The sequence below is a fragment of the Diprion similis genome, chromosome 6, assembly GCF_021155765.1.
Source record: "Diprion similis isolate iyDipSimi1 chromosome 6, iyDipSimi1.1, whole genome shotgun sequence".
Lineage (NCBI taxonomy): Eukaryota > Metazoa > Arthropoda > Insecta > Hymenoptera > Diprionidae > Diprion > Diprion similis.
Window position 1 is genome coordinate 19916391 of NC_060110.1, and position 469165 is coordinate 20385555.

Genomic DNA, 469165 nt, shown 5'->3' on the forward strand with positions numbered 1-469165 from the left:
TGAGAATGTCGCACTGACTTGAATGCGAACCAGTGAAACAATGTACCTGGCAAGCGGAAAGACAAACGGCTATTGAAAAACAATAGCTGGCAAAATAGACAATGGACCCAGGGGCGTGAGTTGTGGCGACTCCAGAGGGAGGAAGTTCGGTTGGCCTATACCTACAGGACAACGAAGTCTCCACAGTCGACGGAGTTGAGTGGGTCCGTCTTTTCCCATGGTGTTGTAATATGCATGCCTACATCCCCCATGGCAGTACCTTCGGCGGGGCATTTTTCTCTTCCACGCATCCCCCCAACAGATCACAGCCCCTTTCCCCGGTTCGAAATATATACAGGTTATCTGCTCTCCTGAGTTTTCCTGGGTTTCAGCTCGACGTAGTTTGTATTATACGCGAACGAGTACCACATTATGAAACGTAAAACATAGAGTAATTCGGTGGCTTGTTTGCACTGGTCCACTGGCTTTCATGCGGTTGGCTACTTTGGTCTGCATTATACATCGCCTGCAGCTCTTGAGCAATTTCTATTCAAACTAGTAGAAACTCAAGCGCGATGGACTACGTGCCGTAAATATAGGGTGTATCGTAGTGCCGGTGTTCATTTCTGTGCATTCCCAAACTAGCTACACCACTTCTTTTAATTTGTAGCTAGCAAACGACAGCAAACTATGTAGTGCTTTATTCTTGAGGTGATTGAGAGTATCGAATAGCGTATGATGCACAGCAATTGCTGATCATTTTCTCATTAGACTCCGTCCTAGATATCCGTGTCGAACGTGTTATTCAATCGTTTCGAACCTACGGACGCTAGCAAAATGTAATTTGAGGATGAAGTCAGCTGCAAGCTCTGGTCGCGTCCATTCAGCGAAAGTGGAGACGGGCTTTCAGGGGCTTCGCGAAGTAAAAGCCCAAAACTGGCTGCGAACCAGTGGTTACGTATGGCAGACGGCTTCGTGAGACAGAAGGTGGCGTCAAAAGGAGACTGGGATCTACGCGAAGCAGAGTTAACGGGTAATTAGTGATCCCTGTATTCACGGGGTCCTTATGATGCTAATACGAACCTAATGCTCAACAGCCCCGTGCAGAGGAGAGTTGCCTTTACGGGAAACTCGGCGACGATGACTCGCCTTAAGCCGACGCAGTTGATCCTTGTTGAACCCATTTGAAGCAGGTCTCGTAGCTTCGTACATGGTGCAGGTACCTAGCTGAAATAGAGCCAAATTCATAGGCTAACAACGAGGAGTTTCAGCCGCAATATGGCTTCTCAGTATCAGACATTCCCGTGTGCATGGTCCGTTCAAAAATCGTTGGAAAATTCAAATATCTGGGGTCAAGAGGCTGCGCAGTATTAATAATCAGCTCGTTCTGCCTGCCTGCTCCATTTGCGTTCCCACTGCTATATTCATACCCTATGTATGTACATAGCTCGGCTAAGTACATGAGCGCATTATATAAAACAGCACCGAGTAGGGTGAAGGATTATTATCGCGTCTCTGGCTCGGTCTCTTTCTACTTTGCTCCCTTCTGCGACGGAGGTATAAGGTAATTCCCGGAGGGTTCTGCGGGCTTTGCCCTTGGTCCAACTTTACCCGCCTTGACGTATCTACATACCTGTACACTGCAGTGCCTGCTTCTCTTTGACGATGGAGGGACAGGACGCGTGTATTAATCTTGGTCTTGTAGACTAAGTTTCTCTATCAGTATCTGCGAGAGGAGAGCGGATAAGTCTTCGACTTACAGTATAGATTAGGTGGGACTAGTCAGCAGGAACAAAGTTATCTTGATCAGGTTCTATGTGTATACACGAACGCATGGATTGATAAATTGCTCCTCAAATTTTTTATTATTCTGAAAATTTCTGAGAGGAGCACGACTTTAAAACAATTCCAACGATTTGCACTCTAACTTTAATTAGTTAAGGGGGTCGTCGAGTTTGAAAGTTGTTTTTTTTTTAACAGATTTTTTGAGTATTTTTTTTTTTTAAGATAAGCCATTCTATTCAACTACCAAAGCCATCATGATTATCCTAGTTTACGCGATACTTATAGCTATAATGAAAATGCTTTAAAATTTTGAGCAGGACCGATATAGCGCTTTTTGAGATACCATGTCTACACTTTCTTTTACATAAGTTTCTATCGGGCAGTATACATTAGGTTATATTCAATATTATTTTTTAAAAATTCACAGTTCGTTTAAATGTCGATAAATATAATGTGAAAATTATGAGAAATTTTATTTCAATCGTTTGTATTAAAAGAAAATACCCAACACACATTTAAGGAAACATCCTTCACACTAGACGGCAATGGTAATATAAATCTGCAAGTGATCTAGCACACGGAGAACACAATCGTATAATCGCGCGCAGTGTACAGTGGTATAAAAAAAGTCATCGACCCTTCTGTTTTAAGGACTTTGGTGGTAATTTTGTGGGTCAAACTTTGAACCGATTTACATTGTATCTTATCTCGATTGAGAGAAAAGTCGAAAACCGAGGGCTTGAATTTCGAAGCGCCATTACAGACGAAGCGAAGGTACAAGAGGGATCCTTTATGGGATATAGAATCGCGGGAAGATTGCGCGTTGAAACTTTGGGTTTGACGCGACGGCTTAATGCCGGAGGCTTTTGGGCCCAGGTTGATACGGTCAAACCGCACGATGGCCGCCAAAGCAGAGCAAAGTGTTCGTCATTAGATCACGTTAAACGTCGATGAAAACCCTTTTCCCATCGATTCGACCGGTTCCACGATGTCACCCATTTTGCGACCTATATCCCGAGCAAAGAGAATGTAATGATTTACGAACAAGCTTTGCTACTCCTCCTCTACCGTGTATTCGGCAAAAGCTTCCATGAATTTATCTAGACAGACGCCTCAAGCCGCAACCAATCAAGCTGCATTTTATCCAGCTACCAGGGCGAAAATTGGTCGCAGATTTTCTTTTTCGTTTTGCAACTGCCATTTGTCGCTGATCGATTCAGTCCGAAATTACCTGCATGTAAAAGTTTCTATAGTGAAAACGGCGAGGCTTCACAACCTAATATCATCTCGTTATACGATGTTTGATTAGGTAATGACAGAAGCTCTACATGGCGTGAAATACAGCGTATCTGATTACTTGTTCTTTGGTGGTTAATATAATTTGTCGTGGGAAACAGTGGTAAGAATTGGACCGTTCGGTTCACCGCAGTCAGTTTCCTGCATCAGCATAAATTTCATCCACACCCATTTTACGCTGTTCGTTGGTTTGCAAACTTCGACGAAAGTTGGGTATCGATTTTCAGCAAACTCTCAATTTCCCTCTCTCGCAGCAAATCAGTTATTGTTCGTACATCACAATACGAATTTCCGTATCATAGAAGCAAATTTTCTCACCGTCCCTCCCGTTTTATCCTCCCGTTTTAAATCAAGTTATGTGGTGCAACAGCAGCTAATGGAAAGCAGACTAAAGAACTCTTGATGGGTTTCGATTGTACTTCAGGAGTTTCGATTGAAAAGGAAGATTCGAATTCTTCCTGCAGCCAGGAGCGATGGATATATACAGCAAGATTTATCATAGATATTTTCACGGTGTCTTGGTTATTCCCTGTACCAACCGATTTCAACCACCCTCAAACGACTGCAAGAGTATATTTTACAGCTAACTGTCTGGACGAATTTAACAAGCCCAGCGTGAAACCGTTCTCGCCGACTGTCTGCAGCAAAGCGGATTTCTTCCCACCCTTCGTAAAAAGTTTTTCCGGAATGAGAAAAATGCGCGTCTTTCCATTACGTCTAATTTGTTTTCTATTTTCACAGTCGACACGTTTTCGTTTCTTTTTTGCGATGGTAAAACGCCAGCCGTAACGCGTGTCTACGGTGTATTACATTTATTTATTCACTCGTGGAAGTACCGATATTGATTATTGGTATTTGTATAATAAAGGCTTCCTTGAGAATTGTTAGCAATCTCTTCTAAGGCTTGTATATTTATAAAATTCGAACGCCAATAAATACGTCGGCGAAAGATAGACTCTGTGAATTCTAAATCCTTGCGAGGAAACACGAATCTTCTGGTCTAGATTCAAATTCCACCTGAATACATACATACATACATACATACATACATACAGATATATATGTGTTCATGATCTGCATGCGAAATTTGTGTATAAACCCATTGCGTAAGTATTTCCTTCGCGATATCTTAGCCCGTTGATCGTTAAACCCTCTTGGTAGGGAGTTGCGAGGATGTTGTGTAATACGGATAAGCCATTCGTTATACAGGCAGTATTATAAACCGGAATAGATTATCGATCTTGAAGCGCTGTGAATTTTCTTGACAAATTCCACTCTAAAAAATATTCCAGGGTCTCGATTCAGTTCCCATTTAGGAGATGTATGCAGAGTGTTTTCGGGTCTCCCTTCCAACGTGTTTTCGATCGTCCTGTTTTACCAACGACTGGGTTATTTACGGATCAGTGATACAAACTGCGAGATTATCGGTATCGATCGATCGTTATAAATCGCTCCAGCCTGCCAAGATTATTCAAATTTCAAACCGTGGAGCAGGATCGCTGCCTGTGATTTATACATTAACGGAAATTATTTTTACCAGACGAGTTTGAACATTCTTAACTGAACGTAAATTTTATACTTAATCTCCGATCCAATCTGCCGTGCAGCGCTGAAACGGGGAATAAGATTTTCACAAAACGCGCATGAAAATTGTCGACTTTCTCGATCTGCATCAAAATCGCATACTTTTCTCTACCGCAGTAGCCGCTCATTTCAGATGCACCAAAAACCAGGATGCGGACTTGCAGGTTCTTCGGTAGACAACCAAAGGTTCGTGGCGAACGACTCGGCGAGCAAGAAGTCTAATTTATATACGAGTTTTCGCTACACAACTGCATCCTCGGGCTTTTTCGCGAAGAACGATCCTTGGTATACGACTCGCGCCTTCAACTGGTACAATTTTCCTACGACGCAGAAAGTCGTAGAAAACTTTTCCACGGGTTTTCGAATTAGAAAACTCCCGAGCGAAGTATAAGTGCGAGTATCACGCATTGCTTGGGGGGGAAATCCTGCCCTGCAGTGTAAATTACAAGAATCTGTGATACATGCGACGTGCAATAACTTCAGACTCCTGTCGGCCTGCATGTACATACGTACATTCGACGAGCATTAGTAAGTGCGGGTTTCACTGTGCGCCGGATGCTCGCAGTGCATTGCAGCACACGGTTACATGCAGGCGTATAACACATAAGTAGCGCGAAGCTCTTGACGGCTGAAGCTTGGATAGTTTTGGCCAAAAGCCAAGAGAGATCGCAGATTTTCCGCCTCGGCTGTAATTTCAACTTTACTTGGCGAAATGCTCGAATGCAGTTACTTTCAAAGGGCGAGCCTTGGGGCAATTATCTCTGAGACGGAGCCGTTAATAGGAAGTCGGCATGTGCAGGTCTCGTTTCAAAGAGTTGCAGCTATCGGCCGTTTCCAATTTAACCATTTTTACTCGGACTGGAGGAATAAAAATAAAGTACGGAACACAAGGAGGAAGCCATTTTCCCATCACCTTTAAATTGAAACCAGGTATTAAATTCTTGTCACTTTACATCAACCTTCTCGATAGTCTGTCAATATATTGCTGTACCTACTAGCCGTCGTGCAGGAATGGACATTCTCCTTAAAGTGATTGGCCATTTCAGGATTTATCTCATGTACTCACGTATACAGCTTTCATGTCAAATGCGGACTCTTCTCCTTCCTCGAAGTCTCAGAGTTTCTTGAAGATCATGATACAATCTTAAGTATTTGCAATTAGGGGAAAATTCGAGCATATTTCTTTTAAGGGTTTATATACCTACCTACTTAATTTCTTATTGAAAAAAAGTTTTTCATAATTTAACCGGGATATTTTTCAAGTGAAAATACCTTGAATTCAGCAGTCTGTACAAAGTAACGACTTCTTCGAATAATTTTCTCGCAAACATTACGTTGAAGAGAATTTTAAAGGGGAAAAAATTTCAAGCTCCAATCCTCCATTATACACACTCTTCTTCCTAGTGCGTCTGTAATTTGCTACTCCAAAGTAACGGCCCTAAGATTCAAATGAAAATAAGAAACCGATTGGGACAATCGCCTTTCCTCGATATTTTTCGCACGGGTTTGCAGATTTTTCGGGGTTCGATCACATCCCCGGTCGCGTTCCAAGCTCTTCATCGAACGAGCATCAAGTGATGCCCCGATTCGGCTTTTCCCCGTGATTCTCCAATCTTCGGAAAATTTCCCCATACAAATGATTGAGTGTATGGAATAAACGAACGAGCCGAAGTTTGATTTTATGCTTCGATCAATCAGGATAGTAATAATCGTAAATTCCGAGGTAAATTCTTCGAGACTGCTACTTTGTCGTATCACACCAAAAGTCCTCCGGTATCCGTACGAAAACCTTATTGTAAATCCGCGCAAAAGCATCCATCGTAATAAATGGCACGGTAGTGTTTTCGGGGGTAGTTTATGGGGCCTTTATATTTGCATGTTAATATTCAGAGTGACATGTGTGTGTGTGAGTAATACTGGCATGTAACGCGCAAGCTTTCCGCAAGGTTCTGCATACATACCGAGACTGGAGAGGGTCATTTTGACGGCGGGGAAAATCGGGGTTGAATTCCAAGCCCCGTATGGCATCCATCGAGCAAGTACCATCTCACTGGTCTGAATTGGTCGGACCAATTCGCGTTGCGAGCTCGAGAAACGGAAGGCCCTTTGCCGCATCCGGGTATACATACCACGTTCCATTTGTACGCAACTTGACCGCTTACATCGAGGGTCACAAAGGCAGGCGCTGCGTCGCAAAGAGGCCAAAGTTGAAGAGAGAGAGAGAGAGAGAGAGATGAAAACAGCCGAAGCGTAGATCACGCGATGAGGCGTAATGCGGGATGCGATTCTTCAGCCTTTCCCAAGTCTTCCGGGTCCCCTTTGAAAAAGTGAGGAGAGAACCCGAAAAATGTAGAAAAAGAAAAAAGAAAACATATGAATTCAACAAAATGCACGGAGCTCTTCATCTCTATCCCTTCTCCCCTTCATTTGATGGGAAAAAAAGTATGTAAATTTAAAAGTTGTTATTTTTTTTCTTTACTTTTCTCTCTCATCTCTTTGTACGGAAGGACCACTCGTGAAATTTATGGTAATTGCGAGAGAATATATATATATATATATACGCTCGACGAGCACTGAGGATAAGTGTGTGTTTAAAAAATGAACGCAGTCGATTTTCTGAATTTCTAACGTTTACGGAGGCTGAATTATTTCCGACAGTTTGGCCAGCCGCGTCTATACGTGCTATAATATTCTACCCACTTGCGTAAACGTCGTGCATATCACGTAGGGCATGGTGTACCATGAGTGGTGCATAATAGATATATAATACGAACCCCTGCAGCCCACATGTAGGACGATAATTTATGCGTTACGCACTCCGCGGCGTTCTATGTCGAGGCACCGAAGCTCGTTACGCCGAGCAGAATCTTGGTGTTACAGTACATTATACCTGACGTAGGTACCTCGCTGTAGATTCGCGTGTAGGATTGATATTTCAGTGGAGTAGAATCGCTAGTCACTGTGACTATTTAATACGACATGGAGATGCAGCTATGATATAACTTATTAGTACTGCACTGAAAATAGAGTCGCTTAGCATGAGTAGAGTGGAAGAAAATGGATGGTCGTGATGAAGAAATTCTCAAGTGTATTCGGAAAGTTTTTTTTCATGAAAAAAGTGTTCGGTGAAAGAGTTCAGTGCGGATACTCGACTGGCGAATAAGTATCAAGGACGAAACGAGTATACGTCGGGTACATGTAACTTCTGACGAAACGACACGGATCCAAGGAATTCGAGAAATATCTACTCTGGTAATTGGGTTGACTTCAAATACCGCCAACGGCCTAATGCTGAGATCGGGAAAATGGTTCGGAGAATCGTTAGTGAAATATATATAAAGGCCCGGGTAAATATTGGAGTTTCATTTTGAGATTGAGGTTGAACTCGTTTGCCACGGAGAGACGGGTTTCAACTAACTCGTTAACTTCGGCCGTTGAAGGTTCCTTGAAATTTTCATTCATATTTCATACGCAGTCGTTCCTGCTTAGTTCTTAAACGGTACAGTCGCTATCTCGACGGTTGATAAAGAAAAATAAATTAAAGAAGAAAAAAAAAAAGAAAAAAATACGCGAGCCTTGTATAACTCTGGGGAAAAAATGTCACCGTTTCAATCCGGCATCCCCTATAACCTCACCCTGCATCAAATTACAACCCAGAAAGCCCGTCACGCCGAGCAGATACAAATATGGAATCCAAACGTAATTTGCAATGTAATTTCGCAGCCCAGATACGCCTAAATGAATTACACGTCCCTGAGCACATGACATATTCTGAAATGTAAAAAATTCTGGAAAAGATCGGCACCACGCCGCATATATTTACCCGACGTCAAATCCTCTGTCGTGTCTTTTTTACTCGGTTTCACGTAAGCTTCGTCTGGTCAATTTTTCATTCTCATTTGAATGTTCGTTTTATCACGAGCGTAGATAAGGAAAGAGCGTGACCGCTTCGTTCCACTGCGACTCTGAAGGGTTTAATTCGAAGTGATCAAGTGTCTGGTGCAAAAGCCCAGCTCGGTCCAAGATGCGCGGTAGGCTCTCCACAACTCTATCGCGGATCTAATCAACACTGTCGAGATCTAATAACAGTACCGTTGCGGAGAATGCACAGGTCAGATCGAGGCAGACGGGCAAGGGTAAACAGCCGAGGCCCCCTAACCCGACCAACAGGGTTTTCCATTATTCGGCCAAGCTCCTGAGCGACCGGCAGTTCGACCCCAAGCCGCTATTGTGGTTCTAATTAAAACGGTCAACATCTAATCATTGTACTTCTGAGGGGAATGGGTATGAAGGACTATTCGTGGCTGCCCTGGGTCAGACCTAGTTACTAACTAGATAGAAGTGGAAGGCCGAACAGCCAAATCACAGATGCTCCGGATGTGCATTTCGGAGTCCTTTATCGTCTTGCTTTGGTCGATCGGTGAAGAACGTTCCACGCGAGAGGCAACTTAAGTTGGGTCTACGTATGACTTTGGTACTTCCAAGTGACTTCGGATGACTTCTCGCGATTTCATGACTTCACGCGACTTCAAGAGGCATTTGGATACCTTGACTTAATGACTTCGGGAACTTCAATCGACTTCAAATTACTTCAGAAGACTTTTTTGCGGTGTAGTACACGTGCCTCCAGAAATACGTTAAACGCAAAAAATTCTCAACCACGTAAATTATTGGCGAATACACAGCAGACTCCGGAAATTATATGTTCGTACGAAACGTTGTTCGAAAAGTGTTAAAAAGTCCAATTCCAGAAGGCGTAGTGTCAAATTTCCGGCGCCATTCGTATCACCGGGTCTTGACCCAATCAGGGTACTCGCCGATTAAAATCGCGGGGGATTCGGGAATGGGAAACAATCGGCAATAGTGTCGAGAGCATGGCTGGCTTCGTGAAGGGATGGACAAAGGCTGATGGGGTGAACGGGTATCTGCGGTATATGTATAAGTATGGGGTTTAGCCTCGAGCTTAACCAATTTAAGCGAGGTCTCTATGTAAATTGTGCGAAAACACGCCCGGCCGAGGAAATGTTGCCTTTGTAATGACATCGGGTATTTGAAGCTGCTAGTCACGACCGCGTTCCACGTTGGAATACTCTCGATCGCTAAGATCTATCCAGCTGCACGACCTACACCAGATCTACGTAGCAGTTACGTTCAAAAGCGTCATTTCAAGACTTCGATGAAATTTCTGCATCGCTCTAATCGCCTCTAACGTTAAACAAACTACGCTAGAAAAGGATTTAAGTCACTGCATGTGCAAAGTGAAGACCTGATTCGAATCTATAGCTCCGATAATTTATCGTCCCGAGTTGATGATTAGCTTTCGACGCGTGTTCATTTTTATATTTTGTTTGAAAGCAAGATGTTTTCTCGCTTCCGCATAAGCAAATTGTTGTACATATATACTGGAAAAAGAATCCTTGCAAAGATGATAACTGAATTCTATACCAAAGTGTCCATTGTCCGACATCCGTGGTTCAAACGGCTCAAAAGTTGTAAATCTCGGCATTAAATATAGTTTCACGTAAAAATTCAATTTCAGAAGTATTTAATCGCTGAACTCATGACGTCACAAAACAAGTTCAAACCACAATTTTGGAGAGAGTCTCAGTGGGTGAATTCTGAATTTTTTGAACGGCAGTTCTCTCTTGAATGATTTCAGCACAAAGTCGGTATCGTTAAATGTAGATGAGTGCCGACACTTGCGTGAAACGTGCGTGGAACATATTCGGATCAGATAAAAAACTCCTCGAAAATCAACAGGTGAGGTAGTCAAATATCGAATGAAACGGACCTAGCCTCGAGCCCTAAGTACACAGAGAAATAGCAGCTCATTTCCATATCTTCTCTGATACACATTTCGCGGGTAATCAGTTACAGTAACTATTTACTTTGCGAGGGAACGTGTAGCATCGTCCATGCTGGATCAAATATGTTCACACATCGAGACAAATGATTTACATAATTCAAATGGAATTTCTAAGTTCGCGTGAATGTCGCGTATTCATTCCAGCCTGATTTCGCTGGTATGACAGACATGTTTCAGCGAGGTCCGACAAGATTGACACGGTTTTTAATTAAAACCCCAAATAATTTTATTCAGATCTAATTGCAAGACAGAGTTGGCAGTGTTCAAACTATACCGAAGTTAGGAGAATTTAATGTAAGGCGAAATGGGTAGGTACAAACGAAGAAAGCGTGGAACCGTCATTTAAACTCAGCGAAATAAGTTATTCGGACTACCATTTCAAGGGAGTATTTATTCACGGCAAATAAAACTTTGCCTTTCCTCCCCGTCTCATTTAAATTAAATACATTTCAAGTCGAGTTTATATATTTCATCGTAATGAATCTAAATTCTCTTCACCCGAATTAGTCATAATGAATATAATTATGTTTCAAGTACAGTGAAGCAAAAATGATACCTTTTGAAATAAGCTCACGGTATACAGTCCAATATTCGTGTGTTATTTATCGCGGATCCGCAATATCCGTCGCAGAAAGAACGCTAATGTATTCAATATTCATGACTGTCGGTATAGCGAATGGTAAAAAATTTTCATGATCGAGGAAAATGGGGTAACTTTTGCTCTGCAAGGTATGCGAAAGGAAGAAAATTCCCAAGGTAAAAAAATCAAATGCCCAAGGGTATAACGAAACGTTCGCCCGAATTTGCATCCAACAAGTTCTTTCGCTCAACTTGAGTCGTAGGCCTCTTTGCCTTTTTCACCGTAAAGTTGAACCGGCCATTCGGTCAGCCTAGTTTGTTCATGGGTATTCCCTCGGTGGCCATTCCGTTAGCAAACCCGCCGGATACTTCAAACAAAGTGAAAATTATGCAGATTACTTGTCGAACGCGAATGGCCCGAGTGCATTAGAGAAATACCATTTAATGTCCCGTATATCACAGTTCGCTTTGGCCAAACCAGGAATTTGGTTGGTGTAAGTAGATTTGGGCCGAGCTTTGCCGGTTCTGGTCGAAATTAGAGCCGTTGAAAAGCTCGATAGATTAAATAGAGGGAATGATGGATTTATTCGCGGGGTGATAGTGAAGTTCCCGTTTCATAATCAGCGCGATATTTTCTTTGCGTTACGAGCTTTCCGCACTTTTTTTACACATGTAATAATTTCCACGGAAATTCCTAACTTTCGTTATGTCTGGGTGTTCAATTAATTATCACAGTTAACGTTGGCCAAACGGCAGAGCATTTATCTAGATGAGATAGTAACGGGTGAGACTCATTATAATTTACAGCAGTGTTGACGATGTTTGCGCGGTAATTGTCAACCCCGAGGCATAAAATAGCCGTATAACTGATTATCTTCACTTAAATTAGCAGTTTCGACCAGCTTTCCTTGCCTGCGGATTTTATTGTATCTTAAATTTCCTCTTGTGTAACGATTTCCTAAAAATTTTACACTTATTTCTATAGACGCGTAGATCATACGGAGATGATCTACACACTAGAGTACGAAACTCATGATCAGCCGGATAGAACACCGTGTCTGATAGGTCTCCCCATTGACGTTCGTTATTTTTATTAATTTTTTTTCTATTATCAATTTTTTTTATTTCCTTTCTCTGCACGCGGAGTCACCGAAGTGCAATCCTCTGACAGGTATTTCACACCATCGCGAACACAGAACGTATTATTTCGCGTTGAAATACTTTGCGATGGCGTTTTTCTAGCTTTTGCTGTTCAACCAACACTCTTCGGTTGATTTGTTCAAAGGGTAAAAAAAAAAAAATTTTCTCTCACATTGGCAGTATAATATTATTCAAACACGGCATAGAATCCACCGACTACAGTGACAGTGATTTTACATAATCACAAAATTGAGACAAAGTACTACGGGATTTTCTGACCTCATTAAAAATCGGCTCATTCCTGTGTCAGTGAACCGTCTTCATTGATTGCATCGCACCAAATCGCAGCTGGCCAAATACAACTGTGGCCCAAAACCCCAGGAGACGAACCGTCGAAGAAAGTTTCATACTTGGTGAAACAGGACATGAATCATTCTGCAGGGTCTCGTTAATCTCACTTTGTTTAACTTGTTTCCGAAATTGGTTAGGTCACGACACTGAATTCCCTTCCGACTCTGCAGTGTGGGTACGCGATGGTAGTATAGGTCAAGCAGAAGTGTTGGGAGACTAGATCCGCAGGTCGTCGATTGCGCAGAAACTAACGGCGGAGTTTCAAGGCCTGGGGATTTGCAGTGTCTGACATACTCGGAGGCTGCCTAGTGTGGTCAACGAAATGTAACTCACCTACCCCGGTGGTCTCCAGTGTAAACTTTGTTTGACGGAGACCGCGCAGGAAACTGGGGCTGGCTAAGTCTATTTGCCTGCTTGTTTTCAGCAAGCGTACGAACCCCGAGCACTTCTAACGTGAAATAACATGCGTAATGTTGATTTGCGGTGCTGAGATTCCCGCTTGCGTTCCCTGCACGAGAGGACAAGAGATCTTCGACTCCTCAATTAACTTGTTATTTGAATTCTCGTGATTTTTGTAATTGAGCATTCTTCTCAGCATGTATAAGGTGAGTATTTCAGCGTTGGTGAGATAAATTAGTACCTAAGAAACCCTGTTTTTAACCCCAAGGGTGTACTCCATAACGTATAATCTAAGATCTATGTATTTATCGTGCTCTTGCCAATTTTTCTATCCAAATAAAACTCAGGCTGCCCAATTTATACAACCTATATTACACCGGTAGACATAAGGAAGACATTTGTGCAAGTTTCATGTGATTCGGTCCGTTGGTTCTTGAGTTTATCGGTAACAAACATACTTAACAAATAAAAGCTTTCGTGTAATAGTGTAGATGGATACTTGGAACCAGAGTCTGTCTTTCCTCTTCTCGGCCCACCTCTGCACAGTTAGGGGATGGAACGACGGGAAAGTTTGTCGAGGTTTTTGTACTTTATCAATGAAATTTCGTAACTTTGTGGAAATATTCATCGTCGCACTCTTTCGATGTCAATAACAACCGTACATTGTGCTTTTCGTAAGAATTTATATTTTAATTGAAAAAGAAGGAAGAAAGGTAAACAGAGATAAAAGTTTTGCCATTTCCCGTGATGAAATGTCAACTAATCTCACCGCAGGAGAGAGTGGCGTTTGCATTAAAACATTGCAGAAAGAGTTGTACAATACTTTCAGCAATTAGCTAATTGATGCTTCACGGAGCTTGTACAAGGAACGGCTGCAGGAAAAGTTTCCACATTTATTTCCGAACCGATAAAATATCGCGAGGTAAAGTCTGCCTGAGAAGTATAATAATGCTCGTACTATACAATATGAGGCATTACACCTCAAACCGACCAACTTGTGACCCTCATGATCTGCGCGATTTTTTTTATTTTCAAGTATAGTGTGGAGTTTATAAAAAAAAATATCTTTCATCGAAAGATATTCGGTGGGCAAGCTTTTGGTTAAGAAGCTACAGGCGAAATAAGTAATTAAAAAGTGAGGAAAAACGATTAAAATATGAAATTTTATTTTTTCAATTTATGCGTTAATGTTTAATTCGATTTCTTTCGACTTTTAATCACCGGTTTCACCTGTAGCTCTAAATCAAAAGCTTCCCCGTTTCTATCTCAGTCTCAAAATTTTCGTTTACCAACAAACAATTTATGAAAAAAAATTGGAAACCAATTGATTGAGGACTATTCATTCGAAAATTGAGTTTCCGTATTTTTGCAAGCACTAAAAATAAAACCCGTGGTGCAAAAAATTCGGTAGAAGTGGTTTTTTTTTTGTAAACTCCACACCATACTTGAAAATAAAAAAAACCCGCTGATGGTGAGGGACAATCGTAGGTTGCTTTGGGGTAGAATGCCCCGAAATTATAGCTTTGGAGCTTTTCACTGAGAAATAGCTTGCAGGTGAAACCCGGCAAGGTATGATAATTAGTACATACCGTTTGTTAAAATCTGTGACCAAGCCAAAGTGCGAGTTAATCACCGTGAATTCCAGAGTCCAATAGAAGATCCTCCCTCGCCCCAACATCGCAATGACAGCAATACTATACAGGTAAATAAAAATTAACTGCGACAAGGGTCATAGAGTAATTGGATTTAGTGGTTTACGGGGGCGTTGAGGAGGTCGAGGAAGGTCGAGGGCCTTGAGGGCGATATGAGGGCGCTGCGAGACGCCAAGCGAAGCGGAAGCTCTTTGCCGGATTTGCGGAATGGCTGCAGGGTGGCTCTCGCAAAGGCGTCCGACACCATCGACTTTCTCTTTTGTGCGACATGTAAGGTTGTTGCCAGTTGTTGACCCGCTAATTGCGAGTGCACGCCAGTGCTGTCGAGAAGAACGCGATGCGTGGAAACTCTCTGAAATTTCAACAGGTTTAACACCGAATTCCATCCCTCTTTTCGGAGTCTCTTTGACGGTACATTCATTGCGGAGTTATTTATTTACCGAAAAATTTTACCCGTAGCGCAAATATATATGCAACGTACCTACTTTCCTTCGACCAATAATCCCAACAAAGAATTATAATATAATTTATTATTCACAAATGCACATGTTATTTATTTATTCGAAAGTATTGACGGAATTTCAACGCTCTAGACTAACTGAATAAGCGAATGTATAAGACCAGGTCAGATTTACTTCGTCGTTTATGCACCCGTTTATTCGTTCAAATGCAATGTTTTACAAGCTACGGCAATTTCACCTTGGCTGTAAATTCGCGAATCGTTAATGACGTTGTGGGATTTTGACTTCTTTTTTTTAAGCAATATAAAGGATACAAAGGCACTAATCCTTCCACATATGACATAATATTCTCTTCTTAACCAGTCCAGATTGAATAATGACTGCAGAGGGTAATCCGAGCAAGAGAATTGTTGAGTGATTGTTTAAATGGAGGAGAAGAAGAAAAAGAAGAAGAAGACTTACTGAGGAGTAAACGGCGTAATATTCGTGTTAAATAAACACTGCATCCTCCCTGCATACACAATACACATCATTATTGTTTGTTTAAGGATCAAGGGTAAAACGTGCATTCAACACCCATTCTGTCATGCGCTAAGTAAACATTTAATTCGGTTTTGCGCTGAGTCGCGGGTAGGGATTTGCTTTCGCGTTGTAAAATCACAACTCTGTTAAGCTTGAAGTCTTTGAAAGCTCGTGTGTGAGGTGATTTAAGACCAGAAGGACACCATCTGTTTCGAAATATTAATCAGGTGGTGTGTCTCGTCGAAGATACAGCGACTCGAGATCACGTCGTTAAAATTCAAGTAACACTAACATAAATTTTCAACTGCAAGCTATACCCGTGAGACTGTTTCAGGGGGTTCGGAACTTGAGGGTCGAATAACTACGGACGGAACGGGACTCGATCGATTATAACGCCTGGCTCACGATCAGAAATAAGGGGGAAATTATCGGAATACATACGCGATGCTGTTGAAATTCCGCATTTGAAAAGCTCTGAAAGTGCCAAATTCATAATTTCTTTACTGTGATACTTGAAGTAAAGAAATCAAGCTTTCACAAAACATCAAAGTTTCGAATGATCCGAAAACCGATGCTCATGGTTCAGAAAGTGCGAGGTTCCGAAAACGCGAAAATGAGAAAATTTAAAAATCTGAAACATTGAAATTCCGAATGATCGAAGATTTTCAGTTCCGTAAATTTCTGGCTTGGTGTAAATTTCATAACTTTGATCTTCCTTTGTTTTGGGTTTTCGATATTTTTATGTTCGGAATCCTGGTAATTCTGATTTTTTCCACCCACTCGTCGAGTAAACTGCGCTGTGTGAGTATATTTTATTTTTCAGATTTTTCTTCTATCGGAATTTTGCTTTACCGTAACTTGAATTTTTACCATTTTGCATTTCGGAAATTTGGAGGCGTCGGGTTTCCCACTATTCGAAACTTTGTTGTTTCGTAAAGGTTTCGACTTCTTTCCTTCAAGTTTCGTCACCAAATAATTCGGAATTGAGCGCTTTCGGAACTTTTCAAATTCGAAACTTCAACCTTGCCCCATGGGTACTTACGCGGAGGCATCCTTGGGCAAAAGCTCGTCGCAGACTTACTTTGAGAGGTTCCTCGAGAAGGACACTTCCCTCGTATATCGCAGGAGCGACGGGAAACTGTGCGATCAAGTATTTAGATCGTATCACAACCCGCTCAGCACCGTTCGCGCATGTAGGGGTAATTTGACGTCGTGCAAACGGTGGGAACGTGATAATCTTGCTTACAATTAGTACGGTGTATAACATTAATCACACCGCAGGGGCGGAACTAACTGAATTTGGCTGTACATAGAACCTTCGCCTTCTCACCGTGACTATATTCTTATTACTAACACACGCAGAGCAAGCAATGGATAGTCTGATGTCACCAATGGTATATACATAATAATTTTTGTGAAAGTGAGTCGAGATGAAATTATTACACAGCATCTCGTTCAATATTTACGGAATTTTTATTTTTACTTCACTATAGAGATAATTGTTTTTGAGAATGTTATAAAAATGTGGATGCCTCGTGGGGTAACTGTATTTTTCTCTGAATGCATTTTAGCGACTGATTCAATCCAGGACAGGTTCGATTTCACGTTTCTCTATATTCGCATAGTATTTTCCGTCGTTGGAAAATAATGGTTTCACATTTCACAGTCGCGGACGGAAAGCATCCGGGATTGTGGGAAAAAGGTGATCGGTTCGATACCTACGGAGGATTCGAATTCCATAGGGACAGAGTACGATCTCGATGTTGTTCGGCGTAGACGGGTGTGAACTGATATAAGAAACCTGGTGAAAATGAATGACGGTGGGGGTAAGAATATAGAACGATCGTAATATAGAAGGTTAACAATATCAATTTTCCATGGACGAGAATTTTTTTTTTTCTTTTTCTTTTTCTTCATTTCAAAACGCACAAAAAATTTTAATATAAAAAACCTTGAATGACTAAGAATATAGCAAGTCTAAACACAGAGCTGGTCAAAATTCAAAAGCTTTATTCCAAATATTTTGATTACCTCGATTTTAACTTTTCTATATTTGTGTTTTCTATGTTTTGGCTTTTTAAATTTTGAAATCCTGTGTAACGTGATTTTTCGTGTCTTTGGAAATTCGATATTGTGATTTGTGACCCTTATGTTATCAATTCCTTTTTCATTTTTGTCCCACCCGATGAAATTCTGAGTGAAAACAAAAGACAGAGGGTGAGGCTACACGGAGCGAAGTAAAGTGAAAATAAGCATTTCGCTACAGCTCAATATCTAAGTGTTTTCGTCTCTGCAAATGACAATGGGTATCATTTCCTTTTGTCTTTAATGCTTCTTAATAATTTCCAAAGTAGAGTATTAAAAAACTTTATCCTCACTCGAAAGTATCACGAAGGGCATTAAAGCTGCTATTTTAGAAGCTAAATAAATTGCCTATCTCTCGCCGGTTTTTCTCTTTACCCTTGTTTTTGTTCCTACTTTTTCTGGAAAAGTACACAGCGTCGACGCGCAGCGCGGTTTCTTGTACAATAGCGCCTTAATTAATTCTCATGAGGGGCAGAAGGGGGGAATCCCCGTCGCGTTATCCCTCCAGCACGTCTCACTATAACCATAAATTGTGCTCTCCACATCCGCAGATGCGGTCCTTTTGTTCCCATGCCCGTACAAAAGTGGAAATCGCTCGCCAACAAATGTGTACAGCTACCTATATATGTAATAATATGTATACGTATATACAATATAAGATTGGAGAATTGTTGCAATCGCCCGAATGTATTTAATTTATAGATGTGTTCGAGGTGAGCAAGTCGGCCGCTTGTCATTGTAAGTGAGAGCGAGAGGGTGGAGAAAACGATAGGATTTATAAGAAATTATTATTGAAAATGAGAAAAAATACGGAGGAATTATGTGCGAGAGATAGGGAATTATTGGAAAGCTTAGACGTTTCAAACTATGCTTTGTTAAAGTTTTACGTCTGCATTTTCCCGTAGAATAATATTGCAATAATTTTTCGTTATTTCTCGAGTGCGTGGGTAAGGGTTTGTGGACTGGCAATTTCTGTCAGTTATACGAATTTTAATATTCCATATTAAAAGCATTTTTTTTAATGGCTCGTAAACTTTGCGCTGCTTTGAGCTTTTCGCAGCTTATTATTCATGACCCGATCGTGAAAGACAATTAATGATTGAAGGGGTGGAGTGCGAATGAAACGACGGTCGCACAATTTGCGAATAAAAATTTGTACCGTCCCTGTAATCGTTGTATTTATCAATCCGTCGTACATCGGTAGTCAAAAATCGGTCTATGAGCTTTCCAATTCGCTGGTAACGAGGTCCTTTCGCTTCGCAAGCACGTTGATGGACAGCGGAATTTATATATATATATATACGCTCTCCTACAAATGCCTATCGACATAATTCGCCTCGAGAAGAATGAATTCAAAAAAGAGATAACAGGGAACAAATTACTGCGGGCTTAACCTGCTGTGAGAATGGCGGTGGAGATAATTCTATGTATTCTGCCACCCGTTTTAACCTATATAATCCCGATCCCAACCTCTGGAAATTTTTCTCCAACCACCAGCTGCGTGTCCTTTCTTCTAATTCTTTACTTCGCGTGTATCTATATCGTTTTGTTCTGCTGCTGCTGCATTTGAACAGCCTTTTTTAAGTCTGTTGATTGAAGACCTGCGGAGAATTTGTTTCAACCATATTTTCTGAATTCTTTCACTGCTGCGGTAAAACTGTCAACGATGGATCAAATTGTGACGAAGAAATACGAGCTTTTATGGTGCGGAAGGGAAGACGACGGCTTTTCATTGCCTATCGCAGCGAATAAAAGTCCTGAGATGTACTGAATACGAAAAACACGCGAAAATGTCAAACGTCACTGAACTCCAACAGCGTAAAAAAAAATCCCTCCAAAAACTTGGGGAGGTTTTTTGACAGTCATTTTTGATCATTCGCGTTCCGTGAAAGCATCAACATTTATTTTTAATTGTACGAATCCATGGTGTGGGGTCAGTTCAAATTATCAGCTATTCGACTGGTGTTGAAAATTCGTGAACGATACTCTTGCAGTAAAGTCGCGAAGGCGAAAAAGAATTGCTTCAAAAAATTTGAATTAAGTTCTTCTGGTGGCCTGTTTTCTGCAGGTGCGAAAACTTTTGGCGCCATATTTTGTCGGCCAAACCACTCTGTTTGCAATTTTACAAAAGACAAAATTGCAAATCTGCTTATATCGGTATGTCCAAGTGGAGAGTTAGAAAAGAATACGAGGATAAGTTATTCCTGCGTGCTTCCGAAAGTGGTTTTCTCGCGAAAAGTTCTGCGCTACACAACACCGAGGTAAAATTGAAACTTGATCTCTGCTGTGGTATTTTTATACTTCAATTTTCCCCGGGTGTCTGCCTACCTTGAAAATTACTCAGTTTATAACGGTGAAGAAAATTTGCTGCCAGTTTTTATACAGGTCTTGCCCAAAAACGGGATTAATTAAAACCTCTCCTCGCAATTCTTTGTCCTATATATTCAGCCACCCCCCCCCCCCCCCTACCCACCCCCATTCCCGACGGTGGTATAAGCAGGATTTGCACGATGAAAAAGGGTCCAATCGTGAAAATTGATTACACGAACACATCTCGAATATTCGTTTTGCACGCGATGAAGGCGCGTATAAACGGAAAAGAGGAAATCATTTTGTACTCGCAATTTCCTATGTATGCCTGGTAGAAAGTGAACGAAGTACGAAGAGATTTGAAAATTTTGTTTTCTTTGGAAAAGTCTGCGAGTGTCAGAATTAAATCTGCTTTATTATTCGCAAAAAATTGCAATTAATTCTCGTCCTTGAACGTATATGGCTCGCAATTTTTTCTGACGCCTCAGTAGAGCTGAGTTTGGATTTTTATTTAAACAGAAGAGAGAAAATTAATGCAACTCCATCACAGTGTCAAACAAATTTTGACTGTCACACCTGAGGGTGCGGGAACTGTCGAAAGCAATGAAATAACAGGTAAGCGGTACTTTTAAGCTCTGCTAATTTCACGCTGGTGAATAGGTATATAAATATAATAGCGCAAGGTCTTCTAGCCAAGTAGACACAACTCGTGAAATCCAAGACGACCGCCTGCCGAGGGAGGAAATTAATGGATATCGATTAAAGGAAAATCAGCATCTCCGTCTTGGTCCGAGCTTTTGAGCGAGTTTCTGTTTCGTACTTGCGAGACGGAGGCTGAGTGGAATAATTTAACAATGATTAAATCGATGTTCGTGGTTTCCGTGAAACAAAAATTACGAATTTTTCGGCGGCACCGTCTCACTTGTGAATTCATACAGGTTGTAATAATTAACGAATGTCACACGTGTCGCTTCTTCAAAGAGTGTCACGTGACGTCATTTAACATCAGGTATGCATTGCCCGGGGCTCGGTTAATGCCTATGAATATTAGATCGCATAACCAAGTTCATTCTCGTTATGCGAGGTACTTCGTATACCTATAAGTGCAATCAGGGTGTGTTTCGAGCTCCCGTATAACGCCCGGCATGAGGCATATAGACATTATCACTCCGCTTCGCTGATAACGAGATATTGTGCCCATCGTCTAGTTTTAATTCACTATTAACTAAGAGTCCGTTCCATGCTGGGTAAGAATGGAAAAATTGGAAAAATTCCACACTATATACATATATGTTTGTGTTCGTATTTATCATCGGCTAGCTGTTCATATGTTCGTATTCGTACAAAGTAAAACAGCATTACGATTTTCTGTACAGCAAAAATAGAAATACTTGACGATTCGGTCGAAACTTTATAACCGTTCGATGCTCTGATGAAAGCAACACCTTGCGTTTGATCCTCGCCCTAGCTTTTGCTCAGTTTACCCGAAATTGCGGATATGAAATATTTTCTAATTGAGAAAGAATTAGACTTGTCTCTGGATTAAAATATCGATGAATTAAACTTGGTTGCAATTTGTCGTCCGAGGAATGGTTTTATAGCTGTAAGCGTGTTCAAAAGGTGAAATCTGTTATCCTCATAAAAATGCGATCCTTTATCACAAAGTATGCCTACAGCTACGAAAGGCCATAAAAAATTTCCCAAGGGCTGACAGCCCGCGGTTAGGCTCGTAAAATCATTCAAAAAATCATCAGTGCGCTGCTTTAACGACGTTGAGGGAGCTTTGCGTCGTTAAATGGTGGTAAAATTTGACCAAGTCTTGACTGGAATTCAGATGAACCACGGTATATGGAAATCCTGCCGAGATTCTTATATGAGAAACGAATTACTGTAATATTATTACGTTTTGTGTGCTTTTGTCAGAGAATTTTAAGTTCATCCTGAAGGAAAAAAAAATGTTTGCTGGTTATTGAAACGAGCTTTGCAAGCTACCGTAAATTCTCCTCACTAATGCAATTCAATTTCCCATGCAATCCATTACTCGCACTAACTGTACATCTGAAATTCAAAAAATATAAACACCTTTTTCTCTTTACTTTACTATATATTTAGTCTTACACGGTAACAACATCCGCGCAATCACCCTCGACGGATGCTTAATGAAAAAAACACGCGTTGTCACTCAGACATAGCATTGAAAACTGAAAAGCTCTGCGCCACCAGTGACTCGTCACTGGCTTGAAATGTTGCAAAAATTTTACCTGAAAACACGATTTTGAAACAACGTCGAAAGTCACAATTCCCGAAGGGATGAATATGCATTATCATTCACGCAGTGACTGGGAAAAATTAAAATTTCAGAAACCAAATGATCCTCCTTAATAAAAAGCAGCTCTGAATAGAAACGTTAAAACGTTCCATAAAATTTAGCACACATTTATTTATTATATTTATACATTTTCTATTTTATATACCTAAAAGGGAATGACTTTTTTGCCGAGAGAATTTTTCGCCGATGGCGACGGCACTTGCCATCGATTAAATTACGGCACGTGTATGTGCATTAAGCCGGGACCCAACTCGGCTGGTGAAGATGTCGCGATAACCTTATCGGAAGGATTTACGCCGATGAAGAGATGCGATTTAATTTCCGCGGCTATTCAATTTCTCGCCAACTGATGACACGCTCCACGTATCGCTAGGCTAACGACTTTCGTGTAAACTTAGCTACATGGACGGCACGTCTGAGACAATCTAGTCTCACGGCTTGTGCTAATTGTAAGCTCCGGGAACATGAAGGCGCAGCCATTTCGGCGCCTGCACTGAAAACAAATTAATTTGCTACGCCGCTAACTCGGGCATCGGCTGGACTGACAGGGCAAAATTGGATACCCGGACCTGACCCAACAAACCACGGCAAATGATCCGATGGATCGGAAGGCTTAATTATACTTTAACAAATCGCCGCTGCCCGCGATCCCTGAATTTGAAGAGCGGAAAATGCCGGTGAATTTGATTGAGGGGTGTGAATGACGTAACGGGATGTTCGATTTTATCCTTGCATGGTTAGGGAGCGAAGTTTTTTTTTATGGTTATAGAGCTGGAGACGATTTTCGATTTTCACATATACGATTTTGCAAGCTTTCAGAAGTAATCTGGTAATCCGGAAAGACATTCGACAGCTGTTTATAAACACTGATGTTTTTCTTGAGGATTGTAAATTCTGATGGTTTATAAAAAGTCAGCGATTTATATTTGCGAGTCGAACATCAAAAACCACATTTGTGTAAGTAAACCACGAGTGTAAAATTTATGACGTAAAACGCATATTTTTTTTTTTAAACCGCCATAAATTGCTAAGTTTTTCGAAATTTAAAATTCAGTTTCGACAGACTATAACAATAACTTTATTTTACAAGAATTTTCTGAAATTTCGCAGATCTATCAACATTCACCGGAGACATGATGTCGACTGTGGAGCAATTTTTTTTTCTTAGAGTTGTGGATCACATGATTTTTTATAAAGTAATTTTTGTAAGAATAAAATAAAATAAATTTTTTTGTCAAGTTTAAATACCAATAAACAATGTGTATCTACTATTTATTTTTATGAATTTCTATTGCTATCCCTACTAAAATTTTTTTTCTTCCAGCGCATTCAGTCGCTGCTAGACGTATGTAAGGCCTTAAGGAGTTATCTTAATTTGGCGTCACAAGTTACTCTTCTCTTAAAAAAAACATGCCATTTTCATTCGAGTGTGGGAATCACCGAAGGACATATATTGAGTAAAATCCATTTGGTCGAAGTCAATTAGAATCGAAGGAGCATACTCAAAAAAGAACCTGTGCACTACACGAAATGTGGTTCTGATGTTGAAACAGTAAACATAAAATGCTTGAATTTTTTAAAATCTCGGGAATTCGTATAATACTCGAAGAGAAAAATACGTATTTCCATCCTGTAATAATCAGCTTTCGACACATAATAGTTTCCTCAAGGGAAACCGGTATTTCACTTTCAGTTTCCTCTCGCTCTCTTTGGCAACGATAAAATAGAGCCGAACGATCCGGCGGTTCAGCGAGTTCACGAGTGACCAGACGAGCGGATTTGATCCATTTAATGCAGGTGAATAGCGCTCGGCGGGTATTTGTTAGCTGGATTGGCCTCAGCGGGTTGCGATTTCGTCGGCAAAGGGTCAATACCTAATACGATTCCCATGGAGCCGGAAATCTCAGTGGCCATATGACTCGTACGTCTTCGAAGCATCATTCCGTTCAAAGTCCTTCATTGATCCTTTTTCACTGGCCATGATCGTCCACGTCTCAATTGCAAACCTGCGATTCAACTTCGCGATTCGACGATATAACGAGTTCGACTTAATGCTCATCCAGGCACCTCATAAAAAGTTTATTTAGGTCAAAAGAAAGATTCTATAGAAAGATGAGCGCTTTACGTTATTTGGAAGATCGCGTTCATTTGATTTTTCCCTTTTTTAACATTTATTTGAATTTTCGAAGAAACACGTTTTAGGATTTCAATCATTATCTCGTTCCTGACATTTATATTCAATTCGAAGATCACGATCTATAACACAAGGATATACCAACCGGGAATCTTATTTTCCAGAATTAAAAGTTCATATTAAATTATAACCAATTAACTTATAAAATTTAACTAGTAATGAAAAGATCGCCAGATCGATTTCTCAAACATTAATTGGAGACTTGATATTACGAGTGTGGGTCTTCTTAGTAAATTCATATTACGATTGATATAAGCAACAAAAACAATATTTTTTTCACGATTCTTAATAAATTTATAAAAATGTATAAAAGTGAAAAATAAACTGAGCGCGATCTTCCACATAACGTAGAACGCTCATCTTTTGGTAAATAACAAATTATTTTTTTCTGAAACACTCTGGTATGCATGTATAATACCATTTACAGAGTCTTGTTCAAATGAAACGCATTATATATGGCGAGCTAACGATAAATGCAAATTGACGCGCATTTACATAGTTCAAAGTTCAAATTAATTCCCCACCGAATCAAAGAGCGCTCCGAGCTTGCATGCATGTGCATTCGTATGTACATTATTATTTAGATTGCATATATGAGATGTGTGGCAGGTGATGAAATGTGATGTCTATACGTATACCTCATATACGAGTAAAGTTATATGCCTCACCGGTCTCGAGCAATAGTTAAATCTGTTTTGATACGCTCTGTTTCGTGATTTGAAAAAAAAGAAACGTTCTCGGGAGATCCGATTTGTCAGTTAATTATCGGCGCTGTCTTCGCTACCGTATTTCGCTTGTTCTGTGAATTTTGTTCTCATTTTTTCTCTCAACTTACCAATAACCTGATAAATATCACGCCAGACGCCAAATCACGTGTCTTAAATCACAAAAACAATTTCGCTTCAATTTTATCGAAGATTTGTCAGTTAGACACTTGGTGACGTTTAATTTCGATGCAAGTATAATTTGTGTAAATACATATCTATGCAGTGATTTGATTTCTGTTGTTACATTTCAGCGCTGGTTGTATGTCAATTTAGCATGCATTCCAATTATTTGATCCTCCGTTTCGCATCGGAATTTCTTTACATCTTTCGTCAATTATAATTCGCATGTCACATCACGGAATAACAGCTTTTGGCAATTATTGGGCGATATCCAGAGTTGGCATACAACGTTTATGTCTCTCTCTTATTTCTCCACTTCCTCGTAGAAAATTGAATTGTTAAGGATGAAGAGGCGCCATTGCACGTATCGTCAGAATCAATGTGTTCTCACAGAAATCTATATTTATATCCATTAAAGTGATAACGGTTTAACTTTTTTTAGGCCATCTTTGTAGATATCTATGGTGAATAAAATAAGCCGAAAACATTAGAATTGGACCAAACATACCTGAGATCAATTACTTTGGTCACTTTAATCATAAAGCCTTTCTCAAATTTGCTCAGTTTCATTTCTGTTACACGTAGTAAGAGTGCTTAATCATTCGTGTCCGTTATCACAGTTATGAATTGCGTTACTGAGGATTTTGCATTCATCCTTAAGCTTATAACCATTGCAATATTTTCATACAATTTAGCAGTTCCCATGAAAGGAAATGAACATTAAAAAATTATTGAAATCTGAAGTATTCCCGACGCAGTAAAAATTTGCGAGGGAGTAATAAAGGGTGTATTTTCCACGTTGCGAAAAGCCGAGTGAAGTAAAAGCCGGGTTCAAACTGTTGTCCGTAACCACACTTGCATCCTCTTCGAATAACAAACAGCCGAGAGAGAGAAGATTGATTATACCAAACCGTACCTATCCAAAGCCTGGGCAACTTCCGGAGGTTCGCAGTTAATATTTTCCCTCAAATAAACCGGTGAGGAACATGAGCGTACCGTTTAGTTCTGATCTGGTTTGGAACTGTGCAGAGAGATCAGTTTCGGTGAACGTATCGTTCCGACCCTCCAAATCTGTTTGTATCCACTCTAGCCCAACGTGGTGTTTCCAATATACTTTTAAACGTCACCTATACGTTTTGTATGCCCACCTACGCCTGCACGGCTAGAAAGCTTCTCCAGCGTGTCGGGATTTTGTTGGGAGGATATAAATACAAAACACCATAGATACATGGAATTTCAATTTTGTTCCATTCGCAGGGGTCAACCGTAGTTTTCAGCTGCTGTATATCGCGACAACCCGAAACCTGACTGACGATCGTCAGTACGAAGATGAACATTTTTTTTGGGGCGATATCGGAAGGTGAAAAAAAATTCTACCCTCTTTGGCATCGTCCGACATTTTCTTGGACCTTCAACCCGTATTTTTGACTTACCATTCTCTTTTCCACTCGTAAATCGGCATTTTACTTGATCGTATGTTTTAGAATTTTTCTCATACTTCACACAAAAAATGGGCTTCGAAATGGGTTAGTCTTAGATTTTTATTACAGCACACATATATGTGTGACTCGAGATGAGAATTTTTTGACGAATCATACCGGAGCATATATACTCTATACGCGTTTGATTTTTATTTTTCAACTACCCTTATGCCATGGGATCGACGGACGTGGCAACGCGTGGATTTTTATTAGATTTTCCTGAAGCTTAGGAAGATTTTTCTCCAGATCTCGTACGCGGTGTGAGCAAAGCGATTTGGGGTGAAGGGCGAATTTGGCCCGTCTTCTGCTCTCCTCTTTTCGTTTACTTATCCCCAGTCCAACCTGCTTTTTTCTTTCTCTTATTTATTTATTTCACTTTGCTTTCTTACGTTTCGTTATTTCACTCCTTTTACTTCTATTTCTATTTTTATTTTTATCTTTTTTATCTCAAGACAAATGCTCCCCCTAAGTAGCACATCTGTTGAGTTTCCATTCCTCCTCGACGCCCCGTTTTCCACCCATTCCCGTCTCTTCCCTTTCCTTCGACGAGTGCCTACAATCTTTTATTCAGAAGAAAACCCGGCCACCCCGACTGGCCTCTCTCCATTTTGTATTGCTTTTTTCCGAACATTTATTTACACGCAATCTAACGTCGGGGATATTTTTTGCTCGAGTACACTAGCTCAGCAGGCATCTTATATTTCCAGCCACTTCGGCTGGCACAAATAAGTGAAACCATCTTGGCGAATGAAATCCATGTCGGTTACTGATGCTGTTCTTAAAAGCCGGAGGCTGAGGAGAACGAAAGACCTTCCAAATCGGGGAATTATAAATCTCAATCGATTTTGAAGAGAAGCGGAAGCGGTTTGTTACTCAAATTGACGTTTTCACTCCAGCCGAGGCGGAAGAAATGTGGCTTTTAAGATGCCTTCGGATCGGGGATGTAAGGGGGTAAAAAACGCGTTAAGCCAGACCTGAGAGGGTCAATTTTCCTTACGTGGAAACCTCGCTAAAAATGCGCCGTGTTGAGCCGCTAACATCGCGTGAGATAGTCCGGCAAAAATTACTGCTAAGGGATGAAACGTTTCGTGGAAACGCCTGATGAGATCCGAAGCCAAGGGTCTGGCAATCGATAGATTTTCAAATATTAACGAATGCCCGAGTATTTATGGTATTCCGCGGTATTCAAGGTGTCGGGAAAACGGAGAAAAACGCGGTTCCACACCTCGAATCGGATTCTTTTGAGGCTGGAAAAATTCCGTCTTCTAAAATCCGAATTCATGATATATTCATGACTCGGACGACCAAATATGGGAATGAATGAAAAGATTGGCGGGTAATGTTTTTGCTTATTTTTCCCCTCCCCTTTCGTTGTGCAAAATCCATCATAAAGTTTGGAGCTTCGGTTATACAGAGTGGAACTTTGATAGTTTATAATAGTTTCCATCGAAGTGTTGCAGGAGAGCGAGTTTTAAGTAGCTCGATAACAAAGTTCTCTGGGTGAAAATAGGGTAATGCAGGTAACGGGCGTCGGGGAGGATGAAAAAGACAGAAGTATGAGAAAATAAGAACGCTTCGAGACGTCGTCGCTGAATAATCTGCGGGATGTGTTCCAGACTCAGACTATACTTCTTATAACTTCCGAGAAGTTATGATAAACGTTGAATATCTCGACGGTATAATATAGTGTCAAATTTGAAACTTTAACTAACGAATTCAGTGCCATCTATTCTCTAAGCGTAATGATCAATTGCCTTTCTATGATCAGTTGCCAATCGAAAAATGTCAAATTTTTTATTTGCGAGGTGGTAATGAAGCCCAAAGAGAGAGGTGATCGTCGGTCTCAACTTCTCGAGCAACCGGATGCCTCAGGGTGACAGATGTTGCGGGGTGTTTATTTCGGGGACTTTCCATCAGAGCGTGCTTGAAGTCACGTTCTTCTTGATTCACTACACCTTAGACTTAAGCTTGGTAATTTATAACCGGAAGTGTTTTACACTCGCGATACACGCCGTCGGGAAATACGGTCGAGCAACAAGTGTTGAATGTAAGCCGAGCTTTAGGCGACACTTCCAGCATGGAATTTACTGTCTTCCACCGGGCTTATCTGCGACGGCACTTATTGCTCTCGTTAAGTACCCGATGCCGTATCCATAACGCGGCTAAAACGAGCCAACCTATCAGCTCTGCGGAGGTGTTCGTTTCATGGGAATTTCAAACTTGGAAATTTGTGGCTGATATGGTGGATTTTTAGTTCATCGTTTCATCGAAGTCCCGATTATTCTGCCGCGATCAAAACTAAGCTGAAAACTCGTATTGTAGGAAAAACAAGCGGCTTGAACTTCTCGTTCTCACACTGCAGGTTTCAAATTTATAGAGAGAAAAATAAGAATAATATTCAATTCGAATTTTAAACTACAACTTCAGATCGGTAATTAACGGTTTTAAGGGGGGAATAAAGTGAAATTTTGATAATATTGAATTTTTGATTTTTGAAATGACTAGAAAAGATGTAATCAAAAATTTCTCCCAACGAAATTTAGATTACGGTAGTATGTGTCCTGGAAAAAAATTTCAATCTTCTGTGATGAATGTGTATGCGCAAGGAACTTTTGGCAGAAAATTTCCAACGTACCGCTCCCGAAAGTTCCTTGCGCATATAGGTACTTTCATCACAGAAGATTGAAATTTTTTTTCTCAGGACACATACTACTATAATCTAGATTTTGTTGAAAGAAATTTTTGATCACATCTTTTTTAGTCATTTAAAAAACAAAAAACTTCATATCAACGAAATTTCAGCGAAGCCCCCCGTTAAAGCTACTAGATAATATATTAAATGAAAACATGACGTTTTTGCATTTTTAACCACTATAGTGGATCCACCATTACAAATTTTGGAAGTCTGCCCTTGGATTCTTTATCGGTGACCCAAAAAACCTCTTCCTACCAATTTCTACCAAAATTGGAATATATTTAAATTTTTTCCACCATATTGAATCGCCATTTTAAATTTCGCAATCTGACTTCAGATGCGTGATCAGCCACTCAACAAACCGACGAGTACCAATTTCCATTAAAATCCAAATGTGTTATTTTTTTTCAGCTTGTTGAATAAGTCAAATTAAATTTTTTGAAATCTGACCTTAGATTCGTGATGGGCAACCCAAATAACTTCACGGTAACAATTTCCATTCAAATCCAATCATCCATTCTCAAGATATCATTATTTTTACTTGATTTTTTGGAATTCTGTTATTTGAATAATTGGAAAAGGACTAAAACGATCAAAGTCAAAATCTCATCAGTTCTATGTTTGAAAAAGCAGCGTCGATTGAGACCAAAATCATCGAAATTTGATTAGTTATTCCCAAGGTATCATCCGACAAAAAAATTGAACACATACATACAAACGTACATAAATAGGTACATATATGTATAAACACACCAGACGTCAATCCGAAAATGGTCGGGGGTGATTCTCTAGACCTTGAAACATCGAGATCTAGTGAAAACTCAATTTTCTTATGTCCGGGGTGATTACAATAATAATAAGTTCCTTTTTTTCTGAAAATAGAAAAACAGGAAGTTTAAAATGCACAAATTTTTGTCTAATCATGGTTAAAAAGGCGAACCGATAAAGCTGGAAATCCGATGAACGAACCTGAGGCAGATTATACTCTCGCGAACGGAAAGGGAAATATTTATTAAAAAAGTATTAAAAAAGAAAGCACCGTTGTTAATCGAGAGAGCTCTTTTAATGCCCCGCAACGGCTTATCAGGAAAATCTCGTTATCATCATTCGTAACCATCGTATACGCATTAGATTATTTGCTGCGAAAAGCTCGTCCAGTTTGGTTTGTTATGCTGAAAAAAATCGGTTGAAAACGTGGAGCGCAAATCTCGAACTGCCGATTCCATTTGGCGAATATATCTCGAGGCGAATTACGATCGGTAATTTACGAGTTAACTCGTAGACTAAGGTGCCGACTAATTGCCAGAAAATTGTCTGTCTGCGGTTCCACCGAATTGCCCAGTTTTACCACCACCTTAATTATTCACTCCCTTGCCCTTATATCGCCTAACTTGGTTAATCGTTTGTTTTACGTAGATACATTGCGTTTATACTTGTTCTTCTTCATAAAATGAAAGATGCAATAAACGTTTACTTTGTGACCGTATATTATGACGACGGATGTATCTACTCTAGACACAACTAATACGATGTTTTGGATAAACAACTTAACCAGCTCTTTTGCCTTGATGAAAAAGGAACCTTTCAGTTCGGAATGATAACAGGAAAGATTAATCTGAAAAACTTATTCGACCATTCATTTTAATAGATGACTTTAAAACACGTCGAGTATAAAATTCAATGAAAGGTAAATAAAATGTCCAAAAAAAAATTGAAGTTTGCAGAAGTTTATACTTACAAACGCATTTTCCCAGCAGTAAGTAGTATAAATATCGATGGTTGAAAAGGATGTTAATTTATTCAAACTGAGTTAAGAGTAACGTAATATCGGAAGTTAAATGATCTTCTCAACTCAAGCCCAGAAAAGCTAAGCTTCCTTATTTATAATAGAGACAAAGAGAGAGAGAGAGAGAGAGAGAGAACTTGGACAAGCCTAAACTGAATAAAGGAGTTTTTACTAAAGAAATATGTAGTAGCCGGCGCCTACGCATCCGGTCAGTTAAATTATACACGCGCAGTTGGGTTCGCAAGTTCTTATACACGAGTGCCAATTAGAGACAACCCAACTTTTTATCGTTACGGCTTTGGGTTAGATTTCTCAAGAGCGAGAGGGCGTCCCTCGAGCTTTAGGCGTGAAAGAGGATTATAGCCAGGGGGAGCTGATATTTTTTCTTCCTCTGCACCTTCAGAGGGCCCCGAGACTCGCAAATTTTGTGAAAAATTCAACACCAACGTCGTCTTCGATCTGGCGAATTGCGGCGTCGAGGAAACCGAAAATATACACGAGGAGAAATCTCTAACTTTGCTTACTCCGTGGTCCTCGACTACATGATTTCACCTTTCACCATAACTAGTTCTGGGTATACAAAGAAAATCAATTAGTATGAATGTATCGATTACGGTCATTAGTACCTGTAATTTCTGCGATTATTCCGACTCTGGAGCAACAATAAATTGGCTTAAGGCCTTATTCGACTGAAAAAATGTAGTAAACTAAGCAGAAAATGTAGTATCGACAACTTATATAATCGCACTAAAATAATTACTTCGTATCACACTTTCTTGCGCTTCGAATATTACTAAAAGTTTGTTATTGTAACGATAACCAATTTACTAGAATTTTCTAGTAACTGTAAAAAATGAAATTTTTCTCAACGTACTAGGATTTCCATTCGTTGGTCTAAAAGGGGACGCTACACAGATAATGAAGCTATCCGGCTATTAACTCCACTTTAAAACAGTAGGTACCGCGGCTTGGTGGTCTCCTGGTTTTATGGGAGCACATAATCAACCCCGATTAGGAAAAGGCGCTTCGGAACTCGAGAAGAATTTTGTGCATTAATATTTATACATACCTATAAAAATCCCGATAAATCCAGAGCGAATGTACAACGTTATTTGCATTGCAGGACAGGCAAGCAAGTAACGAGGAGAAAACTTTCGCCTCTCTTCACCGGCCAACGCTGTGGAACATTACCTGAATTCCATGGGGTATTTCCTTTTATGAACTGCGTCCATCGAACGCGCATTGCCATTGCCTCGTTTTTCCCCATCAACGTTTGTTTTCATACTCCGGAGCGCGAATGAGTCTGTATAATTATTATCCATTCGTGACTTGGCACACGCGTTTCGACGTTTTGTCGTCATTACGCGACATCACGTGACATTGATAAAAAAGAATAGATGAACACGGAAGAATAATCTCATTGTCAGATACTGTTCGATGTGTCTTAATAATTCCAGACGTACTTGCAGCGCTGATTAATTATTATACGTATACTTGTGAATACGTTAAATGCAATTGCATTTCTCAGATCAAGTTTTTGACTCAGACTGTCGCTCTTTGTTTGCAACCTGATCTTTGACGCTGCTACTATACTTCCAGAACACAACACTCAGGGCATCGGACTACCAGTGTCAGAAATTCAAAGGAAAGACGCTCGTTTCATAAGACGAACTTATTGCTGCAGAGTGTCAAAGCCTAGAGAAGGTTGCGATTCTTGAAACGGAAACTCCGAGGCGAGGATGCAGGTTGCATGTATAAAGATCATCCGTGAGCACTATAGCAGCGACGGAGAATGCAGTTTGGCAAATTCTCACTCTTGCTTAAGCTCCGCAAAGTTCCGAAGGCCCTCCAAGCCCCCTTCTTCTCACTGCAGTTCTATTCACTTCCGTTTGCCAGAACTTTGTCCGAGGCATTGCGCGACAATATGCCCGTGAATTGTTATCGCAGAAGGGAAGTGCATTTCGCGAATTCCGATTCTTCATCCTTGCCCCAACTCTAAGCTGGATTAATTTCTGAGTAGGAGTATGATTTTCACGGGGTGAAAATCACTTCGTTGTTTCAATTGGCAATCCATGTCGGTCGCGACATGGGATAATCGTAAAATATTGATGGGCCTGACATCGTCGAGTCACACTGCGGTTAACTGGCTTTATCGTTAACTAGATATTTGCATGGTAACTGATGTTCAATAGTAAACTAACCTTGTAACCAAGGCAAGCAGAGCGCTTCAGGTGAGGTGAGACCACAACGTCGAAGGTTGGCAAACCGGCTCCAGGGTTGCGAAACGAACACATGAGCTCGCCTTGGGTGAATTCGGGTTGTTCCCGTGTTTACCCAGGATACACTCTCCACCGTTAATCCAGGTGCGTTTCAGGGGTTGCGTTTGAATATTAAGAACTTCTTCCCACGCTGTCCGCTACTAACAATGAGTAAGATTAATATTTCAGACCACATAGCCGTCGGTTACCTTTTAATGAAAGGAGAGAGGCTCGGTCGATTCATCCAAACGAAGAAACGGTTTTTTTCGAAATTCATTCAAAACTCGTTAAATTTTTTACATTTCTAAAGTCTCGCTTTGTTCAATGGTGGACCAAAATCCGGGGAAAATAACTCATCTATAATCACCCCTTAGAGTCGTCTTCTAAACCGAACAAGCACGAGGGGTGAAGGAGAATTTTCTCGGCGAAGAAAGTCCAAACTGTTCCGTTTTTTCAATTTCTACTAACCGCCCGCGAGCCCATCGGATGTATCCAGAAAGCGGATCTATAGGTATAAGCGCCTTTCCGCGTCGCCGAACTTTCGCCTCGGTGAGAATCCGCAACTGACGTATCTGCTTAATGCCTCCGGTGTCACGTATTGTGTCGTTCTCGTCGCCGAAGGGTTGCGCCCCTGAGATTCCACAGTCTCGACACGGGCCTGCATCCAGTCCTTTTCACACCCTCTCTTTCCTCCCCTTTCAATCAACTGCTCTGCGTCTTACATTACAGTCACATACATCTTTCTCGTGTCGCTGGGCTCTCTAGTTCCTGAGTTCCAAGAGATCGTATCGACGAAGATCGTAAGGGTCATCAAAAACGCATCATCGTTTCGGAAAGTAGGTAAATCTAAGCTTCCATACTGCTTACGAGAGATAAGATTTGCCGCGTGGGCATGCATGCTTGTGCAGCTATAATACGCGGATTAGATAAGTTCCATTTCTGCAAAGAGTCTGTAAAGCGGCGCTGCACACACATCACAGGCGTTACGATAAGGGCGGCTAAAGCTCGACCATTCGAATCTACAGTAGATCGTTAGTCAATTAATCGACGCTATAATTACAGACAAATTTCGGATAATTTATCGAGGATCACTTCGCGCTTGCAAATTCTCGGAGTTTGGCTCAATCGTATCTGGATGATGTGCTCTACACGAACCTTGCCCCAATAATCAAAAAGAAAAAAAATCGCTCATGCAGGCAGATTTCTTCGCTCGAGATTCGCGCTCAAATTCAGAGATACACTTGAGCCGACAAGGGACGAGAGCAAACGCTTGCGAAACCTTCGGGTGTAGTGTAAGTGCTCTTAGGTTGATATATATCGTAAGTGTGCCTAAGTTTCGTGCAGCAAAATGGTTCGGAGTTAACCGCCTGATTCAACAAATTGTCGGAAGTTTATCTCGACGCAGCCGAGTCGCTGCTGGTCCTCGACCCGCACGAGTGATCCTTGAGAAAGGATGTTCCTTCGCATTGCGTTTACCGGTGCAAATCAACTACAAACGCCGATTACTCGAGACTCCAGAATCCCTGAGTTTTAGTTATTGTAGATGTACTTGTTACTCAGCTGTGAGTCGATTTGACGACGGAGCAATTTACACTTTTTTTTCAGAAATATCGATGCCTGAACAAATCTAAAAATTTTAATTATATTGTGGCGTCGAACAATTCCGAAAGTGAAACTTGGGCACAAACGAATTAAGTGACCAAAAATGCTCGATTCAACTGTTCAGCAAATGATGATTTATTAAAAATTGAGTCACGTGCGGTTTTTCTTTTCAAGTAACATACAACGACTAGGAAGATAATTTCAGACGCAGGTTTACTCGGCTGGTTACTTTATTGTACATCCCACGAATGTTCTATGTCCATTATATACCCATTCTTGTCGAAGTTGTATTGGATAGGAAAACCCAGCTAGGCGTAGGGTATATGAAATTTCTTTCAAAGTATATGTATATACATAAACATATATATATATATATATATATATATATATAAATATATATATATTGAATGAATGCAATAAGTTTTGCAGAGATGCGGTGGCGCGGACAATTGCAAAAGTTCGAAGCAGTTTAATCGAGGTGAAAGATTTATGTATTGCTTCGATAATACCAGAATGTTACCTACGACTATATACATATATGCGTACATACATTTCCAATACACTGCCATGATATATCGCGTAGCAGCAGCAGCAGCATCAGCAGCGAATTTATTCATGAATAATTTTCGTTCCAAGTTTCTCCGCGAAATAACGTAATAAGAACAGCCCTTCTCTCTCCCTCTCTCTCTCTCAAGTTTTAGTAAACAACGACTTTATTCGCGATTCTCGATCATCTCTATCGTCGTTGAATCTCGATTCTGAGTTTGGAGATCTGTGGCTGCAAGCTTCCATCCTGGTGAACGTGTAACTGGGCTGGGTTCGCGAGAGGTAATTATTCAGCCTGAAACCAGCCGATTGTTTAATTAGTCATTGGAGCCGACGGGACGTCACGTTTAATAGCGACGTGTGCTAGTCGACGAGCGTGTGCAGTCGTAAACTCAATTTCGCCGAGCTGTTCAGCGTTACCGAGTTACCTACAGTTTCAAGAGAGACTTAAATTTCCATGTAATAATGGCGTTATAACGCGCAAGGAAATCCGACCAATCGAAGTCCGATGCATTAATTATCCGAGTCGATTTCATCAGGACGGAAGTATTCCGCGTTGTTTAATTCAGATTTTCACGTGCAGTCTATCCGAGCGATATTAAATTTCTTTCCACCGCATACAGGCATTAAAATCCTTTTACGATCCAGGAGGCTGCGATCTCTCTGATTTATATTTATTTTTATCCGTCAAAAGTTATACGTCAACCGAGCGTAGTTCTGTTCGCACTAAACTGGAGAAAAAAGAATAAGTGAACAAATGAAAAAAAAAAAAAACATTCCTTTATTGTGTCGCGGTTTCTCGTTCGGGCAAAACTACCTCGTTGATCTCTGTCGAAATGGGCAGAAAAACAAGTTTTTTGTTTTATTTTTTTTTTTTGTTTGTCCCTCTTTCCCCGGCAAAAATCGTGATATTTTCATATTTCGGCTCGGTTCATATAGCACAACGCTTATTGCGTTTCATAAATCAGCCAACTTAACGGCTCTTGCAAACGAAGAAGGCTTATAACACAACGCAGAACTTGCAAGCACGAGAGAAAATGTTCGTCCTAAAAGCGACTTGAATTTCTATCTTCTTATTACGGCTGCAATTAGAAACATTTACTTGATTTTCCAATGACTGCAAGTTTGTGCTCTACAGGTTCGTTGAAGAGCGGCGTTCTGGGTACGAATGTATAGTTTGAATGGGAAATCAGGAGATTAGCGAGCCATTCCTGGAGGGCGGTAGACCGGCAGCGGCAAACAGTTGGCGTTGAAAATAGTTGGCATTCCGCACTTGGTAATTAGTTAACTTGAGGTGTAATTGCCTCGACACGTCGACCCCGCCTCTTTACTTTGCTCGCATCGCCGACTCTGCAGTTGGTTTGTCAAGTTGGAAACTCCTTTCGGTTTGTACCCGAAGTTATTACCTGCACCGTACATCACATTCTATCACCGTACATCACTGCTATAAGTATGATATATAATTGCGATAAGGTGGTCCTTTACAGAGTTGTTTCTAAATTTCTATGCTCGCCGGGACTTGAGCGCTTTTCAATCGATGGAAAAAAATTCTCTGAAAATTTGAACTCTCTATATCAACTCCAAGATGGTCAGCTGTGTGCTCGATGTAGGTATCTTATGGAAATAACATATGGGAAAAAATTTTATTGCTCTTTCAAATTTTATAAGTCGTTGATGATACGCAAAATTTGTAAATGATAGCATCCATACCTTAATTAACGTTCAAGATGTAATTTATATAAAATTATCAATTTGTCTATATTGTAGCTACGAAATAAACAACTGTATCATAAAATATTTTACATTGTATTTTTCATTTATGTCGTTTTACTCTTCAACCATTGATACAATTTCAAAAAGAAAAAAAAGTTTTTCCCACGTCATTTCCATAAGATACTTCCATCACAAAAAGAACTATCTTAGAGTTCATGATGTAGAGAGCTCAAAGTCTCGGAAAATTTTTTTTATTAATTTGAAAGCGTTTAAACACCTGAACGCATAAAAGTTCATAAAAAAATCCTAATGAAGATGTATGATTTTATTCTCATGAAAAATCCACCGTTCATCTATAAGTCTTCACCACAGTTTCCGACGTTTATGTGGTTTTCCTTCTCCTGCTGACCGTTCAGCGATCCATTCACGCGTTAATTGCTTTCGCTTTGAAGCCATCTGGACCTCGTTTAGTTTGATATGCGCTGTTGGATTCGACCTGCTTCGAGCGAATTCTGGTTTTGGTTACAGCTAGTTCCGGCTATCGAACCCGACAGGAACGTAGGTACGCCAACTCGGTAAGTGGATTCTGGTCAGGCATTTCATAAAGGAAATTCCGTTGTGGTTCTGGAACCCAGCGCTTCCCGCTTAACGAATTCTGCTGCAGGAATCACGTGGATTAAATTTTACAGATAGTGCAGAAAAATTGACAAGCAGAACAAGGCGGGTGCAGGAATTTGATGAAGGAATCTCCGATTTTCTGTAAAATGTGTCTAATTGATTGAGAAAAAATTAACGCTGGCATCTTTGCAGTGTAGATCAACTTTTGCGTCTAGACATTCCTGGAAGCTGCTCAACTTTCCCTTGAAGTTTATCCGTTTAATTTCGAATCCTATATAGCCGCACACTTTACCATGTCATTGTAAACTCTGCAAAAGAAGCATCAGTATGCACACGTCACGTTGCACGCGGGACGCTCTGTTCTTCGGTAAAGGGAGAATAAATTTATAATACAAAAAGTTTTGACGATCACTTATAAAGAAGTTGGTCAACTCTTACGAAGCAGGATTAATCCGAGGAGGAGTCGAAAAAATTGAAACGTACGTATAACGCGAACGGCGATTCGCATTTCCAAATTTATTTCTCGGCAGTTCCAGAAGTACAAATACCTGCACCTACCGTTTACAGTGCTTCTCGCTCTATGGTGAAAACAGGAACGAAGTATTCCATAACTTTCGAGCACGTGCCGAGAGTTTCATGGTCGAAATTCTGGTCCAGTAGTTCGGGCAGCTGGATTATTATTATTATATGGTCTTACATATCTCAAAAATCTGCCAATTTCATTTGAAAAACATCACCAACCACCCGGAGATTTCGATCAGGATCAGGTCAGTCTCGAGGATTAAGAAAAAGTGAACTTGTTTCCATGTTTCCAAATCAATTTTCATCACGAGACTAAAAAATTCTTGGAAAAAATCGAAGACCTCGAAGAATCCGTGTCGGTAGAAGTTTCCGGATACAACTGCCTCAATCACATCCCTCTTGCATGTGATGAATGTACGATTGCTCACTGGCGAATCCGTGGTTCGTTATATTTCGCTCGTAACCAGACGTGCGATAGGCGATGCTGGGATGTTCAAGGGTTTATGTTATGACTGGGAGTAAAATTCGTAGGTGGGCGAAGGGCGGCTCCGGTAATCGTGGGAAAACTTTGGGCATCCAGATAGGACGAGCTATCAGTTGCAAGATGGGAAGATCAGGCTGGAAGTCCTTTCCCACCGACCCAGGTCGAGGGTTTTCTGACTTGCCTGGAATTGCAAATGGACGAGATATGATGATATGATCGGGAAACTCAGGCATAACGAGGCGAATAGGGTAACGAATCGGAGACTTTTACGCGAGGAAAGAGTTTCGTCTTGAGAAGGAGTTTTCCTCGTCCAGGTACGATTACACGTCGGCGAATCAACGATGAGCTGGGATAATTGAGAGAGAAAATATGGTAAGTTGTAATTAATGTGAAAATCTTGGAGTTGAAAAAATTTTATTCGCCACATTCGCTGTCACGTAATATTTCAATATATTATAGGAATGTGAAATTCGTGGTTTGGTGCATGTACATAAAAATTTCTTTTTTGTTTTCTCGATTTTTAAATCGAATATTACACTGTGAAAATGTTAATTTTAATGTGCATGTTTGTGTAAAAAATCTACACACGTATAATATCTGTACCTATTGATCGGAAATATGAAAAGGTGCAGACTTTTAGTTATACACAATTAATACGTGTACAAACTGTGGCTGATTTTGCAACACAGACACGCGTTATATTGTAATAATTATGCATGAAAACATGTCGCAGGAAATCAGGTAATAAACTTCACTAAAACAATTTGACATTTTAATTTGCGTATATTTTAAGTAATTTTACACGAAAGATATTTTTGTTAGATTATACATTTATTATTATATATTAGCGTTTATAATTGTTATGTTATTGAAAATTTCATTAACATATTTACGGTTAGTTCATTTATATATTTAATGTGCAAGCGAGCCTACAACATTAAAGACGTAATTTTAAACATCCGTTTGCCAGTGCGCGACGCTGATCTTAAGGCGAAACTAAAGTCTTTATATTTATAGCTTCTGACCAACTGCAATTTGTGTTCTAGATGACATTTTGGTTGTTAATCAAAAACGGAGACAGGAAAATATTATCCTTTCTGCAGTGAGAGAAGATAGTAAATTGTTTTCATCGAAATATCGATAATACTCCATACACAAAAACGTCATCTCGAGTGCTTCAATATGAACTGCAAGAATCAATTTTTGTCTCGCATTTTTTGGAAAATTTTCAGTCTCATTGTCAGTTACCGATGATTCGGAATTTCGCGACTTGATTTTATTATCGCCTGGAGAATGGCACGCGCACAGCAGGATGAAATTTTAAGAATAAGAATTTTAAAGATTATAAATTTTTCCTAGGCTACCTCAAATTTTCATTTCAATATCAGATTAATCCTTCTTAATAATCTGCTAAATAGTAGAAAATTTGAAACAGCCAATACGTCATATTTTTTAATATAATATTATATTTCTAACGTTTTAAAAAACAGATGTTTTTCTTTATGTTGTTCTTGTTCATTTTGTTATTATGTGAATAAATTTTCTATTTTAATTTTCTATTTTATCTTTGTATATATATATATATATATATATGTATATAACATATATATGTATATAATATTCTATTTATTAAGGAATCAGAAAAATTCACGAATAACAGACACAGCACGTAGTTCCTTTTTCTTCATTAAATTATTCTTTCTGTATAATATTACTGTTTATGTTTCTCCCTTGTTTCCGTTTCTTCCCCTTTTTCCTCAAGCGCTGGTGTAATATAATCTCATGAGATACATTCAACGATAGATTATGTAATATAATATGTAACTACATAGTACGTTGTCTAAAAACTTTTCTTTTATATTTCTCATATTAATATTTATCTCGTCTAACAGTTAATTAGTACTCGGTTAATTTCATGCCAGCAGTGCGGCTTATTCCTCGCGTTCGTCAAACGTTTGAATTATTAATCATTACCCCAATTGTCTAAAATTCTTTATTTCTCACTAGTTAAATGGTAACATATGATATATCAAACTCGATCATTTCATCAGACTAAAGTACAACGAATCAATAAACTTTACATCAATACGTGAAAAAGAATAGTACACTTAGAAAATTCGTTGCTCCTTTGGACTACGTTCCTGCATTCGTTACAGCGATAAAAACAACGGTTAAATTCCCGATGACTTTTTATACCACAAATAAGTGGTAAAATCAATATTTCCTATAATTATGAACGCAGAATTCGTCAACTTGCCCCATAAAATATTAAATTCCGTGTAATTATCAACCGCCCGCCGTTCACTCTTAGGACGCTTGACGTAATCGCGATGGAGGCTACTAATTAATATTTCATAAATTAAATATAATATTCCAAAGCGAAGTAAGCGAATACCGTACAACAAGCTGCCTGGTGGCACAAATTCAACTTGAAACACCGACTTTATTTTCTAATAGTTACTTCGATATGTACGTGCAGTGTGAGATGTGTTGATGTTTTTTTTTTTTTTTTTTTAACTTTTTCTTCTTCTTCTATTCTCTCTAATGGTAAAACCGAAACGAACAACTCACGTATTTATAGTTATTGAGTCGCACGATTGATTGTGAAATTCTGACGATGAGTAACGCGAATTACGCTTTATAATGTATCTACGTACTTATATAATGTATTACGTATAAAAAGCGCCAAAATTTGAGTGAAAAAAAAATTGTAACAAATTATTTATAGATAGATGAAATAAGAGAACAAAGAAATTGATCATATTTTTGGCTTTACCGATAAAATATTAATTTTTCTTTTTCTTTTTTTTTTTTTTTTTTTTTTTTGTTTGTTTCTCTGCCAAAACGGAATAAGGGCACATTTATTGTACACAGAGCGAAACAATGTTCAGCATTGTACTTTTCCTAATATCGTCATGTAATTGTGTGTATATTATATTATACATATAATTCTATGTATTATCACTAATTAGTAATTACATTAGGTAATGACTTCTTCATCTTTTCTCATGTTTTTATTTCTCTCTTTTTGTTAATGTTCATTTACCTCCTCACGTTCTCTTTTTATCCGACCCTCTTTATAAGAATCTTAAATTTTTTACTGAATCCAATTTGTGAACCGAACGCTATACGTGTAGGTGAGAAATAAAATATACAATAATATAACTATGTACAGCAAGTTTTTTCATAATTATTTTTCAAATATGAATAAAACCGCGGGCTGATTTTTATCGAGAAACAACAAAATATTAAAATTTATTACGGTTAGTCTGAAGGAGAAACAATATTTTTGTAAATACCTGATTTCACTAACCTTTTTTCTATGACACTTTATCTATATATTTCAATTGATGTCGCAGGATCTTGAACTACATTTATCTCGACTAGAAAAACGTTGATAAGATTACGACCACGTGGACAAATGAAGTTTGCATAAATCATCAGAAGCATCAAAGTTCACGTTATATACCTTGAGCGTCCATGTCGGATTTTCAAAATTCTGTTTCATGTCGTTCGGGTGAAAAACGGCTTTCGTGTACCTATGGGGTTTCACATTATGAGCACTACGTAAACCTGAAAGCTGATTCCTCTCTAGGTATAATGGCGTTTGATTGCGAGTTTGTTTCTTTGAAAAGCATTGTATAATAAGGTATACACAGAAGACGTATAAGGTATAATTTATCCAGCAATGGTGCTCGTGTTGCACTGGTTGCACATCGAGTAGTTATATTATAGGTACATAATGTAAATTTTATAATAACAAGTTACAAAGCCCTGAACAATTCGTACATAATTTAAGAATAATAATATAATATAATATAACGATTCAGAATAACAACTAATACAAGAGGATCGATGAATTGCGAATGCAATTATATGCTATGCCTACATGCCTATGCATATATATATATATATATACACAATACACATATATGCTTAGATGCACGTGTGCCAAGTATGCTTTTTGATAGTATACGGTGTATATTCATAGAACGTATTTTTCAAGCTGAATCTCGCTTTTTTTAAGAAATTCAAATTTACCTATTATACACAAATAGTTAGTTATTTTTACCATTAGATTTATCCATTCGAGATTACGTTTACTATTAATTATGAACGACACACTTGGCATGTAAATGAGAAAAAGATGGCGGGTGAGCTGCGATCGTTTGGGTGAAAATCGAGAACAGCTGTGAGAGGAATTACAGAGATGTGAGAGCAGGTGAAAAATGTAACGGAGAAATAAATCATCTTATAATACATGGTAATAAAAGTGAAATAAATGGGAGAGAGGAGTATCTACATCCTTAGCAAAAGAGGGTGCTGATTGGTCCGTGCGAAATGCGCCGTGTTTTGTTAGAGTTTTGTCTTGAATATATTATATATATATATATTATATATATATATATATATGTATATATATATATATATATATATATATATGTATATAATAATAATAAGCAATCACTTTACACTTATAAACTTTGCTTCAATTTCTTTTATACATATTACAACACACGGCACTATTTAGTGTGTGCAAGATAATTTATTCTTTTCGTAACGTTGTGTGCATTAATTTAATTCCAAAAGCATTAATTTGCATTAATATGAATACAAGTATATCATATTATTTGTGGTACCGGAAAACGCAGACAGAGATAGATATAGGTACATAGTATTAGGTATGATCGCTTACCTATTCAATCGCTTAGATGTAGTTTTTTTTTTGTTTTTTATTTATTATATAGTACTTATATTTGACTCGATAATAATTAATGCGTTGTTATTTTTCCTCTCATTTTCCTTCTTCCTCTTCCTCAATTCGGTATTCTGCTTCTTCTTCTTATTCTTCTTCTTCTTCTTCTTACTTTTTGGCATTGGCGTACGATCACTTCGCCGCTATAAACTCTGCAGGCCAAGTAATTATACTATGCGAATATTTTGGACCTGTTGAAAACAGAAGTTTAAACGAGGTTGACTCCCGCCATAAAATCCTCCCGCAGGATGGGAACCACCGTCGCCCCAGCGGCGGCCCTCCTGAAACAGTGGTTTAGAAGAAAAACCTCCTGGTTATTATAAATCGGAAACAACACTTGTTACAACATCACATATCATTGCGCTGTATGCGTGGCCAATGACACAATTGCAATCGAAAGATCAGCGTGAAAGACAGTTTTTTTCTCGATAAAAACGATACGAAAAAAAAAGATACGCTTTTGCGGGGTAGTATAATTAAATATACATAAACAAAAGCAGAAAAGTTTCCAGAATTTTACGATAGAAGTTTGGAGTGTGATGATGTATATAAAATTAGTGAAAAAAGGTAAAATTTTAGGCTGTCAAAAAATTAGAACTCTCGCGTCATTCCACGTGCAGGTCTCAACTCACAATGTGATTTAGCCAAATCGTACATACAATGTCACCACGTGTGGTCCCAGAGCCCTAAGAGCATTTTTTGTACTGAGGATTCGAATCTTTTATTTCTCTAATATTTCATTTTAATTTTTTTCACATCGCGGTAACTCGACACTCTCTCGCATTTCGACAGTGAGCGTTCTACTGAAACCGGAAGCGAAGCTCGAACAGACAGCCTCTGGACTTTCGTGTTATCAAAGGCACGATCGTATACCAAATGATTTATTTCACCAAATAGTCCCTCGGTAGTTTGAGACCTTGAATTATTACCCAGCGTCGCTAAAAAGTTGTTTGTAGTAGTGGAAAAGAAGTTCGCTAATTTGCAAGGCACGAGCTTTTTCAACGGCATGACGTTTTTAGCAATGCTAATGGCTTCCAGCGATCGTTGGAAAAAAGGACGGGTCATTTGGTTTGTGAGAAGGATCCGACCGTGCATGAAAATGGTGAAAGTGCACGGGCTCCTAAGAAATTTTTGTTTTACGAAGATGAATTAATAAACAAATGTCCCAAGGAGAACCCACGTCAGGAGTCGAAACGTCGACGCAAAAAAATTGACGGTTTTTTTTTTTTGTGACAAATACCTCCATATCCAAGATTCTCGTACTCATAAAATTAAGGTCAAAATCATTTCCACATAAGTGCATGAAAATCTCAGTGGTTGTCCACCGCTATCCAGTCCAGACACAAGGACGTCAAGTTTGAGGTAACGACTAACATTTCAGCGTGACGTACACCGTTCGCCATCGTCGCACTGAGCGTGATTTGGCGACATTCGATGTCAGTCAATTTTGAATGTGCCGGTGAATATCCGAGAGCGTTGAGGGACACTCAATTGACCATTCTATTGGATAATTCGAACGAGCTACAGGTATGGTATGAATACACGGAGAGTATTCTGCAACGGCGCGAGCTGCGGGCGTAAAATTACACCGAGATATCGTCACCCTTGGAACAAACACCCTGCATGAATCATCGTACCTACGTGCAGTTCGCATTGGTACCTACTCACTTGTTGAGTCATGAATATTCAGGTCATGCACCCCGGCAATTCGCTGTGGGCAAGTAATTGGTGAGCACCCATTGCACATGTGACTCCTGACCTGAGCCAAAGAACCTGCATCACACACACACACTAGGGTGCTGTAATTGCGCGAAAAATCATTCGAAAGGTTCCAAATTGTATGGTGGCGCTATGGGACTTGGTAACGACGTGATCAAGAGGCTCGCGTCTAGGTGCTAATGTCGTCCGATTAGCGCCGGTAATTGAATCTCGGGATTTTCGAATGACGTAAGAATGGCATTATGGGAATCCTGCTTTCCGGAATTAAGCCTGTCCCTTTCACCTCGAAATGCCTGAGAGTTCTATGCCTCGGGACGTAAAGCCGATTTTATCGCCTCGTGAAGAAACGGTCATTTCTCGTCACCAGGTCATCACTTTCGTCCGCAGCGGTCAGACACCGGGTCAATGCCAGGGTAAGCCTATAATCAAATCCCCCAATTTTGTAAGGTCTAAGTATTCAAGTGCGAATAGCTTTCGACCTGGTATGGCTGCTCTGTCGTCTAGACTGGTTATTGCATCAAAAGACTCCCAGGTCGATCCTTTCACTAGACTATTTCTATTTTCATACACTTAGGTGTACTTTTGAGCGATTTGAGAGGCTGGATAGGTTCGCGTCGAAGGAGATGAATTATTTATCATAGAACTCGAGCGACCGAAAGAAGTTATTTTTAAAATATCGGATTCCTGAATCGGTCGTGCCAATGTGTACTTGGATACAGAATTGATATGAATTAAAAAGTCGATCGTTGGTATGACGAAACTGCACAAGAAAAATGGTCCTTCTTTCACTGGTATTGGCAACGATTCAATCGAGGGGAAAAAATCGTCAACGTGATCATAACTGGCGTCGTAAATGTTCCACGAAGATTTTCCCATGATTCAATCAACTAATATAGTCCAAGATAGTAAACATCGAGCGTCTACTGCTGTTTGAAATCTGTTCTTTATTCACATCGTCCGAAGTCGAAACAAGAGGGAGAGACGGATGGGCAGCTGGGTATAATCCAATTTTAAAATCCCCTTACATTTGAAGAAGCTGCAAGCTTCTTATAACCATTGTTCCAATTATCATTGAAAGTACGATTTCACCCTCTGAAATATTAATTATTCACATCTGTTTGAAATTTCCTACTCAAAGAAGAACCTGCAGAGTCAGCGGTGTAAGGTTGTACCAACACAGATCAATTCTCCGAGAATACTTTACGTGAAATACCTGATCCCAGATGCTGCGGGAGGTTGAATAAGAGCTCAAACTTGAAGGAATTATCTGTCCAAAGTTTCCGTGCTTATGCCAAGGTTGTCGACTTGAATCTGAAACGTACCCTCGCCCATATCTGCACATCTCCGAATAAATGTCAAACGGACGATTTCTTGATTTCAGGATAAAACGTTTCGAGTCACAGAGAAACAAGACTTCAACTCATGTATCCAACAGAACGAATTTGTAAAGCCTACAAAGTCAGGTTTCATCCCTATCAATTTCTTGCCGGAGGTTTTGTCAATAGCAGATTTCGGTTCTATGGTCAAGATGTTCGCATGTTACTTTGATCTGAAAGATGAAAGAAATGTGACCCTAAATTTCCACATTGATACCTGCTACCTGACCTGAGAAACGTGAGTTTTTTACACAAATCGATCACTTTCAAATTTCGGTTGTACTTTGAGAGCAATTTTATAACAGGATTTGATTTCTAGCTGCGAATTCGAACACTTCAATAAACAACCTAGCTCACAAAGGCGTTGAAACATGTGTGAAAAAGATAAAACGAACCCCAGATAGAAAAGGTGATAAAGTGCGGTTGAAAGGGCGATGAAGCAATTTGGAAGGGCTCAGATTGCCGGAGGATCAAGGAGGTGCGTGTGTTAATCCTTCGAGTACACGGAAGGCTGAGAGTTTCGCATATTATAGCTATGAGCTCCTTACAAAGGGAATAGACGAGCTAAGCTGCTTGTACTTTTTTGCGGCCAGAGTGTCGAGCTAGCGGGCCACGTTGCGTTAATAAAAGAGCAAAATAACAGAAACGAGAAGGGAGGATAAAAAGAGAAGTAGGAAAAGAGTGTTGTGCGAGGAAATAAGAGGGCGAAGAAATTCTCCCGGAGCTACCGGCCGTCTGTCAGCGTGCGGAAATGAATTATTGCACACAGCTCGGGTCGTCGACGAAGAAGAGGAGTCGGTTTTATTCATTTTATAGACGAAGGCAAGGCGAGAGGTGAGAAGACTCTCTGTTCTCTGCATTTATAGCTCGCTTTACGAGCCGCCTAGTCATCCATACGTATTGGATCAGGCAGGGAAGGCGACGTCAGGCAGTAACATATCGATGACGCAAATATCTATGCTTATATATCCCCGATCGTTAAACTACTGGATTAGGTGTAAAATACTCTGAAACGATCCTCCAAGTTTCCTATTATATATCCTACCGAGTTCCCGAAGAGAATTTCCAACATCTGTCATTGTGATTCGTTTCATCAATATTTTACGACCCGGCCTGCAACGAATCCGGGCTGTTAAACTCTCTGTAAAGATTAGCTGAGGGATAAAATAGGCGCGAGGTAAAATTACGTCATTCTCGTTCACTCTAAATCAGCATCACTCACGAGTGTCAATTTTTTTTTTTTTTTTCTTCAATGAGATTTATATGAATATTCATTTTGAGAAAAAACAGGGGTGTTCTATGACTGAAAGGGTTAACGTTAACGCGTACTTCAAACCAATGGGTAAATACTTCTTATTTTTTCGAAGTATTTCTTTGCCCTAGAAGAGTAGTTTTGAAAACGGAGGGTGATCTCGACTCCGTTGATAATTTCCACGTGGTACGTATAAATTATGATGTCGAAACTGCGAGTTTGGAACTAGCTCCTCGGTTCTTTTCACAGCCTAACCAAACTCCGGCTGGAAATATCTCGCAACGATCGCTGGGTAGCTATTATTGCTATTATCAACGGAAGTTTACGGTCAGTTTCAGCGACTCAACTGCGAATGGAAATTTCAATTACAAATGGTCGAGCAACACAGCCTGAGTTTGCTCGATAAAGGAGATAAATGGGGTATTTAATTGACCCGCTCTTCCTTCTTCGTTTCTTTCTTTTACTTCTTTTGCATTCGCGGATACGATCAGGATTTAGGAGCTTCCAGTTGATAGATAGCGAACCCCTTTCGCCAGCTTATTCTCACCCTCGGCAAAACCAATATCTTGCTTATTGTCGCAGATTTCGCTATTTCGCGTTGCTGTTATTAATCACGTTTCGTCGCCCTTGGCTAGATTTGATCATCAATTTCTACTCCCCATCACCCCGCAGTTATTTTCTCATAATCACGAGCCACTAATTTGAAATTGAATATTCGCAAGCTTGTGGTTTGCGCGTAAATTACGGCTGTATAATAATAAAAGTCAGCGAAGTTTCTGACCTCGTCAATAATTCATGCGCGCAATAGTTAGGGCGAATTTTTCACGAGGGACGCGATTTGTTCCACGGTTAAATTACGGCTGGAACGCTCGATTCGAACGGTGTGGAACCTTATTCGCGGATTGACCCTGCGAACAAATAACGCGAAATACGTGAAATGGAATGATTTCTGCGGCCGTATCTACTACGGCCGTAATCCACGGTCGCAGGTGGAGGAACGGAGAGCAATTTCAATTTTATCTCGGCGCACTTCGCGCGTGGCTCGGCTCTCGAAGCCTCTTAAGTAGAATCAAGTAGGTACCTACTTGCCCTTACAGCTCCAATTTCACAGGTTTTACAGGCTGATAGACCTGCAGTTTTACTACCTCAACGGGATTCACGTCCCCTGGAGGTAATCACTCTACGTACCCGATCAATGATTGAAAATTCCCATCGAACCCGATCCGCTCCTTTCGCTCGTTTCAATTGATCAATCCATCTCCGCCATTTGTTTGTCTTTATCTCGCCACCGACTGTGATATCCAATAAAAGAATTTTCACCCCTCTGTGCCTCTGAGCCGCTGTATTTTCAACGCGAAGCTTCCGGTCTTCCGACACTTCGCTTTATGATAATAAGCAAAAGTCAATTTGCTCCCCCGTCGTTACGGACTTGCAGCGTCGGGATGAGATTGGTATAAATATTATATATACTCGTATATATGTATATATATATAATGTAAAGAATTATTACAGTAAACAGATGAAAGAAGAATGAGAGTATTGCATAAGGAAAAAATATGAATCCTCGAGGGTTGTGGAGGGGCTGGAATATTGGCGTTCCAAAATCTGCCTCTCTGGTTATTTTGCACTTTATCCGAATCGTTTCGTGCTTCATTTATCCGCTCGTTCGCCTTCCACGTTCATTTAGCGGGAATTAACTGCTGCACAGGTGCTTCAGTTCCGCAGAGCAACAAAGAGTGGAAGAAAAGTAGACACCAATTAACGTGGGCGGAGATCTCTTTCTCTTTGTTACTCTTCCTCTCTTTCTCGTTAGGTATTTCAAATTCCTCGTTTCGCTAATTAGTGCGCGCGTAGATTACAGAAGAGAATTTTTCAACTAGATTAACGTCGTAATTACTCGACAATTTTGACCCTCTTTATTGATTTCATTCTCACCCTTTAAACCGGTTCAACTTCTGTCACTGGTTTCACTTCGTTTCAGACCCAGCTGGGCTAACGAGCTGAAAAAGTTTCTCGTGTTATTATTATACACACTGCGAGCTGCGTATGCGAGAGTCGAGTTTCGGGCTTGTGGGAGAAAGGCGAAAAAAAATGTGGAAAAAAAAACGGGAAAAAAAAAACGGAAATCGCACTCAACTTTGTGGAAAAGTTTGCCAAGTTGTAAAGAAAAAGATCCGTGCGTTCACCGGTACCGACACCCCTCGCTTCTGAAGCAGCTTTTATTTGCGAAAAGGGATGTAGGCGACTTGCATAATTACGGGGCTTTGGGGCGTGGCGATTAACTATAATTTAATTAAAATTCTGTCTACTGAGATTACTAATTAAACTTGAGATTGTTTCGTTGAAACCTTTATTTCTTTCTTTTTTATTATTCTCACCGGGATAAGTGGGCACTGCAAGTTTTCAGAACAAAAAAAAATAAATAAAAAATAAGAAGCAAAAAACGCAATAATCTCGGGTAACAAAAGGAAACACGCACTGGAGTGAATTTAAATTTTTAATACGGCACCTGTATGTATATATATATATATGGAAGTTGTAAATTCTTTTTCTACATTTAAATTTCTCGTTTTAAAGTAGATCTATAAAATGCTCGTCATGCAGACGACGCAGAGCTTTACCGTGCTTTTGACAGTATTACTAGTCACTCTGCGAATCCATTTACGATCGCACCTCTTATTGCAGTGAACGAATTTGAATCAGTTTATACTGCGAGTGACGAACCTTGAAAGTCTATGTCTTCATTTTTTCTCTCTTTTGAGCCACAGAAGAACGAGGGAGTTCGAAAATTGTACCAACGTTTACGCGAATTACCATACACGACGAACCGTGTGAACTTTTTCGCCATACGACATTTCCGCTGGAATGATTTGTGGATATGTCAAAATTGCACGGGTGTACGTGTAACTTTTAACTGGGTATGTGTAGATCCGAAGCCAGCTGTAATTCGACGTTATACTACGTTGTCTGTCAAAATCTAATAAGAAATTAGAATTATTCAAAATGAGATGTATCTGCGATCGGGAATTAACGAAACTTTTATTCACCGTGCGTAAATCTCCAAAATATGCGAAGATGTTGTTGAAAATTTGGTTGAATCAATTATTCTTAACATCACTTTGAAAGTTAAAAATATACCGCGTCAAATTGCGTAGAATATTCTGAGTACCTGTATAAAAAAAATTGCAAAAATGTGGACAAACGTCGTTACCGAGAAGTTATTCTTGTTTGTAATTCCTGTGTTAGAGAAACAGAAAAAAAAAATACAAAAGAAAGAAAGAAAGAAATGTGAGTGAACTAATTTATTTTGAATAATTTTCAATATTAAAACTGATCGTAAGCAGCGCGGGCACAGAAAGAGTAAAAATGATTCAAAGTCTGACCAAACTGTGTCTTTACTACTTGAGGGACATCTTGATTGAAAAATCCACGTTGCGTTGGCCCCTAGTTTTCATATCCCCAAGATGTGCGGAATTTTGGACTGTACATAATGAAGAAAAAAAAGCCAACAACAAAGAAAAAAAAAAACAAACAAACTGTCGACGAAATTAGATTTCCATTAATGGATTATTAATCCAGTATTTGCGAAAAAAAGTAACACATTGGTTGAAAATTGTGCACGATTGGAATACAATTGCATGGTTGTTTGTCGGGCTTTGTGTTAAATTGAACGATCAATGTTGTTGGATCCGTCCGTATTGATCGTTGATAAATCTGCGGGGTGACGGTCTGTTTTCACTCATCAGCACAGGACAGAGATACATGTTTGTTAAACAATTGATTGGTTTGCCCACGTATTCGGTACCTACTGCACGCGTATTACGTCTGGTTCCGCAGTATTCGGAGCAGGCTGATGATCAGTGCTGGTAGCCAGCCGGTCTGAATTAGGTACCCACCTTGGGTTCAATCGAATCCCGGGAAATCCTGGAGTCGGGAAATTGGTATCGAAGGGGTGGACCGAACCACCCTCGCAATTAAAAGAGTACACCCTCGGTGAAGAATGCACCCCAATTATAATTGACTAGAGGTATGTAACGGGTATCGGATAGTTTTTGATTTTTTTTTTTTTGCTCCATTCCATCGGCAAGAATTTCGGCATAGTTCCTATAGATAGACGGTGATAAATTTGCGACTAAGGAAAGCACTAATTATCGAGAAGCGGGTCTCGCACGCGTCGTCAGCTCATCGTCAGTCGCTCGATGCACGTCGAGCACTGTTGCTGTGGCTTTTGGCGCTGAGCTTGTAGCGGCGGGGTTCCTGCGGCGCGACGCAATTAACATGACGTAATTAATAATTAATCTGCAGTTGGGCGATGGCGCGTTCCTCGGGCTTGCATGGAAGAGAGAGAGAGAGAGAGAGAGAGATAGAGAGAGAGTGAAGGAGAAGGCCGCAAGGTATATATTCTGCACGATGCGATGGAAGAGGCTGCGGGCTGCAGCCGCGATGCGATATTGCAGGTCCGCTTTGCCGCTTTGCAGGAGGGCAAAATTATCCGACGAAACGAAACGCGGATCCGTGCGGTTCGTTCGAGAGGGACTTGAAAGCTTATCGAATTAAATGACGCCCCTGAAGTTCCGCCATCGCACACACTGCACGCTGAACACACGCATGCGACAGATATAAGCTCGGCTACTTCCCGCAGGATGGGAATATTCAGCAACGGTGAGGCACGGCGGTTCAGAGGTCATCGATGGATCGATTGATCGCTGTGCAGGCGCGTGTATACCGTTAAGTTGATTTTCCAGCCACCATACGATATAGATCAAACGTAGATCGTCAAAGCTGCAGCTTCATCGTTGGAGAGGAGAGCAGTCAGCGTTGTCACAAACTGCCTGGCAATTGAGTCGACGAGGGAAGATGAAGGGGAAAAACTGACCCCCTTTTGAACAAAAAAATTCACTGCAGCGACAAAACACCGAAAACCAGTAAAAAAAAAAAAACACACACAAAAAAAAAGACGGCGGGCTTTTACCCCGGTCTTGTAAAAAGGAAATGGCCAAGCTTTTTCGGCGCGAAGAAATAAATTCAAACGTCTATGCAGCCTGATCTCTTGGAAAAGTGGTCGTTTTTCTGACTGCAATCATTTGTCGGTTCCTGTTTTGAACCCCGCGTAGCTCTGAAGCTTCTGCAATTTGTCAACGCTTCATGGAGAATATACTATTGAAAAGTTTGGATCGATTCACACATTTTGTAAGAATTTTTTTTGCCACATTTTATTAATTTTCTAGCCGGCTAGCTTCGAGAATAGAAACGAGATAGAGTCTATGCAGTTGGATCTTCAATTTCCCGGTCTATGATTGTTCGGGAGATTAATTTCCTATTCCTTTCACTGCGGATGGTACGGATAGAAGTCTCTGGAAGGTATAATGTCCAGTCTCATTGTCAGGCAATATATATGCTTTATATATATAAAAAACATCGAGAATTGATGAATTTAAGTTTGTGCAAGTTTGATAATCCAATCTCAATTCCATTAAAGGAAGGAAAATTGAAGGAAATTATACTAATGCGATAAAAAGATCGCTTCGCAATAATTACAGAATCGGATATCGGGCTGACTGATTAATTCTTTCATCAACTGGCATGCTTCCGTTGTACACGATTGCATTGCCCTGCAAATTAGTGGTTAATTTTGACCTTGAAAGATGTGAATTTTTGTCACAAAGAATGTAAAAACACAGTTTTTCACTGCAAGGTGTTTATCGACGGTAGGCGAAATTCTCTGCTACACACTTGATGCAGATTAAATCGGACGGAAATGGTTGTGATTTGTGCGGCGACAGTCGAAACGCCGATGCTAGTCCGCAGGGGCTGAAAGTGAGAATGGAAGCCCTTGAGGGAAATTCACGGTCGTGTTTACCGTCTTGGTCGTTTGAAAAATGCTTAAAAGTTTGTCGGAGCGGATCGTTCGCCGAGTTTGAATTCTCAAAGTTTCCAAATCGTCGAGGGTTATATGTGTTTGTTCACGCTTAGCAACAATTCCGTCGGTGCGAGTGAAGTATTTCGTCATTTTACATCCTCGGCGATGGAGCAAGAAGTTTGGAATAAAAAATAAGCGTATTTTGCGGTCGAGCATGAGAGAAATGTGTGGCGTTTTTCGAATAAGGGGGAAAATAAAGATGTCACTTTTGGGAAAAACATTTTTTCGGGAAGAAGTCGTAGGGAATTTAATGGGGAATAATAAATGGCCCCGATTTCCACGCGCTGCTTAGCACCGTCGGCGTTTCCAACATCGAACCTTAAAATACACACTCGATTGAACGCCAAAAGAAAGATTGATTTATCGGTCACGCGGCTCCGGTAACCATTGGTATTTACAACTTTGGCCAATTCTAAAGCGGCTCGATCCAACGGACACAATAGCAGAACTCACGGTTGTACTAAATCGGCGAAATTCGGAGCATTGATTTCCTTGAAATTTCCTCGGTTTGTCTACTGCCGTTTTCCTTCCCTCTCAGCTTCCTCTCCGCGGATGATTGCCTGCTCAGAACTCCTAAACAAATTATTTCCACCGATAGATTTGACTATTAGCCTAAATCCATGGCTTTGCAAACGCTCTTCGCACACACTGAACGAAGACTAACCACTTCGTTCGCTCGCAAAGAACCAAAGATTTATACACTGAGACCGGTAGTTAGAAACAATAGCTTCAGGGTGAGTAAATATACTATGAATTATACGAGCTCCGAGAAATGGTGAGAATACCAGAGTTTGGTCACAAAAAAGAGTTATTTGTTCATTCGTCGCGGTGAATCGTGATGGCCAATAAACTAAAATGAGTCTTAGAGAGCTAGAATTTTTGGTGATACGTATCTCGGTGTGAAAAGTCGACTACCTCGTGTTAAGTAATTAAAACTACCATACACAGGAGTCTTTACAATTTTTTACTATCAGGAGCTTATTCGGAAAATTTAACGTTGCAAAGGGTAATAATATTATGAAATATTATTAACGGGCAGCAATCATCGTAATGAAGGGAGCTTGCGATAAATTGAGTAGACTTTAAGCGCGTCTCTTACACCGGTGAACAAAACTACCTTATAAATAAAAAAGCTTTTGTTACTGTTCAAAAATTACGGCTGCAAAGACTGATATCATACATCCAGAATCCAGTCAACGGATTGATTTATAGCATCTCGGATGCCCGTTTTTCAATCAAACAAAAGGGTTATCGGACTCGATGTTGAGTTCTGAAATTCAGTTTTACGTTCCTAATTTTCGTTTGTGTAGACAGAATAATTTATGATCCAAAGCCCTGGATTTTCTGGCTGTATGATAATTAAAAAAATAATCGACTGCGACGCACTGGGACGGTGAACCACGCTCACGGCTGTGAGAAAGAATTAGTGCGTTCACAAATCACTGACTGCAGCTTCGATAATTTATTATTTTAGCCGTAGAATTACTTCGGGGTTTCCTGCGAGCTTCTGGCACTGATCCAAAGGCAGGTGGTCAAGGGATCTGTGCGTCAGATCATCGTCTCATCTCGTCGCTTGAACGGCGTGATGATTTGATTCTTATGTGAATCCAAGACCGGCGGAAGCTGCCAAGACGTCTCATCTAATATTTTATTCCCCGTTATTCTACAAGGAATTACCCCCCCTTCGGGGTGATTACTATATGCAATGCACCCTCTCCGAGGCTCCAGGTTCTAGACTCATCTCTGGAGCAGCTGTGTACTCTTTCATCTTATCTTCATCAAGACGAGCTGCTCCGAGTCAACGTTTATTAGCTTACCCCTTGAAGTCTAGAATAAGCGCGCATAAATTGCAATCCTTATCCTATGCAGCTCGTGTCACGTCGCAGCGTGTACTCGAAGATTCATATCCGGATATTGCAGGGCTCAGACTGAAACGGATTCAGCCGGTTGTACACTTAAATATCACAGGATTTTTTTGTCAGGATTATTTTATCGAAATAGCGCAGAAGTCGCGGGCGTTAAATGAGGATTTTGCACAGAAAAATCAACTTGGGGATGCTTTTATTCGGAATCTACAAGGATCTATGTTGGATAGGAAGTATTTGTACCTACGTGGTGAAAACTAACGAGTTTTCATGTGGCTCAGGTGACGGTGGGACAATAAGCTGCCAATTATTGATTCTGAAAGTTTCAATCGGAAGCTGTGGGGGAGAAAGAAAATGACTGAAAAGGAGCTACAAGCTCAACTCGATAAGTCGGGAAATTCGAACAGGATTCTTTTGAATTACGTACAATTATGCTTTGCAGAAACTTGTAGAGTTTTAATCAATATCGACGAGGTGATTTTTTGTCTCCTCGTTTTTACTCGTTTTGCGAAAAAAAGAATTCAATGGCAAGGAAGGTATAAAAAGTACCCCCAAAGTAATCGATTTTTCAGAGTAAATCTTACGGGTGGTTTTTACGCCAAGAAAGGACGAATTGATACGCGTTCAACATTTGTTTATCACGTGTTTTGCGATGCACCACAACACATCACAAACCTACGTAAAACCTACAAGGTTTTCTATTTGTGAAAAAAAGAGTTTATGAATCTGAAATTTAAGAGTTTTCTGAAATCGACAAAAATTTGTGCTCAGTACCAATTTCACGTTGTTAAAAACAAAGTCTAAAAATTGATTCTAAAATTTGTTATATATCTCTATAAAAGGTGGTAAACCTTCGTAATTGAGTTTCGTGGTTGATAATTGAAATCGTGGTGAGAGATTTGCGATTCGTGCAGAATAGCGGGATACAGACAATTCGTCAATGATTTGAATCCTGTATTCGGGTCCAGGGCTGAATTGCATAGAAATTGAAATGATTCAGGGAATCCGTGGGTGCTGCCATGCCTTCCTAAAATAAATGGCGGTTGTGTTTGAATTGAAACTGAAACCTTAAAAACTAGAACCATGCCGTTAAAGCTGCGCATGATTTTCACGTCGAGAAGAACCTGGTGCAGAAGACCCGCGACAAGGAATATATGCCCGTTGACGGATGCCCAGACTTCTGTTCGAACAACGTCAAACTGGTACTCGGCGAGGAGTCGGAGTCGTTGGCACAGGGCAGAATAAGCGATGACTATTTCATTACGGTGCACAAAATGTCACGAAAACGGGTGCAAAGCTCATCTCTAAGATCGTCATCACTCGAAATTCATTAACGCTGCACCCCCTGTTCTTGGCATTATTTCAGGTCACGATGGTCCAAGGAGTTTCTGGCACTGACAGACTTTGTGTCACACTAGAATTTGGTTCAAAATTTCACAAAGGTGTTAAAGAGGCATGTTCCAGTGATCCATTCTCCGGTGTTTACGTGGAAGTTCTGCGACATATTGGATCCGTTAAAAAGTACCGCTGCTACGACTATCACAAGAAATTCTTCGACTTCACTAGACTCCTCAGAGACATCGGGGCAGCTAATAATTTTTGTGAAATCGGTATTAACGAACAAGTTTGGCCCCCTAGTTGCCGTATGTCCAATTCTTCAAACCGCAACATTGGAGCGAATGCCAGAGGATCGATTATCCTGCCTCAACCCTCCGCGCACAATCCCAGTGGCGTGGATCCGACTCTGCAATAATGGACTGAAATATCGAGGGCGTTGAAGAACGAGCGAATCTATTCAATGATCGATGTTGCTCACCTTGGCTTGACAAATGGTAGTTGAGGATGATAGACACTCGAGGAAAGACGTCAGAATTTTCGAGTCAAATGACACTGTTTCTGCTTCACAGGCGACAAAGAACAAAACTCTGCTTCCGAAAGGATATTCGTCCGCGATGGTCGCCAGTTTACAATAACACATATCTTTTCAAAGAGCCTGGGATTAGGACTAGAGGACTATGACAAACGAGATAAACTTCGCTCGCAAAGCGTTTAAGGGACACCTACACAAAGTCGGCATGGAACTAAACTGGGATCCCGTTACCAATCAGGTCGGCGTGTATTGTGTCAATGGATTGACTCTAGAATAGGTAATTCTCCATTACATTTCAACTGCTGAATAAAGAAACGTGGTGAGACGTACTTTGTCAAGTTCAACTTGAGTCAGAGATCCCAAATCAGGGCGCCTATGACAGATTCGGTCATTATAGTTGGTGATTACATAATTTTCCAAACGTGAGAAAATAACAGAATATTCCATACCTTATTCTCGTGCATATTAGCCTGCGGGAGCAAAAATTGTACCAATTTTTCTCGTTGTCACAGCTACTCTATCGCAAGGCGTACCTAAACTCGTTTAAGTCTTGAAAGCCCTTTACGGCATTGCAGCTGTAGCGGGCGTCAGAGGCACGCATATCTCTGAGAATTATAGAAATGGTTTTGGGGAGGATTAAAGGTACGCAGAGGCGTAAATCGCGATGCGAACTTGCTTTGCGTGAGTGTTATGCCTGTAGTAGAGGGTGAAATAGCCCGCCACGCAACCCGCGTTGTTGAACAACGGAATCCCTCCGCCCACCAAATGCGCATGTGTGTATTATAAGTGTACATCTCGAGCCAACCGCGTCCCGAAATGACCGACGTAGTTTACGAGGGTTAACTACGCCCTTCGTGGACAATTAAATTTCCCTCGAATCCCTCTGACGAGGTATTTCAATCGCGTTTGGTTCCAATTACAACGGTTATTGTACAAGCCTGCAGTCTTCCGATTGTGCCTTGATTTCCCGTAAAGGTCGAGCTTCTGCCAGCTTCCCATTGCACGGGTTAAACGCTGTATAATACCGAATCTTGCTTTCAGATCTGAATCGAATTTCAATTCATTTATTACTGCGAGGGTCTGGGAACGAAGTGTACCCAGATGATGGTCTCATTCATTCGTTTCAACATACCAGGCTTGTTTGAGCTTGCAGTATTAGCCAGAGAAGCTAAGACGTGTCCTTCGTTTCTGTGGCTAGTTTCAAGTGCATTTAAGCATTCGGTCGCGAAACCTGAACGTCACATGAATTTCATGACGCGGGGTGGCATGTAAGACCCGAGATCCCGAGGGCTCTTGAACCACTTTGGCACCGGAGCGTCAAAGATGAGCCGTTCGGACAAGTGCCCGCGGGGACACAGGACCGTTTGCCACACCGTTTACCGGACATATTTATTCATCTTTGAATGGGACCGTGGCTACCGATGGCTTCCGACTTTACGCCCTGTGAGATCCGGCGACGTGTTGACTAAATTGCGGTTTCGATCACACGCCGTCCCTTCTTCGTACCTTTTATCGTCCGTGGGTCATTCCCGGGCTGTCCGAGAGGGTCGTCGAGTATAAGCTCTCCGCGACGAATGTCCGAAAGATTTTTTCTCCAAGACATACCCCTGCGACATCTCGGGATAACATTGTCTGCGGATTACGTTCAGAACCCTGTTTCACTCCGGTTGATGTCGGCGACACTTGGAAGAGGAATAAACACCTTGACGAGTCATTGCACATGAGGGACTTTATCGCCGCGTCACTGAGGTTTCGTATTATATGTATAATATTTTATTCTTTACCGACGGTTACCCTGACACACCTTTTTTTAATCATACCAGTACTGTACCAGCTTCTTTTTACAGCACTCAAAAGTCAAACGTTCAAGTATGTAAGTAGCGAAGATTCTGGCGTTTGACTGCCGGCAGAAGTTCGATTATACGCGGACTGTTCGATGTTCTTATTACTCGAGGGTAAATTGTTGAATTATGGAATTGAGGATGCTGTGAAAGCTCGAGATTTTCCGCGAAGCGATTAGGACCGACTTCTCATTCGAGTAGCCGTCTTATATCTGGCGAAAACCATTCAGCGAATCAGCAGCGCAGCGTCTTCTTTGCTGGCTCTGCAAAAGCGCCAGCATGGTTTACATGGAGCCTGGAGGCTGCAGGAAGCGGTGGATAAGACCGTAGATGAAATTGAAGGAACCACGGTTTTGATCACCGGACTCAATTCCGTGGAGGCTACCTTTTTTTAGATTAAAGCGACAGAGATGGGCACGGGTGGAGGAAGAGGAGAAATGGGAGAAACGAGAGAGTGCAAAAGTGGAAAAGAGAGAGACGAAAGAGGGGGCGAAAGATCTTCCCGAAGATTGATAGATGATATAAGGTATGAGCATTGCGAATGGCGTAGGTAGGTGGAAGAGAGAAACATTAAGATGTGTAAGATTGATCGGAGAAACGTGTAACTTGAAATATTAGCCAAAAGCATGATGCGAGATGTGGGCTTTAACCGAATAATCGTACCCTTATTTTTCACCTTCCAATATACGTGTGCACGTACAATCTGTTTTCGAACTGAGCCTATCAATCTCAGGCATCGAAAGTTCGGGGTGAAGGTTTCTGTCATTGCGGTGGCAGCGGGACTCGAATCAATAACCCAGCGAAACGTCCTGAGTGGAAGAGAAAATCTGACTTTTCGTTCGCTTCGTTTCTTTTCCACCGAAGTTTTAATCGTTTTTTGTGCCTCGCTAAAGAGTTTCCCAATTTTTCAGCACTTCGGTAGGTATATTATTACACCGAACCAGTCGAGCGATGAGCGAGAAGAAGAAAAACGTAGGAACCCTTGAAGATTTCGTCACAGGAAAATCTCGAGGGGCTGCTGGGACTTGGCCAAAAAATGAGTTTCGGAATTGGTTGATTCACTATTCAACGTAAATATTCCCTGCGACTGGCACTTCGCACGGAGGAAATGTGACAGCTTGACTCTCTTCGAGAATCCTGTAGTCTTGCTGACACTCGTGTGTACGAGGAGTTTTATTGTCTGGGTTCGAGTAGTTACTTCTCCAAATAGTGTCAGGTTTGAGTGGCCCAAAACTTGCCACTCGGCAACTTCCATCCTTGGCCAAATGCCACAGTCGTCTGGCAAAGTGTACAATAATACGAAGAAAATCGAGGGAATTCTTGGACCTTCGAATCTCCTTACCGAGCCTGCGAAACATGACAGGCTGCTGCTTGTTTATTGAGACACGGGACGTCTGAATCCAATCGATCAATTCAAAGCTCTCAGAAGCGAATGTAAACTTTGATAAAAATCATTTTCATTCAAGTCCGCGCGCTTCGGTCTCTCTCCAATATTTCGAGATTGTAATCATTTATCGGCAATGAGACTTGAACGTGCGAAGAGAAAAAATAAAAAAATAAAAACATTCCGTCCGACATCTAGATCCCAATTCAGTTGCTAATTTGTTCCCTTTATTTTGAATATTTTCTCATATCTTCTTCTTCTTTTTCATTTAAAGTTTTCATATTAAAATAACGAAAGGAACGTTCTGGGTAACTATTCACCGCCATTGAGATGCTATTTTGAAACTAAAAGGAGCTCATTTAGCCGGAGCCTGATAACGAGTCTTTTCACAGATGTACGAGTGCACCTCATTAACAAATAACGTTAATTAAAAAAGTCTCCATCCCCCTCGTCTCTTTGAGCCTCGCGAAATTCCCTTTGCGCGTGTGATATACAAAATTAATGCGTAAAACTCGTGCCAGAACAACACCGAGGAATTGTTTACCCGCACCGAGATACGCCGTGCTTTGACTGAATGAGATTTTCGTCCGTCTCTGATGATTCTCAATGTCGTGCGAAGTGACAGATGAAAAGGATGAAAAAAGGTCGATTGAATTTTCGAAACTAAAGTGCCGCGTGCAGGGAAAAAAGCGAAGAACTCTGAGGGAGTAATTTCTCCTCTCGGAATGCGAATTGGAAGACCAAATTGGAAACGTATATCTTGACCTAAGCGTCGTCAGGTTTCTGTGACTATGGCAGCCAACCCTCGCGTGACGTCGGGATAAAGCAAACTCTCGAATTCACATGACCCTAAGATTGTCGTAGTAAAAGGCCCGGAAAGCCCTTCGGTCGCTTCCATTCTTCTCTCAACGTTATATCGATCCTCGTTCCAACAATTAAGCCTGCCCGCCAGACTCACGGATGTCCACCTAAATCTGAATTTGTCGAGGGATTTTAACCACTGGGGGTGAAAAGAACGCGGGAATTTCCATTCAAATCGGACGGTTTTCGCCCCCCATAAATCCTCCCCTGATATACATATCTACATAGGTATATATACATATACATATGTAACAGCGGCTCTCTTCGAATATGTGCCGAAAAACAATGACGTGTATTCAATCAATTGCGTAATTGTTAGTCAAGGTCCACCAAATGACTGCGTAAAATTTTGGTCGAGGTATGTTTGAATCTATAAGCGTAGGTCTTGAACCGAGGTGTTCTTCTTAGCGAATATGCAGCGCTCACGCTGACGTGACGAGAATTTTCGAGCACCCTGCATATATAATACCCGTGCCGAAATGTAAACGCTGTGGTTTGCGCTCCGGGTCAAAGGAAAGCACGAGCTCTCGTCCTGAATGGTGCTCGAAACGTCAGGGTGCCCGAGTGTTGAAGTCGATCATTATTTTCCACGGCTTTATCGCTGGTCACCGGGGCCGTCAACGAATTAGATCGGTGAAAAAACATGAACCGATTTCGGAGCAGCTCGTCTTCGTCCCTCATTTCCTCAACAGGACTAAATAAAAGCTGTTTGCGAAAAGAACGGTGTCTATTGGAGATTCTCAGAAAAACATCGAAGAAGAAGAAAAAGAAGAAGAAGAAACCCTCCCGTTTCTTCGGCTTTTATTCGCGGCTTCGCAGGCAACTACGAAGATGACTAGGACCCCGAATCACTCGAGTAAAAACCGAGAGCCGTGAGATGCGAGGACGACACTTGGACGAGGCTCCAAGCTCGTTACCGCCACGCGCTTTGCAGTCACCGGCTGGGGTGACTGAACCTCGAACTTTGTCATAATTAAGCCTCCTTGCCAACCGGAGTGATGTATTGTTCATACTCCGTCCCCACAACTGAGATACTACCTATATCTATACTTCTCACCGCTTTCTACTTCACGCATCAGACATGCTATACTTCCAGGCTCCACGGACGCCCCTTTAAGGACTCGCGTTTCAATAACCACGGAACCTACGGTATACTGGCTTGTGAGTAGTAATTAGATGCACAGGAATTAAAGATAGAAACTCGTCGGTTTCCGAGGGTTGGTATGAAGCTCACAATCGTTCTAGTGCAAGGTATATCACTTGAGCTATATGTGCTACATCAATCGAACGATTTTTAAAGAATCAGGCTGCAAAATTGGTGACTTTAATGTAAAGATGGATTTTAACAACAGCACCGAGTAAGTAGATCGATATTTTTTTCAGTGCAGGTTAACCGTTAATTGGCGCACTGGGTATGGGATACTCAGAAGTGAAGTCATATTTTAACAATTTTCAAAGAATCATTCTTCATTCTTTTTGTTCTATAAAGTATATTCTGTTTTTTAATCATTCTGCAAACACTGTCTTCTTCTACACCGTCTGAGTTTTCGATTGAAAAAAAAAACATTACATCGATTAATTCGATCGTAAGATATAAATGATTAAAGACACACGGGCATGACATAGTCATGTGCTCCTGAATCAGGAAGCCTCTTGACGGTCAAAATTGCCACCCCTCGAACATCGTCCTAAAGAAGTCTTCCAAAACTCGTGTGTCATGGGCAACGGCATACCAGACGGCGAAAAAAAATGTGGTGAAATAAAGCATTGGTACTCACTGCGCGTGAAGGAGGCCATGTATCGCCGGGGGTATGACTTGGTGCTGGGTATGTGGCGGCAGGATAGACTGTCGCTGGGAAGCCGTGGTGTGAGGAGAGGCCGCCTGGGCGGCGGCCAACTGGAGCTGGGACACTTGGGGCCCAACCGGGGCCTGAGTCCCGGGCTGCAAAGCGCCGGCTGGAAGCTGGAGCGCGGCTTGAATGAGCGGTGCCGGAGGCTGAGGGTGCGTCGGGTGCGCAGGGTGTGCCGCCCCCACAATTGAGGGTGGTGGCGGAAGCGGCTCTTTGTTTTGGGCCGCACGAGCCCGCGCCAAAAGCGACATCACGGTCCGCTTCGTCGGTGACATTGTTGGACGACCTCCAGGTAGCAGTGGTCGCTTCCGGCCCCCTGCCAACACATGGACCCGTACTCTAATATACTAGACACGTGGTTAGATGGTTAGATCAAGGCTTCCATGCGAGTGGGTTGTTGGGGTGTTGTGGAAAGGAGCGGGAACTGATCTCTCAACGCTGTTCGAGCCACAAACATGCCGGCCATGGCTCCATGGGACAGAATCGATGAAGAGTACTTAACTGTGGGTGGTTCGCCATGGTAGCCGTAACTCGAATTATTCAAACTCAGAGGGGATGCAGGTATGTCGTTTGAAGTGCAAGCAGCGAAGGACGAGGAGCGTTTCTACAAAGTGCGTGGTTATGGGCATGGTTATGGTCAGAGGGACCCTTTCGTATTACTGGCTTTCACGCGGTGATATTCATATTCGTTTCAGATGATAATTTTTGCTGCAGTTATTGTGTATACACTGCTGGCCAAGTTGTGTATACTTTGTGATCCGAGTTATGATTCGTAGCAGTTTTCAAGAAGCGAGGAACGGAATAGAGAATTGAGGAAATTTTCAAAGCGGCTGGATGAACCTTCGACATCGTTCTGAATTCCAGTTCTCTGAAGGAGTTAATAATCCGAGACCGATGTTGAAAATTTATTCGTACAAGAAACGCGATAAGGCTGGGAAGGAGTCGCTGCTCTTGAAGTGGTCCTCAGATGAGCTGATTCTCGTTATGTTACAGCACGAAGAAGGAAATTTTAGAAATATTTCCTGATGATCCTCGTAAGCCAGATTAACGTATTCCTCGTCAGATCTTATTTCTGTTTGGTTTCAAATGAGCGAGTAAATTTTCAAGACTCAAGTAATTTCAATTTTGAAAATATCTAAGTCGAATAGTTGGTGAAACAAGATGAGGAACAAGAAGCAACGACTGACGCGTTACTTTAATAAGCCACCGCTTGTCTCGTTATGGACGCCGAGTCGTGTTCGGATAATGATCAAGTCCGTCGAAAGGATTTCCTTCGCGGTTTCTCTACCTTTAAAGCATCTTATTCGCTGAATCTTTTATCCGAGAGATTTCACGAAACAGAACTGACTTTCTATTATTCATGAGAAATCCACCGATCTGGCTTTTGTGGTCAGAGTCAGGATAGAATTTATTTTCTAATTGCATGAAGAGTTTAGAAATTCGTTGAAGGTAAAACGTGGCGACAGTGATAAACCGATTTGCCAACAATTGGCGCGAAAACAAGTTTGCAAACAATTTCAGCAACTGATATAATCGACTCGCGACTAATTCTCGGGATCAGGACTCGCGTTTGTGTTCACCTAGCGTTGATGTTACGGTCTGAAGAACGGTACCCTGGGTTTTGAGGGTCGCTGGATTCGGCGGCGACGGTGTTGGTCTTGGAGTCGAGTCTTGGCCCTCGATGGACGCCGCCGTGGTCGCCGCGGTTGGAGAGTTCGCCGCGTCCGAGCTGAGTTCAGGGCTGGAAGGTGCCTCTGCAGCCTGCGAGCCCTCACGTCCCTGTGTGCTTAGGATCTGCATCTCCCACATTTGTTCCTGCCTGATGTCGTCGTTGTAATCCTAAAACCCAAAGACACACGAAGAGCTTAACAACTATCTTTGTCAGTTTAGCCTGATTCTCTCCTTTTCTTCTTCTTCTTCTACTTCTTATTCTTATTCTTATTTTTATTCTTCTTATTCTCAACAGCTTTACCCGCTGAACTGGTGCAGAACCTCACAAACGAGTAGCGAGCTAAGCCGCTTACAGAAAGGAGTTTTTTTTCCTACCTTTTTCGACCCTATATTACCGCGCCTGTCTCCTTGCGACGCAGAAGACGAATTTCTCTTCTCCGATTCTATCCTTCTATTTGTTTTTCGATCAACATTTTTCCCACCCTTCTAGTTCAGACTTTTTTCATGAGCCCAAATTTGACTCTATGAGATTATTGCTGGTATCGTGGGCATAAACTGGATGAAAAAATTATTGTTTTATTTCAAACTCTGCTTGTGAATTTAGCCGGTCGATTATATTATAGAATAAAAATTGGATTTCACCGTCGCGTCGGCGGCTCTTAAGAAACGACCCGATGGTATATACGAAATAAATTCCGATACCTTCAAGCCTGGCGGGGGATTCAATCAGTTATGGCGAGTCTTTAATTAATTAAAAAATCCTCTTTTAGGCGGCCGTTCAACCAGGGGGTGAAGATAAATTACGTTAATTTCGTTAGCTGATGGTAAAACGAGTGGCAAAAAAACGGGAGTGCAACGAATTCCATTATCCCTTATGAATCTTCGTTTACGAATTCTTACGCGTCAGAAATTTCGAGGCTTTTCCTTTTCTCGAAATTAAACGCGAGAGTTTCAAGATTCGTTCTATCTTAGGGTCAACAATGTATTGAAGTAGATATCACACGAGTATTAGACCGAGAATAAAATCGACGAGTAAACCTAAAGAACACAAAATCTCGCGAAACAGAAGTCGAAGGCCTAGTTTAGTAAGGGTTGAAATACGAGGACTTTGTTTTACGCATGAAAGAAAATGAGGTAAGAAAAAAAAAAAAAAAAAACAAACACATGTACGTACATATATCGCTGGCGCAGAAAATACTTGCGATCCCCGTATTATCCACGATTCGTAGAATCTGGCACGGAAGCCCAGTTGAGCAAAAAAATCCATACGCTTACAGGTAAATCCCTCGATTGGTAAATTTACCCTTTTCAACGGAAGCCCGACGTGCGTTTCTCGTTCGGATAAAAAACATGTCGGCATTGAAAATATATCTCTGAATACCAGCAGCTGGTATCCGAGCGATCTGAGCTAGTTGAGAAAAAAAATCACTTCAAATTTGATACCGAGAAATGATTATTCACTCAATGTATCGGTAATAAGTTATATCTCTACGGGTATAAAAATTACCGTTGCAGGAAAGTTAACGCACAGTAAAAAAAAAAAAAAAAAAGTTGTAGATACAGTATTACGTGAAAAATGAATTTTTTTTTTTTTTCAAATTCATCTCAAGTAATACGATTTAATCACTGCATGGTCAAGAGTTTAATTTTTATAATTAGCTACGTAAGGGGTGGATTTGTACTTCGGAGGCAAATCTCTCTCTCTCTTTTCTCTAGAGTTTTGTTTTATGTATGTGATTGCAGTTTTGCCGGTCTATCTAGGACCGAGTATCCTTACACTTTAATAAACACTCACTCGCTCACTCACACTCCCTCTATCTTCGGTTTTCTCGGTGCTTTCCTGCAGACCGTCGGCCCAGCCACCTCCTGGTCTCCAGGGAGGCTGCAGACCGCGCATCAAGAGGGAGGCTGCACAATTTTCAGACAATGAAATCAAGAGCCGTGCCTCTGATAAAGGCTGGGCGGGGTGATCGAACGACGTCGCACGGCCCTGCGGTGTGGTGGAGTGAGGGTGGGTCGAGGGATGATTACCGCCATCTCGCCACGACTCGAATGGGGAAGCCCCGAGGCTTTTGCCGGCACAGATACGATCAGTGATTATAAATGGACCGGATGGGCAAGATGTTCCTTTTACAATCAGATCTTCGATATGTCGCCGCCGCGGAAGTCGCTAACCTTGCGTTAGACGAGCTGGTGAGCTTTCATGAGCTTTGAAATAGTTTTCGTTGACTTGCGACAAGAAATGATCAAATTTAAAAAAATAACAAGTTACTTTCAAGTTAGCCATGTTTCCTGAAATTTTATCATTTCAATCAAGTCTTGTTCGAGGATATAATCTCATAATGTGAATTCTTTTCTTCTTTACAAAGTGGAGAAAAAAAATTACCTCACGGAGTTAAGAACATTTTCATTTGCTGATAGGTACGAATTGATTGTCACCTGTCAATGGGATTTTATACAGAAATAAAATCGTCAGTTAAGAGGAATGTGAAGAAATTTCAAGCTTCATGGACAAATATTTATTTAAAGCAGTCAACAACTGTTGGAGACAAGTGAATATTTGGTGAGTTCAACGTATATTAAAAAGTGAAATCGAATAAATATTTAATTGATAGCCCGTTAATGTATTTATTTCGTTATATTAACCGAAATTTTCTCATGTCAACCGGATAATATTTAATTTCTTAGTAACAACTAACCGAAATAAGGTATTTCTGCAGAATAAAAACCAAAGCTCAGAATGTTTTGGAATATAAAAAGGTCCGTAAACCAGAATTTCGCTCAGCAATCGCTCCTATCAATCTCATCTTTCCAATTTTCAAATTACTTCGAACCGACAGCGATTTCAATATTGCCGAATGACGTCGTCAACTTTTTGATTAAGTTGATGTTGAACACTAATAATTATTTCTCACAAGTATTTAGACAGAATACTTGATTTAATTAATTAGCGTATAAGGTAATTCTGGTTTAGGAGTACAAGTGTAACGTCATACGATATGCCCGCATTAAATACACGTGCATCAAATTCACTTATGTAATGCGAGAATTTAACAACGGTACATTGTTATTCGGCTGACGATGAGCGAAATGTCGGTGCGCCAGCTTCATACTGAAACTTCTCTCGGTCTACCATAAAGACGCGAATTCCGAATAACTTGGCTCTTTTAATGGTGCTCAACGCACATTGCATGTACATCGCACAGTGCCGAGCGTACTGCAAAGTAAGGGTTGAAAATCAATAACTTGACCGACGAAGACTAACCCGGTTTGAATGCGAATTTGAAATTCCTGCAAAAAGTTGAAGAGAAAAAATAAACGTCTTTTTAGAAGAAATGTGCCAATTTTCGTCAGTGATCATGGAAACACAAGAATTTCAAGACTTCAGTTCGAGTGCAACCGATTCCATTGATCCATTTCAGTGCCCATCGCGCAGCGGGTGGTTCATTAGTTCGACGTCACCTTTTCAAGCGTCATACAGAGGACGTCAAAGTCAGAAATACACAAGCGATGAAAATAACGTTATATCCCCACGTCTATACACGGCAAGTCGGCCAAGTGCCAACTCCCAGACCGTTACTCCTGGCCCGTCAATACAGGGACAACAAGGATTTGGCGTATCCTTTCTCGGCCGGGGCTCATTAGTGCTACAGATGGTATAATCGAAAGGGAGGACCAAGAGGAGGCATCGATCCGGTGGTAATTAAGCCGAGGAGCTTTCGTCGATTCGTCTTTCAAAATGCTTGAACAGCTTTCTGTTTGTTTCTGTTTGTTTCGTCGATAATATAATCGTCGTGAATTGCACCCCCAAATCTTCAGCTCCATCTTCTCTACACACATAATTAACTTGATTACCGTAAAACCAAAAATAATGCAAGTAATTGTTGCGTTCCCAGGTGCAACCCCCGCCGATTTCAGGGGGAAATCAAAGAAAAGGCAGGGGAAAAATAAAATTAGGGGGCTGAAGCTACGATTCCGAGAAAAATCATTCCGCGGGGTTCCGTCGTATAAGCTGAGCTGGTAATAGTCGCGTCGCGTATCGCGAGAATTTGAAGCGAGATTATTTTCAGGAGGCGAACCTCGCCGTTCCGGGACAATTAACTCTCATTTCTCATCTCGAGGCGGCCCACCCCCAGCCTCTCGACCTCCCGTCGGCCCGAAGGGAGCTAAGCGCTCTTCCAGACTTCCCTGCAAGGCTGCAGAGATCCTGCAGGTTATAACCAGGCCGATCTTTTGGATCTTCTTGATTACACTGTAATTGCATCTGACTCACTCGCTCTGCTCCTATACATTTATGTCTACTTCATCGCCGACGTTTTTACGCCGTCATATTATCACCCCTTCACACTACTCTGTAGGTATTTTTGAAAAGGCGCATCGTTATGACAGATTCATGTACGGTGTGTGTGATCGATGATCGATGTGTATCGGCGATGATGTAATCATTTCATGTATTTTTTTTTTTTTTTTTTCTGAGCGGATCTGCGTGGTTAGATTTTTTTCTCCTTCAGCAAACGTCGCGTCGTCATATCACACGTTTTTATATTTTGGTGCGAGTTTCAGTGAGAGGCTGAAGAAATTCGTAAACTTGACAAATAGGTAGCTGATAAAATCTTTGCTGAGTTGACTATATTTGTAAACTGGTGCGAGATAAACGGCCCGGCAAATTTAAACATTTTTCACTTCACTTTTTTTTTTTTCCTCTTCAAGCGAGTGAACAACGAGTTCACAATCAACGCCGTACGCTAACGCTTCTCTGTGAAACGCCTCTTTGAAAGAGATATAAGCTTGAATTTTTAATGTAAATCCATCCTCTTCCTCAGAAAAGGATTATTTCTATGAATTTTTCATCTCACGCAAACTCGCGGACTGCCCGAGGGCCGTAACTTGTTGCAAAGATAACAACGATTCGCTCTGAGAGCATGGTGGGCAAAAGTTTCACTTTAAATTAAAAATTAAACATGGGTTATTAAAGAATTTCGATACTTTAGAACTTGGGAAGTAATAATATTACAGATTATTTTCAGCCTCGGGGTTAATATTAAGAATCGAGAATATTGGTCTGAAAACATAATCGCAATATCTTTCGTGCCTGTGAATCGAAAAATTCTATAACTCTTCCAAGATTGTTAAAATACCAAATTTGGTCCGTAATGGTTAGATTAATTGAACCTTGCAGCATAAAATATCCCACCGGAAATTCACTCAGGACATAAATTGGTAATGGAAGAACCGACTCGTCTTCACTACAAATTTTCCTTTCGCATCTAAAGGTTTACTTTGTCACTATCTACATGAAATATTTCAAACAGACGCTTAGGTATAATAATTGGTCAATATTGAGATACCCTGAGGATGTTCCAAAAAAATTTCCTCCTATATATTCCATCGCACGTTTTATCTGGTTTGTTTGCAAAACACTGGCCAAAAAGGACACCCGAGGTCACCTCAAGTCGGCTCATTTGCAGTATGAATCCTCGGTTAATTAACGACCATGCTCCGAAGATAAAATGTTGGCTTAGGACGACAGGCTGTATATATACGTGTTTGATTTGCCTCTCGCAATTAGAAAATACAGCCCGTTTTAAGCTCCGAGGAGAAGTAAATCTGCAAACATTGCATGCACGATCGATATTAACGCTTCGGTATATTAAAATCAGCGTTGATAGAGTCTATTGATTTAAATAAAGGGTTCCGATCAATCGTTCTGAAACGATTATGCTAATGAGTAGCTAAAAAACGGTTGTAATTATTCAGTTGGGAATAACATTTGTCTGCTGAAAGTATCGAGGATCGATTTCAAAATGTTCAACTATACCTAACTGACGAAATGTGAAGAAAAAGAAAAATCTAGTATTTCAGTTGATCGCGAGGTGTTTATCGGATCGAAGCGTACAGTGACCCGACAGCGTTCCATTTCCATGTATGTGTATAATCGACGCGTCGCGAACAGCGGCGGGTAATTTTGTGCCTTCAGTGTCGGAATGCCGTAGTTTTTTTTTTTTTTTTTTCTGTTTTTTGCTGACAATAGTTTACCACGAATCGCGAGAGGCCTTTGTTATGTCGAGGAAAAACTGCAGAGTCGTGTGTCGCGTGGAAAAATTCACCCGAATCGACCTGCCAAACGCAGAATGAGCCATGCGAGTTGCGGAACCGTGACTGCATTCAGATTTCTGCAGATATCAGCCTTCGGGTGGTGAAAAAGCGGAGAGATACGGGAGTGAATTTCGCTTGAAGTAAAAATGAATAAATCGAGATAATAACTAGGTGGATATAAGCTATATTCTTGGCAACTGTTGGAATAAAGCTATAATCGCGTGTGATGCCTCGCCGAATTATCGACAACGAAAATGCCATTGGCAGTGCCTTTAAATTTTGCGTTGTCATGTCGAAATAACGTGACGCAATCGAGCGAAGTGCCTGATAATTGTAGCTGCGTTCAGGTCAATAGAGAACAATTTTTTTCATTTACAATTTTAATCAATGGTGGAAATTTTGCACTGAGTTTAAAATGCGAATCGCTGGTTGAAGTGATCCGATTGACGATCGAATAATCCGTCATTATCGCAAATTGATTGACGTAACTGACGTAGAGTCTCGCTCGGTGATTGGAATTTAATAATTTCGGAACAGTTTGATAATTCGTTTCTATGTCACCCATTTCGAAATATGTATGACGATATTTGACGGATTATCGGAAGTCAGGGGCGACCGGAAAATTAATGAAAAACGACGTTTCGGAGGCGCAACGCGATTCGGTGGAGGATATTTTCGCCTTTTCTGTTCACTGAAAATTCGTTTGAAAAGCATTTGATCATTGTAACACTGGCATTCGGTTCGATGGCTGAATTCTCCTCACGTATGGGTGTACAAAACCTTTTATTTCGACAATTTGAAAAGGGTGTGTGACACAGAGGCAGGAATACACTTCCCTTTCGAAAAATGCGTCGAGTGTGAAAAAAAAAAAAATTACGGAAATGTCGAAACACCAAGGGTCTCCAACAACGTGATACATATTTCGAACAAATAAACTGTAACAATGAAATAACGGATTCGCGTTTCGGGAAGCGCTGAAATAATGTGAAATCGATCAATAACTGTGAAAACCTGCACGTGAAACGGCGATGCTAGCCACTGAGGAAAAAGATTATTTTTTTTTTTTCACAATGATTATACACGCCGACCGGATGTTTCGTTCCTCGTAATGAAAAAGTGGTCGCAATTACAGGGGTTGAGCAAATACCGCAACTTGGCAATTAATTCCAAAGTGTGCAGCGGCATAGCGGTATAGTTTGAAAATGTATTACCTGCCTTCGTTATTTTATTACAGAGTCATATAATATTCATTACGATATAATTAGAAAATATGTGCCAAGCCTCAACCTTTGAAATTCAATTAAGAGAAAATATGATTGCAGGTTCTTTCTTGATATAACTTCATTATTGAACGAACTGGAATTTCATTAAGACCCTCAAGATTTTCATCGATCTCATAATTGCCGCGAAGTTATCATTATTACGACAATAATGGTTACACTCGTATCAGCTACAGCCATTATTCAATATCTGAAATCTTGTCAATATTTAGGCAGATGTATGGCACGGATATAATTATCATAACGAGTTGAAATCAAAGCAATTCTTCTCACACAATTCAATCCTTATATTCGTATAATTTCTACAGCGACTAAGCGTGCAATCGTTTCAATCGCAACCGAGGCTCGAGGATTTAATGACATTAAATTTTGCATGAAATCTGTTTGAATTCGAATTCGAGACTAAAGAATTTTCCCGTTTCATGCTTACGAAGAATAGGCCTAAAAAAAATAAAAAAATCTCTCTTGTCCCGCCGTGGGACTTTCCCCCAGGAACCCCTTTGGAATCGTGCGACTTTCAATTGTTTCCCGGTTCTTTGAAAAACATCTGCTGCAGTTCTTTCCCGGGGCGGTATAACAAACTCGATAATTCCCAACGGTATGCTGGAAAAAACAGAAAACGAGACGAACTCGGAACCCGGAATTTGCGAATCCCTGTTTCAATCCCAACTTCTCAACCCAGTTGAATTACACTGTGAACTCGGAAAACACTACAGTCAAGCCTGAGAAATGAAACATGAGCGGATTATAAATTAAAACGTAACCGTGGACTGTGTGTGCGACTCGAGCCAATCCGCTTCGCGGATCACAGAATTCTGCACGGGGTGTGCAAAATCTAAAAACATGGACTCTTGAGCCTGTAACCCATTGGAATGGTTGCTGCTTTTGTCAAAATTCAGTTCCAGTTTGTTGCAAATTACGCCTTTACCTTTCAAATTTAATAAAAAAATAGAAATCTTTCTTTCTCAGAGCTTTCAAAGCCCACCTTTGTCAAAAACTAATTTATAATTTCAATCTTGAAGAATTTTCACCAAGACTCCAACTTAATATACTTCTCCAACTTAACAAGATCGATGGACGATGGTTTGATTAGGATTAAATGTTTTTGTCCGAATATCGAGACATTTCTTCTTCTTTTTTTACACGAAATGAAGAAAACGAGGTCAGATTTGAGGTCACGAGCTTAATTATGGTAGGCTGTAATAATTAGTTTCTCGAACATTTTCGTTCAGAAGTGTGCCAATTTAGTTTTGGAAAGTCCCTCCGCAAAAGATCGGTATCTGCAGACTCATTGAGAAGATAATGGAAAAAGTCGTGACACAGTGAAGTTTCTCCGAATCGTCGTAAAAAGTACCTACCAAGTTTGATAACTCGGTAACTACTGTTGGAGTTTCTTAAAATTGCAACTACCATATACGTATATATATATATATATATACAGTTAAGAGAAGGGAGAAAACACGGAAATATAATAACCAAAAAAATCAACGAAGGAACTGAGAACTGTAAAAACGAGGTAAGTCATAAATAAAGCGTGAAAATGAAACTCGGAGTAATGATTTCAAAAGTGAGTGAGTAATTTTTGTCAGTATCGAAAGGCTTGGAAAAAAATGTTTTGCGCAAATTGGACAAGTTTTTCAACCAGTTTTTCTTACCGCAAACTTGTTTCTGACAAATTTATTCAACTGGCACTGAAACTCGTTTCCAGCGATCGTTGAAGCGTGCATAAAATTCCGATCTTGAAAAGAAAATGATAATATCTGACAAAGTATAGCATAAAACGGTTACTCATAAACAACCGATAATATTTGAGGCCCAATTTTGAGACGCGTAAAAAATATAAAGCGCAATTTGCTAACCTCGAAGAACTTCTGAACTCGTTGGGAACTAGTTCAACAGAAGCATCACGCAAAAGCGATATTCTCGTGTGAAAATCAGCCTCGTGGGACATCGGCTACTCTTCTGGGCAAATACACACCTTTGAAGTACACTTTGAACTCGACCCACAGGACGAGCTTCAACCAAGAGGTAGAAAGAGCGAATAGCAATGGCGAGCAGCATTGCGGCAGCTTTTCTTGAAGATGATTAAACGGTGAACGTAGGTGTGCAGATATCACGCACGCATTTGCTCTCGGCATGCTTTCGTTTCAACCCAACCTTTGATATCCATTACAATCCTCGAGAAAACTACGAGCCATAAAGCTTGGCCTGTACTTTCACCGCCTTTATACGCGTTATGTCATGCGGGACTCGCTGTACTTACTGAAGCGTATATCGTATTATACCGGGGTAAAAGCGCAGAGTAGGTACGGGCATAAAAGAAGCATCGGAAAGGTATGTCACGTAGGCACTTCGATCCGACTTATGTTATGTTACGTCGCAATCATCCGGATGCTCGTATCAAACCTCATAACGACGTATTGGCAACGGACAAGATTTCGGAATAGCAAATTTCCTCATCTTTGTGACGGAAGAGTGAAGAGCACGTTATTGCAGAGCAAGAGTATATAATAAGATCACTTCACGGGAAATAAGTATTCAATTGTCTGTCTGCGTCGAATAAAACGCAAAAAAAAAAAAAAAAAAAAAAACTAAAAGTGGATTGGAAAGCTTTTTTTTGTATTTTACATCTAATTATAATTTTGCAATGCCTCGTGATATTACATAATTGAGAGAAATTTGTCTGCGAACATCTGCGGGGAAATTAAAACGGAAAAAAATAACGGCGATGAAGCTTAGATGCACCGGTTGTGAGATGAGAGCTGTTCAGTGCCGCAGATGCAGGCGGTAAAGTTGAGGCTTCGGGCTGCTGGATGCGGTGAACTTTGGACCAAATCGTCTTTTTCGCGATATCGAGTTCGCAGTTTTCCCAGTTTGACGTTAGAAAAATAAGACCGTAAGTTACGAGTCCTTCGTGCGATGTAAAGGAATCTCCACGAGAGCTTTCAAGTATAAGTTACCAGAGTCGAAATTTAGCCACTATATTTGACCTTACCAAGATTTATATAAAAATTTAAGTGCAAACCCTACATAGAAGCTCGAACTCTTAAAAATTGAATTTGAACTTTGACACTCTCAGTAGACGATTGAGCCTATTATGACGTTATTTAATCTACAGCTCCTTTAATGGATCTGTAATTGCGACATTCAAGTGTTCGCAATGAATAATCCAAAGACTATTTCGGCATAATTTTGACAAGTTTCAACATATAACATTTGAAAATTAGGTATTGCATTTCAAATGTATTTTTCAACGCTCTTACGAATACAAAAACCATTTCAACTGATTGAACGCATGTGTAAACCAATTCCTATTTATTGTGATTTTAATTTGATGTCATACATATTGATCGTATTTTTCGTATTTCAACCACAATCAATCTAAATAGATGGACTTTATCAGCGTGGTAGGATTTTGAGCGTTAAGGAGAGTTTCAAGCAGGCAGGTTCGCCGGCAGGACTCCGGTAACGCTACCTCTGGAGGGTCAAAGGAGATCCCAAACAGTCCCTACTTTGAGCCTAAACTCGGTAAATCCAGAAATTTCGGACATTTTTAACGTCAAAGTAGAATTTGATATTAGGTCTGATTTTAGACCATAAACAATTTTAGACTATTTTAGATCTGATGTCGGAGCTCCTATATATGTAGGTTTTAAAATGAGGGCTAAATTTCGACTCGAGTATAACATATTGGTACAAGTAACGCGCTCGATGCTGCAGCCAGCGGGATGCTGCGACGAAGATAAGACGCCACCCTCGAGTTTGAGGTCCGAAGCTCCGGGACGGCCTCGATTAAATTAGCCGGGGAATTAAGCTTTGAGGGAACGCCGAGTAATCGACGGCCTTTGATCTTTTCACCTCCAACAAGCAGCTTCTCCAGCTACGCGATTGAATTTAGGTACGAGTATTTAGGGTGCGTATGCTTATAATTACCCGAAGCGTAATTCAAAATCGTGTATTCCTCAGTGTGGATATATGTATAATGTATATACACAACGTGCATGTATAAGATATAACGAGTACGAAGTGTCTGAAAAGCTATTACAAGTTCGGTGAGCTTTTGAACCGCAAAACCGCGCCGAGTCTCCCGCAGTTCCTCCCGGAAGCTTGAGGCGAATCGTTCATGATCTCTGGTAAACAAACCTGCTCAGACGCGTACACACGTGCATATATTACAATCCGAAACTCGGGTTTACACGCTTTATGACAGTCTCACCTGTATGTACCGTAACCCTTATTGGCAAGTTAATGGATCTACGGTCTCCCTCTCCAACCATATTTTTGCTTCCTTAAACGCATGCCACCGAAGAAAAAAATTCCCAGGAATACAGGGTTGGAAAAAAAAGTTGTAAAAATATTTTCAGCTATTTATTTATCGTATTATATGTATAATACTCCCAGAGTACCGCAACGTGATATTTTCGCAGCACACTAGATGTAGAGAACGTAACTTAAAATGAAACGGCGAGTGTTTTTCCATTGAAATAAATGTGGGACGTAACAACCCCGGTGGGATAAGGTATGAATAACTCCACCGTTTCGGATTAATACTGTAATTAATGCGGTCTGGCTGTGTGTATAGGTGATAAGAGCGGGGGTGGGATCTGGTATGAAAATAGGGGGTGCGGAATTCTTGCACCGATTTTTTCGCGTCCCGTATTCACCTGGTACATTCCTTGTGGCTCTTGGCGTTACGGAATAAGAGATGAGAGCCTGCAACAGCGTCGAGTTGTCATTGCGTCTATAAACACGACGTCTCAGCGTTGCGAATTCATTTTCCCGGGTCCCTTGGCACGGGGCTTGTAATTATATGAAACCCGTCGCAGCCCAACTGGCAAGTATATAGTGTTGACAGTGCAAATATGAACCGCCGCTCACCGCTAACTGTAAACCGGTCTTTATTCTGGCTCTTCATTCCGTTCCGTCGGGGTCTCAACCACCCCTTGCATTCCCTCACAATTAGTCGAGGTGAAAACCTACCCGGAAAATAAAGGGAAGAGAGACGAGAGAGGCGGAGAGTTATGTAAAAGAACGCACACCTCGCGGAAAGGACCGCTGTCAACACCCTGAATGTCATCACCCACGTCTAAGCTGTCAACGATAGACTCGCCTGCGGCTAAACCGCGTGAGAATTTGCGTTAATTCGCTTTTCGAGTGTGAAATAAACCGGAAATTTGCATATACCTGAACTGTTTGAGATCGAATATCGGGATCTCAATTGCCGAAGAAGACCGATAGCTACCAACTGGTCGCGGAAAATGAACGAGATTTGGACGAAAAGGGCAAAGCTAAATAAGAATAAGAAAACTGTCTATAGCGAGTTTTTAAATTACATTCTGCCTGTTGTATCCTTATTGAAAACGAAAGATAATAATTTTGCTTAGATTTTTAACTCTCTGATCCAATTATTTTACGAGTTATCGAAAAATATACCACATTTGCAATTTTTTACTTTTTATATGATTTGAATATTTATGTATTTTTTTCTCTCAAATAATTATCGACGCAAAATATCAGACCAATCTAGTTTTTCAAATATTTCAGATTATACGTTGATTTACAACAAAAGAAAAGAAAATTGAAAACAACCTTTAAAACTTCTATCCAAAAAACTGGTTTTCATTGTCTATTTACTCTCCACTTTTTTTTCTTCAATTCAATCGATTTAATGTAACATTGTAAAAAAAAAAGCAAAAGCCGTAACAAAATTGAATTTTTCATAGATTTAGGCTGTCATTGCTGCCCATTTTCTGTTACGTAGTTATGAATTGTTGCAAATTTTCAAGTTGCGAAATCAAGATGTTGGATATGCACAAAGAACTGTATTCCGTACGATCATCATCATTCGTACTATATTTCGTTACAACTGTCTTGAAAATTTGTTATCGGTGTAAGATTAAATTGACGTTAAGGTTTTTTTAGCTAAAAATTATGTAGAAATCGACTGCGTGTCAAGTTATAACCAGACTAAATAGTTTATACTCGTATAAAATCGATATTCGATCCATCGTAAAACTTTCTATCGATCGATCGAATTTTCCTCAGTGCGCGTATGTTAATAATAATACCGAGTCGTCGCGTTATAGCGGTTCGGTGAACTGACACGAGCACCCCGATCGAACGAAGGTAGGTGTTAACTGACTGAATATCCTGCTCTCTGGAACTCGAGGGGTGATTCGAAATTGTCGAGGCAAGAACCCGAGATACTTCGTCCTTTATATCGGAACCGAGGTAGGAACGCGGTTTACGGGCGTCGAATTTCCTGCCGACGTCGTCGTTAAAGTAACGCATAAGGCAAGTCAAGTCAAGGCAACGCGTAGCGAAGGGCAAGGCTTTACGCAGCGCAATCTTCCCCCCTTGCGACACGGCTACACGTCTATGTACCAACCCCATCTCGAGTCGTTTCACTCAGGGAGATATCTAGACGCGTTGGGTTTCAAACGACTCTATAGCGAGAGATACGCGCGGTCGGATCTCCGTTTCGGTCGGTACCTACCTACAAGATTTATGTACATATGTATCTGCACCCTTCCACGTTGCTACAATTTGCTGTGCGAACTTGGAGACACTTGGCGAGGAAGAGGAGGGGGGGTCACGACTCGGCTGCTCGACATTTCGAAATTCAAAGCGTTCGAAACACGCGTGTAATCACTGCACGAATGATATAATTGATATCATTGAGAGTTTAAGATGTAACATGGGTGAAAAGATTTTGTTACACCGTTGCAAAGGGTGGAATTAACCCTTTGTGATCCGGTAGTCGTCACAAATAAAAGGCGAATAAAAGCTTTCATGACAATGTGTTGAGAGATGAATAAGGCTGCTGTGTCAGACAATATTATTATAAAAATAGTCTTGCTTCTGACGTCTAACCGTTTTTATTGTTTGATTTATTTGTGCTTGTTTGATCACTACCATATTATTTTCAGAGTAACTCAGTATACTCTGTATTTGACAACTACCATAATGTTGTCATGTAATAGGTCACGCGTCGTTATAACAATGATTATACAACAATTTCGTGGTCTTTAATGTCGATGCGTAAGATATGAAAATCAAATTCTCTGTATAATCAACAGTATTAAATATCATCCCCACCATATACTTATCAGCTTGTCACAATTTTTCCACCATTCCATGGTAAAGTTGGGACATATTTTATATTATTCACTCGTTTTCGAGCACTTTTCCAAAAAGAGGGAATCACGAATTGGGGACAATAAAATAAAAAGCAAACATTCTATAATAAATAAATTCGTAATCCGAAAAATATGGTAGACTGCGAACATAACGAGTCAGGTTCGTCACAGTAGCAAAAAAAACCACAGGGTTAATATACTGAACACATGAAGTGGGTTCAATACACGCTCAGTGAACAAACGGTTTACAAAATATCGGAAAAACGTCATACAAAAGCAGCGTTATATTTGCGTAGCGATATCTCGGAACGGCGGCCACAAAATGGGACAGTGACAAATACCTCATAAACTAGTGTTTAACGGGATGCGAGAAACGACGGTAGGAATAACTGTCCATACTTCAGGCAGACGCGCCGTCGTTTATTGCAAATTTAGCAGGTGCGTGTGCTAGAATATTATATATATAATGTATCTCTACGTCACCGAGAGAATTAATCGTCAAGGATTTCGCAGCCTTACAACCAGGCTCGATTTCTGCGGTCAGGACGATTAGAAAGATCGACTATTCAAGATCAGAGACGAATTCGGTGGATCGAGATCTTCGAGTCGTGTGTTATTTTCTTTTCGCGAAATTTTACCCGCCGCATTTCGCGGGTCTCCGTTTAATGGAAGCTTGTGCTGCGCACCTGGAACCAAACTCAAGCACCGTAGATGATAAATAATCATCCTAATCCTTCCGCACCGCTTCTGTTCATATTTTAGCCGGTTCCGTTCCGTTCCGTTCTATTCCTAAAATGTATAGATATATAATGTTTGTGTATACATCACCCCGCAAGAACAAGCATCATACACAGTCAGCCGCAATGCTGACGCAGCATGAAAACTCTCTCTCTCTCTCCCTCCCTCCTTCTCCCTTTGTCGAGCGTTTGTAGAAAGAGAGGATCCGTGTACGTGCGTAATGGATTACTGTGCGGAAGTTGCGCGAACCATATGCGAACCGCAAGAATACCCACCTGAAAATTCGGGAGAACCGGAACCTCGGAGGGAAATCATCCCGTGGCTTCTCGGCTCACCGACAGCAGCTGGTACGCTTCTCTTCCACTAAAATTCCAATCTCATTTCGAAACATTCGCTAAGATTAGACTTCGCTCTGCTTAGCGGATTCTTTGCCCTATAAATCGGATTTGATTCGAAACATTATACCGCGGTTTCCGAACTTAAAGAAAGTGTCACTCCGTGCAGGAGATTTTAAAGGCCGTCGAACGAAATGACTATTTCTGTTAATATCATACCGCGTGCGTGAATAAACGATGTACGTACTATGCATAATTGTAGCGAAATACGAATTAGTCCCGCGGGATTACGTATCGCATGCCGGACGCATTGCGAGCTGTGTAAACGTATGTAAATTGAGCCACAACGGCAGCACTCGGCATGGTAGCTGTGTAATAAAACATCAGTCTGCAGGATTCCCCAGGTTTAACTGCAGATTAAAAATGAATATTCAGAAAAAGATTTTATTTATCGTCTGCCGGACGGTTTCAGGTTCGTCCGGGGGGGGGGGGGGGGAGGCGCAGGGCTTGCACTGTACGTCTGTTCACGTTTTTGCGTAGGTGTTACAAGTGTGTAGTCCGCGAGTCCTCAAAGCTGTCGGTGTGCGTGCAGGGTGCGATATAAAGCATGCTTGAACCCCTCGGGTATTCGAAATGCGACGAGAGACGTGTGACCATAATTTCGAAATGCGAGATTCTTCGATAAATTTTTCGCGACGGTCAATAAATTACGCCGACGTATATCGTACGGTGCGTTAGGCGTGCCTACGCAGTCCCTGAATGACAAAATTTCAACCCTTCGGAATTTCATAAATTTTTCCACGTTGATTACACGTTGCACGATTGAAGGTTTTGCTCCAGCATGGCGACTCCGCGCCTCGTCACAGAGTGAAATCGAACACCATCAATCGTCGGAAGCCCGGTGAATTCGCGACGCGAGTTAGCTTTATAGGTATTATTTCGCAACGTGGCGATCCCCATGGCGACGTGGTTCGATTTAATTATATGTCTACATGTGTGTTCGTGTGCGTGTGATCCGCTGCCACTTCAGCATTACACTCTTTCCGCAGTTCCGCAATTTTCTAGAAACATGTTATTACACCTGGTGGGTCAGGTTGAAACTTATATAGTAGAGTGCAGGTGACGCCCGGCGGATATTAAATTTAGCTAAAATGATTGTGGAGGAAATAAATAGGAATATTTTTACGCTTTTTCGCGAATTGTACATCGTACATGTCCCACGTGACATCCCTGATAGCACGTCTACATTTTTCATATTTCCGGTTCCCACTTTGCAGTCTTCTAGGAATTCTCCGCAAAGGCCACAAAGCGAACCCCTCGGGGTCAGGAAAAACCTCCGATATTTCAATTTTTTCACTTCTCGACAGGATGAGTGTAAAAGGTGTTCGTATTTTGCTGTGCTAATTACCCCTGAAAGCTGTTTCTTCTGTTGTAAAAGTTGCGATGTACAACCCCTGGGGAGTCGACGGTCAACTTTCCGGGTGAATCAACTCGGCTTCTAAAGTCATTGACGCCATGGTAAAACGTGATTTCAGATTTCAGGGTTCAGAGGTAACATTTCGTCTCTCGTTTAGGCGGAGAGGCACTCTTGACGAGACTTTTGACTGTTACGAGAAGCATTTAACGACGTGATTGCCGCGAGTAAATCGAGGTACCTCATCCGGATGAATTTTGAGGAAATTGGTATTCATGCCTTCAATCGCGAAGGGGAAAAAGAAATATCACGTACCTAATGGATGAGAAATAGCAGGTGGAAAATGCAGCCGAAACGTGGATAAGATCCGAGTGGCTATGAAATTTACGAACCTCCCAAAGCGGTGATTACCTACGCTCGCTGGAATACGATGTACGAGTACGATTGCCTCCCGTATGCTCTGCAATTTTCGTGTGCAGGTAATAATAAAACTGGGGTGGTCGTATAATGAAACTGCCAGCTTGGCGGTTTTGAGAAACGACGCGTGGATAACCGGCTCATCGTCGGAATGCCGGAAGCGGCGGTGGAGGACTTCGAGTATTATCGAGCTAAAACAGGAAGAATTTGCGGGCAAGTGACGATTCAAGGTCGGAGAACACTCACCGGAACCAAAAATCGGCGAACTTCAGCCAGCGCGTAAGCGATCCTCGCGTGAGCTTCGGCGGGTGTTGCGTACGCCGAGATCTCGACGTGAAGGTCCTCCATTAGGTGTGAGAATTTAGCGTCGCCACTGAGTCGCAGCTCCTCCTCCTGGAAGAAGATGAACAGAAATCGTGTACAGGATACACACATGCTACCAACTTTTCCAAAGTTTCAAGAAATGTTGAGTATAAATGCCTCTGAGCGAGAAGTTCCTGCCGCCTTAAAATATGGACAATACAGGTGTATACATATACATATACATATTGCATGTATAAAACACGGATTCGTTATAAGACGGATTGAAAAGTTGCCGCAGGATGTCGACCGATATATTGCAAAACTTTTCCGCACATTGCCGGAAGTTATTTGCGGTGACCATGCAGCTGATATTCGTAAATTTAAAACACGCTATACGTCATTGCATCGGATTCGTCTCGTAGAATCCCGTCAGAATTTGGCGACTTCTCTGTGTACCCGCGCAAAAATGCATCTCTTTTACGGTGTACGAAATTTTTGCACACGTTCAGGTTGCACGGTGAGTTTACAGAATGTGTGGAAATCGTTTCGTGTATAGTTATATCTTTCATGCGTTATTCAACGGTACGGAAACGCCGTTCCTTAAGGACCGACGGATTTACGGCAGCAGTTTAAATATCTTTTTTCTTCCGGTATATAAGAATAAATCACGCCGAGTCCTGAATTCTTGGTTACACACGAACCGCGTAGCTTTGCTTTTCATCCCTTATATTCGCTCTCATTGGTACCACTGAAAGCGACCAGGAAAGGTCGGCAGAATTGGAGTGGAAAAAAATGTCCGGCTGTCCGATTGCTTGAAGAAAAGACGTTCTATAACGCATAAACGGTAACGGCAGACTGCTGGTCAACAAAACCGTTCGTAAAAGTGAGAACATTTTCCGGGTGAAAGAAATTTATGACGCAGGGGTTGATCCGAGGCTTTCGAAGTCAAGTTTTTCTTTCGATATCTCGGGACGTCAAGTTGACGCGACAGTTTGCGTTACGGATGGCAAAGAGTGGATGCCTCGAATCAGTTAACGACTTGGCAGAGAGAGGCTGTGTATGCGGGTAACAGCGTTTTATTCTCCCCGGTTTTAGGACCCCTAACGATAAGTTTTGTTTACAACTTTTATCTGAATCTATAAAACCGGACCTTCACTGTGAGCTTGTATTTTTTTTATTATTCTTCTTTCTTTTTTTTTTCTTTTTTTGTTCCCACAAACACATCCTCCACACGGTTATTTTTGGTCTCTACGCTCAGTGAGTTAGCTTCTAAATCTTGACGTCTGCAGTCCAATTCCTGGGTGTAGGTATAAGGTATACCTTTTTTCGTCCCATTTCGTACAAGATTATTACTCGTTTATGAAAATGGGTATCGCGATACAAAGAATGCGAGAGACGGAGAAATAAAAAGAGAAAAAGAGCTCAACCAGTCACTGGCAAGGGGTGAATAACAGGGTGACATTTCTCACTCCGTTTATCAAGCGAGCTAACAATTTGCGCGAACGCTTTCAGGCTAATCTTCTTGGCGGGTGAAAAATTTAGAATTCCATTCCGCGAATGCTATTTTCTTTCCTGACAGAAGTTGAAGAAAAATAATCATTCTGTAACTGCACGTTACAGCAGCTATATAACTTTGGTTGCGAAACTATGATTTGCAATTGTTTTCCCAGTGGAAATCAGGCGCATATTGCTCTTCTTATTCCGTATTTCCATCCATGTTTTCCCAACCGCAGACGCGAAAATTGTTCACTGCATTTTGTGTGTAAATCTGTTGAATTGTTAACCCCGTTGTAGTGTTTTTGCTGAAAAACACGTACGTGTAACGAAAGAGCGAGCTGATTTAATCCGCAGGAATTTACGTGGATGCCGCGATAAAAATTCAACGCGGGTAAAATCAGAAACGAGAGGCGCGCTTGCCTTGGATTCGCATCCTGACGAAAAGAGAAAAAGAAAGTAAAAGAAAGTAAAAGGAAAATGAAAAAAATCCTGTTTTCGAACCGGCTTATACGGAACACGGAGAGAGCGAAGCGTCATTTAACGTGTCACGCACCTTTACAATTACTGCACAGTATATACCGAAAATGCATGCACTAGTCCTGCCATGTGTGGCCCCGTTCACAAGGGTTGGTAATTTATAAAGCTGACGTCCTGCCGCGGACTGCAGGAGCCGAGCCATCAATTCGCACGTTTAGCTTGTCGTGAACCTCGCTGCAGTCAGTCTAGTTCTTTCGGGATCGATTCGAATCTGCAGCAGCATCAACGCGCTCTTCTACAGTCGTTAAAGCAGCGAACCAGTGGATGCAGCATCCGTGATCTATGGATCCCGGTGGCAGAGTCGCGACTCAAAACGCGATCAATTCCTGTTATCAGTTGGTTCAGAGCGAGGTTCATCCATCGTTCGAGGTCGACGTGCCTTCATCCGTGGCTTTCGGCGTTACCTAAGTCGCTCCGGACGCGGTACGTTCCTTGGGCCGTCGTTTTATAGACGATCGCGTTCGCGCCTTCAACAATGGGTTAACAATGAGGCATTGTCGACAGTCTCACCGGTGACAAAGCGGTAAAGTGACTGTGAAATAAAATTTTCACCTTCACGACTGGCGAGTGTCCTGATGGATTTCCTCGTTTATTCGAAATTCCGTGGATCCCTTTGTTTAAACTCGCCGACTTTGTCGTCAATCCAAACCTGCAGTTCACCGCTCCTCACAAATTTTCTTCACCCTTCGAAATCGTCCCCTTCACCGCCCACCTCTCTCTGGTTTCCTGCGAATCCCAACCATGCAGATCAGCGTGAAAATTCAACGCCCCCTCGGACGCTCAGAGATATTCGCCCTGGGCGTCGAGACGCCTCGACGCGCGAATCTTCCGAAGCGAAAACCGCTCGGAACTTATGATGTTCGCTAATTTCCACCTGTCATTGTGCGTCTAATCGCGTTTTAATTATTCCTACCCTGGGTAGCGCGTTAAACTTATTATACACAAAGTCTGCCGATTATAATCAGACCCACAACTGTTTCCACTCTTCACGTGGTTTCGATCGAATGAATAATTCGTCAGAAACGAGTGTTAAAGTGAATAAGAAAAAAGCATTTCCAATTCGGGCAAAGATTCAAGTGTCAGATCGAACACTTAAACTGATCTTCACAGATCCGGATTGTCAAGAATCAAGTATTGTATTCCACCAATCGCACTTCCGCCGCATTAGTTGCATACCTGATAGTTAACTGTGATCCATTCCTTGCGGTAATAACCATACACGATCCGGAGACCATGGGTTTGCCAGCGTGTTAAGTGCTATAGACACAGTTAATTCCGCAAGACTGCGTTGCCACAATTGTAAGGTAGCGGCAATCCAGCAATCAGCTACACCAGTTGTCCATTAATTTGCCACAGCTATTGTTATTGATCCTGATTTAGGCAAATTGTTGCTATTGAAGCCACGTCTTACCAACTAAACAAATTATTGAATAGATGATACCGCCAAGCTATTCGAATTAAACCACCATGAAGAGTACGCTATAGTACTATACCAATATGGCTTCTCTCTTCCTTCTTTTGGTTTACAGTAATCGATGACGTTATACTCGGCTAAACTCATTACGATCATTTCCACATGATTAACTGTTGTAATTAGCTAAGGACTTTGAACTAAAATCCAGATCGAAGCTACGTGAAGATATTAAATCACGTGTATCGCCTTTTATTTATAAAGTTAGACACAAATGAACACGAAGTCGTGCCATGTTTCTGTGAATGGAGAAAATTATCGCGTTTCCAGGTGTAAGAGCGATCAGCTTCCAGTAGAGCTTTTGGATCTCAAGTTTTGCGGTGAAATTCATTTGCGCAAGGGGAAACTAAAGCTAATGGTGACATAAATTAGGCGACACATGCAGCGGCAGCGCGATGACGACCCTTAAGAGGGCACGGAAGACGAGTTTGCTCCTTGCGAAATGACGCGATAATCTCGACTTAATCTCCCGACGACGTGAGTCAGCGGACGACTAGGTGCAGCTGGAGAGATTTCGGATAACGAAGAGATGAGCGGTTAAAGTCCCGGAGAAAATTGCCGCGCTCCATCCATACGATCTGCGCGAGGGAAGAATTTGGCGATTACATTTGAATAATCAGAATCAGGTGAGACGCGATGCGGCGACTTTGGAAAAATTATCCCAATTAAAGGTAAACCTACAGCGCTGCTGGGCGAATTATCCACGCTTAGATAGCTGCTGGAAGAGGATTGGGAGGAAGCAGGCGGGTCCTGGTGGATACGCGATGTATCCGGGTTTCATTGCTTACCCGCTCTGAAGCCTTAATTCCACGAGGGAAAATCTCCAGGGATCATATCGAGTCTTCCTGCAAAATGCGGTGTGATTAACCGTCGGTTTATACCCTTCTCCTGCTTGGTTGTATAATGTACTTGCAGAGGGGAATTGTTCGAGGTAATACAGAACGGATTGCTCTCGTCTCTCAACCGCGTAAAAAGCCAGTTAATGAAGAACGAACGTTTCCAGTTTTTGCCAATGAAAAATATTTCGCCCCGAGGATGACGCGTCGTCGTCGAAAAAAGAACAAGGTTTTTGTTTGTTGCTCTATTTTTTTTTTTTTTTTTTTTTCTTCCTTTTTCTCAAATCTGTATTTATTACACCAAGCTCAAATCTCTGTGACGGGAATTCCTATAGTTCTTTGCAAATGCGAGCTGCCTATTTGGAAAATTTATTAGTCTTTTATGGGCCGTGATTCAACATTTGCAAATGTATGTAAAAGAGAATTCAGCTTTCGAATACTTTTTGCCCCAGCCAAATACGAATTGGAATAATTAATGGTCATCAGAAAAATAAAAAAAGATTCTGGATAATATCCAGACTAGAAATTTTTTCCTTGTCTCGACGAAATACTGTTGAATAAAAAAAACAAAAAAAAAAAAAAACTTTCATGAATGTTTCATTTTATCCGCGGAATTACGATTTTCGATAAAAACAACAGCACGGAAAATAGAAAAATATTCCAATCAAATACCAACAATCCATTTAGCTGTGGTTTGTTTGTTCATAGCAAAATTGGAGAAATAAAAAAATATCCTACGCAATACTTATACGTATTCAATATTTATGAGAGAAACTTAATGTGTTGAAAGGTTAAACGAGGTTTTTACCAAAAAATGACCGAGAACGAGAAAGCGAGAGAAAATTCAGAGACTAGCAAGTACCTACAGGCAATGCATCGGGAGAATCAATTCTCCTCAGAGCCGTTACTTCCTGGCTCATTGCCTTTCTAATGAGACTGCAGCCGGCTGAGTAGTCTCTGCTCGATTCGCAATCGCTGTTAGATTTGTTATATATGCCGATTTCCTATGTGGCTCTATTTTCCGAAACGGTCGTTCTAAAGGTTGAGATAAAAGGTTTGGTGCCAGCGGTGGGCGAACAGAAATAACACATTCCGAGCCGTACGAATCACAATATAATCCGGAAATTACGAGAGGATTTCTGTACGTGTATAATATTTTTTATTCCGACCCGACCCCATCACCTGCAAACCGTGATTACACTCAAATGTGAATGGCATTTGCACATGTATAATTTGTTAATGTTTTTCCGAGTTTCCCGTGGGAAATTCAAAGTCTTGCAGGTTTGTTGGAATATATGCACGTTCGTGTATACGTTCGACGTACAGCGTTGCAATTATTGTATAACGTTGAATTCGTTAATAAAAGGGGGATGGAATGGAAATCTGGACTGAAACATCCCTGTCAGTGTCGCATCGCGGTGTATATTCCCAATACTAGATTTTCATCATCGATGCACTGCGCATCGGGTGTAATCAATTTGAGTGCAACGTATCGGTACGCCGTTAAAACTGTTACTATAACCACGTTTTTTGTAGCTCACAAATTTCATCAACAGAGCACAACTGCCATGCCGAACTCGTTTTAATCGTAAAATACGTATAATAATCCGAGGTATAATAATGACGTGACATATTCGTATAAATATGGGGAAAAGAACGTGAAATTCAAGCGTTATTATTATCATGCCATAACGAAACTTTTCTAGGGGATGATATACCCGAGCTGAATTTTTCTCGTGGCATAAAAGTGACTCAATTTTTAAATACCTCGCGAATGGGATTGAAATAAAAGTGGCTAGAGTGGGTAGATGTTTTCACAAGGCAATACCGGCTCGCTGGAATTTAGCAAAGTAGAAAGGAGATATCAAAGGTGCGGTGTAGTATTTCATGTACCTGGTGCAGCAGGTCTTATTCCTAGCAAGTATTCCTTCGCGATGATGAAATAATCGCGATGCGGATACCAGGGTGCATATTTTTCAAGGGAAGCATTAAAAATTTAGTATAAAAAGGAAACGAAGAAGATATATGTACATCTGCTTATAAAGCTGGCGTCATGACGAGGCTCGTCGAGAGGAGGAAACGCAGAGGGACGCCGTCGCTGCGGGGTTTTTAGTTATTCCGTGAAATTCGCGGTGCAGGTGGGGAATAAATTTTCTACGAGAAAACTGATGAATCGATTTGAAATGTATCATATGTACGACTTACACGTATTACGGCTGGTCGAGCTTTCGCGCACGCCTTTTATAGTTTTATACGAGCGCTTTCAAGTCCTACAATATGATCGTTTATGAAGATAAATTTCCCTAAATAACTCGCGCTTTGCAGGGTTGATTTTTTTCTCGGTCAAATATCATCACGCCTTTGCTAAGAAGGGAGGAATTCACGGGCCGATTCAGGTCGGGGTATAAAAGGAGGGTGAAAATTGAGCACTATACCTATACGCCGTTAAGAAATTTGCATGCATAAATTCGGAGGAAAAAATCCACTCCTCTCATAATGGCTATTAATTGCGGGAGCACGAGCGTAAGGCAAGGCTTCTACGAATTTATTAAACAACCCCCGGGTCGAAGGTCGTCCGGCGTCCCGAGTGCTCGTCTCTTCCATCCACGGGCCGAGTATTTAACCCGAAATGAGGTGGGATCAAATTACCGGAATACATATATTTCGGCAAGGTAAGATTACAGCGGAGCATGACTGCGAGGATTTCATCGGAGGAATAAGGGAGCGTCTATGGGAGGAAGAAGTTTATAAGAAATAAAAATTTGTAAGGTTGCGGAAAAGTGTATATGAGAAATATTTCCCAATTTCTTTGAAGACCGAACCAGACTCCTGAGATCCGCTTTTGCATTACGTGGTTAATTAAAATTTAACGACTTTGATACCTGCAGGAGAATTTGTAAGAAAATTGATCGAGATTTCCCGATCTCCGAAAATCGCTCGGGTAACAGCCGTTTTGTCCGAATTCGGGAGATCTTTAATTATTAACAAATCTGCCTGGACAAGGGTATGAATAATTGTCTGACTCGATTGCGAAGTTGCTTACAAATCCGACTGCCAGCCGGACATTTTGGTTCTGTCGCACAGTTGCGCCCCGTAACTCTTTGGGCTAAACGGTTTTAGCCACGAAGTGATTAATATTCGCACAGCGAGGCTGCCATTCCTTTCAAAGACTTTGCAAAGGGTCTGATTCAAGCCGTACGTTTGAGGTACAGTCGAGGAACCAACCCACTTGAGGTAATCGGCAAGTTCGCGTGCAAGTCCCGAAATCACTGTACTGGGAGCAGAAGAGAAAAAGGAAAAGAAAAAAAAGAGAGAGAGAGAGAGAGAGAGTATGAGAGAGGGGGAGAGGAGGGGGACCGGGCATTGAAGATAACAATGACTTTTTACACGGTGCTAAAAAGATCCCGGTTTTCAAGCGACCCGTTTTAGCGTCACTTCACCTTTCTTTGTTTCATTTTTTAAGCCCTCTCGATGCCCCCCGTGGGTCGGCGGTTCCTTCAAATTTGCAATCGACAATGCCCTCTGAAAATTTCTCACCTTTCACCCCCGGATTCAACCCTGCATAAAGACCTGTAATAAAAAATTTCGCACGTGTGCAGCAACCGATTCTCAATGGTTGAAAATTGTCTGCGATAGTTGTTTGCTTTGTCCCGGTTCCTGCACAGCTACCAGATAGCAAATAAATGCTTCTGTGACAATATGCCGTGACACAGGCACACACACACACACGCACACGCAAGCATACAAGAGTGCCTGAGAACGGTGGTCTGTATCACCGTACAATTCGAAATCCCATGACAAATGCGATCCGCCGGTTTCACCGGCTTCGCCGGGCAAACAGCATGCCTAATGTATAAACCATAGCCTGCCTATCTGTAGGCTGGCTGCTTGTTCGATCGGCGGAGTTCAGGAACAGTGCAAACTTTGATATGTTCTCGTGATGCAGGTCTAAATTAACTAAGTTTGGTTTGATTTCAGAATATTCATTCCACGGAACACGACGAATATTATATGATATTATAGGCAGGGATGTCTGCCTGCTTCGGCCCGTTGGAATTGAAAATTTATTCAGCAGAAAAACAGAGAAGTCTCGTCGTACACCCTTGGAGGGTAAATCCTACGAAGTTCTGGTCATGCGATAAGGGAAACGAGGAAATTCATCGGTCAGATCACGGCGACATTCGTAATCCTGTTCAAAGCTCCGAAAAGCGAATGACGAAATTCAGAGAGATGAAAAATTATTCGGAATCAACGGTTCAGTGACTCGGAATGTAAATTATGTTATGGACCAGTGAAATTCTCATTCAACAGAACCTAAACTGATCGAAATATTGGATTCTCCACGTGCCAAAGCGTGCTTTCTACTCTTGTTTTTCACGATACTAACGTTTTGATTTCCACTTTTTTCCTACATGCTCTTCGAGTAGAATGTACCTAACTGTGATTCTAAATTTATCCAGATCCATCAACTTTAACGAGAGAGGGCGCGGTTGCGACTGCCTTCGAGCTGATCTTACTAGTCGCGTTTTAACGAACCGCGAGATAATATCAAAAGCGTAAGCCGGCAGGTGCTGTCCGTAGCAATTGCGTTTGATTATAAATAATTTATTATTTTGACCGCGTTACGTCTCCACATTTAGAATTATTTACGATAGTGCATGCAGCATTAATTTCTCGTTGGTTCAAAATCGCTCTCTTAGTCATTTGTAATTTAACCATTATGTGTTGCAATGAAACCAAGAAAAAACTACGAACAGTGTCGAATTCCACGGTGTCGATATTTCTCAGCTGCCTGCTTTTGCAGCTTTCGCAAAGTGACTTTTGTAAAAGGAAACAAAAAAAACAAGAGAAAAACCCGGGGTCAATGGACGCGAAGATTGCACCAGAAGGTCGACCAAAAATGGTTAATGTTCCCGAGAAAGATCGTGTCCTGTGAACCGCGGACTTCGGGAATCAATAAAAGAGTCACGCTTTCTGGTAACGAGTCGAGCCAATAACGAGAGAAGCACCGTAACTTCCGGTCCCCCCCCCCTCCCCGACCCCCTCAAACTAAGTGAAAATCTATGAGAAATAAGAACCAGCCTTTGGTATTGAAAGATATACGCGTGCTTTGTGAACATGAGGCGAGGAAACGGTGAAAAGAATCTGGGATTGGATCAGCTTGCGAAATGACGAGGAAAGCAAATCGTTTGAGAGAGTTTCAGACTTTGCGTTATAGAACCTGTAAAAGCGAATGAAGCTGCTTTAGTTTAGAGGGGAAAGTAAAGGGGAAGAAAAATAAAAAATAAATGAAAAAAGAAACGAACTTTGAATCACCCCTTCGGTGCTTTTTACCCTCAATTTCGGCTGACGTCTCGCTGTATTACTTTTGCAATTTCCTCGATGTCACCGCGCGTATCGACAGAGGAATCAATATCAATGGCCGCGTTTCTATTTGATTGCTAGACTCCTCGCACGTGTCGGACGCAGCCGCTGTCTGGGTCTACGGTGATAATGGCGACGAAAAATCTATTAGCCATGACCACCGAGGCGACCGTGCATTCGGCAAACAACGAGGCTGCGAGAGCACAGACGAGAATCGAAGGGATGATCGCCGACCTGAGCCGCAATGCCACCGACGCTTTTCGCTGAATCGATTATGTCCTGAACGACTCTTTGACCGCCGTAAGTCCGCAGAATCAATTGGTTTTCACCGCGGAATCCGTCATGCGCAGCTGGCGATTCTAATAGTCCATTTATAGAGTGACCAAGATTTTACTGATGAATAATTTAGCAGATCGATGAGTCGAGAATCGATGCCTTTTCGCTTATTTCGTTAGAGGATAGTCGCACATTTAGGATTTATAAAATTCACGTATTCGCAAGGTCTACGAAGATTTTCGTGAAAATGCAAGAAAAGGAAAAACCGGAATTATAAACTGGAGACAAGATGTCAACTTTTTGTTTCAAACTACTTTAAAGTAGCTGAAGTCGTGGTACATAAATATAATCTATTGAATTCTATGACTTAATTTGTTTTGAAGACTATTCTCCACAATCTTACCAACGATATGACATTTATTTTCTATCATGTTGGTGTTTGTTGTAAGTATTTGACTTTCCAAGACTGTACTGATACCGATTTTGATTGAAGCAATTTTAAACTTTCGATTGAAAGAAAATCCATTGAAGTGAATTTGTGAAAAACAGTTTACTCAAACAAGGTAAAACTATACCCTATCGAACGAATCTACTTGTTTTACAACTATTTCAAAGAAATTTCGAAATGAAAACTCAATATCTGATTTCCTGTTCATGATTTCGTTATATTTATTTCTTAAATTTTCAGTATACACGAATTCTCAATGTCCGACTATCTTGTAACGTCGTCAAGATAAAAGTATCGAATTTTGAATTTGGAAGAACAAAAACACAACGTGTCGATTCATTCAGTTTCGACTTCAAATCAATCCAGCCTTTCCTCACAATTTTCAGCCAATTTCAGATCCCGTTCGAATTCACTGGTACCTTAACACATAAAAATTTTCTAGTTCCAGGCGAGGATCGGCCGCCTCGACGTCAGCGGCAGCGATTTGATTATAAACGAGTGCAGATCGCGAAGCATTTCCGTGGAGTCGGTCGCAGCCGACATTCTGGCGAAGGCCAATTCCTGCGTCAGCGACACGGTAGAATCAATCGGAAGACAATTGGACGAGACGTATTCCTTGATTGAATCAATACTATCCAGGATTAACTCCGATCAGATCCTGGCAAGGACGTGCGTCGCTGAATACGAGAAGACCGAAATGGCGCTTCGGATTGCGATCGTGATCGCGCTTTGCGTTAATCAGGTAACAATTTGGATGACAATGAGTGAGATTGGGATGAAAAATTGGGGTGTACAATTCTGATAGCTTCGGTAGAAATATTTGGCAGCGAGTTGATTGGATATTCTGAAAATGTTTTTTAAAACAAAGAGAAAACAACAGTTTAGCAATATTTTGTAGAATATCGATATAGCCAGCGTTATTCTAGATCCGACAATAGTGCCTGATTACACATTCAGTGCTAATGATAATCCGGTTGAATAATTGTAACGAGTTTGTTAATAATAAATTCACCTCGTTCGTTGCACAATTATTACCTTAATTATACAGAATATGCAATCAGCGTTAATCCAATATCGACAACACTCGTTTGCTTTTATATTAACGAATAGATTCGATGTCTCCAAACGGCGTTTTCCAGGCCAACGAACGGATCCTGTCCACCGTTAAAGAGGAACTTTTAACCCCGAGTGATCCAGCGTTTCTGGACGATTTGCAAAACGATGCTTTGAACCAGCTGACGAGTTGCGACATCCGTGGACACGCTTCGTTGTTCGCAACCCGGACCGACGTTCTCTACGATGAAATAAAGACCCGCGTTTTCAACTCACTGCAATCGATCTCAAGCATGCGCTGAAAAATTTGTGACCAAGTCGATGTAGACGTTGTTAATCTCACGATGATACAATTTCAAACATGCATTGTTACCATGATTAAAGAGATGTCTGATGAAAGAGTTAAAATTTTATCCCAATTCTACGCGCCGGTGAACAACCTGTAGGGTTCGGATTACGATACCACTTTTTTCATATCTGCACCCTTCCGCATGTCATGAAGAAACGCGGGCTGCTCGGTTTTCGCAGAAAAAAATCAGGGGGAGTTGTTGAGGATAAAGCGGTTCGTCAAGCTTGACTTCGGATTGATAATGATGATGATGATGATGATGTTGGCAGAGATTTCCGGATCGCATTATGCGCCAAGGTTTCGAATTTTATTTAGTGGTTTGTTTTTCTTGTTGTTTTTTCACAACGTAACAAACTCGCCACGAGTACCGAGCATGCAATTTTCTGTAAAAATTTTGAAATGCACGTGTTGTCTCCAGGGGCGAGTTTTCCTAGCCGTCAGAGTAGCGCTGCACCATATCTCGGAAGAGGAATTGAATTTGTTGAGAAAGGAGGGCTGGATGCAAAATTCCAGATCCTGTTTGAAACGTCAATTTCCTCGAAATTTGCAACAAGGCGCATCGGTTTTCCATTTTTATAATCGGTATGAATTCTTCTCCCTTGTGATTTGATTGAAGCGAGTTCGCCCGGCTGCTCGCGAAATATGAAAATATACATTTTTCCCGTCAAAGTAAAACAAAATAGATAAGAGAAAGAAAAAAAAAAAAACGAAGAAAAAAAAATTTTAAGAGGTTCTTCCACATGCCGGTTACGCGTGCCTTTTACCGAGGGAAACGATACGAGAGATATGAATGGATGGGAAATAAGAGGCTGCGAAGATACGAGCACAAAGAAGTTCCGTACATTTTATCACTTTACTCAATTCAATCGGAACCGTGACATTGACCCGTGCTTCGAAAAATTTTAAGCCCCAACTGGTTTAAAAGAAATATCAAAGAGATGGTACATATCACCAAAAATTCTCACACGATAAATAGACGAACTGAGATCCAATATCTTAGTCATGTTTAAAATTTTGGCGTTTATAACTTGACTTACATAGTTCTATCAACTGATCACATGACCGGCTGAAAATCTGATATTTCTTGATTTTTAATCATTTCTTTCAATGATGGCGTGACAACAACATCTAAGCCTAAAGGTTGTTAAAATTTTGTAAGTAATCCATATCCATCTCTCCTTTTTGCGATAATTTAGAGTCTTATATTACATTTGCGGTTTCTTCTATACATGTAAATTATAATTTAAACTCAAAAGTCACAAAATGTTTTTGCCCGAATCTATAATTTTAAGGATCATGTGTTTTATCACACCATGTTCATATTTAACTGTTCATACTGTCGTGTCAAAAAACATGACATGACATAAGCAAATGTTAAGCATTTTGTTTTAGTTTATAGCCTAGAGATGGTCGGCAGGGCGCGATCAAAACGTCGTTTTTTAATTTGAAAATATATTTTTGATCAACACTCGAAGAACCTCTACAATTATTAATCTTCTTTTTTTTTAAATTTTGAAGGGAAAAATACTAACGAAAAAAATTACGAACTCTGAGCTTTTTCACCAAAATTCAATTGTCTTCTAGTACGTGTAGAGCGCGAAAGCTGTCGAGGGGATTGACCTGGATCTAAAGTTGTGTGAATAACGTTACGTTCAATTTAGTAGATTACGAACTGCTGCTGCTGCTGCTGCTGCTGCTGCGGTGTTTCAAATTATAGCTAACTCAAGGGGTTAGATAATTAGATCCTGGTGCCCTCGCACTTTGGGAAGCAATATCGCATATGTTTGCATCAATACAAGAATGATAAACCATCACGCGTTTCTGTGCTTCCCGTATTATACTTGCGAATTCATTCACATTGGAAGTATTGCAGCCTTGTACCGATGATCAAGCAATAAAACTGATGAAAAATAGAATGGAAATAAGCAAGTCGAACGTAGCAGAAAAAGCTATAAACTTTAGTCAAGGGAACACTTGTCTTGAGAAATTTCTTTCTGACCTCCTCGAGAAGTAGTGCAGAAGAAAGGGGGAACCTAGGGAAGGTGAAGGGAAATATTGTGTAGCAATATCGTCGAGAAAGTTTGTAAGGTTTACCGAAGAAACGATTAGTTTGTACTTACGTACCTGGAAAAGTTCGCGAGAACACAAGTGCAAGTGCGATATTTTAATTAAAATCAGGGGATCTTAACGATTTTATATCTTTGCCGCGGCAATTCACTAGCGACGTTAAAGCAGATCACGAATATACACCTTTCATAATGATGTAAGCCGATTTCCGCCTCGTTTCCTTGTCACTCTGCGCGCGTTTTAAGTTCGAAAAGTTCTGCTGGTGCTTGGGTGTAATAATTTTTCCTGAGTGTTCAACTATTCTTTACCCGGTTCATTATTGTAATTCTATTTAATAGTTTGCAACTTTTTCTTCACTTCACCGGCTAACTCTGAATAGCGTGAAATATTATACGCTTCAGGTATCTTAAATGGATAATTTTTCGAACACAGTTGAGTTTAGAGTTACGAGCAGCTTGCAACTTCGGCACAGCTTAATATTGCTAAGACTGGAATACGGTACAATCCTTGACTTGAAAAAAGCTTCTGCTGGGACGCAATTCGTTTTTGTTTTCCCATAATCCAACGTTTGAAAAGTAACGCGACCGCTGAACTGAAATTTGAATAAATATTCTGCCTGAATAACATATACATACAAAAGATGGGGAATAAAAATGTTTATTGCTCGAGAAGCATAATGGTCGTACAACTAATGAACCGTAGGACTATATCAATTCAGATTCTCAGTTTCAGAAGAATGTCGACGTAGCGGAAGAATAATATCGTTAAATAAAACTAGTTCAACGGTGAAATGGACAGGAAAAGTTTTTACGATACGGAATTAATTTTTTTTTTCTTCCTTCAGTTTTTAAGTAATTGTGAATGTATAGGGGGAAGGTAGCTTTTCCCCAATTAATCGTCCGCGAACAGGCAGATTGACGAAAGCTTTTACCCATCGCTAAATTCTCTAGAAAACGAGAGCAGCTCAACTAAAAGACAAAAAAAAAAAAACAACGCATCGAAAAAGATGGAAGAAGATAAAAAAAGGGGGATATTTTTCTCGACAAAGCTCGTCAGTCTAACCTCGATTAAAAACGATAAAAAAAAAATTAAGAATGCAAGCAGCTGTGAATTATATACATGGTAAAAAGCTGAAAAAAATTCTACAACTCTCCGTCAACTGGGCTCAATTTAAGACCTGATCGTACGCGTGAATAATGAAGCGTGTGTACCAAGTACCAGAGATGTAAGCCAACGGTGTTCGTTTCGTATATCTCGCAATTTTTCACCCGGCTCTTCCCTCGTCTCGTCGATATTCTCCTTCGGGTGTTCTACCATGGTTCGATGATCCGATGATGAGGTGCTAGAGCACAATGCACAAGTTCCATGCAAGGATTGCACAATGCGCACCTGGAGGCGTTTCCACAATACAAGGAAACCTAAACTGACGTAACGTACAACGTTGCTCTCGATAATAACGCATTATTAGTTCGTCGTCATGGAAACACGAGCGACTCGTGCTAATTAAATGCCGATTCCATCGCTTGGATTAAAAAGTATCGACCCGGAATGCGAACGTATTTCCAGCGCGGGTACCTACTTCCGTTCTTCGCATCGAATGCCGGGTAGGTTTATAACCAATGAATGGTGAAATCGATCAACGACGTGTGTATATTGCACCCAATTAGTCCCAAGTTCAACCCCGTCAGTCGATTTTCTTTATGAACTCGGAAACTGGCAAAGAAAACTTTCTTTACCTTCTCAAAGGAAACGTGTCTCAAAAAGTCCGGTGATAAATATCGTCTCTTATATGCTCCATGGCGTTTATTGGAGCGTAATTTATCCGCAAATTGAATGGTTTCGCTACATCTTTCAGTCTGCGCAATAAAGGCGCGGCTACTCTTGGGTCCGGATCTCTCGTTCACTCTTAAACTTTTCGAATTTCCCTTGTGAAAACGTTGGAAACGCAACTCGGCTCCGCCATGTTGGGCGAGGATATATACTGGTAAAAATTTTCAGCGGCATCAAAGCGCGTTATGAAGTTACCAAAATTACATTACACCCGGCCAACTTTTCCACAATTCATTACGCTCGAGCATCGCGATGTCTGAGTTATCGAGCCAGAGGGTGCAGTAATCCACTCCTCTCTCGTGAATCAGGAGTTATATCGCAAAATCCGCAACGGCCGTCGATCAGGATTATCGTTAATTCAGATCAGGCTCTCCTGCACCTTGTGCAAGGCTTTACGTGAATTCCCTGCACCGTCGGAGGAGTGAATTTGCAGGTGCATTATTTAAATTCAAGAAACGTCGTTGTTCGACGCCTTCGAATTGCAGCTTGAAATCAAACAAGGTAAAAGCATTGATCTAAATCGACGACACCGAGTTCCCGCGCAATTTCACCGAAGGATCGCAACAATCTAGTGCAGTCAGCGATTAACTGCAGTAATTCGGTTCGCAGGATTCCCAAAGACGGAACTGCATCTCCATTCCAGTCATATGTATGCACGCGTTGCACGTAGGTACACTGTATGCAGCTGTATTCGTGCAAGTATTTGCGATGCTTGTTCACAGCGGTGTCGCGACACGCTGGAACGATTGCTTTGCCTCTACAGCCTGCAGGACATTGGTCGGTTATTTATTAGCTCCGAGGGAAGATGGGCTGTTACCGCAGAGCAGGTACATCTCGCGCCCCGGGAATCGCCCCGTTCGCTTTGTAACTTCCAATCCCAGATTGCTAATTGCAGTTTCTAGCGAACATGGTATACATACAGGTTTGTACTGGGGTGGGGTTGTTACGCGAACAATGTTCGAAGGTCTGGTACCACCAGCGATTCGTTTCGCACCCGAAAACGCGTGTTTCGTGAAAATTTCGTTTCACGCGTCACGACATATCGCGTGATTTTTCATAAGAGTTAAAAAAAAGTGCACACGTTATGGGGTAAGAGATCTGTCAACCCTCACGGGAGAAAAATTGGCAGATATTAAGAAGCTTTCATTCGCACGAGCTTTCTGCCGTTAAGAATATTCAGAAGTGGAAAAAAGCTGCTTCTACATTCACGCGGTCACGCATTTTTTTCCTTGTTCTGTTTTTTTTTTTTTTTTGATCATCCTCTTCTTTTCACGGTCGAACAGAAGCGAAAGATAACCCAGCGAATTCTCGCTGACAAATGCAAAGTGTCTACTCTACTGCTTGGGGATGTACTTTTGACAATGAATGGCTCTCACCTTTTGTCTGTCCTTCATCGAACCGCGTCCCAAAACAGCCATTTTACACATCGTGTCTTCCTGTAGTCGCTTCAGAGAATTTCCCTTAGGCCCCAAGAGTTTTCCCACGAAGTTGAACTGCAACAGACGTAATCGTAAGAATTATGGTATAAATTGGATTTTTTTTTGTCTTTTTTTGCGCATGCTGTACGACTCAATATTGCTAGTCATATAACTATAAACTACTCCGTTGCCCCTTGAGCTCAATGCGGCACAGTTGTAATTTACAAATCTCGTTCGCTCACAGGTTTGGTTAAAACTTATGATTCAGCAGGCAAACGCAATTATTCCCAGATCCGTCCGGTGCTTTTCGCTGCAGAAGACTCGAGTTGCAACTCCGATGTGAATTAAAAATGCATCGCGGCTAGCTTTGAGGGACTATATATATACTAAACTCAATCCTATGCTTGTATATATAAGTATAAAAATAAAGGTAGCTGATATCAAAAGGTAATAATTTAATTATAGTAAAAAACAAGCCAGGAAAATAGCTTTTCTGCACTACTTTTCATCAACATGAAAAATCCCAAACCAATGTCACCATAAAAAGGCCAAATGAAAAATCCAAAACTGAAAAAATTTGGCAGCCAAATAAAAAGTAAAAAGAGAAGGTAAACAAAAGAAAAAACATTCTGAAAAGTAAAAAATGTATTCAATTTTTTAAAAATAAATATATGAATCGGAAAAAACATGACACGTTTGTTTAGAGAAAGCAATAAGGAAGAAAAACTTTAGGCTTGTCGGTAAAAAATTGAATATCGATTTATTTTTGGAAGAACCGGAAGTTCAAATTAAACGGGACACGACAGTTTTCACGCCCATCGATTGGTTGTAAACGCAGGTACTACTGATTAAAAAAATGAACAAATTTGAAAATTCCGCATTTTCACATCTATAGAGCAAGTGTAATCCAATGATTTAATAATTCTTGACTCAAAGAATATTTCGACCCAAGAGTCAAGTCCTATATTAACCAACAAAGTTTTTCAATTACGATCCTCAAATTTTCCTCAACACACATAAACCCTCAAACCATAAATTCCTGAAAGATCCACAAGCAGCGCTAACATTTTCCTTAAAATTCTGTTCTGGAACAGCATACAGTGTACACATCTTAATACTGGCGCCCTGCACGTAACATACGAGTATCTACTTATACACGTGAGTAAAATCCTACAGGCAAACTTTCCCCAAGGGTAACTTGAGCCACAAATCAGCAGCGGCAGTGCCAAGGCGTTTCTGTATGACACATCGCGTAATGCTTATAGCGCAGCACCTACCACGGGCAGCTCTAATTAAACGGATCTGCGCTTCCGTTCCGGTCTCTGGATGCCCTGCACCCCCCTGCCCACCCTCTGAAACTCGTGTGGGTATGAAGTTGGTATAACGGGCGGTGCCGGCAGACGGTAGCCTCTGAATCTGAGGTGGAGTAATACGATCCACTTTAAGCCCTTCCTGCAATAGGCATGCCGGCGGTAAAGGGAAGGGCGGCGATATAGGCAAGATGGTGCAGGCTATCGCAAACTTTGTTTTAATCAAGGTGTAATATTATATTTTCATTGTCTGAGGGGTTCGATCGCCGGAGCTCCCCCCCCCCCCCCCCGAACTTTGTCTAATTGCCGAGGAGGGAGGAACCACCCGAACTCGCTTTATGAGTTCACGGTTACCTAAACTCTGTGCGATTTTCAAAGATCAACGTTGAAACCGTGATTTTGGTTCAACGATTCGGGTGATTAGCCGGGCGGATAAGCTGATATTTTTTTTAAATTTTGAATCAAAACGCGAACAGTGTCGAATTACGCAGACAATCAGTATCCCGTCACCGAATCTCAATTTCATCCCGAGCGTTGCAGATTGGGTCTTTCGTCCACGTGGCGCGATGATTTGCATATTCCGTCTCTGAGGTTAATCGAGCTCGAAGCTTGCGCTGCCCATTCACGCGACAGTTGATCGACCACGAGCATGAGCTTCGTCGGAATGGATCAAATTAGGCCAAATCCAGTCGCCTGAAAATTTCACTTCGCGAGACGCGGTGGTTTGCACAAAATTGCAAACTTTTCAGAAACTCCGGCTTCAAATCGAAGAAGGCCGCCTTCGAGGAACGAGAAAAATTGTTTTCTTGAGCAGGGTGTATAACCTTGTTCTGAATGCGATTTTATACACCGTCGCGTTAACTCCGCGCAGAGCGCCGGGCAATCTTCTTCGTCGTCGAAACCCAGTCTGGGATAAAGTGAAACCCTGGCTCAACCTTAAGAGAGGAGATTGCATAATGGGCTCGCTAATAAGCAGCTCATACACAGCGCCAGCTCTGCCACGTCAGCATTTACTCCTGGCTATGCAAATAGTCGGTGAAAGACGAGAAAAAGTTGGCACTCTCGCAAAAGAAGTTATTTTTTCCCTTCTTACTTTTTAATAAACCGAGTTTTGGTAGGAAGATACGTTTCACGTTTCTTTCTATATTTTCAACGCGTCAGACTTTCGTTGGTAGACATTTTCTTACTTTAAACACGTGCAATTGTCCAAATTACTTTACAAAGTAATAATAGTGAAATACACGAGTATAAATTAGCTAGAAATATGTATGAGATATCGCTATCGCTTTATTTTGTGATTGTAATACCTTGAGAAATCGATCACAACTCCAAGTTCACCTTTCAAATTCAGTCTGATATGCGATTTGCTTTGTTATAACATGCAATGTTCGACTTTGATTGGACGAACTGGATTGTTTTAACTGTATCAACAGTTGCGGATATCAGATAACGTTTGCATTAAATAAACGTCAAGCAGTTAGCTAGGCCACAATACACCCCCGTTTGTTAATTTATTATGAAATATAATATATATTTGGGTATGTATCTATATGCAGCAACATAAATTTTCCTCCTGGTTGAATAAACCGTATTGGTTACGCTACTCGATGCAAATTACGCCAACAATTAATGTACGCTGTTATAAATATGACTAGACAAATACCTGTGTTGTTATCCGTTATTCAGTATTCGAACGATTGTTTGAATATTAATCAGTTCGTTAGAATGACAGGTACGTCCAAATTTAAAGAGAACCGATTCGGTTCGCATGATAATCGCGAAACGACAGGAGATACAAACGTTGATCATTGAGGGATGCAGCTGTTTGTCAGCGGGGTGATAATCGCTGATAATAAGTCATGGTTCGTACAACAGCTGGTATCGCTGTTTCACTACACATATTACAATTTAGTATTCGCACGTACGAATGGGTGAAAAAAGCTCAGCTATCGGATTCGTTCGCTACACGGTGTAACAAACTGAACAACCCTTCGTCCCACTTCCATAAAAGGTAAAACAGATACGAGGCAGGTTGAATTCCAAAGAGTATATTATATATATATATATCCCTTCGAGACTGATAAGGAAATTTGTTTCCTCTTTTCAGTTCGGTCCTTTTTCAGCCATAGACCCGCATGAAATCATCTCTATGAGTTCTGCTCGCCCTGAAGGCCGCTCCAGTTTCTAGATTTTAGTATCTCTTCGTCGCCCATGACGGCGTGGCATCAGAGGTAGCTAAACGTGTCTCCGGACGTGACTCGATCAGGATATTTTACCTTCACGGTAAATAGGAGGTAAAGTCACCCGACTGGGCGAGGTTCCACAGGCAACTAAGTAAAACATGCAGGGTGAGAGAAGGCAGTTCCTGCAGGAAGGCGTTAATGGGCGGAAGGTGTATGGTAGTCGGTGGCTATAACGATAGGCTTTCCAGGAATTCTCAGTGTCGCAGAAACGTGCCGATAGGTCCCTTTACCGTAAAACTTTACGCTGCATGTGTATACTTTGTCTGGTAACAACGATGGTCATGGGCTGCAGTCAAGGCTTATGGCACACCTGCGATAAAGTGTAATGCCTGTGAAGCGAACCAACCCCGTTAAACAACCCTTGTTAAGGTCTGCTAAATTACTACTCGCTCGTAACGATCATGGAGTCCAAGTTTCTTGCAAATATCTTTCAGATCTCAAACTGTATGAGCCTTTCGCTTTGACTCACCCTCCGTTACGTCAAATTTTGCATTCGAAATACGAAACCAGGTGAAGTTTGAAGGTGGTGCTCAATTTTAACAGGCTGCATATGCAGGAACTTCAAATCTTTTGCGGGTACTTGACGGAGAGACATAAATGAAAAGCGTGTGCCCAATTCACTGAACGAGAGTTCAGCTCACGTGCTGTTTAAACTACTTTAGTCTTGGTGTCGGCAGTTACACTGCAAATTATTTGCTCCGCAGTACCCTTTACTCGCTGATATATTATATTCAAGGTCTTCTTGGATCGTTGATTGCATATTACGTGTAGAAAACTCAAATGGAGATAATCCAGAGAACTTGACAGTGTCCGTAAACCAACATCATGGCCTCGTAAAGGAACCATTCCAACAGTACCTTCAGAGTGACTGTCATACTAGTAATAATTCACACTGTCAGCGGTAGTAACAGCCCGCTTGACACTTAGTCTTTCTAAAACGGTGGCAAAACCAGTCTGCTACAGGCTACTCGAAATGCATGTAAAGTTTCGAGTTTGCAAGGTTCTTACAGTCGTTTCTTCAGCCCTAAATCTCAAGCACATAGACTTCCATGTCACTAGCAGTTTAAGATGCAGAAATGTGCAGTGTTTCCGGGCTACTTTTAATTGCCTTAACTCCAGGAAGCGTAGTTAGACTATAGAACAATAATTGAGCAGCTTCAGCCCTCTTCATGCATGATTAAAGGCTCAGAGGTAGAAGAATCCTCGGTGTTGGCACTCGGCAGTTTCGAAGTAAGCGCGCTGCTGCATAGCAGCCCTTCTTCTTATTCTCGCGTGACAATTTATAGCGAGGTGTATATTCTGTTCGGAAGTGCATTTCCTTGAATTCTCCAGCGCTGGTTTATGGGGTTTAGATCCACCTTCCATCACACCGTGCACGGTCTTTCGCCTGGGTGATACTGCGCCGTTGCAAACGGCGAGGATAAGGATTGGCATGCTTCGATGAGCACCTTTTCCTGAGATCACCATAAAAGCCTCGCACTCGAACCCACTGAATTATTCCTCTGGGTTTCTGAATGTCAATTTCCTCATAAAATCCACGATATCAAACAACGCCAGGATTTTCGCGGGTAATCCGCGTATCAACTTCGTCGGCAGTGAGTTCAAGTTTTCATTCGTTGAATCATCAAATTGGACTCTCACAATTCCATGGTGCAGCAGGTAACCTGAGAAACCTGATATATGGCGGCATAGCTGTGTTGTGTTTGGAAGGAATAGAATGTGTGCTTCGAGGAATAGAATTCGCGGTCTGCTTCTTGGAGTGAGAAAAGGAATAACAAAGTTCTGACAGATGGTTACTCAGGAAATTTCAATTCAAATCATGTCAAATTGGGTAAGCAGCTTTCATCAAATTGTTACATCCCTTGTTCCTTCTTGTTTCAAAGGACAAGACATACTACGTGACGTTCCAATTCACTTTACCTTCTCAACCGTTAATCTGTAACAACCAACTTCGCAAACCATAACTTACAGACAATACTCTACTACTAATGAATTTGATAATTCGACGACGGTACGGTTTCTCATACCACAACGAAAACGGGGTTCACTCATGTTTACCCTTTCCAAATGCGACAAGAAGGAAATCAGAATGACTGTGCTGCGCTTTGTCAAGCCCCCCTCTCCTTCTCTCTCTCTCTCTCTCTACCCTCCATCTTTTTGGAATGAAATTGCGAAAACAAACGAAGAATAAATGGCGTCCATGTATTTTGCTTCCGCGCAAACAATGTAATTTCTCTACGAAAGTACGGTTGACCCAGAATTCGTTTCGAAAACGACTGCTTATGCAGCCAGGTTTAGTTATCGCGGGTGCATATTGCGGCAAGTGGCACACTTTTGGGTATAATATATCCCGCGGGATCCGTAGGAGCAAATGATTTCTCCCTTCACCGCGGTTACGAGGGCAGGGGAGTCGCACGTCGAACGAATCCCCCAGGACTTGTGCCGCCAGGAGTAGCAAACGGAATGGGCTGGTGTATCTAAATTTTGAATGCAAGCGATCCATCCACGTCGAACCCATATCAGTTGCTTTCTCGAAGGGTCGATATATTCGCGGAGCAACACCGTGGTGCCACCCCCATCCTCCCTCCCCCTCATGCATACATCCTTTTGCTTCCAGTGCCTCAGCTGTTGTTCTCCGGAGACTTGGGTAAATTTTGATTCCCGAAAGGCATAAGTATCGGATGACGAAGCGGGCATTTACCCAATCGTAAGTCTCGTCGAGGCTGTCGCAAACCTTACATCGAGATCTGACGATCGTCAAATGAGATAATTTATGCGGTAAGTCGGAATGAGGCTGAATGAGACGCTAATGGAATTGCTTCCAACTCTCGACTTGAGTACCGAGAGGAATGCAGAGTTTTCTATGGCTGGAGCCTGATCAAAGAGAACGAAGGCGAGTGGCCCCTGATCTTCGGAATGCCTGGAATGTACTTTGAACAACGACTCGCCGTAGTGAGAGTCGATTACGGAGTGATTCGCAAAGTTTTATTTGAAAGTGAAACCGTGAATTTGAACGCGTTGAGTTCAGTTAGGCTAAATATCCCGGTACTATCGGCTCCAAGACACCTTAGACACCAACTCTTGGAAGTCAGGGGAATTTCTTCAAGTTGACGCGTTTCATTTGTCAAAGGGGAACTAGCGGACAACCTGAATTCCTCAGAGCCCAAGAATGGAGATACCTATTAAGAATAGTGATAGATCTGTTTTAACACACGGAGATTTGAGCAACGAAGAAAATTTTTATTAGACACCAGTGAGATTAACTACCATATCGTATATAAGTCCATCGAAAGAGCGCGAGAGAGAATGGAATGGAATAGAATATATATATATATATATATATATATATATATATATATATATATATATATATATAATAATGTCCAGAGAGGTTGGACAGCGAGTAGAGTACACACATGTAGAACAGAGAGTAAAATGCGAAGCGAAAAACGAAATAGTAATGGAGTAAACAAGTACAATATAAGTAGTGAGAAAGAAATTGTCTCATGAATAAAATAAAAATATAATAAAGAGAGACAGAGAGAGAGAGAGATATTGGAATCAGCAAACAACTCGTGCCAAGTTTACCAGAAGTTCCATGACCCTCTGATATTGTTGTGCCGTAACTGAATTGAGCATCTTGAGAAAATTTGATTTATCGACGGTGCCAAGTTAGGCGATTGAATTTATGTGTTCTTCAATTTCTCGAAATTCAATTTAACCGTCCGAAATTTCGCCGCCAAGGTAAGGCTCCTCGTCCTGTCGTATCCTGAAACCAGGATGACTCCAGCTCTCTTAATCTTGACGGGTCCATGGCTCCTCCTCCCTTGAGACCAGTAGCCTTCGACCTCCGTCAGACTCGGCGCGGAGTCTAAGTGTCGCGCTAAGGAACCACGGTTCTATCGCCACTTAACGACCCGGATAATGCGTCGCCCTGTTTAACGGAGGCGTCAAACGACCCCGCAACTTCCCTGGGAAATCTAAGTGATATTTGGTTAGGGGAGAGACCATATAAACGGCCCAATCTGTCTTGGCACCTTATACGCTTCCGGGGCACTCTTTACCCTCAGTCCATTGACGCCTCATCATGGTTTCGAGGAAATCACAAGTTTGCCGAATGCTGAGATGCAGAGACAGGGGGGAGATGGCCTCGGTGACGTTGGGTTGAAAATCAAGAGACTGGAATGAAGACGGCGACGTGTTTTCTCGCCAATTGCACAGAGGTGAATCAACTTTCAACGACCATAAAGACCTTGGCTCAGCATTTCAGCTCGTTCCTGCTGTGCAACATTCATCCGACGGTAGGCATTACTATTCGCCCAATTTTCCTCGCCGTGGTGTTTCCCCGAGACGAGGCGAAGCTATTACTACCGAAGGTCCGACCATGATGCCCGCGAGGTTGGAGAAGACGGATTGATCCATCCCCTCGTTGTCTGCTTCTCTCTCTCTCTCTCTCGCACTCCCGTTCTGACTATCTGCACTCTCTACCCTTCCGTACCGGTAGTTGCGCTCATTCCTCTCAGTCTACTTCGGGAATGCTTCCCAGACCAAGTTGCTCGACGCCAAGGGGCTGACCCAGCAACTCGCATCTTAATTAACTCATTCTTATTTGTTGCACAGTGCGGGAAGCGTTCCACTCCGGCTCTTTACCTCCTGCCATGAGCTGGTTTCATCTCAAAGCCTGACTCCGTGTCCTACCTAACTTGTTTTTTTTCCTCCCTCTCTCTCTCTCTCTCGTCTTCTACTTCACTCCACGACCTTAATCAACTACGCTCTCGTTATGACTGCGTTAACAAACAAACTAACAGAGATAATTGAATTCAAAATAACTCAAAGGAAAACCGTAGAACATCGCTCGCGCCATTTTATTGCGACAACTGCGTTATGAAACTTTCTAATTCTTCAACAACTTCACTTTTTCAAATATTTCAACGACCCGAGTATTTTCTACTCTTTCAAAGTCACACGTTTCAAGAGTGAAACTTGACCATCGGCAAGCAGTAATTTGGTCGGGGTTTATAATTTACTTATAATTTATTTTCCAATGACTAAAAACGAACATAATAAGAAATTAACTTCAACCGAACTTCACTTCTTGTCTATTAGAATTCTTATAACGCATACTTGTTCCTCGACAAGAGAGAAGATATTCCAAACTTGTAACATTATACGCAACCATTTATCAAGTTGAAAGTTGGCGCCTTTGGTAAAAGGTCTGGAGTAACGGGTTGCCTTATCCAAAAGTGGTCACAACTTCTTATCCCCTGACTTCACTTCGACTGGCTTCCGGCGATACCTTTGAGTATGCAGATAATATTAGCAGAACCATGTCGAACAATCCAAGCATTATCTTTAACCTACTGTCGTATTATTTAAGCGTTAAAAAGTTGCTGTACCTCTTGGGAATTATTGTGCTTGACGTCTTCAGACATCGATACTTCGATAACTTGGTCCCATTTACGGAGTTCTCGAGTTTACAATTATTGGAAAAGGGCTTCCAGAAATTACTTCTGATCGTAAGACAAAAGTTTGTGCTCCTCAAAAATAGCGAAGAGATTACTGATGTTCAACCCCATTAACGACTCAAACGTACAGAGATTTAAACTCAGCAGACGATGATTTGAAAGAAACTCAAGAGGTTTAAAGGTAGTTCATTACAAGAGAAAAAGGTTTATCAAACAATCCGAAAAATAATTGAAGGGGATCATAACTGTACCAAGACTCCAAATGAACCGACTTAATAATTCAACCCTGGGTATGGCGTGCTTGAGAAAGCGATGAAAAATCTCAAAAATCTATCAGTAGTCTCCACATCGACGTGGAAAACTGATGCAATATAGTATATAAGTATACAGCTGCATTTGTGGTTATCCGAGCGAGTTATTAAGCAGCTTTAGCTCTGCTCATCGCGTTATATATGAATGGTCTACATGCTTATAAGCACGTAAATACGTGTGTCTACCGAAGCGCAAGAGCCGGCATCGAAATACCAAGCCGTTGACGCCAGTTTATACTGTATCTCTGCTCTCTGCGTTGGAATTGATTGATCGTAGAGAGGTTTGCCCGACCGCGTGTTGTAGAATCCGCATATGTTTCGAGAAATAACCCGGAGGAGAATTCATGAGATCCATTTCATTAGAAGATTGCTTTCGGGGAGCGTAGTTTGGTTCGTTTAACACGTGCGCCATTCCGACACCGCTCTTCGACGTTCTGAGGGACCGATTTCCCCTCCCACAAGTGCGCTGGGAGAGCTTTCGAAGCAAAATACGTAGTTAACGACACCAGCAACGATTCGAAGTGACTTTCATTCGACGAATTTTCGTGTAATAAATATTTACGGATCGGGGGTGGAAGAAGCAAATGAAACAACAGCTGGGCATGGAACGGTGGGAAGATGGGAATTGGGACGAGGTACGAAACTCACCTTTGGATGATCCCTGACGGGGACTTGAACTCTGACTGAAACTTTAATTGGCTTGTCCCTTGTGATGTCCACCATCCTTCTCTCGCCCCCGTCCCCGCCTCCGCCGCCCCCGCCACGAACGCCGCCCCTGCCGCCGCCGTTGGAGTCTGTAACAAAGTGAAAAAGAAGTCAATCGATGCTTAATAAATCGCGATAATTTGAGGTTTCGTATTGCGAAACCTTCGGTGAAGTCAGAATTATGAGGATTTACCGATGAAGTTGCCAAGCCAAAGTATCGTTACGAAAATCTGTGAACTTTGGGTGTCTGCCAAAATCAGAAAACGTTATGCCCATATTTAACCCGACAATAACGTGCGTTGGTCGAAGTTTTTCCTTCGCGCAATCTTTCAATTGACACCAATTGTGTAAATATATATACGGAACCCACTTATTATAAAGTTACGGAAATTTTCACTTTCTTGAATAACCCAGCACGGTAGGAATATTGGAAAAAAGAAACGAACAAATCACGCAACTTTCTCCAAGATTTGAATACTGAATCGAAAAAGTTTCCAATCGTTAACCTTTCCGCGCAACAACAAAATCCACTCGAGAGATTCATCGCCTCGAGTTTACAAATTCTGCGTGTAATTGCAGCAGTCACGGTCGGTTTCCTTACGTGGTATTTCAGCCTTGCCGCTTCAAAAGGGCAAATTCGTTTTAGCACGCAAGCCTCAACCTCCAACCCATGCACGAGAGCTTTACAAGCCGGGTAAAGTTTCGCGTCTTCAAGAGGAGGTCGTGCATCGTCGAGGGATCGGCTTAGTTAGATTGCTAATCAATTTTCGAAGCGGGAAAGTGATTTGAATGAACCGACGTATTTCACGGATAATGTATTACTATTTTGAATTCAGTTTTTTCTGTACTTTCTATTTTCCGCACCAGCAGCTACCTGCGTCTACATTAAAGGTCTCTCCTGCTCAATAGAAGCCGATATTCTCTGACCTTTACTTGATATTTCACGACTCGAGGAGAAGGAGATGCGAGTATTGCGCGCAGGGCTGTAACTGGCGTGTTCGTGAGCTTGCATCAATTCAAGCTCTCTTCCGAAGAACTGCATAAACAGAGCAGGTGGGCGGTTTTTGGTGTCCGCAGACTGCAGAATGCAGTGCAAGGTGCTCAGGAGTGAAATGCCAACTTTGCAGAAGATTCATGGCACGGTGAGTACTTCGGAAAAGTTAAAACGACAAAGTTTTAAACGAGCACGATAAACATGCAGCTTTCCCACCTTACAGCGCCAGCTTGTATCGAAGCTTTTAGTATATACCTATATACCGTTCTTCTCTGGTTTACAACGTATGGGAATAAAAGAAAATGTAAAATGTGAAGTAAAAAATAAGTGTAATGAAACAAACAAATAACAAATAAAAAACGCAGTATATGTGAAATGAAGAATAAAATAAACGAGATAATAAACCCAGGATATTCTCTGAATTATATTGTCATGCAATGAAAGCAGGGAACTTCTGGTTGTTACTCGTGGACGGCCCGTAGGTATAATAACGCATCGTTATATCACCGTTGAAAAAAAAAAACCAAATAAATCGCCACCATTTACAACCCTCAGAATTTTTCACGTCTGGCGTTCGTTAAAGTATGTCGTTACAAAACTTATTCTTAAGTCGCGTCAGCGCAAAACTTATTGTTAACGTTCATTGAAATTCCTTCTAATGACGACAGAACGTGAATGTAAATTTTTTGAAATTGCAATATTTCGAATGCATATAAGAGGAATATTTCCTACTGTGAAATATGACGCGTAGATATTCGCACGACAATCCGGCATCGCTCGTGTGCAGTAAGTGAAAATTTCCCGCGAATTTCACGAGCTTCGTTCGTCTTATCAACGATTTTCCGGCTCTTCCGGCTCGTCAAAAGGACTCAACGTCCCCGCGGACGTTTATTGGACGGAATAAGACAAATGCGTTTGGCCACCGGATACGCTCTGCAGAGTATATTTATATCTTGATGTTACCTATACGTGTACACGGGGTGATTTATGAGTTTCATTGCGAAGCAGCAACACCTTACTAAATCCACGTTTGTTGCCCTCACGGTGGTAAATTATTCAGCGTTGAAGTGGAAAAAGTGAAGTAGAGAAAAAGCGAGAAAGAATAAATAAATAAAAAATGAAACAAAAAATAAAAAGAGATAAAAAAAAAATAAAAAAAAAAATTCTTTTGGAGATTTGGCATTTGGAAGTAAAAAATTTTATCGCAAAAAATGCTACCCAATCCGCCCGAATGTGCCAAAGAAAAGACGGATAACATGCAAATGGGTTCTGAAATACGCCAGAAGCTTGAATATCAGGATTATGTTTATCCCACTCGGAGAGATCCAATCGTGACTCTCGTTTATAAAACAGAGTTGCCACGCCTTGGAGATACGTTTGTTCAGTTCGGTGCCAGGCAGAACAACACGAGATACCTTCCAGACGTCGCGACTAAAAACTAGAGTGCGCCTCGATCTTAGATCTGATTTAGTGCTTCTGAAATCTAGAATCCAGACCTAGGCACGTAGCAGACAAAGACGTAGAACCTTAGCTGAATCAATGTCACTTGAGAAGATGTTTCGGCCTACTTCTTGCTCCCGCACCACGGACAAGAAGATTTACCACGTCGAAATATATTCCGCAGCCTTTGAGCCGAGGTCAAGGAGCCTTACACAATCAGTCATGGGTCGTTAGAGCCTGAAGACTTGCTTTGTCATGTACCTAATTGAAATCCCGAAATGTATGGAAACAAGATTACGGAAGTTAGTGAGAAACAAAAACAATAATTCAATCGAGGTTTGGCATGGTTTCAAAAACAACCGAGTATTTCTGAGTTAAACAAAAAACGAATGAAAGTACTCAAATTACTACAGACAAGCTCGCAGAGTGAAATAACCGCAGCGGCCGAATTGTGCTCCAAATCATGGGGGGTATAGCTGGATCCATGAATTACTACAGCTTATACCGTTGATTGAATTCACCGAGGGAAGACTATAACGATATTCGATCGTTAATTTATGCCGGCTACAACGCGCATTGTTTCCAATAAGTGTCAGTGGCGTGCATCGCCTCCCGATTTTAGCACGTCCCGTCGATCAAAGCATATATATATATATATACATATGTTGCCCTCCTGTTCGATGCTGATCGAGCCTTTATCCTCGTGTGTTCAAATTTTCATTCCCCACGTATTTACGTGTACAACTCCAATAGCAAAGGGACGCATTTATCGATCTCCGGGGAACTAATGAGCGCGCAGTCTATTGATGTAGGAATAGATGTGGAAGTACGGGGGCAGATGGATGGGAAACGACGAGGAGCTGAGAACGTAACTTTGATTGGAGAGAAAGAGAGAGAGAGAGAGAGAGAGAGAGTGACTTTGGAATCAGAACACGTCGATAATGTAGAATATCATGAATTATGCATGAGAGCGTGATACTCTATGGATATCCCATGCATTTCTTGATATTATACATACATTCTCATACAAGTAGAGCTCTGTAGCTGGTCACGAGTTACAGCCGGAGTTTATATATATACGGTACGAAATATCGAAATTTTTGTCTGTATTTCAGGATTGAATTTCGTTATCATTCAAACAACCGTCGTCAGTGTTTTCCGGCAGAGAAAAAACTCGATCAAAGCTACACGTGCCGGGTTGCGTGACCCATTCTTGCCGTGTCATTTCGTTCAAAGAGTTCTCGAAACCTAATCCAACGCAAGGTGAAAAACTGTCAGTGACAGGAACAGCTCTACCAAACCGCGTTCCCTGGAAACTCGAGACACCGAAGCGATCTCATTTCCTGTCGAGCAGGCGAAGATCCTCCGCGAAATCAACATTCAAAGCCACCACGAATCTACCGGGCTAATAAATTTAGATCTCAAGAAGGCTTTCCTCGCGCACGCTTCCAGTGGTTAAAGTGTTTCGCTTCGGGGTTAATTACCATAAACTCTAGGTCACCGCCTACCTTCTTCTCTACTCCATACCGGTGCTGCTGTTCCCGCATCCTCCACCCTCGGGATCCTCCTCGGCTCAAATACCGGAGCGTACATGTCGAGGGTGACGATCGCGCAAACACACCGTATTAGGATCCACGGGGGCGACAGGATACGAACTCCGAGGCAGGGAGAGCCTGCTAGATAGTTCCGCAGGAGGAAAGCCTGGCGAAGACCCAACGACGAGAAAACAAACGGGTTTGCCGAGGAGCGAGGGTTTAGTTACGGATTTAGTGCCTGTCGGATAAAAATGGGCGAAACTAGCGGAACTACAGTTGGCAACAAATAATTGTGTTTACTCCACGAACCAGCAGCCACCGATATGTATTCGAAAATATCCAGTTTCACGTAGACGACGTTTCATTTATGGAAGAAAGACTGCCGTTACAGAATACATCGAGAATCTTTCAAATTCAAAGGTTTTGTCGTTTTGGATTATAATGTGGACACAGCCAACGAGATCCTAATTATTTCGTTTTCTTACCCATCACATCCCTCTGCTCATTACAACCCTTTGTATGGTGACAGTGGTGGGCCTCCATTTGAAGTTGGAATTTTTTTTGAGAAATCCGCATTGTATTTCTCCAAGAGCAAGTTGAATGGGTTACATAAATTTCAGGGCCCTTTCCAACAGGCTGTGCTTTCTATCTCGTGCTTGCGTTGGCGGTGGAACGAGCCGTAATTTTGAGGTAACTTAACTGCACAGAGGGTGAAGCTCGCGGCGTGTTGTCAGCCTGCTGTCTGACGGATCAAAGCACCGAACTTTATTGGAAAGATTTGACGTGGTCTTGACGTGAGAGGCCCAAATTTCAACATCGATGGCCAACGAAGCTTGCAGAGCATTTAACGTGAAACAAGGTACTCCAGTATTGGAATATATATTTTCGTTTACAGCGGATCAGATGAATCGATGCCAGATTTGGGACTGCGAAGAGGTGAGGCGCATTATATTATATGATATTCGCGATAAGTCGCAGGATGTCACTGTGGATAGGCAGGATTGATATTGGATGTTTCAGCGTTTCGCCGAATGCGGCTCTGCATCGTATCGAGAATCTGTACCGTTAGGATCACTTTATCGAAACGCGTGCCCGATGTGTAAAATTTTCAACATGTCAAACACTACTCCAGGTTATCCTCCTCTACCTGGTCCCTGCTCAAACTAAGTTTGACGTTGGAATGATTTGCGAGCTCGACGATTTATCATATCTGATTTTTCCCTGATGCAGTCCGTCCCTTGTCCGGGCCAAAATCGCTGGATTATAATCGGGATGACTACGTGTATATATAATACATATATGTATAAGAGCGCATGCGCAAAGGATATGGGGAAAAAACCAGGACCTTACGCGCTGTTCGTCAAAATTTAGACACGCACAGGTTGTACGTGACAACGGTCACCGTTCGATCCAGGTCGAGAACTGTAACAAATTCAGGACCTTTTCCGCACGAAACTCTTGAATTTAGTACGTAGACACACACTCGCACGAGCTACAATAAAGATATCTACATATTGCGTCTGGATACCCTACATGTTTGTGTATACTTGGGGTGCAGCAACGACAACAAAAGCTCCCCTAAATTGTTGCGACAAGCGTGAGTGTAAGCGGAAAAGCACGCAAGCACTCAAAGGTGGGAGTTTGCGTTAACTTAACGATAATGACGTAATAAACATACTACACACTTACACAGTTATTTGCTGTGAAAATATTACTGCTTCGAATCAACAAAGTGATCTGCAATGATAAAAAGAATTTCACCATTCCGCGGATCAACCTTCGATTTTTACGCAATATAAGAACAGTTTTCAGGTAGAACGAAGTTCATATAAGTCCGATTAGAATTGAAACCAATCACAGATGTGAGTGTATGAATTATAAACAAGCGTATTACAGGAGAGTTCCGAAGTACTTAAACACACGCGTGACTGGTCCTCGAGCTGAGCTTGATCATTAAAAGTTGAAGCTAATTACAGAGAGATTTTTAACGACACAAGAGGAGCTGGATTGTTGGTGCGAAGGTAGAAACGTGGAATGACGGTGGGCGTCGTGACGACTGGCCAGGATGTGCGACCTGGAATATTACTCGACGGTTTATACACGGGAGATTGTGTTGCCCTGGGAACCGTTATCTCACGCTTCGTCGTTCCTCACCCACAGCGAAGCCCTTAGCTTTACGCTCTCGAGTTCTGTCGCCCCAGTAAGTACATCGAGTTCTGCACGGCGCCGAGAGGAAAGCTTAGAAACGATACCGTCGTTTTGCACTCAGAAAATTCTCTCTCAGGTGCTCCGTTCTTCTACCAACTTCTGACTGCTCGGTGCTCCTGGAGATGACGCTTAACGCCCAAAGTGGGCATCGGTTACATAATGTCTAACGATTATCTACGAAGACATCACTCCCAGGAGCACCTTGCGCAACGTATTCATACCATTATGCATTAGAGATAGAGTTCCAAATAACTCGCGAGTGGGACGATGATTAACCCAAATAGACCGCAATGGGTCTGAGTTCTGATACTCGTGTTGTATGGAAATTGATACTCGACTTTCACTGGATGATACTGAGTTGACTGGTAATTGTTTAACTAAATTGATTTAATTTTCAACTTTATAATTTCAATCATAATATTTGACAAGTTTTTCAGAAGGATTTCGGTCACTCGATATTTTGTCAAGATTTTCTTGGTTCACACAAGTGAAGAGTTGGGTACCCAAGATAACCGCTCTGTCAGCAGTTGTATTTTATTCATCACTTTTCAAAGTGAAATCATGTTGTAGGTTCTCTTGAGAACATCATACACAGATGCATCGATTTCTCTTTGGGCGATGATCTCCAAACTGGTTATCTGCGTTATTCAATTGTGTGCATATTCTGCTCAAACAACATTTTGCCCAGAGACAAATACGTGTCGAATGAATAATGCAGTGGTTGACTAATCCGTTCATCCCCTTTCGATTTGAATTTGTCACGAATTCTGTGTTGCCGTTAGAAATTCATGCCTCCCTCCCATCGGATATTTCACTCTCCTCCGGTTTTATAATTACCACAATATCAATTCCTATCGTAACAGGAATGCTTCGTTTCCTACAAATGAGTAATTTCGCACTAGTATACCATTGGATTAAGAATTTACTTGATGATGGTTATAAAGACGTGCCAATATATTCATAACCAATACTAGAAAATCTCAATGGAACGAAATTGGTTCATGCTAATTGACGATAAAACCATATTCGAGGCGTAGAATCTCGTCGAAAAAAGGATTCTCATGAACCGATCGTCGGCTCAGTGAAACGCCGAAAGCGTGGAAAGTAAGCAAAACGAGAAAAAGTGCCAATTATAGCAACCGTCGCTATAATTTTCAACGATACAGATACTGGAGCTCATTGACGGGTCATGGTCTGTGGTATTTTCTAACACAGATCTCCAAACGCATTCACGTAATCAAGTCATAATAGTTTTCTGCAGCGTTCACTGGATTTCATTCTGGACATCTATTTTTCTCCGTGTGGTCCGAACTGACGCATCAAATACTTACTTCGTTCAAACGGCGCGTCCAAACGTCATAAAGTTGAAATAAACGTTTGAAAATTTTTTGTAGAATTTACTTTCAGATGAAATTAAGGCTCAGACCGTACCTACTTGTGTCACATTCAAAGGTGGTACTGGTACTCGTACCAATCGATATTCGATGGAGTGCCGAGGTTGAAAATGTTTTTCATAGCCGAGTAAAGGCGTGGGCGAACGCATCTCGCGTTGGCGGTACAATTTTCTTCCACTCGGAAAATCAACCATTGCCAACTTAGGCTGGCTGGAAATACTCTATAGGAACAGAATATATGGGAAGATAAGTCGGAAAATTCTTGCTCCTTCTTTGCTCGTAAGTATAAGATATAAACCAGACATCTGCATGTACTTCGAAGTACTTTCCAATCTAAATTGCCTTTTCTTTTTTTCTTTTTTGCTGCATCTTTAGCTGTCGCAAATAAAATGATCAAAGACGACGTGCGTGCAAAGACTCAACACGATATCGTTTTCCGAATCGAAGGTATAAGCAGCACAGCACGAGTTTATTTTGAAATGGAAAAATAGCGAGTGTTGACTCGGCAGCAGCTTTTCTGCATATCGACGAACGAGGATGCGGCTTGAATTTTTCTTATGCATCCCGAGAATCCGTCGCTGCAAGGCAGTCAAGCCAGTTCTGTGAGTTAAGCTTGAAGAAAACTGCTGCTGCCAAATACCAACCCGTTAGGTAGCCAAGACTCAAGGCTGCCTAGAAATTGAAGCTTATCCTGCATTTCTATCCTGCTTGACGCAAGTCGCAAATTAGGCAAATACTTAAATCTTTCGACACAGTGGCGTCGAACCAGACAATGAACTAGAGAACATTTTCAGGAGGGTGCAAGGACTCCGAGATTCGCTGACACGCGTTTGAATTCACCCATTTAAGGATTTCCGAGGGTTTCTGCCGCTGTCGCGGAATTAATAGAACTTAAGGTGAATTCAGAGTTCGTACAAAGCTGTTGCGTGCATAGCGAAATTCTACGAGGTCGAAGTTCGTAATGTTAATATAACGACGGATATTCAAGAAAAAAACGTTACCTCGCAACTTCAGGATTGTTTGAAATTCAGTAATCTACAATTAAAGCAAAACGAATGTCATATTGTGCACACTAAACTTTCTCAAAATCATTCTAAAATGCCAAATTAACGAGTTTCATCGCGATGCTTCAAGACGTTAACGTTACTAACTTCAATACTGTGAAATTCTTTGGTTGAACAGATGTCAGTGAAAATGGTGAGAAAAATTAGACGTCATATACCGAAGAATTTGCAATATATGACTGCTCGCAGCTGCCGTCTGTCAAGAGAAATTAGCTCAGACCTTCACTGCCTAGAAGTTACAGGATTACTTTTTTTATTTATTCCTGCGCTCGTTTTCTTCTCACCTCTGGAAAACACTACGAAGATGTTAGTAGCCGGGCAAAAAGTAGGTACTTAGCAAGAACGAAGGTGTAAACACAAGCCGCAAAAGTTTTGCGTAGACATTTAGGCGGCCATCAAAGTTCGCAAATCCTTTATATCCGTGCAGAAACTTCAGACATGTGTATACCGTAAACAATTCTCCACTCTGCGAACTCTCGTTCCAGCCTCCGACGATCCTGTCATGTCCTTCAGGTCTCGCCGTCGACCCGTCAACCGTTTTCAAAACGGCGATAGATCCTCGAAGATTATTCACCGGAGTCAGTTTAACCACTGGGGAACAGCTTGCGTATTTGACCAAGCCAAAAGTAAACTATGCGACTTCAGATCTGGACCACTAACTCACTTCACGAAGCGATGGCGTACAGTTTATTGGAGTGCGAAGTGCGGCTTGAAACTTATTTCTTGACGCAAACTATCGCCGTTTTGATTTAATTATTGGATAATATATCTCGCTTTTATCAGGACGAAGAAGACTTTATCGGTAGCCTGATGGATGATTTACATGGTGTTGCTTGTTTGGTGAAGAGTGTAGACTATAAAGTTTCAAGGGCTATAATAATCAGTCACTCTACCACCACGTGCCACGTGAAAATCTAGAAAGATGCTGAATTACATATAAATAAAACAATTCTGGCTAGGTTTATACTTGAGGCCGTTCAGTGATTCAATCAAGTTCACGTGCCAGCATGACGAATACTCGAAATAACGGTATGATTGACTTTGAACATATGGCATTCCTAACACAAGCGTTGACACCCTCGGCAATACGTATCTCAAGCATCGACTGACTTTTACCGCGAAATGAAAGACTACGACGAAAAACGATCGTGTTACAACGTTTTGCTTGTATTTCAGGGTTTATGATCTTGGAGGTCCTTATTTCTGGTAAAGAAACCCGGTGAGAAACACTTCTCTCAAATGTAAAATTTTCCGCTTCATTGTAAACGAAGCTGCTCCCGAGGCTTGATAGGTCAGAGGAAAAGAACCTTTGATTTGGATAATCATCTTCACACAGTCGCGTTTTCAGAAAATTATTCAACGATCAAACATCATGTCAGCGTAACAAGAACCAGACAGCAAATGAGGCAGAAGAAAGCAGCTGTCAGTGTCGCGTTTTGGAAGTACTTATACAAGCTTTACGGAACTTCTCGTGCTGATTGACGTGTACCAAGAAGGAAATATCATCGCGGATGCGTGCAAGGACCCTTTGCACATCCTGCACAATTTGGAGAAAATTGCATGAAAAGTATTTAAAACGTAATTTTGATCATATTTCGGTATAATCTTGGATCTTGTTGTAATATTATATCATTGGGGCCTCGAGTAGCCTTCACTTGCGATATTAAGCACGTCGTTACCTGAGCTTTGGGCGAAAAATTTACGCATCGTGGAAATCGTCGTGTCAAAATTAACGCTGCTCGAATTCGACGTTCTTCGGGGTTGTTGATGAGACCAGGAAATGACGTGTTCCTTTCTGTAAAACAACACTCGGCAACGTTGGATCTGTTGCTAGATTACGTCGACCATTGCGTAAATTGACACTGGATTTTTTTTACAGTGTATCCAACCATAAAGGGCACTGTGACTGTAGATGTAACTCTTTGAAATTGAATCCAACCATAGGCTGGTTGTTGGCGCATCAATTTTCCCTCGAAAAAGCATATGAGGCTTCAAAAGTTCCCGGCGAATGTTTTGGCCAGCCAAATTTACCCTCATCCGCGTTTCGGAGTCAGTACAGGAAAAGTTTTTCTTTACCATTTGAAAACTCGAACACCGGGTTTTATTTTTCGACGTGACACTGATCGGATTACTTTTGACATGCGAATACACGGACTATAAACCGCTTTTCGAAAGGTTCCCAACTTTTCTGACCGTTTTCACCGTTCCGACGTAATCACTTTACGACGCATCGTGTAAACTCTCCGATATATCGCGTCAAACAACTACCTCGAATATAGAAACGAGCGGATAACTGGTATATGGATAGAAATTCACTCCAATTTTTACGTTATGAAAGTACATCTCGCTTAGGTAGCGAAAAAGTTGATCCATGCAGGATGAAATACATCCAGCCGAAAACCTTCGAGTTTGTTTTTTCTTAATTCTATCTTGGCCCGATTGAATTCAGATTTTTCATATAGTTTTCTCATAGTTTGGTTTATGCAGCAATGACGCAATTCTTGTTGTTATTTAATTCGGAGCTAAGTTTGTTATGACGATTTCGCTGACAATTTGACATTTCTAAAGCCCATTATCACAAGTAGAGGTGTTGCGGAGAGTGCCGTTGAGGTGTGACTGAAATCTGAATTTTGCACAAGCCACATCGTCGTTTTAATCGATATTAGAGTTCACGAATCTGCAAGCAGCTCCTATAGTTTCATCCCTCCAACATGCTTATATATATATATAATATCTATGCCTTCGAGTCCCAAAGGCTGAAAAGTTTCACAACGCATGATATATATATAGATATTGTGTATACTTAGACCATCTTTTCTGCGAAAGCGAGTTTTCATTAGGGTGAAACCATAAATAGATCGGGAAAATTGAATCAAATCCAAGTCAAACGCGGTGACTCATGCCGAATGAAAATTGCTTTGAGGTAAATTGCTATGAAGACTTATGACTAATAAATAGGAATTTGACTCTGAAGAAGTTTGAAAATTAGCTTCTTGAGGGAAATTTTTTTTTCTTAGCTGAATATTACAAAAATAATGGTAACTTAAAAATTTGAAAACCAAAAAAAAAAAAAAGAGAGAGAAAAAAGTGAATTTGAGTAATCGAAGTATAATAGCGCGGACGTAACGCAGTGTTTATATATGCGGTAAGTCAAGAATAAATAGCGTCGGGAACGATCTGTCTTTTACAAAGTAAACCAAGACAATTCTTGGCTGGCGCTTATCTCGGACATCTGTTGGCTCGATTTTCGTCCACCACAGACGGTACAGCGAGCCGCGATTTGTTCCCATTGCTATTTACGTCCCGCCCGTGTAACCCCTTGACCGTGTCGATTCCGAAATTAAAACAAACGGCCTAAAATCGGCGAACAAAACCAGCGGAATTCGGACAAAGACTCGAACGTCTCGAGCATTTGACTTAGTATATCTATACTTTTATGTTCAACTTTGAAGTGTACATAAATTTCAACATTTTATATAAATTTTGCTAGGATTTGTCGCAATACATGTAAGCTGCTGACCGCGATAAGTTCACGAAACACCGCCGCAGCCGCACTTCTATAAATTTGTGAAAGCCCGTGCGGGGGATTCGTAAACTTTGTCCTGAAAAGATGCATTTAATCATCTTCCCATTCCCCGGCTACCGACCTGGATCTACGACCGTCGTCTTAACCCGGGAAACCTCGAACCGTCGGCGCAGCGCCTTTTCCTTCATACGGGAAAAGCTGTCTAGAGTTCGAGGCGCCTCACGACGTGTGTATACGACATCGTGCTGGTGACATACACCGAGGCATGATCATGAAATGGCGCATTTTAGTATACGGGGACACCCACGATCATCTACAACTCTCCGCAACTTTCTTTCTTTCTACTTTTTCTGACAATGAACCGGAATAGCAAAAATCCGCAACAATTTTGCGTATCCTCCTCCCTCCAGAGTAAGCTTGGACACTTTACATGCATCGCGTCAACGTGCTTTCAGATTGGTGTATTAAAAGTGGATTTTGTTGTTGTTTCTTTTCTGATTTTCTACCGAGCTAATTAAGTTACCCAGTTGAGGGTAAAATGGATTACAGACTGATCGTGAGATTCAATTTTCTCAAGGTTTGAATCATTTTTCTTGGGGTAAGATAAAAAAATTTCTAATTATCTCAGTCTTAAACATTTAAAACATTTTGCAACAGCAAAACAGCAGCATTACATATCACAGCAAATCAGCTACTCGCATGTATCTATGGTCTAAATAAATATACGAGATTGATAAAAAAAACGCGGTAAGATTAGAAGCCGGGCAGTTTCATTGGCATATCTCTCGTTCTACGTACCTAATACTATTACCGGCAGATCGATACCGTCGGAAGGAAGGTCATTTGTTTCGATAAGCCCCCGCGATCTCGAACCACCACATAAAAAGAACGCCGGGATCAGGATTCATTCGATCGGGCAGATGCACCGTGGCCACTCCTGAACTCTGAACTAGGCACACGTAGTTGGGTAATCTGGAATTTCGACGAGGTAACTCGATACTATCTTACCGATTCCCAGTTTTTTCTACAGGTTCACCGAATCTTTATACGATCTTTTGAGTGGATTGAAAATCCGCAGTTGAGATAGATTTTTTTTTCTCGTATTTTATGACGTGTATCGAGTAGAAATACAAATTTTTGTTAGAATGGAATGAAAGATGCTTATTTCCACTCAAAGATTGACAAATTATGTATCAGAAGAGAGGAAGAATCTGGTCGGTCAATAAAGAGAACATAATCGTCTCGATATTTGTTCTGAAGCCCAGAAAAATAATCGATACAGTATTTTTGAAATCGGATCACAATAATATCGAAATTCAGTTCCGGTCACGAGTAAACCTCCTTGAATTCTCAAACTTTTGTATACTTAGGATAGCGGATATATGCGTACAAGATGTGATAGTATAAGTTGTGTAACGTAGATGGAGGGTGTTGGCTGTATTGGCTGAATCAATATTGTTCAGAAATAACATGATATTCGTGTTGGCGAAAAGCTTTTGACAAGTGCCAGTCAATCACTCGATCATTCGCTCCAACATCATCCGTCTGTGCCAGGCAGCATGAATATTCTTTCAAACACAACATAAAAACAGAAATTTGTCTCTCGTGTCTCGAAGACATTCATGCGTGCTCGAGTGCGGAGATCAAAGTGAAAAATTTTCAACGAACGTAACACCGGAAACGTTGATGAAAAATGAGAAGCAATTTAACTTGCTCTGGGAAATACGTCACCACGATAAAGTTTACTTTGAAAAAAAGAAGGAAAAAATGGAACAACTCTTTCTTCCGAAATTTTTAGCCCAGTCTGTACTTAGAGAATGTTTCTTTTTCGTTTTTTCAATCCCCTGATTCTCGCCAGTTGAGATTCTGGTTCGACTTTGATGTTATATACGTGTACATAATCAAGTGCGTTGCCAGATGTCAAGTAATTCCTCTAATGATCACACGCGAATGTACGTACCGTAAATTGTCAACTCAAGTTAAACAATCAGCTCCACTTCTTTCATGCCTCAAGTGCAACCGCGGATTGACTCGAGTGAATTAGAGGACTGAACAAACAGCTGCTTAATCAGCCTGCAAATCAATTTCGGCATCAACGTTCATTTCATGATTACACTTGGCACGATCCTCTTGCAAAATGGCTACGGCAATGATTTACGTCGGATGTATAAGATAGGTAGGTACACGTCAGCTTAACAATGCAGGCTGTTAGTCTAATTAGTCCAACACGCCCATCGGAGTCGAAGTGTCCGATTGTAACGTCGATTCAATTGGTCATTTGTTAGAAACAGACGTAACATTGCAGAGATCCAAGGCGGTGCATTTGCGCGTAATGATTTGGAACAAGTTGTAAAAAAAAAATCTTTCATTCGCCGAAGTGTCTTGAAGCAGGAAGAAGATTGCAAGTCCACTTTGTCTGATTGTTGCTCTTAATTCGAGTTGGCACGGCTGGCACGGCTGACGAGTTCTTGACCGTGAAAACTCAACGCTGCCGGGAAACGATTGGAAAGTGTGCAGCTGTCTAATGATATTAGCGAGTTGTTGATCCTTCCCAAAATGCTCCCCCAACAAAAGGCCTCGAATATAATTTCTCTGGATCACTGTGGTTCACTGTGTTTAATGGGTCTGTCCAACTCGTCTAGATTCGCAATTATTCAAAAAAACTTCGAATGCCTCTGGCAAAGTCGACTCGTCGAATCAAGTCACGTCGTGCGAGGTCGATACTGTTAGTATACTGTATTCCATCGAATCCGTAACGAAATGGATGTTATATATGTCCGGCATATGTAGCTGCCGTGCGGCAAAGAGATCGAGAGAGAGAAAAAGATAGATGAGAAAGGGGGAAAGAGAGAGTGGTTGGATGACGAGATGAATTAAGCGCACATATCCAGACTTCGCATGATGCCTTGAATCTTAAACAATTGCTTTGAATATCAAAGACCTGGTGCACGTGATTAAATCTATTTTAATTGATCAGGTTTCTATAGCAAGCAGCTTTAACGAAGCAGCATGGAAGCAGAGCCCGCAAGATTTTTTAAAAAGATAAAAAACCGCTATTAGGATCCTCCGACGTTCATCTCTCGGCAGATGCACGTCGTGTTTGACGTTTATTCTTACACATCCAGGTGTACATATACATACATCGTGCATGATCTCCACGAAGCATGAGATGGAAAAGGAAGAGAAGAGTCGGGGGGGGGAGGGGGTGGCAGGTGGCTGTGATCACTTATTGGATGACTGCCATTTACCTCCTTACCCACGTGGTGATGGAGGCTTGGAATTTTTACGGTCTGTTAACAAGATGTTGCAGCAATAATAATTATTTTCTCGCTGGTGGAAATTCTGGAATGCTTGATACTGATATACGGCGTTTAACTAGTTCCGCAGGAATCACGCCTAATGAACTTGTCGTCAAGTCAGAGCGCAGTTATGACTGTCACAGCTTATTTTGGCCATTCTCATCGTTTCTTTAATAACCAATCCAAGCTTCTGGTAATATTTTAAATTTACGGTACATTTTTATCTAGAATTTACAATACTCGAGGCGAGTCTTATACGATATCCATTTCCCTTTGTCCCTCTGGAATATTGCTCACGGATATATCTACTGTAATAGTAACGGATTACTGTCGAGATCGTTACATAAGGTAGAAAGATAAGAAGAGAAACGAATCCAGAGTTCTTCTCAGACAAGTTTGCCGTCTGCATTCAATTATGCGTCGATCGATTCCATCGTCTGTCACCAAACTGTCAAACTTTTATCCTCTCATTGATTGATACTTACACTTTCTTCACACTTTGTCTACATTGAAATGCTTGTCGGAATTTTTCTTTCGTATTTCATTTTATTCTCCTTGATTGGTTAGACATCGAGAAACGAGACTCACTGCGAATTGGAATATTTAACTTCTTTTTATTCTTTCGAATCGATTACACTCGGCCGAGCCTTCGCGTAGGTTTCGATGCGTACAAAGTAGACCGTTGCTTAACGATTTTCGTCATTTATCACTGACGTAACATGCTTTGGTGTAGAATACTGTACGTTCCTGCCTCGAACAAACTATTAATTATTTAAGAACCCTTAGTAGCCCGAATACTAATTTGGGGCGGAGCTTTATCGACACTTGGTTGTTGGTGGGACGAAGATATTAAGGTACGGCGAACTTCTCCGACTTGGATGAGAAGACGAGGTCACCCGCCTGCCTCTCGGCGTGGGGTTGAGTGACTTTATAACCCTAAGGTTGTTGGTTGATTTTGCAACCCGCAGAATTACGTGTACCTACGATGCATTACGTCACGTTGCGCAATTATGTATATAAACTACTCGCGCCATCCGGTTTTTGCAAATTTCAAATTTACTTTCACTTCGTTCACTCCTTTTTTCGTATCTGTATACCTCCTTCTCGTAATTTACATAATCGCCAACCACGTGTCTTAAAGCTGCAGTGCAAAAATAACACCGTGATGGTAGCGAAGAGAGTTGCTGCTCGTATAAACGTCGGAGATAAGAGCGAGAGAATAGAAAAAAAGAATCTTTCGAGGAAATCATTCAACGGTGATTCGATCACACCCACCCCTATATCCGATACATTTATACGATATTCAGGCCCCTGTATTCTCCGCTTCGTTGACCATCTCGGTAACACGTAAGAGGTTACGAAGGGGGATAACAACCTTCCCGCAGGTTCGGTAACGAACGAATGCGTATTTTTGCGTTCTATAGAAACGTCGGAGTTAGGATGCAGGAGAAGAATGGAGGAAGGGGGTCATGAATAGGGCATGAACACGGATTTCACGCGGCAAAAAAGAAACGGGCTAGTTTTAATTAGCAGGGAGGGAAAAAAAAAAAGGAAAAACAGTTAGGGGAGAGACTTAACGGGCTTGTTTTCCCCGAGACGGTTCGTTCGGAACCCGGACAGTGCATGCAGGGTAGAGCTGGTCCGGGAAAATATGGAGCAAAAACTGCCGCGTCCTAATTTCATAAAGAACGGAAGAAGCGAGGTGGAAAATTTTATGAAAGTACCCAACGACGCCCAAGACCAGCACCGCAACCGCACCCTGGCTTAAAACATTTCGTTTCGTAAATACGTACCTGTATTGCCCGCGAGGCGTTGCCCTTAAATTTGCATTTACATTCCCGTGTTAACCGTTGACTTTTGGGCAAAAAGCGCGGTCTAAATTAAAGGTGATGTAAGGAAGAGGGGGAGGAATAAGGAAGGAAGAACGGAGTGACGTCGTGCCAAGGAGAGCAACCCTCTCAGTACCGTACATCTTTTATACCATCTATTCTCTTCCCCTATCTGCATAAAGGAAAAGCTCTCCCTCCCTCCCTCGTTTTATCTTCATCTCCCTCCTGATAGATCCCATTATCTTTACAGACTTGTTCTCTACACGCGTGACAGCCTCTCGTCACCCCGGATTGGTACATTCGCATTCCGTCCTGCCATTAGCTCACCTCTTCTCTTCTCTTCACCCCCTGGAAGCATTCCTCGAGCCGAGTTTACGTGGGTATCGTAAGAAGTGATATGTTCTGTACAAGATCTTACTCGCACTCGCACTCGTCTGTTTCCTTTTCACGTTCTGTATACAGTATACACAGTGTGTATACAGGCTTCACTCTGCGGATCGTCATAATTGATGGAGTCAGCGGAGAGGAAAATCAGATGAACTAAACACGACGGGGTAGATTTACGACTCAAGGTTAATGATATCCTGGCGGTGTATTTATTTTTCATGCAAGGGCAGTCCCGAGGGTACTGAACGCGGCTAATTTCATTTCGCTGGCTTGAACCTGGCTTGCCAAGACACACGCGGAGCTTTCGATTAGTTTTTCTTTCTCGGTAATCGAGTATGCTGTCGATTTTCCAAATCAATTCGTTAGAAAATCTCCAGATTCTCTAGCTTTCTCCCACAGATTTTCGTGGAAAAAGATTTATTCTGAACACTTGGCTTAAGTAATGGACATCAGTGCCGAGTGTAGTTGAAAATGTATTCGGAAACTGCCTTCGTAGGGTGCTGTAAACAACGAGGCGTTAAATATTTGCCTGAAATTGACACGAGTCGAGAAAAGGGGAGAAGTAGAAAAAGTGAATGAGTTAAAATGCGTCCGAAAAAACTTGAATGGCCGATCAGCGTGTCCCGACCATTGCAACAGACACAAATCACCCCCGCAACTTCATCTGTGTTGGACAGCTGCCACTCACCTGTCCCATTAACACGCTGTTCTCTCACACATTTTTTCCTGTTTCACGTGAGCCACTGCCATCATTTGAATTTGTGATTGTTAGATAGTTTGCACGATTTTTCCAATCGCTAATTCCAGTCTGATTCAATTGTGAAATTTTCCCCAAGGATTTTCTTTAGAATTGAAAAGGCAGTTCCACCTTTTGAAAGATTGTTATTACTATACATACATATATATATATATATATATATATATATATACAAGCCTCTCAAGCAATGCAAATTGAAACAGCCGGCAATGGATTCATTATGCACGTGACCAGTGTGCTGAATATCCATTTATTTCGATCCTCCGGCGGTTGAAAACTGAGAGCTGCAGTACTCTAAATGTAAAGTTTGACTGCATAATTAGATTCTTCAGAGAAACAGCCATTTTTTTTCTCGAGTCAGTAAATGTGGTCCGAAAATCTCATCGGTCTAACAAAATTAACAATTGGTCATTTTAATTGCTCGACGAATTAATTTCTGCGAAATTAAGATGTGATTCTAATTCCTTCAATATACGAAGCGACTAACTTTGAGCCGCCATGTTACGGGTTCTGTAGAACAAGCGAACGGGAAGGCAGCTGGACGGAGATGATTGTCAAAGTACATCCCTCACACCCTCATCTCGAACCTAACCAAACGTGACCTTGGAGACAAGCCCAGCCTCGCTAATCCATAACTTCCTCCAACATCTAACAGGAATAGACAGTTGTGTCCATTGTTCATTCGGATGTGACTTATACCGGGTGTGACCTGAACGCAAACTCGGAAAATTTATGCATCGAAAAGTTGGCGTAGATGTCCTGCAATGATTGACGTTGCCATTGAGAGCAATTCACGTTACTATGAGACATTGATTACATTGATTACGCCAAGTTAGATAATGGTAGAATCTAATTTCTGGCTTGGCCAATCGGAATGATCACTTTTCTCATTTTGTTGAAATCTTGAAGTCCCATGACTTAAAGTAGCCTTTTTGCTGCTATAATATAATCAAACTAATCAGCGATCAACGAATTTCACTTTCTGCCACAAGATAATAATTCTTGGGCGTTAAAATGGTCGCGTTACGTTTCAATATCACGTTGAAATCAGGTCAGGATACCCGGTGTGCGACTACAACCACTGGCTATCAAAATAATTATCACCCTGCGGGTAGAAGGTCGCCTGTAGGACCAGTTTCTCGTCTAGGAAACCTCGGTGAAATCTTGCCCGAAGCGACCCCAATCTCACCTACCCATGCAAACCCGACCTTCATGGTTTACGCGAAAAAGCCTTTAGCTCGAATTTCGCACCTCAACGGATACGCGGTACTTTGACGAGTAGGTGGGTACATAAAAACGGTGCCATTAATTATGAGGATAAAACCTGCAAGGCGCGCATAAAACGACAAACAACAGAAAAATAAAAGAAAACTAGTGCAGCTAGGTTGGTGTGCCGGCGCGGCGGTGCGGAAGAACCGTGCTGATTTGGCAGTCGAGTGCTTTGCCATGAACGGTGTGAATAATTGCACCGAGTCGTTGACGACGGGACGTAGAAACGGGAAAAAAGAAGAGGAGGAGAGAAATGCAAAGAAAGAATTCAACTCCGCGGTATAAAATCTCTTCATTGTGCTCGCAGTTTGCCGGTTTGCTTGCATAGCTTCTGCATGCTGTGCCAGATGACCGAGTCAGAAGAGGAAAAGTCCGCGGTTTCAATGCCGCGGTAGATAAGTGTTTCCAACGCTGCGAGCAAATGTATGTATACGAAACGATCCATCAGGCTCTTCCGAATCTTCCTGCTGGTGTGTAAGTATAGTTATACCTTTTCCAGCCGCAGTTCCTCTCGGAATTCATGCATGCTACTGATGCTACACCGCCGAGGAATTTTTCTTTACGGTCTCTGCGCGACCACCAAAGACTGCGTGACACTCGTATCTTATAATATATAGGTATGCATATAAAGCTTGTTCTCATCTACCACGTAGGATGCAGATATGTAAGCTCTCGTAAAAATCGGATCACTTCTTCGAGTCGGGAGTCTCTTTCATTGCGAAAATACCGTGCTGAAAGAAAATGGTATTATGCATGCATGAGCACTGCTTTACCGACATGAGCTTTGAAATAATTCAATTTCGGATGAAAAGTTGAAGCTAAATTGTGAAGCGGAAAATTTCTCGGGTTGTCGTCTGCAAGTTTTTGGAAACCGATGATGCACAAATCAAATCAATTCAAATGCAGGGTATTTATATTTGCGGGTGAAGTTGAGCTGAAGTAAGGGATTCGGTGATCGCTGCGGGATAAATGCAGTGGCAAAGGGGGTTTCAGACGTGGTTTGGGTCTCTGCGTTTTCACACCCGACCTTCTAATTACCGTCGAATCATCGAGTTGTAGAAATCTAGCGTGAAAATCGGTCGAATCTCTAGAAGCGGTGAGGCGATAGCCACGAGTTTCAATCTTCGTTTGAACCGTACGCGACTCTCAGTTAGCAAATGGTTTCTCCGCACGAGATCCTGCGGTCTGTCTGAGGCAACAAGGGTAAATTCGGGGTTTCAAGACTCGGGGAGATCCCGCAGGATTAATTGATGCTTCTCGAGGGATGTAAGAAGTTCACCGAGTCCTTTCGTTACGCTGTAAATAGGCCGAACCAAATCGCGATGAAAGCTCTTCGCTCTCTCGTTAATTCTCCTCCTCGCTCTCCTTTCAATTAAAAAAAAGTAATACCTGTTCATCGGCGAGCCTTGCGTCGTCGGAAATCAGCTAAATCGATTGGTAATCCAATTCAATTCTGTGATAATCAAACATTTAAGACCGCTTCATCGTTTGTCATTAGTATAATAAATTTGTAAATCAAGCCCAGCATTCGTATCGTGAAATTTATTAACAGAACAAAACAGCTGGATGAAGATAGCTAATGACAATTCCTTGTCCAAGGATAACGGACAAAAAAATTAAGGAAAGTAACGGAGAAAAAAAAAAAACAATTTAACATAGAGCAAGTAATTTCCTTTCGCTCGGACTCAAAGGAGCTGAAAAAGATTCGGGCGAAAATTTATTTTCGGGGATTTCGGGGTAAAAATTAGTTTCGCAACTTTCACTATTTTCCGGCTTCGTTAACGACTCGCTCTGCCTACCCGGGGGCTTCAGGAAGTCGGCGTGACCTCGACGACGAGCTCCAATTTCCTACCGCCGCGATGGCCACCGGATTGAGACTTTCCCCTCACGGATATTGAGCATCCAGAGTCGAGGAGGAGCCAGGACACCTACGTCTATCGCAAGGTCCTAAGGTGCTGCCAGTCTTAAAGGCAACGTGTTGCATGCTCCGTTCTCCGATCTTCGACACGCTGCAGAGGTTTTCGCCCGATACTTGGAACGTTTGTAGACCCCATAGAACTGGCGATAAAGAATTCCCATTCCCTCACGAATAACGAAGGTCGAAAATCCCCGCATCTTTTTCTCTGGCTTCCGGTGTACAAGTTACAGCAGCGTTAAATTACACAAGGATTCTCCCAAGCGTCGACCTGCGATCGCGTATATTTTTTGCCCCAACTTTTTCCACTCTTTCAATTCTCCCGTTTACGAAAAAGCATATTTGTCGTGTCACCCACGTAAATGCGAACTGCGTGAGGGTGACTTTCGCATTCACGCAAAGTAAAGTCGGGCAGAAAAAGCACACCGAGAAGATTAATTGTTCTAATGTTTCCAAATTTTGTACAGTTTCTTCGTGAAGTTGGTTGGACTTGAACCCTGAAGTCCCGCGATACTTCGGTGAAATTTTAAAGAATTCTTCAACTTGACGACTGGTTTTTCTGATTTTCGTTCGTTCAACTGTAAGTCTGACCCGTTGAAGACAAAGCGCGTTTATCCCATCGGGAATTCTTTCTTACCTATATTGCGGGATCGTACGTAAAAGAAAGGACACCGACGAAACAGACTTATATACGGAAGCCAAAAAATGGCTCGCATCAGATCCCTCGTCCCGCGTCACATTTATCTTCGACATGAATTGACCCGATTCGTCTTCTCGTACGTGTCGAAGGCCGCGAGGAAAAGTACGAGTGCCGATAATACTGGTATATATATCGTTACGGGGTCTCTAAGCGAATGGATCGAACTTGGAACTAACACTGAAGAGACCGGGAGTAACTTTGATCAACGGAACACGGAGTCTTAGGGTATCGAAACTAATTGTTGGATGACCAAGGGTGGTGCTTATAACTTTGGGGTCCAACCCCGTCTCCCCCTCGTCCCGAGGGAAAGTTATTACAGCAGTTGCTACATTACTGCGATTCGAAAGCCCCTCAGTCTCTGTGTTTTGCCTTCTCGCCCTTTAAAATCTACCGCGCTAAAATATTCTCGTCCTTACTTTTTTTGCTACTCACTTTATACATCAGACCGTAAAGTGCGAGCTGCGTATACCCGAATTGTGTTTCACCCTGTTCTCGAGGAAATTATATTTCTACAAAGTTGAATACGCCTCGTGAACATTTATACACATTATATGTATAGGTATACGCATTCTCATATACAGACGCAAACATTCCCGTCTCAAAGTTTTTCGCTTATATGTATATTATAACTGTTATTTCACCGATGTTCTCTTATTATCTTTTCAACCGAGAAATTTTCGTTTTTCCACATAATTTGTCGAGTCCGCCGTCGCTGCCACACTGGAATGAAAAAAGAAAAAAAAAACTCGTCCTTTCGCGTTTTTAGACACGTCCGTTGGGTCTACGCATTCCTCCGAAAAATGCCGTAATCCGCAACCCTTAGATTCGCATTGGCGGTAAAACACGGATGTAATCTACAGGATAATGGTTTTACAACTGTCGCGCAGGGCGATTGTACCCCGTCGAGAGTTGTTCCATCGATGGGTTACGCAAGTTCGTCCATAATCGACAGGACAATCCCTCTCATCGTATTAGTTTTTGCAATAATTATCCGTGGGAGGAAAAAATTTCCGCAAATTCGTATCGTTTATACCTACTCTCGCTACTTTGATGAATGGGACGTTTTGATGGAGAGCCTGAAACGAAACTCAGACGTAACCCTTATAACGCAACGTACACGACTCCGGGTATTTTATTCCTGATGGATCGCTCGATTAAAAGACCGATTTTTATTAGGAAGTCCGGGTTCCGCAGTCTTGCGTAATGCGAAGTCACGCGCGGTTTTGTGAGTTCGATTTAATGGAGCACTTGAGGCGTGTGCAATGAAGTTGCCTCGCGATACCGATTTGCGAATAAATGGTGCAAGCGCGAAAAGCGAGCGTCCTTTTATTTTTTTTATTTTTCTTTATTTTTTAACTCTCACTTCAATTCCCCTCCGTTTTATCCCGTCAAATGAAACGAGCCGAAAGACAGATGCGGATGCAAACGGGCCGCGCGAGACGCGACACACATTATAGGTAAATGCCGCGGTAATCGGGGCGAGAAATGCAAGGGTAGTTAATTATAGAAAGCCGGGTAATTTTCGCTTGAGCAATCGCGCGCAATGAGTTTATGACTCTGAAGTACGTACGTCGGCCGTTTTGGCGGACGGCCAAGCTCCGCGTTCTCGGTCAAAAACGGTTGACCAGCCGAATTAAATCGAGCCTGAGAATCATGTTTGTGAGAGGTGTTTTTTAGGGATTACCTATCCCGATAAATATTCGCGATTTATCCCCCGCGAGCTCGCAATTATCGGCATTGACACTGCAGGCGATGGCGTACATCGAACGGAAGCTCGATATTTCTTCTTTCTTCCGGACACACGAGCTGCTGAACGAATAACAAGGACACGAAGGGACGCGAATATCGAATAAAAGATATTCCTCGTAAAAAACACAAAGGGTAAAACCCGCTGCGCCTCCCTATTTACTCGAGGCTTCGAAGGGCGCGCGATGCGAGTGGCTTTGCGGGGTTTCCGCATGCAAAACTCATGGCGAATTATTTCTGAGACCCTCCCTTTCATTTGTTCTTGAAATATTTTTTTACCGATCAATAAAGCTCATCGTTCGCTTTCAGAGTTTAGGAATTTTCGTACCCGTGTAGACATGAGGAAAGTCGTCGACGACGAGCTGAGCGAAAACTTCTAACCAGGCAGATATCAGGGCGAAATACGAAGCACGAATTTCACGCGTGCTTTTAAATTTTTAAGCAGTGAAAGTCTGCCGGATTCAGGGAGCTTGCTTTGACGTATAAAAATTAATTAGCGTATCACAGCCAAGTGAAAACTTGATTGAATCAGTTGTATTGAAATTCTATACACAAAGATTTTTTTATCATTCGCTTGCAGAATCATGGTACAAATTTTGTCGAGTAAAAATCCGACGTGAATTGCGTCAGAAAAATATTCAACTTTAATTATGAAGCCGTTAAAATTATTTCCAGACGTTAATGTGTCATGCAAGATTGACATTTTTTAATAAAAACGTTTGTCGATTCTCATCAAAACTTACATATTTGACTCAAATATTTTTTTACTCGCGATGAGTAAGAATTTAGATGTATAACGTGAAATTTGTCTGTCTCTATCTTGTATTAATTCCAATTATCATTTTTCTGGATATAACCAGAAAAAAAATTATACTACTGATAAGACGTCTTGTTATACACACTTCTAAATGGATCAAATATAAAAAAAAATTATTCGTGTCAATTTCTACGTTCACCTGTAAAACAACGCCACCACGTCACTGGATAGAAAAAAATCTTGACAAGTCACGGATTATGAGAAACAGCATTAACAGTAGCGTGATTATTCAACGAGGCAAATACGATTAAAAGGGAAATAAAACTAAAATCCTGTATAAAATAAAGCAGCCTTGGATAGTATAGAATTCAGTGGGCTAGCCAAGGCGATTTCGATGTGCTTTGAGGAAGACCAGGATAAATTAAATTCTGATGCACATTCACAATGCAGCCCCGTGCTTCAGCGATTCGCTCAAGTCTGTGTGAATGCGGCTACGTGCACATTGGAAGCGTAAATATAGGCAAGGTAAGTAAGTAAACAGCCGGTTAGAAATAGGTTCGAATCCTACTCGCGTTTAGATAAATCGTTAAACAGACACAAACAGGGATCGAGTGCAAGTGAGGTAAGTAAGCATAATCCGTGTTTCTAGCGTAAACTTTGCACTTGTACTGGATTTAGAGGAATATCGGATCCCGAGTTACCGAATGAAATGAGCGATACGTGACCGAAGAACCAGGGTGTCTAGCCTCTCCTCCCTTCGTCGAGGCAAACACATTTCTGGAAATGCACCCTCGAACTAATAGTAAAAGCCACGTGGATATCGCGATGAATTTACGTCACGTTGGTATTCGGCGAAAGCTTTATGGCAGGAACCATACGTATATAGGTTCTGTTGTTTCGATGGGATAAGCAAAAAGCATCTTCTCATCTTCGAGGGAGTTTAAAGTACAGAAATGATCACTGATCCGCGGATTTATTGGTGTGAATTTTTTTACAATTGTGCCAAAAAACATCGAAGCGATTTTCGAGTTTCATTATTGTTATAAATAATAACACTTAATTTTTGACTAGTTTGAAACTGTTGACACGTGCGAACGTCGATTCAAAACCTACGTGAGAGGTAATTTTTCAATGATTTCGTTTCATCTCTATTTCAACGACAGCCACTTTCTAAACTCAATAACTGCAATTACATAGTAAATGCCACTCACACGCTTTCGCAGACGAACAAAAAACTCGGTCGACTTTTGAATGAAAACATATTTGTGGGATAGCAATCGAAAATTTTTCGGTAATTCTAGGTAGCTGGATTTTTCAGGTATAATACTTGTTGGATTACCACGCTGTTAAAAATTCTCCGGTTTAATTTTCAAGTTCAGTTTCAAGTCCGTATGAAAATGTGCAAAAAATTTATTCGTAACTTTGCTAAACTTTCACGTACTCTGAACCACTTGACTCAACTTCACATGTAACGCTGCAAATGCATACATTTGATTGTATCGTGGACAAGAAATTTTGACGAGAAAATAATCGTTTTTTACACTAGATCTGATAGAGTCAAATTGTACAATTTTATAAAATATTATTCAAACTTGAAAATATTAAAAAACTATTCGCGAACATTAACCAAGTTTTTTCACACATCACTGCTTTTCGAAATTGTCAGCACGAATCGGTAATCGGTTGGCTAAAGTATGCAAGCGTCGACGGAATCCTAAATTTTCTCACCACTGAAGTGATAACATAAAAAACCGACGCACGCACCCTGAGCAGCATCTAGCAACGCGAATTCACGAGGATCGTTGTTTTCCCTTCTTTTGCAGCCTTGACGGTAAAGGTGGAGGAAATTCGGAAGAGAATAAAGAATGGAAGAAAAAAAATAAAACAGAACAGAAAAAAAGGGTAAACGAAAAAACCTCTACGTATGTACCTACGTGACTAAAAGCGTTTGTCATTGGTTCTCTGCCGACAAATTTCCGGCTCCGCAGGGTTAAAACTACAAAGAAAATAAATTCGCCTTAGCAAAAGGCTGTGTGTGTCCGCGTACGTGGAGTGAAATGCAAATTGCCGTTAAAAAAAAACTAGCTAATTGTCTAACATTGCATTTCACATTTGGAATCGACTAATAATAAAAGGTTGAAGGAACAAAAGTTGAAGTTTTCAAAACTAAAAATCGTCGAAGGGTTTTCGTCTAAATTCATATCAGCTGTTTTCTCGAGTACTATAAATTCTGATCTTCACAATTTGAACCTGGGTTCCTTAAACCATACGTCAAGCGTTTATTTCTGCAGAAAAATGGCGCTATGCACCCCCCAGTGTTCTGGTTATTAATTTAGTATATTGCACGGCCTGGTTTTTTACGCTTAAACAGTAAAAATGAAACCCCGAATTTTTGGAAACCGTTAAAATTGACATTGACTCGAGAAAAAATTGTCATTTTAAGGAATCACGAGAAAGAGTAAAAACAAGGTTGAAAAACGCGATAAGCATTAGAGCGCCAGAGGCGTGACATATCTATCGACGCGTCGCCGGAGTAGCAAAGAAAGCGCAGGTAACGCAAAACTTTTCCTCTACCGATGTCAGGACGGTTATTTACGTAGTTGCCAAACAGTTTGAGGCCAGTAAATCTTTCTAGTAGGTGCTTTCAAGTTCCACCACTGCCTGATACTGCGACCCCCGCAAGTGAATTGAATCCGTCGAAGACGCTGGCGTCGCGGCGTCGGTCGTCTCGAAAACTCCCAGGTTTTCGAGAGTGTCATTTTATCTTGTTTCGTTTCATTTTATTTTACACCCCCCCCCCCCTCCACCCCTTCCACTCTCTGTTTGGTGTTTCTTTTTAGCCCGGCGTGCCTCCCTCGAATCCCTTTCTTTCTCTCTGCAGCTTTCGCCTCGTCTTTGCGATTCTCACGCGCTGGTCGTCGTCTTCATGCACCGTTTCCTTTCACTTCGTCCGTGATAATTTAACAAACGGTTGTAAACCCTTTTGTACAAACAAAACTAAGACGGAAATGAGTGCCTAAAATTTTCCGACGACCTTAAGCCCCCGGATCTTTTCTCGTAATTCCGTCAGGTGGTTCCCGTAAAAGAATTCCAACAAATTTCAAACCTCTTTTTGCGGTGTGGGCTTCTCAAAAATTGATACAAGCTGATTCTATCTAAAGATATATTCGGCTGAGATCCTAATTAATATTCCTTATTTCTCAAAGTCTCGCCAACTTCTTGGCAGTAATCGCATTTCAAGGGTGCTATACAATTATTCTCGTCATTTAAATTAACGAGATATATAATTATAATATCACATCCTATTCTCAAGTCTCGAATGTACGTAGGTACATGTTACAGCTGCGATATCGTCTTCTCGATGTAATTATAACAGGGTATGAAAGCAATTTTCAGAGGTCGTTATTATCTGTACACCGTTTCCCCACTTCACGAATGAAATAACTTTTTTGGAACGCATAAGACTTTCGTGAGATAAGATTTAAAATGAGGCTAAAGTTAGTAGCGTTATTGTAATGATTAAAGTTTCGGAGAAATCGTTATTTCACTATTGCAGGAATCTCTGAAATTCGGTAAATCATACTAAAACAAAACGTATTCATAATTTGAAACTGCAACTGCAACAATTTTTCCTTACGTTAACGTTACCAACTTCTACCTCATGTTTTAAACCGAGAAGAAAGAACCTTTATTCACCGAGGAATTTTCGAGGCAACGCTTGTAAAATTGAAAAATAAAAGAAAAAAATTGTGGATAACGGCTCACCAGATTCCAATACCACGGAATTTCTGAATTCAATAGAGATATGGAAATCCAACAAATTAACAAACAGGGAAACATGGCAATTAAAAGTTGCGAACTACAATGTAGGAACCGAATTCAATTAATAATTTCTGAGATAAGCGATCCTCCGAGCCACGATAATCGATCGATCAATGTAATATATCGGCCAGCTCTATGGCGGAAAACAGCATTTATTATTCAGCGAAGTTTTCCGAACTGTTCTGGTCTATTCCCAAGAGAAATTCATCGGTATTTCTTCGGGTCAATTTTCGTGATCGTCGGAGAGTTGTTATTTACGTTGGTGCGTATGAGGTTTATGTATCTAAGCGTATCTCTAGGTGATATATATGTATGTACAAGAGTATATATACACGGTGCGTTTCTTGTTTGGGAAGAAGTTTTTCTCTTAATTACAGATTCTGGCCGCACAGTTTGCCAACTATCTCTCAGATTCTCGGATTCTTCGGTGATAAAGTACACGGGCACCAGCTTATATAACTTATCCACCTCCCGACCGGCTCACGCCATTTTTTTTTTTTTTTTCTCTTCATACTCCTGACTTTTCTCAGAAGAACAAACTTTGCTCTCAGTTTTTATACTCTCGGTATCTTGTCCCGGAGTTGCGGAAAAATTTATCGCGACAAGTGCTTGGTGACTTAAAAACCCAATTTCATCCCTCTTCTCCCTCAACCTCAACACCAGTTTTTTCACCGAGTCGGACAGACGGACCTTCATACTCAAACGTCTGCCGTCACACTAGTCCAATCAAAGTTCGAAATTTCGGAATCTTTTGTGCGGTTAATTCAATTCCTACAAAACGGGTGTCCCAGAATTTTCGCCAAAGTTTTTTGCACCGATTCGCTGGGACCAAATCTCCGACGCGGTACAGTGCAAAAGTGTGTCACAATTTGCAAAAACGTCGAGCGTGAATATAAACATGCATTTGGAAGGTAGCTATAACGTTATTTTTACCCGAATGCACAGGCTTGTGAGATTGCTTTTGGAATTCGATTGAAAATTCGCCTAATAAAAATAATTACTTTTCGAAGCTTACCCGCACTTCCCGATAGTCGCAGATTCGTCGGTAACAAGCCTGAAGGATGTTCGACTGCATTTTCCACCATCGGCTTTTCTATCCGCCTCACGAATCGCGCCTTTTCCATTTTTCGCGTAGTGACGTCGTGTCGTCACGTACCTACGTCTTGGAACTCGATATTTTTGACTGGCGCATTTTCTCGCTCAGCTGCCGCAGCTTGACGTACGTCCTGAATTTTCACAATTCAGTAACACTTTCTTCCCGCGATTGACGAGGTTCAAAAGTATTTGCAACAGGTTCGTAATACGGAGAATTGCTGCTCTTTTCCGCAAATTTTCTCAAGCATATCGAAAACATGGCGGATCATTAAAACGTGGATGCGCAAGGCATTGTCTTAGGTGAACCGTTGATTTCGACTGGACCAAATCTGAGTCCTGGAACGACTGTGCATGCAAGGAGCTCGCATAGGATTAGCAAGATTTTGCGAGGAAAAGTTCTCCGCCGGTAAAAGAAGTGGCTCAATTTTATCCTACATTAGTATTCCGCAAGCCACCCACCCTCGAAACTCTCTCCTTAATTCCGTGCAATATTCCTACGAATTCCAATCTTCACCGAACAAACCGAAAGAATTTGCATCGCCCCGTTTCATCGGCAAACTTTTTTCCATGATATACCTATCTAGGTATCCGAAAGTTCTTTGTTTCATCTCTGTCTGTTCTCTATTTCTCACTGAGAAGAATTCACCCCTTGCAATTTCCTTACCACTATACTCTTATATACTTATATACCTACGCTGCACAGTAGTATTTACGTAATAGAGAAGTTTTCTCGTTTGACATTACATTGGAATAAAAAAAGATCGCGGTTGAATTCACCGCGTTGCTGACTTTTAAGCCGGATGAAAAAAAAAGAAACAGTTTGCTTAATAATCTCCCCGTTTCGTTCTTGCTTTGAAAAAAGGGTGCAACGTCGTCGTGAAAGTATAACGGAGAAGTAAAAACCCGTCGAGTGTTTCAACTGGGTTTGGATGTCGGGGAAAATAGGAAGGTGGGAAAACTTTTTTAATCGGATTTGAAATTGCGTCAGGAAAACCGGGTGATTCGGCTTGTCCGTTGTTTGTCAAATGCAGAATTTTCCACACCAGAAAATCATTCAATGCTGTCTCCGACAGGCTTGTTTTTATTCGCGGTCTCCTCCCACGAAACCCAGGCTTACACCTCGCGCTTTTCTCCTCGTTGATTTATTCATATTTTAATTCAATGTGAATTCGATCCTCCTCCGAACTGCAGGCTCGAAACATCCCTCGATGAATTCTTCTTCCATTGTACACCGCGTATTGTATTCTAAATGGAGATTAAGCCCCGCACGTTTACGGCCCTGGGAGAATAAAGCCGGAGATCTTCCCGTCGGTATGCATTGACAAAAATTACCTTGAAATTCGCGAGGAAAATTTGCTCCGATAATTCTGTTTTTCTTCCCCCTCCAAATAAATTTTAACAGATGGTTATTATATATTTCCTCGTAGTTGACGTTGACGCAATTTGTAATAAAAAAAAATTTAAGGAAAAAATATTTATGCCTGAGTCGTGACTGGAAAACATAATGCCGCATCCTTCGATATTACTCCCCCCCCCCCCCCCCCCCCCGGATTTTGGTCATTTTTCAGTGACAACCGAGGAAATTCTCGCCATGATAAAACTGTTTTTTCACCAGCCATCGCGAAGTGATAAATTAAAACAAACCAAAGCTGCCGCCGCCGCCGCCGCCTCGCGGAACCAATCAATTTCCACGGACACTGGCTCTTGGAATGTTTTCAAAAGAGTATAATTAGTGATTGCACAACACGCACGTAGACGGGCGGAGATAATCGAAATCAAATGTTTTAAAATAAATATCTCGCGAAGTTTTGTAAGCTGGTTATTTTTACACCTTCAACTTCCAGCTCGATAGATGCTTCACATCTGTAACATGTGCGGTGTATATGGTGCGAAATTTTATTCCACGTGCTAATCTAGTCGCGTTTTCTCATCCACTACAGAAACTTGGAGTGTATCGGTTATACAGATAATACCTAGGACGAAAGTGGTTTGAATAAATCAAATGGTCAACGGCGTATTAAAATTTTATTTCGCTTTGACCATAAGTTTTGTAGATCAAAGGCAAACACGATTGAACTTAATTTTTCACACGGTAAAAGTTAAGATAAAACATAAAAAGGGAAATGGATATAAATAAATATAACGCGTATACATTATATATAGGTATGTATAGCCTCTCGTATCAAAGAGCGGGTATTTTATTTCTCGGAATATCGCATGGGCGTTGGTTCGAAATCGAATCACGACGGAATAAGATACAGACACAAAGCTCACGGATACAATGAATAACAAAAAAAAAAAAGTGAAAAATTGAAACGAGAGAGAGAGAAAAGGAGAAAGAAAAAAATTGAAAAAGAGGGAAAAATACCGAATCCCGTGTGACAAAGCTGCCAATATAGGCGTCGACAGCCTTTTACGGGCTCACAATTTCTGTTACCAGGGGCATAAGAAGTCCTCATTTATCCAGCACTGGCATCTCCTCGATTCTGAATAACCCACGCAAAGAGATACCGAGAAATAATTTACGGATGAATAGGCGATCGTGTTTCGTCTTCGGAGATTGAAAGCCTGATGGAGAAATAATCAATTCGAGCTCGGAGAATTCTCAACGCTGATTTTCCTTTACTTTGGTCCACACTTGAAATAAATTACGATTTTATTACCTACTTACTCGAGAGTACATCTTGTAAGTTTTAATCGACGCGAAGCAGTTCAACGGATTTAATTTTTCACGGTACCCACAAGGTGGAAATCGTGCAGATATACTCATTCGTCAGCAAGGCGAAAATATTTTCATTCCAGTTTTCACATTATACTCGATAACTCGATGAAACGATAATACATAATTAATTTTGAACTCATACAAAGTTGTTCAGTTAGGTACATAAATTCCCTTTGTTTCCATCCCTGCAACCGTCACGTGATCCAAACTTAAAAAATAATCACTCGTTGATTTTAGATTTTGAAAATTGACAAAACGTAGTAGGAATATCTTCTGTATTTTATTTAATTGACATATATTTATTTATTTCAAACACCTAGGAAACAGGATCGTTGATCAAACGTCGGTGAACTCTATCGCCACGGCGAAAAAATTAACGAAACACTTTCGAAGGCTGTAGTTAAAGTCTGGCCAATTACGAGTACCCGTTGCGAGCAATTTCCTTGTCGCCGCGAATCGTCATTTCCGGTACATGCACTGCTTCCACCGACGGAGTTACAAAACTTTATTTCCAAGTAATTAGACAGTAGCTAGTACAAAGTTAGCCAGTGGGCTTTACATCGTGGGCATACAGTGCTCGTCGATGCATTACTCGTAAACAGTCCTGGAAACTTCCACAAAAATTTCACCCGCAGGGCCTGCAGGGATCGAGGCAGGCAGCCTGGGTCCAGATTACATTTTCGATCCTCTCCTCTTGCGCATATCCTATTCCATGTAATCAATACGTTTACCTATATCTATTATGAGTAAGGATAAGGGTGGCACAAAAAATCCAACTATTTTTTTTTTTTTTTGAGTCTCGTGTGACAAAATGTTGGTTTATGATGTTTTAAGAGCCCACTCCAAAGGACAGCTCAAAAAAAAAATTTTTAAGAGATCGCTCCAAATTTAAAAAAATGTCAAAAATCGTAAAAAAATTAAATTAAAAAAATTGTATTTTCAGTATTTTGTTTGACTTTAAATTCATGTCGTGGTGTATTGTTATCGATTCTTTCAAAATTCAAATTTTGAACTGACACTTTCGGAAACTTATTTTTTTTTGTCTATAAAATTATACCGTAACGAGAGAAAAAAAAAAATCGATTTTTGACGATTTCTGACGTTTTAAAAAATGTGGAACGACCTCTTAAAAATTTCTTTTGAACTGTCCTTTGGAGCGGGCTCTTAAAACATAAAAAACTAACATTTTGTCACACGAGACTCAAAAAAAAAAAAAAAATTGTCGGTTTTTTTGCGCCACCCTAATGTATATGTATATATATGCTTTCGGGCATGTACAGAATGCGCAACTTTATCCACATCGCGCGTGTATCCTTTCAGGCGACGTACTGATTGCAAGCTTCTTCACCACCGAATGAAATTCAGATGGAAGTTCACCAATTTTCCATACATATCTGGATGCATAAACAGCCTCGCAGTGAGTTTCGCGAGTCTCTCAGCCTTTGCTGAGAACCGTCAGAAAATCCAGCCTGCTGCCTCTGGGTTTGCAGCGATGCGAAAAAGTCGAATCGCAATGATATATATAGTCTTGTCGAGTTTTTAATTAAAAATATCGAAGAAACACCGGCTCGAGAAAGTTGCGGATTCATTTTGGCGAGAGAGAAAGAACTTGAACGAGTCAATACTGGAGATTAAAATTGATCGCTACATTATAGGTATCTCGCCGCTGCGTAGAATATACAAGGAAAATCAGAACGATGTCGGAAATGAAGATAAAAAAAAAATCGCTGAATTTTACTTCAGCTACTAATGAAAAAGGAGGTAAACGTATCGACGACGTACAAACTGCAGATATAGAAGTCATTAGGAATCGCTATTGTGAGTGTAGCATATGCGACTTAATGAATTAATTCTGCACATGAATTACTCTTTTTTTTACTGATTTAACGGCAGAATGCAAGATCCAAGATAAACTCAAAGAAAGGTATTAATGATTGCAAAGGCAGAATTGACTCAAGAGACGAACAATTTCGCATTTGGCTGGCGAATTCTATGAAAGATTCTATGAAATAATTACCATAACTGAGAATTAATTACGTAGAGCCACCGTAGCAGGAAATGGAATAGAAGAGGGTTATAAAATCAAAGAAAAAAAAAGTAACGCGTTGTTCTGATTCACTGACCCTTGACCTGTAGACGCGAGTTGCGTACACATGGTGAGTACACCAATTAAGAAGTATATTATATTTTCACCGGTGAAAATGGAGGGGAAATTTTTTTCGTAATTGGGTTATACCTCCAGGGAATTTTATAATAACGTATTATTTCATTACTCCGACTTATGACCAGTCTTTCAAATAACAGCTTTTTAATCCGAGATTTTTTTTCTCTTCACTTTCAGCAGTAAATTTGCTGAGAAGGATCAACGGACGACAAAACATCATCAGTTGGGATTACTTCTCACGCCCGGATCAGACCGGCACCCGATCATCTGCACGTTAAATTTAGACAAAAAGCGGCTGCTGAGAAGGGTGCGAACGATGAAAGAAAGCCGTGGAGAAATTCCTCGGTTCACCCAAAATCCCACAAGCAAAAGAATGCGGAGCTCAGAAAAGCGTCAAGGGTCGAATCAAGATGAATGTTTCAAACTCGGCGATGGAGATTCGTGCGAGATGTTACTAATGCTCCTTGGGCCTGCCTTTAGGGAGTGGGAAGAGCTGGACTAGGATCAGACCGGCGACACTAAAGCTGCCCCAAGACTGGGAGTATTAAATCCCTCGGGATATCCTGGTTGGGACCGAGCAATCTCTGGAATGTCCAAATTCCGGAAACAGCCGACACTTTTACGACGATTATTGACGATTTTCTTCCTCGATTGGTTCGACAGCGGTAAAATAATCTATGATCGAATGATCGATACGTGAGAATAATTCTGGTGTGTCCGAAATTCAGAAGAGAATTAAGTAACAGGCCAGAGCAAAGGATCAACAATTGAGAGAAGTGAGTTACCTTTTTTTCTATTTTTAAATTCATTGTAAAACAGATCTGTAATGTGAACAGAAAATTCTTTACGTCAAATCCCAAAAGCGAAATTCCGATTCCATCCGGCGAAGTTGAAATCTAGGAATTGGAATTGCGGAGTTGCCTCGGTGGTCTGACTGACCACATCTGAGAACAGAGCGGCAGAAAGTTTATTCGAGTGGCCTGCCAGAACAGAATGGAATGGGATGGGATTCTTATAAGGGTGACGCGATGGGGGGAAATCGTCTGGCATGCCTCTCGAATCTATCGGAGCACGATGATAAAGGGTGTGTTTCCTTTTACCCGAGAAGGTACAATTCAGACTTTGATCGGAAACACTTCATTCCACCGGACGTCTGACCTCCAGAGGAGGAATTTTCCCGCCTCCATCTCGATTGCTGGACCAGCGGAACCCGTTCGCCTACTACAGATTGATGAGAAAGGTTGTCGATAACTGTTTTCCCTATCACTCTCGCATCGCGAGGTAAAGCCAACCATTTTCACTGTGTAAAAAATATGCGGGGTTTCGTCGATTACGTGTCTCTCCGAAATTTAACTCAACCAAAAATCCAAGACTCGACTTTATAATTAATAGCTACGCAGGAACAAATTTTCTACCGGCAAAATTACGTCGCCGTTATTCAGCGCAGTTGTTAAAAGTTCCACAAAGCAAAGTGGATGCAGCGCGATGATCATATAGCTTTCTCCAGGATGAGCCAGCGTTCACCGCGATTCCGCTTAATTTACGACCATGCAATTTCGCACGTGCGCAATAAACATCCTTCAATGAACTTGTTTCACGATTTTGCGGAGATCCTGTAGCAGCATCAATTTATCTTTGTACTTTACGTCATTCTTTTGAGTCTGTCACTCACAAACTTTATGCCAGGCAGATCCGTAATTTTTCTTTTACGCTTATATAATCAAAACAACACTCGAGCCTTGATTCGTGATTTGACTATATATCGAAAGACGCAGTTCAACGATCTGAAAGGATGATGACTCGACAGTTGTCGTATTTAATTATAAAGGTTCTTCTTCGCCGCGTTTTCCTTCCTACATTTCAGCAAAATAATGAGATCTAAGTCGACGAGTATTACGCGCCTCCATAAACGTTCAATCAGCTTAAAACGATCAGCTGGTTGATCTCTCGGACGTGAAATTGCTCAGCCATTTCATCACACATAGAACCCCGTAACAAGGGAACTCGTAACTGGTTCTACAAAGTAGGGTCCATACTCCAGACAGGAAATAAAAACAGTCGAGCGTAAAATAAATCAGTCGTTCGTGTCGAACCCGAAGTATGGAGGCTAGAAAGAAAAGCGGGTCTGAATAAGTAAGATACGATCGTAAAGAAAGACCTCGAGTTTCGCGCTGTGTCGCTGGAAATAAATGGACATGCAAAGAGGAGACGTCTTCTCCCTCTGACCGACAAATCGTGATACATCAGGCGTGGAAATTCAGGCGACAGGATCGCTCCATAAAGGATATAAATATCAAGCTACACTGGCAGCACGTGTTTGGCCAAGATAAATATGGCCATGATAGTCGCGAGGCAGGTGAAGGGTTGACAAAAACTGTAAAGGGGTTGATCAAATGAATTTTGCGGTATTGACAAGTGATGATTTTACAATTTTTCCAGAGGATGTTGAATCAACGCATTTTACTATCTTGTACATTTGGCAAAACTAGAGGATAGATATGAAGTTGTCGGCTGATGAAAGGCAGTTTGGACTCGCGGAGGGTTAGGGGGCGGAACATCAGCGTCCACCATTTGCGTTGGGGGGAAATTGGTATTCTATCGATCACAAGCTGGTTGACTTGAATCTCGTAATTGATTGCGGCTTGTAATAAAGTCAACAGTGATACGTCATGCGAGACAGGCTGAAGGTAAATCATGACAGAGAAAAAGAGATTCGTCAACGATTCATGTACCGCGGGGTTGTCCTTAGCAACGCGGTTACCAGGGTAAACAACAGAGGGCACCGACTGCAGGGAATCCTGGGAGTAAATTCAACCTGATGCTTGGACCTCACCGCGGGAAGAAACACATATGCGCTATTTATTTAACCATACGTGTAATTTGATATTCAATTTTTTTACGGATAAAGGATTTTCTGTTTCAATATCACATCGACGATAATTTAACTCGAAAGCTGAATTTTTTTTATTCGCAACACTCGATTCATCATTCGTTGAAATTCAAGTTTTTATTATTATCGTTGAAATTCTGATGTAATTTATAAAGAAAAGGAAAAAAAAAGAAGCTTTGAGGAGCGAGATTTTTACGATAGAAAAGAAACAACACATCCGAGTTCTGGAAGAGGGGATAGAGTTCAGCTTTACAACCGTCGCTTGCTAATTGCGGGAAGCTTTCATTTCCATAAAGATCGAATAAAGTCATCCTCGAAATGGCGATGGCTTGAGAAGACCGTTGCGGCCTCTTCAAGATGTCGTTGTCACAATTCCCCCATCCTGACTTCAGCCCGAGGAACAAAATGTACTTACGTCGCCGTGGAATTTTTACGATCGACATAAAACATTCTATTTTCGGGGTGAATTTAAATTGCGCATTCCGAATAAATCACTGCATTAATTTCGTAGGAAATTTAGAAACACCGTATATATATATACACATATCGCGTCGTAAATCTGATTTCCTTGATCATTGGCGGTAGTTATATCAATAATTCTCACTTTAATTACTAACATTCTAAGCACTGACAGGTTCTCGTGCAACTGATCGACTTCCGGCTCGAAGTCCGAAGCTTTTGCCTCAGGAGGTTCGCGTCTATGATGAACAGCTTAGTTAGATGAGGGTTAATTATACTGGTGATTACGTTACGTTGGGCCAGAATTAATTAATGATCAAATGCTCCCAATGCTGACCGCGTCAATGCTTGGAATACATACCCGTGGTATATATGCACTGTACATACAGGAGGGAAATATTAGTTCACTGTTTGTGTTTGCAATCAGGGTTTCTGGGGGAGAGAGAGGATGTTTATAGTTCTAATCGCTCAATTCCATCGCGAGAATTATTGCAACAGAGTAGGTATAACAATGTAATTACCTATATTACACGGATATACGTTACATCATCGATGTGGTTGTTTAAAAAATCGCAGCTTTAGTTTCCCTCGTCAAAAGTGGCAAAATCGACAGAGAATCGATTCGATTTCAAAACAGAAGGCTGGAAAAACGCAGCGGTTGCGTCTCTGAGTGTATTTTGGAAGCCTCGAGCGATGAGGCGGTGGATTTGGTATAAAAACGAGAACCGAAGGGTCGCAAAGACAACAAGAGCAGTGGTGGTGAAAACGGGGCTTTCGATACTGCAGCCATAGTCAGTGCACTAAAATTAACCGGCCAATTTTGCGTTACGAGTCGCAGGGTGATTCCATCTAGCGACTATAGCCGAGCCGTTTCGAATCCTGGAAACAGGGCCAGTCCGCAGCTGGGGAAAAGAGCCGGCATCCCGTTTCCGGTATGAGGGACACGTCGCAAACACACCGGGAGTCCGCCATCGCGACCTGTAACCGAGCGCCATTCGCCGTTTCGAAACTGAGTTTATCTCGTACTGCGGTTTGGATCCAATCACTGCCCTCCGGCTCACGCATCTGCAAGTGTCACAAAACCGCAACCGCAAATGCCGACGAGAACGCTGGCGAACCGATTGCGGCGAGCTGGGGACCATTAGCGCAAATAAGTTGGCCGGTTTTCGCTCTCCCGACGTGCATCGTTTCGCCTTCCGGTCTATATTCGCCATGTTTATCGCATCCCTTGTAATAGCGAAACTTTTTGAGCTCCGATTTTCTACCTCTGATCGCTGTTCGAAGGTAAGTAAGGTTAAGTAACAAGCGTGGTTCACTGACCAAATGTTTTTCATTAAAAACGGAGTACGAACCTAATTTATTCTTGATCAGACGTCCCGTTTTAGTTTTTTTTTTTTTAAAGCGACGAGAAATTTTAGGTTCTCCACTTTACACCTGGGTACATCATCCTTATACGACTCGGATGATTTCTACCTTACTCAAGTACTCAGAGCTGATTGCCTCGAGCCATTAGCTCGGCCCGTTCCTGACTATTTAGCTTTACGTCGAGAAAGCTTTTATTCTACGTCATTAATCTTCCCGTGGATTAATGCTGTGAACACCATAGAGTCTCTGGAGTTTTCAAGACGCTGCTGGGTTCATTATTTATTTGTTTGCCGAGGTGTCCACTTTTGGGAACGAAGTATACAGAAGCCGATCAACTTCGTCATCACAGTTTAAAAGCGATGGTTCGGTTTCACTCGACTTATACTTGACCCTGTTTCGCGGGAAAATTCGATTCCGAAAGGCAGAAGAGGGTGGAAATTCGCGAATAAGCGCCAATTTGATTATCGATTTTTCACAGAACCGGAGGCTCAATACGAAAAATCGCGAAATTGGGTCTGAGCTGAGACCCGGCCGGGGATTGAGCTTAGCCGTTTGAGTATCAGACTGTTCACAGCTGGTGAACAATCACTAATGCCCATAAATATTCAGATCTTCAGTGCGGAATAAATCGAGTCCCTTTTCATTTAATTTTCCACAGAATTCAGGAAGATATCGTCGTGGAGGATTTGCAGGTGATTGAGACCGAAAGAAATCCGTTAAACCAATTCCCAAGGAGCATCTTTTCCGGAGAATTTCTTACACCGTCTTGGAAACAGAAAATAACGCATCGAGTTCCAAAGCCCAACGTATCGTGGGCTTCGAAAACTAATATTTCACTTTTATTTAGCCTCTCCAGAATTCTCGAGAACAGACGCAGGCGTGTGTGTCATAATCTTCAAACTTTCTTGGATGTTCTCCTACGATTTTTCAAGGTGCTTCTGTTTGCCGTTGGTGTGACATTGAAAGGCGAGCAAACATCCACTATATTTCAGAATAACGTTATTCTTCATTTTTCGTCTACACTTTCCTGTTTACATTACATTCAATCATACTCCCACCCCTACGTCCGTATCCAACAAATATGAAAAAAGCTAATGTTTAGTAAAAATTTTCAAGTCTTGAGGGTAATTCTTCGGCCACTAAAAGGACTGCAATAGCTCTGCTGTGGATATTTTATCATCGATTGAACCAGCCAGCCATTCAGCTGGTTAAACATCCCGGTTTCGTCGTGCAGGCAGCTGAAGCTCAATTGACAGAAACGTCGATAATATTCAAAGACAACTTCCCCTGCCTCTTCCATTCGCCCAGAAGATAACGTCTCTCCCTCCCTCTCCCTCCCTCCCTCCCTCTCTCTCTCTCTCTTTCTCTTTCTCTTTCTCTACAACTCTCTATTCCTCGCTCGCTCGGACACGTCGGGCAAATATCAACGCGAGTATAACACACCTCGGATCTAGTCACACGTCCGTTTTTCCTCACACATCTAGACAAATATTCGCAATAATCCCTGGGATGTAGGAATTATGCATTAATTTATTGACACCGACCTGCCCGGCAACCAGCCGGAATAAACCGGACCGCCAATATCGTTTTGGACAGAATGATTCCATCATTCATTCCAGCGCTGTTGTAACACCTACGATATACGTCATCTCGCATCCAAACACCGCGTCGACTGTGAGGAAGTGAAAATAAAATTGCTGTTTCATTTTCACGGGGAAATAATGCGCCTGTAGGTGGTTTATAAAAATTGCGGAAAAAATTATTTTTACTTATTTTGCACTCGGGACCGCCGAAAGACCCACGCGTATGGACTTTGATTTCATCCCCACCTTCGTTTCCGGGTACAGGCATCAACTCGCGTCAATCATTTTCAAATTTTCTGGGTCAGAGATTTTACTCGCATCAGTGCGACTGGCTGTTTTCACGACGAGGGTGTTGAGCCCAAAGGCGTTGCGTGTTAATACATATATGAGGCATTCCACACCAATTTGACCTGGATTTTACTCTTGACTTCTTAGAGTTGGCATTTTTTCAACGTTTTTTTTTTTTTTTTGAAAAAAGCTTGAAAAGTATTAAGACGGAAAAATCGGTCCACTTTGGATCCACTTTTAAAATTTTTTATATCTGACGCAGGATATTTCAAATTTTTAATTTTGGTCGGTCGATGAAATCGTTTCTAAAAATTTTTGATAGTTCACATCGCGTCGAAAAAACATTAGTACCTTTTAAAGTGAGAACAACCGTAGAAAAAATCGCGCGCCAAATCTGAGAGGTTAAGGGTGAGACCCAGGTCGAATAGGCATTTTACTATACTTCACACGAGATTCTCACGCTGGTTTGTTGATGAATTCCAGGCTACGATTTGTACTCATTAGTTTTTATAATTTACAGATATTTTATTATCCATTAACATTTCGATATTTAATGATTGGGTATCTGAATTTAGTTGAAAATTAAACTGAAAATGTATCAAGTGTATAATTCGTGACGTGTTCGCTGCGGATAATTGACGTTGATCCAGATTCCAGTTTGCTTCTAACTGATTCTAGATTTTTTTAACCAAGTGGCACGCAGGCCTTGCTTACATATACGGAGAGGCAAAAAAGGGAAAAGTTTTGACTTCTATTGGTTCGCCCTTTTCTAGGGGAGAGACGATTGTCTTCGTTCACATGAAGAGTCTTCAGTTTCCGATTCAATCTTCGTGGTATTGAATCAGATAGCTTAGCGAGGACTGCAGAGTCTGTTTTCTCTAATCATCGTATAATTTGACAAATCATGGTTCGGTGCTCGTTCTCAATTCACTCGTTGCCTTTGCCACTCAGATCATCGAAACCTGAAGCCCTTAGAGCTCCAGGGATAAGCTTGTTTCAGCGAAAGTCTCGCGAGCTCGTCAATTTCTAATTCTCTATCCTTCAACGCTGCTTCACTAGTCGCAGAGAAATTTTGTCGAGAAATTTTGTCGAAGAGTTTGTTCCGCAGTTATAACTGTGTGAACTGCATAGAGACGTCAGCGACAGCTTATCCCTCGGATATTCGAGCCTGAAAGTTTCGCTTGCTGAAGTTCTTGATGCACTGTAAATTTTCAACCCGCCACCTCTCTATATAGCGTCAATATTTACCCGCGATCAAGCCGTGAGCAACTATTAATTAGTTGTTAACTAGTGATTATCAGAGAATCTGCAGAGTGGAAGCTCACAAGTGCTGCTACAGTCTTTATTGTTCGAGAAGAAAAGTAGATGGAAGGTTGAAAAATTCCAAAACGAAAACTCGACGAACGGACATTCCATCAAGTATTCTCTTGGTCACAGGGATTCTCTAATCCACGGACAGACTGGCACATGCGAGGGGGGAAAAATATTCTCTGGAAAGTAAAAAGGCTGTCCAATAAAGGTGCGGCAGAATTTTTAGCAAAGCAGAAAATGTAAAGTCGAGATTTATTTCCAAACGATACTGATTGCGTCGATTGTAAACCTTGTTGAATTTCAAACCAAACTCGTGAAGAGAATAAGTGCTTTGTGCTTTTGCGGTGTAAGGGAAAATTTTTGGTTGCTCGTGGAATTATCGTTCACCTGCAGGGCAACCACGTCCCTACATTTTCGGTATAAGCCGGATTCAAATCCGAACGAATTTATCTCATCGCATCTTCCTCCTCCTTTTTCCATAGCGTTTTGCCCGGGGATAATTAAGGAGGCTGCAAGCTTAATTCGTAACAATTTATAAGAGAAGTGGCGGTAATCCCTCCGGGTAACAGAGGCTGCTAATTACGTCTGCCTGTCGCATATATATTGGATGAGGTTCGGTTGGTGCCGCCACAAAACACATGCTATGTATGGGAACGGTGTTTGCTCATTGTTAGGGTGACCACATGTAATGCGAAAGCTGTATTTACCAGATGTCGCAATACAGAGCTTTGTGCCGTCATTGGAGGTGCAGGTGATGCTCGCCAACACGACTGAGTAGTCCTGCAGTCTGCAGGAGCCCGCTGTGCAAGCTCGGAGCTTTCGCTGCGACAAACAGACCAAACAGAGAGCGATTCGCCAGCCGCGGGATTATCATTTGTTAACAAAACTCATACTTGCCGCCCTCGAAAGTCAAACTGTTACATCAAAAGCAGTTGGCGGAGTTCCAGGTGACTCGAGGAACTCGGGGTAAAGTGTGCCGCCTTTGACTCTCGCCTTCTCCCGGCTCTGCACCACCTCTTGTTGTGTCTCATAAATAAATTATTCTCGCCCACCCGCCGATTCCACTGCACATTCATTTTCGGTGTTTATATCACTGGGTATTCTCAATTTGGTTCGAGGAGACGATCGTTTCGCGAAAGAAAAATAATTCCCCGAGAGCAGAACCAGTTCGATGCACGTAATGGATATTATATCAAGCCTGATCCATTGATGGATACGTTTTTTAGTCAAGGACCGGCACTCGAGCTTCGAATCTCGAGACTCGAACCTCTCCGATAATGTAAATAACACAATATGGCTTGCTCGTTTTTCATTTCTCGAGAAATGAACAATCCGTCAAGTTCATCTCTTGAAGTCGAGACTCTCGCAATATTGGGCAAAATAGGATCATGACAAAAATCGCTGAGTCCATTTTATCGGAAGCTCTTCCAGCTGATTTGAGCGTTCTTTGGTTTCAAAGTTTGTAAAGAACTTTTCTAAGAACCAGTTGACTGACGTGAGGAATTTGCGAAGAGTTGGTGAAAGGCCAGTTTCAGAAATACGATTTCACTGTACAAGCAGACTCGCTCAAAAACTTAGACATTGTAAAGATGTCATATAAACTTATTTCTATGTGAAATAAAATAATCTCTGATTATAGATTGCCGACAAATTGTGACCGTTGTTTGTGGAATAATAAGATCGATTCTCTACCATAGCGGAAAACTTAATCCCGCCTGATCTAATCCGACCCCAATATTGTCTGCAAAAGGATTGAATTCGTGGTATAAAACCATCCCAGCATTTTCCCATGTATTAAGGGATTTAATTTCCTCCGAAGGTATAATATCATTGGGGCTTTAGGGAGACTAATGTTTTAAGTAACTGTAAGTCCCTGATTTCGAAACGAAAGCATTGCTCGGAGAATAGTGTCGTTGCCGCAGGCATTGAAGGACTGTTGAAAAGCTCTGAAACGAGGCTTGCAAGTCTGTTCTACTTTGGGATGAAGAGTCTTTGACTGGCGTTCGCGTCTTTGATGCCAAACCAGAGAGATCCAGCCGCCCACTTGATCACTTCCGGCTGAATCCCTGCGGACCGTTGGTTTTTTCCCTTCGTATATACGAATCTGCGAGTTGGTACAGAAAAACTAATAAAGATGTCCCGCCGACGTATCGAACGTGCTTTTCAATCAAACCAGCGCATCTCGCGCCTCGATTTCGCTATTTTTCACCCTCAAATATACCGAGAGAAAGAGAAAAGGAGACAGAGAAACACCTGCTGCTGCCTGCCACACGTTCGACTCGTTCATTTGCCTTATTCTAATTTTATTCCCTCGACTGTTCGTTCGGATCGAAAGGACGACGAACGCGATTTTCAATTCAACTCAACGACGCGATGCCGGAATTTTGCCTTTCGCTTTGCTATAGATTCTTCCTTCCGTGTCCGCTGATCATTGGAAAGATTAATAAACGGATAAATCTTTGTTCATTCGGATTACAAGTGAGAGTCTGATTTGTCAGTTCTGAACTCGACGCTTAATTGTTGCAGTGATAATTAGCGAAGGGTTTTTGAAACGCTGTTGCTCTCCTCTCACTTTCGTTAATAGAAATTCCACTCATCGCTCGCTCTTTTACCGCAGATAGTAAATTCAGACTCCCTTCTGCAGGCTTGTGTGCTCACAGCAAATAAGCAGAGAAAAATGAGATACCCTCAGTCAGTCGAGCTCGCAGCTTTTCGGCTGCATGAAAATATTTGGTGAATGTGTTTTTTGTATCAATTTACGGTGATAAATTTACCCAAAGAATTGTTGAAATACTCGGTTGATCTTCGGGTCGATCCTAGCTCTGTATCGCTCGGCATTTCGAGCATACGTGAGTTGATTGCGACGCGTGGTTTCGTGCTGTTGAATTCAGGGTCATTGCGAAATTTCGCATTTCAAATTCCCCGACATCCTAAGCTTTCTTGGAGCGGATCTTAATTTTCTCTATTCACGCGGCATCTGTTTCAACCCACGGTATTTTCATCAAACATATTAATATCAAAATCTTTAATTGTATTGATTATGCCGTGAAATACTTTCAATACAAGGACTTGAAGTGTGCTCCTGCATAAAAAAAACTTGATATCAATCATACGGTACTTGAGCTGAAAAATTAGCATCAATTAAACCGACTTCAGCAGCGGAATTTTCACAATGGAGAGATAATAAAGAAAGAAAACAATGGAATAAATCAAACTTAATAAATGAGTGAAGCTGGCTGGAGAATCTGAATAAAAGTCCCAGAAATGAACCTCGCCTTCTCTCTGCCTCGATTTTTATTTTCTCTCTCCTTTATGTTTAAGGTAAATTGACTCATTTGCAATTATGAATAAAAATTCAGTCATCCAGGCCGTGCAAGCGAAAAAAAGAAGATAATAATAACAATGGCAATGATTTTCCTGGGACCTTTGAACGTCGGAAGTAAGCAACGAATCGCGCATCTTGTTCAGACATCCGTTCCGTATATCTCGTGAAACAGACCAGCGCATCCGTTCACGGTTCCATGTTTAGAGTATCGGATACGGCTTGACACGGGAAATCGATCGACGACGTCAAGAAAGCCCGCCGCGAATATATGAAGCGAATATTCGCTGTACCGTACGCGTCTTTCTTCCTTTCAATTTTTCTCCCTCAAACAAAACCGTGAGGCCGACTGTATCTTTCTCTCCGTCTCGCCTGGTCCCTCTTCTCAAATCTCACCTCTTCTCTCTTTACAGCCCAAAGTCTGGATTCCGTAACTCCGAGGTTTAGGTAGACGCCTCTCCATGGCATGGAGCGACTCCGAAGAATACATTCGACCCTTCACTCAACAGCCGGGTTCTTCTTCGCTAAGGCTTGAAAAGATCCGGGGAATATTTTCCTCCGCGAACTTTTTCTCTGTGTGCGTATACGTATTGATGGAAGACGTGGAAGGGGGGCGGCTCCTTTTCCTCTTCAAACAAATTCGCAAAATCAGATTTCATACCATTTATTCCCTCTCCCTCTATTCTCCACCTTCCTCATTTCCCTCCACTCACATTTTCCATCCTGAAAAAAATGTGTACCCAAAATATCGGTCACCTTTTGCCAATTGCACGTGAATTTTTCCACGCGATTTCATCATATATATGCACTTGGCACCGTCATCGCTGACAGTGAGAGACGCGCATTCTCTGATATAACCAGATCAAACGTTGACAGAAGCGGCATGCAAAACCTATATGTATATATATATACATAATACGTGTACAAAACGTTACCGAATTGCCGAGTCCATCTGCTTCCCGCACAAAGTGAGACTGCAGAGTTATCCGCGTATACTTTGACAGAATTCAGCGTTCCCGATGCGTGCAATCTCATTTGCAGAATGCATATCACCGGATAACCCGGGCGAATGAGCACAAATTTCAAACGAGTCGAAATTAATTGAAACGTATACGGCAGGCGATAGAGAAACGCAACGAATCGAGATATGTGAGTCGACGTAGTCCGGGACGTTCGCACCGCCGGAAGTGACAACGCTGGGATCGCGAATCCCGCAGGACGCGTCGAGTTGTTCCCAGTTAGCCACGGAGAGAGTTCCCTTCGGTGTTGGCTAGTTGGAAACTGGATTACTCCGGTGGTCGGAGTTGAAAATGTATTTTAGGAAAGTTTCTACACAGTCGCATTGCACAATTGAAAAGCACCTGCGGGGCTCGAGCGGCGGAACAGTCGAGCTTTCGAGTCGACTTCTTACATAACCGGGGACTGAAACTCGAGTGTCCAGCTCCGGTGGTAGATATCGTCTCATCAAATAATTGCTTCCCAGCGAGGGCGGAGAGAAGAAGCCTCGAGTTTTGCACTCGAAAGAAAGAAAGAGCAATTTAAATATTCAAAGGATTATTCGGATTCACGATAAAACGTTATACCTGTAATAAGAAGCACTCGGTTAGAGAGCACTTCACTCCCCGAACTGCTTCACCAAAACACTTTTAATTTAGCCGATGGTGGATTACAGGACACTCTGAACGGGTACCGTATATATATATACCTACGGATAATCGTGCAATCGTTACGAGTTCTTTGAGTAAAGTTTGAAACGCAATTAAATTGGCTAACTGAGCTTGCGAAGAAGGAATCAATAAAGCTTAATTATAATACAATACCGCGGGTATTTCATTTGCAAGAAATATTACGATTGCTGCCTCAGTTGCGTAGCGAAAGCCTTTTGCCCTCAATCCTCTGTGAACTATAGATTCCGTGCAAATTACATGCAAATTTTTCTGGACTAGCAGAATAAGACGAATAACCTTTTCGACGAGATGCTGTTTTGCGATTTAAATTTAATACTTGCTGGTTTTTATATTCTGTGATTTCGATTAACCAATGATTCATGTTTTTCTAAATCCGATTATATGGCTTTCCCGACACTTTTGTTCAACTTTTATCTCAATTCCGACATTCTCCGATTAAGCGTGTGTATTGATTTTGGAAAAGGGTCGTAAAGTGTAGAGCTTAAAACCGGATCAAGGTGTTTGTTTGCTCTCGGGTCTTCGAAAAACAATCCGGCCAAGCCAGTTTTGAGATTTGGTAATTTACGAAGGCGGGTTTCGGGAGATTAGGAGAGGAGATTATACGTGCTGTCGAAAGACGGGCCAGCGATTACGTGTAGAAAATAAAAACAAACGATTCTCGTCTGGCACGTTTCATCGTCTTTTTAGTAAGACGAATTGATGACACGTGTGCAACGGGAGATGCTTTCACTTGTACGAGTCGTTTCGGAAGAGCTTTCGAGACCTGCGCCGGCAATAACAGCGTTACTTTTCCAGTCTCGCGTGGAGGAGCGAACGTGTCGTGCATGTGGGCCATGGGTAGAAATAGACTTAACCTACTCGAATTTCGATTCAATTTCCACTACGCGCCCCCTTCCAAAATCCACGAATCACGTATTTTTCATTCAAAAACAGAATTCCACCAATGCTGCTGCAGTAGCAGTAGCAGCAGTCTTTATGATCTCGACACGCGAACGCAAAGTGCTGGTGCAAATTTCACGCGATTTACGCAAGTGTGCAGAGAGACTTGCTCAAAGAGACGACGACTGCGGATTTTTTGCAACGACTAAGCTGCTGCATGCTTCTCCGGTAGCTTGCAAATAAAATACCAGCGAATTTCATCCGACATATTTTAATTGCGAGCGTATAATAATTCAAAGCGCCACGATTACAAGGCTGGTGAATGTTACAGGTCAAAGTCTTGTTCCCGGAGAAAATTTCACCCTGATTTATAGCTCGTTCGAACACCGCAGCCTCGAAACTTTGGCCGCAATTTTACCTACGGTGAAAAACGTTACACGCAAATGGAATCATCGACCCGGTAGCGTGCAGGTACGTATCTAAATTGACGGGGGTGAGCACTCCCCGCCTGTAATTAAGGCCTGCCTTAATTAGCAAGGAAGCTCCGGAAACTCGTGGGTACGAGTCAACCTGTCACATCATCAGCAATGATCCCCATTCCGTGGATTCGGCGTAGGTACTTGCAATGTTTATGTAAGGTAACAGCTAAACTGACAATGAGCTTTCAATTTAATGAGCTTTTTCGAACGTAGACCCTTTTCAATTATCTCCAGACTTGAATAGGCATGCTCGCGCTTATCTCTGTCAATTTCACTCGTTATTTATTCATCTTCCCGCCACTTGTTACAAGTATATATACATACGCTGCGCACCCTGAGCGTAGAAACACCATCGCACCTTCATTTGAATTTTTCAAATATCTTTAAAAAAGAAAGGAAAAAGGGGAATAAATTCACGTCGAAATCCAAAAATAAAACGCAAAGGCACACGCGGACTTTAGTGAAATCAAATTCTGGAGATGGTTTCAGGTCGAATTCATGGTCATGATTTATTCCCGGGCGTCGAATCGTGTACTGTGCGCTAATCTTGGGATGAAAAATCATCAGGTTTTAAAACGAATTAATAGGAAACGCTGAATTTGTATCAGAATTAAACTTCTATTTTTTGTAAATTCAATAGCACTGATCTCATTACAGTTTTGATATTCGAAAAACTGTCACGAGCTAATAAGTTCACGTTAATTTGCAGCAAATAAATTGCAAATGGATGATACGTGCAAAAATAATCAAACTATGTAATGCTTGAAACGAATGCTTAAACAACAATCTTGCCTACAATTTATGTAAAAAAAGTTGAAGTTGCGCGCAATTTAAGTCCCTGAAATTATAAGGGTCTGGCAGAAATCCCTGAGGTCCGATTCCCTCAACGGTGTAATTAAAGTGACATCTGCAAAAGAAGAACGAGAAGAGATGCGACGTTATAAAAGTTGGAAGCACCTGAGACTGACGCGAAGGAAGCCAAGTTGAAGAGCAGTAAAAAGGAATACGATACAGATTCATCATATGCAAGAATAATATTTTCAAGTAAACTTATTACGAGATCGGAGCATCTCCCCCTCCGAGTATAATTCGAACGTACTGCGTGTACAAGAGGGTGAATATAGATATACTTTAATCTAATAAACTGTGCGATCCAATCTCTTCTTCGTAGTCACGGTTGATTGAATTTTTTCAGTTAATCGGAGGCAATTTAAAAATGTCAAGCGAATGCGATTTTAAAACAGTCACTTTGTCCGATTGACTGGTACTGACAATGAGACAGATCGAACAACATGTCTAGAAGTTTAGAATCGCCGTTTTATTCTGACGTATGATCGTATACATACATGTATAATCCCTTAAGGATAATGATAATTTGTGTAATGATCGTGGAATAACAACGCGTTTCCTACTCAGTTTCCGTATTATAACTTTTCTTTCCTTTTAATTAATTCTTTTTCTTTATCTCACTGCAGAATCAACCGCAACGTATTGAAAATAACCCGACGGAGTTTCTCAATTATCGAGAGAGAGACGAGGAGGCGGAGACGATTTTATTTCGACTCAACGAGTGCAGGACAAATCGATAATAAACGAGTGGTGGTTGCAAAGAGGAAGGTATAAGGACGAAGGACCGAGAGGGTTGAGGATCAAGAGTCAAAAGATCCGACAAGTTTTCTCGGAACCCCTCCGAGAGACTGCCTTAATTTAAACTCTTCTCATCCTTCACCGTTCTCCAACCGTCATCGTATATCCATAACATTAAATTTGGCTTAAAACGAGGACCCCCCCGCAAACGTCTCACCGTCAACGAACAGACCGGAATTTCCCTTCGACGGATATAATGGAGAGAGGACTTGGCATCGACGCTTTTTCGGTTGAAGATGACACGGGTATTCGCTTGGAATAAATCCAATTGACGTGATTGATATAAAACTACTTAGGTACCTACCTACCTACCTACCTACCTACCTACCGTTTTATCCATCACCCTGGGTTCAATTTTCGCGTCAGCTCCGATTTCCGGTAAAATGGTTACTCTGACCCAGTCAGTCCTCGGTCCGGACCGAAACTCCCCCTTTTCCCCTTTCTTCACCCTCGCAGCTTGAAGAGCGTTATTCTTTATTTTCTACTTCTCGCGATAAAACTTGACATTTATTTACACAAGTCCATTCCAAGATCATGACAATTCACTGCTCTAGACCATTCATCACCCAAGCATCGCGCCTTTATTTCGAACTATATTTTCTACCAATTATTCCATTTTCCTCTTTGATATCTCTGGAAAAAATGTGAAAGATCTTTACTACGAAGATAAAACTGCACTTTAATCGGGAAATACGGATCTCCTTTGACACTAAGTCACAACCGACGATCTTCAGGTACATCTACGTGAGAATTAATTGCAACGAGCTTATGAAACGAGGGCTTGGAAGCTGCGCGAAAGTTGTACGTATGTGTGTTTGAGGTGCGAGGCGGGTAGGTAAAGTAATTTTCCCAGTTTTCATTTGCCTTTCGTTGATTCGGCCGCATTTTAAATCGGAGTTACAGCTAACGACACACACACATATATATATATATATATATATATGTACTTTTTTTTTACGTTACCTGAAAGCTTCGTTAGACCGACGGAAGCTCGGCCGGTTTACGCGTTGACCTGAATTAATATTTCACCGGAAACAACAACGTTGCCTTAATAACTTTTCAGGACTCTCACCAGGGTCAGTTATATCTGTAGGTATATTATGTTGCTTTTTCAGAAATATACTTTTACATTTGGTATTCCTAACACGTTAGTGATTGTGAAATAAAGTTTTCACATGAAAATTTCACCAGTAGTGTACAATTGCACTCAAGACAGTTTCTGCAACAATTTATAGCTTATCGGTTCTCGCGAGATTTTAAGTTATTTAAAAGAAAAATTAAGGAATCAGGTATATATTAATTAAACATCATACAGAGGTTATCGTACCTTCCGTTTGATCTTCTGACTTTCATAGAAAATTGAACAAAGAAATATAGCGACAAAATTTTAGTTACATAATCCTGGGGATATTTCGTTTCAAGATTATTCATAAAACTACTCTCGCAATGAAAACGCGCTGCGTTAAAACGATCGAGTTACCGGAGATAAAAAAAACGATCAATTTCAAATGAAGTTGGGACAGAAAGTTATTCCAGACTCCATTCCACATCGGGTATGAATAACGTTCCGAAACTTCGTTGGAAACTCGGTTACACGTCCATCGATAAATGATTTTCCGGGCTTTAGGTGCTTACAAAGATTTTCCGTGAGGATCGAGGCAGATGCCCATCAATTACGCCTCACTCCGCAAGCTTCGATGCCTGCAAGCTCAGCTGAGAATTCGGAACGACGCCGTCCAAATTCGATGTCAATTGGCCCCTGCATGACCGGCGAAATATTTATCGCATCTGCACGGAGACAGCCGACTATAAAATCCCGGCCTGCTTCGGAGGAAGCTTTAATCATTGGGCCAATTGAGCCTCGGGACGAGACGAGATTGGCCGAATTCCGCTGTTATACGCAGGCAAAGTCAACGAGCTTACCGTGCTTCGCGTAAGTCGTGTAGTGCGGATGATGCCCGTGCTGGGTTCCCCCAATTTCCGTTTCCTCCTCGCCGAGGTCCATCTTCATGCGGCTACGGGATACGATCACTGGACAATCCTCTGGGGGAGGAAATGCTGGCGCCTTTCGGGATGCAAGTCTCTGCTTTTAAGCACACTTCTTTTTCGCCGCAAATTAATCTCGGCGCACACTCAACTCGTTATACGGCAAAACCACTCAGTGCACTGTGCAAACTTTTTGGAGCTCTCCTTCGTTTTTTATATTTTGTTATTTTCCTTTTCCTAACCGGTAAAATTCACCGAAGTTTCGAGAAATCCTTGCGTTACTCGATGCTTTATCATTTAGAACGAAAATTTTTATTTTATGTGGCTCAATTCAGACGCAATGAATTTTCCTTGCAAATTCTTCTTCCACACACTCGGTTCACGGACGATTTTTTCAAATATTCCTCACGTATAATTTCTCTTTCTTCTCTTTCACTGTGTAATTAATTTTTATATTTTTAATAACTACTGGATTGTCATCGCGTACAGCACACGGCGGTAATTATGGCGACAATTATAACCGGCTAATATTATACGTTACAGATATATTAGATTATACCTCTATTCATTCGATATCTATCGATATTTTATAACAAGTTGTAAAAATTTGAACCCTTTTTCTTAACAGCTTTTCCCTCGTAAATTTGAGTTTTTTTTTTGTTTTTTTTTTTTTTTTGTTTTACTTTTCTTATTCTTTTCTCCCGTATTTGGTTTTCTTTTTATCACTGGTGCGATTGAAAAGAGAGAAAAACAAAAACACAAACACCCTCCGTTTTATCGAACGCACTTACGGTTATCGGACCGTTGAAAAGTTATTACGGTGGTGCAGGGAAGAGGGGCTGAGGGGAAGAGATCGGATAAAAACTTGCTCGTCACGATTGTAGAAGCAGAGAGAAAAACTAGATATATTTGGTGAACTTGTATAATGTGAGCGAACTTGACGAGGCAGAGGCGAGAAAAAAAAAATAATGTAGAAATTGTCGCTTTTTTATATGAAAAAAAAAAAAAAATGAAAAATAAATTCTTCGTATATTATTGGTCGTAAAATAAATGCCGGCAATCTTAATAACGCAGGTACAGCAGTGGAGGATAAATTTCCGTCAACATGCGTCGCGACGCCTGTACGTCGTTGCAGGCCTCGGAGGGATAACGCTGATTCGGCGCAACGATTTAACGGCGTCGTGTCCGATGTTGAACCAAGAGCGCCGAGCTTTCGGTCGAGACTGAAGCGTCGCGGCGCCCGGCGTCCCCTGCTCGAATCAACGGCGCCACTATCGTCTTTTTGACGATGTATACACACGCACACGCAGTCTCGCCGTCGAGGGTGTAACGGCAGGAGGAGGCGTTGATGACCGCAGGTGAGAAGCGGAATTCTCCTCCGATGCGCCGGTGGAATTTTCCCCCTTTTCCTTTCACCCAAATCTGCATTCGCGAATTCCGCCGCTGCTGGCCGAGCTTTATTTTTCCATGGACTGTAATTTTTCAGGTATTACAGGCGCGGTTTTTCTCAGGCCGAGCTTCGGAAGTGTTTATTATCGTTCGAAAGCTCAAGACCTGCCGCAGCCTTGAATTCGTCGGTTTCCTTCCGACGCCATTACTGTGCAGCAATGTTATTCCCTGATATATCCGGTAATTGCGAGCTGTTCAAACATCGTAAATTTGCCCGGCCTCTCATAACGTTCGGGTTATTTCTCACTGTGAAATTACTGCAATCATTGTCAAACAACGGATCGACGATGAGCAGCATGGATCCATGGTTTTTTCATTTTTAATGGAACTTGAAGTCCGATCGCTTTGTTCATAGGTACACACGTAATACAGTCGAGACTGAATTCCCATCGACAACACACCTTCGTTTTGACGATAGGCCAACGCTTCGTTTCAACGCACTTGTAACGTCAACTCTCAGTGACACTGACGTGGAGTATAATTGTTATTGAAGGTCTGCTGCAGCGGGTATCGACGATTTTTCAACGGGGTTCCGTTGAGAAATTGTTTCCAATCACCAATCAACGCGCTAAATTGAATTGAGGGATGATTTAAAGCTCCGGATTTCCGATATCACGTTTCGCGAGAATTTTATACCTAATCCAAATACCAGTTATTCCTCCTCGTCTTTATACAAGCGTTTCTTCATTCTTTCGCCTTTGGTACTTGCGAAAAGCCCGCAAGCTACGGTTTGTCACAGAGCCGAGGATCGCACCTCCTTACTCCTGTTGAAAGTTGAAAACTTGCAGGATGTGCAGAAATCAAGTCGGTACTTTTTGCTTCTACATTCTGCTGTACTCGAACTATTCAGAGTGTCCTTATAGCGCTAGTTACACAGTTTCAAATAGTTTTACGTAAACGGCGCCCCTCAACGCTCTTTGAAAAATGAATTTTGTACGTCTTTTCTTAGCTTGGTGAAAACGAATGACGATGCAAGGCATGCTGATTAAATTGGTTGGCAAAATTGGTATAAAATTGACAGAAATTAAGTATCATCGAGGAGATATTCAAATTTGAGTGCGAAGTGAAATCTGACGGAGCGAAACAGAATGAAATCAGATTTAGAATTTCGCAGAGAAGATCAGTAACATTGCTGCGGGTAAATTGCAGCGTTGTGAAAATCGGATGAAAAACGATGGAATTCCATTTTCCAATGTTTCCACCCTTCAGATTGAACCTAAAGCCATTGCGCGGTTCAACCGACGGCGCCACATTTTGGAACGAAAGGCTCGGGCTCTTCATTCACCTACGGCTATAAACTTTTTTTTTGTTTTTGATTTCGTGTTTACAAACGCGTCAATTTTATCGGGAATGATTTTGCTTGCTCGCAGATAAAAGAGTTGGTACAAAGTACATTGGCCCGAGGATTTTTGTTACCGGAAAAGCGAGGAGGGGGGCTACTTTATTATAGTCCAAGGCGTTAAAAGGGCGCTAATGAGCGTTAAAGTGGAAAGGAAAGTTACGGGGAGGAATTCGCGTCGTCGTCGTCGTCGTTTCGCATTTAATTTTCCTCCCCCCCCCCCCCCCCCCGCCGGCGCGCATTCTTGTCCGTAATCGCGTAATGGAGCTGAAAACATCCAGGAACCACCACAAGATGGTAATTAACCGATGATTTCTGGCGAAAGTATTCCCCTTAGGCCACATTGTTGCCTGCCGTTTATTGCTCCCCGGTTGATAAATATTTATCAAACGAATATAACGAACCTGCGGGGAGATAATTTTGCCGCAGCTTTAAGCTTCCGCGCGAACGCTTTCGTTTGTAACAATGGCAAAAAATAAAAGCCCCAACGTAACGAGCGACGCCACGACTCGCAACACGTAGCCGTAGCCATATAACGCGTCCATGCTGCGGTAATACCGCGAGGTATTTCAGCCCTCCGCTATCGTATTTCGAACAATGGAGAGGGGCGAACAACTTGTAAGTCCCTTAATACTGGAAGGCTTTTAAAGTGAGCCGGTGGTGGAAAGTTTTGAATAATCAGCACCGCTGAACTTAACATCTGCGAGAGATTCGTCGCATTACGCCGAGTACGACGAAGATTAACTTCCGTCCAATGACGTTTAATTGAATTTCAAATCGACCTCTTTCACGCGTGGGATTTCTGTGTCGGGTTATCTGACCTTTTTTCAAATTTAAAACTGGAGTGGAACTTGTTTTTATAACAACTGAAAAAATCTCGGTGTAAGCCGTGCACATTCGTAAAACGTTGAGTCAACTTCGAAAATCCGGTTTCATAAAATTTCAGACCATATCGTGAGAAATATTGAATTCTTACCTCACGCTGTAAACTTTGAAAACTTCGTGTGATATCCGTGAAACATAAAACAAATTAAAACAAACACACACTCTTCTTGCGGGAGAGGAATAAAAAAAGGGATGAAATTCCACGAGGGCTTATTTAAAGCTGAATAGCGAATCTTTCCTGTGTTTCGAAATGTGACAGAAAATATATGTCCCCGAAATACCCTGAGGGAACTGCATCTTAATCATTACGAGGTTTGTTCTGATTTTCGTTCCGCTTTCATCCCCTTCCTCGCGGCTCATTTATAATCCTGATTAAATTTCGCCTCTCATTTCTTTCGCGTATAAACTCCCTGCACAGTGACTCGCCGTACCTTCTTCCCGAAGGATCCCCTCAGTGTTTTTCGCCACATTAGTCGGGGAAGCTGGCCGAATCCTGGCCCCATTTTGACGGGATTCAGCGCGTGACGCGGGGTCAAAGGAGAAAAATGTCACGGTTCGGGGTTTCGAGGGTCGGAAGGAGAAAGAATACCGAACGGAGGCTGCGCCATGAAAGAAGGTCGAGGGTTTCGAATCAAAAATTAGGCCGAAGCATCGGACCGCCGATGAAATATTTCAGGCTGACGATTGCGTGTGTAAGGAGACCCAGGCTCACGAAAGCTCTTCGAACCCTCGATCCCAGTAACTTCCGGTGAAAGCGAAGTTCGAAGAAGCCTTTTTCTGCGGAGGTGAAAGTTGGAAGATAATCGGCAATCAACCAGCGCGCCTGTTTTCACCCGAGTGAGATGTCATAATTTCGGTAAACAACCGAACCGCCCTCACCCCTCCGTCAAATATCTACACTGCACGCCACCAGTTGAGTGCCATAATTATAGCAGAAGGAGCAATATGACGCGCGACATGAAACGTTATATGAACGTCCGCCAAGGGCAGGGTAGGATAAGAGCCGGGTTATTAAATGCGGCGAAGCTAATGCGCGTCGCTTTACTCCCTCGCCTCTCTTCTCCTCCTCCTCCTCCTCCTCCTCCTCCATTTTCACCCTGCGTGAGAGACGATCATCGACCTGCAGATGCCCTCAAGGTCGGCGATTGCAGCTGACGGAATGAAATGATCGAGGAATGAGCGGCTGCTTTGCAAAATCTCACCCCTGATTTCGTTGATTTAATTCCCTTCGTTCTTTGCATATAATTATTATAATTATTCTAGTTCCAGGAGGGGTGAACAATTTCGGATTCGAAACACCGTCGGAATTCGATGTTCTCTACCTTTTCAGAAAGGGCTTTGAAAGAACCTTGCACGGGTGAATTTTTCAACGCTGCCGTATTTCGAGGGTATTTTTTAATAACGCTGCCTACTACTGGCAGCTGGTTTACTATCGTCGTTTCAGCTTTAATTCGGGTCTGTTGAACCTTCGGTTTCGCGATTCTATGCAGTCGGAATGAACCGGGCTCTTCTTCCAAGCCGCAGATGGCGGATTCCATAAAAAGCGGCCGTAGAATACGCCGGAAATACGATAATCACGTACCGCAATTGCTTTACCTGTAAATCGGGTCGTTTTCACGAATCTAAAAATAGCTGCACAAAAGTCAGTTCAAGAGTGTCGAAATTTTACAAAAAAGAGAAAGAAAAAAAAAAAAAAAAAACGCTGATCAGTGACCCGAAACCCGCGGCGTAAGTGAATCAAAAAACGCAGACGCAATCCTTTCCCCGAGTTCTTCTTGACGATAAATTGGCATCGATTCAAATCGTCGCTCCAGACCGCGTCATGTCCTTCTTCTCTTTAATTCTCTCTCCTTATCCTCTTTGCGAAGGGTTGGAGGGAGGAGCCCTCAGCGACCGAAAGTAAATCCTGTTTATTGAGGGCTCTGAGCTTTTCTTTCTCTTCTCCTCCCTCTTTTCCTCCGCAGCATCGAGGTCCCTGGTTGAAAAAAAAATACATATCCTCTTCTCGAACCTTCTGTCGGATAATATTTTTCCGCGCCAAAAAATTCTTACGTACTACAGTAGGCGTACCTTTTTCCCGCAGGAGAATTTCTCGCCTCCATCGGTCGGCGTGGAATTATCTCGCCCAGCCTGTCATGCAAGACCTCTGAGGAATCTTTATCCATCCATCTGTTCGTTCATACGCTCAGACTCTCAGCGGCGAGAGTTATCCCTAATTTGTAGCGGAAAACTCGGGGGATCCTTAGAGCCTTCTCACTTTTTAACAGGATTTTCCCCCTTTTTCACTCCATTCAGCTTCCTCTCAGACCGTCGTTTGTTCCAGTCGACTTTATTCAAACAACCGGATCCCAACCTTTTTCTTTCCTGCTTAAAAACTAAAACGTTCTCTCAGACTCACCGTCCTGCAGGATAATCGTACTCGGATTAAATATACCTTAGGGTGAAAAAATTAATCATTGCATCTTGCGCAAGACTCGGAACTGTGCAAAACCGTTCACTAATTAATTTCAACTGGGAAGTTAATTCCAACCGCGTATTCAAATACCAAAACCACTACGTTCTTTTCATTCCTTGAATGATACCAGTTCTCGACCAATTTCCAAATATCTTCCAACGGTATCTCGATTTTTCACCGTTTCACAAAAATTCATCCAGATCCATCCATCATTAGCGTAAGTTGAATATATAACATTGCTCAGTATTTTTTTTAACGCTCCTTCTCTCTTCAGATGACTGTACTTTCCATTCATTCCAAAAAAATCGCAGGAAAATATTATAAAGCGTGAATTTCCGGAATATCGAGTCAAAATTTGCGGGCTTCAATGTAAGCCAGAATATAACATGACATCGTAGTTCGGGAGTGGCTGCAGCGGAGGTCAAAGTACCTACCCTGCACCTTCGACCAGAACAAAGCAGTTAGTTTCCCGGTGTACAACGCGGTTGCTACTGACGAGGCTACTTAGCAGCAGGAGTTTTCCCTTTTGGCCTTCCCCAACAATTGTCTTCCGCACTGTTGACAACTACGTCGTTAGGCGAGTAGACACAGGAAGAGAAGAATGGCACTGAGTCGAAGCTTCACCCCGTTTCCAAGCCGGACTTTCAGTCCTTGTCCTCGCGACTCACAGCATCTGCAGCAGTGAAGCGAACTTTGGCGAGGATTCTCGTTCAGCCTGAAATCGGATTGAGCTGCCGGCTTTTATTCTCCCCGGAAAAACGCGGCATTGTGAAATTTTTGCACAAGAACCGGGAATGCGGTTCTTACCTAAGAAATTGTCGTCTGACAATTCTTTCTGATGCACCACGGCCATCCGACTCGGGGATATTTCTATATAATGTCATCCGAATCCTTCGCGGTCTTATTTTCTTTCGCTTATTGTTTTCCGTGTCGTCGGGTCTTCGACGCTGCAGACCGTATTCATCAATTCGCATTCAACGACGTCCAGCGGTTCGGAATGTCGAGGCGTCGGTCACGTCAGGCGTGAGAATTTTATCAACCACGGATGTTCCTCGCCACCTGACGTAATGCTTCCCACTTTAATCGTGACGCTCTCTTTGCTCGATTACAGTCTGAAATATATGACGTTGCTCATAATTGCAGTTTACCCACAGTTAAAGAGCACTTTAAACACACTTGCTTCCTGCACGCTGTCTGATACCTACCGCCTGCAGTTTCTGAGTTCACCTTGCAGAAGTTGAACGGAACATGCACGGAAATGCGAAATTTTCACCTTGGAGTAAAAATTATCACAGTACACAAACAAATGATTCTTTCATCAATGGATAATCCGATTGTTTCATCAATCGGTAACTCGATTTCTTTCATCGGTCGATAACTCGATTCTCTCATTGATCGGTAACTCGATTTCTTTCATCGGTCGATAACTCGATTCTCTCATTGATCGGTTACTCGATTTCTTTCATCGGTCGATAACTCGATTCTCTCATTGATCGGTAACTCGATTCGTGTATCGATCTTTAACTCAATTCTTTCATCGATCGGTAACCCAATTCGACGTCAGATCGGAACGTTGAATTTCTCGATAATGTTGTCAGGAGGTTTATAATAACTGGCCTTTCACTAATTATTCATCGATTTGAAATGGAGAACGAATTCGTCAAGCTCGCTCACGCTAGAAGATTAGTCTAGACTCACACGGTTTTAGTTTCAATGGCCACTCCGAATGTGTGATTAAAGCTTTAATTCCGACTTCTCACCATCAGATGAACCGAGTTGAACGTGATTCTCCGGTTTCGACTGGCTGATTGGGGGCTGGAAGTGAAATAAATGCCGGATACGTGTGTCCATCGAACGACTGCGCCTTACAATCGGGAATTTATGATTCCAGCGCGTGACCGATCGGCAACTCCATCGATAATGTCACCCTCTCGTAATTTCGCGAGGGTTAGGCGTAGTGCAAACCGTCTCTGCAGACTCGAGCTGGTTATTCATCACCCGAAACGGGTACCGGATACGTGATCTATTTCAAAACGCCATTAATTCCGCCACCTGCAGACCTTCACACCGAAGTTGGCGCATTAATTAAGACACGAGATATCGTTAGGCCGCGAATTCGTTAACAATTCTCAACTTGAGAATTAACGCTTGACGTGAGAAGGACTTCTTGCGTGATCAGGAGTTGTTTCTTGGTTTATAATAACTTGGACGATTATTATTGTTTCGCATTATCGTTGAGGGAACGACGAATTTTTGCCAGATGACGAGATCCGACGCCTTCCGATTGTTTCGACAGAAACGAGAAATGGAAGTTCGGAAAGTGAACGAAAACACAAAGTCGAGTTCAGAGTATAAGTATCGTGCGACCCGGTATTTTTCTACCCTTATAGCGATCCCCGCAGCAACTTGTCGTGACGAAAGCCTCGGATGACGATCTTCGACCTACAATCAGAGAAACTTCTGACAGTTTTTGAGCACTTGCAATAATGTTGCAATATTCACTGCACGGCTAATAAATTCGCGGAATCTATTAGTCATTAGAGCCCGAAGTTAACACGAAGATCTACATATTTTATTGCGAGAAAAAATTGCACGATCTTCTTGCGCATCGCAGAGGTGTCGATTAAATTGAACAATCCTGGCACGTCGAGATTAGCCTTTACGTGTGTTCCAGCTTATTGGTGGAGTAATTAATCTCCGAAAGCTGCTGGCTCTGCTCGTCGCTGGTATAACAAGTGTCACTGTGTCTGCTGCTAATTACACCTAATTTATGCAAAAAATATGTCATGTCGGACGTTTTAATCGGGCGTGATTGCGCAGTTTGGTTGTTGTCTTTCTCTTCTACCAGCTTGAAAATAGAAAAATTAACGGTGTGTAAATAACCTCCCGAGTCAATTGCACTCATTAATTCCTTGATATCTTTTTTCCTTTTGAAGAAAATTAAAGAATATTGCACTCGCAAGGTGGTGGAATATCCGTAGTCCTTCAAAGTATCCGTATAAATAATTGAGACACAGTATGAAGACTTGAAAAATTTACAACCATGATTGACCATTAATTTCCATTTTCCAACAACTAGAACGAGAATATGTAAAATACAATATTGTGCAATTTTTAAATATTTTCGGACGTTTGTAGTTGTTTAGAGTAAATTGTGATAATCCTAGAGCCAAATTAATCGGATCAAAACGAAACTTGGCTGCCCTTATCGCGTGAGAGAAAGGGCCAAAAAAAGCCTGATTTAAGCGTTTAATGTTCAAGGGTGGCGGTTCAGTTTCCTCTGCACGCTGCACTAACGTAGAGGCCCACCGACATCCGTTTCGTCGCCGAGACTCGTTACGAGAATAAATGCGTATATGTGCACGCGTGTGAGCGGCGGCGGCGGAAAAAGCTGCTGTTCATAAACCAGTTTTAGCACATAATTAGCGAATCCCATTCCGTGCCGGGGAGGGAGTTTGGAGATAGGGGATAATTAGAGAGCGGCCGATGGTTGCGTGGTTATCGCGATATTCGCTGGGCGAGGCGCGGAGGATGGCGATAACGAGGCGGGGGAAAGGGAGGGAGGCAGAGGCGGGCCGATTGACGGCATTTTTCAAACTTTGCGAGGACCGCGTCCCCCGGCTTATGCGATGTAAAACAGTCGGTTAAACCCCGGAAGTCGATCGATCAATGCGTCTTTAATCTTCAGGCGAGCGTGCTTTCAGCTTGTATCCGCACGCAGTCTCGACGCCGTGCATTTTTATCCCTAAAAAACTGATCGCGATACGCGTTGAGAAACTTTTCATAACTAATAGCGCGAGACGCGTTTTGAATTTCCCTTACAAATTAACGTCGACAAAGTTTTTACCTTCCTGTCTTTTTTATACCTACCTTATACCGTATAAAAAATTATGCCTTCCAAAAGGGTATCGACAGACTGAGTGAAAAATTACTCGAACATCCTGCGGAAAATTTCCGGTGTTGGAACGTTATAAAAAAAACGAAAAATGTAGCGTGGCAATATGCATACCCAAATGAACTGTGTAAACTTTTCTCGCACACGTATATAATATTCATCATGAGCTGCTGCAACCTGCTGATCGAATACTCGTCTGAAACGCGTCAGCATTCCCAGGATCTCCTGTATGTTTGATGAATTTGTCACGTGCTTCAGGATTCAGTTGGAATAGTTTTTTTCTTTTTCATTTCTTTGCTCCTTTTTTTCTTTTCTTTCCCACATTAATTATTTTCACCAACGTAATCCGTACACACGCCAAAATTTTACTAAAATATTCACAAATTCGCTAGGTTCCAAGTTTAATAAATTCAGTTTAAAAATTTCAAAACAATTAACTTTCCATGAATATTTTATGGAGAGTATTGATTCTAGGATCTAGGTTGCTCATCCCCTAATCCGTATTCTAAAAAGTTTTAGTGATCTGTTTTACCTACGTATTACGAAACGGAAACAGAGAACGGAGTTTAGAAAAAGGGGTATTCAAGTAATCAAACTGGATGTAATATGAGCATAGGTAAATCATTGTAGGCTGAAATCGAACAGTTTAAATGCCGGGTATCAAACATTTCCATATACGAATTTTCGAACCCACAGTTCATTCCCATCTGATGCCCCGCAGGGAGACGAGGAGATTAAAAGTTGCATTACTTTTTGAAAGTTTCTAGCCAAATCTTGTTCTGCTCATGCAAATTACTTTCATTCAAAACTTGATTGTTGAAATCTGTTCTGTTTTCTTCTTGCACCGCGCGAAACTTGAGGAAAACCAATTTGCAGAGGGTTTGTAAGATTCTTACTTTTTCTATATCTAGTGATATCTCGTGAAAAATGAAAACCATGAGATTTGAAATAAAATGCAGCGTGTCTTGAAAGCCCTGGTGAGTAGGGTACAAAGAGGCTCGTACAGACTTGAATCTCGTTTTTATAAGCTCGTTTAAAAACTGTCCAAAAGTTAATCAGCGGATTCCCCTGCAGCCGGAATAACTCTTAAGTGCAGTGATGAAGCGTCAGAAAACATACAAAATATCAGTATCACCGAGAATTTCTTCGCAGGTGAAAAAATCGGAGGAGCTATTTCATCTCGATAAACAAGCCCGCGGATTTCCGTGGAGAGTATGACATTATACAGCCGTTGTATACCTGCGATATACTGTACACGTACCGGATTATGAGGTAATTGATTTATGTCACCCGGAGTTATACACGCAAGTCACACAAAACTCGCTGCCAAAGCTAAATCTAATTTGTCGTCTGAGAAAGCTTCTATATTCTGACTTTTAACTTCGCGAGTAAATCTTTGCTCAGTAAACCGCGCAAGTTTCCGGACTTTCTTGGTTAATTCTTTATCGCTCAAAGGCAAAATTCCATCGCAACTAGGTGTACATACACCTCTCCCATAGTGGTTGGCAAACAGAATTACACCCCATCCCGTTTACCCAGAAATTGTCGCAATTTTCTTTTCTCCGATTTCCTCGAGGGACGTTGGCGTCATTTCGCGCTTTTCAATACGTCTTCGATTCGCTGCACGAGCATCCGTTATGCACGCTTCGTACACGCGTGCGTCAACGTTTTTTGCTCCTCCGTCTTCGTAAGACTGACACGATTGATTTACCCGCTCTCTCTTATTTGCTTGCCAATTTTTTTCCCCATTCTACAGTCAGATATTTCGCTACGGTAGAAAAATTGCCCGAGTGACTCGAAGATTCACTCAAGGATTACACCGAGCTTCTCCTTCGCTTTGAGGACAAACGGGGTGATTCATGTGTCGGGTGGATTTGGGCGATGGTAATACCGGGTAACAAATGTACTGACGTTCAGTATCGCGAGAGGAGAGAGAAAGAGAAAGAGAAAATACGGGATGTAGCGAAGTTAGCTCTGCCAAAATGATATTAATTATTAGCTACTGTAAACGAAACGCTTTTCCCGGTGGTAAACGTCAGACAATTATAATATACAACAAAACGCGACGTTTTCATGTTCACCGAATTTATAAACTCTGGTCGCGTGCCTAGCTGCTGATATTATCCAGGTTCCAGCTGCCGCGAAATCTCGTATTGAAAGAGAATTGCATTTTTCTATTCGCGTATGAAAACGTGACGTGAATTGAAAACGCTTCTAAACTCCGTCGGAATCGGGAGAGAATCGAAAATTAAAAATCCGTGCATTCGGAAATTGTGAGAATTTATCGTGAGTATGTTTTTTTTTTTTTTTTTATTACACTTCTTTCCGGTGCAGGCCATGCAAGTTAAGCGCACAGATTTTACAATGCTGCAGGTTGAGATTCTTCACTTCGCGAAAGCCAAAGATAACGACCACGAATGATACCCGAATGACAATGGAAACGCTCTCATTGTTCAGCGGAAAACGGAAATCAGCTTTTACTACCCTTACTGCGCGTGTATAATAAAATTCGTAACGAAACGAAAAATAAAACAACGAGCATAAAAATCGAAGAATCTCCTTACGTTTCAACTACTTGAGCTACGAATACAAAAGCAATTCCATCCTGAGAGATTTTTAGCGAAACTTTCATTGTGGGTTCAAAGCGCACGACATAGAATGACTTGGACTTCTACTGATCCGCGTTTCTTGCTTTTACAATTATCAAGTTTTTTTGTCGAGCAAAAAAGAAGTTTACCGCCCATTTCTGCGAGCTGTAAAACGGTTATTTAAATTACAAGAATCTTGGAGAAGAATTGACTGCAAAGTTCACAGCCGTATTGTATCAAGGCTACTCGAGATGTGTTGGAATTTTCAAGACTTAAAATGGTTCAGTATTTTATATATAACCTGTATAATCGAAGAGATTGCGAGAATTTTCATTACTCTAAACCTTTTGTGGGAAAAAATAGGTTCCGTTGAAACCTGCAAGCACGGAATTGAATTTCTTTATCCCACCACGACTATTACAGCCGGACCAGCTAATCCAAAACTTTGCAGCCGTTCCATCGAACCTCGTTAAGTAATCCCAGTAAAAATAAACCACATATCCATCGGTGGTGAAAAAGAAGGGAATTTCTCTCCCACTCTGAGAAATAACTCTTTATTTTCTTTACATTTCCCGCGCTCTTGTTTTTCGAAGGATTTTCGTCACTTTCCTCCGCGATCTGCTCTCTGGACGATCCTTCGACACATCTTCAGGTAAATAGTTCGGATGCAGTTATTAGGGGCGTCGCTAAAGTGCCGAGAAAATAAGCAAGGGTGATATATTATGGTGTATGACTACGAGTTTCGCGTCAGAAGGTGGTAAGGATTTCGGCACAAGGATTGCAGAAGAAGCAGGATCCCCGTCGAACGAATATTCGCTGGTGATATAACGGAATACGGCCAGCCAGATCCAATGACCAAATATTTGCGGGTCCACCACGAATTGTTCCGAAGTCCGCGCGTGGATGTCGACCCTAATTGCGTACTGCAAACTACGTGAGGGTATTTCTTGATCAAGTAATCCCACCCCCGAAATATCAGACGCGATATGATGGCCGTCCAGCTACGCGTCACGGCGCCCTTTATTCAATATGCCCACTTCCACGGCGATGGATTAAGTCCGCGTTTTATGACCCCCCCCCCCCCCCCCCCCCCCAAGCCATACTTTACGCCGCGTGTATTACGTTTCTGGCATGCTAACGGCGCCGCGCCTCGAGGCTGCACTTGGAGAACACACGAAATGGGCGAAATGGAACATATTCCTGGACGGATGGAAATGGTCCCCGTTTCAGTGCAGCATTTCGCCGTGGCGGCTGCGGCCGTATTAAATCTAGAAGGTGCGATTTTCGATAAACTTTTAGAGCCACTTCGCTTCTCGATATGGCGTCGATACTTTCAATCTCTCTCTTTCTCTCTCTCTCTCTCTCTCTCTCTGCCTGCAGCGTGAAGCAATTTATACGTATTTCGTCTCGAAGAGAGCTCTTCCACCATCTACACGAGTGTTGATACCGTATTTTTAAAACACTGGTGGCTTTCCGGAGCTCCTGAAATGAATTCATAATCGCACAATCGACCGGAAGCGAATTTTAAGCTGATATAAAAAATTTATGTTGCAGAAACAACGCTCGCACGGCGATGAAAACGCGCGGAATAGAAACGAGCCCGTGGTGACAGTTAATTTTAACGCGTCATTCCAGAGAGCCTGCGTGGAGGCATAAAACTGTAATTGTTTTTGGGTTTTTATCACTTTTGTATTGCTCGAACCTGCGGGCAATTACCAACGCATTGGTATACTTGAATTCGTTAAACTTATGGCGGAAAATGAATTTCAACCAAAGATCGTTTCTGCGCAATTTACCTATGGTCGAACTGATTTAACATTTGTCGTTAATTCCTGCCCGGTTTTAAAGAATCGACGGTGCCTAAAGGTAGGAAGTATATTAAAGCCTGAACTGAAGTCGCGGAATCTCGAGGGCAGAAAGGAGCCGACCTCCATTTCCTAAATCACTCGTTATTGTACATAACCTGCATTCACGTCACAAGCACGGGGACCATTAATCAAAATTGACCATCGTCGAGGACAAGGGTGAAGAGGGCTTTGTCAAGCGGCGCTCGTGATGGCTCCGAGAGCGTTGTTTACAGCACACACACACACACACACACCCTGACAAATACGCTTGCGTGCCTATACGCGAGCCCTAAAAGCGGGGTAAACAAGCTGTACACACAGTTTTATGTCCCAGCATCCAAACATAACTTGTTCAACAAATCCGGGATGGACCGGAACCCCGAAAAATCGTTGGCGACATCTGGCACGGGGATTAAAAGAGTCGGGCGCTAAAAATTTTCCACCCCTTCTCCGTAGTACTGGAAGCAAATAATCGCCTTCCTTACGCGAATGCTTTTCTTCCTCCGGAGAGCATCCAAACGGATTCATTAGCGAGCTGGACCTGTAGCTCGTTTCATCTGCAAAGTGGGAAGAGAAGAGCAGCCTGACAAAGGAAAAGAGTCCTGCGTTTCAGGAATAGTAGCTGTACGCGGTGTGAGAGAGTTTGCTAAAGATAATGAGAACGAACCCGGTTTAATCCGGACTCCGATTAATTAATCCTTCCGGAATAAAATCAGGTTGAAGAAATTTGTGCCGCAGTCAAAATGAATCGAATCGACCGATTTTTACGACTCGGCAGGCATTTTGCTGACTGCAGTTTATCCGTGTCGCAGATGAAAATGATGGAAGCGTAGGGATTCGCATGGAACTCTAAAATACAGTTTACGGCTCAATTCAGGACTGAGTTGATGAAGTCAACCCCGTTTTATTTCCACCCACCAGCCGGAGGGTGAGGGGAGGTGATCAAATAAATATACATCAATTAGGTCTTCCAGATGCTTCCGCGATTGAAAAGGAGAATAAGGTTGACTCGTCCCTGCAGCAGTAGAAACTTTTCACGACTTCCATCCAGAACTGTTGCAAACTTAATGTGCCTTTCTCTGGTCTCGTAAAGTCAGGAGAGAAATTGCCAGGCTCGTTCACCGTGAAGGCAAGTTGTTTTATAGGCACACTGTCCCTCCAAACTTATGCGCAGTAGGTAAAACCCTCCCTTGTGTTTACCAGGAACAAGTACTGCACGTGGGCACAATGTACACCTATGTCCACAGGCACGCTCCACGCACGCATCCTTGACGAGAAAACTTGACCCTCTTAACTTGAGCCACGCGGAATTCTCCCCCTCCCCCTCGTTCTCTCTCTCTTTCTTTCTTTCTTCACTCCCACTCTGAATCTCAACCGTTTTGTTCCCAGCAGCAAAGCTGCAGGCTAATCTGCAGCTGCGAACCTTTACAGTAGTCTCAAATAAACTATAGATCACCCGAATCGTCGAGTGACGGTATTGATTAGCTCCTACAAGTGAGTAAATCCTGCGCTATGATAAGAGGGTCTCTCTTTTCTAGTTCAAATGAACTGACAATTATTCGCAATTTCGGAAAGTCAAAAATTTCTAGTCTGAGAGTGTATGGCGGTACAAACTATCTATTGAAAGACTATAGTAACGAATGATAAAGTTGGATCAGGTTGATGTGGCAAAATTTATCCACCGAAGGCGAACAACGACTCGTCGACGTTTAACCTTTGAGAATTATGCGAGGGATGGTAAAGGGGATGAAAGGAGTAAAACCCGAGGCTGATTCAAATGTCAGCCAAAAGTCTCGCTAACGATAATTCGTAACGACGTTTTGTTCCTCGTCCCAAATCATGGCAGCGATGTTTTCCCGCACGAGTGAGCATAAGTACACCTGACGAGGTTCATGGCGTCGTTGAAAGCCCGGAATCATTCGAAGTTCGACGTGCATCAGAATGCAGACGTCCAACTTATTGATACTTTATAAAATGCGAGAAGTCTGTTAAACGATAGAACAATGAAGAAAGCTGTCAACTTTCACCGTTTCCAAGTTACTTTGAACGTCATCCGAACCTTTGTATTCAGCATCAACCCCTTCGACTGTACACCCCCAAACAAAAGACGACGGCCTGTCTCCTTATCAGATATTCGTTACTGTCTGGCTATTCTGTGGTTACAAATGCGCTCATCAACAGGATATATATATATGGGGCATTCCAAGTGAAATTGAGGAGTCATTTGCCTCATGTCATCAGATCCTTGCGTAACTTTTTTTTCGCATTGTTTCCACTTCAAAAGAAGCCTAATTTTTTCAAACAATTTTCTCGCTACTCCTTTAGATGGCGCAACGGTCGTTTTTGTGTAAAAAAGGGATAACTAAAAAACGCCATTTCAAAATTCTACAATTTTTTCCACAGATTCTGGGTAAAAAATAAGTCATATCTATCGTAACTAGAAAGTGGGCTGCGACTGCCTTATATTTTTTTTTTAATTTTTTTTAATTTTCAAGATATACCGAAAAAATAAAAAAATAAAATCCCAATAGTCCTTACAGAAGCGGAAAAAAAGAGAAAAATAAAACATATCTTGGATAATTTTGATATTTTGCATATTTTTCAAAATAAATGAGAAAAAATCTATTTTTCTCAATAAAAAAGATCAAAAGGTAAAAAGATTTTTCTAATGTATTTTTGAAAAATATGCAAAATATCAAAATTATCCGACATATGCTATGTTTTTTTCTTTTTTTCCGCTTTTATAAAGACTGTTAGGATTTGATTTTTTTTTATTTTTCTTATTTTGGAAATTCAAAAAAAAAAATATTTGGCAGCCGCAGCCCACTTTCTAATAACGATAGATGTTACTTATTTTTGACCCAGAATTTGTGGAAAAAATTGCAGAATTTTAAAAATGGCGTTTTTTTAGTTATCCCTTTTTTACGCAGAAGCAATCGTCGCGTCATGTCATCTGAAGGTGTAGCGAGAAAATTCTTTAAAAAAATTAGGCTTCTTTTGAAGTGGAATCAATGCGGAAAAAAAAGTTATGCAAGGATCTGATGACGTGAGGCAAATGACTCCTCGATTTCACTTGGAATGCCCCATATATATGTGAGTACACAATAGTGGGTCACGGTCTTCATCCTGTATAAAATTTCCACGTGCGGACAATCACACGTGCCGAAATACCACCAACACCAGTAGGCGATGTGTGCATATTCTCCGGGTGTTCAAAAACGGCGTGAAACTTTGCAGCGACGCTTCAAGGGTTTGAGGGGAAGGGTTACAACTTGAACAGTCTAAGGTCATATCTGTTTTTAAGTTTTTAAAAGTTTTTTTTTAAGAGCAATTTGAGTTTAAGAGCTAAATCAAGTTAATTGATCTAATTTTATTCTATTAAGTGTATATTTAATATAGTAGAAATAAATTAATTGAAGCTTTATTGATTTTTTTAAAAATTACCAAAACAGTGGCTTCTGAAAGTTTTTTCGTCGAGTTTGAAGGAAAAAAGCGCTTGTTTGTTGGTAACATAAAATAGAAGTTTTTGAATAAAACCTAAATCCTTTGATTAAATACTAGTTTTTGATCCTCTCAATGAGCTTTGTAAATTTCATCAAAATCCGTCCACTGGTTTTTGAGTTACAGCTGTCACCGACTTCGAAAACGTAGTTTCGAGAAAAACGCGTTTAAATTTAAAAAAAACTGCAAAATTCGAAAATTTAAAAAAATGAATCACTCAAAGTATGACTTTAGGCCAAATTTTGTAAAAACAACTTACGTTTTACAATGGCCCAAAATATTTAAAAAAAAAACAATATATAGAAAAAAAAAATTGTTCAAACAATTGAATGCTCGGGTTTTCGGAAAAAACTAAATATAGGATATCTCGAAAATTGTTTGTCGGATTGACTTGAAATTTACAGATAATATTTCTGAGACATTATACGCCAAGAGAATGCAGAAAAAATTTGTTTTTGTGATAATTCTAACTACCCCTAATTCCGTAAGTGAGGCGTCCATACCGACGGGTCGAGATGAAGATACTCACCCCGAGGACCGAAGGACTCCGTTGGCTTTAAGCCTGCAGCTCCGGTGGGCGAAACCCGCTGTGATAACGGGGGTCACCGTTCACCTTCCCATGCATTATTCATTCCGGAGGAAGCCGACCGGAGGAGAAAAAACAATCCATCTGCGTCCGTTTGCCTGATCCTTAAAAAGTCGGATGAAGCGAGCCTCGAGGAAGAAGATCCAAGAATCCGCACTGGAAGTATCCTGTTTTTCGGGAATTAATTTGTATCAAACGGGACGGAAACAGCAATGCTTACATCTGGAATAGAATTTTCACAAACAAGAAGATAACGTTTCTCTTCCTACTCTTTTATTCTTCCTCTCGTATGCTTGAAAACTCGCGTTTTTCTCTCTCGGTTGGGTGGACCGGTTTTCCGGTCACCTGTACGACATCTTTATCATTTGCCAGCAACTGAAATTGAAGTACTGCAATTTCTTAAACTGCGTGAAAATAATTAATAAGTTTCGATTCTGCCAGATTTAGGTTTACGCTTTACTCGATATTTTCATGATTTTTAATCCCAAAGGGTAAATTTATAATTTATCACCTCCATGCAAACTCATAAGTCTCTATTAGAACACATAAATTTTCATTTTTCATCATGCATATGGATCTCATGGAATTACACATTGTATAATCGTAACAAATGTTCACACAGCAAGCATCAAAGTGTATCTTTGATTAATTTGATCGAATTCCGTGATCAACCCGAAATAAACAAATCATCACCTCTTACGATTAACCTCTTGTTTTTATTTTTTTCACTAATTCTGTGCTACCGGAAAATCTTGGACGTATTTGAAAACTCAGGTTCGAAGCTTGTTGCTGACGTAACACCAACGACTCGAGGTTCTGATTTGCGAAATTTCTTTTCTCATCTCGTCCGATTAACCAATAATCGACGTTTCAGATCCCGACGATTACGTAGCGCAATAACGCTGACGTAACTAACGAAAAAAAAAATAAAAATATATTAATGAATCAATCGCGAGAATAATCAAGTCTTGAATCGCGAATTAAACAAACTTGTACGAAATCGTGTTGGAGGAATTATCTACCAAAGAGGCATCTCGATCCTGTCAAAGGTGATGCCGAAAGGCATATATATACATAACCCAACGATAACACAATTCTGAATGATATAAGCGTCTGCGAGGGTTTTAGGGCCGGCGGCCGGTTATCATCATCATCATCATTATCGCAACATTATTTTCATTATCTCTCGCGTGCGTGTAATCGGGAAAAAAGTTGGGATAACAGGGGGAGACGATAGAGTGCGTAAAACGTGGAGTAAAAACAGTCGTTAACATCGGCGAGAGGTTGGCCATCCCTTTTTATCCTCTTCCGTGGGGTCGGTCCGAGCCAACGAAGTCTTCTCACGGCGTGTGTATCGATATACCCGGTATTTTGAATGAAAATTGATTTCCACGAGCCACTGCACACATCGATGGGCGATGATGGATGGAGAGGGAAAAACACGGGATAAAATATACCGACATAAATTTAATCCAGGAGAAGCTGTTGTTCGGCCGCAGGTATCTGCGGCATATTATACTCCGCTAGGTATTCGCGTATGAATATGGCCTCCATGTGCGAATGTGCATAAATTTCAAGCCTCACACTGCGAACCCGGAGCTCAATTCCGACGTCTATCAAACCGGAAGCTTAGATTGAGTTATCGTTGAAAGCCAAACAAAAAGTTGGAACAAAATGTAACTCCGTGAGAGTATAGCTGCGGAATTGTGGAAGGGTGGGATCAGAATTAACCCGGATTTAATCTCCGATTTGAATCGACGGTTTCAGCTTTCAATATTAATATAAGAGAAGAAGAGAGTGTTGGCGAGAGAAGATGGGACGAGTTTGAAGGTAATCGCATTTGTCGTTTTTTTTTTCATTCTCTTATCAAACCGTTTACTTTTTTTTCTTCTAACCTCGTTAGTCCCACTTTGTATTAGAACTTTGTGTATTAGGGGGTGGCCGGGATTACCGTTGGAGTAACCTTGACTGTTAACGAGTGAGATAAAAACAGGGACAAGGGTGGTAGGATAAGGGCGTAACTTTGGAAAAGTTTTTACTCGCTTTAATTAAGGGCAGACAAGTTCAGAGGTATCACCCTGAACCGCGCCTGAATTAAACTATGACAATATCTGTGACGTTGAGATGAAGAAGAGAAGACACAAGAACTCCCCCCCCCCGCCCCTCCAAAAGAAAAAACAAAAACACACAAGAGCAGGAACGGAACGTCAGGAATTAAATGATAGCTCGCGCTTCCAGAATTGTCGAGGATCAAATTTATTCCAAGCTCTCCTCTTCTCTTGCTATATAACATATATGTATATTATATATATTATATACATATATACTATATGTATATATGCACATATATATCTTAAGTTCTAATTCGAGTTTAAACGAGCACTGAATAATTAGAGACGGCTTCTATCGTCGTAAATAACGAACTCAATCCATGCCGTGTCCTCGTCAATTACCTAATTAATTAGCCATCAACGGGATTTAATCCGATATTTAATTACCGGAATTCGTGTAGCGGTAACGCGATGAAACGTACAACGAGTACACGGTGTGTATAAGGTATATTACTTTCTCAAAGTTTCGACGAGGCTCGACGAATCCGCGAAGCCAAAAGATCTCCCTCAACAGTTTGAAAGATGCGATCATCTCATCCGAACACTTTCTTGTGTGTATGATAATATAATCATATCGGAAGTTTGAACGGGTGTTGAATATAATTAGAAACAACTTCTTGAGCGATGACTCGGTAATTTGATCGGACGTTTTCCCCCTTCTTCTTCTTCTTCTTCTTCTTCTTCTTCTTCGCTCCTTAATTTCAGGTGCATAGTTAGTGAAGACTGATGAGAATTGATCGAAATTCGAATTGACGGATCTTAGAATTAATCCGACAATTTGATCGGACGAGAACAAAAATTTTATATCTCGTCTTTGAGGATCGCCGGTGTCAATGTGAATTACTTTCAACGAACTCGTTTCTTCCACAATGCAAGTGTTCGGTCAAGTCCGACCTGCAAAACTATCCGCGAAATGCGAACAAAAGTATTCCGACAACTCGGTCGCGAGTTCGAGAAAACTTTTGCAAAATGACTTGGATGCGAAATCGGTGCGGATGGGAGCTTCTTTCGCTCCTTTGCACACACGGAGGAGAGCTAAAAGGAACTAGTAGATTAGCAGATCGTGTTTTCTATGGAGGAGAGAAGAAGAAAAGGGTAGGAGACAAGAGTGTACTCCGGGTAATCCAGCGAAGTAGGTTTTCGCGGAGGTGTTCAAGGCACTCCAAACTAGGTACGGACAGAAGATGGGCTCCGGTCTATTGTTAGCAGGAAGTAGAACCGTCTTTCGTTTGCAATTTTAACGTCACCGTACTCTGAGAGTTTCGCGTCAGTTTGCGGATAAATTCACCGAGAGAAAACATTCCCGCACTATTTTATCGCGTTATTATCTGACTAGCAATACCTATAACTATATGTGTAAGATCGATCTATTTCATTTATTATTCAGGGGTTAAATCCTCAGAATTGGCATTTAGAAAACCGACAAGTTTCAAGTTAAGAAAATAAAAAGAGAACCCTCTAAACATTTCCAAAAATGTAATCGCAAAATTTTCCATCGTCGCCATCACGAAAAACAATGAGGAATGTACTTTGAAATTCAATGTTTGTGAATGGAGAGTTAATAAGCGTTCCGCGAAATGAGCTTCGGAGAAAATCAGAGATTCTTTGATCTTTGGAATGACAGGAAGAGGACAGTATAAGGCAGACTCTGAGATAAGAGACAAAAAAAAAGAAAAGTATAATTACGCGGATAATTATCGTAGAAGTATAAAACTGTGTTCTGGAATTTCCTGCCTAGTACTCGAATGCAAGATCGAGTAAATGGCGTGCCAAGCGTATATATATATATATATATATATATATATATATATCGGATCTTTGACCTCCTCGATACATCGCTCGGTTCACCTTGGTCCAAGATAAGGCTCCTCGGCGGAATATCGAAGCCGGGAGTTTCCGTCGACCTAATTCTAATCTATATTTAACCCTCCCCGCCGTGAACAATGGGCTCGGTCAGTACGTAGAGATCAGTAATTCGGCGATCAAGGGCTTACCAAAACGTCGGATAATCACTTCAACGGAGAGAATAGTGCGAGCGTAATTAAGCCGTCGCGTCAGCGTAAACAACGCTGCGGAATTAACCCTGCGAATCCTGTTGCAGGAGCGGCTTAAAAATCCTCGTTCGGTTTTTTAAATCCCCGGGTTGTTTTTTATTCAAATTCCGTTCCATGTCGATCCTTGCGACTAATTATGCGCATAACGGCACGTGCTTGACGGGATTTTCAATATTCACGAGGAGACGATATACGGCGGATAATTATTAATCTCCTGACTACGTTGTAAGCTGCTTCCTCCCTTATTTTTCCTCTCCTCCCCCCCCCCCTCCCCACCCGCGGCAATATCTTGCTTAATTTTTATTCGCAAATTACAGCTTCATTAACCCGCAACTTGCTCGTGACGCGCAGCGTAGATTAATTGCTTTTTAATTCCACCCAACTAGACCGTGAAAACGCGACTTTTTATAGCCAGTAAACAGCTGCTGAACGTGCATTGCGATTATCCGTTACGATAACTGCACCCTCCGTCTCGCAGCCGAGACAATTTAACCGTAGTTCACGCAACCGAGTCATCTGTAAGGGGTGGATGGGGCAAAGTGGACATCTTCCAATTTTTGATATCTCAAAAAATTTGGGGACAACGTGGGCCCCTTGAAATTTTTTTTGAGTAACAAGGGATAAAATTAACCATTTGAACTTTTTATTAAAAATAAATTATTCGGAAATTATTTACTCGAGTTATTGCACAGCTCATAACGCGAAACGTTTGAAGTTGTGCTTTACTCTCAAATCGTCAAAGTCAAATAATTTTCTGAACTTGAATTTATGATAACTTTTTCTCGAGAAAACTAGATAATAATCGAACATAATTGTTCATATGAAAAACTGAATATTTTATTCTGGTTTTAGGCATTATTTTCTTAAGGGGCCCACTTTACCTCACCCTCTCCTACACTTACTTTCAAGTAATATAAATGAAACGGTGGTTCGGTAGTGAATTAAGCGCAACTATACAGACAACACGGAAACGAGTGCTTAATTCTCGTTACGTTGCATTTGCCCCGTATGCATGGTCGAGCTTTCTCTCGGGGTGGAGGCGAGGGATCGATAACAACCCCAAACGTTCCGATTCCGTATTCCAGGTTGTGCAGCGAGGACCGCGTAGGCAACGATTATGTGCATATATGTATATTCAATTCGAACGCTTTCTGGCCGCAAGCTCTCTTCGCATTCCAACTCCGTCGCTCGCTTCTTTGCTCCAGCTGCTTTGCCCGCTTTTTCCATTTTTTAATCACTTTAATGCACCGTTCATTCTTCTCGGCAATTTTTCATTGTTACTCAGCTGCTCTACGGAGTCCCCATCAATATTCCGCCCAACATCCTAACCGCCTCCATCGCGGTTTTCTACCACCCCGTAATCATCATTGTGTCGACTGTTTCTTCTCGTTAAGGCTCGTGTTCACCCTGAAAGACGTTATTTTTTCAACAAACGGGGTGTCTTAATGGAATTTTCTCGTAGCCCGGATACGCAAGAAATAAGGTCAGCCAGGACGCGGTTTAAGGGAAAATCTATCGATTGACGGGGTGATTAAGGCTGAGTACGTGATTTTCCCCGGGGGGGTGAAGTCTTCCTTTGTTAAGAAAATAATTAGCAAACTTAAGACGCAGAAGTGCAGAGCAACAATACATTGATCGTGAATAAACCTCGACATTTACGTGTATACTATACGCGATGATCTATAAATCTTTCGGAGTTCTGCAAACATGTCATGCCACTTTGCAACCGGTTGACGTAATGCCAATAGTAACAAATTCGGTAACTAGGCTGCCACTGCACATTCGACAGCCCCCGTCATACTTTCATTCGCAATGCATTGCGATTATACCAGACTGTCAAATCGAAGTGCTTCCAATTTGTTTCGTACTAAAAACTGAAATGGTCCCGCGTGACTATCGTGTCGAATCGACCAACGTGTGGTCTGCGGTGAAAACGGTCGTTGCTGTGAAATGAGGCCACCAACCATTCCCTGCAGTTTCGAGGAACAAGGAGTCACAGAGGACACGAAAAACCTAATTTACTTGAGGCTAGTTGACGTTTAACTCGAACTACTCGGAGCAGCGACTCTGTCGGAGAAAATGTTTTAAAAGGTAAACCAGCGATGCCTTCAATCCCACCTCCCGGTTTTCCGTCGAGCAAATTCTGCAGTAATAGGTGAGACGAAAACGGCGAATGCCATTTCGCGAAAACGTGTAGGTGGCTTATTTCTCCGAACGCTTCAAATGCTGCTGCTGCTGGTCGACAAAAGCGTCAGGCTATTTGGACAGAAGACAGGTGACAAAGGACCAACGGAGAACGACAGTATATATAACAAAAAGCGGAGAGAGCTTACCTTTTGTCCTTTCTCAAGTGACACGTATGCTCAGTGGGGGAAAAAGCCCGCCTTATCGCATCGAGCCTTACAGATAAACGCCCAGAGACGTACTGCGTGGTACTAAATAAAACAATTTCATCTTGCGAAATTCCCAGAGCTACGTGTACGACATGATCGTTTGGCATTCATCTCCAGGATGAATTCTGGAACTTTTACGATGTGGAATCCTCGTTGGAATTAGAACAAAGGGTGCGGACAAAAATTGCGGAGAAACATTCAAGAAGAAAACCCCAATTTTCCATAGAAAATTTCCAAAACGTTTCTAATGCTGGGCAATCTGCATAAAATGGATTTGACAAGGGACTCCTGTGAATGGAACGACGATTTCACGGCATGCGAAGGACGCTCGTGGGTTAACGGGCTCGTTTCCGAGGCACGTCTAGGTCATATAATTAGTAGGTAGACAGTTGCAATGTCACCTGTCCGCATTCACCCGGCGGCTAAGTGTTTTACGGTGCAGGCGTGTTTGGAGTTGGGAAAAACGGACGAACTAATTAAGCGAGTCGAGCAAACTGAGGTGGCTCCACAACTTTCCTCGAGAGTGTGCATAACGAAGATCAGTAAACGATAGTCTACGAGCACTTTTACCAAGCCAAGTTAGCGAGCAGCTAGAGGCTATCGAAGCGTGCACTACGTGTCTGGTATAACCAGCATGCATCCTCAATAATTGATCTCCGTCTAGCTGAATTGAAGGCATCGGTAAGAGCAAGAGAACATATGAAATCCAGGAGCAACGGAGGTTCACTGAAACTTTACCTTATTGGAAGGGTTGAACTGACTTCGAGGTTTCTCGATGTCGGATCTGAAAATACACCGCATGTCAAACTCTCCTGAAGGCTGCACCGGAGCGTTTCACCCCGGTAGAAACAACGCCCGACTATGATTATAACCACACGTGAAGCAGCGATCCTTGCATGGATAGAAAGCTGCGAAAACTCCTGCACTGGCTGTTCTATTCGCGTCGTGGAACCCGAGGTATTTCCATTTTAATCGACAGATTTTTCCGGAAAGCTGTTTAGGAAGTTTTCATTCCAGACTGGAATAACAACCCTGATGCCGTTAGAAGTAAAAGCAGCTAGGCGGCTGGGGTGTATTACGTACGGATAGAGCACTCGGTGTTTGCATAAAAATGAGCACAACCTGGCATCACCCCGACTTTAGGGCTCGGTTTACGGAAATATAACCTCTTCAGACTGGCAAAGCTGTTGCTAGAGACTCATGGCTTACTATAAATCACCCGAGGAGAAAAAAATTCTCGGCATATTTTCGGAATAACTTTAGAGGATGAACTTCTCGAGTAGACTTTATATATTCAACGCTATTTCATCGCTCTAGAAGCTTGCTTATCACTAGCACCAATAGTTTTATAAACACGATCAGCAAGTATCTTAATTTGCTTCACTCACAAACTGTCGGAGTTCAAATGTGCGACAGTTACCGTTCTCGTTCGCGGACTTGGTCATGGTTTGGGAATGTTTTGTGGGAATTGGTCAGGATGGAGAAGACACAAGGAGCAGAGAGGAGGACCTGGAGTAAACCTGTCCAATAGCTCGCTGCGATTTGAAAGTTCGTAATTGCTTTGTGGAATGTTCAAAGGGTTTGGTTCACGGTTGTGCCTCTGCACCAAATCAGGGAAGGTGGCGTTGGTCAGAAACTAGTGTGTGATTCCAGCTCGTGGCACCAGCTGGACCGCATCGTCGAATTCTCTTTAATTCCGTCGCTGCGAGTGCTTATTGCATCGAGTCAAGCGGAGGGTTAAACGCGTTTTGAATTCTTAAAGGTACCCGGCACTGGAACGGTTCTTCTTCAGCTAACGGTGTCCGCGCCCCAAGAGAATCTCTCGGATTTATAGCCCTGGGACCGTTTTGGGTCCTAGCCAAGTGGATCTGCCCGAAGTATAGACACTAAAGAACGACATGGATGGAATCGAAGAGGATTATCAAGACCCCGAGGTAACAAATTCTCCGTAATTGAACGTTGAAACCTCCAAGAGCAAAGTACACCTGGAAAACAGTCCTGATCGGATCTCTCGCGTGTCCATGCTGCAACGTCCAATCCCGCAGGCTTAACCAGCGCAGTGATCCTTCCAAACCGGAGATCCAGAGCAAGCAACACTTTCGGATAGTAAGGCTCGGAACCCGTCGAGTGGATTCGCGGATTTTCATTGCGGCTGGACACGTCGATGATCGATACAAATGACGCCATGTCACTTGTAGTCTAAGGAGAGGAGCTGCAGGTTCACATGGTTGTGCCCATGGTGGATGAATTTTACATGGTCGTAGACGGTTATATACCATGCAGGTCGTTCGTCAGAGGAGTCGTGCTCTCGCGGGACGGTCGTGAACGCCGCTGCGACAAGACGCGAATGTAATTTTTAAGCCCAACTGCAAGGAGTGAAATTTACAACATCCGCATGGAGGATAACGGAGAAGTGGAGTGGCGAAGGTGCCGTGCCTTTCATGAATCATCATCGTCTGGGAGGGAAGAGAAATTATTGCCTTCCTTCTCCGGTTACGTCCGGCATCCGTCCTCTCACGTGAACCGCCGGTCTCGAAACCGCGGTTCTTTGTTTCCGCGACCCCTGCTGTTCGCGCGGATCAACTTCCGGGTAAATAATTGACGCAATCACGCTGGCGCACGGTTCTTGCACCGACTCAAGATGAATAGAGAGAAAATGCGAGCTATTGTTATTTTTCCACCCTCTCCATCCCTCGTTTGTTGCCTTTTTTCCGCCGCTCCCATTACTCTCGTCGTCGATCTGATTTTCTCCCCTCCCCTCCCCCCCCCCCCCCCCTTCTACCTCAATCTTCATGAATTCCGAGGTGAAAGTAAATTGAGTTGAGCTGTTTCCGGGAGTTGGATAAACTCGTGACGGACCGATAAATATCTCGGTACCTTTTTTTTTTTTTTTTTCAAACTATCAGTCAACTATTACCAACTTTCTCAGTCTAGATCTAGTTAACTCTAGCGATTCCTACAAGCAAGGTCATAAGCGCATTGACGGGCTTGTGGCATTATCACTGGATACCGAAGACCCAAAAGCTGGCCGATGCGTGTGTAGGATTATCCCTTGGCAGCTCTGGTAGCACGGATCAAACAGTATCGTCCTTTGACTCTCGATGATACACGCTGAATAATACAGCCACAGAGCTACACAGGAAACTCGCAAAAATCACGGCCTCCGTCCGCTTCCGCTCTTGAAGCCATCCCGGTTAAATCCGGCTTCTGGATCACGCATTGATCGCCCATTGACCTCCATATATTCAGCTATACCATGGCTATCGGACTGATTGTGAGGCTCCTAGTTGAACAGTTCTCTATGGCTGCAGGAGAAAATCAATGGGGTGAATTCTCGTCTACAGCCAAATCACTCTGCACCAACCGACATATGTCGAACAGTTTTCTCCTTTATTTTACCTCGCGTATCGACGAGCTTCAGTCGTCTTTGACGCTAAAAACCAGCTCGACGTTCTACTCGGGACTAACAATAAGAGTGAGGTACCTTCACCCGCAGCTCTGTAAGCGTTAGTAATCCTTATACCTACTTCCGGTTTATGAATCATAAAACCAAACGTGACGCGAATCCATGATGCGCGGTGTTTCTACTAAAAAATGTAGAATGCATGAATAAAAAATGGCGCATCGTATCAAGTGATTGAAGAACTCGTCGAAAAAAGTCGAAGAGCACTTTCGAGTTGCTCACGATCATCTCCGGACACCGGGATACAACAAGCGCTTCTGAGGATGACTGGATGACTTTCGCTACGTCAAATACCATCTGCACACGACTGACCGAATGGCTGGCATTCATTGAACGGTTCGTCAGCCTGCATGATTTCTTGGGGGATTTCGCCCCCGTTTCAACGGCATTCCGCATCTCTGGATCTCGAGTATCCAGGAAGAGCATAGCTCGTTCGAGGACTTACCACATCCCGTGAACCATCCACCGCAGTGAATTGCATCGGAGTTCCTTTCCGGCCGCAACTGAGTTCGGCTGCATACGAGGGATGCTCAATTTTTCATACCGCAAACGTGGCTATGCTTCAGGATGCGAGAATGTGCAGCAGGTTGCGAGTGACTACAACATTTAGAAGGACAACCCACCAGCCGCCTTGTTGCTTGTCCGGATGGCGAGGATCGATGAAATATTGAACACAGCCGAGCCCTCGTGCATCTCGTAAATATTATCAAACGACGCTAAATTCCTTGACAGTTCCTTCATCCAGGTGCACCGAGTTGTCAGTTTTCTCAGATTGATAGTCATAGTCCAAGTTTGTACGTGTACCGACAACGCGGCTTATGAACAACGTGGACGTACAGACGAGAGAGAATCTTCGCAAAGTATAAACTAAATGCTAAAGAGGACGAGCGCATCAGGCAGGAGAATTGAGAAAGTTGTTCTCATAGGCGAGGCGACGAGCATTTATTCGCTTTAATTACGCATTGAAAAGTTGAATTTTTCAAAAGAGATTTTTGGATTTTGCTGCGTAATTTTCTGGCGTATAATGATGAAAAGCAGTGATGAACTTCACGAGTCTAGCGAGTTCTCTTTAGGATGTAATCACTTATAATTTTTCAGGACCTGGTGAACGAGGATTTTTCACACATGAAAATGGGGGAACTTGATCAAACAGCATGTTCGACTATACCTGACGGTTCTAATTTCTCAAACAGTACATTGATTGATAATTTTTTCTCTACTTACACCCCGATCGAATTATAGAAAAATTATCGAAACGTAGTGCATGGACTTCTAGTCTACGTCGCTTCGGATCCTCTAATTAAGTTTAAAAATCTTGATTGTCACTTTAATAATAATCGATTAATGGACAACTCCAGGAAATGTTTCCGATCGAAGGTCCCAAATTCCCAGTTTCAACGAGATAAATTTTCGAGAATGTGGTTTGAACAGATTGAAAAACGAAATCCGCGCATCGATGGGGGTGGAGGGTGGACATATCGAGGCCTGCAGACCTTCTGCAAAAGTGGGAACAATTCCGGCGGACCGTGTCCTAAAGCGCCAAGGGTCCTTTAGTCCTTGTAAACAGTCCGAGGGAGTCTGACGGAGTCCGATATACACACACACATACATTTGTATGTATATACCTAATGTATTAGGGTGGTCTTTAAAAAAATTCACGCTCCAACTTGTAAGATCTTGAGTTCACTTTGAACAAAAAAGATCCTGAAAGTTTCAATGTTTTGCAGATTTTTAAAATAACTTTGTTAAATTTTTTTATTCTTTTGATTTTCGTTCTTATTCGATTCATTTTTTTTAATATTGTGATTTGTTGAATTTTTATTCCAGTTTTCCCCAAAAAATTTTATTCAATAATTTTTCGGCTATGTTTTTTTATACGTCATGTTGTTTGTTCCATCATGAAAAATTGACAATGTTTGAATAAAAAGTATTTTTTATTCCGGATTGATTCGTTTGCCGTTTGATTCTTTTTTTGTTTTCTTTCAATCGTTATAAAATTCAAAAAAGTCGGGGTCCGAGAAAAAATGAAATCTTATTTTATAAGGAAAACCAATAAGAAACTAAAAAAAAAATAAGAAAAAAGTATTTTGAAAATCTGCCGGCACCCTTTAATAGTGACATAAAGCATCGGAACGTTGAGGATTTTTTTTTCCAAGGTGAACTCAAGATTTTTCAAGTTGGAGCATGAAATTTTTTTATAACGGCCACCCTAGTATGTATGTATGAACGCAACGTGGCAATGTATACTTATATATGTCTGATACGAGAGAATGATGAAGGAAGAAGGTGGATGCTGGCGTTCGTTGGGACCCATAAAACGGAAACGGGTTCGAGTCGAGTCGAGTCGAGTATCGAGTCTGCAGGTTTGCTTCAAAACATGCCGTAAAGGGAAAAATTCACCTCCGCTACTCTTGCCGATTGGGTTTAAATATTTGTCAGAGAAATCCAGGCGGATTAATGAACGGATCACCTTCTCTCCCCATTCCAAAAAATCGATGTACCTGTGGTTGGATCGAGTGTCGGGTTCCACTGTCCTGGGCGATGGGTGCGAGGACCTTTGCAGGGTGCATCTGCATTCCGTAAATTTCTTTGTCACCGCGTATAAATTATGCTGTTAATATTGCACCACCCCTTGTCTAGTAACCCTGCGCTTTTGCCGAAAGCTCGCAGCGGTCAATGCGATCAAACTTTTAGGGGCGGCTGCCCGGTTTTCCATTTCCGTGTTAATCTTTCCCGCGCAATAAGACCGGATACGAGTTCCTATGAACACCTGCCCAGGTTAGTGGGTCGCACGTTTCTCATCATCCCTGTGATTGCGAGCCCTGAATGTATTACGGCTTTGACAAATGTCAAAACTGTCGTTCTTTTCACTCAATTCAAGATTTAACCCCTTGACCCGTAACTTTACTCTGCTTGTACTGTAGGTAGTGAAAGTTTCTTTTCTGAAGAACTTATAGAGCGTTGATATTTTATTATTATTTTTCTATCGCGATCATTGTAAATAAATTAACTGAAAAAAACGAGAAGTTTCATCAGTATACAGTTGATAATCGCACATTTGGTCTGAAAAGTTGAGTATTTTGAAAAATAATCACATATCTGCTGGAGTCGTCAGATTAAATTAATTTCTTTCTTCTTCAAAGATTTTCGAGCATTATTTAGGGACATCAAGCATCGTCGAATACTTTGCTGGATCATCTAAGAATGAGTTTTTCAAATGAGGAAAAATTTATAGACATCAACGATCAATGATAAAATAATATTCGGAGGTTGATGTAATTTTTTGTATACCCGCTAGAACCGGAAGCTTGACATTTTTACGCTCCCACGGATTAATTTCCCTGATGTAAAACGAGCTCTTGACGCGGCGTCCTTTTAATTTTATATCTTCCTCTCGCCAGCGAGGAGGAAAATTTTTTCCCAGTACTTTCCTCTCGACGTTGGTCGAGGTAGCTGTTATATATTGTATACGTATAAGCCAGGCATGTACGCAGATCCCTGAAGAAGGTGAGACGTGACACAAATTCTCCGTTAGACTGAATAAACGCTCTTAACTCAACCGCGAGGTTAATTTTTTCCGGGCCAAAAATCCCCGAATTTCATTCCCCGCACTTTGTCCTTGCAATCCTCGGCTCTATCGAAATCCTAACTTATATCGCGTGAAAGTACGACGTCGAACCTCGACATTTGTACGAACGCTCTAGGAATGGTTTTATTCGCGAAAATATCCTGTCAGCTATGAGATATGAGTGATTCCACGTCTGGTGATCACTCTTTGTCATTTTTTTTCTCTCAGCCGTTTTCGGAGGAATGAAAACGGCGAAAACTAGTCGAGTTCTGGCAGGATGGAACGTCTTTTAATTCAACAACGTGATGCTCGATCCTCCTGCAGCCACCTCGTCGTTCTCTGCAGAATCCCACTCGCAATCAGGGTAATGCGATAAAAATGAAGACCGAACTGATCACGAAGCAGAAACAATTCGCTATAGAATTATTTATTCTCTCCTGCATCGGTGAATCCGTTCATATTACTCGTGTTATGATTATAACGTAGGTATAATATATTAATGAAACGAGTATGAACAAATATCGGCGATGCAAAAATATTCAATACAAAAATGTGCTTCTCTACTGATTATTAATTTAACTATATGAACAGCAAGGCAAAGCTTCAAGCTAAAATAATCCCGCCCTTTAATATCGACTTTTTTAAAAATGTTTTTAAAAGTGGTCGAACACACACTTGACGTGAAAAGATGGTTGGACAATAAATAAACAAATAACAAACAAATAAAAACAAACTGACCTCAATAAATCGACGTGTACTTAAAGGTTTTTTACACCTTTTACGCGACTGACAATTTAAATCTGCAGAAGCTTAGGGAAAATTATTTGGGCACATAAAATTACTGCAATATTGCAATGATAGATGCTGGCGAGGTTGTTACTTCGTAAGAGAAACGCCGGTTTTATCACCGCTGTAAACGCGACAAAGAGCTTCGGAATGCTCGGAAAGCTTCTCGGGGAAGCAGCTAGCTGGAATAATTGTTGTAATTAATTTAAGTCGTCTACAATTTGTGCGATATTCGCGTTGTTTAAGTTAATGGGCGATGCATATTGCTTATATCTATTCATTCCTGCAGCGAGATCGACTAATTAGCTAACACGAGCGAGAAGCTCGCATTCTGTGGCACAAGTACTCAGTTTTTGAGTTTACACGCCATTTTGTCTGGTCGGATTTGCGATTTCTTCATAATTCAGGAAACGCTGAAAGGCTTCGGAATTCCAGGGCTCGGCGCGTTTGCGGTTTTGCAGTTTGTTCACGGCCGCGAATCGCGGGGAAAACAGCGAGAAGACCGAGGCTAGCAATCCTTACCCCGCAGGGTAATTCCATGTTCTGAGCTTTCATAGGCGGCGCCGGCAGGCCCCCGCCACCCTGGATGATACACGTCAGACCCCGCGTCCCATTTCGCTTCGCATGACTGCGGAATACCCTGTATTTTACTCCTACACGTGATGCCTAAGTCTTCGAAGTTGGATAAAGCAAAGGATTCGAATCGGGAGAAGCGACCCAACAACAATATAAAATATAAAATAAAATAACAATCATTCTATTAGATTATTGTCTTTATTTTCTATTTCTGTTATTTTTTATATTATTTTTATTTTTATTTTTTGTAGAATCAAACAGTAAAATTAGAAGAAACGCTCAATTAGTTGAATTCTGCACTGAATTAGAAACGCAAGTGATGTAACAAAGAAGCTTAATTAAAGTTATTATAAACTTCAACTTTGAATGGCATAGTGTTCACAGGAATTATAATTATTTATTTTCGAACTAGACTCTGTGAGTTACGAATTAAAGGTGTGGACTAAAATTCAATGAATTTGGTACGTTTTCTATAATTTTATCGAATTCCAACAGGTTTTTAATTTATAACGAGCATGTAAGTAAGTAATCGTTGAGAATTTAGTTCCGAGTAAACAAGTGCAGTCATCGTGCAATTATTGGCCATATTGCAAATTCCAAAGGTTCATAATAAAGAAAAATAAATAAAAAATAAACAAATCCAGCATCCTTCAGCCGTATAAATAGTCGATGATTATTTTAAACATAGGTACCTTCTTCTGTGATCATCAGCCATTTAAAGTCCGCTTGAAAAGCAAAGGCGAAAGCTAAGGTGACCGACCCGCTTAACCCTTTTAGTGGCACATTTTTCTACTAACCAAATTCAGAAAATTATAGATAATTTGTAGGTTTGCTGGTTCACTGATTACGATTCTTCTGTCAGAATCACGAAATTGATAATGCTCTCAAAATACTTTTTTTGAAAAGACAAGCATAACAAAAATTCTTAAAAAAATATATAATATAAAACTGTGTATGGAGAATACGTAAAAAACATTTCAGAGCCTCAACAGCTGACATTACAAAAATTGATTTAATAAAACCAAAAAAAAAAAAGAAGAGTTTTATCACGTTAATTGTTCATAACAAACGTACGAATAAATAAATAATCGCAATTTTGCATGAAATTTCAATGACTTAGGCACCCAAAAGTCTAAAAAGTGTTTATTTTCATACAAAAAGTGCGAAAATATAATACAAATATGAAGAAAACTGAGACCAAACAGGTGGGACGTACGAGTCCGTCTGCCCCTTAAAAGATTAATATACATAGATAATATACATTATACGTAATACTATACCGATCCATCCGCAATGAGAGGTCAGGTGTGTTTTATCGTCGTTTACTGCAATCGTGTTGAAGTGTTGTTGCGTGGGTCGTCAAAAGTAGGGAGGAGAGAAAAAGGAGTCGCGCGTTATATTTCAGCAGCCCTTATATTTTCTATTACGACGAGCGTTATTGGTGATTGAAGCATTTTTGATGCAGGGTATACGACGCGGCGGGGGCGGGGGAGCCACGGATGCTGCGACGTGCAGAAATATCTCATATCCACTCATTTTTCAACATCCGTATGCCGCTACGGCAGTGAAGAGATGGATATATTTCCCCGGAAGAAATAACCCCGGAGGCTCTAGTCCGCAGCTGCTTCCAGCGTTTACTCCTAATCCTCTATTTTATCCGGGAGAAGAGGTATAAGGTATGAGGTATATCCTTTACACGGACTTGTGTATGTGCGGCTCGATGTCCCCCATGAAGGCGAGATTGCTGCACGAATTTTCTCAAGAACATCTATATATATATATATATACATTGTATACTATATATGCATGCGCAGCACGATACAGTTTCGACTTGTATGTACGTATGGAAAAGTTTACCCGACTTAATCCCAATGCGAATCCTGATAAAGGATCTGCAAACGTCACCCTCCATCCAGTGCAATTCCAGTAGAACCCGTGCAATCTTCTTTGAATAAGTCGAAGACAAAAAATTGAATTGAAAGAAAAAAAAATAAAAGAGAGATTATTGGAAGACAGAAAGAAATTTGGTCCACCAAAACGTGCAGGTATAATAACTCAGAGAATTTGACACCCCAGAGGAAGAGAAAGATAAGGAATAAGAGACGTGGAGGACGAAGTAGAGGAAGAAGAAGAGGCCTTTGCGCGACTCTGGAATGTCCTCGGGAATACCGCATGTGGTAAGAAATCTCGGTAAGATTTGTTCGAGACGCGGCGGGGGATATGGATTTAATTTAAAAGTGAAAATGGGATGCCCAAGAATCGGATTTACTGCGGCATCCGGTCCAATTTATAACTAGCTACTTTGTAGAAAAGGCGGTATGTAGCTGGTAGTGTAAAGTAGAGCGACGGTTATTTTACCGGAAATTTCTCTCTGAGGAATGAAAGGCGTAGGACCGCAAGCTGACGCTTCCATGATTCCAGTTTGCCGAATCATTTTCCCTTTACTCGGTTCAATTGCAGATTCAAACTTGAGCAAGATTTTACACCTCCAAGATCTGCTGCTGCTGCTGCTGTTACCGGTGCAGACACTCAAACTTTGCCATGTGTGCTTTGACGTTTAATGCAGCTGCAGGTGTTGATGCAGTAAAAATCTTTCCCAAGTACCCAATACCGAAGGTTAATGATTAGGGTATATTTAATTAAGCTCGTGACCCGTGGATTCGTCGAGGGTTGATTCTGCAGCTGTGAACCGTTACACTGGGAAACGGGAAAAATTAAACACTACCAATTAACCGACGAGAGTAATTGGACGCGAGGGAGGATTGTACAATGTTTTTCAATAATAGGCCACTCGCTTTTTCACGCGTAGTTTGTACAATGTATTCCACACGTATGTTGCGATATCGCAGTCATGATTTCTGTTTTATATCCAATTGACCCGCAACGTTTGAATCATTGTTTTATCACGACCGTCATTGGATTGCCTGAATTAGTACGTTTTTTCTCCCCCGCCCTACGTTTGGTTTGTTACAGAATGAAAAAATTAAAATAAAAATACAACGATATTCAATATGCGATTATTCACTATGGAATTATTTGAATCGATGAGACCTTGCTTACGATTCTTGAGAAAAGTTTCGTTGGCTGACCAATTTTTTTAATTGTGAATTCAAAATATCATTGACGTTGAGTAGATACCGGTGAAATTTTTTCATCCAACTTTCGCACGATATTAAATAATAATTAGGCTTCAGTGTTATTTCTGTCTGGTGTTTCGTAGAAAATCCATCCTGCTTTAATGAAAAATAATTTTGCGTTGATCTGTAATTTCGAGTCAAATTACGACGATACCTTTCAATGTAATCCAAACTCGTCATTTCCATGTAGTATATTTCCTGGATCTGTGCGGCGTTCGTTACAGCCCTGCAGATAGAATATACTGTATATCAATGTAGCAGACACTCATTCGCCGAAGTAATTAGCCAGATGAGCTACGCCTGAAGGGAGACTACACGTCACTGCACAGGCCAAGGTGTACCATGACGAATCCTGAATTTAGAAGCTAACAATAAGATTGGAAGCTTAAACTATCCTCACTCTACTTCTTCTTGTCGACAAACCAGAGACACAATACGTGACATTTTTTCATGACAGAAAACAAGTTAGACGGAAGTCCAATAAATTAATGAACAGTAGCATACATTGAAACTTAAATGCAGTATTTCAATGGCTAAGGAGATTCGGCTCGGGAAGTGGATTTTCCGGGTAAGTGTGGATAAGATACTTAAATTCTAAGGGTCCGTTGAATTTCGCGCCTGAGTGATCATTGAAAAGAGGCCAGGAATTTGTATACCTCCACAAATGTTCCTCAACACACGCAGATCACCTTCTCATCCATTAACTCGGCACAAAAATGAGGAATATTATCCTGAAATAATCGCCGAGAGAAGTGCCGAATAAAAAGGGCAAATCGAAGGTTCCGCGGGAAGTTGGAAGTGCAGAAGCGTCTGACAAAGCATTTTCATCTGGATCAGATAATCGTCGGAAAATCAATGGAGCTTTTGAGACAAGAAGTTTTTCCGAGTATTCTCGGTTGTGATAATAAACGAATAGACGCATCGGTGAAGTATTTAGTCTCAAATACGCCACTTCGTGCTTTTGTAAAGCACATAAGTCAAAATTACTTTGAGTTTTTGATCGAGCTTGCGTGATTCCTTCCACTCGCTGCGTCAAGGACATTGATATGAAGGGTCACAGGACCAAAGAAGGGTTTCTCCGAGGCGGTCCTGCAAGCTTGTTGAAAGTCGCTCGATATCCAAGCCGTCAAATTATCAAGAACCCGGCGACACTTCGACGAGGTTGTAGTTACATGTGTAGGTGAGTCCACCTACGCGCAGTTGCCAACTTATACTCAAAAGCTCTGAGGCACGAGTATCCTGAGTGTATTTATCAGTTCGCTGGCAACGCAAGGTAATTGAGAGCTTTTTAACTTATGCCTGTCGGCATAGTTGTTGTCTTTTTCATCGACGCGATCAGTCCACTTCTCCACGGACACTGATGTGCTTAACTCCGATGTAATCGTATACTTGCGAACTGATTTTCAAAATCAAGCAAGTCATTGACTGGATGCCGTAATCAAATGATATGATTATGTCAAACGTTGAGTCATCCTGAATGTAGGATAAATCGCTGAATAAATACGGTTCTATCATTTTAAACCATGCGTCGGAATGTCCTTTGCCGATGTTGGTTTTGCATTATATTCAAGTAGCAAGAATGACTTTATAACGATAATATCTCCTATTACCTATAATTGTGAAAAATGACTTTGCAAAATTCATATAATGATTCTATTCTGTAGATCTGATTTTGCAATCGCAACCAAACTCTTTTGTACAGACAAACTAAAAAGTATTTTTATCCGCGTAACGAAACAACTGAAAATAATTTTTATTCTTGAATTAACACGAATTTTGTCCAACTATAGTACCAATTTATACTGACCCTATAAAATGAAACTGATTCTTAAAACTAAATCTCTAAACTAACGTATATAATAATATTGCATGCATGTACGATTTCCAGCACTATTATTTTCATTTCGTTTCACTTCATTTTTTTCTATTGTTTCTCAATTTTATCAATTTCCTTCCGCATCTAAGCAAACAATAATAAACAAATCGCACCTTAGTACTAAGTTTTTTAATAGTGCACAATACAAAACGGCTTATATTACATATATACATCAAATCTAACTTTTGCATATTCGCGAGCATGAAACCTATATAATAATCTTACATAACAATAATAAGAAAAAAGAAGTTTTATTTTTTTAATTCTGGAGAACAGTGTAATAAATATAACTACTGTACAACGAATAACAAAAGGTTTCAAAATTTTCTTCACCAGTGCCATCAGCAACTCGTCATTACACGCGTACGTGAAACATCGAAGGCGGCAGCGCAGCGGGTGTCGAGCGTATTTGCCTAGGGGGGGGGAGACGATGGGCGTTTGACGACGACGACGGGGTCGGCGAGGGGGGGGGGGGGGGGGGGGGGGGGGGGAGGGGGCAGCCGTCGCCGTCGGCATCGGCGTGCGTCGACGGTGGCGCCTCTATCGTCGGCGTGACGAAGCTCGATCCGTGCGTCTGCGCATCCGCGTTCGGCGTGTCCGCCATTGTGCCGTCCACACAGTTCGTCGCCCGAATCACCGTGCCGTGCGTCCCTGGCAATATCGCCGTATTATCGTGTTTAAACTGTCCCTAAAAGCCGACAAAATAAGTAAAATATCTGTAATAATGGCCGACAGATCGAGCAATGGTGAATATAAGTATCAGCGGGAGGACAGCAGCGAGAGCAAGCCGAGGATACCGCTCGAGAAGGAGCGCGAGGAGAAGGATCACCAGGCCGACAAGGCTGGGGAATACGTCAGGGAACTCCTGCAGGAGAAGTTGGAGCTCGATGGGTCCAAGTGGCCCAACGCCCATCGCCTCATCGATCAAGGTCAGTCTTCATCCTCTATCGTGATTATAAACCCTCGCACCTTTCACCTGCCGGGCTTTATCGAACTTATGTTTTTCTCACGGTTAATACGACCGCTGCTCCCGACGCCATCTTGTTAGCCCAATGTGTGTGGATATGTGTGTACATATGGACGTGTGTAGTACACAAATCCCTTTCTTTTATTTCTTCGCGTCACTGCGAGGATTCGCGCGTTCATTTGTTCGTTTGTTCATTCATTCATTCATTCATTCATTCATTCATTCGCCTTGGATTATCTCGCTCGCTTTTTACAATGTTGGTTTAAAACCTTCGTCGAGGGTAAGGAGGGAATTCTGACTTATCATTGGAGGGATCCGTCCTTTTAATTATTATTCGCATTTTTATCCCGCGATGTAGATCGATGCCAGAAATTCTTTGCTCTCCGCTTTCTCATCGTCAGCTGATTTCAGCAACGAAGTACGTTTGGTATCGGTTTGAAGTTAGGCACGACGTTAACTTCATGAAACGTTTATGCACAATTTATTTCGTCTGTTTTTTTTCTAGGATAGAAAAAAAAGAATAATCACTGCAGGGGTTTGCAATTGAGTTTTCAAAATTGTACGGTTTAGTTTGTTGTTGTCTGGTTACTCAATTTCTTCATACCGTACTCGACTCTCGACGAAATAATAACGGAGTTAACTGGAAGTACTTCGAGTTACGTTAACTTTAATGATTTTAAGCCTTCGTGGCGAAGTAATTGATCGACCGACTCCGTTTAGTTGCGCTGTCATCCGTAAACCAAATTCATATAGCAGATTTCTATTTTGACATTATTATTATTTGTCTCTTGAGAAATTTGTACGTATTTTGCGTAGGGCCTGCGAGAGATTTGTTTCTCTTTACTGCAAAAAGAAGTTAATTGACATTCCAAATTCTATAATAAAAACAGGTGCTGCAGGCGCAGTATAAAATATCCAAATATTTTATTCCTAGGTATGTCATATATGTTATAATAGACTGTTTGTCTATTTTTATTATACTTACCACCGACTCCATAAAATAGTTTATCGATTCAGAGGGTAAATTAATTAATTATCGAGATGATTATTGTCGATTTTACATACATAATATATTCTACTATGCATTTATGAACTTTGAAACTTGTGTGTGAATTCAATTGCATATTTTCCATCTTGACTTGCAAAAAGAGTTACAGTTTACTTTCGCCAAAGAAATGCAAAAATTAATATTTCTCTGCAATACCATTGAATTGCAAGAAATTATATAATGTTATTCATTCACTTTGTCGTCACGTGTATATCTTCAATTTTGACTTTTGCTCATAATACTACACGGTAATATGCATTTACATAACCACTAAACGCGCCAATTAAAGTTACGTGTTATTCTCCCCGTGTGCAATAGATTCCCATGCTTAATTGAAAATTATATCATTGCCCTTGTATAGAAGAGCGATTGACGAGAGAGTAAGAAGCGGTTTGGTGCATGACAATTACTTGTTTTCTATCGCGTAAAATATTTTCACCCAGCACCATCGTGCGATTCGATTCAATCCAAACCCCTATAAAGCATCAGGACACGACCGCAATTCAATTTTGAGCATTTTCACGCCTTGAAAATAATTTTGCATTATAGTAAAAAGTACGCGACTTTTTTTCCTTCCATCTTTATCGTTTTACTAATACTTTTTTTTTTTTTTTGTGCCACGGTTTTTTTTCCATTGAATTGGGCTTAAATTCTACACCCTACGTGTATTATATACATATATATGTATAAAACATATGTATTATGTATAGGGCCAATGTTTTAGTCATGAGTTTGCTTCGCCGAGACACGCAAACGACGACGAGGAGGTAGAGGAGGAGGAGGAGGAGGAGGAGAGGCTCAACTTCTTCGTGTGATTAAAAAATTTTTTCTCTCACTCTCTCGCTCTCTGTTTTACCATCGTTTACAGCAAAGAAAATTTAGGCAAATTAATACAGCCCGTAAAAAAAATGAATAAAAAAAAAAAAGTTTCAATTTCAAAATGGGTCCATCGAAATGCCGCGACTTTTATACTTTTTATAATAATATACTTCGTATATATATGTACATATATTATGTACACAGGTTAGTATACATAAAATTTTCTCACCGTTTTATTGAATCCTAAAAAAAAATGTGTAGGCATCGCGTAATAAATAATATATAGAAAAAAAAAACAAATATGTAAAAAAAATTCATTCACCGAAATTGGTGTTAAATTTTTAACCGTGTGAATAATTTTCTATTTACATTACTTGTATTGTTGAAACAACGTCGTATTTGACAAAAATTTGGTAATCGCACGTGTAATATTACGACGAACCGTGGCGGGTAAATTTTTCTCTATGAATTTTCAATTTTCGTGTATTTTCTTCCACCTCCGCTGCTATGGAGTACCTATATAATTCTCTGACTTCACGCCCATTGCGCAAAGTGAAGAAGCACGCGAGAATTCAAGAGCCGCTGTGCACGTGCTGCTTTTTAAATATATTATACGAAGCAAGCAAGTCAGGGCAAAGCCTTACGCCTAGATATGAGTATACATATACGTTAGACGTACGAGTATACTATACATACATACAACACGTACCTAACGTACGTGTGTGAATTGTGCTTGTACGTCCGAATTATAACGCTGGATTCTACGTATTTAAAAGGGCTTATACTGCACGAACGACGACGACGAGGTAGAGGAACGTGGGCGACACTGTTTATAAATGCCGTCGCGTCGTGTCTTCTTCTGGTGTTACCTTCGTTTGCAAAAGCAAGCAGCAGAAGAATGAATAAACTCTCTTCTTGCTCCTTTTATCGTATATGGATATACATATATACAATAGACAATAGACGTGTAGAACGTATGTGTTTACCTTTTACATAACATACACATATACATATATACATATATTATAGACACATTTTCCCAACGACAACAAGTGAACGGCGACGGTTGTGTTCTTCTGAAATTACAAAACTGAGAGATGAGATGTGGGTGACACGTATTTGTTTTCACCTTTCTCTTATATACTTATACGGATTAAACTGTGCGAAAAGAAAATAATAATAATAATAATAATAATAGAATGAAAAATATGAAGAAAAATGAAACGACATGTAGCGGAAAAATATGATATTCTTGCGAAAGAGGATTCTTTATGATTTCGTAATTTTACAAGGCTGAAGTTAGTAAACGTTAATATACCGAAACGTTGAAATAAAAGTTACTATTTTGTGCACCTTTAGAACATCTGAAGACACTGAATTTAAGAAATTTAACTTTGGTGATGCTGTACTAACAGTTTTACCAATTTTCAAGTAATCCGAAAGTTGCAAAATGATGATTTTTTTCCAAAAATGAATCATTGATTGCGTATTTGTGGTTTTCTTTCGTTTTATCTTTTTCGCTCTAATCTAGCTGCTCGCACGATCTAGTCGTCTCATAAATTTCTATATTGCTTTTTATTACCGCCGTACACAGCCAAAACAGTCATCATCTGTACCTGTTGAAGAGTTTCATTATAATCCGGCGACGCGGCGCAGCCCCGTTACGGAGGATCCTCTCGGAAAATTGTTACGAGAATTACTCTGCTGCACTAATGAAGGAAAACAATTGCTAATTTGATGCCTCGAAATACTGCCCTATATCCACCTGTAATAATTCTGCTGGAATAGCCGCTGTAGAGAAATTTACCTGACTTTGTTACGCCTAACGCTGGATAAGATCCACTCTAAGTAAATGGTTTGTTTATCTGTTTATTTTAATTTTTTTTTTCTTTCTTAAATATTCTTTTAATTATTATCCTTTCGTCACTTTCATTTTTTACACTTTCTTTCACTTTTAATTATTTTATACAGACGGACACGTACACCAGTTACTTTATATTTTTATTTGCAAAATTGGCGATATTGTGTCGCGAATACGTTTCATCTCAATTCTTGTCCATAGACTTACGTTTTAGTATTAATTAGTGTAGGTAATAAAAACCTGGAACAGTTACTGGATGTATTATTAATTATGCATTTTTGAAATTTTTTTCACGTTGAGATTTATCTACGTAGATATCGATCGATTTAACGAATGATGTTACGGTAGGTTGAAAATTTTACACTCCTTTATATATATATTTTGATGATTTTACAGTGATGGGAGAGGAAATTATTGTGATATAAATCTTGACTGTTAAACAAAGTCGTAATTATTTTATCACACAAATCATCAGTGGAGAGTGAATTGGATTATTTGAATTTTGGTGTAGTTGGTGAACGTGAAATTATTGGTAGTAATAAAACGAGTATCTATCGATCAGGGTACATATTTCAATTTGGCAATTTTAGTTTTACCTTAGGTACCGATTAATGCGCGGGTTTTGATCTCACAGATTATCAAGATCAAGGCTAGCTAATTTTGATTTTTCGCGTCGTCCTTGCGATCATCCGTCAGTATTTGAATCATGAATGATTTAAACACGATTCACCGCGCTTTCGTCGTATATAATCAACACGTCGAATCGGACGGCTGCGTCGACATGATAACAATATTATATATATATATATGTATATATAATATATATACATATATAAGTTAACGCAACGTGTGTAAGTGTCACATTGAAACTGGGAATTTCACCACCCACAACCGAGGAGTCCTCGATACCCGAAGCTTTTGCACGTAAGCTTATATAAGCCCAGGTCTTATTATCAATATGGCAGGGAGAGGAGGGGGATGAACCCCTGCGGTTTACTTGCAAATACCACGGACGTAATCTAAGTTTCTTGGAGATGACCCTGCGAATAATTAACCAAACAATTATTAGTTACACATGAAACATGAAGGTCCTCGTGCTGTGTGTACTCTAGAAATGTGTTTGCAGAACAAGTACAGGGAAAATTTGTATATTTATATATATATATACATTTTTTTTTATAAAGGCTGCAGGGATAAAGTGGCTACTTAAAAGATCTTTTTTCATATCGAATATTCTCACATTGTGTGCAGCATTAGGTTTCCCTTTAGATAGAAAAACAACCTAAAAACAAATGTTAGTATGACTGATATTTGGTTCGGGTATCGAGCCGGGTTTAGTTTTTCTTTGTTTTTTCTCTCTCCCTCTCTTTCTTTTAACGTTCTTTGGAGTAGGATTCGTGTAGATAATTCTGTAAAGTCAGCCAGGCGCGAAGAAGGGCGAAAGAGACTCGTTAATCTGGAGTCGAAGACTATACATTGTAAGTAGACGGGCTAAAGCGACTAAGAATCCCCCCCAAGGGGGCTCTGGAAAAGGGTTTCTTGATTCGGAAACACGGATGATCAGCGACTCGCGACTACCTTCTCCTTTGGGCGCGACAAACGAACATGAAGACAAAGACGAAGATGTGATCCTGCAATGAACCGTGCGAACGAAACCTTCCTCCATTCGTCAGGTTCAACGAGAAGATTATTCGTCCCTTTACTTCGTGATCAAATAGCAAAGGGTTACAAAGGGTACTTGAGCGATATCTTAACGGAGACACGTTAGTGAAACTCTAAACTTTTTTTTGATTTGCTTGAAACTTGAACTCATAATAAAGCTTCTTAAAACAAGTGGTTTTCACTCGGTTTCAATCAGTTTTGTTCCACAGGTGTTCAGTTATTATTTAAGAAAACCTTAAAAAGTAGTGTTTTTCGAAAAGCTTAATTCTTGCGTCACAATTCTCAACGTAAAAATATGAAAAAATTCTACAGCCCTTGGAGGAGAGTAGAGATGACAAGTTAGCATGGTAATTGCAATTCGACAAGTTACCACGTAATTGTTCCAATAATTGGTAATTAATCATTTTTGTGAATTCTTGTGAAAATTGTCAATTACCGATTCTTTTTCCTTCTCCTCCTCCAATTTTGCTTCTTCTTCTTCCAGTCTCGTCAACATCGGTGAACATGTTTCGTATCCCTATCGACGTTTCTTCCTTTTCTTTTTTTTTTTTCTTTTTCTTATTCTTCTTCTTGTATCAATTTCCGCTTCGCAATCTTAACTATTAAAAAAAAAAAAAAATTCTCATTCACTTATCGATTATATATTCCATTTTTCTGCACACGATTATCACACCGCATTGTCTCTAACTCCCGTTTATCGGAATAGTGTCTTCTCGTCCTTTAATCTTGATCAATTTTCTACGATCAGGCGGTCTCATATTCATCGCAGATCTCTGAACGGGACGTCAGTTTTGCGATGAAATTTTAATTTAGGAACACCGTAGTAAAAACCGTTCCTCCCTGTTGTTCTTCTTTCTCCGATCTTCTTTCGTCATCTTTTTTTATTTTTTTCACCTCCATTAATTTTGGCTTTCATGTAGAGGCATTTAAGTACTTCCATTCTACGATTTGATGGTTATAGACACGTAACGTGTTTCGGAATATGTATAATGCGGTTTTATTGAGCACACTTTTATACTTCTAGTAAATTACATTAATGGAGTTCAAATCACGTTTATATTATATATGGTAATCAATTTTATTACTAGTTTGATATACAAACCTACACTTGAAGAATTAGTAGAAAGAAGATGCGAAGAAGAAATTACGTGAAACTAAATAATGGAATATTCCAATTTCTCCTGATGAAAGTAATTATTATACATAACGAATTTCATCGAAACGATTCATTTATTTTTTTCAATCGAAATTGAGTAATAAAATAATAATATTATAAATTCTGTAATAAGTATAAGAGCTTATTTTGATGAAGTAAATCAATGAATTTTCTGTCATCTGCTAAAAATTCTGTAGCATTTTGTGGTATACATATATATATATATATACAAGTCTTTGCGAGTAAGGCTCTTATACTCTAGTACTATAATAATTATCGAGAAAATGGGTAATTTTACCTCTCGAACCGCTCGAGGCTTTCGACCCATGTTTGAAAATCCATTTTAATTTTCCGAGGCTGCACGACTAATGCTGCATAAATGCATGCACCTACGGCAGTCGCGCATTTATACTGTAAGCGAGAGTATACATATTATATGTACGTATATATACGTGTGTGTGTGTGTGTATATATATATATGCATGTGATAATGATAATGATAATTTGCACTTTGATCTACCCTGCATGAATTTCTCGGTTCGCCGAGTGCTTCGTGATAGGCGCTTGTATTTTATAAGAAAAAAATATCCGATATGTCTGGAATATATCAGGTAAGAGATGAAATGTAATTTGCAGAATAAAATAAAGTCGTTACAAGTGCAAATATCTTTGGCGAATAAGTAAAGAGAAAAAATGAAACTGCAGAATTGTTGTGTATATTGATAATACGGTTGGATTATAATGACGATTACCTAACATCACTGACTGATCGATCGATTGATTTACGCTGAAATCCTCTGCATTTACAAACAGGAATTTGGTGATCTGCACTTGCGTAATTCGCAATCATTGCGTTGGACTGTATAATGCGAAATGTATAAATTATCATATCGGATATCTGAATCATTGCATAAATGACGGACAATATTTGGGTTCATGTGACCGTTTTCGTTTTCGCATTCGGGAAAAAGTAATTATCATTTTACCGATTATTGGGTATAAATTTTCGCAAAACAATTGCGTAACAGCAACCTACTATATGGAGATGGTGATTCGGTAACGAGATTATGAAAAGGTATAAGAGGAGAGGAATCGCGTACGCGTGTTTTGCTGCTATTTGCAAAATATTTCGCACGTAGGTACAGGATCACGCAATCTGCTGGGCGAGGCAGCCTGAGTCTGGGGTGGCATTATATACGAACCGAGAAAGTCGAGTGTATATGAGGCATTCCGACCTAAACCGACCTATCTCTGACCTTCATCATAGGCAATTTGTCACATTCTTAACGATAGTGCAGAGTGTAGAAAAAAACAATATTTCTTACCGAATTGTAGACTTTTTGAACCACGGGTTTGATTTTATCGATCCCAAAAACACGAAAACTATATTATCGAATCGATAGCTCTGATAGATTGGCTTTCAATTTTTCCCATTGATATGCTTTATTAAGAAATAAAGATTTTGAGATCAAGACGAATGTAAGACCAAGATGGTGAGGAAAAACGAATTACAATATGTATTTGCATTTTTCAAATTTTTATTCAATTCCAATTCTTATTTTTCATTCCGGCCACTCGTACTACATCGTTTTTATTATTATCAGTGACTATCGCGATATGTAGTTAATTATTTTTGCAATCCCGAATTGTCTATTTATTTCAAGGCCTTATTGTTTAACTGAAAAAAATGCAGTTGGCCAAATAAACAAATTCAACGTTACGATATCCACAACATGTAGTATGTCGACAACTTGAATTGTAAAATCATACTGAATACTTACTCGTAACCAGATACTTATTTTCTTGTACAACTCGAACAACATTCGAACCGTTATTGCAACGATATCCATTTTACTAGAATTCTAGTAACCGTGAGAAATGAAATTTTTCACAGTGTGTGCATTTGCTTTCGGTGCATCGTACTGCTGGTTGATCTCTGATAATCTGCGTCAGGGGAAATTATTTTGGCGATAGGTTCATTTTCGTAGCGTTAGGTCATGTCGTAGTGCATTTAAACGGGTCCATTCGACTCTATAACTCGGACATGCTGCATTCTCTCAGATGTTTGTAACTGCTCGTTCAGTAAAAATATTACTTCTTCGATGCCCCGAGGTATTTGCAGTTGTTTTTTTCATCGATATAACGAAAATATATGGAATAAATAAATATTTTTTTAGAGCGTTAAATAACAGTCGAGGGAAATGAATTATTCAAAATAATGTTAGAACACTTTACTTATATTGAGAAACAAACGTTTCAGACGATAATTCAACTCCATGAATCCAGGGATTATGATGAACAATTGTTTTAAATTTCAACGATACAATTCCTTTTTTTTTATTACTTTTTATTCTATTATAAATAACCGACATCTTCGCGCCAAATCTTTTGATTCAGTGTAATCGATAGGCGTAAATCGAGCACCTATGTGTGTACCCACGACGCGTCATTACAGATTTTGCTCGCTTCTTACGTCGTGGTAGCGAGTTTCGAGCAGTTTAATGGTTCAATGCAGTGCTGGCCCTACTCGAGGCTGTTATCACCTCCTCAAAGCTAGGATAGGAGGGCGTTCGTGTTCATGTACGACCGACGTAAATGCCCGTGTGCAGTTTCAAGATAATATCCTGGTATGCGTACATATATTACACTGTTCGCGAAACGTGTCATTCGCAGTTACGCTGCTGCCGCAACGCTCATAATATGTAATTTAAAGGCACGTCTATAATCTATATGTAGGTATAACAATATTGTTATTATTATTATTATTATTATTATTATCATCATTGTACCGTTTTGCTCGTATATATGTATATTACTATCGCAATAATTAAGCGCACCAGGCTTATCTCAGATTTCATGATCCCAAAATACCCTTAAATCCTGGAGTTATCCTGAAAAACAAAAATTGCTACTTAGGGGTTGGTGGAAAAGTCTTGGAATATTTTGATTTGGAAGTTGATGTATGCATTTTTTTTTTTTTTTTATTAATAATCACGACGTTTCGCGGCCTTGAAGGCATTAAACTTTGAACTGGTGTATAAATTTTTTGAAATCAACGCTTAACCAACTCATCAAATTCATAAGAAAATCAAATTAAGATCGGTAGTATTGGGGTTTAAGTTCCCGTTTGCAGCAGACACCCTGTACATTTCTAGTTTGTTATATAAGATAGATTTAACGGCGACGCACAGACTAATTGCTCAAATTTTATAACTCTTTCTATAATAGGTTTGTTTCTTGATTCTCCGTTGCAAGACTCAATGTCTCTCGTAGCGTCCGGACGAGCTCAAACCCCCCCCCCCCCCCCCCCCCCCCCCCCCATGATATTACATGAGGGGACGAGTAATTTGGTTTATTTATTATATAACCTCATGGAGTTGCGTGTCTGACGTAATTGCACCGTCACGCGAATGACGATGCTGACAATGAATTCGTCGCCGCGTAGATCCAACGTAAGTTGGTAGTAATAACAACACGAGTTATGGTTATATATGGAATAGTTTGAAACGGTTTAATTGTCGTGAAAAAACGATTTGTTTAAATGAATATGAAACGTGTATGAAAGTAGTAATAATAATAATAACAGCAACAACAACAATAGCATGGGTAATTGCCAGAGAAGTTTTGAACAATTTTTTTTCTTCTTCTTTTTCATCTCCACCATTTACGTCTGGGATGTTTCGCGATACGCGAATTAAAATTGTTTTGCTTTCTTGGTCCCTTTTTCTTTCTTTCTTTCTTTCTTCTTTTTCGTTGGTAAGTTGGCATGTATACATATACACACACTCGTGATTACACCTACACAAAATACCTGCCTCCGGCGGTGCTGTTGTTGCCGCAGAAACGGTTGGGCGTCTAATAACACGAGGATAAACGCGAGATGAAATGTGAATTACATTTTACGTTTCGCGTATTATTGTTTGTGTTAGACAGAAATGAAAAAAAATTGAGGTACGTGTGTGATTATGTTGTGTGTAACTCGAGTCACGTTATATCATATATATTTATATACATTATACATATGTAGTGTAGTTTTATTTCTAAATTGTAAGTAAGTATAATTATTTGACGATTGAATTAAGATGGATAAAGAAAAAAAAAAAAAAACAACAACACATATTACTGTAATACAACACACGTGATTGAAGATGACGACTGATTAGTGTAATTGTAAATTTCAATTTCGTTTATGTATATATATAAATTACTAAAATTCCTTCATTGATAATAATTAATTCCTCCTTGAATATTTATAATCAAAGTTTCATACGTAAATGAATAAACCGAACGAATTAGCGTATAAATATAAAACGTTTATCTCGTCTCCTGACGCGTACATAATTTTCATTTTGTTTTTCTGCGTTCCATTCCGTTTTTCGCGAGGCGATTCTTATCGTTTGAAGAGAATTGCGCGAGAGATACTCGAGAGAGAGGTGAGGGTGGGTGGCATGGCATGGCATGGCATGGGTTTGCGAATGGGCTCGTCGTCGTTCCACGCACGCGAAGAAGTGCTGACCGAGTGTCCGTACCCTCCATAATCGTATATCATAGAACAAAGGTACCTGCAAACGGCTTTATATAATGGAGAAATTCTTTCGCTTAGGACTTTGATGCACGGCTACTCGGTGAAAAGAAATTTGATTCTTATTTTTACAACTATTTATGGTACAGATGAAATACGAAAATGTCCTTTTTTTTTTTTTTTTTTTTTTGCGAATTTCATAATCGAAATTATTTCTTCTCGGAAATTCATTATCAGCAAAGGTCAATTCGTTATAATTATCCGTAATTTTATATGATAATATTCTCTTCGAGTCGTTATTATCATCGTATGAAAGGCAAAGAAGAAGAAAAAAAAAAGTAAAATAATAACAAAATAAAAAATGCCACTGAAATATAATCAAATTATAAATAGATTTTTTCTTTCTGTGTTCTGTTTCGTGTAAAATTTTTTTTTCACGCATTCACTTTACTCTCGTGTAGCCTTTTTTTTTTTGTTTTTGTTTTTGTTTTTTGCAACCACTTCTGGCCTGCAGAGACGTAATCGCGAAACGATATAAGAGATAAAATTTACTGTCCCTCGGTATAAAAGTTGCAGGGTTAAATCTAGAACACCATTCTAGCTCGACGAAAGAAGAGACACGCTTCTCGTTATCTCGGTGCTTGAAAGTTTTCCCTTTAAATATTTAAAAGTCTCCGCGCCGTTGTTCTTATATCGCCCGCCTGATCGTTTAAGGTACTACTTATATATAGTTACTATAATATTGTCGGTTCACAGATTTTTTTAAAAAAATTGATCAAAACGCGTCCCCTGCAGGTTTCTCATGATTTTCTCATCCCTCATACATTATTCTATCGTTTTTATATATTCGGTTTATATATATATATATATATATATATATACTATATATTATTCCAGAGGGAAATTTTTGATTGGATTCGTCGTTGCATACTTCTCCGGTGACCACCAGACCTATTATCTATACTCGTCTGTAATATACATATAGATCTGTATATTCGTATGTGCGAGATTATATATGTATATAGTCGACGAATCGGCTGCGCTTCTCAAGAATTCTCATATGTGAACTGCAATCGTCATAATGGAAAATACCGTCGAGTTTATACGGTTAGGTGGTTTAACTGAAAATTGCGCTAGTGAAATAGCGAAATTTGAAAATAAAGTTAACGACGGGTGGTATTCATGTTAATGTAGAAAAACTGAACTTTCATAATCGTTGGGTAATTGTCTCGCTTTTTATATTGTTATAAAATTGTCTCGCCATATAAAATTAGACTACGTATGGCGCTAAAAGATTTATCCAAAGTGGTTGTAATTATTTTATTACTATCGTGCAGAGAAAGATCTATAATATAGATGAATTTGAATCTACGAAACCTTTATTAAAATATCAACTTGTTCAAATTTTGATGGAAAAAAAATAATAGATACTCACTACAAAAAAAAACTTACTATAATAGAAAAAGATTGTTTAACATGTCTAATAATATTCGAATATAAAATGTACACTTTTTTTTTTTTAAATATTAATTCATTCATGATACATTTTTATTTCTAATTTGTGTATTTCTTCATTATCAAGAATATGCGGGGACGGATATTTTTAGAGAAGTTTAGAAGAAATTACAAAAGTTGCATTCGACCAAATCTGTCTCTCAAAGTAGTTGGATCATATCTCTCGATCGCTTTCCCACCCCGACCCTCGTCGTCATTGTCCCCGTGTTCTTGCAGCTGTCTCTCGGATATTACAATTAGGCGTCGTGTACAAAGCACACATGCTTGAAGACGATGACATGTACGTCCTTGCAGGAAGTGCGTTAATGCGACGCACCATCGTTAGTTTATGGATTGATTAATTGATTGATCGATGATGGATCGATCGATTGATCGACGGGGGTCCAGTGCTAATAATTATTCTTTGAGAATAATTGAAAAAAAATTGAGCTTGTCGCTTCGTATAATAACGACACACTTTTATTTTATTTTATTATTTTCATTTTATTTCGCTTTGGTTATTTTCTTATCTCGATCAGATTTTATTATAACTGATTTTACCTCAAGGGATCGTTGAATTTTTATATTCTATATTTTATATATATATATATATATATATATATATATATATATATATATAAAATATGGGTTATAGATATATAATGTAGGTATGTTTATGTAGGTACGACAATTCGAGGGAATTGAGTTTTAGCTTCGGATACATGATAATATACGATAATTTAATACTGTTTCATGCAGAAAAGTCAGGCTGAATTAATATCTGATTTGAAAATCTGTCATCATAACTACATATATCAATAAATTAATTAAACTGTGGGACAAAAAAATGACAGTCAATAATTGAGCTGCTACACGCAACTGACAAAATTGAAAAAAAAGAAAAAAACAAAAGACTTTCCTCCCTTAAAAAGTTAGATACGGGCTACGACTTTTTTTTACCATTTTCCTTTGTTTCTTTTCCTTCACGCAATCGTCTGCAATCTAATATTATACGTGGTAAATGGACGTATAATGGCGCAAACGATGTTATATATCATTCAACACGTGATATTATAATAAAGCTCGCTTCTTCACGTTTTTATTTTCTGTATTACAATTGTACTTAATTTTTCTTCTTCGAAAGAACGTCTAGTTCTGATAACTCCTCGTATATCATACACGAGTAAATGAGCTTTTGTATCCCAACTTCTTCTTCTTCTTCTTCTTCTTGTTAACCAAGCCTTTTGTATTTATTTTTTATTTTTTCACTTTTGTCAGTTATCGTGGAGTATTACGATTCCGAGAGAAGAACAGAAACTAACTTCCTCGTGCTTTTTGTCATCCGACACGCGTAAGTTTGCGAGAGAAAGTGGGACAGAAAAAAAGCTTAATTCAATTAAACATAAAAATTCTGTCTACTATCTTCAGGTATACATTTCGAAAAATCAACGGAAACATATAAAAAAACCGGCCAAGAACTTTTCGACATGATTGATTTAGTAGGAAAATTTTTCCGAAATCATATATTCGTGCATGTATACCAACCGCAACGTAGTTTCTGAAGAATATCTGAAGAATCTGCCTGCAAGCAAATTATTATAAAAAAAAAAATAATTTTCAATTACGTATTGAGTGTGAACCCGTTTTGTTCATCACATAAAATGAAATGAAATAAGCATTTTTTACCTAAAAAACTGTAGATTCTTATTTTGTTCGAGATATTGTTGCATAATTTTTTAAAAAGAGGCAAAATCTGGCTAAAATCACTCGATGAAAGTTCGCATCCGGAACTGGGAGGAAAATAAATTCCGTGATTCAGGAAATTCAACGGTAGGGTCATTCATCTTTTTTTTTCCTCCTTATAAGCTTAATTTTATCACTGTATTATACGGATTTGAGTGAGTATTTTACTTCCAACAGCTTTACGGCGTGGTACAGGATGATCGTAATTCTTATAAGGATGGCAATTAGTAATTTATCGCGTGTAAAAAATTGCGGTGGTTCGTGATCGGGGTCGTATGTTATTTTACTACTTCGAGTGTCGCCCTCCAACGCCTACTTTCTTATTACACCCTCTCTCTGTATAGAAAGATCAAATCTTTACAACCCCGTTGCTGACGTATATATATATAAGTAATATCGATGGTTCCCAAAGTTGTTCTGATTTTCCACACGGATTGACCGACGTATATTTCATCTACTTTTCAAAATATGAAACTTTTATCATCGTCTAACAACAACAATGACAGTCACATACATATATATATATATATATATAATAGACATTTTTTGTATCGAATTTTATGTGTATGTTGAACAATGTTGTCAAAAACTGACCATCTTGTCAAGATATTAATTATACAAAATTTTGAAGAAGGCAATTTTTAATTAAAAACTTACACTTCGCAAGATAGATTTTTTTTATTTCTCTTCCGTCTCTGTTCCACAAGTTTAGGTAAGTTTTTCTTTTTTTTTTCTGTTTTTTTCCTTCTCTCAGAACTCTAGAAATACGTGCTTCTCGTACAGAAAGTTCGATTGACTCGTGCGTCTGTCTCATACCTTTTCACACTTGATGTGTTCGGTGTTTCGTGTTTCCCTCTCTTTCAACTACATTCTCTTATATCTATTGTACAAGCTTGGCAAGCAATCCAATCCGTATCGTTCTCTTGTAAATTCGTCTTCTCAAGTTCTGCAATTGATCCATAGTTTCAGACTAAATCAATTCAATCAATTTCCCTCCAAGGATTCTCTATTATACTGTATATGTGTATAGCATAGTATTTTATATGTATATGACTGCAAATATGTCAAAAGTTATTTCTATACAATATCTATTTAATGAATTGCTCTCGAGCATCTGGTGAGGCATGAAAAAAGAAAGAAACAAATATATAAATAAAAAAAAAACATCAACACGTGAATTCTCTTATATGTTTTTGAGAAAAAACTGAAAAGCAATTACAACCGCTTGTCGAATAGTTATTTGAAAAAAAAAAAAAAAAAAAAAAAAATTTGTTAATATTAACTCGTGATGCAGGGAATCAAGTTCGTCGCCTAGGTGTCGAAAGCTCGGGCGTCTCCATCGATCGGCATCCTCGCCTCGCACAGTAGTCTCTGATGATTACGCGCTTCATTTAAAGCTCGTTAATAATCTGCGGCCAAGTGTCGCCCGATAATCTGTAAACCAGCCTCGAAAATTATTTATCCTCTTACAGGCGTGTACGACGCGTCAATATACCTATAGTTTATACGCATGTACATTAGACTGTATATATATATATATATATATATATATATATATATATATATATATATATATATATATATATATATATATATAAGAAAATCGATTTATTTTTCAAAATTTAAGTCGAAAATATTATTCCAAATGACGAAAAAAATATGCTGTCCAAGTTTCACATCTTTTCGTAACTTTTGAACGAGTCTTTCTCATTATCTTCTCAAGAGTCATCTTTTTTTCGTAATTTCGAACAATATTTTCGACTTGATTTTTGAAAAAGAAAAAAAAAAAAAAAAGGGTCAGTTTTTTACTTATACAGTCCAATATACATGATATACTTATGCAATGTAATGTAATGTAGATACGCATTTTATATCGATCAATTCGATTCCGATATCTTCATCGCGTTTACTGATGCAGCAAGAAACTTTTCCGGAAGAAACTCTGCGCCGCCAAACCTTCAAAAGTTTGTAACGAACTACCTACAACGTAATGCAGCGGATATATCGACACTTTTTCGATCAAACTTTGAACTTTATTTTTATCGCTAACGACCTCGCGATCTTCTGTTTAAACTTCGAATACTGTGTATATCAATCTCATCCATTTCATATATTATGTATATTTAGCGTAAAGGATTTTCGTGCCTCCTTAACCAAGGCTTATGGCAACGTGTTACAAAGATGACGAATTTACGCCCAGGATTGTGTTTTGCGCGTAACTTCAGACGTTCATGTCAGACGGGTATCCGATCCTTGATCCTCCACGAAGGCACCCATAATTATTCAGCACGGAGTCAAGGAGATTAAATTCCTTTGAAATTCAATACAACGTTGTAATTGTATTGATGTATATACATACTTCACCGCGTACGTACAGGGCTTTTGAGAAAATTAATAACCTTTATTTTGAAACATCTTTGCGATTATAAATTAGGATTTTTAACATATCGGACTTGAATTTAAAACAAAAAAAACTAAGAAGAAATTTTTAATTTAAAAAAAAAAAAAAAAAAAAAAAAAAAGAAGCTTCTCATTATATTAATAGAAAATGATATTTCGACGCTCGTTTTGTGGCATTAAATTCCGCATTATTCACGGCTACTTTGTAGCTAGAGAGATTTGTGCAGCGGTTAGAAATGACGCGTGTAGGTATGTTTTATTGTTAGTTCAAAGTACCTTCCACGCATTATACCGCACACGTTGCACGCGAGCAGCTGAAAACTGAAACGCGATATCAAGTATCCAATAATTTTCACTTTGTGTTGCTGCGGTGACAACTACAAATGTTAATTCAACCAAATCGCACTCTCGTTTAATCCAAATCCCCCTCCTCTTCCCCGGACTACGCTGCGTTTTACCATTTCGATACAATTTATTGGCGTATCGGATATCTCCTCATTTCTCGGTCGTTCAATTTGAAATGTGACGCTGAATTATTTCTTTATCAGTATATTATGGAAAGAAGAAGAAAAATAAGAAGACGAAGACTAAGAAGAAGAGAAAAAATTAATTATTACAAACAAATTGATCCGATCCTTGAAAATTTCATCGATCGATTCTAATTGATTTCTCAAGCAACTGTATAATTTACACACCTTATAATTATATTCAAATTTGCTCATCAATTTTATTCAAGCTGACGTTTACATTCAATAAGAAGAAGAAAAAAAAAGAGAAAAAAAAACACGTTTGCCCAGTTTTTGAAAGTATAATTTTTTTCCCAAGTGTCGTGTTACAGGTGTTAACAAACAGTTATATATATATATATATATGTATGTATGGCTTTTTTCCCATCTTATGTTTTCGTTACACCTGTACATCATAGGCTAATCTTCCTCTATATCTCCTCGAAGCGAAAATTTGTGAACATCATTTACGATTACAACGTATATTACCTGAAGCATTCAAGATCGTTTCAAGGCTCAAAGCATATCCAGTGCGCATATCGTAGTAATTTATCCCGTTTAATGGCTCGGTATATTATGCGAGGAGATTTAGTTTCTTCCTTCTTTGAAGCTTCACTTGGTTCAATTAACCGTCAGCGCTGTGGGGGTCAAAAGCGTACGCCAAAGTAGAAGATTTAGATTCTAAACCATGTTTATCTCGCCAAGTTTCTATTAACGATAATTAACTAAAGACCGGGCTGTTGGAGATGAGAGACTGACTGATCGTCGATAAGCAAGACGAGAGCTGGCTAGTCACGTTTCAAGATGAAAATTATTTAAAACGAATTTTGAATACATTATTCGTTATTTAAATATGTTGAAAAATTTTAGGTATCTACATATCGTGATGAAGTTGTTCGGTGAAATTAACCTGTAATAATAATAACAACAACAACAATAATAATAACAACAATAATAATTCTTTAGAAAAAGTTCTGGAAATATTCTGGAATTTTATGTAAAGATGTTTCCTAAAAATTCTTATGTTTGTAACAGCAACAATTTTTTCTTACAGTTGAATACGTTTCTTCTGAATATTCATTGGCTGGAGAAACATGTTCGGTAAAAAACGTTAAATACATAAATAAGTATTATATGCTGGTAGGTAGAAAAAATAACTTTAAACAAACACGCGCGTAGAATTTTTTTCACATTTTTGTATCGGTAGGGCACATAAAATTGCTTTAAAAAAAATATAGGTATTCTAGAAAAATGCTTGTATTATGCTGAAATTTCATACAGACAGATCTACGTAATCGATGTCAGTGGACACCTCTAGGTTATACCTTCGATGAATGCTTTCTTGACGAAGACGCGAATTTTGACTTTGAAATTCGTTGAATTTTGAAGGCGTTGTTTTTTTTTTTTTTTTTTTTTTTTTTTTTACTTCGTTTTTTCTTCGTCTTCGCCGTTGCTCTTTGAACCCAACGCGACGCCAGAGAGACGGGCGGCTTGTTTCAAACTTGAATATGTAGCTACCGTAGGAATATTCTATACTTACCTGTGCAAATGTAAGCTCGAAGGATAAAGCTGGGGTTTCGAGGAATGATAAATCTATCTAAGGCGCGACGAGCAGGCTGAAATCCATATTCACGAGGCTCACGAAGAAGGCACCATTTCACTCTATCTCCTTTCTCTCTAACCACCCTTTGCTTCACTTCACTATTAATTCCTCCCGAGATTCCTCCCTTAACATATTCACATTCACGAATATAATTGTAATTAATGAAGTCTAATTTTTTTTTTTCAAAATATAGTTTCTCTATCTCTGTGTCTCATTCAAAATTCATTATATAAATTTATATATATATATATATATATATATATAATAGCAATAAGAATTAGACACTTTTGGTATAGATTGTAGGTACATAGTTTGCATTTTTTTTTTTTTTTTTTTTTTTATTACCTACTTCGGAAATGAAACGGGTGATGGAGATTTTATGACGTCAGTGAATATTTATTCGAAATTGGAATTGCGATAAATTGATCAGTACGGATTGATCGTCAATTAAAACGATATTTGAAATGACTGGCACTTGTCAGAGTTACTCTGAATACTCCAACACACATCCATCCTTTCATCCATCCATCCATGATTTGTATACACGTAACACACTATTTCTGACTTTTATTTCCGAAATATCACACCGATATCAAATATCACAGTTTAGTAGGTATTGTTAACATACGAGTTGCAAAAGAAGCAATGCAAAATTCATCTCCTTTATTCAACACGCTCACAAGCACACGCGGGAAATATTAAATCTGTACGATTACATGTGTAACGTACATTCTTGTAATGTCGTGGAACGTACATTTATCAGTTGTGAGAAATGCAAAATAGTCTTGCATCTTCAATTATTACTGATATAATAATTTATACATAACGTTTATTTAAATAGTTATTATGCAGGAATATTTTTTCAGTATAGGTATTACATATATGTATAATAATAATTTAAACGATATATACTCTGGCATTGGATCAACAGCTGCGAATTTTGCTGACATGTGAAATACGCACACACATACGCAGAAACCGCATGGCAGAAGCCGTTTAAATTGTGAGAGAAAAATCGCCGGCATTGCGATGCGGGATTATTTTTGTCAGATGGTGGATTTTGACGGGGGAAGAAAGAGGGGAGAGGAGAGGCGGGAAGAGGCATCGAGACGTCGGGCGTCATTAGAACATGAATTAATAACACTCAAGACGCGAGGGGATCTCGTTAATTTCATCCTCATCTCGCACCCTCTAATTCTTTTTTCTCCTAATTCATTTCCCAGTCGAATCGTGTTGGCTCTTGATCCAAATCCCTGTTATATTATTTCTTGTCTTGTTTTTCCTTTTTTTTTTTTTTTCTTCTTCCCGATTCTCTTTCTTCGCTTTCATTTTACTCTCACTCACTCATCTCGAAACGCTGTACAGCTTCAGGTATAGCAATGAATGAATCATTGTACGAATATATGTATATAACACGCGATTTGTTTCACGTGTGGTGAGGCAACACCTTATAGAACTTTTTTAAAAGTTTCTATGGTAAAAAAAAAAAAAAAAAAAAAAAAAATAATAATTTATCATGGCGTGGGTATAATAAGATTTTGAATTATATTAAATTCATTGTGTTTTTCACGGTGACTAAAATACGCGAGGCGTCACGACGGAAACTTTATTGTTCTTAACGAAGAGATAAAATTGACTTGGCCTGACGGCGGCGTTCCACCTGCGCACATAACGCTGCAAAGAATCTATTTTCAAAACTTGAAGGAATATCGTACCCGTGTCGTTTGTTCGACTTGTTATTTTCCCTCAGGCTGATCGTCGCGAAATGAGGTTAATATAAAACGTCACCGAAGCTCGGACGCTTCATAGTCATAACCGCATCCGATTTACGGGGGGAAACAACCTTCTTAAAACTTCATATAACTTTTATTTATTGGTAAACGTCGGCTCTGGATACCTATCAACTTAAATTTCAGTGATTGATCAGCTTGTTTGTGCAGTCGTGGTATCGTATTTTAGAATTTCACAAACGTACGACGTTCCTCTACCATTTTTTTTTTCTGCATTTCTACTTCTTTATAATTCATTATTATATGCATGAACATTTTTATGTGGATCGAGAGAATTTTCAGTGCAAGGAAGAATAAGATTTTACAGAAACTCGTATGCTGGCCACTTAAGTTTATTATTATATTCACATAATATTGTAATTTAATTCGTAGATCAGATATTGCACTACGATTAAAAATCATCAGATATCAATTTATAACGAATTATTTATCTCTGTTGTAGACCTTTGAACCTATGAAAATCCTAAACCTGTTTAAAGATGAAAAACGAAATTTTTACCAAAGTCTGTAGTTTCATTATTCTACTCAACTCAATCTGTAACAATTCATTCATTCATTCATTCATTCGTTCATTCATTCATTCCGAATTCCTTACGATATGTACTGCTGTATATTACAAGACACGTGAATGCAAGAGGAAAAAATAAGAAGCACTGTATAAGCTGTTGTGTTCAGGACTTGCCCCCTCCCCCCCTTCCCCCTTCCCACCCAATCATCGATTTGTTATCTCAAAACAACGGGTGTAATTATTATGTATGACGGCAAGTTTTTTCGGATACGTATTTCGATTTCGATCAAGTCGACTCCTCGTGCAGATAATTTTCTCGAGAGAGAAAAGAGCAGAGTTCGGAGACCCGTTTATTGGAAACGGTCCAGCAATAATTGTTTACAGTGGATCCGATCTCGCTGTCAGCCTACGTCAAAGAATACCCTGTTTATTGTTTTTTCCGTATCCTCCCTCTTTCTCTCTGCACACACCCCTCTATCTACGTTCCTCTCCTCTTATCTCACCCTGTTCTCTCTCTCTCTCTCACTCTATATATACATATATGTATATATGTATATTACTATACACACGTGTCCAACTTGTTATATCTCCCCGCGGGTATAATGTATAGGTACATATGTGTCTATATGTGTATTGTATATGTATGTATGTATGTATGTATGTACTCGGGCGCAGAACATTCATTTTTATAGAACAGATCCCATGCGTCGGTTCTTTTCTCCACCCGCCCATCTTATTATATCCGAAAGCTTAAGTTAGGGTTGTTTTGGCCGATTTCGCGAAGCCCGCATAACCTGTGTGCGGACGAAGATACAGTTATACACATATATGTATGAATGTATATCGTATATATAGTAAAGAAGAAAATCTCTACCTTTCACGGTGTTTTTCTTCTTCCTTTACAAGCTTAGGTTTTATACACCGTTTTATTTCATTTCTCATTTTTTTTTTTATCGCGTACTTCTTTTCAAGCAGGATAGTAAAATTCTGAGGGATTTGTGAAGATTTTTCTTTTTCTCTCGTTTTTTAAAAAGAATTTTTTTTTTTTTTTTACTTTAGTTTTCATCCGATGATTTGCAAATATGAAAGAAAATTAATGAAAATCATCAAAAGCTAGTTTTAAATAACGCGTTGACTGCAGGACTTTGGGCCAGATGCGTAGACATAATTTTTCTAATGTTTGCGTAACGTTGAATTTGTAGATTGAAATTTGTGGTCGAGGCAAAGTCTGGTCTGCGAGCTCACAATCAGTGTAAACGTAACTCGATTGCGAATCGGTCTCGTTGATCAATAAAACAATTAGCGACTCGTCGTTGCTACGCAGCTAACGTTACGATTATTATATCTGAAAATAATCTTCACGTTTAGTTACAATATTTCTACTCAAATAAGCCACCAAGAAATTATGAAAATTAATGAATATTTTTTTTTTTTTTTTAATCTTGTTCATCCCGACTACGAACAGCGAGAATGAACGGGTGAATGAATTTCTAGCGAATCATTTCGTTCAGAGAATAGAATAATAGTAGATAATACTGTAATAATAATATTGTTATGATTAAAGAATGGCAAGCAGGAGATTAGAATGAATTAATGGTTAGAAAAATGTCTTGTTTGTTTGTTTAATTTACTTTTGTATAACAACGTTATTTCATTCCTAGTCATATATTTATGTATATATATATATGTACGTTGGAGGGAAACAAACGTGACGTTAAAGTGTCGCTTACACACACGTGCCACTATTTGGCAAGTAATAGTATCTATATAATAGACTATAGAGCTTTGGGATTTTGGTTAATGGGAACTGGCCTGATTCCGTAGCGACACGTCGCGTCTCGTCGCGTCGCGACGCCGTCCGTCTCTCACGAATGTCGCCTGTAATATATACACAAAGCTATATTTGTCGCCGGCTAAGATTCACTGCTTGCATCCATCAAACGAATCCGACCATCCCGATCTCCGCTCACAATTAGTGTCTCGTAAAATCTAAAATCGTACCTATCTCATTTCCTTCGTCTAATATTCGCGTTGGTTCCAGACGCGTTATTGTGCTAGTTTAGAAAAATCAAACCGTAAAATTGAGGAATTCAAACGAAGAAGGAAAACAAATATATCTACATTGCTCAGTCAATTTGATTTTATAACATGGAATTTGGGCGAAAAATTGGAGATGCTCGAATCAAAAACAAGGCTTCGAAATCTATTGATTGAAAGATCAGCCGGATTTTGAGTGAAATCTCTCTTTCTAGATTCAATTGACCACACATATATATGTGAATGGTAAAATTTTTTATAAACTATGCGTTGTCAACACTTTGAACAAGTCATGCACGTACTTTCTTTTTTTTTTCTTTCAAAATTTGAACCATATCGAACGATGTTGAGGTTAAACTTACAGTAGGAAAAAAATTGACTCTGATGTACCTAATTTTCGACTTCATTTTGTGACGCATATCCTGTGTAGACGGTCGCGTTTCTTGAAGTTTGATTTACAACCCACAGACACGAAGTCATTCATCTTCTCCAGGCGAATGAAAAAAGAATAAACGCGAGTAAGTTTTAATGGCAATATATAGATATTTAGATGAAATGATACGAATGCAGGCAGTATTTCGCATGTAAGATCGGTGAATTATGACCGTCGGGTTGTAATATGATAAAGAATGATTTTCGAAAGAAAAAAAGGAAAAGAAAAAGAAAATGGAAGAAATTATGAAAGACAGAAAAAGATGAGATACAAAAAAAGCGTCTAGTACAAATTGTCGGTGTCAGGTGTCATACTCGCGCTCTTGTTTCTTCTAAGTTCTATGTCTGAATATTTTTGCCACCAATTTTTCACAGCATGTGATAAAGAGGTCGCAGCGTCCTTCCAGAGTTCGCTGTTCGCTAAAAACTTTGTACTATAGATTAAAGGATTACTTAACTGATCTTAATTTGTCCAATTCTAACAGTCGAAACAATTTTCATCGATAAGATAGAACGGAGCAATAATAGTAAATACCTGCCTGAAACACTTGGTGCAATATTGAAAAGTGGCGAGATTCAGGGACGAAGTAAAACCAAAAGTATATCCCGTCAGGCCTTGGATGTAGGAATATTCAGCTTCGGGGGAAAGTCAAGCTCTTTACGGTTGTAGTAAATTTAAAAATGATGACAGGAATGGGTTTGCAAAGCTCCCTGGCATTCGTTGTCGTCGTCGTCGTCGTCGTCGTCGTCGTCGTCATGTGGCGGACGTGAAGTACGGACGCGGTGCTATTTTCAAGTTACTAAAAATATCGGAGACACTCTGCCCCCTGCAGTGTATACGCGAGTGTATTTTTCTTCTTATTCTTATTCTTATATTCTTATTTCTCATCTCAACCTTTCTCTATATTTTCAATTTTTTCTGTCATCTTTCTCACGACGTACGAGTATATATACCATATATATATATATATATATATATATATATATACCGTATTATTCATTTATCTTTCCTCGAAAAAAAAAAAAACCCGCTGCGATGACCAGATAACAGAAAAGTGGAATATTATGTAAATCGTGTACGTCGTGATCATTAATAGTATCGAAATCTTTTTTCTTCTTCTTTCCCGTAACATATCGCAGGGATGATATATTCGATGCTGCGAACAGTTTTGTGATCTCAAAAAAAAAAAACAGGGAGCTTCGTCATATTTTATCACATGTTAGGGACTATACGTACATATCCGGAAAAGAAAAAAAAAAAAAAAAAACAGTTTCTAGACAGAACAATTTTTCTGTCTGCGAGGTACTTCGCCTGCGACACCCAACGACGTGCCTACATTGATGATTTGTCTATCTCGAAACATGCGTTGTACGTACTTCTTTCATCATTCTATACACTGACTCACTGAACATCAAGCGGTCACCACACAATTTAAAATTTTTGTAAACTGTTGAAACAAAGTTAATTCGGATAAATAGGAAATAATTCCTGTTCCATTTAATAACATCGCAACTTGTACAATATCGAAGCTTAATGAAGTAACTTTGATCAGCAATCCCTCCGCCCCAATATAACGCCATCAGCCGTTAGTAGTTTAACGTTCTTTTTAACAGCTTCTTCCTTGGTGTAAGCTTATAATAACCTCTACCGAATAAATTCGGCGGGAGCACCTCGGGTCGTAAAAATGATCGTAAAATTTGTGGGAAGGTAAATTTTATGCACTTCTTTAACGTGTACATCGGTTCTCAGTCTCGAATATATGGGTTGTTTTTCATCGGGCACGTCTCAACCAATCTCCTTGTAGGATCCAATAACATCTTTGCCAAAACAATCACCAAAAACTTCGCCCCCGATCTTTGTGGGTCATTATATAATATATTGTACGACCTTAGTTTGTGGGGTTGTTTCCTGGAGGCTGCAGGTGGCTGGTGGCTTACCACAATATCTATCAGTACCTACCAACGTTTTGTCGACGATTCACGCCCTTTCAGACCGTCCGAATCATTCTTTATCATCACTGAACCCTTCGTGTATTGGCACACTTTCTACCTGATTGTTTAAACTTATTGCAGGTGACACAGTGGGTTCCCTATTTCCTTAAAAGTACTCTATTTTCTTTTTTTCTTCGTCTATAAGTTTCTCTGAAACCGAAGGTTTTCCCAAAGTGTAACCTAAAACAGTAAAGTCAATTTTCCTCTAAAACTTATCTGTTTTTACCGATTAGTTACTTTGTTTTTCATAAACTAAAATGGAATGATAAAATTAATTTGATTCTCGACAACAGTGTTTGTACTTCCAACTACATAGAGGTAAAAACAGAAATACATTGATCTGAAAATACTCTTATATTTCACAAAACCATCATTTTTATATGATTCAATCGAGTGTTATTATCTATGGAATACGTACGCTCATCCAAAATTATTTTGTTACTACATTCGGTTGAAAATATGAACATCGTTCTGGAGCATCAAATCGATTTTTTTTGAGTCCATTTTAGTTTTTAAAAATGAAACGGTTAAAAATATCGACAATTTAATATTATCCAAAAATCTTTGCACATACAAGGGTTTGTTTTCTCTGTAATATGAACTTATTGTTGATGTGCAATCGAAAAAAATTCAAAATCTAATTTTGCTCTATTTGGTTTCGACTATGAAAAAATTTTTGAGCTCTAATACCCCCTTATTTTCGCAAAGCTTTCTCTTATTTCCCTTAACATTAAGTACGTGGCTTGATCACTGTAGGTAAATCCTATTATTTTAATACAGTGAGAATGTAGATCGCAGGGTAAGGCGTCACGGTTTGAGAAAGATTAAACGAGCCTCCGTGCGACTGATATACCTGCAGCTAACCTAAACTTTGAGAATTTTCAAAAAGAGAGAAAGTTAGAGATTGAAAGGAAATTTTCGTCGTTCGTCACCTCCTGCGAGGAGATAATATTATTATTCCCTCCGTATTATCGGCTTCGACAAGTTTCATTCAAAAGTTTCCTTGCTTTCAAGATTGTACCGTTTTATCTCTCTTCTTTAGCTCTTACAGGCGCATTCAAAGTATATACCAAAGATGAGGAGGACGATGATCTTGGCGATGCGAACGCGCATCGAAAGTACAACCCTTTAATAACGATTGAACGATGATTATGAAGTTAGAGTGCTCGGGCCAATTTATGGGCTGGAAATAGTTTGGGTAATTGCTGTGATAATTCAACCCCCAAGCTTGTACACAAGAGTTGGACAGAGATGCGCGGTATTATTATATATATATATATATATATATATATATATATATATATATATTTCATATTATACCAGAATGCATCTATAGAATTGTGACGCAAAGTACAGGTGATCTCTTCACAACAAGTGGGTTTGCTCGTAAATCATATTTCAAACGCGAGTTTGCAGAGATTTCATTTCGCGGTTGAAAATTGATGCTAGCAAAATGGTTATTACATTTGTCACCATACGACCGCTATCCATCTTCTACGCCCTGCGTAATATTCAATGAAACGTTCAGCCGCACGGTGAACTAACTCTGCAAGCTGTCCAGCTGCTTTGCATGGGAGCTGTCTGACTTATATTCTACGAACTCATCTATTCCAACAACCGGGTTAATGTAGGTACCTAGACCTACACATGCTACGCCACACAGCTGCGAAGAAGAAGGAGAAAGAAGAAGAAGAAGACCAAGACGTTCGCATTATGCAACAATGTTCCTTGGCATCGTTCCCTCGCAACTTTGAAGTACCTATATATGTATATGATGTATAATTATGTACACGTATGACGTTATGCGAGTTTGTTATGACGTCGATACCTTTTTGGATGATGGTCTTCCGTTGGATCGGTGATCTTTCGGTCTTTATTCTAATTCGTTCGTTTGCCCCGTTTCATCAGATTTCAAACAGTGGTCATCGTATTATCATCGACTTTTGTGTGAATGGATTTCGCGAGAATCGTGTCGGCCAAATTCTAGCTACAACAAACAAACAAACAAACAAACAAGAATCGTTCTACGGTTCGTGGTGTCTGATAAACCTGTGCCAAGAAAGAGCCAAGGGCTCTTCTTCTCAAGGGGAAGAAATCGGACGGACAAGTGCGCGTCTCTTGTCTCGGAAATTCCTGCAGCAGCTGCTGTTGCTATAATGTCACAGAGCTAAGACGGAACGACAAGGTGCTGCTGCTGCTGCTGCTGCTGCTGTTACTGCTACTGCATCTAGTTACCCTCATTCTATTTCAGATTCGAGCTGACCGTGACACTAGACGTGTTAATCGATCTAACCGTTTATCCGTTCCTCCATTGCTAATTGTTTGGTTTTTTGGTGCGTCTTCATTGGATTTCAAATGATACACACAAGTTTATTCCTTACATAAATATCGTTTGGTTCTTTCGAAACTTCATCATCGCTTCACTGCTTTATTATACTTACTGTCAGAAAGTACGAAATGTTTCAGAGTTTAGAAATGCGTATAAATCGGATAATTACGAGGTGAAAAATTATCTTTGGTACCACCTACGTGTTTTGCCACAATGTTGGAACCTCCACGAAAGTCAAACAACGTATCAAACACAATTAATTTGGTGAAGCTGGGTCTTTTTCAACTCTGGCAATCATCGTGGCGACATTAGGTACCTACCAGCTCTCAGGGTTATTAAATATCATCCCGTTAAATTGGTATTATTACGCTACTAGGCGGCAGAAAGCTGCTTACGGTTCTAAATATAATACAGAACTGGAATAGCTGCAGTATAAGTTGGTAGACTCAACATCGACTTACCACACCGCGTCTGTTTCATTCGCCTAGCAAGAAGACCTGTCGTATTATAAAGACCACTTGACTCCCAGATCTTCTCCACTTACCCCTTCTTATGTGCTCTTTTTCATTCACTTCGACGACGTTGTGCGATATGCATACACATTTTTTCCGTCTTTCACACCGCTTTTATCTACCCTCTTTTCGCCTGTTCTCTTCTCTTCTCTTCTCTTCTCTCAATTTTCAAACTGAACACTCTTGTCTCACGATCTCTAAACGTGAACTCGCAATCAGTCGTTCTTTTTCCTCTTGAGGGTGGGGATCGAGAAAAGGGCTGCTGCTGCTGCTGCTTGCCACATCGCTTCTTCTCCTCTCATGAATATAACTATATTTTTGCCCGATTGGTCGATCTTTGCGCAGCGGGGGCTCTCTGGGTTACTTTAGAAGGGGAGGTTGTTAACTCTGCTCCGACGTAAGTGTGCCAACAAATAACACCCTTAAGGCTTATGTCTTCGTTGGTATATAACGACGGTTATGTTCCATGAAATACCTTTCGCCAAAGTTACGCTTATACGACATCCTCGGTTATGTACCGAAAATTAATTCAAGATATACGGAATATGTCTGCGTTAATATATGTGGATTCGAGTGGATATCGATTTCATGATATTGGATGCTTTAAATAACAATCTTATGAGCACGTTATACCGTGTCCGTGCTTTTCTTTCAAAGTTTTGGAAATCTGATGAAATCCGTATTTCGTTGAAATTTTCTAAGTGTGAAGTATCTTTAAACTTGTAGGTATATATACCTGTCGTCAGAAGGCTGGATACGAGAATTCAATTTACGAATCTTTTTCGAATTTCAGAAAATTCGACCGTCATAGAACGGGGAAAGAAAACGATCGGTTCTCTATATTCGTAATCAACTAATTAACGATTCAAAAACTAAAAGTAGAAAAATAGAAATGGCCTCTTCGTAACACTTGGAACGTAAGTAAAGATATTGCCAATTTCTGGAGCGTGGGTGGAGTAATATAACATGTAAGACGGCTGCTAGAATTATACCGTGTAAAATGAAGCTCAGCAGCGGTTTCGCTGCCAGATATAAAAGTCGTTTAACAAACGTTCTGGGAATGATTAAGAGCGCCTTCTCGAATAATTTATACACTGCACACTGGCTGAAATATATACGGTGCGTATTTGAATGACAAACCGTTCTAGTTAAACGTCCGGTAACTAGATTCACCCTAGCCCCGTTTTCTCGTAACGCGCGGGCTGCTGCGGTAACTATTCTTGACTCCGTGTTTAGGATCTTTTAATAGTTAACCCAGATACGAGAAAGCCCGATCTAATTATTACATCCGGAAACATCTGGCCGCTCTCAAGTCGCGGCAGCAGTAGCCGAGCAGTTGTGACTCAGTTTCTCACAATCAGTCGCAATCGCATGATGCACTTTCCTCGTCCTGCGTCCTGCAGATGCATTGCAATTTATTGCAGCCACTAGAGACGAGTTAAGAATCTACATCTGTTCATCCTTACGGTCAACCGAAATCAAACACAGAACAAAACTCTCTTCCTCTATTTCTCTCCTTGGATCTACGTGCGCAACTGCGATCTGGACAATGTCCAAATCGATGTACCGCCATTGATCAATGGATTCGATAATTGTACCGAACAGCTAAGGTGGAACGATATCTTTGAAGAGAATGCGCTTCTTCCAATATCAAGGATTTTTCTGCAATTCTGTTTTGAATTTTTCTTTATCAATTTGAAATTTCCTCTACGGAAAGAATTTATGATCTACGTACTCAAGTTACATTAGCCAGGCGTCGTATATTGAAGTTTCACAACTATCGCGTTACCGAGTACTTGCAGTTTACTACCTACGTGTGAAGCAGATGGCGAAAACTGCAGAAACAACTTTCATACACTTTCTCAGACGATCATCTAGTCTGCGACCACTGCGATCCAATTTTCCGTTCAACAAACCGTCTGTAAGTCTGGTCGGATAAAGGTGTTCAAGTTCATACTCTCTGTGGCAAAGTTCTTTGAAGGATCAAAAGTTCACGAGGATTGTAAAAGCACGAACAACCGTACAGCACAATCGCAATCCAGTACGAGGAAAGAGAAAAATCGCACCAGCTGGTATAATCGTTGAAAAAGTATAATAAAAATGAGAAAACCGTGATGGTTATGGATTGCGATTTAGACTTTGTTTCATATTTTGTTTCACCTTCTCCATTTATTCTTTGATCGTAACTAGTTCTTTGGAATTGTACTCTCCGGCGTGGTATTAAATTAAAACAGGTGACTGTGTATATTCGGCTAAATCTACATTTTATATTCGCAAAAGCTAGATTTTATTCAATTACAATGCGACGAGTACCGACTCTGTACACTGAAACTTTTTTCATAACCTGCAGATAATATCGTCGTACGCGTGTGACGCGGGTGTGGATACTCATGGATAGATACCTACCTAGTCTTGTTTGCAGAACATCACAGTACAAGTATTTTCATCTATTTGTCTCTCTGGATACTTTTACTGGATATATTGTGATAATCTTCTACGACATTGACGTTAAAAAGTTACGGTGCATAGGTATAAGCATGTCTCGTTAAATTTTGAATAAATTAAACGCGATAGTGGAAATTCCGCTTTGTCTACACCGCCAAGATTGATTGTCATTGTGTTTCGTACGTTTGTTCGTTCGCGTACTGTTTGTTGGCGGCACGGCGGGGCGAGTATGTTTCATCGTCCTATAATAAAATGGGTTGATGAAGGCTGATGTTGGATGCTGCGACGGTTTTTGACGTATGTGTACACGGTTGTATCCATGCTAAGTTGGAATGCGGTTATGCATCTCGCGAGAGACAAGAACCAGGAAACTAGAGTCTCCACTTGAAAGAGGCGACGGACACGGAATTAATTACGAAGCTCGTACGTCAACTCGTACGTAGAGAAAAGCTCCCGTCAACCGTAAAGACCCGTCGAGTTCATTCGAAATTCCTATACAGCACGAACGGCCAGCACTCCTCGGATCTATGATAACTTATTATTATTATTATTATTATTATTATTATTTTATTCACCTACGTAATATCATCTACATGCACTTCGTTGTTCCTGCCGACCTATCCAACTTTCCTCTCGCTTTACGGCTTCAACGTTGTGTCCTTTACCCCATTTTATTCACCCTGCACCCTGCGTTCGCGGGTCAGCGCACGCGATTTATGCAGGAATTTCGGGGTGGCCATACACCTGGAAAACCTGGATATGTGAGGGAAATTATTTCCCCAAAAAATTTTTGGCCATCTCAAATTTTGAACACTATGTACACGATTTCACTTTCGGGATTATTCAGAGGACGTAATAAACTTATTTTTTAACCTGTTTTAATTTCTCGGCACCGATGCAACCGTCTTTTTGTTATCTTCATATTTTTTTTTTTTTTTTTTTTTTTTTTTTTTATTCACAACTGATTTTCAACATTTTTACTAATCCAGCTAAACCATTTCGTTTCGAAACACTTATCTCGAGAGCGATTCGGCGTTCGGTTAGACCTCATCACTGCAAATATTATCGATGGTTTCATACGGCAGGTATGGTGAATCCACGTTGATTCGCTCAGACTTGAAGGCTGTATCAATCTTGTCGCGTGTTAGATTCTCGTCTTGTTCTCCGGCAAACAGGCGCAACTAGTTTTGCCCATCCATTTACTTGCATGACAGCGAGACATTGAGGATGATGACTACAGCATTACAACCTGACTCTCATACCCGCCGACCATCGTAGAATTATAAGATGCACAGGGAAAGGGCTGGGCGGTAATAACTGTTGAACGTTTCATCAACGTCGGCAGCGGTCCTCCGACGTCTATATTCAGACAAAGCAGAACGTTGCGCGTAACGAACATCGTACAAAATTTATCGCAAATTCGCGACAGCTTGGTATTTTCCATGGAGTGTACATACAGGGGAAAAAGTAAATATTTCACATACACAGTACCTATATATATATATATATATATATATACATATATACGTAGGTACATATGTAGAATGTGGGAAGGAGGGCGACGGAGAGTGTCACACGAAACGTTTAACATTTTGCCCAAAGGGAAAAGGGAGAAGGGAGAAGGGATTACCCTTTGGTGAAGATATCCGTCCCTCTTTCCCTTTTTCCCCTCCCTACGTAGGTAGTAGGTAGGCAGAGTGTTTTCGTTACTCGAAATTTGTAATTTAAATTCCAACTCGTCATTGTCTCGCGATGCGCTCGGATGATCCTTTCCAATTTATTCTCTGACTTTTGGAGAAGTCTTTGTTTCGAAACTCTTTCCTGATCGATGTTGGTACAGCTTCGTCCAATCGAGGGGTTAATCACTCTCGAAGCAAGGAGCAAGGTTTTTTCTGTTTATATACACGGATTAAACAAAGAGTCCCGTAATTACTTGTAATCGTTAACCAAGTCGTGCGGAAAACGAGCACGGAACTTGATCCAGCTTGGGCAACGACATTCCACCCACACTTCTGCGTACCTAACTACCTTCGTTGTTGTTATATACAGAGAGAAAAAGTATCGAGACTGACATCAAATCGCGCGTCTTCTCAGAAAACCATTGAATACGAGAACCCCAGGTAATTAGGCGTCCTCCTCTCTACACAGAATACCACGTGTATGTGAAATCCATTAATTATCTCTCCACCCCTAATCACATCTAGCACGAATTACTTAGGTTCCAGCCTATACTTATTCTCCTGCTTGAGATAGAGAATAAGAAGAAGAATATTCTTGGTAAATTACTTGTCCTGATCAGCTGGCTACTGTTTCTATTTTTTTTTTACTCTTACCTGCCTTACAGCAACGTACCTACGTGGAGGATCGATTTCGACAGGTTATCTATTACCTTATAACTTCGCAATAGATTTTTTTTCAACCCAATTCTCTTTCGAGATAGGAATGTCGAAGATGTCAAAGCATCCCGAGTCTGTTTTTAATAGATATTGCCTTTCTGTCAGTTTTTTTTTTTTTTTTTTTTTTTTTTTTTTCTCTCTCTCTCCACCTCTCAGTTTTTCATCAATTTTTTTCTTCTATCGCGGACAAAAATCAAATCCTAGATAAGAAACACAGCGTCGAGAAAGCTGTCGCGGTTTTTTAACCGACGAACATCCTTGCGAGACCTAAAAATAAACTGTATAGCTAGTCTCGATGTGATTCTTGTTCGACGTGTCGTTGATTTAAGAATATTGTCAAAATTCCACCAGCCACAATACCTACCGTGTATTTCGTATTGCATATTCGACACCATTTTATTTTATCTACCATGTGTACAAAGAAAGTCGACCTCGGCAATAAATTAGCCCTTTCGACGGGCGACGACGACGTATATATCTATTGACGTGACGGTACCGCGTATAATCTTGGCCTTTCGGGGGGTGAATTCAACGATACATTTATGGCAGCACGTTATGGTGAAAAGAGTTTTCAGTTCCACAGGTTGTTCCTCTTTCCCGTATATTTCCTGCAGCAGCACCAGCTACAGTATCGTCCACCTCATATACAACTCTAATCTTTGTTACCCGAGGCTTTTTAGCCAGCATGAAAGCCCGAGGTCATGAGGGATTACACACGGAGTATGGAATAGAGAGAAGATCTCTGTCCTCTGTCGTAGAATATATGCGTCGCAGATAGCGCGGTTGCGCTATTCCGCTGTTCAGTTCGGTGAAAAGAAGAGGCAGTGAGGAGGAAGAGAGGAGGTAGAATGAAGGGAGAAAAGAGGGAGAGAGGAATATACACGACCAGGGCCTGCGGACCCTCGTATTTCAAATTCGGGAGCCAATAAAACACTCGAGCAACTATCATTATTCTCGATTTCAAGCCTTCGGCCTTCCCCCGATCTCGGGGCGACCCCAGCCACCCCGTAACGCCGATATCTTCTGTGCCCCCAGTGGCCCCGACGTCCACGTCTCGACGAGCCCCAGGAAACGCGAAACCCGGAACATATTTATCAATAATTCAGAAGACAATAGGGACTCACGAACAGTGTGTGCAATGCAGACGGGCGGCCTGTGACCGCGTATATCTCGGCATCACCTTCCTATCGGCTACATCCACTTCGGATGCCCCCCACCGGAAGTCCGATAGCCAACGTTGGTCGACCGACGGCTCATGAGAATCTATAGTCCGTGCGAAAATCTACCCTGAAATCTCTCCGCAGACTCGATGTGGTTGGGGTAGGTTTACACCTACAACCTTTCGAGCAGTTCTTTCTCTTTCTCCTCTTCGTGCTGTGCTGTGTCAAACTTACGACCCGATATCGTACGGCGAAAAGCATCCTAAGAAAAACGATTCCGTTGTTAGGTATCTTTTTTATGCGGAATCGATGGGTAAATATTTCTTACGGTTGTTTATAGCACGTCAAACATGTTTGAGAAACTCGTTTCGCAACAGACCAGGAGAGAAGGTGAAACACTGTGTTTTGTATTCGAGTCAACATACTATTTCAAATCGTTGTTCAGCGTTGATTTCGGCTTTTTGGAACAGTTTTTTAATCACGTTTTAGACTTAGTACTGCGATTTCGTGTTTATACGTGTATTTTTTTTTACTGTGATTTAATTGACTAATTAATTATTACACGTGTGGTATAGCTGTGGGATTGAAATTTTTTTTTCTAAACTTCTTCAAACAGTTCGTAAAGACGAATCTCGCATAAATATCTATATCTATATATCTATATATATATATATATATATATAAATGCCTAAGATGGGCGTCGTGGAAAAGTTTGACTCGAGATTTTACATTTATATTATTTTGAACCGTCATATGCGTGACAAATTGCTTCTGGAAAGCAGCAGGTACTAGGTATACATACAACGAAAATCTCACCTCGGAGAGATAACAAGATATGGAAAAAAAAAAGAAGAGAAGAATTGTTTCAAGTCTAAACTCGTGCTGGGGAAAAAGGTTCGAAACATCGTTTTGAGGGAAGGAGAAACTTTGTTTTTTGCGGAGATTTTCTTTAGATATGTGTATGTTTATACGTGTACAATCTGAGATATTTTTCTTTACACCTTGTTAGGAACATTTTGTGTCCCGAGAACCTCCGACGAGTTTCTGTATTCTGGCCCCCCGTGCCTAAAGAGAATTTTACATCCTGTACGATATTCGCGCGATCGAGAAGCGTTCGCTGATATGATCAAAAGAATGTTGAACTTTTTCATCCTTATTTAACTTTTCTAACAAAATTTCGGTGCTCGAAATTTTATGACTTGGGAGAAATTCTTCGGTCACAAGTTTCGCGTCCTGAGAAACTGAATTTGTTCTTTTTTTTTTGTCTTCTCTTGTTGCTCTTGCTTTTTATCGGCTTAAACGAGACAATTTTAAGTTGACGACATTTTGGCTGCTCGGATGATTTCATTTAACGATATAATTCACGATATTGTGACTGAAAAATAAGCCATTATGTCAAAGCCTGTCGAATCGCGTTATACGTAAGGCGTTGTACTTTTATACCTACTTAGTGTCAGAATTTATATGACCAAGGAGAAAAAAAGAAGAAGAAGAAGAAGAGCACCAGCTGCTGATAAGATTTATTCCATAAGCCTGACATTTTTCGGTCGGTCGATCAAACGTCTAAAAGTCGGGGCTTTCAGTTTTTTCTCCTTCATCGGATCGGGTTATCTCGTTACTCATGACGTTCTCCCAATTTTTGATCTAAGTCGATTAATGACTATCCGGAGTCTTTTCACCCATGATGATATAAGTATCATAGAAAAAATTCGACGCTACGCATTCTTCGTGGCAGGTTCTACGCTATTGAATGTTGAATGCCGAGTGCAGAAGCAAACGTTGAATCAAAATCAAAATCAAAATGTGAGGGGGGGAGGAGGGGGGGGGGATTATAGATCTGTGAATTTGAGGGTGGTGAAAAATTTGTTTTCTCCAATTTCCTGCAATGAATTACATGCGATTTCAATTTTTTCCAACTTTCGACCATGCTGTAAGGTATCTATAAGCCATTCTGACGTGCCAGACGCTCTCATACCTACTACCTATAAAAGTTGCATCACCTACAGTGTTTGCCTTGGCCAGCTAAAGTCGAGGATGAGAAGGCGGCGAACGAAACGACGGGAAGCGAAGCGGGTGGCGTCGGATGGTTGATAATACAGCAAAGATATCAGGAACACAATGCAATCCCAAGGTGCGGCGGAGGAGGAAAGAAGGGAAGGAGAAGGAGAAGGAGAAGGAGAAGAGAAGCGGGTCGAATCTTGGCTCGGCCTCACGTTCGCTGCAAAACACGAGCCTTTCAAAAAGTTTTATCGAGGATGCTACCAACGGGGGTGAACCACCATCACCATCACCATCACCATCACCATCACTACCTAGATATCCTGACGTACGTCTGCAGGGTATCCTCTTCGCTAAAGCGAACCTTTTGTGCCTGATCAACCATTGTCGTGTTGCACGGATAGTACTCGAGGCTGTTGGTTGGTCACTTTTTAGCCTTCTTTCTCTGATCCCCCGGCAGAATGTGCCGTGCAGTATCACCGAATACACTTCATACCGATGCCCACCATCCGCCGGTGGGTCAGAATCCCGCAATTCGATTTTTATACTTGGAAACGATGCCAAGGAATCTCTTCGCTTCGTACGTAACGCGGTTTTGAAGTCCGTACCTTTTTTTTTTTTTTTTTTTTTCTACATTTTTTATTATCCCCGGTCACGTGACCGTCGTGAGAATTTTTCACTCGTCAATTCAGTTTTAAAAACATTAAGCAGGTCTCGTCTAGGTTTTATCCCGATCTTACACATGCCGATCATCCATGATTTTCTCTCTGCGATCGTCATGATTCGGCTTGAATTTATCGGTGTAATAATTCGATTCGAAAATATTTCATGCACCGAATCATTTGGATCATTACATGCCTCGTATTGCATAATTTCATACGGCGAAAGCTAAAAGTTTTGAAAAATATTTTTGGAATTTTTGGTGTGAAATTTGATATTGGCAGCATGTATATAGAAAATTAAATATATATATATATATATATATATATATATATATATACACACGTTATCTGGGTGAACTGAGCGAGAGAGAGAGAAAGAAGGAGATATTCGGTGTCGTCCGGTTTAACCGACTATAAATCTACGTCGAACGAAACAAACGACCAGCCAAGGGAACAAACTCGAAAGATAAACAGGTAAACCGCACGAACGAGACGCGGGAAAATTGTCGACATTTTATATCTACTAGACCTGCCGCCTGTAAGGCGCTCTCGTTTCTATGGTATACATGTATAACGTACAACGGATTTGCACCGAGAAAAGCTGTGAACCGTGTAAGATCACCGCGTATCGATAGCCAGCCATAGATCTCTTGGGAATAAAGATTTCTTGGGATTTTTTTGTTGCAGAAATTCAAAAGACACAAGCTATCGGGAAACCCTTGAGAGACCCGAAGTACGTTGATATTTATCGAGAAAAACCGATAAGAGTAGCGGTCAAGGTCCTGGTGCCTGTTCGTGAGCATCCAAAGGTAAGAATATTCTATTAATTCTCTATCAAATCCCTGATCACATACTTTTCCAACTCTCGGAATATCCTTTTTTTCCAATTTTCAACATTCGAGGTACGCGTGAATTGACGATTTTATTCAACAAGTCGACTAATCCTGATGTACTTAAACTTTATCTATGTAGGCATGTGAAATGTATAGATATATATTATTATGTATCGTAGACAAGGATGAAAATCGCGCATCTTCGGAAATGGCGACTAAATTATCACCGAAAACGAGGGGCTCGCTCGCGATTCGCACTCGCGCTTATGAGAATATTTCTTTTTATCTTGATTTTTCTTCTCATCTTTATCTCTGCAGGATTATTTCCGACTCGGTGTTATTATTCCGCGTTGAAATTAAGGATTAACTCGTCTCGAAGAGTTCGTTAAACCTCTCGTCGGTAACGAGATTGGCTGAGAAGGAAATATTACTCCAGGGTTTTGTATACTCGTAAGAAAATTGCGACTTTATGCACAGGCAATAAGAAGTTACGCTGAAAAAGTCTTGAATATCACAGTATACTTTTATTGTTATCATTATCATTATTATTATTATTGTTATTAGCGTAATATCCTTCCACGTCGTCGGATGGAATGAAAAAAAATTGTTCGTTGAATTGAAGCTTGAAATTTTCTTGCCTTCTTTTCTTGTCTCGATTCCGAATGATATACCAAATCATTGAGCAACGATGAAACTTCGTTAAAAATATTATTTCATACGAAGCACGAGCTGAAATCGCGATAAAAAAAATGCCTTTCCAAACCGCAAAGGTGGAATGATTGCAATTGATTTATCGATCGATCTTTTCATATGAATTATTCCTTTTCGTATACGTAAATTACTGTATTGATCGATTCCCCCTCCCCCCGGATTTCCCGCGGCTGTTTTCTTCTTCTCCCCTTCTTCTGCCTTTGATCGCTCCAAGCCGTTACTGTGCCTCTCGCATGACTGAATCGCTCGCCTCGCTCTTGCCGAGCTTTTAGACGTTAACAATATCGGACGGTATACAATTGTGTATATATGTATATACATATATCTGATTTGACCGATCGACACACGTGTGGAATTGTTGTCTATTGTTGCCCCATAACTTCCTGGATACGTGTTTAAAGATTCTTCGCGAAGTTTCACTCTCTTCACGCACGAGCGTTTGCAGTTTTATTTTTTTTCTGTCGTAATTACGAGCCTCTTTATGTATGGAAATGTTATCAAATTTGAGAGAACGTTTTACTTTGCGAAAATATGGAATAATCTTTGATGAATAGATTTTGAAAAACTACGTTATCATAACACTATTATAATCCGTGTTTGATTAATTTTTTAAAAGTAAATAATCTACGTGTTACGGCTATCCAAAAGTTATCATTCGTTATTCTGCTCGTTACGTGCAATGCAGAGTTTGTTCATTTATTTTTTTCTCTTTTGTATGGAAAAGTTGATTCGTCCTTTTGGTTTCCATATCTGGTGTGCAACCTGTTATAGTCGAGAATTATTATTAAGTAAATACCAACGTGTACGTACTCACGTAAATCGAGACTAGCGGAAATTTTCATCCAATTATATGTTTTGTTATTATAATACCTGATACTATAATGGGATGAAAGCTGCAGGAGCTTGCAAGTTCTATATTGTAAAAATATTTTTCCGTACATTTTGTTCAGTCGATTTATATCGAGCTTTTATTAATATTACTATTACCTCAAAAAACCGGAAGTTAATACTTTGTTAGATAAGGTTGGTAAACGCGTGTTTAACATGTCAACGAATTGCATTTCAAATTTTACACTCAATGATTACTTGTCGTATTAATATTGCACTAAAAGTAAATTTTGTCAAAAATATTCATTAATTTATCTCTTACTCGCAAGTAATGATGAGCTGCAACTGTTCCGATGTCTCATAATAAAATATCAAGTTAATTCTCTTGCCAATTGCGGATCTTTCATATTATTTCATTCATACGTACAGAGGTAGATAGAAATGGAGAGAGGAGGGAGAGAGACAGAGAGAGAGAGAGAGAGAGAGAGAGAGAGAGAGAGAGCAAACGCGTTCAATTCCGCGACTTCGCATGCATCAGATTTGATCACACGCTTCGCTTCGTCCACTCGTTCGCAATTCACATTATATTATTCGGTCCGTAAATTGAAAATCTCCTCTCATATGCATAAATCTACATAGCATTTAACACCGCGGAGACAGACTTCTATATAAGTTATGCACCGGTTATACGTCGACATTTTAATTACACCGTCTACCGCACGTATGACGTCCAAGGTGCGCGTATCGTGAGAGTAAAAGATCGGTTTAACAAATATAGGTATTAAAAGGACGACCGTGAAAAGGGGATTTCTATAATCTCCTGGATCCCGCTTAATTATCTTTAATTTGGATGACCGTTAGTTCTCACTTTTGATCTCTTGGATCGAATCGATCGACGATCCTTGATTGAACTCTGAAACGTGAATTTTATTTCTCGTCTTATCTTTTCACCAAGGAATCGAGAGGAGAGCAGTTGATACATAGGCTCGTATTCCGATCACGTGATGAATCCAATAATTATTTCTACGTGACTCTCCTGCTTCTATATTGTTGCTACTCGGATTATTGTTGGATCGGTTGGTCTGGTGATTATAGTATAGTATAGTATACCTACCCATTCGTATATTGCCTGTCCGTTCGCGTAGCGTTTAGGTACTAATATACTGGTTTTCTTCGTGATCCCAGACAATCAGTGGGTGCCTATCGGTGCTGCTATACTACTATACTAGACTTTCCGCGTAGGTATTTGCTCGCGGGAAATGAATCTTTGGCGAATGAAACGAGAGGGAATATTGATAGCTAATAATATGGTTATGATTGTCCTAATAACGAAGGAGATATTTCCAATAGTTGTATGAAGTAGTTTTCTCACCTGTGATCGTGAAAATTACTTGAATCTTCTCAATTCGCAGATATGAAATCAGCGCGGCGACGAAATTTTACGTGACATGAAATTGGTTCGCCATTTCATGTATGTATGACGAAATCTTAAAACAAAACAATTATAGTCTTCCTCTGAGGTTGTTGCTCTCACTAATTCTGACTTACATCCGTATTGTGAAAGATCTTGGCGTCTGATCTGCAGAAGAAGAAAATTGTACGAGGAATGAAACCGAAAGATTTCAAGCTTTCGTCTCAATCATACTTTGTAGGAGCAACAGAAGCAGCAGCAGCGGTAGCGAAAGATTTTGATCCGGTATTATAGCGTCGAATGTTCTGGAACAAGGAGCTATATATAAGCGATGATGGATAGGTGGTCAGGAAGCAACGTAGGTATATAGTAATAGGTACACATGTATAGCGATATGAGTATAAACGAACGGAAGCTTTTCCCAAATTCCTTCAAATACTGCAATCAGCAATAAATCAGAAACGTTTTCGACGAAGTGGCAAGGGTCTTTATGTGTCTACAGGTATCTATCTATCTATCTATCTATCTATCTATTTGTGTGTGTGTGTGTGTGTGTAGAGATGCGTATAGGTAACACAGAGATAAAACCCTGCAAGCTCTGCACGATGTAATCTGGCCGATACAACAGCCGGAAATAGGTGGGCGAGCATGGCGAAGGTAACCTTCCACTATCTTCTTCTCGCCAATTTATGATTAACACTATTCGCATCCTTTTCTTAATGCGGCGAGTTTACTGTAAGATCCAAAGATCCAAATTTCATTCTATGTTGTATATATCTACCGTGCAACGCATGCAGCACAACTATAGCAATCATAACGAATTTCCTGTATTTTTTATTTCATTATCGACCCTTTCGTTTTACTTTGTACTAACGACGACCTCGTGGAGGGGAGGAATATTGAAAGATAGAAAGTATTTATAAAATTTGATTTTACGATCTGTAAGGTAAAACGCAACGTACATACACGCATTTATTAGATTTAACGCGAGCGCGAGGATTTATAATAAGGTTAGTGTTTGTGCGGAGGAATACACTCAAGCAGCGTGTATCCAATTCTGTTTCCGAATGGAGGATTGAATTCGGATCTTCGTTGTCTTCGCTCGTCGTCCCAGGATGCATATGTATATGTATATATATTACCTGTAAGTTTATCCTGGGCATATATGTACATTGTATACGTTTGTACAGATGGAAAGTAAGTAAATATTCCAACGGAGCACTCTGCGAAGAAGAGTCGTCTCCTCGCGGTTTCTGAAAGCGTCAACTTCTATTTTCACACGGTTTTGCGTAATGGATGCAAGCTGCCTGCCTGCCTGCCTGCTGCGGATATATATGCATACACGCGGGTGAGATTTCATTTCCCCCTTTCTTCAGACGCGTATCTACTGTAATTTAATACACCCATGTCGAAATACATCCACCTTTGCGAGTTACACGAAACCGTCGTTTCACTTCAGTCAATTTATTTCCAAACCCTCCCCCACTTACGCGTATATAGACCTCGCTGTATAAACAATATCGTTATAATAAAGGCTGACTATTTCATACTTCGGGTTATGGTTGAAAGAGATTTCTCGATGCTCTTCGCGATGAAAATATTATAGCATCGTCTTAACTGTGCAGAGGAGATACGATGTGATGGATATTATATTGATACTCTTTTCACATTAAAATCACACCGTTTCAGGTCGAGCTCAAATCTTGGAAGGTTCAATGGGTATTGCGAATGGCCGATATATCGAAATTTCAAACATGTGAAGATAAAATAACTAAAGATGAATTTTTCGAAATATTGAGTCACTGGTTAGTAGTCATTCTAATCAGTGATACTTTTGAAAATCAAAATTTCGAACAATTCATCTTTCGTTATTTTTTCGAATATTGATCCTTCCAATTTTTAATCCCAATCCTTTACAATTAGTTGAATGGTTATTAGGTAGCAATGAATTAGTATTCTGGACAGAATTTGTACAGAATTTTCCGTAGAATAAAAAAATCACTCGAAATATTAAAATGATGGAATTTCCCAGATCTTAAAAGATTCGTGCGTCACCGTAAGTGTTTCACTATTGAATTTTAACGTATAATCGCACAGATATTTTAGGGCTTATACGTACCCGATAATTGGTTATTAAATAATGAAATTTATTTACCGATGAAACACCGTGGCCGTATATTATATATTATAACCATCAGTATGAAAGTTATGCCCGTTATTATAGGCGTGTAAACAGATTTCCAGTTGATGTTCTCTTTCCCAAGGGGGAAGGGAAAGGATTTCACTAAAGCGAATGCGTATTAAGACCGCGGTGTGTGGGTATAATATACATTATATATTCCTATAAACGTGAGGTACGAGCTATAAAAAAAATAAACCACGTTGTAATTAAACTTGTTGAAAAGTTGAACGTAACCGCGAAAAGCACACAAAAGCTATAGAAAAGAAAAGATGATGTGAAGTAGAAATGGTACATTATGATTATATACTCAAACGTTTATTTAGATTAAAATGAAAATTAAAGAAAAGAAACCGGATATTCATCTTCGTATCATTATTTGATTTTTATATAGATTCCATGTCAATTAAAACGATAAATTATTCGATAATAAAAGACTTTAACACAAATTCTTGTGAAGTGTTTAGTCGTGCGAATTTTATTGTAAGCTTTTGTAGATAAGGTTCTTTAATATAAGTATACCTGAGCTGTAGTCGTCACAGAACTGCACGAATACGAACAATGAAAGAAGACGCGCCTAATAAGATTTCAAAGACTTATTATTAAACCGAAGTAATTATAGGCAGAAGGGAAAGGGAGAGTAGAAATAATTGAAACAACTAATGACGCATTTTACTTTGAGCGGTTTTCTCCGCGTTGGATGGACGACTGAGGGTGAAATCACATCCCGAGTCGGGCAGTCCTGAATTTACGTGTTTAAATAAACGTATATATACTATATATAAGGATATCTGTAATGCAGGCTCTGACAGAGAGCCGGTTTTCTTGACAAAAGATCTTGATTACCGCGAAAGATAATTCCGTATCGCTGTCGAGCTGACGGCATTAATTAGCAGGCAAGATGAATTCAATCTTTCTTGAAAATCTTGATTAATTATAAGTTTAACTCGGACGACAGGGGGAATCGACGCTATAGTAGGTGCTATGCGCATTCTAAAGCAGGCAATGCAGAATTTTGCAAACCTTTTCATATCGTCTAATTATTATTTTATTATAACATCAAATATAACTAAGATGTTCGTACGTTGTATAATGTTATACAATCGTTATACAATCTGTAAACGTTGTGATCTTATATCGAAAGGAGCCGTGGCGGTTATCCTCGTTCAACCCTCTGTGGTATGAATATTTTAATACTAATTCGACTGGATGAAGAATCATTTCTCGTCTTTGAAGACGCCGCTGCTTATTCAACTTCGCCTTAAACTGTGAAACGCAAAACTCTTCCTTGTCTTCCGTTATAATTAATCATTCTTATACACGTACACGTAGATTCCTCTCGCGCCAAAATTTTTTATACATATACCCGATCTCGGCGTTAAATCGAACGTAAGTCGTACAATTTGAGTGAATAATTTTACACAGTTTCGACGATCGAAATAGAATTTTATCAAAGCAATTATAAGGGAAATTATAACTTGTGGTAGAATTTATACAGGTATTATTATGTAACACGAATAATTCATTTTTTTTACACGTAAACAATGATCGTTTGGGATTAATTAATAACTAGTTTTCTATATCGTGACTGTGGTAGTTTTTATACTTCCGGCTTTTTGACGAAAAAAAAAACAGAAGTATACTATCCAATTTAACCAGATCACGAAAATTTACGACCGTTTGTGTTCAAAATTCCTTGACTCTGGACGTTTTAACGTATAAATCAATTCTAGTGTACTAGATCGTATTTCAAATAAACGAGATTGCGTTTTCGAATTACGTTTGCAAATGCTACAGAAATTTTGTATTATTTCTATGCAAAAAGGAATTTTCGACGGCCTTTTTATCGATTTACCTGATTTTTAAATAAATAGTTGTTATTAAATTTGAATATCATGCAGCTAGCTAATCCGTATTACCGTTATAATTTCTGCACTAAGTGCTTATTAACGATGAATATCTATGCAAATGAAATATATTATCGCAAAATTATGGCATATAATCTACCGTTTTTCGAATTCGATTATAAACTTCAGAGCTGATTGTCAGTGAATTAATCTCTTTTATAGAAAGTTTTATGGAAATTGAATATTTATAACAATAATAGCCGAAATACCTGTGCTGTAAATAAAATCAGTATTTCAATATTTCATTTATAATATAAATATTGGTTAATCGATTTGACGAGGAAGCATAATAATTACTTTCACATCTGCAGTAATAATTAAAATAGCATAAACTAAAAGTCATTTCGAAAATGTTATTCGTGTCCTGTGAACGAAATTAGATCTGCGGTGATAAATTGCTTCCCTGAAAGAATATATAGACAATTCTGCTTTTTCACCGGCAAAGTGCAGAGCAACGATGAATCACGTGTCGAAGATCATTTGTTCGGGAAATATTTTTCCAATAAACATATATATCGCAACCCCGTTCACGCCCTGACAGGGAAACTGAAGGTGAAAAATACGTCAGCCTCCAACAACTCGCCTGCCCAGTCAGTTTAAGTGAAACAAGCAACGCTGCGGTCAGCCATTCGTTACCAATTTCTCTTCGCTTTTCCCACTTCGCAACTTGTTCCTGAGTGCAGGATTATCACACGGCCACTTCGCATTCCAACTTTTGACGTACTCGTTCGAACTACAAATTTCTATACCTTAATCATTATTCTATAACATTTTTCGTTCCAAAATTATTAACGATTCGTTAAAAGATAAAAACGGGAGTTATCCAATAGTTATATATATATGTAGAAGAGCGGAATGAAATAAACGGCTAGACTGACAAAAAAGAGAAAGAAAGAAGAAAATAAAAATATTTTAAGAGTAGAAAAAAATTGTAATCGCATTAATAATGCCGCGTAGAAGCGACTGCAAAGTAGGGGTGAAAAGCGAATGGGGAGGAGAATGATTTAAAAAAAACAAAAAACGGAAAAAAAGGGAAAGAAAACCAAGCCGTGAACAACATAATTAAAAAATTCCAGAACTGACGGACGGACGGATGGATTGCAGGCGGATAACCGAGCGACAAAGAAATAAAAATGAGAGGGAACCGGAATTTTAATGAAGTTTACCCCCATCAGTTATATATTTTTCTCTCTTGGTCCCGCGTTCACTTCCGCTTGTGCAGCTCGCCTTCCACCCCCCCGGGACTGAACACTTAACCCTGCACTAACTCACTCGCACCCTTCGCGCGCAGCTTTCTCTCTTCTACTTGCGTTTCGTCGCATACGTGCGATCTTCCGAATTTTCCCTATTCTTCAACCCCCTTCACCGCACTCTTCTTGTTCTCGCATTGATTTTTTTTTCCCCACTGACAATCAGCGAGCCTCGAGTTTTCGTCGTCGACTCGAATTACGGGCGTTTGCCTGCGCCGATTGCGTGCTGCCGACGTATTCGAGTTATTTATATTATTTTCCGACGAAATTTGTCACCCCTTCGTTTTCTTCCCCGGCTGACAAAAAATCCGAAATTGCTTTTCACCCATTCGGAGGGTTATCGGGCGGGGGATAACGCACCCTGATTCAGTTTCGAAATGAAGAAAAAAGGAGGGAAAGAAAAAAATTACATTCGCGTTCGATGAAAGGTACGGAAATTATTATACGAGAATCGATTATGAGCGTGAAAGTCCGTGAGGAATACGAAAAAACTAACGAATCTGACGAAATTATTACGATTCAAAGTTTAGCGCTTAGATATTTTTTTGTCCCTCGACTTGTTCACTCATACTCCAGTGTCATATATACATATATATATAAACACAGACGACTAGCGGCTGAATTTACGTAGGGATGTATGTTGGAAGGTGGAAGGAAGGTTCCCAAGTATGATCAAATGCGAAACCCTAAAGTTGGAACTTTCTAATCTGTAGCTACGAATTTATAGGGAGGATCGTGTTATTAGTTAATCTACCCTGAGAGTGCTTCGCTGTAGGGATCTGGTGAACTGTAATTGTGTGTAGAAACTCTCCGAGGGTCGAAAGATATGTTTAGAGATAATATACTTGTCGTCAGTCTCTCGTATTAGGTACATCTGATTTTGAGTAATCTATAATTTCTAAACATAAAAGTTGATTGAAGAGTTTCTCTCGGAAGGTTTATCGGTAAGGTGCGATTCAAGTATGTAATGAAAATTTCGAGAATCTATTGAGAACGTGACTCTGAGGAGTATGTGTGGAATGTAAACCAATGTTGGAAAAATCTGTGACATGATCCGTCGTGACGGTTGTGGCAAACGAGTATCAACGCCGTCGTCCCGTCAAATAGACAATATATGGTAGATACCTAGAGCAAAAGCTCTTGTCCAGAGTTTTGTCAACACGGGGTGTCACATGTCTTCACAATATATGAAGGTATTATACGTCGAAGAGAAAATTCCTTCAGAGATGGGATTTTTAAATTGAGGTCCGTCGCTAATATAAACCCCGAGCAGCGTGAAACACGTGCTTTCTAAAATCATTCGCCCGTGTGCCTCTAACTCTGGTTATATCATTCATGTATTTTCTTCTTCCTTTATTTTTCATTTTTATTTTTTCTCCACGTTCATATTTTTCTCTCCTCCTTTTCTCCACTCTTAACTTTACATTATGCATTCACTTGCTTGACATTTCATTTTTCATACCCTCTCTGTTCTTTATCCGATATAAAATCGTAAAATGGTAAGAAGATTACACTTACACCCCTCCCCCTCCCCCTCCCCCGTTGCACTGCACCTTGTATAATATACAACCCCCAACCCCATCCAACCCACCATAAAATATATTTTAGGCGACAGTTCGTGGTGCGTTATCCGTTCGTGATAAAATCTTCTGAGATTTATACAGCTTGGTATAAATTCACCTTGTTTCCCTTTTGTAATATGTGCTTGTATATTTCAACTATTAGCTGTGCAAACAGGTATATACATATATCTATATATCTTTTGTTTTTTGCACCCGTTACAAATGTTCGTAGAGTCTCAAGAAAAAAACAACTGCAAGATTTAATTTACGAAGATTCGTATGTTTGAAAATTTGAAAATTTTGGTGTAAAAATTTTACTTTATTTATGCCATGAGAATTATTTTTTTCACCTCGATTATTTATTAGATATTTATTAGATATGCAATTATACAGTCAGCCTGGTATTTCTTCAACAATAATAGTAGTAATATCAAGATTTATTTGTGAAAGCTTCTGTGCGTAGGCTGTCGCATTTAAAACAACATTGTGTACTGTTTAGAATATTCAACGGACCCATTGCATTGTTAATTAACGGATTGTTAGGCCGAGTTGTATCGTTGAATAAATGATCAGTCGAGCTTTCACCAGCTACCGTCGCAAATGTCCGCGTATAACTCTCTCTGTCTCCTTTGTTTCATTTACTCCTGCCTAATTTGGACGTCATCCATATTCTTTTTCCTCACACAGCGTGTGCAATTCTCTCTCTCGAGAAAACATCAATTTACTGATCAATTTACAAAGGACCGAGTAAGAACTTTTCAATAAAAATTCAGAGGATTAAGGTCGCGTAGCAGTTCGAAGTAAGAGAATAATTTGAAAAAGAAAATTTTAGATTATTACGCCTGAGATCGTCAGGGATGAACGATAATCGAGCTAGCAGCTGGCATGGAATGCTCTGTATAAATATTCCTGGAATATTTAAATGTATATATATATATATATCCTACACTGCAGGCAAGCGCAGTAGAAGAAAGAAGAGAAAGGTAGTCGAATGGGAGGTCGTATTTTAGCTGAAATCTCTTTTTGATGCATTATTTATTTACTTCACAATGAGGCCTCTCGTCCCTTTTCTCCCTTTGCCATTGCTTCGCTACTCCGTCGTCGTCTTCCAACTTTCTTCCACTTCCTCGGGGGGAAATTTCCCTTTGTTTCCCTTTCTTTTTCCTTTTCTCTCTCTCTCTCTCTCTCTCTCTCTCTCTCTCTCTCTCTTCCCCCTCGTCTTGCTCGTCCAGCTTTTCCTTTCTCTCTTCCCCCTTTTCCTTACCCAGTTTCTTCGCCGCTCACTGTTGACCCACAAAACAATAAACCGAGATCCGGAAAAACGCGGCGGACGCGACGTGCGGTAACCGGTTACTGTTTCTTCCTTCCCTGAGGGTAGGTTATACGCGAATGTCAAGAGACCTGAAGGAGGAATAAAAGCTCACGTACACTCGCTCAGAAATTGCTTACCTACCTCCGAATTATTTAGTTACACTCTCTGCGTTCCTTTGCTCTCATTACCTGTATAATTTCTTTTCTTTCTATTCTCATTTTTGTTTACCTTCAATGTTCATTTCGTTTTATTCTACCTCCTTGTTTCTTCTGAAATTTATATCCTGCTCGTTGGAGAAGAATAATACAGGTGAATTTTCTCAAAAAAAAAAAATACAGCACACGATGGATATATATATATATATATATATATCTTGTACGAACAGACATCGAAATTGTTATTCCCTAAGAAAGAGAGAAAGAAATCTCGAGTGTCGAAGGTTTAATTTTTTTATTTTTTCTTCCTTTCTTTGCGTCGTCCTCTAATAACATTTTATCCCGCAATCGTTACTAAACTTTATTTAGTATCGTGATCAAATGATATATCGTAGATCTAAAACGTTAATCAGTTTCTTGCGCTTTATTGCAGTTCAACTTTGTCGGGAAATTGCTGGGCCCCAAAGGAAACTCGATGAAACGTTTACAGGAGGAAACAATGTGCAAGATGGCGGTTTTGGGACGTGGCTCAATGAAGGACAGACAAAAGGTAAATCTTTTTTTTTTTTCTTTCTAATTTTAATTTTAATTTTTTTCAACATCGAATCAAATCGCGATGTCATATCGAAGATGCAGTTCTGAAAGTCAAGCCTGAACAAATGACGCGTGTTTTTCCTTACTTTTTCAACTTTTCACGACATCGACACAAGTATATAACAATCGGCTGACAGTTTTATTGGTCTGCGTATAATCTCCGCGTTTTGCGAAGGACTTTTCTCTACTTAAACCCTGAGAGATGAATTACGAGCTTGAAGGACTTTAATTTCACGGCTACGAGTCCGAAAGTCCGCAAGAATTGCTCAAGAGAGAGAGAGAGAGAGTGAGAGAGAAAGAGAGAGACGGATAACAGTAGATATAATAGGTGGACAGAAAAGGAGGAGGAGGAGGAGAAGGAAGAGAGAAACAAGGTTATATTCCGTGTGTAATCAGAGTATGGTGGAAACGATGCCGCATATCTTTCGTCACCGAAACTAAGTAGCAGTTCTGCGCTGTGTCTTGTCTTGGAAAACTTTGATCACTGCAGCTTGTATCTCGAGTCTTATACAGGCATCGTATAACTTGGCAAATATCACAGAGACTGATTTACTCGGAAACGGGGAGGTTGGTGAGTCGAAAATTATTCATTTTTTACTCATTTTATCACGTGCTAGCCGCACCTTCGGTCAGCCAGTTAAAAAATTCACGCGTATTGCTATAAAGTATAACGATTTTTTCGAAAATGCGAGGAAAAACAATACCAAAATCATGTGGAAATTTTTTTTCAAACGAATAAAAGAAATTGTCGAAAATCTAATAGATTCTTTCGATTTTATATCGTGATTGGTTATTTTATTGAAAATAATATTCTTTACCGTTTTACCAAGATACTACCTATTATTCTATATTTCAAAATTGCAGTAGTTTAATTGATTTTGATTCCAAAACAGCAATATTAAATTTACTATTGAATAATAGTTTTCTCAACAAAGTAAGCCATCGTAGCGTGAGATTACAAAACCATTTTAAGTGAAAGATCGCGTTGTTTAAGCCTTTGTTTACGAACTTTTTGTTGGTTTTTTTTTTCGTTAATTTGTGAGGAAATCTTCGTACATCTTACGAATGTACAGATTTGAGGAATTCTCAATCCTTTCCCATCTCGTAACCGAATTAACGAAACGGCATTGAATTTCTACTCATCAATCTCCTTGAATAAAAGTCTCATACTTGGGCAAGCAAGCGACTACAGAATGCTGCAGGAGGAGGGCGCGAAGTAAAAATAATCAGTATATACATCATTTGGTATGCGGGAATATTATTCAATCAATTTTTCTTCAGACGGCGATCAAGAAAACCTGAATGCGATGCGAATTCAATTTGAGAACAGAATTAGCAACCAATCAATTTCACCTTTGAAAAATTCAAATATTTTATATTTTCACAAGCTTTCAATTTCGTCTCGAAAATTGTTAAAATTAAATTTTCTTTGGTCAGATTGGCAATCAATTATCACTTTCAATTAAACGGATTCTGCATAGAAAACAAAACGAACTTGATTTCAATTATTATCAGCTGTGTTTTAAAATACTCATCGTTCAATATCAGCAACACTTTTGATACGAGTGAAATCGATCTCTGCACTATATTTTCTTACAAAATAATTCATCTCGAACGTTTGTTTGAATCTGATTCAAGACATATATACATATTATATATATATATATACATGTATATATGTATATATTTTTTTTTTTTTTAAATAACAGTACATCAATCAACAGATCTCGAATCAAATATGAAAAACGAAAAAGAAACATACAAATCGAAAGAAAATAGACGGTGGGTAGGTATTAAAAATGAGCTCACAATCTATCATATATCTTTCTCGATATTTCTCATCTGTTTAAAACGCTCGTTTCTAAATCTTTGGTTTATCTACGTTCTATGCACTTGCGTAAAGTTTTCGTCGTATTCTTACGAATACTTGCGTATTCGTTTCCGTCTTTGTTTAAACATTTTTCCTAGCCCTAATTCGAATGCCCTTCACTTATTCCAAAGGCATTTGAATCTGTCCCCCGTCGGAGTTCTGACCCCGTTTCAACTGATTTCAAAATACTCGAATACCCTTCTCTCAATCCGATAACCGACCAACCTATCCCCAATTTATTTTCCTTTATTTCTTCATTCGTGGATCGAAACCACACCCTTATCGCTATCCGGTGAACCTACCCTGAGCTAACGTGTACGGAATATATCGAATCCCGTACATAATCGCTAAGGAATGGAGAGAAGTTTGACAAAACGTAGAAACGTAATCTGCAGAGAACCAGTAAAAGTTGAGGAATTTGATTGAAAGTTGGAAATTTTTGGCGTTAGTATTTTTGAAAATACTTGTTGAAAAAGTTGAAAATTTCTTAAATTAAAGTCGTCGACGAAGTTCTGTAAAAATATAACCAGGCATTATATACAATACAATACATATTTATATATAATACAGGTAGATGCTCGAAATTTGTAGACTCTCTTGCAATAACTCAGTCCTACCAGGCAATGCTAACTTTTCCTTGATACGTACAATTTGTGAATAGCTACTGTCCGAGTGAAATGGGTAAAGCAGCAGCGCAATGGATTTCATTCCGTCACGACAAATAATAGAACCGGTAATAACAGTTCTTCTCCTGAATATGCATGCATTCGTAAGTTTGATCAAGGAATCGATACAGAGTCAGCAATTGTCAAATCAAAGCTTGCGGAATTTTGAAATTTATGCAAATATATTGGACTAACGAGGGAGAACTGGAATTGAATCGAGTAATAAATGGAAGAATGAAGATAAAATTGACGAAGGGTTTCAGGAATCGACATTCTGCATTTGCCAATTTATTTGCTTGCGAAATTGCCAATATTGGAGTGATAAGATTGAAACTTAATCAGTGTAATTTACCTGGGTGTGGATGAATATTTTTTTTTATCACTCAATGAAAATGAATACATATCATTTATAGATTATATTTCCATCGAATCACTACTCCAACGTTTTATTTTTTTTTTTTTTAAACACTTTCTTCTATTTTAGTTTTTAGTTCTCTTTTTACACGAAACGCCATACTTTTTGGCACATAACGAACGCTATATTCTTAATCTCGATTAACGATAATTAATTAAAACGAACGAAGAATGATTTATTCAGATACCAGAGATTCTTTTTTATTTTCGTGTTTCATGAAAATGATTGTAAATTACTTGAATGATTCAACCACAGATGCTGAACAACGAACCACATTATGTCCCCTGATATTTGAAACTCATTTATACTTCCTTGAGTCAGTTTGTGAATGCCATTTTCTTGATGAATTCGCCATGATCAAAGTGCGTGATATGAATTTGATTATACTGTTAATTCATATCTATATATATATATATATATATATATATATATATATATATATATATATATATATTATTCAGAGAACAGTGAATGAGATGAGAACAGCTGTGTAGATTCCCAGAAAACGCTTATAAATTCTTGCGCATTATAACAAGTCTGGCTGCTGAAACGCCAGCTTTGTTTTGAAATTTTTTTTTAATTTTTTTTTATCAAGTTTAATTGAATCAAACCCTTCTGTCATCCCTTCTGTCATCGCCCAGTTTATCCTACACACTACCTACTGACTACCTAACCCGCAAGTCAACTTAACTCAACTCTCTCTCTCTCTCTCTCTCTCTCTCTCTCTCTCTGTCTCTCCTTCTCTTCCCTAATATTTGTCTGTAACAAACTTTGAGAATTTAATAAGCCTAGAAACTCAAGAACGGGGATTCTCTCCGTGCTTCTCTACCCATACATATGTAAACGTATAGCCATTATACATATACATATATCCTCTCACTCTATGGTGTATACACACATATATATATATATATATATATATAATGCGGAAACACATGATGTATAACTATGTTACACGGGGATCTATGGCAATGTACCTTCGTCTAATATCGCGCAGAGCCTATTCGAAAATAATTATCGGAAACTCAAACTCGAAACTCTACAAGTCTACACCCTATGGTTTCTGCATGACAGAGACGCACCCTTCTGTGCTGATCCGTTAATTAATAATTAGTCAAATACACGCCTGCGGTCTGAGATAACTTTGTTTTCAAAACAGCGACAAAAATTATTCGCAAAAATAACAATGCGAAAAATGAAATAACTTTTCACACAATTATTGTTATTATACATTGTCAGAGCCAGACTCGGGGTGTTTGATAAAAATCCGGGAGGTCCTGACCGTTTAATCATTTACGGAGTCCTTCCTAATTGGTTTTTTTTATTATTATTATTATTATTATTATTTACTTCTTTTCTATTCGTCTCTTTCGTTTATTATTACTAACCTCAATTTAAAGTACAGACTATCCTACCGTCGGTTAAGGAGAGACGTTTAATATCTCTCTGTCAATGTTTGAACTCGAAATACGACTGGAATGATATAGTTTACTCATAGTAGGTATAATACTACTTGACATAGATCGGCGAAGCTACGCGAAGCTATCTTGAAAACCTTGAAAAATTCGCAAGTAGATTTTCGTATATACGTATAACGGTCGTCAACATTTTTCTCGATCAAGCAATATATTATGTAGGCACGTCAATATTTAAATAGACGATTACAAATATTTTGGAGAGATCCGCGATTATGTTTTTTCTTTTCGAATTAGCTGTGAAATTCGCGAGTACCTGATCAGATTTATTGGGTCGGTTTAGATGTTATGAAATACGGATATTTAAAAGAGGGGATGTAAAATTTCAACGGAACTAATTGTTGAAATAGAAATCGCTGCCATTGATGTTTGTAGATACCACATCGTAGAAAAATGCATTTTTACTGTTGAAAACGATGATAAAGTCGCGAAAACTCGAATTTAGAGCTTCGAGTTGGGTAGAGATGAGAAAATTTCTTTTAATTTAAGGCAGCGATCAGAATTTGAATACAGATTTACCGTCGTCGCTAGAGCAGTAACGTGTTGTAAAACTGCCTTTTAAATTCTATGTTTTGATAGAATGTTTTTACGGAGAGCAAAATTCGTCCCACATTTTTTCTTTGGCGACAAATTGCATTTCATCTAAAATGGAATAAAGTTAGACTTCAAGGGTGTGTAACTCGTCCAGACTGCATGGTATGGTGATGCGAATTCTTTCTCAAATAGTACCACTAATAACCACTAAAACCTCGTGGTTGCAGATTTTTTTTTGTAAACTATTACTCTTACAATAAAATATATACTATGAATGTGTCCGAAACACGTGTATTTTAAATGGGGAAAATCCACGCTCTTGGGGCGCACGGGTTAGAGTTTTAAGATAAAAATCTGAAAAAAGTAGGGAATTATTTTTGAATTTTGAGACAACTCATATCCCTACACGCAGCATGCGTATGTATTATAAACGTTTTGTTTTTGCCTGAAATTAGCATGAAAATGAAGGAGGAAACACAATGAAGGCAACGATCTTTGATCAAAATCCACGGAGTTTTAAATTTCGGTGTGAAAATTGAATTGTGGTTGCAGTTAGCGAGGTAATCTCGCGGAGAGAAATCTTTGCTTCCCTAATTTTTTTTCCCACTTTACACCCTCTTTGATCTCTTCTGTTACACGTATAGGTACGTATCGTATTTTAAATTCTTCCCGCGACTTTTGAGGGGTTTTTGATCGAGGGGGACGACGGTGGTAACGATTTGATTCAGCGGGCAGGATGCTGTGTAATAAGATTGATGAAATTTTCTCTCTGCAGGCTGTATTATGTACCTGTTTGAAAGTGATCCGGAAATTGTGGGAGATGAACCTCTTACCGAGCAAAATATAAATTGTGTAATAAGAGGATACGAAATTCACGTGGCGTTTATATAAGAAGGGGAAAATGAAAATCGTTAAACGCGATTTTGACGCTCTGGCGATGATATCACACCTGCAAAAGTTTCGCGCTTTCGCTTCTTCTTCTTTTTCCTCCTCTTTGAATCACCTCAATCTTCACGTTGCGTATATTCTAATCTCTGCGAATCGTCGGTGCTCGGTTAATCTACATTTTATCTCAGTTATGCCCCGTAGCACCGAATTCTACTGTTTTACGGGCCTTTATCTAACTGCACCCTCCTTTGACTTTTACTTTATTTCCAGTTTACCAAATGCTTACGAACTTCGTAGGTATTTTTCCTATTTTATCACCGATTTAACGCCTCTCACTTTATTCAACGCGCTGAATAATCTTTCACAGATTTTTTTCACCGCAACTATTTCACGCTGTTAACCATTACAGGAATTTGAAAAGCGAGACGCTATTTTTGGCACAAGTATTACAAATCGAACATCGCACGTGTGGACAGTGACAGAAATATCTGAAAAATTTTATTTCTGTTTTTCTTCTACCCTCCGTGAGCGAAAGATTAGTGTGTTTTTCGCGGGCAACTGTGGGCCAAAATACAGTTCGATTTACGGCCAAACTTTAGCGGCTTCTGTCTGTTTTCCCATTACTTGTAGCTGCTAATCCAACCCTTCCCTTCCATTTTAACTGCTGTGTGCTTTTAACCGCGCTTATACGAAATTCACGCTCCTCGCGATGAATCATCCGTGAATTAGAACCGTGGAGAACTCTTTGATATACAGGATGTGAGTGACAAAAAATAAAGTGAAATAAGTGAAAATAACCGAAATAAATGAAAATTAATAGAATTATGGCTTTGGCAGCAATTCAACGATTCCGTAGGAAAAATAAGTGTCGCCACATGCGCGTAGTCACTCATCAATATTAATTATCGTCTTGCCTACTTCAAAATCTCTATAATTAACTCAGAAACTATGCTGAATTTTTTACAGTTGATTCAACACTATTTTTGTCAGGTTTTTTCAATGAATATTGAAAAATTCTATGTGTAGTATTTTTTTTTGTTTTTGGATCCCTAGTTCCTTCGCCATTTCTCCATTCTTTCAAATGTATTTTCCAACACGAAACGGAGGAGATAGTGAGTTCTGAAAATTGATTTTTTGACCTTTATAAGTAATTTTTTGGTGGTCTTTTCTTGGTTCCTTTTTCCCTCCTTTTTTTTATTCCCAAAATTATTATCCTTTGGAATTTCGATTTTCGACGGTATAAATTCTCCAACGTCTCTTATATATATAATATATTAGAGATGCTGATCATTCCTTGTATACCGAATCGTTCTCTCAGGGTTCAAAAATTTATCGAAATCGTCAAGCTAGGAGAGAATTCACATAATTATTTCAGCAATTTGGACAAATCATCGTCAAAATTGGTTTTTACTCGATTGACACCCGTTTACTTGATTAATTTATGATACCCGTTTACTTGATTAACGTCTAATTGATACCCGTATACGTAAATACTGCACCTACTTTGCGGAAATTCCTAATTCTCTGATATAACCCTGCAGTGTGTAATTAGCGCTGCTCCTTGCGAATTCCTCCGAGTTTCCTCAATCCAAACGCAAATTGATCCGTATCTACTTTCAGCCGAGCCTTCAGCCCATTCTATTCCTCTAAACTGGGTATATTCTGCAGGCTACTCCGTCTTCTAATCTTCCTAAGCTCGAGCCAAGTTTACGCCACCTGATGATTAGACTGAAAAGGAAAGAACCAACTCCCCTGATCAATGGAGAGATAAATAAACGTTGACTGAGTTCAAATTCTCTCCAGCTCGATATCCAGAGGGGACCGAAAGCCCTCGACATTTTCAAACTAAATTTCTATACTTCGTATCAATTCTAATAATCTTTTTCTCTTCGTTCAGGAAATTCATGCAACATTTTGACAAAATGGCAATTCTGAACTTTCTTACACCGCGATTATTAGAAATAATAATTCAGTTTCACGTTTGACGATTCTATCTATTCTACACATATTTATACGATATAAATATGTCGTCAAGAGGAATTGAATAAAATTTTTAACACTTATAATAATATTCCGTTTTTTCTTTTTTCTTTTTTTTTTTTTTCAACAAACAGGAGGAGGAATGTCGCCAATCGCTGGACCCGAAATACGCCCATCTCTCGGACGATCTTCACGTTGAAATTGCTGCTCTCGCACCCCCAGCGGAAGCTCACGCTCGCATTGCTTTCGCCCTAGCCGAAGTCCGGAAGTACCTTATCCCTGACAACAACGACAACATCCGGCAGGAACAGATGCGCGAAATGGAGTTAACCATGGCCGACGATCCGTCTGCCGGCGAAGAGAGGCGACCTTCGGCCAGGGGCGGTGGAATCCTCAGGCCCAGCAGCCGACCGACGGTCCCAAGGTCATCCAGGGGTCAGTTCTAATTCTCTCTCTTATCCAGATATTTTACGAGTTTGGAAACTGGCTTTGAAAAATCGGGGCACATTTTTTTCTTTCTTCAAAGAAGATTGCTCTCGCTGAACGGACCTAAGAAAATTCAAATATTCAATTCTTTCGATCAAAATGTTCAACTTTCGAATAATATTTCAGCAGCCATTCTGCCGCCGCCGTCGAGCCGGGGGCCGATAACGCGACCAGTGCCGGCGAAGACCAAGGTCTTTTCGATACTGGATCGTGCCAGAGTTGCGATGGACCAGAGTTACGGGTAAATATCGAACATTATCTCGCCTCGATTCGTCCTTACTTCATTTTAATGATAATTATCTTACTCAAAGTATAAGGAAGAACCTCTTCCCGTAGGTACGAGGCGCCCACTCCACCGCCTAGCAGCCGGGTCGCGTCTCATCACGATTACGACTATCATCCCTCGTCTTCATCGAGCAGCCGTTACGCCGATCGACATTACACCTCATCCTCCGCGTAAGTTTCTCACTTGAGTATTTAATTACAGCTCCGATGAAATTTTCTCTTCGTTAATTTTCAGCTTGTTTTTAGAGGCTCGACGATTATATAACCCGCCTAATTTCAATAGCTAAAAAATATAGGCCTGAAATAGAATTTTTAGAATAGAAATTAAATTCCGATTAACGGAGATTTATTTTTTTTCAAACTTTCGCTCAATTATCAAAGACTTTTTATAATATATTGTGAATTGACGTGAATTCCTTTTGATCTCAGGGATGATCTGTATCCTTCTTCGAGATATACAACGTATGAATACGAGGACGACGCTGTGCCCCATTCATCGCATGATTATTACGAATCGTCGGAGTATCCAGGTACGTGAGATTCGCTATGAATATCATTTAAACTTATTACTTTTCTTTCATATATTTTAAAGAACAACATGACTCGATTAATGGACGAATAGGGAGAAATTTTTTGTAATTTTTTTTTTTTTTTTTTTTTTTCCTCCAGCCACGAAGCGCATTTAAACTGCCGTCAAATAGTCCAGAGTTTGTACGTAAAATATTTGTTCTGACGAAATTTCATTCCAATTATACGATTTTTTACGTTACGTAACGTGATTAAGCTTAAAAATGTGAATGTTAAATATTTTGGTAATAAAAGTTTAACTAGATATTCTAAAATCTAGGTGTGATATGCTGGCCATAAAATTAAAAAAAAAAAAAAAAAAAATCAACAGAAAACACAAAAAAAATAACGAAAGAATCAAATTTTATAATCAAATCTTCGGATGTTAATATATTCAATTGCCATTCATTGAAGTGTGTGACAAAATGAAAATAATTGATTGAAATATCATATTGTCGTCGTATCACGTGACGATTGTCGTAAATATATTAACGATTCACGCAATGACTGTGGCAGAATAAAGAAATATTTGAATTCTTAGTGAAAATATTTGACGATAATAAAATAAATCTTATTACCGAATTCAATCATAAATTCTCCCTGCAATTTATAGAATACATCAAAAAATAATTCAATGCTTAAACCAAAAGAAGAAACAAAATAGTATGTCAATTCTATTTCCGATGGCTTTGCATTACTAGCATGACGTTGTACGTTTATTTTATTTTATTTTCAACTATTGACAAATTCAAATTTTTGCTCTCTCACTTTTTAATGATGTTATTAGTTTTTAGCGGCACAAAAGTTGTCAGAAATGACTATTCTTTTACTGCTTGAAATTATTTGAACAAGATTGATTATTGCCGTTCTTACAGCAGAGTAAAGGCTCGTTTGATTTTTACCACTCCGCTTTCGAGAAAAATGATGAACTTTTAAGAAATTTTAATACAACGAAAAGGGAATCCAAAATTTAAAAAAAAAAAAAAAAAAAAAAAAAAAAATATAGAAACCATTACAAGTGACTTCAATAATAATGGCATTCTAAAGTTTCGATATTTGATTCTTTTTCCTTTCTGAACAATTTAATATTGAGTCTTAACGATTAAAAAAAAAAAAAAAAAACAAACAAACAAACAAAGATACTAAACATCACAGTAATCATCGTCAAAATCGTCAGATAAACTTGATGTATGATGACTGATGAATATAAAATTAATTGCCCAGAAACGTTGGATATTTGTGGCTTAAATCGAATGATAATAATATAAATTGATTAACAAGTTGTTTTTTAGACGAACAACTTAATTCGTCGTAGTTTGTTGTATATTTTTCACTTAAATATTAATATCGTCGTTGTGTGAAGTAAAAAAAATTTCTCCTAATAATGAAAATCCATCACTGAATGACGTTCGCAGAGGAGTCATCGAGCCGCGCGTGGAAATCGTACAAGACCACCACCACATCGAGCTCAAGCTCGCGCTACCGCACTGCTCCGTATTCCCGTCCGTCCAAGTAAAAGTCTTGATAATAATTATTATCCCCCCCCCCCCTGCCTCCCACCTTTATACGATAATCGTAGGCATACCCACCTTCCTCCTCCCCACCTTTCCTTAACTCTTATACAGCAGGTGTATAACGATCATCACCCTTAGCTTTATCTTTTCCTACGATTAAAAGAAGAAAAAAATGAAAAGGAATTGGGTTAAAGAACATCTTAATTAAACAACTACGATTAAGAGATTCAAAGTGACAAAAGAGACGAATATGAGGATTTAAATAATGAATAAGAACGTAACAACAAAGACGAGCGTCTTCTAAAAATGCAGGAGAAAAAGAAAAAAAATATGTCGCGGTATGTTGATCTAAAAGTTACGGCATTACTGTGTTTTTGTATTTAATGAGAACTTTTTATTCGTCAATAATGCACGAGTGACAATTTTGTCAGGAAATATTTAATAATAAAAATTGACACACAGACTATTGACGACTAGACGCGTATAATATCTCGTAAAATACTGTTCTGAAATAATTCTGTCTCGATTTGTTTCCTGTTGCTTTCTTTCTTTTGCAATATATTTTCAAACCAGAAACGGAATACGTCAGCAAGATTTTGTTACTCCTGACGGATAAATCGAACGACTTAACGATGAATTTATAATTAAAAAAAAAAAAAAAAAAAACCACTAACGAAAAAAATAATTAGATGAACGGAAAAAACAGGCTTAAATTAGAAACTCGATTCGTGATCATCTCCATAATGGATTTTTATTTCCTTAATTATTTTCGTATGGACGTTAAAAAGTTAAAACCAAGGGGAAAATGGGGGGGGGGGATATATTTAATTTCTCTGAAAATATGTCACCCGATCCTGTAATCCTCTCCCGAAATAAGACGACGTGGCTGTGGAAGCTAACTAATGACGAAGGGTTAAGGATGAAGAGGATCCAATACGTGTGGGGCGTAAAATAAGTAAACACTTAGATAAGAAAGTTAAGGTCATTTATTTGTAATAATGATGATAATAATAATCGTAATCTTTGTAAGGGTAAGATGATAATTATTGGTCAATATTATAATACCATTTCAACAAATAAAAAAATTCATTTGGTCATTTTTTTAATCGAAAGTGAGCAAATAACTTGATATACTAAACTGACAATTGGCTGATATAAAGATGGAAAACAAAAGTAACTAAAAATTACCGAACGGTACCCAAGTCAGTCAACAATTGTGTAAACAGTAATTAATAATGAAATGTGCATAGATATACATACAAATAAATATGCAATTGAAAATAAAAATATATTCAACGCTAATAAGGCGATGTAGAATTAAATCGAACAATTATTATATTTGATTGTGGGAATTAGAGAAGAAGCTACATTCAGTAATTAATGTCCGTAATACATATATAGATAAGTATATAGATACTTTAAATATCTTAAAAAAAAAAAAAAAAAAAAAAATATGTTTAAAAAGAAAAATCTGTGTGTTTAATTATCGATGACATCTAATGGTTGCATTAGTGAAACGAGACGATGAAAAACAAGAAAACAATGGAACTATTATGAACACGATTTGTACACGTTAATAACATTTTACCAAATACCTTATATAGAAAAAACTAAATACTTGAATTAAAAAAGAAAAAAACCTTGAAAACTGAAAAAAGCACACACCCAAACACACACCTACATATTCTACAATGTAATTGTCGATAAAAATAAAAATACGAATAAAATAATAAAACCCAATATTCTGTTTTAGTATAAAAATGTTAATAACGTATTCCGATTAATATTATGACGTTAAACTAAAACGTGTTCATCACCGTCTTCGAATTCCACCCGAATATGGAAATCGAGTCGTAAAGCAAAACATATCTAAAAAAAATCGCAACATCCGCGCGATCGAAAAGTTAAAAACATAATATGTTCTTATCGTAATTTATTTTCTATACCAAACATGTTGGATTTGCCTGATATTCGTATAGTAAGCAACACTTTGTACTTGTTTCTCACCATTTGCCCTTGATTTTATTCAATCCATGTTTTTTTTTTTTTTCTTTTTTTTTTGCATATAAAGTTTATCTACAGAAGTGACATAATCTTAATCGGAAGATAAACGAATATTTGATGAAGTGTAAATTATATCCTTTGATTTTTGTAGTATTCCTCAAGGTAATAATTAACGGCTTTACGCGCCTCCTAATTTTTCTTCTTGATATCTGCTTCTTTATTTTGCGGGTGAGAGATGAAGCAACGGTTCAGAGATTAGCTCGTCAACTGTCAAATCTGTGTTTTCGTTTCGGAGGACTTGTATAAAATTTAAAAAGCGAAAATCATAAATATGGTAAATCGAATTGGCAAAGGACTGTATCTCTTTCATGTGTGAAATGAAGACACCGGCGCTGTTTGCTATCTTTCTTCTAATGCTATATTCTCACTTTATTCTTGTCAGGTGTATAGAAGATCCTTGATCGCGTGGGAACGCGTACTTGCCGAAAAAAAACTTCAAAAGTTTTTGGTCTCTCTGAGGCGTCGGACCATGAAGTGCCTTAATGTAAGTATACTGCCGTGATTTCAGCTCAATGATATCAACCAAGCAACTTATCCAACAGCTCGAAAGACCGCTAAATTATATTTTGACTATGCTGTATCAAGTCGGAATGAAGAATGGCCAATTTTCTCTTCGTCACCTGCACGTGTTGAACCTTTCTTCGTTTCTATCTTTTTTTGGTATTTCTTTACCGTGGTGCAATCTGGCAAATTAGATTCGGGGTCGCGCGGTGAACATAAATAATTCAACTGTCTTTCCATCTCCTCGGTAACTTATTCAGTATTTGAAGATGAAAATAAATATTAGTCTTGAATTTCAAGAGACTTTCATCCCACAGTAGCACGGATTTGTTCACGCGTTTTTACGGCCTCTCGAAAGCTGTTTCGTTTTGATCCGTCAGCCGATTCTTGTTAGAAGCTTTTCGAACGATCGTGTTACATGCAGCACCGTTGCTATTTATCTAACTTGCCTAAACTATTAGTCACTTTTTCACATCGATCGCTGAATACATTATGAGCTGGTTTTTTGCTATAGCTGCAGTTTGACGAACCTTCTTTTCTCAAATCTTGTATTCCAGCTTGTAATTTGTGTGATTTTTATTACAACTTAGAAGCCTGCTGGTTCAAGTTTATCATGATTTTTAAATTTTAAGCGTGGCTTGAAGACGTTGCTAATGGATTAACAAGCATGAAAAACCCAAGTTTGGATATGTTTTTGTTTTAAATTAAAGAAAACTTGGTTTCAACGGTATCATTGAGCACCATGGCGAAGCTATAAGTAATATTGAAGTAATCTTCCGCTTCTTAATTCTCAAGGAGATTACCATTCGATTCCTTGTCATTGTCGTTTGCCATTATTTGACAAGACTGATATTTATGAGATAGAATAGTGTATTTCCAGGTCGAAGATTCATGGGGAACCAACACACATGGACACGTCTCGCGCGGACGTGTGATGTTTTACATTATACGCAAAAACGGTGCAGACGCTACTGCAACGTTAATATATATGTGATGACTTATTTAATGATAAAATATTTAAAAAAAAATAATAAATCGTTGTGACATTATATTTATACGAATATACCAAACAACTCGTTTGTTTTTCACCACCTTCACCTCACATAGAATACAACATTTTTTTTTTTTTTTCTTTTTTTTTTATAAGCAATTACGCAAAAAGTACTTCGACGATTTAATATCACAATTTCTACAATCGTGGATGATAGTGACGAATATGGAACACCGAACACCAGAGGTAAATTGTTTCCATAACAGGAAGCAGAGGTAGGATCAAACTAGTCATCGAAGTGAACAGTAAATTTTTCATTTATTATAAAACAATATTGGCAAATACTGAAATTACATTGCTTTCAATTTACGTCGTTTAGGTGATAAATTATACATTATATAATATGATAACTCAAAGTAATTTGGATCTATTTACATGGAAATGAAATAATAATAATAATATTAATAATAATACAAAGTGAGCATTAATAATAATATTAATATAAAGTATAAGTGATCGTGCCGATTTGGTACACAACAATATAATATCTAAATAGATTTGCACTAAACGTCTATTTCTTCTTATTGGAAGCATGTAATGATCTGTAAGGATGGCTGATGAGTAAAAGAATCCGAAACATGACACGTGACAAGATCGATTATTTTTCTTACCCATGTTTTCTGTTTTGTATTGCCAAGTCATAGTGCACAAAAGTGAAACTGTGTACTTTCGACTTTGGTAATTTTGTGCAATGTAGAATAGGTGTTTAAAAATGAAGTTGTCAGAGCTGCACGGTAAAAAAAAGAACATGAAATAAAAATGGAAAATAATGGCGTAGTTATGATTTTGTGAAAAGTTAATTGCAGAAATCGTAAGGGTCCCTCAAATGAAATTTGTTAATTATCAGCAATAATGTTATATTACTTAGAAACAATATTCTTATTTATTTATCACACACCAATATACAAAAATGAACCGTATTAATATCAGAATATAATATACTACTAAATTCAAATATTCATTTCATAATAGATAATATCCGAGTATCTTACAAAGAGATTAAGAACGATGCTTGATTGCGGGAAAAAAATAACAAAAATAATATATCGTCGACAACATTCTTTACAAGGTTGGCACAGAAATTCCGGTAGAAAATTCGCTCTTCTACACATGGTCTATGTTTATATTTATATTTATATTTATATATATAATATAAATATATATATATATATAATAGGCGGTTATAAATAATTATTCGTCTTTAATTTACGGACCTTAAAGCTAAGGAGTTTTTCTAATTATATTATTATAATTAATTATAATTGCGAGTGAAAATAAATGTCAGAGTTTGTTTCACCTATATTTATCCAACTATACGCACCATGCTTGCCCGATGCTTATATATTAGGTATGTATTTATTACAATAATCAGGCTAATCGAGTTTTATAAACTTTTACCGTTATTTAAAATCTAAATACTGATTGCGACGATTCCGAAAGAAAAAAATTAGAATGAAAGACGGATGAATAATTATCCAACAAAGTTCAAGCCGAGAATGTTATCAGGGATTCTAAACAATCGGAATTCAAATGACAAAATAGCTTCTCTAATTTTATTTAACTGCATTCTCGCTTTTCATTTGTTACATACTTTTATTTCTTTTTTCATTTCAATCTAATAATATTTTACAAGTCTACCTTATCGCACACATTTGATTTCGAAGTATTTTGTTCAACATATTTATAACAATAATTCTGTATCGGTGAGCGCGAATTGAGTACGTAAATATGCCGGGATTAAACATGGCTTCTTGATATTTTAATAAAGTAATCTCAAATTGTACACTTCTCTCTAATGTCATTCCTAATAAAAACATGGAATGTAGGTATATCATTTATTTATTTATTTTATGTATTTATTATTATTATATTTATATATATACATATATACATATATATGTATGTGTATATATATATATATACATATATATATATATATATATATATATAAAAATTATCTTATTATAATGTATATATGTATATGATTATATCACAAGAAAGATTCAAATGCTCTGTACACATTTTGGGAACATCAAATGCTCTCAAGTTTTTTTTTAATTTTAATATTTTTTTTCACTAACTTAATATTTAATGTCTAATATTTAGTTACAAAGTTAGATATGTCTTAGGATCTCCTGATCACGTTGTACTTGATACGATTTCATTATATATTTCCCGTTTTTAACTCTCGCGTATATCTTTAATATCGGTGTTACAAATACAATATTGCTAGTGTATTCATCGTACACACGTTTATGCACTTCAAACGAAGACAGAGTTTTTATACGCGATCGTCTCTCACGCCTTCTCTTTAAACTTTTTGTTTCTGTTTGTTTTAAATGCTTTCTACAGCATGTTCGCAATATTGAGCAGGTCAGTTTCATTTTTCCTTGAATAACATTGATTTAGCGAACTTCTGATATCTTTATACAGACAATTGGCACGTTTTAAATGGCAAGTAGTTTTTTCTTTTACGTTGGCACAATTCTCGTAGAGAATAATAATAATAGTTAATTAAAATTCGTATTTTCATAATCAAAATATAAACTGCAGCTAGCATCTAGATTCACGAATGAGAAAGGTTTCAACGAGAAACAGCTTATCGCTTTTTAAACATTCTTTCTGCTCGTTAATATCCCACCACCAAAGTTGTCCATTCCAATATGACTTTTCATCAAATTCATTACGTCATAGACAACCGCTCGTAACTTTTGTTGCATAGCCGTAGCCTCGGATGGCTCTTTTCGTATTACGTACTTCCCCATTAGAAATTTTCTTTCACTTTCGAATTTACGAGATCGATTCGATCTCGAAGAACGCAGAAAATTATCTGACATTCTTTTCGTTCTCCGTTGTAAAAATTGCTCGATACTTGACACCTACATTCTTTGAATTTCTAGATTGAAAACGAAAGATGGAACATTGTTCTTCTACCTTTCCTATATTCATATGAACAACTAGCTATACAGACATAGCTCGAGTCTGTGAATGCTTTCCTGCTGGACATCTTGCAGGGCATTCAATGGATCCGTTCGGTACTTACGAGATGTCTGCAGGAGAGAAAGTGAAAAAAGGAGAGAAAAAACTTTTTTTAGTTTCGTAGTTTTTCTTTTCATTACTTTTTTTTGTTCTTTTGTCAGACCTGCCAACCCCCTTTTTGACCATTGATCAAATCACCCGCTCCTTGAACCCCGTTATATTACGTTGTATTACATGTACTTCTTTTATTTTTATATAATATTATCTACCGTAGAGAATCAACGAGTCTGTGTGTGTCTGCTGCGTGTACGCGCATATCGTGAATTACTTTTCTCTCTGATAGTTTTCGCTATTTAGTTGTAGGGCCAGGAGTGTCTGATCGATGTAACCACGTTCGAGGTTGGCGGGTCTTCCGGGCGTCACTTTTTCATGTCGTTCATCAGGGATCCGTCCTTGTTGTTCTTATTACCTTCGTGATTCGGCTGCTGGCTGCTCGTAACACCGCTGCCGTTTGCTGGGTACATTTTTTCCATATGCTGAAGCGACTCCCCGAGAAAATTCTGCGGAAGTATAAAAAGAATGAAACGTGAAACGGTGGCTCTTCCAGAAAGTGGCACAAATTTCATATTCTCAATACTGAATCTAATTACTCCAACTCTGAGATCATCGTTGATGAATACCATTTTTTTTTTTTTTTCCTTACCTGGACCGCGGTGAGAGCTGCTACCATCGCCGGACTTCCAAAGCCGTGCGTTATCAGCGAAAAGTGCGTCAAGTGTCGCTGTATGCTCGGGTCTAGGATGTGCGATGGCCGTGTATTGCACAAAGGCGACCTGTCTTGGTTTAGAAGGTCCATCAGCTCTTTGGTGATTTGTCTGTAAAGAAAAGGAGAGAAAAAAGGCGAACGCCTCCGTTAGCCGACACCTGGCGAAACGTTTGTTACACGAGTACGCTGCATGTTACCGGTCGGTATACCTTCTCGGACTCACGCGTTATGTAAATGGTAATTTTAGGAAGAGGTACATGCCGAGACTGGGAAAAGATTGCGTGATCACAGGCTCCGGAGCGTTATGCGAGGGGTTCCTTTTTTTTAATTTTTTTTATTTTAATTTTTAATGTTTTTATTTTTGTGAATTAACACATGCGCGTGTACCTATAACAAATCGATACCCGGAAGATGCTAACTAAATGTGCCCCACTATTTTTCATTCACACTTTTGGAAATATAGCAATTATTTAATCCAATTTACGGGCCTGCGGCTAATCAATATGAAGACGCCACGGTTAACAGCTGGTTGTTTTCGGTAAATCACCCGCCGAGAAAGAGGTTCAAAGAATCTCGTGCAAGCTGTTGAGACTTCGTTTAGCTACTTCAAGTTGATTCTGATGAAGAAATTTGATGAAAAACTAATTTTTAGAGTCAACTACGATTGACTTGGAATTATAATGTGTTTTCCGTCACTTAACATATGTCATATTTCTTTTTATATCCTAAACTGATTGCGCTAGCTGTGACATTCGTTTGTATCTTTATCACGTAAAGAGTTTCAGAGGCCAAAATCGGCAATTTATATCTCGCGTAATTTATAATGAATATAAAAAACCGTATACTTTCGAAATTATCGCCACCGTGGAATTTCACGGGTCGTTGATCGTGTACTTACTTCGCGGCATGGAGCCGTTCTTTCCGCCTGTACGAGTCCTGGGGTTCGCAATGCTGCCGACTAAGATACTCGGCAATTTGTCTTGCGGGAAATTCGGCCTCGCAGACGTAGCCGAAGTCTCTGGCAAGGTGTATAGCCTCTCCTGAAACAAACAAACAAAAATTTCCGTTCAGTCCCCAGGATACGATTCTGCAATGTGCGTATAAATTCAAATCCTTTCGCAGGATCGGCAGTTTCTCAGTTACTCCTTTAGAATTCAGGACAATTGTACAAAATATCAGTTTTATCGGTGAAGTATATTCCAAGGGTTGCCCGACAACGAACAACTATCGAAACGTCGCACGGTATGGCTAATTTATCGGCCCCAGGGCAAAACGTTGCTCCGTTCCGGAAGGCGGTGGAAGAAAATTTGCAATCCTTAATCACTTGCGAGGTAGCGAGGTCAGTGACCCCCTCGGTACCGCGGTATGTAGTCCAGTAAGAGCCGCGCCGTGCCCGATGACTTCATAGGCCGATGTTGGTGGTTCCTTCTCAGTCTGGTTTGTAATTACAAATCTCGACCGTTTCGGAGCCGTTCTTACAAGCCCGCTGGGCTCTATTAACCGTCAACTATCAACGCCACACCCCGTTCCCTTTACCTTGCCCACATGCCGCACGAACGCGATTCTCCAACCTGTGATCTATTGGTACGAAACACGGCGATGACCACACGTGCCACGTGCTCTTTGCACGAATTATTGTTTTACTTTCGTTTATTACCGATTTTCTTTGCGTACCTCGAATTCTATAGTAACAATAAATCGATTAAGCCCCGAAAAATTAAACGCTGGCGGTAACTAGATCTCTGGTTTTATATGGAATGTATAGTCATGGGGAATTGTAAATAGACTTCACAGAACTTGTGGAAATTTTTCATTCTCATTGAATATAACTCAATGTTTTTTCAATTGGCAGATGAACTAATATTCTGGTAGCTTCATTGAATACAACCAAAATTCAGTTACCTTCGAAAACATTACGTAGATTGAATATAAAAAGGTTGATTTGATTAACATGAATGAAAAGGTTGAATATATACATTTTTTCGACAGAGGAAGCTGAGAGGAGGTTCGTGACTGTAAATTTTCAACTCATACAGCGGAAGATAAGCGATGATCGAGGCTCTCGTCGATCGGTCTAAATATCGATATCAATAGAGAAATTATAACCCGAGTTTAGAATTATCAGTTATTTCCACATCAAATAAGTACTTCTGAATTGAAAAATAAAGTCATCAAAGAATAATCACAGAAATAGAAGAGAAACGAAAAGAAGGAGAGAATGAAAAAAATATAGAATGAAGAAGCGAGAGAGACTGGAGCGAATGAGTCGTGATTTATCCATTCAGCGGCGATCACACGCGGTTTTCAGTTATTAATTTAACCTCCAGTGTTTTCCAATCAGACACTCACCTCGGGGAGCAACCAGCGTGATCGGCGCCGCGTCAAGCTGGGTTCTAAGTAATGTTCAATTCGATTAGATTCGAGAACGACGCCGGGGGGGGGGGGGTAGAAGCTTTTTAACGACTGTACTTTATTATACGGCTTGTAGGTAGGCAGAGACCAAGCCGCGAGTACATAATGCATCGCGATATTATAATCGGCGTATTAATTAAGCCGTTGTTTACAACTTTTATATTCATAGTCCGAGTTTATATTATCTATCGGCAATCATCGCGTCGTTCACGAATGACATGCAACTATTCGACAGGCCGCGGTGCAATAAACGCCAGTTGTACACACTTGTAAGTACACGTCTTATTCTACCTCCATCTCTTTTCCATCGTTCGTTGTACCTCAGACTCCAAGACTCTTGTAGTCTTGTACACCCGGGGTAGACTTAGAGTCATAGGCGCGTTCTTCCCCCTTGGCGTACACGTACTGCATGCAACATTGCCAGGCCAGGTAAGGCACCCATGCCTATCTCATACCTACGCGTCGTTTATACCGCAGATATATATAAATAAGCTACGTGATGCATTTGCCTCTCCACGCAATATCTGTCTATATCTAAACGCGCATATCGCCTGGATCATACTTTTATCGTCTACATAGCTTTGATATCATACGTATCCATATATTATATGTATACTAATGTGTACACGAGCGATTGCGGATGCGAGGTCAAGGGTCGACGTGGCACGCAACACACGCCTCTTACACGTTCGCTTCGTGTGTCTACATGTGACACAGATTTCATGCGATGATAAATCTTGGAGCTATAACGTTAATGAGAGTCTGCGATATTCGGCCCAAAATCCGGAAGTGTTATTATTTGCACGTATACGAACGTCGTGCAAAAATTGAAAGTTGAATTAAACTTTGAAGCCGTGAAATCGAGAGTCTATATAATGTACGTTCACTACTGAAAGGATTCTATTTGTACAAGGATTTTAGTTTTAGTTTGCTTGAGGAGAAAACGAAAGTCGACAAAGTCGGAAGAAAGAAACAACAGCTGCTTACTCTACACCATTCTTACCGGATTAATATACATTAGACATGCGCAAACTGTCGAATGGAATTAATTCTAGAAGTTAGAATCCGTTTTGCTCGGTTTCATTCTGCTTTTTTTGGTAGTTCTTAGCCGCATAGCCTAAGCAGCGTGCTTTCTTCGCCCAAAAAAATGTAAGGATCACGTTTTTTACGCAAAATGAGGTTGATGATATACCGAGAAGGCGTTTAACCACGTTTATTTGTCGTGCACGTGGCTGACTCTTATTCATTCGCCATTGAAAACAAGGAATCTACTCACTAACTCCTCCCGAGTAGATTGCCCGGCAACCCAAAACGTTTATATACCTTATACCGAGCGAGATCAGATCGTCCAGCTGAAGCGGCTGTGTTCGGAGAATGGTGCACGATCTTCGATCCTTAACCGCAAATGATCTTCCCATTACGAAGATAATGATCGTACGAAGAGATTTCGGGAATTTCTTCCGCATCCCGAAAGAACGGGGCTGTGTGAACCCCTCCGTTTTCCACTCCCCTCGTCGATCACCCCGTTCCGTTGTGGTTTCTTTAAATACGTACACGAAAGAAAAAAGCAAAACGAAATTTTGAACGGTACAAATAAAGGGAGAGAAACTGATGTATAAAAAAAGAAACTCATTTTTTTCCCTCCTTAATAATAAAAAAGAAAAAAACACCGTATATACATGCGACGAGAACGGATAATTTCCTACGTAAGAATCGATCCACTCTCCCCTTTGAAGAGGGAGAATGCTTGTGGGTATAAGTATATTATAAGAGAGATATAAGGCACGCTGGCATCCCGGATCGACGCGATACGGAATCGGGGCGACTCGAGAAAAGATGGACCCACCTCTACGGGGGCAATTTAAATCCGGAACAAACTCACGGCGTATATATTCGTATGGAAATCGATTGAAAGTCTATAGAGTCCTCCGTTAAATATACGCTTTTTCGTTACCACCATTGTCTCAACTCCGCAGCTACTGCACGATTTATATCACGCCGGTATAAAGACTGACGACTTGCCGGCTCGATACACTTCGTACCTGTATACAAGCCTATGGCCACGCCGCGCGCCGATTTACCTTTGCAAAGTGGCAAATTTATCGTGCCTTCCACGCTCCGCGTGCTGCCGTAAATTCAGAAAAGAAAGAATCAAACGGACTTACGTATATGTGTATGTATATACATACATACATACAGCCTCGATACAGCGAGTGGAAAAGAAAGTTCAAAAAGGTGAGGAAAATTTCCGTTCTTAATTAATTATGCGGAAGGTAATCGAGAGATCTGTGATAGCGACACATGGTGATGCTATATCATATATATATATAACAAGGATTACGGCATCAGTTAACGTTATAAGTTACTAACGTAATCTCTAGATAACTGCGATCGAGAAGAAACAAATCATCGGGAACGATTATTACACGTTAGCCGTGCGGATATTTTAACATTCTTTTTTTTTTTTTTTTTTACTCCTTTCTAATCTCCTTTTCTGCCAATACTCCAGCAGACAATTTTGCACCGGGCGAACCATTTGCATGTATAATATGCGGTGAGCTGCCAGTGATAATCGTATATCGACACTTGTTGCGTAAACGGGTCCTGCTGGCTTGTAAGAAGAAGGCGATAGAAAAGAGTGAACGGTATGAGTGTAGATACACGAAGAAACTGGAACGTAGCATGTAACGATAATCTCCTTGCGACAAGCTCATATTTATTACGATGCAGATGGCGATACGCCGGATGAGATTATGAACGTTAACGCGCAAGCCACCTGTCGGGTGGATAAACCTCTCACCCACGCTTCGGGTTACCAGCAGGTATCATCTCCATGGTTCCGGAAAACTGCGGGCGAAACGTTATTAAATTAAAAAATTTTCTACTCTCGGCATTGCTTGTATATATATATTGTGATTGTGTTCGTGAAACAGCGTACTCTACATTGATGACAAAATCTGTTTCACAGTCTCACGCATGGAACGTATAACCTCTGTTTAAAAGGATCTCGTGGTTTTGTCGTCTCGTACTAAACTCTCATTTGAAGAGTGATAAATACGTAAAATATGCAAAATTATTTCCACGATATTTTTGGCCGAAACGTTGCTCAAGTGAGACAAAAATGAGCATACAAAACATAAAAACGGTACTCGGATGAGGAGGATGAAATTGATTTCACGCAAACGCAACCGCCAGACAATGCGCCACACTTCGCTATAGGAGATGACGCGCTGATATTGTGAGCTAGCTTCGTGCATTGCGAAAGTGTAGGAATCACTGCGTAAATTCAAGCACTTAACGATGACTATGTGCATCTCTGTACCGACGCCCACGTCGTATCCGATACCTCGTAACATAATCGTTGCTAATGCCTACCTCTACTCAGCTCTAACTCTTGCTGTAGCATCCGAGAGCACGTGACGGCAGCCACTGTCTTATATTGTCGTGAGGATGGTCGACCGGTTGACGGCTTGGCAAGATTCTACCTTTCAGTGCTATGTAATTAACCTCTTGGAAAATCAGTACAAGAATATATTTCCCAACGTCTCTTCCTACTCCATTTCATTCCTTTCGCACGGCCCTCAAGATTCGTGAGAATGTGTTTAAAGGCCCATTTCGAGCGTCAATCGCTGTCTCAAATTCGGCAATAATTTATCGCGCAAGGAGTATAATCAGCTGCCGGTTGAGTGACTGTGGAATCGGTCGTGTGAGATAAAAGACTTGGACAGTACAACAGTGCTCGACGGTAAAATGCTCGAAACGATCTAATTACCGTTCAAGTCGTCAGATGCTAGCTTCGATATAGTCGACGGCTCGAATGGGCCGGTAATACATGCGTCGAGACGCGATCAGATAGGCGACGAAGAGGTGGGCTGGCTTCCCGGTTCTGGTCCTGTGTTTCTCTTCCTAAGACGGAACCGTGCAAGGAAGGGAGCACGAAGAAAGAGCAGACTAGAGGATGAGAAAAGAGAGCGCGACTTGGTCCAGGGCACTAAGCAAGTGCAGTCCAGGACATTCCCACGAGCCTGGCAAGACCACGCCTGAGTCGTCGGTCCTCCATAAGTTGCCCTACACCGATTGCCCGGTGCCAGTTTGAATTACCGAGTGCGCACAGGGCGATGGATCGATGATCGACCACGATCACCGTCGAGCAGAATTCGATGAATTCTCAAATCGTCTCTCTCGCCGCATGTCACTTTCCATATTGTTCATCCGCAGGACGGATGCATCCTTACGGTTTATACCGTCTCGGAGATTAATCAGGCTCCGTGTACCTATCCTTGTATGATCTATTGCACGTTTTCTCGGAATTTTTATTGCTTGATAAACTGCCATTTCTGGGAGACTTACGAAAGATCGAGAGCCGTTCATCTTTGGAAGATCAACACGCTGATGCCGTGAGTTCCGGGTAGAAGTGTCACAACTGCATATATCCTTTAAGTATCTTCGAGTAATTTTGCATTGAGCTTAATAATTGTAGCATTAAAAGCGCCGCGATACACAGTGATAGGTGGAAACCGGTGAAAAAAGAACAAGGCGGGAATGAAATGAAAGAGATAAGAGTATAAAGAAAACAGCGAACCTCACCTGTGTTTTATGGAAGGTAACCGATCGTAAATTATAATCAACGTTCGCACAAACACTCCGACAATCCTCGCGCTGGTCGTTACGTCATTAAACCGTTACTAACTAATAGAAGAGCCCGGAGAGTTTGCGAATTGTGCTTACCGGTAATATCTGCACTTCGTCCATTCTTGTCGCCGCGTCATCCAGTCTTACTCATTAACACCTCTCGATCCACGAAGGATCCGCGCTTTGCTGCAAGCAGGAAATCCTGTCTTACAGTTTCGTTCGCCCCGCGGGGCATCGAAATCACCGGGAAATTGAAAGAATTATACTCTCGCCATTTCACTGGGTATACAATATATGTGTGTAGGTATATTGCTCAGAAGTCAGACGATCGTCGATCTTTGTCGTATAACCGGAATCCTCCGCAAAAGGCAAATCCCAGATCAGCTCTTACACTGACATGAATGATTGTTTCCAGTACGATCAAAGAGGCACTGAATATTTCACGATCGGTGAGGTGCACGCGTTTCTTGCCACGTTCTTGAACACAAGTTTTATAGAATAACTTCGAATCGATTATTTTTCAAATCAGAACAGCCATTGAGCTTTATTCCCGAATCGATTGAGAGGCTTAGAATCTAGATTAACCAGAAATTTTTCTAAGGACACCCGTTGAGATTGACGAACTTACCTTCAACTAGGGAAGTTAGGAGCGTAACGTTGGCGGCCTTCCTTCTGCCGGCCGGAAGATTGAGGCCGATTTTATCCAGCCTTTCCCTCAAGAGTCTGCCGCCATTTTTAGACTTTGCTCTGAAACAACGAAAAAGGAAATTGAAAATACGGTTGGAGCTTGTAGCACTAGAGAGCCGCTGGGCAATGCAGCAGACTCTGTCTGCTCTCTGACAAGTGATCGGACGAATTGAAAGGAAGGAAAATACGATAATATAAGCGAGATAAACGAACGGTTGTCACTCTGATAATAATGTTATTAATCATAATAACGATAATAACGGCACGCAGGCGCTATCGTGATCCGTTGAGTGACGTCATGCTTGGTGAATGGTGGAGCAATATCGGGTGCGTAACTTCGCCGCATTTTAAAATGAATTTTCACCTCGTATCGCGGTTCGGGTCGACAGAGAGACGTGGTCTTTCAGTCTTTCCAAACGCTCCATCATCCATCACTGCATCGTGCACGCGTTACTAACGGGTCCTCCCGCGTATCTCAACAACCTATTTCTACTTCACGGCGAGTCCGCTCCCTCGCAAGGTTTACGACATCTTTTATCCTCGTCGCGTTGGAAAGTCGGTAATTAATTCATTCGGCTGTCAGTACGTACACGCCTGATGTACTCGTCTTTGTCCGATTAATCCTGCAGGGCTGACCAATGAGAAAACGATCGACCACTGCCCCTCCGATAAGCTACTCGTCAATGAAACCACGCATGATCCAGACTTTCCAGCGAACGATTTATCGATTAAAGTCAATGAAAATTAGGTGAAAACTTTTCCTAATTCGGTACAGAATCTTAGTCTGAGATGAATTACATGTTCACATATAACGCTGATTAGCAAGTACCGTTGAATGATTTAGTAAAACCTTCATGTGATATACGTGCTTACTTTTCAAAATACACGTATCTCTGGAATGTGACAGCATTTTTCATGCTCATAAATCAACAGGGAAAAGTAGAATGATGCTCAGAAACCAAGCGCGTATTGACGTCAGATATAATTGTTAACTGTACGTCAATTACTGACGAAGAAACAAAGACCAACTCGGAACTTTTGATGTCAAATGTGGGTTTAAAATAAGAAATTAACAATCACAGTAATTCGATGACTGTCAGGAAAGCTTCAGAGTGATGCAGCTGTATTTTCAGGAAGTTGTTGAACTTTGTGTGACAGGTAAACGAACAACAACTTACGACCGCGACGTTAGAACGAGACGCGTTTGGTGCAACGACCATTAGCAGCCGGATAGATACAAGCGAGCAGTCGAAAAGAAGGATATTCAAAATCTTAAAAGCCACGTCTCATCGTCTTCAGTATGTATATGCTACGAGTAAACAAACAATTCGAAAGCGCAAATCTCGCAAAGCGTCTAAGCGTTTGTGCGGCCAGGTCTTCCAAGATACATCTCGATTTGATCGAAGAGAGGATGAAACGAGGTTGAAGGGTGCTCGAACGTGACGAGCAGCGTTCTTCACTCATTACGACGTCTTGTCTTGCAAACGATTCTCCGTCTTGGTCCAAGTCGCGTAATTTTCTATCTCCCGTTATCCACTCCTCCTCCTCCTCCTCCTCCACCACCTTCTCGTCCTCAGCTCGCTTCAGACGAGTACCACGAACTCTCTGATTACGAGAGCCCTTCGCTACTAGCATTGTTAGTTGTTAACAGGTCCTCTAAATCTTCACAGCAGTACGGCGATCCATTCGTCTCTGTCATCTTCCCTGTCTGCTGTAAAAGCCACGACTTTGAAAAATAATCAAACAAGAAATATATAGGTAACGGAAAAGTTCGTGAAACTCGGCACACTGGTTCCTCTCCATTCCACCCTCTACATTCGTCATTAATGAATTGTGAGTATGATCTCAGAGGCTGAGCGCCTGCTACGCACGCAGGTGAGAAATTAACATTTTTATCGTCATGAGGAGCCGTTGCTATATCACGTGTGAGAAAATATCTAGCGTTGGCATCATGATCGTTACGAGTATATGAACTACCCACTCTAATGCCCAGAAGACACAAGTTCTGGTGGCAGCAGTGAGCAGCACTTGTAATTATCAGTCAGATTGTTATCCCGTGAGATGAATTACGAGCCGTAGAAGTTATTTGCGGTACATGGCTAACCGTGGCTATGCAATGACCGATTGCCAACTGGTTTCATTGACACGTGAACCCGCAGGTAAGAACTCGACGGAATAATTGCCACGGCCGTGCATCGATATTCGGTGTTGGTATTTCTACGACGGTGCATTTATCGATATACATAAGTTTCGAACCCCGGTGGCGTTGCGGCAGGTTGCCCGGCAAGGATGATTTATTCTTTCTCAGCCGCGGAATGATAAAGCCTTGTGCAATGAACGGACGAACGACCAGGCCGCATCTCGCTGCAAGCTAGAAAGATGAATCTGATAGAGAATAGCGTTCTCGAAGAAAGTCATAATTCACGGTATATATGCGCTGAGGAAAATGCGCCGAAGGAGAGATCTCCTCCGTATGAGGGTGTGAGGGTATGACGCTTGATGCGAATACGAGGTTAGAGGACTAAACACTTTTTGCGTATTCTAATGAACAGTTTTCTTAAATAGTTACGTACTCGTCCTTCGGTATATATCGGCAAGATGAACAAAGCACGCGGTGCCTTGCATTTGAACACACGCGCGTCAAGGTACCTTTTTTTATGTAACTATGTGTTCATCGATTCTGTTATGTTGTTATACCGACAATGTGGCAACAAAGTTTGTAACAATTTGTCTACCAATTTTCGGGTACATTGACTGTTACAGTGAGTCAAAACGGGCATTTTGGCTCGAGCAGAACATGCCCATCCAGACTCTACAATTTGAAAAACTGAATGATTGTATAAGGTGTATCACATTTTCTCGTTTACCACAATTTTAAAGATTTTCGATCTTCTCTAAGCCTTTTCTTTTCTTGCAATTTTTCAAGTTGCACCTTTCGTTTTTTGCTTATATTATCTTTTAATTATCTGTTTGCAACGAGTCTTTTTTTCCGTATTATTCAACCATTCTCCACCCAGGATAAGCATCGTCCAATTTCAACTTGTCAATTTTTAGTTGTGACACGTCTACCGACCGGAAACAAAGGACTCTACGTCCGAGTTAAAAGTCGTGACGTTTTGACCAATATCCCATTGAATAATATTAAATTCTAAAGATCAGTAAAGGTCTTGGTGTCACGGTAAGTACCTACCTACCGTAAAACATTCCGAAATGAATAATAAAAATAAGAAAAAAGAAAAAGAAAGATAAAATATCTGACATGGCTTCCACTCGTGGCTGTTAATTAGGCAGCATGAGCTAGCAGAGCTCCGTTTTGTAGGTTTTACTTTCTATTTATAAACCCATTCGTAAATGTTTTCAACTGGTTATACTAATGGCTGCTGTCCGGCTATCTCGACCCGGAGTTGATTCGTTAATTCGACAATCGTTCAGTTAAAAAACTCGATGCTCAACCGATGAACCAACCAAAGTCATTGCTGCATCTGGGCATACTTGACCCACAACGCGGCTGACAAAGCTAATTTTCATTTTGGCAACCGTTTTGATCCTCCTGTTACTCGAAGCAACTTCAGTTCATACTCGTAGGCAATTACGTTGCGTTGAAATTGAACATTGACCATTTGACAAGCTTGTTGTGAACATTTTTCATTTCACACCCCTCGAACAGAAAAATCTTAAATAAACTTACACTGAATAAAGTAAAAATGAAGCTACTGTATAAAATTATTTTGAATATATAATTAATCTGCTCATGAGCCTCAATAACCGATAATTTCCACTGATTTTACGGCTCCTTGGCAAATCTGTTACATATTATTACTAGTCTTTAGAAATTTAAGCTTAAACAATAATTATTTGAAGTCATTCTGAAGATGTGTACTCGCAGCTGGGGGATTTCGTAATAAATATCTGCCCCATCTCGTGAGTGTGACATAAAATCTCGAAAGAAGCAACAGCCGGAAGAATAGCAGCTGCTTGAAACGACCGTACAGAACGCATGAATGGGATTTACTCTCAAGAGCCACCCGTGAGAATGATGGTCGTGAATGGGGATACCGTAGCCGGGAATGCAACGACTGAACGTAGTAAAACCATTTCAAGTCAGTGTTTTCTTACTCATTGTCAGCCCTGCGGGAGCGTTGTCACTTTTTTCAAACGTCAAAAGTCTCTCCCAGAATTTCATACTTTTTGTCTCGGTGAGTGCGAATGGTCAAATAACTCGAAGGAAAATCCCTGAGGCAATATCACGCAAGTTCTTGTAATAAACATATATTTGTTTTGTGACAATGCGACGATACGAGAGTAAAGATTATTGAAAATAGGTGAAAATCAGACTCAACGAAGAGATCTTGCAGCGATGACATTGACTTACCTCCTCAGAACGCCACCCAAAAGACTAGCGTTGAGGCACTCCGGAGGTGACAACCGTCTCTGGACTTCTGCCACTGTCACTTTGTACTTGCTGGTGCTACTCAATAGAGAAAGTCGGCCGGGTACCGAGCAGAAGACGTCTGCAGGCTGAGCGTTCCCAGAAAGCATCCCTTTTTCGCCTCTCTCCGACGTCTTCATGCCTGGAATAAACGAGAAGAAGAACAGAATTAATATCTTGCTTTGCTTCGACGGGACTCAATTTTTCGTAATTTTTTTTTTTTTTTTTTTTTTTTTTTTGTATTTCAAGAAATTCAGCTGGACTCGATTCCTCTTTGAGTTTGTTCATAATTCATAGTCTACTCGCGATGGGTATCATTTTATTCTCCGAGTATGTGTAAACTTGTTTCGCTAGGTTTTTTTCCCTCCATTTTTCATATCGGTAGAATTCAATTTGTAGATAATTTGTACGAAGAAAAAGAAATAATTCAAAAAACCTAACATCTGGATGTTCGGCTCGTTCGATTACTTGTTAATCGAAACAAGGCTCGTTCGAAAATCGGACTACGACTGCGTTTCTGGCGTATAATCAACGCTAATAAGAGACTCTCCAACATTTAACGGTATTTAACATTACACAAAATCGAATTCATATTCGGCACACATCTCGTTTCGGTTCGGCCCATTTTAATATATGGCTGTGATAATCACTCAGATCGAACGACCGGTTTCGACACAAAATTTCAGTGCTACACTACAAGCTGCAGATGTAAGGCGAAATTTTTGTGTATCGGCAATTCTGTGATGAAATAAACGCGTTCGTCCGATTTTATTTTACGTTACGCGTGTGTTATAGGTATACATGCCAATTAAACTAATTTCGGCGAAGGGTTAGTTTACGTGGTAGATCGTATTTGGAAGCTGTCAAGTGATTCCGATGTTTCGTTGGAATAAAATCCTAAAAATCGGGCAAATTTTCGAAACTAAATCCTCTATCTTGGGGCAATTAGATGCCGTGTGACCCGGATATGTATACGGAAGGATTCAACTAACAGGCGAATCTCCCCTTCTTACTTCCACCTTAGCGAGCCTGCGAAGCACGGCCAACTCAACACGCCTGAGATATGAGTATGAAAGAAGAAATAAAACGATCGGTCGACACACCGCCGTGCGACCTGATTACTGCAATTACATTGGACAATTAGCGATCTTATGTGCTCGATGCTTGTTAATAGCTCATCGTTAAGTGCCTGCGCGCGATTAGCCGCGTCCAGAATACATTATAAGTGAACACAGGAGATTTGAATGAGTTTTATTTTACTCTGCAGCAACTGCCGTATAAGCTGGCCAGAGCTCCGCTATACAGCAGCATTTTAATTCTCTGAAATTAAATGATTAGTTTCCGTTGCGTCATTTTAATTCACGGTTATTAATATCGAGCGAAAGGTTGAAAAGCAGATAGAGCGATAGTCTTGTAGCAAGGATAAGCTGGAGAGGATATCGCGATCGCTTAAACGAAATAGATAATATATGCTTACATCTTCCGATCTGTAGATGAAATTACAACCTATGCAGGTATCGTATATTCAGTTCGACGAAACGTTTTTAATTTATGGAGGAAATAAATAGGCGCCATATTTGCGCGTGGATTTTCACTGACAACGTTGATTAGAAAATATTGTCACCTAAGCACGCAGGTGAGAATAGCACAAACGAAAAAAAGAAAAAAAAAAATATTAAAAGAAACTCTCGAAAAATCAGCTTATAATTTACTTTCATCGTCTGTAATCGTTCCAAGGCTTTCGCTCGATGTGGATAGTATGAAAAAAAGTAACCACGATCGCTTCCTGTGGTTGATCATATTTCGAAGAAGGCAACTGCGCTTTAAACGCGACTTCGTTCGTTCGCTTAATTGATCGACGAGTGTTACTCGACGTGAAATCTTTCACTAGGTAACATTCGTCTTATATCATATTTTTTTCTCATATTCCTTTAAAAAAAGTTTGGAACTATCCTTTCACGCACGCATATAACGAAGCAATGATGTATAACGGCTGGTAAAATGGATAAGTAAAAAGAGAGCGAAAAGGGTGACAGTCGGTGAGAAAAAATAAATGTTAATATCACACCGTATAGAGATGGATTGATGTATACACGTTGTTTTACAACCTTATTAATAGCAGGTAATTACTTTATTTTGCAGTTCGTAATTTCATCCAGAAGAGTGTATAACGTATTCTCGAGCTAGTTAAATCTGACACAATTATCTCCTCTTTTTTTTTCTTTAAAAATGAATTTTTACTTTTTTCACCACGTAGTCGCAGTTGTCATTGCTGTTTCGCAAAACTACTTTTGGCCTGAAAATATACATGATAACCCACGCAGAAAAAAGAGTGCGTACAATGAATTGATTAAAAAATAAGAGTATTAATTCGACGAAAGTAATTATACAGATTAATAAAAAAAATATCTGGCTTCGCGTGTTTCTTGACATTTCACATTACAGTTGTTTACCACGCAATCGCGAATGGGCATTTGTACAATGTCTGTACATACCTATACCTATATCGTTGTTGAATTTATTCGCGATTTAATCGTCATCGCCTTTCAATAGGGCACCCAACTTGTGGTATTATAATCGCGGTAACTCGCACAGCTGGTATTAAAAGAGACACGGATCGTGATCGATAGATCATTCTCTCTTTCCATGATCTACCAATAAAAGGTGTGAGTAAAAAGCGCGCGCCCTCTTCACCACGTGATGGGATTTACACGTTAATTTGTTCCACGTGTACCGACGTACTCATACTTATAACTACATAAATGCTGGAATAGCCCTACCCTTAGAATTCTCCCGTAAAGGCGTAATAATTTTTCAGAAACGTTTACCGCCATTTATCTATTACAACTCCCGTAGTACAGCTTACGGACAATTAGTCATTACCGTTGGGAAATTGTTCAGGTTAATTAGGCGTGCCAAGGTTTCCTGATTCTTATATGCGGTACTTTCCTCGTCTCACTCTCCACGAGCTATATATATATATATATATATATATATATATATATATATATATATATATATATACACGAGTGTATGAATTGATGGTTCCCAGTATAAATCAATAGGTACATACTAATTGCAAACGCGATCACGACTTGCTGCGGAACAGAATGTAGCAATCGCGCTGCTATATATACAGAAGTGTGCATGAAAGTAAGCACAATTCACATTGTCATCTTACTTCCGTTTTTACGACTCTTCAACGCGATCTCGTCACGTTTTTGGAATTTTTCACTGATCGACGGTCCGTTAAAATTTACTTATATTTATATTTTTTTACTTAGTAAATAGTTTCGAACCCGTTCCCTGTACCAATTAAAGATCCATGACCTACAGACAGAGAATCAGCAATAAATACCTTTCACAGAATTGCATAGTGTACAAACCCGTAACACCAGGCCGCGGTTCGCATGCACACGCAACTTAGGATGTTTAATGATCTTATGGGGATCTTTGATGCCAAGTCATACCAACGCCTGTTGAAAATTTCGGTAGCTAAAAGGATAGAGTAATTATCTTTCGTAATTGAGTAGAAACTGTTGGCAATTATCTGGGTAGTTACGTGTGCCAATTGCGGACTTATTGACCTTCCTTAGCATACGTGCACTTCCAGACTTCACGCAACTTCGATATACGGTGGACAAAATTACGCCAGTCAATTTGGTTTATTCCAAAATTTACACGCGTTATCAAAATATTTTTCAAAGATCAGTTTCCATGGCGGAAATAGTCAGCGCAGACTGATTTGTGGAGAGAAAAGAAGCTAATAAAACCTGCAACAGCTGTCCGGGATTTCACATTAACTCAGACATTTACTATACTGCAGTGGTGATATAATCTTGTGAATCGTATTTTTTATCGACTGTCGTAATTACAGCTATTTACGGTACAAGCGTTTTTGACTATCCAATAAAACGATCGTACGTAACGATTTTGTCAAAATAAATTCATCTTACTGGGCTGCCTAAGAAGTTGTAATTATGCTCATTTCCCATGCAGTTATACGAATTGCCTATAAAAATGTTACATCTTCCTGACTCTGTATAGCTGAAGTGAGGTTAAACCATTTTACTGCCTATGATCCATGTTATAACGATTTTCCATCACAGCTCAGATTAAGTTCCTACATTTAAGAATTGTAATCTTAACTGTTTAATCTTCTTTTTCGCCTACGCGGCGATCTTTATTACTCCTGCGTTGAACTCTCGGTCTCTCACGATTTAGCGACGACACGTGCCGTTCGTCAGTCAATAAACTGTAATAAACGCGTCCATTTTTTCATGTCTTGAATTTTTTTCTTTTTTTTTCTTCCTTCTCACACTCGAAGCTGACTAGGCCATGATTTACCATCGGCAAGCAAATAGGCCACGCCGTTTATCCAATTATACACCAAATAGATCGAGGCCCGCAAGCGTGTAACCATAAATCATTTTCTATTCCTCCCTCACATATGGGGCCGAAACAGTCGGGTAACGGTGTAACCTGAACGATTCACGTGTAAACAAGACGTGATGATTGACGTCGGCCACAGTTCTGAGCCATCATCACTCCCATTGAATTTCTGATTGATCTAATCTTGCGGAGAAATTTCGGATTAGTCTGAATTATTACACCGTATTCATACAATATATACTTAAATTATTATACACGCTTCAATTCTATTTCTTGTTTTCTTTTTTATTTTTACTTGACTTTCTAACCAAACATATGATTTCGTGATCGAGAAGCAACTTCTCTCAGGTTTTGATCGATTCACTCGTTCTCGCAGGAATTAAGTATGGCGAAAGTGTTATCATTAAACACGTGTAGTTGAATTGGAACGGATTTTGACTCCATTTCTACACCGATGAAGATATTCTACTCAATAATACACGTTCAAATACACTTCCGTTGTGAACTTGACCTCTCCCTTCGTTTAACATTAAACATCTTTTTAGGCAATACTAGAATCATCGTCGAATGTAGGTACACTGCGGCCGTAGCTTCTCGTCGTTGCTTACAATACTTTTCAACACTCTAGAAAACACTCCGCTTCATTTATTCATCCTCCGCATGGCATGCTTAAGACTAACGTATACTGACTTCCTGAAGAGGCCTCAGTATGATTTTACATGCAATCGTAGGTAGGTACACGAGTTCCACAGGACTTCCTGGACAGAAATCTCAAACAGACTCACAGCATCTCCGCAGAGGCCTTCAAGGCTCTTGAGAAACTGTCCTCACTTGGATCGACTCAGTTTGCTTAGTTGAAGTGGCTTTGCATGTTAGGAGTCCTCGATATTCCCGGATGATCCTTGCAGTGACGGATTGACACCTGTAGAATTCGCTGACCACCATTGATTATTCCCGGGCAATTTAGTGTCTACTGAAAAACCCGCGCGATTCGATAGAGGACAAATGGTGAATTAATTTGACCATTCGTGTTTAGACGAGCACGCGTAGTAATTTTCAAAACCTCTGATTTGACGGGTGTGTAATTTCAGAACTGAAAGCCAAACGAAACGACGCATCATCTCGCGTCATGAATACGTCACGTATCTTTGAAACGAACGCGGATCCCGACTATGAAGCAAAGATCAGTGCCAGTTGACTTTTAATGGCAGTAACTAATAACTTAATAGGCCGGCCACGTCTTGACCAGGATCCGTTATCATCGGGGACACCAGGACACGGCTAGTCCGTTCCTCGAGTGTTGTTCTCACCTGCTCGTGTAATCCTATGTATATATACATATATATGGGCGGTATGCACATGCACACCTCGCTGCAAGTCTCGACTTTGCGTAACCTTTTCCGAACGTGAAACCGTCACGTAAATCGACTCCAGGTAAAGGCGTTTATACCACGATCACCCGCAGGGTCTGACTGCATAAACGACACAGGTGCAAGTATGCACGCGATAAAACAACGACTCGCGATTAATAAATCCGGCTCGTGCAGGGTGCAGGTGTAATTAAGTCTTGACGGTCGCTGACAGCAACGAATATCCCATATAATCCTCTCAGGTGGGAAAAGCAGAAGTGCTGCTGACAAGGCGCCGGCAGTTGGTGCTCAACACTGTATAAAACCACGTGCAGACGACTTATGTAACCGCATAATTTTCATGTTTCACTGTATAGTAATCGGTCATTACAGAATCGGCAATATCTCGCTATAACTTCAGCGCATACATTGCAAACTTGCAGTCCAGTCTTGTAGAGCAGTAGATGCCAGCACAGAATGATGTAATGTTCTTATCGCTGCGTGGTCGAATTTGTCGATTCATAAGTTGAGCTTGAAAACAGGCTCGCTCGCTTGCCAGCAGATATGTGACGATGAGAATGATAAATTACGTCGGGGTACGTGCGCGAACGACTTTAATTACACCGCTCTAATTAACCGTTCAGGTTAAATAATCAACCAGATGATTATCGCGTTATTTTATTACCGACACTTTGCAGCCCTTTTTAATTAGTCCGCAAGTCCGCGATTCCCCCGGAGGTTAACCTTCCCCAACGTTGGAATTTATTTATTGTTCCGGCACACTCCACTGCTATACATATGTGAGCGGACAAATTCTCCTTTTTAAAATTCAGTCTTCATGCGTAACCTCAAGTTCGAATGATCGGTTGAACCTGCTCCATGGAATTTACTTCAGTTTCTACCAAAATGCGATAACGTTGACTCAATTTCTAAAATGTTGATTCTGCTTTCAGTTTCGTATGATTTCGATAAGGATTTATGATATACTTACTGCAGCTACCACACATAAATCACAGACTTACAAGGCATCGCCTCCTAAAAAAGTCTGAATTCCCAATGACCTGCACGGCTTATGACTTTTACGTGAAACACGTACTTGTATTATATATATATATAACACCGCAGTCGTACACGCGACTGGATGCCAACTTTCATTGATGCGGTGCTCGGCTTGCTCTTGTTGCCACCGTGCAATGCCCCGGCTCGTTTCCGTTGGAATGAAAATTACACCGTAGTTCGCTCGGTAGTTTTGCTATTAACTGGCACCTGTAACGCCCACTGGCCACGCCGCTTCCTTCGACGATTCGAGTTCATTCAGAAGACCATAATGGCTTATCTTTCCACCGGGCGTCAATGAAGGTTACAAACATCTTGTCGAAGGAAATAAAATTCTTTCTATCGCTGTACTCCTCTAAGTGGAAATCAAGAAAAATTTTGATTCATAAGAAAAGAAAGGGGCACGATAAGCTCTCATGGAATATCAGGCATGTTAAAAGTAAGGAACCTAGGCTGTGTGGAGCGATAACAGTTAATCTCTCGTGGAAGTCGAAAGAGAGGCGGAGACACTGTGTCCTGGAAGTCGTGACTAACCTTTTAGCACCTAGGCCAGCTCGTTACCGTGTTATATCCACGACGCCAGGTGACAAATTGTACCTACCAACCGAGTGCATATGGTGTAGATATACTAGTATATTATATACACACCTACTTGTGTGTACACTGTGAAGGGGACAGGTAGGTACGCGACACGGTCCCAGGTATATCAGGTGCCGAACGGGGAAGCCGTACACGCGACTTGTCTTAGAGACCATCTACCAGAAGATGGTGTACAGATTGAAGATGCATCTATAGCAAACTAAGCCTTGATCTGTGATTCCTCGGAACTTTGTTTCACGCTATGATTTTTGGAATGAGAATTAGAGATCAGGTTATCCGAGGTACTTAATTCCTTCAGAATTGAGACTAGATCGATTTTCTATCAAGATTTATTGATGGCTCCTGACTTTGAGAGAATTGTTGAGTTGATTCCGAAGAAATATGTTGTTAAAATTGAAAAAGGTATCAATCGTATCGTTTGCCAATTCGCAAACCAGTCCTGACCGTCTGCTCTTGCTCCGAAGCAAATCAGTCTTACACTAGGAAATCCAATTTGCATACTGCATGAGATGATGGGGTTTCGCCTCGATAAGACCAGACATACGTAATGGAGCAAACGCGTGGCGCATAAGTGTGTTAGTATCAAAGTACACGGCTGCTATAGGAATGAATAATAATTAATGAACGACGACGAGATGCAAAAGCTACTGAAGTAGCATAGGAGTGGAGTTTCCCGTAGACGCTAAGGTGTGTGGTTGTACAAGCTTAGTGGGCAGTAAGCACTCACCACGGGTGCTGGTAATCACATCCGGAATGGTTTGATTTACAGATATTCCTTAGATATGAGACGCTGCACATACCAACGTGCCGTTTTACACCCTACCTTGTAACTAACTTCTCACTTACCAGCTACAAGAAGAAAGCGCCTGTAGCGCAGGTAGAAGCCAGACGAATGGTGATTACCGTGGATTATAAAAGAAGAAAACAAAGTTGAAAACAATTTGAGAGGACTGGCTTGACAGATTTTCATCTATGTAAATCGATGTTTGTGTGTATACGAGTAAACTTCCGCTGATGATCCTCGATTTTTCAACCTCCACAGAGAAACTTCGAGAAACTTTGAGAAACCTTCGACCGTCGGATAACGAAGCCATCGCAAATGGCAGTCAGTCTGTATACTCAATAATCTACATTACAGTCCAGCTCGGCTGCCGCAATGCTGCTGGGTTTTCTTAATAACAGTGGTAAGGCCTTTCGGTCGTTTCTTGGTCTTACCGTCATTCCAAGCATGGTGTTACGCGCAAGGTCGCCTCGGTATCCTCAGAAGGCAGAGTGAAGCTCTGCACAATTAGCACCACCAACTGCACGCGACTGAGAAAGAGAAGGAACAATTGCTACTTGGTCTGCCAGTGACACGTTATATTTAAGACGGAGAAAGACCCGACTTGAAACACGCTGCAAAGAGCTTTAAGGAGAAACGAGATCGGAAGAAGAGTCCGACAATTCGAGCCACGCTTATTTCATGGCAAAAAGTTTCACGCAGCTGAGGAAATAGTTCAAGAAGGTACTACAGACTTGTAGTTTTCCCTTACAACGCACGCAGTAGGTATATACTTAGCTTACCGCTAAGTTACCCACATTTTCGAAATAACAACTCAAGTAATACTGCGAAGCTGTCTATGTTTGTCTGGATCTATGGTCTGAGGATATTATATTGCTATGCGATGTCTACTCGCACGATTGAACCATTTTCTGGTAGTCTGGGAGAAGTTTATGACAGCATACCTCGAAAGTCATGGCAATGCAAATTTGTGACTGAGATATTTTCACCAAGTTAAAAATTGGATTTCAAAGAACCGCGAACAAAGCAGTGCGGCAATGATCATTTCCCGCAATTCACCCAAGACCAACTGTGTAACGTAATGGTGGTCTTTGCGTGTCGATGTACAAGGCCTATGTCGCGTTCACGCCTCGTGCCTTAGTCGAACGTGTAATTTAGCACGAAGGAATACGCTGCAGGTGTAGAGTAATGGTGGAAATAAAAATACGACCGAGATGTACAAAGGAAGAAGAATAAGAAGAAGGGGGACGAGGGTAAAAAGACTCTAAGATAAATGCGGGAACGGTGGCGTCCGCAGGTTCAACTGGCAAGAATAACTAAGGATAATTGACACTCGTTAAATGAATACACCCATGCCGGTGGTTTTCAATGCTCTTCTGCAGCTGAATCAAGCGTAGGTAGGTATGGGTACCTACGCCCGGTCCGATTCGAGCGAAGACAGTGGACAAAGAGCCACAATGGCTTGTTACACTTTGCTCAAAAGCATCGGGCAAATGTTATGTAAATAAATTTCATTAGAGCGAGTCACGTGGCTATTAAGTGTCTTTGGTCATTATGCGATATTTGACCGTTGCGCAACGCGTGGTTGTGCTTGGAATAATGTAAGTGCTATATATATATATATATATATAGGAGTATAGGAGCACACAGGAGAATCCGGAGTGAGGAAAGACCCTCGTACCTGTTCAGAGAACCGAGGTAGGAATATCTTGACGTTTCTTACATAAATAATCGCTACCTCACTCGAGATTCACAATTATTAATAACACGGCCATATAGAGAATACAATCTAGATTTTAGAGCCCCATACATGGTCGGAGTCGGTGAAGATAATCACGTCTCTCTTTTGGGGCCTCGTCGAGGAGCCACAAATTCTGAACGGCGACAACTCGTTCTTTATTTTTCGTCACGTGATTTTCAGAACCCCGCGTTATCGGTTATGCGATTTGATCAGCTGCTCTGTCAATTGGAATGACAACGGCTCCTGTTACTGCATGCTGCACGGACGTCAAGTTCGTATAACCGTTCAAGTGATTTGACAATGGACCGGTTTTGCCGCAACACATATGTATATATATATATATATATATGTATACGTGGGAATACCTGCAGTTATAATCCTATAGTCGCATTGCCGGTGGCGAAAGTCATTACCGGTATAATTAATTGAGGGTGATTAAAATTTTACAGTTGAATTATATGATGAAAAGACACAATATGATTAAAAATAGCCGATATTCGACAAGTGAAATCAGCAAGTGTGACGTGTGCGAAACGATTGTCAATTCGATCGTTGACGTCCTCCGTGTTATTATATTAATTCGCAATATGGTTGTGACCACGCCTCTTGTCTCTTCAAGAGTTTCTCCATCCCTAGACAGCTGGTGAACTGTGATGTAAAATAACAATAATAATGATAATACTAGTAAGAATAAAAGTGAAAAAAATATATAGATGGCTGCGGTTTGAACGTGACCAAACGATTTATTAATCACAGACACTTGATTGGGTTGAAAAGTACGAGCATCGCTGAGGAATTGGACGATGATTATTTTTACATATGTGGAGATTAATAAATCACGCATCAATGATAAGGAGAGGTAGATATATGTTAACCTGATTCGAATGATTCGAAGAATCAATGGAACCACGTGAAAATATTTATTTTTTTCGCTCGTTGAAACGGGAACTGAATTAACATTTAGCCAGCGTACTTAATCTGATTTACTAGCCTGCATGCCTAATTAATCATGTCGCTTATGCCGCGTCGTCAAAATATCACGTCGGTGTTGAATCTGACTGAGGCAAGTATATGGTGACAGCAATATATAGAAACAAATTGTAACGTCCGGTTGGCTAGCATGGGAAAACACCGAAATGTCTCAACCGATGTTCTCCTCGAGCATTTGATTAGTCCGAGTTTACCGGTTCAGGTGCCAATCAAACGTCAACCTTTCTACATTCAACCTGAATTAAACCCGTGAAACGTATTTTAACATCGAATTAAATTTCTTTTTTCTTTTCACTCAGAAGATTTTAGAAAACAGAACCATCGCCTGCGCGACTTAATGCGCTGACAACGAGGATGAAGAATTTTCAAATTTCAATCTTCAAAGAAGTAGTCACGGTGTTGTTTGGGAACTTGATTCTAATTCAACGAAGCCGGAACGAAGTGTGATTTAACGAGTAGTTAACGACTCACTTATTGTTCCTCGATTATCAAAGCGAAGGAACCAGCATGACGTTTCTATCTGTAAGCTGCCCAACCAAACCTTGGTCATGTACTAATTCGTTGTATATTTGTATCTAATCATTCGCATTCTATTACTTTCCTATGTACAAAATCAAAGTTCACTACAAGTGAAAGCCCTTCGTTCACAAATTGGTGACAAGAATCACTCGCCTTTGAGGAGATTTTTGGGCCATAGAAAATAGGATAAATCAAACTTAATCGGGATGATTTTTTACGCGGTATTCACTTCCCTTATATCGTCCAGTATTTCATTAATTGCAATGGATGCTTGCGGAGAGCGGCTTTGAATAGCAAGAAAATATGTATATTCAGTTTTGATTATCCCAAAGAGGTTCATAAATCACTATCCAACCGGCCTACGTCTGCGAAAGAAAGGAGACACAAAAAAATTGTAAAACACGTGGTTATGTGGTCGGTCTGAACGGTTTTGGCAATGACAGAGAAGCAAAAAATGATGATCTCTGAACTACTGTACGGTTTTAAACTCTGTAAACGACGACACGCGAAATATAAAATCATATTCCAATGATCAACGAGCAAACGATATCATTAGCCTAACGATTTTTCACTGCGAATCGAACTCTGCACACGTCTATGGCTCAGGAGACGTCTGTGATATTCGCAGAAATTATGCGCAACCGGTCGATGCATTCACCAGACCGGTCATACCGTGTTCAATAAATCACCGGATACTTTTGACGAGTATATAAAATGTATGATGTAGGCATAAATGCAGTAAAGTGAGGATTAATGATACTCTAGATGGGCGAGTATCGCGAGACCATAACACAGTGGTCTTATTAATTTAATCTCGCATTCGATTACGCGCGAATATTTCACTTGAGCGGTATTTAACGGTAGATTTCGTAACCCCGACATTAACCTCGGTGCAATTTGCAATAAAAATTATCGAAAACAGTCGACGTCGATCGATTAACGCGAGTCACGGCTATTATAACTAGAAGCCATTAAGGATGAAATATTCGGCCGATTCTCAACGCCTCTACGTGTCCGAACGGTATTCGATACATTTTTCAACTAACGGCATAACAGCGATATTATCGGGTTTAAATAATTGAGATCGGCCTACGAAATAAGGTGAAACAACGCAAAAGACTAATCGAATATTAGAAAAAACAAACATCCCTGTTCTAGTTTCGGATCGAGAACCCATCGAATAAGTTTCAAGTTCCAATTGTCACAGTTCGCAGCTCTCAACGATATCCCGATTCACTGGCCCGCTTAGAAAAGCTTCTTCACGCGGAGAATGCAAAGCCAGCCGATGGGCCCGCGTTCCGTTTCGCCGTGGCGGATCTGTCGTTGATGTTTTATCTCGGTATCATCTATCTGGCTCGTTCACGCTTCGCATGAAACGCTGTCTCAATCTTGTCACATAGGTACACGCGTGTTACGAAATGTTTCAAGAGGTGAAACACGCCGCTTGTAAGTATAACTTGCAAGAAGAGCGCGGCGGGCCTCAGGCCCATGACAGAGGCGAGCCTGGGACCGGGTTTCGCGTTTGAAATTTCACGGGACGTGTAATAGGCGTGAACCTTTTTCTCTTAGAGTCGGAGATATCGCGGAGTGGATTGAAGATCGTTGATTCCTGACAAATTACGGTGATATTATACTCCATAAATCTTAATCCAGGATATTCGACTTGAATCAAAGTTCGCCGACGTCGAGAATTTCATTCGGTCCAACCAGCGTAGAACCTTGCGTATATATCTCAGAGACGCGACCCACGCAGCCAGCAGCGACCCACGTCTGCATTATGGGTATACATACATGATATCCTGGGCACACCTGCCCACGCGTTTGGTTCCTCTGAATTGTTTCACCGTTAGAGCTGTCCTTCGCTCGATTCGGGATTAATTAAAAAATGCAAAACAGACGTTGGATTGCTCGATTTTAGCCGCGTTAAACAACATCGAATTAGCATTTTTTTCATAGGTCAATGTATTTGTATAGATATACGCTGGCTTCGGAGAATCGTGGTCCAATATTTTCCACGCCGTTGCTGCGAAAGACTCGACGCGATTCATCGACTCCTTCGATCTATTAATTACACCATAATATCAACGACTCCTGATGCATGGACAGAGACAGAGATTTCATAAACGGTCTTATCCTCGGCCCAAACCAGTCCTAGTCGGCGGCAATGATTGCGAGAGACCGCCGAAAGCCAATGCCAAACCATTGCCAAGATCGAAAAGCATGGTTATTCAAAAACGCGGACGCGTGTCACCAATTTGTTTTGTTTACAAAAAATTACCGAACACTCTGTCTACCCATGGCCGAGACGTAACGGTATACCTACAAGTCCTAGCAGCTGTTTCACTTTAATTCTCGTTATCGTGATGCCGGACCGTCGTTAACATGTCTACACTCAATGTCCATTAAAAAAACATCGATTAAGCTGGATAGATTGATTTATTTCCAATCACAGATAACCGGGTGCGCGTGTGTGGCGGTATATATGTATATATTCGTATCACGTGTATATTGTGTTACATATCAGAAGAGTAAGGTTAATTACAATTACCTAATTGACAAAATTATTCAAATCAACGGAAGATAAAATTGTCTGAATGGCAGGTGCTATAATAACCTACACAGGAATATTGTAACGTGCTTCAACGCTGACTTTAGAGAACGTTCTAATGACTGCAAGCTATCTGAGCGTAATGACCATTATATGTATATATGGATTATGAATTATGATTTATGATAATGTTATATGACATGGTTGTTGGAGAGATGGTAAAAAGATTGATAAATTAATATTCCTTCGACGGTGTATAACGTCAAGGTAAACCGACACCTCGCGCTCCGCGTGTCGGAATAAGGTGTTCGATCGACCCCGGGTCACCGTTCCAGGATGCACAAAAGATACATCTCGTCGTGCAAAAAAAATTTCTCCCCCAGCCACGCGGTGTTATGAAGGAATTAGGGAAGTTCGAAGAAGGAATCGATAAATTTCCGATATCCTGTATCAATTTATCGAGTCCCGTTTTACGCGGGGTCTTCGCACGCACAATTTTCCGGGCAATCAACGCGCCGGAAGCGGGCCAATCGGCACGCAGAACGCCTTTTCTTTATGACCGGGTGCCTGATTGGTCGGTAGCTGGTGGCCCCGAGCAGCTGGGGTGTGACTTCTCACCCCTTAGGAGCGTAGCCACGGGGGATGACGCCCGAGGGCAGGCGGGCATTGGCGTTCCCTAATTCCATTAAGATTTCATTTTAGAAAGGTGTAGCTGCTGCGCGATGCACTCGGGTGCGAGAACAGCGCCGGCGACACGCTGAGTCTAGATGCAGGACGTACTCGGTTTGCGTTTTCGAAACGTCGTTTCTCGCTGATTGATTACTGTAGTTTGTTATACAGTCGCAAGGCGTGGGTATAACGTACGATTCGAAATATTTTAACGTCTAATTTTGTACAAGGTGAACGCACCTTTTGTACAGCTGTTTCGTAAGAAATATCGCAGCCAAGTCAAGATTTAAACTAGATTCTGCTAAGGGATGCACAGTTGATTATAAATCTTAATCCGATGATTAAGATTATCCGATTATACTGATGTAATGATTAAAGCCTGAACCGAAGTGAGTCACGGATATTTGCAATAATTGCAGAAACTTACTAGACAGGTACTGAAAACTAGCGGAATAAAGTTTATTCGTCCAATTAATGATCGTTTCAAGTATGCAAAATTTCATGAATCAAGTGTTCATTAAAACAGATTTTCATTATGACGACGTAACACATATTCGGCGCGTGATATCGAGTTCGACAACAATTTGTTTAGAAAAAAAATTTACATATATATAATATAACGTCATATAACAAGCAGATACGTACATACATGTACGGTTACGACTTGATCATGATTAAATCTGGGATGAGATTGTGAGTATCATTAAATGGTGATAAAAAGACGATTAACATAATGGGAGAGACTATGGCTCTTCGGGCTCGTTCCAATGATTAATTATTCTTAATGCTGACCACACGTCACTAATCATCAACGACTGAGGTAATTACCGTGCGCAACCGCTGATTGGCTGCAAGAACTCGTCCGGTTTCTTCCGCTATTTGTGTAAACTTCTGCGGTATAACATATCGGGTATAATTTCATACGCAGAATACCGTCTATGTACTACCAAGATGGCAACCGAGCTGTGTTATATCAATATATACATATATATATATATATATATATATATATATATATATATATATATGCGGCACTTCACGACCTTGTGAATCATCTAAGAATATTAAGAACATTACACACTATAACGTCTAAATACGCATACCTAATGATTTTCTGCTGTAGTGGAAGCAAAAACAGAAAAAAAAGAAAGAAAAAAAAACCTTCAATGGCGGGAAATTAATTCGTTTGTCGCTTACGCTCCTGCTATCGAAGATTATTCCAAGCGATACGCAAGGCTTATTTTCAGAATCGAACTAGACTATATTTACGAGTTCGGTTACACAAGTCGGTTTCGGCTCGTTGAGATAATTATGTAAATGCGCATAAGGCACTTATGTGTGTATACCTATGTACATATTATCGGACGGTTAATTAAGACGCGAGAAAAGTTGATTAATCAAAGTACCGTCGTCGTGTCTGCAGCTGCAGTTTCCTAGATACAGAAGCGAATTCCTCGATTTCGATCGGGAGTATTCTACGAAAGGCCACACAGAATAAGTATCTGGAATGGTACTCGGATCAGGTACGCGGGCACTCGTCGTCGTCGTCTTTCCTTGTAATTCCGTATAAGCGAACCCGATCGGTCTGTATATGTATGTACATATAAACGCGAATCGCTCGTTCACTTAGCGCAAGCGCGCGCGCCGCTTTATCCCGGATTATAAGACCGATACAGGAAATATTTACCGAGGGATTAGGAGAATATCGAGTTGCTCCAAAGCGGATTAAATTGGGTACCATCAAGCCGAGCAATACCTGGACAATCCAGCCACGCGTGTATCCTACATACAAATGAGCCCGGTACGTCGATACTCGATCAATTCCACCCAGAGAAAGAAAGTTGCAGAACTTGACCGACCGCATTAACTCAACTCATAGACAAATGCTGAGCGCAATTTTTTGGCTAAAAAATCTCCAACTCATTAGTGCCGAAGGAGTGAATGAAACGTAATATGAAGACCAGTGCGAAGTATAGGAATGAAATTTCTTTTTCTTCTTTCTCATTATCCACTTCGTCATAATGATGATAATTGTTTCTCTGTAATGAGTAATGAGTTAGAATGTAGGTAACTCTCTCTGAAATCCCCAAGTGCAATAAATATATCAAATAAAATTTCGCCCATCGTAATTATCGGTGGCTTCGACTCTCGAGTGGCTTATCGACCAATCGGAAAGGTCCGAACGTTGCAGACGGAGTTCCAACATCTTAGAGGAACGTTTATATTATCCGCATACAATAAATATAAAACTCGTAAGCGTTAAAGATAGTCGTAAATTATCGTCGTAATTGAAATGTCCACGCCGTACGTTACGGAACGTATAAAGTGGCTCGGTAAGCTGAGTGTGAAAGCTCGGGATATGCAAGATTTCTAAGCCGAAGACTATTTCCCGGGAATGAAAAAGTAACTCCAATTACAGTTGACCGTTTGCCGGGCATTCGTTCCTTCGAAAGAGGATCGGTGAACGATGAAAAAAAAAAAAAAAAATAGAATTAGAAGCTGGTGCAGGCATGCAGGCTAGAAAAGTGGGATAACGAAACCGTGGTTGCATATATACCGTGATATTAATCCGGCCATACGATCGGTCGAAACCTTTTTTGAATACTCATTGAGCCATGCGTGTTACACGAGGCGTCTACCATGCCGAGAGATCTCTTGATGGATAAGCGGTGGATAAGCGGGGTATAAACGGATGGATAAAGGCACCCGGTACGCGGTTCGCCTGTGTAAAATATACAGGCAAGCAAGTAGGGTCCGAGATAAGATCTGCTACTGTCTCCGGACATTATCATTCGACTTTTGATTCCTCCGTTGTGATTTTCGTCTCTCTCTTTCTCTCTCTCTCTCTCTCTGCTTCTTCAATTTCTGTTTCATTGTGCCCTGATGCCTGCCGCATATCGCCAGGCGGCTGTTTCTTTCTGATTTCAACAAGCAAAGAACGGCAAAGGGTGTAGGCGGTGGGCCCATTGGGCCCATACCTCGATCCCTCAATACGCGTGTCCGTGTGGGTATTGCGTACCTTCGAGCGGACGCGAAGAGTGACTTCCGATCGATACGAGATCGAAGCCGTGAGTGCAACGTGGAACCGGCGCGGCGGTCAGGAGTTCTCTAGCCTCTGTATCTGGCCGGTTCTTCGGCTCTGTGATGCGGCCGCGGAACTACCGTCAAGATTTAACGATTGCACCGCTTGGCGCAGGACGAGTCTCTCCGTCATTGTGATCCTGCGAAGCCGCGGTGCTCGATTGGCGCTGCCATGCCAGTCAGAGTCAGGGCTTCCAATTCGTTGGATCGCTCGGCGGCTGCGGAACGTCGTGCGAGGAAAGGCGAGGCGAGGCGAGGCGAGGCGAGGCGATTTCGTATACCGTGTGGTATGACGAAAGAATGAAGATAAAATTAATTGTACCTTGGCTTCCGAGAAGCGTAATGCCTCCTGAAGCCAGCCGGCGAGAGCTCGATCACCAACGAACCCGGGCGTTCCTTCTTTCGTTCGTCCGTTTGCTACCGGTACCTCCACTCGGCGATCTATTTGAGCCGATAAGATTTCTCTCTTCTCGTTCATTTGTCAGTCAGCCTGGGTCACAGACGTGCGTATATAGCCGATATATCGGCTGGCGCGGATGTAGAAAGCCGCGTCGGTACAGGAAATTAATTGGCATTACCTAATCGAACGACCCGCGCTTTGTTTGCCCATCTACTCGTATATTTTCATTTCTCTGTTTCTTTTCTTCCGATCCACCAAATATCGCTGTACAAATAGGTACTCGCAGGAATCCCTCCCATCTTGTCAGCACCGATCGTATTTAGCCGTCAAATATCGTTCCAACGATCTGTCGAGCCCCGCGCGAGTAATAACGAGAGTCCCCTACCTGCCCGAGTCTACGTAGCCAGATACGCCCCGGTATCTACATCTACCTTTTGTACCCATATAACGCGTGTACCGAGCGCGTAAAATGAAACGTAGAAAGTCGACCACATATGGCGGTAGATTACCTGCTTATTAGACCACAATGGCAACCGTAACAACGGGCACTCGAAGATCTCAGCCATCCCTCGCCCCTGCCGATCGTCTACAATGTACCCCCGCCTTAAATATTAAGCTAATAAGCCAGGCTGCGCGCGCTTTGTGCGACGTTGGTATTTAGGCGAGGTTGGTTTTTGGTGTAGGCTAACCAATCGTCCCCCTGGCCACTTCCTCAAAAACGTATAACGCATTTTAAAAGACCCGCAGTAGCGAACCGGAGACGAGTGTTCGATGCGAGTGAGTCGTTGGCAGGCGCTAACGGTGGCATGGCGGGAAGAACAATATAATAGACTGTTCGGAATACACAATAGTAGAAAGGTACAAATGCTATAGAATTACCAGTATATTGTGAGAGAGGTGCGAAGCGGAGACTGGAAGGAAAAAAGGAACGAGGGTAAAAAGAGAGAGAGAGAAAAGAAAAAACGGAACAAGTAAGAGTGAAGCTGACTACGGGGGTAAAGGCGGGGAGAGAGACCCTAAATGCTCCCTTGGCGAGGGATCCGATTTCGTATTGTCATTGTAATTTGTCTGCGGGGCGCAGTTTCGGGGCGGGACTCTCCTAAATACTCATCGGCACGGGGACCCTGACGTGCTTCAACAAACCCATATACAGATGGTTGTTTGTCCGAATGTCACCCGAGGTTATTATATGCCTCATTACGCGACCCGTGCAGGCTACCCTCGGCTGTTTTCACGCTCTTTGCCTTCCGATTTTGCGACGTGTTTCCCAATATTAATGCTTTCTCGAAGATTACACGAGACGATTGTTCGAAATCTATATTTATATTATGAGAAATTGCACGTTATACCAACGGTAGACGAATATGATGTCGAGTATGAACGTATTCAAAGGCTAGGCAGGTACATCAGATCCCATATCCCGAGAGAAACATTCAGACACGCTCGAAATTAGAGCCAATAAAGTTGGGAACAGAGGAGTGGACGTCGAGAATAGTGGGTTTCAGAATCGTTTTAAAATCTGACGTCTGTCCGGACCGCATTTGCCAGGGACGTCCAATTTACCGTCGAGGATACGTCCGACGTCGAAGCATGACGAGTATCGGTTCTAAGTCCGCAGTGACGTCCGCAAGTCTCCTTATGGTCGGTCAGCTAGCGAATAACGATCTGTAACACATCCTCGGGAGGTAAATGGATAAGTGGATAAGCCTTGCGTAACCCGCTGGACCGCCTGGTGCACCTAACTGCCCTCCGTCTACATGTGACATCAGAGTGAAAACACCGATCATTTCCGCTAACTATCTCTGCCTGTATCGAACCTGTCTCGGATTCTCTTCTTTCAAGTCTATACACCAAGACTCTTGTCAGGGATCTAGCCGAGACGACGTGCTCCTGCACTTTTGCCTGCGTCGAGATCCGGCGTGTTCTATGAAACCCCCCATGATAACCAAAGGGAAATGCGTTTCAACGTTTGGGAAGAATAAGATTTTGGACTATTGGATATCGAAGAATTTGTTGTCTACTTACTCTTCAGGATAGGCAGATCGTTCATGAAACCCCCATCGTCGACGTTCGTGTTCTGAAAATAGAAAGAATGTAAGGAATTAGACGCATGAATATCGAAATTACCTTGCCTCGGAAAAGCCACGCAGTATTGAATTCCGAAATTCCATTCGATCTGAATAATGAAAATTTGAAATCAATAAATGAGTTTAGTTATTACATATTTTATGATATGTAATGTATGTATGTAAATATGATTAACTCTGTTAAAAACTTCAAAGAAACTTCAAAACTTTGGACATTCAACACACTGTGCACAGAAATGCGTGCAGATTATATTTAGATAAGAGAAATAGCTTGCAGTTTTTTCCTGGCTAAATATCTGGCGGATTGAAAAATTTCGATGGAATGCCTGACTGAAGTTGATTAAAAGTAAATTGGGACACATCGTATATACGTTTTGTTTGTGAAAACTTGGGGCGCGCTTGAGTGATCAAACGTATGCAATAAAATCCGTGAGGATATCCGGTTCTGAAAACCAGATGGAGTATAATACGTATCCGAAAATATTTAAATTAAATTCTTCCTGATATTACAATATCATAAAACGTTACTCGAGGTAATAACAATACCCGAGATAGGTCAGAAGACTTCCCCTCCCCCTCCCATTTTTAATATAAAACGCGCCTCTCGGCCATCGGTCAAAGACTCGATGTATTGAACTTTGCGATAAGGTTATTCCGCCGTGTTATGCACCCGAGATTGAGGGAAAAAAAATGGCGATTCTTCTGTAAAATATTTTCGCCTTATTTCAAACGCTACCTGGTTAGCCACACACGTTTACGGTACGACGAGCTCTGACCCTGATGGCTTTGCTATCTCCGTTTTCACAAGCAGCGACTCAATTTGTTACACTTAATTATATCTGCAAGAGCATCCCGTAACGTGATTAGCTGTCGTCCCGCGTCTCGACGCCTCGGTGGCAAAGTCCGCCTAATTATTATTAATTAGCCTATCTCTGGCCCGCAGGATTATAACGTTGAAGAAATAAACGGGTTCTTCGTTCGATGCTCACGTGTATTATATTGCGGTAACACATTTATAAGCCCGAACGAAGCCACCTGCATTACAGGCTTCCGTTTTCTTCCATCTCGTCGCCATTTTTTTTTTTTTTTTTTTTTTTCTGTTCAGTTATAATTTTCACATTCTTTTGTAAATTTTACGCAACGTTTCTACGAAGCTGTGAGAAAGGTTGTTTTTTTTATTTTGCAAAAATTACATCCGAGCTTGACAGTTCTTCCCTATATATGTAACTACATTTCACGTCTCGGACCGTGCTTTCGAATTGTTTTGTCTCTGCAGTCGCGCCCGCGAAAAATTCCACCTCGGATTCCGGAACACGGGTCAACTATGCGCAATTATGGAATTACCGAGAAGGGGGAGAAGGAGGAGGAATAAAAAGTTTCTACGTATTCGAGATAGCGGTGGGCTCGCCTCGTTTTGGCGTTGTTCGACTGCCGAGCTTATACATCTTTGCACGATCGCAGATATATCAAACGACCCTGGACGTAGGTATCCCAGTTGCGAGAATGTGTTCAAGATAAGAGAAGAAAAGTAAGAAGATAAAGAAAATGAGAAGCAGCAGCCTGAGGAGATTCGAGATATTTTTTTGAACCACCGTCACGGACCGCATGCCTCAAATCAAAGCAAATCAAATTTTCCACGCTATTTATAATGGAAAGTATATCGAAGCGTACAGAGGAATGTGAACCTTTGTCCATGAAGACCTAAATTTATTGTCCATCCACCTAACACGAAATCATATAACACGTCTGAACTGAAATTATCACGCTGCGAGGTGACGAGGATTAGAAAGAAGACGAGAAAAAAAATTGAACAAAATAATCTGGGCACCTGTAGCAGGCTTGTTTCATTAGGCGACCGTATAACCAGCTTAGATTAACAGCCAAGCCTCGGTAGAACAGGACGCCAACGAAAAATAGTCCAACCTTATACGTATAATAAATCGTAACATGTGTGATCCCAACTGACATCTTCATCCACGTGTACTCTACATTGGACTTAAAATCAAGTTTAAACCTTGAGCATAAATTGACGGATTATTACTGTTTTCGATTGAAAATTGGAAAATTATTTATTCATGATGAAAATTTCGATTTTTCTAACGTTTCCACACTGCTGCAGAATACCTGAAAACGTATTTCGTTTGCATCGAGAATCACGCTGGCAGGTGTGTTTACTTTTATTATAAATCTTGCAGATAAAGTTAGCTCGGAGCGCGTAAAGTACAAGTCAAGAATAAAAAATAAGATAAGTGGGTGCCGTTAGCGGTTCGGAACTTTATCCTATTATTTGGCGGTTTTTTCGGGAATTTTTCGAGTGTAGGTACATACTACAAACGTCTCCTAATAAGCGGGCTTGCGATGACATTACATAATTCGCAAACGTGTACACATCAGCGAATTTACCCCAACACTTCGGAGGTGTGTGATTTCGCGCGTTGACTCGAGCCTGAGTTCACATAGTAAACGGATGACACAATGTGTATGTACGTACATATGTGCATGCTATATATGTATACACACATGCGGTATACACTCGAAGCGATCACCGCGCACGTGAATAAATAAATACCCCGTGAAACGTATAATTTTCAATAATAATCACGATAATAATCGCTCGCAAATATTTACATATCCCAGGAGAGCCTGGACGGATGAGGAATGATGTCGGAACGGACGCGCGATGTCTTATGGGATACGCGTGTTACAAAGCATGCCGAGCGTGTACCCTCAAGTGCAGTAAGTAGGCAGAGGTATAAGGTATAAGGTATAAGGTATAAGGTGTAAGGTATAAGGTACGTGCAGTGCGAGGCTGCATACGTGCGTGTGGGCCACGTTTGCGGGTATTTATACCGCACCTGCGGACACACATCGTATGTAAGGCACCCACACGTCTCTGCAGATTATGAGTTTCAGCCTTATTCGCCTGCAAGCGCATCGCGCGATTGTGCATCGGCGCATTATTACTCCATTCTCTCCTTACGTACTTCGGATCCCGACGTTTCGAGTAAACTTATCACAGTAAAGGTGATAAATCACCGACATTACGCTGCCGCACCGAGTTATTGTGTGTCTCTGTGGCAATTGAGTCGAGAGGACCCGCGATATGCAGGACGCGATCCTTTCCTAATACATTCTCCTTTATTTTCATTCTTACAACTGTCATACGGCGTGTACGAGGTAAAGAGAGAGAGAAAAATGGAAGGTGCAAGAGCGTGCATTTCTGGTGTGGATGCTGCTCACCGCGATGCACCAGTGACATTAGCTGGAGGTGATCCATGACCGGCTGGGAGAGGAGCCGGACGGCCATTTTCTTCAATACGAAGTGTGGGGTTCATCATAATTTAAAATAGATTAAGAAGTTAATTATTATTCGTGAATGACGCCGCCGAAAATCAGGCCTCGATTGTAATTATGCTGAGCTCGAGTGATGCAGGGGCTTCGGTATATCTCCTTCTCCTAATTGTCTCTCTCCCTCTCTTTTCTCTCTCTCTCCCTCTCGCGTTATTCCGTCGACGACGTTTCGCCGGACCCAAAAATAGGACCCATATAATTTTCGAACTCGTGGTTAGACACCGCGCCTAGAAATAATGCCGATGCCCCGCGTTAGATGTATAATACTGATCCCTTTGCCATGCCGGTGTAATTTTCGTCCGTTCGTTCATTCCTTGTGTTCACGTGCGTCTAATTTACCGCGGATGAACGCGACCCGAGAGAGATATTCACTCTTAACCTTATAACGTTCCTTGACGCTGTTTGGGGCACATTGTTCCGTTATGTTGTATAGCTACGAGCATAAAGCGCGAACGTAATTGTCAATGAACAATTGTTTTACCGTAGATAATTATACAAATTTATTTTTATTTACTTCGGGAAGATAACTGTTTGTAAAAAAAAGTTTCAAAATTACCAGAATTTCATCATTTTCAACGTTCTAACTATAAAACCTTTGCTAAAATCGGTGATATCTCAGCTCGTTGTTTTTCGAATTTGGTAAGATTGATTTCTTTTACACAATAGAGTAGTTTTTCCGTTAACAATTTTCATTTCAAATAACGTTCCTGGATATTTTTTAAACGGTTTTCTCTCTTCTCCTAACTTTCGATTAAGACCGATTTATATTTAAAAATTTCCCCATTTTCATTCTCTCAATATTTCATTCACTCAGTCGCCAAATCACGAAACCACGTCACGAATATATAAAAAGGCCGAAACGTACGATGGTCTGCAACGTTGCGAAAGCGGGCCAGGCTTGTTCATTTCGGTGTACAAAGACCCGATAACGATTTAAGGCCCTAGCTAACAAGATTTATAATATTGCAAAACTGGCTCGCCGTTCGAGGAATGTCCACCTCGAGTATTTGAATTTCCTTTCGCGACCGTAGAGTTACGTATGCATTGATATTCGCTGGGTGTAACCGAGACGTTCTGGATCGACGTATGTATTTAAGAAAATGCAAAGGCGTTGCAAGAGCGACCGAAGAGCGTTGAGACATGAGGCTCTTTTAACCCTCGAGAATAATAATTGTCACTGATCAAGGTATAATTATATTAATAACTTTTTACCAGGACATCGAGTCCGATCATACAGGGATCGATCAGTCGATCGATCCATCGATCGATGCAGGGCCAGAGATATTGGCAAAAGCCAATTACCAAGCAATGCGGCTTCGACGATCGTACAACGGTACTTTCCCGATGACAGCGTAAGAAACGAGGTAAAAAAAAAAAAAAAAAAACAAGAAGAAAAAAAGACTACGAAGATCGGATCAAACAAAACTTGCCGAAGGTTTATGATCGCCGAAATTGCGTCATCAAAAAGGGCCGAGTTTCTCATATCATATGCGTGCAGGAATCTTACTTGTTCATCGATTCGTCGTTTGTTGCTCACGCGTAGATTCTCAACACAAAACTGCATGCTCTCGTAGCTTTTAACAAACTCTGTACCCAGGCTTAAATTTATCTGACTGATTCTTATGGCCGAAAGTATAAGATTGAAATAATATAAATAATAAGAAAATTGTTCGATTACGTACATCGTCGCTCACCTGGGGGTCGTCAACGAGGCTCGTGTGTAGCACTAGGTCGGTTTGGTCGAGTCCCGGGGGTGGCAGAAGGGCGTCGGGACGCCGGACGCCGCCGTACTCGACGCCTCGACCTCCGCCTCCGCCCCCACCTCCACCGCTGCCTCGACCACCATCGTAGGGAAACGAGGCATGCATGTTCGTCTGAAACAATACAAGAGAAATCCATATTTTCATCAAACTGCTTCGTACTGACGAGTTAAATTATTACTATTGTTATTTTTATAGTTCAAATTTTGACAGGCATGCGTTATAAGCGTTACTTATTTGTACGAATAATCCATACAAATTTTTAATTCATGTTTTTATTTTTTTGTAACCCGAGGACATGTTATTTTCGTAATTCCATGAGGCAACTGCAGGACGGTTGTAGTTTCCATGGTGATTGGAGAACGGGTAAATGTGAGTTGATATGATGATTAAAATGCCAATGATCGGTACGGTTAATCTTCGTCCGTCTTTGCGCCTCGTCGTGTAATATATATATATATATATATATATTATGTTGAAAACATAAAATAGAGATCGAAATTCCATGAATCATTTGCCTGCGCGTAATATTTATATAGACTTGTAATAAACTGGTTGCTGCGCAACATTGATGGGAACAAGGACGACCGATAGATTTACCCGTGTCATCAATATTTCTTTTTGAATGCGCGTAGGGAATATATACGACTTACCTCAGTGCCCACAGCTACTCGTTATATGGCCGAAGCGTGTGCCAACATCGATTAAATCATGTTAACGTCAGTTTGCAGCAAAACTTATTAGGGCGAGCAAATCTTTTCACGTGTTATGTACCCGCGAGATCTCGAGTCAAGCGTACGCGTTAAGGCGGAGCTGCGCACATAATACTTTTGAAACCATTTCATCTTGCGCAATCTTCAATTGAAGGATATAACAAAGTTGTTAATTTTCGAAAGGGCAGGCTGGACGAGACATTTCCATCCGTAGACGTAGCAGGTATAATGAAGACAACGTATTACGAATAAACATATCACCTCGAACAGCGGGAGGAAATTTACGACTCGAAAGGAATATGCGTGCAGCGGATATTATCATGACCCACCTATCTACATAGCCGTGATGTTAAACGAGCGAAGAAAATAGGTGGCAATGATTGTAAATATGCCAATCGTCGGGGGAATTGATCCTTCTGGTGTTGTTACAGTTCCCAGGCAATTATCGTCATGGAAGTGGTATAATGTAGGTATATCTCGCGCTGCATGCTCGGACTCTACCTTTTATGCATATCAGTGCGTGCTGGTAGAGGTGAAGCGGCCTGGCTGGACTAACAGAGGACTATAAAGCGATCACAAGCCGCGTGCAAGCCAATTTGACTGAAGTGCATCAAGTACCTAACTACCTACCTACCTACCTACCTACCTACCTACCTACCTACCCACGTGTCTTGTCTGTTCTATCCTATCGCGAAGAGTGAATGTGTCACTTGCAAAGCGAATGGAAGACGTATTATGCCCGACGATATATCTGCCTGAGATGCACCAGCGGAGCTAAGATGCTCGCGCTCCTTCCTAAGTAATCGCAAATCGTCTGTATACCTCTGGCCGGATATAACGAGACAAAAGCCAGCACCGGCTGACTAACGACGATTGATTATCCACGCTGTCTGTTTAACCGTCACTCAATCGCTTATACGCCATTTATTCGCATCTAACTCAAGACCCACGTGTAACCTATCTTATTCAACTCCAGCACAGACCATCGAATTACTCACGCCAAGGGCATCGGTGCACAACAAATACTCACGGGGACGGAATTATTCACTTGTTCTACTGCAGATTTAACACCAGTCCACTTCGGTCCAGATTGCTTATCTTATAGCTGGATTAGGAGAGTAGATAATCACATTAATTATTTCATCTCTATTTCAACACATGACGCTTGGAGTTTGGTGCTACCAAACACCGAACCCCCGTACGATGAGATACAATTTTGTCGATTTGTTTCCCTGGCAATGCGGTCTATAGAAAAGAACAATCCCCTGAATGGTTCTGCGGTTCGAAACACCCAAATTTAGGCCACTTGCAGACGTTATGAGAATATCATGTGGTACCATATGGCAAAGCGAAGCCCATCAGCGCCAGGTCATCCGGGATATGACACTGGAGTTTCTATCATAGAATATCTTGTCGGACGGTCCAAAGACGAGGAAGGGGGAGGCGATCGTTGATCGTGGAGAGACTGCTGTACTCGCACGGGCAGGCAGACACGCAAGACGTTAAGCGAGGGAATTTTGTTGTGTGCTCGAGGAAGATGAGTATGGAGTCCCGCGAAGGCCGAGCGGACGGGTCAAAGTGCAGCGGCGACGTGTAAGATGATCTGACCTGTTTGCCAGACGGTAAAGACGCGCGAGAATCACTCACTACCGGGTTTCTCGGAGCGGCTGGTGAGGCTTCGAAGTCCACAGGTATAATTAACGAGCCAACTCTGCCTTTCGTCTCAACCTTTTGATAATAATTCCTCGGCGAATCGCTGCTTGCCACAACGAACTGTACGGGAATCCGATCAACGTACCCGCACTTTATCATTCGACGTGCCCGTTACCGCGTTCACGCGTTTTGCGTGCACCTACCATCGTCGATGCTGAGGTCTCGTAGGTACCTACTATCGGGTGAACTGCAGGAACGTGTAACAGAGAATGCATACTTGAAGAACGATCACATGGTTAGGCTCACGCACGGTTCGAACGTTTCATGTACGATTAGCCAAGATTCTTTCCTGTGATTCCTGATATAGTCATTAAAGTCGAGTCGGATCCTGCGCGGTGATCATTCCCAGCGCAACGTTTAAATGCTCGATCGACAGTGACGGATGTGCGACTAATTTTCCGTGTAACCTTACCGTTTTCCCCGACATTCTCACATATCGTCGATTCGCTAATCGCGCGGAAAGCAGCGTCAACTTTTCGTGTAGATCGTTGTGAAGAGAATTTCTCAGTCCCGATATACGGACTGAGCCTGCTGCAGGATTCGGGAGGTGTGAAGACGCTGGTTTTCGGAGAACAATTAGATGCCGACAATGCGAGGAAGCGGTGAAATAAAGTTAAGTGCTGCGGTGATAGCGTTTCGATTTACACCGAGATCTTTCACTGGTAGGTACTCATGGACCCATTGAATGGGGCGTCGGCATAGAGATCGAGCCGGCATCGGCAGTAGCTCATCGGGCTAAACCGGCGAGACCGACTCCGCAGCTACTGCCTAAGCGAATCATTTACGAAGGATAGAGAACGGCCGCGTGTACACATGCAGGCACATATATATCCAGACCTACGCAATCCCCAAGAGAAACAAGTTCCGTCAGCAAGAGATCACGTCGCGTCGGCGGTGGCAGTGGCTGCTGCTGTTGCTGCTGCTGCTGTTGCTGCTGCTGCATCTCTCGTAGTATACGTCGTCGAAATGTAGAGGTGGGTACCACTCGAGCTGGAGGGACTCCGATACGAGACGAGACAAGACTGAGAAGAGAGACCCAATTCCCACAGTGGAGTAGTCGTACGACGATGACTGGACGATAGGGTTATAATGCAAGTTGGGAATTTCGTACTTTGCACAGATTTATGTCGGTTTTAGCGGTTATTCCTCATTCTACGTGACTTGTAACCTCTGGCGTATCGTATTTCAGGAATTTACCGATCCTTCGCAGGCTGAACTGTCGTTTTCCAACTATCCGGAAGTCACGTCATCGCTCAGCAGCGAAATTAAACAGGATCTTTTCGCCAGAGTTATTTTATACATCTAAAATGACTGTAATGAATGGATTATTCTTTATTTTTTCGCAGAAACTCGAGAAATTACACGAGATTCTTATCTTTCTTTTAGTTTTTTTTTGACATCGTGATGTAGGAGAAGTAAAACTGATACTTCGACGAATGCTTCTGACGATTCTTCACAATAGTGTCTATTTTTTCTGATCCATTACGAAACTCCACTTCCTCGTCAAGAGTTATAATGTTAATTTTCATGTATTAATTTCCGTGCGCAATCCACTTCACACGTCGTCGTCGACTTGGGTGAACAGATCTGAGGGTTAAAGTTCAGTCGATACGAGTTGCGTTGTGTTGAATTCGAAGAAATAATAACAGCGTTTTCATTTCCTTTAATTTTTTTCTTTTGGTTCGTTTTAAAACTCCTCTTAAAAACGGGCAGATTTGTTACAGCGATATAATAAAGTTGCGGCTCGCAGCGGAAGCGTAGGAAATACTGAGATAGCGGTGTAATTGAGCTGGTAGGAGGTAAAAGACTTTAACTTGAGCTGAGAAAGTTTTCTAAGAACTAAAACGCAATCCGTATACGTACAGAATTTTAATCGCATCCCACGAGAAGTGGATGGAAGGAAAAGCAGAGATTTGGGCCAAGCTGTGGTCGCGGAGTTGCGACAATGCGAATACGGTGGGTATAAGGTAGGTTTACAACCGCCGGTTGACCGTTGGCAAATTGTTTGTTCGTCCATCAGTCGACGATGCGACGTCGCCGCTCTTTCATTTCCGCAAAGAAGACAGGTGAAATTTCAACGATTCCTTGTCCAGATAATGCATTCTACTTTATTGCTCGTTGTGCTGCTGCCGTTTCCATACTTTTATCACGAACCCCTCCCCCTCCTCCACCTCCGTCTTCTCGTAGGCAGACACGCCAAGGGGCAGAATGCCGCGGGTGGACGACAAAATTGCCTGCCCGAAGCGTCGCGCGTCGTTTAGGTTCACAAAGTTCAGATTGATAAGCCAGCTTCGCGCTAGATTTTTTTCACACCGTCGCGTCGTCGTACCCGGCACGGATAATCCGGAGAATCTGAACAAGGCGAGTTTTTGCTCTCTGCCCTCTCTTACTCACGAGAGATGATCTCTGACTGCGCTGATCGCGATGTGATTTCTTGGGAATTACGTCTTCGTCAGCCGAGGTGAAATCCTCCGAACTGGCGCTGCAGTGTAATGAGCAACTCAATTAACCAGAGAAAGAACGAAGAAAGCTCGTGCTTTCGAACGCTCGACGATTACCAAACGAAAAAAGCTTCATAGATCAATGTATACTAAGCTTTTTCAGCATCGTCAAGGTCGAGACCAGAAATAAGAGAAACTCTTGTTCGAAATGAGGTACCATTTTGTCGATAAGAAGCTCGTCCGACTAAAACACAGCTGACTTCTCTGGTTAAATGAATAAATATGGTTACACTAACCTCGTGATAGTCGAGCTGAAGTTTGATTAGGTTTTATTCTCTGAGTGGCACTTTCACGCGGTAAAAAGCACGCGATAGTCTCGTGCTAATGAACGATACACGTACAAACGATACACACACGGAAGGGGGATCGGATGATCGGGCGAATTATATCGCTCCCGTACATCACGATGGTTATAAATTGGTACGCATGGTGTACAGAGCCGGTATAATACACCGAGCGATACTAATGAGATGAAATGTGATCGCCTTTCTCTTGTTAAACGCGCTCACCTCTGCGGCGGACGGGATGAAGTTGCGTTTATGATCGTTGCAATTTTTTTCCATTACCTACCGCGAACCCACAACCGTGTTGGCAAAACGAATCGACTTGTAAACACGCGTAGAGATAGACAGGAGACAGCTGCAGTATACCTACGTTTTCCTTATCTTGATCGAACTAATTTCATCGATCGCGCTGCAGCTTCCGTCATCCTGAAACTGGTTATAGATCAGACCAATCATCGGAATGATTTTCACCTACCCGAGCCAGGCTTGAGTCCGTATCGTTTTTCTCTTGCAAACTCGAACGCGATTATCCTCCATCAGCGCATCCGTACGAGGAGGCTGCAGGACAATAAGGAAGGAGTTCCTCGTCCTGATGAAATCAGTGATATATTACGTCCATATCCCGCGGTCGGGTTATCTCGGCAAGCGACATCCTGCACGCGAGTAAACGTCTTCATCTCGAGACTTCTTCTTCGGCCTGTACGAATGTACGAAGTGGGTATCAACTATTCTCGCGAAAAGTAGCTAGACCGACTTTCTACCGTCCGTTTCTTTCGTTTCTCTGCCCACAACGTGTGCAAAAACGCTAATTCGCGACGCTGACGATGAGCAATCAGTGCGCTCACCGTCGTTGCGTATAAGGGTACAAATAAAGGATACGAATCGGACTTATACGGGTGAAAGAAACCGCGTAAAACCAGCTAAGCGGACCGCAACAGATCGGCAAACGGATCCTGCAAGATTCTAGACCTGCAGGAAAGGATCATCCCTGCAGTTTACAAACCTGGACTCAGCCCGTCCGTACAACTTAACTCCGAAGGGGGTGCGGCACAATAACCCAAAATTCCCCGCTCTAAATACCCTCGCGTTAAAAATGCTCTGAGCAATGCGAGGCGTTTGAGCATTGCGTGCGTGTGTAGCTCATACTAAGAACGGATCAACTGGGGCGAATGATAGAGGCATGGGGTTCGCTCGGGGATCGCTCTAGCTAGGGGCTGAAAGAGGGATCGAAAGATGAATCCGCAGGACAGGGTGCAGGATAAGCGCGTTTGCTGGGTGGTCCGAAAGGCCACTCGGCTCTGATTATTAGCATTGTGATCTCGTCTCGGAGCCCCTGATTCTGGAGTATTTTTGATTCGTCAACGCCGCTTCAATTCTATGCCGCTTGCATGCGGATAACAGTATTCTCCGAATAGCTTATACATTATCAGTCCTCGCGTCCGCAGCTCGATGAACGCCGATTCGATGAGGGGAAAAACGGGGGAAGAACTAATTTTATAGATTGTTAAAGGGCGTACGGACAAGCAGCCGCATCTTCCATCTCATCGTTGGATAGCTGAGTGCTAACGGATCGGTGGGTGTAAAGACCCTTCGGCTTGTCTTGAATCTTGGGCTCAGTAATTCTTGGCATATTTGCCTCAAAGCTAACCCGCGAGGCATCTGCCTCTAGGGAATGTCGAAGGTCTAACCAGAACTTAATAAGTAAATTACTCTGCACCCTGGCCGACGTGCACCTTGTATAAGCGGAACAAAACTTAAGCTCTCGGACTAAGAAGAGTCTGTCGACGGAGCATTTTCGCTGCACGCGATTATGGCCCGCCTGTATTGAAAATCAAATTAACAACATTCTTCCTTCGATCCAAGGGATTCGATTTAGTGATTAAAACTCGCTTTGGGTATAGTCGAAACTTCCTACCCCTACGATGATCGCAGTCCGAACTACGCTCAACGTTTCCGGCATTTACTGCAGAACGAACAGCGAGTAAGTCGCTCTTACCGCCAATGATTATTAATTTTCACAGCAGGATCTACACCAACGATTGACTCCGCCGAGGTCAATTTGGCTTACTGGTCCAGAAATGGAATTGGCGAAGAAGATGGCTCGGCATCGGAAGGGAGGTAAGACGACGTTGCATAGTTTGTCAACTATACACGCGTTGAACTATTCGCGAGACTGAAACGCTCCTGACTTAACCGCCTGAGTTCACGGCGGTTTTCAAAATATTTCGTTTCGGAGGATTCCTCGAAGGCCACCCCAACCGAGCTCACCTGATGCCGTCCTTAGGTCTGCTCGAATTTCATCGTATATACAGTTGCAAAAATAGGGAAAGAAAACCGGGGCAGGCCCAATTTTTGCACAACGACTCGGGTACGCGACACCTCCGGCATATTTCGCACAACGTTAAACTGTCCTTCGGTGATAATTAGGGTGATTTTTTTCTTCTCTCTTCTTCTTTTCCTGCTTCACTTGTGAAAGCAAGGCGTTCCTCGGGCGGGCCTCTATTATTATCGGGCACAGAGGCAGAGAGAACGACAGAACGAAAACCGTAGGAGAGAGAGAAAGAGAGAGAGAGAGAGAAATGAAGAGAGGCTCGCTGTTCTGCAACACGTGAAAGTTTCAGACCTTCCTTCCCGGATATTTGGACGGACAATAGGTTGGGTACAGCGAATCTCGATGGAAAGATTTTTCACTCGATGGTTCATAACACGTTTTTGATTGTCTCTTTTCCTGTAGTTGAAACCAATCAATGACGATAGGTGCTGGGCAATAAGAGAGCAGTAAGAGAGATGACGAGAACACAAGGACACATATGTCCCGGCCGTTGTACGAAACCCGTTACAGAAACGTACCGTCGCATTTGATTTCGAGTATTCAATCCTACGAATATACCTATCTAACGAAATCATTGTCCTACCATTGATCTGCAGACATAATGTAAGTAGGTACGTGACTTCGAGCTCGCAAGTATCGCTGAAGGCGGTTTTGCGGTATCATTTCGCCAATTGCAGATATTCCCCTTCTCTATTATTTGAACCAAGTTTCGAGACTTTCCTCTGTCGGGCGGTCGTACAACTAGTACCTGTGATCACGAAATATCCTACAAGGGTTTGCGGAATGAAGATTTCCATGCAAATGAAGAAGGCGCAATTAAAAGACTACGCTGAAGGAATTCATGAGTGGGACATTCAAAGAATCATGAAATCCGGTCGTTCCTTTCCTGTGTACACAGGCCGAAAAACAAATATCGTATTATAATAAATGTGAAAAATAGGAAACTGATCTCACGGGGAGATAAACTATCAGTTAGTTACGTGGTGTAAAATTTGTCATGCGTATAGAAATTATTATAAGTGTATACCGAAACATGTACAACCTGCCGACATAAGAATATATTCCTGGAGATGTACGGAACAGGCGGTGAGTAAGGCTTTGCGAACAACGGTAAACCCGGTACATAGTCGTCACAATAAAATATGGAAATGTGACATTTGGCCCCCTCGAGTATCTTGTGACTCGTGCCTCAGGCCTCCTCCCACCTCGTCACGGGGCGAATCACGTATGCTAATAAATCTCTGGCGCAAGGAGTGTAGGCCAAATAGAGACAAAAATGTGCCTTTTCTTTTATAGAGAACCGAAAGAACCGTGGAAGCAGCAGTGCAGAGTTCCTTGTAACCAGGTTTCGTTACATCTCCACGTTCCTTTCGAGATAACCTGACCTTACCTAATCTGACCTAATCTAGCCAGGCCCAGGCCACGTCATTTTCACGGTACTGCATGAGTACATGTACCGAGAAGAAACGATTCCTCCAATTTTTACTTTGTAGAGTTTGAAGATCATTCATGCCGATCATCGATTCGTTACACTGTTACTGACCTCAGCGATCAAGACAAGGAAAAAAAACTGATTTGAAGCATGATTCATGGCACGATTGATGGATTGAACATTTTTGAAACACGTTTTAACTTTTTCGGGAAACAGAAAGCAGAAATCGAAATCAATCAAAGAATCTTATCAAGTCTCAGGACTGCTCTGAGCCCTGTAAATCTAGAAGCGATGGATCGGACAGGTCTGGGTGAAGAAGTGGGTTCAAGAGGTGTGTAAATATCACGACAGGGGTTCAAAGTCACCTTCTCGGGGAGCATCGCGATTGGGATCAATGATGTCACGGTGAAACGTATTGGGTTCGATCTGTCTGATCGATCGATACCACCGGCTATTACCCGCCGCTCCTCGACGGGTCGATCGTCTAAGTAGGGATAATGCTCCGTAGATAATGTACGTGGCCATGGCTACACCATTGTAATGAGGTAGCACGCTGTGCACGTGACCGGATCTGAGTACCGAGCCTGGACTTGGTCGGTATATATCGAACGCACAATATGGGTTCCTGCCCGGATTGGCATTGATATAAATTTGTGCTACACCGGCTACGGTTGAACCGCAACGGTTTAAAAAAAAAAAATACCCATTACCCACGTGATCGGAAAAATTAGACTTGCAAATAAGCGTACGGTATGATCTATTTGCCTTTGGAACAGGTTTCGGCGCATCGGTTGTAGCACCCGTGATGGAAGTTGTGAGAAACTCAAACTAATGGGAAATTGTACTCACCACATGAATGCTCTCGGCGTCCCTCCTGAGGTCGCCGCTTCTTTGGCCAGCCGTAACTGCGGCGGATAGTTGGTTATAGTGGTGCTGATGTAGCGTGTTCAATTGGGCGTACGGATCGCTGACAAGGTAGTCGAGGTGCTGAGGTTGTCCCAGACCAGGGTGCTGAGGACTGGCGGGCGCGTGATGGTGCGAAGGAAAAGGCGGCGGAAAATATGGTGGCTGGAAATCTGAGGCGGTTGGAAGCGAGGCGCCTCCATGGTGCGGCATGCCACCTCCGTTTCCATTTCCTCGATGACCATGGTGGTGCGCCCCCGAATACGGTGACGAGTTCCCACCACCCAGCGAGGATATGCCCCCATGCCCCGTCAAACGGTCCTGAAAATTCCAAGGAAACAGGAAAATTAGGTATTATATATAAAATATATAATATATAAAATTAGGTGGAAGATTCAAGGTCTGAAAGTGAAGTTAAAAGATCTATGTATTTCAGGATGTTTTTATGAATCGTCGAAGCAGCTTGCAGCTTTGTCAATTATGCGATCATCCTTTTCTCGAACACAACAGACGTGAGCAATTCATGAGACTAATGGCTATCCCAGTAAGTGTTGATCCGTGTGGCACATATCGGGGTTAAAAGTTTAACGTTTTAATACCGAGTTCGTTAGCGTTAGGTGAGGCACGTTTGCTTGGACGCGAATCGTGCGAACGAATATATTGTTAATGCGAACGCGTACCGAAGGATGATTAGTAAAAAAATCGTGTGATGACCCTTGCGGGAAAAAATCCATCTTTTAATAATGATCTTTTTCATTCCATTCTCGTGCTTCGTGTAGACGTCGGTATTGAGAGAGCGACGCAGATGCCAACGTTCGTATGTAACGTTATATTCTTCATCTTTGTTAAACGACGCGAGGTGTATTCCGTAAGAAGACGTGCACACATCGACCAAAGCCGCGTACATAACCGCTGCAATTATTAATCACGAATCGGATTGTGCTCGTTCAAAACTAGTCGCGGCCTCATCACTTGGCACCCGGAGCGACTGTCGCGTGACAATACCTCTTCCAACCCTGTCAATAGCTGGCAGGCTTAAGGCTTGTCCTCGCTTTCTCGCACACGAAGAAGGCTTCGAAGCCGACAAAACAAAGTGTCAGAAATTCACTGAGAAGACAGCGTTGAGAATTGTTTGACGATGAGAGAGTAAAAAAAGGAGCACCTACATCCGTACACAAAGAAAGAGCGGTGAAAAGGTCCGACTATGGTTGACTCGGACACAGTAGCTGCGGAATAACAGCTGAGTCGACGGTGAATTTGCAGTAAAAATTGGCCAATCCGATCGCGGATTAACAGACGCCGTTAGAATAGTAATTATATTATGACAGGTTCCGTACATGCCCGGCGAGCGGAGGAAGAGAATTAATGTTGCCGTGATTGCCAAAGGCCAAATGCGTGCAGGCGGGTGTTTGATAGTGCGTGTATGTAGAGTAAACGCGAAAGAGGCGAAGGAGGCGGAGGAGGCGGCAAGACCGGGTTGTCTATGTACATGAAGTGAGACAGAGAGACGTCAGGACTTGGGATACTACCACAAACACATCTTACATGAGCCGATTGGATCTTTGCGTGTCGATGCCGAACGTACTTGCGTTGCGTAAGTCCGGACACCAGGCCGCCTGCGTAAAACTCGATGCAGGACTTGAGGAGTATGAGAAATCAATCACCAAAGCCTGGTTGGCTCTCGCTCCTGTCGACTGACAGATCGTCGGATCACCTCAGAGCCACGGAATTTATCCTGTGGCCGACCGGCTCCGATCCGATCTCAACCCGCTGCAGCGGAGCGCGTTACTCTGTAGCTTCGAATTTTCATCTATCTATGACTGTCAGAAATGAAACAATCACTCTTCCCTGATTATCATGCGTGATTCGTGTGGATTGCGCACTTGGCACGTGCGTGCCGTGCCACGCCTCGTAGACTCTGTTTTATCGGCTGCTCTGAAGTATGGGATTGTTTCAGCTTTTTTAGTGTGAGTAATTACAGATTTTTTCTTCAGTCTGAGTTATCAACGGATCGGATATTGAAAGGTCTTGACGACGAGACGCTGGACTTGAATGTTTTCCAATCGAAATCCATTTACTAAAAATTTGCATTTAATCATGTCTAAGAACGACGAAGACGCGATTAAAGATTTCAACCCAATGATGTTCGATGGATAACAGAATCGATGACCTGCCATTAAAAACGAAGAAGTTTGTAACCCGAAGATTCGTCAATATTTCAACCTGAGAAGCTTTCGCGGCGAATTTCAGCCGGCACAAAATCACACCAGACTCCATAAAGTGAAAATTATGCGTAGTTATGCTTGACTGACAAATGTCTATAAACTTTAACACTCCATTCGGATGTGGTAATCGCAGGGTTCGAGCTAAGAATGCATTATTTATGCACACTAAATGCATATAATTAAGGATACCCAGGTCGAGCACACACGTAGGTATACATATACGTTTTAAAGTGGAAGGGACACCCTAGGGCATTGAAATCTCGCGTATAGCCCGGGGGTCGGTCGAGTGCTGCCTGGGAGTGAAGTATGAACTATGCAAATATCGATTTACCGTATCAGCTGTAAGGGAGCCATTGCAGCCGACTCGGGTGTGACCCCTAAGACGGTGCACCGATCGTGAGATTGCAGCCTGGCGTCGAGACACACACACGGAATCCTTCCGCCCGAGATAAGACTGGATAAGATGTTATTACGAGTGATGAAGTGATGCAGGAAGACGGTCAAGTGGCTCGGAGACTCGAGGGTAGGCAGACAGGAGCCAATATCGAATCGTTTATAAATCGCACTCTTCGGGCCTGAGGCGAGATCGCGGGAACGCGGTGCCCCAGTGATTAGCGAAAAACCAGTGGAATTCCCGTCCGTTCGTTAATTCGCGGGTCTCATGTGTCTCCCCGGAGAAAGTCGGTGAGTGCGGTCGAGACAAGAGAGAGGAAGATGAAAGATGAACTACTCGGACAGGAAGAGGCCAGAAACCTGCGAGGAAGAAAAAGACCCCGCTGATCTAAACTGTCGACGAAATCTTTTAATTGGTCTTCAGTCAAGTACCGCTAGTCGAACCGGTCGGCTCCAACAGCCGGAATCATATATACGGCACGGCTCGAACGCCGATGATTCCGACTGTTTTCAGCCCGATGTGCACCTACCTACATTGTTCCCTGGACAAGTGCGCGTCATTTGTTGAAAGTTGTTTGGAGGTAGAGAGAGAGAGAGAGAGAGAGAAAGAGAGAACTTTTCATATTACATAGAACAGTGGAATACATGTTGCATCGTGAGATAACTTTTGGAAGAAATTCAATTTCTTTTTTTTTTTTTTAACGTATGTTAGGAATAAATTAATGAATATTATACGCGCTGCTTAAACGATCTGATGAACATAAAATAAATCAAAGGGTGACGTGGACTCTCGTCTATGCTAAACTTATTCAAATGCCTCGTTATAAAACAATATTCAATCCTTTTTCAGCGCCACACTAACAGCACTCCGATCGTAAAATGTCACTGAATTATGCAGATAATTCAAGAACCGATAACGTTAGCATTACAATTAATAATAAATCGTTGCTGTTGTGTTTTTACTCAATAACAAAAATCTCCGATAAAGCCGCTGTCAGCGTAAGGTAATCCACCGATAGACAATCACAAGGTAACTCTCTCAGAATCGTGGGGAAGAATTTTGAATGTTATTATCAAATGGATTCAATACGTTTGTGATCGCAACGAAGCAATAACATAAATTCGATTTCGTAAAAATATTTCGATTTCTCATTCATTGCACCCATTGGGCGGATTTTTGTAACGAATAAACTGTTTTATACATCATTTCGAGACCTGATTGGGCACCAAGTTTCTTCGAATCCTCAATATCTTGCTGGCAGGACCCCCCGTGTCAGGTCTCGAGCTGTCTCCAATAATTTGTCGTCGTTTCTCGCGCAACTTATATACGAAGCTGAACTTACTTACTTACATACTTGATACAGAGTAGTATGATATTCGAGCGGTAGTGAGAAAAATGATAATTTAACGAGGGCTCCATACGAGAGTATGATCAGCGCCGTGGAATGAATTCTAGATAATATTACCCGGTTTGAGAATTAATCAACCTGTTACGTAATCCACATCAAACATGCGGCGTTACGTACGCACCCAACGTTGCATTAAAAATACAAGGGTGTGGCGTCGTGGTGAAAACTGTGTTCAAATGTTGCAATTATCGATCGAAAACTTGAATTATAAAAGCTTGTCAAGATATTCGAACCCCCAAAATAGCATTCGTACAATGTTTATGATCAGAGATAAGTGGAGAGTAAAACGTCCGAGTACCTACTTCTAAACACACTCTGGGCTCCGTATGGAAAACAATTTATACCTCCCTGCAGCGGGATCGACGAGAAGACAATGGACTTGTCTGAGATAACGAGAGCCTATAATCTGCGGATCTGACCATCTCGGGTGTTTGTTAAGACAGATGTAGAGCTGATAAACCAGCGGAGTAGAGAACACCGAGTAGGCTGCAGAGCTATCGAAAGAGATGTCTCAGTCCTGGTCAACCCAGGGGCGATAATGCAGCCGAGCATGCATTCGAGGCGAGGCTCCTCGACTCCACCACTTCATCGGCGCCGTGCGTATGCAGGGATCCTTACACCCGGCCATGCGTTAAGCCGTTACTGAGTCCTGATAAAATCTGATGACGTTTACGCCGCTGCCACGGACTCCCGGCATGTGGCAACCCCTGAACGGCTATCCGTCGATTCCATCTTTCGGCGACCCGACCCGACTCGCATCCGACGACACAAGCAACGCATGCAGGCTTCTTCAAAACCCCTTCGCACAATTCTCGTGTGTAAGCTTTAGCTTTATACTGACGTTAAGGTATTATACGTGTGTCTCGCCGGATAACTCGCGGTATCTTATTCCGAGTCCTCGTAACTCCTGAGAAGGATCGCTTTGTTTCCGACTGCATAGCTTCATCGTTCGCTAATGCCACGGTCGAGCAATCTCATTTCAGGAATAGCGAATAATGTGATTACTGGAGAAATTCATTCCGGAGTTAATGCGGTTGTTAATTAATCGTCTAACGAATATATCTAAGTCGTCGAGACGTGTTTTACAAAAGCTGTTCTAGGATTTCTTTTTTTGATTTGTTCGGAATGAAGAAGGTAGACATGTAGGGTTTATATTCGGCGATGTTGCAATTTTTTTGAGAAAGATTGCGAATCCTTGATTTCCATACAACTATTACATAATTCATTTTTGATAACCAATTAACTGGGTTGATTTTCATTAGTACTATAAATATTGAGTTTCCTCGAAAAATAATCACATCCAGTGTGACTAACAATAAACCTCTGGTTTTTCCCATTCGGTCAGAAAGTTACCTTGTACAGTCATTCCTGAACTATTTCTATTTTCCTAATTCTTTCTATTGTATCCGGTTGTATAATTTCCGAGCGACGATTCTGCGTTACGGACAAACATATGAAAGCGCGCAGCGCGTGACATAAAAAAATATGTTGTCGATCTTAAATAACATCAAAAATTTTGAAAAACATATTTGTTTAGTCTGCAGCACAAATAAATAAGGAATTTTCATAAGTTCCTTATCTGATTTTCGTCTTGTTTTTTTTCTTTGTTAACTTTTCATGAATTGATTCTAAAATTTCTCATTTCCTTTGACTCGAGCACACTGTTCGTGACATCGAATGAATAGTGAAATTTTCTCCGATTACAGAATGTAGTTGAGTACATATTTCGAGAAATAGGATTAGGTTACTGGCTATTATGGAATGTGTCGTTAATTAGCAAGGTGGTTTTCGGCGTTAACGTGATTCAAGTACTGCGGATTCCATTGTGACAAAATTTTCCGTTACGAAAGTTTGGAAATCGCTGCTGTAGACATATGGGCGCACTTCTACTATTGTGAAACCACGGTATATACTCACGTATACGTGTACCTATATATATATACGAAGCACTTGAACCGAAAGTAAACGACAACTCGAATCACTATTTATCCGAAGGTAACGATGCGATGCATGCATCCGATGAACGGCGCGAGCGGATTACCCAACTTTTCCGTTTTTTTAATGTTTTTTCTAGATTTTCTATTTTTTCTTTTCCGATATCTACTCCTCGCCGCTTCTTTCCCTACAAATATTTTTACACCTGTATGTATAGACACTCTTGACTCGAAACTAGATAATGGCAATAAATTGTTCGGTTAGATATAGAGAAAGTAAAATAACTGGACAGGTTCCAAGTTCCGAAACTTTAGTCTTATTCTAATGCACTGATGTTTCTAATAACGATTTCCACTCAATAACTGGATTCTTATCTATACTCAAGTTTTCAATTTTCTACCTATCGAATTACCAAAGTAATAAACTACTCCGATAAAAAATTGGCTCGTAATTTGATATTTGATATTTCCTTGAATTCTAGCATGTTTCTCAAATTTTATTTTGCTATTGTTCCGTTATATTCTCTCCTAAGTTCAAATAATACGTCGCGTGAAAAAACTATACGGAACTTGTGATCTGAAAAATTGTCAGGTAGTGAAAAAACAGTACCAATCGTGAATCTGCACTGATGCATATCCTGTGCATATCCGCAATTCCATTAGATGATAAAATACGCCAACTTTTGAAAAATTGCAAGAAAATAAAGACCACAGTGACTTCCTCGTCAGGATCTCATCGTTGACTTGACCACGGCTTTTCAGAATGCAACATACTGCATGTAATCCTTCGAATAGATCAGCCATTTTATTAGACAGGCCTTAAAGTTCGTTTGGTCGACAATGCCCCTGTATAGCATGCATACTGAGACGACAGCCTCCGCTTGGAGTTCCTCAAGCTATTTACGATTTTCTTTTTCAATCGCGTACGGGTACAAGGTGCTGTACATACAGGCAGAGGCCGCAGATACTGTCGCTGCCCTACACTAAGACCATAGAATATTGAACATTTTCTTGGAACTCGATTCTCCATTCAAGGTTCACCCCGTGGGTTACACGACGTCAATTCCACGCTGACAAGTATCCTAAACGGGGGAACTGTAAGCTGTATCTACTGTATAAAAACGGTCCATGGACTACTCGGTGTCTGACTGTTTAAATAAATTTCATACCATTTTCCCTTGATTTTCAGTACGAAGAAAACATTTTTGGTGATAATTCAGCTGCTTGTAATTATGCAGACTTGAATTTTCACATCGGAATCTTTTTTACCGACTTAAGTATAATGACATTCAAAATTCGAATCAAAAATACGTACAGAGATGATAAGATTGTATTGCATCACGACTAGATAATGAATTTTTCTGAGAGACACGAAGCCAGGATGTAACAGTTTCGCATTATCGGTGAAGTGGAGTGAAAAGTGAGTCAATGAATGATTCGGATATAGTTTTGTACCTCGACCTCGATGACGGTGGTCATGTCGACATGAGGGGCGTAACAGAGGGCCAGTTTGTCGGCGATTGGCGCCTCTGACCGCGGCGGAAATACCCCAAGGACCTCCAGTTTGCCGGTTTGAATCGAGGAGGCCTCTCTGGCCACCTCCTCGAAGAACACGACACTCTGATCACCCTCCAACTTTGTCACAAAAACTCTCACCAAACACACTTCGGAGACACGCACATCACAGAATCTTGAATTGACGGTTTTTATCGCTTCGCTAACGCACGCGAACGCACCATAGAAGACTGAATATTTCTATTCAAAAGGGTTCGAGTAAAATCCTCGAAGGAAAAGCTTTTATTCGCGTATAATCCTCCACCTGGTAGATCACTCAAAACACGAGCTTGCAAGGATCGCTCTAAACTCTAGTTACTCGTTGCGTTTTTCTCAACTACATCAGTCCCGTAGCCTGCCAAAGTTGATCGATCATATTTTGGTGACGACAAAAAAGCCGATCTTGGAAAAAAACGAGAAGGTATTTATCATCTGTACATTGCAGGCCGTTGCAGAATTTCGAATCAGTCTCAGTCCCGAAAAGATCGACTAGAAGAATTACCACGTGCAAAACGGTGCGATATCATGATGTAAAAAAGGGCAAAAATTTGCGGATGAAAAAATGCATCGGATATAAAGTAACCGGAAGACTAGAGACGGAGCGCAGTTGCAGGCGGAAGCCGAAGCGTATCTCTTTTTCCTCGCTTCTGTTTTTTTTTTTTTTTTTTTTTGTTTCTTTTTCTTATATTCCTTTCCTCTTTTTATCCCTCCGGATCCCCGAACCGTCGGCGGCGCGAGGTGTGCGTGCCTCCGTCTTCTACCCTGCAGGGCCGGTTTCGGCGATCGGAACCGATCGAACAGCTGATCGCTCCAGGGTGGTCTTTGCTCGCCCGACTGCGTATTAACCGAGCGCGACCTCGGTCGGCGGATGGAAGACGACAAACGGAGGACGGCAGCGACGGCGACGACGACGACGACGACGACGTGTTGCCAGGTGCTCTTGCTAGGAGCTACTACTACTGACTATAGAACACCGATGCGCGCCGTTCTCGTACGGTATATGCGGCGTAAACTCGAACGGGCCGAAATCCTGCCCGAGGGTACTCTCCACCACGTGGCTGCCAGCCCCACCACCGACTTTGTCGCCACTTCCAACGACGAGGGGACGCCCCTTCGGCCACGCGATACCCCGTCGGCGCGCGAACCTCGGGATAAACGGGGGTGGGGGAGGAGGAACCGGATGGGGGCAGAAGGAGGGGGACTCGCAAGTATTTATCCTATGCTCCGATGAATATGGGTTCAAATCTCTGCCTCTGCACGCACACGCGGGATTCCTCATCCGATCCGTCTTTTTCTTTACATTCTATTCAGCTCAGAGCTGCGGAAGCTCCCGATGCCGAAAGTCGATCTCTGAGATTCGCATCAGAGGTATCTACTGTTTTTTTATAACCACATTCAAAATTTTCCTGGATGCTGTAAATCTGGGCGATTACTCAGATGGTCTGTAGGACCTTGCAACGAGAAATACTTGACAGAACTTTTTAGCAGGCACATACGTATCGATTGGAATTTTTGAAATAAAATTTTACGGTAATTATATATATATATATATAAGTATCGAAATTTTCTTTACAATTTCTGATCTGTACACTTTCACTTATATTTAATTACTTACCTATATTTGGCCGGAAATATACTTAAGTGGCCAAAAACGGTACATCCAACCTATTACTCGCTACTTTCATCGCTTTGTTTCAAAGTGAATCCCAACCACATTAGCTGGTGAAGTTTTCATTAGAATTGGTAAAATCGGACGTTCGATTTGAAAATGAACACTTCCCGTCCATATCAAATTCATTTACAGGAAAATATGCGATGCACGAACCAGTTTTTTTTAAGGGAAGAAGAGCGCTCGAAGAGGTTCTAGAGTTCACATTTTCATTCCGCGAGTAACCGACGATCTCGATTTTAAATAATGATATGCACGACGACCAGGTCATGGTCCGGCACAAACTATGACCAGGACAACTCGATTGCGATTCTTCGAAGGCCTTGTAGTTCCAACAATTCTTTACAATTGTGTCACTGACTCATGTAGTACGCACTTCTTCATATGCATAAATATAGCTTGTACAGAAATACTTGAGAAAAAACAGGACTTTATTATTTTCTCTTCATCCTTTTTACTCTTTTCCCATTCCTTTCCAAAATTAGCTTATTTCACGATATATTTAAACATAAGCTAAGTTTTATGTGCAGTACTTTGTTTATAATAATGTAGTAGCCGAATATGGGATTACTTTTTTGTGGAGTAGTATTAAACCCTTAGAAATTTTTATACCAACAACGAAAGAATATGTTTGAACAGATTTTCCCGATAAAAAGACTGCAGCTGCAGAACAATTCTTCCGATGAATTCCACTTTCCGTTCAGCTTCTTGGCGGTGATTTTTTTCCTAAAAAGTTTATCGAAGAATTTTCTCGAATGTGAAAATAGCTGCAGCGGTTTAATAACGCATAACTTGAGTGAACATTTTCATCCCAGCTCAAGCTACGCTCACCGGACCTGCGGGTTGGGAGGTCAAAGAAGCTATATACCTATATATATATATATATATATATCGATTTTTTTATCCAAGCCCTGTTAGATGTGATACGGATATATGCCCACGTGTGGCGATGAGAGGATCCCGTTACGTGGGTCGAGCGTCATAATTGGAGTAGCTATTCGGAAAAATAGAAATAAAAAAATATCCGTTTCGATTTTATCTTAAGAAACCGTTAGATTATACATCCTAGGTAAAAAGAAAAAAGAAAAGATATTTGATTCGAATACATTCTTATTTGCATAGATAATGCGAGCTCACTATTATATTTTATGGATATAGAATGTTTATCTAATCAGAGCGCGCGGTTTCTTTTCACACACCGTCTACTGCGACGTGCCTCTATCCATCCCACCATGAATGAAAATTCCTCACCGATCTTAGATTTCAAATACAAGAATTAAGATTTGACAACACGGTGATTATCACATTCTTCCCCTTCTTTCCTGTCCATGAACAACAAGCTTTTGCTTTTCGACACTCTGTGGTCAACAGCGATGAAAACACCAAAGTTCAATATCGATTAGAAAACGAATTCCGAGCACGTAAGGATACGCAAAGTTGTGCAGCCCGTGTTTCTTCGATGTAAATTAGGCGCTGATCGTTTCACTCGTGATTCTGGACCGCAGGCTAAGAGCTGCGGGGCTGACTTAACAACGCTTATACTACTGTTAACGTGTCGATTCAGTTCAAGTTTATATTTACAACTGCTATACGCATGACGTGTTTGCTCATTGTTAGCTGGAGGAATGACCTCCCATTGACTGCCGAAATATAATCAGATCAGTTAGATATTTACGCGAGGCAAATCGAGCGTCGGACAAACACCCCAGTAGTAGAAGCCTCGTGTATAGTCAGCCAGAGGCGATGGCGAATTCGAATGCGCATCTCGTTTTAAAAGCGCAGCCACCTTGCACCACCTTGCATGTTGATGATAAATTCAGATTTCCGAATCAGGTTCGCCTTTCGCATAATTTCTATGAGCTTAGAGAATCGGTATAGTAATGCGGTACTCGAGTATAATTGATTTCTTCGGAATCATCATTCACCAGAGATGATGAGCAAATATTTTTACGGAAGAACAAAAGTCTTGTGTAAACCTTTCGGATTAAAATTAAACGCGTTTCTCTCGCGCGGTCTTTTTTTCGAAAAATTTGCATTTTTAGTAAGTGTTCTGCTCGCCGGTTATCGGAAATTTCTTTCGTGTAGGTATAATGATTTGACGCTGCGGGAACTTGGGGTCACGATTGATGAATTACCACACGTACAACGCATACATTGAAAATTGGTATTTTTCAATCAACGTTGAATATCTTCCGCAGAAGAATTTCAGCTGATTATAATTATATGCGAGAAGAGTTGTTTTTGACTTTGTGTGCACTGCAATAAATCACTGAGACACCGACTCTCCTGCAGACTTTCTACAATCGAGTCATTACAATACCGAAAAGAAGAGAGTAAGTGCAAAGTATCGTTTGCTTTGCGGGCCAGGATCGTCGGGAATTCTTTCCGCGAAATTGTCGAAATACTGATGGATAGAGTAAAAGCAAAGGTGTTAGAAAATGGTAATCGAGAATACTTCGTTGCACCCGCGACGTTTGGGCTAATGGAGCAGGCGTGAATATATGCTGACGTGTAAATTGTAGAAATTTGTGATTCCGCGGCCGAGAAATCGTTAGTTAGGAAAGAAAGGCTGCATCGAAGACTCAAGTAGGTTTAATTTATTCCCAGATTTGTTTATACGCGGTTCCTGGCTAAATCTCCTTACTTACACCTCGCCACGGTTCGTCAGGCAGTGTCTCTGCCGCCTTGGGATCGAACGATTCAACCAACATCGAGTGATATTACAATACGGCTCGCGCGTAATTTTTATACACGGTGAATGTACGTGGGAAACCCGAGGATGCTGCGCGGTGTTAAATAACGTTAATGTAAGCTAACAGACGAGCACACAAAACTCACCGGATATGTGTTTGGATAAAATATAAGAACAACGGGCGAGCTGCTCGCGCTGGGCGTACGTCGCTTGCCCACAAAACGAATGGATTATAAAATTAGTCGGGCATGCAGCGTGTGGAGCTTTGGGTGAGCACAGGTGGGCAAACGTAGCTTAATTCTTCTGCTCTCCCTCGCGCGTCTGCAGCTTCGTGCATTTTCATTTCTGACAAAAATCATTACAGTCACGTGGTGCAAACTGAAAACGGTTGAAATATGCAAATGCGTGGTTCTAACGCCGGTAAACATATATATATATATATATGTATGTATGTATGTATGTACGACTCGCTCGTGTAAATCCAGATTTACATACATGGGCGGTCGTAAGATATTTTACGCCAATCTCGAGGGCCACGCCTACAGCACAGTTCGTAGTCCGCCGTGTGGTTTTGAAACGTGTTCTAAGCTCTAAGTGGCTGACAAGTGCCGGGAAAGAGATTAGAAACGGGAGCAAATCGTCGTCACCGCGCTGCTGATGACCAAATAAACGAAGCGATTTCCCTCCCGCCACTCTAAATCGCCTCAATCTACTCGTCACCCCGCAGGCATTTGTGCACCGCATTGCAGTAGACACGATCGGCCATCAACTTGTCGGATTCCCGATCCACCCGACGACTGCACTTCATTGAACCACTTGGAAGCTGATTTTTTCCCAGAAATTCTCGTCTAATGTAAATCTTAAACACACAAATTGGAATGGCAAAAATCCTTAATTTTTCGTATTGGTGGACCATTTTTGATTAGACATACGATTAGATACACGGAATTGGATAATTTCATGCGCACGGCATCCTTCGATATTGGCAGTTGAACAGAGATCGATAACATACACGACCGGTATTTAACTTTTTTCAGTCCCAATACCACCAACGGCTGTATAATCTGGTTGGATTGATGTCCGCGAGGAAACTTTGGGCGGATCGTGTCCACGACTGGGCTGCAACGTTTAGTTTCTGTCCGTTAGCTGGTTGTTTCGAGTTATGAAGGTATAACTCAAAATTCAGACACGGCAATGGGAAAGCCGGATGCCGCGCGGTGTAACGTGGAGTTACGTTGTATGTGGATGCCTCGCGTTATACCTACATCCGAACACACGAATGGGAGTAAACGCGCACGCGTGCCTTAATATACGTATAATGCAGTAGGCAGACTGCATGTGTGTGCGGAACGATATCATATTTAGATCCGACAAAACTGGAACGATTAGAAAGTCGAACTCGAATGACTGTCTAATTTTCTACATACCATGTAGGTAAGTCGCGATTCGGGTCCATTATGCGCGTTATTGCTGGGAGTGAACCATCGTCCGAAGCGATAATTTGCGTCCATCTACTATATATATATATATATATATATATATATATATATATATATATATATATATATATATATATTTGATGAATTCGCGACGGAATTCGCGTGAAGGATAATCGGAAGGATATCGAGGGATGAGGCAGAGATGATGCCAGGTGGAGTCCTAACGCGAAACGGACGGCGTGCTGCCGGCTAATTTGATATTCAAATCGAATTTGGTAACGGGTTATAGCCGGCCAAAAATGGTAATCGCTGGTACGAAAATCAAACCTATTATGCCACGCCTCGGATGATTGGCCCGCTGAGCGGTGCGCCCAGTCATTACCAATCACTGATAGACGTCCGATTTGGAGATGTCAGAGCAATCGATGGCTCGAATCTTAATGAGTAATTAACGAAGTTTCGTTGCAAGTATGAATAAAGACGGATGGCCGTTTCGTGGCCAACGAGGATAAATCATTCGTTTCTAATTCGTTCGCGGTCCGTTTCGGGGTTCTACGTATCACCCAGTCCGAGATCCGCCTGAAGGGCAAACGGAGATCTCAATCGTCTCGTCAAATCTTGATTGTCTTGGAATTAATACAACCTTGATTACACTCGATTCACTTCGTCTAATACACACACACACACACACACACACACACACGCATATATATATATATACATATACGTTAAACGCTGTGAAAGATAAAACGTAATTTCACTGTAATTTCATCCCCCGAGGAATTCTTTCCTCTTTATTTTTTTGCTCTTGTACGACGTAACAAAATCGCTATTAAATGGATTTTCCACTTTACCCCATTCGGTCCACGTATATGAAGAAAAACTCTGAAAAATGGTCAGAGGGTAAAAAAAAAAGCAATCTTTTTTGGTGCGTGGTATCTAATTTTCGATTCAATATCGACATTTTTTATCTTCCTTTCCCATGCCAGGATAATAACAACACTTATATATTTCTACGTCCAACGTATACCTTATACACCCAATGTTAAACCCATGACAGGGTTATTATATTACAGCCGTGAGAAACTTGCGTTTGCAAATCACTCAGCGCTGGCAAGAGAATTGAAGAAGAGCCAGCTCGTGGTCCTCGGCGAGTTCCTATACACAAAATAGGCACACGCCCATTGAATCGGTCATATATACAACCGGCGATGGTGTTTCGTCAAAGATATAGAGTCCCCCGTTAAGCGTATAAACTACGTGCCATTAAAATCCCTTGCTTGAAAATGTCAGTATTAACATACAAGTCCAACAACGGATCGTCCACGTGGTCATAACTAAAATGATACTGCGCAAGACGCACGATAAGTTATAAACAAATTTCGATCAAAATTTATTGTTTTCTACAGAGACGGCGTTGCATCAACGATACAATGTGAAAAATGGCTTTATAATTCTTCTCCCCAAATAATTATTATCGAAGGCAGTTCTGAAATGGCACATTTTTCGATGATCTTGTAGAAAAACTTTGGACATTGAAACGACGCGTGGCACAAGAGAGCAATTCACAACGGGTCACGAATTTTATACTCTCTTATTCGTAGCACGATACATCGGTGCAAGGTGGCATCCATGGCAATACCAATGACGATCTCAGTGTAATGGATGATATCGGGAGAGTCTCGTTCTTGAATGAAACGGCGTCATCTTCGGAATGACAAATGTCCGGCGGGGCCCAACGCGGTTGACCCCTGAGGCCACGACTGAACCCGACCTACGGGATACCCAAGGGGCCCCATGCATACAACGCTTTAAACGAGCGGCGGACTACCGTCTGGCAGCAACTCGACGGTCAGGAAGCTCCTTACGTCATGAGATTTAAAGGGGGCGTTGCAGGGCGTCGGGAAGCTTCCCTGAAAATGACCAGCTTCGGTTGTTACCCTCAAGGATTATCAACTCCTGCAATTAATCTGTTATATGTTGAACCCCCCTGAACTAATCGGCCCGCTTTGTATTAATTATAACCTAAGCCTCGAAAAATTGATGGACGGAATTTTGTTTAAAAATCAATTGGAAAGTCAATGACGTTGGTTTTTTCTCGGAGAGGTGGTTGTACGCTCGTGTTTTTCTAAATGTCACCTGGATAAGTACCTGGTGATATATAATTCATGGTAGATGAACAGTGCGTGTAGTTCGTATATGTAATAACAGATGACCAGGGGTTACGGCGACATCGGGCCGAATAAATATGACCGTGGTTCTATTTCTTACGAAAATTGTTTCGATATGCAAATATATGGACAGGACAGGTGAGATTTATCCTCTCGCATTACCGGCGGTGTATTAAAAATAGCCGTAGTTCGTCCACGAAGCTGAGCCGCGTTTCGCTTGGCCCGCAAGTGTACAAGCAGAGCGGACTGCAGGCAAAAATCTAGAAGTCGATTTGTCATTTCAACGGAAGTGGTTACAAGCTGTAGGCGCGATGAATCACAATCGTAATTATCCGCCGAGACAGCGGTGGTCGTTACATACAAGCCTGTCGTATAAAAGCTTGTTTAGAAATCTGGTGAAACAAGTGCAGAGTATTTTCAGAGAGTGTTTAATTGTAAGAGTTGGATCGATTTATTCAAAGTAATTTCATCGTCGAATTATTTACCACGCGATGAAAGTAATAATCTACTAACCAATCACTAATAACAAGATTCATTATTCATTTATTTCTTATTACCATGAAAGTTTTATAATGCCTATCCCTAGACGAATCAACCACACTGATCACTGAATATTCTATATATAATAAGCTTATGTTAATCGTTCGAGTAATCTGTTTATATTGAGATTCGTGTAGTAATATTTTAACGCCCATTCGAAATGATTAATCTGTCGAAGCTTTACCGCGATCTCTAAACAGACCCAACTCACCAAGTTTTTTAAGTCAGTCAAAATATTTTGTAAAAAGTTTAGGCTGGCAGTGAATTACTCTTGTTCGTTGACTCTCGATCTTTGAACAATTTTAATTCTAATGTATTAGTCTATATTCTGTCATAGATCTGTACTATTAATTAATTTTCAAAAACTGAAGCACTGTTTTCTTTTTTTTTTTTTTTTTTTACAGTTCGACCAGAATACCCGGAGCAATAGTCGTTAAACCGGATGTTTCTCGAACGAGTGAAAAGTGAAGATTCCCGGATAAACGGTACCTCCGCTGATTCTCGAAAGTGAGAAGTCGCGGATAAGCAGGAAAAGGAAGCTGATGACGAAGAGCGCGGAGCAACCTCTCGGACCTCCGGCTAGTTGCCTGGGCTAAAAAGACGCCGGCGTCTGTCAAAAACCTGTTAGGTACGACCTGTTGAGTCGACTCGCGTGACGACGGCCGGAGTCGCAGCTTCCGCTTGACGCCGCTCCTGGAATCCCGGGTTCCCGGCTTTACCCCCTTCGCCTTCGGGATCGCTTTGTTATTAACATATGGGGGCGAGAGGCGTGGCGGCGAGCAATTATTGAGGAATTCAGTTCAGCGGTGCTGGCTATTCACGCTTGCTCTCGGGGTTAATACACCCGGAGATTCGAGGATAGCCGCGGGAATTTTTTTCTACTTTGCATTTAATTTTCTTTTCTATATTTTTCTATTTTTCAATTTCTTTAAAACCGAATGAGAAATCGACTCTTCGTGAAATCGAGCCAACCTCGATCCCATCAGGAATTTTTGATACCACGTGAAGGAGTGTTATAAAGACACCGCTGAAGACACTGGTCCATAGATCTTGCGCGTACGAATAGATTGGATTAATATACGTTTTAGAGGATCATCGGGAATTACGTCATGCGGAAATTCCTTAGAGGCGAGCTTTTTTTCCTTGTCAAGGCTGTTTATTTATGTGATTAATACGCCTCAGTGTTAGTGTCATTAGTTTTCATCACGCTAATGCGTGATTTTTCTACCAAAAAAAAAGAAAAGTAATACTGAGAATAGAAAGACCCGAATTCCCAATCATTATGCCGTCTTTGGTATTAAAGACGAGATTATTTACGCGCGTTATACACCGTTCATCATAATTCCGATACGCTCGCCTCGCAGCGGCGAAGAATGTTTGCATAAGCAAATCGATAAATGTATATACATAATAGGGAATCGATGGGATATCTTATATCAGTATATTAAGACGATTAAACGCTTTCGGCAAAGCGCTGCGCATACCTCTTAGGCGGGTGGATAATTTTTACAATGAATAGAACGGACGTTTCAGGAATAAATAATTTTCATCGCGTGTCGAGCCGCGGCGCGTTTTTTTCTTTTACATAATTTCATTATATATTATATTTCTCTACTCGAAACTTCCGTTTGTCGGTTATAAAAATTTACATTCGAAGCCGTAACTCTCTCACGAATTATCACATGAGTTTTTATGATTATGGATTCCGCGGTGAGTCACGCTTTTACAAGTGTCATTCGGTCTAATATGGAAAAATCGAGAAGATATTCTTGAATATTATAAGGAATGTAAGAGAAGGAGAGCTGCCGACGCATTATACCGAAGTAAAAATCAGCCCCGTGAGTCACTCTACCAACGTTCGTTTCTACGCACGCGTGATCGATTGAATGGGTAATTTGAGAGACGATACGAAAGCATGGTAAAGACAGTGTTGAACTGTTAAAAATTCGAGACACGATCGCGCGAATGTTTGAAGATGAAGATGAAAAAGAAGAAGAAGAAGAAGAAAAAAACGGGAGAGGGATAGAAAAAAATACCGGGAGAGGCTCGAATGACACGATGATGATCGTTATCTCTGCCAGCCTGTTCAAATCACAGAAGATCCATGCACCTTTCTCTAGTTGATGTGGAGGAAAAGAAATATGAAAAAAAGTTGAATAAATAAATAACCATTCAACGTTTTCCTGAGGGCAGTTATCGAGACTCGGACACACGTGGCGCGGCGCAGGTATATAACATCGAGCCGGAGAAAACAAGATGAAAACCAATTAAATCCCTGGTCTAGTTTTCTCATGTATGAAACTCCGGCGCTAGTACGAATCCTAAGAATCGCGTAGCTTCCTTTCATCCAAGTCTGACACATATTTTATTGGTAAGAGATAAAAAGGCCGCCCGATGCACGTGCACCGCTTCGCAGATCGGCTTCGATTCACGTAGGAAGTTAAAAACCGGGGGATCAATGACGTCGACCTGCTACTGGAGTGACTGATGGGGCAGAGAAGAATTCCGCGGCTTGTATTGGCGCTACAAAAATGGCGGCAATTAGAGACGGGGCTAAAAAATAATTAAGATCTCTCCCCGTGAGAAAGAAAGTCGCGTGAAGGATGGATGAAATGTGCGGAGCCACCTAAACTACGATAATAATAGAATACGAGTAGAAGAGAAGATATAAAGAAGCGCGGATGATCGGCAGCCGAGCTGAATCGGATCGACGACGTGCGTCTGCCTGCCTGCCTGCCCGTAACTCTGTACATTCTGCACCTATCGGTTGTATCGCGGTTGGCAAAAACTGAACTTGCAGGCAGAGTCGCCGGTGAAGTGGCCAACTTTTAAAACCTGTTTCTTCATCTCGGTGCTCGAATATCGGTGCTCATGCTGCTCTGCCGCCGATTCTACGACTGCTGCTTCGGGATAAGCGAAACACTTTTGCTCTTTTTTGCAAACTGAACACGAGGTCTGCGAACCGTGCCAACAGCGCATCTGTTCGGAGTGACAATCCGCGGCGCCTCTTGCAATTCCCTCTTGCAATTAGCAATATCGGGACACGAGGCAAAAATCCACGAGTCAAAATTTATCGACTCACATGCTCACTCCGATCCTTCGTTGAGAAATTGCCTCTCAGGCTCTTCGTCGATCGGCCGAGTTCCTCGCGCGGAGATCGAAATCTTCGGTAAACGCGGGACACCGATCCTTATCGATCTAATCCACTGGACTGGAACCTGTCAAACGGAGTTACACGTCGTCACCTCAATAAGTCAGAGCTTGATTAACTCGATTTTAGTCTAGTTCTCGCTAGTTGGTCACACGCGATTCGTTCGCTACTCTCTCAATTTCTAAATCTATCTCTGATGATCTGGGGAGAAAGGAATTCGACGAATCATATTCTCACCCGCTAATTATTCTTCAATGCACTTTTCGCCGCAGCTGACAGACTTAGAAAATCCTCGTTGATCGGAAGATATTTATTTCAGTGACTTTAATTCTGATTCTCGTCGTCAAATCTGCACTTTAGGTTATTTTACACGATCGTCATAGAGTCAACGAATGATTTGGCAGAACTTTCATGCAATTTCTCGTGAATATTAATCCGTAGGAACGTCTAACCTGACGTGAAATTCAAAAAGCTCGTCAAGGAACACCATAAATACCAAAGACCTTAATTTTCATGTGTATAATCTACAAAAGTTTCTAAAAAACAAGCCTCATCGAAAACTCAAATTTTCCTTCATTCTCTGTTTCCATAATAACCAAATATGAATCAGTGTAACGTTCAGTCTCCAGTTTCCAATATAAAATTCGTACTTTCAAACAGCTTATCCCGTAACAAAGGTTCATTAAATCTCGAAAACCTCATTATTGCAGACTTCTCGATCAATCTTCGTGTATCGAAATTTCAGGTACATAAATTTTTGCGAGATCGAGCACCAAATTTGCGGCGCAAGTTCGCGACTGCAGGGGGTGCGTGAGTGTATATACATATATATATAGCGGACGCATGCATCGAGATCAAATAAGTCTTACAAGGAAGGGGGAAAGAGGGAGAAGGAGGATAAAGTTCGGTCGAGACGCTGAGGGGGAGCGAGACGGGAATACATAGAGGGAGACGAAGGGAAGAACCGAGGAGAGGATGCGGATGGTGGGAGCGGGAAGTAGCTAAACGACATTCCAGCCGGCCGTCCACCAGGCACATCGAGCACCACCCAACGGTAACCAACGCAATGCAACGCAACGCAACGCAACGCGACGCAACGCAACACCCTTGTCCTTTTACACCTGCAGGGGAGAATATTTCTTGGTCAACGATCACCGTCGTTTCACCTTTCCTTCCCGCTTTTTGCTTCATATCTTACTACTATAGGTATATTTATTTCCATTTTTCAGCATCTTTCGCCCTCGATTTTTGCACTTATACATATACATGCATGCACCCTGGGGATGCGTCTGCGGTTTGTATTTTTAACGGTGTATCGACTTGTCGCTATAACATGTATAACGCTGTGAAACTGTAAAAGCTTGCCACTCGCTTCACAAACATTTGCAGATATTTTTTTTGTAAATTTTTTTTCGTTTATGAAAGAAAAATTCATCCGGAAGTGGCAGTGACCACTGAGTAATTAATTTGACAGACAAAATTAGTGAACAAATATTCCAGGCATTCACATAATTGTATAATATCTACCAAACAAGAACAACCGAAAAAAAAGAAATAAGTCACAGGCTTCTCTGACTGTATGTACAGAGTAATTGGCTATAAATCGTTGAAGTAGTATAGTGTCGTTATTTCTGAGAACACAAAAAAGAAAGGATATTGAGAAACAGAAAAATTTGTCGTAAGATCTTAAGAAATAGGTGACAGTTACGCGGGATCCGAAAAATTTTCCAAACTTTCTTTTCGGAGTCCGTAAATCGTTCCGAAAGGTCTTTGTAACAATAATTTTTTACAGAATTGAGAATGCGGAAAACCAATCGTCGAATTACCCGTCGAACGAAGGATCGGACAGCGCGGATTGAGCCCATCGCATATTCCAAAATACGGAATAACAAGGTCCGCTCGATATCTCGAAGGTACCCGCGGTTACGCACGCCGGAGAATCTGCAAGGCGAAGAAGAAGCTGCAGAGGAGGAAAAATAAAGTAGAAAGAGAAGCCGAGCAGAGACGGACAGCTTTACGATGCAGACATACGGGACTGAGCCATCGGGACCGCAGTCATTCAAGCCGGAGTTTTCTCCTCGATAACGGGGCCCTATATCAGCTGTCTCTCCTCTCGTTTCCTGGGCGGCAGCCCTCCTCGTGACCGCGAGAATCGAATCCCGGGGGATAAAATTATGTCCACCTTGTCGGATGGAAAAAGGCGGGTCCGAGCGAAGAATTTTGAATTTAAAAAGTCGGGCCCACCGCCGATCGCTTCGGGGCCCGAGGGGCGTCGGGCCTTTGCCGGAACGTCTCGATGTAACGGGACTCGCGGCGTGTGGTTGATCAACGGCCCACCGCGGTCCACACACGAGGAATTGGAGAGAAGCTGGAGGAGCTCCGGAGACGCAGGGGGGGGCTGGCGTTGTGGGTTTTGTTAACCCGGCATCCCGGCGTTATGCAATATTCTGCAGGCATGCGTCGGCGCCCTACGAAGTACTTATATAGGTGCATAAACGTCGGACGGGGGTAAAATCTGCAGGGCGAGTTGGAAGCCCCGGGAAATGGTGAAGACCTTTCTCGAACGGAGAACGAGACAACAAAGCCAATGAATTAATTAATAACGGTACAGACACATGCTTATAATAGACATAGTGACGCGAGATATATCGAATGAACATGATCGATAATACATATAATTACACGCACATGTATACATATAACTTGCAACATGGGATATCGTATCTTGTGTGTTAGAAATAGCGGCGTGTGTATGGTTTAACTTTGAGATTATATATTAGGAGGAGTGGAGGAGATATTTCTTATTATTCTGTATAACGTATATAAGCGATATCAATTTATTATCGAAAGCCTAGCGTTTATGCTCGTATAATAACCATTAGACATGCATAAAGTTCTTTCACTTCGAGACAAGTTACAACCGATTTATATCGCGTAACATATACCTACACCGTATATTGAGAATGGTCGCAATTTACGTTGTACGTATAGGACGTCGTTTACATGTGTTTTATACACTTATGGGTAAACGTTAATGCCGCGAATATACATGCGTAGATGGACACACGAGGAACGCGTCGCTGGTATAACATGTAAAATGAAAAGGGTTCTTGCAACGAGTATCGCGCGGAGATTCGCGGGAACTGACGAGCAAATTATCCCGCCTTATGGTAAGAAAAACGTTTCTTTTTCTTTTTCTTCTTTCCTCTTTCTTATACACATCTCGTACGATTATCAAGCCGACTCTTGCACAGGTCGTTACAGTCTCTCGTGAGAAGCCGATCGAGGTGCGCATGATCTTTAACGGTTACCAGCAACGGGATAACATGCCAATGATGGAGTAAGGGGGAAAAAACGGAAACGAAAAAAACGCGGCAAAAAAAGAGATGAAAAAAGTCACGGTATCATGCTTGTATGTAATATTATCGCTACACCTACACGGATCTCAAATATCGCCATTGTCTCATGATCGGGAGGACGAATGACGAGGCTGTGATGATCTTGGTATTCCTATTATTGTTATTATTATAATATATATATATATATATATATATATATATATATGTAAGGAATTTGTAAATGCACGCGCGTGCGCGATCGGCGAGTCGAAACCAAAGAGTGGATAATAATTATCGAAAGAAAAGTATAGTGGCGGAAGATACGAGGTATATAAAAATGGCGTCGATCTTATGATTTGAAAGATTAAGTGCTGAACAACCATGAACTTTTGCTCGCAGGCCACGATATTCCTCTTCGATATTTATCCTTAAGAATAGCAGGCGCGGAGACCTTTCTCATAAATTCAGATGCAATAGATAACAACTTCAGATGCGAGTACAACCCTCGGTCATACATCATACTCGGTCGTACGCCTCACTTGCATACGGAGTGCATGAACTTCGTGCAGTCGCGTTTCATGCACTTTGGTTTCACGTAGTCTGCGGTCGCGACGAGATTTACACGTCACTCAATGATCACCGGTAATTGTCCGTCAAAATCATCGATGGGCAAGGAAACCGTCCAGGATAACAACCGTCGAGATGAACCTACTTACAGAGACGATTTCGAAAATAATTAACCGGTACGTACGAGTGGCGGTATTGACTCAAGGGAGTCGTAAATTTACCAGGCAATAATTAATAAATTCATAAATCAAAGGAACTTTAATGGACAAGATGAAACGAGAAGGAATCATTTAAAATCTCATGCAATGAAACTATATCATGAAAAACCTTGTGAATGTTGCGGTAGTTTCATTTCCAATTGAATGAGAATTAAACTCTGATTGGCTGATCAGTGAATGAATGAACGAGAATAGCGAATGTATGCGACACGTAGTAGCGATTGATCAAGACAACACTAGTGTATCGGACTTTCTACTTATTGGTATCGAATGAGCGGCGAGAGTCCGTCGTCGATTGGCAAGGAAAGGTGTATGATAATACTCGTACCTACGCACTGGCAGAAGAGAACATCAAGAAGAGCGGCAAAACCGCAGACGATGCGCATACAAGGCATGCACACATGCACGGTATTACTATATATGTATTCGTCCCAAGTTCGACGCGGAGCTTTTTGACGGTGGAAATGCGCCGGCAGAACCGCAGCTGGATATAACGACGTCGGTGTGTAGGTGAAGTGCCTGCGTAATAACAAGGTATCTTTTGGGTCCTACCGCGGACCCACGGCGAAGCGAAACAATGCCCTCCTTCACGAACGAGTTTACCTTAATAAGGCCTGCGGGCGGGGGGTCGCCTCTCTGCTTATAAAATCTCTCCTTACTTCTATCATTTATAATACCGGTGTGTGTGAGTATATATATATATATGTGTGTATATATATAACGATGACGTCGAAGAACATTGATGTGTTTTGTAGATTGTAGGTAGATCAGGAGATATATCGAGTACTGCCCGACAGACTCGGCATCGGCCTCAATCAATTGCTGCACTCTCGGCGCAAAGATCACTCCGCAGGTACCAGTTTCCAAATATTTTTCATCGGTATTACTTTCTTTCATCGGCTTTACTTTTCGAAAGCGTTTATACAATTTGTCAAAATTCTCAGAATAGGTTTCAGTTGGTTGCGAATAATTATGATCGACGATGAGACTACAGGCCGGGGGTTCACAAAATTTTCCATCGATTATTCTTATCGGTTATTCAATATTTTCACCAGCACCGTCAACGTCGACGTTTCCTGCCAACGATTTTAAAGCCTGACGTGAATATCGCACGGCGATATAATCCGCTATATGCAGGTTCGCACAATAATATTAAATCCAACGTAAAGCGCATGTTGCGGTATGATTTGTGCACTACTCGGTGTTGTCTATAACATTATGTATATATATATATATGTATATATATAGGGGTGGGGGGCGTGTGCGTTATGTCGGAACCATACGTTAGTTGGATAAGATAGTTTTTTTTTTTCGTCAAACACGTGTATATGATCTCCGGAGGTCGATGCGACGGCGCAGCTATACGGATACTCGCTTTGATATAGATCGATGTACAGATCGATACAATTCTCGGTACATATCGGAATATATTACAAAAGGTATGCGTGCCGAGCTCGGGGTTCAAGCGACGCCGTGTCGAGGTATTCATACACATACGTGCAACATGCATGAATATGCGGAGATATCTATGCTTTATCGGAGTTTATTGCGAACCGATATTTACGCCGTTGCATCAGGGGATTTTTTACATCCACGTCGGACACGCGGCCAGCTAATGCCGGACAATGCGGGAAATATGGAACCGGGCTTGACATAAACCAAAAGCGTCGTCTGTATCGGGATCTAACGATCTTTCTCTCTCACTCTCTTTACCGCCGCCGCACGCACAAGGATATTGTCCGATCTTAGATTGAGAATGGAGGCCGTTGTCCCCGCCGATCTATCGATCGTGGATGAATGTCTCCCGACGCGACGTCGCGCTCTCTTTCTTCGGTTCTTTCCATCCGCCGACTCCAACCTGACATCCATAACGACGTGTCTTAGGCGCGTTTACACCGGTTCCTAGACGATCGGCGATCGGCGATATCGCGCCCCGGGAGAACCGCGTTCTCTATTTGCCTGCGATCGCGTAGGACATTGCATACGGATCTCTGAACGTTGGCCTCGAGGGATGAAGAATGCTTGTACTTCGATATTTAAGACGCCGTGGGGCTAAGGATCAACGGTTCTATTCGCAATAAACGAGAAAATCGATCTAGGCGAATCTCTTCGGCAGAGATTCCGAAGAGCGTTAAAACAACGATTGAAATGACCTGGTATATTGCGTTCCGTGAGACAAATTCACCGCGATCGGAAATGCTGAGAATTCGGAACTATAAATAAATCAAATCGTTTTGATGCACCCCAATTTTTCAGTTTTATTTTCAGTACAAGGGCTTATTGGACTAGCAAAGGCTGCACGACGCAGCAGCGACGATCATTGTGTAGAACCAACGATCGATGATCGATTGTACAGTTAGACAGTGGAATCGGTAGATCGCTGATCGGTCTGCACGCTTGTAATCATTCTCACTAGCGGTAAATCGATGATTTCATAAAGTCACGATCATTCCGCTCTGAGACGAACAACAAGTGTGTTTCGGTGTATAACATTATTGCTATTTCAGATCACGTTCTTGTGAATGAGACAAACATGAAAAAAGCTCGACTATAAAAATCTTGAGTAAAATAACAATCGAAATATCGTCGATTAGCAAAAGTTTATTATTTTTCCACGTATATATACTCGACACGCGTAGTTCGATCGGCCGATTTCTGGATCACGCGGTGTAAAAAAACCTTCGTAGATCATCCGTGTGTACAAGATAGCTCAGAAAGGTGACACTGAAGTCCCAGGGCGGGCAGCTGTAGGTATATCGGAATCGGTAACGGAGGCCCACGCCCTCACAGACACAGTGGTCCGTCGGACGAGCGGCAGTCTCATGCATAAATACATGGAAAGCAAAACGTACATAAGTGCCGGGGGGTATAGGCCGACATCTGCAGGTGCCTCGGAGGCTTGCACGAACGCATAAATTTGCCAGCAACCGCGGGTCGAAGAGAATGCAACGACGGCAGCGGGACTCGGGAGAAATAAAATTAAAACTAATAAGAAATAAAAGAGTAGACGAGGATAAATATTGCAAAGCAAAACGAAAATGGTTTCCCTTTTTTATACCCCGGGTGGTAACTTCCGGTCGAAGAATACTTCTTGCAAGAAAGAAGAAAAAAAAAAAAAACACCTACGGGTAGCGGGAATGCGAAACTATAGTCGAAATTTTTCGCCGTTCATTTTTGCATCGAACGAATCTTATACCCAAACGTATGCAATCATATGTTAATATAGGCATATGTATATAAATATTGAGCGTTAGAACGACATGTTTAAATAAATTACAGAACGTGCGTTGATCTCCGCTCAACGCTGTTTAATTTATGAGTGATTTCTCGGTTTTGTTTCTTCTTTTTTTTTTTTTTTTTTTTGTTTTTTTGTGGTTGTTTATTTTTTCAATTTATTTTTTCATTCTATTCCTCCAAGAGTTAGATATGTATAGACATAACGTACGCGCTGAGCGAGGTAAACAAATATTTTCTTGACGAATTTCTACAAGCACTAGAGTTCACGACTCTTGTTAAACGAGCAATTTACCGGTTCGTCGTTACCTCGCGCGTTTATACGAGGCGATGATGATAACATCGGGTTTTCGGTTATTGTGCACTTCAGCCGCTCACCGGGAGGGATTTGAGGAAGGAAAAAAATTTTTTTCTCTTCGTCCCCGAATCGGGCATTAAAAAAACAGTTATAATATAACGACCATTCGCGCGATGATGCATGATTCATAAAACTCGTACGCGCTATACCGCCGGTGTATAATGTATATAATACATAATATAAATTTAGGCGTAATATTAATATGTTGAAAAGTAAGATTTGTCGCTTAATCGTGTTGCGTTTTTACACGCGAGCTGTGTAACCGTACAAATATGGTATATATATATATATACGTACGCACATGCATTCGTACCTTTACTCGGTACGACTGCAGCCATAGAACCGCAGAGAATAACCGCGATGTCGAAATACTTTCCAAGAATAAACTTATTAGAAATTCACTTGAGTTTCGAAAATATATTTTCGTATTTTCCAATATTCTGATGCATCATACCGCATGCGAGGAATATAATTAAGACCCGGTTTCCAGTCTAATGAGTTTTTGATAGTTTTCACCGAGATAAGAGATCGGGCCTGCATGTATGCGCGATGATGTCTACTTGTCGAGTTTCTATAGAAAAATTTTCATTCGTTCGCCGGAACATTCTTTGGCAAATTGACGCGTAAATTTCATTTATTCCATTATAACTGAATGCTCGTATACATGTATTATACATATAGCAATACGTGCGGGCATGGCAGCCAGAATGTGAGAATACGTTACGTCAAGTACCTACATACCTATAATGTGTTCATACGTATAGGTATATATGCTGTTATACGCCTGCGCATTCATCAGCGCTCACTTTCTACCAGCAACAAAGTAACAATAATAGATGATTTTCACGGAGTTGCTTATTACTGGTTATTACCTCTGCATATGGCTTCGAAAATAGACGCGCACTGTACAGCAACAGTTTCTCAATTGCATTAGCTGCACATTTTATTGCTTACAATCAACCGTAAGTTAGAAGCGTTATTTAAATTCCGGTATTTATATATAATAATACATATATATATATGCACGTTTTGACTGGCTGTCCTACTTGAAACAATTACAACGTATATAGACTCGCAACTGATGAGCTATGACGCAATCGCTAATTGCTTGACAGTCGCAGAAAGAAATCGTAAGGTGTTGACTAAATTAGATCGTATTCTTTAATGAGATTGGGATTGGAATTCCCAGTTCTCTACATTCCGCGAGTTGATGCTATTTTTACGTATTTTCTTGGCCTCCTAGATTTCCTTTTTTTCACCCGTTTCACATTCTCCATGTTCGTGTTAATTGTTTTTCGACTCCCCGGTATCCATTACGAAAAAACGTCAAGATCTTGACGGAGGGGAGCGGTTAAAAAGTAATTTAGACCCCACGAAATTTTCTAATTACCATGTAAATTGACCGCGGCGTAAGGCTGTCGCATTAGAAATCCGTCTTCATAATTTTTCCCGTGACCTGGGGAGAAGGATCGTTGTCATACACTGAAAGAATTAAAAAACCGCGCTGCGTCGAGCAGTTAAAATCCATAACTCGGCTGCGTAATAACCGTATATAGTACCGATAAAATACAATTCTCTACCACAGCTCGGTAAAAAAAAAAAAAAAAAAAAAAAAAAAATGGGAAAAAACTGAATTTGCACAAAAAATCAATAGTTATACGTTTAATGGGTATTGCTATTGTGTATATAGTTGTGACGTTGCGGCCGCAAGCTGCAAGCTACAGCAGCGAACGCGCTTTATGTTGCTTTGCTTGTAGCAAAATGCTGAGGCCTTGGTGTATATTGGCAATAGAAGAATACGAGCGGATTGCGGTAAGGAATAAAATCTAATCGGTATGAGAGTTCGACTTCCGGTAATTTTATGAAGTAAAAACGTCAAGCTCGTAAATATACTTTAAAAGGCACAAGAGCCATGCCATTTGCGCGTATATAACAAACTACTCACTAATACATTTGTATATTTCAACCTCTGCAAGTGCGCAATATTGTACCTATATGGTACATGTATTCTATGTGTATAGTATATAAATATATATATATATATATTCCATACCATTGCGGGCCTAATTTAACGTTCGGTAAATACGCGGTTGCAGACCCGTGCCCGGAGCTTTTTGCTTTTCACATTGTGTACAGAAACGGTGTACTATTACGAGAATTATTATTGTGGCTGTAACGATAATTACAATGCGATGCATTACGACTGTCGGGGAATAGGGTAAAGAAAAAATGGGAAAAAAATGGAGAAAGAGGAAAACAGCAGAAGCAAAATAAGAAGCTATTCAATAATAGTTGCTGGATTCAAAACCATGCACTAACGTAAGATTTGCGCTTAATGCAAATCGCCGTGTATAGATCAGCGTCGAGAGCCTGCAGTTTTTCGCGCTGACATATTTCTAGTTATCTCTCTACATATATACATAAAGTCTGGTGTAATGTGTATGGAAGTAATTAATGACACGCGTCTGGAAGGATTTATCTCAATGCGTAAAATCGGTTTATGACGTATGTAAAAAGCGCAATTTCACGGAGTCTTCGGCTAGGCCGCTGCCTTTATACCAGCAAACCGTTAAACGCGTCACGTACGTGTAACGTAACTAATTTTAATCCTGACAAGTGTCATGCGCGTTTCCCGGGTCACTTCAATACCACCAGAAACAAGTCCCGCCACTTTTGCTATGGGGATGCTGAGTCCGCGATACTTTTGTGTATAATTTGTTTCGACTCTTGCTCGACAGGTGTTATTCATCCCGGCTGGCTGGCTGTTTTTTCCGGTGATTCACCGGAGACAACAAACAAAATATTATTATTAACTATAGTTCGGTTGATGATTTCTTTATCTTTAACCGATTTAACTAATTCGATTTCACTGATATGCGGTAAATCGTGTTTTAGTCAGAAGACAATTCTCAAAAGTTCCACTACGACGAATTTTTCTGTCACTTTAGTATCGTTGAACATTAAATTTTTCTTTCATACTGGAATGTTGAATCGACTATTGAGAGAAAAAAGAAAAATCTGGATTGATGATTTTGAAAGAACAGTCTTTCCAACTGTCTACTAAATTTTCTCCAGCACGGTTTGAAATCGAAAATCGGTATCGATGCTCTTGCAATAATTCAATGTGTGACAATCTCTTAATAAAATAACCAAAACAGTATAGATCCTAAAATGTAAACCTCCTGGATGCGCCTGCGGTGAGATATTTTCTTGAAATTGCGTAAATTCATTTTTCCGCAAAAATTTTCATGCCTTGTCTCAGGTCCCTGACCGCTAGCTGTACATAATCACGGCAGAAAAAACACCCGAAGATATTAAAAGCCACGAGATATCCGCTCAATAGCACGTTTATCCGAATGCCAAAAGTCGTGGAGCTGCCTAATCTCCGTATAAATAAATAAATAAATAAATAAATAAATAAATAAATAAATGTATACGTTTATGGAAAAGAAGAAGTGCAGCTCGAGGGTGTTAGAAGGCGATGGTATCGTTGACTCCCGGAGGCAGATAGGAAAGCGGGGATACGTAAGACGGGATCCCTTGCAACACCTGATACATGCAATTATTCGTATACGTGCTCGTGATTCGAACATGAAAGGATAACTACGTGGGATCACCTACAGGGTGAAATAACGCCCTCAGGAGAGATGGCGTGAAAAAGCGGCGCACAGCCATGGATGGTGCCGTGCAGTTAGAGAAGCGTCGTAGAAAGCGGAAAGTGCATTATGCAGTCGTAGATTTTTATGCCACACGCGTATTATCTCGTGGGTGTGACGCCCCGGCGAAACGCCCACTATTCCTACTAATCCGAGCACGTGGTGCACCTCCCTCGTCGCCTGCATGCTCCAGAGTCGCGGAATGCACCGTATAACAATTATGCGCTTGTACTTGGTGATCGGAAATGCGAAAGCGACGTCTGAATATGACTTTTCTGGAACTCTGCAGGAGCATTATAGCCTTATTTTTTTCGATATTTATTTGTCAGCCATTTTATTTTCCCACCTCAATAAACGTTGACTTATCTTTGTAGCTGATAAGAGGCCAAGCCAGTCAGCCTGACGATTAGATTCATGAGAAATATCACTAAATCAACAAAATCAGGTAAAATCTTTTGCAAAATGCTACGACATCCTTAAAGCTGAAGCGATCTTTTGAAACATTATGATGAAAAATTTTAGGGGAAGCCGAAAACCGTTTGTTTCAGATCTTCAGAATCATCGAAAACACCGTGAATTTATTTTCAACTCCAGTGAACCGATTTTACAAATTCTAATATTCAGGTTGAACTGCAGACGTAAAATTAAGCGATTTAATACCACACGGTGCAACTATTTATTTACAGAAATTTTTGTACCCGTAATATGCAGTGTGAACCTACGCCGTTGCAGGAATGCATGAAAAAAAGGATTGAAAAAATAACGCGAAGGATCATTAAATTAGGAACAGGGAGAAAAAGAAATCAAGGCACGATTTAGCACCAGCCAAATCGAATATCCCGATCTTTTTTCCCAATTTTCAACTTCTCGCAGGTTAAGCCGTTCCTTCTTCACTTTCCGCTAATTCGTTCGCTCTGCCCTATAATTTGATGCTCTCCTGGACTTTTTGGCGTTTTTGCTATACATATATATGTATATACATGTATATATATATATATATATATATAGAAGGATGCACGAGCTTATACAAGAACGTGGGATAATGCGCGCAAGAATAATCGGACAGAAGCCGAGGCACGTTCCATTTTAATTACCGTAATTAGAGGCGAAGATGCAGGCTTATTACTCGCTCGAAAGTATAAGCATTGTCTTCAATTACCGCCACGATCATAATAACGCGGCTCGATCCTCATCGATCGTGAAAATTGAGCGTATATAACACAGGTCACGGGTGCCAAGTGAGTATAGGTGGTACACATAAGATCTACACGCAAAATTCTTACCGAGGTAAATCGCAAGACAGGCGCAGCGATATGTGGATCAGTTACTTAGCAATACGATATTTTTGTAGCACGAATACCCGTTAATAGAGACGCGATTAAAAGCTTCGTTAAGACGAGTGAGTCGGTGGTTTTCCTCCTGCAGGTTTATTGCAGTACAACATAGTAACGTCGTTTCTCTATTTCATTACTGACGGGGAATTGAAAATTGTTACAGAGATTGAAAAACCAATGAGAAAGTACACGTACCTGTTCAACGTTCGCCGATGCATCTGCAGCTTCCTGGGTTCAAACCGTCGTAAGAGTTGAAAAAACGTAAATAAGAAAAAAAGAAAGAAAAAAAAACCACTCGTCTGATGGAAAAGCTCCGGCTTCATTAGCCGTAAATCGTACGTATTAACGACACGTTTAGCTCTTTGATATTTGAAACCGACTCAAAGTTTATATACTAGGTACGCAATTAACGTCAAATGAAGAGAAATTATTCGCCCTTTAAGATAACGTCGCTTTCAATATCATTATATACACCTATAATCACGCCTGCGCTATGGAATCCAATTCTCTAATCCGAAGCCTTACCATCTAAAAAATTATCGGCCATTGAACTTTTCTTTCTGCACCGCAATAACCGATCTGCGATACTTTTCTAAGATTCTATGAAATGCCCCAAGAATAAGGTGTAATTCCCTCTCCAACCGATCCTAGGATGCACTATCGGTGCATGCCGCATTAGCATTGCATTACCCCGAAGATAATATCTCGCAGTATTGGTTTCATGCAGGCGCACGCGCAAACCGCATCCCCTTGATATATCCAGACGGCGAAATTATCGCTAAAGTTTCAACTCCCATTAATCACACCCGTTCGGCAGACTCCACATAGATGGTCGGACTTCGATCTCGAATTTTCAGCGTCAATGAGACTCGCTTAAAAAATTTTAAGGTAAGTACAGGCTTGAAACATACTCTTGATTTTCCAGTTGAAAAACAAAATTTCACATAATCTGGCAGCGATTGATTTTCTGAACAAAATTTAATAATCGTTGCAATTTATTTCACATGGATTCACGATTTAAAAAATGGATTCAATTCATTCTTGACTATAGTTATTCACCAGCGCATTATTGTTTGGATTGTACCTGTATATACTTTTCTTTTGTTAAGTTCCGCTCTTATGCCTTCTTTGGCGTGGATCAATCGATAATTCAATCAATGGATCGTAACATCGAGCTCAAGAGACGTGGGCTTCTCGTGGGCGTGGTAATATTTGGTATAGAACGAGAAACGGCGTGACATTTACACGACACGTTTTTATCCGTCACACATACCTATATACTACATAGCGAATATTCGAAGGGAGAGAAGGATCGAGTGCGCGGTACGTTTCAAACTGAATCATCAAATCGGCTGGAGAGATAATCATAATGAAACAGTTCGACTCGTCATTGCATAATTTCGGTACCTCGATCTGTGCTTGATGCAAATCGCTCAATTTACACCGAAACATGATAGCTCTTGAATATATTCTATACATCGTCCGTTAATACAAGAACGGAAAATTTGGCTCGATACCAGATGTCGAAGGCTTAAGCTGCACGGTAAAAAAGATCTTTTCAAACATTCGAGCTTATATTATTATATTACGTTTCTCTCGTAGAAATAAATGTGGAGAATCTTTTCTTTTTGTTTTTTTTTTTTTCTCCTTTACTTTTTGTTTCGTTTACGACTTATACGACCGTATTGAAGACAAACTGTAATTTTTCTTCTTTGAAAGACGCCGATTAATTTCGCCGACTGCGGCAAAGGTGCACGAGGTATACGCACAATCGCTCGAATAATCCGGCGAGTCGTCTCGTGACGAAAGTTAATCTTCCCGGCTCTTTTATGCCCGTATATACATGCATACATGCGTACATACAGAAGCAGTATTTGCAATTACAGGTAAGCACGCGAGTTTACTGGCCTCGCTCATATCCGCTCGACACGATTGGCTCTGATGCTGTACAATTACAATACAGATTTTAAATGAAAAAATATCAGACGCTAGCATCTGCAGGACGTAGGCGTCGTTTTGCACTTTGCGGATTCGAGTCTTTTTTTTGGTCAGGCGAGAACTGCAATTCATTATTTACTCGGGAACACTTGATTTCGCCGAGCAAAGCGAAGCGCGAGTCCAAGCCGAAGAAGGTAATTGCGCCTTCTGAACGAGCCGCATACAAGCATGTAATATACCTAAAGACGATAGTCTCGTTAATTTGCTGAGAAGAAAAGGATACCCGAAACCACCGTCACCAGCTGCGAAGTCTGAAACTGGCTATCCGGGTTGCCCGAAATTTAAAGGCGGTAGAAAAACTGAAGAAGTTGAAAAAATAGACCGACAACAATAACGCGAGGATCCTGAAGGCCTCGTCCGTCGGATAATCGATAGATCCTCCTGAATCTCCAGAGAGCGAAAGTTACGCCCGCGCCAAAAACCGCGATATGAACGAATAATTATACGAGATAAAATTATAACTCGGTAATTTCCAAGGCATTTAGGTGAATTCGAAGAGCCAAAAAGCACCGGGAATTACCAGGGACTGCAACCGGATGTGCGGGAATTATTTGCGTGCTGCGCCGAAGCGAATTACGTCAATGCTGCTGCGGCAAGAACAACAGGAGGCAAAAATAAATTTCACGAAGACGCAAAGTGAGCAACAAAGTAGGTAGGTAGGTAAATATATATATATATATATATGTATGTATGTATATACAACATCAGCTCGCTCGTTCAAAGCCAGCATCTGCATCATTTCTCTACCGCAGATCGTGAACGCGGCTAGACGCGCTTCACTGGGTCAGTTCGAGCGAATCATCAAAGAGGTATGCGTTAACTGCTTCAGCTGGCTCATGATGGCTGCAGCATCGCCAAGGTGGCATGAGTTCTTACCCAGACACGGCAATGCATCACCTCCGTAACACGTACGAATTTCGCACCGCCTGTATCATTATCCGAAACGGCGCGAAATGGTGTCTAATCTTGACCCTTTCAATCTTAGCTTACAACATGTATAACCTTCCTACATTATGTATTATATATATATATAATATTGTAATTCAAACAAGCTACCTTTGCGGAATACACCAAATTTTACAATATCGCAAAAACTGAAAAGATAAAATATTTCTTCGGTAAAGTCTTCCATCGAAAAGCTAGAAGGTGACAGAAATGATGGGAATATACAAATTACAGGAATTTGTCTGTTTATACCTACAAATTCCGTCATAAATTTTAGCGTCTACAAGCCAATAGAAACTATGTTAATGACTTTGCGGTTACAAATTCGTCGCTGGTTACATATACATATAATTATACACTTTCACCCGGGCGGATATTTCTGTATCTATAAACTATAACCTAGGCATATATTTCTAATGCAACGACTCTCCTCTCCTCTCCTCTCCTCTCCTCTCGGGCATAAAGTTCGAGAAATTGACTTTTAAATTAAACCAAACACCCATATAGCATCGAACAACGGCATAAATTTCGTCCTGTCGAATAGCGTCCGCAATCACTCGACGCCTGGATCCAAGTGTGCGATAACTGTACGCACATATTACCTACTCATGAATATATATATATACGTATATATACACACATATATATTGTGTACACAGAAACGCGTGAGCACACGTCCGTGACGTCACGCCGCCAATGCAGATGGAAATGTAATGCACGAAGTTGGAGCTCGTGCGTGGCTTGAGAACTTGTGTAAGTCCCAAAGCCCGTAAGCACCTGCGTACACACTCGTTATTATTATGCAGGTAGTGGGCATAAGCTCCGTGTGTAAGCACGTTCCACAGCCCTTCTGCCACCTCCTCTGTGTACCCGCAATTCAGACAAACTTGACCTTGCCAGATAGAAGAACCGTCCTGCAAGGATAACACCTGATCCTTCTGGTCGCGGTGAACCGATTGGTACTTAAATACTTTCGTGAAGATAGTTGCAGCAACGATTTGTTCGGTGATCGGATATTTGACAGGGGTTGTTGAGGAATAAGAAAAGAAAAAAGGAAGAAAGGACGAAGAGCCTGTGTTTGTTCCAGCTCTTCGCGTTCGTTGGTGCAAATCCGTAGTGCCATCAGATTTGGAATTGAAAATCATAGCCGCACGCGCTTCTTATCCTGCGAAATATTTCTATTTGGAATTTTATTGGAATTGAACGTACATATAGGGGATATTGAAACTTATACGTACACGTTATATGACACAAAATGTATCCGTTAAGAAAAATTATTGTAGGATTCTTGATTTGAAAGATGTGCATAGTTTAGGCCTGGGATTATATTATCACGTGGTGCAATAATTTGGCGTGACATAATAAAAGTTTGACGTTTTAACGATTTAATAACGTGTATATAATTCAAATGTAGAGGTATATCTCGAAGAGATTTTAATGCGAATGGAAATGTATGTGTATGTAATTAATAACGTGTATATAATTCGAGTATAGAGGACTATTTCGAAGAGATTTTAATGCGAATGAGAATATATGTGTAGTATGTGTGTACAGGGTATTATGCAAAAAAAAAAAACAAATGGGTATAATAAAGAAAAGAGTGAAGTTTGGAGAAAAAAGCAATATGAACTGACTAAAGTAAGAGAAAAAAAAAAAAAAAACTAAGAGAACCTGTTAACCGACGTTAGAACATGTGTGTAAATGAAATGGAAATAAATATAAAATAAAGAAGCGCGATGCCGGCGGATAGTAAACACGTTGCCGTAACGCCCGAAGGTGCTCTGCAGCAGCAGCAGCAGCAGCATCAGCATCAGCAGCAACAGTGAGTCAAACCCCGAGGGTTACTGGGAAACCCTCTGCGGTGTGTCGAGAGACGGAGGCGAAAAGATCGAGTAGAGGGAGAGAATGAGATGAGAGTAAGAAGAAGGATGTGAAAGAAAGAAAAAAGGAAAATAAAGTAAATAGAAAGAAAGAAGGAAATAAAAGAGGGAAAGAGAAGAAAGAGAGACGGAGACTCGCGCGCTGCAAGATCAGCTAGCCCAAGGCGAGATGTGTCTCCTCATATTCTCAAAGCCGCTGCTGAAAGCGAAGGTTCGAAACGGGTTTCCAATATTCTAAGAAGTTTAGGAACAACGATTCAAAAGTCATTGCCACCGCGCGAACGAGTTATCATCATCGTCATCCTCGTACCGGCGTACACACACGTGTATAATTGTATATATACAGCACACACCTGACAGACCGACCATCTGACCATCTACACCCAGGATTGAGGGAATTGAAAGGTCTCGTTTCGTTTGGAGCTGAAGAGGATCTTCCGCGTCGTAAAGAGCCTGGCAGCAGCAGCATCAGCAGCAGCAGCAGCAGCAGCAGCTGCGTGAAAGATATAAGCACGATCGTATAATATACATAAAAAACAAGAATGTCAATGCCCTGCGATAAAAATACCTGAGAGATTTCGTGTGAAGATGACGACGCGACGCCGTGCGACAGCTCCACGCGAACATCATCGGCGTAAGGTATACTATACCTAGGTAGGTATATATGCACGAGGATACCTACACGATAATGCGAGGAGGATGAGGATATCGCGTGGGAGAAAATACCTGTTTTTTCATCGTTTTCTTCCTATTTTACGACACGCTGGTAACTTGAAACTATACACATACGTACAGGTATAGACACTTCGGTAGAACCAGAATGTACCTGTTTACACGAACGTGGACAAGCTTCTTCGAGGTGTGTGCGAGTTTCAAATTATGTAACTTACGTACGAGTACATATACGAGGCATGTGAACCACCCGCGAATCAGGTTTTTTACTAGATAATCAAAAATTATCGTCGAGATTCCTGCAGACTTGTGGAAGGTTAAAAATAGTTACGGATCAAAATTCCGGTCCGCAGTTTTTTTTATAGATATATAAGAGACTCGTTGGTGTGCGACTTACGTCATCGGCCTCGGTCTGCAATTCGTCCTCGGTATTGTCGCCCAAAACGAAACCGACGTCGTTGTTGTTGCTGGTCAGGGACGGCAGCTTCCGTGGACTGAGTTCCTCCCCGTCGGTGTCCCGCTTCCGTTTTCCGTCCCGGGTATCGTTCAGCCTCGACTCGTGCTCCTCGAGCATGTCGGTGGTGACCATTAACTCCGACCCGACGCTCGTCGGCGAGGCGACTTCCTCGAGAGAAGAAGCCGTCGTCCCGTTGTCAGCCTCACCGCCCTCCAGGCTCGACATCCCGAGCCGAAGATTTCCCCGCGGGATTCGAATTTTGGCGGTGTTCCTGATTTCCGTGAGAGGCCCGTTTCCCCCTGGACACTTTTTATCCGTATGCTCAGCGCTGGATGAAGCGATGATCTTATCTCGTGCCGCTGTCGCGATATCGATCGGTCGGTATTTCAGCAAGCATGATCATACTCGGCGAATAGAGAGACGATATCTCATCGGCTCCGTGGTGGTTCGAAGAAAAACCGGTAATTAGACGCCTTGTACGGACGCCTTTGAAAGGTCATATTTATTTTTACACAGCGTACAAGGAGAAGAAGAACCACGTACGCAAAGTACGTTTCTTTCCTCTGGGCTCTCCCTCCCTTCCTTCTTCCGGCGCCGATCGCCCCCCTCCCTTACCGGTGGGACCAGGCTAGACTCCGCGATTATAAGAATCCCGATCGTAAGTGCGTGTAGCGGGCAGCCGGCATGGGCACCAGTGTGACCAATATCGATGCCGAGTAAACCTGTCTATACTCAGTCACGTGTCTACCTGGTGCAGGGATGTATGTATATCGAGGGATATCGGCTACCGTGTGTTCTCCGCGACGGTTCAGCAGATCTGGACCGATTTCACTGCGTTGATGCTTGAATTGTCTCCGTTGAATCTCTCGACGTAATTTTCATGCATCGTATGTGTCATTTATTATTATTACTGTACGTATTAGTAGCAACCACTGTTCACTATTATCGTTTTTTGATAATTGTTTTATTCTCTCTTTATGCGTTTTATGTGCTTTTGATACCGGCTTACCGATCTTCGAAGCGACGAACACGACGAAGTTTTTCGATTCACTGAAAACGCACTAGGCGTAACTTGAAAATTGTCCTCGCCTCAAATTGAACGTAAGGTTATCCAGACGTAACTAATGATCGGAGTTGAAGTTCGAAAGTGATCGGTAGACTGGCGACGGTGATCGTATTAGGACTGTTTGAAAAATCCGTCAAATGTGCTGACCGCGATATTCTATCGTTATAGAAATAATCAGTTTTCACATTAGAGTTTCAAATCGTAAAACGTACCTCGATTCTCGTTCCGGTTATCCATCGCATCGCGATTGCGCAGCCGATAATCCAATGACACATAAATCATCCGTCGACATAAGTATCAATGCCTCAGGATTTACACGACAAGAACAACATCACCTGCTGTACATAGTTCGAAACTGAGACCGATGAAGTTCGGTGACATTGGTGATAAATTTTGTAGCAATCCGAGGTTGAAGCACTTCTTAAGTCTAATGTTCCGGAAAACATAAGTTGTAAAAAAAATGGTCCACCGCAAGGCGCACCGGCTGTCAATCCGTGAGCGCGAAGCGAAGCGATCAGGTTGAAAACAACACGAAACTGGGGTGGGCGACTTCCGGGTGCCCGCGGCGCTCGGCGAGCACGTGGCACGATAGGGGGGGTTTCGGAAAACTCCCGGGAAATCCCCCGGGGGGTCGGCGCACGCGTCTTGGCGAGAGACTCGACGTTGCCGATGGCGATGACGATGGCGGCGGTTCTCAGGCGGTGGGTGCGACGGTGACGGTGACGGTCGTCAGGACACGTTCGTGGCGCGGGCGCCCTCGAGAATATGGCTAGAGGCTAAAAGACGCGAAGAAACAAGTGGCGCCGCCCGCGGCAGGAGGGGGGAGCCGATCGGTCGAGGAGCAAGTGGTGGACGTCCCCCCGCGGCACCTGCCGATCCTCTCCCCCCTCTCCTCTCTCTCCCTCTTCGAATCCCTCCTGACGCCCGTCTCTTATTCCTCTGGACCACGGCACGAACATCATCACCTGGACGTCGCTTCCTCTCCTCTCCTCTCCTCTCCTCTCCTCTCCTCTCCGCTCCTCTCTCTTTTCCTCTCCTCTCCTCTCATCTCCTCTGACCGCCCCGATTCTCCTGTTTCCTCCTCGTCGCGCACCCGTCGGTTTCATACGCCCCGTCCTTTTCCTCCTCCTGGAGAACATGTCTTTCTCGTTCTGGCTCACGCCGAGTTCTTATAACCATAGAGCGTGTGGTTCACATATACGAGCATCTCACGTATAAGCTTCGGTTCTTGAGCATGACGTACGCCTGGGTTTTCCTGTGTGCGCGTGCTTGTGCGTGCTCAGGTTCTGCCGTGCAGGTTCCCTATCTTGGTGTTCGACTAGACAGCGCCTTGCCGTCTTCTGTCTCATTCTAATTGCCTGTGCTCGGTATCGCGTGTGTCCCTTGTACGTGTACGTAGGTATATACATATGCGTTTATACAGCCTTCAGAGATCACGGTACGTATATACGATTGACTTTATCCATTAATTCACCGTCCTTTTCTGGCTAAGGCTTATATACGGCTTGTGTACACACCTACACAGGCTTAACGATAGACAGATGTTACTTCTTCCTATACCTTTACAGTTCCATGGAGCGAACACAATTTCCAATCATTACCATTCTATGCTCAACGTCATTCGCGTATCCCGTCAATGTATCTGATATCGACGATGATGCCCCGGTCGTTATAACTTCGCTTATCTCAAACAAGACGTGTTTCTTCATCTCCCGTACAACCAATCGTCCGCAATTCCACTCACGTGGATCAATTCACAATCAAAAACTCAATCTTCGCTTTCTGACGTTTAACTTGTTTTTTGTTGTTTTTTTTTTTTTTTCTTTTTCTTCTTTGCAATACTCCCTGATACACATCGAACTAAGTGCAGAATTTTTTATGGCCGAAGGTACATCCTTGGTCTCGTACACTTAAGTTTGGGCGAGATCGCCATCTCGGTAACGCATGAAATGACTCGATAATCAAAGTCCTGGAAGCTCCATCGGGTACAAGGTACACCGGAGTGAAATGGACTCGGTCGAAATTGTTCCACGTAAAAACTACGAGGCCATTAAAACCCCGAGTGTGGCGAGAGGTATAGGTGAACGCCTTGCATTCCATAAAAGCCAACGGCGTAAGAATTGTTCTCCCGAGTATGCGAAAACCGTTAAATAACGTATTACTTTGCCATTATCGAGCAAAGTTTCGACCTCCGAAGCCGTGAAGCCTGCGATCTCTTTGGAAAAGGAGTAGAGCACCACGTATTACAAACTCTGTTTACTCCTATTAAGCGATGCAAATGACCATTGTTGAGCCTAGCGAGCTTATATTTTCCATTAGGAGGTAGGAAGCTACCGGGTACCATCTTGTAATGCGTAAACCCTACACGCACCGGCTTAACTGTTCCCTGGACTCCCTAATATGGGTCGGGTGTTGTTATATGGGTCTCGGCCTCTCGAGCTGGTTTATCATATGCTGCCAACCGCGGGGTTCGATTCAATGACGGTGAAACGATCGCGTCGTGAACAAGAAGACGAAGATGAAGGGTCCGCTAAACCTCCAAGATCAAGCACTGCGTTCGAGCAGCGAGCTGCGGACAAAAGTTGGAGGAATGGCGTGGACAGCTTGCGATATCTCACGCAGCTTAATCAATTCAACACCATTCTGTGTTAACGCATCAAGTTTCATCCAAATGAGGAGAATTTTCATTGAACTGTCCGATGAACGCGCTGCGTTATCTCGTTAGGATCTCCCAGATACTGCAGCACGGCGAGATCGTGAAGCTGAGCGAGAGTAGTCTCGAGCGGAGGATCTTACAGTGGAACCGCGGGATAACCGCGTGCCGTTTATAAGAGTTAACAAATTATTCTAAGCTATAGGAGAGGATAAATCTTGAAGAGGCAAATACGAGATGCAAATTGGCTCTCCATATTCCGATCGGATTCACTTACCTACTCGGCATCGCCGTGCACTCCGGCGCGGCAGCGAGGAACTCGACGTGGACGTGAAGGACAAACGGTCCCGAGGACTCGGAATAGTGGTCAATAATCCCGAGCAGGAACGGCGATCGAACGAGCATTCGTCTAGCGTGGAATTAGCTGTCATGCTGGTACATTCCTACATTCGTTAACCCAAATACGACCAGTTACGAGCAGAGTTACAACGACTCGACGGCTACAGCCGGAGCCGAGCGCTTGCACCGAGCAGAGCTTGTTAAGAAAGAATGCGATTCGCGCGTAAAAAGAAAACAGCGCGACGCGATATACTCACCTGGAAAAGAAATGTCTCGTACGCTTGGTTTATTACGTTCTGCCTAACGTATAACGCTCTGACTTTTCGAATTCGTAAAAAATCTCCCAAGAGGGTGCAGCTTATCTTTGTTCGTTCGTTCTCGTATGCTGAGAAATTTCAATCCCGTAGGATGTAATTTGAGAGAAACCCGAGCCCGATGCCTTCCAGAGCTATTAATAAACAGTGGCCAGTGTGAATTTGAACAGTAGTGATCATCTAGCGAGACTCCTGATCCACACTAGGGCAAGATAATATCGGACCTTGAGCCTCGTGGAAGCCCGAGGCTTTCACCGAAGCCGAATCCCTACGGCATACCATAGACTTTTCTCTCGTTCTCCTTTCTTTTTTCTTCCACTCTATTTCACTTTATTTCTTTTTGTTTATTCCCTCCCTGGCCTGATCGCCATTGCACGGCACACCTGCCCTGGTGCCATGGTGTTTTGATCTTAAACTTCACGAGAAGGGAATCTGTGAGATTAACGCACTGCACACCATCCGTGGGTGTGCTAGGCTGCTGCGAACGAACGAACGAAAGTATAAGCAGACACGTGAGATACAACGCAGGTTTGAGAGTGTTCCGAAGAGGCACAGCCTCGACCAGTCCACGGGAGGTGAATAAAAAGCATTTATCTCCAGGGGACAAGAGGAAGAAGAACGGTTCAAAGAAAGATAAAAAAAAAAGAAAGAAAAATAAGAAGAAGAAGTATAACACGGAGTAATAAAAAGAGAAAATAAGAGCGAAGAACCGCGGGGCGACGGTGGCGTGGTCCATTTTTGAGATTAACGGCCCTTTGATAATGCGCGGTTTACAGGGAGCAAAACGCCGCTTTGACACTCCCTGGAGAAATCTTTTGGCATATTTTCACATCTATTCTGAGGAGGCGGGCTGCCGGATGCAGATAGCGCCTCCACCGAGCTATTGAATATACGGGCAGGCACACACCAGGCAGCCCCACAATATCCTTGATGGCCCGGGCCATCTAGTCTAGGAATATAGGAATGCCGAGGAATACGCGGGAATATTGTCAAGGCTCGCGACGTGATGGGACCCGATAACATACGCGTCGGTCGGAACCTTGCTCGTATACTTTACACTACTGCAGTTCACAAGAAATGCATATGTGATCGGTGTTCATACCTACATGCATTTCGTGCGCCAAGCCTGGTCATTTAAGCCTCGGAATGCGGTTGATGTTCCTCAAATGTGATTATCAGGATGCTAATGGACGGTGTTAAATGACGTCGGAAGATGACGCTGCATAACAGGCGTTAATTAAAATTAGTATTCATTGAATGTATTTCTTACCGATTCCGGCCTATTATCGCGATCAGGCTATAAAACCATTCGTCAAGATGAATTCTTTGCCATCAACCAGCTGCGATGCCAAAAACCTTCGGGGTAACAATTCTTTCGAAATATGTTCATACTTCGTTTTTCGTCTTGACCGCAAAATACCGATCCGTTTTATTTCACCAGTGAATGAAATTACCGAGCTTGAACCTGTCGGACGAACACAGATCGCGAGTTCAATTTTTCATTTCAATGCAGGCATAAGATATATGTATATATATATATAAAATCGGAAAACATGTGCCTCCATCAACGTTTATTCTCCGTAGGTCGATCGTGAATTAAGGTGGGGGGGATTCCGCCGTGACAGTAATTCCCGTCAAGAGTCGACCGGCGTAGAACGGCAGCTGAGTGAAAACGTGAAGTATTAGCATTTTACCAGGCAATTAAGTGTTCCGGTCACGTGGGCAAGCCTCCGACCATTCGCCTTCGATTTTTTTAAGCGACTCGACCAATGAACGAGAGGCGTGGGTGTGGTCTCGTCCAAGTTTGTTGTTACTCGAGTCGGATTGCGCTGTACGGTTGATTAGACAGCCATGCGCCGTCGACGACATGCGGAAAAGATGATCAGGGCAGCTGTTCTGCTGAATCGAATGCAAAATCGATCGGACAAGGTGTTGGAGTTACTTAGACTAAGTGATCATTTCATGCTCACGCACCACGCGCTTCATCCCCGTCAAAGCATACATATAGTCGAATCTTTGCTTCATAGATTTCGATGAAACTGTACACCGATACCTTCTACGCGTTGCGGCGTTACGTAATCCGCGAAAATTAACGACCTTAGAAGCGTGCGACCACGTCGGTTGGTTAGAGGATTTAGATGAATGCGGGAACTCTGACTTATGTGGCGTGTGTCTCTGTTCTCCGACCTGTTGTCTGCAGGAAGGAACGGTGTGGGTACGCGATTCCTTTGAATTCAAACCAGCGCCGACCGTTCACGTATACTTCTAATAAACGTCAATCAACAAGAATTCGCAACGGTGAACCGTAAATTAATTCTTTGGCGAACGTTAGCTGGACCTAGGCCGTAACACAAAGTGCTGGATAACTATACACTCACTCTTGTATTCATTCGACTTAGGTTCATGTGTAAACTGCCTTCTATTCCGGAGGTGGAAATCTTTCACACGCCCAACGGGAGGCATTTTATCTATTCAATGGATGGACTAGCTTCAATGGATATACGTATTGTACATACATACATGTATGGACATACACGGACGGTTTCCCCATATAATTATGCACGTGTGTTAAAATCCTTATCCATATTCCTGTGCGGCACAACGGGTCAACATTTTTAATACAAACATACGAACATACTCGTCTGGTATTATTTGTTGGGACGTTTGTCTAAACCGGATTCGGAGAACTTCATCTTCTTAGACCGTCATTTCGAGAATCAAATTGACCCGAAGAACCGGAAACCTTTACATCTTGCTTCGGGCGGTATACTCTGCTGATTGATGCTGACTACCTAGCATAAATATTTTTCAAGCATTGTAATTACTAAGTATATTGTAACATTAACGTCACATTGTTATGCCTTGAATTACAGTTTTCGAAATTTCATGAAAGAAGTTTATGTCCCCGCGATATAGGTTTCGACATTTTCGAAAGAGCTACATCATATTTCAACGATTTACGAGCAGAGCTCATGTAATTTACACGGGAATCGAAATACCTATTCTTGAAAACAATTATGACGCAAGTGCGCAAAATTACTATAATTTTTACCGAAGCAGCTTCTGTTTCGTCTATTCTAAAGACGTTACTCCTTAGCTAACCTGTCAGAATATTTATGAATCCAATTTGACGATCGTTTCATCAATGAGGACCAAACGGTTATTTGTTAAATTATCCAAGCACCTACTGTCAAAACGTTTCGATTGCCTAATATATATATAAAGCGTTTTTCTAACGAACAAATAATTTCAAGCGCTCGTCGCGGTCGCAGCATAAAAAGAAGCCAGCGATGGTTTAAAAAGTGATTGAAACGGTGGCAGCGCAATGCTGGGAAGACGAAAAAAATTTGACATCTGTATAGTAAATGACAGTTTAACGAGTTTGAGGAACAAAGCGTACTTTCCCCGCATTCGAGTTTCTGAGTATCTTATTCATGGATATTCCACGATTCTAATGGACGTGAATTGTCCGACTCCTGCACCGATCACCCGGTACAAAAACTAAGATACACGGACGAGTGTGTACTTATAAACAGTACAAGACGCTGCAACGCATTGGTGTTAAGTTTACGCAAACACCTACGTGACGTTGTGCTACTTTTACACGCGTGTCAAGTGAGATTTCAATAATCCTCGAGCCTCACGGCATGCGTACCGAAAATATACCTACCTACCTACCTACCTACCTACCTACGTGGGTTCAAGTGCTCGTCAAACTTGAAGGGTGAGTGGAGAAGTACACGTTACACTGTCTGATGCCTGCTGTCTGTTGGGGTCAAACGCGAATGGCGTGCAACACGTGGATAGACGGCGATGGGACCTGACGTCAGACACGTCCATTCCTCGGGTTGCAATTATTCGGATAGAATCCCAGAAGCGCGGCGAGAAGGTTCGGTTGGTTCTCACCTGCCACCTCGATCCTCCGGCTTTCACCCCGTGCAGTCGTCAACTACTCTCACCCAATTCCCCGTCATCGTCCTTCCATTCTCTCGAACTTCGCGACGACACGCGGCCAGGAAATATAGAATTCGGCCATCAAGGCTCGAGGATACCTACTTCGCCAAGAGCTGCGGTCGACCCTCCACGGTTCACGAATACCGAATTTAAGACGATAGTGCGGTTTCAAGTTTCCTCTCATCGACGCGTGATCGAAATTTAACATGTGCAAATAACAATCTCGCCAATCGTCGTCACGCCTTCTTGACTTTCTTCCTGCACGTAGGTATTCACTTTTCGATGTGTACCTTGAACCGGGTGGATATTTCGTTTCAAGTCGTATTGTTTGCTGTTGATTGGATCGAGACTGTTGTAAATGCTATATTATTCCACATATCCGGTTCCTAATTTTGTAGTACATATATATTTCTCCGCCATACATCGACCCTTGACATAATTATTCAACTGTTCACCCTATGAATTTTACGGAAGACAATATACAGGAACAAGTAGTTCATCTCAATTTCCAGTCCAGAGGTTCTGCAAATGAAGCTGTAATTTCAGCATCCGAGTAATTGACGCGTGTGATCGAACGATTTGCAGATGCGATATAGCGTGCAATATCGAGAGTAAAGAGCGACGATGCGTAAATAGAGGCGGGCGAAGAAATAAACTAGGATGCAGCGCGAGTTTCGCTATGCTCCAATTCGCTTTGACATCGAAAGTGAATAGTTTGAGGTAACACAAGTCACCTACCTTGCACAACTCGCTCGATATTACACCGCGAAGTCTGCTGCCTACGTGAATGCATGTGGTGTTTACACCTGTACCAAGAGTCACGCACACACTTCGTGGCGTTCGATGTATGTATGCATTCACGTACGTGCAGCCGAGGCATAACCACCGCGGTGGACGACGTTTAAACTTGTAAAGCAAACAACGAGAACGACAACGACAACGACCACGGCGAATACACTTTCATTTTTATTACGGCAACCTTCATAATTTCATTCTAGGATATAATCACCTCGAGCTTATAATGTGGTCTCTGGACGGTGCGAATAATTGCCAAATTTTGCCCATGTAATTACACTGCGAAACCTTTTCACTTGCGACATTCGAGAAGTGTCGTCTAATCTAATCTAACGCTTTGACATCTCGACACAGTTTTCGCTCCCAAAACTCTTTGCAAATCCTTCGATTTTACGATATCGTAATTGAATATGGGTTCAAAGTGGGGAAAAGAAAGTTGGGAAAAAAGTTTGAGCGAATAATTAATTTTACTCACACAATTAAAGGCAATTGATCGGTTTTACTGCTCATGATGATTTTTTGCAATAAAATACGATTTCGGTATTATGCATCGAGGCTTTAGGTCAAGGCTGCATTGCGACAAAGGTGGATGGGAGTCTTGGAAAGATACTTCGCAACGTCAGTTTTTTTCTTCTACTTTATCGGATGACAAATTTACTACGAACGGTCATATGCATGCCGTGACAACGCGGTGAAGAATTTTCTCGCAATTACATATACATTATTTTTCTTTCATTAATTCTTTTCAAATCCCGAAGAATCCATTTGCCTGCGAGCGCAGCGTCTTGAATATGTTCAAGATCCGAGTCTAATCACCATCTATGGAAAATCGATACGCGTTCAATAAATTCCTGGTATCTTGCTATAGATAATGTAGGTATATAGGCGAACACGCGAACCGAACACCGTGAATAAATAATTCTTTCATAGGCTTGTAAAGCACGAAGCGGTTGATAGTTTAAATAGGCCAGAGCAATTATGTACTGCGCGCCGTGAAATCGGAAATCTTAATTGCTTATACATCGATTAAGACGTTTCAACCTAAGTACGGTGGGCAATCAATTACCCCATATACCGATCGGTAAGCACGAATTTCCATCAAAACGACCGGATGCCAAGACCTACGACACGGCATGCAGAGGACCACGAATGCCGCGGATCAGAATCTGTGTTAATCGCAAAAGTGCGCACTCGAACATTTTTCTCCCGCAGGCGGTACAACGCATTCTTCAAATCAAGTATTCGAATGGGATTTTTTTCGGCAGAACCAAATTCGGTATCGCAATTGAAACTTAAAACTACAAGATCTTGAATTTTTTTAGATTTTCTTACCACTCGCTTAAATTAAATGTCATGAAAAAATATGCTTCCGACACTAATGACATGAAAAACGTAAATTAAGGTTCAATATATTCCTTGCTCCAAGTGCCGTGAAAAAAGATTGTAAGTATTCTGAAAATGGAAACTAAAAATCCTCCGCAAAGATCGCGGTGAGAAATATTCAGATTCGGATGTTTAAAATCTAGAAACCGGATTAAAAAAAAAAAAATGATACTGAACAAGAGAGAGAAAAAAACTCTATTTGAAAAACAGTCTCGATTCTCTCTCAATTATTTATACACACTGATCCGAACTTCTTTTACACGCGGTCGCACAGACACTTTGACCAATATCTGCGACATTCGACGTTATACTTTGTTTTTTCTTCTCCTGAATTGAATATGAAAAAATGTGAAGGAAGAATTGTTGAAATTCGGGAAGGACTGAATGAAAATTTGTCATTTCGACAGAGGAATTTGGATTCTCCCTCTCGCTCGCGACGCCTCTGTCTCTCTCCCTCGGCGTACGTTTGGTCCAGGCACCAGCATCAGGTCAACGCCCCAGTGACCAGCGCACCGTCGGTCCATTCGTCGGTCGGTGTGTCCGAGTCGGTTGGTTCCCCGCGCGTGTGAGCACGGGACTTATTCAGCCTACACGCGTGTCCCCGCTCAGGGCATTCGGTCATCTCACACGACTCTCAGACTCTCGGGACCAGGTGGGTAAGCGAATGCGTGTGGATGATCCCGGCGACCATTACGAGCAACCAAAAATTCTATGCTTGAGTCAGCTGAGAGCCGGGGGCCTGTGGGGTGGTTGGTTCGGGGCCCGCTGCTGGGACTCACGGAGAGAAGCGGGAGTGTTGGTGAACAGGTGGATGCTGCGCGCGGTGCCTCTGATTCTCTGGACGAGCGATACGCCAAAGAAGTACGAGAAATTCTGTAACGCGAGGTATTACTCAAATTCGTGATCCGATACTCCGTCCGAGATAGCTGGAGAGCCATAAACCATCGGTTACACAGGCCTCTCGTATTCGTTCTGGGTTCTGGGTGTACAAATCGGTTCTCCTCCTTTCCCTCGGGCCCCGATAACTTTTTGTAACTGACTATAATGATTCATCGGACGAATGAAAACTAAGAAAGGATGACGAAGAAGAGCTCACTTCATTCGGGTAGGAAAGTTTTTGGGCCAGTTTTACCAACCAATTCTGGGGAGTCTGGAAGTGAATCAAAAACCGATATTGCTCTTTTAATTTGTTTACAATACTTAAAAAATCGCTCTTACCATCTGCAAGCGCGTGTATCATATACAGTAGTTACACCGGTATAAAGTATAGCTGAAAATATCATGTACGCGTATGAAACGTTCGGTAATACGGTTCGCGTGTGCGAAATAACTGGCAAAACGAGATCGCGAAATAATTGATCCTTTCTCATTTTCTCCAACTTATTTTGCACGTATTTTTTTCCTTTACTTATTCTTTTTCATTCTTTTCGCAATCAACGATACAGGTGGACTTCTTTTTTCTAATATATCTCCTCCTTGTTCCAATTACAAGCTCCTTTGTCGATGCTGCGCGTGTAGTCGCGGACTGTTATGATTGCAAACGACGATATTTTTTGCCTCCGCAAGATTGAATGTAGTAAGGTACGCATAGGTATGTATAGGTAAATGTAAAAAACGGTTATAGTGCGCGTGTGATTGTACGATGGGTGAGCATGAGAATTAGCGATTCCCGTTAGCGGAAGGCACATCAGCAGCGATACACCACCGGGCGAAGAGGCGGCGTGCAATTTGTGTTAGAATTTTTCCCAAGAGAGAGAGGCGTATGTGCGCGTAGGTAGGTAAGGTGCGCGGTAAGATACTGCAGGATATTTTATTTACACAATTATTACACTCGCGTATACACGCACATGCACAGCCTGGGTTTATAATACTTTTCGAGAAGGTAGAATCGTAAAAAAATAATTCCCGGGCTGTTAGAGGTCGTAAATTGCGGCTTTACGCGAGTCTCTCGCCGAGACCAGAGGGTACGTGTAATATATAATGATAAAATTAAAAGGGGAAAAACCGCGCGGCGTCGTTTCATTCCGCACGATCGCTCGGCCCCCATTACCGATTTTCCATCCCCCTCCCCCCTCCCCCTCTCGTTTTTTCCAACAGGTACACCCACCTTCTTTAGTTCCTTCGCTTCGTCGAAATTCCTCTTCTGAACCGATTCCTCGATCTTTTCGCATCGATTTTCCAGCCCTCCTTACCTCCCCTTCACCCCGATCTTCCACGGGGCAATTTTCTCCCGGAGGAAGATCAGGCGCGACGCCCTTCGAGGATCGGAAAGAAGCGGTGTCATTCGGCGAAGGAGGCCTAGAAGAAGGACGTGCCTTCTTCACTCCGCATTGTCTTAGGATTGTCTCCACGTGGTCACGTAGACGGTCAGCATTTACCGGACATTACTGACCGCGGCGGTTCCTCAGCCGCGACGTCGAAGACCAATAATTACTTCGCTCGTGGTGGAAAGACGGGTCGTCTCGTCGAGACCCAGACGCGTCGCGTCGCAATACGTCGCAATACGCTGCAAAGGGTTTAATTTCGACTTTGTAAGCCGACCGTTTGTGTCCAAGGTAGGTATGGGATACCGGAACTTCGAGATTTTTGTTTCAAATCATTTCAGGTTATACGTAAAACAGGGCGCTAAATTTTATGTCCTCGAGAGCTGGATTGTTATAAGAAAAAAAAAACCTTAAGCTGATGAAGATAGAGTGAAATACATTATTATTATTATTAACTTTTCATACATTTTGCGGCAGTGTCAGATTTCTCAAATCTCTCACTTTTTCGAAATTCGTTTAACGATTCAAAGTTATCCCAGGGTTAATTACAACTTTTATTACTCAATTATTGAGAATCGAACATTTATGAGAGTGAACGGCTTGCCGCTAATTAATTGTAGTCGAACATACAAGAAATCAAGATTAGTACTGGTTTTATTAAAATTCAAGCAGAAAGCCGTAGTCGAATGAAATTTGCCACACTGTCAAAAAGAGGGAAAAAAAAAATGTTTCAGAAATTTCTAGATTTCAACTGATAATAAACGACTAGTCCACAACGATTTTTTTTCTTCCCGTTAATATCACTCGTGTATAAATTTATGGATGAGTTGCCAGAAGATTGACGCACTCCGAGATCGGAATAAATAATTATTCTGATTTTGATGTGCGGACGAAATTGAAATGGGTGCGTTAATAATTTAGCGCGGTTCGACGATCGTCCAGAGTTTGGTACATACCTATACATGTAGTGCTATTTAATTTTGACGTGATCAACATCTAGAGATAGCGAAGCGCAATGCTGATGGGATATACACGTCGCGTCGAGTGGTTAACGTAAGTGTGCAACGTAATTTACGTAGGTCCCGGAACTTTTTAACAAGTCATGAAAATCGGTATACTCATTATTTTGCAATTCAAGACTATCATCCGAATGTAAAACTGACCTAAAAATATCGCGTAACTCATACACATCTACAATATTCGGCAAGTTACCCATTAAACCATGAACGACATTTAGTAACAAGTTTATGCAACTGACGCGTAGCTTATAAACACGTACGTAATCGTGACCAATGGTTGATGAATGTTCGGCAATAAGAAATATTAATAACATCGCAAGATTTGGCTTTTGATTATTATTAAAATTCGTCGGTGCGCCGAGAAATTCGAGGCTGGAGATACCTATTTATCCTAATTTTTCACCGCAGAAATGTATATTTGTCAGTGTCAGACGTTTACTCGACGCTCAATCTCGCCGGGGCAACAATTATTTCAATTAGTATTGTTAGCGGTCCAGCTGCAGCCGCCACACCTTCGTCGTTCCCCGGAATTCCATTCGCCCGTTTTAGATAGAACCTCAATTCGTTTCTCGCCTTCGTTTGTCAATCGGAAATTTCGTCGATGGAAATAATCCGTCTTCCCTTTGCGACGATCAGCGGCCTCCATCTCGCGAAATAAATCCCGGGATGCTGTATCGCTCGCTGCAGCGCTGCGCATCTCTGCTCGTGTATCTTTTCTCCTGCAGCGCAAACGCACAGCTGTGTTGTCGATAAGGCAGCGCCGTGTGACACATCTGCCTCACATCGCGTTCAGTGAGGAGCAATCACCTTTAAATTATTCCCTACATCGGAGAGATCTTCCCGATCTTATCCGTCCCGTGTTGAACGGCCTTGTCGATCTTGAACCGATTTGAGATGAGATGAGATGAGATGAGATGAGATGAGATGAGATGAGATGAGACGAGACGAACGATCGATCGATCGATCGGTCTCTCGATCTGCCAGAGACTGGTTTCCGCGATCTATCAAGGAATCGATCGGGGCTGCGAATTTTGGAGCGGAAACTTAAGGTGCAGGTGGAAAAAATTTCGTACTTGGCTTTCATTCAACGCTTATAATTATTGAGACAATGATCTCAATCTGGAATAGACGGCAATTTTAGATAAGCGATTTTAATAACACGATATGAGAGACTTTCATATTTCGTATAGAGGATATTATTGAGTAGAAGGAGCTGCTTGATTGATTGGAAATTTTTGAATCACGTGCTCGCCTTATTAGGTAGCGTATATGACGATTTTATCTTTTCTTTTTTCAATTTTTTTATTTTTTTTGGCACAAAAAATTTACTATACACATTCACGAGGGAAGCACTCGTATGATTATACGACGACGATACGTTTTGCAATTTTCTATTTCACCTGCATTATATGTCTGCGAAGTGAATTTTCTTATACTATTAATTTTCTATCACTGATTTGGGCGGCGTGTTCCGGCGATACTAATCAGAATCTCGTTTGACGGTTTGTAGAGTTACAGCAGCGAGTTGGTATAACGGCCTCATCGTCGAGTGACCCAAGTATTTTATGCAGCCCATGTATATACACATACGTACTATACATGTATACCGCGGACTTGGAGGCTCGCGTGAGTTAAGGATTGTATGATTAATGCATGAGAGATATTTTCGACCGCGTAGTACGAACTGATAGAGGAGGACTTTCTACCGATCTGAGACGTACAAGTTTATATTTGATTGAAGACCCGCCGCCGCCGCCGCCGCCGCCGCCGCCGCCGAGCAGTTCGATCGCCAGCTTTTGAATCGATGATTGATTGGGGAATGTTGAAAGCAGCGCGGCTGAGACGTGATCTTATTCCCTGAATTGATTGAAAAATTGTCAATACTTCCAGGAAATATCTCAATCTTGATTCTGTGTATGCATGCATGCATGATCGATAAAGGACAGGAATCAGGCTTGATTGATTGTCTTTTAAACTATAATTCGCGTTTTATCTATAAAAATGATGAGCGGAGTGTTCATCAAAGAAAATTTTCTCGCGTGTTGGGATATTTCAATTCCACATATTTTGACGTTTCATTCTCTTTGTATAATTTTTCGAGGCACACTGACCGTTTCTGACCTCGTTTCTTCGCTGTTCGTGGTGCAGAGGAAGATTCTGCAGGACGGGACCACCTGACGAGCCGCAAGTCAGAAATTCACAAGTCATTATCAGTCTTGTTTTTACGCAAGACGAAGTCAAGTCGATATGTTAAAACGAAGCAGCAGGAAACGGCGTGTTTATGTATCTTCTTCTTTTTATAATGGTCCTCTCTTCTCAGACTTCTCCTTAATATTTCTTCATCTTTTTTTACTTCAAGCGCTATTTAAATCCTCCGTTCATACATAAACGTTGCGTAAGAGCCGAACGAGTGAATAAGCGCGAGCTCGTACATGAACATTTCACGAAGTGTAAAATGAAAAAATGAAGAAAAGGAACGGAAGCAAAATTAAGAAACAGCGAGAGAAAAAAAAATCTCGCAATACCTGACAAAAATAAATCAAATAACAGCCATTCACCACTCCGGCGGCTTTCAACGATGCGCTCAGCTTCGTTAGCTTCTCGCAACAGCCATTCAATCTCCATTTGCGCCAAACAACGAGCGAACAAATTAACACCAAATAATCACAGCTGATCCTAATCCCCCTCACCAATATCCCAGCTCCATTCGAAGATTCTCCGCTGTAGGTATGCTGGACGCGTATTAAACTTCTACGGCATAAGCGAAATCGTTCCAGGAAGCGTTCAAACACTAATTCAAACGATTTTTCTCTTTCTCCCTGCCGTTATGACTCTCTATACGCACGATCGCGGCTGATTACCTTGCACGAAGTGTAGAAAAAAAAAAGAGCGAGAGAAGAAGAGGATTGATAACAAAAAAGGAAAAAGAAAAAAGACCACAAAAAAAATGAGTTTAATGAAAAAATATCATCGGCAGTTTCTCAAAGAGATCATCAACAGGTAACGCTTATAATAATTGTAAATAAAATATTGAATTCTTTAATATAAGTGGTAATCACACCTCAATACACGTTTGCGGGATAATCAAATCTGGGAAATGAAAGGTTAAGCTGAAAGGTTAAGTTGAAACAGAACCGCAAAACTATAAAATCGCTGCGCGAGCTTTTCTTCGACTCGAATCGTAGATTTATAAAAGAGAATTGAAAAAAATAAAAATGAAAATAAAAAACGTGGAGCAAAATGACTTGACACAGTTAGACAGTGACTCGCAGTGACTCTGTGAGTTGTGATCCGGACAGAGCTTTCGCGCCTAGGGTAAAAGCTGGACATTAGAAAGCAGTTACTAGGCAGGGCCGTGTCGTGATAATAACCGGGTACGAGGCGATCTGCAGTGACAAGGTAACAACCGCCGGAAAGTCGCAGGATGTTGTAAAAAATTGAAAATGAAAAGAAAAAATAGAAAACAAGGTGAGTTGTCTGGACGTTCAAAATGCTGAGATCACTGCTGACTACTCTCACTCCGCCTCCCTCTGGGTAAGAAACCTATCATTATTCAGAATAGAGTTCTCTCAAAAGTCAGACTGACATTGAGGAAAATTTCATTAGTTATTACAGCTGGTAGAAACTTCAAGTGAATTGGGTATCCTTACTATATAAAGGTAGGTATGAATATTGTTGGAATCACAAGAAAATTTGGTACAAGTTGTGAGTATTTAGTGTAAGCGCTACATTTTTTTGGCGGTTGCAACGTAAAATGTATTTCTTTGCGTCATTATTTATTTATTTTTTTTTTGTTTTCGATCAAATCAGGCCTCAACGTCGATCTCGAAAATAATAATATCACGTAACAGATTTTCTGTTTATACCGGTTACAAAACTAATTTTCATATTGTACTCAGGAATGTATTTTTCGGCTATGGTAAAAAACGAAAATAGGTATAAGGAGTGTATAGTGAGGACAAGTAAAAATTTATCTCGGTGAATCGACAAGCTTGAGTCATGTTTACGCTTCACATCCCGGCGGAATTTCGACTTATATTTACGTGCGAATCTAGTGATTAAATCTAGCCGCAAAATCTCGGTTGTGCTGCAGCGACTTTCGGAATTTCGAACACTGATCTCGAGGCAATCGTCTGCGGCTAACTAAGAGCCAAAGCCTATAAATATTCTCAAATCATCGTTTTGGACGTATCAATCATCTCAACGGTTTAACCGACGCAGCAAGGGTCCCTGAAAAACGATTAAACGGAAATCAACACTTATTGACAACCCCGCGTTAATATTGAAATAAAAAAACACACCTAAGCCTGCAAAAGTTGCACAAAAAATCGACCCAACAATTCCGCAAACTTTAAAACCGCATAAGAAGATACTGAAAATTCTAAAACCAGTGTAACAATTCATAGAATCGATTATATGATGAAGCTGTCAAAGTTTATACTTAAAAATTCGTTGAACGAAGTTTCAGCGAATGTCCGTCGTTTATTATATCGCGTTGTCAAGTTAGTTGAAAATTGACGACATCGAGGATACGGAGTAAGACCGCAAGCCTGAAATAATGTCGGTAGATAATTTCCCAGAGTTTCACTGCGTATTGTTCCGGAGCTGTAGAATAACAAAAAAAGTTTCGCAATTTTCGAATATGTTCATCTGTGCAGCTGCAGTTCGCCGGTCGCTTCAATTATATCTTAGCGATCGTTTACTCAGTGCATGCCGGCTCGATTTATTACCGATGATTTATCGCCGCGGCCGAAGCCGGCACCTGCATGCGAAATCAATTTCCACAGGGTTTTTTACGACACAACGACGCATTAAAAGTTGTACGAGTCGCGATTATAATCGGCTGAAAGTTGCAGATTCCTGTCAGTTCTCCGAGGATCTTTGCAAACTGCACGCAGGGCGGCGGGTCTTTGCTTACGTAACTGCAATTACATCGGGCAGGTAGAAAGGTGACATACAAAAGTTGGCAACAAATTAGCACGATTTCCTCGACAGTGGTTTTCTTCTTTCTCTTCTCGCTTCTTTTCTTCCTTTCTTTGACTGGGAAAAACCTGACCCGTACCGATTTTTTTCTCGGTATAACGCGCATATCAATTTATATCTATGGCTGTTCGGTTGGTTAGTTGACTCGCGTAAGGAACAACGGCAGGGACCGAACAAATCAACCTGCGGGCAATTTATAGCCCCGACAATGTGCAAGCTCACCTCGCCGCAACTGTAAGAACTTTCTTTAAATACGTACAACGCAAGCTCATAGATGTAAAGGAGACCTGCACCTGTAGCCCCGCGGTCTGTTTTACCCTTATATAAATGCGGTTCGACGTGGCGAAAAAAGGACTTATTGTGCGAATTTATTTCCCTTGTGAAATGCGATGTGAAATATTGATAACAAATGAAATTCCATTTCACGTGTACCCTGTGTCGTTTTACATCTTGTCTCATACACGCGCCTCAGGGAATCGTACGAGAAGTCGGCAGGTTATATCATTTTAACGTTACAGTAAACGGCGATTCGTCAAACGGGTAGAAAAGTGAAAGCAAAGTTCGCGCAGCAAAATTTTTTGCCAAAATTTTTACCTCAATTATAATAGAACAATGTGCAAAGTGTAATAATGAAGTATTTACGTACTGAGAGAAGAATTTATAGAAATTGTAACTTAAGATTTTGCGATGGACGGTATCGATATTTGTTGGATTATTCGTACAACCACCTCCGTCAATTTTATTACTCGTGATAATAATTACAATAAATTAAAATGAGTTCCGGAAAATCTGAGGCTTGGATCAACACACATAGCTAACTTTCTTCATTAAGAGGATATAATTTTATTATTATTTCTCATTCCTTAAATCCAACTCACCACGTTAAACGTTACTAAAATACAAGATACTTTATGCTATGAAGCATTAATAATTTTCCAACGATTTTCCTACTTCCCAAAACTGCTTCTGGAATTCCTGGCCATGTTCGATAATAACTTCCGCCGGATTTTTACCGTCCGAAGAAGTGACAGAGTGACGATAAATTCTCCCGTTATTTCGATACAATCTTCTCTTATTGATAGAGGTAAAGAGACGCAACGAGTTGCAGGAGCAGCAGGAGCATCAGGAGCAGGAGAAAAGCGAAGAGGGGGTTGATCGGTCGGTCGGTCGATCGTCGGTTGAGTGGGGAATTTTTAATTAGCCTGGAGCAGTTCGATTAAATTCTGTCGAGTAATTACGGCCGGCGTCGAAGCAACGTTACGCAGCAGAACTCGCCAGCCGGGCGCTTTAAAGAGACAATAAAAAGCGGGAGACGCGGACGGAAGGGAAGGGGGTGAAAAAAATGATTAAATAGAGCAAAAATGACGGCGATAAAAAGTAAAGAGAGGAAAAAAAATGTGAAAAAGGGGAAATAAAAGAAAGCGCCCCGTTTCATTGTAGATGGTGCAGATCCCGTGAAGCTTTGTAACAGTAACAGGACTCTCTCCTAATATGGCTTACACCCATTGTAAGCTTTACACCGGCAATTACACGACCGTTCTGCGGGTGCAGGTTTACTTGTATGTAAATTTTTCGGTGACCTCATTCAGAGGTTATACCTACTTACAGCCCCAAGAACCGATACCTATGCGCACCTAATTAACGGAGAAAGGTGTAGGTATCCGCGAAACGCGGAACGCGATGCGATGCTGGAGGAATGCATCTTTTCAGGAAAGACAAAAAAAATATATATATATACATATATGTGTATGTATACACGTATTTTCATTCGTCACGGTTGAGGTTCCCTTGCAGAGTAAAACGGTGTCTGCAAAACGGACGGAAATAAATTCGATGCAGATTAATCGGTGCTAATCTCAAAGATGCTGCTGCTGTTGCAGTTACCGTGTAATCGAGAGCGCTAGAAGATAAATGATACTGAGATTAATGATAAGCTCACGCTAGTACTCGACCTACCGTTTGCCCCTGCAACCGAGGGAAATTTATCTTCGGGCTAGCCGTTTCAGGCGTAGTCCGTCCTGCAGCTCTCACGTATTTGCTGTTACAGAAACGGTTCAGTCGCAAGTTTGCGCCAGGCTTAGATCCCACGAATTTATTTATGCAACAGGTACTTACGAAATGGTACACGCTTCATTCATTATGTTTGCTTTTGCATTGAAAATAATATGGAATAAGCCTGTCATATGAAATTAGAAAACAACTCTGGTCGTTAGGTCAAAATAAACTGAACCAGCTATTGCGAAATTCTATTTCTACGGTTATATTGGGGGGCAAAAATCGATAAAAAATACTAAAATTAGTGTCTTGGCCGTTTTTTCTATCTATTATGAAAGAGGCAAAACGACAATATCATGGTTAAAAATTTGTCGGTCGGTAAGAAATGAAATTTCCTAAATTTAGTTAGACATTGAGGTGACTGACGAGTTTGATGAAGTGTTTACTTGGATAAAACACATAATAAACTAAAACGTATGGTCTTGCTGACGTATGTCAATTTCAATACCAAGTATTTCGAAATTTTACCGGGCAATTAACACCACTACATTACGAACGCCATGAAATACCTGTAAACGCATACCCGTGCACGAATATCCTTACAGTCTCGGTTTTTACACCTTTACATAGTCAAACGATAACCGAACAAGTAGAATCTCGCGTACCAGTCTGCGTACACTTTACACACTCGACTGACTTGCTGTAGCGCTTCTTCGACTCGGGAGTAAAATTCGATTGTAAAAATATAAAATTTTACACACCGCGAATATGCAAATTTATCAAGACTCGAGTTTCGAGTGTTGTTGAATCACGCGTGAGTTGAAGCCGGGGCTTAAAATAATGATGATCAAACAACGCTTTCCTCATTCTCTTTTCGACTCTCCTTTCCGCGGATTTTATCTTTCTAGTCGAAACACACGACAGTCGTGTTTGCACGTCTTTTTCTCAGTCAGGCGCGAATTTTCGTCACGAATAAAAAATTTCCATCCTCAAAATCTGACGCCCAATTTCTCTCGGCGTTGCCCGGGGCCCTGATTTCTCTTCGTACGCCCCTGTTTCTCGGGTTCACCAGGCGCTGGGCAGACCATCTATCGGAGCATCGCGATAATTCTCGGTTCAAGTACCCCGCTAGAAGTTCGCCCTGCTGCACAATTGTTGCCGACATCGGATTCCCTTCATTACCGACATGCTTACCGACTCACAAGTTACAGGACTCCTTTCTTACCCGCCGCGGTACGCGGTGAGAATCGCAGGAGCTTCGGGGCGACGCCGCAAGCTGCCGGTAACATAATTTCAAATTTAAATTAATGCCGACACTCGCGTATTTTCAGTTAACGCGATCGCGAAACCGGTTTTTCGATCGAACCGAATTTTTTTTGGTAAATTCATCCACCCTAGGAAGATTCCTGGGTATTTTTTTCGGTCTACTTGACGTGAGCAATGAGTCACTGAAAACCTCATGAGAAATTGTCGCGGATTTTAGACTCGGCACTCTTTCACTGTACTTGAAAAAAAAAAGACCGAAGACAGATATTTTACGATACAACGAACAAGATTCGTACTTTCGCTTGCCTGTCTCTTGTGAGCTTAATGTCCTTCCCGAAATTGTCAAACAAGGTAGTCGAACGTGTTAAAAGAAAGGATTCCTCTTAGTCCCTGAAGCCATGGTGCGTAATGTGTGATCAAGATCGAGGAGAAATTACAAAAATTTCATGCCAGGGGTGGAACCTATCCGCATAATCGTTAAATCGTTTATTATTTGTTATGTAAAATTCTCGCCCGGCAAATTTCATCATGTGAATATCGCGCGTATAAGTAAGTTCAGGAGGATAATATCTACTGGGCGTAATAGTAGCGCACAAAACATGTGCAAAAAAATGTTCACCGCGTTTATAAAACTTTACATCACGCATACAAGCCCAAAAGATGTCCTGAACACAGATCCAAGCCCGCGTGTAATAGCAGTTTGTACCTACAAACATATATATATATATATATATTCACAATACCCGGTAATTTATGAGCATTAAGCATAACAGGGTGGAGAAAAAAAAATCTCACTCTCTTTCTCTCTCTCTCATGAATAACGTATTACAGGTCGTTTTTGTTTCGCACGTACGTACGAACCACCATTATTCCTACAAAAGCAAATTAGAACTGTTCATGCTACATAAGATTCCTTATTTTTTTCTTTTCTTTCACTTGAAGCCATCGTTCTTCAACCTACACCTGGCGTCTCATTAAACCGATACTTTATGGTTATTGCAACGCGAAGATACTTGCTCAACGCTATCACTCACGTTACACCAAATGGTTTTTCTAATCCCGGAACATACAGACTTGAAATCATCTATTCGATAAAAATCACACAAGTTTTGCAGTACAAAACTGAAAGGATTCCTCGAATTCTGCTATAACTGCTAATCAAAACTCCGTCTGCCACTGTTCAAATCCCAAGTTCGCGTAAGTATAGTGGAATATTTTGGGCCAGCTCTTAATGCGAGGATCCTGCAAAGGGGGCCAGGGTGAGTCAAAACAGCGAATATAATGACGCGCCGCGTTTCACCGCTGTGCAATTTATCAGCTTTCGCTTGTACAGCTTGTTATTCGGTTATACATATTATAATGTAACGGAATTACCGTCGCTAATGATACGCGCCGGTGTACTAATTGCTTCGGCCCACCGGCTGCCACCTCGTTGGCCGAAAGGATCTGAATGAAACTCTTTCTCATTCTTATTCCCTTCTTCTGTGCCCCAAAAATCTAGCCCGAGTTATCCTCGGCCGTCTTCATCCCCGCAGGTTCAACTTCCGCCCACGCATTCCTCCGATGACCTGAGCGAGTACTGCAGGTGTAAGCTTCTATAATGTTGTGTATTCGAGACGCCAATTCACCTGTCTTCCATACACCCACGCTCGATTTTACGCCTTGCTTGAATTATTGCCGTTAAAGGGGGACCAGATCGCGAAGCAAAAGCGTTTCTCTCATTTTCGCGTAGCGAATCGCGGTATTCGACATAACATTATGGCCTGAATGACCGTCTGGTCCGTGTTCAAAATTTCGTTACTACAGATTTCACTTAAAAAAAAAAAAAACTATTTATTCTAATGTGAACCGATTTATATTGAATGATTCACATTTGTGAGAAGAGAAAAGTAGCGATAAATCTTTGGTTCGGTATGTTTTTTTTTACGATTATATGAAATGTCTAGTTGTTCGTTGATTTATCGTGATGTTTCACAAATTGCATCGATTATGTTCATTCAAGTATTCACTTCTTTCTCCGAGTCATTACAAATTTATGACAAAAGTAGCCAGCTGTTCTTATGACATTTGATCACTTACAGAAGAAAGAGATTTGAATTTTTTCTGGATCAAGTATCAGAATTAAATTTTAATCGCCAAAGTCTCAACGAACAGTGAAATCGTTAAAATTAAAAAAGTTATCGATACTTGATTTTGAAAGAGGAAATAATTGACCGATCGACTGGTAGCGATGCCCACTAAGCTAAAAATAAGCAATGCATCGATTAATCAAGTCCAAGTAATGATTAAATCGGTAAAAATAAATCGTTTGATCAATTATTTCGTAGTTTTTGGAAACAATGCATTTCAAACCAAAATTTCATAAATTTCATGACGCAGTCTTAACAGCGGGAAAGTTTTTTGATAATTATTAGTTTCCTTAAAAACATTTTTCAATTTCATGTAAAAATATTCATTTGTCTTTCACTTATTACATCAAATAAATACTCAGTAAGTAATGCAATGACCGTACTTGATACTTCAATCACATAAATTGATATTGTATTGCCTCGTTCGTGGGACTAAAACACAAAAACCGATTGTAAGTAAAAATAGACGATTAATCGGAAAATAATAATCGATTCAATCGAAAATCGATCGTTTTTGGTAATTCTTAGTTGAGAGCCACGGTGGCTCGTGCTTGGCGGTGACCTATGACCGTGAAGATCGAGGCGAGGCCTGTTCTCGGGCACGCGATGCTCTGCAGACCGCCCCGAGGCACGCGCAAGATCCCGAACGACGGTCAGCGATTGGCTGTTCGAACGAGGACCGACTGACGTTGCTCCTAGCTTGCATCACTGGCATTACTGGCGCACACGCGTATAACACGTCGACGCATCCTGAGACGCGGTTTAAGTAGCCGCATGTATATGGGAGCGGCACGCGAGGCATGCAAATTGCGATCCCGAGTATAGAAATTAGATATTGGCACTGAAGAGGCGAGGCAAGGCGAGGCGAGGTGAGGCGTTTTTGGAAATCGCGGACCACGCGACCTCGACCCCAAATCCAATTATCATGCGATTCAACCTGCCGCTCAATTACAAATTTTTATGTTCTTAAATTTTGCACGGTTTCGTTAGAAAGTTACATTCTGTCCGACTATTTCGTTGCAACATCATAAATTGAAGGTCCGAATAATTGAGTTAGGATAGTGATTATAGACACAGAAAGTAAAAGTCAAGATTCAATGATTTGGTATCTAACATGGTCCACAAAGTTCTTCAAGTGAGAATTTTTTCCAGGATTCCGTCTCACCTTTCATGACCTGAAACTCGGTAAACTAATTGAGCTTGCAAAAAAACGTCGGCGTACAATACATATCAGACTCCTAATCCAATCGACGTGTGGCGCGGGAAGACTTAAGTTAGAACGTCATGTTTTAGTATCGAATAACCGTGCAACGCTGTACAAAACCGAGTGAAATCCGACGTTTGAGTAACGAACGACCGAAAATGTTCGTATTCGAATAAATCAAATTGAGGAGCGTAAGGTTGATGTGTGGGAGGGATCGAGATTGTGCGAAGAAGACGCGGATGAAAGCCGGGCGAACGCCGAACGGGGGAGTGAACCATAAAAGTACCTCAAACGGCGCCGGTCGCTGGAACGGAACCCGGCACTTATATTACAGCCGTTCTCCGGTTCCCTTGGCTGGAGAGTCCGATTCACCAGAAAGAAAAGTTCCACAGTTCAAAACCCACAATTAATGTTGAAAATAATAACAGAGTCACCCGCGCAGCCCTGAAAACGCGGGCCTCCCTATCCTAAGCCGCAAAAATTGTTGTATTACAGGTAGGTCTCTGCGTGCAGCAGCGCCAAGAAGGGATCATGGATAGAGTCTAGCGGTGCGTTGCACGGATTGTGATGCGTTGAATACCCGATGTATGCCGTGGTTTTAGTGGGCGGTCAAGGAGGCGTCGCCCACTAATTATAATTATACTACGGCAGCATTAGCCGCGTTAATTGCTATGTAAGTCTGGTCAAATACTCGCCGCCCCTGGGAGATGCGGGACTCTTTTATACCCCCTCGCAAGTCGAAAAGCCCGATAGTAACGAGGCAGGTACTTCGTCCTGAGGATCCCTGCGGATAAGGTACCACATCCCTTCAAACTGACGGTGTAAACGGGATTCAGAAGTAAACTTCGGTTAATGCACTTGTCAATTTTTTAGCTATGAATCAAGCGATATCGTATAATTGAACGAATGAAAAAGATATATTATACAAGGGAAGCGATCAAGATCTGTATATATACCTACTCTAAGCGGTCGAGTGATGTTTCCTGTCCCTAATCGTGACGACTGAGATCAGACGAGGTTCCTTTTCACTCTTTAAATCCCTGTAACTGACCAGCCATTAGCAGCAAGTTGTTTTGTGAACGATGTGCTGTAGCGTGGCGATGCGTCAACACGTGATATGTGTATAGGTATGTATGTTGGTGCTTGTTTTATGCATTAAAATATAGTGAGATCTAAGACCGACTCTTTATCACACGACAAATTGATCACGGTGCAGATATCGCATGTGTTATACTTCCAGCAGGGAGTGTTAAGGATGTAGGTTATACCGAAGGAAAAGTTAAGAGGGCGAGAAAAAAAGGACAAGTTACGTGGCTGAAGTTGGTTTTATGAGCAACTACACCTGTTCGTCGATTTAACAACCAGCCATCCGCATGCGCGTATAATCGTAGACGTAGGTAACTTCGACGGTTGATAGATAGTCATTCCGCGAGCGCAGCAACAAGTAGTAGACCTGGTCTAGGGCGTCCGATCTGTTAACTGATAACAGTAATTACACCCATGTGTCACTTGGCTCCAGCTGACAAAAGGGTGGTGCCGGAGGCTTGAGGCGAGCCGGACAGCGATTCAGCATTTATCACTGCTCGGCTTACTTATAAGCGGGAAGCCGAGTAATTCTCTTCGTGTTTTGCCCCTCGGCCCCGAATCCAGGCGGTTTCTTCTAATGCGCTAATAACATAGTAGCGACCCGGTAATTAATAACGAACAGTGGGTCGGACGGACCTGCAACCTCGTGCTTTTTGATATACTTCAAACATCGCGGACCGTGTGGGTGGAACCTGGTAATTGCAGAGTAAACGCTTAGCTTTCGGTAGGTATAATGTATAAGGTATGTTCTCTTTCACCTTCCATCCGTGTGTCTCGAGAGTCCCGGACTTTGGATTAAAGATACCGATCGACGATCACACATCGGACACACGAGCTCTTTCTACCTATGGCATGAGTTTTTATTTCACGTAACGATTTTCGTAACGTGCAACGGAGTCGTGAAACGCTCCTGTCTTTCACAACATCACTCGACAGCCGACGATACTGTTTTTATCACGATTTATCTTCTTCCATTCGCATGTAATAATTTAATTACGAGAGACTGCCGTTTGACGAGTTTATAATGTTTCCTGTACCCTGTAACTCTACGTAATTTTTTCTCTTCCGCTTTTCGGCTTCCAGAAAATTTATTCGTGTTATTCAGTTTATAACCAAAGTTTTGAGCATTTTTTTCTAAAAAATGGAGGATACATAGTTATTGAAGTCGATCAGACTTACTGATCAGTCATATTCTGATAACTACTTATTGAAATTATGTTACCAAGTTTTTCGCTTATGTGTTCAGTGCGAATTTAAAAATTCAAAATTTTAAGGATATTGCTGAGAATAGTCAAAATAGACAAGATAGACAAAAATCGTTGAAACGGTAGTCAGAAGTTGTGAAATTAAAAAAACCGGGTGATGATATCCCTCGTCCTGTTTTTTTGCTCCACCGAGTCGTATATTTAATTTTTTTCCATTTTTTATTTCAATTCCCACTTTCTCGTCTCTCCTGCATTAGCTCTCCTTCGTGAATAGCGCGATGGGATAGCCTATATAACGCGGTCTCCTCGCAGGTTTCAACACAAATAAGATAATCTCCATTATAAACTGAGAAACAGGGTAAGTAAACGGCAAGGAGTTATTTACTCGCTCGGCTGCGAAGGGGAAGAGGGCAAAGGAACAAAGTAATAACCTCGGAATAAGAATGAAAATTAGAATGAGACTGAAAGGGGAGGGAGAGAAGCCAGCATCAGCCGTGCAGACAGTAATGTTCCCCATCATCAAAGCGCAGGCGTGCCTTCGAGGTCGCCATATTATAATATTATATAGTCACGGCACGTCTCCGTCTAATTCACTCGCGAATGCCACATTTTTTTCCCTTCCACTCATTAGGCATCAAGAGTAATTAATATCGCAGTGAACTCACGTTAAAAACAGCGCGCTGAACCTGGGCGATAGGATGAGATATGGTGAAAAAGTGGACAAAAAATCTGCATGAAATAATATATTTACTTACCCAGGGTGCACTACAGTCGCTACCGCCTAGAGACTGAAAGGCAGGCACGCATCTGAACGTCATCTCGACGCAGCTGAGTCTGTGTCTCGTTTTACGATTATTTTTCAAATATTTCGTTTTTTCTATGTACAAGTTTGCAAAAGCAGCTTGGTTCTCCGGTCACAACTTACCTAGAACAAAACGAAACACCTAGTTAGCGATCGGCTATAATATTCCTTGCGGTAAGTTTTACATCAGGGTTCTTCGCGTGTAATTAACACGGAATGATGAAACGAACGAGCTTCCGATAAAAAACGGAGGAAAAACATTTCCTTGCGGTAATATCCTGCATCCTCGATGAGAAACTTATCCCTCCTCAACGAAGCATTATCCATACTATAACAGATCGTATTTCCGTATACAACAATTTTATTCAGAAAAATTTCTCACATTTATTCGGAAATTAATACCACGCAGTCAAGAACTTGGTGTGTGGAAAATTTTCAAACCAGTGAAATACACGTCGAAGAGTCAGAAAAAAATGGAAAACCCTGACAGAAGATTAAAAAAAGAAACAGGACTTCGAATTTGAACTGGAAATGTGAAATTCATTTGTGCTTCTATGTTCTGAACACGTATAATTGAATTCAGGCGATTGAAGCTAGTTTGATTATTATTATATTATTGATCCAATCGTCTTAAATTAAACAATTTACAGCCACGCCAGAAGCGCGACGATGATCAACGGATCGACTTTCAGAATCAGGGGTCAAAATCCTTCAAAGCCCGTACAGAAAGAAAAAGTAACGCAGCTAAAAAAAACAGCAAGTCATTCCGGCAGTAATTTTGTGCAAACTATTCGGTTAATTATGATGTCCGAGCTGTTATTAGCGCGTGCAAAATAGAACCTGACTTAATATGGCGGTGCGAGTAACAATGATCGCGATATGTGTGCGTGAGGAACAGTTATACAACAAACAGGCGATCGTATTAGCCCGTGGGTAAGCCAAAAAAGAAAAAAATCGTGAACAAGAACCTGCAGTCAAGGATCACAGCTGTAAGGAATCCCGCAGCGTGATCCGTCGGCTGAAACTTCGTCGATTGTGTTTCACGGCGGAATATCGGGAGGCGAAAATTCGACGCAACGCCATTCACGGTTGCAGAAACGACCAAGTGCTTGAGTCGTAAAAAACTGCAAGACGTTATGCAATAGAGTGATTCTCGGTTCGACAGGAACAAATTCAAAAAAGAATTTTGAGGAGCGAGGTCGGATGCATGATGGAACCCGTTAAAACGAAGGAGTGGAATATTTCAATGAAATTACCTAGTATACCGACAACACCTCGGTGAACAGAAGGGCCTTTTCGTAATGAAATCTTGTACCACGCGGTGATAATTGGCATGAGAATTGAATTCATTTAATGACCGTACCTCCGCTGCGCTGCAGAGGCGATTCGACTGGACAGCGAGCAAGACGTTGCATGCCTACCGCATATCTTGGGACCTAAGATGCATTTGCAGTCGGCATAACGACAGCTACCAACGACTATTATCACCTCCGCATCCTCGAGTCAAGCCCTCCGTGAAGCGGTGATCAGAATCCCCCCCCTCTTCGCCAGACACACAGCGATGCAATTACAATTAATTTTCTCGGCACATGTCCGGGAAGATCAGAACTTGTACGTGGTCTTTTTCATCCTCATTTAATTACGAATGACGCCGAGGATTTTTTATAGGGAGAAATATTGAACTGTTTCGGTAAAAAATAAAAATTGAAAAGGAATTTTTTTCTCAAGAAAAAAGGATGAACCCACTATAATGAGAGAAATAGTGAGTGGAATTAAGACGCGGGAGAGAGGAGAGAATAAAGGGAGATGCCGCATGCAGGGTGGGAGATAATTGATTGAGTTCACTTTAGATAAAACAGGGTATAAGAAAAATTTGGTTCGGTTTGAATATAATGACGCAATTGTAGCGATAATCATATATTCAATGGCGTAACGGTCGATTACGGAAGATCACAGTAAGCAGCACCCCCCTAGGAGACGGGGATCCATGGGGGGTTAATAATTCATTATTCTTATCTTCGTCTACTCCGCAGTGCGCGGCGCTCGCTCAGTCATAAGCTGCAACACGCATGGTATAATTATTCCTATAAGTATATCTACGACATCGCACAGATGCCGTTCTGCGTATCACGTATTGTACTGTACGTATTGTACTACACACATACCTGCATTGATATACGTATACCTACATGCATAGAGACCATAGACACGCCCGATTCTATTCACAGATACGAGATCGAACGATAAATGAAAGATTAGTGCTCGCGTTGCGGGACGCGATACTCATTCAACTCTCATCAGATCAACTCCGGAGTATCTCGTGCCTTCGATTCTCTAACGGAAGTCCGTTTCTTGGCGAATTTTGGGTGATTTCGTGAACATGATTCAACTCCGCGAGCCAATTCGAAGGACTTTTTATCAGGTTTTGTCAAATCACTTAGCAAAAGTTTTCTCTTCAAATGTAATATGTGTATAGGTATCATCGCTTGGATAAATCATGCAATTTTGTTTATTAGTAGTTTTAAATATCGATGAAAATAAAAATTTTCACCTTTTTAATTTTGAAGAAGCAATCTGCCCGATATTGAGATAAATATCAGAAGATCTACGAAGTTCTCGTCACTCAATTTCAATTCGAAAATTGGAACCCCTTAAAATTTTGCAAAATCAACAACAATTTACACCTTGGAGAACGTGATTTGGTTAATCCACGTCCGTGTAGTTTCTTTTTACTATGTGACATAACTAATCCCAGATATTTTGCATCCTGCGAGAGATGAGAGGTTGAAGTATTGAGACCGGCGGACGATTTCGGGGGCAATCAAAGAGTGAAAGGGTTGCCAGAGGATACAATAAGATGAAATGAGGGCTGTAAAGCGAGGCGAGTGAACTCTCGTTCAAAGTAATAACAGTGTCGCGTCGTGGAGAGTATCGAGTTGCCGTGGCGGCCGAAAGCGTCGTGACGTCGCGTCGCGTCGTTCCCCGAAGCCCGTGCAACCGGGACAAAAGATTACGTTTGGAAAATGATACGGTTCTTGTCCACATGCTTATAAGCAAAGCCTACAATCTGTGCGCAGTTTGGGTTAATCTAGTACAGGAATCTGAAAAATCCCAAAGGAGGCGGCCTATTACGTAAGCCCTCCTCCCCGTCCGCGGAGCGACTCTCTCCTCTCCTCTCCTCTCCTCTCCGCCCCGTTAAAGCGGTTATTAGACCGAACTGGACGCATTCTTCTGCCCCCGAATAAAAGGAAGAAGTCGTCGACGAGGACGCGGCGGCGCAGCCGAAACGCAACATGCGAAGCTGAGCTCTCGGAGCTCCGCGGCGCGCTCGGATGGGGCCAGGATGAATAATGCATCCGAACGCAGCCATGCCAGAATTCCCGCTTGAATATTCATAGTGTATACTGCTCCGAGTTGCGCGCGCTCAGTTCCTATCCAAAGTTACCTTGCGCTCACACAGACTCCCTATTTCCCGTCCCAACATTCGATCTCTTCGCGTATCACGCGCGCTCCACTCTCTCATCTCGCCTGCATGGCCATCCCACATAATGCATCATATATGTATGCATATCACATACACATGGCTGTGTGTATACGTATGTGGAAGCGCGAGCTACCCGCTTGAATATGGAGCACCCGGTGGAATTAGCTGCTCCAATGAGTAAGTCAGAATATTCAGTGTGCAACGTAACGCGCGTATTATATTATACATAATACGGAGTATGTACGGCATGGTTTCGCGAAATTGGTTTTCGTTTTGAAATTTGGTCAATTTTTATCGGTTTTGCTTCTTTTTGAAAACCTTTTTTCACGATTATTACTCTCCAAGTGTTTTATTCCGCAAATTTCTCATTGCGCAGATTTTTGCACGTGTGCGAAACACTTCGTACGGTATTACTCGTTTTTGTTGGATATTATTACACTTGCGCGTAATGTGTAAGCGAGTGTGTGTGTGTCTGTCCTGAGATGTTTATGAAGCCATTTATTGTCGGTTATTACGGAGAGTTTCACCACCTTTCGGCAAAGAGAAATTTACGACGCATCGAAAATACAAACTGAGCGATGTTCCAAAGCCCTTCCGAGACTGGCGAAAATTCGCAATTCACCAAATATTGACTATTCGTATAGAATAGACCGATCTGCAGAACCCCGAATTTTTTTACCACTCATTTGAAACCGCGCATATTTTCGCCAGTTTCTCAGAAAATTCGACGAATCGTAGAACATGTATGAAATACTTGTGTGTGTGTGTGTGTGTGTGTGTGTAATATATGCCCGATGGTTCTTTACGACACCTGTTTAGCTGGTCAGACTCGTTGACTCTGACCACTCGATACCTGCGGCTCTTTCGGCCTAGGATTACGACTTTGCCACACGCTCTTCTTCGACCGTGAGCTCGTGCGTTTATAAAGAATGAAGAAAACTACCGGTGTAATAAGGACATAAAAATTAGTAGAAAAATAAGAATAACGATTTCAAGGGTGATCTGGTCTTCCATTTTACTATCGTAAAATTCATGCGTGGAACGAAATTCAGGCGAGCATATACGACTTCTAATGACTCCAATAAAAATCGCGTCGCGAAGAGATCAAGGCGCGGTATCTAATTATTCGAATTCGCATTTCACATGGTTCGCGACCACCGCGATCCGCATGAAAATCCGCGTTCCAGACAGTTTTAATGCAATAATAACAATAAAATAGCGCAGTGACAAAGGACAATAACACGTGTCAATGAGCTGAGGTGAGTTTGAAAAACTCATGGAGTCAAGTCCCTCAGCGATAGTATACACTGATCATATCCCGAGGCTTGATTTATGCGTCACCGATGTTTCATTCTATCGGAGCAACATTCCAATATGATTGCCTTTAATTACTGAAACGATTTGTTACCGGTCGCGTAGCTGGCAGCAGTCAACCGGGGTTGGTCGGCCTGACGCCGCGTGTAATACGCTTCATGCTTCTCTGCAGTCTCCGGCACTATAACACAGAGCCACGCTAGGAATGAATGGTCGATGCAATATTATCACCTTCGTACCGAATTCACTGTATGATCTATCACCGCAATTCTCACACCGCATATACATTCTCCCTCCCTGACAGCTGAATCCATCGCTGTAGCCTTCGTGCAAACTTCGCGCCATTTATCCCCACGCAAATTCGAAATATTGTGACGTCCGTTTTTGAAATTCCAAATGCTAATCTCGTCTAACCATCTTTGGTAATGCTCGTAGATCAGTTTGTACGATCAATCGTTCGAACAATTTGCAGGATTATCCAATTCAAGATCACACATTTCTCTCGACTTTCACAATCAGACTCGTTCTTAATAAAATCTGTGAAATGACGATATTCCTCAAGGAACGTCTCTGAAGCAGCGTGCCTTGGTTTCGCCAACCGAACGAGGATCAACCTGCGCCCGCGAATCAGTGAGTGGAAATAATAATCAGCTGCAATTACACAGTTTCATCCGAGGCATTTATATACAAGATGATTATAGAGGGTACATAGCTGATTGTGAGCCCTCACTGGACGAGTAATCGGGATCCGAGCACGAAGTCCTGTTCGATTCAGTCCAGGATATCGAACCCGATGCGCAACATTCCTGGGCCTATTACCATTACCAAATAATTTCAATGGTGGCCAACATTGAAGCACAGGGAACCTGAAATTAAGTTGATTAGAGGCTACCGTTCGTAAGGATGGCTACTACCGGAATTTGACCAGTTATTATACAGGTAGTTTCTGGCAGCCCTCCGTACGTGTTGGGGCTGTACGTGCGTCCCGGAACCGGGTTCTCAACTTCCACTTCAAGCCTCCTCGAGTCGAGTTAAGTCCGCGTGCGAGACTCATCGCCGATTTTGGTTGCGTGGATCGTCAAACTCGATTGCCGATGAATTTTGCCGAAATGAAAAACAATCTCTACGAAACACCGTCCAGTGAGTGATATCGATGTTGAGGAGAAATAGTGTGTTCCGGTGCCGGTAGTTATATATTGGTACTATCTATGCGTAGGGGAAAGTTCCACATATTTGTCAGAGCTCGAAAACTCCGCTTGGATCACACACGAATGAAGATGGGAGTATAATTGCTCGTTTCAAGGCTTTTAAATCACTTGTGAGGTGACTCAATCACCCGAGCGGAGCTTTCGCCATCAACGCACCGTTTCACGACTGTTGGCAACACATTAGGAAATATTAACAAACGGGAACTCGCGGTTGTTTTTGATGGCACGCTCAATCCTCTTTGACGTATCATCTTTGATTATTATTTTAGTATACCAAATCCAGACATGATATACTTTCAACCATCGAAATTGAATCGCGGATGCCTCTGTGGCAAAAACCTGCAGCCAATATACTAGAAAGCGTTTCGCAGCACACGGTCGAAGGCAGAAAATTCACGGTGTGTAAACCAAAAATTGACCCGCCAGACCACACTCATGATTCATGCGACGTGAGGCCTACTCCGAGTATTAAGTGTAATATTGCGCGAAAGATTTTTTTTTTACCAAGAGTATATACAGGAAAATGTTGATATAGATAAATTTAGCGTCTAACAATTGTATCGTCTCCTCGAAGTCAGTAAAATCAAACAACGATATCCAAAATAAGTCCAGAACTCATGACGTCTCTTAAGCGAAAAAAAAGTCCGGCACAATATGTATACAATGCAAGAAAATTGCGAGTAGAAATGATGCTAAAAAAATCTTTACAGCCGAGATTTTGTGGATCCCGAATGAGTTGTTACTGAAATTTTTGGGAGTGAAGAAGAAACTGAAGAAGATAATAAAGCTACAGTCGGTCTGAAGATACGTCTGACCACAGAAAGCCGAAATTCGTCGTGTATATATTCGCCACTGTGGTAAATCGGTTTTTATGCCCAATGCACAGATAAAATACACGTGCATTAAATGCCTATACACAGGTAGAAATAACAAACGTGGTTATAAACGAGGGGCGATAGCCGGGCGGCGTTGCATACGGACACATTACGTATGTATTTGTGTAGGTATGTATGATATGGTTGCGTACATACAAAATGTGAAAGAACGATTGGCCGAGCGAACGTTTGCGGCCGAGGTATATTAGCTATTAAAGAGTTAAACGATTTATCACCGTCGGAGTCTGCAGCAGCTCCTCTAGGATAAGAGAGAGAAAGAAAGAGAGAGATAGAGAGAAAGAAGCGGAGCAAAAACCGTAGAATTTCTCGCGGTCAAACAATTCAGCCGGATAAATTAATCAAAGTTGGGATTTTTAATGAAGGGGCTATCGAGATAATTGACACGATTCCGGGGGAGTGAGGGGGACGAAATTTTCATTTAATCGCCCGGACGACTCGTAATATAAAATCACTTTTATTTTTGCTACATTTTATTTATCTCTTTCTCTTTCCGCCCCCCTATTTCATTCGATCTTACCGCTTACGGATCGTCGTCCTTTATCCTTGTCACGAGATGGATATATTCGCATGCAGCGAGATGCCGCGTGGTTTTCAGAACCAGACTCTACATACGACGCTGTTCATACATATATACACACATACACACATACCTGTCCTATGTATGCGTACCTCCGAGAGTTTATAATTCTCCTCGGTTCATCCGCAGCCTGCACGAGTAAATTAAAATTCCAAAAAATAGGCAGACGAAGTCGCAGCCTTCCACGTCAGGACCCATCGGGATGGTCTTCGACGCTTCGATGATGCCCGGCGAAATTGCTCGGCCAACACGCGACTAGGTATAAGGTATTCGATCCGAAATCTATTCTCCATGGAATGCCCGGCCCCGTGACAAACGATCAAGCGCGAGTTTTCCCGAGGTGTTTGAAATGTTTAATGCTGTTTCAAAGGGCTCAACTGTTTCGCTGAAAGGTTAACCAGGGTCTTCAGGGTTGTCTGGCGGCCCGGTCGGACTGAACGGCTAGTTAGCGCGAAGATTGGCTCTTCTTGGCCGTCTCACCTCGGTTGCACGGGTTGCTCGGAGTAAAAGAGTGGAGGCAAAGTCCTCTCTTCGCTATTGCTACGCCTTGGATTGGCACTCCGCAGAACCAGCAACCGACGATATTGGGACGACGACCGAAACGTTCAGGCAGTAAAATCGGCTAAGCTGGGGGTTATTTATTGCTAGTTGTGCTGCACGCAGGTGAGAAAATAAGGCAAGCCTTCGTAGGCTCGTCTCTCAACTCGGAGCGCGGCTCTTACCGCGCCAACGCATATAAGGGGGATAATTTTAGAGCCAATTCTCGATATTGCTTCTCTTCTCTCCTTTTATTCTTTCCTAACGATCATTTGTCAATTATTCAAACTGTCATGGAATAAATTCTTCGAATGCGATTGAAGAGAAACTTGAAACTTTTTCGCGTACACACATATGTCGGTCGCAGTCTTAAAGGTATAGGAAAGTCAAGGATAGTTTTAGGATGTAAAGTAAGCGCTTCGGATAAAATTTGCAAAATATATTCAGCGAATAGACATTTATGTATACATGCTTAGAAAGCGATAAAAATATCAATTTCGACTTGACGCTCCGTAAACTGATTTATTTACACGTATATTATATGTATATTATATGCGTGTATATTTAGTTAACTTAATAAGACGAAATTTACATATTTGTCGTAATAGATGTCGAGTAAGCAGAGCTCCCGGAAAGTTCTAAGTCAAGCAACAAGTTGCAAAGTTCAAGAGTTCCGTTCCGGTGTAAACATGCAACGCCCAACAATCGTTAATCATAGGAAAGCAGCGGCTGGGCGTCTCTAACGAGGTTTGGAACCCCTTTGATGTCTAGTACGGTGACAAAATGAAAATAAAACATTCCCTCAACTAATTCCAGTCGCATGACAAGTTCGCTGTTCAAACATTACTAAATTTACCGTCATTAAACATAAACAGTAAATGCAATGTCATATTCAAGATATTAATTTTTTTTTTCTCCAAAAATTCTCAAGTCCGGACAATTTTCAAATTGTCTCAGGCTGGTCGTACGTTCAAAAAGAGACTACCTGATCGAAAATTCATTAAAGAAGATACGTCTTCGGTGGATTACCGAGGCTACAACCACTTTAGTCGTTACCTGTTACATCAACGTGACGTACATATAATTCCATAACAAAAGGGGAAACGTTTTTATATCCGACCACAGTGGGCGTAAGCTGCGTCCATAGGCGGCGAGATACCTTCTCGTTGATTGAAACGTCAGCCCGGAGGAGTTATGTGTCGGTGTGGGTCAGCAACGTGGAGTTTATGCACCTACCGACGCGTATCCCATCCCCGATATACCCAAAGGCTCTCCGTATCTCCGTACGAAGGTAGGTCCTGTAGATCCACAATGTGTATCGGTAACAAGGTGGATCCCGATACTCGACGTTGAAACGATCACAATATCGGCACAATATCTCGACGAAAGCTGGCACTACCATGGCCCTTTACTCTGTGTAGCGTAGGATGGCGTAGGTTATGGTCATGCAGAGGTGCAAGAATCGTGTAATTGGTGATCGTAAAGTCCGCAGAGGTGCCAGTACTAACAACGCAATTGTTGCGTCTCCCTGTCAGCCGAATGGCCTGTAATATGGGGCTCGACTATTAACGATGAAAAACGAAGTGCCAGATCAGTTTGGTTTACAACGATGAAGCTGGAAGAAGAAGAAGAAGAAGAGAAGGACGTCTTTCTTCTGTGCGACGGTGCATCGAATGATCGTGCAAAAAGCAACCGCTGCACATGCAGACGAGATGACAACGAATTGAAAGATTAAGCTCACAGACGCAAGCACACATAAACTATAAAGACGCACTGCGCGCAGCAGTTTTTTTTTTCTTTTTTAGCCCGAAGCAACCGCGAAGCAGTGCAAAACGCGAGCAACTAAGAATGAATATGATTTCATTGTGTCAGGATTTTACGAGTCGTACCCTTAAAGTCTATCATTAAGGCGTCTGCGGTTGCCGGTCTCGCGTTCTCCAAGGCACGTGAGCAGCACGGGCAATAACAAATCACCGCTGATTTATAACCTAATATTAACAATTTATATTCCATTCGTAACTCATAATTTACGCAGTTTCTACATTGCATTCCCCCCAAGGCGGCCCGCAAGCCCTTTCCGCCTCCCCCTTCCCACCCCCTCTCCGCGCAATGGGAAACAAACTTTACCCGGGCTGTTTGCAAACCCGCGCGAGTTTGTCTCGTGATGCTCGGAGTTTAATTACGGACCCCGTACAATTAACTTAACCGGTCTTGCACGGTATCACCGTACGAGTAGTTGGTATGCTCCCATAAGTAATTTGCGCATGAATTTTGAAAAGAGTTTACCATTTGGTGCATCCTGGCGGTGTTGTAGTAGTCTAAGTTCGGCATTCGGCTAGGTTGAATAACTACAGATAGTTCACAAATTTTATTCGACCGACGCAGCTTGTCTCTGTACGAAGAACTGATAACTCGCCAGTTGATCTGATACCGAATTCACTGGCCCATGACGAATGGTGGTAAACGTACTCATACGGCCGTTGACACGTGGTTAAATCAAGACTTGTCACAGATTTTTGCTGTAAGAACAGGAGGGTTTCGTTGCAGTCCTTCGTCCTTCACTTGAGTGTCCAAAAAGCAGGTTCTTCTTCTCTTATCTTAAGTCGAACCCGCCTTGTTGCACTTTTGAAAATTCTCGTAAGATGGTATAACAGTAATTATCACAGTCTCGGTTTAATCACTCGAAGCACACACTGCGCGTAAATGCTGGAAGGGGGGAGGGAGAGAATCGAAGAATGACGAAGAAGAAATACGAGTATAATATTCGAACCCTCGAAAAAGAAGCAACAAACGAAATAAACGGAGAACTGAAAAACCGGTCAAACTACGCGTTACTGTTCGGGTGTTCAGTGGAGGATCATTCGGTCCGCAAACATTATGCTAATTTCGAATGCTTGACAGATGACCGCGGGTTGGTTTGCATCCCTCGGGGATACGGCTCGCGATGTCAGCTCGAGATATATATCGGGTTACCGGCGCTGGATATTGTTTCCGATATCTCGACCTTTGCGGGTATATAGGATCGCCCTAACCGTCGTACAAGAGGACTGGAGGGTTACTGCGCCCGCGGGGCCTTCTCTACCGGACAAACGGGGCCCCGGACCCAGAGTGGGAGGTCGGGCTGGACGTGGCCTATGGGCCCGACGATTCCCTCACCCCGTCATTGGGCGCCGTGAATCGATCCGCGCCCAATGGGGCCTTGGGCCCGGCGTTCCATCAGGCCCACGCCGCGCCCTCGGCTGCCGATTGGACCACCGAGTCCGACGATCAAGATCGCGAGTCAAGATCCTCCGATAACGCCGCAGCGGAAAGATGCACGCCGGTTGATGCAACCGACCAGATATCGAGAGCCGAACGTGCAGGGCCAGGTCTTAACCCGGCTTCTTGGCACCTGAAATTTGCTCTTCGTTCGCTTCCAGAGTTGACGGAAGAAACTGGAAATTGATCGTGTTCAAGCGCGGCAGGTGCAGGGCCAGGAAGGAGGCCGTTGTCTCGATTCCGTCAAACCTTGATCACCGCCAATTATCCGACGATCAATACAATTAACGGCCGTTACATGGGCCTTAGGAAGAAGGAGGCGATACTGCCTTTGACGGATAATCAAATTTAAGCTGTCCAACTTTACGCCACACACGCCAGCGCGCAAACGAAACCGTGAAAAAACGTTAGCGTTCCCCATTTCGCTTTATTATTCCGCATGCGGGTAATTACACCCTGTGTCCTCCGGGAGTAATCTGGTATCTCGGCGAACTTCAATTTGCTCTTATTGCTCGTGAAACTGTTAAGTATCAACCAATGAAGCACGTGAACGATAATTACTCTGGCTACGCTCTTTTCCATGCTCCAGTACTTCTCTGAGATACGAGGCAATTGCTTCAAGCAGATTCTTCGATTTCTGATCTCTGTTTCCACTGCACCGAGGACTCGGAAACTGAGTTCTCGGATGTAAATAAAATTGAACACCACTGTTGGCGAGGTCAAGGAACGTTGACGCTCGGGGTGTGTTTTGACGTTTCGAACGGCGTCTACCTGATTTTTGCCCAAAGCAAATCGGAGCCATTGCCCGGCAGTTTATCAATGGCGTCCCGAGTCCTCGCGTCCGGGTCGCCTTGAGGGACAACGAGAACCCGAAACCTTCCGGAACCCCCGTCCAGAGTCTCAGGACCCTTTGGAATTCACTCAAGGATTGCCCTCTGGTTGGTTAGCCGAGCCAATGGACGAGTGAATGAAATTCTTCTGACCGTTTGCCAGCAGCAAGCCACACCTTTCAAGACCATACAGCTCCGCTTTATAGCGCAATTCTGATATACCTTCACCGTTAAATTTCACCTCCAGTAGTCTTTCAACGTCGATAAACTGCGTTACGGTTAGGTAGTCGGAAGTGAGTGAGTATCGATCGGGTCTCCGTAACGTTCAACAAATCGCGTATATACCAGCGTTATAGTTCCACAAGTGACGACCAGTAACCATCATCCTCAGACCAATTAATTGCAGTGACAAGTTCAGCGCAGCGTTCCAGCTTCGTAAGCCTTAGAGAAAAGTGAGTAAAAAATGCGAGATGCATTGTAAGTCATGCGTTCTGAAGTTAGCCGCTTTTAATGTCAAGCAATGATGCTTTAATAATAATATGTGGTGAAAAATTTCACGCGCATTGCATATAAGCACAGGTTCTTTCGAATAGGAGGACAACCGGCAGCTGAAACAGTTCCATCGGTCAGTAATCGATCTTTATGCAATGGTGAATTCAGAGAAACTGTTCATTATCTCAACGGAATGCTCCGAGCAATATTCGTCACAGCTAATCGTAACAGCACGAGTCTCGACCGCGTGATCGTGACGTCTCAGGGCAATCATCTCGTGCACATGGCGCACGCAACTCCATCGCGGAGTTTTAAAAGTAACCCTCACACTCCGCGGAAGGCCTTCGCGATACCTTAAATTCGACTTGGAGGTGGTATTGAATGCATATCGTGAAGAACTTCTTTTTTTCACTTTACGATGGAACTGAATTGAACAGTCTTTTCGTGCCAGAGTTACAAGATTTTACAGTTACAGAGAAAAACCTCAACGTTACCGTGGCTTGAGTCATACGATCCATCATCTGGTGCATATTGTATCGGAAACTCTCCTTCGTCGCACTAATCTAATAAGCAATGTTACAAACAACTCGTGAATAACTATCTCAACGGATTAAATATTCTCACGCTTGCGAATAGAAAGACTCTCTCATAGTTTCCTCTTTGCAATTGATGTCAAGTTGAACTCCTCCAAACTATAGGAACTTTGGTCAAGAGTTTAGTCCAATCGAAGAGGATCGTTAAGGTCGTGACGAAGTGTATAATTCCCTACACAAGAACAGTCTTCGGTCAATTTCCGTGAAATCAAAAATTTAATACTGCTGATCAGTACGAGTGATTGTATACGTTTGATGGGAAAGCCGAGGATGCAGTAGTTATAGTCTAGCGTAATTCGTTTCCTTCGAACGGATGAAGTTCAAAAAGAAGTTTCCGCGGAGACTGTGACGGGTTAGAAACAGTGTTAACGTTTCGTGACGCTCGGCGTCGAATCCTGGCAAAGCCGGAAAGCGTGTGCGTGCGAAATACCTTCCCTCACACCATCAGCATCAGCACGGACATGAGGACATGAGAGAGTGGAAGTACGGAGCCAGAGATGGACCGCAGACGTCTTCCTCCCGTGACCTGGGGCGTAACCGAAGAGGTATCTTATTGATCTGGTTGCCTGGGGCGTGTCGTCCTGGAAATCTCGCCGCAGGGAGGACCGCGTCGAGTCGGGAACCCTTAAAGCGACGTGGTAGCGAGAGGAGTGCGCCTGCGCGCGTGTCTCTCGCCCGGAGGGTAAGCTTCCAATCACCGGGAGCTAGCGCAGCCCGGTGCCAGAGGGGTTGTCAAATCTTGGGTGGAAAAAAATATTTTTGCGCTTGCGCCCGGGTGCATCCTCGATCTTGGGCCACTTCGGAGCGCCTCCTTCTTACGATAACAAGACTCCAAAGGGAGGGGGAGGTCAGGGCCAGATCATGCGAGCGGGACGAGGAAGAATCAGTCAAATTAATGGAGAATCACTTGGAACAAAGGGAGTCGAGATTTGTTCTCTACGTCCAGAGTGCAGCGGTGTATGAGTATTTGTATACCTGCAACGTGTAACCGACCAGTTAAGTTAAAGAGCAAGTATCGCAAGACGTCGGGAAGCTCGTGAGGGGTAAAGCGTTAAACAAAAGACCCTTGGATTTATCATTTATCTCACGGCTCCACTGGATACACAAACGACCCGTTTATGGGCCTTCGTGCAAACTACAGTCTCCGCTGCCTCGCGTAGAAGCGAGTGTACCCGTCACGCGGCGGAAATGATTTCTGAAATGGAATTGGGGGAAGATAAAAATTCTAGTTTTTCATCTTTGCGTTGAATATAGAAATCGCTCATATCGATTTTATTACACGTTTGACTGCACTTAACGTTTTTAAATACGTTGACATCGAAAGAGAGAGAAAAATAATTTTTACAATTGCCTTGACTGATGTTTACGTCAAAACTGTCCTTTGGATAAAGCGGTTACCCCAAAACCATGAAATTTTTTTACAATTTCGAAATGAATGCCATTCAGAAGCGTAAAAATATAAGCTTTGTGATACAAGAGAACAAAAGCAAAGTTTGCGTAAACAATGCCACGGTGGAAGGGTGAGCTTTGTAACTCTTCGCGATTAGCATCTGTTTGTACAAACCTAGTTACAGATAAGCTTTTAACGGTTTCCAGTAATCGTTATGCCGACTGCAGTTATACGTTTAATTTTCTACGAACGTTAGAACGGGAACAAATAATTCCAAAACGAGATGTAACTAGGTATGTAGGATGGAAAAGTATTTGCCAGTGCAGACGAAAAACGTGATATCCTCGAGGGGTTCTACGAACATTTTTTTTCCAATATTTTTCGACTCGCTTTGTTATACGAGTAAAATTGAGTCGGTGGATAAATGCATGGTGCCCATAGGCGAATAAGCATAAATAGTTACTTGCGCCTGGTATGGCTTTATTACAACTAGATGCGAATACAGATAACTGACCAAACAAGGGGATAAAATGGGGTATAACTACTCACTGCAATAAAGTCGGTAAACATTTTAACGACGAATGTTTACTTTAAAATTTATCTATAATTGTAAGAGGTTGAGTTTATCCTCTCTTATTATGGGCGCTCACATTTTTCTGTTTTTCATTTGTAAGATACTTGCAGATGCCTACAAAAGCGTTGATAATTATCTGCGTAGCCATTATCTGGCTGTTTAGAAATATGCGATACACTTTACACACATTCACTTAATACATAGGCGTGTAGAAGATCCCAGGTATCTCAGGTCGATCGCTCGGATTTTATTTCTTTTGTAATATGTCATCTGCCATTAACCACTTTGAGGGGGTGAAACCACCCTCTGAAGTAAGGAACATGTCAAGTGGCGATTTGGCAGTTTCACCCACAAGAACATAACATTTTCTCACCGATCCAACTGTAAAAGTTTTCTCATCACTAGTATTGGAAAATATAATTTTCTCAATTATAAAGAAAAAAACCTGCTAAATCGCCCCTTGATATGTTTTACTTTGGGGAGTGGTTTCGCCCCCTTTAGTTGTTTAATGGCGGATGAAAAAAATACTTGTCGCCTGGTTCTTAGTCTACTACAACATATCGCAAAAGAAATCAAATCGGAGAGATCGACCTGGGATACCTTGCTTGTCAGTCAATCAGCCGAGTATCGCAACGCGAAGATCTATGGTATTTGCGACTGGCAGGTAGGCACATAACGCATACCAGGTAATATAATGCATGTGGAAGAAGAGGGGTCCGAAAAATATATGAAAGAAAAAAATATTATTCACGCGTTAGCGGAGAAATCAAGATTGTCCAACGAGATATGCGGCCAGATTTGCGGCCAAGGCACACCCCGCATGTAAAAAACAGCCGCGGTGTCCCAAAACGAAATAAAGGAAAAAATGCTTCCCAAACAAGTTTTCCATGCTTTATTTCAGACACCCTCACCAGGTCGCTGAGTAAAACTCTAGACGATTTACCGCGAAACGGTTAAAAACTTCAAATTCAAACTGTGTGAAAATTTAAAAAAGAAGATTTCACCACTATTTCAAGCTATAAAAATCTTCTCGGAAAATGAATGGGAAAAAATTTTATTCATTCAAATATTCTCCCGACGTATTCGACGGGAAAAACGATCGGCGCACATTAAAGACCGCGATAATTCTTCCGGACGCGATACCGAGGCGTAAATGAGAGGGTAATGATTTTGGCGTACATAGAATCAATGAGGGCTGTTACCATAAATCGAGTAGGTATGTACGCTGGTACACCATAGTCAGGTACACGTCCCGAGACGAAGTCTCGACGTCGTTCGCCCCGAGGCCCAAGATTATCTCCTGTAATCTCGGCTGCTACCCTGCACACGTAGCTGCCTGCCTACCGAAGTGTGCCACGTGTATCGCGTAGGTACCCCAACCTACACACATCGGTGTCGAATCCGGACTCAGCGAAAATAGCTAATTATAATAATGTGCCCGGATGCTCGTAGGTGTCTGTGACGACGGCGACACGCATGCAGATATGAAACGCGAGTAGAGAATCTGCGATGCACGCATGATCCGTTGATCTCTCGCCGAGGCTGGGGATGTGTACTGGGTAGGCTACCTTCGGCGATTCTCCGACCATGATCCAACGGGGATTGTAAGATTACGATTTATCACATGACGTGTCAAAGCGGCTGCCACGGATGTCGCTTAACTTTATTACTCCGACGAAAATAAGCCTCGTTTTGCTATAATTACGATGACACGCCAGGCGTCGCGGATCCCGAGACCGACTTTAGATTTTTTTTTTCTCTTTTTACTATCAGAATTATACATGAGACGATCCAGTTTTGATCGATCGATCGATCGATCGTATTTAAATGTCCGGGTGTAATTCTGTGCAATATTGAAAAGCGACACACCGTCCACTAATGACTGCAGACATGTTTCATCTCAAACTCCGAAGTCAAAAAACTTTTTTTTAATTTTACAAGCTTGAGTACACAACTGCTCAAAAACACTGAAGCTTATTTCTAACCGAAAGACGCAAATTCGTGGGCACGCATTGGATCGGAATGACTATAATTTTTGAAGAATTCCTACACGTGAGTGTCGTCGTTTATCCAACAATCAGTGGTAAAACAATGCACGAACGTTTCGTTTCGGCGAGTTTGGTGGAGAACATTGTTTGCGACTGGTAAAAATAACGACTGTCAAATTGATTCGAGATTGTCTCATCCCACACAAACGGCAGACTGCGTCGCAGTCTTCCGGGTGAAATAATAATTGGATCGGTGAAGTTCTTCCGAGCGGCTCGTGTCGCGCAGATTTAAAATAACGACTCGACATGCGGACTTCTTCAATTTGCATCATCGAGACATGAGGTGACAAGCCGAAGGATACTTACCTCGAAATAAACGAGGAGAAGGAAGAGAAAAGAACATCCTAGAGCAAAAATATCGGTGAACCTTCCGATTTGTTGAGCCACTGGCTATTCGCCCGCCGTTTTGCGCCGGGGGCGTGAAACCGACTCGCGCCATATCACCTACAGCTACCCGTGTGGTGGAACCGATATAGACGGTGAAGACGCCGCGGGCGTCTCGGTGAAAGACGGATATAAGTCTAAAAGCGTATGTATTCTGCGGTACTATGCATTGGGCACATCGGCACGGCTGTGTGCTTTTGCAGAATGAGTATATAGTATGTAAAACGTAAGCAAAAATTTTGACAACACGTTATAACATCAACCTCTACCCGTATACCTATATGTATGTATATAATAATTTTCTATGAACTCCAGACTCGTGTGTATCCAACGAAAACTTATGCGAGAAAATTTCGTCCAAATAGATCGGATTGTTTTATACCAGACGGTAATAAAAATCCAGATTTTAACCAGATATCTGCGCACCCCTGAAAAATGAAACGAGAAACTCTTATTCCGCGCGAAACGAAATGACGCGCTTTTTGTTTCTCACACATACGACGTATACGCTTTTTCGTATAAGTGTAGAGCGGGGTATCACATCGCGAAGGTGCATTTACCGACGAGGATAGACGCTGAGGGGCGACGGCGAGGCGGAGGAGACATTCAGCCCGACACCCTCCGCATAACCAAAGATGGAATTGATCGGAGAATCGGAGGGTTGAGTTTGTCGGAGGGCTGCTGCCGGTGGCGCTTGCGCCCCTGCGGCAACGTCACATCGATTCCTCGAGCAAGGGCCTACAAAATGGCCGCCGGCATTTCGAACCATTCCTTCCCCGCTGTATCTCGACATAGGTAGGTAGGTAGGTAGGTAGGTAGGTAGGTTTTCTCCTATGTGCGGAGCGAGCAGAGAGAGTCTATCTAGGTCTCTTTGTCTGAGATGTATGCGCGAGTAGGGTGGACCCCGAGAAAAGAGGGGGAAAGGGGGTGGGGATGCTGGAGGACGAAGAAGCGAGACGGAGGTGGAGGTCTGGAAAGACGGGAGCTGAAGGGGTATGAGAAAATCGATTCACCTTAGGAAACCTCCGCGCGAACCTGCACCCGGCCTCGAAACGCGGAAGGAATTCAATTATTTACAGTGGCAGAAGCAGCTCGAGACCCGCGCAAAGCTTTACCTGCAACATCGGGCATCGAGGAGCAGCAGCAGCAGCAGCAGCAGCAGCAGCCTCGGATCTATTTCGCCCTTGCAACGTTATATATATATGTATATACCCACACAATTGCCGCGATAGGATACGGCGTGAACACGAATACCCTGTACGACTCTTTGTCGATTTCAGAAGGTAAAGAGGAAATCGAGGAAAGCAATATCCTGCACACGTATCGCCGAATCTCGGAACAGATTTGACCCCACGTACCTCAGTAATTGCGGCTACCTGACCGTTTCGCCTGTCGATGGATCCTCCCAGACTGCAAACAGCGACAAACAAAGTCGAGAGAGACGGTGCAAATCAAGACGCATATAACCTTCGTGTTTCGAGAGTCGACGACCCCTCAGCTTCCGAGTGCCTCGCACCCCGTAGTCTCGGAGTTTCGCCATATTGACAAGTGTCTGAACTTTGATTCGAACAGTTCAACGAGATCGATCACAACTGCTGTGTGATTAAAATGACGTTACCTGCACAGTTTCGTAACAGTTAAAAACTGACAAAAAGTCCGATCACCGTTGGGTAAAAACGGGTTTTTCTATTATAATTAAAAAGCATGATTAATTTTTTTCAAACGAGAAGAAGAAAAAAAACAAACACTAGTCGATATCTCACAGGGTATCGAGAATTACGATTTCATATCACGATCCACTCCAAGCATCAAATAATACCGCGGTGTAATCGACGGGATAGAATGGACGCACCCCTAGGCCACCCCGGTGTACCGAGTAAAGGGTTACTTAAATTTGAACCAGCGTATAAATGCCCATCAGACACGGCCACGGCCTGCGTTTAGCACTGATCAACCCCACGCGTTCGTGCAACTACATCAACTCTCTCGCTCTCGGTATCATATGCAGAACTTCGTTCTGCAGTGACCATGAAATGACGGTTCAATATGCACGCTGTCGCCTTTCTCCCTCGGGGGCAATACCTACCCCGTCTCTCTCGCCCTCCATGGGTCCACCTATCTCCACCCCCTCGTTCTCCCTTTCCCTTTCCCTCTCCCTCTCTCTCTCTCTCTCTCTCTCTCCGTCACGTCTCTTCTATCCGCAAAACGGTACACGGGAAAGCCGCGCGTGAGAACAAGCAGATGTACCCACCGAGAAATGCGCACCGAAATACAGACATCTGCATATGTGGATATGTCGGCGCCACCCCGAATACTCTTTTCGATACCGGGAAACTGGGCCTGTTGGCCCCCGGCCTCAGCTGCGTCGACACCCAGAACGAGAAATGGTCGATCGAATATTTTTACGAATGTTAAAAAAAGTGGATTTTCAAATTAAGCGAAGAGGCAAGGAGGAAGGTGGGGCAGAAAAATTCTGAATTCGATACGAAGAGTACAGTGTCGATCAGTGAGAGATTTTGGGCCTGAAGGAAAAAAAGTGTCACGTTTATTTAAGCCGCGAAAATTAGTGATGTTTTATATCGATTCAATCGGAACCTGACGATAAGAAAAGAAGAATAAAGTACGTTAGACACAATTACATATTCCATAAACTGTTGAAAATTGAATAAACGTATCGGGTGTAACGTGTTTCACGGCAGTTTCGGTGAGAACACAAATACCACTTTATTTTTATAAGCGTAACGTTATGACAACATTTGGTACGGAAGCTTGTTTAAACTGTACCTCGTATTCCGGATGTAGCAAATATTTTATGGCAACACCGTTCCTTTGATTTTCTTTTTGTCTTGAATAACATCCTATTCGATCAACAAAGGTTGTATAAAAACAACTAAATCCAATCAGAACCTGCATTATTTAGAATTTAGCGACTCTCTTTTCTCCTTCCTTTTCACAGAATTATATAAGTATTAATGGGTTCAAATGAAAAAATATAGACAATCGAGAAAATACAATTTCAAAAAACTCCTCCCTCACTTGAGACCATTGAGTTTCCCGTTACGGAAGAAAATGAAGAGTTTCTCTCTTTCTCGACACTCTAAAGTGTACCTTTTTTACCCGCCATCCCAAAGAGCTAACGACGCCTCAGCGTCGATCTTCCAAGAGAAGGGGGGCAGGTGGTGAACGATGTGATCTATAATCGGCCGCCTTTCGATCTCTCGATCGCGGTGTATAAGTAATGTAGCTATCCGTACTCAAAAGGGCCCGCGAGTCGAAAGGATTAGAATCGCTCCGGGTTCCCTTCGGGACGAGGCAGCGGGGCGTAAAAGGTCGGGGGTAAGGGGGCAGGGGAACAGGGGGGCGGAAGAGGGGAGGGTGTCCCCGGGCGATATTCGCGGCAGCACCATCTGTTTTCGGGTAAACAGACGCGATCCAGGTTCCATCCCAGTTCCATTCCCGTTCTCGCCTCGGGACAAAATTTCATTTAGCGGAATAGAGCGTAAACACTTCTCCCGACGAAAAGTGCAGCGCTCGACTTACAAACGGAATAGAATTTACCCATAATTTTTTCCGTACGTTTACGGTAAGATCTTTACGAAAAATATGTGCACGCTTTCAAAATTTCTTTGACAATTTCTCACTTTGAGCAATTTAATTGTGGTTACGGTATGTGAATGAAATTTTGCATAACTTTTCTCCAAGGAAAGAAAAAATTTTCAGAAGCTGTGTGATATGAATTACAAAATATGGTATTTTATGAATCGAGGATAAAAATTTTCAACCTACCTCCAATATTTGAATATTAAAAATTTCAAACTACCATCGGTGACACGAAACTAAAAATTGTGAAAATTCCCTTCTTTCTACAATTTCTACGATCATATAAAATGATATTGGCCTGATTTCCCTAACTATAGGCTAACTCGATAATCACTAATAAACTCGTAACACGAGTTCCGTCGAGTTTAATGCGACATATTCAAATCAATAACGCTCTAAACCAACCGAATGCATAATGTCACCTGCAATTTTATAATGTTAATTTTTTCCTTGTTCCGAACTCTGTATTATATTCAGCGGGAAAAATATTTAAAATTTCAAACTAAAACCCGTGCTGGCAAATTTGCATATTTTACCCAATAAAAATCACGTTTCCGAACGAATATGAATGCGAATTGTACATGATGCAGCACCAGCATATGTATATTGATTCATAGCGGTCGGGGGGGCGAGGCTGTCGGTATCTGATTTCACGGAACCAGTGGGATGCTCACCGTAAATCGTATGCCGAGATTCTCCAGAGATTCGCTTTGCGAGTGAAATGAAAATCTTTGAGTAATACGAATAAGTCAAACTGAAAAAAGTGACATTTATCGGAAACCCAAACGACAAAAGTCTCATCTAGTCAAACTTTATTAAAGCGGACAATACAGCAACATCGGCACATGAAAACTAGAATTTTATACAAAATGTTAAAGATTGAAATTTTTCAAAAAAACACGGTGAGAAATGTAACCTGCTTTGAACCTGCGGCTGTCCATGCGCTGTGATAATGTTTTCCTTTTCACAATTTTAATCACCCATCGTTACGGCATCGATCGAGCGTATAATGCAGAACGTCGGTCTGATAATTGCGAACCACACTACGGATAACGATGAAAAACAAGGGATGAATATATAACATGAAGCAAATTGGAAGAGGAAAAAAAGGAGGGTAAAAAATTGCCGTAATATAAAAACCGACGGTTATAATCGCAGCGAAGGCTAAAATGACAATGGCGTGAAAACAATTTTCAAAAACTCGAGTTACTAACGAATTTTTTAAAATAACAATAAAGAAACAAAAAAACGAGTCGATACCTAGCCGAGCTGATAAAAATGTTCCAACAACAAAATTCACTTAGCGAGTAAAAGACGAAACAATTAAGGAAATTAACAAAATTTAATCCAAGAACCGTTAAACTTCCGACGATTCTACATTTCGTTTTTCTACACTTTCATCCGTTACGATTTTGAAATTTTTGAAAATCCGAAAATTCAAGATCCGCCGATCTTTCCGTCTCCTCGACGGTTTCCCTCCCCGTCTCTTTCCATCCGTGATCCAGCTTCTCTCTCACCGGCGGAGTTCGCGCTAAGATTGATGCGCCCGATGTCAGCGTGATAATTGAATGAGTGCCGTTCGTGTGTCGGCAAGCCGCCCCTGTCCTCCTGAAGACAGTCTCCAGCGCCTTTGCGGATGCCGACGCCGGGGCGGGGGGGGGCATAGGCTTTCGATTAATTATCGCCTGCATCTTCGCGCACCTGGAACGGAAGAAATCTGCGGTAGACGAACAGGAACCGTCCCGAAGCCCAGCCCAGCCGAAGCCCGACCCATTGTCTCACCTTCATTAGCGCGGTTGCAGGAATCATCGTTGGAATCATTACCGGGAAAACGGATTGCAAGCCCTCACGTAATTACCGATAATTGGATGCCCCTCGTTCGCCGCTCGCCGTTTCGACACATCGCCAGCTCTTAATCCTCCTCCTCCCTTCTTTCATTGCCAAATTTAGCGCAACAATATACCGCCAGCAAGCACGTCGCGTCGGTCCCTTAATACTTCTCAGCCGTTTCAAAGCTCTTGATTAAACGAGCTTTCAGTACCCTGATGATGAAAGGCCTCCGCGTCTTCTCTTTCAGGAGTCCACCCAGTGACCCAGAATCTTATACCATCTATACACATATCGCAAAGCTATTTTCAGAGGAGCTTTGACGCCGGTAAGTTTGCTCCACGAATGAAGAGACACGACGTGCTGCTGACGTTACTCGCATCATTTCCTCGGGAGATGATGAAGACTAAGACGAATTGATCTACGGGTGTCCAGGTGGCAGGCGGACGGAGAATAAGATCGATGGGCGATCTTCGATCGGTAAATAATCAATTGACAATCAATCGGCGAGAGAAGTGAGAGGCGATTCGAGGGGCGAAGAGACAAGAGTCGAGAGTGTGGGAATCTCACGTGCGCGATGTTGTAGCTGCAGGAATGCTTGGAATGAAAGCGCGGCCGGCCGGCCGGGGTGGCGGGGCACGCGAGGGCTAACCACCCATTAAGGAGAGCCCTAATCTCTAATTATTTAATAAAAATATGTTTACGACGTGGCGCTCCGTACGCCCTCGACGCACCACTTTTTATCCTTTTTCTTTCGCCCGATCTTTTTCTTGCTTTCGAAGAGCCGGGGCCCCGGCCCTCCGCGTGCGGCGAGTGAGTTTAGCGGGTCAAAGGTTGGCAGTACGGGTTCGTCTGACCGTCGGCCTGCATGGGCCTACTAATATAGTCGTGCGCCCGGCGCATTCCTCTCGGAATCCTCGACTCCGACTTCCACAACCTCGGCGACTAGACAACGGATCCTATTTCGAATCTGGCTTAATTCCCTTATTCCAAATATCAAAAGCTCAAGATCGATGAAGTATAGGGAAAACTTCGTTTTTCTCGTCCACTTCAGTAAGCTCTTTGTTGCGATCTGGAAGAACTGTTTTTGTTTTTGCCGTTTTTTCTTTTGAGGAAATTCACCCTTTTTCAAGATACTTCTAAGTCACTAAATTTCCTCTTCGGGACTGACGAGGATCTAGTTTTATTGGCGATCCGTTAAACGTGTGAAACTGCCTCAAGCTTCAAATTTTCAATGAGAAATTTCAGTTGATCAAAAACTTAATTTTCGAAAATTTCATTAGAGAAAAATTGACGACTTGAAGAAGCGAACCGTTTTGAAAGTTTCGACTTTCACTGCAATCGGGGGTAAAATAAACACTTACCTACATCAGAATTAAGATTTTTCCCTACAAAGTGCAGAATTGGAGTGACAGTTTGAAGTGCGGATCATTTACTGTCGACACGAATCCGAATACCGTGAAAAAGTGGAATCGATCGTTTTCAGATGCAGGTTTCGTGAGACGAACCCTACTAAGGAACTCCCTGCTGTTCAAACACTACGAATTGAAGACGGTCCACGAACCTCGGGTGTTGACCGGATTGACCAGCGGCGGTCGGCAATATCCACGACGCAACCTTTGTCCGAATCTGTTTGCGTTCGGGGATTCCCGCGCGAGAATTCACCCTATTCAATTTGTGAAGTATAAGGTAGGTATATAGGTATGTACACGGTGTTTCATCAGGAGCAGACAGCCGGTATATAGCTATTAGCGGAGTTTCGCAGTTTTGGAAAGTTGTAACGATATGATACTCATCCAGCGGGAGAAACAGTTTTCACCAAAACTAAGTGCCTTTGGATTCGTTATCGGTAGAGAATAGACGAATAACACAAAGATTAAACTCGTCGGTGAAGTTTTTTTGACGCGACATGAAAAGTGACGCGTGTTCGGTATCCTAAAGCAACAATCCGGGGATTTCAGTGACCCGGTGGGGAACGGTCGGAATAGTATTTTACCGAAGGTTGAAAAAAACTTGGACCGCCAAAAGAGCGGAGGTATACAAGCAGCGCAGACACAGCGGTCGAGTCTACCTGGCAAAACCATTGATTACCGAAACGCTTCCCACACTATCCGCGGGCCCCGAATAGTTCCGAGTCGAAAACGCAAGAGCGCAACCCAACCACCGAAAAGGTAGTATATAAGTATAAAAGTATAACCTCCCAGCCCGCAGGATCGAAGACCCAAAAGACCTCGCGAGAAACCCCCGAGAAGAGTTCGCTGGAAAGAAGACCACTGTAATTTCCATTAGTGAGTTGGTAATTGCTCCGAGAAAACCTAATACCGATATTAAAAAAATTTCAGACACGCACACGACATGAGAAAGTCTTCTCGGTACCCTCGACGGGACACTTCCAACGCTTTCGATCCTGCTTCGGGCTGAGCTGCCTCACTTTTCTCACACGCTTGCATGCCTCCTTTTTTACCCACGAACCCCAAAACTAACAAGACAAATTGATGAACTTGGTGAAAGTGTTGAAACGGATACAACCGAACAAACACAGAATACCAATTATGAGAAGTTTCGTATCTCGAGGTGAAGAGAACAAAACAACAAAAAAGAAACGAATAAAAATGGATTGATAATTGAATGCAAACGGTCGCTTATAATTCGAATGGGAGGAGAAGAACGAACGAAGATCAGCGGGAGAAGAGATCTGTGATGAAAAGGACTTATTGCATATGATTATTGAATATCAAAAGAGAAGACATTAGGGACGGTTGGAATATCTGGCCTTGATTCACCTCTGCGAGGTCCGAACGAATCTCTGTCAGAAGAGGCGCCAGGGCGTTCTGTCGGGGTCAACTAACCTTTTCATTAGCTAACCCCGGCCCTATAAAACCCTAAACATTGACGCAAGGAAGAAGAGTAAGGATCCCTTACAAGACTGAACCTACAAAGTATATAATTATTGGTGTTCCGAGCAGGGGACGCGGGTAGGCTTGTAATTTTGAGTGGCGCCATGGAACAGTTACAAAACCAGACTACGAAGAGACACGCGAATGGGAATTTTCACCGTCGCTGACGTGTCATCCCTCCAATTTACTCGATTTTCTAATAGCTCGACTTTAACCTCGGTTCAAAATTCTTACAAGTGGATGAAAGAGAAGTAGGGTGACGTCGATTTCATTCCGCAGAATTTGTACTGTGACGCGGCGATGGCGTCCGAAGCACGGCTGAGTAACGAACGCATAACAAAACGGTTACATGTTATGGCTACGGTCTGCAAAGCGAGGGATAAGACCTGGAGGCGATAGGAGACGAAGTGGATTATCCACTAGATCTACGCCACGCGGTCTGTCCGCAACGGCGTTGGTAGGTATTCGAATTGAAATCAGATTTGAATTTCAAATGAGAATTACTCTTCCGCACAGATATTCTCATTTCTCAGCGAGCTTCTTCTGCTTCTGCTTTACGTCGACGTGTACGTTATACGCGACAAGTTATACTGTAAAGTAGAGTTGACGGTCGGTTAATTTCTACATTTCAATTCAGTCCCACGTCGAAGATCGACGGTGAAGCTGAACTGCCCTCCGATTAGAGCGAGCGCGAGCTTACGAACCCTTTCAGTTCCTTTTTGCCCGAATTCTTCATATAAGAGCAGACCGTTCGTTCTTCGTGGCACAGAAATTGAAGGGGTTTTTTTCGTAAAAAGTTTAAGCAACTCGCGAAAGTATGGGGGAGGCGGAGGACTCTCATTTACTCGAGACGAGGATCGGCCCCCAACTTTGGCGAAATGGTCGAAAACACCGGGCCTTTTGCGCACTCGAGCCCTAAGGACATGCAGCAACCTGCGTCGTGGCTCTTGCGGCTCTTGCACTCAAGTTGCGCCACGGACCGACGGAACGACGGAGCGACTGACCGACGGACTGACGGAGAGACGGACGGGGAATGTGTGCGTGGGCAGGACCTCGGCTCGCCATGCTGCACCGGACCCTCAGGTCCTTATGCAAGAAGGCTTGAAGTGGCTTCGCAGCTTACTGGCTCTGTAGGAGCCATATTGCTCAAGGCTTACAAAACGTCTCTCGATCATACGCACTACTAATTTCATCGTTCCTCCTTCGGCGTTTCGTGTTTACCAACCGCCCGGTACACTTATGCCTCTACATGGTGAGCGACCATCGCACAAGTTGACCGATCTAAGCACTCGTTATACTCCACCAGTCAACATCATGCAACTTATACCGCCGGAGCGTTCCACTTGCTTCCATCCCTTTGCATCTAAATGATGATGATGATGATGATGATCACATCTATTATCATACTCAGGAGCTTCGAGTCCTGCGAATAGTGTATTCTAGACATTCGATTGGTAAGTCCGGGTGGGGTTCAAAACTTGGAAGGGTCAATATCTCGAATGGAATCAGTGACCCTTTCAAATATCAAGATTTCGAACAATTCATCATTCGTTATTTTATTTTCGCATATTTGCAATTCCGATATATCGGTCATTTGAAATATTGAATCTTCAAAATTTTTACCCCCACCCGTAAGCCAAACAGTCCAGAAGGTAGTAAAATGTACTGGCAAGTATCTTGACCTTATGACGTTCACCATTCCTGCAATAAACTACATTCAGTCCAGAGGACGGTTGACCCAGGATCTTCAAAAATCTGAACCAGCAAAACACTGGAGTAGACAAAAAAAAAAAAAATCAACGTCAACTTTTGGAAATCTAGTGAGTATCCAGAGTTCGAAATGCCAGGCAGTTTCAGGGTGTCATAATTTACGCGGAGTGTTTCTTTTCTTTCTTACACCACTTTTCCTCCTTCATTGTTCTTTTCCTTTTTATCTAATCTTTCTACGCTGTACCAGTTTGATTTATGACCGCTAAGAGATTTATACGGCATTCGACAAGGGAGGGAGGTAATGCCCAGCGAAAGAGTAAAGTGGAAGATTAGAGGCGATTATCGTGGATCAGGTGCGCATCGAACGGCCCGTCACGGCCGTAACTCACGAGAGCCGACGCGTGGGTGGTTCCAGGCCGAAAAACTGCAACAGCCTGAAATTTCACGTGTACCTACATATATACATAATATATTCTACCTTTGTAGCCGAGTCATCTTCTCGTCTCAACTCGTCTGGCAATCAGCGACCAGTAAACGTGGCTAAAACCAATCGATTGATCCGCCAGACGCTAGCTTGATACACAGCAAAACAGAGGCGATAAAGAAGTTTCGAGAACATTCCTAACCCCAACCGGAGCTTCTTCCACTGTCCATGATCATTTTTCTACACAAGCAGTTTGTAGTCGAGCGCGGTTTACGGAGGCGAATGCTAATTGATGATACTTCCGAACTACTATGGGGTCGGATATACGAATGCCTCCGAAATGATGATCCACCTCCTCAGAAAAGGCACAGAGCTATACGGCATTCCGCAAGTTTCGTTGGACTATCATTTCGAAGATTAGCATAATGACGGGGATTCATATTATACTTTATGCTTTTGTATTCGTTTGAAGGGGAGGGAGGGGAGGAGGGCCAACCTCGGCGATTCGACGGTTGGTAGCAAACGCACTGATCGAAATAATGAATAGGATAGTTTCTGGTATTCAAAGATTATTATACGCATCCCGACGGCAAATTATAGATTTGTGGTTTTGGTGCTTCGTTGTACCAAGAACTTGTGGGCGGGTGCAGGGTTGCCGCATACCCGGCTTTATACGACCGCCGGTAAATGCGTGTCTCTCTTTTCTCTCTCGATCCTTCGCTCCTGCAGCTCTAACCCGATATAATCAAGCACCAGACGTAAGAACTTTGAATTATTAGATACCGTACCGAAATCTGACAACAAGGTGTGAATGCCGGGTCACCCAGTTTCTCTCTTCGAGATGTGCAATTACGCACAGCTTCGTTCTAATTGCGATTCTTTGATTTTAACTGTAATTAGGGTTCGCGAAAAAGTAGCCACTCCGAGACACGACGGCTCGCCTTGGATTTTTTTTCGATTAATTGGATGTAACACAAAAAGCTAAAGGTTTGGCTAACGACAGTTGAGTATGTACCCGAGATTGCCCCGAACTTTACGCCCGGTTGTTACAGCGAACGAATCACGCCAATCTTAGTCGGAGGATGCGGCGTACGAATCGCAAACCGCGAGAGGGATGAAGGATGAAAAAAGGAAGAGGTTGACGGTATATCATGGAGGGATATGTGTAAGAGTATAAGTAGAAATGACAAAATGAGGCTGCCAAATGGAGGCTGCCGCTGCGCAAGATCCGAGAAAATGAGCGTTTATGGCGGTTCTGCATCAATTATTATCAAATAAAGAGTCGTTTATAAAGGTCGCTGGTAAATGACACACATTTTTACAACCTCTAATTCCACAGCCGCTAATTTTCATCCCCGAATCAAGGGGATATAGGTATAATGATCGGCTAGTTTTTACTTCATCCTCTCTTACAATAAACACTGGACACCGTCAAAGCGAATCTCTTCCAGTTTCTTTTTTGCGCACGTGTATGCTTTAACCGCACTGTACGGCAGACACCCCCCAGGATAATGGCGAGTTTGTGTTGTTACAAAAGTAGGTATAGCATACGTGTTAATACACAATATACACGCAGACAATCCATTTCCGAGCTAAAGTAAAAATGATTTCAAGCCCCTCGTCAAGGTCCTCGGCAAACTTCTCCGGTCTTCTTATGTACGTAGTTATATACGTACAACACATACGCGTAACACATAGGCTGGTCTAATTTGACCTTTAATTCCTTACGAAGGATCACCTCTGTCTCTCCTCTCCGTCGGATCTCGGCTCTCGGCTCACCTGACAGCCAAAGACGAGGGTGGAACTATTAGGAAATTATCGACGGCGGAATCGAATTGGGGAATTATCTGCACGAGAGATGGGACATTATTTCCTTGAATGGCGTCTGGGATATATTTTATATAATAGTCCGGGATGAGGAACGGGACTTTCTTTGAAATTGCACCGAAATCGGGCCGCGAGATTTCAATTCATGTAAGCCGTGCACCGGGTGCAGCTTTTATAATTTGAGCCCATCACGACAGATCCTTAAAAATTCGAGCAGTCGCCGCCTCGGCTCACCTGCAGCTCCTGAAGACGCTGAAGACGCTGAAGACGCTGAAGACGCGCGTCGATCTCTCGGCCGGAGTATAAAGACGACAATAACCACATCGTCCATCTTGGCAAGACGAGCGAACGTCTCGCTCGTTACTCGGACTCGTGATTACGCCTGAAGAATTATGCGACTAAAATTCCGCAATTTCTGTCAGTCGTAACGACGCGTTACTCTCGAAGAGGGTCTCAGAGTGCGGACGGGTCTTTCTTCCTAACCGTTTTTCGCTCTCCTGCTGCGGGTTGTGAGTCGATGCGTATCCGCCAAAGGATTTGCAGTTCGAGCGTGAAATATATCGGCGCTCATTGCACAGGGTGCCGCAGACCTCGTGGGTAGGATAAACGTCTTCAAGACCACTCGGTTTAATAACTCTATTACTACGACTTCCGTTGTTAAATTATCCCCTCAACGCACAACTACGTAATGGGCATATCTGCGAACGTGTGAGTCACGGTACATTCGTGTTCATTCCGTAGCACGACTATCGGACGCCCTGAGAGCCAAGGCCGAAGACTAACTATCAGGCCGCACTCTCCACGATTCGTTGATTTAATTTTTCAAGGCATGTTTTGCGTACGCAAGCTATGAGCCATTTTCTTCGTAACCTCGGAAGAGCCGCGCCAGTTTTACTGCATTGCTTTTATTATACAACGTGTAGACTGACGCGAATGGAAAAACCGACTTTATTTAACCCCTGAAGGGTTCGTGTTTCTCTAACAAGATCTCTCTTTCTTTCTCTCTCTCTCTCTCTTTTCCTTTCCGTCACGCATAATATTTCTATTATGATAGTGGTGAAGTCAGTTTGCAAAACGGGCGCGAAAAGAAACCGTAATTTACTACGGTATAGTACTTTAAGGGTCTGAGGGAGAAATAACTCTGGGAGATTCTTGAATGAGAATCTTTAGCATCGACAAATTTAGTTGTGTTAATTTTCAAGATGAACGTCTAATTACTCAAAAGAGAACAGCAAGTATCCTACCCTCTGTTCATCATTATTTCATTACTTCTCAAACCTCGACACGGTAAAATGAGTACACTGTAGTACTCTTTCATGTTAGTAACTATAAAGCCTTCCATACACAGAATAACGAAAAGAATGGCAATTTATAACGTTACTCAAGTATTTAGCTCACGAATTAGCTACAAGACTTTCAATCGATGTGAGCTTTTCAAATGGCATCAAACACTATGCACATGTCAATATTTCATCTCGCACATGTATGTAAGTATTCAAACTTGACACGATACTGAGTCTTTCTGTAGAAAAAAAAAAAAAAAAAAAAACCAATCAGCTGCAGTAGGTGGTGCTTTCGATACTGGACTAATAAAATCAGAAGAGAAATCCTTGATTACAATCGACGATATTAGCCGTTTCAGCATAGGCGCACGGCAATTTTCCGCGCGAAATCGTTTTCCTCTAAGCTAGAATATAACCTAAACTATGCGCTACTTTCAGTATACATAAATAACGATAAATCCATCTATATAGTAGTAGTCGCCCGTCTGGTGCTTATACATCATGTACCGCAGGTACATACGAGGTTCGATCTTCGTAAAAAGTAGAAAAATCAGGGAAAAAAGAACGCGACAAGGCGAAGATCGTCCCGCGAAAGCAGGCGATACGTATATGTCTACTATTACACATGCACGGTGAACTATCTGGCCGTGGATAAGAAGAGCCGATAATACAGCCGACAACCGCTCCTGGAGCATATATACCTAGTATCCCGGGTGTAAGTGCATCAAGTCGCACTTACAACGTGTTACGTGAAACTCACATCGACGATCCAACTTCGAGATAAGCACACACACACATACATACGCACGTACGCGCATCGCTTTGCAGCACTGCAGGACACGCCCGTACTTACGTGTGCACACAGCAATGCGATGTGGACGAGGTTAGCTCTGAACTATCCATACTCCGTGAGTACATATGTAGTATGTACATGGGCAATGGGCATATACCGGCCGGTCGTAAGCCCCGAAGAGCGAGCCGGGGCCCGATGCAGCATTGCAAGTCCCGGAGTGCCGCGGAGGGCGTAGAAGCGTAAGAGGGGCCTGACACGCGATGCCTCTGCCTCGGGGGTGTAATCTCCTCGGTCGGACGCGGCGGGGGCGGAGGGTTTCACGGGGGCGGAGGTGGAAGTGGAGGTGGGCCCCGCGCCCCTGCACCCCGAACGGGTCCGTCCGTACCCTAGTTCCTCCCCCGCACCCCCGCACCCCAGCGACTCCGGACCCTCACCCTACCGTTCGAGAATAATCGAGCCCCCCCACAATGCCAGGGGGCACTGTGATTACGCGGTGAGTATAGAGCCGACAAAACGAGATGGTCGACCGTGTACCAGTGGATGTATTGTCTATGTTCCAGCGAGTCTGAGCTTGCGTGAGAGTGTGTGTTACACACTGTTCTGGGTTGCCTCCCCCGCGCTTCGACGGGTAGTCCTTACTTTGAAATACGCGTTCCTCAGATATTTTCTCCAAGAAGATCACGGAGAGGAAAATAAAAGGAGAGAGTGAAACCCGCGCAAGCCGCAACTACGTGCCTGTAATATAGGTTTGGCATTGGTCTCGCTTTTTCAGAACGCAAGTCCAAAGTTACCTTTGTAGAACGATCTGGATCGCGGGATTTTTATCTGGACACACAGTTCGCTGCAGGAATGGGAGAATTGATTCGAGTCGAAATTTGACTCGAACTTCTGGTACACATGCCGTATAGAGTAAAAATAGACCTGCCTTCTGGCATCTAAACCAACCTTGGATCACAAAATGAGAAGATAGATAAATCGTTGAAACTTTCAGTCACTCACTGTATCAAGAATAACTAGGCACATTTTGAACGCTCATAACTCAGCTGTAGCTGTATGTTCGAGAGGCTTCGGATCGATAATTGGTGCTCGGTTCAACTTGTTACAAGAGCGTTGTTGTGAAATGCTGATCAAGCTGCAGGACGTGAATAATGGAAATAATTGTTACCAATACGAACGGTGAATAAAATTTTCAGTAAAAAGCAAGAATCTCTCGCAAAATAATACACCTCTCGACGTTTTACCATCGGTGTTCGCAATCAGCAATGCGGGCATTCAAACACGGCAATAACTCGATACATGAGTAGAATTTTTTAACAAATCTGTGAAAACCCCGGTCCAATAAGAAGTGACAAAAAAACGGCGATACGATGTCGCACATGATCCTGGTTTGGGAAAAGGTTGATCCACGGCATCTCGGTGCATGGTTGAGGGTCGAAGAATATGGAAATTAGCAGGTATATAGGAGAGATCGTCTCAGTTCAATAGACCTTCGACCTAAGGTCCGGATAATTTGTTTACAGGCAACACACGCGGCTTCTCGATCTCGGAGTCTCGAGATATACGCCGGTCAGGGCAGACGGGGATGCCGCGGGGAAGACTAACCGTCCTCGTCTCGGTCTCCGCGGAGCTTAACACTCGCGCCGTTGGTACGACAGGATAAAAAAATCCTGGACGCGATTTACATACGATTATCAGCCGAACCGGCGGCACGCACACCCACGCCGCTAGCCGAGGATGAGAGGACGAGAGGAGAGGTGGAGAGGGAGAACGGCGACGGGAAGAAAGGGCCACGCGGCGATCCGGGTTCTGGGCCTCACGAGTCCCGCGGCTGTCGGGCCGTCGATGAGCAGCAGCAGTCGGCGTGGGCCGCTCGGTAGGACGCCGGCACCCTGAAGAAGCCCGCACCCTTGAGGCGAACGGGAGAAAACAATGCCCACCACCACCTCGCGGTTCTCGAGATACTATATACCTCCGACTACACCCCACTTCTTCAAATGTCTTTATATGCCGCACGCTATTTTATACAACATACAGCTTAACACCCTCCCACACGGATTTCGCAGCCTGGGACGAACTGCAACCGTGTCTTGTGTGGGCCTTTTCACATCATCACGTCGAATCTGTCTCAGGAGTTTTCGATCGAGTACCACGTTCGGAGAAATCGTTTTACCTTGATGAAGTAAAAACGAATTTTGTACAAATGACATGTTTGAAACGGTAGCAGGATTGCAGTCTTGATTCAAGTTTAGCGAATAAAAATAACAGTCAAAATCACTTAGAAGCCCAGGATTCCTTTAGGGCGGGATTAGCCCACAGAAGAGTGTTGAAATGTTTTCAAACATTTTAAAGATTTAACTTCACCATCGATCGGCATTTGGAAATTTTGTTTCCCGTCATGTAGCACTGGATCCCACATAGTGTAGATATACCTTCACAATGCGGCTTCGATCGATACTGAAATCCTATCACGACCCCACACTATATTTCCTTCGATGATACGACACGGGGCGGAGGCACGAGGGAGGAGATTTTTAGGTCGCGACACTTTCGGGTGACAAAGTAGGTGATAAAATGAAAGAGTGCTGAAACAGGTCTCCCGAGATGTGTGGCTAACGCGGATAAAAAAGCGTCTGATACTCTGGCTCGCTGAGTAGATTGGGAAAAGAGCTTTTTCGGCAATCTTCCCTGTCACCCTCGTATCCATCTACCCTTGAAGACGTCTCGCACTGTACGAGATCTAGCGTGATCTAGCTGGTGGTGATTTTTGCGTCAAGCGAGAAAGATGGAAAGCGCGAAGGTTAAAACCGAGCAAGTAAACCAGGGTAAAAAAGGTTGCCTCGCCACATTGTGCCTCGGGTTGTGAATTATGGAAGACACTGGACACCCCGCAGCACGAAGTGAGGGCGACGCCATGTATGCGCCGCCACCATCTTGTAATTAGAGGATCACGGAGGCCTCGGGTTAATGAGCCTCGGGGTACGCGAGTGGCATGAGTGGATCGCCTCCCGCGTGCGAAGGAGGTCCTCGCAAGAGGAGGATGGAAGAGGAGAAACGGGTGGCTTGTGGGTGTTGGAAGGCGCTTGAAAGCGGAAGGAGGATAAGGAAAGGTGCAAACTAGGTATGCGGGAGAATATAAGGCGAAAGGAAGAACGAAGGAAGACGGCGTTCGCTTCGTCCGGCGGAAAGACGAAAGCCCTCCAAGACAACCTACGGATGGCTGGAGTTACTCCTCCGTGGAGTAACCGGCACCGACGATGGGGGATTCAATCGCAATAAAAGCATCAGGAGCGCGTAATCGCGGTGGGAGAGAGAGGGTCCTGAAGAGCTGGTAGGTCGAGCCACGGCACGAGTTGCGTATCGGGCATCCGCGACGGGCGTGGCCATCTTCCTTGGCTGAGACGGCGATGCCGTCCCGCGTGAAGCCTTTCTTCGAATCCGAGGTGCGGTACCGATCCGCTTCCAATAACGGCGGCCGCTGAGCCTTGATAAAAAGCGGAATCGACGTGGCCGCAGCTACGGCGTCTAATATCACCGATAGCCATGGTTCTCCATTTCGAACATCCTCGAGTCACTATCGGAGCTGAAAAAGAACTTGGAAGCGAACTTTATCACCGCTCTTCGTATATGAGACGAGCAGTCCGAGCAAAGGCGAATTTTTTGCATTTTAGTACGAGTATTTATTCGCGAAGAAGGTTCCGAAGGTCTGCACGGTGCGGAATGAAAACTCGGGCACCGCACCGCACCGCGCAAGAACCTGCAGCTCGAACAGTATCCTCCTTCCTTCTCGTGAATCAGATACATCTGCAGCACAATATATTACACAAGACGTTCGGCTGCTCGGGCCCCCGGGACATGCGGGTGTATAATCTTTGCCGGTCGAGTCGAGTCAAGAGTTTGGGCCCAATTACAGGGCCAGTACCACCGAACGCCTCCATCCTTCGAAACTTCCAAACATCGAGATCGTCGTACGTGTGGTGCGCTACACGATATACATAGAAAGGCTCGAGAAATCCTCCGACGGAGTATTTGCAAGGTCAGAATGATCGTTTGGAGGTCAAAATTTGCGCAGAAACTTTTGCTAATTCGAGGACAACGCCTAAGAACAAGAAGATGGTTTCGGCAACCAAACACCGACGGCTATTACTTCCAAAATCGTAAAACTGATCGCATACGATTATATTTCAATTTTTTTTTCTCTCTCTTTTTCAGCAATTGTTGCGATACTAATGCAGTCTAAACCTGTCTAGACCCACACGACAAGAGTATCACTTCGCGTTCAAGCTCACGATCCGTTCAACTCGCTCAAACCTTGGTAGATCAACTACCCATCGGTCGCCGAGGGGTAAATTGGCGAACCACAGATGCAGTTGCCCGTTAAACTATGCTGCCCAGTAACTATAGATTCAACGATCGCTGAAGGCTGTACGGAGAGGCAGAGGAGCGGTCATTGTCGGCTCTTGAACACCTGCCAATAGATTTCAGAACAAGACTAGAGCTCAGTGCTTGTCGACGTGGCCGTACTTCTATTCCCAACATTGCTCCTCTTGTTTTCTGGTACAGAGAACAGCGAGTGATTAAGAAGCTCGAAGTGCACTGGAAGCAAGAAAAATACGAACAATTGCGTCGTGGCTGTATCGCACCGATTGACAATGGCGCTGAAAATTGAAAATGGACTAAGTACCAATGAAAAATTTCTTTCAAGAGTTCAAGTCTCTGAGAGTACCAAGCATCCCCGAGGAGAGTAACTGATATGCAGAATTTACATTTGATTTGCAGCCTCCACCGATCCGTATCGTTCGTAACCGGAGGGATAATCAGTGATGAACAGTCTGACAAGCTAGTCGATAGAGTTGCACGTGACATTGCTATGAGAGCATTCACAGTAGCTGTTGCCATAGCTGGTAATGATAGCCAAAATAGAGACGGAATACTGCTGCTTGGATAATTAACCGCTCTAAATATCGACGTTACAATGAAACTGGAGCCATTGCAAAACGATTAGATAAAACAGAGGCTGATGAAATCCATCCAAATTTTTCCAGGTAAGTAGATACCTATACCTCCATGTAGAAAACGCTCGTTGTCAGGACAAACGGAGGGCGCATCTCGCGTTGCCTGGGAGTTGCAGTCAGCAGCTTGCTGGACCGTCGCTGAAGGCTAGACTTTATACGTAAGAAGGCTGACCGTACTGCCACTTGAATAATTGACTATGCCGATATAAAACACAAACAACAGCGTCCCGACGTCAGGCGGCACCAGATCACAGACCAGTTCCTCCTCCGCGTACCAGACGGTTCGCTCCGACTCTCCTTCTCCTCATCCACCTCGTCCTCGTCGTCTTCTTCTTCTTCTTCTTCTTCTTCTTCTGGTTCTGGTTTCTCCCTCAACTCCTCGCGGACCTGCCGGTGCGGTGCAGCTCGTGGCGTGCATACCTTTACCTTGACTTTGCGAAGTCATCCGACGCTTGTTGCATGCATATACACGCAGCGACTCTCAACCCATCGTCAGGATCAACGCGAGCTGATCTCATCTGGTTATGCTCGAGTAAACCTCTCTTCTGATTCATCGTGCAACTTTCTTTCTTCACTCCTTTCTCATCCGTTGCCTCACACTTTTACCGATGCAATCCAGCTGGCGACTATCCTGCAGGAAATCGTTAGTGTTTGGGTGAATTGAACGCGAGTAAGAAGAAACATGGGCTGAATATGTTCAGAATTTGAGTGCCAATGGGTGGTCGTGAGCGATATGGCTGAGGGCGAGGCAGGTAAGGAAGGACTGTAAGGACTCTTCCTGGGCAGTCGAGGCCAGGACTACCCGACCACATAATTAGCCAACATCTATCAGCCCGAAGCTCTCTCAACCGGGTTCAACTCACCCTCGCGTAGATACTATCGCTGCATCGCTGTGGATAAAGGGTGCAGGTTTACGATTAGTAGGTTTCATCTTTCATTCGATTTTGGTATTTTTGAACGGTCGAAGTTTTCAACCCCGATCAGGAGCGTTGCGAGGAAAGTGAGCCACTTTTCAATATAAATAAAAGAATTTTTTCCATGACGATTCACGCATTCGTTAGGATTAAAAGATAATGAATATCGCGTTCCTGCGCTCGTTTTGAAAACTGTATGATCTGTCGAAAGGCGAGATGTGCTGTTTACCACCATAGATATCAATTAAGTATTAGCATAATATTTCATGAGAAGCGTATCTTCTTCGGATACGAAGCCTCCGGGATTATATCAGACTACAAGTTTATCTGAATAAAATAAGGATCCAAGCGGCACGATCATCGGCCCAAACGATTTCAACCTCACTTCTGGAAAGGCACTGCGCCAGATTCGGCTTTGTGAAACAACCGAAACGTGTACGGCTTGTCGATAAAGATTCGATCTTGACGTAATTTTTCACCCAGTGAGAAGAATCCCGATTGCCGCGAGTGATATGGAAACTGATTGCAACCAGCGCGTGACTAATTGATACGACGATGCAGTGAGCCGTTATATCGCGACGCTTAAATCATCGTCAATCGCGACGTTCTTCGCGAACCGCGACGCAGATCGACGCACGTGACGAACGCGTCAATGCCGCAAACACACGGACATGGCAAGATTGGTGCATGCAGGGAATGCAGAGTGCGGTTGGAACGCATAACGATGCAAATTGGCGGTACGGTAGAATGCGAAATTCTGCACAATACCCGTGCGAAGAATGAAAGAAGCTAAGAGGAAAAATCTGAATAGTTAGCCAAAAAAATGGTATCCAAAATGTTACTCTTGCCCTCTGGCGTCGCGGCCTGGACTGATCGACAGACTGGTTATACGGGGTTATATGGCGGTTTGAAATCTCTTAGCATACTTTAGCGAGCTAACAACGAGGGAGCCGAGCGTTCGGTTTGAGACCGGGCAACGGTCGAAGAGTATATACGAGATCCGCACGCGCGCAGCTGTCTTTTACACAAATTCACATCTCGTGATTGCATTTGGCTCCGGGACAAAAATTTCGTATACCTTCCGCTCTGTACTTATTTTATACTGACCTGGTATTACCGGCGCAGAAGCCAACGAGGACTTTGTGCCGGAGTTATTCCGGAGTCACGAATCAGCGTCCCGCAACAACGAGACTGCGGAGAATTTATGCGACGAGGAGAAAGAAGAATCGAGGCAGCACCATTTGACCGGAGGTCTTCATATCGGACCTTTTATCCCGCCGACTGACAGCATCAACTCAGGATCAGCTCGGACACTTGGTCGATTGGATCTCCTAGCGTTTTCCTGCGATTATTTAATTAGACAGGATCGAAAAAGGGAAGCACGTTTGCTCCTTCGACTCTCGAGTGCTGCCGCATCGGCCTAACAATCGGCGCCCGTAAAAGCGCTCAATTTCTCTTGTACGAAAAGCAAGACTAAAGAGTGCCGCGGAGTTGCAGGACGCGTAGAGGCTGCAGAAGGGACCCACGTGGCGGCGCGTGCCCTGGACTAAAAAAGACCCTCGCGGCAAACTCTGGAGCGCGTTCGCTTCCTTGCCTTCCCTGCACCACGGCTCGAGATCAGTTACCCAGGGCGAGTATAATTAACCATCAGTTTTCGGTTTCTCTAGGTGGAAATAATACCCTGTGTTAGGGGAGAGACAGCCGGATGATTACACGGGGACGAAAAACAGCGAGACACCCAAACACAGGCGTTATAATGAGATACTCACTCCCTGATCTTCGCTATCTTCAAACCACGTGGGCCGAGTAGACGACACAATGGCTTAAATCGACCCCTAAAGTACCGCGGAAACAGGATTCCTCGTGCGAGCATCGCAGCCCAGAAATTCATTCCCTGCACTTGAATCAGTCTCCGGTTTTACCGTTTTCGATGCAATTATCCACGACCTGCAGGGCCAGAGCTATGGTGAAAAGGTGTTATTGATTTAATTAATGCAGTAATTGCAGGGCTGAATTTTCCCGCTCGTAGCTCAAGGCGACGTTGATAGGAGGCTGATTGAAACGCAGCTCGTAAAAATAATCCAATTTAACCTGGGCCAGTGATTACGGTGTTAATTGCGGATCGTTTTTAACCCCAAAGCTATATTCTGCCCCCTTAATACAAACACCTCGGGGCCGATTATAGTTCGACCAACATCGTCAGGATGATTTGTTCCTCAGGTCTGATACGACGTCACTCTGGAAGAGTTATCGTCTTTTACGACGTCGACGTACGTTCATTCAAGTCCCACAAATTTTACTCGCAAGACAGCAGTTGGGACGAGATTTTTTACATTTTTTACGGTCACATCGCGAGCCGCTAATCGCGTCATGGAAATCAGACTCGAGAGTTTTTCATCATCTAACGAGTCTAATGGGACCAACCATGCCCAAAGTGGTATATATCGAGAGCTCTTCACTTACTAAACAAAACAGCGTCGCTTGGCACGTGCCGGTATAAATTCATGATACTGTTCCTCTGTAGACTTTGGTTTTGTTAGGAGGCACCCGCCCGGGATTTCGAGTATCACTAGACTCGAGTGGTTCGAAACAGTGAGCGAAATAGACAGGGGGGTTCACCTTACACGAGAGGGCGAGAGCTCGGGGGCTAAACGAAACAATCTCCACACCCTCGCCGAGCTTTTTCTATGCCGCAATTAATCGGGTGAGAGTTGAACGAATGTTGGGGAACGATTTGTCACTGAATAATTCAACATTTTGAGTAAACGTTGTGTACAACGTACGATGCGTGCGGAAGCAATTCTTCACAAGCAATAAAAATTTGACACATTCTTAGACCAGAATAAAAAATCATTTCCAAAAAAATTTATTCTACCGAGTATCTTCTTACGACCTGCCGGTTATTTTTCTTCAACTATCTCATGTACGAGGTAGATATTGTTTTTATAACACATGAAAAAGCAGTTCTTGAATTTTAATTTTTTCTACAAATGCCTATTCGGTTAAACGCGGAAAAAGGGTTTTTTTTTGTTTCGCGCCACGAGTGTGTAAATTAGTTTGTTTATTGTTTTTGCCGTTTTTTGTCAAAGCGCGATCTTTTCTCGTCGAACAAAAACGAGAATAAGAAAGAAATCCCGCGTTCGATTGGATATTGTATCGAAAGGTGTCGAAGCAGGGATGACGGGAGAGACTGAGGGGGTTGTCAAACACGCTCATCGGGATCGGGGATACCTTCAACTGGCACTTCCGTTTTCCGGAAGGCTCGAGGGGCCGGCGCACGCTGGAAGCGCCGAGGGCCAAAAATAACCAATAAGCGGCCAATAAAAGCAGAGCGTTAAACGTTCGCTGCTCTACGGTGTGGATATCGGCGTCTCTCTCGCTCATGAGTAAAAGAGCTACCGGTTAATTACAGGGCTAACCCTGCAAGAGGGCCAAGAGCGAAGAGCCGAAAGCGGGACGAGAGCCAAGAGCCGTGAGCCAAAGCCCTAATAGATCCGTCTTCCGAATCGTCCTCCACGCGCTGCTGCGCCCGAGGAATTACATCCGTCCCAGGAACAATTATAAAACATCCTGCGGTGCAGAGAAAAAGATTGCACGTAGTTAAGCTGGGAAGCATGATTCTTTCGGAGTTTCACAGCGGCGCGGTGTATACTTAATTCGTTCGTTTCAAACGCTAGGTTCGAGGTACCACACACGCGATTCTCATCGGTTTAGCCTGACGTGAAGACGAGTAAAAAATTACCAAATACCCATTTAGCTAATTTCATTTCGTGCCGAATAATCGCGTACGATAGATATTGGAAATTACAGGGCCAATTCGGGGGCGCCTCCAGCTCGATTATAGGCTTGTTACAATTCCTACAACCCATCGAATCGCGTAAGAAAAATAAATGAATTTTTAAAAAATTTATCGTTTCAAAGCCAATTTTTAACGCCTCGCGGATTGTTACAAGCTAATTGTATTTACAGTGTGATTAATTGATTATTGTTGTGGAAACTTTACGTTTAATCGAATCAGATTTATCCTCGTGTAATGAAACCGTGCGCATGGAAAAAAATAAAAATAAAAAACCTTATTTTCATCATTGTACGAATAACTATGTGAATAAAATTTTTTTGTTCGTCTGAAATGTTTCTAAAAAAGGGATGCTCCTGGTTAGGCGGTTCGAGATGGGACAGAGGATGTCCGTACCGGAAGTGGTGCGGCCCCTGGAAGCGCGCGATCGTCCAACGGAGGCTCCAGGAGTCATCCGCACACCGCGGGGGTCGTCGCCTCCCGCGGAGTCTCACCTGCGAGGTGTTCCGAGACCACGGAAGCGAGCACCGATCGTTTCTCCGATCGAGAATCCCCGAGGGTTAAGGGCTACTTAACCTCTCGCCTACCGTACAAATTCTCCCTCAAGCCCACTCGAGATTTCTTACCTTTTTTTTTCTTTATTTCAGTTCGTTTTCATTTTGTTGGCAATTTTCTACCCAGTATTATACCTTAATCATTTTAATGTGTATCAGCTAATGCTTAAACGCCCTTGATGGGTTTCGATTTTCAAACCGCGATCTTCGTTTTCGAAAGGAACAAACTTGCAAGCACAATCGATTAGTAATGATTAAAAAAATTTTATATATTATTCACTTTGTCGACGGCGAGGGGTTTACGAAAGGATACGGCCGAATGAAGGAGGGCGAAAGGAAGGCAGGAGAGCAGTGTTAATGAATTGATTAAAAATCAGAATGAATCACTAAGACGAGTGGTGAAAACTGGCCACTAAAAACTCATTAGGCGAAAGATACCGGGGTTTGATTTATCGTCGATTACCGTACTCTTTTATATATTATACATATAGAATTATAATGTCCATATATGAGTATGCATATAGAGAGCGAGAGAGAGATGAAAACAATTTTGAGAAGTGGACATAAATTTCAAGCGCGGCTAGGAAAGGGTTCGAAAACGTATTAAAAGTGTGATTTATATTATAATTAATTTACCCTCCGCATCATCGCGAGTCTAAACACCGAATGTACGGCAGAATTTTTTATCGAATTCGTCTAACAGATGATGAGAAGTCCAAAAAAATTGGGGATTTTCACAAGCAAAATTTAAACGCAAGACACATGCGTGCGGATTTGCCTATGCATAGCGCAGTCGTACACCTGGGGAGAAAAAAGCGCGAGATACGATTCGACGATCGTGACGTCGGTATCAACTTTTGAGATAGTGACCCCGGGAACCCGTAAACGACTTGTTAATTGTATTTTTAGGGGCTTCCTATGAGGATCCCGGCTCCTAATTTACGAACTGGCCTGCTTGGTTTATAGGGCCCCCAATATACCGCCAGTAACCGACACCATACCTCGTTAAATCAAGGAACCAGAATGCCCTTGCCCTTATATATCTATATATGTATATGTATATATATATATAGGTTATTCACACAACGATTCACCCGCAGCGCAAGAATTCATCCATGCATGCTTGTTACTTCCATGCCACGGTATTCGTACAGGTGCTGAAAGGTTCGATTTTTTTTTTACATTTATTAAACCATTAGATTTAAGATACGAAATTTTATTGCGAAAGAAAAAACGGTGCAGTGAAATTACTCGGAGTAGAACTTTTCAGGAATGGTTTGATATAGGTTACCAATTCGTTTGGGTTCACGAGTGAACGAATATAATCAACAAGCTCGGAAATTAAAGACATGATTGGAGTAACTGGGACACTCATAGAATGAAAAAATTGGTACAATCATGTCTGGTTCGCTAGTTTTAGGATTATTTTTGTAACTGCAACGTAGAGTAACGTGAGATGAAAAATCATAGGGTTCCGGTATTATACGAATTGAGTAAAGGAAAAGCGATCACGGATTTGAAAAATATTTTGTGAAACATTGAGAAGACGACTGGAGAAATCTTGTTACGTGTGGATAAATTTTATCAAAAAATCATCCACGTGTAAAAGTAAACGCGTACGGTATTCAACATTTCCCGAGTATCTCCCTAGGGAGAGCAGAAACTGCAGAGGTCTGGCCGAGGATCGTCTTTGTTATTCGGAGCAGGTCGCCTGATAGAAGCGCTGCAGAAGTTACAAAAGCGAAGCAAGCAAAAAAGAAAAAAGAAAAGAAAAGGAAAGAAACAGGAAAAAGCGAAAAACGAAGAGGGGAAAAAACAGTAGGATGAAATGAAAAAAGAATAATCGAGATAAAAGAGATGCGAGAAAAATAAGTTGAAGAAGAGCATCGAGGAACGAGGCTGGCCATATGGACTTATCCGAGAACGATGCAGCCAGCAGTCCGAAAATAATAAATCTCTGAGCATCGTGCGGGATTATTAAAAGAGTCTCTAGCGCTCGTTCCCCTTCGAAGGAGCGAAGGAAACGAACCTCGAGACAGGAGACGCGAAGGAGAAACAAAACGCATTACCGTTTCTTAATGAAGCTGAGGGTTACGGACGGACAGTCGAGCTAGCGAGCGAAAGAACGACCGTTCAGAACTAATTGGAGGCACAAGATATTAGGGAATGGGTCCTTATGCGCGCGTCCTTTGGGCCCGGGATCCTGCGAGTCCGGAGGTTGGGCCCCGCGTGACCACCGACCACCGTCCGTCCCGGTGGGTGTGTAGGGGAGGATCGGATGCGTTAACAGCTAGTTTATAGACGTCGGGCAGGCTTTTTTATAAATGTACTTAACCAAATACCCGACCCCTCCCTTGATCACTCTCTTTGCACTCGATCTCGACACTTTATAACTTCCCGCTCGTGTCCGAGAGGGGATCTCTGGGGTACGATCCTCTCGGAAATTAAAAGGGTGGATATCGTTTCGAAGTTTACGCTGAGCGTGTAATGAATTTCTCAACCCTCGATATCTAGAAATCAAATTAACCAATTTTTATGATCTTGGTGTCACTGGACCCGTTTTTTCCCATCTTAGTTACTACTGATTAGATTTCAAGTTTAATCTTTCGAGCCGTTCCTGAACTAATCGAAAGATGCAAATTTTTTTGCTGGACAATAATTCAGCAACGATTAGATCAATTTCACTGGAATTTGGTCCATGGTTTGGTCCAGCAAATTATTTTCACCCGTGATTATAGATATACTATCTTCAGAGGTTTCAAGAAGGGGAAAAGAGCATAAATGCGATTTCCTAGCATATATTTTCCGACACGGAGGAATAACGATCCCCTCTCAAAATTAACTGGTCCTTCACAGGCAAGCGTATGAATGTATGAATTGAGTCTTAACATGCGTTAAGCCTGCTTTCATGTTGCGGAGAATTTTTTTCTCGAAGTTGTAAGGAACAAAGGGCGGGGTTAGAGTAAATAATAAACATGCTCACTTCTGATCAGGAGCTGTATTTACTGTTGCCACGCCTGCGCGCGTAACTAATCGCCACATTTTAAACTTGATCCTTAATAAGGCGATGCTGCAAAACATGTCGATTTGTCATCCCCTAATATCATCGATATCGACATTTTTCCTGCACTACTTCGAAAAAAAAAGACAAACAGTTAAACAAAATTTGATCATTTGATTTCAATCCTAAATTTTTCTCCAAGATTTTCACTCCTTTCCATTTTCGTTCGTGAATAATGAAGGACAGCTAAAATTTCACTCAGAAAGACCTGACTGCATCGGGTTGAGACTTGCTTAGGGGAGCCGCGCAGTTGGGGTACAGAAATCGTCCCCCAACCCAAGCGAAGCCTACCCTGCGCCCACTTTAGTGGTCCTGGTGGTCCGGGGTGGCAAAATCAGGTTAGCCAAATTAACCATGAAATAGACTCTCTCCGCTCCAGTGTCTATCTCGTCACTGCGTTTACCCGCGAACTGCCTCGCCAAATGGCGTATATTATTTGCGCCGAGCAATGTTTATGTTTTCCAGTACATGTTCCGAATTCAATAATGTTTTGTCTAGTTTGTACATTTACTTAATTTATTTACTGCCAGAATATGCGCCAATTTGATGTAGGTATATATATTTAATTGAATTAATTGTGTTTTGACAATTTGTTGGTGATCGTCTCTTTGATAAAATCATAACGAAGCGTTATAAGCGCTTGAAGATTTTTCTACAAGCTATAAATTCCGGCTGTTTCGGACTCCTTTTTCCTCTTCGGGCTTCCTTGTTTTTTAATTTTATAAAAACAAGAACGCACAAACATCATTATTTATAGGACCCGCGATCCCATTGACAAATAGCTCGACGAGGGCCAACCTTTTTCTCATTAGCGGCACTTTGAACTCTCCGCCCCCGTTATGACAAACTAGATTAATTTCCACCGTAAAAGAAGGCCGCCTCTTCCTCCTCCTCAGCATCCTCCACCTCCTTTTTCTCCATCTCGATCGTTTCCTCACAAAACTTCACGGGCAGCTGAATCCTCGCTGCTGAGAGGAAACGATGGAAAGCAAAAGAAGATTTAAACAATCTTCGAGCGCGGATCTTTAATTCCTCATACAGACATGCTTAACGAGGAGAGAACAAAGATTTTAAAAGACGCAATTTAGTCTCCTTGGTAATTGAAAATTCAAGAATTCGCGGAAATGTGGCGAAAATCAAAATACCATAATTGAAACGCCACCCTCGTCGATGTGCGAAAAAAACGAGAGGATGCGACTGCGCATCGTTTTTCCGATGAAAAAAATCTCGAATCGCACCAGGGTTAAAGAATATATGTAACGGTGGTTTTATAACTCACGTCAAACGGGTAATTAGTCGGTCTTCCCCAGCTGTAATGGACCTGCTAAGGTAGAGGCCGTTAACTTATTTAAATGAACCAGTAACCCATGTCCAGCGCGGCAGACGCAAGGCAATATAGGAAAACCATTATAAGACATTATTGGGGGATGGGAAGATGGGTGAGGGAGGAGAGGAGTTGAAGAGAGACGAGAAAAGGGAACGGGGCGTTATTTTATTCTACCCATTTCTTTTTTCTTTCTTTCTTTCTTTCTTTCTTTGCCTCGTATTATTGTTTCGGATTGCAGGAGGACAGATTAATGTTCCAACCAAAAGCTGCTGAGCTGAGCTGAGTACGAAGATGTGAAATTAATGAACAGATTTCATTTTCTGAAAAAAAAGGAAAGAAACGTACAGCAAGTATATTTTTCTGAATGCCTGAATCGAAGGAGTAGGAAAGGAATTTAGACGTTACGTCGGAGACAAAAATGAAAAATAAAAAAAGCGCCAGTTGACAAAACGCTTTTATCGCCTCTAATGGGCGAAAGTACCCGAAAGTTGGTCGCGTTTACCTGGAAATCGTCTGTGATGATTTTTTAATGCCCATGCCGGACTCACTCTTCGGCTGAGATTATAGTGATCTCAGGTTACGACTTTAGAGTGAGATTAGCATCTTTTTATAATAAAATTTGTGTATTCGTATCATTATCGAATTATGCTACGTGAAAAGATTATAATCTTATAGAGACTCGAGTCTTTCTTTTGACTACGAAATACGCCTACGCTAATTTTGTGATTTTATTTTCTACCTTCAGCTTGAATTCCTTTTTTCTTATCTCCTCGTTCTTCACCTTCCATATCTCATCCTCTCGACTCGCGTTCGAACCCTTTTTGTTTTGTGCACGCGGCACGCGAGGGATTTTCACGTTATGCACTTTGCGGCATTGTCCGAGGGCCAGTTCCGAGTCCGGGTCTTCAAAACCGTTTATTCTTTTAATTTTCTAGTCGAGTAAGCGAATGCTCGAAGGGCCCTTGACTGCCTGGCAAAGCGTGCACTATCCCGTTACGGCATCTCTGCAGTTGGCAATCAAAATTCAAATCACACAATTCGCCTCTCCGGGTTCACGAGCCTCAGCAGAAAATCAATATATATACGGATGTCCTCTTCGACGATTCGGTGTTACGGACAAAAAGGAAAAGGAAAAGGACATTTCGTCGCGACGCGTATCGCCCTGCATCTCCCACTGCATACGACTCGAATCTCCTCGATATACGGCCGCGTATGAAATGTTACTTCATCTCAGGAGTTTGAGAAATTTTTCACAAACATTCTCCCAGTGAAGGGTCAAAAATTCCCGGACAGGGTAATCATATAACAATCAAGGCACGCATCGGGCAGGTGTGCCATGCCTCGTGTGCTACGCTTGCTTCCTATGGTAGGCATACGAGCTATATTACAGGTAGAAAAATATGCCGCGTGCTTGTGTTATATGTATTATATGTAGACACGTGAAACCCGTATTATAACCTAATAGAAATATGTAAAACGGGTGTATTAGCATAATATAATCATAATAACGGTAACGATCTCCGTCAGTTCGCCAATTCTGACGGGAATTTTATACTCGCCCAAGTTATTATACACTGAAGAAAAAAAAAAAAAAAAAAACATACGCGTACCTACAATATATCGTGTACCTATATATTCTAACGTGTAGGATATACTCCTGCGGCCGAGTGAAAAATATTATACAAATACTTGTCTTTTATCAATTTCCGCTCTCGAAGCCGAAGTTTTTTTTTTTTGCTCAGTTACAGCTGACCTCAGACCCCCAGAAAACTGGGACTGAGAAAAGTGTATTTGGATCTTACTAGAGAGACTTGAAAACTTAAAATTTTTATTTTGTTCTACAGGCTTGATTCTAATAAAAAAAAAGTTTCTTAAATAACCTGTGCCAGTCAGGACGAAGTGGATATTTTTTAGATTCAAACGATGCATAAGATTTCTTCCTATTCTCTGTTTACTTGATTTCCTGTACAATAATGCTTGATTAGATCCCATCGATTTTTGAACCATTTCAAATACCATGTAAAAATTGCAGCTGACTTGGTGGAATAGCTGACAGATATGGGTAGGAAAGAGTCCTGAAGGATTCAACGTGACATATATCGTAGATCTTAAATATTGTTCAGCCCTCCGTCCGAGTTGTTAAAAAATGACATTCCAATCAAATGAAGCGATAAAAAGTTTCGGATAAGCGGCGAAATTGAAAAATCAAACGAAAAGTAACTCCAACCTGATAATACCACAAGATCAATAATAATCAGTTTCGAATTCATTTTATTTGGAATAAAATTGTGACCAGGCTAGAACTTTTCATATAAGTTAGTCTCGCCTTTGATAAGACGAGAAAAAAACAAGTAGTTAAATTCTATGGCGAGTGAGGATAAAAGAAAGATAACTTGCTTGCGGAAATAAGATAAGTACGCAGGTTACACCCTTACATACCGACGCGTATACATATTCGCCTTAAAGAGAGCAAGTTTTTCGCGCATCTTCAAGACATGCAGCGACTGCAAGTCGTCGACAAGTCTTATACGCGAGCGTTAACAAAGGCAATCTTAAAAAGGAAGCTAGATATTTTTAAAGAAATCTCGGAGGTAAGACTGCGAACAAATATTAGTTGAACACTGGACGCGGTACACGCTCATTATTTTTCTTTGTGTCGGACAAATGGTTCTCCGCGCAGAGGCTGCAGGTACAAGCTGCATGTGTATATATAGATATATATATGTATGTATAGTGAGTACAAAGTTTTCGTGTAGGTATATGCATAGCGAGTACGGAACAAAAGATAATATCGCCTCTCGTCCCCTCTCTCGTTATCTCTGTCCTTCTCCTCTTCCTCTCTCTCTCTCTCTTTCTCTCTCCAGACTCCGCCGTATAAAACTCGAGTCTTAATTACTCAACGTAGAGGGTAAGATAAAGACAAAAATACCAAGCTGACATCTCGTGACTGATCAGGAAGCGCTGCCCGGCTGACAGTTGCGAATAATGAAAAAGAAACGATAATATACATTTTAGAGAAAGGCTCTCTTTTCACTGGCGCGCCACAACCTCCCCCCTCCCCCGTGTCATCGCAATTTTACAACTTGTCGCGATTTCTTTCCGCAAATGAATAATGGAGCCAGATCGAAATCCAACAAAAGAAAACTTCGCTCAGAAGTGTCAGTTGAAATTTAACACGCTAAAATTTCACTCGAAGCTTTTCGGTCCTGCAAATGCTACGTCACGTGAAAGCAAAAACTGCATGGACGATGAGAAGAAAACACCCCCAGATTATCAAATTCGAATAACGAGTGTATCACGTTAGTCGTTATTAAACGTCGAGAGAACCTATCACGCCCATGGTATTCACGTTCAACCATGAAACCCATTATGGTCGAAGCTCTTATTCATTTTTAGACGAAGAACAGGGTACACACAACCTGTCGCATTGTCACAACGGGGTAAACAGCTCTCCCGTCGCACAATGCAAGCCTACCCATTTTGTTGCGGAGAGAAAGAGAGAGAGAAAGAGAGCTTAACATGGAGAGCATGTACTCGATCACATGATACATAAGTTATTCACTCCGGTACTCGAGTTTGCGAGGTCCTACGGCACAGACATGAAGGTGTAATGGCGGTTCGGCGAAGGGAAGCGGAGCTCGCAGAGAGAGACCCTTGCTGAGAAACCAAAATGAAATTAAAATGCAATTCGAATCACCCCCATGATTTTCCACGAGGGTTATGGGAGAGGCGGGAACCTGCAGTCTCGGAGTTTCGGGCTCGTTTGACGCTCCCGCTCTCCACGGGTTGCAATTTTCATACTATCACGCGATTATAGTTACCTAGTGGTAATCCAGAACTATCATTTATTCTTACTTCACCCTTCCTCGTTCGTATTCGTGTATGCGTGCGTGCATGCGGCCAGTAAACCATCGCTTCCCTGCTGCAGCTTGCAGACCCGATCCGTGATGTGGAGTGAAACGGACCACCGACAACCCCCTCCTCTACTCTACTTTATGATCGACCCCGACTTTGAACTGCGATGGGGTTTTTGATGTTGCCACCAACTGTTCTCCGCGCTATGCAAACTAGTGAATCACCTATTAGGTGATATCTAAGCGACAAATTACCTACACGATTTACCATGTCAGCCGATCAAAGGGTGGATATACATGTGCCAGGACATAACTCCTATATCATCTCAATAACAATATGCATGTGTAACTTTTCATGCATTACTTTTTGAGTGTAATATGGTTCGAAAATGATTTTCCTGTTAAAATTGACCAGCATCAGCCAACTACGGAACAATTTTGGTGATAAATTGGGAAATTCCATCACAGACAGTGTCAAATTGACACTGAAATTGGCATGAAATAATGCAGAGTTTTTCTAACGGTGTATCCGTAAAAACTTCTGCAACCAAGTACCACCCGAAAGTTCAATTTCGAGGAAGATCCAAGGTCCGGAGAAATTGATATCGAGGAAAAGTTACATCGTGGATCCTTAGAACGCGAAACTCGTCACGCAGGAATATAAAAGAATCGCGAAGAGAGCGGCGTTCGGTATTTGCACACTATCCAATAAAGCATTATGCATCAATGGTCGGACACGTGCCGTGAGTGAGTGCGAGGCTGTGTCTTTGGTTGAAATAACAAGGGAAGACTGCCGCAAAATTAATACACGGTAGAGAGAGCTCGGTGACACTCACATTGTTCAACCGGTGTGCACACAAAGTATCGTGTGAATGCCGTCAGCCAGTTCTCAAACGTATTTGATTTTCCTGGGTACGTTACGTATCCACACGAGACGAGTGGCACTTGACTGACGTCACGTACGTACCGGCTCAACTAATACACGTAAGTGCCCGTACACGGGATCAAATAAGTGGCGACGAGTGGAGTGGACTCCGTTAATATATCAAACCCGGAGGATGGCAGACGGCGAAAGCGGGCGGGGAAAGCTGCTGAATAATTTTTGGTCGCTTGCCCTTTATTTGCCAGAGAATTTTTCCCTGCTTCGCACGGATAATAACTAGCATCGCACTGTTTGCGTTGCGGCTTTTCCGGACACTGTGCCAACAGTGTATACTGTCCTTGTGTAACGCACGCGGAAGGGTTGGTAGAAAAATGAACGGACTCCATTTTCCCGGAGAGGAGGTTATTCGGGAAAAACTTCGAGGCCCCGATCAGGATTAGCTGTGGCTTCCACAACACCGTTTCCCTCTCACCGCCTGACCAAAGCCTGATCAAAAGCTAATGAAGATTCTGGATGGTGCTGATTTTTGGAATCGGTTACAACCGAGAATCTTTCCCTTTAAAAATACCCCTACGATTTTCTTTTTAGGGTGTAAAATATTAAACTTCGTTCCGAAAGAAACGGCTTCCGAAAGGAAAAACAACAACAAGGCAACAATTGCGAGTAAACTGCGAGTGCCTAACGTCATTTCCGTAGCCTGTTACCGGTGGCTGACCCACTTCCGTTTATTATATGAGATTTCCCGAATAAGGAAGGGAGAATTTATGGGATCAAGACAAAGGAGCGCGTAGTTATAGCTAAGCCACGCTTCCATTTCATCCTGAAGAAACGATCAAAGTTTTCTTTTTTTATTATTTTCAAAGGTAATTTGAGCCGGCCCGCGGGAAGGTACAGGGTATAAGAAAACCCATAACGAAAGTTTGAGTTAAAAGAAAGTCTACTATACATGTATGCATATATATATATATATATATTACATATATATATGTATGGGTCTTAATGTTTATGGTGCGGCTAATTCGTATAGCGGAAGTTTGTAAACTATATTAAACTAAAGTTTTGCAAGCGAACGTTGGCCTGTCCTGGACTCCATCCTCGCAGCGCTCACTCAGTACTGTATAATACGGTAAATTCAAGTTAGTTAGAAACTCGGAGACCGAGCGAATCTGGAAACAGTAACGGAGTGATAAACTTAGCTTCCTCCATTCTTCGTGTCCGGATCTACTAGCGCTCAGCTCAGTTCCGTTTCGCAAGCTCGCTTTGCCTCGGCACTCTGCTCCCACCTCAGTTTCTCAAGTTTAACAAGTTTTAATGATTAATAAACCGTACCAGGCGAATCCTGAAACCAGAAACGCGGGTCCCAAGTTAAACCCCAAAATTTTCCTATCTGCGCTCTTATCTGCACGTACGAAAATTGTTACAGCCTTTTGCGTTACTGCAGCTATATAACTCTCCGGTAAAACTAGACTTTTTATGAGCCAGGGGGGGGGGGGGGGGGGGGGGAATTATTCGACATAAAACTACTCGTTTTCAAGGCACAACGTCAAGGGACGTAAACCTAGGCTATGCATGACACACGTTTTTTTTTCTTCAACAATTAATTCCTCCGCGTGTTTCAAGTAACAGTGCGTGACACGAGGTGCGGGTGGCTGGCCGTACAAAGTGTAACTAATTTCCGTTGATAATTACTAAAACCAAAGGGAATTAGTTGAGCCTAGTTAGACTCGTATCGCTGCACGTTCTTCAGATCCACGGTACGTTTTTCCTCAGCCGCTGTTTGTCCCAACACACATTTCTTTCACCCCGTTTATTTAATCAGGCGTCTCAATCGACTTGAAAAGTCTCGAGCATCTAGAAATTCGTTATACTTTCACCGACGTTCAATGGAAACCAGTTGCGACCAACGTCGTTCGAGTTGTATGAAAAAAAGTAACAAAAAACAAAAAGAAAGAAAATTTTGCAGACACTCGGCGATCGCAGATGTGCAAATTTACCTTGCAATTAATCGGATCTACCGCGATGTTTGACAGGTGAATAATCGCAATCCTGTCAGCCGTTCGAAAATCGCCAACATGTTTTGGCATTCGTTTTGCCAGGATGGTGTAATAGGAACGCGCCTACGTGCGGATAAACTGGCATTAATTACATTCGAAACCACGCGGTAGCCGGGAGCGCGAAATGACTTATCTTTACTTATTACCTCTGCCAGGGGAAAAAATTCCAAAGAGTAATTACAGGCATCAAGGTCGATTCTGGTGAGTTCTCGCCAAAGGTTCCTCACCCGGCCGCGTACCCTCAACGGTGGATAAACGGCAGTGTTCGCCGAGGGTAACGCGTTTAGCGAGGTATTAGGCCCGCTACCTTGACACATTAATCGCATAAACCTCACCTCGCGTAAGCCTAGTCGTACAGGAAACTACTGTAATTACTTGTCGTTTTAAATATACAGTATAGGTGAATACAGTTATATTTTTCACTTCGCGAACAATCACGTTCGATCGATCAATGACACTTGTATCAATCGTGCTCCGTTCTGCAGTGAATGAAAAAGTGTCAAGGATCCATTCGCGATTTGGCGAACGATTTTTTATCTCCCGTCGTTTACATCGCCGAGATTGAGAAAGCAATCGATTTGTCACTGACAACGTTTTACGGTTTACGAAGAGAAGACACAAAAACTCTCGAGACTTGATTAAACAATTCGGTGTAACGACCGAATGAGATTTGCTTGGTAATAAGACCGAAATTATTTATTTTTATTTTTTTCGCCACCTATCCGATCGTTCTGTACAATTTATCATTAAAACTGTTTTCGTCAAGCTTTTCGGCCTCACGTCAAAAATGTAATAAACAAAGAGATTATAGTGTGTAAAGTGTACTTGGAGTAAAAACTTACCTGCCAGGCGTTGGAATCCAAGGCAAGATACGACATGTTGTTGTTAGCGTCCTCCGTTTTCGATGATTTTTAATCTTCTCAAAACCGTGGATAATAATAATCACTATGTATATACTATTCGCAGCACTTGATTACAATAAAAAAAAACTTCTATCGTTCACATCGCGATTCAAACGACAGCCATGTTTTCTTCGACAACGACTTTGGCTATTTTCCTCGTTTAGATCTGTAAAAAGAGAAAAAAAAAACATTCCGTCACTAAACCGTAATGTGCTCGAAAATTCGGTAACGAGAAAATTTCAGGATTAAAAAAAAATCAAAGGGCCATTAGTCACCGTGATATTTTTATTGTTTAAGGAAAAATTCGCCTCGAATGATAACGCAAATTACAGTGCCGACGGGCGGGTGTATCCCTCGGGAAGAACGTCAACAATCCCGGCAAACTTCGTTAGGCAAAGTTAAGGCATGACTCCCAGCGGTGCGATATCTTTTTCTCTCATTTTTAATCAGAGGTATACAAATGTTTACGCGAGTTGTATACCGACTCAGATATAGCACCACTTATAAACATATTGTCAGATGAAAAATAAAACTTTTATTTGGGACGAAGAATTTCAACATTAAAAGAAAAAAAATATACATATATTTTTGTTTTTGTTATTTTTTCAAAAACCCGCTGTAAAAGTTATCACAGTTTTGATAAAATAAAAAATTCTTGTTGATATTTTTTTTGGTTTATAATATAGCGACTCACCCTGTGAATAAACTGACTAATAAAACTAGCCTATCGCGAAAATTAATTCATGGTAAGACTCAACGAGAACAAGAAGAGGACCAAGAACGGTAACATCAACACAGAAAGAGAAAAAAGAGAAAGATAAAGAGTGGAAAATGGAGAAGAAGATTAGGAGCTGTACTATATTAGAGATCGTACAAGGAGGGTGAAAATTTAGCGATCTAAACACAGCCGGAGATGCGGCGTTTGCGAATTGAGTTGGACGCGAATCAATCGTGGCTAATACAATCGGTGTAACGCCTCGGCGCAAACTGCCCCGAGGTGGTGTCCAACCGCTGGCACCAAAATCCGCGGACCGCGGCACTGCAGCCGTGGTGGGGCTAGGAATCGGGTATATACCACTAACTCCGGTATTTGGAATACGATGAAAACAGGAAGGAAGTGGTTTCGGATTGAGCACTGCACGTGGCGCGTCGCGACGTCGCACTGCGCTCGAGGCGAGAGGCGCCGCGTCGCCCCCGAATCACCCCGCGACGCCTCCGCCGCCGGGGGTGTGGTACCGCCTCCAGCCACCAATACTACCACCACCATCCCTCCGTGGCAAACCCCCGCGATGATAGCGAGACCCGTCGCGCTACCGACGACCTGCGCATGTCAGATCGATGCCCCCCTTTTCCTCTACGTCCCTGCCTTGCACGTCGACCGGGATGACGGAGCGCGTCTCTGACGTTGAGGAGGAACGAACACCAGCCGAGTTCTTCGGAGCTTCGTCGGAGGCATGGCTTGTTGGAAAAAGTTCATCGCATGGTTGGTAATGGCTCGAAAAAATATGTTGATCTCTCTGAGTTCTGCCCCCCAAGACTTGCAGACTTTTGAATTGGAATAACGCGTGTAACAGGATTTTTGGCACTTTAGAAAAGTGCTTCAGATTTCAGAAAAAATTTTACCATCAAGTGCCAAAAGGTAGACGGTATTCTAGTGGGAAAATAGGAAGGCTTTGCGGCAGGCGATAGAATTGAAATATAAGCCTGATATTTTTATTTATTTATTGCGACCTGTTCAATTTTATTACAATTTATTTTATTCCTTTTCTTTGACATTATATCGATAAGCAAGTTTCTCCAACGCATCTTTAACTTCTTCTTTTTTGATGGAAGTAATATTTGTTTAGTTCGAATCAGCTTGACTTGAATTTAACGAATTCATTTGAGTCAACGTATTATTTTTTGATTGGATTTCATCAAACATTATTCATGACGAACTAACTGACAAGTAACGACTATATTTTATTAATGATTGCAATCAATTGTGTGATTATATTTTCTTCTATCATTTCAGTCACCTGAACATTTGATATCCAATTCATATATAATATGTTTATCGACTTGGTAAAAACATTTGCGCACGTAGCCGAAATGCAAATTGTTTGAGTAAATAATTAGTAGCGAATTTAGCGAGTTGCAAGTTACATCTTCTCTATCCAAATAAGACATCCATTGATTTAAATAAAGTTTTTTGTCCAAAATGTCGGTGGTCTTTGTTCAATAAAAATTTCGAGAGGTTTAAATAGGCTAGACATTTTTTTTCGGACGGTGATTTATTCTCCCATAACCAATGACCACGGCAACCCTGTTTGTCGTAAAATTTACAACCTCACTCGTAATAATAATCGCTAAAAATTATAGTTTGGTATACAATTATATGCGTATTCATGCTGTATACATAGCAGACACTGAAGTATTTAAATGGCGCAGGTAATTTCAGCGCAATAAGTCTCAGACTTATTGTCTTAGACTTATTGGCCAAAAATAAAAATTTGTGAACTACTATATGAGCCGACGTAGATAGTAAATCAAGTCTGCCAACTACAGATGCAGTAAAAATCCAGATTGCCGTTGTTTTTTTGCTTTTTTCGTTGTTCAAATGTAGTAGTGTAAGGGCGGAAATTCATGTCCACATTTAAGCGAGACGAGATCTTTATGGAACAGATGCAATCGGTGTGTTCGAGGCGAGCTGATACCGTCTACTAATGGATACAGAATTCGTTATATTTTATGAAAAATTGAATAATGTATAGACAAATAAATAAATAAATAAACAAATAAAAGGGTCGGTGTTTTTTTCAACTCAACTTACAATTAATCTCTAGAATAAATTGAGCAAACTCAATTTCCTCAGACGGAATAATACATAAAGGTGAAAACAGCCTTCCTTCAGGGTTTGCCATCTTGGACTACCTTCTATTATACTTTCCCTAAAAGCATATTCAGCTACATGGCGGTAAATATGTACGTTTCAAACTCAAAAAACGTGATATTATAAGAGTTTAAAGTCTGAATCACTTCGATCTGTGGAGATGAATTTGCACCCGCCCTAAGTAGCGAAGAATAGAAAAAAAAAAAAAAAACTGTGCGACATGTAAAAAAGGGGGAAAAAATAAAAATATTATTTAGGTGTGCGGTAAAGCAAGATGGCCGACAGTGTAAAAGCACGTTTCGCTTTAGCGCCGGCCTCTTACAGCCGGTTCTCGTTTAGATAAAGCCAATTCGAAATAGACCGAGCGCCAGGCGACAAGCCCTACAGGGTTATCTGAGTCGTATAAGGGAGACAATCCTCGTATCCATATGCAGTAAAACGAGAAGATGGTTTTACGAAGCACACCGTCATTCGTGGCAAGCGTTTTGTAACTCGGCGCGCGATAACTTTGCCAATTCCGCGAGAGGGTATTATAGGCTAGAAGCTGTAACGACAAGGAGACGAAATAAACGTGAGAGATGTAAGACGTAGAAGAAGAGGAAGAAGAAGAAGAAGAATGAGACGAAGAAGAAGAGTATGGAAGGGGGGGGGGGGGGGGAGGAAAAATACGAAGACGAAGGAGAAGAAGAAGAAGAAGAAGAAGAATAAGAAAAGGACGAGCGAAACCAGGACCAATTTCACTCTCCGTAGCCTGGCACTGATCGCGCTCAGCGTCTATCTCCTATTAAATATCGCCGATAATGCATGCCCCGAGGTAATCGACACCGATAACATCTCCCAAGGTTTTTACCCTCCCGTGAAAATCAGACGAGGCACAACACTATGTTGCATACTTAGAGACCTTCCTCGCCTTGACTTCGACGATCATCGATCTCGCAAACAAATTTATGGGACACGCAGGAAACCCGTCGTAGGCATGAGAAGAAAAAATAAACGCTGCGTAATTTCATACGCGCAGTGCAACCCGCGCAAAGTTTCAGACGGACGTTCTAACGAGCCGTCAAAGCTCTAGTGTTCGGAAATAATACTTGTTTGTGTGTCATTTTATAATATTCTGGGTCGATATTGATATTGATAATTTGTACGGTGGTGCAGATCATTTTTTGACACACACACGTTTGGTCAACTTTATTCATGCATTGATCGTGAAGATTAATTACCGACCCATTCGATTCGATAGTGTCTCAAAAGCCCCACTGATATTCGTCCGTTGGTCTTATTTTTTCTGACAGGTCGTTAAAGACGGTGAAGAAAAAATGGAAGGGTCGATATTTCGAATGGCCGATATATATCGGAATCTCAAAGGTGCGAAAATAAATCAACGAAAGATGAATTGCTGGAAATCTCGATTTTTGAAAGTATCACTGATTAGTAGGTAGTCATTCTAAGTGATGTTTCCAAGTTTTGACCCCGACCCAAAAAAATCTTGATGAAATGCAAATAATCAAAATTAGAGAAAGCTCGCGACGATTCTGGTCATGCAAAACTTAGCTTTCATATTTCGGAAATCGTTCCATATTTTTGCAATGATAATATTTAAAAACCGTAAATTTCAATTTCTATGGTATAAAGACTAGAGCTGCGTTGCATCCGGTAATAAGTCGGAGTAAAATTAATCGCAGAACGCACGCATGGCGGTGGAGCCATTTTGTGATGGCGAAGAATCGGCGCGGAGGATCGAGGATCTCGTCGTAAATAAACCAGCCAGGCATTTGACCGGAGGAAGAAGGTATCGCGGCGTGCACAGTCTCTCTCTCTCTCTCTCTCTCTCTCTCTGTGCAAAGCAAAGGCTAGGGGAGGTCAACCCGTTCATCTACCAGCAGCCGTCCGGCTAGAAAGTACGGAACCACGCCTTGGCCGGATCGTGACTGGTATGGACCTCGGACACCGACTGGGAAAGCAATTCAGTAAATATAAAGACAAACGAGTCGAGCTGCCGGTGCAAAGGGCCTCCTCGACTCCTCGACTCCTCGACTCCTTGACTCCTCGTTAACGTTTAGTGCGTCGTCCTCGGCATCGGGATGCAGGTCGGCCTTCTTTCCCTTAACGAAGGAGCGAGGAGATAAAGGAAATTTTAACGCATAGACATCTGGGGAGGAATAGCGTCGATGATTGTAACGACATGATTTTCATTGCACTATCATTGGTGCGAATGAAATTGGTGGTAATTTTTTGAATGCATGGTTTTCTTTTCGCTTTTCCTACCTTTTGGTTCAGGCGGTCTTATTTATCCTGAAAATAATTTGGACTAGATTGCAAAGGGTGGGGTTGAAATTTGGAATTCGGAATGTTCCGAAAGCGCCATTTTCTGAATTTTTTTGGTGGTGTAACTTAACGTGAAGAAATCAAAATTTGAATGAATATCATTCAGAATTTTGGATGATCGAAAGCCTGATGATCAAAGTTCCGAAACGACAAAATGCCAAAATTTACAAATACGAAATATCGAAATTCTGAATGATCGAAGATTTTCAAGTCTGTGGATTTCTGGCTTGGTGAAATTCCACCACTTTGATCTTTCTTTGTAATGGGTTTTCGATATTTCTACATTCGGAATCTTGGTCATTCTGATTTTCGGTTTTTCTCATTTTTTACACCCACTCGTTGAGTAAACTACGCCGTGTGAATATATTTTACCTTTCGAAATTTCGCTCTTTCGAAACTTTATTTTCCGGAATTTTCCTCTATCGAAACTTTGTTCTATCGTAGGTAACTTGAACTTTCGGGATCGTGCATTTCAGAACTTTAAGCCGTCGGGTTTCCGGCCATTCGAAACTTTTTCATTTCATAAAAATTTGACTTCTTTACTTCAAGTTTCACCGCCAAATAATTCGGAATCAGGCGGTTTCAGAACTTTTCAAATTCGGAACTTCAACTCCGCCCCAAACAGAAAACGATGACGAGCGATCAGTGAAAACTTGAATATCTCAAAATTCGCGAAAATTTCTTCATCCCACTGCCATAGCTCTTCGTCTCGTAACTTCTCGACCATCTTTCACGAATCGCGAAATAAAAGTTTCAACGGGTCAGCGGTAAGCGGGAGATAAATCCGCTGTGCGGGTTCCCCATAAGAAGAGGATTTCTTCTTCAACAGTTTGATAGAAAGCGCACTCGAGAAAATGATGACCCGAAGCGGTCGGCGTCGGTGGCGGGCCGAGATCTGCTCATCGTGTGAACAGCCCCGGGACTCTGAAGACGTGCAATGATAGAGATTAGAAACGTCCTATTTGGCGAGATTCCGCGTGCACTCGCAAAGGATTCGTCGCGGCTTCTAGGAAATCACTACTTATCGTTAGCCTATCTGATCGTCCCGTTTTGCTGCGGCTTCCGCAGTTTCGGTTCCGTCCGCAAATGGTCAAAATCAAGAATCCCGTAACCGGGCAATAAATCTGCAATCCACAATCGCTCGGTTATCGAATTATGTATATAATACGAGTTTCGATGAGATACGAGAAAGGCAGAATAAGACCCGTGCAGGTGGAATAAAAAAGGGAAAAGAATTTCCCGAGTCATCCAATTGCGTTTCGGATCATCCCCGGGAAGATGAGACGAGAACAGTCGAGGGGCGGTTAATCAAACGTCAACGTAGCGACATGTGTTTTAGGTCGTGTTTTTTCTACCTCGAGAATTTTGCGACGACGACGACGTCGACAGTCGACGATATTCAATATTGTTTCAAGAAATTTAAATGTAAAAAACGAGGGTGGATGGGGTTTACCGCACGCCATAGGTATATATAGAATACACCAAGTTTAATCCAAGTTTTCCGCCCACCCTGCAGATCACGGTGCTCCACGAAGCTGCGGAGGAAACTTCTGTGTTTCTGACGTCCCGAGCGCGTCTTACAACAACGCTGAAAGGATAGACAATTTACTTTCGCCCCGAAGGAAGATCACGCAATGATACAGTAGCTGCTGTATGAACTCGTATAATGTGTATACACGCGTTATATTTTCAATTCTAACGCACATTCACAGGATATATATATATATATATATGTAGAATCAAATTCCAAAGAACACCTTTACAATTCGTATATTATAAGTGTAATAACCAGCCATTGCAGCCAACAATCGGGGTGAAATTTACCCGCATCCACGTCTCGGGTGTTTTCTACTTTTGTCCTTTTTTGATACCTTCCGCGACCAAAAATAGCAAATAATTGTTTCGATTGGTAAAACGCACCTTCGGCCTGAGACGCGGCGACGTCGCGACGCCCCGACGACGACGCCTCGACGCCCTGCAGACGCCGCGATATCCTATAAATATTTGCTCCCTCCTGTCACAAGATGTTTTCATAACCGTTCCGATTCCATCTAACGAGGGGCAACTTTGCCGATAAGATGATGATACCGCCGACTGATTCATCGACCTTTGCCCACCTTTTTTTCAACGATATAGGTTTACACGTGTAATTGAATCAAAGTTAACGATTACTTTTGTTTACTTCCGGTCTGTCTGACAGGATAAAAGGAAACATGGGAACAATTTTTTACCAAAAAAACTGAGTTCATCCGGCTTAATAACTTTGAAAAACTTGCGGAACTTTTGTCAGTATATTCCTGATAGGTCAAAAGTGAAGAATATTTCGCCTCGGTTTTTGCGATTCTTTTCAATTGTAGACCAATTTTTCAGCTGTAATTATTTCGCGTACCCTTTTTACAATCAGCGCAGACTCAATTAACTTATACATACACGAACATGCACCCCGTACCTTGTTTTATCAAATACAAAGCTTTTCTCGTTTATTTGAATCGGGTAAACATATGAATTTCTGACGTATCTGCAGGAGCTACGAGCAAATTAATCGAAATTAATACGATCAATTATTCGTATATATAATAACAAAAAGCAAAGCGCTGAGAAGCATTCTGTATTCCTCAAAATCAAACTGTATAAATTCCGATAGCAGAACAAAATTATTAAACGAACAGAAATCATTCCGCAAGATTTTCTTCCGACACATTTTTTGACTTGTCAAATAAACGGAGAAATTTCTAATGTATATACTTACCGTTTAATTTTTCAAACAAACGAAACTTCGCTCGATGGCGTCGTGCTGTCGAGAAATATGTGAGAAAAAAATCAGAAAAAAAAACAAAATAAAATAACCGAGAGAGCGAAATAAAACTTTATATATTAAAAAAAGATAATGATAATAATAATAATAATAATAAAAGAAATGTACAACCAGCGGCTTGTTTCGCGTAGATCAAAGGGAGGCAGTTCTGACGCTAAAGAGAAACCGGTGGAAAAAAGAGGCCCAGACAAGAGATGAGAGAAATGAGAGAAAAAGAGAGGGAGGACGAGCGAGACAGGAGAAATATCCTCTCCTCGTGTTTTGTACGGTAATGGAAAAGTGATACGTTGTTTACCATTCCATGCCATCACCCTGCATGCCGCAACCATCATGCATGCTTTATATGCCTACCGAAATACCTCCCAACGTGGAGGTAGAAGGAACAGGGAAAAAAAAAGAAATAAATGAATAAATGAAAAAAAATAAAATGATAAAAAAAAAAAAAAAAAACAACGACAAGAGAAAAATGAGAAGCGGAAAAAAATCCAAATTGTAACTTCGTAAATTTTGAATCGAGATGAGAAGCTACGTAAATTCTGGTCATCTAATTTCCCCGGGCCACTTTCCGCAAATTTTTCATCCTTCATCCACACGAGGTTTTTAAATACATCCGGTTTTACCTCGTTTCGATGTTGGCCTGAAGGACTTCCGCAGAAATTAGTCGCCGCTGAGGCTGAACTTGTGTAATTTCATCGGGACGCAGTTGTTTAACAGGATTTATCAACCGCGTGGGATATTGGCTGCAAACTTTAGGCCGCCATGTAAGTTGTAAATTGGCAGTTAAGCTCGTGTCCTAGAGCTAGGCTAGAGTGGCCCACACGTGCAGTCGATCGCCGTTGTCGACTTCGAGGCCTGCTTGCTCATCTGCCGACCTGAGACCTCGGTGCAGAATGCACGTACACACACCTCCTCTTCCACACGCTATCCCGATGACGGAGGAGAGACCATCTTACCCTAATTACCTAATTATCCAAAGTAATTACCTCACTACTGCATAATCTCTGGCGCCACCCTCCGGGGTACTGACGGATCGCTGGGCTATGCATGCATGTGTATTGTACGTATGTGCGTTACCTCTGCATCTACGAGTATATCACGTAACACTGGATGTGCATCTCGAGACTTAGGATGAGGAGGATCGGATGCAATTATTATTACTGTAATATCAATTCGCTCGTAGTTAATTCGAAACTAAGCATACATCGCACAATTCGATCGAGGAAATTATTTTAGCCTACTTGATATCTCAGATATCAAAAATATCTTGTTAAATCTGTGCTTTCATTTTCGTGTATATTCTTGGAAAATTTTTTGGGATCTTTTGAAACCTTTCAAATTCTTGACGTTACGTGAACACTGTGCGATCATTCTGTTTTGATAGCTGGTGAACATCGAGCAAGAAAATCTTTAGCATTTTGGGTTTCGTGCAGCAACGGAATCGCGAAAGCTTGAAAATCTGTTCTTCATTAACTGTGTTTCAGAATGTACGTTAGACCATGGCATTCACTTTACCATGGATGGTAACTTCTGGCTTACTCTGTTCCATGTAATTAATAAGAAAATAGAGATATTATTTTCTGACTTCGTGAAGCAATTCGAGTAGCAAGCCTCAACCGTTGATTACTGGTCTACTGCAGAATACAACTAGCTACTTTGCAAGAAGATACTGACTCATCTTGCTAATAGTGTAAAGACTTGGGGTAGAGGTAAAATTATCCTACGATTTGGCAGGCCGAGTAAATTGTCTGTGAGAGGCCGTCTTAGTGTCTAATTGATTTACTACCGCGTGTTTCGAAGAATATCTAAGGAAGAAAAAGAGGACAGGAAGAAACCATCAGCTGCCTGTAATTCTTGCGTATACGAAAATTGGTGATGAATTATAATTTTTCAACGGTTGCACACAAAACTGGAAACAATTCTTTTAATGTATGGTATTATATCATAGTTCTTCGAAAAAAAAACAATCAGAAAGCTCCACAGAATCTCATTCCCACGCCGTTACACGGGAATTCACGCTATTATAATCACATGTAGCGAAAATCCTAAGCCGTGACTGAAAGTGTGCAAAGTGCACGTGTAGCAAAATGAAATATCCGCTAAAATTTTCGAACCTGCCAAAAATAGCCAAGTGTGACAAATTTATTATTTTTTTCAGGAATTATTTGCTGAATCGTTACCAACGACGATCCTTGGCGTCTTCATACTTTAGGAATCCTCTTTCCACGCTACTCCATCGATAATTGACTGACGTCTAGTGGGAGTTTCATGTCACGCAAGAGGGTCTATTATACGGGAGAAGAAGATAATCCAAAAGAAGAGGAAAAAACCGCATAGTGAAGGATAAATAGAAGATCAATACCGAAGTACCGTTGATCCACTTTGATCCCCATTGATTCGAAGGGCCACCTCTCGAAAATCCGTTCGGTTTTCAAAAAGCCTCGAGGCAGTCAGGTGCCTGAATTTCCCCAGTCCTTTCAGTCCTCGTGGTCTCTTTTGCCGACAGTTTTTCCCCAAAACGATGCGGTACATTGGGCCGAATCTGTGTGAGAAAGGAAGAAAAAAATACACACATAGGTACCTCACGAGAAAATCACTCTCTCCTAAGCGCGATTGTGAAAGGCTGCAACACAAAACTCGACTCATTCTTTACTCTTCGATTCTTTCTATACCCGCGATCAAAAATCGATGGAAAAAAAAAGAGGACCGATGAAGGAAAAAGTTGTTGACTTAAGCGCGTGGCGAATTCGGCTTTCCAAACATTTGCTACGACGGATTTTCCCAAATACTTCTGCACGCGGACACACACACCGAAGTATAGTAGGTACACGATGTACTATAGATGTGTATTCAGGGTAAAATATTGGGCCAAGGATCGATTGTTCGACGAGAAAATCCAACGACAGATATTTGTTGGTTTTTTTTTTTTTATATTTTGTTTTCTCCACCTTTTCATCCCCATTTTTTATTCCTGCGCGGCGTCGCAATTTCTGCCAACAAATCTCCGACGTTGTTCGATCATCAATGTTGTTTGGACTTTCGCTTTAGGTATATAATATACCGAACGAAAGTTAGGATAATGCTTTAGGGTAGGGATCGTTGGTAGGATGTAAAGAAGCGTCCTTACCGTGATATAATCCAAGAACATACAGCATCCCTGCAAGTCGATCAAGGCAACAGAGGATAGTGAACAAGTCCGTCTTTCGAAATCCTAATGAGTACCGAGAATCCCGTCACACGTATATTTATACATACATACATACATACGCACATGCATACATAAATACATAATTAAAAAAAAAACAACGTTGTCCTTACAAACGCAGCGTGTATACATATATGCCACCGGTTATGCCCCTGCACAAATCCATTCGCCGAATCGCCCAGGGCGGGTTAATTTTGTCGAATAAGAGGTGGATTTTTTCATCGCATAAAAGACGTTGTAGTAAAATTTATTTTTTTATGTCATTCGCTTTTTTTTGTAGACACATGCGTCTTTTTTGTGATTATTTTTTTATTTTTTTCACTTGTACTCACCGTCTCACCGAATTTCACACGATTATGTACAATATACGAAACCGAGATGTTGAAACAATGCAGAAATTCAAAAGCGTGCGCGCCGTCTGCAGCAGGAACCGCGTTATAAACTGTATTTGCATAACTGATTTACGTCTGCAGACACGACTCGTGCCAAATTTCTCACGAAATATCGAAACTCGTCCAATTACATACATCCACATGTGCATAATACGTAGATATATAAGACGTATACCTTCTCGTATCTGATCTCTGCATTCTGAACCTGGCACATACACGTATAACGTGCAAAATTCGCCGAAATCTTACCAACGGTTTTACGAATATCCGTGAGTCTTTGAAGTTCGCGAAAAGAACTTTCCAAGAGGGTGGAGAAAAAATTCTTTTTCTTCTTCTGATATGTAAAATGGGCGTATCGATTCCCCAGATTTCTGTACATCGAGATCTCATCGCGTATCTTCGAATCTGAGGTAACTCTACGAGTTTCTGGATTGAGAACCGAGAAATAACAGAAAACAAAAAAAAAAAAAAACATTTTTTTCTCTTTTGAGTTATTATTAAAATGAATAAATTTTCATTCAATACATCGTATAATAACTAAAATCGTGATTCATTACTAATAAAGTTTGCTTTCGTCATTATTACGTCAATAAATAAGTCTTCAAGTTTTTGGTTAAACTTTATCTAATAAAACTATTTTTTCTTACATTAATTACGTGAAAAAAAATGAAAATTTTGCGTCTAGAAGCCAGACTAAAAAATTCGTATTTACCGGTGAAATCGACTCAAGGACTGTAATATTCCACACGGAGATAACCCGCATGAAGTGAGGAATAATTTTTAAGTGAAATTGCGAAGCGAGTCTACCTACACTAACGAGCACATAAGATGAACCTTGAATCGCAGCAGGTTGGCGTGAATAAACCCAAAGCTTGGGTCAGCATCAGCAGCAACAGCAACAGCAGCAGCAGCAGCAGCGGCATGGCAGCGGCGACGTGGCGTGTTAATCGAGCATTTGAACGGGCATAAAGCAGCGTAAAACCATGTATTCCTCCCATAAAAATACCACTCTGTAAAAAATAAAGAAGAAAAAAGAAAAAAAAAACGAAAAAATGGCCGGATGACCGCTCTCAAACGTCGGGGATATATCTCTGTAATACAGCCGCGTGGCGGTGGTACAAGCTCTTAATTCGTTCGTTTCGTGATAAAACATTAGTTTCAAACTTGTCGAGCAGCCTCGGCGGACACCCACAGCGGGAACAAGCTCGGGAATCGGCGTTCGAAATTTATGCCTAAGTACCTAACCATGCGCCGCAAGAAACATGCCTTACGATATTATTGCTATACGCTCCACTATATTACCTTTGCCCGATTCTAAACCTCCGCGTTCCTCTGACCTACGCTTTAACGGTGTTGTTATATACCTATACGTGCATCTTCTCGTTTATCATTTCGATATCGTTTGAACTGATCGTGCTGCATGCTCCCTTTTGCTGCAAATAATATACACTTGCCGCGGTTTTATAATGTCTATTTGAATCCGTACAGCCAGGGATCGGAACAGCGATGGTGAAGCCAATGAATATAATATGTATACAACCGTCAACAACATTTTCTGTTTTGAAATTTCATCAGTTGGGTATTGAATTCTGGTTTGTGAACGTTTTCTACTCTTCTGAGAGAATTTGTAAGAAATATTTGACAACGTTTTTTTCTTCTAAATTGCAGTTACGTGCATTAAAAAATTAGAGTGTAAAATACGAAGTAAAATAAAAAAAATTGTATAGTTTTCATTCAAAATTTTGACTATTGTACGATTTTTTTGCGAATGAGATATTATTTTCGATGTTTTAAGGTGATCAGGACACCTGTTAAGTGAATGCAGTGATTCTAGACATGAAAAGGAGAAAGTTCTCTATTAATTAAAAAATTATACGAAAGTGTCTTGGAAAAATGTGATTTTCAAGGGTAGGTAACATTTTTGATTGCTTCAACAGGTTGATGGACAAGAAACCACATTGTATGAAATTTTTATTCTGCGGATTGCTGACGATTCATAACCGCGAAACCATGAAACGAATATAAAGACTAAAATTTAATTTGCCAAGTGATTGTAGAGCAATTTCACAGCATGTGGAAAATTAAAGAACGCTTTGATTTGTTTGAATATTCACCTTCTAGAATAACAATTGTCAAACTTGACAAAATCGAAAAATGGATGGAGGTAAAAATATAGAAAGATGGAAAATTCGAAGGGCTAAAATATCGAACTTATTAAAAATCAGAAATTCAATTGATAGAATTTTGAAGTGTTGAAAATCGAAGTGTGGAGAAGTAAAATGGTATAAAAGTGAGTGAATTCCCCTCGATAATATAGAATCGTACAAAGATTCTCGATTTTGTCGTTCTATACTTTATCCTTTCTGTATTCTGTCTCGCTGTATTTCGATTTTCAATGTTTTCAATTTACTGTACTTGGATTTTCCACATTTTTAAATTCTATGCCTAAGATTTCCTCATCTATGAAAATTCGATATTCAGCTTCAACTTTAAATCGGCAATTCTAGTTTTTCACCCGTACCCCTAAAAATCAGTTTCACTGCTTGACGAAGACTTGCTTCCCTGGAATTAACAAAGAGACGATCAGATAATTATGGAAATGTCGAACAATGCGCAACCGTCATTGTCTCCGGCTCGCATGTACCAAATGTGCGTAGAATCGTAGCACGTAGTTCAGTATATACATATACACACATCCACGTAAACTCGTATAGGATCCTATCTGTATAGTGGTTTTAGTTTATCATCGAGGAGGCTCGCGTCTCTCATTAGTTGGTACGACGCCGCAGGCTGTGCGTGAGTTTAATTTGTGGCGAGTGTGCTCGTGCGTGTGCCCGGTGCGTGTGCGGCGTGGGCGGCACGCACGCTACATTCCAAAGTCCGAGAGGTCGAACCCGGGCGCCCATCGAACCCTGTACCATTGCCCACCAAACTAGCACGTAATAAGGGATACGCGGTTGTATTTTACGCGGGTACTTACTTCATACTCTCGAAAGAATTTTAATCTTTTTTTTTTCTTGCTTTTTTTCCTTTTTTTCGACAGAATGTACAAGCAGCGTGCTGAGGAAAACGAGTTTCTTTCTCTCTTGCTACTTCTCGTTCCTTTTTCTTTTGATCACGTTGCAAGAAACGCGAATTTGTATATTAATTAATCGACGAATGTGGATAGGCACATTACTTTGTAGCCTGCATAGCAGCGCATGCAGTCGCGATAAAAGAGTTCGTGATGACGGGGCGTTCCGTCCACGAGACGACTTGCCACCCTGAAGCATTTTACATACGTAGAGGATTGAGGAGGGCCTCTAAAGAACCCCTGAAAAATTTTCCTCGTATCTCAAACAATGCCAATATGTCGGTTTCGTGGGTCACTGCTCGTTCATGGATCTGGTGTACAGACAAAGACCCACACACTCGCGTATTATACGCGTAGGACGAAGAAGGGTCTCGGAAATTCGAGGGGCACGCCTATGCGGTGGATACGCAGGGTGAAATTTAGTGGAGAATAGGGCGTATCTCTCTCTCTCTCTCCCGATATCGTCCCTCCTTTACTACCGAACTCTTAGCCCAAGGCGAGGTTTACAACCCTCCTTGTGAATCGGGACGTGTGCGCATACATTTTCGAAATTCGCTTCGATCTCATGTGCAGGGTATATAGGTAGGTGGGTATAGGAAGGCGGTAGGTACCCACCACCCTGAACTACGCCGCTTTGGACAAGGCCTACGCGCCGGGTTGGCACAGAAACCGACCCCCTCCCCCCTCCCTTTCCACCCCTCGACCCCTACGCAGCTCGCTACTGTAGGTTCTGGATAGCGCCGGATCCCGGTTACAAAGGAGATTAGTAGGTACAGGGTAACGGCTCTGCGATATCCACCAATCCGTGGCCTTCGTGTTGTATTGTTGCAACCAAGACGTATATTTCATGTACTCGTCGTTTATCCCACCTTTCAAAGAAAATTGATGAAATAATTTATCCCAGTTCGGGATCTCGAGACAAGTTTTCAAAAATAATCAACAATTTCTACGGTTGATTAAACATTTTTCGATATAAGAATATTGCGAAAAATGAAATACACACGAGGCACTCGATTTCGAGCAAAAATGTATAAGGATTAAATTGAGAAACGTCTCAATTTCGTTGTAATTTCTAGACGAATTGTTATCGCAGCCGATGATACGCAAAATTTTTACTCTTTACACCCCGTCAAAGTGTATAGTAAAAAGTGTTTCACCGCGAGAGCGGATAAAGAGTATAAGGATCGAGAGAAGTGAAGTACGATCAAAGGTTAAGGGGGACATCGAGACCACGATGAAACAAATTGAACGAGAATAATATTCACCAGTATTTCATCCTCGTTTTAACCCTTAAACATGAACCGCTCAGCAGGACATCCGGTCCACGCGTCCTCGTGGTCCCTAAACATCTTCATGAGCGAGTGAGTCGGTTATATCCGAAAGGCAAGAGGGGCGAGCGATGAGGGGTGAGGGGTGAGGGGTGAGGGAGAATAGGCGTCCAGCGTACGGTCGGAGATATGCGGTTTTACCAAATGGTTGGCTAATTTATGGGAAGCTTGCGCTAGCCACGGAGTTTAACCGCACCATCCTGCACCAGCTGGGGGTCCCTCAAGTTTGCGGACCTACGAAGATCACACGGGACATAAATTGAAAGTAATGGTCAACTCGTTGCTCGACGCGTCTTGTATTGCCAACGCTCGCGCTTTATAATCGCGTGCGCAAAGAATGTTACTCAAACACGCAGGCGAATAATTCCTCGGTACTTCGTGAAAATATCTAGACGCGCCGATGCGTTTCAATTTATATTTTTTAATTTTTATCCCGTATCGTGATATAGGAAAAGCATTGGTTTCGTTCGATAATGAATTTTCCTAACTTCGATCAATCTCGACATTTTCAGATTTCTGTTGTTTGGAAAAAAATGGATTTTTCAAAAAACGTCGCTCTGTTCGTCCCAAAAAACTTCTACGATGGTCTCTTAATGGTTCGACGAAAAATTCTTAATGCACACAACTGATTTACATTGAAATGATGAGTATGAAAGAAATCAAAGTGTCACATTTTTTCCAACGTATGCTTCGAACGGAAACGATAGAAATTAGAAGAAGTCGAAGAGTTGTTGACGCATTTTGTACAACGTTGATAAAAAGTAAGTAGTTAGGAGAAAATGTTTTATGGAAAGAAGAGTGTGTCAGAAACAAAATATCTTCATCATACCTAACGGTAATTCCTTGGAATGAATTAGTTTGTAAAGTGATGAAAATTACCGCAAAAAGTACTGTATTTATGGCTCGTTTTTTTCGCAAATTTAGGCCCAAGCTTCTGAGCTTGCAGGAAAACCTTGCATATGAAATATAATAGAGTATGTCTACAAATTAATATTGTTGCAGAAAATTGAATACAGGATCTGAAAAATGGGGAAGAACTAAGCCCGCGTACATGATGAGAGAGGATCGAGATGAAATCTCGAAAGGAAGAGAGGAAAGAGAAAGAGAAGTAGAAGACTAGAGAGAGAGAGATCCGTCGGTGGTGTGGCGTGAGGTGTTGACGATCCTTCGAGACCGCGGGAGGTAGCCACCACCTACTGCGAGCTAAGAACTCTAAATTACGTGTGGACAAGGCTTTTTATGTCTTTATTGGTTATAGATGACGTACCTTAATTCTCAAAGAAAGTTTCACCGAACATTCCGACTACCAGTAATGCCAGGCTTTTTCAAATCCAGCTTTCGACCGTGCGTTCGTCTGATCTTCGATTCTTTTGGTATATACCTACCTACCCATAATACCGGGAAAACTGCTTTGTTTTTCTTTACAATCGTACGGAACTCGCAAGAATTTGTTCCTGAGAATCGAGGGAACACGATCCCGGCACTCTGGAGACCGAGAAATACGCTTCGGCGTGGCAGAATTTCGGGGCGAAACGAGGGTTGGTTTGTCTTTCTTGGAAGGGAAAACGGCGCGACGATAACACGATATCCTAACGTAGTTGAGTCATTTCCTGGTGACCGCGTAGTGGATCATGCCGGTCCCGCAAGGTCCCACAGGACGATTTTGTCAAAGGATCTCTATTCCGCGAGAAAGTATATTATACTATTTGGCCCGAGGCTAGGCGGGAATTGTGACGGCAGGGGTTCCATACCGCGCACAGTTTTCGGCTACGAGCGAGTTTTCTCTTTTCTCTTATACCTACTCTTGGTCTCGTTTTTCTCTACTTCTCACTTCCTTCTCGTTCCTTTTCTATTCCCTTTTCTTCCGGGGTGATCATGAACCTTGCCACTGTGTATTTATCCTTTATGGTTTTTCACTTTTATAGACCGGTCCATGTATACTCAACGGACTTGAGCACGAGTTTATACTCACACGGTGAGAATAAAAACCGAAATGTATTCTACGCTTCGAAGTTACATTTGCCAAATTGTAAACGGTTTTACTATACCTACTACTTTTGCCATAAAACGCGCGTTATGGTGAGAAAAGAACGGTCTGCATTGGTTCCCGGTTGAATTGCAGTCATCATTTCAACTGCGCTTGTCATTATCCTCTGGGAAATTTTATCGCTGTACTTTAGAAATTAAGTATATACCAGTTATCGTTATGCAAATTAATTTCGAAAGACTTGTGTATTTATTTATTTATTTTTTTCTTCTCATCTTCACGCAACTAAAGTTCTTTCGACTGCATAGTCATTATCGACATTTTATATGAATTCTTTGTATTTCCGAGCATCGCGGAAAACTCGCGTCATTTTTACTCGAGCTCCTTTTCTTTTCTTTTCTTTTTCGATATTTCATCTTCATCCTCGAGCACACTTCGTCGAGTTTTATACAATACGGTTATATCGAGGGTTAAAAATATTCAGGTTTTAGATTTGAAATATTGAAAACGTCAGGCCTTTGAAATGATGGGCAGGCTCGCGCTGCAACAGACAGGAAAACTCCACCTCTAACGATCTGTTCCGCATGTTACCGGATATTCGCAATTTTTCATCGCGGTTGGAAATCCATGCGGAGTCGAGAGAGACACAAGGATCGAACCGCACCCGACTGCCCATCATCGGAATACCTTGTTTGCATGTGCAATCGAGCGTGACTCGTGTGACGAAATTCGATATCGTTTCCCTTATTCTCAAATTCGGAAAAAAAAAACTCTCATTTTATATATATTCTATTTAGGAAAAGAGTTTTTGAATATTCTGCACGAATGTATTTTCAAATTACATTTCAACTCGCCTCACTTTTTCTAATTCAAAAACTTTCCACCACCGAAAACAATGAGAAAAATTATTATGCTTATTATAATCTGAAAAAAAAAAACATGTTGCAAGTGTTAAATTGATGCACCGAATTCGTCGGTCGGAAAACAACACCATGGATAAAACAAAAAAAAAAAAAAAAAAAAAAACGAAGATTACTTACAGTAATGATCAGGCTACACGGTGTAAAATCGTTTGATACGGAAGAATATATACCTTCTTCCTATACAATAGATAAGATGACAAACGTGATGCAGAGGTAGAAACGAAGCGGCCGATTTGTTACTGAAGGATCTCTCATCTGTTCGAAAAATAATAATAACGAGAGGCAAAAACAATGGTTCCAATCACGCGGAGTAACAATGGGAATGGGAAAAGGAGGGAACAAAACGCAATTGCGTCTAAGGGCCCCCCATGACGACGGCGGCGGGTCGCGTTGGTAAGGTTGGTAATTGGACGCGGAGGCGAGTCCCTACGTGCCAAGTGGCCGACGCCCTTACTTTCTGGATATATACCACCATTGTTTACACCCCCTCGAGTCGGGGATGCGGCCGATGTAACGCGGATTTTGGCCGGTTAACCACCTGTGGTTACAAGGCGGAGTTTCGTTTGACTTGATCGGGATCCGCGGGGTTTGCTCGACCGCGAAACACATCCGACGATCACCTCGAAGCCGAGGAGTGCTGAACCATGACGCGGTGCAGACATGCAGGCTCATACGGTTACCGTACGGCGAAGGCATATTCGTTGGAAGAAAAACGGACTTAAAGTCACCCGATGTAATTTACAATCTCTTAGTCGGCAATAAAGCCGGGGCACTCTGTCCATAAATTAATCGCATGTTGTTCGCGTTGTTGTGTGGATGTGCTCGTATGTATGCGCGTGAAACACACCTGCCTGTGCGTGAGTGCGTGTATCACCTCGACTCTGCAGACGTGCATACGGTGTGGATTCGCCTTTGGTAATGCTGAAATATGCACATGTAGCCTTACATCGAGTTTATACGCTCTTAGCGCGCACTTCACGTGCCATTGCGAACGCTCGTAAACGTTCCTTACGTCTGTGTTACCCTTCGCCTTTCTAAAAGACTCACTTTTATTCGCCGATCACTCGCGTCGTTTGATATAACCTAGGTATACAGTCGACGATCGGTGAAAATTTTTTACTATTTTGACGAATAAAATGAAATATAATTCAACAAGTGTTCTTCAGAAAAGGTGAACGAGGAAAAACATAGGCAAATTACTTTACACGCGGAACGAGAATGTTCTTCGATATTTCCTTTGAAATTATTTTGCATGAAAACCGCAACGGGATTCTTCATTATTGCAATTCGAGAAATTGTTTTTTCAACGTAATTTAGATTACGTAAAATGAAATGCAGCATCGAACTAAAACGAAGCAATGAACCATTTGACAAAAGTAGGAGGCGTGAAATTGACTAAAAATATAATCTTCGAGTCCTTTCGAGTGTCAAAATGAGCTCCCGAAATCGATACCGAGACAAGTATTTATTAACCGAAAAAATTTACAATAATAAAAGAAAAGAAACTAAAGTTACGGAATTCTATATATACACTGTACATTTACGAATTGATTTTTTTTACAAGAACAGAAACTTTTCCCTGATAGCAGACATCAAATATCAACGAAGCCTCGCACATGATGATCTTTTAATTATTAATTTTCTTATAGTGAAAAAAGATATCGCCTAAAATGAGTAAAAATGAAGAAACCTCGGGTAATTGCAACGCACATGCATGTCTACAAGATTTCTTTCCTCCGACAGAAAAGTGCCACCTGCATTTCAGTGAGTCGATTCACACGTCTCGTGAAGAAGCGAATGCTCTAAAATCCGAAATCTAAGCCACGAATAGAAGCGTGGAACCTCCGGTCCAACTAATCTCAGGTATATACTTGAAATTCCAGGCATAACATCACGATCGCAATTCGGCTGGATACGTTTAAGAGCACGCGATCCTGAAAGCGGAGCGGAGTAGGTACCGAATTGACGCGCTTTCCGACATTGCCGGAGCCCCGGGCACCGTTGACCTTTCAACCTCCGCCTCCGCTTCTCCTTCGTCGTCTCCTTCTTCTGCTTCCTTTCGTTCGTCTCCACCGTTGCCCCAGAGTCGACGAAAGCGTTGCAATTTCAAAGCGGTCGAAACCCAAAGCGACCCACGTATTTAGACGGTTCTTTTTTACGCAAATTCTCTAGAATTATATGGATACCACTACCTAGTGGGCAAAATAGGTCTTGGGAAAGCGGAAATTAGCATTCGGAGATTCTTTTGCAAGCCAAAATTCCGATACGTGTGTTGCATATGCTTATATACATATATTTACTAGGTAGATACTATACCCAGAATGTGATTACTCCGTCATGTGATTGATCGATTTGAATTTATTTATTAATTTTCATTGAAGTTGAAAGGAAAATCGGATCTCATTTTCCACACTCCGTGTATAATATAACGTGAAAATATACTATTATGAGATTAAAACGAATCCCGGCACGAATCGGCTGCAAAAAAATTCTTTCGGCTGTGGTGAGCACAGTGCAAAAGAACAGGGCGGGCGAAATCTCTCTCCGATTCCCTCGGGCGAATTTCGCGACTTTATCCACTCGGAGAATCTTCAACGCCCAAGAGAAGATAGCCGATGGCGTTACCAGCGGCGCGTCTTTTTTACAGTCCAGCTATACGACCCTCGGTCATTTTATTTTATTCCATTTCGTCAGCTTTTTTACATCGTCGGTACGAATTCCGTCTGATTCGGGTAATCGGATCACCATAGAACGTATGAAGAGTTTTCTCTGGTGGTAATCTTTTCCAATAAAATTTAAAAGTTGAAATGGTCGACTTACATGATATGATTAACACCATATAATAACACCATACGTACTTCGTTCGTTGTGAAAATCGTGTTAATTCCGTTGATGATCGATCGCATAATCGAAGGACGTGTACGTCGATGCCTGCACGAGGTTCTTGATCTTGTGCCTGACGGCGAGTAAAAGACTATTTGTACGGTAATTGAAAAAATATAACGAACAACTGGCGCAATTAAAGAATCAAGAGAAAATCCAATTACAGGTTAGATATATGTCCTACAGGTTCATTACTTCCCGGGGAAAGAATAAAGGAAGAGATCTCCCCCCCCCCCCCCCCTCTCGTCGACCCTATATAAACCACCACCCACCACTAATTAAAATAAAACATTTTTCTTACCCTGCTCGGCGCGGTTTAAAACTTATTCCCTTCTTTTCTTCTTCTTATTTCGCTCGCGCGCTGGTCACGGACTGAAAAAAATAAAAAGTATGAGGGAAAAAGAAGAAAAGAAAATTATGGAACAAAAAAAAAAAAAAAACGGGGGAGCTCGGAATAAGACGAGATAACCAGCTTTGAAGTGGATAGTATATATATATATATCATACCTATGTATAATAAGTACCTAGCTAAACTCTCCCCGTTCAGACATTAAATAAAAATGTCCCCTGCAACTCCATTTCATTTTTTCTCTCTATCTCTCTTTTTCTGTTTTTACCTTTTACCTGCATTTATTTCTTTTTCGGCAACTCTTGTAATTAATTCACAAGTATAAACTTTTTATTTATCCTCATTTTACAGCTTTTATTCTCAGCAAAACTACGTTAACCACTCTGGTTACAATATCAACGAAAGAAAAAACTTCAAGAACACCACGCGATACTTTAAATTGAGCTTCCCTAACGTAGTACCGCAACTTCTATGACGTTTAAAAAACAAATTCGACGCTCAATATTTTCATACATTATATCAGATGTAGGTAAAAGTATCGAACAGAGAATACGACTGCGGTATGAATAAAATGAAAATAAATGAAGTATGAATCGAAACTATACGTAAATCGTAATTTCACCGTGCCATATGTGGCAACTCGCGTTCACTATTTTTACGCTTTATTACAGTGATTTACTATGGTTACGCGAGGTATAGCTTATACGCGATCGGAGAGGGTCTCACCTTGCCTTCCGGGCAAACTTGTAAAAAATACATGGGGTGCACCAGCATCAGGCTCTCGGCTTGGGGATCTCCTGCCTGCCTGCCTGACTGCCGCCCCAATCTCGGCGCATGAGACATATTCGATTTCAAAAACATTCACCATTCTGGTCCATTCGCTTCGTATTTATATGTATATGAACACTGCGCGTATCTCTCCCCGGAAATTTTACTTGCAAAGGAACGATTCAAGATTTCGAGAATCAAAGACTATATCGACATAACACACCTTATGGGGAATCAGAACGATTTTATTCTGATTTTGTGTAACAATACATATATATACATATATATATATATATATATATAAGGAACTTTTCAACTATTGCCATCACGTCTGCAACTGCATCTATGAATGACGATCTCGGAATATAATGTTAGCGATAAAATTGATTACCGCAAAAATAACTCCCACAGCTTATAAATAACAAGTTCCGATTCGAAGCGGTATTCCGTATGATATCTGAAGAGATATAATAGAATCTTTGGAAACTTGGAAGACGACGAAGAGGAGGAGGAGGACCCCCTTCGTGCGGTGTAAGTAGCTACGAGCTAGAATTTGCGATAATTTTGGCAGAGAGTAGATGCCTACGCGTTTACATATATATACATGTATATGTATATATGTATATATGTGTATATTATAACTAGGCAGTGTAAGGTAGAGTTTGAGCCGGTGTATAATAATCACCGACATCTTGTGAATATTCATGCGCGCGGAGAGCCGAAAATGATCTGTGGTTCTCTAAAGTATTAACATACTTGAATACTATTACTCGGGTGGCTATGTACAGTATGTATACATACACCGACGGGTTTGTATATACAATCCCGAGTCTCGGAGGCGCCGCGTACCGTATTCACGTCGAGACGACGACGCGACTGCGTCATCCTCGCACAAACACGCGGATAGGAGAGCCGCGGCCATGGCCGAAGGAATCGGTAACGAACGCGTCATTTTTCACGCAATCAATGAATCCGTTCCTAAGATAACTTATTGAAAACCAAACGAAACAAATATCAGCGCATATATCACGGCGGTTTTTAATGCCCCGCCTTGCCAGCATGGCATAACGACCATGTTAATCACCACAGAGGCCGGTCTGGCCCATCTCCTAATGAGCTCGGTGCAAAGCAAACACGTCTATAGGTATATGGGTATATATATATATATATATATATATATATATATGGGTAAACGTGCGTATGCACACATGCCTTTGTACAGGCGTGTTATACGCCGGCATGTATGTACATATGCACAGCTCACGCATGGTGCCGCATATATATATGCTTGTACAAACATCTGCGTTTACACCAGCAGTGCGATATACCTACACTCGCGGGCTATGCCGATACCATCCATGGTCATGCTTTCCTCGCACTGTGGCGAGAACGAAGAGAGCTGGGACCGGAAGGATCGGCTCGGAAAGTAATTGTGAGTGAGAGAGAAAGACACGCGAGATGAGGACGCAACGGCGAATGAGAGAAATCTGCATACCGTCTTTACGACTGTGACCTCCTGCACTTGCGACGATCGTCAACCCTTTGCATCCTCGACGCCCGTTAGTCTCATACAAGCATATAGATCCCTGAACCGCCGGTCGAAACTACGTTACTGTTGGAATTACCGTTTATGCTGTTGTTGTAGTAGAAAGACGACGGAATGCGATAATTATGTGAGGAAAAATCGCGGCGATTTATGGTGGTGCAATTTTGCAACTTACTACTTTCACGCCCCCGTGAACAGACTATTGCTATATCCATTTTGTTGTAGTTTTCAATCACTTATTATCGCAATCGAAAGGCCAGAATCATAAAAGGGTTCCTTAAATGATCTTGAATCCTAAAGCCACACTAAGTTTTTTGAATAGAGACGCCGTCAATTTCTAGCGTTGACTCAAAGAATAATTGGAATGCTTCAATGTAGCCAATCCAAGTCAGTACAGTTATTGAAAGATCTACCAAGTAGGAAAAACTTTTCCGCATACGACTACTTCGCGAAAGAATCTTGAGTCTACGCTCGTAGTGCACAGCCAAGGAGGCCTACACCGGAGCAGAGATCCACTAAGCAAGCCTCTGGAGTAATTAGCTGGTTATTAACTCGTTGAGTTTGACCGTTGTAGGATGAGGTAGGGCATAGGTCGCAAAGCAATACGTCAACCTGTAGGATAGTCGGAAAGTCGAGAATTGACGGAAGTTTAGCATACGTTGACTTACTTGAACCAATTTGTTGGTGGGAGTTAACCGGCGTGCATAATATACATAATAATTATACTCGGCAGGACGAACGAGGCGTGGAGACGAGATGTGTATACCTAGTTTTGAGAAGGACCGGAGGAGACCTTCGACGACTACGACGAAGATTGATGCTCGGTCAGGAATGAGACTACAAGGACGTCGTTCACCTTCATGCATCCACGCTTGTGGCATTCTACGCTCGCTATGAAACTTGTTAGGCACGAATTCTATGGTGGTTCACACTGTTTTTAATGTCGAATTTAGCCTCTCTTGATATTGATCTTCGTCTAGATTTGAGCATGACTGTTCAATCCGACGGTGAATATTCGCTGACTGTGAACAATGAGCAGGATCAATTCCGAACAAATCTCAGCGAGGAATGACAATCGTATTTCGTGTGTACCTACGTCTAACACGGTTACAGAGTTAGTCAAGGACTGGGACTGGAAAAAGCAGTAGGCAGCTTTCGACAGCTGGTTCGAATCTCAGACCCGGGGCCGTCAGCAAGTAGCTCGTCAACGAGGAGCACCCCAGCATTCGAGCGGATAGTGAAACCCCAACTCTTCTCGCTGGATTTTTAGCCCCTGGGCAAAAGTCCGATGGAAAAGTTGCACTCGGGAGTGCTTCGCCCTGTTTTTTGGCCTGGATATAAACCCGTAGTATCTCCGAAATTTTAAAACCTTTTTAACAGTCGTTCTTTCGCTCGTTACTCTCGTATTCTCTTTCTCCGACTTCGCAACGCCGATAAATCGAAGGCAGAGAAGGGCAATTTAAAAGTTCAAACAATGATCAACATGGCACAGCGTCAACTTCCCTCAAAGTCCAAACTCCGCACTATTATCGTGCAATGCTCATACGAGTACATTAGACCGGTCCTTGAAAAAGTGATTTTTTAACTTTGATCAACGCACCTCCCAAATCGGCTCCAAATGATTGCAAAATGATCCCTAATTTTTTTAGATTTTCATCTGAAATCTAACCCGTGCTCCAAATAGGGTAGATTTCCACATCAAATCTACCGAACGAATTTAGATGAAATTTGGTAAAAGTACGTTTCTTGAGTCGCTGATTACGAAACTGAACTCAAAATTTTTAAATTCAAAGAGTCGGATCCAGTATGGTAGCTCACAAATCCAAAAGTCACTTTCTATTGCCATATTGAATCTGCCGGTTTTAATTTTCAAATTTTAAGTTCAGATTTGTAATCAGCCATCCAGACAAAAATCTTATCCCAAATATCATCTAAATCCGTTCAATAGATTTGATGTGCTCCAGAATAGGTTGAATGGAATCCACCCTTTTGGGGAAATCCGAAAAACTAGAGAATTATTCTTTAATTATTTGGCGCCAAATTGGGGGGGAACGCCGGGCGAAATTCATAAATGAACTTTTTAAGAACCACCCCAACTAGTACATACATATACGTGCGTATAAAGTCATGTGCGCTATTGCTTTGAGACTGCGGTGCAATTTATTCTGTAACTTCATGATTATAACACAAAGGCTCTGGCAATCGCGTCTGTTTATGAGAGATCCATTACCGGAGTTAAGCTTGATCCTGACTCCGGGAGCCCGGAGTCTGCGCCGATTGTACGGTCTACCCAGGTCCCGGTACTGACTCCGGTGGCGCTTGGGAAAGTCCCGAACGTGCAACAACTTTGGCTTTGCTTGGTGAAGCGAACGCTGCCTCGCGAAAGGACTATGAGCGCACTGAGCAGAGTTTAGTAATCACACGGGTCGCTGCACCACAAAGCAAGACGCGACGGGCTACGTATATACGTTTACAAGTTGGTGTGTAGGTGGGGGTGAGCACGAACAACCACGACGAGGAGCAGGCAGCATAAGCGCGATCTTCAAGCCCTGTGAGATGTTATTATTACCCTCAGATTCCAAGATCAAGAAACTTGGATTAATAAGATGGAGACCGCGCCTCTCGCGTGGGCTGTCCAACATTCAACGTCGTCTTTCCATTGGTCCCTTTAATCGTGCCTTACAGAATCAAGTTTGTCAGCGTTCAGCTCGTCGACAACCACGCAGGGCAGCCACGTCTCAAGAACCATGATCTTTCATATTCGCACACTATGTGTAAAGGTTGGATATGTACATACTTGTACTTTGTGCAGGTGATTTGCCTGATTGATCACTACTTATACACCACTCAATATACCTACGCACTCCTTTTGTATTTTCTGGCTTTGATCTGGCGCAGGATGAAATTGCAATCAGCGTAGGACGTCTCCTCACATTTCCGATAGTCGGGAAAAACATCGCCAACTAGCGTTTTGATTGGAAGAATTGAGTACGGTTCGATAGCATGAACTAGTATGCTTCGACGCACCGTAGCTTGAGACTACTTTGTTAAGTCCGCAAAGTTACTAAGAATTATAATTTCGTAAAACGCATGAAGCCGGGTCGCGATGACGGCAATGTCCGTCGGAATTGAGACTTACGCTTTACTTCGGACCACGGTCTCAGGTCGACCCTCGTGAAATCCACGTAGTCTGAATTCATCGCAAAACAATCAGACATTGGCCCCTTTGTAACTGAGCTACAAATGACGTGGGTACACGTATACTTACATAGGCACGTGTACACTGGGGCAACTGGATCCTCGGCAGAGAACGTATGAGAGCAGTAAGTGGGAAGGACATCCTGACTGATTGTGGTCGCAGCAATCTTGACGTTCAGCGAAAACTTTGCTGATACTTCTAGGTCCTCGTTTCTTTCTCCGCTACACGATATCCCCGTGGCCTTCGGAGCTTCAACAAAATTCAGAGCATAAGGTGGTGCGAGTAGTGGGATTCCTTTTATAAGAACTGTACGATTTAGGGTAAAAGAAGGTTTCTTATGGGTAATTCGATCTCCAAGTTCCACAGTCCGACCCGAGTCCACCTGCTGGTATGTTTTGCATAAAATATTCACAAGCATTCCCACCCATGTACACCTCACATCTACAGAGTATGAATGCAGATACGTTGAACGTATAGAGTATTATATCCTTTTGACGGTCTGGTAATGAGTCATTAACATAAATCACAAACAGATACATAACGCTGGCGCTTGGTATTCGAAACAAGGTAATTCAGAGCAGGCGGGCAAGCTGCCAGGGAAGCATGGGGGCAGGCAGCAGCTGCCCTGGGCAAAGCTTTGCCTTTGTACCGAGACTCGGCAGAGTCCGATGCAGTGACATTATACGTCGTTATACGAACCTGGGCGAGTTTCAACGCATGCAACGTGTACAATGTGACAAGACAAAGGTGACCACCGGACTGATCCCGAGCAGAGAATCGAAGAATTCGAGTATCAATTCCAAGCTGCGCATGACCATGCAACGACGGTGACAAAAGTGATGAAAGAAAATTCCAGGTCTGAAGAATTAGGAGCAGGTTGCAGAGTCGGACACTTAACCGGTCAACCGGCGGTTGCCGGTCCACCCTCGCATCCAACAATCTCTGCTGCGTCGTTCAAAACCTAGAATTTTATACGCAATAGATCTATAGAGTCTAGTCGCTAACGTTTAGCGATAATTCTAGGGTTCCTCGTCGGATGCTGGGACCCTTGGGGGGTTCCTGGGTGACTTATGTCCAGGCCCTCAGGCACCATACGATGCACTCAACGAAATGATCATTATTATTACGTATAGCAGGCCGCAACAGCTGATGACGAATCTATGGGCACATGTATGGGACCCTGTTGGGTGAAATGCCCACGTGTCTGCGGACCCGAGCCGCGGCGCACCTTACACATGGCCGGTTTTATTCCGGGGCGTTCGAGGCATCCGACGGTTCGGGATAATCACTGTCATCGACACCTAAAAACACACCTCTCGTTCTCTACATCGCTTTCTCGCGATCTCGGTACCGAGGTGCGTGGCGTTCGTTGCCTGCCAAAAAGTCAATCAGGGATGAAGAGAGGGCGTTGGTAAAACGCTCATTGCACTCGGAGGGCAGGATTCTATCGTTAATTAGGTGGACTCGTTAATGCTTCGGCTTTTACAACCATTTCGGAGTTACGTAATTGGGCAACGAGAGTCTTAGAAGAGGATCGGAGCCTCGGGGTGATCGGAGCTCAATGACAGTACGTTGAAAAGGTTAAGGCCTGCGGTATCGATAATTAACCTGTTACAATAATCGAGAACCCAGAGGCCGATGGGTAGACAAGTAAGTGGAAGTATGGCTAAAATAACGAGTCGCGAGTCATCCTCGGTCGCCTTGTCATTCGATGCGATTATTCATTCGTCTCCGCTCAATACCAGGCTCGATACCATCGATCAGCTACGCGCTGAAGCGTCTACCCGGATTTAGAAAATTGTAATGAGAGTTGGTATATACCAATCAACAGGTAAACCCTCTACGCGAGTAGCGTCTACTTAAAGTAATCAAGTATTACAGGCGATCCGGGACATGTATATGCACCGGGCAGATAATCCCTGTAGACGACGTATAATTCCCGTGTACAAGCTGCCAACCTTGAACAACTACTTGTAATTTCAAATCACTCGGAGGTATGCGGAGCTAATTGGAAATACTAAGTCATTTCGTGTGTACAACTACTTTCCCTAATTGAATCGTCCCGCAGCTTCTCGAGAGAAGCTCGTCCGGAGGTTTTGCTCCGAGCTTAAACGCGGAGCCGCGTTATTCGTTGTTCGTTGGACATATAATGAAATGACAGCGAGCTATAAATCCCCCTGTGCGCTTGATCGCCGGCCTGGCCGTTGACAACGGGGGTTGAGGGTGGCAGTCGAGGGGTTTGGCGAAGGTGGGACAGGTGCAAGTGACGCCTTTGATCTCTGATGAGATGACGCTTGCGGCCGGCGTTGGTGGGACGAGTAATTATCGAAACATGGAAATTTCGAACGATTGTTACATCGCGCCGCGGTTAAAAGTTAATTGAAAAACAAAAAGAACTATCCCATTGATCAAAGAGGATTCCGTACATTTTTCTACTCATACTACTATACAGAACCGTTGCGTACATGGACGAAACGCTGCAACCCATGCTGACGTGACGGACAAACTTGGGTCGCGGATAAACCAAAAAAAAAATTCCCAATGGGTTCGGAATCGCGTGCTAGCTGTTGACGACAAATTGAGGGTTAAAATGCAGTCGGTAAATAGTCGGACGGACAGAACGAAGGGTGATTGCTATCTAGGCGGTTAGGGATTATGACCCTAATTTGAACTAGGTATCTATGTATGTACCGATGCGCGCTAGGGCGAACGAATCAACGAATTAATCTATGCATTGTGTGAGAGACGGATTTATACTTTCGATGTGTATAACAGACCTATATAGTCAAACTAAGAGCTCGAAGAGCCAGGACTAAATGACGTGCGCCAATTCGTTCGACGATGATGAGATGAGTCGTGAAGCGATAAGCGGAATTTGTAGTTTACAAGGTGAATTCTGCGCGATTTTCTTCTCTTTATTCCTGAAATTGAAGAACATCGTTGGGCAAACGACTCGTGTATACGTGCTATAAATCATTCTCACTCTCGTATCTTTTTGGACGCCGATAAATCAAGCCTCGTAGACGTCTTAAACTCCTTTTAATTTTCCTGACGCAGTTTCGGAGCGATTTCAAGCGGTTTCTATACTCCAAAACCCTTCTTTTCGTCTTTCTTTTACCGCTCTCTTCTCTTCTTCTCGCTTTGAGCTCGGAGAGATTCCTAAATTGCCGCGCGATATTTCATCGTTGGAGGAAAATAATTTCATAATTTTGTTTTATGCCCATATACCTATGTATATATATATATGTATATATACATTCTGAATGCTCCGTCGACCATCACGGACAATTATCCTTGATTGAT

The 469165-nt window shown here is 41.5% G+C and overlaps 3 protein-coding genes across 19 annotated transcripts; 1 reads left to right on the plus strand and 2 right to left on the minus strand.

Moving 5' to 3' along the window:
* Nucleotides 1-43548: 43548 nt before the first annotated feature.
* LOC124407022 (KH domain-containing, RNA-binding, signal transduction-associated protein 2-like) lies at nt 43549-163517 on the minus strand. Of its 6 annotated transcripts, none has more exons than XM_046882803.1 (7): nt 162849-163515; nt 110335-110480; nt 100316-100432; nt 83155-83301; nt 65432-65657; nt 63747-64134; nt 43549-44167 (listed from the first exon to the last, which is right to left on the minus strand). In XM_046882803.1, the coding sequence occupies exons 1-7, from the start codon at nt 162934-162936 to the stop codon at nt 44089-44091; spliced, it is 1191 nt and encodes a 396-aa protein (XP_046738759.1). In that variant the 5' UTR covers nt 162937-163515; the 3' UTR covers nt 43549-44088. The 6 variants fall into 6 exon arrangements, with proteins under 6 accessions (XP_046738759.1, XP_046738758.1, XP_046738757.1 ...); XM_046882802.1 differs by having other exon boundaries at nt 43549-44161; nt 65399-65657; XM_046882801.1 differs by having other exon boundaries at nt 65399-65657.
* Nucleotides 163518-201999: 38482 nt separating this feature from the next.
* LOC124407745 (KH domain-containing, RNA-binding, signal transduction-associated protein 2-like) lies at nt 202000-266513 on the plus strand. Of its 8 annotated transcripts, none has more exons than XR_006929351.1 (9): nt 202000-202349; nt 240150-240271; nt 252041-252160; nt 260166-260466; nt 260644-260758; nt 260839-260973; nt 261232-261332; nt 265330-265431; nt 266318-266513. XR_006929351.1 is itself a non-coding variant. In XM_046884213.1 (8 exons), the coding sequence occupies exons 1-8, from the start codon at nt 202145-202147 to the stop codon at nt 265335-265337; spliced, it is 1107 nt and encodes a 368-aa protein (XP_046740169.1). In that variant the 5' UTR covers nt 202000-202144; the 3' UTR covers nt 265338-266513. The 8 variants fall into 8 exon arrangements, 6 of the variants coding, with proteins under 6 accessions (XP_046740169.1, XP_046740163.1, XP_046740165.1 ...); XR_006929352.1 differs by having other exon boundaries at nt 266329-266513; XM_046884213.1 differs by having other exon boundaries at nt 265330-266513.
* A 2052-nt stretch (nt 266514-268565) lies between these two features.
* Nucleotides 268566-438388, minus strand: LOC124407744 (transcription factor AP-2-epsilon). Of its 5 annotated transcripts, none has more exons than XM_046884205.1 (9): nt 438141-438388; nt 317553-317927; nt 307651-307842; nt 302556-302607; nt 282348-282546; nt 277917-278035; nt 271143-271284; nt 270182-270353; nt 268566-270038 (listed from the first exon to the last, which is right to left on the minus strand). In XM_046884205.1, the coding sequence occupies exons 1-9, from the start codon at nt 438174-438176 to the stop codon at nt 269898-269900; spliced, it is 1428 nt and encodes a 475-aa protein (XP_046740161.1). In that variant the 5' UTR covers nt 438177-438388; the 3' UTR covers nt 268566-269897. The 5 variants fall into 5 exon arrangements, with proteins under 5 accessions (XP_046740161.1, XP_046740160.1, XP_046740159.1 ...); XM_046884204.1 differs by lacking the exon at nt 438141-438388 and adding an exon at nt 394200-394313; XM_046884203.1 differs by lacking the exon at nt 438141-438388 and adding an exon at nt 355381-356013 and having other exon boundaries at nt 307663-307842.
* Between the last annotated feature and the right edge of the window lie 30777 nt (nt 438389-469165).

Coding starts and splice junctions, on each gene's coding strand:
- LOC124407022 (XM_046882801.1), bottom strand. CDS start 162,936: ATGAAGATGGACCTCGGCGAGGAGGAAACGGAAATTGGGGGAACCCAG. Junction 110,481..162,848: donor CACGACTTACGCGAAGCACG/GTAAGCTCGTTG, acceptor ACTTTGTTACAG/ACTCCAACGGCGGCGGCAGG. Junction 100,433..110,334: donor CCGTCAGGGATCATCCAAAG/GTGAGTTTCGTA, acceptor CGTCTGTTGCAG/TTCAACTTCGTGGGAAAACT.
- LOC124407745 (XM_046884207.1), top strand. CDS start 202,145: ATGGCCGACAGATCGAGCAATGGTGAATATAAGTATCAGCGGGAGGAC. Junction 202,350..240,149: donor CCATCGCCTCATCGATCAAG/GTCAGTCTTCAT, acceptor TTTTTGTTGCAG/AAATTCAAAAGACACAAGCT. Junction 260,759..260,838: donor GCGATGGACCAGAGTTACGG/GTAAATATCGAA, acceptor AGTATAAGGAAG/AACCTCTTCCCGTAGGTACG.
- LOC124407744 (XM_046884202.1), bottom strand. CDS start 355,665: ATGTCGAGCCTGGAGGGCGGTGAGGCTGACAACGGGACGACGGCTTCT. Junction 282,547..302,555: donor CGATCTGCCTATCCTGAAGA/GTAAGTAGACAA, acceptor CGTTTATTCCAG/GCATGAAGACGTCGGAGAGA. Junction 271,285..277,916: donor CCTAACTTCCCTAGTTGAAG/GTAAGTTCGTCA, acceptor TGTTTGTTTCAG/GAGAGGCTATACACCTTGCC.